At 34.4% G+C, this 576716-nt stretch overlaps 1 non-coding gene across 1 annotated transcript; it reads left to right on the forward strand.

Annotated features, from left to right (window-relative positions):
- Positions 1-10206: 10206 nt before the first annotated feature.
- On the forward strand, positions 10207-10312 carry LOC135274929 (U6 spliceosomal RNA). Its single transcript, XR_010342673.1, has one exon. It is a non-coding gene; the product is annotated as a U6 spliceosomal RNA (small nuclear RNA).
- Positions 10313-576716: the final 566404 nt, after the last annotated feature.

The raw sequence follows: 576716 nt of genomic DNA on the forward strand, positions 1-576716 counted from the left end.
CTCAGGTCCACAGTTTAAACACCATCAATAGATTATTGGTTTTAAAATATCTCTAACCCTAATCTCCAAACTAAACAAAACAAAACAAAACAAAACAAAACAAAACACTCTCTATACCCCACAATAATCTGTATAATTGCCTTCCTGGCTTGAATGCTTAAGACGCATTGAAACTTAATGTATACAAAACAGAACTCTTCCTATAAAAAGTCTGTGCCTTTAGGAGTCCTATATCTTATCCTTACTAGTTCATGATATTACAAGGTCCTGAGTTACTCAAACTGAAAAGCTACACATCTTCCTTCCTTTTTCTTTTCCTACCTCCCAAATCCAAGTAGAGTATATTCTATTTTAAAAATATTTCTCAACTCCATTCATTTCTCAAATTACCACCTTTAACTAATCTGTTGATTGGGACTCCCACATCCCTCTTTTCTCCCTGCCTCATCATTTGCCCTCTTAATATCTGTTTTCCAAACTTTTCAAAATACAATAATATCTAAATTTTTTAAAGTACCTATTAAGTACTTATTAGGATTGTTCCAGAGTACTTTAAATTTTAAACCCATTGAATTCTAACAGCAAATCTATGGATTAGGGCATTATTTTTATCCACATCAACTTGATGAGGAAACTAAGGTGTAGATGCTTGAAAGACATCATCCTCTGTCACATAGCCGATAGCTAATATGAGAAAATCCAGCATTCAGCCCAAAGCTATATTGTACCTGACCATAATCTGATAACCAATATTGATCTGCCTCCACGAAAATCAGACCATCTTTTTCCTCTAACACTAAGCCCCTCATTCTCCATCCCCCCACAAGCCCCCAAGTTGTTCTTTAAATGTATATAAAATTCCAAAGTTCTTATACTTGCTCGCAGTGTTCCAAATGATCAGTCCTCTGCTTATCTGTCACTATTAGCTTCCTAAAGCTGCCACAACAAATTACCCCAAGCTAGGTGGCTTAAAATAACAAACTTTTCTCTAGTCATTCCAGGGGCCAGAGCTCTTAAATCAAGCTGATGGCAGGTTCTCACTCCCTCTGACTCTGGAGGAGATATCTCAGTTCCTTCACATTCCTTGGCCCCATTGGCTTATGGCTACCGTATCTTTTCAATCTCTGCCTCAGTTTTCATATCATCTTCTTCTTTTCTGTGTTTTCTCTTGTCTTGTTTGTGTCCTCTCCTCTTCTGCCTTGTCATTTGATTTAGAATCTACCTGAATAATCCAGGATGATCTTGAGATTCATTCTTCATATCTGCAAAGATCCTTTTTTCCCAATAAAGTAATATTCTCAGATTTTAAGGCTTTAGACATGGACATACCTTTTATGGGGGAGCACTGTATGACTCCTCACATGCTCCAAACTCACACTGTATATCTTCCCATCTCCATCAATTAGGCTTTGGACACACTGGCTTTCTTTTTATTCCTAGGAGATAAGAAGCTCACTTTACTTCAGGACCTTTGTAGTAGCTCTACCCTGTGCTTAGATTCATCTGTCACAGAAACTGAAAGTCCAGCTGCTTCTCATTCTTCCGATTCCGGTAAAATATCACTCCCTCAGAGAAGCTTCCCTTCCCACCCAATCAGAAGTCACAACCCTGTCATATAACTTTGTTTAAATTCTCTATAACTCACTCACCCTCATCTGATATATTTATTTTCTAGTTTATTTGTTCATTCATTCATTTATTTAAAAATTATTGGCTGCCACTTTCAAGAAAGTTTAATACAAATTGTGATCTTGCCTCTTTAGTTCAGGTTGTTACTTCAGGACACTCAAATTATAATTCTGGATTAAATTAGTAAATCTATGAATAAGTTACTAAATACACTTTGTGTTGAATGTGGAAGGACAGAATTGTGCTCCCATCAGGAGTAAAGTTACAGCACAGTATCCGTATGGTGTCTTGACATGGGTGGAAATCCTGTGATTTCTTTCTGCATCACTGATAAGAGTGGTTTCAAGAACGTTTTTCCTTTGTGACAGTGCAGGTAACTGAGAGAATGATTACCTCTCTGTATCAAAGCAGGTCCTGACGAAAAATTGAACGCAAGGCAGAGTTCTAGAGACTGTCTGCTTCTTCCATTGTTCATCTTTCCCAGATGCACAGGGGAAAGTCATCGCTAATAAAATAAGATTTGGTCATGAGGGTGTTGAAGAGGAAATATTCATGATCCAGATAAGTCATTATGTACAGTGCCTACTGCAGTGCTTTGTACAGAGTAAACAATCCAAAACAATGTACACATTGTTTTCAAATAGCTTACAAAGGAGGTAATTCTAAGTGTGTATGTTAACCTAAAAGACTCATCAGTTTTCTGGAAATCAGCACCCTCATCTGACCAAAAGGGGTCAGAACCAGGGATGAACCAGTGTTAGGGTTAGGCATGGGGTAAAGGGGGTTGGCAAATAGCTGATACTTATAATCACTAAAAATATCCAAATAGAAGGCAATAATACTATATTTAATAAAATATGGTTGATCATTTTGCAGAGGAGATAGGAAGAAACTCATTAATTGCAACTTTCACATCTGTGGGTGTGTGAAAACTGTGGATACATACATATGCGCATCAAGATTTTTATGGAAACACTAACAAGTGAAGAATTAATAAGGTGAATATGATATGATAGCCTTGGCAACCAAACTAAGTTCTTGCTAAACAGAGGGAAAGCTCAAAAAGAGGAAATACAAGACAGATAAAAGAATCGCTATAGAATTCTGAGAAATGTTAGTGACAGCATCAAGAAATTAATAAACTATAATTACCTAGAGATTGTTGTATCATTTTGGAATTGTTTATGTCTTGAGAAAATTTAAAAAGGCTTGATCATTCTAAAGAAAATAATGAAATTCAAAATTCCAGAGATGTTTGAAAGAATGTCAGTAAATAAAGTACTCAAATATAACTGTTAGTATTCAAGGGTGAATGCTAAGTCCTAAGTGCTAAGTGGTTACATGGGACCCCGGAATCACACTGCAGGTGAAACAGTGACAGAATGGGCACTTCTAGTAAGAAACTGATGACTGGCTCCACATCAATGCACTCAGGGACTGGAGGTAGAGCTTTTGGAAACAGGTGAGTTACTAATGTGAAATTCAAGTGATTAAAAGGTTTGACACCAAAGAAACTAACTTCATACCACATTTTGGCATTCTTTGTCTCAGAAGAGAATTAGCATTCAGAAACTGCAGCCTCAGAGAACTGTGAGAAGGCTTTCAGGCAGTGAGAAGGAGGAGCTACTGAGAAGGAGGAGCTACCTAGAAGGTAAACGTGGATCTGTAAGCAAGTACTACAACACAGAATAAGAAAAGCCACAGTAAGGTAAATACTGATTATCCTTATTTTCTAGGCAGATTTTATTTTCAATGTTGTAGATTTTGCTATTATTCTAGTTTAAATTGACTTATCTCCATTCATGGTTCACTTAATCTTGATTCATTGTAGAAATTCTTAAAAAGTTATCCCTTTTTCAGACAATAGCTAAATTTTTTTTACTATAATTTTTAACCTCGTAACATCAAATACAGTATAAAAAGTAATATTTCAATATTATGCTTTTAGGCAAATATAACATATTCTAATTAATTTTATACTACTTTTTAAAATGAGAAACTATCATGTGAACAAAATTTAGATTATATACCATACTTGATGAACCCAAAAGAAAGACAGGCCTGGGTATGGTTTATAGGGTGTAAATGCTGCCTGCTACAGGATATTTTATTTCAACTACTATCTCAGAAGAAAAAAAGGTGAAATAAAATCAGTGTTATGGAAAATAATTGAACATTTCAGTTTTGGTGCTAGGGGGAATTTATTTTTCATTTTTATTTGAGCAGATTCTATCACTACATGTAGAAATGCCAGCAATTGTATCACCTGGGTCCTACAGAAGCTTGTGACCTTCTAGGGAAGATCTGTCAATTCATTGCTGTTAGAATAGTAACCAGCAGGCCGGGTGTGGTGACTCACACCTGTAATCCCAGCACTTTGGGAGGCCGAGGTGGGTGGATCACAAGGTCAAGAGATCGAGACCATCCTGGCCAACATGGGGAAACCCTGTCTCTACTAAAATACAAAAATTAGCTGGGCGTGGTGGCGTACGACTGTGGTCCCAGCTACTCGGGAGGCTGAGGCAGGAAAACTGCTTGAACCCGGGAGACGAAGGTTGCAGTGAGCCGAGATCGCGCCACTGCACTCCAGCCTGGAAACAGAGTGAGACTCCGTCTCAAAAAAAAAAAAAAAAAAAAAAAAGAATAGTAACCAGCAGTAAGTCAGAGCAGACTGACTTGAAATAATGCAAAACCAAACCAAGATATCATAATGTAATCTAACAGCTTACATAAAAAAGCTAAAATACAAAATTTCAAATAATATTAGCTCTAACCAATAATCACTGGAGAAAAGAGTTATATGGGTTTAAATTGTGAACTTTTTAAATAGTTACATGAAAAAAGAAAATCCTCAGAGTCTTTGTTTTCAAAATTTGAACAGATAGAGCTTCAGCAAGGAAGAATCTCCTCCCCAACTCCTTTGCTGCTTGAGAAATATTTATGCAGATGAAAACAGAAGAAATTTTTCCGTATGAAGAAGATAGTAATGGAACTGGTCATTCTCTTTTTATATCCATATATTGACTGTATGTCATTAAGTTTCTTTGGCTTTTAGAGAATGGCCACATCCACAGAATGACTAGGAGCACAGATAGTCTCCAAATAGTACAGATTTAATATTTGAATGTCTTAAAGATACATTTCAATTATAGAAACAATATTATGAACATGGCCAGTGAGAATCTGAAGCATTTCAACATCCGAGCAGTCACATTTTATTGTAATATAATGAATGTGGGTTTTGGGGCAGACTTACCTGTATTCAAACTCAGGTACTGTTACTTTCAGTGAATCTTTGGACACAAATTTGTCTTCTTCATTTTTAATGTTTATGTGTACGTAGTAGGCATATATACTTATGGAGTACAGGAGACTTTTTAACACAGGCATACAACGCTGGACAAAAATTTTTAATTTCACTTTAATAATGATAATTAATAGTAGTACTAGCACAATCAAAACAGTAACAATAATATTTATTGAACATTTGCTATGTTCTAGGCATTATTCTAAGTTCTTTTCTGTATTATTTTAATTCTCACACAATGAGATCAGTATTATTAATATCTTCATTTTACAGAAAAATATTGTCACCAATTTTTTAATAATAGTCCCCAAGAACTATTTGTATAATAGAATTTCTTGTATATGTTTTTAATTATACACTATGTAAATATGTAAAATGTACACAATAGGTATCTTGAAGAGATAAATCTCTCTTAGTAGGTCTTTATTAAAAGGTAGGTATAATTTTATTACTGTAGACAAATATTGTTCTTTAAATTCATGATAATTGCCTTCCTTCCATCCATCCATCCATCCATCCATCCATCCATCCATCCATCTTTCCTCCCCTCTTGCTTCCTTACCTTCCAGCCTTTCTTCCCTATTCTGCAGCCTTTGCCTTCCTTGCTCCCTTTGTCTCTTCCAATCTTCCTCCCTTTCCTCATTCCCTTTCTCCTTCCTTTGGTCAGATAATCATCCCAGTAACTATTTCTGTGGGACTACACACTGTGCTAGTCATCCCAGTGAAAATCATGTGGTGAATAAGATACAGTTTTTCCCTAGTGGAGCTCATTGACTTGTGGCAGGGAATTGAGGAAGTGTATTAATCTGATCTCACACTGCTATAGAGATATTATCTGAGACTGGTAATTCATAAAGAAAGAGGTTTAATTGACCCACAGTTCTGCATAGCTGAGGAAGTCTCAGGAAACTTTCAGTCATGGAAGATGGTGAAGGAGAAGCAAGCACCGTCTTCACGAGGCAACAGGAGGGAGAGCAAGGCTAGGAAGTGCCACACTTTAAAACTATCAGCTCTGGTGAGAATTCACTCACTATCACTAGAATAGCATTGGGAATAGCCCTCGTGTTCCAATCACCTCCCACCAGGTTCTCCCTCAACACATGGGGATTACAATTCAAGATGAGATTTGGGTGGGGACTCAGAGCCCAACCATATCAGGAGGTAAGCATTAAAGTCATTAAAATACAATTAACCAATTGTTAACATAGAGGCTGATGCTTGAGAACTTGTAACAAAGGGCTTGACCTAGGCTAGGGACTTTTTCTCAGGTTAAATAATTTAACATATAGCAATATAATTATACATGGCTAAATTAATTTTATTGATGCTGTCAGAGATTCAATTTTAATATTAGATAATTTAATATTACTTTGAAAGAGTGATTTACATATTACATTTAACTTACCTAATATCATTTTATAGATGCATTCAATTTTTTTATTTATATTAAAATTAAGACATAGTTTTAAAAGAATACTATCTGCACTTTTCAGAGTGTATGATTATTTTATAGCCACTTTTCCCTTTGGTAATGCACTTTTAGAAATGCAATGAAGAAATAATACTTGATTTATAAAATTCAACATTACAAAAGAAATCTTTTCAGAAATATATCCTGTTAGCATAATTTAAAAATATTTTGGAAGTTGACTTGGAACATCGAAATCATTACAAATAAAATATCCTCATTATGTTGTTGAGTAAGTCACAGATACTATGATTGGAAAAATTGAAAGGACATGAGAATTTTCTCAGAACAGCAAATAAGTCATATTTTCATCATATACTTTGCTTATCTATATACGCTTTGCTTATCTCTGTATAATCAGTCCCATGGGGCATTTAAATTGGTTGGTCCAGTTGAAATGGGATTGTTTGAAATGAATGTATTTCTAGATATTATATTTCATAGTTTTAAAAATATGGAAATGAAATAAAACTCAAGTTCAGTTTCTTAGAAGAAAATTGGACTGTGACTTGAATCTACAGGATAGAGAACTCAGATGTATTATTGATTTACTACCACCAAATTTATGGTTATTTATTTATTTCTGTGCTGCTTCAGGCCTTTATTGGAAGTTAACAAAGTTTTGATTATTCAATTTTGCTGTTTGAACTGAGAAAGAATAAGTAGTATTGATGGTTGAGAAAGGTTGCTATTTAATAGCAATACAGGAAGTATGAATGCTTATCTGCACTTATTTTCTCCCTACTATAATGCAATGAACATAACAAAAATTCTTAATGGTTTAAGACCAGAAAAAAAATAATTAGCTCTATTCATTTCTTTTAATGCTGTGTAACAAATGATCACAAACTTACTGGTTAAAGTCAGTGTAAATTTATTATCCCACAGTTTCTGTGGGATAGGAATCTAAGCCTAGGCTAACTAGGTCCTCTGCTCAGGGTTTTCACTAAGCTAAAATCAAGTTGTCAGTCAGGTTTGCAATCTCAGTTAATGCTTGAGATTCTCTTCCAAGCTACTGGCTGTTGGCAGAATTCAGTTCCTTGGAGCTGTAGGACTGAAGTCCTCATCTCCTAAAGGTTTCTGGTGGTTCCCTGTCTAGTGACAGGGATTCTCTTTTACAAGCTTTTCTTCTGTCCCTGATCTCTAGACTCTCCTTTAGTGGGCTCATCTGATCAGGTAAGGACCACCAGGGTAATCTCTCTTTTGAATAACCTAAAGTCATCTGTCTAAGGACCTTAATTATATCTTCAAAATCTCTTCATCTTTGCCATATAAACTAATCATGGGCATGATATCCCATCATTTTCACTGGGCCCACCCACACTCAAGGGGAAAGGAGAATTCTACCTAGCAGGGGAGATTTCCCCAGAATTACTGCCACCTGGATCATTTTTAAATACTAATAGACACAGAGAATACCATTGGGAGAGAATTATACAGTAATTGATATGCCTCCAATAAATTAGTTGATATTAAAAATAAATTTTTAGTAAACTTTATAACTTCAGAAATATAAAAAAACTGACTTTAATTAGAAAAAAGTATCAAAAAACAGTGCAACATGCATTTTATATTTTTGTTATAAAAACTAAAATATGACAATATTTTTATGAACAGGTATTTATGTGTTGTATCATATTTATGTATCTATTTTAAATTAGCAAAAATATTGGTGAATTTAATTTTTAGGCACAGCAGTAAGACTTTTTTTTTTTTTTTTTTTTTTTTTTGAGGCAGGGTCTTGCTTTGTTGCCCGGGTGGAATGCAGTGGGATGATCTCGGCTCACTGCAACCTCTGCTTCCTTGGCTCAAGTGATCCTCCCACCTTAGCCTCCAGAGTAGCTGGTACTACAGGCAAATGCTGCCATGCCAGGTTAATTTTTTTTTTTTTTTTGTGGAGACAGGGTTTTACCATGCTACCCAGGCTAGTCTCAAACTCCTGGGCTCAAGTGAACCATTCACCTTGGCCTCTAAAAGTAGATTGTTCTTATATTTTCCTTTCCTCGTGGAGTAAAACAAAAATTGTTTCATATGAATACACTTTCAGAATAGGAAGGAACACAGTTAACTGAAATTTACAATGGTCTGGAATTAAGCTGCTCCCAAAGTCATGAATTGTTTCACCTTTGGCTGATTACCTCCCATTTATTGAAAATCACAGAAAGTTCAGGTATAGTGGCTTACACCTGTAATCGCAGCAATTTGGGAGGCTGAGTAGGGCTAATCACAAGGTCAGGAGTTCAAAACCAGACTGGCCAACATGGTAAAACCCCATCTCTACTAAAAAAAAGTACAAAAAATTACCCCTCACCCCGGGTGCGGTGGTGAGTGCCTGTATCCCAGCCACTTGGGAGGCTGAGGCAGGAAAATTGCTTGACTCTGGGAGGCAGAGATTGCACTAAGTTGAGACTGTGCCACTGTACTCCAGCCTGGGCAACAGAGAGAGACTCTGTCTCAACAAATAAAAGGAAATCAGAGGATATAACGCTGCATGCTCTATTTGAAATATTCTGACTTCTGTAATTTTTTAAAAATACAGTATTAGAACCATAAGACTTCACACTTAAAATACTTAAGAACTTAGATAAAAAATATATGTTTATAAAGTAAATACAAAATATACAACAATAAAACTCACAAATGTTGAAATGATAAAAGGATACATATACATAACACAGATTAACAATAATAACAAAGTAGATTATATATATGTATATATAATTATGATATTTAGAATTCTTCCTTTGAATTCATACACAAATAGAGCATCAGGGGCTTCTGTTCATGAATTATATATAACATTTAACTTCCAGTTTGCTTATTTTTTTAAGACCTATTAACAAACAATTAATAAATAACAAGGTTAGTCTTTTCTTAAGTATATCTACAGTAACTTTAGAAGAAAGATATTCCTAGCACCTTTTATATTTATTTACTTTTACAATTTTTTGTGTTTGGGGAATGACTTTTAACATTTCTATTGAATCAAATGTATAAAAGAGTTTGGAAAGGCTGGCTGTAGGAAATTATTTTCATGCTGTACCAGATTAACAAGTACAATTTAGAAAAGTCTTCCCTAGGTACATAACGCTTTTTCAGTAATGTTTATTGAAATGAATATGAATTTGTAGAAGGCCACATAATACCGTCTGAACATGGACTTTGGAGTCAGACAGAACTTAAAGGCTCAGACATTTGCCAAATGAGTGACTTTGGCTTATATTTAATCTTTTGGAAGATCAATTTGTCTTTAAAGTAATATAATATAGAAATGATATATGAAAAATGATTAGCATGTTATCAGACACAAATTATTTTCTGAGCAAGTGTGGTTAATATTGTCCTTATTAGAATATGAGCATCCTATATTTTCTGATAATATCAAAATGAAATTCTTGACTCTAATTTTACTCTTGCCTTACGAAGCATTGGAAGAGATTGTAACAATAGTGTAAACAAAACAACACAAGAGTTCATGTTTGGCATAAGATGCTCTTGGTTAAACAGATGAAAGGTCTGTGTTGTTTAACTATCTGCATATCAGTCCCATATTGATAATATTGTACATTGTTTCTGTGATTTGGAAAACCTGGGCATCATTTCAAAGCTTCATGTTAAGAGCTGGAAGGAAAACTATATTATGTCAACATGACCTACTCCTGATTCATGACCCTTTAATTTTAGTAGTACTTGTGTTTTTTCTTATAAGCTTAAGGAACAATAACAAAAAAAAGGTACAAGTAATTGAGATTTTGAGATCATTTAAGAATTCATCACTTCAAATTAAAAAAAAAAAATTCTTGTGCTCCTTTGGCAGCACATATACTAAAATTGGAACTATACAGAGAAGATTAGCATGGCCCCTGCACGAGGATGACACGCAAATTCGTGACGCATTCCATATTTTTTTAAAATAAAAAAAATTTAAAAAAAGAAAAAAGATGTCTTTATCCAAGATAGAGATCACCTATAATTGCTAGGTAACTCTGGGAGATGTTGACATTCTACTTGTCACATTTTATCAAAACATGTTATGTCATTAGCAAAGACAAATGCCTACCCGATCTCCTGAACTAAGTTCTGATCTCACTTTGCCTTTGCCAACCACTTGATATTCACGTGGGAAATCAATGATCACTGTGCCAAAATTTCCTTTATTTAACAAAAAAAATAAACCCTCAACTAGAGCTTCTGAAATCCACATACTGTGGCTGGGTTCCAAAACCAATACACTGGGACAGTGAGATGTCCTTTGACTCCATCATACTGGATTCTGAATAGCTATTATATATTTACTCAGAGACACAATGAAAAAAAAAAATACTGTCTCTTTGTGAATTGAGACTGCTATGCCTCACCTAAAGAAACAAATATATTATTGAGATATGACTAGGAGAATAAGCTGATTAGCTCATTGATTCAGTCAATATGTCATTATTGAAAACAGTACAGTAACATTCTTTTTACACAAGTTCTAAAGAAAAATGGGGAACAAAATAAATGGTCCTTGTCTTTGAAACACTTAAAATTTTGTTCATAAATTTATAATCAAAGGTTTATAGAAAACATGATTTTAAATTCATGCCCATTATCCAAATTATCCTAATTTTTCTTTGATTGCAATTCTGTTCCTTCACTCTTCAGGCTTCATTCTTTGTGACCTTAGTCAATTCATTAAGCTATTCAAGCTTCAGTTTTCTCATTTGTAAAGCAGACATAATAATAGTACTGAATAATTTTCCTTAGGAAGAAAAATGTGATTGCAAAACACTACTGTCTGGTTGTGAGAGAAAGCTAAATAAGCTCTAGCAATCAAACTAATAATTACAGTTGTCTGAATAATAGTAATCATAATAATAATAAAATTACAATAATAGTTTTTATGTTGGTTGTTCATGATTGAATGTCACTATATTACTGACATTTTAGAGCCAAGATAAAAATGTATTTATAGTCACAGAACAACAGAATATTGCTGTTAGATTAAATACAAAAATCAGGTTACTGCAATACCAATTTTACACAGATGCTGATATTGAGAATGACTATGCTACCTGTCTACTAGTGACTGGAAACCTAGTTCTTTTCTGCATCACTCTGCATTATAATTACACCTAGCATTTATTGTGCACTTACTAGGTCTAAGTAATGGAATAAAAAAACAGCAATTTAATTTTAATTTAATTTAATGTATTTTTACAGCAATCCTCTGATGGGTATATATTACTGCGACTGTCTCTATTACTACATGTGAGGAAACAGCTTCCTCTGCTCTGAGTGGCAGAGCCTGGGTATGAACATGGGTAAGCTGACTGCAGAACCCAAATATATAACCACCCTACCAGGTGTATAAATTTGTACATATGTTTCTCAGTGTATGTGTTTAATTACAGAAATGGAACATATGAGTTAAATACATATGTGGTAATTTTTACAGAATTTCATTGCCATTAATTTACTTCTCTTCCTTAGGCTTTAAAGAGCATATATTCTAATGTTTTTTAAACTTTTACATATTTATTTACAATGGTGACTCAGAATAATGAGAAATTAGTGACTTAGAAAAGGAATTCAGAAATAATCTGGGTTCAGATGACCTGGAGGTTAACATTTTTAAATCAAGAAGCAAAATTAAATTGATCTAAATAAATAAATCTGGTATATTATTTAGTAGGAAGAAGTTCATGTTCTTTAACAACAAGAGGAGGAAAAAGGTGAACAAATGATACAGACATGGAATTGGGAAAAATGGTTCCTTCTATATAACAAGATAAATTTTTTTTTGAGACAGAGTCTCACTCTGTTGCTCAGGCTAAAGTGTAGTGGTGTGATCTCAACTCACTGCAACCTCTACTTCTCTGCTTCCTGGGTTCAAGCAATTCTCCTGCCTCAGCCTCCAGAGTGGCTGGCATTACAGGCATGTGCCAGCATGCCTAGCTAATTTTTGTATTTTTAGTAGAGACGATGTTTCATTATGTTGGCCAGGCTGATCTAGAACTCCTGACTTCAGGTGATCTGCCTGCCTTGGCCTCCCAAAGTGCTGAGATTACAGGTGTGAGCCACTACACCCAGCCAACATTTTTAAAAGGATGTAATATATAAGAGTTCAGTGACAAACAGTCCCATATGTATTCCTTAAATATGCTATGAATCTATATGTCAATTATCAATACCAAAGATTGGGAAACAATTCTCCATGACGCTCATGAGCTTCTGGATGTCTTGCAAGAAGGGCTGAATTCCTTTGTTTCAGAATTTCTTTTCAGGGCTATTTTTGTGCAAAATGTCTTGGAAGACAGAGATAAATGGTACCTCTCTCTGAAACAAAGGGCAAGCAGGGCTTACTATCCAGTGTAAAAGACTCAGGCTCCTTAAGTGCAGCGTTCCTTTCCTGTAACAACATCCACTGCATATGCAGGTGTTACCTGTCTCTTTATCACCTTAAGGATTGGACTCAAAGAATAGATACCAAATATGCTGATAATTATGCTGCTTACTGTGTTGAGAGAAATATACATTTGCCCATGACCCAGGAACCTGTCTTTTGCCAGTGTATAGTTAGGGTTCTCCAGAGAAACAGAACCAGTAGGATATCTATAGATATATAGAAAGAGATGCATTATGAGGGATTGGCTCACAGGATTATGGAGGCTGAGAAGCTTGCGAACTGCTAAGGCCTAGGAAAGCCAATAGTGTAGTTCTAATATAAGCCCATTTGCCTGAGAACTAGGGGATCCAATGTTGTAAGTCCCAGTCTAAGTCTGAAGGTCCAAGAACCAGGAGAACCAACGACCAAGAGCAAGAGAAGATGGATGTCTTAGCTCAAGAAGAAAAAACAAATTTACCCTAAGGTGAGGTGAAGAGATCGCTTACCACTAGGGAATATATCCAAGTCACGCAACAAAGTATGTTAGTGGTGCAAGTTATGAGTCACATGGCACCAAACTATGTTAGTGGTGGTGAATCTATAGAGTCTCTGGAAACCTCAATTGTTGTCTCCTCAGAAGAAAGAACTGAACTGAGGGGCAGAAGGCAGAAGTACAGTCAGGCAAGTTTTAGAGCAGGAATGATAGTTTATTAAAAGCTTTAGGGCAGGAACAAAAGGAAGGAAAGACTTGGAAGAGGTCAAGCAGGTGAGTAGAAAGACAAATGCACAGTTTGAGCTTCAGGTTTGGGGTTTTACATGCTGGCATGCTTCTGGGGTGTTGCATCTCTTCTCCCCTGATGTTTTCCTTGGGGTGAGCTGTCTAAATGCGCAGTGGCCTGCCAGCTCTTGGGAGGTGTGCATGCACAGTGTGTTTACTGACGTATGCATAGGCCGTCCCCCCTTACCGACTGAATGTCTCCAGGAGGTCATATACCAGTAAATTCCGCTATTTTGCCTCTTAGTGCACATGCTCAAGTTCACTCACGCAACTCCTGAGATCTAATTAGTATGTGTATTTTTCAGTATTCTACACTCTATCTTAGTATGTGTATTAGTGACTCAAATAAGTCACCACAACAATATTTCATAATTTAGGGAAGCTGCACTTACTCAGACTCCAGGCACCTATTCTTGGTAGTTTTACAACATTTGCGTTTGTAAAATCTATTAAGAAACTTTTCAAGGAAAATTGATAAAACAGAGATAGGAGTTATCTATTTCAGAAACAAAATTCAAAATGCATTTTAAAAGTCTTTTAACAGTACTTATGTATAAAATAAAGCATTTTGTTTTGCCTATATATGTCTATAAATACAATTTTGGGAAGCCTTGCACATCCACACATGATAGTTAATGATAGCATATATCAAGATTCTCAAAATATGCCCTTAAATTCATTATAATTATTTCATAAAACATGTTTGATTATTCTAATATATTATAAATATTGGTCGAATTGCCCTTTAATTGTTTTTAATTAGAGACACTTTTGGCAACATTCAGTCGTTACAGGATTTACCTATTGTTAAATCCATTTTTGAAGTCAAAACTGTCATTTAATGAATACCTTCTCTATTCCAGGGAGTGTACTAGGCACTAGAATTACAAAGATGACTAAAACAATTATCATTTTTTTTTTTTTGCATATAACACAATTCTAAGATAAATATGCTAAATATGATATCTCATTATAATTTTATAAAAATTACAGCAGGATTGAAAAACTGGTATAAAAGTTTATCCAAGAGAATGAGTCATTTTCTATGGATAAGATTATGAAGATGGAAATAATGTAGAATCCTAGAGAAGTAATTATATCTTTGAAGATTGTTTAGGAAATCAAGCCAAGAAGAAGTTTGATAGGTTTAAGGTTGAGAGAGGCTTCATGACAGAAGAAACAAAAAACACAGGCTTAAAATAATAACAGTGGTAAGAATACCTAATGGATGAGAAAGTCTCTGGCATAGCAAGACTGGAGCTTTTGCATGTAAATTTAGAAAACAGGGGCATAAAGATTAATTGGGGACATATTTTGAAGGGTACTATACTTCAAGTGCTGAGAGTACTTGGATAGTTTTCTGCAATAATTGAAGCCACTGGAGATAATTGGATAGGGAATTATATGTATTGATTTTTGTGTTTTGGAAAAAAATTATAAAGCTACATGAAGTTTGGATCAGAAGGAGAAAAGATGAGAGATATAAACTTATTACAATTTTTCATGTATTTCATTTTAAAGTGCTCTTGGCATTTTATTTTTATGTTTAAGATTGCTTTTCTTTAAAATCTTTAATAAAGCAGTTATTAAAGACTTTTATAACATGATAATAAAAATAAAAATCTATCTTAACCTACAACTAGTATCTTCCAAAATGTATAATTAGACCAACACAAGTGTTTTCATTACCACCATTATGATTTAGAGCTGTTCTGGAAGTAACATCCAATATAATCAACAAGAAAAAAATGCATAACAATTATTTATAAAAGAAAAATTACTATAATTATTTGCAGATGGTATGGTGGGATACATGGAAATCCCTAAGATAACTGAAAAAAAAAAAACACTAAAACATATTAAGGAACTTAGAGGATTCAAACAATTGTAAAGGAATATGATATTTTTAACATTATCAGGATATCATCTCTGAGTTAAGTTCCAAAGGTAATGTGAGTTCAATAAATATAATATCATTATATTTTATTTTGAACATATTCATTCTAAAATTTGCTTTAAGGAATAAGGGAGCAAGATTGTCAAGGGAAATGAGGAAAATTTAAAAAAGGTATAATATAGAGGGACTAACTCTACAAATACTTAAAATAAGTTATAAACTATCAGTCACTAAAATCATGATTTAATCTGCTCAATTAGAACAAATGTCCAGAAATAGACACTCATACATCCAATAACTGATTGTGAAAAAAGGATTTTTCAATTACTTATTTGTATAACTGTGTAGCCATCTGGAAAAAAAGTTGAATACAAATCTATCTGGCTTATGAATACATATAATTTGAATATAAATGTACATATTCCGTAATGTATACTAAAACGAGTTTGGATTTCCCAATCTAAATTTACAAATAATTAAAAAACATAGCCCTCAATAAAATTGAGCAGAAGATAAGAACGTACAATTCACTGGCAGAGGAATATCAGTAGCTATAAAGCACTGTTATAGAAACTCCACTCAAGAAAAATGCATATTCAAACTACATTTATGATCCATTTTTTTACCTACTTTATTTGCAAATATCAAAAATTTGTAAAATATTGCTTTGGCTAAGTTGTGGGGAAAACTAATTTTCTTACATTGCTGGTAGGAATTTAAATGGGTATATTCTCCACTGAGGGAAATTTGACACTATCTATCAAAATTATAAACACACATGTCCTGATTGTAGTAATTCTAATATAATAGTGCATGTGTGAAATAAGGGGCTTACAAACTTATTTTTTTCAGCATTATTTCTAATGGTAACAAGCTGGAGGAAAGGAATCCAAAAGATCTAAATGCTCATCAGTAAGTGACTAATTAAATCATAGTACACCCACTCAATGGAATAAGAATGAAGAACTTCTTAGCAAAACTTGTATGGTACCTAGCTGATACAAGTGTCTAACAGTGTGGGAAGAGCATTTCCATCTGAGTAAGAAAAAGTGACTTATTTGTATACATACAGAATATCCCTGGGAAGATGCACAAGGTATTAGTAATGTCAGCTGCCTTAAAGGAAAGGGACAGGGTACCTGGAGGCAAAGAAAAGAACAAGACTTTCTAATTAATTATTTCATACATTTTTTTTTCAAATTTTAACTGTTAATGTATTTCTTAGTCAAATTAATTACTAAATATAGTTACAAGTAATAGACATGAGATAGGCATTCCCATTTTTAAAGTGATGAGTATTTCTTTTTAAGTCTGAATTACCTAGATGTGTAGATGTTGGTGTCATTGGTGAGGTGGTTGAGGTATGAAGTTGTGAAAATATATGTTGTAATCGCTTTCTCAGGGTTGGTCACTAGAATTAAAGGTCCTACTGCATGTCATTTTTGAGTCCCTGCAACATTAGTATCATGTTTGCAACATGCATGGCACTCAATATCATACATTGAAGAACTACAGAGGCAGCAAATTTAATTACTAGCAAACAGTAAAGAGCCACTGTCCTCACAAAGGTGTCTTGCTGAGGAGTCCAGGATGTCATTAAAACTCCCACCAAGAATTATGTAGAATAGTTTGCATATAAATTGTAGACTTAGTGGTAGGAAATGGATTACAGCTCACAAGTTCAAATTTTAGTATCCTTCAACAGTTCGAATCACCTGGAAAAGACCTTGAGTTCAACTATTCAAATTACATGGGTGAGTAGCATGCTGGATAATATCTGAGCTATACTTGACAAGAAACAATTGCAGGGGAAAATGAAAATAAAATAATAAAACGTAAATAGAATCTTCTAAAATGTGATAAGCTTTTACCCATTAAAAAACTTATAATGGGAGCTGTTAATCTTTATCTGAGAAATCATGTATTCCCTTATGATATAAAGGAGTTAAAGATTTGAGCTCCTGCCTAGAGAAAATATAAAAGATCTCTCTTTACTCCTTGTGAATAAAGTGTATTCCTTTAAGACGAGATAAAGTGTCTTTCATATTATATGCCTTTTAAATATTGTAAATTGGATTTTCTTTTTTTAGTATTTCAGGCTTACTTTGTATATTTTAGGATTCTACATCCTTCAAAAATGTAAGCCATTTTCTCTAATTTTTAAAATTCTTGAGAATTTGATTCACTCTTCTGTTAATATCAATAATACCTCCTTAGGTCAAAGAAGTTCTTTTGTAAAGAATATATATGACTGAGTATATTTAAAACTTGGGATTTGGAAATCCAAACTTACCAGAAGGCTGCTTTTCCGAAACTTGCAAAACTATGTAGCCTTTAAAATATTTTCTTAACGTTTTGTGAAACTATCTATACCGTATCACTTTGCTTTAAAATAGTGGTATCTTAAACCTTGAATAGTCTGGTTTTCTATGGCCTGTGATATAATAATAGGTGTAAATATAGGTATAGCAAAATAGAGGTAGAAACGTCCTTTCCTCTCCGGAAGACAGCTCTTCTGGAAGCCTTGGACCAACCCAGTTCTCCCCTTTTCTTGCTTGTAATTCTTAAGAATACTGTAGAATGTACTGAGAATATGATATTCTGAGACAGGGAGGAGCTCTCTGAAACAGCACATGCCTTATTTCTGTCCCTCCTAGGGAATGTCACATCTTGGGGAAATAGCCTGGTCTTTGTTCCTTTCTCCCATAGAAGCAGGATGTTTTTCAAAGCTGTGTCCGGTGTGTCACATGACCCCTGTGGTACATAATTTGGGGTGGGCTGCCTTTTGGGATCCTTCAGCTGTGGTGCAAAGTGGAGCATGTGCAGTCAGGACATCATCCATCTTGGGCAATAATGGGCACAGCGATGGTGATTGGCATAGTGATGGTCTTTACTATTTTCCATGCAGTGGTAGCCATCTTTTGGGATTGGTGGTTAGCAAACCTGCTTTGTATTCTCCCACTGTATGTGCACAGAATGATGGAAAGCCGCATCCAGGAAATTTTTTATGTTTGTTACAAAGCTACATTTTTAGGAAAGGGGTTTCAAAATCTATTCCACCATCTAATCTCCTACCTGTGCCATTTTTTCTTAAAATGCGTCTTGTAGCGTTTCCTTTAAAGAGATGCAGACCACTTCTTCCTTAGTTCAGGGTAAGTCAGCTAGAGCATGTTGCATTTGCTGAAAATGACCAGAATTCTTTCCAAGCAAGGACCTTATTTAGCATCAAGCCAAAGAAACAAAAACATATTTCTTAGAAGTGACTTCTCTAAGGTTGCCATCCTGAGGACAGCTGGGGAAAATTTCCAGTTGCTTTAAATAAGCCCATTTTGCACAGCAGGGTTAGGAGGAATCGATTTTCTTCTGAGGGGCTAGAGGTATATTCCTTTTCACCTTATGTTTCTGTATGACTATTATGAGCATCATTGCCATGTCATTTCCTTGTGTTTCTTGCTTGTGATCCTAGGGAATTTGTCCCTCTGGATTGATAGGAAGCGATACATTATTATATGTTGAAGAACAGGTGGCATAAGTTAGAACTTTACCAAAGTTAAATTATGAATTTAATAATTTAGAATCCAACCTTGCCATGTGGGACTGTGATATAAAACAAAATATATGGATTTATATTGCTGGATTTATATCACTTTGGAAACTGACCTGCCCTTTTTGTGTTTTAAAATATTGAGGGGAACATCCTTCATCCTCCTCTATGTGACAACCCATAGTTCATGTTAGATTTTACTCTCAACTATATCTTAATATACACACATTATACACTCCCCATATATATTCTTTACATATGTTTATGCATATATATGAGTATATTTGTGTATGTAATGAGGAACTTTTAGAATATAAATAAAAAATACAATGTATGTATTCACTGATTTTAGAACATACATCAAACACAAACAAATCTAAATCCAAACTTCAGATCAAGTCAAGATAACCCCCAAAATGAAAGAAAAAAAAAATAGCATTTCTCTTTTTCTTCTAACCCCCAAAGAGTTAAAGAACAACTGCTGTGTTCAGTGCACTTTTCTATTTTTTATAAAAAGCTTTATAAAAAGCCAAGGCCCAAAGAAGAAAATTGTTTGATTTTATTTGAATGATTGTCCTGTGGGGAGCAAAGTCTTCTTCACACCCAGAGATTCAGAAATCTGTCAGCTTCAGAAAACTCCTGAGGGTTGAGTCCAGAGATGCAGAACCTCTGAAGGCTGCCAGAGTCCAACCCTCCTTGAAGTATAAATAATAATTATTCTCTGCATCACCCTCTTAAAGTTTTTCCCAGTATTTTTTCTTCAACCTTCATAATTTTGTTGCCCTTAGCTACTTTAAGAATATGTGCTCCTGTGCAAACCACTCTGCTCTATTCCTCACAGGAATGGTAGAATTAAAACATTTTGAGACTTGAAAATCTTTATCTATAATAGTGCTTAGAAACTTAGTAGTGCTTAGAAATTCTTTTATATTAAAACACATATATTCAGTGATGTGTCACTTAATGACAGAGATATATTCTGAGAAATGTGTTATTAGGCAATTTCATCATTGTGTAAACATAAGGTATACTTACAAAAACTAACTAGAAGTTATGGACTACAATACATCTATGATATAGAGGGTATCTTATTCCTCTTAGGCTATAAAGCTGTACAGCACGTTACTGTACTGTATACTGTAGGCAGTTGTAACATATGGTAAGTATTTGTGTATCCCAACATATCTAAATATAGAAATGGTACAGTAAAAATAGGTATTAAAACCTTACGGGACCACCACCATACATGCAATTCATTGTTGACTAAAATTTCCTTATGTGGAAAATATGTGTGTATATATATATATATGTATATATATAAATTGTTGTCACTCCAGATTCTCTGGGAACCATACTACTTATTGGAACAGATACCAGAAGTCTACACTAAAAAGGTTAGATTAAAAATAGAGCAGCAGAGATTAAAGAATTATAATGCAGAAAAAAAGAGAAAGAAGAAAACAGAACTGAAATGTCATGATGTGATTCTTCTAAAAAAATTAATAATAATAAAATGGTCAAACTACTAAAAAAAATTTAACAAACAAGCTATCACAAAATTAGAAATGTGAAAGAAAATACTACCTGTGCATTACCTTGAACTTTCCTCTTTAGTAATCTGACAACAGCTGTGATTTTCCTTCCATTTAGACTTGCTGTGTTTGACAGAAGATAAATATAAAACAAATAAACTTATCAAAGTCTTAGAAATTATATATACATATATATAACAATCTCTTTTAAAAATATTCTCTATATATCTTCCTATAATTGCAGGTGTTTATGTAAAATATATATTTATTGAATGAAACGATACATCTTTTAAAAAGAAACATTTCAGAAATTATAGTTGTCAAGCAAAGTTACATTTAACATTAAGACATAGTTTTGATTTCTATGCAGATATTGCAAAATCCCCAGGAGAATAAATATAGCAAAATGAATGCTGTAACTCTCTGATCTCAAGCTTACACAATTTTCTTCTCCTAATTAATCTTATCTTTTTAGCCAAGAAACTTGAGTTCTTTCTCTATTAGTTACTTAGTGCCAAGTATATGAACTACTTCAGATTCTTACTCAGTACCCTTAGATTTTTTTTTGGAGACATCAGAGTCAGTATCTGGCTTTAAATCGTATCGCTCCTATTAAGAACTGAGTATGAATCAGACTAGTGACAGAATGGCATACTCATGAGAAAATTCACAAGAAAGCAGGATAATACAGAAATGAGAAGTAGATACTTTTGGAAAATAATTTTCAATGGATTTCTCTCTGCACCTCCTACAAGCAGAGCACCAACTCCCTGATATTCTAGAGGGTCTCTTCAATGATGTTGGTATAGTGGTCAGTCTTGGATTACAGAGTGTCTTCCTCTGAAGTAGGGTAAAAAGATATAGTAAAATAAAGTCAGTAAAATAAAAAAGAGTCCTTTTCCAGAGCAAAAGTTAAGCAGGTTGTCTTAGTTATCCATTATAAAGCATCAGGTTCCACAGGTTTGGATTTTCTCAGTAGTGGTGCAGACCCACTTTGCATACAGCATCCAACTGGGTTCTTCCATATTGCCCATGTGGGACTTGGAGGCAAAAGATCTGACACAAAGATGAAACTTATGATGTTTGCTGTGCAATAAATAATAAGGTAATTGATCTCTGACCCAGAAGTATTGACTTTCTGCCAGCATCCATGAAACTGTGGCACACAGACTTGTTAGCTCATGAGAGGTGACAATTCTCAGAGCCTTCACAGTTATGGACAGGTATCTCACCAAACTTATTTTCTTCACTTTTATTTTAAGTTTAGGGGAACATGTGGTGGTTTGCCATTTAGGTAAACTCGTGTTGTGGGGGGTTGTTGTACAGATTTTTTCATAAATCATGTATTAATTCTAGTACCAATTAGTTATTTTTCCTGATCCTCTCCCTCCTCCAACCCACTACCCTCTGGTAGGCTCCAGTGTCTGTTGTTCTGCTCTATGCATCCTTGTGTTCTCATCATTTAGCTTTGACTTGTAAGTGAGAACATGCAGTACTTGGTTTTATGTTCCTGCATTAGTTTTCTAAAAATGATGGCTTCCAGCTCAATCCATGATCCTGCAAAGGACATGATCTCATTCTTTTGTTATGACTGCATAGTATTCCATGGTGTGTATGAACCACATTTTCTTTATCCAGTCTACCATTGATGGGCATTTGGGTTGATTCCATGTCTTTGCTATTGTGAATAGCATTGTGATGAACATACATGAGCATGTGTCTTTATGACAAAACAATTTATATTCCTTTGGATATATACACAGTAATGGGGGTTGCTAGGTTGAATGGTCATTCTGCTTTTAGCTCTTTGAGGAATTACCACACTGCCTTCCACAATGATTGAACTAATCTATACTACCAGCAAAAGTGTATAAGTGTTCCATTTTCTCTGCAACCTCACCAGCATCTGTTATTTTTTGACATTTTAATAATAGCCATGCTAACAGGTATGAGGTAGTATCTCATTGTGGCTTTGGTTTGCACTTCTCTAATGATTAATGATGTTGAGCTTTTTTTCGTATGTTTGTTGGTCACATGTATGTCTTCTTTTGAGAAATACCTGTTCATGTCCTTTGCCCACTTTTCAATGGGGTTGTTTTTTATTATTGTTATTATTATTATTATCTGAGATGGTGTTTCTCTCTTGTTGCCCAGGCTGGGGTGCGATGGCATGATCTCGGCTCACTGCAACCTCCACCTCCTAAGTTCAAGTGATTCTCCTGCCTCAGTCTCTTGAGTAGCTGGGATTACAGGTATGTACCACCATGACTGGAGAATTTTGTAATTTTAGTGGAGACAAGCTTTCTCCAAATTGGTCAGGCTGGTCTCAAACTCCTGACCTCAGGTGATCTGCACACCTTGGCCTTCCAAAAAGTGCTGGGATTATAGATAGGCATGAGCCACTGTGCCCAGCCTGTTTATTATTTTCTTGTAAATGTATTTAAGTTCCTTATGGACCCTGGATATTAGACCTTCGTCAGATGTATAGTTTGCAAAAAATTTCTCCTGTTCTATAGGTTGTCTGTTTACTCTATTGCTAGTTTCTTTTGCTGTGCAGAAGATCCTTTAATTAGATCCCGTTTATCAATTTTTGCTTTTTTGCAATTGCTTTTGGCATCTTTATAATGAAATCTTAGCCTATTCCTATGTTCAGATGATATTTCCTAGGTCGTCTTTCAGAGTTTTTATAATATTGGGTCTTATCATTAAGTCTTGAATTCAACTTCAGTTGAATTTTGTATATGTTGTAAGGAGAGAGTCCAGTTTTAATCTTCTGCATATGGCAAGCAAGCTATCCCAGAACAATGTATTGAGTAGGGAATCCTTCCCACATTGCTTGTTTCTGTCAGGTTTTTCAAAGATAAGAGAGCTGTAGGCAACCTTACTTCTGGGTTCTCTGTTCTGTTCCATTGGTCTGTGTCTGTTTTTATATCAGCACCACACTGTTTTGATTACCGTAGCCCTGTAGTATAGTTTGAAGTCAGGTAGCTTGATGCCTTCAGCTTTGTTCTTGTTGCTGAGAATTGCCTGGACTATTTGGTCTCTTTTGGTTCCGTGTTAATTTAAAAGTAGTTTTTTTCCCCTAGTACTGTGAAGAATGTCATGGTAGTTTGATAGGAATTGCACTGAATCTATAATTGCTTTGAGTAGTATGGCCATTTAAATGATATTGATTCTTCCCACCCATGAGCATGGAATGTTTTTTCATTTATTTGAGGGTCTCCTCTGATTTATTTGAGCAGTGTTTTGTAGTTCTCCTTGTAGAGATCTTTTTACCTCCATAACTAGCTGTTTTTCTAGGTATCATCTTTTTTTGTGGCAATTGTGAATGAGATTGCATTCCTGATTTGCTTCTCAGCTTGACTGTTGTTGATGTATAGGAATGTTAGTGATTTTTAACATTGATTTTTGTATCCTGAGACTTTGTTAAAGTTGTTTATCAGCTTTAAGAAGATTTTGGACTGAGATTACAGGCTTTTCTAGATACAGAACTATGTTGTCTGAAAAACAGGGATAGGGTGACTTCCTCTCTTCCTGTTTGGATATACTTTATTTCTTTCCCTTGTCTGATTGCCTTGAACAGGACGTCCAATACTATGTTGAACAGGAAGGGTATGTGAGGCCATCTTTGTCTTGTGCCAATTTTCAAGGGGGAATGCTTCCAGCTTTTGTCCATTCATTATGATGTTCGCTGTGGGTTTGTCATAGGGAGCTCTTATTATTTTCAGGTATGTTCATTCAGTATCTAGTTTATTGAGTTTTTAACATGAAGGATTGTTGAATTTTATAGAAAGCCCTTTCTGCATCTATTGAGATAATCATGTGGTTTTTGTCTTTAGTTCTGTTTATGTGATGAATCATGTTTATTGATTTGCGTATGTTGACCAACTTGCATCCAAGGGATAAAGACTACTTGATCATAGTGGATAAGCTTTTAAATGTGCTGCTGCATTCAGTTAGCCAGTATTTTGTTGAGGATATTTGCACTGATGTTCATCAGAGATATTGGTCTGAAGTTTTCTTTTTTTGTTATGTCTCTGGCAAATTTTGGAGGGAGGAGTCCTTCCTTCTTAATTTTTTTGGAATAGTTCAGTAAGAATGGTATCAGCTCTTCTTTGTTCTTGTGGTAGAATTTGGCTGTGAATCTGTATGGTCACAGATTTTTTTGGTTGGTTGGTTGTTTATAACTGATTCAATTTTGGAGCTCATTATTGCTCCATATGGGGATTCAATTTCTTCTGGTTCAGTCTTGGGAGAGTGTATGTATCCAGGAATTGACCCATTTCTTCCAGATTTTCTTGTTTTTTTGCATAAAGATGTTCCTAATAGTCTCTGTTAGTAATTTATATTTCTGTGGGGTCAGCAGTAATATCCCCCTTGTTCTAATTGTGTTTATTTGGGTCTTCTCTCTTTTTTTATTAGTCTAGCTTCTGCCTACCTACTTCATTAATTTTTTCAAAAAAACAGCTTCAGGATTTGTTGATCTTTTCGATAGTTTCTTGTGTCTCAATTGCATTCCATTCAGCTCCGATTTTGGTTATTTCTTGTCTCTTGCTAACTTTGGGATTGTTTTGCTCTTTGTGCTCTACTTCTTTTAGTTATGATATTAGGTTGTTAAATTAATATCTTCCTAACTTTTTGATTGGGTGTTGGGTGTATAATGCTATAAACTTTCCTCCTAACACTTCCTTAGCTATGCCCTAGATAGTCTAATATGTTGTATTTTTGTTCTAATTAGTTTCAAAGAATTTCTTGATTTCTGCCTTAATTTCATTATTTACCTCAAAGTCATACAGGAGTAAGTTATTTAATTTCAATGTAATTGTTTGGTTTTGAGTGATTTTGTTCAGTCTTGATTCCTAACTACATTTCACTGTGGTCTGTAGAGTGGTTATTATGATTTCAGTTCTTTTACATTTGATGAGAATTGTTTCCTGCCTGATTATGTGGTCAATTTTAGAGTATGTACCATGTGACCAAGAAAACAATTTATATTCTGTTAGTTTTGGGTGGAGAATTCTGTAGATGTCTACCAAGTTCATTTGACCCAGTGTTGAGTGCAGATCTGAATATCTTTGTTAATTTTCTGCTTTGTCAATATGTCTAATACTGTCAGTGGGGTGTTGAAGTCTCCCACTATCATTATGTGGGAGTCTAAGTATCATGAAAGGTCTGTAAGAACTTGCTTTATGTATCTGGGTGCTCCTGTGTTGAGTGTATATATGTTTAGAACAGTTAGATCTTCTTGTTGAGTTGAATCCTTTATCATTATGTAATACCCTTCTTTGTCTTTTTGATCATTCTTATTATAAGTCTGTTTGTCTGAAATTAGAATTGTAACCCTTGCTTTTTTCTGTTTTCCATTTGCTTGTAGATTTTTCAACATCCCTTTATTCTAAGCCAATGGATTACATAGCATGTGTGATGATTCTCTTGAAGACAGTATTCAGTTGGGTCTTTTTCTTCATCCAGCTTGCCACTCTGTGCCTTTCAACTGGGGAATTTAGACCATTTACATTCAAACTTACTATTGATATGGGTTTTATCCTGTCATCAAGATATTAGCTAGTTATTATGCAGAGTTGTTTATGTGATTGCTTTATAGTGTCACTGGTCTGTGTACTTAAGGGTGATTTTTTTTGTAGTGCCTGGTAATGGTCTTTCCTATCCATTTTTAGTGCTTCCTTCAGGAGCTCTTATAAGGCATATACAGTGATAGCAATTCCCTCAAGATTTGCTTGTCTGTAAATGATCTTATTTCTATTTTGCTTTATGAATCTTCATTTGGCCGCATATGAAATTTTGGGTTGGACTTTCTTTTCTTTAAAAATATTGAATATTGACCTCTAATTTCTTCTGGCCTGTAGGGTTTCTGCTAAGAGGTTTGCTGTTGTTTGATGGGCTTCAATTTGTAGGTGACCTGACCTTTCTTTCTAGCTGCCTTTCCTATTTTTTCTTTCATTTTGACCTTGGAGAATCTGATGATTATCTGTCTTGGGAACGATCGTCACATGAACTATCTTACTGGCATTCTCTTCATTTCCTGAGTTTGAATGTTGGCCTCTCTACTTGAGTTGCAAAAGTTCTTGTGGATGACATACTGAAATATGTTTTCCAAGTTGTTTCCATTCTTTCCATGTCTTTCGGGGACACTGATGAGTCATAGATTTGGTCTCTTTACATAATCCCATATTGCTTGTAGGTTTTGTTAATCCTTTATTATTCTTTCTTCTCTATTTTTGTCTGACTGTCTTATTTCAGAAAGCCAGTCTTAAAGCTCTAATATTCTTTCTTCTGTTTGATCTATTCTGTGATTAATATTTGTGATAGCATCATGAAATTCTTGTAGTGTGTTTTTTAGTTCTTTGAGTTCTTTTCTATACTGGCAATGTTGTCTGTTGGCTCCTGCATTGTTTTATTGTGATTCTTAGCTTCCTTGGATTGGGTTTTAATGTACATCTGAATCTCAGTGATCTTCATGCCTATCCATATTCTGAATTTTATTTCTGTCATTTCAGCCATTTCAGAATGATTCAGAACCCTTGCTGTAGAGATGGGACAGTTAGTTGGAAATAAGAAGACAGCATGGCTTTTTAAATTGTCAGGGTTCTTGTATCGGTACGTTCTCAACTTTGTGGGCGGATGTTCCTCCAACCTTTGAAGTTGCTGACTTTTGGATGGGTTGTTCTCTCTTTTATCCTATGTGATGGAGTTGAGGGTTTGATTGTGGTAAAAAGTGAGTTAGGCCGACTGGCTTTGTTTCTAGAAGATTTTTGGGAGCCAGCTCACAGCTGCCAACTTCTAGATTGCATGCTCTAACTTTGGGTGACTTATATTGGGCCCCAACTATGTTATCTGGCTTATTGTGGTTAGTAATCCACTGTGCTAGGGAGTCAGGGTGCTCTGGATAGGCTGGTCACTACACTCCAATAGGTGCTGTCAGTCAAAGCATTTTGTAGTGCGGTGACAGTGGGACCCCTCCTTGTTAGCACGTGCTGTGACATCAGTGGCCGCAGCAGCAGTGTGTCACAGTGAGTGCATGCTCATTGGCTCTGCCAGGGTGCCTGTCTCCCTGCAGTGGCAGAGGCACTCAGATGGGTGAAGTTTCCCACTGGCAACTATCCATGTGGTCATGCTGGTGGTTGTGTTATAAGAGGGGCAGGATGCTGGTGGGCACAGATCTGTGTACATCCTATGTGTGATTCACACAGATGGGGGTGGCCGCTTAGAGTGAGGGAGGATCCAGGTGGCCTGATGTGTGGCTGCAGTAGCTTGTCTGTTGAAGTTCTCTACTGGTCAAGCATGGTCCCCCAGTGTAGGAGCTGTGATGTGGGCCACCAGGGCACCAAAGGCTGCACTGCAAACAGGCATGGCCCAGTTGGGACACCAGAGAGGCCAGTAGACCAAGGAGTGTTCAGGTCAGACCACCCCCATCCAATGGCCAGCCGTGCTGCAGAGTTCAGGTTGGACAGTTCTTCTTGGGCTAAAGTCTCCTATAGGAGCAAGTGGAACCTATGGACATCCCTTGCTGTGCTTCACTACAGATGCTCCCACTGGGCTCTGCACTGGCTTGTATGCTGCCCCTAGCACCTCTCAAAGCACTTTTCCCTACCAATGCAAGGGTTCACTGTGGTAGAGGAATCTCTTCCTGCCTGGATTCCAGAGGCTCGTGGCGAGAGCAGGTTGCTCCTTGCCTGTTCAAGTCATCTGTTCTCTGAGGGATTTTAGGAGCCAGGAATAAGTCCTGGTGTGAAGTAGCCCCATCCTGGGTGCCCAGCTTCCTTTCATTTCAGCCCGTGGTAGCTTCCTTTCACTGGTCCCTTGGTAGCTTTTCCACTAGCCATCTTGCCTGGCTACAAAAATTATTAAATTATTAATCACCACCAAAATTATTAAACACTCTATTCTTTAATGTCTTACTATGGAAAATAAAAGATTGTAAAAATAGTTTCATAATAGTATCCTCGAGAGGATTAAATGACATGATAATTCCAAATTACTTAATCCAGCACCTACCATATAGTAAAACTAGAGAAAGATTAGATTGTATTACCTTACACTTACATACCATAAACCAATGTGCTTTAATATAACTTAGGGCGGCATAATTAACAACAATCTCATCCTATCAATGCAAAAATGAAAACTTCCTTCTCTCTCTACAATTTTTGTTGTAACACTCTGCTAAGTTTCCTAAATTCCTTCTTGGGTAATTTTCCCATGTTGTCCTAGATTTTCCTATTTATTTCACCTCAGATTAATACACATTTATTGAGCGGCATCGGGAATACTCAGTTATATAGTTTATGACACTGAGTGGATCAGAGAGAGAACAATTCACACTCATATGACTTCCCCTAAATCAATTTTTAATAATTATGTTTTAAAAGTCAAGGCAAAACAAAACATTTATTCACCCTTGAAAGTGTACAGGAAAAAGTACACCTTGAACAGCACATACATATTCAATAATTGATTTGAAACCAGATGTCCTTATTCCTTCTGAGTTTGTAGGTCCAACGAGGTCACACTAATAAAAGTTCTCAAATATTGCTGGCTTGTTTTTTGCATAATTTGAGGAAATCAATGTCTGCTCCAAACTCTCTCCCAGTTGTTTCTGGTAGGCCCTAGAAGTTTTCTGGGGGGAATCAGAAAAATATCTGCTCTGGTCTGATTTCTTTGCAGAGCTGCTCTTCTGGGCAGGCCAGTGGCTGTTGTTGGTGACTGCTATTCCTTCAGTGGCAATATCACTCCTCCCATGGTAGGTACCATAACCCCTAAGATACTAAATTTGAGCAGATGCCAGAAGTAGAGAGTGGGGGAAAGGGGTCACTTTCTATATCTGAATTGTATGTCAGCACATGGGCCCTGGTTGTGTCAAAGCTTCAAAGTGTCCCTTATGAAACAGTTTGTCTTCTGCCCTTATTCCTTTCCCTGTGGTGAGCCAAGCTCAGTCCCTGGGGAATGGCTGAGGTAAGGCATTCTGTTTGTTATCATTTTCCTTCTTCTATGACACATCACCCACACTGCAAACCTTTGAAAGCTTTATTCCCATTGTCCGTGTCATCTCAAGAAAATACAGAAATTAGAACATAATGGTTTCTCAGATTAAATTCTAATGTTTATTAATTGGTTGTTAAATTTGAGGCAGAGAGGATCATCACCTCCTCTTGATTTTCCTAATTTATTGCTTAAGGCCCATCAGCTTTTTTTTATTTGTATTTGTATTTGCTCTGTCGCCAGGCTGGGGTGCAGTGTTGCAATCTCGGCTCTCTGCAACCTGTGCCTCCCGGGTTCAAGAGATTCTCCTGCCTCAACCTCCCTATTAGCTGGTACTACATGTGTGCGCCACCACACCTGGCTGATTTTTGTATTTTTAGTAGAAACAGTGCTTCACCTTGTTGGCCAGGAGGGTCTCAATCTCTTGAACTTGTGATCCGCCTGCCTCAGCCTCCCAAAGTGCTGCCATCAATTCTTTTTTCAGAACCCCATGAATTGTTCAAGTATCCTCATTTCTTAAACAATTCAAAACCCATCATTCTAATTTCTACAGGTAAACTGAGAGAGCCTTAAAGTCTGATTAGTCCACCCCTTATATTGTTTTAATGCCCAAATATGTTGCTGTTGAGTTTGTGGTCCAGTATAAGTCGACAGGCCTTTGAACATCAGGCTATCATCCTTTGGTCAAGGGACTTCCTCCATGCCATCCAAAGTTGCAGCTCTTAACTACTCATACCTTTTTATTTCCTGCAAACAATCATATACATGGGTATCAGTTGGCTCCAGAAAGCATCCCCCACAAAAGCCTCCAGAACATAAATGTACTTCCCATAGATTTCACCCTCTTATCCCCCCTCACCTGTATCATCCAGTGCTTTTAAAAATTTTTATGGTGAACCCTCAAAATCCAAAGGGTTTAATTATGTCCTTTGCTTCCCAAACTTTCTAAAATAGGTTATTTCTTAATGGTTTCAAGATAGTTGTTTGACAATTCTTTCCCTAGAAAAGAGGAAATAAAGACATATTTAGTATCTAATTGGGTATCTGCTATCATTTGAATGTGGGTTATGCCTGTAATCTCAGCACTTAGGGAGGCCAAAGGTGGGCGGATCACTTGAGGTCGGGAGTTAGACACCAGTTTGTCCAACATGGTGAAACCCCATTTCTATTAAAAATACAAAAATTAGCTATGTGTGGTGTCTACTTGGGAGGTTGAGGCAGAAGAATGGCTTGAATCCAGGAGGTGGTGGTTGCAGTGAGCAGAGATTGTGCGCCTGAACTCCAGCCTGGGCGACAGAGCAAGATTGTCCAAAAAAAAAAAAGAAAATCAAATAAAAATTATCCAAAAAGAGATTTGTTTAGTTTACAGGTACATTTTTGAAATAACTAAAAATCTTTCAAAAACAACTTGGAAGATTAAAAAAATGAAGATTTATTTAAATAAACTCTAAATATTTCCCGTATTTTTTCTTTAGGTTGCAAGTAGTGTTTTTATTTTCTTTCTTATTACATCTCAGAGTATATATTTTATTTTTTATCTACTTTTATACTTCACTGATATTAGAAAATAAAGGATTATTAAATGGTAATGTCTTTGAAATAACACCACCAATTGGGAAATTTCTGCAGTGACACTGATTTGTACTTTTAGATTCAATTATATCTCTGAATACCTGGGCTGTTTCTCCTTATAGCAAAGCATCAGAGCTCACCTTTATTATGTCCATTGTAGATACAAAAAACAAATTGTTCAAAGCATAACCTCAAAGAGTTGTTTGGGAAGAGCACGAGAATATTGGAAAACAGTCAAGGATAAATTTATGGATGCCCTAAATTAAATTAACTTTTAAAGTATAAAATAGGAGTCCTGGATTGCTGTAGTTTTTAAACTCTGGAATGGGTTTAAAAATTATTACCATAATGTAAAATAAGTTGCTCTTCTGTGTATTTATTATGCTTGCATTTTTATCTTACACAAATGGATAAACCTATCTATTTTAAATAATTTCTTATCAGTTACCTTAGATAAATATTTTTAAATTTTATTAAAATAACCATAATAACACAAAATAGAGGAATTCCAGCAGAAAACACAAAAGGTATAGAACTGACTGTTGCCTATTGGCGGACTTTTGGAGGATATTCCATTAATTACAAGCAGGCTCAGCCTACCATATGTGGGCTTAGTACAAGAGTGCAAATTGAGACACATGGACTGTGGTAGATTGGTTGTGAAATGGTCCCAATTTTCCACTTCCAAAATTCTCATCTCTGCAATGTGATTTTGTAGCTTCTCTCCTCAAGTGATAGGATTTCCCTGTACACAAATTCAAGCTGACTCTGACTTGTTTTTGCTAATACAATGCAATGGTAATAATACATAGTTCTGAAACTAGGCTTCAAAGACCTTGCACGTCTCTGTTCTTCTTCTTCAAATGCTGTTACCACCATGAAACCATGTGGGCTAGCCTCATACAGTGCTGAATCATAACAGCTGAGACCATTTTAATCTAGCTAGACCCTAGTCAACCAACTAGCTAACCACTAACAAGAGATCAGCCATGCCTGGCCCATATCCAAAGAATTTCTTAATGAACCCATAGACTTATGAGAAGTAGATAAAGGTCAATGTTTAAGCCAATAAGTTTGGGGACATGTGTTATGCTGCAATAACTAATATATAAATATCTAAACATTTAACCGTTATTAATCTAGCTAACTGTTAAAGAAAATGCTTTAACTTCTTATCATTATTATAATAATTTCATAACAATGGAGAAGACCAGGTTTAAGTTTAGTATTCTCAAACTTTTTGTTCCAGGGCATAACTTAGAGGCAAGGGAAGAACCTGCCTCCTGACCTTAACCCAAGCCAGTGGCCTGCTCCCATCTTTTCTTGCTACTTTCAGCTCTTTTCTTCTTGAGAAACCCAATGCACAAATGCAAGGTCTGCTGACAACTTCCCACACCTGCATACAGCTAGGGCCACTGCTCTGTAGATATATACATGCACAGGTGTTGTCAATCATTGGAAGGAGAACCCCAATGAAGAGATCTTACAGGTTCTGCAAAGAGGCTTGGAGCTATTTTGGCAGGGATTTATAAGAATTCAGGTATACTCAGCATGAGAATATGGGAGAGGCACCAGGTGCAGATAGGTACATGCCTTACTCTTGGAGATCCTTTATCTTGTAAGAAGAAAACAGCTAGAAGAGAACCAGTTCGGATGTTTTCTAAATTGCAGAACCCAGATGACAGCTCTCTCAACCAAGTCTAAGGAGGCTACTGACTACAAGACCAAGAGAACCATACTGAAAACACAAATTTTGATGCAGTGGAAAATAGAAAAAGTAACTTACATTTGTTTTCTACTGTCTGCTCGTTATTCACAAACACAAAATTTTAACACTTAGACAGCTGGACAATCACACTACATTAAATGAATAGAAACTTTTGTATAAATATATGTAAATAATAGCATCTTTCTTAATTGTGCTGTTCAAATATCCTCTATTTTTGCTGATTTATTTTCCTCTTTTTCTGTGAGACAGAGATTTGGTTAAAAATTTCCACTTCTTATAAATTTGTCAGTTTTCTTATTACTGTCAGTTTTTGTTTTATATATTTTGAGTCTAAGTATTAACTGTTAGCACACTTAGAATTATTATCATATCTTCCCATGGACTGAGCATTTTATCATAATAAATATCATTCTTTAACTCTAGAACACTTTTTATTTAAGTCTATTTTGTCTGATTTTCGTATAACTATACCTAGCTTCTTTTCGTTTTTGTTTTCTTGGTCAAACATTGTCCATTCTTTAACTTTCACGTTTTCTGTATTCTTTTGTTTAAGGTATGGCTCTTCTATTCCACATACACTTGTACTGATTTTGCAATCTTTTTTCTACTTGCCTTCAATTCAATTAATAATACATTTGTTTTTGAATTTACCTTTTTACTCTTTGTATTTGTCCCATATAGAGTACAGTATATTTCTTTTCCTTTATTTTCTTATTTTTCTTCTGGATTATTTGTGGATATTTCTTACTTTTTTATTAGCTTATAAGTTACCTATTCTATTACTAATCTTTTAGTCATTACCATGGAAATTATAATGTACATATACAAATTGTTGCTTTTCTACTTCTAAATATCGCAAATGTCTTACTACTTTATCTCTTGAGATATATTTATATGTTTATATTAAACATAAATATATTTAAATTTGACATGTATTTTAAACACTACATGCTGTCGTTTTTTTAATACAGCCAATATTTATGTAGATTTATCCTAATATTAACCATTTCTATTGCTCTTTGTTCTTTAACTGTTTGAGTCGAGAACCCTTTCTTTCTGCTTGAAAAATTTCTTTATCTCAGTTTTTGTTTTTATGTAAATGCATTTGTTATGATTTCATTATTGAAAGATATATTTGCTGACTTTTGAATTCCAGGCTGAAGTTTTATCTTTTAAAACTCTGAAGATGTCATTCGAGAGTGTTCTGATACCTTCATTTTTATAGAAATCTATAGTTAGTCTTATTGTTATTCTTTTCAAGGTAATATTTGAAGTAATTCCTTGGCTGCTTTTATAATATTTTCTTTGTCTTCAGTTTTCATCAATTTTACTATGATGTACCTAGGTTTGGTTTTGTTTTGGGAAAAAAATCTGCGTGTAGAGATTCAATTGCTGACCATACCTTTGACAGCTTAGAAACATTTGGTCATTATCTCTTCAAATATTATTTCTATCTATTTTCTTCTTTTCTTTCTAACATATTAGGCCTTGTCAGTGTGCCTCTTATATCTCTTATCCTATTTTTCATTATATTTATTCTCCATGTTTTGATCTGGATATTTTCTGCTATTTTGTCTTTACTAACCTCTTTTGCCTCATCAAAATTGCTATTACATTTGTCTATCTAGTACTTAATATCAAATTATTATATAAGTTATGGTTCTAGAATTGTCATTAGATTATTTAAAAAATCTAAATACTAATTCCATACTAAAATTATCTCTCTTGTTCTCTATTATTTAAATTATATTATCATGGTTATTTAAACTTCATGTCTGATATCTTCAATGGGCTTGTTTCTATTGTTTGCTTTTTTCCTCTTGGTTTTCTGTCTTGTTATCTCATCTGTGGTATATCTGGGTAAGTTTTACTTGCATAAAGAATATTGTGTCTAAAAAATTATCGATACAATTTTAGGTTTTGGTTGATGCTTATTGTCCCCACAGGGAAATTATTTTGTTTTTTACAGAGAATTACACTGATAGAAAATGATCTTAATTCAATCAGTGTTTGAGCTAATTAAAAAAAAAAAAAAACAGAGTTACAGTCTTTGTGAAGCTGAGCCTATAACTGAGTTTTTCCTATTCCTGGATCTTGTTCCTATGGAGAGGTAACAGTTTTTGTGAGAGACTAATAGATTTCTATATTCCATTACTTGTAGGAGATAGCCTTTCAAGTTTCCTAATTTGAAACTTGGAGAATTTTCCAAAGTTTTTCTTTTTTGCCAGGTTCTGAATTCTAATTTTTGTTTCACAGCCCCATTCAGCTCTTAATACTTCTGCTCAACTCCTTAGCCTCTTTTCCACAGGTATGAAAAATTGGCAAATGTGTCAAGGCCACAGAGGAAGTGAGAAACAAGTACACATAACATTGGGTTTCTGTTATTGTAGTTTTCTTTTCCCTTGGACCTTGATTCCTTAAATTTAGCTACAACTATCTCTTTAATGTTCACAAATTAATGTTTCTTATATATTTTCAAGCTCTAATTTTTATTTTGCAGAAGAATTAGGCCGATTTAAGCAAAGTCACCATATTTCCCCTTTTTTTGTCAAATTTTTTTTGTCAAATATTTTCTCTTTTATATTTCCCCTGTTATATGTTTTGGCAAATATTGTTAATTACATATAATTTGAAGAGTTATTGTGATACATAAAATCTTCATGAAAATTAGAATATGATACATTTGCACTTTACTTCTGTTATTGTAGTATTTTGGTGTATAGAAAAGGGTTTAATTTGCTTTACATTTACACTAATTAGTTAATCTAGCAATTCCAATCTGTGAATCTTATTTTAGCCACTACATATACATTCAGTATTATCATATTGGGTGCTAATTGTAAAGAGAATATGCATTTAAATTTATGGTCATATTTACCTCCAATTTCATTCATGGCCTCAACTTTCTTTTTTTCATTATCTTCTTAAACTTTAGGATTAATAGGTAATAAATTGACATTCATTGTTCAATCATGATAATTATTCTTTTTTCAATTACATATTCCAATACTATTCTCAATGTATTTTTCAAGCTGTACATGAGAACACGATTTCTATGTTTTCCTATGAATTGATGTAACATGATTTGTTGTCTGACACATAATCCTTTGCTATTCTTCATCTATATTTTAAATTTTAAGTTTCCCCAACCAATGAAAAGATACAAGTAACACCCTAGAAATCTTGATCTCCCAGGGTCATTCAGTAAGTAAGATAATAATTTAGTTTTGAAAATATGGGCTCTAAGTTTAAAACTCTAAAGACCAATACAGGCAATTATCTTATAAAAAATTTAAAAAAAGATGTAATAAAACATGGTGAAATATAGTTTTGTCATATATAACAGAAGTGAAAAAGTTACTGAATATTTAATACATATGAAAACTAAATGATTTTCAGGGAGGTACAAGTCCAAACAAATATGTTTTGTGATAATATTATGGATTTGGACAGGAAAACCTACAGGAGCAAGATACTTTCAAATAGAATTTATCAGAGTTATTTACATGTTTGACTTTCAGGATTTCAATTATTAAATTTACTTCAATTTTCAAAATATATAATAGCACTTTTCAATAATACAGAAAAAATGTAGCTAAAATACATAATATCCTTGGTTATATTGTTATTTCTAAATATGCTATATGATATAATTTTTAGATTATTTTTGCAGATAATTTTTAGAGGTTTTTTTTTTCAAATAGTTTTGCCAGTTTTAAAAATCGATTATAGAAATGGTGAGATTTGTTATGCAGCAAATTGAGTTGTACTATTAGTGGTATTAAAAACACTATGCTAATTTTTATTTAATATTTCTATATCTTAAGTAGTAATTCAGTTATAAAAGTAAACCAAAACAACTCCATTTAATTATTCCTCAGTGGATAAAAATGCTGAAATACGGAGTAGCACTAGAAAATTTATTGAGTTAGAAACAAACATGTACTTAAAGCAAAAAAATACATGCTTGAGATGATAGTATAAGAAATTTAATTATTTGTGTATAAATCTTCCTTTGAGCCCTCACCTGGTGCATCATTTGCCATTAGCAAGTAGGTTTAATAAATCAATTCATACATAGCTGTCTAAACTTCCCTTGACTCTGTTTCCAAAATATATCACTTTAAGCATTTCTGACATTGAGCAAAGTGAAATCCAGTATGTTTAATGACACTGCAATTTGTTTCAGAAATCCTTTTCAAACAAAAATATGACACAGTATATGATGGGTAAATTATTTATCCTGTCTAAATGTTCTAATTTTATACTAAAAACTTTATGATATCTGTTATCAGCATTTTAATGAGTAGGAACATAAAGGAAAACATGAACTCTTTTTTTTAATGAACTTCAACATAAATCTTTGAATACTGTCATTCTGACTTGTTGTTTGTATTGTACCTTAGACTAATTTTAAAATTGTTTTAAATTGAAATGCAGATTGAATATCATTATATTAAACTCCTCAAAGTGATGTTTACTTTTCTCCCTCTAATGTAATGTGCTCTGTCCAATTGCATTTATATTATTTAAACCAATTATTGATTGTGGCTAAGCATATTATGTTTACTTTTGAGAGCTATACAGCAAAAAGATTATGTATAATCTAAAATACCTCAAAGAAGAAAAAAAATGAGAGGATGAAAGTCTGGAACCTATTTTATAGTAAGTGTCATAAAACAAAGCTGCCTAGCATGGAAAAGAAATATTCAAGAATACCATACAGGGTACCATTATATCCCTTCTGCATGGCTCTATTAGGTAAAGTGTAGAATAATTGAATGCTTACCATGGAGAAACAGAGTTAAATCTACATAAGAAAATGCATTTCTAAAAATCAGAGTTGTATAAATTATATAAAGATGAAATAAGTCTTTGAGAATTTCAGCAACAAATTTGTGAGAGACTTGAGAGTGGACATAAGAAAAAGGTGTATTGGCCTTGAATGTCTATGTCAACAATTATAATCAGTTATTGAAAATGATGAGATAATCTATAAACTTTTCTATATAGCATATATAGAATTTTAATGTCTATTAAGACTTTACATTTATTTAAATTATACACTCATGATGGGAGAAGTGCAGGGCTTTAAGATGTTTTGTAACACTAATAAATTTTAAAGCAAACCACCTCTCTGACAAGGGATTAATAACCAGAATATATAAGGAACTCAAAAAACTCTACAGGAGAAGAAATCTAATAATCCAATCAAAAAATAGGCAAAGGATTTGAATAGATGTTTCTCAAAAGAAGACATACAAATGGCAAACAGTCATGCGAAAAGGTGCCCAACGTCATTGATCATCAGAGAAATGCAAATCAAAACTGCAGTGAGATATCATCTTACCCAAATTAAAATGGCTTATATCCAAAAGACAGACAATAACAAATGCTGGTGAGGATGTGGAGAAAAGGGAACACTGTACACTGTTGTTGGGAATGTAAACTACTACAACCGCTATGGACAACAGTTGGGAGGTTCCTCAAAAACCTAAAACTTGAGCTACCATATGATCCAGCCATCCCACTGCTGGGCATATATTGTAAAGAAAAGAAATCAGTATGAGATATCTGCACTCTATATTGGTTGCAGTACTGTTTACAATACCTAAGACTTGGAAGCAACCTACGTGTTCATCCACAGATGAATATATAAAGAAAATGTGTTACATATATACAACAGAGTACTATTCAGCCATAAAAAAGAATGAGATCTAGTCATTTCCAACAACATGGATAGAACTGAAGATCCTTATATTAATTAAAATAAGCCAGGTGCAGAAAGACAAGCATTTCATGTTCTCACTTATCTGTAGGATCTAAAAATTCAAACAATTGACGTTATGGACAGAGAGAGAAGAAGGGTGGTTACAAGAGGATGGGAAGGGTTATGGGGGTGAAGGGGAAGGTGTGGATGGTTAATGGGTACCAAAAATTTAGAAAAAGTGAATAAGACCTACTGTTTAACAGCATAATATGGTTAACTATAGTCAATAATATATTAATTGTATATTTTTAAATAACTTAAAGATTGTAATTAGATTGTTTGTAACTGAAAGGCTAAATGCTGGAAGGAATCTATACCCCATTCTCCATGATGTGCTTATTTCAGATTTCATGCCTGTATCGAATAATCTCATGTACCTCCATAAATATATATATTATGTATGCTCAAAATTTTTTTAAAAATTTACAAGTTTATCTAATCCAACTATTTGTTTAATAGATAAGGAAATCAAAGCCAACATATATGAAATGACAACATGCTAAAAATTTTATGTAGTTAGAATGAAAAAAAATCTTTTATTTTTTTAAATGACACTTTAAGTTCTGGAGAACATGTGTAGAACGTGCAGGTTTGTTAAATAGGTATACACATGACATGATGGTTTGCTGCATGCATCACCCCGTCATCTACGTTAGGAATTTCTCCTAATGCTATCCCTCCCCTAGTCCCCCACCCCACAACAGGCCCCAGTGTGTGATGTTCCCCTCCCTGTGTCCATGTGGTCTCATTGTTCAACAGTCACTTATGAGTAAGAACATGTGGTGTTTGGTTTTCTGTTCTTGTGTCAGTTTGCTGAGAATGATGGTATCCAGTTTTATCCACGTCCCTGTAAAAGATATGAACTCATCATTTTTTATGGCTGCATAGTATTTCATGGTGTATATGTGCCACATTTTCTTTATCTACTCTATCATTGATGCGCATTTGGGTTGGTTCCAAGTCTTTGCTATTGTGAACAGTGCCACAATAAATATATGTGTGCATGTGTTTTTATAATAAAATGATTTATAACCCTTTGGGTACATATTCCAGTAATGGGATTGCTGGGTCAAATGGTATTTCTATTTCTAGATCCTTGAGGAGTTGCCACACTGTCTTTCAGGATGGTTGAACTAATTTACACTCCCACCAAAAATGTAAAAGCGTTCCTATCTCTCCAGCATCTGTTGTCTCCTGACTTTTTAATGATTGCAATTCTAACAGGCTAGAGATGGTATTTCAATGTGGTTTCAATTGCATATCTCTAATGACCAGTGATTATGAGCTTTTTTTCATGTTTGTTGGCTACATAAATGTTTCCTTTTGAGAAGTGTCTGTTCATACCCTTTGCCCACTTTTTGGGTTGTTTGCTTTTATCCTGTAAATTTGTTTAAGTTCTTTAAAGATTCTGGATATTAGCCCTTTGTCAGATGGGTAGACTTCAAAAATTTTCTCCCATTCTGTAAGTTTCCTGTTCACTCTGATGATAGTTTCTTTTGCTGTGAGAAGCTCTTAAGTTCAATTAGATCTCATTTGTCTATTTTGGCTTTTGTGGCCATTGATTTTGGTGTTTGAGTCATGAAGTCCTTGCCTATACCTATGTCCTGAATGGTATTGCCTAGGTTTTCTTCTAGGGTCTGGGATGCAAGGCTGGTTCAACATACACAAATCTATAAACATAATCGATCACATAAACAGAACCAAAGACAAAAAACACATGATTATCTCAATAGATGCAGAGAAGGCCTTCTACAAAATTCAACAGCCCTTTATGCTAAAAACTTTCAATAAACTAGGTATTGATGGAACATATCTCAAAATGATGTGAGCTATTTATGACAAACCCACAGCCAATATCTTACTGAATGGGCAAAAACTAGAAGCATTCCCTTTGAAAATAGGCAAAAGACAAGAAAGCCCTCTCTCACCACTCCCATTCAACATAGTATTGGAAGTTCTGGGCAGGGTAATCAGGCAAGAAAAAGAAACAAAGAGTATTCAATTTAGGAAAAGAGTAAGCCAGATTGTCTCTATTTGCAAATGACATGATTGTATATTTAGAAGACCTCGTCATCTCAGTCCAAAATCTCCTTAAGCTGATAAGCAACTTCAGCAAAATCTCAGGATACAAAATCAATGTGCAGAAATCACAAGCATTCATATACACCAATAACAGATAAATAGAGTCAAATCATGATGGAACTCCCATTCACAATTGCTACAAAGAGAATAAAATACCTAGGAATATAGCTAACAAGAGATGTCAAGGACCTCTTCAAGGAGAACAAACCACTGCTCAAGGAAATCAGAGAGGACACAAGCAGATAGAAAAACATTCCATGCTCATGGTTAGGAAGAATCAATATCATGAGAATGGCCATACTTCCCAGAGTAATTTATAGATTCAATATATTCCCATCAAGCTACCTTTGACTTTCTTCACAGTATTGGAAAAAGCCACCTTAAACTTATATGGAACTGAAAAAGAGCCTGCATAGCCAAGACAATCCTAAGCAAAAAAAAAAAAAAAAAAAAAAAAGCTGGAGGCATCACGCTACCTGACTTCAAACTATACCACAAGGCTACAGTTATCAAAAGAGCATGGTACTAGTACCAAAAACAGAGATATGGACCAATGGAACAGAACAGAGGCCTCAGAAATAAAGCCACACATTTACAACCATCTGATCTTTGACAAACTTGACAGAAACTAGCAATGGGGAATGGATACCCTGTTTAATAAGTGGCATTGGGAAAACTGGCTAGCCATATGAAGAAAGCTGAAATTGGATCCATTCATTACACCTTATACAAAAATTAATTGCAAATGGATTAAAGATTTAAACATAAGACCTAACACTGTAAAAATACATCTTTATCTATAGACAATGGTACTCTAGCCAGGTGATTAAGAACTTTGGCATTGGTGTGAAAGATGACACACTATGCCACATACAAGATTTGAGACTTTTGGGAAATTATTTAACTTTTTTAATCTTTAGAAATCCTAAATGCTAAAAGAGAATAAAATAATTATCAGTAAAGTAATATATTTGGAAATATGTTCTAAAAACTCAGGAGAGGCTATAAATTGATTGAATCATATTTGATATGGAACTAACTAAAATTATATTTCAGATAGACTTTGCCAGACTAGATTAATTCTATGAGGCTTGAATTTGTTAGAGTAAATTTCAGATATTATTTTTCAGTTAATTGCAAATATTACCATGACATGGATTGGGGATCACCTGTAAATAATGATTTGTTTTTAAAATAATGATCGAAACATTTCTGAATATCAATCCAGCACATGATTAATTCTAATATAATATCAATATTTTTGAATTTTCCTGGACTCATTAACTTTTCAAGCAGGGCTATTTCTTACACCTCTTCCCAGAAGACTACTCAAAGTTTTTCCATGATATGAATGTACTATGATTTGGTTATGTCTTAGTGTTTGAATGAGTCATGTTATTGTGTGCCTGTAGAAAAAATCACATGCACCAGACTTCCCTAACACAACCATGCCAGTGTAACTCCTAAAGTACTCCTAAACATACTCTTTGTTCTATTAATTTATTATAAATATTTATTCCTCTCAAAAGCATTTTCCATTTTTAATAGAACAAATAAAATCATTATTGTACTTTTCAAAAATATTTCTAACCTTGAAAAGGACATTTTCCCTGTCAACAAAAAAGGCCTTTGAACATTATTCAATATTGTCAGTGTGCCAGCATAAGGAACTTGATATTTCTTTAATTCATTTGATTTGTCTTTACTTTTGCTAATGAAATAAATAACTTTGTGAAAATGAAAGTCATCATAATAAGAACTATTTTCAGAAAAGGAATAGTTATATTTTCAAAAACATTAAAGAGATATATTCATCACACAGTGATTTAAATAACAAAGTAGCTACTTATTTAGCAGAGCATCTTTTAAAGATTTATATCAAGATATAAATATCCATCCTGACTTTCTACAGTAGACGAAGTCATGTATCTTATTGACATACTAAACGGGTGAAAGTATTCTGGATGAAAATGGCTTAACCTAAAACAAAATAGTAAACACCTCAGTTACACAGCCATTCATCAACTGAACTTGAAATAAAATTTCAAAGAGTCTTTAAATAACTTTGCTTATGAAAATTGAAGTAAAAATCTTTAATTAGTTGCACATGAAGAGCTTAAGAATTCATGTAGGTTACAATTAATACATTCTATTCTATTTAGTTAGTGATAGTCACACATTACTGTTGTCTGATTTGTGTGATCCCAGATACTTTTCAGCAATTTCTTCTTATGGCACCATAAAATAGAACCTGGTGTTTGACATTCATGAAATTTATTTAAAATAGTGTTTATTGTATTATACGGTTATGTTTCCTAGACACTGTAACATTTAATCATTTTATTATTATTTTATAATTAATCAGTTTATTCCTTTTGACATTTAATGCATGAATAATCAATATTAATCAATCTATACACATTTCATTAAATTTTTAATATCTGCAACCCATGTCAAAAAGCTAAGGTAAATGTTGAAGTTAATTGCTATTAGTTTGTAAATAGGAGCTGTTGCTTTGATAGCACTAAGAAAACAGAATTGGAATCACAGAGATCACATATATAGTAGAATCTATGGCAAAGAAAGATAATAAGCCTTTCAAAGTTTTCTTGTAGAGGCCTTATACATGCAGGATTTGATAGTCAGTTGGAAATACTCAACTTCAAATGCAAGGTGTCTCCCTTATATAACGTTAGAGGAAAAGGCTGACACTGAGGTTTATATTGTTTTTACAATATTCTATTGTCTTTTCCTAAAAATCATTTTCAAAGTGTGAAATCAATCCATTTCTAGTTTAGATTAATGCAGAAGCCAAGAAACCTTGAACTTTGCCTTGAATTTTCAACCGAGGAAAATGCCAAAGTGTCTTGTGATTTAACTGACACTTGCTCAGTCTTTCACTATCTTACCTAACGCTGAGTTGTTCTTACAAACCTTTGTGATGTAGGATATTTAACAAGAGTGGAAATGTAAGGTCTAAAGATGTGGCAGTGAATTCTAACAAGGAGTTTTATGGCTGTCTTTCCTTACCTTTGGTTTCCCCTGACAATCATTCTTCCTGGTACTAATTTTTAGTATTCGCCTAAAGTTCCCTCCACTTGATGTCAAATTGTTTTGAGGATTGAAAAGATTTTGCTCTTAAAGAAGATTGTATTGAAATTGATTTCATTTTAACTTATGTTTGATTTTGCCATTGTTGGATCTGGGCTTGAATGGACTTTATAAACACTGAACAGATACCTTCTTATATAAGACTAACTTGATTTACTTGATCTTTCAGCAAACTGTTGCACAGATTGAAACTCACTCATATGTAATAAAATTGAATTTTGAGTTGGCTATTGCAGTGCTGTTTCCTGGTACAAATTGTTAGAAAGTTACTCTTTTTATCCTAATCATAGTCAAATGCCTGTAATTGAACTCTCTTTTGTTTATTATTTTACCAATAAGTAAAACTATTCAAAATAGCAACTGAATAGCTATGAAATAAATATTTATTTTTTAGTTATGGAATCATTCTTGAAAAACAAAAAGAGTTTTATCGGTAAACGAAAACTAAGAAGTATCAGAGAAAAAAAAAAAAACCACTCAGGAAAGTAAGGCTTTGCAAGTAAATGGAGAGAAAAATTTCAGCCTTTATTTTTGCTTTCTCTGGGGTTAAGAGTCTTCGTTCATTTTAATGAGAAGATAAATTTTTTTCCAATTAAAACTCTTGGGTTTTCTCATCCTGGCTAACACGGTGAAACCCTGACTCTACTAAAAATACAAAAAAATTAGCCAGGTGTCATGGCATGCACCTGTAGTCCCAGCTACTTGGGAGGCTGAGGCCGGAGAATGGCTTGAACCCGGGAAGTGGAGGTTTCAGTGAGCTGAGATCGCACCACTGTATGCCAGCCTGGGCAACAGAGTGAGTCTCCATCTCAAACACATACAGACACAAACACACACACATACACACACACACACAACTCTTGACTTTTCTATTTTTATTTAAGCACCTAAAAACTGAAAAACTGTAGTGTTTATGATTTATCTAGTAGTTGTCCTCACTATGTTTGAGGATTTTCTAAACTAAGGAAATTATGGTATAGATGTAAGTACCTGTTAATTATGCAGTAGGAAGCTCTATGGATTTCATGGTCCTATAATGTTTAGTGGCTTTATCTTACTTCTTTATAATAAAGTATGTAGAACTGTAATTTATAGTTATTTATCCAGATATTTTGGTAATGAAATGCTAACTTGTAGAAAGTTTTAATATAGAAATGCACTTTTTTTTCTGTTTCAGATGCATTGGAAGAATTGTAATATTAGGTACTATCTGCCTTTAAGAAAATAGAAATAGCTGGGCACCGTGATTCACACCTCTAATATCAGCACTTTGGGATGTCAAGGTGGGTGGATCACCTGAGGTCAGGAGTTTGAGACCAGCCTGCCCAACACAGTGAAACCCCATCTCTACTAAAAATACAAAAATTAGCTGGGTGTGGTGGCTTGTGCCTGCAATAAAAGCTACTCTGATACTGAGGCAGGAGAATCACATGAACCCAAGAGGCTGAGGTTGCAGTGAGCCAAGGTCCTGCCATTGCACTCCAGCCTGGGTGACAGAGTAAGACTCCGTCTCAAAAAAAAAGGAAAAAGAAAATGAAAATAGAAGCTAGAACCAGGCATGGTGGCTCATGCCTATAATCCTAGTGCTTTGGGAGGTCAAGGTGAGAGAATGGTTTGAGGGCAGAAATTCCTGACCAGCCTGGACAATGTAGTGAGACTCCAACTCTACAAAAAACAAAAAGTAGCTGGTCATGATAGTAATGTGTATCTGTAGTCCTAGCTACTCGAGAAGCTGAAATGGGAGCATTGCTTGAGCCCAGGTGTTTGAGGCTGCAATGAGCTATGATTGATTGCCACTATAGTCCAGCCTCGGTGACAGAGTTGTTGAAAGAGAAAAGCAAAGCCAAGCAAGCAAGCAAGCAGGAAAGAAAGAAAGAAAGAGAGAGAGAGAGAGAAAGAAAGGAAGGAAGGAAGGAAGAAAGAGAGAATAAAAGAAAGAAAGAGAAAGAAACAAAGAAAGAAAGAAAGAAAGGAAAGTATGCAAAGAAAGGAGGGAGGGAAGAAGGAAAGAAGGAAGGAAGGGAGGGAGGGAGGGAGAGAAAGCTTAATTTTGTGTTTATCAATGGAAACAATCGCCATTAAAATATATTTTGACAAAACAGCGAGCATGAATTGTTGATTGGAGGGAAGGGATTTACAAAAGAGAAAAGAAAGAAAATGCCCCATTGGCAAGGATTTCCTAAAGATTTGTAGGACGTTAGAAGAAGGAACAGAAAGAGCAAAGAACATTATTAGGGCATTGGGGCTGATCCCAAGTAAGTTGCTGAGAGAATGAATGCTTGGTGGTTGAATCTATCAAAAGATAGTGGTGAAAGCATTATGTGAAGGGACCAAATTATCCCTGTAGGGACCCTACAATCAAGATATATGACCACTCTAATTATTACTCTGAGACCCAGACTTCATTTGAATGATTTGCCAGTTGTTGGTCTATAAGAACTGCACCTGTCTTTCTAGTAGTAGCATGTAAAAATTAGACTTCATCAGAAGCTAGCATCTTTTCTGGTCAAGCAACAAATGCTAAACATATTTTTGCTATACCTCTATCTATCATATGTTAAAGAAGCAAAAAAAGAAAAAAAGCCACTCAGTTTGTGGTAATTTTCTGTAGCAGTTCCAGAAAACTAACACAATGGCTTGCAAATATTCTCTCATGAGTCACTGCATCAAATTAGCTCACTTTGTGGATTTTCTTGTGTGTGTGTGTTTTTTCATAAGGCTACATTCAGATTAGCTGGACATACTTTTTAAAATTTTTTTATTTTTTTATTTTTGCGACTACATAACAGTTGTACATGTTTATGGGGCACATGTGATATTTTGATACAAGCATACAAAGTGTAATGATCAAATAATGGTAATTTGGATATTAATCACCTCAAACACTTATCATTTCTTTGTGTTAGGAGAATTCTAATTCCCTCTCTCCTCTAGTTATTTTGAAATATACAATAAATTATTGTTAACTATAGCCACCCTGTTGTACTGCCAAACCCTGCATCTTATTTTTTCTATGTAACTGTATTTTTGTGCCCATTAACCCACCTCTCTTTATATCCCCTCCCGATATGCTTTGTCTCTGTGTCCCCACCCAAATCTCACGTTGAATTGTAATCCCCAGTATTGGGGGAGGGACCTCGTGGGAGGTGATCATATCGTGAGGGCAGATTTCCCCCTTGCTGTTCTCATGATAGTGAGTGAGTTCTCTTGAGATCTAGTTGTTTGAAACTATGTGGCACTTTCCGCCTTCACTGGCTCGCTCTCCTGCTGACCATGTGCTTTCTTCTCCTTCACCTTCTGCCAGCACTGTAAGTTTCCTGAGGCCTCCGATGGCATGCTTCCTAACCAGTCTGCAGAATCTTGAGCCAATTAAACCTCTTTTCTTTATACATTATCCAGTCTTAGGTAGTTCTTTATTGCAATGTGAGAACAGACTAACACACCTCTTCACTCCCCTTATTAGTCTCTGGTAACCATCATTCTATTCTCTCACCCCATGAGATCAATTTTATTTTGCTCCTACATATGAGTGAGAAACTACAATATTTGTCTTTCTGAGCCTCGCTTATTTACTTAACATAATGTTTTCCAGTCCATTCCCATGGTTGCCAATGACAGGATCTCAACATTTTTTCCCTGGCTAAATAGTATTCCATTGTGTATGTGTACCACATTTTCTTTATTCAGTCATCCTTGATGGACCCTTAGATTGATCCTAGATCTTGGCTATTGTGAATAATGCTGCAATAAATATGAGAGAGCAGCTATCTCTGTGATACACTAATTTTCTTTCTTTTGGATATATACCTAGCAGTGGGATTGTTAGATCATATAGGAGTTCTATTTTTAGTTTTTTTGAGGAAACTTCACACTATTTTCCATAGTGGTTGTACTATTTTACATTCCCACTAATAGAGTAAGAGCTTTCCCCTTTCATAGCATCCTTGGGTTGGGCTCTATTTAACCAAAGTATGGACTGGACTGAACTCTCGGACAGCTGGCAAGCATGGCTGATCATTGATGCTGGTTATTGGCTGGGAACTCAGCTACATCTACAGGCTGGAGCCTTTCCAACTGGCTTGGGCATTTTACAGTATGGAAGCTGAATTCCAGGAGGGAGAATCCTAAGTGGATCCTGAGAGTGAGCATTTCAAGAGGCCTGAGCTGATGCCACAGTGTTTCTTATGACTTAGCCCGAGAAGTCTCATATACAATTTTTATTGTACTGTATTGGCCAGGAAGAGCAATAGCAGATCCAATTAAAATATAAATGAATTAGTCTCTACCTCTCAATAGGAGAAGAAAAAGTATTTGTGGACAGCTTTAATCTATTATACTAGGTTACACTTTTTAATTTAAAAAATTTCTTAATGATATTGACTAATTTCAAATATCTGAGCCTAGTCAGTTTCTTTAAAAATAGTCTACACCATAAAACCTGTTCAAGGAATATGGCTCCTTGATTTTTTCTTTATAGAAGCACTATGCTAAAATGTTCCTTCAAACCCTGACACACAGTCTTCAGCCATTCCCTTCTGCCAAATTCCTATTTAAACATTAAGACATAGTTGGTGTCCCTCCTCTTCCATTAATCTTTTTCTTTTATCTTAATTTTTAAATATTCTACATTACATTTATCTCTTTTCTGAATTCTTCTTACAATTTTATTCTTGTCCATCCACATCTTCAATGTGTGTGTGTGTGTGTGTGTGTGTGTGTGCATGTGCACACATGCTGGTAAGGGTATCCCATGAGACCAAGAACAGGTTTAGATGTGGCGACTAGGTGAGGGGATGCAATGGTTTCACTGCAGCAACTGGCATCAGCCTTCTCCTCAGTCATGATTTCTTCTGACTGTGTAAATGCAGTAACACACTATGTGAATCTCCATCTATCTTACTCCTAGGCACAACTTGACCCATAGCTATACATGCTTGCAGGCTAACATGCCCTAATTGTCACATTAATCTTATTACCCATTGATGGAATTACATTGGAAGTACACCTATCTTCTGGTTTATAGTTAGGCATTTCCACCTAGTCTCTCCCACTCTGCTTTACCATTAGATGCTGATATTTGATAGCAGCAGTTGTACATCACTGCCATCCTCCAAAGGACAGCTTCTACTGAGCACCTGGATGCTGGTGCCACCATCATTAGTCTGGTTCTCATTTCCTCAGTGAAGGCTGTGTCCTCTAGGAACTCCTAAAGAACATAGTGAAGTAATGGCTTCCCAGGCCATACGCAATTTCATTCTAACGTTCCCATGACCTAGACTCTTTTAATGAGGAAGGAAAAAATAATGTAAAAAAGGAGAAAAATATAGGGTGATTAAACTATAAAGTGAGCAAAATTATGAATATATAGGTGTACTCTAAGAGCAAGTTTAGTTTGGATGATCAGGGAAGGACCTCTGATGAAATATTTAATCTGAGAACTGAATGAAATAAAAGGGTCAATTATTTAGTAATAAAGTTTTAAGAAGAAAATTTTTAAGAATATATTCAGCTCAGATCTCTTTCTTAATCTTCAAATTTTATGTTTCCAATTCCTTCTAAATTTTTCTACAATGACCTCAAAGTAGCCAAACTTAATTGCAGTTATGAAAACAATCTGAATTCAATGTACCTTCTTCCCCCACCTATCACATTGTTAACAGTATTGGTTTGTTGTGTCTCTTATAATAAATTATAACAAACTGGTGGCTTAAACCAAAAGACAATTATTGTATAATAGTTCCGGAGGTTGAAATCAAAGTGTTGTCAGGGTGTTGGTTCCTTCTGGAGGCTCTGAGGGTCAATCTGTTTCACGCTTCTCTCCTAGTTTCTAGTGGCTGCCAGCAATCCTTGCTATTTTTTGGCTTGTGGCTGCATCATCCCAACTCTGTCCCCATGTCCACACTGTCCTCTGTGTGTCTTTTTATGTCCCCTCTTATTCTTCAAAGGTACCAGCTACTAGATGTCAGGTCCACGCTATTGCAGTATGACATCTTCCTCCCTTACATCAAAAGACCTTATTTCTAAATAAGGATATATTCACAGATTTCAGAGATTAGGACTTGAACTTTTGGGGTCTCACAGGTCAGCCCACTACACTTGCAATGTTGTATTTCCAGTGTTCGTGCTAGGACACTCATCTTAGTCCATCACTCTCCACATCCAGTTGCAAAGTATTGTTAATTCAGCATTTTTAGTGTTTCTTGCATGTATCTAATTCTGTTCATATCCTGTTATATTACTTTAATTTACACACTCATTATCTTTAGAGCCTTCTAAAAAGGCCTTAAAACGTGTCTCTCTGCTTCTAATATTGCCTTCTCCCATATAGCCACTATTTTTTTCTAAATACATTTTATAGCCAGAATACTTTAAAATCTAAATAAATAAAATATACTTGTATCATTTCAAACCCCTCCTAAAAACCATTTAAGGACTTCCCCTTGACATCAGTTAAAAAGTATAAGCAAGTAAAACGAATAAGCAAAAACGAAACCAGAAAATTTTTAACATAAGATTTTAAATGTTTTCAGTCCACGATTAAGAACGCTGCTTTTGAAATGAGGAAGACCATCATTCAAATCCACTTCTTATGCACACTATAGGTTGTTGCTACTTTCTGAATTTCATTTTTCTAACTTGTTAAATGGGGCTAACATAATTAGTTAAGTTGAATTATAGGATTATTGTGAAGAATAAGTGCTAAGCACAATTCCTGGCACACAGTGAAAGTTCCAATGGACAGAATAACTTTCTGCTGTCTTTCTAGGTCTTTCTCTAACCTTATCTTATACCAGTCTCATTTCTGTCTTCGTATGGTTGGCTTCTTTTGCAGAATGTCTTGCATTTCCTACATTATGATCTTCTTACTCTTTTACTTCTTGGCTTTTACACTTAACTTGAAAAGCTGTTTAATTCCCTATCTTTAACATGTTTATTTCTTCATGCATTTTAAATCCTGTTGGACACAGGCATCATCTATACCAGGAATCTGAGTTTGACTTTCCAGTCTTAATTCAGGTCTCCCCTTTGTGCGCACTCCTGTCCCAGCATTTATCAATGTCAAGTGCAGCTATCATTCTCTATTTCTCTCTACTTCAATATGCTTTCAGCTCTTCGTAAGGAGGGACCACATCTTATGCTTCTCATTATTGCCAGAACTGATCCTAGCACTCCACATATTGGAATGTATGAAAAAAATAAATAATTTTTTTTAAGAGTATCTAACGCTATCCCTGGGATGAGAACAAGTTTATATTTTAGAATTACACTATAGGAGAACATTTATTGAGTTCCCTTTTTTTTTCTGCATCTTCAATTTTAAAATAGGGCTGCCTATTCATAAAAAATACTGAATGTTCAATAAATACTTGTTGATTTTTGAATGGGTGAAACAACTGATGCACTATTTATTAGCAAAAATTGTAAAGTATTTACCAGAAAATTTCACTCTGGCTCTAAACAGTAAGCAAGTGTAGTCCAAACCCAGGAAGAAAGAAACATAGCTATTTTGACAAATAATGTCTATTACCTGGTATAATGTACAAACACTTGTCTGGTGGCCAGGAAACCTGGCTTCTAATCTCTCTGAGTGACTATATAGTTAAACACTTGGAATAAATTACTTCATTTTTGCTAGGCCTCAGTTTCCTCTATTGAGAAGTGAGGGCCTTGGATTACCATGTCTAAGGTCTTTTCTATGTCTAGTTTTTTAAAGTTTTAGATAAGTCATATGTAGGTAATCTAAGACCTCATGACATTTGCTGTGAGGGGAATTTACCTATACAACCCTTGTATTAGAAATAAATAAATCTTAGCCCAGTACGGTAGTTCACACCTGTAATCCAGTACTTTGGGAAGCCCAGGTGGGTGGATCACCTGAGGTCAGGAGTTAGAGACCAGTCTGGCCAACCTGACGAAAACCCGTCTCTACTAAAAATACAAAACTTAGCTGGGCATGGTGACAAGTGTCTGTAATTTCAGCTACTCGGGAGACTGAGGCAGGAGAACTGCTTGAACCCGGGAGGCAGAGGTTGCAGTGAACCAAAATCGCACTATTGCACTCCAGCCTAGGTGACAGAGCAAGTCTCCATCTCACAATAATAATAATAATAGTAATAATAATAATAATGAAAGTAAAAAATAAAATTAAAAACCAACTTTCCCTGACAATTTTCAATAGAAATACTCAGTTTCCTAATTAGAGAGATGTTTTTCAACTGGAATAATAAGAGTCTTGCACATTTCCTTGTTTGTTCCTTAATATAAATATACAGTACTAGGTTAACTTATAGTTAAAGATAAAAATCAAATATACCAGTACAAATGGTGTTATTATTTAAAATATTAACATTTCAACACTGGAAAAGATGTGAAGGCAATTAGTTAAATCCTCACGTTTTGTGGATAGCAGAATAGATGCATAGAGGCTATACCTGACTGTTCAAAATAACTATAGGGTTGTTTAAGGGCAGCCAAGTGAGAATCCACTCCTTCCAATTATTTCAAGGGTGTTCTTTCTAGTCCACTAGGCTTATCTTCAGTATATTAATTGATAATCAGATTGAAGTGAGAAAGTAAAAGCAATCAGAATCAAACACCCACAAGCACCTAGTACATCTACCCAATTACCAGCATCTGTACTGAGGTATTTCTGCCTTCACTCCTGTTACAATGGATGGACTCTCCGTGCCCCAATAAGGTCAACTCCTTCACTTGTGCATAAGATCCTGTTCCCTCCAGCCTAATCAAGGATATTATTTCAGCTTTTCTGCCCTCTTCACACAGTAGAAGATCATTCCCATTAGCAGACAAACATGCTGTTATTTTTCTCATTTAAAAACAACTGATTTTGGAGGTGACGGTCGCTGAGGAAATTTAGAAAAAAATAAAATAAAAGCAACTTATTTTCACCTTACTGCTTTATATGCCCTCTACTACTCTAATTCCTTTACAGTAAATTTTCTCTAAAAAGTTGTCTCCAAATTCCTCTGCCTTCAATTTCTTTTCTTCTTTGCTCACTTAAATTTACCCCAGTCAAACTGGAATTGTTGCTAAGGTAAATATTTTTCTCTACATTGTTAAATCCAGTGGTTGATTTCAGTTCTCATCTTACACGACCTGCACTATGATTTAAATGTGTCTCCTCCAAAACTCATGTTGAAACTTAATTAAAGGTGGAGCCTTTTAAGAAGTGATTAAGTCATGAAGTCTCCTTATGGATTAGTGCCCTGTAAAAAGGCTGGATGGAACTAGCTTAGGCCCTTTTTTATTTTTATTTTATTATTATTATTATTTTAAGACAGAGTCTCACTCTTGTTGCGCAGGCTGGAGTGCAGTAGTGTGATCTTAGCTCACTGCAACAGCCATCTCCTGGGTTCAAGTGATACTCTTGCCTCAGCCTACCAAGTAGTGGAGATTACAGGTGCCTGCCACCATGCCCAGCTAATTTTTCTGTATTTTTAGTAGAGACAGGGTTTCACCATATTGGCCAGGCTGGTCTCGAACTCCTGACCTCAGGTGGTCTGACTGCCTCGGCCTCTCAAAATGCTGGGATTACAGGCATGAGCCACCATGTCCAGTCGTGTAGGCCCTTTTTACCCTTCACTTTCCTGCAGGTGAGAACACAGCAAGAAGACTCCCATTAGACATTGAATACTGGTCGTTAATCTTGGACTTAGCCTCTAGAACTATGAGAAAATAAATTTCTGTTATTTATAAATTATCCAGTCTGGTATTTTTGTTATAGTAGCACAAATAGGCTAAGGCAGCCTATCAACAGCATTTGACAGAGCAGAACATTTTCTCTCATTTGAAATAAATTTCGCTTGCATCTATGACATCGTATTCTCATGATTTTATTCCTGCCTTACTGAGCACTACTTCTCAGAATCCTTTACTATCCTTTGCTTATATTCCCAAACTCTGATTATTGGTATCAAAATGTACAGATCTCAGTCTTTTATCTTTTACTTTCTAAACTCATTTCATTGGTTATCTCATCTAGTCTCCTGGCTTTAAATACCATTAATTTACTGACCAGGGATACTGATCAGACAAGATAATTACACCTACAACTCATAGATACCTTCAGGCTCATAAATGCAACTGTCTACTTGTCCTCTTCATAAATATATCCAAAATTCAAGTCCTGCTTTCTCTTCATCTCACATATGCTCCATATATACTATGCTTCTTTTCAGTAATTGCTTCTTCATCCTTCCCATTGCTTAGTTCAAAACCTTTGAAATCATTCTTTATTTCCATTTTCCTCTTACACCCCACATTAGTTCAAGTCAAAGCCTTATTAGCTTTTTATTATAAATATATCCCTAATGTAACTACTTCTCATCACATTCATTGCTTCCATTGTGTTCTGAGTCACCATTGTCCTTCACCTAAATTATTATAGTATCCTGCAAACCAGCTTCCCTTATTTAACCCGAAGTCTATCTTTGACCAAGCAGAATGATCCTTAATCAGATCTTGTGATGCCTTCATTCACACCCTACAATAGCTTTTCCTTTTGCTTAGAAGAAAAGTTAAAGTCCTTTCAAGGGGTTGTGAAGCCTTACTCAATCTGCCGCCCTGCCTTCTCCATATCCCTGTGACATGGTTTGGCTCTTTGTCCCCACCTGAATCTTGAATTGCAATCCCCATGTGTCAAGGAAGGGACCTGGTGGGAGGCGATTTGGATTATGGGGGCAGTTTCCCCCATGGTGTTCTCATGATAGTGAGTGAGTTCTAACAAGAGATGATGATTTTATTTTATTTTATTATTATTATTTTTTTTTGAGACGGAGTTTCGCTCTTGTTACCCAGGCTGGAGTGCAATGGCGCGATCTCGGCTCACCGCAACCTCCGCCTCCTGGATTCAGGCAATTCTCCTGCCTCAGCCTCCTGAGTAGCTGGGATTACAGGCACACGCCACCGTGCCCAGCTAATTTTTTGTATTTTTAGTAGAGACGGAGTTTCACCATGTTGACCAGGATGGTCTCGATCTCTTGACTTCGTGATCCACTCGCCTTGGCCTCCCAAAGTGCTGGGATTATAGGCGTGAGCCACCGCGCCCGGCCCAAGATGATGATTTTAAAACATGTTTGGCAGTTCCCCTCTGTGCTCTTCTCTCTCACCTACTGCCACGTAAGACATGTCTGGCTTCCCCTTTGCCTTCTGCCATGATTATAGTTTCCTGAGCCTTCCCCAGCCACATGGAACTGTGGGTCAGTTAAATCTCCTTTCTTTATAAATTATCCACTCTCAGGTACTATCTTTATAGCAGTTTGAAAATGGACTAATCCCCTGTATCTTCTCTGAATTCACTTCCTCATCTTCTTGCCCTTACTCACTCTTTGCCAGCCATAATGTGCTACCTGCTCTTCTTAGAACATCAGAAGCATTCTAAACATACTCCTTCAGAGACTTTGTATTTACATTCCCTCTTTCTGGAACATTCTTCTTTTATCTGCATAGCTTGCTCAGTCACTTGTCTTGTTTAACTCAAATATCGCCTTCTCAGATAGGGTTTCCTTAACTTTTCCATTTAAAATTTTAGACCCACCTCAGAATTCCTCCATTTCCTGCTATATTTTTCTGTGTTACACTTCCTAGTTCCCAATATAAAATATTATTTATGAAATAGCATTATATTTATTGATAATTTATAATGTAACGTAATATAATTAACTCTTGAATTTTTAAACTTTGTCCTTTCAGCAAATGTTTCTAAGTTTCCTGGAGGGAGGGCTGTGTCTTTGTCTCCAATGTTAGGCCCTCAGTTCATAGAACAAAGATTAATGCATAGTAGGTGCTTGTGCTAGTAGGATTCTATAATATCCCCTATAATTTCCAACCCCTGATATACACACATCTTGTCCCAGGTATGCATGCAATCAAAGAATAATCTAGGTACTGATGTGAAAGGACTTTGCAGATGTAAATTAAGGTCACAAATCACTTGCAGTTAGTTAAGAAGATGATGGGGGTTGGCCTGACCTAATCTCATGAGAAGTCAGAGACACGGGAAGTCAGGGAAATTTAAAGCATGAGGGATTTGACATGAGGGGCTCTGTCTGTTGCTGGCTTGGAGATGGTTGGGGCCAAGGGACAAGGAATGGGAGCAGCTTCTAGGAGCTGAGAGAGACCCTTGGGTGACAGCCAGCTAGGAAATGAAGACCTTAATCCTAAAACAGCAAGGAACTGAATTCTACCGATTTTATAAGAATCTTCCAGATACTTCCCTAGAGCCAGAGAAGTCAGCCAAGTCTTTTATTTCAGCCTTTGAAATCCTAGGCTGAGAATCCAGGCATACTATTCCTGGACTTCTGATCTAGGGAACTGTGAGCTAATAAATGGATATTATTTTAAGCCAGTATGATTGTGGTAATTTGTTAAATAGCAATAGAAAACTAATACAGTAGTCAGTAAATATGTGTTGAATTAATAACATTATATTTTATCACTGCAATCCTTCCAAAATAATTGGTATTTTTATTATACCATAAATGCTGATTTTATATTAAATAAAAGAATCAATTTCTCTCCTGAAGCATGCCTTCTTTATTACTGATTAAATGCATGTTATTATTTTTTAATTTCACATTAGAAAAGTTATTTGGTAATATTAGAGATTGATTCAGCACTATGTATCTTACTTTCTCTGGATAAAATTATGTTTATTCTACCTTTTAATTAATTAAAGAAATTGTTTTAATCCCATTCCTGGTGATAGATAAGATTAAAATTTTTACTAGTCAATGATATATTTGAGTCTTAAAAATCTAACTTACCACTTCGGGAGGTTGGGGGGAGCAGATCGCTTGAGGCCAGGAGCTCAAGACCAGCCTGGCCAACATGGCAAAACCCTGTCTCTACTAAAAACATAAAAATTAGCCAGGTATGGTGGTGCATGTCTGTAATACCAGCTACTTAGGGGCTAAAAATGAGACCTGCTTGAATCTTGTAGGCAGAAGTTATAATGAGTTAAAATTGCACCACTGCACTCTATCCTAGGCGACAGAGCAAGACTGTCAAAAAACAAACAAAAAAAACCCTAACTTACAGAAAGATGAGCATAGATTTTATCCTTTTCCACAATCCTGAGGTCAAATGTATTCTCTCTCTTTTTTTCCACACTGCTAGATACTAATGACAGGTGTTCCATTTTTACTTTCGGTGATCACAATTTGAAAATGATTGAGCATGGCAAATTAGAGAGCATATGCATAATAGGTTATCACCTAGCATCTACTTTCCAAGTTCTCATCTATTCTGCACAGCCTCACTAACAGGCAAGTGTTACATTTTAATCACACTTTCTTACATAAGCTTATTCTTTTTCTGTTGAAAAGTAAATTAGATCATCCCATCTGCATACCCTGTCATAGGACTAAATGATATCTGTTTGATGTTAATTTGATGTGAAAAATATAAAATTTGACATAAAAAGCATCAATCTTTGATATTTGAAAAACATTTTCACAATATCCAAGATGAATGTTGGCTTATTATCCATTTTTTGGAATGTTTAATGTTAACAGCTAAATATAAAGATCAATTAGAGAATAGACTTTAAATGTTCATATCATATGAAAAGTGCAAGATAAAATGAAACATGATAGCTAAATTTTCGTATTCATCATTTTCCAGAGAGTGAAAATTATATAGCCATTTGCTCAATTTTTCTTTTGGTTGTCATCTGTTTGTAAATATACACATATTTAGCTAAATATATATAGAATACTATATATATATTTGATATTTTATATATGCATGTATAATTTTAGTAATTAACAAAGTGGAAAGTATTCATGTTAGAGATGTCTTTCTGAGATAGGCAGTGTGAATTTCATTTTTAAAATAAGTTTATAACATTCTTTTATCTAGCTAGTATTTCTGATAAACTGTTGTTCATAGTTCTCTTTGTTGACTGCCTCTGAGAAGAATGTAAACATTTACTTTGGATTACTACTACTACTTAGTGGGAAAAATTCTTATTTCTTCACATTAAAAAAGTAGCAAACCCGCAGAACACGCAGCTAAAGGGAGTCAGCATTTTTTTTTCCTCAGTCTTGATTAAAAATAAAAGTAGCAGAAGGCTCAATTCAAACAATATTGTTTGATTACACTATAAACTAATGTGATTTTTACCTGAAAGTAGGGTAAATGTTACAAAAAGTAGAAAAATGAAAAGTCAGAGTTCTTGCTGTTAACTGCAGCAATATGTTGTATTAAGACATGAATTATATCAATGTGCTTCATTCCTGAATTCATTGTATCGTTTTTCTTCTTTAATTTTCTTGGAATGCTTATTTCCTCTCTTAAATAAAAATATAAGAGAGGAACATCTTTTTAGTTAGTTTTATTTTTATTTCCCCAGAAAGGAAAGATGTCTTTTAGTAAGTTATTTGAAATCATTTTGGAATATATAAAATAAAACAATCTTTACTCATTGTGATTAAACATTAAAAATAAAAAAGGAGATATCTTTATTATCAGGTCAAACATATCTACAGATTTTAAACATTTAACTTATGTATTTCTTTTCTATGTTGAGTTGCTGTTGAGGAGCTATCCATCTTTAAAATAGAATGAAAATACTCAGCAATGTTTAGTATAAAGAAAAAAGTTACATTGACTCTTTAAAATCAGGCCTTTTAGGGAAGGTGGTTTTTTTTTTTTTTTTTTTTTTTTTTACATTTTGCCAATAACTGAAAATTGCCATGAGAAATAATCCCAACTCTATTACAAAAATTAAACATATTTGAATAAAGTGTGAAATTCATTCTATAAACATAGAGTTACCAAATTTAAATTACACAAGTTAATAAATTACACAAGATAAACATTTAGGTAACGGGACTCTGAGTCTAAGTTTCTCCATTTGTAAAATAAAAGGATTGGTAGGAATTATATTGGCCTTATCACATTCTCATATTCCATGACTATGTTAATCAGTTTATTCTTCCTTTTAATATGCTGAAAAAGTTAAGTTTTTTTAAACTCATTCTTTACAGCATTAAGAAATTCTTCACATTAATGTATATTTGTTAGAGCATCCTTTCTAGAGAAATAAAAATAAAACTAACAGGCAGAATTCTGTCGAATAAAATCTGAGTTGCATTTGTGGCTATGCTAAATACTGTTTTGAATATGCCTACAGCCAATAAACTGGGACAGTCTAGCTGAATTTATTGAAAACAAAAATTGCATAAAGTTAGGAGAGTATATACAGAGGAAATTCTATTAGTCTGTTGAGCTGAAACAAGCTTCAAGAGATGAAAACAAGGAATAGGCTAGTGAAGGCTTGAGGCTGAGAAAGTAGAGATGAGTTTTTAAAGGAATAGGGTATTTGGAAAGCTAAATAAGCTTAAATAGTATGGGGACATAACCTATAAAACTTTTTTTGTTGTTGTTTAATTTACTTTAAGTTCCAGGATACATGTGCAGAACGTGCAGATTTGTATAAAAACGCTAGAAGAAAACCTAGGCAATACCATTCAGCCATTCAGGACATAGGAATGGACAAAGACTTCATGATGAAAATGCCTAAAGCAATTGCAGCAAAATCCAAAACTGACAAATAGGAGCTAATTAAACTAAAGAGCTTCTGCACAGCAAAAGAAGCTATCATCAGAGTGAACAGGCAACCTACAGAATGGGAGAAAATTTTTGCAATCTACTCATCTGACAGAAGTCTAATATCCAGAGTATATAAACAAATTTACAAGAAAAAGACAAACAATCCTATCAAAAAGTGGGCAAAAGTTATGAACAGACACTTCTCAAAAGATGACATTTATGCAGCTCAACATTACTGATCATTAGAGAAATGCAAATTAAAACCACAATGAGATACCATCTCCCACAGTCAGAATGGCAATTATTAAAAGTCAAGAAACAATAGATTCTGGAAAGGTGGTGTAAAAATAGAAATGCTTTCACACTGTTGGTGGAAATGTAAATTAGTTCAACCATTGTAGAAGACGGTGTGGCCATTCTTAAAAAATCTAGAGCAAGACTTCTTTCCTGTGAAAGTGAAAAACTGACTATAGGATCCTCACTAGGCAAATCCCAAGGTCAGAAATTCCTAGAGTGCTCTCCTGTGGGTGTAGTATATTTTGTCTCAGAGGTTTGATTTATAGTGAATGAATATTTCCATAATTTAATGTCTTTGATTATTAACAAAAGAATCCTTCACATTTGAAGAAAACGATGACTTATCTAGGGAAATTATACAAAGATTATGTCCTTTCATTAAAACAAACATTACAGCTTTTTTTTTCTTTAATTTTTATTTTAAGTTCAGGAGTACATGTACATGTGCAAGATGTACAGGTTTGTTACATAGATAAACATGTGCCATGGTGGTTTGCTGCACAGATCAACCCATCATCTAGGTATTAAGACAAGCATTGTTTAGCTATTCTTCCTGAAGCTCTTTCTCCCACTTCTCCACCCCTGAGAGGCCCCAATGTGTGTTGTTTCCCCTCATGTGTCCATGGGTTCTCATCATTCAGCTCCCATTTACTAAATGAGAACATGTAGTGTTTGTTTTTTCTGTTCCTGAATTAGTTTGCTGAGGATAACAGCTTCTGGCTCCATCCATGTCCCGGCAAAGGACATGATCTCATTCTTTTTAATGGCTGCATAGTATTTCGTGGTGTATATGTACCACATTTTCTTTATCCAGTCTATCATTGATGGGCATTTGGGTTGATTACATGTCTTTGCTATTGTGAACAGAGCTGCAATGAACACATGTGTGCATGTGTCTTTATAATAAAATTTTTTTTTTATATTTTATAAAAATGAACAGAGCTTCAGTGAACACATGTGTGCATGTGTCTTTATATTCCTTTAGGTATATACCCACAGGTGGGATTGCTGGGTCAATTGCTATTTCTGCTTCTGGATCTTTGAGGAGTTACCATATTGTCTCCCACAATGGTTGAACTAATTTACATTCCCATCAAAAGTGGAAAAGTATTCCTTTTGTCCTGCAACCTTGCTAGCATGTTGTTTCTTGACTTTAAAGTAATTGTCATTCTGACTGGCAAGAGATGGTATGTCATTGTGGTTTTGATTTGCATTTCTCCAAAGATCAGTGATATTGAGCTTTTTTTTTCATATGTTTGTTGGCACATAAATGTCTTCTTTTGAGAAGTGTCTGTTCATGTCCTTTACCCACTTTTTAGTAGGGTTGTGTTGTTTTTTTCTTGTAAATTTGTTTAAGTTCCTTGTAGACCTTGGATATTACACCTTGTCAGATGGATATAGATTGCAAAATTTTTCTCTCATTCTATAGATTGTGTGTTCACACCTATGATAGTTTTGTTTGCTGTGCAAAAGCTTTTAGCTTAATTAGATTCCATTTGTCAACTTTTGCTTTTGTTGGAATTGCTTTCAGTGTCCATCATAAGATCTTTGTCCATGCTTATGTACTGAATGGTATAGCCTAGGTTGTCTTCAAGGTTTTTCGAGTTTTTGGTTTTACATTTAAGTCTTTAATCCATCTTGATAATTTTTTTATAAGGTGTAAGAAATGAGTCCAGTTTCAATTTTCTGAATATGGCTAACCAGTTCTGCCAGCACCATTTATTGAACAGGGAATCCTTTCCCCATTGCTTGTTTTTATCACATTTGTCAAAGATCAGAGGGTTGCAGGTGTGTGGTCTTATTTCTGAGTTCTCTATTCTGTTACATTGGTCTATGCGTCTGTTTTTGTACCAGTACCATGCTTTTTTGATTACTGTAATCCTGTAGTATAATATGAAGTCAAGTAACATGATGCCTCCAGCTTTGTTCTTTTTGCTTAGAATGGTCTTGGCTATTCGGGCTCTTTTTTGATTTCATATGAATTTTAAAATAGCTTTCTCAAATTCTTTGGAGAATGCTTATAGTAGTTTAATGGGAATAGCATTCAATCTATAAATTATTATTTTGGGCAGTACGGCCATTTTTATGATATTAATTCTTCCTGTCTATTAGCATGGAATGTTTTTCCATTTGTTTGTGTTCACTCTGATTTCCTTGAGCAGTGGTTTACAGTTCTCTTCAAAGAGGTCCTTCACTTCCTTGTTAGCTGTATTCCTAGGTGTTTTTATTCTTTTCGTGGCAGTTATGAAAGGGAGTTCATTCATGATTTGCCTCTCTGCTTGCATTTTGTTGATATTCAGGAATACTAGTGATTTTTACACATTGATTTTGCATCCTGGGACTTTGCTGAACTTATCAGTTTAAACAGCTTTTAGGCTGAAACAACAGGATTTTCTAGATATAAAATCTTGTCATCTTCAAAGAAAAAGAATTAAACTTTCTCTCTTTCTATTTTAATACCCTTTATTTCTTTCCCTTTCTGATTGTCCTGGCCAGAATGGCCAGAACTTCTAATATTATGTTGAATAGGAGTGGTGACAGAGGGCATCCTTGTCTTGTGCTGGTTTTCAAGGGAAATGCATCTAGCTTTTGCCTATTCAGTTTGATACTGGCTGTGGGTTTATCATATATGATTAATGTTTTGAGGCACAGTCCTTGGATACCTAGTTTACTGAGATTTTTTAACATGAAGCAATGTTGAATTTTATCAAAGGCATTTTTTTTGCATCTTTTGAGATAATCCTGTGGTTTCTGTCTTTAGTTCTCAAGCATAAAAGCTCCATAAGGGTTTTTCAGAAGCTAAGATGCAGTATTTGGGAGAATTAAGAGGTAGGACTTTCAAGAGTTTTTTTTTAGAACATTACCAAACAAGGAAGCATTCTTTAGTTAGGAATTTGTATAAAATTTATTTTATTGATTTAACACACTGAAAATTCTGCTAATATGTCATTTCTTCTCTAGAAAATTTCTTGGAAATGCCCTTACCTCTGTCAGAAGCTACCATCCTCCAAGTCTGATCCTATCCATATCCTCTATTGACACTTCTCAGAAGTATAATTACTTTTAACATGGCATATCTATTATGAGACTGCGTTATTGGAGAGGAAGTGGCCATACCTTATTCATATCCCTGTCTTCATTGCCTGAGCCTTATTAAAGGTACTTAGTAGTTAATGAGTAAATGAATTACTACCAATACAAGAAAAGCATTTGCCATCCCAAGTATGAGTAACATTTATGCCAATTTATATGTAAGAGCTTTGTCTCAAAGGATATTCTTTTTTTTTTTTTAACTAAAGTTTTATTTGATTTGAGATAGAATTCTAATAACTCCCAGAAACCTTGGATGCTTACCAAAACTCCATGAAATCTTTAGAGATTTGCTTATCACATAATTGATATGTCATAAATTGAAACTCTTCCCCAATCTTTTCTTTATTGCTTACTACACATAAAGATAGCTGTGTAAATCTCAAAAGCTGAATATATATGGACTTCTGAAATATCTGTTTCCAATTGCATACCTTAATTTTGCCTTGTGGTTCACTTAAAGAATTAACAAGTACATCTTCAGAATATCTAGAAAGGCCCATAGCATTTAAATTCTTAATATTAGTTATAATAAACTTGAAATTTTAGATAATATAATTTTAAGGTCTATCAACTGATTAAAATTTAATTTTTCCCTAAAATGACTGGAATACATTCAGGTGTGAAAGGGTGTTAATGTTTATAAAACTGGAAGTCTAAGAATTTGAAACCAAGCTGTTACTTCATGTAAATTTATAGCTAGGGTTACACGAAAGGTCAGCCATGCATTAATGTGCCTTGGCAATTGTTCCTGGAAACTGCGATTCTTTACCCCTGATGAAATTTTATTTATTATGAATTGTATTTATTATGACAGCCAAAGAAAGATTCCTGAGAAAATCAGAAACTATAATAGAATAAGAATAGATAATATAATAATGGCATTCTGGCACCGTGGGATCACATAGCTATATTGGCAGATCTTGGTTCACTACACAGTGATTAAGTAGTTATTTGACTCTCTGGAACTCAGTATCTTTAACTGCAAAACGAAGGCTCAGAATTTACAGGATTGTTTTGAACATTAAATGATCAGAACATAGATAACTCTTAATAAATGTTGGATGTTACTATTACTTTCCTAACTTGCTTTCTTTTTGCTTTTCTGTCTCTTCCACTTTGCCAATTCTACTTTCTGTTTCCTTTTAGTCTTATTTCATCTTTTATTTTTTCTAGTTCCTTGAATTTGATGATGATCCCATTATTCACTACCAGACCCCTCCAAAACTAGAATTTGGGGCTAGGTATTCACTCCAGATAAGTTACAAAACTAAAAAGGAGACATAATATTCTATTGCTTTGTGACTTCTCTAATCTTACAAGGTCTCTCTCTCTCTCTCCACCCCACCAAACTTCAGCTCCCCTCTTCTTCTCATCCTACTTTAATTGGGAAACAAGGTAGATACATGAAAGGACAAAAAGTAATGAAGATTCCATATATTGGCTATTTGTAAACAATGATGCAATGAACATCAATAGAGGAATGGATAAAGAAAACGTGATAAATACACACTATAGAATATATTGCAACAAATGAAATCCTGTCATTTATCACAACATAGATTAACCTGGAGAACATCATGTTCAGTGACCTAAGCCAGGCACAGAAAGACAAATTCTACATGATCTTATATTTTAAAAATTTTGACTCATTGAAGTAGAGAGTAGACATTACTAGGAGCTAGGAGTGGGGTGTAGATGTTGATCAAAGGATACAAAATTTAGTTAAGAGGAATAAGTTTAGGAAATCTATTGTACAATATGATAACTATATTTAATAAGAACACATTGTTTTCTTGAAAATTGCTGAGCATATTTTGTGTCCTTAACACAAAAAATAACTATTTATGTAATGTATGTTTATTTAGTCATCCCACAATGTATAGCATACATATTTCAAAACATGTTGCACATAATAAATGTGTACAATTTTTACTTTTAATTAAAATAAAATTGTAAAAATATGCAAAAACAACTAAAAATAAACTAATGAAAATGCCAAAAAATATACTATACATATCAGAAGATGAACTGAAAACTTTTTCAGTATTTTGGATAAAATACGTGTTGAAAGAAAACTTTGAGGAGCTTCAGAATTGTCTTCAACTTTTAACGCATTTATATTACAAGAGAAAAGGGCCACACCAATGCCAGGAAAACAAATAGGCTCAATTAAAAATAAATGAATGTGGAGATTGACGGTTCTGACAATGAAGAAAGCCTTGACCTGGGGGAAGTGGCATCGCCTATCAGAAGTTTAGCTTTGGCATTTTAACCCTTCTCAATCTAGTCTTTAAGTGCTTCTAGAGTGCTTCATTATCTAAATCATGGTCATGTCTAATGCAGAGAGAAATTTATTCTCAGTCTGTTTTTCTCTGTGCTTCTGCTACAGGGATGGCTGGACCAGAGAGATGTTTCTAAATTGAGTCTTTATTTCCTCTTCTGTATCACAGAAATTACGTTGGCAGCCATATAAAAGTCATGAGAAGCCAATCAAAACCTCATGGGGTGGGGTAATGATAATGTTACAGAATCACTACGTTAACTGAATTTGAAACATTTTATTAGACTTTTGGAATGTTTTCTGTCAGGAAATTTCAGTCAGATGAGAACACTAATTTTTACTAATCTTATCTAATCAGATGTACATCTTGGAAAAGTGCTTTGCTAATCTTCATTATCTGAAGGGTTAATATAAAACTTTCCATTGATGTAAGACCTTGATTTCCTCTATTCATTATAACCTAGTTGATTGATGACAGTCTACTTACTGTTTGACATTTTGGAGAAAAAATTTTGTTGTCTAACCATGTCATTACTAGGAAAGTGGGAAAGATGGAAACTTAAGCTGTAATAAACGAATATTGCTAAATGATACACTTACGTAAACATTTGTTAAGAGAATAACAGGTAGTGGGGAAAGACAGTGAATGCCTTAAGGAGAGAATGTAGATAGCCTTTCAGATGTTGACTTTGTGACAGCACATCAGAGAAACAGCAGACACTTTAACCTGCTCTGTTATTTTTACTACTTTTAGGCCCCTATACTTGTTCGTGTGACCTAACATAAAAGGTGGAAAAATGAAAAACACCATTGACATTCCAAACCTTTAATTGTCTATTTGAGGTACAAAGGTCAATTGCAGTTTCCTTAGGCTTACAGGTAATTCTTGAAAAATTTAAAAGGTATCAGTGTTGAACATATGTGAGAGTTTATATTTTATTGAATTTGCTGTGGTACAGTAAAGCTTTTATTCCTCCCGAATCCTGAAAGAAAGCTGAAGTCCCCATAGAAAAGAGTTTTGGAGATAAACATTTGGGCTTCTGAATACAATCATAATCCAAAATTGGATATTTATAAGGGGAAGAGGATAAAAAGGTTGAGTACCTGTACTATGTGTTTATGACCCTATGTTATCCTGACCTCATTTCTGTGAGTTACTTGAGAAAAGAGAAATGAGGTAGGTAATTTATCCAAGATAACAAACCTAAGAAACTATGAGACAGAATCTGAGAAGACTGGGAAGTGAATAAGGGGGCTTTGCCAGAGACATTCAGCAAGATCATTCAAAGCCATGAGTGTTCTCAACAGAGAGAGTAGGGCAGAGGTGTCCAAACAGAGAGATTGTCCTTAATAAGTCAGTCTGCCTTTTCAGGTCTTCAAGACAAAGCATTTTCTCTATGTATGATCAGGAATTTGTCATCAAAACGTTTTGAAAGTAAAAATAAGATATTTTTCTCATGAGGGACAATAGCAGTAAGACACTCCTGTTGTGTTCCAATGGACCTGAGGCACAGGAAGCCCAGTGCCTCCAAGCACTGGAACCACAGCCCCTGCCCAACTGTATCAGACCATGCTAGGTAGGGACCACCAATTAGAACTCTCCCATTTCCAGGGTGGTTGTCCACTTGGCCTGCTTTTCTCATGTTCCCAGCCTCAGCTGGTCTCCAGCCTTAGGAGAACCTGTTCAACTTCAGCTCATGGCAATTTCATATGATTGGCCCCAACCTACAGCATCAGAACCAGCCTCCACCTCTGCTGCAGAGTCTGTGGGCAGCAATTCCAATGGGGGAGCCACGGGGTGCCCCGTCACTGCAGGAGCTGAAGGAATAGATCTATGTATTGCCTAGAATAGACAGCAACTAGGCCATTCTTTCATCCGACAAGCAGCAGTTCTTCTTCCTTTTCAGTAGCTCTATAATTTTTAGCAAATATTGTTTCCAGTGGGCTTTTCCCTGTGTCCAACCAAATTCTGTTTTGTGAAAATTTACCGCAAAGTTATTAGTATCAATATTTACAATAACTTTTAGTAAGTTTTTCCAACCCTTTCATATCAATCCATACCAAAGATAATTCAATTGTTCTTTAGTTATTATACATCTGTAACCAATCTTAAGATTTGACTACTTTAAATTTTACTCAATCAAGATTTTTAAACAAGTAATTCACATTACTTTTTACTTTCCAATAGTATAAACTTAGTAATTTACATATTGATTTAAGTTCTCAAATAGCCTTATATAATCATCATTTAATATATTTATAATATATATGTTAATATTTATGACTCCAAATACTTCACTCTCATTTTGCTGGAAATCATAAGTAATTCCCCCTTCCCCCTTTTAAACTTTATCTTCTTTTGTTGTTGTTGTTATTTGAGACAAAATCTTGCCCTGTCTCCCAGGCTAAGTGCAGTGGTGTGATCTCCTGTCACTGCAACATCTGCCTCCCAGCTTCAAATGATTCTCCTGCCTCAGCCTCCTGAGTAGCTGGGATTACAGGTGCCTTTCACTATGTCCAGGTAACTTCTGTATTTCTTAGTAGAGATGGCGTTTCACCATATTGGCCAGGCTGGTCTCAAACTCCTGGCCTCATGATCTGCCTGCCTTGGCCTCTCAAAGTGCTGGGATTACAGGCGTGAGCCACGGCGCCTGGCCAAGTTTATTTTCTTTAATTTTAAAATGGTACTATCGTTTATTTTACTCTGCAGAAAGTCAGTCCATACTGGAAGGCCGTTCTCTAAATTCTGCTGCTCTGCAGTAGCAGTGCTACATAGTTATTACAATGGTGTCATTCTGTTCAATTTGATCATGTTAATAGCAGTGACAAATCCACACGGGTCTGCAGTAACCTCAATTCTTGACCCCTCGGAAGAAAGAATTGGACTGAGGGGCCTAAGACTGAGTGAGAGACTGAGGCAAGATTTAGAGCAGGAGTGAAAGTTTACTAAAAAGCTTTAGAGTGGGGAAAAAAAGGAAGTAAACTACACTTGGAAGAGGGCCAATCAGGTGACTTGAGAGATCAAGCATGAGGTTTGATTCTTGACTTGGGGTTTTCTATGTTGGCATTCTTCTAGGATCTGTATTTAGTCTTCCCCTGATTCCTCCCTTAGGGTGCGCTATTCACACGTGCAGTGGCCTGCCAGCACTTGGAAGGGCAGCATGTGCAGTGTGTTTACTGGAGGTGTATGCATGCTCACTTGAGGCCTTTTTCCCTTACCAGTCAAATGTCCCTAGAAGGTCACATACCAGTTAAATGCCACAATTTTGCCTTTAAGTGCACACGCCTGAGCCCACTTGCCCATCTCCTGAGATTTTATCAGGAAGCTGCTGATCACCAGTTTCAGGTGTTTTTATCTATTGCCTTTTCCTGGTGGTGACTGTGACTGTGTATTATTTAGAGACGCAGTTAACAACCACCTGACCATCACCTGATGGTCTTCTAAAGTTCCTGGTGGTGAGAAGGGGCCTCTCCTGCCCTGCTCATGTCTGCCTGACTACCTGCTCTAACTAATTTTCTATTGCCACATAGAAAATTGCCACACACTTAGTGGCCTAAATGTATCCACATTTTAAAATCTCACAGTTTCTGTGGTCTGAGTTCAGGCATAGGTTAGCTGGGTTCTGCGCTCAGTCACAGAGGCTGCTGCAATCAATATTTCAACCAGGTTGTATTCTCATCTGGAGGCGTGACTAGGGAAGAATCTGTTTTCAACTGTTTTCAATTATACAGTTGTTTCAACTGTTTTCAGATTATAAACAGAACAGATAGGATATATCTATCTATCTATCTCCTATTATAAACAGAACAATTAGGATATATATGTTCTATTATAAACAGAACAAATAGGAGATATATATATATCTTCTATTATAAACAGAACAAATAGGATGTGTGTGTGTGTGTGTATATACATACACATAGAGAGAGAGAGAATCTATGAGAAATTTATTATGGAAATTGACTTACATGTTTATGAAGTCCAATCAATCCCACAATATGCCCTCTTCAAGTAGGAGAACCAGGAAAGCCAGTAATTCAGTTGGAGTGGGAAGGGCAGTTCACTGGGATTACTGGTATAAATCTCAGAGTCCAAAGGCCCAAGAATCAGGAGCTACCACAGCCAATGACAGCAGAAGATAGAGGTCCCAGCTAAAGAAGGAAGAGAGAATTTATTCTTCCTCTACCTTTTTTATTCTATTAATCCCCCTAACAGATTTGATGATGCCTTCCTACATTGCTGAGAGTGGGTCAGCACTCAGTCTACTGATTCAAATGTTACTCTTTGCCAGAAACATCCTTACAAACACAACCAGAAATTACTTTGTATCAGCTATCTAAACATTCCTTAGCCCAGTCAAATTGACACATAAAATTAAACTTCTTATGTAATAAATATGCACTTTTTTTGCCACATTCTATTGGCTCAAAGCCAGTCAGAGATTTCTCCTGCACTCTAGGTTAAGGGATCACACAAGGGTGACTCAATGAGAAGTCGCCTTAATAGTCTCTACCATGAGGGACTAATGAGCATTTCCCAAGCTCATGGTTAAATGACATAGTGCAAGCACCTGAAGACTAAGCATATATCATTTAATGTATTCTCCCATATTACTTGTGAGATTGTTTTGCATGGAAGTATGCATCTCTAGCTGAGCGCAGCTGCATGTGCCTGTAGTCCCAGCTACTTAGGAGGCTGAGGCAGAAGGATCGATCGAGCCCAGGATTTCAAGACTATAGTGAGCTATGATCATGCCACTGCACTCCAGTCTGAGCAACATGATAAGACCCTGTGTCTAAAAATGAAAAATAAATAAGAAATATGCATCTTAAAATGGTTCAAAACATATTAAAGGACTTTTGTTCTCAATAATATATTTTAGCACCAGACGTGATGTCTCCTGCCTGTAATCCCAGCATTTTGGGAGGCCAAGGTGGGGCAGATCACTGGAGCCTAAAAGTTCCAGACAAGATTTGGCAACATGGTGAAACCCTATCTCTACAAAAAATACAAAAATTAGGCAGGCATGTTGGCACACACCTGTAGTCTCAGTTACTCAGGAGACTGAGGTGAGAAGATGGCTTGAGCCCGGGAGGTGGAGGGTACAGTGACCCAAGATCATGCCACTGCCCTCCAGCCTCACCATGTCTCAAAAGATACATATTTAAATAGCTATATATATAGCTATTTAAAAACAAATACCTTGTATTTACTGCATTTTATGAGACTAATATTCCACTTGGTTTACCATTCTATTTTCCCTTTTCTTCTATTTGTTTTTGTATTGTTTTATTTTGTTACAAAAAACGAAATACACTTATACTTTGCTCTATTTTGCATTTATTTATATCTTGAGATTTTTTTTTCTGTGGCAAAACAAATTTTTGATCTTCAGTAATGGTTTCATCAACAATCTTTCTATCTGTGTTTTCTTACAAAAAGGGAGAGTGAGTGCTAGCTCTGGTGCTAGCAACTACAGCATTCAGAGCAACAAAGATAGGCATTGAAAGGCTCGCCTGGATTGACATCAGCAGCAAAAACAAAGCATTATTTATGAGGCTTGCCTGGTTACAATTTTCCAATGGTAATTTCTATTCCCTGACTCATCCCTCTTTTAGCATACACATTTAATGAAAACATTATGGAACAAAACCCAAAAGCCATCTGATGCCAAAGCACACTTAAGTATTGCTTAGCATGATGAAAAATGTTGTAAGAACAAATCACTGTGACTGGGATATTAATAGGACAAGCCATGGCTTCCGAGTGCCTGTGGTATAGAATTTGGTACACCGCGTAAACAAAGCAGCAGCCTTTGTCTTTGCACGGCATACAAAGTCACACCCTTATCTAATTGCCCGCTAAACCTTCCCACATTTTCCATAAGGCTGTAGTGTTTGTTCACAGAGGCTGTTTCCCTGTGGAAATTATCATGATGGACCAGACAGCTGAGGTAATGATGTAACCAGGGTTACTGAACATGTCACTGCTTGCATTAGCAAGAAGATTATATAGTTAATCAATCCACAAATACTTCCTGAGTTCGTATTAAATGCAAGACACACAGTGGCAAACCAGCCTATAATCAAATGAGATAATGCTAATGATAGCATGTTGTTAACTGTAAATCCCCATTAAAATATGAGTTATGATTATTTAAAATGTTCCATTGTAGCCTGCCCTCTAAGTGGTAAGACAGTGCTTTTACCTATTCTGTTGGGAACGACCCAGAGTCTTCTGGATGGGAAACACATTATGATTAAAACCAAGTGTGCTGGGAACAGGGTCAAAAGGTTGATGGAAAGTAAGTCATATTCTTAGGAAGGTGCCCTCAAGATTCCATTACTTTCATGACAAAATTAGCAAATCTTTGCTCCCCGTGGAGAAAATGCACCAACGTGGAGAAAGAACAAATGCATCTGTAGATGCCCTATCTTTCAGGTAAATTTAATTTATTAAACAGTGCTCTAAATTAATGGTGTTTTTCTCCTATGCAAAGTGCAATATGCCTCAAGACCATCATGTTATCATGACATTTACCTTTGATTATAAATGTATAGCTGGGCATAACATTGGTACATTTTATACACAGAGACATTGAGAAATGGCTTCTGCACATTTCACTGCTTATGAAAAAGAACTTCTCCTTTAGCCTTAAGCCAACTTCCCCGACTTGAGCTCTAGGCTTTTTTAAAAATTTTCTATTTCTTTATCATTTACTGAGCAGCTTCTGTTATTTTTTATTTCTCTTCAGCAAATAGAGTCTGAACTCAAGGCAGCATTTTTAAAAGAGAGCACTAATCCCAGTTACTTATTAAGTGGGCTTTGAACACTCAGTTCAGTGGTATCTCTTTGACTTGACAAGTTTGGTGTTGCCTTTGGCCTGAGGGCATATACAGGGAACTTCTTTTTCTCCTCTTTTTCTTTCTTTCTTTCTTTTTGCTTTGCAATCAACAGCAGTAATATCAGAACATAGACAACCAACAACTTCCAAACCAGATCACTCTGGTGCTGCCTTCATATTGCTAAGTGAAGGAGGGTTGAGTGTTTGCAAAGCATTATAATATCCTTCCAATCTACACATTGCCATTTTGATGCTAATGTAGTATTCTTAAAGAATATTCTCCAAATTGCAAGTTGCTAAACAGATGCGTTCTCCTGACATTCTCGCTCAATTTATAGGAAGTTTCAAATTTAAAGGCACTTGAAACAGTCTTCTTGCAGTGAACGCTCTTGCTTCTATGCTCACCAGTTAGAATTGCATACATTTAATGTCTTGATATTAAATTTAATTTTCACTTTCTTTATAATGTTTCTAATCTAATAATCAAGATACCATTGTATTTAGCACTTTATTTTTTAGAATGTAGGGGCCTGAAGCCTAATTAAAATCCTGTGAATTTTAAAGAAACCTAGTATATTCTAGCCCAACACAGATAAGGACTGAGATTCAACTCTCTAAAACAAGCTTGCAACACTCAACACTCCACCTGTCCAGAGGTCATTTGGCCAACATTTTATAACAAGCCCTTAAAATCCAAAGTAGTTTTGGCTTGAGATAGTCCCTTACAACGTGAATAAATCCACAGTGGTTTGGCATTTATCTCAGAGCATCCTACCATTGTTTGGGAAGTTCTTAATCAAGAGAGGTAGATGCTAGATGCTATAGGAAGAGAGCCACCAGGCAAGAAAATGCTGGGTGTCCTGAACCTCAAGATTAAACAAAAAAAAATTAAACATTAAAGAAATGAACTTTTCCTGGGTGGCTCTGTTTACAAGTAAAAATGCGGCCTCATGGTTTATTTTGCAGAGTTCCTCCACAGTATAGTGAAAGAATATATGCCATCTTTAATCAGAACAATAGTTCTAATGTGGGTGAGGGAGATGATGACAGCAGGGAAAGCATTTTTGCTTTAAATTGGTTTATATTAGGCTAAACAGTGCATGGAAAAATACAATACAATGAAATAAAAAACTAACATAAGAGGAGCATAAACAAAGCCATTTCTCTCAGTTAAAAGTCAAACAGGCAGTTTCAGGGCTTATAGATTGCAGCACAGTGTCAGGAACTCAGGCACCCTATTGTTGCATGGTATGACCTTACCTCGGTTCACAAATGACAGCATTTTCATTTCAAGCAACAGGGTAGAAGGGCAGAAAAAGCAAGAATAGGGATGTATGCTTGCTATTTTTGAGAATGGTTTTCGGAAGCCATTGCTTAGTATTTTGCTTTCCTTATGATTTATTGTCCAGACCATAGTACATAGGTATGTTGAGCTTCAAGGGGTTTGGGGGATTGTGGTCTTCAAGATAAGAAGATTTAAGGTATTCTATTCCTTTGAAAAAGGAGGAACTAGATAATGAGAGAGGAGCGGTATCTGTCGGAGCTGAAAATAGAAAGATAGTTAAAGACCGAGACTTGAATAAGGGTGTCTGTCTACTGAAATGTTATCAAATGCTCATAAAAATTTTAAATATACATTTAAATAGAACATTTGAAAAATTTTAAATATACTTTTAAATAGAATATCTGAAGAATTTTAAATATACTTTGAAATAGAACAATTAAATATAATACTTTGTATACTTTCTATGAGAGTAAAACTGTGCCATTTAAAATAGAGTCACTACTGTTAAGAGTCACCATGGTTAAAATAGAGTTAAAATATTTCAAGCAAATATTTACATTTCAAATAATTTTGATCATAATAGTTTGGCTTTGGGGAAGTGTTAAGTACAACGAGTGATAAAAATATCACAAGATTATATTGTTGAAAAATTTAAAATGCTGAATCAATAAAAGAAATTTTAAAAACGAGGTTAAAAAATATTGAGTAGATTAGTTTCTTGAAGACAAGTACATGTTTTTACTCATTGATATTTGCATGAAATCTAGTACATAGAAGACAGTCAAACATCTTTGCCATCTTGAATTTAAAATAATTCTATTATAGTTTTACATTAAGCATAATCTTTTCTTTTACATTTTTGATGATGAATTTTAAATAACCACCTGAAAACTAATACACTGTTATATACTTCTTTTAAATCATCGTACATAAATACATATTTAAATACACATATTTAAATTTTAAAGGTCAGCATGTGTATAGAGTCAAAAATGTGGTCAAAGATAATCGTTACATATTGTTTATATTTAAGAGTTGGTGGCTCATGGGCAGAAGAATTAATTTTGAATGCACTACCTTTCATGCACTTAAATTTAAAAACTTCAGTGTATTTTGATTATTTAATAACCTTTTATATCCTTTGGAACTTAATTATCTGAATGACAGGTTTTTCTCACATACGTTATGTCATCTTATCATATTTTCAAACTCATAAGTTAGTTCCTTCAAATAATCAGGCAAGTGATTTTTTTAAAACATGACAAGTCACATATTACCAACCACTTGTTCAATTTAAAAGGTTGTTGGAGAGATATCATTAACGTTCTGGGATAATTCTGCATTAACACTAATTTATACTGATTTTGACAGCTTTTCAGATGCATGATGTTGTAGTAAATTCATATAAATCACATCCCAATGTTATTAAAAGAGTAAGTCTTAAGCTTACCTCTTGAGAAAGAGACATTTCTATTAATTGTTCAAGTATCAATAAGACACATAGCTGAGCTCAGAAATGACATAATTGTAATATAAGTGCCATGTCTCATTCATTTATCCAGTGATGCATTCATGACTCAACGTTTAAGTTTCTCTTCATGCCTCTTATCATTGCACATGGAGTGGTGATGCACCATGTCTAACTAATTACATGTGTGCATGCTTTCAGTTCACAGGCTAAATAATGCCCTTTGCCCATGTTATAATTCTCCAACATTTTTGAGACTGCTAGTCCATGAATTCCACTACTTCATGTCTGTCAATTCCTGTCTGACTTTATTGCCCTTCTTACCCTAATTATGTTTCTTGATCCATAATAATCATACTCTTATAAATATCTTCTACTATCCACTTTTTCTCATGCATGGGCCTATAAACTTAATAATTCTGGTAAAAAACAAACCAATCTAAAACAAAACAAAACCCTACAACTGGGGAGACTGGTTTCACTAGAAATGCATAATCACCTCCTAAGTATTGGTAATGTTTTCTTCTATCTTCTTCCATACCACTAACACAGTCTCTTTCCTAAACCTCTAGACTAGTCTACAGTCTTTACTATTGCCCACTCCATTATCTAACATTTACCAACTCTCACAGTCATCTTTGTAAAATGTACATCATTTTCCATTTCTCCCAGGCTTATAAACCTTTAACAGCTTTCAGTTGACCTTAAGTGGTATACTAATCCCTTAAGGAAGCTAACTCTGTATTATGCAACCTTTGTCTGCCACTCATCCTGTCTGTTTCTCCATCATTCTTAAGCTGTTATATTATTTCACTTCCTCAAACACAACAGCCCTTTTCTTACCTTGGGAAATAATTCATATCTGCAGTTAGGCTTCCTGAAATTATTTTCTTATTTTATTCCCTCATCTCCAAATCTAAAGTGGATTTTTCATTATTACCTCTCAAAACACCTTGTTCCTTTCTTTTAATTAGTTACTATGTATAATTACATGTTTCTGTTTTTACTTACTCTTTGCTTCTCCCACTAGATTCGGTGCTCTAGGTAGCAGGGAACACCGCCATATGCCCAAGCATAGTGCAATTCCCTACAGCATAGAAATTGCTTAATAAGTATTGGCTAAATGCATGGATAAATGAAGTATGCTGTTAGTGGGCAAATAGAGTAACTGGAGAACATTGTATTTTAAATACCAGTACATAAACCAATAAATAATCCATTGTATTTTTTAAAAATCGCCAATTAACATGTGATGTAGTTTGGATTTTTGTCCCCTCCAAATCTCATGTTGAAATGTGATTCCCTAATGTTGGACCTGTGGCCTGGTGGGAGGTATTTTGGTCATGGGGATGGATCCCTCATGAACAGCTTGGTGGCCTCCCTGTGGTAATGAGTTCAGACAAGATCTAGTTGTTAAAAAGAGTCTGGGACTTCTCTCCTTCTCTCTTGGGCCTTACCAGAGGCAGAGAAGATAACTGGCACCATACTTCTTGTGTAACCTAGAAGACTATGAGACTATGAGCCAAATAAACCTCTTTTCTTTATAAATTACCCAGTCCCAGGCATTCCTTTATAAGCAATGCAAAATAGACAACCACATGTTTTGCAAAATAGACTACCACATGATTTGGAAAAGAATTTTATCAATTGAGTAGTATCAATGTGTAATTTAATACAATGATGAGCACTTCTACTTCCTCAATGAACATCTAATTGTGCCCTTATTTTTGTATTTTTAATAGACAGAACTGAATACACCATATGGTTCTAATCCAACCTTATTGTACAGAGGCAGAAACTGGAAAGCCACAGAATTTAAATGAATGTCTAAATGCTGCACAACTAGTAAATGACAAAAATGCTACCAGGATCTAAGTGTAAATCTTAAATCTTCTTTTAACAAACTGAAATGTAAAAATCTTCCAGAAATGGCTTTGGTTTTACACGGCTACTTATAAAATGAGGACAGGGCTTTAATAAGGTATAAGTTGTTGTGTTATCTTTGTTTATATATACTAATGGTAGCCAAATAATACTTGTTACTTAAATAGAACCTAGTGTCCAGTGCAATAGGGTTCCACTGAGCCTGAGCTATTTGTTTTGTTCAATTGTTTTATTTAGTGCTCCTGTAGAAGTCTTCCTATATAATTGATACTTACTTACTAATATGCACACTAATATTTAAGGTCTGTTTAACCTTCTTTAGGTATCACTTTAAATTTAGTGAAGTCGCACTTATTTCTTGATTAAAGGCTGGAAATAAGACCAGATTTGTCAACGTTTCTGTTACCTCAAGACCTCTGGATAGATTTATAGAGGAAATATAAGCACACAAACATCTTTTTAAGTTGAAGCTCTGTTTACCCCTCCAGGTAATAAAATAGGTAGAATTTGTTATAAATACATTCCTTTCTAAATTGTATTAAAAGATATTTATTTATTTTCATATATATTTATTAAATAAATATATACATGCACACAAGCACACGCACACACATTTTTCCCCCGGTCCAATAGATGTTAATACATTTGAACAGTTAGGTTTTTTTTGACCTGTTTCCTTATTACTATACATTCCTAATCATTTATTGTCCTTATCTCATTGCTGCTTCTTTTCAGGACACATCTTTAGGTTGACTCAAAAGGATATTGGGGTGTCAAAAGAATAACTGTCACAGAAGTGTTTGCAACTAGGAAGGTTCATTCAGTTAAAAGAAAGTGAGCTGTATTTCATCAGAATAGGTAATGTTCTAGAATTCTAAGGCAGAGAAAATTGCATCTACAGGTCATGCTGCTTTTATTTATAGTTTTATTAAATTGTATTACTTATTACCATGTACAAGTTATAACACACTGTTATATTATGAAATACATAGTTGGTCTTCCTGCCTGTTTCCTGGCATATAACTCCTAAAATCCTTGGAATCTTCGAAGTACTGTCTTTTGTATGTTAATAAGTCGACTGATGGCTGGCAGCCCCTAGTAGCTTTGGGATGGGGCTGGGGATTGATCACCAGAAAGAGTAAGGTAGGACTAGAGGTTTAGGGCTTTTAGGCCCAACTCCTAACCTCCCAGGAGGGGAGAAATGCTGAAGGCTAAGTTGATCACCGGTGACCTGTGATTTAATCAATCACGTTTACATAATTAAGCCTTCATAAAAGCCGAAGGACAGAGTTTGGATGAGTTTCTGGATAACTGAACAATGGAGGTCCCTGAAAGGTGGCTTGAATGGGGAGGACATGGAAACTCTGCACCCCTTCCCTCACACCTCACCCTATGCATCTCTTCATCTGTATTTGTTGTAATTTCCTTTATAATAAACCAGTGAATTGTGTTTTCTTGAATTCTGTTAGCTACTATAGCATGTTATTTGAATTTGAAGAGGGAGTTGTAGGGACCCCTCTTTATAGCTTGTCATCAGAAGCACAGGTAAAAGAACCCAAGGCTTGTGACTGGCACTGGAAGTGGAGGACACTGTTCTGGGACTGAGCCTTCATCTCGTGTAATGTGTCAGAATTGAATTGGAGGATGCCCAGCTGCTGATTCCTCTGCAGAATTGATTGCTTGTTTGCTGCTAGGGAGAAATCCCACATAGCTGGTGTCAGAAACATGTTGTAAGAGGATAGTGGGTGAAACTGAGTTTGTTTTTTCTACTCACCCACACACTCTGTTTTTTTAAAAAAATTTTTTCTTTGTTTCTAAAGAACATTATGCCTCTATATTCATTTCTAACTTCTCATTCATAGGCTGTTTTATATTTCTTTCTCTCTAGCTTGTACTGTGATTCTTCCCTTCCCACTTCAGGGAACCTTTATATAGTGATCCTAGAGAGCATTCGTGACAGCTAATCATAGCTCTTGTCTGATTGCAAAAGGTGCAAATATAGTTCCTACTACAATAAGCCTTTCATCTGCATACAAGTCACATTGCAAATCTCTTGCTCTACAAGTGATAAAAATCTTAATATGAACAAATTTTATCTTGGTCAAATCAAAAATTTAAACCTCATTTTTTCAGGGTAATAATACTAGCTTGTCTAATTCATAAATTATTGCAAAAATCAAATGACATATTTATTTGTAAGCAATTTTATAGATAAGAACATATAGCATAATAAAATGAGTTACTATGATGTCATTATTTCCTAAATTCTGGGCAGAAGTCAGTACCAATATATAGTTGTTATCCAAGGGCGTATCTCCAAAGTGTTTTGGTGGTTTTGCAAGGTCTTCCTCAGCTTCTCTTCTGCTCAGAGAAATAGGAGTATAGAGTTCCAGGTGAAAGTAAGCATTATACTTTAATTTCTAACTTTTGAAGGTAAGTAAAATGCAAAAGTTTTAAAAATTAATTCAGATTGTTGTCAGCACTGCAAAACTTAAGCATATCAGTTAGCAAAGATGTTGCATTTTAATTTTCTCAGCAGGCCAATTTTTATTTTTTCTATGTTTTAAAACACTGTACTCTTCTCTAAGCTGTTTTTTTTTAATGCATTTAACATTGCTATGTGTTTGATGGCTTTACTACTGTAAAGGCCACAATAATCTCATTTACCTGGAGCCTACTGCTAAAGCACTGGGAATTCTATGTGTCTTAGTTCATTTTGTGCTGCTATAGTAGAACATCTAAGAATGGGCAATTTGTAATGAACAGAGACTTATTGGCTTGCAGTTCTGGGGCTGAAAAGTTGAAGATCAAGGGGTTGGCATCTAGTGAGAGCCTTCTTGCTTTATTATTCCATAACAGAGTGGCAAAGAGAAAGATAAAGACAGAACTCATAGCTTCAAGCCCTTTTCGTAACTGTCATTGATCCTTTCATGATGGTGGAGCCCTCATGACATAAACACATCCTGTAAGGGTTTCTCTCTCTTCCTAATACTATTGCATTGGGGATTAATTTTCCAACACAAGCTTTTTGTAGGACACATGAAAGCCATAGCAATATGTTATCCTAAAAATTATTTTGTTGATTTGCTCAAACTATTTTACATTTATATTTTTACATTAATACATAGGTATTATAAATCTAAGATTCAATTTTAATTAATGAATATTTCCAAGAAAAACTTTTTCAAAAATCTAAATTATGTATGTGTTTGAAACTATGTTTCAAATGTTTAATTTGATTTTCAAAAAATCTTTTAAAAGGATTTAATTGATCCTCATTATTTACAGATTCTATATATTCTATTTTTTTAAATTTATTTCATGCTAAAAAAAATTTCCTACTTGCTAACATACACTTTTAAAAACAAAATCAAAGCTGTGACATTTTCCTTGTCATTTGTGGACATACTTGGAGTGGTAAAAAATTTAAGTCATTAATAGTAAAGTGACAGAGTTTAAAATGGCATGGGGTTTACGATTAACCTGGGGCAGAAATCTGAGTATAAAAATTTACTACTCTTCTTATTGCTTACCCGTATACAATCAATTATTATTTCCCTTGGACATTATCTGATAAATAACACGTTTATAAAATTCACCAGTTCTTAGTTTCCTGAAAAATTTTCTAACCATTCTTCCCTTCTTCAATATTGCATTTCTCACATCCATTTTATTGCCAAATTTTACCACGATACATTATTTAAAATGCCACACTAATTAATATTATTCAATAACTGAAAATAACTATTGCAAAAATTTAAAAAGTATTTTTGTTATTTAAAATGTATAGAATTGGAAATTGATAATTTTTAAATGTATTCATTTATAGGGTTCAGACTGATGATCTGATATACGAATATAATATGGAATGATCAAGCAAATTTATATATCCATCACCTCAAATATTCATTATTTATTCCTCCCGTCTGAAGCATTGTTCCCTTTGACTATTACCTCTCGGTTTTTCCCAGTCCCCAGGCTCTGGTAACCACCATTCTAGTCTCTGCTTCTACATGCTTGATATTTTTAGATTCCACATAAACACAAGTATGTGTGGTATTTGTCTTTCTCTGCCTGGCTTATTTCACTTAGCATAATAACATCCAAGTTCATTCATGTTGGCACAAATGGCAAAATTTTCTATTTAAGGCTGAATAATATTCCATTGTGTGTACATTTAAAATCTATTCTTCATCCCTTCTTTGTTGATGGACACTTACATTGACTCCCAAACTTGGCTATTGCGAATAGTGCTTCAGCAAACCTGAGAGTGCAGATAGGTCTTCAGCATACTGATTTCAAATCCTCTGGATATGTTCCTAGAAGTAAAATTGCTAGATCATATGGTAACACTATTTTTAGTGTTTAAAGCAACCTCCATACTGTTTTCCACAATGGCTATATTAATTTACATTCCTTCCAACAGTGTGCAAGAGTTCCCTTTCCTTCACATCCTGACCAACACATAGATTTCATCTTTCTGATAATAGCCATTCTGGTAGATGTGAGGTAACATCTCATTGTATTTTCCTAATTATTAGTGATGCTGAACATTTATTAATGTATCTGATGGTTGTTTGTGTAGTTTCTTTTGAGAAACATCTATGCAGGTTCTTTGCCCATTTGTAAATTGGGTTGTTTTCTTGTCTAGCAAAAATTTTAACCTTGTCTGAAAATGGTGTTTTATGGGTTAGGGCACTCCCTGAAATTGTATGCAGAAGTTATTAAAATGCTTCCTAGTGATTTTTGTCACTCTTGGAAAATATATACAATTTTTTATCAGACTATACAAGGAGTCTTAATCATGTATCCTACCCAAACAAAAAATCTGAAGTCGTTAGGAAAGCCTAAAAGGATTTTATTGTACTCCTTTTACCTTTCTAGACTTGTCTCTTACCATTCCTTATTCATGCTGCAGTAACATTAAGCTGCTGGTGCTTCATAGCAAACACCTTAGCTTTCCTCATAGAGACCACATCGATTGACTGCTTTTATGTTTGTACATTCCTACACTTTACCTTGTTAAGTCTTCCTCATTCCTTAAGACATTTTACCAAAAATTGGAAATGTATTAAATGGGCTAAAAAATGTAATAAAAAGACCCGTGTATCTGAGCACAGCAGGAGAGAGTCCAGTGGTATAACATGATGCAAGAATGTCAGAGAGGTAGTCAGGGGCCAGATTACATGAAACGTTGTAAACTGGGCTAGGATGTTGGGATTTTATTCTAGCGTGATGAAAAACCATTAGAAAGTTGTAATAGAGAAGTCTAACATAAACTGATTTCCACTTTTAAAAACACCACTCTGTCCCTGTCTACAAATAAGGGGAAAAAATAACCAAAGCATCAACAAAAAATAACACTTTGATATTGTATAGAAAATAGACTGTAGGAGGAGAGGTGGGAGTAGTGAGACAAATTAGGAGGACATTACAATACTCCATCCAGGATGATGGTTATTTAGCAAGGCTCATAGCAGTGACTATGGGAAGAACAGTCCTGGCTTTAGACTGAGATATACTTTGGAGGTCAAGTTGACAGGGGATACTGATGAACTGTATGAGAGCAAATTGGGAGAACTCCTAGATTTTTGATGCTAGTAATTTTATAGATGATTGTGCCATTTACTGAGTGAGAAAAAATAAAAAAGACAGGAAGCATGACTCCTGCTATTCTTGCTTGGGAGATTGAATGGAGGGTAATAGGCATGATATAAATATGTAATCTACAAGGTAAAACAGGTTTTCTATCAGGTAGATAGGGTTTCTATTTAAGAACGTTGAGTTTTAAGTATCAGCGAATGTCCAGTTCTAGAAATTTAAGTCTGATTCTAGGAAAGTTTTTGTTTTCCATACAACATTAGAAATAATTTTAACCTTCAAAATCACTATTTTAATAATACAGATTAAGTTGTTAATTAGGGATAATTTTTACCTTTGAAAGCAATATTGCAATATTATTGACCTTTAAAAGCAATATGCTTACTTTGATGATGTTTATGAAATAACTCTGTGAACACTGAAGATTATATGGAGATGAAGGCGTCTGAGCTCATGCAGAAAGATTCACATTTAATTAGTATCATCCACATAATGATTCAGACTTCTTTTGTGAGTATTGGTGGTAAGGCTTTATATTTAACTTGACTCAAATAATTGCAATTAATCCATTTTTAAACAGTTGGCTTTCTAATAAAATAATAAATAAATCCTTAACAAAATCCTTTTGGGAATATAGGCTGCAATTTTTGAAGTTTGACAGTTGAGACAGAACTAATGGCTGTTAATATTGAATCCTAAATAAAGATGACAGATTTTGACCTTTTGATATTACTGCACAAAGTAATATTTCAATATTATTTATTTTTGTAAATGTGGAATACTTTGATAGTGTTAAGCATGATATGTTATGGTTCAAATTCAGGTACCTCATAAGCAAGCTATGTACTTTTCTCAATTCTCTTTTTTGTCTACCCATTGGGTTAAAATGGCCTCACTCTGTGTCATGCTGGCAAAGCTTTCACTTCTGTGTTAGCACTCACCCATGAAATCAAGACTCGTTACCGACCTCTCCTCTCGGATGTCTAATAGAATCTCAAACCTCTCTTGGTCCACAGTAGTTTCTGCTATTCCTTGAAGTAAATGTTGTCAGTGCCCCTCAATATGTCTCCACTCACTCTCTGAAGCTTGTTTAAACTTTCTCAGGTAAAAGCTCTGGCTGACTTCCCATTTTCACCTGCAGTATCTGTATCTTTGTGCCTCAAGACTCTTCTCCCCACAAATTAGAAACCCACTAGGATGATGCCAACTGTGCAGAGGAATTAACGCCATCCAACAAATAACTACTTAGAGTTGATAAACACCTCAGTTCCTCACCACTAAGGTGGAATAATTCTGAGCTAACTGTGGTTCTCTGTCTCCCAGAAGTTTCTCACAGTCACTCCCGGTGTCAGCCGGCTTAACAGGACATCTGTAGTGGCAGTTTTCCTTACCTTGTTTCCCTGGACACTTCCAAACTCTTATTCTTTGATCTTCCCAAATGAACAGCTTGTGCTCAACTCCTTGTCTCATGGTCTGTTTCTAGAGTCCAAAGTGAGATGATCCCAATAAACCATTTCTGAGAGTTCCACAGACTTCTCTGCGTATTGTTTCGTAGTCTTACAGCAATTCCTGTCCTCAATACGTGGTAGAGATAGACGATGAATATTTTATTGTAATCCAATGTCACAAGTGAATTTCACCTATTGTGTTGTATATAATAGATGAAAGTACAGGAAAATAAAAGAGCAGATTGAAATGCAGCACATTCAGACTGGCAGTTCCCAGAAGGATTTCCAGAATAACATTATCATTTTGATGTTTCAGTGAAAAAAATTGCTCATCTAGCAATGACTGATTGATTTTGTGACCATCCCAATCACTCCTTTAAAGGCTTGGAGGTGAACAATAGGGAAGATTGGGTCTCTGCTTAGGAGTTCATAGTCTTTTCTCCTACTTGTTTTAGAGTTACAGTTTCTATGTTTCTGGGGTTATGAGAAAGAAAAGAAGAAAAACGAGGAGGCAGTAGAGATAGAAGGAAACAAGGGGAATAATAGGAGGAATAAGATCAATCACATGTTGGTAGAACTAAATTTCCAAGCAAATGGAAAGCCCAGTAAAGGTGTCTTCTAGTAGCTATGTGAGAAATGTTCCTTCATGACTGAAGAGATAGGGAAAACGTAGCTGTAGAATGACAGTTTAAAGCCATCTTCTAAGGGCTATAGTGTGTCTTCTCTTTGCTTTAGCATTGGCACAATTGATCTCCTGGTCATTACAAGAATAATAGCATAGGTGACCAGGCAATCTAAATGAGGCTTCTGACATTCTACAGGTGCATGGGGGATGCACAGAGTATAAAGAGCTATTGAATTGAGAGTGATTTCTAATTTACAAGCGCATATTTCATAATACATGGTTTTCCATCTTTTAGAAGCCTGAACTTGATTTTGTTTCTGGCCATGTGTGTTTGTGTGTGAGGAGAGAGGGGGCTGAATAGAAAAGGGCTTAGACCTGGGATATGATTACTGCAGACCCAATGTTTCCTCACAGGAGCATAATAATTGCTGTTAGCAATGTCTTTTCCAAAGTTGAAAGCTATAGCATAAGTAAAATAAATGTTTATAGCTATCAGGCCTTAAAGCCAGTGAAATTGAAACAAACATTCTTAAGTCACTCCTTAGAGATGCACACAATTAATTGAAGTCAGATAATTGCATGTGTAATGGCTTCTTGTACACTAAGTACCTGTTTACAAATCAAATTATTCAATTTGGAGTCTCAAGTGTGTGCTTTCTATGCTCAATTAACCCCTTATGACTATGTATAAACACTTAGTTTATAAAAACGTGGCTTTTAATATTTTTAAGATCATCTAAATTATTGTACAAATTTAAACAATGAAGTATAAAATAAAAATCTGTTATTATTTTGTAGGTTAAAAGATGCAACATAGCAAGTATTGCTCTGAGTTATTTGCTGCTGTTGTTCGGGTTTACATGTTTATTTGTGAAGCTTGTATTTAAATAAGTCTTCTATGCAAGTGAGATACACTCTAAGAAATAGGTGCCTTGTAAAAACATGCCCAATAAAAATCTAAAAGGGCAACTTTCTGAAGATATTTGAGAGTAGCAACTATGCTGCTGCTAACTGGAAAGTACGTTCATTAGAATTATTCATTTAATTATTAACTCATTTTAATGTTGTTGCACACCATATATAGAGTACCATTGAAAGTGTACAAATAGAAAAAAGTCTTGATCCCTACATTCCACATGTGACTACCTAGATCCGATCCATAACTCTAAGTACTACGGGATGAAATAGGCATGAGCTTATACCCTTAGACAAACAGGCTTTAGAGCCCAGTTCCATATCTCGGGAAATGAGCAAACAAGAATAATTATGTCATCACTAAACTTTGGTTTTCTTATCAATAAAATTGAACTGGTATAACACCTAGCTCAGGTATGAATATGAAAACCATAAAATGTTTATCATATACTAAAGGCACATAGAAAAAATAACACATCTTATTGCTGAGTTAAGGAAGAATATTCTTCTCTTCTAAATGATTCAATTTCTATCATTTGTACAAATGGGTAAGATAAAAAAGGCTCTTAAATGGATAATGAATGCCATAGGTAAAGTAAAATCCTTTTGTAGGTAGGCTCAGAAGAAACGAGAATAATATTAAGATTCATATAGTGAAATTATATTGTCAATTTGAAAGTTATGTGACCATTTGGCTAATCAAATGGTACAATTACAGGGTCAGCGGACAAATTATAGAATGCATCATGTAGATAAAAATTGCATTTAGTACTGTTACAGATTTAGACTTACTTTCAGAGCTAAAAAGCCTTTAATGTAAAGACTATGGTAAAAACCAGAAAAAGCAACAATTTGTGTTAAAAAAATTCTCATTTATTTCCTATTAAACTCTTTAAATACTGTAAAAATCGAAATGATTCTTCTCTCCAGATAAAAACAAAAGAATGTCATATAGCACTTGGGATGAAGATAGAACATAATCCTCTTTTATTTTTATACTGTCATTTTAACAGGTTCTCTTCCTTTTAAATAGGACTTAGTTTGCTTTTGCAGAGGTAGTAAAGAAAAATAAAGACATATCACTGGCACTGGTTTTCTCACATGCAGGAGAACTGATAGAAGGTTGTTTATTAATTTCCTGAACATTATTGCTTTTAACATTCATTTTGGTGACTGAATATTGACTGTTTGAATTGGGTAATCTCTATTTATTTTACTTGGCTCCAAAAATATAATTGTATTTTATTTTTGTATAATATATTTAAGACTTATAGGCTCAGGAAAAAAAAGGTCTTTAAATATTTGTTTCCTTTTTTATGCCCTCTCTTCCTCTCTCCTTTCCTTGTTTTCTCTCTGACTTTTTTTATCAGTCTTTTCAAAGAGGGATGAGCAGTGTTTCCTATTTTTGTTCCATTAAAGGGAAGAAGCCCTTGGAAAAAAATATTTTAATCATTGACTACTTGTGCCTCTGATGATTTGACTATACATGTTTAATATCTACAATGAATTAGGTTTAAAGGACTGATTCTTCTATTATAAAACAATCATAGAGCTGCCAAACTCCACTCACGTTTGTTTGTGGATAAGTAGGGGATATATATTGAAAAATGACCACACACCCATCATGTGCTTTGCACTCATTTTTGTAAATCATACTTCCTAAAGTAATTACACATTTTAAGCAGTAACTAAAAGAATTTAGGCTTTTTGTAGTCCTTGTGCATCACAGGTTTTTGTGACTCTGTCAGACAGCTTCTCAGTATGTTTCTGCTACAGCGATTTTCTTCATAATCAGTCTATCTCTTTTTCACAAATACACTGGATTGTTAGTTGAAATGTATTAGTTATATAGTCAATACTAGAAACAGGGTATACCTGTAGTTCCATTAGATGTAAGAGGAGTTTTGAAAATATCACCAGTTGATCAAGTATTCATTATGGGAGAGATGATATTTTATAGCTTTTTAAAATAGTACACTGTGGCTTTACTTCTGCCTGAGGTAGTGGGAAAGAAATGGAAAAACAATCTCATTTACTCCATCTGTCTCATTTCGCATCCATTCCAACTCTTTGTATTAAAAGTCATTTTTTCCATTGTTATTTTATTTTAGAACAAACGTGACTTAAAACATGGTGGTAATGTAGAGGGGAAAAATGGCATGTGAACAATTTTAGGCATAAACTCAGCAAATAGCTGTCTTTAAAAAAACTGTGAAAGAAAAAAATGAATACATGCAGAATGTTTATATTGGTGGCACCAACATTTCCTTTAAAAAGTAGATTGGTTTTCCAAGAAGACAAAAATGTGACTTTTTGCTAAAGATGTCATGATAACCTTCATGGTATTAATAAATAGACAAGAACATTTCCAGAAGTAGCACATAGTAATGGCAAATGTCTGAGTTTTCTGAAGTAGTGTGGGGTCACAGAATCTGACCACTGCTTTTTGTTTCCTTAAAGAAATACGATATTGAAATATTGTTATGCTTTCACTTTCTACCATTTCTGATGGTAAACATGTAAAGAAACAATGTTACTTTCACCAACCTAAAGAAAAATACAAAAACAGAAGAAACATCAAGATATATTATCTCCTGATGTCAAGGTATTTACTAAATGGAACAGATATTTTCCACATCTTAGAAAAAAATGAGAACTGAAATCTGGCATTTTTCTTGTTTACATTCATCAGATTGGCCCACATACTACATTCTGATTATGGAAGTTTCTATCTTCACAATCTAAAAAATTGAATTAACCATTCTAGCAATATTGTATACCATGGACTTGTAATCTTGGTCACTGCTTCTTTTGTTTTCCGGTTTTAGCTTTTTAATAAGGGAAGCTTTTAACATAAACCTAAATTATTATTAATAATGGCCAGTCTGGCATGATGGCTCACACCTGCAATACCAGCACTTAGGGAGGCTAAGGCGGGAGGATCACCTGAGGTCAAGAGTTTGAGACCAGCCTGGCCAGCATGGTGAAACCCCATCTCTACAAAAAATACAAAAATTAGGCCAGGCTGGTGGCAGTGCCTCTAATCCCAGCTACTTGGAGGGCTTAGGCAGGAGAATCTCTTGAACTTGGGAGGTGGAGATTGCAGTGAGCTGAGATCACCTGAGTTCCACCTCCTGCCAGATCAGCAGCAGCATTGGATTCTCATAGGAGTGGGAACCCAGCTGTGAACTGCACATTTGAGGGATCTAGGTTGCATGCTCCTTAACAGACTCTAATGGCTGATGATCTCTGTCACTGTTCCTCATCACCCCCAGATGGGACCATCTAGCTGCAAAACAACAAGCTCAGGGCTCCCATTGATTGTGCATTATGGTGAGTTGCATAATTATTTCGTTATATATTACAATGCAATGGTAATAGGAAAAAAGTACACAACAAATGTAATGCTTTTGAATCATCCTGAAACTTTTCTCCGTACCCAAGTCTGTGGAAAAATTCTTCTCCACAAAACCGGTCCCTGGTAACAAAAAGTTTGGGGACCACTGCACTATTGAATTTATTATTTTGTTTATCATTTTTTGTTTTCAGAAACTTTCACTTATAGCTATATCTTAGTCTAGAGCTTTTACTTGAAAAATATAAATGTCACTTTCAAAGGAAAAAATCATAATGGTGGAAAAATAAAAGGAGATATAAGCCCCTTATGCTAATAGCTCTCACAAAATTATAAAGCCAAACAAATTAAATATAAACTATAAAAACAATAAAATTCAAATTAACAACATTAATTTTTCTTTGACAAATAATGTTGTTTTGCTGAAACAAAATTGCCTTTCATGATGTGGATACCAGCTTCTTAGGCACAGGCTCTTTCAGGCAAACTGTCGTAAAATTTTCCATTTCAAGCTGTACTGAGATTTTTATGGGTATATCAGTGACTTACTGTTTTGTTGGTGTGAATTGTGTTATTGTGCCCAGCTTCCCTCCTGACTCCTTATTAGCCTGTGATAAAGTACTACTATTGCCAACGTAATATACAAACCTAGCCACTCAAATATAATACGGATTATACAAACATACCCACTTAAATATAATAATATTTAGTCTGAGGCATCCAGATGATCCAAAGCACTTAAAATAATTTTCAAAGGTTTTCTTGTCAAGTCTTCAGGGTTCTTAGGAGTATCTTTGGAAAGTCCCAGGGAGCCTCAGAACTCAGTTGAGGAATATTAAATCAGTTATGATCAAAATACAGAAGAAATTACTTGAAAAAATTATGCTCACATATCAGACTAAATATGTTAGTAAAAGAAAACAAAGTCAAAAAAAATCAAGCGAATAGCATAAAAACAAAAGGGAAAATTCTTCAAACATAAGGTTGCAATATCAAAATGAGAAAAGGGACAAGCAAATTGAATTTATTTAAGGTTCAGGGGGTACACGGGCAAGTTTGCTACATAGGTGCATTGTGTGATACTGAATTTTGGGTTCCTATTGATTCTGTTACCCACATAGTGAACACAGCGCCCAAGAGGATGTTTTCAGCCCTTTTCCCCTTCCCTCTCATCCCCTTTTGGGGTCCTCAGTGTCTATTGTTCCTGTGTTCATATCTGTGTGTACCCAAACACATTGGATTTCTAAAAATAAAAACCATGAAATAGAAGTTGTAGTGCAGGTCCTTGTATTTTTTCCCCTGTAAAAATAAAAAACAAAAGCAGTGCTAATTTCAGGGTTAATGGCGGTAGAAGGGTAGAGTCAGATTGAAGGTGGGCTAGGGTTAGGACAAAATGCAAAAGAGCTAGAGCTCAAAGAAGGGTATTCAAAATCTAGCTAATTTAAACAGAACCCCAAACAAATTAAAGTGTGAAGAAAATGTCAAATGTGTTCAAAATTCTTCTCTAGGGATTTAGTTTTGGTTGGCAGCCAACTCTTTGTCCTTTGATATGAATTGATTTCTATCTAGATTTGAGATGATTTTCATTTTCGTTACATTTGCCTCCTGAAGCAGAATCCCACTACCAGCTCCTTTTTGCCAACAGAAAATAACAGCCTTGCAGGAGAGAAGAAAGGACCATAACTACAAGACTTTCCTGCAGAGATGTATGATAATGACTTTCTGATGTTTAGCAACCAGGCCATCTCTGTGGCATTCTGCATTGGTGTTTTCCTTCCGTGTTTATTGAAATGCTAATTCAGTTGCAGTTTATAAAAAATGTTTATAGTAACATCACATTCATATTTTTCACCAAATTTTTTGTTATGATTTTCTCCAAATGTGAATATGGGGTTGATATTTGGGTATTACAATTCAAAACAAATTCATTTTTTAAACGTTTTATTGGACAAATCTAGTTTCAACTTTCAAGCTAATTGAGGTAAAAGGTAAAGTAAGAATGGGAACTCGTAAGAGATTCTTTCTTTGTTCACCTGTGCCAATACATTTTCTGTTTGTGATAACAAAAAGGAAAAGATAACCATAATCATACAATATAACTATCACTTTTATGTGTTTTCCCTGTGTGTTTGCTTAAATATATAGTACATATATGTAATCCATGCGTTTTGTATTCTTCTGGCTGCCGTGAGTGATACAAGCATTTTCATTTTGCTATATAGCATTTTAATCATAAGTAAAATTAATTTCTCAAGCTTCAAACATAATCACTCAAATATCAATGCTAACATTTCTATTTACAGTTTTTAGATTTTATTTTTCAAAATATATATGTGAATATGAACACATTTGTAGGAATTTCTGTTGGTGCCACACAGATATCCCCTAGACCCTCATTGGCACATGCCCATGTTATCCTCTTAAAAGCATCTATGATGCGGTTCTTGAGAACATTATTTCAGCGGAAGTGTTGCTGAGTCAATGCCCCAGTAAACAATTTTTGGTCTAATGATGAGAATTAAAAGATAAAAAGCTCAGCTTCCTTGAAACTCAGATGTAATGACTTTAAGATATTGTTGTGGTTTATTCTTATTAGATGTGGAATTCTTCTAAAGAGAAACTAAGGCTGCAGCATTCCCCATTAGCCTGACAAAGCTTATGGAGTTTCTTCTTAACCAATCATCTTTTCTTCCCCTCTTTTCATAGAGCTCAGACCTGTATCATGATCTGAAGAGTCTGCCTTCTAATTTTTTTCTCCTCTTTACGCTTCACGTGTGTTTCCCAGATAAATCTCTGGTATATCTAATCCTATTTTGTCTGCTTTTCAAAAAAATCCAAACTAACAGAAGTAGTGCCAGGAGTAGTAGGAGAAAACGAAGGTAAAATGAAATTTGGGAACTGGTCAACAAATGACCTAATGGTCAAAATGGTTGCAATGGGCATAGCAAGGATACCATAAAAATACAAGCTACAGCTGCTACCAGGATACTTTGGACTCCAGATGAAGAAAGAGTCACCATTTTGGCCAGAGTAATTGATATAAGCAGGAGGTAGAAGGACTGCATTTACACAGTTGGTGCAAGTAGACAAATATATGGAACCTGGTTTACCCATGTGGACCTCTCTAAGTACCCTCATCCTCATTGTAACTGAACGGACATTTAAAACGGATTAGAGCCTGAGAAGCACATGATTTCCAAGGGCTTAGGCCCTCAGGAATGAAGGTTTAGATAACAACACATAATTAGGCACCAAAATTTACGAAAGTAACAGCTGAAGATTAGGGGACTTTTAGAATGGATAGAAGAGAAGAAAAAGGATGAGTATGATTTATGACCCCAAAACCAACTACAGCAGTGGATGGTGTAGCTGGTGTTATCAGTTATGTTTCCTTTAAAGAACAGAAGGTTATGGGAAACATTGTGAAACCACTCCTTAAACTTGCATTGAGAATCAGATTTGTGCAATGCGATGGGTGAAATGTAAAATCTGTGAATCTATGCTAAGATCTTACTCTGCAAGGAGCATAGTTGTTTACAGTGTTAGCTGCCACCTTTCTGGATCACCATTATATTTGTGCAGCAGGCATATTTCCTCAGAGCTACTCTAAGTGTATGACTGAACAGGGTGAATTACTAATGCCAGCCCATTCTTGCTGGGTCTGGGATTCCTCTAATATGTATGGGCTAAAACTATTAGAACTATACTGATGTTTGAGACTCTCCCTGTCAAATCCTCCTTCTGCAAGTGGTAGACCTGTACTGCATTCTAAATGCTCTCTCTGGCCACTCTTTCTGTCTTCCATTTATCCTTAATAGACATTTCTTCTAATAAATGTATTGGATGTTTATTCTGTTTCACAGAGTACTCAAACTAACACAAGCATATTCCAAACCTTCTCCCGGAGGATTTCAGGGGAAACTAAGTCCAGGCACTCACAGCAATTATTAGTCTGCACAGTAGCATACCCTGTTTTGAACTCTTTTCATTCCGTGTCTAATATCCCTATTCCTCTACTAGTCCCTCCTGAGATTAAATTAATGTGGTGGTTTTTAAAAAATAAATCTATGAAGATTTTAATACTTCTTTCAAGAGGTGGAGCTAATTCCCTTCCCCTTGAGTATGAATTGGAATTACTCACACAGCTCTGATAAAGAGAATGTGGCAGAAATGATGTATGTGCTACTAATAGTCAGCAACAAACTAAGACCTCCAGCCAAGAGTCATATAAGAGAGCCCTTTCAGAATCAGAACAGCTGTCCCAGTTAAACCTTCAGATGATGGCTGACAACCTGAATGCAGCTTCAGAAAAGACTTTGAAGAACTATCAATTAAGCCATTTCTGTACTCCCAACCCTCAGAAACTAAGTGAGATAAATGTTTGTCGTTTTAAGCTACTAAGCTATCAGGAAACTTGTTATGCAAAAATAGACAAGTAATACACCATTAAATCCATCACATGAATTTAATCACATATACGCAAATCCTTCTCTCAGGATCAACTCTGGAGAAATATTTGTTTTGTTTCATTGTGCTTCATTTTATTGTGCTTTGAAGATATTGTGGTTTTTACAAATTGAGGATTTGTGGGGACTCAGTGTCCAGTAAGTCCATTAGTGTCATTTCTTCCAAGAGTATATGCTCACTTTGTGTTTCTGATGATTAATACTTTTTTAGTCGTAAAATATTTTATAATTAAACTATTGACATTGCTTTTTTTTAGACATAATGCTTTTGTACACTTAATAGATTACAGTATAGCATAAATAGAACTTTTATAGGCACTGGAAAACCAAAATATGAATATGACTCTTTATTGTGATTTTCACTCTATTGCAGTGGTCTGGAACTGCACCTGTGATATCTCTGAGGTATGCCTGTGGGATTTTGCAAAGTTATATTTGTGTTATACATTTGTGTTACTTGTCTAGTTTTGCTCAACAAGTTTGCTAATAACTTAGTAGCTTAAAACAGCAAACATTTATCTCATATAGTTTCTGATGGTTGGGAGTGTATGAGTTTATATAAATGTACACACACGTGAAACTATGTATAAATATGTATATATGCACACACATACTTTATAATATATGTACATATATATATAGATACATATGTACTTTAGTATATGAGTAACAAGAGTTTGTTTTTTACTTTAAACATATTTTAAGTAATCTTAAAAATGTTTATGTATGGGGGATCCCAAGATGGCTGAATAAGAGGTAGCTCCGTAAAGCAGCTCCCAGCAAGAGAGACACAGAAGCTGAGTGGTCTCCACAATTCCAAATGAAGTACCAGGTTCATTTTGTGGGTCTGGTTGGACAGTGGGTATAAACCAAATATGGCAAGTTGAGGCAAGGCCGGGCACTGCCCCACCCAGGTGGTGCATGCAACTGACTGGAGGACCAGGGATCTCCCACTCTGGGACTTCAGTTCAGATACAGCACTCCACCCAAGTCCTCTACAACCCACAGAACAGGAGATCTTTGCTGGGCTGAAAAGCCTTAGTGAGCTGCCTGAACAGGGCAGAACAGCAACTTTGGCCGGCGCCAGGGGCTGTCAGCATAGATCTAGGTGGAAGCACCAGCTGATCGGAGAAAGCCCAAAAGCCGACAGAGCTACCCGCCCCCAGTAAGAAGGGAAACTGAACGCAGGGAAACAACCCAAATGGCAGGACAGTCCCCACCCTCCCCCCCGCCACTGCCCTGCGCAAAAGTCCAGCAGCCTAAAAAGTTCTCACTCCAGAGTTATGCACCAAGAACATCAGTTAGAAAATGACCAGGAACAATCAAGCTCGGCAGGGGGTAGGGAAGCCCCCATTACAGAAGCCAGCCTAATTTTCCTGAGTAAACAAAAGACACAGAAGCTCCACTGAATCTGGGACAGCCCAGCAGCACCTCTGCAGGCAGACAAAGGAAAGGCCGCCTCCCCAAGCAGCTACCAGAGATCAAAACTATGTAAATCCAAGAGATGGGAAGAAATCAGCACAAGAAGAATGAAACCATCAAAAACCAGAAGGTCTCTCCCCCATCACGAGATCACAATTCTTCACCAGCAAGGGAACAAAGCTGGATGGAGAACGAATTCGATGAATTGACAGAAGCAGGCTTCAGAAGGTGGGTAATAACAAACTTCTATGAGTTAAAGGAACATGTTCTATCCCAATGCAAAGAAACTAAAAACCTTGAAAAAAGGTTAGATGAAATGCTAACTAGAATAACTGGTTTAGAGAAGAACATAAATGACTTGATGGAGCTGAAAAACACAGCACAAGAACTTCATGAAGCGTACACAAGTTTCAATAGCTGAATAGATCAAGCAGAAGAAAGGATATCAGAGATTGAAGATCAAATCAATGAAATGAAATGAGAAGGCAAGAAAAGAGAACAAAGAGTGAAAAGAAATGAACAAAGCCTTAAAGAAATATGGGATTATGTGAAAAGACCTAATCTACTCCTGATCAGTGTACTGGAAGATGATGGGGAGAATGAATCCAAGCTGGAAAATACTCTTCAGGATATTATCCAGGAGAACTTCCCCAACCTAGCAAGGCAGACCAACGTTCAAATACAGGAAATGCAGAGAACACCACAACGATATTCCTCTAGATGAGTAACCCCAGGGCACATAATCATCAGGTTCACTGGGGTTGAAACAAAGGAAAAAATACTAAGGGCAGCCAGAGAGAAAGGTTGGGTCACCCACAAAGGGAAGCATATCAGACTCACAGTGGATCTCTCAGAAGAGAGTGGGTATCAATATTCAACATCCTTAAAGAAAAGAACTTTCAACACAGAATTTCATATCCAGCCAAACTAAGCTTCATAAGTGATGGAGAAGTGAAATCCTTTACAGACAAGCAATTGCTGAGAGATTTTGTCACTACAAGAGCTTCTGAAGGAAGCACTAAACACAGAAAGGAAAAACCGGTACCAGCCACTGCAAAAAAGAACCAAATGGTAAAGACCAAAGACACAATGAAGAAATTATGCCAACCAAAGGGCAAAGCAACCAACCAGTAATAAAATGGCAGGAACAAATTCACACACAACAATATTAACATTAAATGTAAACAGATTAAATGCCCCAATCAAAAGACCCAGACTGGAAAATTGGATAAAAAGCCAAGAACCATCAATGTGCTGTATTCAGGAGACCCATCTCATGTGAAAAGACACACATAGACTTAAAATAAAGGGATGGAAGCAAATGAATAGCAGAAAAAAGCAGGGGTGGCAATCCTAAAGTCTGATAAAACAGACTTTAAACAAACAAATATCAAAAGAGACAAAGAAGGGCATTACATAATGGTAAAAGGATCAATACAACAAGAAGAGCTAACTATTCTAAATATATATGCTCCCAATACAGGAGCACCCAGATACATAAAACAAGTCCTTAATGACCTACAAAGAGACTTAGACTCCCCCACAATAATAGTGGGAGACTTTAAGACTCCACTGTCAATATTAGATAGATCAATGAGATAGAAAATCAACAAGGAAATCCAGGACTTGAATGCAGATCTGGACCAAGCAAACTTAACAGACATTTACAGAGCTCTTAACCCCAAAGCCACAGAATGTACCTTCTTCTCAGCACCACATCGCACTTACTCTAAAATCGACCACATAATTGGAAGTAAATCACTCCTCAGCAAATGCAAAAGAAAGGAAATCATAACAAACAGTCTCTCAGACCACAGTGCAATCAAATCAGAACTCAGGATTAAGAAACTAACTCAAAACCACACAACTTCACGCAAAATGAAAAACTGACTCCTGAATGTAGACTGGATAAACAATGAAATGAAGGCAGAAATAAAGACCTTTTTCAAAACCAACGAGAACAAAGACACAGCATACCAGAATCTTTGGGACATATTTAAAGCAGTGTCTAAAGGGAAATTCATAGCAACAATGCCCAAATGAGGAGTAAGGAAAGGTCTAAAATCAATACCCTATCATCAAAATTTAAAGAGTTAGAGAAGCAAGATCAAAAATACTGAAAAGCTAGCAGAAGACAAGAAATAACTAAGATCAGAGCAGAACTGAAGGAGATAGAGACACAAAAAACCCTTCAAAAAATCAACAAATCCAGGAGCTGGTTTTTTGAACAGATCAACAATATAGATAGACTGCTAGCCAAACTAATAGAAAAGAGAGAAGAATCAAATCGATGCAATAAAAAACAGTAAAGGGGACATCACCACCGACTCCGCAGGCATACAAACTACCATCGGAGAATACTACAAACAACTCTATGCACACAAAGTAGTAAATCTGGAAGAAATAGATAAATTCCTGGACACTTGCGCTCTCCCAAGACTAAACCAGGAAGAAGATGAATCCCTGAATAGAACAATAACAAAGGCTGAAAGTGAGGCAGCAATTAATAGCCTACCAACTAAAAAAAGCCCAGGTCCAGACAGGTTCACAGCCAAATTCTACCAGACATACAAAGAGGAGCTAGTACCATTCCTTCTGAAATTATTCCAACAATACAAAAAGAGGGAATCCTCACCAACTTGTTTTATGAGACCAACATCATCCTAATACCAAAACTGGGCAGAGATGCAACTAAAAAAGAAAACTTCAGGCCAATATCCATGATGAACATCCACACAAAAATCTACAATAAAATACTGGCAAACAGAATGCAACAGCAAATCATAAAGCTTATTCAACATGATCAAGTAGACTTCATCCCGGGGATGCAAGGCTGGCTTAACATATACAAGTCTATCAATGTAATCCATCACATAAATGGAACCAAAGACAAAAACCATATGATTTTCTCAATAGATGCAGAGAAGGCCTTCAACAAAATTCAACAGCCCTTTATGCTAAAAATTCTCAATAAACTAGGTATCGATGGTATGTATCACAAAATAATAAAAGCTATTTAAGACAAACTCACAGACAATATCATATTGAATGGGCAAAAACAGGAAGCATTCCCTTTAAATCTGGCACTAGACAAGGCTGCCCTCTCTCACCACACCTATTCAGTATAGGATTGGAAGTCCCAGCCAGAGCAATCAGGCAAGAAAAAGAAATAAAGTGTATTCAATCAGGAAAAGAGGAAGCCAAATTGTTTCTATTTGCAGATGACATGATTGTATATTTAGAAGACCCCATCATCTCAGCCCAAAATCTCCTGAAACTGATAAGCAACTTCAGCAAATCTCAGGATACAAAATCAATGTGCAGAAATCACAAGCATTCCTATACCCCAATAACTGACTTAAAGAGAGCCAAATCAAAAGTGAACTCCCATTCACAATTGCTACAAAGAGAATAAAATACCTAGGAATACGACTAACAAAGGATGTAAAGGACCTCTTCAAGAAGAACTACAAACCACTGCTCAATGAAATAAGAGAGGATACAAACAGAATGAAAAACATTCCATGCTCATGGTTGAGAAGAATCAACATCGTGAAAATGGCCATACTACCCAAAGTAATTTATAGATTCAATGCCATCCCTATCAAGCTACTGATGACCTTCTTCACAGAACTGGAAAAAACCACTTCAAACTTCATATGGAACCAAAAGAGAGCCTGCATAGCCAAAACAATCCTAAGCAAAAAGAACAAAGCTGGAGGTATCATGCTGCCTGACTTCAATCTATATTACAAGGGCACAGTAATCAAAACGGCATGGTACCAAAACAGAGACATAGAGCAGTGGAACAGAACAAAGCCCTCAGAAGCAACACCAGACATCTACAATCATCTGATCTTTGACAAACCTGACAAAAACAAGCAATGGGGAAAGGATTCCCTGTTTAATAAATGGTGTTGGGAAAACTGGCTAGCCATGTGCAGAAAGCAGAAACTGGACCCTTTCCTGACACCTTACACTAAAATTAACTCCAGATGGATTAAAGAGCTAAACATAAGACCTAACACCATAAAAACACTAGAAGAAAACCTAGGCAAAACCATTCAGGACATAGGCATAGGCAAGGACTTCATGGCTAAAACACCAAAAGCAACAGCAAAAAGAGCCAAAATAGACAAATGGGATCTAATTAAACTTAAGAGCTTCTGCACAGCAAAAGAAACAATCATTAGAGTGAATCGGCAACCAAGAGAATGGAAAAAAATTTTTGCAATCTACCCATCTGACAAAGGGCTAATATCCAGAATCTACAGATAACTAAAACAGATTTATAAGAAAGAAAAAACCAAACAAACCCATTCAAAAGTGGGCAAAGGATATGAACAGACACTTTACAAGAGAAGACATTTATGAGGCCAAGAAACATATGAAAAAATGCTCATCATCACTGGTCATTAGAGAAATGCAAATCAAAACCACACTGAGATACCATCTCACGCCAGTTAGAATGGCGATCATTAAAAAATCTGGAGACAACAGATGTTGGAGAGGATGTGGAGAAACAGGAACACTTTTACACTGTTGGTGGGGGTGCAAATTAGTGCAACCATTGTGGAAGACAGTGTGGCGATTCCTCAAGGACATAGAAATAGAAATTCCATTTGACCCAGCAATCCCATTACTGGGTGTATAACCAAAGAATTATAAATTGAAATTGTTCTATTATAAAGACACATGCACATGTATGTTCATTGTGGCACTGTTTACAATAGCAAAGACCTGGAACCAACCCAAATGTCCATCATCAATAAACTGGATAAAGGAAATGTGGCATATATACACCATGGAATACTATACAGCCATAAAAAATGATGAGTACATGTGCTTTGTAGGGACATGGATGAATCTGGAAACCATCATTCTCAGCAAACTGACACAAGAACAGAAAACCAAACACTGCATGTTATCACTCATAGGCAGGTGTTGAACAATTAGAACACGTGGACACAGGGAGGGGAGTGTCACATACTGCGAACAGTTGCGGGGTGCTAGAAGAGGGTCAGTAGGGGGTGGGGAGGGTGGGGAGAGATAAAGAGGGGAGAAATACCAGATGTGGGTGATGGGGGATGAAGGCAGCACACCACCTTGCCATGTGTGTACCTATGCAACAATCCTGCATGATCTGCACATGTACCCCAGAACCTAAAGTACAATTAAAAAAAAAGAAAGTTCATGTATGTGGCATCATTATTAATCACTTGCTAGTATTCCTTTATTTGAATGGTTTATAGTGTTTATTCTCTATTTAGTGAGGAATTCAAGACATTTCCCATTCATAGGCTCTTGTGTTCTACTTCTTTAAAAATGAATAAAATATACTAGATTATAGCCATTGATTAAAAATACTAAACATTTAATCACTTGTGCCTTATTCTGTGACACAATTCAAAATTTTACTCATCTTGCTGCTATAATTAGAGTGAAGGACAGATGGTAAAGGTTTAAAATGATGTGTTTATTAAAATTATGTAGGCTGCCAAATAATTTCTCACTATCACATGTGTTTGTTCATTAGCTGCTTCATTGAGACAGGGTTAATGAAATTTGAAGTTGGATGCATAGAATAATAAGTAACTCTGGTCTCTACATATACAATGTCTGTTTACTATTAAAGGGGACAGAAAAGAATGCTGTGACCAACTCTTCCTAATAGCTTTAGCTTAATCGTATTTAAATATGATAAAAGCTTCTAAGAAATCTTAGAAGAATTAATAAAGTAGATAATCTTTCTGGGTATATGACAGATTCTGATACTGGGTATGGCTTTTCTGTGTAAATGTAGATATATCTCAAATAAAAGTAAGCACTAAGAGATTTTATTAGGAGAAAGACCAGGTGCAGTGGTTCATACTTGTAATCCCAATACTTTGGGAAGCCAAGGCAGGAGGATTGCTTGAGCCCAGGAGTACAATATTAGCCTGGGCAACATAATGAGACCTCTATCTCTACTTAAAAAAAAAAAGAAATAGCTGGGCATGGTGGTGCACTCCTATAGTCCCAGTTACTCCAGAGGCTGAGTCAGAGGGATCTTGGCGCCCAGGAGGTTGAGGCTGCAGTGAGCCATGATAGGGCCATTGTACTCTAGCCTGGGCAACAGAGCGAGACTCTGTCTCAAAAATATATACAAATAAATACAAAGAGATGAGTGCAGTGGTTCATGGAAACGAAGAAGAGGAATTCACTAGACATTAAAGACAATTGAAATCAAGGACTCCTCAGTGCCATTAGTCTATTTCTTGACTCATTTTCTCTAAATGCAGGTCAGTGTCCTCTAATTTTTGATCCATAGTATTCCTAAGTTACAACAAAACAAAAATTATAACAACCGCCACCATCAGCTATTGAATATTCGCTAGGTGTCAGGTACTCAATGCATATTTTATCCTGTATAATCCTCACAGGGGTCCAATAAGGTAGGTACTTCTGTTATAACCAATTTACATGTGGAAACTGAGGCACATAGATTAATGACTAGCCTTTGATTGTACATCTATTAAGTGATAAAGAAAGAAATCAAACTTAGTCCTAATTTGAGAGGCTCTGCTTTGTTGCTACTGTTCCATCCTACAATTCAGAGTCTCTGAGAGAGACTAACTTGGCTTTCTGAGTGCTAAGTTCAAATTCCTCTGAAACGACTTCTTGCCACAGCATGGATAACATCCCCACAGCTGGGTCAGTTCTGCCGAGAGGACTAAACTATGCTATGCTCAAAGGTATTTCTGCCTGAAACCATAGGGATAATTGGATCATGAAAGCCTTTCTATAAATTAAAAAAAAACTTTATGGCTAGGGTACTCAGGAGAGTCTAAAATGATGAGGAAATCTGAAGAAATATCAAGTTTTTGCTAGATTTGGAAAAGCAAATAATGATTTTTTTGGTTTTTAATGGATGATTAAATAGTACTTATATAAAAAAGAGCACAGTGTGCTTCAAGAAAGAAATGCTTTATTCAAGTACTTCAATGACAGCTGATTCAATTTTACAAGCATAATTTTTAAATTAATGTTTTAAAATTAGGAGGTATTCTTTGCTATGGCTCAATTTTAAAGTACAATTTAGGGTTGAAGGGCACAATTCTGTATAATACTAACCATCCTTGAGAGTTACATTTTATGCTGGGTAGTACATCTACAAGGACTTTTGGTGAATTTATGGATTGTACAAAGTTTTAGAAAGGTTTACAGTGAGAGGTGAGTAAAGCACGTCATATCCATGAGCTATTTGCTCATGAATTTTTCCTATTTTTCTACTGGATCTTTGGTACTTTGTATCTCAGTTTTTAAGAGTAATTTAAAAATGAGGGGTATTTAGCTCTTGTGGTATATTGCAAATAGTTTTTTCCTTGTTTGTCAATGTGTTTTGATATTGGTTATGGTGTCTTTTTTGTCATGCAATTTTTTAAAAATGTTTTTATGTAGCCAAATATATTTTTGAGTTATTTTGCATCATTTAGGAAAGAAAATTTGGAAGGTTGCTTATTACACACCAACTATTATTTATAGTTTTAGATACTTCTGGAATACTTTAAAACTATGAAGTTCAAAACTAATATAAAACCTTGCTGGAGAGCCAAAAACAAAAAAAAATTTACTGATGTATTTATCAAAAAAGCAAATTATTTAAAAATATTAGCACATACCAGGCTGGGTGCAGTGGCTTATTTGTGTAATTCCAACACTTTGCAAGGCCGAGGCCAGTGGATCACCTGAGGTCAGGAAGTTTGAGACAAGTCTGGCCAACATGGTGAAAACCCATCTCTCCTAAAAATACAAAAAAATTAGCTGAGGATGGTGGTGGGCTCTGTAATCCCAGTTACTCGGGAGGCTGAGAAGGAGAATCGCTTGAACCCAGGAGGTGGAGGTTGCAGTGAGCCAAGATCCTGCCATTGCACTCCAGCAACAGAGTGAGACTTTATCTCAAAAAAAAAAAAAAAAAAAAAAAACCAGAAAAAAAATAGCACATACACACCCTTTGTATCAAACTTAACTCTTTCGTTCCCTAACATGAACCTTATCAGGCAGAAAGACCTCTGTATTATGTTCCCCACGCCCAAAGTTTAGTCTGTTCTGCACACGCTATTCCCTCCTGCAAAATTTCTTGTCTGTTGCAATTGGTTTTTAGAAAGGTGTTCTATATTTTACTGAGAAAGTTGTATATTTTATATAGTCAAGAGTTACCACATACTAGAGAGGTGTGATAATAAAGGGGGAAAAAGAACTTAGTTATTAGAAGGGCTTAGGTTCAAATGCTGCAAATACCAATACTGACACTTATCAGATGCTGACCATGATACTCAACCCAGATGGGCCTACTTGATAAATTGGGTTTCATATTTAATTTTCTAAGCTGTACTGTGTAAGTGTTATTCAAAATTTTCCTTTAAGTTTAAATTTCCTTTAATTTTCCCGTTTCTTTGGCCTTAAGACCTTTCTGGTTGCCCAACAGTATTTTATTCCTTCTGTTTTCTGAAACTGAAAATACTACTGGAAACTTGTTTAATTATAAATTGTCTTCTTGCTCTTTCACATACGTGCATCTCCTCCGGTGCTTAAACGTTCAATACGGATGCGATTTTCTGATAGATTATTGATTGTTAAATCCTCTCTTTGCATATACAGGTTTACAGACAAAATTCGTGGCTGTGGCTGTGTCTTCATGAAATGACTAATTTGAAAAAGGCACAGTTGGACCCTAGTCAAACCATCAGTCTAACAAAAAACCTCTTCAAATGCTTTGCTGAATTAAAGCATTTACTTCCTAAATAATTGGACAAGTAAATAAATAATTTTATTTCATGTTATCTGCAAATAAACTATCTGTGTATAAAGACATAGTATGAGAAAGTTATGGATATTTGGATAATAGTTTAGTAATAAGTACAAATAAATCTGCATAAAGATATATTTATTAACAAATGTAATTGTGATTTTTGTGTTTATATTTTAATTCTTTATACATAGTCTTATCTTTTAGTATGTAATGATAATGCCAAAATATTTTACAGCTATTCATCATTTCATAAATTAAAAATAATGAAACTATCTTAAAAACTTATGAACGAAGGCAAGCTTATGTCAGGCTATTGACTGCGTTGTTATATTTTCCTAGTATTCTGTTCTATGTATGCATCTTTGAAGAACTAATTTCATTTGGTGCAGGATGCTTAGTAAGAGGATGAGATTTTAGTATATCCTAACGTTTCTCATCCTTTTCATTGTTACCATCCTAAGCAGTCTTTTTAAATATTAAAAAAAAATTCTACTCTGGAAATTTAATATTACAGAATATACCTATTTTTGTAACATGTTTATATACACATGTCTATGTATATGTATTTTTGTAATGTGTGTATATATATACTCACATACATATTATATAAAATATATAAAATAACTATAAAATAATTATTTTTTTTGTTCCCTCTGAACCTCCTCACCAAGAATCCATTGTTATTCCCACTGGGGCAGTTTTGAGAATACATGGGGTAGACTCATTAATAAACTTAAAGCCTGCTAATGTAGACATGTCAGGACTGTATCCGATGTTAAAAATATCAGCTAAAAGTCCTAATCATATTCAGAGTATTGAGGTAGAAGTAGGTTTATCTCAAAGAACTTTGGATTTTCTTCCAGATTGCAAACAGAACTTTTTAAATGTTAAAATTCTTTGCCTTTTAAAAATTATATGTCTTTATATAAAAGATACACATTTTTATAACATGACACTTCTGTGTTTACCTAATTCATAGAAAATCAGAGTATAGCAGAAGTCAATTTTTAACCAGAGGAGATGATTTTCTTTCTTGATTTATCCCTTTGTGGGTATAATCTTATATTTCTTATAAAAAATTATAAATGAGAAAAAGAATATTTGAAGATGAGTTACAAAACAAATTCTTTTCAATAAAGTTATTTCCTTATTACATCTCAGTAAAATTTCTTTAATAATAGTGTTTTTATATCTATGTTTAATTTTTTATGTATTACTGTCTTTCATAGAACTTGCAGAATATTCTCACATAATCTTTCTACAAAATTTTATTTGAAAACTTAATTAAGTTGATTTCTAAATGGTTTATTATTGTATGATTAAAATTATTAAAAAATTAATTTGTACATATCATGAATTACGACTCAGTTTCTTCTAATCAGAATTTATACATTTTTTTCTCCTGTTGTCATCTAAATATTTTGTGAAAAATAAAAATGAATAGTTGTCACTAAATTTAAAAAGGCAACATTCTATCATCAAAATATTACCTTTTTTCTTCTCTGAGGTAAGTGGATGGATAGTCTATATTGAGCAGGTCCATACATTTGTAATAACTAAGACTAGCGCTTTGTAATAATTTTACTCTTCCAAGTTTGGTCTCTGGGATTGGAACTGTGCAGAGTGTAAGTGGGTAGAGCTGGAGAGCAGAGACACATCAGGGACAATGAGGATAAGCTCCTCTTTATTCTTCTTCACTTCAACCCCTTTCTCTGTTATTGGATTTATATATTGAGCTTCTACAGATGTTTTTGTTGTAACGAAATGTTCTCCTATCATAAAACCAAAGGAAAAAAGAAATTGACAATGACACTTGGAACTTTCAACAAAAAGCATAGTGGTTGAAACTTTTACTCAGAAAATTAACTTTCTTATGAACACCTGAAGAGGCTCCATGACATTTTTTTTTTAGATTTCTATCCCAGCTTTTATCTGTATTGGCACACACATATTCCAGGAGAAAAAATTCTGTCTTCCCTAGTGCCTTCAAATAACATTTATTTATCTTAAGTGTATACATACAAATGATTCTCAAATAAACATTACTTTCTTTAAACTTTTTATGAAGCTTCAGACTTACACTGTGTGGCTAATTCATTTATGTATTCAACTTATTCAGCCAGATTTATTGAATACGTACTACTTTCCAATCATTTTTTAAAAATCTTAGAATAGAGCATGAAACAAAACAGTATGTCCTTCTGCCAGAACATCTCTCTCAATGTCCTGTAGTCACTTCAAAGATTATTTTATCAAGAACTCTTGTTATCCTTACTATGATTAGTAGTTTCATGATTTAACTAATTATGTATACTACTTTAACAGTAATAGTTTGAAGCATATAATCACTAATATAGTCCCTAAGGGAAAGGAAAACATTTAAATCTAAGGCAACAGGATCAGATTTGCATTTTTAAAAAGTATTTATTTTTAGATTCTTCATAAAATGGTATTTATTGTATATAACATGATGTTTATATATATATATATAATGAAATGGTTAAATTCAGCTAATTAACAAACACATTAATTCACAAAGTTATTATCTTTGTGATGCAAACACTTATCCACTCCCTTAGCATTTTTCAAGAATAGAACATATTGTCATAAGCTATAGTCACTATGCTGTACAGTAGATCGCTTGCACTTATTCATCCTATCTGACTATAAATATGCATCCTTTGATCAACATCTCCCTAATGCCCCACATCTCTACCACCCTAGCATCTGGCAACCACCATTCTACTCTCTATTTCTATGACATAAACAGTTTTTGGATTCATATGAGTGAGAATATACAGTATTTGTCTTTCTGTGCCTAGCTTATTTCACTTAACATTATGTCCTTTTGGTTTATCCATGTTATCATATATTACAGAATTTCCTTTGTTTTCATGGCTGAATAGTATTCCTTTTGTATGTGTATATACCACATTTTCTTTATCCATTCATCTGTTGAAATTTTCATTTTAAAGAAGAGGAGTTTGGAAAGATGGTGGTAAGAGGGATATAGTTGAATCTATCTAATCTTTGAATAAAGGCAGGCAAAATAACTAGTAAGGCTAAACCAATGACATGAACAATATTCACAGAAAAAATAGGTAACAAGTCATGCCTGTGGATTCCATATACCAGCAAGTTGGCAAAAATGCCAACATTTACATGACCTATATATTATTGGCCTCTCAATGGGAGGAAGTTAAAGAAAGAAACAGAAATTCTGATAGCTTGGAGAAATGTTTCACAGATGCACACTGAAAAGATTTAGGGGCAGATCTGAGTAGAAGAACAAGTGAATTCATTCACACCAATTCACAGGGAAAAGCAAAGGGCAGTGAACTGACAAGGTATAACCGTGATGGCGCAGTCTGAATCCTGCAGCGTAGTGAAACTAGCAAGACAAAGCCCCATGCTAAGGAGTAACTTCTGAGAGTTGAATTCAAAATTAACAACAAAAGGAAATTGGGAATGAGAAGATTCAGATAAAAGTAAGAAAGCAGCCTAGGAAATTATATTAACATGTTTGATCAATTTGCCAAACAACAGAAGAGGGATCTATAGAGATTAAAAAAATAAAACAAAAAAAGACACATATCTTTCAAAAACATCAAGTTTTCCTAGGCCACTCAAACAGCCTAAAAGCACAGGAAAATTAATTTCACATAATAAAAAAACAACAAAATAATTTTAGTCAAAGAATAAGAAGCAGAGTAACGCCCCAATGAGCAGTAAAAGTGCATTAAAGTGACTTGCTCATAGAACAGATGAATACAGTCACCTAGTATCTCAAAATGATCAAAAACTAATTTTAGAATGATAGATGCTGTGAAAGAACAACACAAGTCAATTCAGAAATGAAATGATTTGAGGTAAAGAAGATTTGTTGAGAGAAGATACACTCAGTAAATAAAATAAAAAGCCATTTCAGAAATGCAAATGAAATTAAAAGGAACATTATGCTAAAAATGAGTGATATTAGAAAAAATATAAGATGGTAAGTATAAAAATTTAAAAAATAAAAACATAAAAATTTAGATATAAAATATGATATACAGGAGGTATATACACATATATAACTTCTCCTTTTTTTTCTTCAGGATGGAGAGAAAGAGCTTCTGAAGAACAAAAAAGAAAAAAAAATCTATGAAACAGAGCAAAAAATAAGAACAATTTCCTTAACGTAAAAGATAACTTGATGCTACATACTCAAAGGACATTGCTAAAATCAACTGAGAAAGGCAAGACATTATACTGTCAAACCTGTCAAACTACAAAATTTTAAAGAAAAAAGAAAAAAGTCTTTTGGGAATTAAGGCATAAAGAGCAAGTCATTTATAAAGAAAAGAAGTTCAGACTGTCTTTATATTTTTCACAGGAACACTTTATACCAGAAGAAATTGAAATAACATATTTAAGATATTTAATAAAAAAATATGAGCCATAAATTTTTATATGTAGTCAAAATGAATTTTAAATACGTAGGCTTCCAATAATCTGACTTGAATCTGTGAAAATATTCTCACAATGACTTACTGAAAAATCAAACTTAAGGCAAACAAAAAAATGAAGACACTGACATAAGAAATGATAAGCGTTAAATATTTTTTACCTATTTAAAGGAGTAAAATAGATAACCTATCAGTGCAATGCTGTATGCTCTGCGAATGTGTATATGCTAAATTTGTTAAAAGTGTAGGAAGAAGCAGGATCCTGTATGAGTATTAACTGGGATACTAAGGCAATAGCCTTACTTCAGCTCAGATCCTAAGGTGACAGAGTGTTGTGGAAAGAAGAGGTTACAAGCTCACTTAAATATACTAGCTTACATTAGGAAACCATAAAAAAATAGGAAGATAGAGTGTTAAGATTATTATATTATTTTTTAGTCTAAAATTAAACTTTTGAAAAAATAAAACACTCCCTAAAAGACAAAATATATTAATTCCCCTGAAACAAAGAAACAAAACAATATGACACAACTGATCAAATATAATAATGTAAATTGGATTAACTCACTTAATAAAATAAAAATATCTGCAGAATGATGATTGATTAACAAAACTAATTCAACATTCTACTATTCGTACAAGGCTCACTTAAATATATACAGAAGGTTAAAAATTAAAAAGATAAATATACAAGAGAACTTCAAACAAAGGGAAAGAAGGTCACAATATTAATCTCTGATTAAAACAGAAATCAGGTAAAAAGTGAAATGAGATAGTTCACTTGACCCCTTTGTGGGACTTGAGAAGGAGTTGGCTGGTTTACTCAGCTCACAGCTCTCAACCCCTTGCAGGAAGGGGAGCACGCAGGTGAGCTGGGGAAGAGGCTGATACAAAGGCTTCTGGGCAACTGGCAGGAGCAGAACTATGCGTGGGCCTGTGGCAGCATCTAGGGGATGCCCATGAATCCCAGAGCCCCAGAGGGCATGTGTTACAGTGTGCTTTTTTAGCTTTGCTATCAATGGATGGCTGAAGTGTTAAACAGCTCAGTGGAAAGTCAGTGTGAGAGCCTCTTGCAGCCACACCTGGATACTTGTCTGCTTCCAGGAAGAATCAGGTTGCACAAAGGAATCAAAGGGTGGTGAATGTGGAGGATTTTATTAAGCACTGGAAGTTGCTCTCAGCTGGATGGGGAGCTGGAAATGGGATAGAGAGGGAAGGTGGTCTTCCCCTGCAGTTAGGTCATCCTGGCAGAACTCTTCTTTGAGGTCCCACCATCAAGCCGTCCCTCTGAAATCAAGCTGCTTTTCTCTGATATCTCGCTGCTGTTTCTCTTCTCTCCTTCTCTGCTCTTCTGCCACCACATCAGTGAGCACTGGGGTTTTTATGGGTTACAGGACGAGGGGCAGGGTGAGCCAGGGTGGTTTTGGAAAAGGAAGCAGCATTTTGGCAGGAAAACAGGAATGCATGTTCTCACTTTGGGCTGTGGGTCCAGGCTTGAGGATGTGGCCCTTATCAGGGATTGCCCTCCCTCTTCTACCCAGTATTTCTCTGACTTCTGTCTGTAACAAAAAAATTTTTAAAAAAACATAAAAGAACATGTTATAGTTCTAAAGGCTCCACTCACAATGAAAATTTGTTTATTAATACTTAAATACTTAACAACAAACCATTAATTTTCTTAAAACAGAAAAGATAAACTATGCAATAAAAGAGGAACACACTAATGACAGAATAAACTTTCTTAATCCAAGATTAAGCAAGTTGAACAAACATTAGTAAGCTTGTAGAAGATCTGAAAATATGATCAATGATGTTATATATATAATTTTTTTTTTTTTTTTTTTTTTTTTTTTTTTTTTTTTTGAGACGGAGTTTCGCTCTCGTTACCCAGGCTGGAGTGCAATGGCGCGATCTCGGCTCACCGCAACCTCCGCCTCCTGGGTTCAGGCAATTCTCCTGCCTCAGCTTCCTGAGTAGCTGGGATTACAGGCACGCGCCACCATGCCCAGCTAATTTTTTTTTTTTTTGTATTAGTAGAGACGGGGTTTCACAATGTTGACCAGGATGATCTCGATCTCTTGACCTCGTGATCCACCCGCCTCGGCCTCCCAAAGTGCTGGGAATATATATAATTTATACTATATATAATTAACCTTAAAATACATAACTAATCTTAAAAATAGATAATATAGCCTACTTTCAAATGCACATAGCACATTCATGAAAATTGGCCATATTTTAAGCTATAATATCATATATATAGATGTATATATATAGATGTATATATATGTATATATATATATATAGATGTAGATGTGTGTGTGTGTGTGTGTGTGTGTGTGTGTGTGTGTGTGTATATATATATATATATATCGTGTTTATTAGTAGCTAAGCTGTAATCACAGTTCTCTTCCCTGGATGTTTTGGGTTAGTGCTCTTTTTGCCACAAGAAAAGTGTTGTGAGAGGCATGTGGAATTGAAGCAGCAGCCATGTTCACACTTAGGTCAGTGCGGTTCATGTAGGTTGTCAGGGATCTGCTGGTGCAGTTTGTTGCAGAACAGCTGGGTCATTAACTCCTGCAATTCACACTGAATATGCCTCCTCTTTCGGTATTGCCAAGTCCTGGACCAATTTGCGTACAGGTCTCTGGCAAAGTGTGTCACCTCTTCCGCATTTCACCTACATCATCAAATTTGGAGGACTGGAGACAGTGAGAGACTGATGCAAACTCTGGAGAGAAACTGATGTGAGTTCTAATTCGTTCCCAAAATTTCAATATTCCTTCTTCCTTTTCAGACTTCGGGCCCACCACTAAACTGGGGACTCAGACTTTACATTGACTTCTTCTTGTCATAGTTACTTTAATTCTAATCCCTCTAACAAATTTCTTATATTATTCCTAGTGGTTCTGTGAAAGATTTCATTTTTCAGAACTGGTTTTAACAATATTTCCCACCCCATATGTTCTTTCAGAACCTTGTTATTCCTGCATGAAAAGATAAATTCTGTTGCCTCTCTTCTAGCTACTTGAAACTGAAAGAACCTTTGTATTACCTCAACTAATAAAACAGGACAGAAGTGAGAACTGAGACTTCTGAGTCCAGGACATAGAAAGTGATAGAGCTTCTGCTGACTCTTAGGATGCTTGATATTGAATCTCAGCTACCAGGTTTTGAAGCAGTTCAGGACACATAGAGAGGCTCACATAAGAAGCAGCAAGACCATCCTTCAGTTCAAGCTAGGTTCACAGGCACATCTTGCAAAAATTTGCCAACCATGTTAGTGAATCATCTTGAAAGTAGATTCTTCAGTTTTCAGTTAAGCAATGCCAATTCATGCGGAATGGAACAGAGATCAGCCTTCCCCACTGAGACCTAATTACTTGCAGGTTTCATGAGAAAAATAAATGATTACCATTGTTTTAAGCCACTGAATTCTGGAATAGTTTGTTGCCCAATAATAGATGACTAGGGCAGTCATTTGATGTTGCTCTAATGAATCAGCCTACAGTTCTCTTTGTTCTGTTTTATGCCATGTTTGCATAGTCATATGGTTCTAGTAAGCATCAGATATTCCTCTGCCCTCCAAAAGATACATTAATAAAACAAAAACAAAAGTCTCAGTAGCAAAAGAAATTGTGATTTAGGTGGAAATACATGTTGTTTTGTACTTTTCTTCTCTTCTTCCTTGTTTCCTAGTCCTTTTAACATACCTAGGAGGCTGGGAGGGGAGTGATGGTTCTAGCTCCTCTCTGGAGTCAGTTTGCACGTGAAAATGTTAGCCAGAGCTTGATTCTTTTGAAAGATATGGTGGCAGTTTCTTTTCTTTTTTTTTTTTTAATTGCATTTTAGGTTTTGGGGTACATGTGAAAAACGTGCAAGGTTGTTGCATAGGTGCACACGTGGCAGTGTGATTTGCTGCCTTCCTCCCCTTCACCCATATCTGGCATTTCTCCCCATGCTATCCCTCCCCAACTCCCCACCCCCCCGCTGTCCCCCCACTCCCCCACAACAGACCCCCGTGTATAGTGCTCCCCTCCCTGTGTCCATGTGTTCTCCTTGTTCAACACCCACCTATGAGTGAGAACATGTGGTGTTTGATTTTGTGTTCTTGTGTCAGTTTGCTGAGAATGATGGTTTCCAGGTTCATCCATGTCCCTACAAAGGATGCGAACTCCTCGTTTTTAATGGCTGCATAATATTCCATGGTGTATCTGTGCCACATTTTTCCTGTCCAGTCTATCATCGATGGGCATTTGGGTTGGTTCCAGGTCTTTGCTATTGTAAACTGTGCTGCTATGAACATTCGTGTGCATGTGTCCTTATAGTAGAACGATTTATAATCCTTTGGATATATGCCCAGTAATGGGATTGCTGGGTCAAATGGAATTTCTATTTCTAGGTCCTTGAGGAATTGCCACACTGTTTTCCACAATGGTTGAACTAATTTACACTCCCACCAACAGTGTAAAACTGTTCCTATTTCTCCACATCCTCTCCAGCATTTGTTTTCTCCAGATTTTTTAATGATCGCCATTCTAACTGGTGTGAGATGGTATCTCAATGTAGTTTTGATTTGCATTTCTCTAATGGCCAGTGATGATGAGCATTTTTTCATATGCTTGTTGGCCTCATGTATGTCTTCTTTTGTAAAGTATCTGTTCATATCCTTCGCCCACTTTTGAATGGGCTTGTTTGTTTTTTTCTTGTAAATCTTTTTTAGCTCGTTGTAAATTCTGGATATCAGCCCTTTGTCAGATGGGTAGGCTGCAAAAATTTTTTCCTATTCTGTTGGTTGCCGATTCACTCTATTGACTGTTTCTTTTGCTATGCAGAAGCTGTGGAGTTTGATTAGGTCCCATTTGTCTATTTTGGCTTTTGTTGCCAATGCTTTTGGTGTTTTGGTCATGAAGTCCTTGCCTACGCCTATGTCCTGAATGGTTTTGCCTAGGTTTCCTTCTAGTGATTTTATGGTGTTAGGTCTTATGTTTAAGGCAGTTTCTTAAGTAGACAAACTGTAGTTGCAAATGTTTGCATCTCACCTAATTATTGGTCTAAGGGATTGCTATCATTTCTCTCATTAACAACTTTGCAGGAATTAGAAGCCTTTTGTAAGAACCAAATTTATTAACAAAGCTCTAACAATTAATATATTTTAACTCAGATGATATATAGAAAAAGATAAGGAAATATTTCATGGTTAATATGTCTGATTGTCTTCTAGAGAATACACAGACTATAATGCTAAATAAAAAATAGTTCAGTGATCAAAAGCATTGTTTTATGTTATCATCTGTATTTAGTATATAGCACTGCAGATAATACAAGCTTTGAGAATAAAGAAAAATATAGAACATGTTTGCAAAATATTTATTTCCAGTAAAACTTGAGGCATGTCCATAACTGAATGAATGATTAGATTATCTAAATTTTGGAAGTTGCAAGGAGAAAGGTTAGAACCTTTCTATAGTGATTTTTACTGGGTTTCCCATAACTTATTTACCACCATCCACTTGAACTGTCTTAAAAGAAGTCCCTAATCACATATTAGTGAATATTAGTTTTAAAAAGAATTAAATTAACAACATTGTTTTCCAAACAAGACATGTTATTTAAACTGTCTTCATTCCCTTATGCTGTCACTAGAAAAATTTAGCTTTTCCAAAACAGGATATGGCACTCACTGATACCTTGTTTAGAGAATTAGAAGGATAGTGAATACTTCATTCATCTCAACTCATAAGATTATTTAAATTATTTTTTTCCTTTTTCCCCTTGGTAAGGAATTAAAATTACTAAGAAGTCTTTCTGCTCACACCCTTAGAATGTGTTCTTTATTGTACTGTATTGAGTTGACTCTCTGTTAATTCAAACCAGGTCCTGGGCACATTGCCTCAAGTTGAAGGTTGTGGTTGGAAATTATACCATGGGTTTTTTTTTTTTTTAAATGGTTCCACTGTATATTACATAACACATGGGAGATTTCTTTGGAGGCCAAGGACAAGCAGTAAAAGATATAGTGCCACAAACTTCAGACTCAACTACTCATTTGTCACTTTTTGTGTTTATACATGACAGGTAATTATAATACACATTTTTATAGGCCTTCTCTCTGGAAGGTAAAGGTTCACAATTGTCTCCCCTTATGGAAGTAATGAAAAGAAATTATTGGAGCAATGTTTTGTGCCAGAGTTTGCACTAGGTGGTAGAGGAGAGATTGGAAGTCAATTTAGATAGGACATGGACTGCCTCTTGAGAAGTTTATAGCCAAATAAAGAAGAAAGACCCACACTCATGGGTATACTCTAAGAGGTATTCTAATAGATGTCACAATATGCTACTATGGAAGAATTAAAAAGTTATGAATTAAGTAGAAAGAAATTCAGGAGGACTTTCAGAGAAAAAAGAAGAGTTATTCTATTTTAAGGAAATAAATACATACTAAATACAAAAAAGCATATTTTCTAAGGACATGCAGCTAAAATTAGGTTATTGCATATAGACACATAACTGTAAGGGAAACCTTCCTTATGTCCACTTTGTTTAAGAGGGTCTAATGATTTCCTTGATTTGTGTCTTGTGAATTAAAATGTCAGCATCACACTTAAAAAAACAAGAGCCTTTATTTATTTTAACAGTTTTGCAGGCTTCTCGTTTTATTGTCCAGTTCTTTGGTTTCCTGTACTTCAAACTTAATTCTGTGAAGTTTTTTTTTTCTCTACTTATGCAGCTGTATAATCTATCTTTAATTGACATATTTTATAGATGTAAGCATAAATGAGTTGTTGTATGTTCCTTTTCCAGACTTCTAAAGGTACTGTTTACCACAATGAACACACTTTTATCATGTCAACAACTCCCATCTCTACATTGTCTTGTGTAAGATTATACTGGGAGCTGATATAACCTCAATGATGGTAAAACAGGATGTAGAATCTAGAAAACATTCCTTAAATGGACCAAACATCAATATTCTGAAACAAAAATGGAAATGAAACAAACAGAAAAAGCGAGTTGGGTAATAAATGTACTAAAGAGCAATTTCTTGAATAGTTGGCAGAAGGTGGTCAAAGGTAAGTTGAAAAAGTTTCTGTGAGTACAGGGACATTATTGTGAGGCTGCTTTCTTAACGGTTTCATGAATCTTTATTCAGAATCTTTGTACACTGTGTTTGTGCATGCTATGAAATCCTAGTGGTGGGAATATATTTTAGAGTTGGGATCTAAGTTAAACAGAGGCAGAATGGATTTGACATATTCACATGATTGGCTTTGTCAGAAATGTGTCTGAAAACTTACCAGACCAATTGCCTCAGTGCCATTTGCAATAATCCAAATGACAGAGTATATCAGTGAAATGTTTTCCCCAGAATGTAGGAACATCATCAGCTGTCTCAATGCAGGCTATTTTTACTATAGTAAGTGAAAATGTTTATCTTCCATGTTGTAATGCAGAAAGGTAAACTGTATCATCATAATATAAATACCTGGTGGCCGTGAATTTTGAGACTATGAGAAGAAACAATAGAATATAAGATTCTAATATGGCTATTCATGAAAAAATAGAGGGATAAATCAGAGTTGATCATTCAGTTATGCTAATGAGCAAGAGAAGTTTGAATAATAACATCATAGAGACAGCAAATTATAATATAAAGAATATTAGGGCTGGGCACAGTGTCTCATGCCTGTAATTCAAGCAATTTGGGAGGCCAAGGCAGGCGGATCACTTGAGGTCAGGAATTTGAGACGAGCCTGACCAACATAATGAAAACCCATCTCTACTAAAAATACAAAAATTGACTGGGCAGGCATGATGGTGGGCACCTGTAATCCTAGCTCTTCAGGAGGCTGAGTCAGAAGAATTGCTTTAACCTGTGAGGTGGAGGTTGCAGTGAGCTGAGATTGCACCACTGCATTCCAGCCTGGGTGACAGAGAGAGAGAATACATATAGAGAGAGAGAATACATAGAGATATATATATATAAAATATATATATAGAATATATAGAGAGATACATATATATGCTATATGTATATATGATATATATAGGATATATAGGATATATATATCTATACTCTCTCTATATATATTATATACTGATATATATTATATATTATATAGGATATATATAATATATGCATATATTATATGCATATAGGATATATATGCATATAGGATATATATAATATATGCAGATATATTATATATATCCTCTCTATATATCTATCCTATATATTATATAGGGTGGTATATATATATACACACACACATATATTATATATATACCCCTATATAATATATAGGATATATGTAGAGGATATATATATCCTCTCTCTCTATATATATACTCTCTCTATATATATATCTTCTCTCTATATATATCTTATATATTATATAGGGATATATATATAATATATGTATATATATATACACCATCAGCATCCCTGATTCCCCAGCTTGCAGATGACATATTGGCATATCGTAGGACTTTTCTTCTTTCCTCTGCCTGTTCTGTTCCTTCCCTCAACCAATTATATGGTACTTGCCCACATTGGTGAGGGTAGGTGCTAATCTCTTCTGGAAACACCCTCATAGACACACCCAGAAATAATGATTTACCAGCTAGCTGGCTATCCCTTAACCCAGTCAAGTTGACTTTAAAAATTAACTATGATATTTAATTTTTTATGAATTAAATTTTTAATGTAATTTTTTATAAATTAATTATATAAAATATAATTAAATTTATATTTTAATTTAATATGATGTAATGGATATGACAATAATCCATGTACTTAAAAATATAGGTATCATTAATGAAAATGGCCACTTCTGAACCCCCTAAACTCCTGTGTCATAACTTGGGCTAAGCATTTTTTCATATACTATCCAATTTCATACTTAGTAACCTATAAGTTGGTTATTACAAACATATAGATGAGATTAAATATAGATTATCTTATTATACACATATAGATTATGTTGTTTATTACACACATATAGATTAATCTCAGAAAGATTAAATAACTTGTCCAAGCTCACACAGCTAGAGAATGCCAGTAGCTATTATTTCAACCAAGTGTGTGCTTCTTCATCATGACACCACTGACTTTCTAGCTTTTTCCAAATACCTCATATGATGAGTGAGAATCCTTTGTTATCTCAAAAATAAGTAACTAAAAGAAGGGAAAATTATTACTAAATTTAAGAGCACAAACACACCTCCTCTTTTTCTAAAATTGTATGAATAAACGTATGTAGCAGTAGTAAAGACCAATTCAGTACAGACAATCTGTTTAAATGAGAAGCTGAGTTTACAGGTGGTGGGGTTACATTTTTTTCTGCCTCTGTATCTTGAACCCATGAATTGCTCTTGCTGCTGCTGAAAACTGAGTACTCATTCACTTAAATTCATATGGTTATATTGTTATCTTCTTGAGAAATCCATTCCTCCTAACTTCTCACTTCAAGAGCTTGGAAATGCACACAACCCCATACATCTCAAAGTAAAAACAAAAACAAAAATCCTCCTTGTATTATCAGTTTATTACTTTTTGAAAAAAGCCAACGAAGAAAAAAACAAAATAAACAAAAAACAATAAAAATAGTATAATAGTACAAACAGTAATTTGTGCTTGTAGAAATTCTCCTGCAAACTATTCCTAATAACAGTGATAGTGAAAACTTCCTATGTGGTTTGGGCACATAGCCAGAAGCAGCTCGCTGTCAGCACAGCCTATATTAAAGTTTTCTCTCTAAATTCCATACAATTTTTCCATCTTCATTCTATATTCAAGTGGGTTTGTCTATTTAAAAATTATTCTCTTTTTAAATAATGTTTATCTAAAAATAATCCTTGATATTGGAAGATGTAACCATTTATTCTGGCGCCAATTACCTTTATCACTTTTTGGCATGCTTTTACTTCTGTTAATACAAAATTCACTCTAGATTCTACTTGGTCTATTCTTTGGATGTTAGTTACTTGAAGTTTGTAATATGTAATCAATGCCACTCATTCTAATTAACTTAATTGAATTATCTAAAATGTTGTTTGAATCATTTTAAGTGTATCTTTTTTTTCCGCTAGTTAATAAATTGATAGGTAAACATGGTAGTGCTCAATGACACTAGATGATGACTAAAATTGTGAATGTGTTGGAGTGTAAAGAGAGTAAGTGTTCCTATTAAATATATAGGTGTCCCAAAACACAGATGACAATCACTTTGATTTCCTATGGTATATTGTGAAATTGTGAGCCACAGGTCTTGAAACTCTCTGATTTCTTTTTCTTTTTTCTTTTCTTTTTCTTTTATGAGATGGAGTTTACCTCTGTCACTCAGGCTGGGGTGCAGTGGCACGATCTCGGCTCACTGCAACTTCCTTCTCCCAGGTTCAAGCAATTCTCCTGCCGCAGCCTCCCAAGTAGCTGGGATTACAAGCAGCTGCCACGATGCCCAGCTAATTTTTGTATTTTTAGTAGAGACAGGGTTTCACCATATTGGCAAGGCTAGTCTTGAACTACTGATCTCGTGATCCACCCCGCCTTGGTCTTCTAAAGTGTTGGGATTACAGGGGTGAGCCACCATGCCTGGCCTCTCTGATTTCATTTTATTCTCTGGTTGCCTTCAATCCTACTCTATTAACTTCTAAGATGAACTACATATATAGCTAAATGAACATGTTTCAAGTTCATTATGTCTTCATATGCAGTAGCAAGGGACAATCAACAATAGCATGTTCCCAAGGATAGAAAAGCTGGAAAGGACTTCCATGGTGTTCTAAGGGTGCCTGGTGGTGAATATTTTTGAGGCTGTCCTTTTAGAAATAGTCTGATTGGCTTATTCCCTAATTTCTGAGTTCATTAGATACAATCATGAGATAAAGCATGTTTTGCTGCTCAACAGTCTAGCTTTACAAAATCAAGCTATCTTCTTCCTACATCCTTGAACAAATGGAATGATCATGGCTTACGAACTGAAATTCAGTGATCCGTGTGGTGGTGATGATATTTCAAACAAAAGCTCGTGATTTTTGAAAGGTAAGTCACATTTTAAAAATAAAAGCTAAAAATAAATTATTTATAAGATACTTTTAATATAGATGGATGAAAAATAAAAATGGATTCCAAAAATTTCAAATTTCAGTATTATCTTCTATGCATTAAATTTCAAATGTGTTTTTACTTAGATAGAGGATAAGCAAATCTGTTTTCATATGTTCATATTAAATTCATTATATGATTTATTATTTATGACAAAAACTCAAGTTTTGATAAAGCATATACCTAAGGAAAGGAATTTTCTATGTTTTTTGCACAGAGGATTGAGTGTTTCAGAAGCTTTTGTTGAATAATATCAAGATTAATAAATAGTCTCCTTTTCTTATTTATAATTCTAACTTGGAAATACAGTTTATTTTGTCTTTGGGTGCTTTACTCTGGCTCTGAACTACCTTTGAATATTTTCTTGGATAAACCAATTGTAACTAACATTTCTGTAGTGATTGTGACATGTGTTCTAGTCCCAGGGAAGACACCAGATTCATGAGTGCTAGCGATGGGTAGAGAAGGCTATGAGACTCAGAGCCCATAATTTGTCTCCCTTCTAGTTGCAGACTGTGCCTGATATGTCTACTACCTGCTGATATGCCATGATAAAATTAATCATGTCTGGGATTTTGCTTCATCCTAAAAGGATTTCATAGACGGATGAACTAACAACTTTCACATAAGGATACTGACACAAACTTAATTGTTTAGTGACAGGCTTTCTCTACCCTTTCTGCTCCTAAAATGTGCATTACAATTCTTTCTAGAGATATCTTTTCTATCGAATCCCCTTGATAATGAGACATTGGGGATTGCGGGGGGCTAATTGATTTCATAATGCTGCAAATATTTTTCACTTCACTTTACTTAAGTATTTACCATTAATTTAATTTTACCACTACAGTGTAATGTTTCTTGCCTGAAAAATCTTGAGATTGATTGATTCTATGACAGGTCAAACAACATCAAAAGTCCAATACATAAAAATATATATATATATCAGTGGCCCTACAATGGCATAAGAGCTCAGGAAATAATATCCAGAGAACTATACATAAGAAAAAGAAACTTCTGAGACAAACACATAAATTTCTTGGTTAAGTGTCTTGAGTTACCAATATAAGAGAAGACATAGGTCTCAAGTTATAGCTTTGCTAGAGATAAAAAAAAAAAAAAGGGCTGTTTATTATTCGCATCACATCTATTTCTCTACAAAAGAAAAATACTTTTCTATAAAATTCCTTTTCAAGGCAAAATCTCAATTTACAGAGAACTAAAGCTATACTTCAGCTTTGCCATAATCAAAGAGATAATTATAGCTAAACTAGCCCATGATTTACCACAATATACTTATTTCTACTTCCAGGGTTTTAAAATGAAACATTTTTTTCTAATTCAGCTACTAAAATGCTAACTTTTCACAAACTCTAGGACCAACTAACATTTCAAAAGACATAATTTACTTTTAATAAACAATAATGCATGAATGCATGTCTTATATCACCTTAATTATTATCAATATGGCTGGAGTCTCCTTCAACCACTAATTGCTAGAACCAGTTACCTCCTATCCATAACAAATTTTAAATTAAAAATATAGTAATAACCTAGAAGGCAAAGCAGTAAGGTAGAAAAAAATACCTCTGTGGATCAGGTAAATGTGAATGTAAAGTACTGGTTTTATATTGCTAGCTGTACACTGTAGGGCAAATTTCTTAGCTTTTCTGACTTTTTCTGACTATCAATATCCTTAAATGTGAAATGCCTTGTGTTATGTATTTGTAGATATAATTTGCATAATGTGACTGTTAGGTACTAGGTCTAAATAAATGTAATTTATAGGAAAACTACAGATGCAAAAGTATTGGAAAGGCAAAGACATCAAGAAAAACCCCCAATTATGACCTGAAGTCAAAGAAACGCAAGCTTAGTAAAGTTATTTGGACATTCTCCACCAAGAACTGAAAACGAGTTTTCCTGATGTCATACCCCCAAAATGAATTCTAGAAGAGGAATATCACATTCCTCCAAGACACTTGAGTGTTCACTCCAACGAAGAAGTCTGGAGCAAAAGGCAGGAGCAGCAGGAAAAACAAAAATCTTTGTTTTTTCAGCCAAAACAAAACAAAGCAAAACAAAACCTTACTTCCGATTTTCAAAATGTAAATTTTGGATTATTAACAAAATAGGACTTCTGGTCCTAATTTGTCATGCCAGAAAAAAGAAATCAAAATTCAAAACTACACAGATTTAATAAACTTAAGTCAACCCTATGCTGACAATTTCATTCTCAAAATGCTTTTACTAAGGAGAAGTAGATAATATAAACAATTTGTTTTGTGAAATAGATAATATAAACAAATGATGTTTAAAGAAAACCACATATACTTCCTTGAATATAAAGTGTTCAAGTGTCCTAATTCATGACTGTTCTTATGGGCCAGGTTTGTATATTATTTAATAAGAGCACTATCTGAAAGTTCATCTTTGTTATAGTACCCAACATGGGAATATTCCTTCCACATTTGTAATATTACAACATGTAACATGATCAACCAGTTGCTTCAACGTTGAAGTTTCCATGCTTGCAAATTTAAAGAATGCAAGCTTTAGAAATATTGCATACAGAAAGGAGGGATGGAAGGAGAGAAGAAACATTCAAATGTCTGTAAGAAATCATTGATGGAAATGAAAGGACTTAGGTGGAGAGTCCTTTATTGATTTGCAAATATAATGTGATAGCTTTTGTAAAACCAAATTGAAAAATAGGCAAAATTTCAATTCTGAAGGAAGAAAGATTGGCATAGCTATGAGATGAATAAATGTTTTAAAGGGAAGAAAGATTAAGCTGGCTATGGGATGAATAAAATTTGGCTCACTTCAAGTGACAGAATTGGTTAATTTCTAACAAAACAAAACAATAAAAAAGTGACAACAAATAACCTAGTAGAAAGTGGCTGGAATGGAAAGCAAACATTTTTCATGACTCTAATTTTATGTATATTTCATAGTATACAATTTAATTTTAATCTCAAGTACCAATTAATTATATCCTCATTTTTCTTCAGTCAATTTAAGATTGACACTTAGCATTTAAAGATAGATATCCTATGAAAATCCTACATAATCGTTGGTGGGAAAGCTTCGAAATGCTTGTCAGCTTAATTTGAACAAATACTGCAATATGCTTTATGAAATTTTACCCAAAGAATTACAAAACTTGGGCTGGGCACGGTGGCTCAATCCTGTAATCCCAGCACTTTGGGAGGCCTAGCCAGGCAGATCAGCTAGGTCAGGAGTTCGAGACCAGTCTGGCCAATATGGTGAAACCTCGTCTCTACTAAAAATACAAAAATTGCCTGAGTGTGGTGGTGCATGCCTGTAGTCCCAACTACTCAGGAGGCTGAGGCAGGAGAAGCATTTGAACCCGGGTGGTGGAGGTTGCAGTGAGTAGATATCTTGCCATGGCACTCCATACTGGGTGACAGAGCAAGACCCCAGCTCTCAAAAAAAAAAAAAAAAAAATTACAAAACTCTTATATTTACACTATAGAACTTAAAATCTAATTGGGAAGTTAAGCTTATTTTTTTCTTCTTTGACTGACAAACTGTAGGAGTTGAGTAAAATAGGTTTTTTCAATGTTATGCTAATGTATTTTTGAGTTTATTTTAAATAAAAAATTTATAAGTATGAAAAATAGTATTTGTGTAAAGGGAACCAGGAAGGTTTTAAATATCTATAGGACTATCAATACTAATAGACAGGTATTTTAAAATTTAACTCAACATGATGCCGTTCTCTAATTTGATCAGTGCTATGTTTACATTGAATAAGAAAAAAATAACTGATAGGATACTTTATCTGGGCCTTTTCCACATGTCCACAGTATTTGAAAAAGCAGTTTTTTCTTCATTAACTGAATTCCCATTAATATATAATAGTCATAGATAGTATTTTAAAAACTGTTGTGTGAAACCGACGAGGTTTGCAATGACTGTATTGACTGCTGAGATACATGGGACACTGACCTATGTTGGTATACCTAAGGAACTTACTGAAATCTCTCCAAGCCATCAAACACGGCATCCAGGCCATTAGGAGATATACATATATTTTAAAGTTTCGTTTGTATTTTCAGGAAAGATTATGAGCAGCAAGATGTTTTGGGTAAAGTGTGAGCCAAAGTATTGATGTGTTAGTTAGAAGTGCTAATAGAAACTTTCTTTGGTTCCTTGTTGCCCTCTCAGCTTAGATTTTGCTTTCAGTCATTGTTATGTATTTCTTATTTATTTATTTTGGAAGAGAGAGCAATTCTATGCACTGCCTTGGAAGCCAGAAGGAACAGCTGGTATTTTCTATTCTTGAAAGGGGTGCCAAGGATAGAAATTCGTGGGTAACTGGCGGTGTAAAAGACTTTGAAATCTGTCTCAGCAGCTGTCACTGCAATGGGCATAGTACAAATATGCAAAATGTTGCTCTTCATTGCCAAAGCTTTCTGTACTTTTGGCAACATGTTCCCACAATTCTGAATGTTGCATGGTTGCCTTCAAGGTACCAGGGCTGTGTGGGTCAATGTGTAGAAAGATACTGGATCTTTCCTTCCATGGAATATTTGCCAAATGAAAACAAGGGGAAGGTGTTGCGACCTCTGTTTCACTGACTTCATATATGCCCATTAATTTGATTTTTTTCTTATGGTCAACTATATTCTAAAAAATCTATTGGTGATTTTGAGAGTTCAGTGATTCTTTAGAAAATATGATTTGCAGGGAAATTGAATCCATAGGTACAAGATTTACCAGATGGCTCAGTTGTTTACAAGGAATTTCATGTGGACCGTTACTGTTTTTTATTTATCTGCAAAAAAACTTCAGAAATAAATGCCAGAACTTTAAAAAGACCTCAAATGGGAGAATATGAATGACTTCATGGATCAACTTACCAAGAACTCTACATTTCTACATTTTTAAATGCTGTTTTCTTTTTAAAGTATATTTGCAATGTTTGCAATATAATTCTATAGATTATTAGTATATGATTTGGCAAGTATTATTTTAAAGAGGTAGATAATATTGATTCTATTTTATAAATAAAATATTAAACCTGAATAGATGAGGGGAATTAGTTTCCCAAAGCAATAACTGCTTTAAACAAATACTTTAAATTATCTAAATCTTTGTGAAAGATAACATTAATTTGTCAAATATAGCTGGAACGTTTATAACAAGTATGTGGGCTTTAAGCTAAATGAACACTTTGTAGAAGTCTTCTTGAAGGATCATTTCTCTAATGGGCTTTCCCACACTTTTCTCAATCTATTCTTGCTGAATAGATTGGAAGACGGAATATTATGTTGTAATAAACATTTATTATGTCTTTAAACTTGAATAGGCCATATTTTTATAAGTGCATTATATAATGTGTTAAGAGTAATTCATATTAAATAAAAATGATAGTATCTCAACTTTCAGCAGCACACCATTTAGGAAAATATGAATGATGGAATTATTAAAAAGGGCTTAGATTACAGCATATAATGAGAGCCCCAGAGTAAATATAGCCCATGTATATGTTTTATACAGCTCTGTTTTTTAAAGAATATTCTTGTTCACACCGACACACTACAGGTTACTTAAGAAATCTCTAAATATATAATTTGTGTTTGTTTTACTGTATTTTAAGTCAATTTATGGTAAAATTTTAAATTTAATTTTTCTGGATCAATTGAACTGGTACTTAGTGATCTAATGAAGTATGGTGAGCATGTAGTCAACTGAAATTTAATCTTACAGAACCTCCTATGGAGACTTTTCATATAGATAAAATAAATTATTTTTCTAAAGTTATTATATATGAACATTACAGATATTATTGCTATTTCCTGTAAGAAGATAGGGAAATTTCTTTGCCACTTAATCTAAAATTCTTTTAGCAGATTCTATTTATATCTTTACAGCATTTGAAACCTTAGGAAAGTACATACATACTTACCTGGCAGGAAACATACACTATTGGTGAGAGCTACCCATAGATTTTAATGGTATTCATGTTTTGCATTTTAAGTATATGGTGGGTTAAAAATATTATTTTCTGTATCCTTGACATGCTATAAATAATTCATAAAATTATTTTTATAACTTTTTAGTCTCTCATTTGATTTGACTACATTCATGGTAAAGAAAACAAAAAAGTTAGACTAGATCATCAGCAAGTATAACGGACAATTATAATCAGCATAAATAATCTGTATCTCAATTTTTTATAAAATTAATGCTTCTACTAAAGTATATATTCTTCTAACTTTTCACATATTTTTTTCTTCTTTATTGTGTCTTTCCTAGATAATTTTCATTTGACAAAAACTCAGATTAAAAAAGTGTTTCCTTAAAGTTTCTGGCTTACCATAATATATACATTGAGCTAATCAATATATTTGTTTTCCTTATATCAACCACAAGATTAAGCTTCTACATTTAAATTTATTTGCAAAATATATACATAAATTAATTAATGCAAAGATTAAATTATACCAGAAATACAAGCATCCAAAAGGTTTTATGATATTTCACAATAAAAACATCTGCATTAAGTATGGACCAAAGATTAAATTATTGCTATTCTAAAATATATAATTCCTAAATCTTGAAAGATAGAGATTATTTTCACATTTGTGACCTATATGATATTGTGAATATTAACCAACTTTTTGTGTTGTATCCTTAATAATGTATATTATTTAGTTATTATTGAATATCATCTATAATTAAAAATAAAAGCAGAAAAATTTAGTATGAAGTACATAATGTTTTATAAAATCATAACCATTTTATTAATATTTGATTTCTTTGTTATGCCCTACAATAGTAAAAAAATCAAATCAAGGGTAGGAACTACCCATTTAAAGATTGTAATTCTTAAATTTATTTTCTCCTCTTTGGAATAAGCTAGATTAAAAAAAGAGTACTTTCTTATTTCAAAAAATAATCTGTAAATAGTGTCAATGTCATTTTCAGTGTCAATTCTGACCTGATATGAGTCTACACTAGCATATACTCAATTCTGCATTGTTATAGGGAAGATATACTAACATAAAGGAGGATGTGAAACCCTGTAATAAGGCATTTTCTACAAAGTGGTCATTTGATTGTTTGGCTTTTATCAATTTTTGTATTTCCTGACTCAGTATACATTTTAAAAACTAAATATTTTTCTCAAGAAATTAAAAGTCTTATGACATTATCAAAAGGAGCATATTTTTAGAAAGGCTTGCATAATAAATTTAACAGGAATTTTCAAAGAACTGCTTTATTTTCCACATGATATAAAGCAAACATTTGGCTGCTTTACACCAAGAAAAATGAAGTGTTACTTTATTGATCAAAGCTCATATTAATACACATATGTAAAATAATTAAGACTATGTAATATATTCATTTTATTTGAATACAAATGTCAGAAATCATGATCCAAAATTTAGACTAAGGTTTGAACAAGTTCGTAGAAGTTGGTTTATGACAGGGCTATTAGGGCAAACATAAGAACAGTAGATATTGGTACTTTATCACTGTTAGAAATCAGAAATAATTTAAAAAATACTTAAAAATTATGAAAAGAGGGCAGAGGATGCAATGGCTCATGCTTGTAATCCCGAGGTGGGTGGATCACTTGAGGTCAGGAGTTCAAGACCAGCCTGGCCAACATGGCAAAACCCTGTCTCTACTACCAAGATAAAAAATAGCGGGGTGTGGTGTCTCGTACCTGTAATCCCAACTGCTTGGGAGGCTGAAGTCAGAGAATCACTTGAACTCAGGAGGTAGAGGTTGCAGTCAGTCAAGACTGCACCACTGCACTTCAGCCTGGGCAACAGAGCGAGACTCCATCTCAAAAAAAAAAATGTGAAAAGATAAATATGTATATATTCTGTGAAAAGATACATATGTATAAAAGATACATAAAAGATGTATTTTACATAGTTGATGTCTTGTAGGTTCAGTTATCTGTAAGCAGATGTTGAAAGTCTGGGGAGCAAGATGCTCAACAGAGATTAACAATTGTGACCAGAAAGAAAGGAAGCAAGATGGACAAAAGTGGTTGTCGAGGCCTGCAAAGTTTTGGCCACCCCAGTGAGAGTTCTGGAGTGAGTGTGGTATCTTAGTATCATGTTGGTCATGCTTTCATTCCAATGCCACCATACACAGTCACCCTGGATGGAACTGACCTCCAGCCAGCTGAATCTCTGCAGTGAAGGCAAATCTCAAGCAATGAATGAAAAGTCCTTTCAATCAATTTCATTATATATTTTTGGTGCAAGAGTACTACAGTGATCTATGCCAAGCTCCTCTGATTTAAAAAAAGTATATAAATAAGTAATAAAAATATCTAAGGGCTATTAAGGTATCATTTCAGGGTTAATTGCCAACATTGTTCTTTTTTCTTTTTTTAAAATAATACACAAAGTACTGTTCACATCTTACAATATTCTTTTAAAAATAGAATCTATTTTCCAGGGCAGTTTTAAGTTCACAGCAAAATTACATAGCTAGTACTGAGAGTTCCCCTATACTCCCTAGCCCTCTCTGCCCGGCCCTCCCTGCTATCAACATTTCACACCACAGTGGTACGTTTGTTATAATCAATGAACCTATAATAATACACCATTATCACCCAAAGTCCATAGTCTACATTAGGATTCACTCTTGGTGTGGTGCATTCTATGGATGTTGATAAACATACAATGACATGTACTCACCAATACAGTATTACATAGAATAATCTCACCACCCTAAAAATTCACAGTGCTTCTTCTATTCATCCCTACTGACCCCCAAACTCCTGGCAACCACTGATCTTTTCACTGTCTCCATAGTTTTGCTTTTTCCAGAATGCCATATAGTTAGAATCAAAGAACTGGACACCACTAGAATTCAAGACTTCCTATAAAGCTATATTAATCAAGACAGTGTTGTATTGGCAAAGAACAGACAAATATAATAGATCAGGATAAAGAAGATAGAGAACCCAGAAATAGATCTACATACATATAGTCACCTGGTCTTTTATTTATTTATTTTTTAAGTCAGAGTCTTGCTTTATTCCCCAGGCTGGAGATTCAATCACAGCTCACTGCTGCCACAAACTCCTGGGCTAAAGCAAGTAGCTAGGACTATATGCATGCACCATCATGCCCAAATAATTTGTAACTTTTTTTTTTTTATTTGTAGAGACGAAGTTTCCCTATGTTGCCCAGGCTGATCTCAAACTCCTGATCTCAGGCGGTCCTCCTGCCTCGGCCTCCCAAAGTGCTGGGGTTACAGGTGTGAGCCACTGCACCCGTCAGATGATTTTTGACAATGGAGCAAAGGTAATGCAACAGGGAAAAGATAATCTTTTCAACAAATGGTGCTGAAACAACTGGACATTCACATGGAAAAATAAATAAATAAATGCAGACACAGACCTTATACCCTTCACAGAAATATAACTCAAAATGGACCATATACCTAAATTAAAATGCAATTATCATAAAGATAATATTAATTTCTTTAATTAATAGATTATTAATTATTTGAGTTTTGTCTTTCATTTTGGCAAATATTTAAAAAATTCTTTGACTTCTTTACTGCTTACACTTCATCGGCCTTTCCTATATCCCCTTTGGTCAGTATTAGTAAGTTGTATTTTTTTAGTAAGTTCATTTTTTTTCTTGATTTTCAATTTTATTTACACTAATTTGTTCACAATTCTCTCTTTTAAAAAACCCACTGTATCTACAATTGTCATACGTTTGTTTCTATTAATATTTATTCTGTTTCTGTTAATATTTATTCATGTTTTGTTTTCTCTCTTTTGTTATTAACCTTAGAAAAGTGATTTTGTTTTATTTTATGTATTAGCTTGGGTCCTATCAGAAGCAGATAACAAGATGAAATTAAATGTGCAAGGGTTTAAGAGAAATGCCCGTGCAGAAAATATAGCAAGGAAGCCTGTGAAGAACTGAGAGAGCTGTCAAACCACAGGCAAATCTCATCCTAAAAAAGGAAGAAAAGAAGAAATGGTCAGACAAATGTGTTCTTTACTGCTGTCTGTTCTCAAGAAGATATGGCAAGGCCTTCGGGGAGTCCTTGAGCTAAAGTCAGACATGCGAACAGTCACGTATCTCCCAGGATCAGGCTTGCATTATTACCTTTGATGTGACTGGGAGAAACTCATGCGCATCTTGGTCTTAGTACAAGCATGAGTGGAATTTACAGCAAACATGACAGTTACTGTTGGTCAATTATGTTCCCTTCATGTGGAGGTCTGTGAAGTGCATTCTCACAGCCACTGCAATTCATCTATCAAAGAACAATTTTCCAGTCTGTGCATTCTATTTTATCTTTATGTTCAATTTCATCAATTTCTTCTCTAAATTTTATTATTTCTTCTTTTTCTAATATAAACACTTAGAGCTTTCTTCTAAAGTATCATTTTAGCTGCTTTCTATAAGTTTTTATGCATAACACTCTCATTATCATTTAATTTTAAGCATTTTGTAATTTTCACTGTGATTTCTCCTATGATCATGAACTACTTGGAGATTTACTTCTAATTTCACCACTTTTTAAAAAGTTATTATTTGGTTTAGAAGTTGACATATGACTTCAAGTGACTTACACACATATTTTCAGGATCTTTGTTTTGTCAAATACTGAGTCCTTGATAACTCAGAAGTCTAATTTTTTGTTATCTCAAACTGGTGATACTGCTGATTCTTTCGTCTTCACTTTTGTGCCCTTAGCTCAGATAGACAGATATATGTGATTTCCAAAAGGAAAAGCACAAGCAGAATTCAATTCTCAGATCAATGTACCCTTAATTTTTTTCTTGGCCTCTTGATTCTGGTTGTTATAGTTGTTTCTTAATAATTTTTAAAGAACTGTATATGTGTGTGTGTATGTATATTTGTATGTTTGATGTATATGTTGCATACATTTCATATAATACATAAATGCAATAATACAGATGTATAACACACAAGTATGTGTGTATATGTTTAAATATTTCTATAAATGTAAATATAGATTTACATTATCTACATATACTACAAATATAACACTGCATATATTTTATGCATATATATATATAAATCTCTCTCTATATATATCTCTCTATCATCTGCCTTTCTAATATCTCACTTATATTGTTGTCCTCTGTGGAAGGTTAGTTTGATCCGAGCTATTCCAGAATAGACATTACCTGAAGTGCGATTGTTTTTTTAAAATGACATTTTAGGCTTTTTTTTTTTTAGCCCTTTTGAATAAAATATTTTTTATATAACATTACTCCCACATTCATTTGTAAGGTACACATTCTGTTTTTTTTTCTTTTTCCTTAAAGGTTACCTTTGTTGTTTTAATCCCATACATGGTTTAATAAAAAATAAAATTTATTGGACAAGGTGCAGTGGCTCAGGCCTGTATATTAATGTTTATACCTTTTAAAAAATAATTCAAGGACTTATAGAAAATCTCTGTCTCTGATTATGCTCTGTATCTTGGCTCACATGGCATTTCAATTAAATTTGGCAAATCAATTTCATAGTTTTATCTTTTTCCCCCTGTTTACTTTAACATGTTTGTCATTCTTATGACTATCTTTTATAGCCAATACATGATTGGATTTACCCAAGGGGTTACTGCTTTCTTATTCACCATTTTTTTTTTTTTTTTTGGTATGTCAGAACTTATTTTACATCATTTTCTTACTCATTGAAAAACATATTTTTATTCCATTGCCTCTCATTTCTGTTTTTGGTGTTGAGAAGTATGCAGTTTACTTTAGGCAATTTATCGTTTGCCTCTGCACACCATTAATATCTTCTCTTTGTCTTTGGTGTGTAGTTTTGAAATTATATGTCTAGATGTGTATTTACTTTTTATTGATCCTTTTTTCATAATTTGTATTTGTTTAGTTTGAGTACTTATGTCTGTCATCAACACAAAACATTGAGTCATTACCTCTACCCTATTTCCTTTCCCTCAGTTGTTAGAGCTTCTCCCTTTATCTTTTGAGTTTTGGAGGCCCTCCTTCCTATTCCTGATGGTTTGATTTTGGGGATATATTCTGGATAATATTTTCAATTCTCACAGTTCACTAGTTTTCTCATGAGCTGTTTCAAATATTTTCTTATTTCTGAATTTCTAATTGAAATATCTATATACATATATTTTCAAATCTATGTTTAGTTTCATAATTTAAAAACTCATTTATACTTTGATTACCTTATTTATTTATTTAAAAATATTGGTGGACTTCTTTTGCATTGCATATCTCAGACTTCTAATTCTTACCAAATTATGGCCTAAAATATTAGCTACCCTACTGGGAAACAGAAAACTCATCTATTTCAACCACATGAAATTAACTGGCCCTTTGCTTGAGCACCAGTCAGAATAGTATAAATATGAAACCGTATTTCACTAGGAACCCTTAAAGATTTTCTTTGCTAATAAATATGTTGTTGTAATTAATAATATGTGAAAGTAATTGCAAAACGTTAAGTGAGCAAATAAAGAGGAAGACCACAAAGTAATATGCAGATTATAATTAACACATTTTGTAGATATCTGTGTGTGTCTGAATATATATATATGCACACAAACATAAATGCATATATGTATATGTATATGAATACATACATATTATGTCTCTATATTCATATACATATATACATGTATACATACATATACATATATCTGTGTGAGTATATATATACTCATATATGGGTGTATGTATATATAAATATGTGTGTGTATATATGCATATACATATGTGTATATATATACATCTGTATGTATATATATATATAGAGAGAGAGAGAGAGAGAGAGAGAGAATGACTTTCCTTGTATAATACCAAAAATATATTTTGCTGTAATGGAATTAAAGATGACTTTTATTTTATATAGATTTATAAATAATTTTATATTTTTCTCTAAAAAATAGGTATTATATTTTTATTTGAGAAAAATAAATAATTTCTTAATTATACAAACCTTTTAGCAAAATCTTTGTGATTTTTTGAAATAATGTCAGAAGAATGGATACTGTGTTTCTGTGCTGCCTGCCAGGAAAGCATTTATCTTCTCTAGTCAAATGGTGATAACATGGGAGAAGTGTACTGAAAGCACTGGAGGATGCATTTTTCTGTTTAATATAATAAGTTAATAAATTATCCCATTTGCATAGTGATTTGAGGAAGATAAAAATGATCTCTATGCTTAAGGAGTTTATTTTCTAGTGACAAGAGACATACCAAAGGTTAACTCGAACAAAAGTCTATGCCAGTGCTAGGTTTGTTGTTTACATGTGAGGTGAGCCAGATTTTCTCCTACACCTGCTACAACTAATAAATATAAGTAAATCAGTGAGCTTGCTTTGTACAGTCTTCCCGATTCGTCAATGCCATTTCTGCTCTACCTAATGTGTAATGGTGCTGTGATGATCAAACTTGGCCACACACAAAATAATGCCTTGAAAGAATCAAAGTTGTTTATCTTAAGTGATGTATTACTAACATTGTTTTGGAAAAGAAATGAGTTCAGTTAAATGTTACTTTACTTCTCAGATAGCAAACCCGAGGTCTCATGGAGGCCTCACGGCCCAGTGAGATTACTCTTTTTAAGTAACCTTATAAATAACTGTGGAAAAGATAATAGGCAGCTAGTAGGTTGTTCATAAACTAAAAATGAACTGTTCTCTGTTCATAAACTAAAAATCTAGTTTTCAGCAACTCCCTTTTTAAAAAATTATGAGGGAGATTGGAGAAGATTAAAGGATCAGCATAATTACTATGAAAACAATATTTCTACTATCTAAAACCACACATGACTAGGTAGGGTTTTGGTTTGGCAAAAAGATGTACAATACCACAGCTCATGCCCCTTGAGAGAAAAAGTTTAACAGTTGCTCGCTTTTTTTTCTTTAATTTCACTGTCATTGGTATATTTACAATGCTTGAAAAGGATGTACTCACAGACACTGATTAGTAGAAAAGGTTACAAAATTCTACAATGAGAAAGGGCTGTAAACAAATTTGGTTGACAAATACTTAACATGTTGCTTGAGTTGGCATGAGAAAGGGCATCATAAGAAGCATGGTGTTTTGCTGAATCCAGAAGTATTTCCTGACAGCTACGGGTAACCAATATATATTTGACAATATTTTTATTTACTTAGTAAGTACAATATGCTGACCTATGCATTTGTGGTGTTATGCAAGTGAATATAAATATAAACCCTCCGTCAAGATCTTACATGCCAGAAGAAACAAAAGTTACACAAGTTAACCATCATATTATGAAACAGAAATTGGTAAGCACCAAATTTAGAGCTTAACTTTTATATAAAAGGAGAGAATAAAGCGTTATATCTATTATTTGCAATTGGGAATGACTGCGCAGATGAGATAGCATTTAAGTAGAACCTTAAACCTTAAAATATACAAAGTGTATAGGTTAGCATGATATAGAAACATAGAACAAGGCATTCATGATTGAGAGCATTAGATAATTAAGGGGAGAGAAAGAAGAAAACGGAGGATGGACCCAGGTAATATGTGTAGTATTTTTGAGAAGGGCAGAGATAAGAGAGATAAAAAGACTTAAGGAAGGCATGTGCCAAATCACCATAGGCATTGAATGTTAAGTTAAAAATTAAACTTTTCGTTCCATTTGCAAAAAGATCCTATAGAAGATATAGAGGAGTATAATCTGACATCATGTAAAACTTGCTTTGTATTGAAGAGCATTTGTAATCAGAGTGACCCATTGGAAGGTTTTGCTTCACAGTCCAAATCACAGATAATAAAGTTGGAAAGCAGGATAGGGGAAGTGGGAATGATGAGAACAGGCAGAGCCCAAACATTACAGAGGAATAGCTAGGCGGCTGCATAGTTTGCATTACACAGGGCCTTTTTCTATTTATTTTCAGTATTAATTCTGTCCAGCATTAGATTATCTTTTCCCATTCTTCTGTTCTCCTTTCTGTTCTTTATTCTTTGGTTCTTTTGCCTTACAAATATGTGCATATTTGCTTTGGAAAAAATAATTTTAATAAGCAGAAAGATATTAAACATCTATGGTCCTTCATGCAGATGAATCTTCAAAAACTGGATTTTATTTCTCGTCTCCTTAAAATAAATAAGTGCAGAATAAAACTTAAGATGTTCTTATTCACCACCCTCCTAGTCGAAATTGCTACTGTGAATTTGATGTATGTAATTCATCTATCTATGTATCTCCTTATTTGATATTTCCTATGTACATTTACATATACATGAAAAAAATCACTTACATCTTGCTTTTCACTCAACATTCAACAACAAACTGAATCATGAAAACAATGCCAAGATTTTCAGTCTTAAAGATTTGAGAGAGTAGTATAATCAGTAGAAATAAATGGTGAAAAAAGGAGAGGAGAGGACCTGGTTTGAAGAATAAATTGTGCTAAAATTTTTTGAGACCTGTTTAAATTGATGTGCTGGCAAGATATCCTGTTTTGGGCCTATTAGGCAGGTTGAAATGTAAAACCTGATTTGCAGAAATATATCTGAACTTGATGGAAGTTATTCGCAGTAGCACTGATATTGAAATCATTTAAGATTTTGTATTTTAAACTACCTCCTTAAACTTCAAAGTGCTCCAGGCTCATCTGCTCACACTCTCACTTCCTAGAATTATAACTGAAGAAAAAAAATTAAAGTATGTAAATCACCTTGATATATGTAGGCCAATTTTATATGTTTTAATAGAAATTAGACTCTCATTAAGATTTAAATGTTTAAGTTTCTCTGTTCAGAAAGTTAGAGAACTTGTCATTTTTATATATGTTACCAACGTAAGAATAAATAGTTGCTCTACAATATATGTTAAAAACAAATTATGTCTTCAAAAGGTAATAAACACTGCTTTCTTTTGACAGCCTATTTGTTTTAAATGCATGTTTTTAACAGCACGATTTCTCTTCTTTTTTGCATATATGTAATTTTTTTCACTTTGTAGTTTTATATCAACTATCAATTAAAATTTTATTCCCAACTGAGCACATCATTTTATTTAAGTTACTTATTTAATACATATTGAAGTGTGTGCACAAGAAGCCCTTTCCAAATAATTAGAAAGTGTCTTTGGTTTAACCCAGATCAAGTCCTTATATTTTAAAACTCATGTGAATAGGCTGCCTGGCAATTACCTGAAATCTGTCCCTGAGCTTTTGACATTAAACAATTAAGCTTTATTTCTTGACTTTCAATTAGTATAGGCACTATCCCACTCCATATTTGATAAGTTGATTAATGAATCACCAGAGCAATTTCAATCCTGTCAAAATAATGGAGAATTCATGATATTTGCTCTAACTAACTAAATTTAAAATGCTAATTTAGAATCGGAGGCGAAGTCTAGTACTGGGGATCATAAAGAAAGATGTGGAGTGGGAGAGAAAGGGGTAGGTGTTTCCAGAAAGGTGCTAGAGATAGTGCTGGGAGGAATATTACATGTGGGCAATCCCAGAGACCTTAGATATTGAATGCAATTTTTTTCAGCTTCACTTTAAGGTTATACGATATTTTTGATTATTGAAATGCTACAAAAAAAAAAAAAAAGACTCAAATGTCTTCTTCAGTTCTTCCAAATGGAAAGAACTGTTTTAACGATTTTGTTTTTGGATATCAGATAATGCCTCCCATTTCTCTAGGAACCAATTATTCCTGTTGAAACATTTGTCTGCTGTCATGTAGACATGAGTTGGGTGACAGAAATCACAGAATTTCAAAAGATTAGCCTAGACAGACAAAAAATCTTTAAAGAGCCTTGGGAACAAACACAGAAACAATCCGCATAAAAAAATGAACCAATAAAAAATTCCTTTTTTGTTGTTTTACAGAGGCAAATAAAATGTGAAAAGAATATTGCACAAAGTAAACTTATTTGGTACTTGTATGAAACTACTATAAGATTACATATTGTGTGAGGTGAGAGGTGAAAGGTTTCTATCTTACATAAGGACTTAATGTAGCAAATGTATCCTAGAGTCAGATCTGTAGATACCACATAGGATAGGATAGAGTAACATTAACTATTTGTGGGACAAATGAAGTTTTGGAGCATAAACATCAGAAGTAGTCTCTAACTAGTTCCCTAGACTTAAAATATTTAAAATATCAATGAATGTAAAAGACAATTTCAAAGCATTCTAAAATTACTGTGGCTAGGACCTCTCTTTGGTGCCTTAGGAAAGTAGGAAGATCAAGCTCATGGCACTATCAATACACTATCCTTAGCCAGCCTTTGTCTCCCACTCAAAGATTTTGAAGAAACCATCTAGATTCCAGATCGATTGTAAACTAGACTTTAGTGCTACCATTCACAACTCTTGCCTTTCCAATTTTTAGGCATTCAAATATTTTAGTTAAATGGAAACTACTTGCCCTTCAACTTTTTCTCTGAACACATTTTGGCTGGGCTAGTTTTCTTTTATGCATCAGGCAACTCCCAACTTCTTGTCATATTCACTAAACTCTCATGTCTTCCATGATGAATCTGTCTACCATTTTCTCTGCTGCAAAGGAGGGAGCTTCTTAAAATAAATGAATAAATTCTCTATACCTCATCTTCTGCCCCGGGAAAACATTTCTCTTCCAAAAATACTCTTCCTATCAGCTATGCTGTCACATTTCCTCGTCTGTAATCTGTAATCTTTCCACAAATTACGCTTTTCCCAGAGCCTGACCTCAGGGAGGTCAGGCTCTGGGAAAAGCCTTCAACTTTCCAAAAAAGAAGACCAATGAGCCTACCCCTGTTTGCCAGTTCCAGATCACTGTTCTGTCCTCTTCTTTTTTTTAATTCATAAAAAAAAAAAAAGGAGGTTTAATGGGCTCACACTTTGCAGACTGTGCACGAAACCTGATACCAGGCATCTGCTCAGCTTCTGGGTAAGGCCTCAGAGAGCTTACAGTCATCATGGAAGGCACAGGGGGAGCCTGTGGCACGTGTGTTGCCACATACTTTTATACAGCCAAATCTCCTGAGAACTCACTCACTGTGGCAAGGACAGCACTAAACCATGAGAGATCTGCCCCTATGACCCAAACACCTCCCACCGGGCCCCACCTCCAACTGTTCTGTCTTCTTGATTACTCAAAAGATTTCCTATTTTGAAGTGTCAGGTTACATTGCAGAGTCAGATTCTATCTTTTAGAGCTTGCCCTGCATCTGCCTCATCATTTTTCCTGACTTTGAAAGACCCCTCTAGTTCTCTAGATAAATGTAGCACTCAGGTCTCCATTTTCTCTTTCTTCCTTACTGTCTATTATGGTAATCTGGTTGTATGTCATCCACACTGATGGCAGAGTGTCCACGTTAATGTCCAAGTTCTTGGACTAGAATTACTATGTTTTTTTTTAAAAAAAAGCCCAGATGCCAAGGTCTAATTTTATACCTCCTATTAATACATGTTAATAAGACCTCTTTCAAAAAAAATGATCAAAGCCATTGATTCCCATTGTCACATGTAGTTTCTTAATGCATTTACAATTATGCCATGCTAAGCAGCTTCAGTTAACTACTTTTCAGCTATTCTTTTATTTATTTCTTGTTTTCCCTCAATTGTTTCCCCGGAGTAACTGTTTCAAATATTTTCTTAGAATATTTTAGTGAGGAATCAGAGGCCCTGGATCCTACATCTTTCTTACTCTTTCTTCATAGAATAATCTTCTCATAGATGATTGAATTCACACTGCCTAATTTACCAAATTTTCATCAGCCTCAACAATCAGAACCCCGTCTACAACATCTCACAATATTTGTGTATCATTTCCTCATCTTCTATCCTCTCTCCATAAAAAAGCTGATACTCCTCTGCCTTCTAAGGCTAAGGTCCTGTCTATATGACCTCTGTTCTCCTTTTATCAACCTGTCTGCATTTGAGTTCAATTTCTGTGATGTTTTTCAGGATAGACATGGTGGAGGTGTGAAGATCATGAACTCTGGTATCAGGCGATCCGAATTCAAATTCTCACACTGCCACTTAGTAACTAGGGGAATAGTTATATATCTTTTCTATATGAACATATATATAATCTTTATGTATGCTGGTTTTCTTATCTATAAAAGGGAAATGATTATGATGATACTTCTCTCAATGAGTTTTTGTGAGGAATAAATTGGATAATATATATGAAGTGTTTGTATATGTGGTGAGCACAGTGTTTTCTATATTTTTTCCCATTTTCTGCCAGTCCAATTTTGTACTTTGCCAGCTCCTTTACCACAACCTATTAAAATAATCAGGTTACTCATATTTTAAAATAAAATTTCCTATAACTGGCCAATAAAATTGAAATAAAATGAATTATAATAAAATATCTGATTTAACTAGACTAGAGCTTTTCCATTTTTGGATTTAGCATCACATATGTAGAACATTATGTTTTCAGATTGATATACAGAAGTTACTGTGCTAAAAATATGTATATTTCATCAATGGCATGACTGCCCTATTTAATCTAAATACTAATAATGGGTGGAAATATGTTGTAAAGTCTCCCTCTTGATATTTTATGTTGATACTAATAAAGACCATTTCCATATACTTAATGTAATGAGAAACATTTATATACGACTTTTTAAAATGTCTTTCATTCTTGGTTCTCAGAAGAAGAGAAAAATCTTCCTTTTAGCTATTCAAATTTTATATTCCCCTGTTCTGCTCTGCCCTGGATAAAGGACATCCTTGAATCCTAATTGGAGCATAGAAGCTTGCCTGTCATTTCCAATCCAGCAGATGTTAACTAGACTCTGTCTCTATTTCTCAGTTGCTACTGGTACGTGGCTATGATGCTTAAAGAAAACTTACAAGGATGATATCACAGTTAGAAGATCCTGTTGGGTACCTAAGTAACTCCAAGGAATATTTTGTACTTTGTTTCCAGGAACATTATGCTTATAGCCTTAAAAGGGAATGTACATATGCCCATGTGCATATCTGAATATTGAAAATGTAAAATAATGCATAAATGTAAAGAACAGTGGAAACCAAAAAGTTTCCTTGTTATGAAACTTTGCAGGAGCTTAAGACATATAAGCAATAGTTTAAAACACTAAAAGGTCATTTGCAATTCACATTGAAGCCTATATTTCTATTGCAGGCATTTTAAAAGGTTGTGTGCATCAGAGTAGAAAAAGAAATTGCTTTAATCCAAATATAGTTTTGCTACGACTGTCTGGGACAAAAATATGAGATAGGAGTCTCTTATATTGGGTATGTTCTGCCTTTGACTATCATTTACAACGCTAGTGGCACTGTTTCAAAAGTACAGCAGGTATTCTGTGTTTAAACCATCAAGAACTACAAAAAATAATATGTTATGACAAGAAAAAGTCATGGTGAATAGTTTTTTAATGTCTGATGAGATTTGTCTTTCATCTGTTCAATAAGATTTTTATATAAATCTAAGCTAATAAAAAAAAAAACTCCTTTAGCAAATTTTGGACCCAATTGCATGAAAGAAGTTTCCCTGAAGGAGTAAAACTTGGAGGTGGAAAATATATATATTTTCTTTAAAATTTAATTTTAATAAAATTCCCACAGTGAACTACATTCAAATATAATGAAAACTGACAACTAATTGTAGTAGGATAAAATACATGTCAAATTTAATTGTCTTTGGTAATTCAGTTTCATTAATTTGTAATTGAATTAGACTTCAATACTTGGAGAAAATTTTTTTTTCCTGTGGAATAATCATAAAAGGATATGTTTTATATAATTTCCTCATTGGAGAACTTCTTCTTTAAATGTTAAAGATAGATAAATAATACAAATATGTAAGAAAGAATATTATTTTCCATGGCTTGGAAAAGAGTCCAGGGACTTAAGGATAATAACATTATGCACACTTTAATCTTATCGATACCATCGTTATAAATTTATTTCTTAGAAATATCCATGGGTTTACTTATCTATTTACTTCTCCTGCAACCCTCACGGTGCTGGTGTTAGATCCAGTGCATTATATTATATCTTCTTATTTTGAGCTTGCTCATTGAAATTATGCTATTTTAAACTTGTCAGATTGCCTTTATTTATTAGCATAAAATATTAATGATAATATTTAGTTGTTGCTCTGTGATAAAATAGAAAGTCTTTTTGTTTTACTTTCTTTTCCAGAGGTATTCACAGTGTGTAGGAGACTAAAATATTTGGAAAATAGTGGTGATAATTCATACTTCTCCATAGACATTATAACACTGAGCACCTTATCACTTCCAAATTGTGCAGAGCTCAGTATGATTCTGGCAGTTTCTAAGTGGGGTGAAAATGTAATGGAAGCAATCAGACTACCTATTCTGAAAACATCCTAGTTTTTTTGTAGCTCTTTTATAAGAGGTTTTGTCAAAGAAAAAAAAATAAAGCAACATAGTCTATAAATTCACTGATGAAAACAACACAAAGTACAGATTCTAGTGGTTTCTGAATTTTTGTATGGACAACCCTGAGCAAATGAAGCAAATACTTTTCCCTTGCCTTTTTTTTTTTCTTCTTATATAGATTTTTGTGGTTTGATAGTATTACAGGATATTTGAGATGTTGTTTATCTGCCACAAACCTGTGGTATGTGGCGCCTTTGCTCGAGTTTTGTTTGGGACTGCTGGACTGGTTGTGCCCACTCAGCCTGGCAGGCTGTGCTAGGCTCATGCTATAGGCCTGGATCCCATGCCTCAAATGGAGACTGCAATTCAGGCGTGGAGTAGCAAGGGGTGTGTGAGCGAGCATGGGGTCTAGCCACTACACAGTCAGACATGCTGGCTGCTGCCTTGGGGTGGGCAGCTCCAAGTGCCAGCATGGGTGCTGGATCTCTGCAAGGCTGCAGCTGGACCAGGCACACTGTGAGTATCTTCCCCAGCTTGCACCAGGGAATATGATGGTGCCTGGAAGCTTGGAGATGCCAGGAACTGCAGGGCCCCAAAGAGGGAGTCATAGCCCTGGCTCAAGGAGCTCCCATGTCTGGGTTTCCCGAAGGGCTGCAGCTTTCCTCTCCTTCTCTTCACCTACAATGTATAAAGCAATGAGGATGTTTCAGCCCTGTTTGTGTTATATCTCTTTTAGCCTCACCATTCAGCAGGTCCCGAGTTCTTCTCCTGTGAACAGGAAGAATGAGGTACACAGACAACTGAAGGGTGAGCAAGATGAAGAGCAACAGAACAGTTCATAGGAGATCCACAGGGCAGGAGACAGCTCCTTTCCATGGTCAGCATGTCCCTACAAGTGTTTAGCTCCTAGCAGAGAGAGTAGGTCCTCTCTGCAGGCAGGATATCCCACCACGTATTTAGCTTCTGGTCATTCCATCATCTGTTCTGCTCTGGCTGAGCCCAGGGCTTTTATGGGCCTCAGAGGGAAGGAATTGCATGCTGATTGGTCCATCAGCTACCATGGGTGGGCCTGGAAAAGGTATCAGAAGTTCCCAATCCAGCCTTCAGGCTATCCCTGCCCTGAAGGTGGGGACTCACTGGGGACCTTCCCTCTTCCACCCAGGAATTTGTCTGCCTGCCACTACCATCCATGGCACCCAGACTGCTTGTGCCAAGGGGCATCTGCTGGCCAGCACTGAGCTTCTGTCACTCTCCCTCAGCTTCTCCTCCATTCCTGTCAGTGCCCAAAGTCTGACTGGGCCCAGGCAGCAGGAGGCTGGCATATCAGCATTGCCTGAGCCTGCATATACCCAGCTGGGCTGTGACAGCACCCAGGATGGGCCCCTACCCCACTCCAAGATCAGAGCAGGTGCTGGAGAAAGAAGAGTCCAGGAAGATGGAGAAGATATCCCGAGCCTGCAGGGACATGGGGACATTCCCATGCACCTGAGGGTGCAGAGGCTAGAGACACCCAGGTCCTTCACCTGGGAGGGCAGGGCTCCTGCCTACTCCATTGAGTGTGCAGGCAGCTCCAGCCATGTTGCCTTGCAGGCTGCAGTGGGGACTCCAGGTCCTCACTGGGCCCCTTTCTACCCTCCCCTTTCTGTCCAACTGCCCTACAATCCCTGCCATTGGACAACTCACCAGGAGCCATCATGGTGGCCCCTGGGTGTGGGCTCTGGGAGTTTCCCACTTGTCCCTGGCTTCTGCCAGCTCCATGGAGCACAGCACTGCCCTAGGCTCAGCTCAGCCTCCTTCCTGAGCCCTCCCTGCAGAGACAGCAGGCAAGAGTGCAATGGAACCAGTTTGCAGAGTGAGGAAGGCTCTGGGCCTTGGAGCAGGTTCCACCTCGCCATGCAAGAGTGGAGGATGATGGCAGCACAGTTGGCTGCCTCAGGGGTGTGGGGCACAGGGGACCCACCATCACCATTGCTGCTCCCGCCGCTGCTTCTGGCACTGTCTCCCACGCCTCCTCACTGTAGCCTCCCTGCTGCAGATGGTGTGATGGCAGTGGCTGCCATCAATAGAGTTCTCATTTGTTTCAATAGTGTTTCAATAGTATGGCTATTGTTTCTGCCATTTGAGTCACTCGTGAAAGAGGCATGCATAGCTTAACCAGGGGAGAGATATCCTTAAAGCTACCTGCAAAAGGCCTCCTTTTTTTGGCCTTCAATGTTATTAAGCAAAAAAGATGGCTACTTCTTTTCCATCTCTTCTTTCTGCATTTGAGCTCTGTTCTAATAAACATCCCACCTCATAATCTTTGAGTTCTTTTGCCTATTTTCATGCAAAATGATGGCCAAAAGATGGGTTTTATCAGCCACCCTATGGATGTTAGGCCAGTGATGATGTTTCTGTTGTGTTAAGGGGCAAGCCCAGATGTATGGGATAATTCCACACTTAGAGCAAAATTCAAGACAGGGAAGACATGTGACTACCTAAACTGCATCTCTTTCTCTTGGTTAAATTTTGGAACGTTTAAATGGGACAACTACTTTTAATAAAAGTAGTTTTATTTTTTTCATAAAATTGTTTTCTTAAAATGAAAATATTTCTGATAACACATTATTCCTAAATTTATAAGAAAATATAAATATATAAAATCACAGATAGGGATGCCAGGAGAGAGCCAAGCAGCACTCATTTTGAAATAGTAAAGAAGGAAGGATAGACAGGGAATAAAAAAGAAGCAAAAAGATTGAAGTCAATGTACACCTTCAAAATAAGAAAAAATACAATAAACCTAGATAATCTTGAGAGATCTGTTACAATACCCAAGGTATAGGATTAACCCAAGATTCCATCAATGGATGGACAGATTAAAAATTGGACAGATAAAGAAAATGTGTATATACAATGTTACTTTCTTTTCTTTTTTTTTTAATTTTTTTACTGCATTTTAGGTTTTGGGGTACATGTGAAGAACATGCAAGATTGTTGCATAGGTGCTTACGTGGCAGTGTGATTTGCTGCCTTCCTCCCCTTCACCTATATCTGGCATTTTTCCCTATGCTATCTCTCCCCAACTCCCCACCCCCTGCTGTCCCTCCCCTATTTCCCCCCAACAGACCCCAGTGTGTAGTGCTCCCCTCCCTGTGTCCATGTGTTCTCATTGTTCAACATCCGCCTATGAGTGTGAACATGCGTATCCAAAGGATTATAAATTGTTCTACTATAAGGACACATGCACACGAATGTTCATTGCAGCACAGTTTACAATAGCAAAGACCTGGAACCAACCCAAATGCCCATCGATGATAGACTGGACAGGGAAAATGTGGCACATATACACTATGGAACATTATGCAGCCATCAAAAACGATGAGTTCGCGTCCTTTGTAGGGACATGGATGAACCTGGAAACCATCCTTCTCAGCAAACTGACACAAGAACTTTATTTTCTTTTACTCTGCTTTGACTTTGAGGCAAATGGTTGATTCTTGTAATTATTAAACAATTTTCCTTTTTACTAATTTATCTTTTAAAAGCCCCCTTAATATTCATTTCCCTTAGTCAAATCTTCACTGGGGTATAATAACCAGTTGGAAAACTGATTTCAAATTGTTCTCATCTATAGGCAGCAACCGCACCCCACCCCAGTTATATTGCTATGAGTAAGCACAGATTAAAAACTGTTAAAATTAGGCTTGCTCTGATGGCTAAGGCTGATCAAAGGCAACTAAGGATAAAAATAAACCGACAATCTTAAAATGCTGAGAGAATACGTTAAAATTTTTGGCCTTGGGGAGGCCGAGGAGGGTGGATAACCTTAGGTCAGGAGTTAAGATCAGCCTGGCCAACACGGTGAAAACCTGTCTCTACCAAAAGTACAAAATTAGCCAGATGTGGTGGCGAGTGCCTTTAATACCAGCTACCTGGGAGACTGAGGCAGGAGAATCACTCGAACCCGGGAGGTGGAGGTTGCAGTGAGCCGAGACTGCACCACGCATTTCAGCTGGGGTGACAAGAGAAAAACTCCATCACAAACAAACAAACAAACAAAAATAGTGTAGGACATATATTACAAATAACTGATGGTATTGTGATATTTTTCTCCCTTCCTTCCTTTCTTCCTTCCTACCTTCCTTCCTTTTTTCATTCCCTCCCTCCCTCCTTCCTTTTCTCTCTCTTTCCTCCCTCTTTTCTCTCCCTTTTGATTGTCTTCAAAAAGTATTGCCACATTCTACCACGATTTCCTTTCCCTGAAGCTGCAGGAAAGTACTGAACAGCAAATCACAACACCTGAAAAGTTGTTTCATTTGATGTTTGTTGGTGTTTCTTATGATTCTTCCTGACAGGAGCATGCCAAGAACAGGTGTCAAAATGATTCAGGCAATAGACATTGATCTGCAATTTTGGTGATTAATTAGTAGATCTGGTATGAACAAAAAGTATGTAGCTATAATCTGTGAAAATAAGTCCCTTGCTATGTACTTTACACATTAAGCTGCAGCACATGGCTCTGAGGAGTGCAGCGTGAGAACTCCATTTCTAAGCATAATAAATGGAAATCAGATGCAATCACTCACGATACTTCACAGACTTGTGCTGAGAGCATGTTTAACCAGTGATAGTCTACAGAGCACTTTTTGTTTGAGACAGTAGAATTTTCATTGTTAAAAGACTTTAGATTCTGAATCATTTTGTATTTATGCTGTTTACAATAATAACAGGTAAGATCATTAAGGTACTCTGCAAGTAACAGTAATTTTATTACTCCTCTCCAGGTTAAATTTGGCATTAGAGTTTTCAAGCTGTGTAGTTAAATATACAATTCTCTGGTTTTCATTTTTATATATGTTCTTTGAAAAATATTTGGTGTTTACACTGGAGGAATAATATGGTATTTACTTGTGACAGTGAGTGTGTTTCTATAATTTAGAGCTGAGAGAAGCAAATTTTAGTCTTTCATTTTCCTTTCTCCACCCAGAGATTTCTACTTTCATATGCATAAATAAATAACAGAATGCTTGAGACACCCTATGGTATTATAATGTTAAATATTTATATCATAAAACAAAAAGTATTTCCTCTCTAAAAGAAACTGCCTACAGGGGACATAAGGAGCAGCTTTTTAAAATATGAAATTTAAGAACCTCATGGTCAGTTTCAAAGAGTAAATAAAATATGTTTAGGAATAAAAGTCATTTCTTTCCTCCCATTTCATAGTTAACTGATTTTAGAATTGTAAAAAATCGATCAGTATTTTTAGACTGCTAAAGCAAAATTAGATTTCTAGAATATGACATGTTTTATGCCAGATAAATTTGCAAATTAAATAAGACCTGGAAAATAAATGAGCTAAAGAGACTTCAAGTAAAGCATTGAAAAAAACAAAAGCTTTCTAACTTAACCAAAAGTTTTTATTTTAACTTTTTAAACTCCTTTCTACCAAGTGTACCATTTTGTCATTGGTTAAGGAGCATAAAATAACCCAGAAATATGTGAATCACAATTTAGAATCTTGATAAGGAAAATGTTAAGAGTTAGTTAAAAAAAAATAACAAATATAATGTGTGTGTGTATATACATATATATACCCACACATATATTATATATGTTTATATTATATATATACACACACACAAAAATATATTTCTATGTATACATGCATGTAGTTATATATAGACATATACATAATACATGTTATATATATATATGTATATATATACACATTATATTTTAAAATTAATGTAGCTTCCAATTCTCAATTCCTTACACAAAGACTATTTCAGCTTCTTTTCGTTTTAGAATATTTTCAATGTCAATACTGTTAAAGTTTTATATAAAATGTTTTGATGCCACCGACATTTAACAGAGAATGTTTCCAGTATGAAAATTATTTGAAATATTGGACTCCAAGTCAAATTTGTATCTTACTATATAATTCTGTGATTATACATACCATTTTCAAATAAATCCATTTAAAATACATTATATATGTTTTAAAAGATAAAAGAAGGTACAATAAATTTAAAAATCTAACCCTAATTTGTGTATTTGTGTATGTGTGTTTATGTTTGTGTATTGAGAGAGAAGTATGAAATATAGAAAAAGGATAAAAGTGTGAGTGGGTGAAAAGAAAGACAGAGTCTAGCATATAAGTTCTATAATTGGAAGAAGAGAAACATGAAAAAAAGTTTCAGTTTAACATATAGAAAAAGTTTCTTATGTACTTATCGTCTCTAACATAGGTCAATTTTTGGCTTGCATGAATAATTTGAATGATCTGCTTGAGGGACAGTTTGACTAGTATAAAAAAGGTGTTCTGAAAACTTAATTTTAAAAAATTCAATGACTTCTCTGAAGTTGTTAATGGGGCATGACAATACAAGGTTGAGAATCTGCATGCGTTTCCCAGCCTTGCTCAGGTAATTTCCAACTCACTGGTTCCAAGTGAATAAAATCAGGTTTAGAAACTTTTAGAATATTTGATAGAATTTTTTAAAATTAGAATCTGACATAAATCACTTGTGGTGATGGTGAGTACATTTAAAGTATTAAGTTGATGAAGAAGTAATTGCAGTTTTTTCTTTAAAAGCAATAACAAAAACCACAATTAGTTTTGCACCAACCAACTATAAATCAATGATAGGTCCAAAAGTACTTTAAAGTATAAGCACTGAATGAATACCCATCACTAAACTATTCATGTGGATAGAAACTTACATCATAAGAACATTTCTTCCCAGGTGGCTGCACTGAAAGAAAACTTTCTTAATTTTTTTTTTCTTCTATCTGAGTTAAAATATCTAGACAATGATGCAATGTTAGGGCAAATAGCAAAACTAAAATTGGTTTAGCTATTTTAATGTCCATATAATAAAAATGTGTTACTTAAGAGTCTACTTCTACAGTTTATAGCTAGAGAATGCCTGCCTAGCTACAGTGAACAATCCTTCATGATACAAGTATATAGATATCTCATCTGTTTAAAATGAATATATAGAAACACATTAAATGCTGTATTTTATATTAAATGTTCAGATTTAGAATTTTAGTAGCTTTTGATGTTACCTAAAGTCTACAAGATTTACTATCTTAGGCCAAGACATTTTAATAGGGTTTAAGGCCAGAAATCTATCCTATTTGAATATACATTTGGTTTGACAGTGAAAACCATAAAAAGATCCACACATCTGACTTTATTTCCCGTCAAATACACAACCTGATTAATCTCCCGCAGAAGCATGAGCATGATGCTATGTATCCACTTTCTCCTCTTATCAAGGTCATAATCATCCTTTAAGACTAATCTTAAAATCACATTTTCTGCAAACTTTACCTTAATATCCCAGTTTATTAATTTCATAGACATAGCTCGCTGTCTACCTCTGATATAACACTTGAGCAATATTGTAATTTATTTAATTTCAATAACTACCTTTTCACCGGACAGTTAATTTCACAGATAGAATATCTTGCAGTTGGCAGGTACTCCAATCTGAGAAATGTGTAAACGAATTATCAAATTAAGTATATAGGTCATGAAAAGATGTTAGGTGAACCACTCATTCTGTCCATTTAAGAAGTGGCTCCGTCAGAGTTGAAAGTCATGTTAAAAGGTCTCTGATCTCATTAAAGCGCAGGGTCAGTAAATTATGATATGTTCCCTGATAAACCAAACTGTGCTCATCCTGAACCACCACGTACTTTACTTTTTATTTTATTTATTTTTATTTAAAATTCTTCGTATTTAATACATTGTGTTGTGTATATTTTAGGTTTACAACATGATACTGTAGAATACATAGAGAGAGTAAAATAGTTACTATAATAAGGCAAGTTAAAATACCTAGTATCTCACATAGTGATCTTTTGTGTGACAACAGCTAAAATTTACGTATTTAACAAAAGTCTACAGTACAATACAATTTTATTAACCATAGTTCTTATGTTATACATTAGGTTTCTAGTCTTGTTCCATCTGCATATCTGCTTTTTTGTATCATTTGAGCTACATCTTCCCTTTTCCTCCCCACTTCTTCCCCAACTCCGGTAACCACAGTTTTATTCTCTATCTGTATGCATTGGACTTATTTTTTAAAAAGATTCCACATATAAGTAGTATCATGAAATATTCTTTTTGTGCCTGGCTTATTTCACTTAGCATAATTATTTCAGATTCATTCATGTTGTGGCAAATGACAGGATCTCCTTTTTTAAGGCTGAATAATATGCCATTGTATACATACACCACATTTTCTTTATGTATTTGTCCATCAATGGACACTGTTTCTTGGCTATTGTGAATAATGCCACCATGAATAGGGAAGTACAGATATTTTTACAAGATGGTAATTATCTCTTTTGGCCAAAGACCCAGAAGAGGAATTGCTGGGTCGTATGGTAGTTCTAGTTTTAATTTCTTTAGAAACCTTCATATTGTTATTCATAGTGGTTGTTCTTATAGACACTTTCACTAACAGTGTACTAAGGTTCCCTTTTCTCCACACTGTCACCAACATCTGCTGTCTCTTGTCTTTTTGAAGATGCCATTTTAATGTGCCTGAGGAGAAGACTCCAGATAAACCAATGAGTAAGATTGCCAGCACCACCCAGAAGAGACAGGCTGGGTGTTTTATGTTTTCTGCATTGGTGACACACAGGCACTTTCCTGGACTCTATCAGACTGAAGCATGATGGCAGGATTCTTGACAGCTTGAAATTTTGGAGAAATGTATATGAATATAGAGACTAATATGTTTTTGTCTGGAAAGTTCTGAAAGTCTAAGGCTGCCTGGAGTAGTCCTTAATTGCAAGGAAAAGAAGGAAAGCAGCAAAAGTAGAGCAGCTTACACTCCTACCATGTGGTTTTCCACTGGGAAAGGTGAATGGCTTGGAAGGAAGCCAGGCTTGAGTCATCTTAAAATAACTGAACTCAAAATAATAACTATCTAGGTAAGAGAACTCTATAGTGAAAGACTAAAGAAGATTTGCTGGGAACAGGAGGTGAATGTAGTTGAAAGAGGTCAGTAAAAGAGTCTATTTCATAGAACAGGACCCATAGGGCTTTGATGGACCTGAAAATATGGCTTATAAGAGAGATTGCATGGAAGGAAATATTTACTACAAAGAGGGCATTTGTGGCCATATTACAACAGCAAGAGTACTGTAAATGTGTGCTTGACACTGTCCCTTATTTCTCTATTTAAATAGAACATCAATTTCCAGATTGTTCACAAATTTATCCTGCTTGGCACCTGCTATAGTTTTAGAAATGACCAATAGCACATTTTACTAAAACATAAACTAAGGGCAAGTCAGCATTCTATTTAAAGGTAATAACTTGATATTATTGAGTTGAATAAAATCAACAATATGGCCATTAATATATGAGGGTCAAACTATTATACTAGAATCTTCTTTTTTGTATTGGGACTGAGAACATTTACACAGAATTGTGACAGATATAACAGCATAAACCTAAATACTAGGCTATAGCCCGGTGATAAAAATAGACTATGACATGTAGGGAATAAAATTTCTCTAGGTTTTCACTCAAAAGTATACTGTTTTTAGATGAATTCTATAAGCTCAGTTGCAGTGTTTATATACCTCACATTCAGGAGCCATTTCAGAGTGATCCAGAACAAAAGAACAGAAATTTGACTTCCAAAATTATTAGTGCACCCTTCACATGGTTTGTTTATCCCTTTTCCTCACTCTCTGTTTGTCTTACCTCCTACACTGGCACTGTGTCACATGTCATTTCATTCTTTAGTTGCCCCTTTTCTTTATTCTGCCAGGGAACTGCTCAGCCCAGGAATATGAGTTGTTACCTTCCCTCCCTTCTCTATGTTCAAGCTCCACATTCTCCATTATACCTCTCAACATGGCTTTGCCTGCCGTGGATCTCTGCCCTGTGTCAGAGCATGGACTAAAATGCTCACAACAATACACTATGCTTATATTTGAATAAAGCCCTGGTTTGACTTCAAGGGATATGCTAACACTTGAAGAGGCACAAAAAAGCCATTTCAAACTCAAAGAAAAATTATACTTTTGAATTAAGAGAATTTTTTTAACTGCCAAAGATGACGCCATTTTGTCTCTTGAATAAGAAACTGAAGAGTGTTGAAATCAATACATATTTATAACATAGTATTGCATGTGGCATTTACAACACAATTATTTCTTTCATTTCATTAAGAAAGGATTATTGAGACTGAAGGATATTTTAGGGCACCAGCTCTCTCTTTTGTTTACTTTTAAATGAGACATGTTCTGATGATGTTTTTTCCTTCTCCAAGGAGATGTTTGGTGCCTAAGCATGGTTGAGTTTAGTTCTAAAAATAAGGAATGGAATAATATGGTCAACGACTAACTTTGGTTGGGATGAAGAATGAACAAAGTCATTCTAAATTATTAGACTGTAAAGGATACTTCGAAGAACAACATAAGGGCTTAGCTCCAAATTTTTGAAGAGTAAAATTTTAAAATTGGATAAACTAGTCTGATAAACAAGTTGACATATTTATTAATAATGAAAAATTATGAGAGAACTTTTAAGGCTTTCATTATTTTCATGAATGTGATTTCATCATAATTAATATAAATAAAATGGAAACAAGTTAAATAAGAATTAGAAAACAATAGAAAAGAAGAAAAAATGTTCTCTTTATTTGGTAAGATTGGAGCTGAGGATTATAAGAAAGAAAATGAGTAAGTAAAATGTGAGGATTATTTGTAAAAAAAAATGGCTAATAACTATCCCAGGATAAATTATGCTTATATAAATTCATCAATTTTATAATGTAAGAATAATGAAAAGAGATAGGAAAATTCAAGTTATATATATTCTCTGTTGACTCACCAATCTCAGAAGAACAAAACCTGAGAAATGATTAATCAGCGGATACAGTCCTTCTTATAGTATTATGATACTGGCATACACAATATACCCTTATGAATAATATTCATGCCTTTGTCTCCAAGCATGTTTTTTATCCTCCAACAGTTGCAAATATTTCATGGTAAAATTTATGTAACTCTTGATTGGTGTGACACATTACAATTTTTGCCTTGCTGGGTCCTTAATAATTTTGTAATCGTATAAAAATTCAGGAGCTTTGGGAGAGTTAAATTACTTAGAGGCAGTTTGATTGCTTGACATTTTGCTTTTGAAATTGTTGAATAGGACAGGGGCAGTGCTTGATGTAGGCTGATTGTTCTCCACTGCAGAGGCCAGACTCATCTGTGTATTCTACCAAATATCTGTGAATCATGAGATTTTCCAGTCTGTGTGAGTGTCTGGCACTGTTACCTATAATCCTTCGGGTAGTTTATCCCCTGCATTGGGTGGTGTTCTGACATGCATGATCTACTCAGTACTCATCTGTACTAGATGGATACCCATTGCAGATCTCCCGAGGAAAGTTCTTTCTCTGGTACTCTGACCCTCAAACACTTGTTGATATGGGAGGGGTCAGAGAAGTGCTTGGTAGAGAAGGGTGGGGTCCCTGGCGAGGGCTCCTCCCTCGGACCTGTGCCCACCGACGTAAGTGAGGACAGGCACTCGTATCTTTGTGCCCAAATGTTGCACTTTCCAACACCACTCTGGCCTGCCACGCCCTTTATCCCATATCTATAAAAACCACAAGACCCTAGTAGGCACACACACAAATGGCTGGAGGTCAAGAGGAACACACTGGCAGAACACACCAACAGACGCCGGCAGGTCATTGACGGCAGAATGACGTGGAGGTCAAGGGGAATTCGGCCAGGGGTGGTCGGAGGAGAGCCCGGCAGCTGAGCGGCCTGACTGCAGGGCAAGACCATTTTCCCACTTCAGTCCCCTTCTGGCTCCCCCATCCATCTGCTGAGAGCTACTTCCACCACTCAATAAAACTCATTGTCTAAGGCCACTTGTGATCTGATTTTTCTGGTACACTAGGGCAATAACCCCGGGATACAGAAAGCCCTCTGACCTTGCGATAAGGCATAAGGTCTAATTCCAGCTGTGGGGTCAGAGCCCCAAGACCTGCCTATCTGCATGCTCCCACTAGGAGTTTGAGCAGCAGGACACCAAAGAAGCGAGCCACACCCCCATAGCATGCCCTGAAAGAGTGATAAGAAAACCTCTTCCCGTTTCCTTGTTGCTTAGACTCCCTGTATTCTCAGCTTCGTCTTAACTAATGGAGCCTACCAGGCTCCATCTGGGTTTTTTCTCCCAATGCTCTATCCTGGAAACTTTTTCACAGTCAGGGCATATCATTACTAAGAGGACGGAAGGACTTACCTGGCTTGTGTATTGTCTTTCAGGGCTCGCTATCCTTAGTTGCCTGATGTCAGGCATTTAAGAAACTATTGTTTTATATGATTTGTCCATATTTAGTTATTTCAGTAAATCTTGTCCCATTGCTCCGTCTCATCTGCAAGTGGTAGACAATTTTTATGAAATGTTAATCATCCCTTTAGTTTCCATCTTTCCTCATGAACCTAGTACCTTTTGCCAAAAGAAAAAAATGAAGTTCTTCCAAAGTTCTTCCCTTATTCTAATTAGGCAACATTGAAATTACTTTTAGTTATTTCTGCTACACAAAAACTAGGCTAGACACTGTTTGGAATTAAGTTATGTCCCCAGTTTATTGTGTTGACGAAAGTAAAACCCTAGTCAGATTTATGTTTTGGGTTAAACATGAATACAAGTTAATTCCAATCAATAGCTCTTATTGACAAGCACGCCACTCTCAGTAATCCACTCATGGTAGGGATAGTATTGATAGTGCAAACTCTACACTTTGACTAAAAGATTATTTCCCAATGAATCTACATTTTTGTGAATGCTAGTAATTTTATTCTCTGTTATACTTACTGATGAATCCGTGTGTGCTGTTGGTTGTGCACACAGAGAATAAACGAGGGAGCTAACAACACCAAGCTCACACAAAATTACTGGAAATGCAAATAAAATCAAAGTTCTAGCTGACATTTACTGAGTATCATGTGCCATGCACTATTTTAATAGTTTATGTGTATTAACTCATTAATTCTTTACAATAACACAGTGAGATAGGTACTATTGCTGCCCTCTTCAAGGTGAGAAAACTAAAGCACAGACAAATTTATGGTGATTTTATGCATTTGCATATTCATCAACTCAAATTTAGGGGAATGAAAAAGAAATAGAACTCACTGATAATTACAAATTGGAAAAAATGAGAAAAAGCATTAAGAAGTATCTAAATGACAAACCAAATAGATATAAGATGAAATTACAAGTGTAACAGACAATAAAATTATTCATATTCAGAAAAACGTAGATACATTGGGATGCAATCTTTTTTTGGCAGAGTTAAGAGTTTTCACTATAGATACCATTTCTGCCAATAATCAAGGGTAGAGGGAGCTTTTTCTTAGAAGTTTTGGGACAGGGTGTTGGCTAGTTGGGCAAGAAAAACATGACAACTATTACCATAGTATGGAAATGAATCAGAGTGAATTGGGAATAGAGAAGAGAGGATATTGTGAGAACTAGAGTGAAAGCATAATTGAAAAGGCTTAGTAAGCACATATGCACTGAAATATTTTGGTGGAGAATAACAAGCAAAAGAGAAGGAACAAAACTCTGGTGTTTGGAACCTGTGATGGTGCTTTAGAATACTTATGTTTCTAATGAAATTTTAGAAATGCTCTATTTGTGGATTGCAATCACCAGATGGGAGTGTATTGTAGCAAGTTGATAATGCTTTGTTAATCAATAGTGATGTGACTACTTGAAAATATTAATGTAGCTTCCAAAGACATTTATTTTATAATTTGAGAGAAATTTAGTCATCAGGAAAAGTGTTTACCAAAAATGATTAGTGATTAACTGTCAAAAGAAAGAGATGACGAATAACATAATTCATAGGGGCACAATATAGTATATACTCTATTTTTTTTCATTTTAAAAACTGATTTTTAATCTACAACATGGATTTATGGTTGTGATAAGAATTGTTTTACATATGTTTTGTGAAACCGAAGACCATTCATTCTATAGAGGGATAATTATATAGAAAGTTATTTACAAGATTTTCACAAATGTGAAAGCACATTTAAAAGCAAAAGTGTCATTTCTTCTTGGCATATAAAATTGTGTTAGATTAACATCTAGATTGTATTCCATTATTAAACCTTAATTGTAAATTCTAAAGTATCTGCACATGGTAAAGATATCTAACAGAACATGTATTCAGGGTATCCTAGTTCTCAACAGTAGTGGTTTCAGAAGACCCTGGACTCATTACATAGTATCTCATGAATTGATTTATTTCCTGTGAACTTATAATACTACTAGATGGGTGCCATCATTGGCAGAACTGAATTGTGTGTGTGTATTCTGTAATTCAGAAGATAAAGCCCTTGAGAAAGCTACAGAAAGTTAAAGTCAAATGCTAATTAAGCTAATCACATTTACAAGATCTATGTAATTTTTCCTTCAGTTTTGGTAGGTTTCTACATAGGCTGAATATTTTAATGTTTCTTCATCCTGTTTCTTGAAGGTAAGTTGATTCCAAAGCTACTAAAGTTATAAATTACATAAAAAGTAAAAATTTAATAATTTTTTAATCCTTTGCCTAGATTAATATTTCTCCAAATTTTATTCTGTACTTTCTGAGTTTGACTGAATTTTTCATATTCCATAGTGACCTATTGATAAATAACATTCATGTCTATTGATTTTTACATATACTAGTTATATTTCCCTAATCCTTTCTTTATTATGGACTCTTACTTGTCACTCACATTTTCTTTTTTTTTTTTAATTTTGAGTTTGTTTCTTGGAAAATTCAGTGTTAAAATAATAAAATAATTATTTTTCCTTTTTTTGTCAGCCAAATAAAGCAGCTAAGAGCACTGGTCCTGTAGATAGAAGTCTGGAATTAACTCCTGCTGCCAATATTCAGTTGTGTGATCTTGGGCAGGTTGCTGGCCTCTCTGTGCTTCAGTTTCATTATTTGGTAAAATCAAGTTATAGGAATTATATGTAGAAAGCCCATCGCAGCATTAATTGCTGGACATATTTTATGTTGCCATTGCTTGGGAAAAAAAGACAGTAATTTTACTAATTCTGATGGTGTTGGCCTCGTTAATATAGAATTAGAACATGTAACTATAACTAGCTATTTGAAGGTCTGTACATAAAAGGCGAGTGTAAGTATGTGCTTGTGTAAGTGAGTTTGTTCATTTCTGTGTATGTGAAAACTGAATAAAAGTTATACTGAAGTAGAATTGTCGTCTATAAAGAAGAATTTGAGTAATACCAATCTGTAATTATTAAGCAGTTTCCTCGCAAATTAAGGAGATTCTATTCGCATAGTTAGCCAAACAGAATCAAATTACCATGTATTGGTGATTTTGTTGAAGAAAGCCATACACTTAAGAAGGTTCAACTCAGTGACCTCCACTACTCATTCAAATTAAGATGCTGTGAATTTAAATCCACAGTAACCAACTGTCCTAGAATAAAAGGAGTCCCTCTGGCTCTTCTGTTTTTTATCACTCATTATATCAGAAGTACAGCCTTCCTAGAAGCAGACTCTCATTCATTTTTTTTTCTGAGTCTAGGCAGGATGCATACCCTCAGCTCTTGAGACCTAGAATTAAGTATCGTGGTCCCTTTGCTATCAGTACAACTCTGACTCTGACAGGTTGTGCATCTGGTTTTAGTAGAATGATAAACCTAGTGGCTGGGCATTTCTTTTACTTGGTGATAAAACTAGAATTAATTCCCATCTTACTCCATCCTCAAACTAAATTTACTGAAAATGATTAGTTCCTTCAGATTTTTGGTTTGGTTGGTTGGTTCAATATACTTCACAAATATTTTTAATGCAAATCCCCCATCTAACAATATTGACTACCAAATAATTTAGTTTTATCCTCTCCTACAGACTTAATTTGCAGGCACCACAGACAGGTGCATACTAAATATATCTGACCTGTTGGCCCGGATCCTTTGTCACAGTTTATGTATCATTTACTTGAGTCATAGCTGGCACTTGCTTCCTACTCATCACTTACTTAACATTCTGTCCTTTAACCTTCAGTCTCAGAGTCGTTTTCAAATGACTCTTTGTGATTCCACTCAATTTGCAAGCTGATTTACATGCTCCATGTCTGTGGGAAATGCCATAATATTTTCAATCTGTTCCACTTAACAAATTTGTTGCACAGTAGGAAAGCTATACCAATCATTCTTTCATGATATAAATTTGCAAAGAAAGGCAATGTCCCTGTATCAGACATTGGAAGGATGTAAGCTTCACTCTATTCATTAATGACAAACAATGTCAAGATGCAAATTTCAAGGCAATATTGTCTCTCTGTTTTTTAATCTCTTTTAATTGTTCGTGGAATTTAAATTTATCCTGGGCAAGCACAAAGTAAAAGTACATCCAAGGGAAATTAGGCTTTTCAAAGAAATATACACATCATCTTTAGAATTCAACCAATATTAAGTATCTTGCTCATACCAGTAGGAAATAGTTATGTGTCCTCTTCTCTACCTATTGTTGTGCTTATTAGAAATATAAACTGGCTAGAGGAACACAGGCGTTCTGCACTCTTGAGCTTACTAGATGCTATACTGTCAACCACTATAATTGCATCATCACATTTTCTCTTAATAACAACTTTTAGAATTGGATATTTCTATTACCATTTTTACTAAAGACCAGGTTGAAGGTTTGAGGAACTTCATGGCCCACCTGCAGTCAGTTTTAGAATTTAAGCATGGCTTTTCTGTCTACAAATTAATGTTCCTTCCAAAATATCAAAAATAATGGCATCCACTGAAGGTTTCCAAATAAGGAACATTATGATTAAAGTCACACATCTTATCAGCTCTTCCTCTCTACATGCATTTTCCGCATTCATATCCCCTACCTAGTTAATCCCTTTAAAAATAAAGTTTTAGATGTATATTCCATATTGTCTTTGCCTTTTATTTCTTTGAAACAGGCATTGAAAATAATAGCAGCAACATCTACATCAAAAATTCATAATGTAAATGACAATCCTAAAGCCTAATATAACAAGTTTTACATGGCTTCTTTGCGTGTATCTAGAGATATGAACCTTTCATAACATGTGATTTTAGAGGTGAACAAAGGTCACCTGATATCAAAAGATTAAAATTTAACATTAGGATTTCATCCAAAAATGAAATTCACCTTGCAAATGGTGAATTTTAAAGAATAATTAATCAATTTCTACCTCCATGTAAATATGGAAAATAGTATGATAAAAGGCTGAAAGGCCACAGGCCAAGAAAAGAGATCATTTAGACTAAGGGTGTTAGGGCAGTGGATAGGATGAAGTTAACTGAAATGGTTACTAGAAAAATTAAGGTGAATGCTGCTTAAGACAGCCTTGATGAGAACAGAATGACAATTAAGTAATGACTAGATGATAAATGCTGCATTTCCATAACTCTAAGACATTATCAATTTAATAACAACCTTTTAAAAAGTGATGTATCACAATTTGGAAATGTTAAAATATGCAACTGGAGGTTGGAGAACCTGTTCTTAAAATACCTATATGTCTTAAAATGGGTTGTAGTAGACAGTGTGAAATTCAGGCTAGACTTCACTCTTTCATTCTTTCTAAAAAGTTTGTAAATATCTAACGCTTATGTTAAATTAGTCTCTCTTTTATAGTATTTGAAGTGGGTTTCTACATTCTTTACCAAAACCTGACTGATTCAGTGTTTGGTGCTGGGCATGTTTTCTAACAGTAGTATTAAGTTGCTTCTCATGGGAAAATAGTATACTAAACGTCCCTGGAATGAGGTGGCTAATGAGTTATTTTAATTGTGTTAATGTCATCTGGAATGAGTGCCCACTAAAGACAAAGCATTGGTGAACCAAGTGGCTGTTGCAGTAGAGCATTATCATAGAAACAAGGAATACAAGTACTGTGGGATGAGCCAGCAACTTCTGACTGAATTGGAGAGGTGCAGGAAAGAAAACATGTCTTGATCGGGTTTTAAATTCTTGACTCAAGAAATGCACAGAAGGCCAGGAAGCTACAGTACTATGCTAAGATAACCTCTTACCTCTTTAGTCACAAAAGCAGATGTAGCTAGAAATCAGATGCATTTAAGTGTCATCTGTAGTCCTTTAAGCTTTCTTTTTTGTTTTTATTATTATGCTTTAAGTTCTGGGATACATGTGCAGATCCTGCAGGATTGCCACGTAGGTATACACATGCCACGGTGGTTTGCTGCCTCCGTCCCCTCGTCACCTACGTTAGGTATTTCTCCTAAAGTTATCCCTCCCCAATCTCCCCACCCCTGCTATCCATCCCCTAGCCCCCCACCCCCCAACAGACCCCAGTTTGTGATGTTCCCTTCCCTGTTTCCATGTGTTCTCATTGTTCAACATCCACTTATCAGTGAGAACATACGGTGTTTGGTTTTCTGTTCTTGTGTCAATTTGCTGAGGATGATGGTTTCCAGATTCATCCATGTCCCTACAAAGGACGTGAACTCATCCATTTTTATGGCTGCATAGTATTCCACGGAATATATGTGCCACATTTTCTTTATCCAGTCTATCATTGATGGGTGTTTGGTAGGTTCTAAGTCTTCACTATTGTAAACAGTGCCATAATGAACGTATATGTATGTGTCTTTATGATAGAATGACTTATAATCCTTTGGGTATATACCCAGTAATAGGATTGCTGGGTCATATAGTATTTCTATTTCTAGATCTTTGAGGAATTGCCACACTGGTTGAATTTCCACAATGGTTGAACTAATTTACACTCCCACCAACAGTGTAAAAGTGTTCCTATTACTCCACATCGTCTCCGGAATATGTTGTCTCCAGATTTTTTTAATGATCGCCATTCTAACTGGTGTGAGATGGTATCTCAATGTGGTTTTGATTTTCATTTCTCTAATGACCAGTGATAATGAGCATTTTTTCTTATGTTTGTTGACCGCTTGAATGTCTTCTTTTGAAAAGTATCTGTTCATATCCTTCACCCACTTTTTGATGGGGTTGTTTGTTTTATTTTTATTTATTTTTATTTTTCGTAAATTTGTTTCAGTTCTTCGTAGATTCTGGATATTATCTTTTGTCAGATGGTTGGCTTGCAAAAATTTTTTCCCATTCTGTTGGTTACTGGTTTACTCTAATGATTGTTTATTTTGCTGTACATAAGCTCTTAAGTTTAGTTAGATCCCATTTGTCTATTTTGACTTTTGTTGCCATTGCTTTTGGTGTTTTTGTCATGAAGTCCTTGCCCATGCCTCTGTCCTGGATGGTATTGCCTAGGTTTTCTTCTAGGGTTTTTATGGTGTTAGGTCTTATGTTTAAATCCTTAATCCATCCGGAGTTAGTTTTTGTATAAGGTATAAGGAAGGGATGCAGTTTTAGCTTTCTGCACATGGCTAGCCAGTTTTCCCAACACCATTTATTCAACAGGGAATCATTTCCCCATTGCTTGTTTTTGTCAGGTTTGTCAAAGATCAGATGGTTGTAAATGTGTGGCATTTTGATTACCGTAGCATTGTATATAGTTTAAAGTCAGGTAGTATGATGCCTCCAGCTTTGTTCTTTTTGCTTATGATTGTCTTAGCTATGTGGGCTCTTTTTTGGTTCCATATGAAGTTTAACGTGGTTTTTTCCAGGTCTGTGAAGAAGGTCAATGGTAACTTAATGGTTTAGTCTTGAATCTATAAATTACTTTGGGCAGTATAGCCATTTTCATGATATTGATTCTTCCTAACCATGAGCATGGAATGTTTTTCCATCTGTTTGTGTCCTCTCTTATTTCTTTGATCAGTGTGGTTTGTAGTTCTCCTTGAAGAGATTCTTCACGTTCTTTGTAAGTTGTTTTCCTAGGTATTTTATTCTCTTTGTAGCAATTGTGAATGGAAGTCTGCTCATGATTTGGCTCTCTGTTAGTCTGTTATTGGTGTATAGGAAGCCTTGTGATTTCTGCACATTGATGTTGTATCCTGAGACTTTGCTGAAGTTGCATATCATCTTAAGGAGACTTTGAGCTGAGAAAGTGGGGTCTGCTAAATATACAATTATGTTGTCTGCAAATAGAGACAATTTGACTTTCTTTTTTCCTAATTGAATACCCTTTATTTATTTTTCTTGCCTGATTGCTCTGGGTAGAACTTACAGTACTATGTTGAATAGGAGTAGTGAGAGAGGGTACTCTTTTCTAGTGCCAATTTTCAAAGGGAATGCTTCCAGTTTTTGCCCATTCAGTATGATATTGGCTATGGGTTTGTCATAAATAGCTTTATTATTTTGAGATACATTCCATTGATTTCTAGATTTTTGAGAGTTTTTAGCATAAAGGCTGTTGAATTTTGTCAAAGGCCTTCTCTATCTATTGAGATAATCATGTGTTTTTTGTCTTTGGTTCTGTTTATGTGATGAATTTTTTGTCCATATGTTGAACTAGCCTTGTATCCCCGGAATGAAGTCTACTTGTTCGTTATGGTTGAGTTTTTTGATGTACTGTTGCAGTCAATTTGCCAGTATTTTTTTGAAGATTTTTGCATTGAGATTCATCATGGATATTGGCCTGAAATTTTTCTTTTTCAGTTGTGTCTCTGCCAGGTGATGGTATCAGGATGATGTTGGTCTCATAAAATTAGTTGGGGAGGATTCCCTCTTTTTGTATTGTTTGAAATAGTTTCAGAAGGCATGGTACCAACTCCTCTTTGTACATCCAGTATAATTCGACTGTGAACCTGTCTGGACCTGGACTTTTTTTAGTTGGTAGGCTATTAATTACTGCATCAACTGCAGACCTTATTATTGGTTTATTCAGGGATTCAACTTCTTTTTGGTTTAGTCTTAGGAGGGTGTAAGTGTCCAGGAATTTATCCTTTTCTTCCAGGTTTACTGGTTTATGGGCATAGATTGTTTGTAGTAATCTCTGATGGTAGTTTGTATGTCTGTGGAATCAGTGATGATATCCCCTTTATCATTTTTTATTGCATCTATTTGATTCTTCTCTCTTTTCTTTTTTATTAGCCTGGCTAGTGGTCTATCTATTTTGTTGATCTTTTCAAAAAATCAGCTCCTGGTTTTATTGATTTTTTTGAAGGGTTTTTTGTATCCCTATCTCCTACAGTTCTGCTCTGATCTTAGCTGTTTCTTATCTTCTGCTAGCTTTTGAATTTGTTTGATCTTGCTCCTCTAGTTCTTTTAATTGTGATGATAGCATGTCAATTTTAGATCTTTCCTCGCTTCTCATGTGGGCATTTAGTGCTATAAATTTCCCTCTAGAAACTGCTTTAAATGTATCCCAGAGATTCTGGTATGTTCTATCTTCATTCTCATTGGTTTCAAAGAACATCTTTGTTTCTGCCTTCATTTCATTATCTATTCAGTGGTCATTTAGGAGCAGGTTGTTCAGTTTCCATATAGTTGTGTGGTTTTGAGTGAGTTTCTTAATTCTGAGCTCTAATTTGATTGCACTGTCATCTGAGAGACCAGTTGGTATGATTTCTATTTTGCATTTGCTGAGAAGTGTTTTACTTCAAATTATGTGGTAAATTTTAGAGTAAGTGCGATGTGGTGCTGAGAAGGATGTATATTCTGTGAATTTGGGGTGCAGAGTTCTGTAGATGTCTGTTAGATCTGCTTGGTCCAGATTTGAGTTCAAGTCTAGGATATCCTTGTTAGTTTTCTGTCTTGTTGATCTGTCTAATATAAACAGTGGAGTGTTAAAGTCTCCCACTGTTATTGTGTGGGGGTCTAAGTCTCTTTGTAGGTCGTTAAGAAATTGCTTTATGTATCTGGGTGCTCCTGTATTGAGTGCATATATATTTAGGATAGTTAGCTATTCTTGTTGCATTGATCCCTTTCCCTTTATGTAATGCCCTTCTTTGTCTCTTTTGATCTTTGTTGGTTTAACGTCTGTTTTATCAGAGACTAGAATTTCAACCCCTGCTTTTTGTTGCTCTCCATTTGCTTGGTAAATCTTCCTCCATCCCTTTATTTTGAATGTATGTGTGTCTTTGCACGTGAGATGGGTCTCCTGAATACAGCACACTGATGGGTCTTGACTTTTTATCCAATTTGCCAGTCTGTGTCTTTTGATTGTGGCATTTAGCCCATTTATGTTTAAGCTTAATATTGTTATGTGCGAATTTGATCCTACCATTTTGATACTAGCTGGTTGCTTTTCCTGTTAATTGATGCAGTTTCTTCATTGCGTCGATGGTCTTTATCATTTGGTAGGTTTTTGCAGTGGCTAGTACTGGTTGTTCCTTTCTGTTTAGTGCTTCCTTCAGGAGCTCATGTAAGGCAGGCCTGTTGGTGATGAAATCTCTCAGCAATTGTTTGTTCATAAGGGATTTTATTTCTCCTTCATTTATGAAGCTTAGTTTGGCTGGATATGAAATTCTGGGTTGAAAGTTTGTTTTAAAGGATGTTGAATATTGGCCTCCACTCTCTTCTGGCTTGTAGGATTTCTCCTGAGAGATCTGCTGTGAGTTTGATGGGCATATTTTTGTGGGTATCCCAACCTTTCTCTCTGGCTGCCCTTAGCACTTTTTCCTTCATTTCAACCCTGGTGAATCTGACAATTATGTGCCTTGGGGTTGCTCTTCTTGAGGAATATCTTTGTGGTGTTCTCTATATTTCCTGGACTTGAATGTTGGCCTGGCTTTCTAGACCATAATATGTCTTGGATAATATCCTGAAGGGTGTTTTCCAGTTTGGATTCATTCTCCCTGTCACATTCAGGTCCACTGATCAAACATTGATTAGGTCTTTTCACATAATTCCATATTTCTTGGAGGCTTTGTTCACTTCTTTTCATTCTTTTTTCTCTAATCTTGGCTTCTCATTTTATTTTATTGAATTGATCTTCAATCTCTGATATCTTTTCTTCTGCTTGATTGAATCAGCTATTGAAACTTGTGTATGCTTTGCAAAGTTCTCATGCTGTGTTGTTCAGCTCCATTAAGTCATTTATATTCTTCTCTAAGCTAGTTAATATAGTTACCATCTAACCTTTTTCTCAAGGTTATTAGTTTCTTTGCATTGGGTTAGAACGTGTCTTTGAAGTTGGTGACTTTTGGATGGGGTATCTGAGTGGATGTTCTTCCTGTTGATGTTGAAGCTATTTCTTTCTGTTTTTTAGTTTTTCTTCTAACAGTCAGAACCCTCTGCTACAGGACTGCTGGAGGTCCACTCCAGACACTGCTTGCCTGGGAATCACCAGCAGGGGCTGCAGAACAGCAAGGATTGCTGTTTGTTCCTTCCTCTGTTAGCTTCATCCCAGAAGGATACCTGCCAGATGTCAGCCAGAGCTCTCCTGTATGAGGTGTCTTCTTGGATATACAGGCATCAGGGAGCCACTTGAGGAGGCAGTGTGTTGCTTTTCTGAGATAAAGTACTGTGCTGGGAGCTCCATTGCTCCCTTTAGAGCTGCTAGGCAGGGACGTTTAAGTCTGCTGAAATGGAACTCATAACTGTCCCTTTTTTCAGGTGCTCTGTCCCAGGAAGGTGGGGCTTTATTTATAAGTACCTGATGGGCTGCAGCCTTTTTTCAGAGGTGCCCTGCACAGCAAGGAGGGAGTCTAGTCACCAGCTCCACCCAGCTGCCATGCAAACTTCCCTGCAATTTTGTCTACACCGGCAAGGTCAGAACTGCATTGGTAATGGCTGCCAATGCAATGGGGGCTGCCCTTTGCCCCACCAAGCTCCACCATTCTGGGTCAAGCTCAAACTGTTGTGCTGGTTTCAAAAATCCCAAGCCAGTGGGTTTCACCTTGCTGGTCTCTGTGGGGGTGGCACCGGCTGAGCCAGCTCACCTGGCTCCCTGCCCACCCTCAGCACCCTCTTCCTCAGAGGAATGGGTGGCTCTGTCTTGCAGATGTTCCAGCTGCCAGCTATATCAGTTGCCCAGATTTGTGCTGGAAACCCATGGCACTTGTGGTCCTGGCAGGAATCTCCTGGTGCTTGGGCTGTAAAGACCATGGGAGAAGTGTAGTATATGAACTGGAGTGCCTGAGTGGCCGGAAAAGTCCCTGATGGCCTCTGTTGGGGCGGTTGGGGGGGATCCTCCAGCCCACTGCACTTCCCAGGTGAGGCAGTGCTCCACCCTGCCTCAGTTTGCCCTCCTTGGGCTACATCCACTGTCCAATCTGTCTCATTGAGATTGAGCCTGGTACCTCGGTTAGAAATGCAGAGATCACTTGCCTTCTGTGTTCCTCTCACTGAGAACTGTGCTCCGGAGCTATTCCTATTTGGTCATCTTGGTGGAAGTCCTCCCTTTAAGCTTTCTTATTTGAAATAATACATTGACAAGGAATGACTAAAGCCCTAAGAAATAAAATATATGGAAACCTCGGGTAAATTCAGATGGATAGATGTAGAGTCTAATAATTTTGGACCTACTGATTTTCTTGACAGCAGAAGCAACCTCTTACTCCCCATCCCTCAGGACTTCATCTTTTGAAGCTGGGGCTTCCTTGCCTATGATGATTGTATCTGACATAACTTTCTTGTATGCAAAATCCTTTGTGCCCTTTATGCCCTTTCCCTTCTATTTCTCATTTCTTCCAGTTTTTAACTAAAATAAGATTCTAGCATGCTAAAAGAAGCAAAGGCTTAAACATCCAAAGAATTGGTAGACTGTAATATATTGGCAGAATGCTGGAGAACATGTGTGGGGACAGATTCTGGGAGTGATTCACTGGGGAAAAGGAAGATAATATTTTAATTCAATCTACTCTGTCTACATAGGTGAGATTACCAGCAAATATCACCCATTTAGATACAGTATAATTAGCACCCAAAAAATCTGAATTCAAGGACTTGGCTAGGGCATCTTGAAGTAGTTGTAACTTTTCTTGGTATATTAGCTGACGTTTGGACCTAATTATGGCCTTTAATAAACGGATTTAAGATCTTAAAAATTCCTAGAATTGGTGTGGTGGTGAAAGAGTCTAAAGTTTTAGGAACATAAAAATGGAACTCTCCTCATTGCTCCTAAATATTTATTGGGAAGGTAGGAAAAAGCACTTATTTGGCCAGTACATTGAAAAATACACGATGAGGAAGCAATCACCATCCTCAAATATCATCCCAATATCTGTCCTCTATAGGTTAAGGGTGAAGATAAACAATGGTACCACTGAATTAAGGACTTCTATTTCAATAGGATGATAGATTTTAGAGTGTTAGAAGGCACTCAGCTGCTAAACTATCAGGAGCAATGTGCATGTGATTTCTGCTATAGGTAAGATAACAAGAAACAAAATAAGAATGGTTTAATCAACAAAGATACAATAAAGAGAGTAGTATCAACTGTGGCCAATGAGTGATCTTGCAGTTTCTAGGTGAATGTGGCTGTATCCTCTCATACCGTTACAGCTAATGAGCAATTAACAAAATTTTTGCCCTCTCTTCCTGTGATTTAAACATTTTCTGGGACTTACCAAGGGTATTAGTTTGGGGTCTTATTAAGACCTAAAACCCTCAAAATCACAGTTATTCCAAGGGGAAAACAACAATTATTTCATCTAGACATCTGAAACTTCTCATGTTTCTGAAACTGTAAAGGAAAGAAAAGAAAAGAAAACAAGAGAAAGGAAAAGAAAAAAAATGATAAATTTAGGCTGGGGCAATGGTTCTAATTATAAAAAAAAAAAAAATAGGATTACTGCTACTCAACTGGGAAAGATAGGGTCATTTGTGCATAACCAGTGATATGTTTAATGGAAGACTATCAAAATGGGATGCTGATGGGACATTCAAGTGCTGATACCTTTTAAGAATAAAGAAGTAGATCACCTATCATGTAAAGAAATGTGATTAGCTGAGGTGCTGGATACAGGCTAAGGGAACAACAAAGGGGTATAAGATGAAGAAAGTCACAAAAGCCAACTCTAGGCTGTGACCTCAAGACCATTTTTTGAAATGAGAACTTTTGCTCACCACTATGTTTTTTCCTTGCCTTTTCTTTTCTTGTTCTATTTTCTTCCATCTTTGCTTTATTATATGTTTAACAATTTCTTCCCCCCAATGGCTTTATATACTATGTATTCATGGTACTTAGAAAATAACTTATTGTTTAAGTAATAGGATATAATGGCATTGTTGTGCCTGGACAGAAGAGACATAACATCGCACAAAAATGAGAAAAATGACTGTTGGAACTTCATGAAGCTGATTTTGGGAGACATGTTTTCATTTGATGGTGAATAACTTCTTAATTTAGGTGACAGTGTATTATTATTGCTGTAGTTTGAGTTGGAATGTAAGTAAATGTAGAAGGACACATATAGGTTTAAGCAACGAGAAAAGTATTTTAGTTTGACCATCTTCCATTTCACCTTTCTTCTTGTGTCTTCTATCATATTGTAGAAGCTAGAAGGCTTAAAATTGCATTCATATAACTCGCTTATGGCCAGGGTTCTGGGTATGAACTGAAGCCCAACAATTAGATGTGCTCATATAATTTTAGAGACAGAAATCAAGTGGAACCATGTTTTTACTATTGCTGTTTTCTGCTTGCAAGCACAACTGTGAGAACATGATATTGTGGTAAACTTCTGGTGTCCATTCTCAGGCTTCCTAAAGCCTGTATGCTAAGACATAGTTGAGGCAAAGCAATCATAAGGTTTTTTATGTTCCAATATCTATTATCAGATCATGCATGTCTAGAAAGAGTAGTGGTGGTAGCACACCACAGACAATAGTTTTCCAGACTGCAGTTTTATAATGTGAGATTATAGCTAACCAATATGGCCTTTAACTCAACAGTTCTATTGTATTCTCAGAGGTAGTAGTTCTCTGGTACAGTAGTTTTACAGATTTCTGAGTTATTCTTGAGGCATAGTCTATGATCCATTTCTCAAACCCTTCTGATGATTTTCTAGGTACCTATTTATCTATATTAAATCCCTCTCTTCCTTACTTAAACTAGATGATTCCTATTTCTCATATTGAAATTTAGTGCAAGGGTGGACTCTATCCAATGGAAATCTCCTACTGTTTTGCAGAGCTTCTTAATAGATTTCTACATATCAAAGTGTGTTTCAAAAAGAGTTTGGCTGTAGAAACTAGGAAGGAATTAATTACTCTGCAAAATGAAAAGAAAATAATTTGAAGATCCTGGGTAATTCACACAATAGAAGCGATGGAGAAGAAGTGATTTAGTGAAATGACTTAAAGACAGGGAAACAATTTGAAGTGAAATGAACTGAGGAATGGCTGAAGAAACTTACCTGAAGAAGTGTGGTAATATCTGCATTGGCATGTTTTTAAAAATCTCTGGCTTATCTCTCTCTTTGCCTTCCCAATAATGTAAGTGAAGTCTATTCTGTTTGCAAATTACCTGTGAGTCTGAACTTTTCTAGAAAACTGAGACAAAGCCCAAGTTTTATATCTTAGTTGACTAAGACTGAAACAGCCAGAAGTTTCAGGATTGAGATATAATACATAAACCTTTTAAGGCAAGGAAAAGGTATTTAGATCGAGGGGTGATTGTGAAAATACAACCCCTTAGCAATTCAAAGAAATCTTGGACAATGTTTGATCTTTCACAGGATGTGGAAAGGTGAATTCAGAGTGATGTATATATACATACCAAAAAGCATCATACAAATAGGAAAATTTTACCTACTAGATTTTCTTCTGCTTTATTTTCCTTAAATAACTTAATCTTCCTGGAAATCTTGTGAGAAAAATATTAAATGCAGTTAAGACAAATGTTACATCATCTTAGCATTGATAAATTAAGCAGAAGGAAAAAATAAATAAAAGGAGTGTTTTAAGTATTCATTCTTTAACTCATAAATTTGTGCCTAAGTATTGTTTTAACACTTTTCTGCTAATACCCAAGGGTATACAGTGGAATAGGATAAAGTGCTAGTGCAATACCAAAGTGGTCCCCAACCTTTTTGGCACCAGGGATGGGTCTGCGAGTGGGAAGAGAGGATGCTTTGGGGATGAAACTGTTCCACCTCAGATCATCAAGCATGAGTTAGATTCTCATAAAAAGTGCACAACCTAGATCCCTCGCATGTGGAGTACATAATAGGGTTTGGGCTCCTATGAGAATCTAATGTGGCCACAGATCTGTCAGAAAGTGGAGGTCAGGTGGTAATGGTACCAGCCAGCTTCACATCTCTTGCTGTGTGCGCCAGTTCCTAACAGAACATGGAATGACCCGGGGGTTGGGGATCCCTGCTTTAAAGGGTCAAATGCTTAGACAGATTTGCTTCTTTACTTAAGAGGCAAATACTACATTGATAAAAGAACTAAACTACAGGACAATGGAGTATGTTAGGAAAAGCCAGAGGAGGAGAATTCACAGATCTCAATGGCAATGGCACTGAAGTGTTTAAAGATTGCAAAGTATAGAAGAGGGCAAAGCCTGAGTCAAGCAGAGAGTGGTATCTGCAAAGATATAGGAGTGTTAAAGCCTGTTCTCCATTACAAAACTGCAAATACTTTAGTGTAGCTGGAGAACAAAGTCAACGTTGGAGAGTAAAAGGATGCTACATATGAGTCCAGTGACTTTAAAAGGAAACAAATAATGAAAGAGTTTACATTTTATTCACAAGGCAACAGTAAGCAATCAAATAATTTATATGAGTGATATTATGTTATTGTATGAAAAGTAACTTGAAATGTTTAAGATAAGAGGCAAGGAGGGCAGTTCATGGTATGGTCATAATAATCTAGTTGCAATGAATAAGACATGGAGTTATAGTGCCAGGGATGATGAACAGAGCTACTAATTCTAGAGCCATTGAGAAAGAAAAATAAACCAAACCTAACAATGAATGTGGGTGGAAAGAAAAGCAAAGAGCCAAGGATAAATTCTAGGTTTCTGTCTTGTAGTTAAGAGTTAGTATAGGGTGGTAGTTATAAATACAGAGGTTACTGGAGTTAAAAAATAGAAAAAAGGAAAGAATAGTTTTTGGTCCTAATGATTTCTGAAATTATTTGTTTCACTGGACTAAAACATTAAACATAAAGCTTTTGTGTCATTATCTTTGAGGACAATCCCTATTTTATTAGAGACAGGGAACAATTACAGTTAAATGAGTTATAGGTCTGCTGCTATTCTATGCAACAAGTAAAACAAACAATAGATGTAGTTATTATGTATTAAGATGTCAGAATTATTTAATGTGATGAGATATATCTAATATAAACAAGATCTACCCATTCATTCATTTATTAGTTCATTCTCAGTGGGCAGAAGTAGCCCAGTATCACAGTAAATTATTTTACTGAAAGTAAAATACTTTAAATAATTAAACAGATCAAGTTTTGACAAGAAATTAGCTAATAAACAGAGATGACATTAAATGTTAGTGAAATGTCAGGTAGAGCAGACAAGAATCCATTCATATTTCTTTTTTAAAATTTAGTTGCAAATTTTGGGTCTTCCTATGTTGCCCAGGCTAGTGTTGAATGACTGGCCCCAAGAAATCTTCCCATATTTGCCTCCCAAAGTATTGAGATTACAGGCGTGAGCCACCATGCCCAGCTCATTCATATTCCTTGTTCTGTAATGGCATGTTCTTAGTTTTGTTAATTTGAAACATTTTCTTCCTTAAAAAATGGTATTAGATAGTGATGCCCCAGAGGAAAATAACACAATATACATTGGAGAGGATTAATTATTTACCAGGTAAAGAAATTAATGACTCATGATCCTTGCAGGTGGAAAAACTGAACAAGAATCGGAGATCCCACTTACCACTAGATCACAGCCTGGCATCTCCCTGGAATTTATAAGATGAGTAGAGGTGGATATCATTGCTTATGCAGATAAATTCCAGGTATTGGCCTGTAACAAAGATTCAGGGGCTATCCAAGGTATTTACCTGTAAATTAGGTAGACGTTTTCCAGAAGAAGAATGACTTATATTGGACAAAGACATTTAAAGAGATTGGTGGAGACATACAGACCTAAGAGAGAATTCACAAGATCTATTCTTTTTGTGAAGACTTTTATCTTAAATTTTCTACCCTTATGTGGTACTAGGAAAAGTTTAAGTCAGCTAGAATTTCCTAGTCCTTCCTATATTATAGTTTTCTTCTATAATTCACTTTACCTTTTAGCAATACACTTTATATTTGAATTTCAGTCCAATGCATTTGTCTTGTGAAAGCTGATATGATACAATGGCTTGATTCTCCTTCACTTCCTTCTGGGCTCAATGGAACAAGGGGTGTTGTCCTATTCAGTGGTCTACGACATGAAGAATAGTGGCTAAAATTAGTGGTGGGGCAACTTACAACGTGGAAGGATCAGACAGAAGATATGTGAAAGTAGCCAGAAAATTAAGCCTTAATTGGCTGGGTAAGTTAGCAGCAATTACACTTAAAAAAGGGTGCCAGGTATTAGATTAATATGCTCAATGAACTCTCCTCTGAGCCAAGTCAGGTGTTTAATGCTATGAAAACATGGAGAAAGAAAATAGATCCCACACTCAAAAAGTTTACAGTTTGTTAGAAAGTAAAAGAATATAAATGTAAGGTTATATTTTCATAACGTTAAAATGAAGGGTTGTAAGTATGAAGAAAAAGTTATTCACAAATTGTAAGAGCCCATGGAATAGCACATTTAACATTTGATGGGCAGGAATGAGACAGTTTCCAGAGGAATTAAAACTTCAGCAGTAGCTTAAATAATGAAATGTAAGTTCTCATAAATTATAAAAGCATAGTCCTTATTTCCTTGTTTGTCTTTGGACAAAGTTAAATGTTTATTCCTTGAAAAGGTGAATATGAGGTTTGTTTGTTTGTTTTCTTTAAGGAGACCAAGTTCTGGGACGATTCATCAGAGGGAAAAAAAGAGTACAGACAACTAACATCAAGAATGAAAAGGGGGACACAATTACAGAATTAGAAGAGAGTAGAAAATTAGTATGAGAGTCTTCATGACATGCCATTTGAAAATTTAGATAAAGTGGAGAATTTCTTTAATAAATCTCAAAAATGGAAAGTAACTATAACAAAACAGTAGTTGACTCAGTGGTAATAATCTACTCAGTAAATAAACTAATTGTTTTATAGGATTGTACTCCAAACTCTCGAGAATCTTTTTGAAAAATTTTATTTTTAGCTTTTTCTTGTTGACAGGCAAATTAAAATTATGAGTATTTAAAGTGAATAAACTTATTTGAGAATTATGCTGTTATTATGAAGAAAACCTGAATTATATTATCAGTGAATGCTTGTTTCCCCAAATAATTTTCCAATTTTTATCTTATTCAGAAACCAGGCCATCCAGACACTATATCTTGATGTTCTCCCCTTTTGGGGGCATCCAAACTCTTTCCTGTTTTTTCTTTCCTCCTACTTTTATGTTCTTGTATTGTTAAATCTTCTCCGAGTCCTGGCTTTGTTGAGGGCTCCAGCCATAGAGTTCATCCTTTTCTCATTTTAAATGACCTCATTGGAATCTTTTGTCAATATCACAGATTTTAACAATTATTTTTGGGTAAATACCCTACCCCTCAATTCTTCTGTTGGCTTTGGATCATAATATCATCGTGTTCAAAACTAAGATTTGCCTCCAAACTTGTTCTTCATTTTAGATTTCCTCTCTTGAAGAAATAAAATTGTCACTATTCTTTCATTTATTCTATAAAAACCCATATACTGAAATGCTTTCTCCCTTAGCCCTCAAATACCATTAATTGTGTAAGATTCTCTCTTCTATATCTCTTCCCAGCCTTATTCTCATCTTAATTTTCACTTCTGTTGCCTTAATTCAAGTCCTCATTATCTTCAGTTTAAAGAATTAGTCTCTCTGACATCATTCACTTCTCATCAATTATAAAAGCATAGTCATAAATTATAAAAGCATAGTCCTTGGTTTCCTTGCTTGTTTTTGGACAAAGTTAAATATTTATTCCTTGAAAAGGTGAATATGAGGTTTGTTTGTTTGTTTGTTTTCTTTAAGGAGGCAAACGTGGGAAGATTCATCATAGAAAAAGAGTTACAGATAACTAACATCAAGAATGTAAAGGGGGACAATTGTCTTGTGAAAGTTGATATGATACAATGGTTTGGTAAACAGTAGGAGTAATTTATGTGGTCCGCGTGGAGGATTATGAAACTGTTACCAGAACAAGGAGAAACAGATACAAAGCAGACAAAAAGCAATAGCTACTTGCTCATAGTTAATTCAGCAAAGTGACCAGGCAAGAACTCAAACTCAGGTCATTTAGTTCCCATACTATGCTTGTTATGTTCTTCAGTGAATACCTTCAGCTGTAACTTAGCAAATGGAGAGAGAGAGACAGAGAGAGAAGAGAGAGAGAGAGAGAGAGAGAGAGAGAGAGAGAGAGAGAGAGAGAGACAGAGAGAGAGAGAGCTGTAAAACACAGCTCCTTATCTTAGCCACATCTTCCACAAGAGTGATCTTAATAAAAGTTAAAATGTTATTCAGTCTGTTGCTTAAAACCCTTATTGACTCCCATTTATTTGCCTAAGTGATAAACTCTAAATTCCTTAGCAACTCACTCCAGCTCCAGGTCCTACGCAAACTGGCCACCGTGTTCTCTTGCCAATCTTTGATCAAAATATCTCTGCTCCTGGCTCCACTGTGGTTTTATGGTCTATCAATTTAAAATATACAGTATTCCCTTCTCCTCCTTTTAGTAAACACACACTCTAACAGGGCACTTTTATTTCCTTGGCATTGATGACCACTTCTATGTTGACGACTCCCAAATCTCTATCTCCTTCCAGTAGATATTTCCTGGACTCCAGACAGGGACATCAAACAGCAATGTTTCTTTCTGCTGAAGTGTACTGCAGGCATCTCAAACCCAACATTTCTGCAACTAGATTTATAATCTTCCATAAGCCTATTGCATAGAGCATTTTAAAGGATTTGCAGGAAAATTCATGTTATTATGGCAATACTTCATTTTATATCTGTAGAAACAGGACCAGAAAGGTTTATTTGTCAAGATGTTTTGTATTTTAGAAACATCAACTCAACTAGAGTTAATGAAACGGTTATAAATTATGTCCCATAATTCAAAGGTCAAAAGCCCTCGTGAGACTTGAAACAATTACTTCACTGTAAATGCTTTTTGTATTCCCTCTCTCTCCCCCATTCAGTTTAGATGTCTCCCTTTTGTGGTCCATATGGCAGCCAACCTCTCTGGACTTACATCGTATCTTCTCCGCAGCCATTGGGTAAAAATAGAACTCTCATCCCTAATGGTTAAAAAAAAATTCCCAATGGAAATCTTTGTCAATTCACGAAAAATATGGAACCTGTATTCCTTGTATGAAACAATGACATGAACGCGGGGATGGCCTATGTTAAGATATGTGTTATTTTGGAAGGCAGGAGATAAACTGCAATGGAACCATACGGATCTAGTAAACAGTAGGAGTGATTTAGGAGGTGGGAGTTGGGGATTATGAAACTGTTACCAGAACAAGGAGAGACAGATGCAAAGCAGGTGAAAAGCTATAGCTATTTGCTCATAGTTAACTCAGCAAAGTGACCAGGTGAGAACTCAAACTCAGGTCATTTAGTTCCCATACTATGCTTGTTATGTTCTTCAATGAATACCTTCAGCTGTAACTTAGCAATTGGAGAGAGAGAGAGAGATGTCAAACACAGCTCCTTATCTTAGGGAACTCTAAATCTTATACTGTAGGTCAGTAGTTCACAATCACTGCATCACCAACAATTTATAGTGTTTCCTCCTCTGAAAGCTATGACTTTAAAAAAGTAAACTTATAAATGGCATTTATTATATAATAATATATTGCTTATATTTTGTTTATATAGCACATTGTTTTTTTTCCAATCTGGAAAATTATTTACCTAGGTTGAGAATGTTATTTTTTGTGAAGAGCACTAAAAGCTAGCGAGTTGGTACATTGCTTCCACATGACATTTCTTGTCACAGAAATAGGTGGTCGGCCTTGTGTTTCTTCTGTGCCTCCCATGTTTGTTGGGCTCCAAAAGCATCTTTTTCTTTTACCCCTCACATACAGATTTCTAACCCGCAGTCCAGCTAGTTTTCAGCCAGAATGTGGTATAAGGATTAACTTACAACGGTGTGATATTAGTCACTAAGATGTTCATAAATTTGCTGTTCCTTCTTCTGAGTAGGTTTGCACTTTGCCACGCTCTTGAGATTAGACGTGGCCATGGGAGTCACTTTGGCTAACCAATTGTGAGTGGTGATATGTGCCATTTACAGGAGGAATTTTCAAAGCCAGTTTACAATCTGATGCCTTCCGTTTTCCTAGCAGTCCTGGAGACACGTGAAGAGATGGAGTCTCCATTAGCCTTTGTTCCTGAGAGACTATACGGGCAAAGCCCTCTGCCGACCCGCATTAGACTTGTAGCATGAGAGAAAAACACTTTCTGTTGGGATGCTTGGTTACTGAAATTTTGGAAGGTGTCTGTTTTTGTAGAATAACATAGCCTACTCGGACTGAATCAAGTGTTTTCTCTAAATCACCCAGTTATGTACCCCTTTCCAGCAGTACTTACAGTTTTAGAAAATGGAAAGAATCCAAAGGAAAGCATACATAGTGGCAGAATTTTAGCATTTGAGAATCCAAAAAGTATTTGAAGGCTTCCACTTTAGGCAGATACTCTACTGCTTGTTAGGGATCAATAAAAAACAAAACAAAACAAGAAAACTAAAGAAAAACGGTCATAGAATTTGAATTTGGGAACATGACCATGAGGATTTTGTTTTATCTCATTATTCTCTGAAGCAAATATATACTTAGACATGCCCACATTTTTTAAAAATAAAATATGGAAACTACCAAATGGAAGGAGTTGTTGCTCATTTACAGTAACTTCCAATTTAGTGACATCCAGAACACTAAAAAAAAAGTTTTGGATCCCTCTGCTTCTGTTCAAAATTCTGTCTTGAAGAAAAGAACATGATGAACTGCCCTTGAGTTGCAGTGAAAGGGAAATAAGACTTTATTATCTCTCTCTAAAGTTAGTTAGGGAAGGTTCTTCAGCCTGTCACAGGAAACTGGGAGGAAGGCTGAAGTTAATGAGCTGCTTGCATTGTGATGGGCTTATTTGAAGCTGTGCTTCTCCGTAGAGGAGCCATCAGAAAAAAAGAATCAGCATGGCAGCAGAAAGCATCATAATTAATAAGGGGCCACAACAGAATGCTGTTTAATCTAACATGACTATTCCAAACTATAGACAATAACAGCATGAATCTTCATTTACAAAGGCAATCTATCACTTGTCCTCCCAAGAAACTGAGAAAGTATCAATCTCTTTAGCTCTAATTTAAAACTGCTGCAGAACAAAATAAAATTCATAGAGACCAAAAAAAAAAAAAAGTTTAAAAGATGTGGAAAAGCTGCATGCTGTGGCTCATGCCTGTAATCTCAGCCCTTTGGGAGGCTGAGGTGAGTGGATCTTCTGAGGTCAGGAGTTCAAGAACAGCCTGGCCAACATAGTGAAACCCCATCTTTACTAAAAATATAAAAAAATTAGTTGGGTGTGGTGGCAGGTACCTGTAATCCCAGCTACTAGGGAGGCTGAGGCAGGAGAATCACTTGAACCTGGGAGGCAGAGACTGCAGTGAGCCCAGATTGCTTCATTGCACTCCAGCCTGAGCAACAAGGGTGAAACTCCACCTCAAAAAAAAAAAGAAGAAGAAGAAGAAGAGAAAAATTTGAGCGAGAGAGATTTAGTCTGTATTAGCTGGCATGCAGCAGACAGTGGAAGTTCCCTTTACCATCTGTGACTAAATGCACTAATGCCAAACTTTTACTCTCACTAGTACCTTCAAATGGTCTGTGGCTTATTATCTAAAGGCTTGGGAATTACAAGTACTCTCTAATGACATAGTAGTGCTGGTAAAGGATAATTTTAAATATTTCTTAAGGGAATGTCTGATTAATCAAGAAATTGAGTTTGCAGTCCTCAAATTTGCATTCTGAGAATTTGAGATGGAAATAGATCTAAAGAGAGGAAGCTCTTTTACAACCTCCATTCAGGTGTTCAGCTTTATTTCAGTGCTTCTTTTATTACAATGGTATTTTTTTTTCATCTACACAACTTTATAAGTATTTGAGCCCTAAGGATACATTTTGCTCCAGAAGTAGGAAATCAAAGATAACCAAAAATTTGTGCATCCTCCTAGTTGAAAGAAAAAGCTTACCCTTATTCTATAGAAAATAAATGAACAAAGATACAAGAAACCTGGATTAACTTGAGGCAATTCAGTTTATTGGTAAGTATTAGCACTAGTTAAGTTATCTAGCCAGGAACTCACATTGGAAGATTAAAAATATGAAAGATTTTTGCAGAAGCAATGACCTCTATTATGAATTATCTTTTGAGGTTTCACTTTTATTAAATTGTGTTTTAACAGCACACGTTTTGCATTAAATCTATTTGCAGAGAGAACATGAAAAAAATAGCTGGAAGTATGTGATAGGAGAAGGTTTTAAATGCTATTAAATGAGCCTTGATTCTTGCCAATAAGCATTAGAAAGACAGGAGGTCAGAAAATGTGGTTTCAAGTACGATGCTTTCATCAGAGTGAACTATATATTTTTAATTTTGTCTATATAGTTTTCGGTTTCCTGTTATAAAATAAAATCCTTCTCTGAAATGAAATTAACGTCAAGAATTGTCAAAAAAAAAGTCTGTCTCAACTTTTAAATAACAAATTTCTAATTACATGCGGGAAAGTAGAAATTACTTAAAGTTTTAAGGTTAAGATTGAATATGAAAATATACATCAATAAAGACTTTTTTGGTAAATTTGATATAGTCTAGTTTTCATTATGTTTTCTATCTGTTTTTCATTCACATTTTTATTTCACATGTACATGATGCTGTTTTTAAAAAATAATTTTGCATGCATGCTTATAAAATTTAAATTACTTCTCTATATTTTACACTTTATTTTTACATACAGGTTCATTATATTTCCAGATTAGAAGCCATCTCTATTATTCACATGAGCATATTGGCCAGGAATTGTTTCACGGATTTTTCTAACCCACTAAACATAGTGTAATAAGAATATTGGAAACACTTGTATATTATTCCTAATTTACTATTACAGCTGACTATTTCTTTTCTATTAGGACTTAATTCATAGGCTGAGCTTTATGTTTTGTTTTACATATAATGTTTCTTTTTTTTTTTTTTTTTTTTTTTTTGAGACGGAGTCTCGCTCTTGTTACCCAGGCTGGAGTGCAATGGCGCGATCTCGGCTCACCGCAACCTCCGCCTCCTGGGTTCAGGCAATTCTCCTGCCTCAGCCTCCTGAGTAGCTGGGATTACAGGCACGCGCCACCGTGCCCAGCTAATTTTTTTGTATTAATAGAGACGGGGTTTCACAATGTTGACCAGGATGGTCTCGATCTCTCGACCTCGTGATCCACCCGCCTCGGCCTCCCAAAGTGCTGGGATTACAGGCTTGAGCCACCGCGCCCGGCCTACATATAATGTTTCTATACAGAGAACTAAATTTTATTTTCATTTTATTTAAATTATTGTATATTTCAAGATAACATTGATTTTGAAGTGAGGAAAAAACCAGCAGTGGGTTTAAGTATAAATATAATTTTTTATTACGGCAAAAAACATAAAACATTTACCACCTTAACCAGTTTGAAAGTGTGCATTTCAGTACTGTTAAGTATTTTCACATTGTTGTGAAACAGATGTCCTGAACATTTTCATCTGAGAAATCTGAAACTCTGTACCCATTAAACAATTCCCCTTTTCTGCATTTCCCCAGGCCCTGGCAACCACCATTCTGCTTTCTCTTTCTATGAATTGGACTACTTTAGATAACTCATGTAAATGGAATCATGGAGTAAATACAGTTTTTTGTGACTTCTTATTTCACTTAGCATAATGTTCTCAAATTTAATCCATGTTGTAGTATGTGACAGGATTTCCTTCAGTTTTAAGGCTGAATACTATTCCATTATATATATGCACACCACATTTTGTTTATTCATTCATCCATCAATACATATTTGGGTTGCTTTCACCTCTTGGCTATTGTGAATAGTGCTACTATAAACATGAGTCTGAAAATATCGCTTCAACACCATGCCTTAAACTATTTTGGATATGTAGCCAGATAAAAGATTGTTGGATCATATGGTAGTTCTATTTTTAATATTTAATGGAACCTCCAAATTGATTTCCACAGGGGTTGTACCATTTTACAATATCCCCAACAGAGCACAGAGGTCCAATTTCCATCCACATTCTTGCCAACAATTTTATATTTTCTGTTTTTTGGATAGTAGCCAGCCTAGTGATGTGAGGTCACATCTCATTATGGTTTTGATTTTCATTTGTCTAATAATCAGTGATGTTGACCATCTTTTCATATGTTTCTTGACCATTTTTATATCATCTTTGGAAAAATGTCTACTCAAGTCCTTTGTCCATTTTTAAATTGGATTATTTGGTTAATTATTGTGCTGTAACAATTCTTCATATATTCTGGATATTAACTCCTTATCAGATATATGTTTTGCAAATATTTTCCCCCATTCAGTAGATTGCTTTTTTACTCTATTTTGTTCTTTGGTGCACAGAAGTTTTTAAGTTTCATGTAGTCTCATTTGTCTATTTTTGCTTGTTGCCTTTCTTTTAGTGTAATATTAAAAAATCATTGTTGAGTACAATGTCATGAAGTTTTTCTTATAAGTTTTCTTCTAGGAGTTTTATAGTTTTAGGTCTTATGTTTGGGTCTTATATAATTTGAGTTAATTTTTATATACGGTATAAAAGAAAGCTCTAATTTCACTCTTTTGCAACATAGCTATTCAATTTTTCCAATGCTGTTTGCCAAAGAGACTGCTGAAGAGATCATTTGACTATTTACAGGAGGGTTTCTTTCTGGGTTCTTTATTCTTTTGTTTCTATTTGTTTATAACTATGTTTGTATCACATACTTTTCATTACTGTAGCTTTCTAATATGTTTGTAATATTTTATGTTTTTAATATGTATAGAAATAAGAAAGTGTGAGTCTTCCAATTTTACTCTTTTTCAAACTCATTTTGTCTGTTGGGGGAGTCTCCAGATTCCATATACATTTTTGGATGAATTTTTCCACTTTTGCAAAAACTACCCTTGCGATTTTGATAGGGATTACATTGATTCTGTAGATCATTTTGGGCAATGTGGACAATGTAAAACATATTAAGTCAATATCCAATATATATATAGGCTGCTTTTCCATGTATTTGTGTCTTTTTAAATTTCTTTCAGTAATGTTTATTTCATGTAAAAGTTTTTCACCTCCTTGGTTAGGTTTATTTCTATTTTATTCATTTGATGTTATTGTAAGTCGAATTAATTTATTTTCTAGATGGTTCATTATTGAGTATATACAGGCGCAACTAGCTTTTGCATATTGATTTTGCAGCCCTGCAACTTTGCTGAATTAATTTATTTGGTCTAACAACTTCTCCATGGAATCTTTAGGGTTTTCTGCATATAATATCATGTCATCTCCTAACAGAGATAATTTTACATCTTCCTAAAAATTACATGATTTCAACACAAAATTTAAAATTATATGAATTTCACGCATTGCTTTTGGTAACATAATTGCAACGGCCCTAGTAAGTCTAAAAAATGAAAGAAAAATACACTTGAAAATATAATACCATCATGAATTTTGGTGAGCTAGTTTATGCAATTAGTTTCTAGTTTCAAGTACCTTATACAGACTTTCATCCTCTAATCTATTAACTTCCTTAATCATACTTTTATTACTAGTTTATCTATTACCCAAAACAATGTTTTAATCTGTGTGTGCTTAATGGTTACTGACATTTTCAATTACATGTCTTAGATTTTTCAATATTCAAAAAACAGTTAAAAAAAATCATTGAACAACAGTAATTTTGACAAAATGAAGACAACCACTACATATGTACCTTTCAAAGAGTAGTATTAATTGCTGTCTCTCTAAAAGGTTAATCATGTATCAGTGAGATCAGCATGCTATCATCTTTCTCATGGTCGCAATTATATATTCATAATATCTGTGATTTTTATATGTGACACAGTTTTATTAATATGCTTCAATATAAACAAAAAAATGGATCAATATACCACTATATGAACAAAATTAAAGCATTTATACTTGGCTGGATGTTTATTTACTTCTTTCAAAACCATAAAGCCTGCGAAAGATTTTGGCAGTTGTTTAAATATAGACATAACTTGTTTTATTGATTTTCACTTTGTGATTTTTGGCTTAAGTTAATTCATCATTACTGATGGGGGTTAGACTAATCCATAAGATCACTTCAACATAAAAAATATGTAATATGTACTCTCATAATTCATGATTAAGAAGATTTTATCTATAGAATATTGGTTATACTAGATGAATCTAACAGGTGACATATACTGAAAGTTTCAAATATTATATTTAATAGAGCAAAAGCATGAAGTCAAATAATAAGAAATTATTTTTTCAACATGTAGTAGTTTTAAGTTACATTGTAATGCCTTTCTTATTTTTAAAATAATATTTATTGAAAAAATTCCTCTCAGTGGTCTCATCTACTTATTTATATCTGAAAATAAAATTACTGCAACCGTTGGGAAATTAGAATAATTGGATACAGATCATAATCTACAGTAGGGATCCCCAGTCCCAACACAGGTCCATAGCCTGTTAGAAATCCGGGTTGCCTAGCAGGAGGTGAGTGGCAGGCAGGTGAGCATCACTGCCTGAGTTCTGCCTCCTGTCACATCAGTGGCGGCATTAGATTCTCATAGGAGTGCAAACCCTATTGTGAACTGTGCATGTGAAGGATCTAGGTTGTGAGCTCCTTATGAGAATCTAACGCATGATGATCTGAGGTGGAACAGTTTCATCTCAAAACCACTTCCTTTCCCACCTATGTGGAAAAATTGTCTTTTCCCTGAAAACTGCCCTGGTACCAAACAAGTTAGAGACTACTGGTCTACAGAATAAAAATGCCAAGTCTATTTTACATGAATCATCTCTTTTTTATTCAAACATTGACTTTACCCAAAATATTTAATTTGACTTTCAAAGCCCTAATTTTTTTTCAGTACATATGGATGTAAGCATTATTCCTGATGACTTATTTCAAATTAACAACAAGCACAACAACTTAATATGTATGATAGTGGTGAGCTTCTAAACAATCCAAGAAACCTTAGCAACAGATAGATTCTGTCAGTATTACATGCACTTTGACAGTTCTATCAAAATTGAACTCTCAATACATATATATGTTCCCAAATAGTGTCTATATTTTTATTTCACTTCAAAAATTTGTACATTAGGCAGATAAATTCTTTGAATGTATGACACCAGTCACAGCATGTTTAATGGCATTACATTGTTCTAATTTCATACATTATAGTGCCACAGATTGAAAAAAGGAAGCACAGCACAGGCACTTATGTATCCATTCTCTGGCCCCATTTTTGTAAAACTGTGGTAATGGATTTCCACAGACTGTGGTGTTCAATGATACATTCATATATTCATTCATTCACCCAGTATTCATGTGACAAACCTATATTAAATGTTTATAATATGCCAGGAAATATTAAAATCTTCTTGGTATTAAAACAAAAACAAAAAATATGTATGTTCTAATTTCAAAGAGTTTAATGATAGAGAGAGGTGAGGAAAGAATGTATCAAGCCATTTGTTTTAATTATAGCATAGAGATTTATACAGGATAAATAAGGAGAACAAAGGACAAGGTGTTAGTGTTATCTGATGGTGAAGGGAAGATAAGATTAAGGGAAAATGGTAGATGACTCAGAGGCATGGAACAGCACACTTTTCTGGAGGAACTCTAAATGTATTGACATGGAACTGAGGGTGCTGGGATGGGAGGAGAGGGTGACCTAGAGTATAAGTTACCAGCAGAAGAGATATAATTGAGACGGCAAGTTTATGGAGGGTCTTACATGCTATAAAGTTATCTCACAGGCGAAGATACTATTTTACATACTGCTAAAAATACACCATGAGTAGATTTATACAGCTCTATGGCAGCAAAGGATTTGAAGTGGCTTAGAAAACTAAGGTGGCGAAAAAGAATGCAATGAATAGTTGAGGCAATCAGAGGAAAAGTAGTAATATAATAAAGCCAGGACTAAGCTGACAAACAGAAATGTGTAATAGATTTCCTACACACAATTACTAGGCAAGAGGGCCAAATTTGATTCTGAGCTTACTGAATGCAAAGTAGAAAAATAAAGGGAGATATTAGCATGATTTCTACTGTTCATGAGAAAAAGAGTTTCTTAGATAAAAACTAGCAAAGAAAAGGCAGTTGGTTTCAAGATTTCAAGCCCAAAGAAGAAAGCAAACAGACAGCTATTAAGGAAAGGTTTCTAAAAAATATCTGAAAGAAATGCCTTTTCTGGGTCTTGATACAAAAGACATTGTGTGGTAAACTGTAGGATATTCTCAGCACCATCTGCATAATAGATCCAATGACAAATGTGTATTTTTTAAAATTATTTTTCATGTCCTTGAGGGTAAGCTGGCAGCCTAAAGCCAAAACTCAATTTAATAAAAACAATTAGAAGGGAGACAAGTCTACACGGTGCAATCCAAATCCAGAGCTAATAGTCTAGACAGATCCAAGGATAAAGTTGAGGCTATCACATGGAATGGCTGAGCTTACTGATTACAGTGGTAAATCACCAGAATCAGAGCAAATTCCTTATAATCTGGAAGATCCTCCCAGTGTTTGGGATGTAGTGGCATTTATCATTGATTAATGTCATTTATGCCTCATCCAGTGGAACATCAAGACTTCATTCTATAAATAAAAGTCACCAAATCCCCACTTTTCTAAACTCTGACAAAAGAAATATAAAAATTTTTGGCTGGGTACTGTGGCTCACATCTGTAATTCCAGCACTTTGGGAGGCCGAGGTGGTCAGATTGCCCGAGCACAGGAGTTTGTGACCAGCCTCAGCAACACTGTGAAACCCTGTCTCTACTAAAATACAAAAAATTAGCCGCACATGGTTGCAAGCCCATGTAGTCCCAATTACTCAAGAGGCTGAGGCACGAGAATCACATGAACCTGGGAGGCAGAGGTTACAGTGCGCTGATCTAGTGCCACTGCACTCTAGTCTGGGTGACAGGGCGAGACTCCATCTCAAAAAAAAAAAAAATCTAATATTTTATTTACTTCCATCAGTATAAAACGAGACAGTACCTTGCTAAGTAGGAACAAACTAGGATCTCCATTGCAATCTCATTATCATGCAGTGCCAGAGTGAATTTTTCCTCATAAAATGCCACGACCTTCAAACAACCCAATTCTAAATATTCAGAGGAATAAAAAAAGCATGTAGGATCTAAATACAGTACTAAAAAGTTTTAGTATAATGAAAGTGTTGAAAATTAACACTATCACCATGGCTTAAAATTACAAGCCTACTTGTTAATTCCATGTTTCAATCTATCATTCCTAGGGATTATGCAAAGTGCTGTGATTTTGGTATGAATTGAACTTACATTTTATTGGAGGGGACAGGGAGTAAATAAACAAACAACTCCACACCCCCTCAAAAAAAAAAAAAAACAAATAAAATAATCATGAACCTGACAATGGCTATGGGAAAAATGCTGATTATCAGTACAGCCAAATAAACTTTATATTAGAATATTGAAGGATGTGTCATCCTTCCTGAGTCATGATACAAATTGCAGTGGTATTTTTTGAATAAAGTTTCCTGAGTCATGATATTAATTGCACTGGTATTTTTTCTAGACTATATTTCATTTTAGACCAAGCCTAATTTTGTTCAAACCAGAAAACCTGCAGATCTGTGGTAATTTGCATGACTGAGAAAGAGACTTTCATTATCTCTTTGAGCATGATATAAAAAAAAAAATCAGCTGAAATTGTTCTCTTGGAGGTTGCTTCAGGCCAAACAGGCAATAATAAGGTAATAAATAAGACTTTATGTGAGTCCGTGGAAAGAACTTATTGAAAGATGACTATATTCCACTCCAAAACTATTCTCCTAGGTAGTTTTGCAAAGCAGAATTTCAGAAATTAGACGATGATTGCTCTGATGTGAGAGCTTGGCTGTACCTGTGACTCAGTCTATTGTAAGTAAATAAAGTGAGACGTGAATTCATGTCTTTAAACATATTTCTTCTCCTTTACCTTGCTCTTAATTCTTCAGTGAACACAATTCTTGATTTAAGCTTTATTTTACTACATAACACACCTACTCAGTGTTCTGGCACCAGTATAGGTCTTCATATTTTCAAAGCTAACTAATGAAAAGTTTAGTCTCTGGAAAAAAATGAAATCTATGATTTCTCTTTTGCATGTGAATTCCACCAGCAACAGTAGGGCTTATTTCCTGATTTATTATGTATGAGGCCATTTTGTTCTTGTAATACACATGAAGGAGCATTTTCTGTGCTTCATAATTGAGCAATAAGACATCAACAGCAAGTGCCTTCCTCTGACTCCATGGAATATTTACAAGAATGAAAGCTGAAGTGCAAGTGATTTCAATCATCAGAACAGTGCAATAATCTCAAAAAAAAAAAAAATACTTGTAACTCCTAATGCTATTAAAACTCAAAATTATAAAAATGAAAACATCTGCAACTACTGGATCTATTCACTGGGTATTATTAATTTGGGGATGCTGTTCTTAGCAAATCAGAAAATTCCATTTGTGCTAAGAGTTCTGAAACTATTCCACAACGAGAAGTTACTTATTTTTCTATTGACATTTTCTAAGAAAATGGCTTATTCCTGCAATTCACTTGATAGTAAAACTGTACAAATATTTCTCAGGAGAATCCAGTTACTTCGAACAAAGAAGAAAGTCTCATTGATTATTTGCTTGTTTCCAGATTTGGAAGCTGGAAAATGAGACTCTGTCTCTGATAGAAAACATGCATTTTAGGAGCTGAACACATGGAGGTTCCTGGAGGGGCATGAGCGCAGGGAGGGTATGGAAGCTCCATGCCTCCTTTCTTATACCTCACCCTATGCGTCTTTTCATCTGTATCCTTTGTAAAATCCTTTATAATAAACCAGTAAGTGTGTTTTCTTGAGTTCTGTTAGCAGTTCCAGCAAATTAATGGAACCCAAAATGGGGCTGTGGAAATTCCAACTTGAAGCCTGTCCATTTCCAGTTCAAGAGGCCTGGACTTGTGACTGGTGTGTGTGTGGGATTTGGGGGGCATTTGTGGGGATTGGGCTCTCAAGCCATATCTACCTCCAGGCAGATAGTGTTGAAATTGAATTGGAGGGCATGGAGCTGGTGTCTGCTGCCTGGTGTGTGGGGAAAAAACCCTACAAATTGGTCATAGAAGTCTTCTGTGTTGATGATCGTTGTAGTGGTGTGAGAACAGAGGAAAAACAGTTTGAGAGAGAGTTTTTCTGACATACTGGGTGGTAGTGGTGGGATATGCTTGACTGGCCCAGGTTCACAGAAACATCTGGTTTGGGAAGAGAAAAGATAAAAGGGTGAAGGGATGAAGAAACATTGATTCCTAGGTGGCCACATGTTCACTCATTGTATAAAGCCACAGCTGGGTTGAGATCAGCTACTAAAGGTAAAAGTTAGCAGTGGAATTTAGAGGTGAACCTAACTTCTAGTGAATTGGTTCACTGAACACATAAGGAAATGCACACTATGAAAAAAAAGCAAAATATTCAATCCCTTGGCTATTGTTATGTATAATAGCTAAAATGAAACAAGAAAGACTGCTGGGTTGGGCCTTGAGGCTGGATCAAGATCAGATGTGGGTTTCTCTGAGCTCAGGTCACTAGCCTTAGTGCCACCCACAGTGGAGAAAATTATACCAGGACAACAGTAACTACCTCTGAGACCTGTGGTTACCGAGAATGGAGTCAATGGGGCAGAAGGGCTAAATCAAGTACTATGGTTTGGATTTGGGTCCCAGCCCAAATCTCATGCCCCCAGTTGTAATTCCCAATATTGGAGGAGGGGCTTAGTGGAAGGTGATTGGATCATGGGGGTAGATTGCTCCCTTGCTGTTCTCATGATAGTGAGTTTTCATGAAATCTGGTTGCTTAAAAGCATTTAGCACCTCCCGCTTCACTCTCTTCCCCCTGTTCTGGCTGTGTAAGACATGTCTGCTTCCCCTTCATGCTATTCCATGATTGAAGGTTTCCTGAGGCCTCCCCAGCCATGCTTCCTGTATTGCCTGTGGAACCATGAGCCAATTAAATCTTTTTTCTCTATAAATTTCACAGTCTCAGGTATTTCTTCATAGCAATGAAAGAAGAGACTAATACATAAGATTGGTACTGAGGAATGGGGCACTGTTGTAAAGACGCCTGAAAATGTTGAAGTGACTTTAGGACTGGCCAACATCCAGAGGTTGGAACAGTTTGGAGGTCTCCGAAGAAGACAGGAAAATGAGGGAAAGTTTGGAACTTCCTAGAGACTTGTTAAATTGTTGTGACCAAAATGCTGGTAGAGATATGGGAACTGTAATAATGTTCATTCTTGCTATGCTTTAGTAAAAAGACTGGTGGCGTTGTGCCCTTGCTCTAGGGATCTGTAAAACTTTGAACTTGAGACAGATTATTTAGGGTATCTGGTGGAAGAAATTTCTAAGCAGTAAAATGTTCCAAATGTAGCCTGGATGCTTTTAGCAGCCTAAGCTTCAATTTGTGAGCAAAGAAATGATGTAAAACTGGAACTTATATTTAAAAGAGAGAAGAATTTAAAAGTTTGGAAAATTTGCAGCTCAGCCATGTGGTAGAAGAGAAAAAAAACATTTTCTTGGGAGAAATTCAAGCCTACTGCAGAAATTTGCATAAGAAAGCAGGATCCAAAGGTTGATAGCCAAGATAATGGAGAAAATGCCTCAAAGTCATTTCATAGACATTTTGGAGGCACCTGCCATCAGAAGCCCAGAGGCCTAGGAGGGAAAAATGGTTTCATGGGCCAGGTCCAAGGCCCTGATGATCTGTGTAGTCTTGGGACATGGTGCCCTTTATTGTGTCCATTCCAGCTTCAGCCATGGCTAAAACGGCCCAAGGTACAGCTTAGGTTATTGCTCCAGAGGATGTAAGTCATTAGCCTTGGTGATTTCCATGTGATGCCAAGCCCGTGAGTGTAAAGAAGAAGGGAGTCAAGGCTTCAGAGCCTCTGCCTAGATTTCAGAGGATATATGAAAAGATCATCAGGCAGAAGTCTGATGCAGGCCTGGAGCGCTCATGAAGAACCTATACCAGGGCAGTGTGAAAAAAAAAATGTGGTATTAGAGCCCCCAAACAGAATCCCCACTGGGGCACTGTCTATTGAAGCTGTGAGAAGAAGGCCAACATCCTCCAGATCCCAGAATGGTGGATCCACCCACGGCTTGCAACATGCACCTGGAAAAGTTGCAGGCACTAAATGCCAGCCCTTGAAAGTAGCCACGGGAAGTGAGCCCTGCCCAAGGCCTTGGGAGCTTACCTCTTGCATCAGTGTGGCCTGGATGTGAGACATGGCGTCAATGAAGATTATTTTGGAGTTTTAAGACTTAATGACTGACCTGCTGGGTTTCGGACTTGCACAGGTCTGTGGCTTCTCTCATTTGTCTGCTTTCTCCCTTTTGGAATATGTGTATTTATCCAATGCTAGTACCACCATGGTATCTTGGAAGTAACTATCTTGTTTTTTATTTTACAGGTTCATAGGCAGAAGAGACTTGTCTTGTCTCAGATAAGACTTTGAACTGTGGACTTTTGAGTTAACAGTGAAATAAGTTAAGACTTGAGACACTCTTAAGAAGGGGTGATTACATTTTACAAGATGAGAAAGACATGATATTTGAGAAGGGCTAGAATAATATAGTTTAAATTTGTGTTCCTATCCAAATATCATGACCTCAGTTATAATCTCCAATGTTCAAGGAGGGGCCTGGTGAGATGTGATTGGCTCATGGAGGTATATTTCCCCCTTGCTATTCTCATGATAGTAAGTTCTCATGAGATCTGATTGTTTCAAAGTGTGTAGCAACTCCCCTTTCATTATCTTACTCCTGCTCCAGCCATGTAAGGTATACCGGCTTCCTCTTCCCTTTCCACCATGATTGAAAGTTTCCTGAGGCCTCCCACCCCATGCTTCCTGTACATCCTATGGAACCATGTGCAAATTAAACCTTTTTTCTTTATAAGTTACCAAGTCTCAGATATTTCTTTATAGAAGTTCAAGAGCATACTAATACACCCAGGAACCCAGGAGCAAACTAATATACCCAGAGGGTATAGTGTGAAGAAAGTGTTTCATTTTATAGATTAGTATCATCAGCTTTCTAATCAACCTTTACTTAGATGGATTATGAGAGTGAATCATTCAGGGATGGTATCTTTGGTTTCAAATGATGCTGAGTGGAAGAGCACATTTGGGTTGATGCAGAACCCAGAGCTCACTAATTAACAATGGTTATATACGATCCAGACATACAGGAAGTTGTTAGTCCTCTATGGAGTGTTTACTGGGGCTTTTGCAAAAGCCTGTGAGCACCTCCCAGCAATGAGTACTGAGGCTTTGAAGTGGAGAATTTCCACTGGATGTGCACTTACTGCCTTGGTAAAGGATGTTGACTGAAACTACCTTTACAGCTGAAGGATATTAAATAATTTTGACACCTGACTACCAGTGCTGTCTTAGATGTGAGAGAAATGTTTTAATGGGAATGGCAGTGCCCAGAAGTGTTCCATAAGACAGTGTCAATGGTTTATACAGAAGCATGCTACCCAGGGAATGCAAGGAGGGGACATTCACAAGCTAGTATCTTTAACCCTTGGATTGACTCTGAAACTGTGTGAGGTGATGCTGGATCTTATTGACATTTGTACAATGCATTATGAAGAGCTCTCTGTTGACCAACAAGGAACTGCTTGGTTTATAGATGGCAGTTCCAAAGGAAATGAACAACATTCTCTTTGCAAGGTTGCTATTTTGATCAAAGAAGGTAAAAACAGGTTAGCTTTATGAGGCAAAATGCTTGCTATTTTTGAACTGAAGAATTAAAGAATGGTAGAAGGCCCTGTGTTTGGGTTTTTACTGAATCATGGGTAGTGACCAATGGCCTGGCCATACACTCAGGCAAGTGGGCAATAGAAACCAGGCTTATTAAAAATATACTTATAAGGTGCACAGCCTATGGAAGTTTGAGGGGTGCATTAGAGTAGAACAAGTCAATGCCCATCTCAGGTTCAGAAAGTGACAGGAATTGACAAGAAGATAGCCCCATGTGCTCCCCTAAGGTTGCCACCTGTGTCCATAAAATGAATGAGTGAATATGGGGCTATCGCAGCAGCAGAGATGGGCTGAATCAAGACATGTTTCTTTCTACCCTCTCAGGCATATAATGCCAATAAGAACTGTTTTGCTTCTCAGCAGGAGAGGCAGAGAATGCTAATGTCTATAGGGCAGATTCCCTGGTGGGAAAACCCTGAACACAGCTTGCAAGTGAGACTGAGGCCAGTAGCTCTGAGGGGCTACAAATGGCTCTTGACAGGAATAGGCACTGATTACGGACTGGGTTTAATTACCCAGTAGAAGATGAAAATGCTTAGAAAGCTGTTAAAAAAAAAAAAAATTGAAACAAATGTTGCATGAATTTGGATGGGCTACCATTGTTTCTTTTTCTCTTTTTTTTTTTTTTTTTTTTTTTTTTTTTGAGATAGGGTCTTCCTCTGTTGCCTAGGCTGGAGGGCAGTGGTGTGATCTCGGCTCACTGCCACCTCTGCCTTCCTGCTTCAGCCTTCTGAGTAGTTGGGATTACAGCTGCTCACCACTACACTCAGCTAATTTTTGTATTTTTAGTAGAGACGGGATTTCACCATGTTGGTCAGGCTGGTCTCAAACTCCTGACATCAGGTGATCTGCCTGCCTCAGCCTCCCAGAGTGCTGAGATTACAGGTGTGAGCCACTGCACCCGGCCCATTATTTCTTTCATGGAACACACAGCCTATGTGTAATGTCCAACAGTGGGCAAGGAGATACCCTTCCTTAGAGTAAAAGTTTGATAGAGAAGTAGAATGGGGCAATTGAAACACTGGTTGTCTAGAACAAGGAGCGATTAAGGCATGAAGGGTGGGTTATATGCCTTCACTAGTGTGTGCTCACACTCAACATGACTGGGACTGCTGTCCCCACTAGATTTATCTCTGTTTTCCTGGGTCATCTGAGAAAGAGGAGGTGGGGAGGATGGTGGTATGCCTATGCAATTCTCACCAAGGGAGGAGTAAACTGGTATAATGACTATAATTTTTTTTTCTTTCAATTCACCTAAAAAAATTATTTTATCCCCTACCTGATGCAGTGGTCCTAGGACCAGGGCTGCAACTACCAGTGCTGGAAGCAGAGATGATTTCTAAGCAACAAACTGTAACTATGTTTTTAAACCTTATGTCAGAATTTCTAAGGGCCTGATGGGTTGTGCCTCTACCCCATCTAGCAAAATTGGGATTAAGAATGAACACAGCTATGTTTCATGGTGGTAAAAACAGCTCACTGGTTCTGCACCTCTGTAACTTTACCTTATCTGAATGGGAGTGGACTGGGGAGAAGAAACTTGGCAGACTTGACAGCTGCCTGCAATCTAGACCAGCAGAGTGGTGATTCTAAAGTCCCTTCCAAAAATGAAAACATTAGATTGGGTATCCATTAATAATTGGAGAGAAGGAGAAATAGTAGATGAGTATAAAGAAGTGAATAAATATGTTACAAATTGAGGGAAATCGAACATTACATTAATACTTTGAAAGAGGCTCAGAGCAAGCAATGACATTGCTTCTTAGCTCCATTATTTCAGACACCCGAAATGGTAAAACTGTATTTGCCAAGACCACTCTGCTTTCAGAACCTGACAAGATTGAAAGGAACCCCGCAAACCTGAGTTGCCTCACCCTGGGAGGCATTCATACAATAAGATGAAATGAACTCATTATTAATGATTATATATATCCTTTTGCATGGCCTGTGGTGATATAATATATATTATTCATATATCTGCATATGATTTGTCCACAGTTCTTGGCTCATAACTCCTATAGTCCTTGCTACAGACTTTCCTTATAATGCTGGGTGTGTTAGGCCTCAGGAAACAGAATCTCTCTTCTGCCATCCTTTCAACTGCCTCAAGGCAGAACTCTAATCTTTACCTACCTTTCTGATTGTGGGTTTTAAGACTCTTCCCTTGAGAGGGTCCCACCATATACCCTGCGGGATGAAATGTTGATTTTTTGAAGCTTCCATAAAAACCCAAGAGGACAGGTTTAGGAGGGCTTCAGGAGAGCTGAACACATGGAATGTCCTGGAAGGCGGTGTGCCAAAGGAGGGCAAAGAAGCTCCAGGCTCCTTTCCCCATACCTCCCCCTACAGAGCTCTCAATCTGTATTCTTTGCCATATCTTTTAGAATAAAACAGTAATCATAAAACACACACACAAAAAAAACACTCATTTTAAATCCTCCCTGAGCTGCAAAGGTTTATAATTTTTGTTACTATTTTAAGTAATATATGTAAATGGAATAACATTTGGTTCTACTACATATGATTATTATTATCAGGCATAGTATTGGGCAGAAATCTATAGCTGGGTCTGTTTACTGACACTGAAATAACTTCAATGCAAATGCTCTGAAATACTTAAAAAATGCACAGAAAAATTCTGAAATAATTGCAATGTGGTTAAAAATATAAAACCAAGAGAGAAAACCAGGGATTTTACTACTATCTTTCAAGAAAAAAAAATTTTTAGCTGTTTTATTTTTTTAAATTAGCTGCATGGTTTTTAGGGAAGATGACAGTTGTACAGAGGATAAGTAAGCTATTTTGCAGAACCAGAGATGTATACAATCAAGAGAACTTGATCAGCATCATCACTACATTATATTGTTGGCCTTAATCACAACTCTACTAAGTCCAAAGGAGGTTTCAGGCCCTGAGAGGCAGTCAACCTTTCCAGGAAAGACTGGTGGTAATTTTTTTCTCAATATGAACACAGAAACTTATATACGATGCCTTTAAAGACCATTGAAGTCATAATTCTTACATAAGAAGCTGAAGCATAAACTCTAATTTTTAACATTTGCAAGACCTTGTAAGGAGAGGCCCACATATATGTAAATCTTTAAGAATCATGAATTAAGCCACAGATTTTAAGTAAAATTTAAGCATGTTCTTTCCTCTTTCCTTGACAATGAACCTATAATGTCAAAATAAAATTTGAAAACCTGCGGGCTTACAATGAACGAAACTTGGTAAAATATTTTGAACAACCAAATTTAATCATTATTACATGTGTGAGTATTTTGATTGTATTTGAATAAGCAATAAAATAAAGACATGTAAGTTATATTTTTGTTTTATAGTTTTCATTAAATTTGTGTCAAAAGGTAGAAAGTTTCAGTTATGCAGGATGAATAAACTCTGGAGGTCTAGCATACAATATGTGAACTATGGTTAATGATGATGTATTGTATACTTTAAATTTGCTAAACAGGTAGATCTTCAGTGTACTCACCAGAACAAAATAAAAACTATGTAAGATGACAGCTATGTTAACTAGCTTGATTGTGGTGACTGTTTCACAATGTATACCTATATGAAAACACCTTAAATAGCTACAATTTCTATTTGCCAATTATATCCCAATAAAGTTGAGAAACAATTTGATGTTTATGTTTTAATTTCAAAAAAATCAAAATTTTTGTTTTTATAATTAAAAATTTCATGTAACTTGTTCTCTGTTCCAAGTAATCCTGAATTAGAACACTTTTTCTAGTGATTTTAGTTCTTAGGTAGCTCTTTAACATTAATTTCAGCACAGCAAAACATGACTCTGCTGAGACAGTGGCAACTGGAAGTGTCAATAAGCAACATAGTCATACTTAGACGGGAAATGAGAAATTCATTTTAAAAATTATGTGCAAACATTGTAATGAGCTTATACATCATAAATTCATTACCAAAACCACAAAATATCCTAATTTCTTCATATAATTTTCAAGTCACTTAAGAATCATGCAGTATTTCTGAAATTCTTTCATATTTTTAATGCTGGAATATTATAAAGAAACTTTTAAAAGAACTATGTTGAACACTTTGATAAAAGCTCTCTTCAGTCAGGAATATACATTGATATATAATGGCAAAAAAAGAGTGTCTATAGTAATTAGTTTTAACATTACTTCTTTGAAAATTTTCTTTTCCATAGACACAAAAATGTTTTTGTTTCTTTGCTCTATTTTCCTTATATTTGAAAGTTAATTTTGCCCCATATTTCTTTTTTCCTAAGACAATCTCTATATTAAAATATTTTACAATTTTTAAAAAAATTATTTTAAGCACAATTGACAAATATAAATATGTTTTATGTTTTTACTAATATTGATAGCAAACAAAAGTTTACATCCAGTTACTATGTATAGAAAAAATAAAATGAGCATAATTTACAGTTTACAGAAATTCGAATTTCCTTTTGGCTTAAGAATCATTTGCCACTTTAGTAACTTTTCTTATGCATCTTGATAAACTTAATCAAATTGCTTTAACGGCATTTAGTTGACATTTATATTTTGTGTCTGAGAGTGCCTGTAAGTTCAAGTTTGATATATGTTTCATTCATCAAGATATTTCATCTTTGGGCTGATTCAGAATATATAGTACTTAATCTATAAATTGTTCCAAAAGTTGTCATCTATGTAGGCACAACTGAGGTCATGTCTCCTTGAAGAAAATTTAGACTAAGTGCTATATATGACCCTACACACACACACACACACACACACACACACACACACACACACTGCACTTCTGGATTTGGAACTGAACCAAGTAAATGCCAATGTCATAAGATTATTCTTCACAACGTTTTAAAATATTGTAAATGTTGCTGAGGTTTTAAATTTACATTTAAGTTAAATTTTTATTAGGTATAGATTAAAAGAGGTTTTAACATTCAATATTCATCCAGGTACCAATTTAAACATTGCAGTGATTCTTCATGCATGTTGCATCTAGAATTACATAATAATAATATAAATTATTTAATAATACTAAACATTTTTTAGCCATCATGTCCTATTATTAAAAATGTGCACTAATTTGTTATACCTCTAGAACCATAAAAGAGAGGCAAAGAAAATGGATACTTGGCATAGCTAGAAAACAACACTTCTTTATGGAGGAGGCTATTGCATTCATGCTCTCTGACAGGAAGAATTTGACAAATTACTCTGCACTATTACTAAAGTCCTCCCCACCCTCTGAAGCAGTGTCTCTCACATTGTCAGTGGCACAAACTGCGCATCTTTCCCTCATTTGGTATTGTGGTCTTGTGTCCAAGGTACAGAGAAAGAGAAGTGGCAAAGTGCTTTCTGGGCTTCTTTTAGGTATTTAACACCCTCTGACGCTAGTGACTGAGGAGAAAGTCAGAAAACAAAACTGCCCAGGAAAAGGAGATTTAATTGCTCAAGATGTTTCACAGCCAATTAGTAATAAAACCAAATGTAGTACTATGGTTTCCTAATTCCCTGTATAGATTTTTTTAAATTAACCTTTTCATTTTCTGTGAAAAGCCTGTAAAAAGTTATTTTAGTAAACCTTCCTAATTTTATTACCATTCAAAGAAAGCATGAGAGTTATGATAAATCATATAGTGACTTTGTCTAAATAAACTCTATAGTAAACTGTGTGCTATAGCTCTGAAAAAAACAAGGTAATATAGTAATAAAAGTTGGCATTTGATATTTTTGTGACATTTCATTTTTTTTTTTTTTTTTTTTGGTTTTGAAACAGAGTCTCACTCTGTTGCCCAGGGGTGGAGGGCAGTGGCATGATCTCGGCTCACTGCAACCTCCAACTCCTGTTCAAGCGATTCTCTGACCTCATCCTCCCAAGTAGCCAAGATTACAGGTTCATGCCACCACGCCCAGCTAATTTTTGTATTTTTAGTTGAGGTAGGGTTTCATGATGTTGGCCAGGCTGTTCTCTAACTCTTGATCTCAAGTAATCCACCTGCCTCAGCCTCCCAAAGTGCTGGGATTACAGGCACGAGCCACTGTGCCAAGCCACATTTCACTATTAGCTAGATAAATCTAAAGAAATGTATGGGAATTTGAAAGACTAGTGAATTCAGAGTCAAGAAGCCTTGATTTTAATCTTAGCTCTATAATGGTCTACACATTGTAGTTTCTCCTAGGCAAAACAAATAAATAAGAAAACATGAAATCTTCAACCTTTTTTTAGCTCCATGAATTTATACATAATAAATTTAACAAGTAAGTATAAGGAAGGCCAATTATTTTATTGTATTTAAGTAGGGTTTTCTCTTCAATGAAAAGAACATTTTGCTTCTTATTTCAGAGCTATGATTTCAAAATGAGGCCCCTCATAGAACGTCATCCACATTACCTGAGGGCTAGTTAGAAAAGTAAGTACTCAGGGCCTATACCAGACATACTGAATTAGAAACTGGGATGTCACCATCAGTTTTCATTTTATTTCTAGGTGATGTCAATATATACTCAGGTTTAGGAAACTCTGCTCCAGAATACTCACTTAGACCTAAAAAAAAGTAAAGAGAAAGTGATAAAATTTTGTGTGAATTAGTTATAGAAACATTTGACAGATGTTAAAGATAGATGCTATAAATTAATTTTGTATAAACAAAGTGGGTTAAATGTAACCTTCACAATATGAGAAAAGAATATTGCAAAAGGGGTTTACATTGTTCCATTTGTCACCAAAGCAGGTAACAAAATGTGGCAAGGAAAGATAGAGACAAAGAGAGCTTATATTTAGGTACACAAAGAGGACCAGGACTCTAACCACGCTAGGATTAATCAATGAAGGAAGCAGGAAGCAACCATTATTTGCAACATTTTCTTTGTGAAAGGGAGCAATGTTTTTTAGGAAATTAGTTTTCAAAAATGAAACAAGAAGCAGTATGAGAAAGGACAAGAGCTAAGTGACAAAAGTTCTAAAGAAAGAAGTAGATATCCCAGTACACAGGAGCACACTCTAACTGATTCCAAGAGCCTGGAAGAATACCATCTGAATTATTGCTCTTGAATCTCCTTGTCAGTTCAGTTATGAAATTAATCAATAATAGATGCTAGCAACTAACATTGAAATTCATTAAATGTCATGGTACAGAAGGTGTAGAAAACTCATTTTACTGTGTGTTTTCAGTTATTTGATGCTAATTAGGAGGCATTTTAATAAAGCTTCCAGTGTCAGAAAAAACCTATAGGCATGATTATTCACTTACACGTGAATTGGGTAGATCCTAACTATTTTAGTTCACAGACTGCATGAATAAAATTGCTGTAACAAGGCTTATTTCTTTTTGTGCATGCTGCATGTTATATTAGCATGATAGCTGAGGGAAGAGACAAGTAAGCAAATGTGTTTATGCACTGAAGAACTAAAGAATAGCCAAAGATATTAAAATAAAGGAGAAATAATGTTTGATAAATGTAAGGAGACTTGAACGCACCAAGAGTACACTGATATATTCCATTTATGCAATATCAATTAGAGCCATTTATTTCAAACTTTGTGTTATTGAAAAATAGGTCAACTTAAAGTCATTCAGAAAGACAAATACAAAGGGAGGAAAATGCAGTATAAAACATTATAAGGATATATGTAAAATAGATGTATAATTTAATCTTCAAAAAAATGTTACTAGAAGTATTTTGTAGAAAGAACGTTTTTCCTTTTGAAAATACATAGAAAAAGAGTAAAATAAATTAAAATTATTCTACAAGTTTCTTTTATCAGTATCAAAAATCCTATTAAACCAGACCCCTTAAAATTAAACTCAAGATTTCTCTATATCCAAATTACAAGTTAAAACTATTTTATTATTTGTTAATATTAAGATAACTCTGGATCAAATTTATTATGTACTGTTTGGAAATTAAATTAATAATCAGCTCAATATATTTGAATTGAGACTTGTCAAACGAAAAACTTTAGATAAAATTAATTTAAAATAAATTTATTTGAGCAAAGAATGACTCATAAGTTGGGCAGCACTCAAAATTGAAAGAGGTTCAGAAATCTCTGCTCCAGCAACTTGAGTAGAAAGGATTTTTAGGCTGAACATGGAAGCAAATAAATTACTTAATTGGCTATAGCTAGGTGTTTGCTTTACTTATGTGTGGTCTAATTGGAGATCTCTTTTTATATAACCAATTATCTAGTTGACTAGCTGTGATTGGCTGAGGATCTCTCTCTCACTTTAAATCAGTTACAAGAAATGCCCCCAAATTAAATTTCAGTTTGCTTAAGTATAGGCTTTGAGTACAGAGGCAACCTTTGGCTAATGGCCTTCTTATTTGCTTTGATAGAGTAAAGCATATTGCTAGTAATGATGTTTTCCAGCTAAAATATTCATATGCTGACATATTTATTTATTTTGTAAAAACTCACAATTCAAATTCATAAAAATAATCAAATTCATTATCAAGCTTTTTACTATCATAATTATACAGAAGAAGGATTTCAAGTAATTCCAATTAAAGTACATTTTATCATTGCAATTGTTTTCACATTGAAATAGACATTAAAATATCAGAGTAATAACTATAATAAAAATTATTAATTACTTATCTCTGAGAAAATGGTGTGGACTATGTTTCAAATTGAAATCTATAAAAACGTGGAAAACTTTATATGTTAACTTCAGGCCAAAAGCAATGCAATTTCAATGCAATAAGGCAACGGAGAATCATATAGTGAAAATAAGCCATAACTAGGGAACTTGAACCATGACTAAAATATAATCAAAAATTGGTCACTATTAAAATATAAAATATCTTTGTCAGACATCAAACATTAAATGGATTTTAATATTGCATTATATTACGCAGACACAGCCCACATTACTGATCCTCGTGCTCCATTTGGGATGATGGTGACTTTAGAACATAGAAAAAATTATGATTTGATACATAAAGCAATAACTTTTGTCCCATGACACCAGTATGTGAGGAATTTCTCTGTTTGAGTGCTTTCAAATTCTTTCCTTCCATTTTTTTGTAGTTATCCCATTTTCTATAATACTTAAATATTAGTTTTATATAAAAATAGATTATCATTTATATTTCATGTAGCCTTTAATAAAAGTCCTTTAATTTTATTAAATATAAATAATAGTTTTATACCACTAATACAACAAACATTTATCTTTACCTCTAATACATCTTGCCCAACTCTCTGTAAATGGACATTCAAATTATGTATTATGAGAGTTTTATATAATTTGAGATGGAACATAATATGGAGAGTAAGAAAGACAATAGTGTGGAAACATTAGAGAAATAGTTAATTTGGGCGTCAGGATAAGTAAAAGACCAACTAGTGGTCTCCAAACTCCAGAGCAATTGACGCAACTGTCAAGGACGTCAAAGAGAAAATACACAAGTGCTTTTCTTCAGGTCTCAGAAATTAAAATAGGTTTGGACAGAGGTCTGCAAATGAATGCATTCAAAAGTTTAAAGCCAGAATCTCTATCTAATTCACTAAATTATTTAGTATTGCAGGTATTGTGGCTGTACTCACGTTTTAAGTTATACAAACACCCATGAAATTAAGACTAGAAGCTGGGTTATAAACAAGTAAGCACTTAAAATTGTCACTCTAACCTATGGTCTAAGTAGTGCTGCTAGTAATGTTTATTAGGCAATCATATCTGGACTGTGGTTTCTGGTATAAATTAACTTCTGATTTCTCTCATTAGTGACTCAACAAACAGAGTGGTACTATGTTCATTTGTTTCATTGTGAGATTTTATTTTTATCAAAATACAAATTAAATAATTATATTTCAGTTTTAATAGAAATATAGACAATATTTAAGCTAATACAATATAGAAAAATCCAATCAATCCTCTATTCAAGATGGGATACAGATGCTCCTATTCCCTTGGAAATATTCTCAGTTTCACAATAATGTTTAGTCTCTAATTATTCTTGCTCATACCATCAGAAGTTTCTATCTGTGAGAAATTTAAAGATTCCTGGGAAGAACTCAGCAATGTCTTTTCATCTTGGTAAAAGTCTGATTTATGAATAAATAAGAGATATTTGTTCTTTCAAAAAGAACGAGAATAAGCATTTTTTTAGTGAAAGTGAAAAACTGAATTACTTACATTTTCTTCAAGACTAATTAGTATCCAATTTGATGTTTTACGCTTTTAAAATATAAATAATATGACACAAAACAGTCAGCTGAACAAGGAGAAAAATATTTCAATGATTTATGCCTTTTTAACCACAAAATATTTCTTAGTAAATAAAAAATATGGACACATTTTAAGGAAATAACAACAACATGCTCTACGGTCTGAGAATCCAGGTAAATGTGATTCATATTTCATTTTGAATAGGAAGCTTCACTTTATTTTAGTGACAAAGGAAAGTAAACAAGGTAGGACCCAAAAGAAGCAAGAAGTCTGAAAGCACTACAGAAAATAATGGAGTAAAAGGGCATCTTACTCTATGCCAGCTGCTATAACAGGCTATCTGAAATGAGTAATTTATAAAGAGCAGGTATTTATTTTTGACAGCTCTGGAGGCTGAGAAGTCTAAGGTCAAGGTACCAGCATCTTTAGTGTCCGGTAAGGATTGCTCTCTGCTTCCAAGATGGCATCTTGATGCTGCACCCTCTGGAGGGGAAAAACACTGTGTCCTCAAATGGCAGAAGACTGCAGGGCAAAGGGGGACAAACTCCTTCCATTAAAGTGTTTTATAAAGCAACTAATCTCATTCATCACAGTGAAGCCCTGGTAACTCAGTCACCTACCAAAGGCTGTACCTCCCAATACTGTTGCATTGGGGATTAACTTTCAACGTAAAGTTTTGGAGGCAGGGAAAACATTCAAACTCCAGCAAGGAAGCACGCAAAACTGAAAGGATTGGTAGAGATTTGTAAGTTACTTCTGTTAGTCGTGGCACCAGATCTAGCAGATTTTAATATCCTCCTCCATTATAACCAATATAGTGATTCATTTGGGGCCGATTTAGACTTATATTTTGGGATGTGAACAACAACAACAACAAAATGATTGAATTAAAATAACATTCTATGGGTTTGTAAGTGGTGTTCTCTTAGGATGATGCACCTGGACAATTGATGATACTCAAGGACATATACATGTATCATGTATGGATTTATTATGTCACATATAAATTCATATATTGGACATATATCCATTTACATGCCATATTTCTGCATGACAGAGAAATCTATGCTTATCCTTAAGTAAACATTGTTGAATTGCATATCCTCTTTCTAAGACTCAACAGAGTGCAAATGATGAATATGAAAATAATTAAAACAGTTGTTTTTCTAACTATAATCGACCAGCCCAATACAGCCTTTCAACCTTAGTTTGATATTTTAAATGTGGATTTAAAAAAAATTAGGTTCAAATATTATTTTAGCCAGGGTTCTCAGTGCCTTAGTCTAACTGAATATCTCAAATGAGAATGTTAGATACAAAGGTATGTGTTTGAGCAGTAGAGGACGGAAGGCAATGTTTTTGATGCCTCTTCTTCTTATGTGAAGGGAGAAATTCCAAAATTTTTTTCTGGATAGTACATAGTAGCTTTGGATTTTTCCTGTCAGTGTAGTATCATCAAGAAGGTAGTTGTTAAACTAGAAATTGGAAAGACAAATAGCATAGAGAAAGGCTGATATTTTAACCAGTTGAGAATTTCACTGTATGGACTGATAAGCCACTCTGATTAATTGATTAAAATATCTAGAAAGAATCACTTGCCAGTAGTGATTGCACAAAAAATGTTGACTCAAAAAATGACACACAGGTATCTCAGATCATGGTTTCCTTCTCTGCCTTCCCGGCACTATGAAAATCCCTCATGAGTAACACAAGTGTTAAATTTGTATTCCTATGTCAAACAGATCGGCATTTGAATGCACATACATTTTAAAGAATAAAATTATCCAGTGAAAAGGGAGATTGTCAGAAAGATTATCAGGATTACCTTGACCTATGGGGCATCCTGGCAGAATTATCATGTCTGGACTTACTCTGATTTAAGATACCTTTCACAGGTAAGGATCTTGCAAATGGGGTTTCTATTTCTCTGTAGAACAGCCTCTGTAAATTTCCTGGGAATTCCAGCAAGTTAATCTCTGCTGCTGCTGTTTTCTGGTGGGCCTCTCAAGTACTAGATAGGTAATCTAGGATGATTCATTCCTCTCCAGCTCTCACACATTCTGTTGTGATAAATGTTCAAGAAATGCATTGATGTTCTGCCGTGATAATAAAGTTTTTGGACTGATTTTGCAAATCTTTTACCTTAACCAAGGAAATACCATAATACTCAAGTGCCAGAGAACATCACAGTCAAATTAGATTGTCTGCAGCTGGAAAGCAATTTTTGCCAGGAAGATGCAGGCTGACATAAATGAGGTGAAAGACAAATGAAGATATGCATGTTTTCTCTTTGAGGTGTATATTAAGAGTTTGATGTAGTGTTTTCTTTGCACAGCTTTAAAAATGGACTTTTTTATGGTTTTAATCTAAGTTAAGGTTGGGAGGGCCTAAGGCAGATAAAACAAAACATTTGAGTAATTGAGTAATATTCAGACAAGCCTGAACAATGAATAAAGTAGTGAAATTCAGTCAGATCTATAAAGAAGTAGAATAAATCTTCCAGGCTTTCCTCATAAATATTCATTTACGCAGAAAACAACAAATACTATGCATGTTCATGTGTCTGCACGTCTGTTAAGTGCCAAAAGTCCAGTATCTAATCTCCATAAAACAAAAACTAGCTAATCTCCATAACACACAAACCATGAGGGAATGCCTTAGATTTCTTAACTTTACATTTCCGTCATTCATTTTTAGGTATCTACTCCTGTTAGCTCCTACTGGTACATATGTTTGAGATCCTGGGAATGCAATAAGTTATATTTATGTTACTTTTTTATCATGCTTTCTTTATTAAACATTTATTATATAACTAGTATGTGACAAAAATATCTGAATTGGAAGTGGGCCCTAATACTACAGAGCTATTGACAAAGAGGAAATCTAAAAGAACTAATGGAATAGCAGCAATGGAAAGTGGAACATAAAAAAAAAGTTGTAAAGAACCATCCAAAAAACGTTCAATGCAATTTTATAGGAAGGTGAGATTATTTATAACTAAAGTTAAAATGTTTTATTTAAATTTTATTTGAACATGTTAATACTTCCCAATGATTTAAAACCCAACTAAAGTGAGATCTGTACAATTCTTTAAATGAGTGCTCTGTAAATGTTTATTGCTATACCTCAATGGGCATGGTAAATTTTAGATTGTGTTCCAATTTTAGTTTAGAAGAAGAGAGGCCTTGTGAGAGGACTGAATATCTTTCAATTTGGGTTAAAGCCATGATAAAAGATTCCATTCCATCTTTCTTTACATGGAGTTTTATTTCTTTAATGCTAATAACTCAAAAATTAAACAATAAAGTACAGGATTTGTTGCATATTGGGTCATCTTATGACAAAATTTCATTATTTTTGTTGAACTTTTTATTGCTGTCAAGATACCATTTGAGAGTGACACGAAAATTAATTTAAATAATTACCTGATGTTATATTTATTATTTTCTCTAAAGAAAAATGTTTCTATCATATAAAAGGATAATTCCTTCAAGTTATTATTTATTGCTCACTAGTGAAAATTTTTGAGAAAACTGTTTTATTATGGAGTTTGAAACCATATCAATGTATGTCACCAAAGAGAGAGGTTTCTTTAAGCTATTATTTCACAATATTTTATTATTGTAAAATAGTTCCAATGATCAAAATTTCTTTTAATAATTATTAAAAGCAGATGAATATCTTTAATTATAGACAACCAATTTCTTCCAATGATCAAAATTTCTTTCAATAATTATTAAAAGCAGATGAATATTTTTAATTATAGACAACCAATTTATTTATTTATATAAAAAGGGGGGGCTAAAATTAATGAATTATTCTAGATACAACAATATTTATTTTAAGAAACAATATGGATAAATTAAAAAGCAAAGGCAGACTCTTCTTCAGATATAAGGAGTAGCTCCAATGTTTCTCACATTTTAGTTTAGCTACTAAGTTCTTATCCAGATCAATATTTGGTCTCTCTGTAAAGCTCTTTAATACATATTCACACGTGTTTGAAAAATGAATAAAATGGAGGAAGAAATTATGTGTCTTCAATTCAGTTTCTATAGGTTAATTTCAGCTCATTATATGAAATGATATCCCTGATACATATTTTCAGCTGTACTTCCACATCATCATCACCCCACAGACATATATATGTATATGGTTTATATATATATCTGATTACTGTTATACTCAAAAGCACATTTTTGTTTTTCCAAAAGTGCCTACATGTCTAGAAATAACTGCTCCACTGCAATATCCCATTACAATTCCATATGAAATGATATGACTTTCATAGCAAGATTAGATTTGGCTTTATTCTCAAAAAGAATAGAAATACATCATATTAACATAAAATAAGATAAAGTCTCCCATAATCTAATTTTTCATTCCAGAAACCCATGTGGAATTTTCAAATGTTTATGACCCCATTGCCCACTCAAGGTAAGGTATAGACTATTTCCATAATCCCGGAAAGTATTCTTTTTCATTCCATCCTGTAGTCCCCAGTCCATAGATAATCACTATTTTGTTTTTGATCAGCATAGATTAGTTTTGATTCTTCTACAGATTTGTAAAATACAACAGAGCTACCATATACACAAATATATATATTAAATATAAATTACAGACAAAATTCTAGTAATCACAATTTTATGTAGCTTCTTTTCTCAACACAATGCTTTCTATATCCCATCCATGTTGTTGCATGTTTCAGTTATTTATTCCATTTTATTGCTGAATGGTATTTCAATTATGTGACAAATCTACAAATTGAGTGATCATTCTCCTGTTACTGGACATTTAGGTTATTTCCTATTGGAGGCTATTTTTAATAAAGATGTTATGAATATTCTTGTGTGAACTGTCAATTATTTTTCATGGATAAATAATAACTGTACAAAAAGGAACATATCTTAACATGATAAAGACAACACTTGACAAAACCACAGCTAATATCATACTTAATGGGGGAAATTTGAAAGCATTCCCTCTAAGCACTGGAACAAGACAAATCTGACCACTTTCATCATTCTTCAACATAGTATTGGAAATCCTTGCCAGAGAAATCAGGCAAGAGAAAAAAAATAAAAGGCATTCAAATTGAAAAAGAGGAAGTCAAATTATTTCTGTCTTCTGAGTATATGATCTTATATCTAGAAAGCCTTCAAGACTCCATCAAAAACTCTGTGATTTGATAAATGACTTCAGTAAAGTTTCAGGATAGAAAATTAACACACAGAAATTAGTAGCATTTCTACACATCAATAATGACACAAAGACCAAATCAAGAAGGCAATCCAATTTGCAATAGCTGCAAAAAAAAAAAAAAGAAAAAAAGAGAACAAATAAAATACATATAAATATATTTTATAAAGGCAGTGAAAGTCCTTTGTAAGAACTACAAAACACTAATGAAAAGTTCATATATGACAAAAATAAATGCAAACATATTCTCTGTACTCATGGATTAGAAGAATCAATATTGTTAAAATGGCCACACCACCAAAAGCAATCTACAGATCCAATGCAGTCTATCAAATTGCTAATATTGTTTTTCAGATAATTAGAAAAAAACAGCCCTAAAATTCATATGAAACCAGAAAATAGCCTGGATAGCCAAAGCAATTCTAAGCAAATAGAACACAGCTGGAGGCATCACATTACCTAACTTCAAATTATATTACAAGGATATAGCAATCAAAAGTGCATGGTAGTGGGATAAAAACAAACATACAGATCAAAGAAATAGTGAACTCATAAATAAAATCACATTCAACCAACTTATCAACATTTATGTAAAAACATAAATACACAATGGGGAAAAGATACCCTATTTGATAAATGCTACTGAGAAAACTGGATAGCCATATGCAGAACAATAAAACTAGACCCATGTTTCTCACAATATACAAACATTAACTCCAGATAAATTAAACACCAAAACATAAGATCTGAAAGTATAAAAAGATAAAAAGCAAAACAAAACAAACAAACAAGAAAACACTTCTTCTAGACATTGGCCTAGGCAAAGAATTTATGACCAAATCTTCCAAAGCAAACAAAACAAAAGCAAAATACACAAATGGGACTTAACTACACTACAAAGTTTCTGCACAGCAAAAGAAAAACAATAGGTTAAACAGACAACCTACAGAATGGGAAAAAAATGTTTTCAAAATGTGCATCCAACAAAGGGCTAATATTCCCAATCTACAAGGAACTCAAACAGCTCAACAAGAAAAAAAAAATAACCCCATTAAGATGTTGGCACAGGACATGAACAGATATTTTTTAAAAAGGAGACATATAAGCAGCCAACAAACATGAAAAAATGCTCAGCATCACTAGTCACCAGAGAAATGCAAATTATAACCACAATGAGGAACTGAAACTGGCCCAATTGTCCCACAGAAGGCATACATTTTATTCAATAAACATCAAGATTGACCCTCCCTAGTATTAAAACTCGAACTCACATTTGTCTTATCTGAGTTTCTATATCAGGAAACCAACCTTTAAGGAAGAAACTGAAAGTCATTAGATCACCTCATCCAGACATTGAGACTCCAGACCAACCATTGTGATTTCTTCCTTATCCTTCCCTAATTTTTCTTTTCCCTGTATGTAGTTACATTCCTTCCTTGCTATATAAATACCCAATTTTAGTCAGTAGAAAGATCCCACTACTGGATATATACCCAAGAAGAAATAAATCATTATATCAAAAATATACTTGCATTCAAACACTTATCATAGCACTATTGACAATGGCAAAGACATGCAGTCAACCTAAGTGTCTATCAACAGAGTATTGGATAAAGAAATTGTGATGTATATCATGGAATACTACTTAGCCATAACAAATAATAAAATTATGTCTTTTGCAGCAAAATAGATGGAACTGGACACGATTATCTTAACTGAAATAACTCCGAAACAGAAAGCCATATAGCACATGTTCTCACTTATAAGTTGGAGCTAAACAATAGGTACATATGTACACACAGATTGGGAAAATAGACATTGGAAACTATAAAAGTGGAAAAGTGAGAGGAGGGTAAGGGTTGCAAAATTACCTATTGGGTACAAAGTTTACTATTTAGATGATAATTACACTACAAGCCCAGACTTCACCACTATGAAATCTGCATTTGTGCCCCTTAAATATATAAGTGCAATTACTGGGTCATAGGCATATATTTATATTTTTAAGAAACCAAGAAACCATTTTGGAACATAATATATTTTGGTTTTAGTTTCAATTTTCTTGACAATTAATCATGCTGGGAATCTTTTCATGTGTTTACTGCCATTCATATGTGTTTTTGTTTTTTTTAAGTGTCTAAATCTTTACCCATTTTTTATTGGGCTATTGGTCTTTTTACTAGTAATTTATAAGTGTTCATCAGATATCCTGATATAAATGGTCCAATGTCAGATATATGTATTGTGGTTATTTTATTCCATGTGTAGCATTTTCATTTTCTTAATGGTTTATTTTGATGAAAAATTTTTTTCTGTTTCAAGTACAACTAATCTTTTTTTGTTTGTTCATTTCTCCTCTCTATAAGAAATACTTCCCAACCCTAAAGTTGTGAAGATATTTTTTCTATTTCTGTTAGAATTTTTAGTTATTGTCTTCACCTTTCTGTCTATGATTCATCTTAAAGTATATGGTGTGAGATAGGGATTATAGGGGTGAAAGTTATCCCATTCTTTAGGAATATCAAGGTGATAAAATAGAGAAAAAAAGCTTTTTTCAATCTTTGTATTATATTGTTGCCTTTGTTGAAAATCAATTTAGTGAATATGAGTTAATCTATTTCTGCACCATCTATTTTGTAACATTGACATTATTGTGAATCCCTACAGTGATTTCACACTCCCTTGATTTTTTTAAGATTTATAGTACATTTTAAAATCACCTAATATGTTTTCTAACTAACGAATGTCCTTCTCTAAAGTCTATTGGCTCCAAACCCATTGGCACCATATTGTAGACCATGACGTCTCTCAGAACAGCATTTTAATAGTTTTTCTTGAGGAACTGACTATATAAAATGGTTTTAAAATCTAAGAAGAATAAATAGCTCCAAAGATGTTGATTCATATATAGATAAGCACACTGAATAGATGCATGAATGGCTAAATTACAGACAAAATCTAGTAATCACAATGGACACAAGCTGTTGCTACTTCATCAGTGAGTCATATAAAAATAATTTTAAGATTAGTTAGGTTAAAAAAAAAAAAACTTAAAAAAAAATCTTGTTTTGCTTCTTAAACCTCCTGTCCAAGGAGACTTCCTTATTCTGTGTCCTAAAGTGTTTCCTTCTCCCAGCCCCCACTTCTCCACACACATATCTTTCACCTCTCCAAAACTCAGTATCTTCAGTTTTCCCTTTCCATAAGTGTATCCTTAACTTCCCACACCCAACATCTGTTTTCTTTTCTTTGTGTGGAAACCTGATCAAATTATGCATGTTTAAAAGGAAAACAAATACAAAAACCTAACCTCTCAACATTAATAAAAGTTACAATCGTGTCCCCAATTTACTGCTTTATCTTTATCCTCTATATTTAGTTGTGGTTTTTGAAATATTAATTAATATTCATTTACATCATTTACACAATCACTTGTCTTCAGATTCTCTTTCAAAATATTTGGCAATGTTTTTTCTTATTTAGCTGGAAGACCCCACTTTATTCTAAATTTTTTTCTATTTCTGTCTATTCCTCCTCAGGAATTAGAAAAATAGTTTTCTTCAGATTACTCCATTTTTTATTAAATCAAGTGCTTCAGAATATATATAATTTCTCTTAAACTGATGATGAATACTTCGGAAAATTGCACGCCTGGATTTAGATTGGTTTGTAGAACCTTCCAATACATAACACATGAATTTTGTTGATAAGTGCAAATCAAAAATTAATGAAATACAGTCTTGCTTTCAAAAAGTTCACACTCTAATGGAGAAGAAAGTAATTTACATATTTAATATTTGATAGTACATATTTAATTTCCATAATTTAAATTATGACACTGTCATAAGTTTTACAACAAATGTGGAGCACAGTGGAGTCAACCAACTTGTCAATTGCAAAAGGATAAAAATAAAGTCTAAATAGAAAATATACATTTGACCTGATACTTTAAGGATAATTAGTTTTTTACCTCCAGTAGATTAATAGGTCAAATAGCTGTCAAAGTAGAGGCACAGACACAGGCATATACGTGCATATGTATACAAAGAAAGACAAAGATACTGGACCATAAACATATCTGATAAGTTCTGAGAACCTACTAGAGTTTAGCTGATAACCAATAAAAGGCATATATGTTTGTATGTGTGCATGTGCCCAGAAGAGTCAGCATATGATAAGAATGTAGATTAAATTTAAACTATGATAAAGCCTCGCATAAATTTATAAGAATTTGTATAATCTTTTATGTGTTGAAGGATTTAAGTAAGGGAGAAATCAGAAAACTACACGATTAGAATGTTGTGGTGGAAGGAAGGGATTTTAAGTCTGCCAAGAAGGTGAATAAAAGACTAGAGGTCTAAGAAACAGGAAGCAGGTAGGACACTTAGAATAGTAATCCCCAAATGTCTCTGATCATAAGATTCAGCCAAGGCATTTGTTTAAGAACTGTCTGCTCAAGACCCTGCCTTTAAATTTATGACTCACTGGTCGGGAAGTGGAGCTGTAGGATGTAGAGTTTAAAGTTATTTTTCTTTTTTGTGGTCATGAAAATTTGGAAAACACTGAATTGGGAGATATTTTCAATAGCTATTTTCAATAGAAAGTGAGCAAGATAATCTAAGGTAGTGAATGTGGGCATGGAGAAGGGGGATACTCTCAAATGTGGGCTCTGAGGTATAATTTAAGAATTGACATTTGATTTGACAGAGTTGATTAGATTTTGGTAATGGGGAAAATGAAGGTAGGAATTGCAAATCCTCCCAAAATTTCTAGTTCCTCCTGTGTTTTCGGCAGACTCTGTGATCTCATTTCTTCATAACCTTCACACATATTCTACTCTGGCCCACTGTTTCTCAAACATACTACCGTTTCAATGTCTCCACATTTCTTGTTTCCTGGAATTCTCATTTCTAATTCATTTCATCCATGTGGCTTACTCTTCAATATTGCTCAGATCTCTGCTTGCATGTTACTTCGTCTGAGACCACCATGACCATTCCATATAAAGTAGCACGTCTATGCCCCTCTCTCCATGCTCTGTGTTAATTTTCTTCATATCACTTAATTTTTTTCTTTTTCTCCTTTTTTTTTTTTTTGAGACGGAGTTTCGCTCTTGTTACCCAGGCTGGAGTGCAATGGCGCGATCTCGGCTCACCGCAACCTCCGCCTTCTGGGTTCAGGCCATTCTACTGCCTCAGCCTCCTGAGTAGCTGGGATTACAGGCACGCGCCACCATGCCCAGCTAATTTTTTGTATTAGTAGAGACGGGGTTTCACCATGTTGACCAGGATGGTCTCGATCTCTTGACCTCGTGATCCACTTGCCTCGGCCTCCCAAAGTGCTGGGATTACAGGCTTGAGCCACCGCGCCCGGTCCCTTTTTCTCCTTTTTTAAATGATAGAATTCAAGCTCTATGAGGTCTAGGGACTTAGTACAGCTTGGGACAAGGTTAATGCTCAATAATTTGGTTAATTGATAAAGGATTCTAAGACAAACATAAAGGTTTTGATACAACCTTTAAGACTCACGAAAACGAATCTCAAATGTTGGCCTTTCAGGCACCTTTATAGGTTGTAAGAGAGATAATTTGGATATTGAGGTCTTTTCTACTTGTGACAGAAATAATACATATAGTTACACTAGTAATACATATAATACATATAGATAACACTAGTTATCTATAAAAACGACTCTCTCAAATGTCTTACATTTTCTATTTGAGAAAGAAATAACCTGTAAATATCAATGATATTTGAAAAATCTAGCCTATTCATAAGAGCAAGTTTCAATTTTCATGCATAGTGTTACATCTAATGTAAACACTGTAATATAAAATGGTCCTTCTGAATTGCCAAAAGAATTAAAATTTCAGTTCTATTTTGTATCTCCCTTAACGTAGGTACATTCTTTTTTTCAATAAGTGCTCTTACATTAAAATTACTCCTAGGAATTTTCTGTAAAATACAAACAGATTTGATATCACTTTTTAAAGAAACCTGAAAGTTCAGTTTTGTGAGTATATTTGCTTTGTATAAAACCATAGACTTCAACAGTACAGATAACAAACTATGTTTTGAATAAAAAATACAATGTGGTGATTTATTCTGAGGGGCAATGAGCCAGCATTCTGCAATTTCACATTAGATTGTAGACTGCAAAAATAAATTTCTTTTAAGAAATGAAATAAATAAGACTGATGGAAACTTTTTAGAAATGAAATCACCCACAACAAATAGGGACAATACACAAGAAATCTGTGCTATGTATTTGTGTATATATATCATTTATGGTGCAGCTGCTTTCTAAGAAGCCAGCAGAATCTGAATGTTTTGGAAGCTTAGATATTCTACATGGATATGTTTTCAAATAAAGCATATATGTATTTAATATAGTTTTATTGAGTACATTTGATCATAAATAGAAAATCTACCTTTTAGAAACACTCCAAGTATGAAAATGATGTTTTAAATATGTTCCTCAAAGTCAATTTCAGTTTTATAATATGAAACTTTCTTTCTTAAAAGACAATAGCTGTAAGACTATAAATTTGACTAATGTTGAAAAAAGAAAAAGACTGTGTGGGGTAAATCCTCAACCATAAAACAGAATCAGTTTTAGGAACTCATTCTCGTCATTACAAAATATTTGCTTTTTCATTTAACTAGAATCAGATGAGAAGATTTTTCTTTAAAAAATTAGTTTGTATATTTTCACTGAAGGAAAGTTTGGAACAAGACAATTTAGAAGTAAATATGGCAACACATACTTTTCATAAGCTAAGATTAATTAACACAGTCATGCAACAAAAATACCAGAGATAACAAAAAAAGACATAAAATAAAATAATCTATGAATGAATCCTAAATCATTCACTCATTTATTAAATATTCAGCATATCAAATGCAGCAAAATGGTCTTATAGTTTTCAAAGTTCTGACAAATAGTATTTCTACTTTCTTAAAAGGAGACTTACAAGTAAGGATTTTATATATTTTCACATTTCTTCCAACCATGATGAGATAATTAGACTTGCCCTCCCAGTACAAACGATTACAAAAGTAGAAAAAATATATTAGGTAAAAAATTTCAGGCACTGAACAATAGGAAGTAGAGAACTGAAATTGATGAGTGAAAGGAAACTCATGAGATGAGTCTTATGTTCATTCTAGATCTCTATCTGGTTATAGTTTCCTGACTGTGGCTTAGAGAGGTAGAACCTAAGCAGAATCCCACTGGTCTGTGGAGGCAGAGATTGGAGTTTGGGCTGTGAAGCAGTTGATACTTGACTGGAGAGTATGGGAGAGAGAGGAACCAAGCAGAGAAGGAGCATGAAAGTTTCCGTGGCGATGCCCCACAGATTTAAAGCTGAACTCTACAAGCTCAGGATTAAACCCTGAGCTCTAGCAAAGTGCAGTTGTTACAATGCTGAGACCAAATGGAAATATTCAAGGTTGTACAGTACTCTTAAATGTTGCAGTTCTCCTTCAACCAAAGTAGAGAAACTCTGTCATTTAGCTATAACACTAAAAAAAAAAAAAAAAAAAATCACAGCTTAGAAATGGTGATCATGCCCTAGAGTAAGGATTACTCTAGAGTCTTTGTTGCAAAGTCTACAAGCAGTATTTTACAGAAACCAATGAAGGCTTCAGTAAAGTGCCTGCTTTCCAGAAAAAACTCAAACCTTATTAAGAGTTGACTTCTTGTAATATATAATATGTAATATGTAGCATATAATGAAATGAGACATGCGAAAAGGTAAGATAATGTGCTGTATATAGAGAAAAGATGTAACCAATAGAAAGAGACCCAACTCCAAGACCTCCCAGATGTTGGAAGTAGCAGAAAAGGCTTTAATTATTATAAATGTATTTAGTTACTTAAAATGTCAATCTAGAATCCTACAGACAATATATCCTTTAAAAAGGACAGTGAAATAAATTTTTATACAAACAAAATTTGAGAGAATATGTTCCCAGCAGACCTACAATACAAGAAATGCTGAAAGAAGCTTGTCAGGCAAACTAAAAAGGGGGCTAGGTGGAAAATGAGAGCTATAATAGGAGATAGAGTGTAAGAAGTGGTATGCATTTAAATATATAAGACTAACTATTTTTCTTAATTTCTTAAAAGACAAATGACTAAAGTACATATTACAATTGTTAGGTAAGTTTTATATGTAGAAGTAAAATGTAAAACACCAATAGTCAAAAAGTCAGAGGAATATAAATAGATGTGTATTATTGTATGAGTCTTTAGAACTCTGAAGAGTAGAGAAGTATGAACTGTTAATATATTAATTTTAAGTAGATTGTAATAATTTAAGAGTGTCTACTTTTAAGTCCTACAACAACATTTAAAATAAAATTAAGAAGATTTATAGCTAAGCATCTAAGAAAGAAAATACTGTGGTATAAGAATCAACAAATGGTGACTGGAACAAACATAGAGTTTAGTAAAAGGCCGGCATATGCAAGTAAACTGAGAAAGTTGCCAAGATACCCATTTATTTAAAGAGAAAATGAAAATATTTTTATTAAATGGTGTTAGATTAGTTGGATATACATATAAAGAAAAATATAAACCTTTATGCCTACCCCACTTCACCAAAAAAATTAGTTTAAAAATTGTCCTAGACCTGGCTGGGCACAGTAGTTCACAAGTGTAATCCCAGCACTTTGGGATTGCTAGAGGTCAGCAGTTTGACACTGGCTTGACCAACATGGTAAAATGTTGTCTCTACTGAAAATATAAAAATTAGCTGGGCATGGTGGCAGGTGCCTGTAATCCCAGCTACTTGGGAGGCTGAGGCAGGAGAATCACATGAACTTGGCAGACATTGCAGTGAGCCAACATCATGCCATTGCACTCCAGCCTGGGTGACGAAAACAAACCTCTGTCTCAAAAAAAAAAAAAAAAAGAAAAAAGAAATATTTTAGACCTAATCTAAAAAGCTAAAATTATTATAATAAAACAAATAAGGAAATATTTATAATACAAGAGTAAGGCAAGATTCCTTAGAGCACCAAAAATATAGAAGAGAAAAATTGGTCTTCATCAAAGTGAAAAACATCTGATCTTCAAAAGACACTCTTAAGAAAATGAGAAGTAAAGACAGAGTGAGGGCAAATATTTGCAATACATAACTCTGAAAAGAGCTTATATATGGAACATACAAAGAATTCCTACAACTCTGTAATAAAAAACAAATAATAAACTTTAAAAATAACAAGAGATTTTATTGGCAGTTTACAAAAGTAGATATACCATGGGTCAATAAATACTTGAAAAAGACTCAGTCATTAATCATCAACAAATGCAAATTAAAACCACAATGACATTCTGCTTCAAAATTTATTTCAATGGCTACAATTAAGGATTTAAAATATCGATTGTGGACTAGGATGTGGCAAGACTGAATCCTTCTATATCATTCCTAAGAGTGTAAACTAGTAAAATTACTTTGAAAAACATTTGTTTCTTATAAAGTTAAATATACATCTAATTTATTTCTGTAATAAATTAGGTTGTCCTAGATCTAATCATAAAAGCTAAAATTCTAATATTAAAACAAAATAATGAAACATAAAACATAAATAATAAAACAAAAAAGTATTTACAAGGGAAATGAAAATACATCTACAAACATATTTATACATATATAGCAGTTATATTCAAAATAGCCACAAACTGAAAACAACCCATATGTCTATCTATAGGTGAGTAGACAAACAAAATGTTGGTATAGTGATAGAATAGCACTAAGCATAAAGTTTGAGAAATTGCTGATATACACAAATTTATGAATGAGATTCAAAAACACTATAGCTGAATATAAGAAGCTAGACACAAATAGTATATATTTTATGATTTAATTTATATGATGCTGTAGAATGGGCAAAACTAATCTAAGGTAACAGAAATAATATCAGTGATTTGGAGGTTTAGGGGTTGGTGAAGATTTTTTGCAAAGGAATAGGGAGCTTTGTTATGACATAAATGTTCTCTATCCCGTTTGTGTTGTGTGGTAGACAGAATAATGATTCCCCAAAGATGTCCAAGTCCTAATGGCCAGAACCTGTGAATATGTTACCTTACATGGCAGGAGAGACTTCCAGATACAATTAGGTTAAGGATCTTGGGATGGGGAGCTTATCCTAGATTATTTAGCTTGACCTAGAGTAATCACAAGGCTCCTTATGAGAAGGAGGCAAGAAGATCCAAGTTACAAAAGTAAATATGATGACCGAAGATATGTAGATGAAGAAAAGGGCCATGTACTAAGGAATGTCAGACAACCTCTAGAAGGGAAGGAAAATCTCTGAAAATGCAAGGACACTGATTCTCCCCAACAGGCTCCAGAAGGAACCAGACAGGCCCAAAGATTGATTTGGCATTATAATACTCAGTTTAGGATTCCAGACTTTAGTATAAGTTATAATCACAAATGTATGTTCTATTTGTTACAGGAGCAATAGGGTACTGTAATAGGTTGTTGTTACATGGGCGTATAAGTTTATTACAATGCACTGAATCATACAACTGAAAACCTTGTGTATTTAATTGTATGCAAATTATACCTCAATAAAGTTGATTTTCAAATATACTGAAAGAAGTCTGGATGGAATTTTTTTTCTACATGGATAATATTCTCTATCTATCATGTCTAATAGAGTAGACGCTTACCACATGTGACTACTAAGCATTTTAATGGAGGCTAGTCCAAAATTGTCAAGCACCATATAAACACTGGATTTTGTAAACATAGTACAAAGCAGTAAAATATCTCATAAATAATATTCATAGTAACTACATGCTGAAATTATGTTTTGTATATATTGGGTTAAGTTAAATAAACTATTAAATCATATTTATTTATTTATTTTCTTTTTGTAATGTGGCTTCTAGAAAATGTAAAATAATATGTGTAACTTACATGATATTTCTAGAAAACAGATTCACACCTAGTTAGAATGAGATTCTAGGAGGGAATTTATCCTTGAAAAATTTTCAGGATAAGAAGAAGTAACAAAGGAAAAGAAGACTGCAAAACAATGAGAAAATAAATTAAAAAACAGCAGAAGTAAGTCCTACTTGTCAATAATAGGAGTGAATGTAAATGAACTAAACTCTCTAATAAAAAAGCAGAGAGGGCTGAAGTGGCTGAACAGTGTAAAACACCAGCCTCAATGATCTGTTGCCTATAAGAAACACACTTCACCTATAAAGACAAACATAGGCTGGAAAAAAAGATATGAAAAAGATATTCCATGTCAATGAAAACCAAAAAAGAGCAGAAGTAGTTATACTTAATTAAGACAAAATATATTTCAGGACCAAAACTATAAGAAGGGACAAAGAAGGTTTCTATATAATAATAATAAAGTGTCAATTCAGGGAAAGTACATAACAATTTTAATTATATATGCACCCAACACTGGAGAACCCAGATATATAAAGGAAACAGGCCCCAATACAGGAATAGCTGGAGAATTCAGCACCCCACTTTCGGCATTGGACAGATCTTTCAGACAGAAAACCAGCAAAGAAACATCAAATTTAATTCATACTATACACCAAATGAATCTAAACAATATTTATAGAACACTTCATTGAATGGCTGAAAAATGCATATCTTTTTTTCCCACAACACAAAGATCATTCTGAAAGATAGACTATCTGTTAGGTCACAAAACAAGTCTTTAGACATTCAAATAAATTTAAATAATGTTAAGCATCTTCTCTGACCACAATGAAATAAACAAGAAATCAATGACATGAGGAATTTCAGAAACTATACACACACACGGAAATTAAACAATAAGCTCCTGAATGACCAGCAAGTCAATAAAGAAATTAAAAACAAAATTGAAAGATTTTTTTGAAACAAATGATAATGGAAACAACACACCAAAGCCTACAGGATACAGAAAAAACAGGACTAGGAGGGAAGTTTATAGCCATAATGTCTACATTAGAAAAGAAAAGAAACTTCAAATAACCAATCTAGCAATACATCTTAGAGAACTAGAAAAGGAAGCCCAAACCAAACCCTAACTTAATAAAGAAAAAAAATAATAAAGATCAGAGCAGAAATAAATGAATATAAAATGAAGTCATCAATACAAAAATCAATAAAGCAAAAATTTGGTTTTTGAAAAAGTTAACAAAGGTGATGAACTTTTGGCCTGACTAAGAAAAAAAGAGAGAAGATCTAAGTAAATAAAATTAGAGATGTAAAAGAAGACATTACAACTGATACTGCAGAAAAGTGAAGAATCATTAGTGGCTAACTATGAACAACTATATGCTAGTAAATTCGAAAATCTAGAAGACATGAGAAAGTTCTTAGACTCATACAACCTACCAAGATTGAACCTGGAGGAAATCCAAAACCAGATTAGACTAATAACAAGTAACAAGATTGAAGTCATAATAAAAATCTCCCAGGAAAGAAAGACCCAGGACCCAATGCCTTTGCAGCAGAATGGTAGCAAACTAACTAATAGCAATCCGACTGAAACTGTTTCAAAAAATAGAGGAGGAGGGAATACTTCTAAACTCATTGTATGAATTTTAGATAAGCCTATATCCAAATGTAAATATAAATACTTTACAATGCCAAATTTAAAGGATATTCACATTACTATGGCTATGATTTTATGCTATTTGTGACACTGTTTCGTTAGTCCTGATAGATTACAATGATAATGTCTTTCATTAGCACAGATAGCCAATTGTCTATGGAATTGATTTTTTTAGCTTCATGAATAGTCTACTAATGGTGAGTAAATTACCTACAGAGTCCCCCACTTCCAACCAGCTGTTTTGTAAATAAGTAGGCTTTAAATTTACTAAATAAAAAAATAAGTGGTTATAGTATACAATTTTTTTTTAAATGAAAAGATAGTTGTTGAAATGGTGGTCCATAGATAACAACTATTGGCTTACATAGATTGCAATAGAAAAGACTAAAATTTACTAGATTCTAAACCAAATATATTCACATCTATTTACAGGTTTAGATTTGCGCATTTCCAGAAGTACTTTGCATGGAAAAGAATGCTATGGAATAATACTGCTTACTAATCAAGTATATCCATACTTCCCATTCTCTCAACACCAAAATGGATGAAAGATACATATTTAAATGATATAAGGAGGTTCTTTTCCCATCTCTGGTAATTAACAGAATAGAGCACTCATTATAATTGCCTTTAAAAATTGTTTTCTTTAATTTCCATATAACAGAGGAATTCCCTTATACACAAAAAATTGATATATATTTTAAGATTTATTCATAAGTATAGTAAATCTATGTTTTTCAACTTTCATAAAAATCAAGAGAAAAGCTAGAACCATTTGCTACAATAAAAACTAAGTTCAAAACTATCAGTATAATAAAAAGGAAAAACATCTTATTAAAATATATTTTTTTCCAGCTACTACCACAATTAAAAAAATATCAAGTCCTGCACTCAAGAAACTAACCAACTCCCCAAGAAGACAGATGCATGCTGATATAGTTTGACTGTGTCCCACCCCAAATCTCATCTTGAATTCCCATGTGCTGTGGGAGGGACCTGGTGGGAGGTAATTGAATCATGTGCATAGGTCTTTCCTGTGCTGTTCTTGTGATAGTGAATAAGTCTCATGAGATCTGATGGTTTGGTAAGGGGGAGTTTTCCTGCACAAGCTCTTTCTTTCTTTGCCGCCATCCACATAAGATGTGACTTGCCTCTCCTTGCCTTCTGCCATGATTGTGAGGCCTCTCAAGCCATGTAAAACTGTGGGTCCATTGAATCTCTTCCTTTTGTAAGTTGCTCAGTCTCAACTATGTCTTTATCAGCAGCATTAAAACAGACTAAGACACGTGGGTAGATGTCATCCAAGGTGAAGAAGAATAAGATAGAGCCCAGGAATATTGTCGTTGGAAAGATATCTTGTTAAGGGAAATCTGCTTTGTGTCAAGTCTGAACATTTTTATTCTAACAAATACTTTCAAGGCAATATTAATTGTTGAATAGTTTGAAGATTACTCTTTGAAAGTCTTAGAGCAAAACTTAAAAGGCATATTTTTTAAAAACCGACTATAATAGTGTATTTAATAGAGAGCATAATTTCTGAAAAAACCTTCACCACTATACAGTATATTCATATTGCAAAATTGCACCCATTAAATTTATACATATAAAAAATACAAAAACCCAAACCAAAAATGTCAATTTAGTCGAATAACATTTTGCAATAAAATTTTTGGTCTGGAAAATAAAAGTATACACCATAAGTCTCAAAAAAAGATACTGTTCAATTTAATTTAGGCATATATTATCAATCTGATAAAGTATTGTTTCAAGGTAAAAAACACTATTGCTAAGTGTTTTTCCAAAATAAAGCATTTCAATCAATGTTTCATATATTAGTAGCAGATTGATAGCATCATCTACTTTCATTTCAAAAAACTTTCTGTTGAAGGGGACTTTGACTTAACAAAGTGATACATGAACTTCTTGTTTTTGGTTTGCAATCTGAAAACGGAAACCTGTAGCATTCAATCAGTATTTATCTGGGGGCATTTTGTCCAGAGGCTTTAGTAGTACCAAGAAAAGAGAAAAATAAGATTGACAAACTGTGGTTAGCACATGGTCCACCTAACCTTGTAATAATGTCATTTAATTTCAAACCCGAGTTTCTTATTTTAAAAAGCGGGGAGAAACAAGGTATGTAGATGGACATATGGGGAGAAATAGGGAATCGTCCAGAGCTTTCACTATTGCTGGAGAGAAATGACTTTGAGAATTCCTATCTTAAAATGCAGATCATATCATGAATGGGGAGGGGATGAAGAGGGCCAGCATGGAAGTGGTGGCTACAGTTGATTAAGCTGGGTCAAGGTTCAGCAGTCCCTAGGAACAAATGGTGGTGTGAAGGGATCACAATGGGCTGGCCTTTGATCTCACTGAGAAATAAAACGTTTTTACAACTTTAGTGTGCAAGATTGTTTTTCTAATGATTAAATGGAACTCTTACAACGAGAGAGAGAGAGAGATTCACTTTGATGGGGCAGAGGAATTTATCTTGATCATTGCTGTTTTGCAGTCTATCTCAAAGTGCATGGCCCACAGAAGGCTTGTAATTAGTTTTACCATCAATGGCCTAAAAACTCTCTACCAAAATTATAGCAATAACATGCTGCATAATTTGAGTAACTACCTCTCATCTGTAAAATGTGCAACTTTAAAATGTGTGACCATCTTCAAGTGTTGTTTTGAGGATGAAATAAAATGAGACTATAAAGGGTACTCTGATGTACTATATAAATGAAAGAAAGAAATAAGATAAATCTGCCTGTGTTACAGCTTCTCATATAAGTAAAGATAATAACCATATATGGCTAAAATACTATTGCTGAATATCTTATTTGCATTACTCTAATAGTAAAAGAGCCAATTAAATGTAAAGGAACCTGCATTTTAGTACTGGAATTTTTAAAAGTTATTTTCATTTGGATTGAAAAATGTGTGGCAAATATTGTCTACTTTTTTACACCAGTTCTTGATAGATTACATCAATGCTTCTTAGTGATGCACCCTACTGTGAAAACAAAACAAAGCATACACAAAAAACTTTCACTAAGATTCATAGCATAATCTAACATTAAATTCAAAATTATTCATGCTCTCCTTTGGCATAGTGGCATAAAAATATATAATAAGACTAATTCTATGGATAAATTATGGAATATGCAAAATGGCTCTATTTAGAAAAGTTCTTGGTAACTTTTATGGTTAATTTACTTTACGAGTTTCATCAGGGCATCCTTACTAATTACACAGAATGTGTGTGCCTGTGTCATGAAAATAAATTTGCCTAAGGTGTCTTTAATAAAATATATTGCAAATTTTCTTGAGGCCTGTTTCTACACCTACTGTTTAACATCTATACTATAGAAGTGTGTTTATTTTATCAGTTTCAAAATTTACTTTCGGCTTTGTTGATACTCTCTATTAATTCTATTTTTTATTTCATGTATTTCTATTTTATTTTAAATAATTTTTTATTACTTAAAAATAGGTATGCATGAGCACCATATAAAATTCAATATGTGCATGTTGGTATTCAGTGAAATGTATGTTATCTTTTCAGCCTGTTCCCAGTTCTGTTACCCTCTTTAGAGGAAATCACTGTTACTAGTTTTTTGTTTGTATATTTGTATACTGCCTCTGTAAAATTCTGCTTTAGCTACATAGATGAGTATACATATATTACAAGTATAACATAATACTTGTAATAAGTATATTATACTTGTAATATATGTATACTTATCTATAAAGTTTAATACATAGATAAGTATACACATATTATTCTCTATATAAATGAAATCATATCTGTACACACTATTTTATACCTTGATTTTTTTCTCTTACTATTTAGCTGTAACAGAGTTTGGCAAACTGCAGCCCACAGATCAATTCTAGCCCATCTTTTGTTTCATGAGAATGAAGCCACGCTCATTTATTGCTGTCTTGTTTATGGCTGCTTCCATGCTACCAAAACAAAACTGAATAGTTGCAGCAGAGACCTTATGGCCTCCAAAGACTGAAATATTTACTCTGGCACTGTACCGAAAAAAAACTATTTGCTGATCCTTGATCTAGAAGGTCTTTTAATACTTGTATATGTAGGGGTATCCAACACTTTTTAAAAACTTTGTAATAGTCCACTGGGAAAAAGGGACATAAACATTTTTATGTTTTTTATTTTTTGTTTTTTTAACTTTTATTTTAATCCCATGGGTACATGTGCATGTTTGTTATGTAGGCAAACTTGTGTCATGGTGGTTTGTTGTACAGATTATTTCATCACCCAGGTACTAAGGCTAGTACTCATAAGTTATTTTTCCTGATCATCTTCCTCCTCCCACCCTCCACCCTCTGAAAGTCCCCAGTGTGTGTTGTTCTCTATGTGTCCATGTGTTCTCACCATTTTTCTCCCACTTATAAGTAAGAACACGCAGTGTGTTTTTTTTTTGTTGTTGTTTCTGCATTAGTTTGCAAAGGATAATGGTCTCCAGTTCCATCCATGTCCCTGCAAAAGACATGATCTCATTCTTTTTGATGGCTGCATAGTATTCCATGGTGTATATGTGTAATAACCTAGTTTGTGTTAGCCTAACTGACTCCATCTCAGCAGTAAGCTCCAGCTTAGCTTCTCCCTCCCTGCCTCGGCCCCCTCAGGTGCATTACTGGGTCAGGCTGCACTCAAAGCTTTGAACTGTTAAGAGTGGTTCACACTGTTCACAGTACCTGTAACCATTGTAACTGCATCCTGCTTGGCAAGTCTACCTGCTATTGTGAATACTTTCCTTGGTAATTGATTGTATGGAAAGTTCCCCCTGTTACCTTCCTTGATGATTGTATGGAAATACTCGTAGCAACCAACAATCCTGGGAACCTCCTGCCCCCTGGTTACCAGCTTCCTTATCTGTAAAATTCTGCTTCAGCTAGGCTCCCCCTCCCCTACTTACATCAAGGTATAAAGGAAAATCAGGCCCCTTCCTCGGGGCCGAGAGAATTTTGAGCATTAGCCATCTCTCCGTCACTGGCTAATTAATAAAGTACTCTTAATTTGGAACTCAGAGCATAGTGCTTTCCTTCTACCTTGCTTGGATACAAGACATGTGCCATATTTTGAAGCTAACTTTATAGATACAATATGATATGATACTTTATATTATATTTTTTGACTGTAGTTTTTGACTGTTCTCTATGAACATTAACAAAAATAGTGTTTTCCTCCCTACCTCTGCTTCTTAAACTTCTTCCCCTCTACCATCTTATTTTAATTATAGTTTTTCACTTAATTATCAGTTTAAGATAATATTTGACCTCAAAGTATAAATTATGCAAATATCAAAATGCTAAACTAATTTCTACCTTCTCTCCTCAAACTTTCTCTACATTTTCAACTTACATAATTGAGATTCTTACTGTCTGGATTTACAAGATTCACATTTTTCTGTAGAATCAAAATGCCCCATTTGTTGTAGTCCCAGTCTTTCAGCAAATGAGAAGCAATGCTTACTTTTTAGTATGCCTGCTACAGTTTTTCTTCCTCTGGAAATCTTCTCAAGACTTACACATAACAATGATATTATTTTAAAACTTGAATATTTAATTAAAAAGCCAAATGCCTTTCATATCAATTAAGATGATCTGGTTTTTATCTTCATTCTGTCATCTGGAATATTATATATAATAATTTTGCTGTGATAAACCACCTGTATAATTGGCATAACCCTACTTGGTTGTGCTGTATGAATCTGTTAATATGTTTTAGATTCAGTTAATTGAAGAGTTTTTGCATTTATTCATGAGTAGTATTGGTCTGCAGTTTTGTTTTTGTTTTTTGTAATGCCTTTGACTTTGGTTGTAGGTTAATATCGGCTTCATAGAACAAATTAGGAAGTGTTCACTCCCATTTCTCAGAAGAGTGTGAAAAAGATTGGTGTTAATTTGACTTTAAGTATTTGGTAGTATTTACCAGTTAAATAATTTGACCCTGGGCTCTTTTTTTGTTGAAAGTTGTCTGCTTATAGAAGCAATCTCTTTATCTGTTCTAGGTGTATTCAGTTTTATATTTCTTCTTGAATTATTTTGATAGGGTCTGTGTTTCTAAGGAATTTATCCATTTCGTGTAGGTTATGCAATGTGTTGGTGCACAATTGTTCATATCATTATTCTCTTAAAATACTCTTTAATTTCAATAATGGTGGTAGTAATATCCTCATGTCTGTTCCTGATTTTAGTAATTTGAGTCCTCTTTTTTTTGGAGGTTCACACTAGTTAAAAGTTTGTCAATTTTAAAAACCTTTTCAAATAGCCAACTCTTGGTTTTGTTTATTCTTTTTATTTTTCATTTCACTATTTGATCTCTAATCACTATTATTTTCTTTTCCTAGTTTTTTATTTTGTCTGCTCTTTTTTTTCTGGCTCATTGAGGTGTAGAGCTGGGTTGTTTATTTGAGACCTTCCTTCCTTTTTAATGTGGCATTTATAGCTATACATTTTTGCAGTCGCCCAAATAGTGTGTTTCCTTAAAATTCACATGTTGAAACCTAATCATCAAGGTGACAGTGTTAGAAGGTAAGGCCTTCTTACTGAGTGAGAAGGGTTCCCAGAGGGGGAAAACCAGAAAAGGAAGTCGTTCTCACACTGAGTGAGAGAATCCAGAAAGATGGAATCCAGGAGAGGAAAGACAGCTTCCACAGTGAGTGGAAGGGAATAGAGAGAGATGGAGTTTAGGAGAGGAAAAGCAGCTTCCACACTGGGTGGAAGGGAACTCCAGAGGGGAAATCCAGGGCGGGAAAGAGGGCTCCCACTATATGGGAGGGGATTTCAGAGAGCTAGAAATCCGGTGTGGGTGAAGGAGCAGGGGAATTTATCCTGGAAGAAGTTCCCACCTCCCCAAGTTCTTCTGGCCAATGAAAGGCGTGCCTTCAAACTTCTGCTGGGGTGATTGACTCTTAGTTTCTTCCCATGCTGGCAAAATTTAAACATTAAATTTCTCGTTAAATTTCCAAGATGAAGATGTATGAGAGGGGAAAAAATATGGCTCTGGGAAGTTCTTGCCCTGGAAACTCCGTCCCGTTGTGGACCCGAAAGAGAGCACATTCTCTCATTATTTTATGTACTAATGGCCCCAAAGCACCAAGGTGGTGATGCTGGCAATTCAGTTATGCAAAAGAGAAGCTGTAAAGTGCTTCCTTTAAGTTTAAAAGTGAAAGTAATAGATTTAATGACAAAAAATTGCATGCTGAAGTTTCTAAGATCTACAGTAAAAATGAATGTAATATCTGTAAAGGTGTGAAGAAGAAAAAAACTATTTCTTCACTATGTATAAGTACTATCAGTGGTTTCAGGAATCCACTGGGGATATCTGAACATATCCCCATGATAAGGGGGTATGAATATAATGTCCTTCTTTGTCTCTTCTAATCATTTTTGTATTTAAATGTATTTTATCTAACATTAGTATAGCCAATACAGCTGTTTTTTGGTTTCCATTTGTATGAGATATATTTTTCCACTTTTCAATTTCATATTATTTGGGTTTTGGGATCTAAAGTGAGTCTTTTATAGACAATATATAGATGGATAATTTTTTAAAAGCCATTCTTCCAGTCTCTGCCTTTAAATTGGAGCATTTAATCTGTTTGTTGTAATGTAATTACTGATAAAAAAGAAATTACTTCTGCCATTTTGCTATTCATTCTACATGTCTTTGTGTTACTCCATTTCTCCATTTTTATTGGATAGATAAAAATGCCTTCCTTTTTATTGGATAAATATTTTCTATTGCACCATTTGAATTCCTTTTCTCATTTGTTAAACAATGTACTTTTTAGTTATTTTCTTAGCTGTTGCCTGAGCATTATAATTGATGTATTAATTTATAACAATTTAGCTCAAACAAGTGCCAGCTTACCTTCAATAGTGTACCAGACTTTGCTCCTAGATAGCTCTACTATCTCTTTATTTATTGTCACAAATTACATGCTTATATATTTTGTGTCTATCACCATACATTTATATTTACTGTTTTACGCTTTTGTTCTTTATATCAGGAATAAAGAGTAGTAAACTCAAACTACATTACTATGGATATCTATTTTTATCTTTGTAACTATGGTTTTTGAAGTTCTTTATTTCTTCATGTAGATCTGAATTACTGTTTAGTGTCCTTTCATTTCAGTCTCCCTTTTCTTCCTTTTATATCTCTCCCTCTTTTCTACACTTTCATTTCTTTTTGTCCTGTTTCTCTTGTCCTCATTTTATACCATTGACATCATTAAAAGTATATTCCATAATCTCTGTTTTCCTTAAATACCATGTTTTCAAAACTTTACCAAAATTTCTCATATATTAATTTCATCTGAATAAATTAGTCTAGTGAGGATTGGTTTCATTTTCTGTCTCTCCTAACATCAGCTGTCTTCTTCTGTTCACATTTTTGTTTGGAGGCTTATTTTTCTCTCTTATTTTCTTTCAACTTTACATACGTTTTGTTGGTTTTTCAATTATTCACATCTTTTTAGACTCCAAATTCCTCACCAGGCCTGTTATTGACAGATTAGTGCTCCTGCAGTGCAATGCTATTGGAAAATTTTCAGAACTTGATTACTGATTTAATAAGTGGGCTGTTGAGTTTCTGTCATGAGACTGCCCTTTTTTCTGCCTCTGTGAGCCAGCAGCCTCACTTAAGATTAGCCACAGGTAAAGGTTTGCAATAGATTTCTTCAGCCTTCTTTACTGAACCCTTGAGGCCAGTCTCAATCTTCGTTTCAAGTATCAACTTGACTCTGAGCCCTTGCCTTGTATAAAGTAACTTTTATGTCTGTTACTCTGAGGAAGCTCATGCTGGGTCTGTCTACTTGCTTCTAAACAACATGAAGGCCAACTTGCTTATAGTTCAGCTCACCTCATGACTCAGATGCATTTCTGTTCCATTTGGTTCACAGAGACATGACTATTTTATAAGCCTGATTATGTTCCTTCTCTCATCTGTTTTTTTTTTTTAACTATCTATTACTGCTATGTGTCTCAGAGCAGGAGGAGTGTCTATATGCAAGATCTTACAGAATCAAGCTTACTATAGAACTAAGATCTATAATAGAATCATAATTGAGAAGTGGAATTATTGAATTCCTGATATGTTTTGAGTTTTTCTTACACAGAAGAATATCAATACAAGGGAGGTCAAACATGCCGTCCTACTGCTCTACTGACTATCTCTCTTATCAATGAAACACATCAATAATTGATTCCAGTATGTTTTTCCATTTGACCTGAATACAGCATTAGATATTTCTTAAAACAAAAAAATACAAATCAGGATTGGCATAAGAAATAAAACATATTAGTCATTGTGTACAAGATTGTAATATTTTCATGTAATTTATGACTCTAAAATCTCTACTCATTTTTTAAAATTTTCCCTTATTTTGGTTTCATTTTTTTTGCCTGATAATCAGGCAAGAACTCATCTGCAATTCTTGTTTTCTTACTATAACTCCCACTGTCCTACCTTATCAAATTTGAATTATTTCCTATTTGATATTCATGAAATTTAGCTTTACTATCTTCCTAGCTAACAAAGTAATCTCTGAACAAAATATGCAATGTAGAATATGCCATCTTTTCAGGATAATATATTTGTGTAATGAGTGTCATTTGGAAATAATACTCTGAGCTATACAAAGAAATGAAGACCCAGTGTTTTGAGATAGTTTATCTTTTGTTGTCCCTAGTATTAGAATATTTATATAAGCCCTTCTTTCTGAATAACATAAACACTTAAATCTATTCCTAAGTGAATATCTAATTCAAATTATGTAATTTTGTCCTATAAATCCAAAGTGAAAAAAAAAATAAAAATTATTATGAAGAAATGTGGTAAAAATAATTGTGGTTTCTAGTAATTGGCAAAAACCTAGATTATTTAACATTTTAATGTTTCACCATTTATTTCCAGTATTAAATGGGGAAGGTGATACTAGCATATATTAGTAGAAATTTGAAAAACATACACTTGAGTATCTTTAAGATATTCAGTGTTGCTCAAATCTTTAGTGAAGGATTGATTTTAAAAGATTAGGCTCAGCACTTGACATTTTACTAAGACCCTAAACAGTCTTAAAAATAATTTTAGTCTTTATGTGCTAGCCTATACAGATAAATAAATGAAAACACAAATTTTCTGGACAAACTTTTATTTCTGACTTCATACTCTTTGGAAAGAAGAAATTACACAGCAGCACCACCCACAGCTCTGAAGTTTTCTAGCTCTGTCCCCAGTGATCCCTTAGAGACTGTAGTCCTGTGCAAGTTCATCTCCAGTGGTTCCAGAATCACCTTTGAGTGATTATCTGAGATATGCTAAGAGAGCTCAATCTCTAACGTACAAAGATGAAATTCTTCATTTCTCCTTTCCTAACTTGATACTATCTTGAAATATTGCTGCTATCCAAAGTGGTAAGTCAGTTCTCAAATCCTCTAAATGACCACTTTTTCTGATATCAGGAGGTCATGGCTGGTGCTCCTGATGCTTCCGGTACTCAAAGCCCCAAACACTACAGTAGGAACCAATTGAAATTCTATGATTAATGCTTATGTTCCTCAGCAGCAGAATAACTGTCATCTCTAAATCAGGATAACTTTTTAAATGGTAGTAAATATTTCACAGAAATTTAGAGAGGTATATTTTAGTTTGTAGAATCTTGATTGCTGGGTTGAATGTGATTCTATAGGACTTATTTGGGGGCAATGCTGAGAAACAGATAATCGTCCTTCTCTTCTGATGTCTTACTTCACTAGCTTAGACCAAACTCAGGAAGCTGCTAGGTCTTGTTCAGTAAGGGCCCCTACCTTCCTGCCTCATCTTGTTCATTAGTCATATTCACTACACACATCTAGATTTTAGTCAGCCTTTCTCATGGACTGGCTATGTGGTCTCATAGTTTAATCGAAATTTTTTGAAGAAAATTTCTTATTATTGAACAGAGATAAAAATGGCTCTGTGACAAAATGCATTTTGATATTTTATGCTAAAATTCATAATATAGTTGGGTATCTACAAAGTGATTATTGAGTTAAACTTTATTCCAAATTTCATTTGATAGACTTTTAAAAAATTATTGAAGAAGAGATCAGACTATAATAAGCTATTGACTATCAAAACATAGATAATGATTTTAAATGTATAATGCCTGTCCATCTGAAGAGTATGAATGCTGAGTAGGAGTAATTAATTCTCTTTTCTAGTAAATTATGATATTCAATTAATTTCTTTTCAAGTGTTGTATCTGTTGGAACTGAAATGCTTTATAAGGAAGCATCATTGGTGACTATAGCTGCTAAATTTAAAGTTTTTCGGACAACCCCATAATGATATCTGTTTTCCAGTTTCTGAAAATAAATGCCTTGGATGTAAAATGAGAGGTATATGTTTAATTAGAAATAATTTACGTCAGTCTCAGAAGAAAGTGCCTCTCCCTAGTGACAAGGGTCACAGTATATAACTAGGTATTTTAGAAATGCTGCTTGGTAGATAACCTAGTCTTGCTTTTCTAGATGATCTCAAAGAGCTCATTAAATAGCAGGCGTCATATATTATGCTATGCATGATTTCTCAAATGCTGGAGAATTAAATCCCAGTGGTCCACTGCTTGTCCACTTCATTTGATACTGTGGTTTTGGCTTGGAGTGGCTGATATGTCAGTACCTTGACAGATAAATGACATTTGTTTAATTTAAATGATACTCATCATGCTGCCTTTTGTTCTAAAGCACTATGAGGTTAATTGAGCAGATATGAAAAATTAGCCAGGCTAAAATTGCCTCTGCTCTAAATCAGAATTATTAATTCACTGGCCTTAATTTAGAGCTTCTCCATTTTCTCTGATACACTGAATCATGTAGACCGTTTAAGGGAGAAAATGCTAAGGATAATAACCCAATTTTAAAATTTTCATGTGACTAAGAATTTCAGCATTGTCAAATTTAACAGATTTCAAATTCTAACCCTGGAAATATGACTTTTATATCTAACAATTTACCCTATTATATGGAAAGGGAAACATGAGAGTTGGTCTTATCAGTGACTTTTCATTTGCAGGTTTGCTTATGACCTTCAAAACCATTTCCCACTAAATATAATCTTTGATTTTATGAATACACAGTGTCTTTCCATTTTACACAGATAACAATGCAGTTCAGACTTCATATCTTATAGCACTATAATTAAGGCCACATTAACTGTGTTTCCATATAGTAAGTAATTACAAAGGTGATTGGAACATTTCTATAGAGGATTAGCTCAATTTATCAAGCAGTGTCTATTGTGGAATAAATGAGCAGAGGCACCCTTCAGCCAAACTATCTTCCGCCCTCTCCCTAAAGGGTATGAATGGGCTGAATAGAATTATATACTACAGTCCAATGAACTTCATCACCTATATTTAAGTGCAGTTCCCAAAGTGGGGACCACCAGGGAAGATTAAGAGTCTGTCTGAAGAGAGAGTGCTATTTCCTATTGCATCTCCTCCTTACTAGTTAACTTCTTTCCCTTCCAATGTCCAGTTTACATGTACAAATTAATCCATATCTTATATATGGATTGGGTGCTATATTGAGACATCCTTCATAGCCAGAATTGTGTTTCAAAATATCTTAAATCTATAAGGCATATATCCTTTAAATCTAAAAAAAGCAAAGCTTAACTTTTTCATGGTCTATTGTACTGTTATATATTCATGTATAGTAATATATTTTTACAGATGTATTTAAATCTCTTTTTAAATGTGTTTGTATATGTTTCTCATTAGACAGAGTTAGTGGTTTTCTGGAAGGCAAGAATTCTAGCACTTAAAACATTTGGAAATATAACACAGGTAAGCTCTGCCCTACTTCTTTATCAAGTCACTAGTATAACACCGAGTCCAGTTCTAGCCATGGAAAGTCAGTTGTAAACATGACTAATAAACAGATACATTAACCGAGCTCCAGAGAACTTGAGGCAGCAGGCATTGTAAGCAAAAGTACATAGTGAACTCTGCAGATATCATGTAATATGAGGAATTATTTACAGGTGATATTCCTCTAAGGAAAACTAAGCTTCTTTAAATTTACATATATGAATTTAGATAGAATTTTTAAATGAATAGGGGAAAAAGAGCATTGAATAAAGGCAAAAGTAATTAAAAATATGTTGTTTGTAGAGATATTGTCTTTATTGATAGTAATTTCTATCTAATGCATTTGGAGATTAAAAAAAAATTAAACAATCCCAAAAAAGCAATGTTTGACTTCTTCCAGTGATTTTTACTTTAATTTTTATTAATGATTGTTAGACCTAGAAAGCCAAAGGGCCTGATAGAATCATCTTTTGAAAAACTGTTTTTAAGTCATCTATGACAAACCCACAGCCAACATTATACTACCTGGGCAAAAGCTGGAAGCATTCCCATTGAAAACCAGCCAAAAACAAGGATTCCCTCTCTCACCAACCCTATGCAATATGGCATTTGAAGTCCTGGCCAGCCCAGTCATGCAAGAGGAAGAAATAAAGGGCCTTCAAATAAGAAGAGAGAAAGTCAAACAGTCTCTATTTGCAGATGACATGATTTGATATTTAGAAAACCCCATAGTCTTGGCCCAAAAGCTTCTTCAGCTGATGAACAACTTCAGCAAAGATTTAGAATAAAAAAAAATGTATAAGGATCGGATCCAAGATGGCCACTTAAGAGGAAGTCGGGATTGCAGCTCCGAGAGAAGGCGCAGAGGGTGAGTGGACGCCGCATTTCCAGACGGACTTTTACTGCCCACAGACCAGGAGACTCACAGGAGGAAAAGCCCCACGGGTCTCCAGCGCCGCTGGTTTGAGCGGAGTGGCCGCTCAGCCTACGCCCTGGAGCGGGAGGCAGTGGCTTCTTGCGCAGAGCGAGAGAGACAGAGTTCCCTCTGAGCCAGAAAGGGGAGCTGAAGCAGGGAGCCAAGCCAGGAGACCCCCGGGCAAGGGAGCGCCAGGAATCTCAGAGCCGCTGCTTCAGCTGACGCAGCGGCACACAGGGCAGCGGATTTTAATTGCGCGGAGAAGCTCCCCGCATTCCCAGCGCCGCTGGTTGGACCGGAGCAGCCGCTCGGCCTGCACGGGGGGCGGGGAGCAGCGGCTCCTTGAACAAAGTGAACGAGACTGTGTCCCCTCTGGGCCAGCAAGGGGAACTGTGGCAAGGGGGCAAGCCAAGAGATTACAGGACAAAGAGGGCCCCTCTGGAAACACGGCTGAACCCGGGACGGTCCAGCTCTGTGGGGGAGGGGCGTCCTCCATCGGGAAACACCCTGCAGTTCCCGGGGCAATTTTCCGTAACCAAGACAACCCGCCACTACAGAGACTCCGTCACTACAGGGGCGGGCCAGCATAGCGGAAGCAGTTCTAACTACACTCACAGGACTGCAGGGAAGCTCACACGGAAGCTGGGCGGAGCCCACAGCAGCTCAGCGAAGCCTCTGCAGGCTGAGTGTGACTAGACTGCCACCTTGTGGGCAGGGAAAACGGTAGCAACACAGCTGAAAAACATAAAGTGCTAAACCCCTGGGCCAGAACACCTGGGGAGAAGCAAAGGGGGTTTATGAGTTCAGCTGCTGCAGACTTAAAATTACCAAAATCAGAAAGACAGCAACTACAAAGTCAATAGGCGGATAAATCCACAAAGATGGGAAGAAACCAGCGCAAAAAGGATGAAAACACCCAAAACCAGAACACCTCTCCCCCTACAAGGCAGCATAACTCCTCACCAGCACGGGAACAAGACTGGACGGAGAATGAGTGTGATGAAATGACAGAATCAGCTTTCAGAAAGTGGATAATAAGAAACTTCTGTGAGCTAAAAGAACATGTTCTAACCCAATGCAAAGAAACTAAGAACCTTGAAAAAAGACTTGATGAAATGCTAACGAGAATGGACAACTTAGAGAGGAATATGAATGAATTGATGGAGCTGAAAAACACAACACGAGAACTTCGCGAAGCATGTACAAGTTTCAACAGCAGAATTGACCAAGCAGAAGAAAGGATATCAGAAGTTGAAGATCAACTCAATGAAATAAAACGAGAAGAGAAGATTAGAGAAAACAAGGTAAAAAGGAATGAACAGAGTCAACAAGAAATATGGGACTACGTGAAAAGACCTAATCTACGTTTGATAGGTGTACCTGAATGTGACGAAGAGAATGCATCCAAGCTGGAAAATACTCTTCAGGATATTATTCAGGAAAACTTCCCCAACCTAGCAAGGCAGGCCAATATTCAAGTCCAGGAAATACAGAGAACACCACAAAGATATTCCTCTAGAAGAGCAACCCCAAGGCACATAATCATCAGATTCGCCAGGGTTGAAATGAAGGAGAAAATACTAAGGGCAGCCAGAGAGAAAGGTCGGGTTACCCACAAAGGGAAACCCATCAGACTCACAGCAGATCTCTCAGCAGAAACCCTACAGGCCAGAAGAGAGTGGGGGCCGATATTCAACATCCTTAAAGAAAAGAACTTTCAACCCAGAATTTCATATCCAGCCAAACTAAGCTTCATAAGTGAAGGAAAAATAAAATCCTTTGTGAACAAGCAAGTACTCACAGATTTCATCACCACCAGACCAGCTTTACAAGAGCTCCTGAAGGAGACACTACACATAGAAAAAAAAAACCAGCACCAACCACTCCAAAAACGCACGAAATGGTAAAGAGCAGCAACACAATGAAGAATCTCCATCAACCAATGGGCAAAACAGCCAGCTAGCATCAAAATGACAGGACCAAACTCACACATAACAATATTAACCCTAAATGTAAATGGACTAAATGCCCCAATCAAAAGACACAGACTGGCAAATTGGATAAAAAGCCAAAACCCATCAGTGTGCTGTATCCAGGAAACCCACCTCACATGCAAGGATACACAAAGGCTCAAAATAAAGGGATGGAGGAAGATTTACCAAGCAAATGGAGAGCAAAAAAGAGCAGGAGTTGCAATTCTCATCTCTGATAAAATAGACTTTAAAGCAACAAAGATCAAAAGAGACAAAGAAGGACATTACATAATGGTAAAAGGATCAATACAACAAGAAGAGCTAACGATCCTAAATATATATGCACCTAATACAGGAGCACCCAGATACATAAGGCAAGTTCTTAAAGACTTACAAAGAGACATAGACTCCCACACATTAATAGTGGGAGACTTCAACACACCATTGTCAATATTAGACAGATCAACGAGACAGAAAATTAATAAGGATATCCAGGACTTGAACTCAGACCTGGAACAAGCAAACCTAATAGATATTTACAGAACTCTCCAGCCCAAATCCAGAGAATATACATTCTTCTCAGCACCACATCACACCTACTCTAAAATTGACCACATAATTGGAAGTAAATCACTCCTCAGCAAATGCAAAAGAACAGAAACCATAACAAACAGTCTCTCAGACCACAGTGCAATCAAGTTAGAACTCAGAATTCAGAAGCCAACCCAGAACCGCACATCCTCATGGAAATTGAACAACTTTCTCCTGAATGTTGACTGGATAAACACTGAAATGAAGGCAGAAATAAAGATGTTCTTCGAAACCAACGAGAATGAAGACACCACATACCAGAATCTCTGGGACACATTTAAAGCAGTCTCTAGAGGAAAATATATAGCAATAAGTGCCCACATGAGAAGAAAGGAGAGAACTAAAATTGACACCCTATCATCAAAATTGAAAGAGCTAGAGGAGCAAGATCAAAAAAACTCAAAACCTAGCAGAAGACAAGAAATAACTAAGATCAAAGCAGAAATGAAGGAGATAGAGACACGAAAAACCCTACAAAAAATCAATAAATCCAGGAGCTGGTTTTTTGAAAAGATCAACAAAATAGACAGACCACTAGCCAAACTAATAAAAAAGAAAAGAGAGAATAACCAAATAGATGCAATAAAAAATGATAAAGGGGATATCACCACAGATGCCACAGAAATTCAAACCATCATCAGAGATTATTACAAACAACTCTATGCACATAAATTAGAAAACCTGGAAGAAATGGATAAATTCCTGGACAGTAGTCTCCTCCCATGCCTAAACCAGGAAGAAGTCGAAACCCTGAATAGACCAATAACAAGGTCTGAAGTCGAGGCAGCAATTAAGAGCCTACCACCCAAAAAAAGCCCAGGCCCAGATGGTCTCACAGCCGAATTCTACCAGACATACAAAGAGGAACTGGTACCATTCCTACTGAAACTATTCCAAATAATCCAAAAAGAGGGAATCCTTCCCAAATCATTTTATGAGACCAACATCATCCTGATACCAAAACCCGGCAGAGACTCAACAAGAAAAGAAAACTACAGGCCAATATCCATGATGAACATAGATGCAAAAATCTTCAATAAAATACTGGCAAGCCGATTACAACAGCACATCAAAAAGCTTATCCACCATGATCAAGTAGGATTCATCCCGGGGATGCAAGGCTGGTTCAATATACGCAAGTCTATAAATGTAATTCACCACATAAACAGAACCAAAGACAAAAACCACATGATTATCTCAATTGATGCAGAGAAGGCCTTCGACAAAATTCAACAGCCCTTTATGCTAAAAACCCTCAATAAACTAGGTATCGATGGAACGTATCTCAAAATAATAAAAGCTATTTATGACAAACCGACAGCCAATATCATACTGAATGGGCAAAAACTGGAAGCATTCCCTTTGAAATCTGGCACTAGACAAGGATGCCCTCTCTCACCACTCCTATTCAATATAGTACTGGAAGTTCTAGCCAGAGCAATCAGGCAAGAAAAAGAAATAAAGGGTATTCAATTAGGAAAGGAGGAAGTCAAATTGTCTCTATTTGCAGACGACATGATTGTATATCTAGAAGACCCTATCACCTCAGCCCAAAATCTCCTGAAACTGATAAGCAACTTCAGCAAAGTCTCAGGATACAAAATCAATGTGCAAAAATCACAGGCATTCCTATACACCAATAACAGACTTAAAGAGAGCCAAATCAAGAACGAACTGCCATTCACAATTGCTACAAAGAGAATAAAATACCTGGGAATACAACTAACAAGGAACGTAAAGGACCTCTTCAAGGAGAACTACAAATCACTGCTCAACGAAATAAGAGAGGACACAAACAGATGGAGAAACATTCCATGTTCATGGTTAGGAAGAATTAATATCGTGAAAATGGCCATACTGCCCAAAGTAATTTACAGATTCAACGCTATCCCCATCAAGCTACCAATGACCTTCCTCACAGAACTGGAAAAAACCACCTTAAACTTCATATGGAACCAAAAGAGAGCCCGCATAGCCAAGTCAATTCTAAGCAAAAAGAACAAAGCAGGAGGCATCACACTACCGGACTTCAAACTATACTACAAGGCTACAGTAATCAAAACAGCATGGTACTGGTACCAAAACAGAGATATAGACCAATGGAACAGAACAGAGACGTCAGAGGCGACACAACATATCTACAACCACCTGATCTTTGACAAACCTGAAAAAAACAATCAATGGGGAAAGGATTCCATGTTCAATAAGTGGTGTTGGGAAAACTGGCTAGCCATATGCAGAAAGCAGAAACTGGACCCCTTCCTGACACCTTACACTAAAATTGACTCCAGATGGATTAAAGACTTAAACATAAGACGTAACACCATAAAAACACTAGAAGGAAACCTAGGCAAAACCATTCAGGACATAGGCGTAGGCAAGGACTTTATGACCAAAACACCAAAAGCATTGGCAACAAAAGCCAAAATAGACAAATGGGACCTAATCAAACTCCACAGCTTTTGCACGGCAAAAGAAACAGTCAATAGAGTGAATCGGCAACCAACAGAATGGGAAAAAATTTTTGCAGCCTACCCGTCTGACAAAGGGCTGATATCCAGAATTTACAATGAACTAAAAAAGATTTACAAGAAAAAAACAAACAAGCCCATTCAAAAATGGGCGAAGGATATGAACAGATACTTTACAAAAGAAGACATACATGAGGCCAACAAACATATGAAAAAATGCTCATCATCACTGGTCATTAGAGAAATGCAAATCAAAACTACATTGAGATACCATCTCACGCCAGTTAGAATGGCGATCATTAAAAAATCTGGAGACAACAGATGCTGGAGAGGATGTGGAGAAATAGGAACACTTTTACACTGTTGGTGGGAGTGTAAATTAGTTCAACCACTGTGGAAAACAGTGTGGCGATTCCTCAAGGACCTAGAAATAGAAATTCCATTTGACCCAGCAATCCCATTACTGGGCATATATCCAAAGGATTATAAATCGTTCTACTATAAGGACACATGCACACGAATGTTCATTGCAGCACAGTTTACAATAGCAAAGACCTGGAACCAGCCCAAATGCCCATCGATGATAGACTGGACAGGAAAAATGTGGCACATATACACCATGGAATATTATGCAGCCATTAAAAAGGAGGAGTTCACATCCTTCGTAGGGACATGGATGAACCTGGAAAACATCATTCTCAGCAAACTGACACAAGAACACAAAATCAAACACCGCATGTTCTCACTCATAGGCGGGTGTTGAACAAGGAGAACACATGGACACAGGGAGGGGAGCACTCTACACGGGGGTCTGTTGGGGGGGAGGGGGGATAGTGGGGGGGGGTGGGGAGTTGGGGAGGGATAGCATGGGGAGAAATGCCAGATATAGGTGAAGGGGAGGGAGGCAGCAAATCATACTGCCAGGTGTGCACCTGTGCAACAACCTTGCATGTTATTCACATGTACCCCAAAATCTAAAATGCAATTAAAAAAAAAAAAAAAAAAAAAAAAAAAAAAAATGTATAAAAATTACTAGCATTCCTATACACCAACAATAGACAAACTGAGAGCCAAATCAGGAAAACACACCCATTCACAATTGCCACAAAAAGAATAAAATACCTAGGAATTTTATTCAGCTAATAAATACAGCTAAGCAGGGAAGTGAAAGATCTCTACAATGGGAATTATAGAACACTGCTCAAAGAAATCGGAGAACACATAAACAAATGGAAAAGCATCCCATTCTCATAAATATGAAGAAACAATATCATTAAAATGGCCATACTGCCTAAAGCAATTTACAGATTCAATGCTATTCTTATTAAACTACCAATGACATTCTTCAGAGAACTAGAAAAAAATATTTTAAAATTCACATGAAACCAAAAAAGAGCCCAAATAGCCAAGATAATCCTAAGCAAAAGGAACAAAGCTGGAGACATCATGTTACTTGACTTCAAACTATACTACAGGGCTACTGTAGCCAAAACAGCATGGCACTGATACAGAAACAGGAACATAGACCCATGGAACAGAATAGAGAGCCCAGAAATAAGGCCACATATCTACAGCAATCTAATTTTTGACAAAGCTGACAAAAAGAAGCAATGGGGAAAAGACTCTCTATTCAATACACAGTGCTGGGATAACTGGCTAGCCATATGCAAAAGACTGAAACCGAACTCCTTCCTTTCACCATACACAAAAATTAACTCAAAAATGGATTAAAGACTTAAATGTGAAATTCAATACTCTGAAAACTCTGGAAGACAACTTAGGCAATAACATCCTTGACATAGGAATGAGCAAAGATGCCCATATCTTTGCATCGTGACAAATATGCAAAAAGCAATTGCAACAACAGCAAAAATTAACAAATAGTATCTAATTAAACTAAAGAGTTTTTTCAGAGCAAAGGAAACTATCAACCTACAGAATGGGGGGAAATATTTGCAAACTATGGATCTGACAAAGGTTTCATATTCAGAATCCATAAGGAACTTAAAGAAATTTACAAGAGGGAAACAGACAGCCTGATTAGAAAGTAGGCAGAGAACATGAACAGACACCTTCAAAAGAAGACATACAAGTAACTAATAAGCATATGAAAAAAGCTTAATATCACTGATCATTAGATAAATACAAATCCAAAGCACAATGAGATATCATCTTACACCAGTCAGAATGGCTATTACTAAAAAGTGAAAAAAATAACAGATGCTGGTGAGGTTTCAGAGAAAAGGGAACACTCATACACTGTTGGCGGGAGTGTAAATTAGTTCAGCCATTGTGGAAAGCAATATGGTGGTTCCTCAAAGAGCTAAAAGCAGAACTACCATTTGACCCAGCAATCCCATACTAGGTATATAGCCAGAGGAATGTAAACTGTTCAATGATAAAGACATTAATATGCATTGCAGCACTATTTACAATAGCAAAGACATAGAATCAATCTAAATGCCCACCAATGATGGATTGGATAAAGAAAATGTGTTATTATACACCATGGAATACTATGCAGCAATAAAAAAAGAGCTTTGCAGGAACATGAATGGAGTTGAAGGCTATTATACTTAGCAAACTACCACAGGAACAGAAAACCAAATAATACCACATGTTCTCACCTATAAGTAAGAGCTAAACCATGAGAACTTATGAACACAAAGAAGGAATCAAGAGACACTGGAGTCCATTTGAGGGAATAAGGTAAGAGGAAGGAGGGGAGCAGCAAAGATAACTATTGGGTACTGGGCTTAATATCTGACTGATGAAATAATCTGTACAACAAACTCCTGTGAACAAGCTTACCTATGTAACAAAACTTCACATGTTTTGTGAACCTAAAATAAAAGTTCTCTTTTTGTCATTATCATTTCTTAAATCATGGTTCAAGTTATATGTTTAGCAAGTATTTCTTTCATCTCAAAATATCAATCTTCTCTGGCTGGTAAAAATTGTAAAACTAGGCTGGGCATGGTGGCTCACGCCTGTAATCACAGCACTTTGGGAGGCCGAGGCCAGTGGATCACCTGAGGTCAGGAGTTTGAGACCACCCTGACCAACATGGATAAAACCCATCTCGATTAAAAATAAAATATTAGCAGGGCATGGTGCCACATGCCTGTAATCCCAGCCACTTGGGATGCTGAGGCAGGAGAATCACTTGAATCCAGGAAGTGGAGGTTGCTGTGAGCCGGGATCGTGCCATTGCACTCCCCCATGGGCAACAACAGTGAAATGCCGTCTGAAAAAAAAAAATTGTAAAACTATAACCTTGTTTTTCGGCCTTATTTTTTGAATATGTTTTACCTTTCTCTAACAAAGTGAATCCAAGCCAATAAGCCTGTTGAATACACTACATAAACTTTAAAACTTTGTTAAAGATATTAATAAGAACTTTGTTCAGAGTCTTCTCATAGACTTTAAAATCTTCTACCTCAACATATCCAATGGTATATTGTCAAACAAGTTGTGTCTGTGGCCTGTTATCAGAAGGAGAAGTTGGAATACTTCTCCCCACTGCATCTGAGTATTGGAGTTGCCAAAGAAATCACAGTGCAGTCAAGCACTGGGTGGATACACTTAACTCACAAAGAGAAGAGACACAGCAAATCAGCTTCAGTAGTGAGCATTGATCTCCTATGGCCAGCAGGCCCTAGGAACTGACACGGGGCAATTAGCCTGTACACTCTTCTTGTGCTACAACAGAAGGACTCTGTTCATTCTCGACAGGGGACAGACATAGTAGTGTAGTTGGCCAGGTGTCATATAATTCACGTGCTAAAGTAGAACAAAGAAGTATACATTGAGTTTAAAACCAGAAAAGATATTTATATACCAGGTGTTAAGTATGGCATAGGGGGTGAGGCCTCTTCATTGTTGGTTAGAAAGTGTTCCATTCTTATGTGACTGAGAGGGGTCAACGGACTACATAGAGAACTGCCTTTTCCAACATACATTTCTACCTATAAATTAAAGTTGGAAAAACCAAATAATTTTTGCTGAGGTTTAAAAAAATGTGCAAAATAAAAAAAAAATGGAATTCAATCATATGGAAAGACCAAGCTAATATGTAATTCTGAAAAAGTATATTTATAATCAAATATGGATTGCGATGAATAAAATTTGGTTTCATTGAAATGCAGGATATTTATATACACAGAAAATAACGAGTTAAATGATACAATGAATAAAAAAATTCCTCATACAGCAAAAAATCAACTACCATGAAGACAATTTGGTTTCATTGAAATGCAGGATGTTTATACATGTAGACAATAACCAATTAAATGATACAATAAAGGAGAAAATTCCTCATACAGAAACAAAAATGAACAAAGATGATAGACAATGTGGAGGGAAAAAATGACAAGGAATTCAATACAATGCCCTTGAAAGGCAGAAGAGTATAGCTGAACAAAAGAAAAGCATTTGCAAGAAAGAAAACTGTGCTTCCTTTTTTTCTTTCTTTCTTTATTATCATTAAAATTTTCTGTAGAGACAGAGTCTCACTATGTTGGCTAGGCTGATCTTAAATGCTGGTCTTAAGTGATCCTCCTTCCTCAGCCTCCCAAAATGCTGGGATTACAGGCATGAACCACTGAACTTGGGCTGCAAGAAATAAAATATCCTTGTATGGAATATTTGATCTGTATAGGTATAGGACAATGTCAATTCTCCCAAGTTTTATTATGTTAAATTATAAATATGACTTAATCACAATAAAATATGCCTGCTTTTCTAGAAGGTAAATTGAATTTAAAATTTATTCAGAAAAATAAATAAGCAAGAATAGCCTGGGAAACACTGAAAATGAAAATTGGTGGAAAAGGGTTCAAGGGTGTTGTATATTTAAGTATAACAGAGAAGAGTGACATTAGCAAGAGAGCAAGAGAAGGTCCCCCATTCATATCTTTCCACAGCCAAAATAATTTTGTAGTGATCCATGAACAAAAGTGCCTTTGTGGGAGCCTTGGTATTCAGATAGGAAATTGTGAAAGCGCAAGGGACCGCAATACCTAAGAGGGGCATTTTGAGAAGGCAGACCTGTGCTCAGGTAGTAGAATCACCAAGTGAGTTTCCTGCTCCAGACCAGAAAACTGTTACATCCCCCTGTGGAATTGGCTACTTGCACACTTGGCCTTGATCCTGCTACCGCCTGAGAGAAATGGGAAGAGCCAAACCCACTCGTGTCTCAAGTTACAGACATAAGTGCCAATCTCTGTCCCAGCTGTGGACCCTGAAGTGGTCCTGAAATTCAGCTTCAGCTCCTCTCAACTACAGTTTGAGAGTAAGCCTGTTTGCACAGGATGTAAAGGGAAAAATGTCCATATGAATTGCCAGAGCAGTCTTGCTGATTTCAGTTCTACAGCAGATCCTGAAACTACTCCAAAACTCAACTTCAGCACCTCTTATCTTCAGTTTGAAAAGAGACCAAATGAGAGACATGTCTGCCCATGGCCCCAGAGGCAGGTCGCAGAGCTTGGTCTTGGTTGTGGACTCTGAAGTATCCCTGTGACTTGGTACTAAGCTCTTTCAGCCACAGTCCTGGGCCCGTATTTTTTGTCCAGGGACTCTACAAATGACCCATTGGGAGCCCTCCCAGGGATCCAGAGAAAGGGATCTGTGTACCTGATAAGGGTCCACTGTCTGGATTCTGAAGCAGACCCTCATTCCAATGCCAACTCTAGTGGTCAAGATTCTGGAGGTAATTCAGTTCCCCCAAAGACCAGACAGGACCCACACTTACTACAGTCCATGTACTTTGGCCTACCAAGTGAAGACCCCACTGTAAACTCAGCATCAGCTAGATGATCTGGCTCCAACTTTACTTGACTGTGATCCTGGAAGCAATGCTGTTAGCCTGTGGACCTCAGAGAAGAAGGCCTTTACCTGCCTAAGCCAGTCTGTAAAGACTGAAAGAGGATTTTTCTCTTTCAAATGCATAGACAACAATACAAATTTATATCAATAATGAGGAATCAGGTAAATGTGACACCCTCAGATGAAACCAGTAAAGCCCCAGTAACTTCAAAGAATTCAAAACAACTATTTTAAAGAAACTTAATTAGATGCAGAAAACACAGATAGACCAATAAATAAAGACAGAAAAATAATGCATGAACAAAATAAAAATTTAATAAAGAAATAGAAATTACAACAAAGAACCAAACAGAAATCATGGAGATGAAGAAGACAATGACAGAAATAAAAAAAATTCTGTAGAGAACTTCAACAGAAAACTTGATAATGTAGAAGTAAGAATTAGCAAACTCAAATGCAGATCATTTGATGTTAGGCAATTTGAAAAAGTGAAAAAGAAAAAAATGTAAAGAAAGCATAAGGGACACATGCTATCAAGCATACAGATGCAGAGATTATAGGAGTTTCAGAAAGTGAAGCGAGAGAGAAAGTGACAAAAAGTTTATTTAAAGTCATACTGGCTGAAATTTTCCAAATCTTGGGAAGGATATGGACATCCAGATCCATGAAGAAAATGAGTAAAAAAAAGGATGTAATTCAATTCATGAGAATTACAATGGTAGATTAGATTGCCAACATCTGAATAAACTAATTTTAACATCTCTAAATATGTGACAATCAGACATGCTGTACCTCCTGGTATAACACAATAAGTACACAGTACCGCCTATGATGTGTTTTTGCTAAAAATATTCAACCTAAATCTTATGCCACTAAATATATATACCCATTTACAGGCAATTTATGGGCTAAAGAAACATGTTCAATGACCTAATGTGGAAGCAGTAGGCCAAATCTAAAACGTGGGAAATTCTATAAGGCAAATCAGCTTGTCTTCAACAAATAAATTCTGCGAAAAAATAACAGGGCCATGGGAACAGTATAGATGAAAAGAAATTGTGTAAGGGGTGTTTTAAGCAAACGCAATACATTGAACTGATGTGAATCTTAATTTCATCAAACCAAAAATCAGGACTACTTAGACACAGATTAGGTGCCAATTAACACTAAATAATTACTGTTGACTTGATTAAGTGTGATAATTGTGTTGTGGTTAGTTTAAAAAATATTTTTTAGAGCTATTACATTGTGAAGTTATTTATAGGAGGGTTTTGCTTTAAAACACTGAAGCAAAATAGGTGGGAAATAGACAAGAGATTAGGAAACTGATAAATGTTGAAATAAATGTGATCAGTTTATTATACTATCATTTTTATTTTCTTATATTTAAACATTTTCATCATAAAATGAAAATATTCAAATATACACAACAAAAGCTGTGCTGCTGAGTCATATGCCATCAATTTAAGCCAGAGCTGGGAATGGGTGACTAATTGGCAACAATGGAACCCACGCGGTAGCAGAATATGCTTCTGTTTTGACAAGCAAAGACAAGCCCATAAGAAACTAGTTTTATTTCCTTCTAGCTGCGTGAAGAAGTTAATTAAAACCATGGTAAAAAATATGATTTTAAAAAGAAAGCCACTCTCTTTTGTAAAGAAAAGGAGAGCACTGATCAAAGCCTGGTTATTCTAGAAAGCAGAATAACAGACCCTGTGGTTCCAATACATGGCTCCTGTCAAGCCTAGTAAAGGCAAAAGATACAAATGGGTGTAAATGGTTATCAACAGCAGTATTTACTGCTCATATTTGTCTTTTTGTTATTTTTGTATGTACTTCACAATGAATAGCATTTTCCCATGTTTTCTAATTGGCTATGAGTGAATCATGAGCATACATGCTTACATTATCATTAGATATCATTATATAATGATATACAGTCAGACTTCATAATAACAATTAGATTAACAACAGACCTCATATTCTATAGTGGCTCTATAAGATTATAATGGAGCTGAAACATTTCTGTCACCTGGTGATATCATAGACATCATAATGTCATAGTACAACATATTGCTCATGTGTTTGTGGTGATGCTGATGTAAACACACCTACTGCACTGCCACTCATAGACAAATATAGCACATACAAGTATGTATAGTGCATAATATTTGATAATGATAATAAATGACTATGTTTCTGGTTTATGTATTTACTATATGATTTATCATTATTTTAGAATGTACTCCTTCTACTTAAAATAAAGTTTAGTATAAAGCAGCCACAGGCAGGTCCTTCAGGAGGTATTACAGATGAAGGCATTATTACTGGAGAAGATGACAGTCCCAGGCATGCTATTGGCCCTAAAGTCGTTCCAGTGGGACAAGATGTGCAAGTAGGGTACAGTGATATTGATGATCCTGCCTTCATATAGGCCTAGACAAATGGGTGTGTGTTAGTTTTTAACAAATAAAGTTTTAAAAGTAAAAAGAAAAAATAACTTACAATAGTAAAAAGCTTACTGAATAAGGATATAAAAAAAGAAAATATTTTGTTTGGCTATACAGTTGTGTTTGTGTTTTAGCTAAGTGTTATCATAGTCAAAAAGTAAAAAAAAAAAAATAAAAAATTAAAAGTTAATTTGTTATTGAAGAACAATATTTTAAAAATAAATTTAGTCTAGGCCAAATATACAAGTGTACAGTGTTTATAAAGTCAACAGTAGAGTACAGTAATGTTCTAGGCCTTCACATTCACTCACCACTCCCTCACTGACTCGCCTATAGCAACTTGCAGTCTTGCAAGATCTATTCATGGTAAATACGACATGCAAGTGTACCATTATAAGAATCTTTTATGCCACATGCTTACTGTACCTTTTCTATGTTTTAATGTTTAGATATACAAATACTTGCTGTTGTGTTACAATTGCCTACAATAGTCTGTACTGTAATGCTATACGGGTTTATATCCTAAAAAGAATAGGCTATACCATACAGCCTAGGATGTTTGCACAACCAAATTACCCAATAACACATTTCTCAGAACATATACATGTTATTAAGTGACAAATGTCTATATATATGTGAATAAACAAATATACACACATATGATTATCTGTCTATAAGAATATAATATAGGATATGGTAAATATTTTTAAACACAACTTAGATATGTATATATATATTTCCCCAAAACTAAAATATATATATATATGAAGATGAGTCCTAATTTATACCTTTTAAATAAATCTGTATTATTTTCAAAGTTTTAATTGCTAACTCTTAAAGAATAATTATAGGAGGATCCAAGATGGCTGAATAGGAAGAGCTCTGGAGTGCAATTCCCAGCAAGAACAATGCAGTGGGTGAGTTCTCACCGCATTTCCAAATCAGTTTTTACTGCCCACAGACCAGGAGATTCCTGGGCCAAAAAGTGCCACAACTTTCCAGCACAGCCACTTCAGCCGGTGCCCCCGGTTGGTGCACAGAAACTGACACAAATCTAGGCAGCCATGTCAACTAGTGTCAGGAATGCCTGGGAAACAGAGCCGCCCACTCAGCTGAAAGGGAGGGGGCTGAGACAGGGAGCCAGGTGATCTAGCTTGGCAGGTATCACCCCCACAAAACAAGCAATCTGAAACGCTCTGGATTGAGAGTTTTGCAGCAAGTGCAGCTGGAGCCGGGATGGTCCATTTCAGTAGGGGGAAGCGTATTTGCCACTACCGAGGCAGTCTGCCAATACTGAGGCAGTTCTAACTGTCTCAAGGAAGTTCACACGGTAGTTGAGCAGAGCCCACAGCACCTCAGCAATGCCTCTGCTGGCAGACTGTGACTAGCCTATCTCCGTGTGGGGCAGGGCATCTATGAAAAAAGGCAGCAGCATATCAGGAACTTATAAATAAAGCAGACTTTCCTAGGACAGAGCACCTGGGAAAAGAGGCGGTTATGAGTTCCACTGTAGCAGAATTAAACGTACCTGCCCAGCACCTCTGCATGGAACAATGGAGCTCCCAGCACAGCACTTAAGCTCCTATAAGGGACAGACTGTCTCCTCAAGCAGCTCCCCGACCCCCGTATACCCAAAGAGACACCTCATAAAGGAGAGCACAGGCCAACATCTGGTGGGTGCCCTTCTGGGATGAAGATAACAGAAGAAGAAACTGGCAGCAACCCTTACTGTTCTGCAGCACCTGAGGGTGATCCCCAGGTAAACAGGGTCTGGAGTGGATCTCCAGCAGTCCTGCAGCAGAGGGGCTTGTTAGAAGGAAAACTAAGAGCCAGAAAGAAATAGCTTCAACATCAACAAAAAAGACATCCACTCAGAGACCACATCCGAAAGTTACCAACTACGGAGACCACAGGTAGACAAAGCCAAGAAGATGGGAAGAAACCAGTGCAAAAATGATGAAAACACCAAAAACCAGAACACCTCTCCTTCTCCAAGGGTCACAACTCCTCACCAGCAAGGGAATAAACCTGGATGGAGAGTGAATCTGATGAACTGACAGAAACAGGCTTCAGAAAGTGGGTAATAACAAACTTCTCAGAGCTAAAAGAACATGTGCTAACCCAATGCAAAGAAACTAAGAACCTTGAAAAAAGGTTAGATGAAATGCTAACTAGAATAAACACTTAGAGAAGAATATAAATGACTTGATGGAGCTGAAAAATACAGCAAGAGAACTTCGGGAAGCGTACCCAAGTTTCAATAGCCGAATCGACCAAGCAGAAGAAAGGATATCAGAGATTGAAGGTCAACTCAATGAAATAAAACAAGACGGCAAGAACAGAGAAAAAAGAGTGAAAAAAAAATGAACAAAGCCTCCAAGAAATATGAGATTTGTGAAAAGACCTAATCAACGTTTGATAGGTGTACCTGAATGTGATGGAGAGAATGAATCCAAGCTGGAAAACACTCTTCAGTATATTATTCAGGAGAACTTTCCCTACCTAGCAAGGCAGGCCACCATTCAAATACAGGAAATACAGAGAACACCACAAAGATATTCCTCAAGAAGAGCAACCCCAAGGCACATAATCATCAGATTTACCAGGGTTGAAATGAAGGAAAAAATGTTAAGGGCAGCCAGAGAGTAAGTTTGGATCACCCACAAAGGGAAGCCCATCAGACTCACAGTGGCTCTCTCGGCAGAAACCCTACAAGCCAGAAGAGATTGGGGCCAATATTCAACATCCTTAAAGAAAAGAACTTTCATCCTAGAATTTCATATCCTGCCAAACAAGCTTTATAAGTGAAGGAGAAATAAAATCCTTTATGGACAAGCAATTGCTGAGAGATTTTGTCACCACCAGGCCTGCCTTACAAGAGCTCCTGAAAGAAGCACTAAACATGGAAAGAAACAACCAGTAACAGCCACTTCAAAAACAGACCAAATGGTAAAAGCATCGACACAATGAAGAAAATGCGTCAACTAATGGCCAAAGGAGTACACTGCAATCTGACATCTGTATTCCTCATTCTTTAGCCTCACTGCAATTCCTTTTCTCTTTCTACAAATTCTAGAAACTATTCTCACCCATAAGCTGTCCTTTACCTCTGAATCTTATTTGACACTTTGGGACATTTGACCCTTCTTCAAACTTATTATTTGACTTCCACACTACGTTCTCATTCATCTCCCCTGCCCTGTGTGTGTGTGTGTGTGTGTGTGTGTGTGTGTATGTGTGTGTTTGTGTGTGTGTGTGTGTGTATTTATTCTGAAATTTTTTTTAGTTATATGAATTGGGTCCTTGTCCTCTGCTTTTTCTACCTTACAATATTGCTTTATTGTTTTCAATCCACAGAGAGAAACACAATATTTAATCCACATTTGCAATGGCAACTACCATATTTACATCAATATTTCTTGTGTTGCTATTATTTGAATAATACTTCAGCATCAATTCAAATTCTATTTTAGCTAGTCTTCCTGACTGTGGAGACAAAAAAAAAACTGTTTCATTTGTCAGATTCCCTTATGACTAAATATATAAATATGACTCAGGATCTATTAAACACACACCGGACCTAAAACACACAATGTAAATGTATTAATTTTCTATTTCTGCTATAAAAGATTTTCACAAACTTAGAGGCTTATAATACTTATTTGTATACCCATGTGTTTGCAATAGCCAAAACATAGAAGAAACCCACATATTCATTTATGTGTGGATAAACTAAAAGTATTTAAATATAATGGAGTGCACATATATATTTATATGTGTATATGTATGAATAGAAATATTATTCAGCCTTAAAAAGAAAGGAAATTCTGACATTATACTAAGGACATTATACTAAGTAAAGTAAGCCAGTCATAAAAAGGCAAACACTGTATGATTCCACTTACATGAAGTATCCAAAGTAGTCAGGTTCACATAGGCAGAGTAGAAATGGTGGTTGACACGGGCTTTGGGGAGGGGAAAATTGAAGTTGTTCAATGGGTGCAGAGTTTCAGTTTTGTGAGATGAACAGAGTTCTGGAGATTGGTTGCACAACAATGTGAATGTACATAACACTACTGAATTGTACATTGAAAATTAAGAAGTAAATTTTAGGTTAAGTATATTTACTACAATTAAAATTTTTTTAACAATATAAAGCATCATTCAAACACACATAATTTTCTTTTCTTACAGTTCTATAGGTTGTAAGCCCAACATGGGTCTTTTTGGGCAAAATCAAAGTAGTAGCAAGGCCATGTTTCTTGCTGGAGGCTCAATTGAAGAATCTGTTTCTTCTAAAACAATTTATTGAGATCTTCATATTCCTTGGTTTATGTCCTCCTTCCTCCATCTTTGCCATCTTTAAACCAGCAATGGTGGGTCAATTATCATGTTGAATCTCTCTGATTGACTGCAGCTGGATTGTGATTGACTGGGATTAGCTTCTGTTGAATGTGATTAGATTGGGTTCACCTGGATAATTGAAACTCCTCTATCTCAGGAACTGTAGCCTTAATCACAAGCAGTAAAGAAGTCTCCTTTCAAATGTAAGGGAAAGTATTCACAGGTTCCAAGGATTAGAGTCTGATATATTTGAGGAGCCAGTACTTTACCTGACACCATTAAGTCAGAAGACTGTGTGGGTAGCAAGCATCTGTTTTCCTTCTTTGTCAAAGATACATATAATTAGCATGACTTATCACTGTTGATGTTGACCTTTACCACCTGGCTGATATATATAGTACTTGTCATTTTTCTCCATATTTTCTTTAGTTATTTTTTCCTGTATCCATACTGTACTCTTGGGAAGGAAGTCACACTATGTAGTTAAGAGATGGGAAGTTATATGGTCCATCTCCTGAGGGCAAAGTATCAACATATATTATTTGAAATTCTTCTTCATGGAACAGTTGTCTCTTCACTCTCAATTATTTATTTATTAAATCATTAATTTGTATTGGGTAAGACTCATGGATATTTATATTTTAGGATATGATTCAATACTATTTTATATAGTTTGTGGTAAAAATTGCTCCAGCTTTGATTATTGGAGCTCTTTCAGTTGGCTCAAATGTCCCTTTGACATACTTCCAACAATTTGGTTTGCTTATCTGCTTTGGAGCACCTTCTTTTTTTTTCTGTCACTACAAAATACTCAAAGCCCATGCTACCTATTTTTCTGCCTCAGTTGTAGACTCAGCAATTTCTCCAAGAAGCATTGATTTCTTCTATTGGAGAAGGGTATGATTTGGCTGCCTCCCCACCCATAATCTCATCTTGAATTGTAATCTCCATAATCCCCATCAAGGGAGAGACCAGGTGGCGGTATTAATAATTGAATTGGGGGTGGGATGGTTTCTCCCACACTGTTCTCGTGACAGTGAGTGAGTTCTCACGAGATTTGATGGCGTTATAAATGTTTGGTAGTGCCTCCAGGATTCAGGCTCCTTCCTGCCATCCTGAGAAGAAGGTGCCTCGCTTCCCCTGTGCCGTCTGCCAGGGTTATAAGTTTCCCGAGGCCGCCCCAGCTGAAATGTAAGTTAATTAAACAGCTTTCCTTTGTAAATTAACCAGTTTCAGGCAGTGCTTTATAGCAGTGTGAAAACGGACTTATACAGATAATAATATTAGAAACCAAAATCTCCATGCTATGTGGATTAACTGCTACTTGGATGTTGTTTCTTATCTGACAGAGCAAGGGAATATATGTGTGCATACATACACACACAACACACATTTATGTAAATATTTTCACATATACCCATTTGTATTGATATTAAGCTAAATTTGAGTTCATACTCATGTCTTTAACTCTAATTCATACCCACTATGTAGTTCTTTCTAGAGTCCTCTCTTACTTATTTGTAACCTACCACACCAAGACTGAAAAATCTGACTCCCATCATCCATCCATTTATTTTCAGTATGTATATATATGGAGAGAGGGAGAGGGTTATCAGAATTCTTAGCCTGTACCCTTATGGGAAATGTCTTTATCAACTGGAGTATAGAGTTTAGGTACAGCTTCTATTGCCTTTAGTCTTACACAGTCTGCTCATTTTTGAAGTAATTATTCAGCACTCTTTTCCCCCCACACATTCAGTGAGATTGTTTCATATATTTACAATACAGGAGGTTTTTTTTGGCCCATTTTATATTTCATCCTGGAATCCCTCCAACTAATATATATATATAATTATAAATATATAAAATTATATATAAATATATATATTTATTATAAAATAAATATAAAATTACATATATATAATTATATATATATATATATATATATAATTTTCCTGCATTAATGTTTATTTTCTGTGGTGGAGAGTTCTATGCTTTATGTCTTATATCCAATATTACTGTAATATGAAGAATAGTTTTAACACCTGAAAATTTGCTTGTTCTTCATCTATTCAAGCATCCTCCCCTCATATGCAGCAATTGATATCTGCATGGTTACTACAGCTTTTTCTTTTTCAGAATGTCATATATTTGGACATTATGTAGCATTTTACGACCGGCTTCTTTCACTTAGCAATATGCATTTAAGATTCATGTTTTCTTTTTTTATGACTCAATTAGCTTATTTTTTTTTTAGTCAAAAAACTAAGTTCATTGTGTAGATGTACTGCAATTTGTTTATTCACCCAAATATTCAGAAGCAGGTGTTTGTGGTGGGTATGTTCTCAAATTAGTTGGATATACAGAAAGGAGTCCAATTACTGGAGTGTATGATGAAATTGTTTAGTTGTGTAACAAACTTGCAAACTGTTGTTTAAAGTGGCTGCACCAATATGCATTTCTATCAGCAATGAATGAGAGTTCCTGTTGTTCCACATCCTCATCAGTAATTGGCATTGTCCGATATTTGGATTTTAATCATTCTACTAGGTGTGTAGTATTATGTCAGCTTTGTTTATATTTTCAATTTCCTAATGCCAAACTATGCTAAGCTTCATTTTACATATGCTTACTTGCCGTCTACATATCTTATTGAGATGTTTAGATCTTTTGTCCAGTTTAAAATATGTACTTTTCTTTTTGTTCAGTTGTAAGACCTCTTTGCATATATTATATACAAGTGCTTTGCCATGTATGTTTTATAAGTATATTTTCTTCTACTTCTGGTGTTTTTTAACAGTGCCCTTCACAGAGCAGAAATATTTAACACATTTTCACTTATTTTTACTTTCCTGCATCATGCTTTTTGTATTACATCTAAAAATTCTTAACTAAGCCCAATGGTATCTCATCCTCACCAATATTTTCTTTTAGAAGTTAGAGATTTTATAGTTTTACATTTTATACTCAGATGTATGATCCATTTTCAGGATTATTTTTGTATGTGAAAGGCAAAGCCCTGCTACATGACGATGAGCGTGGTCCTGGAGGTGGTAGTGGTGATTTTCTTTCTCCATCTCTTCTTCAGTCTCCTTCTCCTTCATTCCTTCTGCTTCTTTCTCCTTCTCCTTTTTTTCATATGGACAACTGATTTGTTTTAGTATCATTTGTTGAAACGACTACCATTTTCCATTGAATTAATTGTGCTTTTTTGTTCCTTTGTACATAAATATGTTCAACTAATTTTATATAATGAAACTAATATACATTTAAATAATATATGTGGTGGGGGTGGTGGTGTGGTGTGTGTGTGTGTGTGTGTGTGTGTGTGTGTGTATCCTCTTCCCCTTGGGTCTTGCAACCTGTTTAAGTCTTTTTTTTTTTTTCAATTTTTTTAAAATTATACTTTAAGTTCTGGGGTACATGTGCAGATCTTGCAGGATTGTTACATAGGTATACAAATGCCATGGTGATTTGCTGCCTCAATTCCCCCGTCACCTACATCAGGTATTTCTCCCAATGTTATCCCTCCCCAATCTCTCCCCTCTCCCTGCTAACTCTCTCTTAATCCCCCACCCCGCAACAGACCCCGGTGTGTGATGTTCCCGTCCCTGTGTCCATGTGTTCTCATTGTTCAACACCCACCTATGAGAGAGAACATGCAGTATTTGGTTTTCTGTTTTTGTGCTAGTTTGCTGAGAATGAGGGTTTCCAGATTCATCCATGTCCCTGCAAAGGACATGAACTCATCCCTTTTTATGGCTGCATAGTATTCCATAGTGTTTATGTGCCACATTTTCTTTATCCAGTCTGTCATTGATGGGCATTTGGGTTGGTTCCAAGTCTTTGCTATTGTAAACAGTGCTACAATGAACATAAGTGTGCATGTGTCCTTATAATAGAATGATTTACAATCCTTTGGGTATATACCCAGTAATGGGATTGCTGGGTCAAATGGTATTTCTATTTCTAGGTCCTTGAGTAATCGCCACACTGTCTTCCACAATGGTTGAACTAATTTACACTCCCACCAACAGTGTAAAAGTGTTCTATTCTCCATATCCTCTCCAGCATCTGTTGTCTCCAGATGAGAATGGTCTCCATTCTAACTGGCATGAGATGGTATCTCAGTGTGGTTTTGATTTGCATTTCTCTAATGACCAGTGATGATGAGATTTTTTTTCATATGTTTGTTGGCCACATAAATGTCTTCTTTCAAAAAGTGTCTTGACCCACTTTTTGATGGGGTTGTTTGTGGTTTTTTTTGTAAATTTATTTTAGTTCTTTGTAGATTCTGGATATTAGCCCTTTGTCAGATGGGTAGCTTGCAAATTTTTTTGCCCATTCTGTTGGTTGCTTGTTCACTCTAATAATTGTTTCTTTTGGCATGCATAGGCTTTTAAGTTTAATTAGATCCCATTTGTTTATTTTGGCTTTTGTTGCCATCGCTTTTGTGTTTTAGTCATGCCTATGTCCTGAATGGTATTGCCTAGGTTTTCTTCTAGGGTTTTTATGGTGTTAGGTCTTATGTTTAAATCCTTAATCCATCTGGAGTTAATTTTTATATAAGTATAAGGAAGGGGTTCAGTTTCAGCTTTCTGCATATGGCTAGCCAGTTTTCCCAACACCATTTGTTAAACAGGAAATCCTTTCCTCATTGCTTGTTTTTGTCAGGTTTGTCAAAGATCAGATGGTTGCAGATGTATGGCATTATTTCTGAGGCTTCTTTTCTGTTCCATTGGTCTATATCTCTGTTTTAATACCAGTACCGTGCTGTTTTGATTATTGTGGCCTTGTAGCATAGTTTAAAGTCAGGTAGTAGTGACGCCTCCAGCTTTGTTCTTTTTGCTTAGCATTGTCTTGGCTATGCAGGCTCTTTTTTGGTTCCATATGGAGTTTAGGATGTTTTTTTCCAGGTCTGTGAAGAAGGTCAATGGTAGTTTGATGGGGATAGCATTGAATCTATAAATTACTTTGGGCAGCAGGGACATTTTCACAATATTGATTCTTCCTAACCTTGAGCATGGAATGTTTTTCCATCTGTTTGTGACTTCTCTTACTTCCTTGAGCAGTGGTTTGTAGTTCTCTTTGAAGAGGTGCTTCACATCGTTTGTTAGTTGTATTCCTAGGTATTTTATTCTCTTTGTAGCAATTGTGAATAGAAGTTCACTCTTGATTTGGCTGTCTGTTTGTCTGTTATTGGTGTATAGGAATGTTTGTGATTTTTGCATGTTGATTTTGTATCCTGAGACTTTGCTGAAGTTGCTTATCATCTTTAGGAGATTTTGGGCTGAGAGGATGGGACCTTCTAAATATACAATCATGTCATCTGCAAATAGAGACAATTTGACTTCCTCTTTTCCTAATTGAATACTCTTTATTTATTTTTCTTACCTAATTGCTCTGGCTAGAACTTCCAATACTATGTTGAATAGGAATGGTGAGAGAGGGCACCCTTGTCTAGTGACAGATTTCAAAGTGAATGCTTCCAGTTTTTGCCCATTCGGTATGTTATTGGCTGTTGGTTTGTCATAAATAGCTTTTATTATTTTGAGATACGTTCCATCGATACCTAGTATATTGAGAGTTTTTAGCATAAAGGGCTGTTGAATTTTGTTGAAGGCCTTCTCTGCATCTATTGAGATAATCATGTGGTTTTTGTCTTTGGTTCTGTTTATGTGGTGAATTACATTTATAGATTTGCAGACGTTGAACCAACCTTGCATCCCCAGCATGAAGCCTACTTGATTGTGATGGATAAACTTTTTGATTTGCTATTGCATTCTGTTTGCCAGTATTTTATTGGAGATTTTTGCATTGATGTTCATCATGGAAACTGGCCTGAAGTTTTCTTTTTTGTTTGTGTTTCTGCCAGGTGTTGGTATCAGGATGATGATGGTCTCATAAAATGAGTTAGAGAGGATTCCCTCTTTTTGTATTGTTTGGAATAGTTTCAGAAGGAATGATACAAGCTCCTCTTTGTACATCTGGTAGTTTTTGACTGTGAACCAGTCTGAACCTGGACTGGTAGGCTATTAATTGCTGCCTCAACTTCAGATCTTGTTACTCATCTACTCAGGGTTTCAACATCTTCCTGGTTTATTCTCGGAAGGGTGCAAGTATCCACAAATTTATCCATTTCTTCCGGATTTACTGGTTTATGTGCATAGAATTTTTTTGTAGTACTCTCTGATGGTAGTTTGTATTTCTGTGGAATTGGTGGTGATATCCCCTTTATCATTTTTATTGTGTCTATTCAATTTTTCTCTCTTCTTTTTTCTTAGTCTGGCTAGTGGTCTATCTATTTTGTTGATCTTTTTAAAAAAACAGCTCCTGGATTTATTGATTTTTTTGAAGTGTTTTTTTGCATCTCTTATCTCTTTCAGTTCTGCTCTGATCTTAGTTATTTCTTGTTTTCTGCTAGCTGTTGAATTTGTTTGATCTTGCTCCTCTAGTTCTTGTAATTGTGATGATAGGGTGTCGATTTTAGATCTTTCCTTGCTTCTCATGTGGGCATTTAGTGCTATAAATTTCCCTCTAGACACTGCTTTAAATGTGTCCCAGAGGTTCTGGTACGTTGTGTCTTCGTTCTCATGGGTTTCAAAGATCATCTTTATTTCTGCCTTAGATACGAGAGCACCCAGATACATAAAACAAGTTCTTAATGACCTACAAAGAGACTTAGACTCAGACACAATATAGTGAAAGACTTTAACACTCCACTGTCAATATTAGACAGATCAACAAGACAGAAAGTTAACAAGGATATTCAGTACTTGAATTCAGATCTGGACCAAGGGGACCTAATAGACATCTACAGAACTCTCCACCCCAAATCCACAGAATTTATATTCTTCTCAGCACTATATTGCAGTTACTCTAAAACTGACCACATAATTGGAAGTAAATCACTCCTCAGCAAATGTAAAGGAATGGTAATCCTAACAACTAATCTCTCAGACCACAGTGCAATCAAATTCGACCTCAGGATTAAGGAACTCACTCAAAACTGCCTAACTACATGGAAACTGAACAACCTGCTCCTGAACGACTACTGGATAAATATTTTTAGTTCTTTAAGAAATCACCATATTGTTTTCCATAGAGGTTGTACTAATTTATATTCCCAACATCAGTGTATAAGCATTCTCTTTTTACCACATTCATGCCAACATCTATTGCTTTTTAACCTTCAATCATGGATGTATCTGGCTGGGGTAAAATGGTATGTCATTGCAGTTTTAATTTGTATTACTCTGATGATTAGTGATGTTGAGCATTTTTCATATATTTGTTGGTGATTTGTTTATGTTCTTTTGAGAAATGCCTATTAATATCATTTGTCCATTTTTAATGAGATGTTTTTGCTTTTCTCTTGTTGATTTGTTTGAGTTCCTAGTAGATTCTGGATAGTAGTCCTTTGTTGAATGCACAGTTTGCAAATATTTTCTTTCTTTTTTAAATTTTTATGGGTATATAGTACATGCATATATTTATGGGGTACATGAGATGTTTTGATACAGGCATGCCGTGCATAATAATCACATTATGGAATATGGGGTATCCATCCCTGCAAAGATTTATCTTTTGTGTTACAAACAATCCAATTATATTCTTTTCATTATTTTAAAATGTACAATTAAATTATTATCAACTATAGTCACCTTGTTGTGCTATAACATACTAGACCTCATTCATTCATTCAGTTTTTTGTACCCATTAACCATCTTCACTTCCTTCCCACCCCAGCCCTCACTACCTTTTCTAGCATCTGGTAACCATCCTCTACTTCCAGTCTCCATGGATTTGATTATTTTGATTTAAATCTCACAAGTAAGTGAGAATGTGTGATGTTTGTGTTTCTGTGCCTGGCTTATTTCCCTTAATATAATGACCTCCCATTCCATCCATGTTGTTTCAAATGAGTGAATCTCATTGTTTTTTTATGGCTGAATAGTACACCATTGTGTGTAAGTACCACACTTTATCTATCAATTTCTCTGTTGATGAACACTTAGGTTGCTTCCAAATCTTGGCTATTGTGAACAGAGCTGCAACAAACATGGGAGTGCATATATCTCTTGGGCATGCTGATTTTCTTTCTTTTGGGATACTCAGATCATATGGTAGTTCTGTTTTTAATTTTTTCAGGAACTTCCAAATTTCCAAATTTTTCTCCATAGTGGTTGTACTAAATTACATTTCTACCAACAGTGTGGTAGTGTTCCCTTTCTCCATATCTTTACCAGCATTTGTTAGTGTGCAAATATTTTTCCCATTCTGTCAGCCATTCGTTTAATCTGATGATTAGTTATTTTGCTATGTAGAAACATTTTAGTTCAATTAAGTCATATTATTTCTGTTTTTGTTGCATTTGTTTTTGGGGTCTTAGCCATAAGTTCTTTGCCTAGATCAGTGGTTCAGAGAGTTTTTCAGGCTTCCTTCTAGTTTTTTTTTTTTTATGGTTTCAGGTCTTGGATGTAAATCTTTGCTCTATCTTGAGTTGATTTTTGTATACAGTGACAGGTAGGGATCCAGTTTCATTCTTCTACATGTGGCTATCTGGTTTGCCCATCACCATTTATTGAATCAGTTGTCCTTTCCCCAATTTATGTTTCTGTGTGCTTTGTTGAAAATCAGTTGGTTGTAAGTATTTGACTTTATTTCTAGGTTCTCTGTTCTGTTCCATTGGCCTGTGCATACACTTTTACACCAGTACCATGCTGTTTTAGTACTATATGTTTGTAATATTATTTGAAGTCTGGTAAAATGATCCCTCCAGAATTTTTATTATTATTATTATTTGCTTAGAATAACTTTGGCTATTTGGACTCTTTGTTGTTTCCATGTAAATTTTAGGATTTTTTTTTCTAATTCTGTGAAAAATGCTGTTGGCATTTTGATAAGAATTGCACAAAATCTGTAGATTACTTTGGGCATATGGTGTCTTTTTCATGATACTGATTCTTACAATTCATGAGTGTGGGATATATTTTCATTTGTATGTGTCATCTATAATTTCTTTCAACAATGTTTGGTAGTTCTCTTTGTAGAGATCTTTCACCTCCTTGGTTAAGTATATTTTTAGATTTTTTGTTTGTTTGTTTTTTTCTTGTAGCTATTGCAAAAGGAATTGAGTCCTTGATTTAATTCTCAGCTTAGACACTGTTGGTGTATAGTAGTGCTACTGATTTGCATATCTTGATTTTGTAAACTGAGACTTTACTGAATTCATTTATCGAACTCTAGGAGTCTTTTGGAAGATTCTCTAGGATTTTTTAGGTATGTAACCAAATCATCAGCAAGTAGAGTTAATTTGACTTCCTCTTTTCCAATTTGGATGCCTTTTATTACTTTCTCTTGTCTGATGGCTCTGGCTAGGACATCCTAATCAACTTTTTAACCTGGATGCATGGACATTTATTTCATTGTTTTATTGACCCTCAAATATATTTTAGAATTATTCTCTTGTATAAATTCAACAATTAAAAATAAGTATCATCTTGTCTAGTGACTTCATTTCAAAGAAATTGGTGCTATGAAACATAATTTTGAAAAGCATATTTGTGATAGTCTCAAATATGAGGTCAGGTGTTCTGACTTGAAGGTCAACAGTGATAACATACAATGGTGTCTTTTAAAATGTAGCCATCAATCTAAATTATCAGAAAAGTAGATCACTGTAATTTAAAAATTTCAGTGGAGCTTGTCTTTTCTCAAATTATCAAAGTTAAACATCAAAGAAGGAACAAAAATGACACCAGTAGTAATTAGAAGCTTTTCTTCAGGGAGTATGGTAAGAAATCAATTAAGATATTTTTAACACTAGAAGTGATCTGAGCTATTCACAGCAAAAGTTATTGCTACCACAGACACAGAAAGCAAATTATAAGTGATTTTATAATGACAGATAAGCATTTAGTAATAATTTAACTAATAAATATTTCCTAGATGTGATGAGTTAAAGAGATGAGGGAGAGTGGATGTACTCTTCATTCAGGAACTTTTCTACTTTCTGGCCATCTTTTTTCTTTAATGTGTTTATATCAACAAGATTAGTGTTTTTTCCTTTATAGCTTACTTACATCAAAATTCTTTTAAAAAATTAAATAATTCCCCAATTATTCCCCTTGTTATCCTATAGTGTTCATGGACTAGTATATTATACCAGTGGAGTAAAGAATTTTTCTTACAACAGCTCAAAGACATATAGTTTTAAGAAGTTTGTAAATAGAAAAGAGGAAAATGTTATAGGGGACAATTGTTCAGAAGAATAGAGAAAAAAGGCAAATATGGGCAAAATATTGACTATTCTGGAACATGCAAGCTAAGGTAGTTGTTTTTCATATATATATCTATATATACACACACACACATATACACATATATATACACATATATAAATACACACATACATACATACATACATGTGTGCGCACGCACACACACACACACACATACATATATAGTATATATACATTTTTTTTTAAGAGTGAATCTTGCTCTGTTGCCAGGCTAAAGTGCAGTGGCACAATCTCTGTTCACTGCAACTTCCACCTTCCAGGTCCTAGCAATTCTCCTGCCTCAGCCTCCTGAGGAGCTGGGACTACAGGTGGGTGCCACCATGCCCAGCTAATTTTTGTAGTTTTAGTAGAGACAGGGTTTCGCCATATTGGCCAGGATGATCTCGATCTCTTGACCTCATGATCCGCCCACCTCAGCCTCCCAAAGTGCTGGGATTACAGCCATGAGTCATCATGCCTGGCCTCTTTTCAATATATTAAGGAGACTAATCAGAAAGAGAGACAACCAAAGGTAGTGGTCAACAGGGTTTAAGATAAATTGATAATACTAGAAATTCAGGAGGCATTTCTGGAACTTGCTCATCCAAATTCAGAGTTGAACAAATGAAGTAAAGTATCTTGGAATATAAGATGTATTTATTTGTTAGGATAGATGTTCAGTTGCCATACTGATGAGGCCAAAATATACTGCAGCATTGGTAAGACAGCAATTTGTTTCCCTCTCATATGGTCTACCCCACATTGTCATTTAGGGATAAAAAAAAATGCAGCCTTTGACTGCTCAGCTATTGACTAGAATGTTATCTCTCTCTCTTTTTTTTTGAGAAGGAGTTTTGCTTTGTTGCCCCAGGCTGGAGTGCAGTGATGTGATCTTGGCTCACTGCAACCCCTGCCTCCCAGGTTCAAGCAATTCTCCTGCCTCAGCCTCCTGAGTAGCTGGGATTATAAGCGCATGCAACCATGCCCAGCTAATTTTTGAAATTTTAGTAGAGATGGGATTTCAACATGTTGGCCAAGCTGGTCTTGAACTCCTGACCTTGTGATCTGCCCACCTCAGCCTCCCAAAGTGGTGGGATTACAGGCATGAGCCACCACGCCTGGCCGGGGTGTTATCTCTTAATCTATGTGGTAAAAGCTGGTACATTGCCAAGTCCAAGACTCACCCTATGCAAAGATGGAAAGCAAGAAAGGTTTTTAAGAAAACATGCAAGTTATACATGTATTTTCTGCTCCAGACACTTAGACTCACAGCCAGCTCCAGGGAATCCTAGGAAATGCAGGATTTTGCTATGCAGCAAATACTAAGGCTTTAACATAGGGTATACATTACTAATGGAAAACAGGAGGAATTTGTTTGGAATTCAGATAGCAGCAATTGCCTCACAGGGCCAGTGGGTAAGAGGAATGTGACCTTGAATCTTGTAGGCTTGTTTTTTTTACCACATGCAACCTGATCAGAATCCTACTTACATTTCTCACTGTGTTTGTTAGCCTACCTAACTTTAATGCAGTAACAATCACAAAATCTCCATGGTTTATCACAACTAAACTTGTTAACAGGGCGGGGCATGGGTGGTGGTTCTGCTCAATGCAGTCATTCTGGGGCATAAGTTTCTATCAAGTGACTCTGTCTAACCCTAGAATCCAGGGATCTCCAGTTTAACCTTCTGTTTATCTTGCAGATGAAATTAGAAAGTTTCAGGGACTGCATAATCATTTTGTGTATTAGCTGTAGATATGATATGTATCTTGCCTATTGGTATTTCATTGATCAGCACTCAGTCACATGGTTAAACCTGTAAGGGGGCCTGAAAATGTAGTCTGTGATACCCAGGAAGAAATCAGAAACAATTTGCTGATCAGCCACCAGATTTGCTGCTATATGAACAATACTCTAGTACATAGTGTTAAAATTATACTAATGATGTAGGGTTACAATATAATATTCTGCTTGTGATATTAAAATTAATTCCAATTTATACCAAACTACTTTTTTTTTCTTTTGAGATCAAGTCTCACTCTAGTGCCCAGACTGGAGTGCTGTGGCATGGTCTCAGCTGACTGTAACCTCAGCCTCCCAGGCTCAAGCAATTCTCCTGCCTCAGCCTCCCGAGTAGCTGAGATTACAGGCGCCTGCCACTATGCCCAGATAATTTTTTGTATTTTTAGTAGAGATGGCTTTCACCATGTTGGTCAGGCTGGTCTTGATCTCCTGACCTTGTGATCCACCTGCCTTCACCTCGCAAAGTGCTGGGATTAGAGGCATGAGCATGAGCCATCACACCTGGCCCTAAAGTACATTTTAAACCATGAATTATACTCTGGGTCTTTCACAGCTACTACCATTATTTTTAAAACATGCTTATTCTTAGATATTTAGTTTTATAATAGATGCATAAGAAAGGATGGCTATCTATATTTAAATATAGATATCTTAGAACAAAAACTTTTTTATGAAACCTAGCACAAATAAAACTAAATTTCTGAGTTTCTATCACCAATAATATGCAATGCAAATAACTTCTGTTTCATGACGCTCATGATTTTCTTTTCTCTATTAAATAATCAAAGGTTTTTTACAGAGGCAATATAGCCAAGAAGTTGCTATTTCCTTTAAAATATTCGAGATAGGCTTAAAATGATAAAATGTATATTTTTTATCAAATCTTTGCACCAAATATGATTCTACAAGATACTAGTTTTTCCCTGCTATTTAACTTAATAGAAACTTTGATGATACATGTCCCTCTGAAACTGTTTCTTTAATAATTATTAATTTTGCATATACTTATCTGAAAAATGAGGTCCCAAAATGGTAAAACAAAAACCATTAGAATATGCAAAGTAATATAGATGAAGAAAGTAAACTATGTGATTGATTGCTGAAATATCAGCTAAAGTATGATTATCCTATTTTCTGGGCCTCCAAATGAACACCAAAACAAAACATAGTCGCAATAACTTTGCTGCGTTTCTTTCTTATAGAAAACTTGTTGAGTTTCCCCTTGAATTGATGTACAATATTTACTTTTGTTGCTGACTGCAGCAGTTTGTTCCATCTCATTAATTCAAGGAGTAAGAAACATCAAGGAACATCAGGAACATCATTAATCCGAAGACCATTTCTGCCCATGCCTAAGTGAAGCTATTAAAGATATTTCAAGATCCAACTAAAATAGTTATTAAAAAGCCTAACCACTATGTCTCAATTTATTTTCTGAGATAATTGTAACATCTTTGTCTTGGATCATGGGTTGATACATGTCTTTGAGTTTCATTTGCTATACTATTTTCAGAGCAAGGTAAAGAGAAAATTTAAATCACAATCAAAAACATTAAAAAAATTCAAGCTAAGTTTTAGAATCCTTTAATAGACCATAGTATGGTCCGGGTAGAAGGCATGCTTTATTTGACATCATCAGGCAACATATTTGGTCTTTTTTCTGTCTTGTCAAGTCTATATTAAGCAGAAAATTCAATTATTTTTTCTTTTTGTTTAAATAATATTTATATATTAATGTAACTAAGAAATTCAACAATACACTGAGTTATATATGTGAGCAAATAACAGATACTTTAAAAATTTCTTTTTATAATTGCCCAATAAGTAATGTATATATTTATGATGTGTTAACATCATGTTTTGAAATCTGTATAAATTGTGAAATGTCTAAATCAAGCTATTAACATGTGCATTACTTCACATACTTATTTTTTTGTGTGGTAACACTTAAAATCTATTGTTTCAGAAGGTTTTAAGTATACTATACATTGTTACTAATTATAGTCACCATATGTAGAATAGATCTCTTAAGCTTATTCCTCTTAACTAAATTTTTTTACTCTTTGACCAATTTCACCCTGATATCCCCAGCAACTCCCCAGAGCCCTGGTAAACACCATTCTACTCTCTCCTTCCACAAGTTTCACTGTTTAGATTCAGTATATGTGAGATCTAGGGATATTTGTCTTCCTGTGTCTGGCTTGTTTCACTTACATAATATATTTCCAGGTTCATCTATGTTGTCAATCACAGGATTTTCTTCTTTTCTTAAGGCTAAATAGTATTCCATCATGTATATATACCACATTTTCTTTATCCATTTATCTGTTCGTGGGCATTTGGGTTGATTTCATAACTTGGCTATCGTGAATTGTGCTATGATAATCACAGGAGTGCAGATATATCTTTGACATATTGATTTTATGTCCTTTGAGTGTATACCCAGTAGTAAAATTGCTGGATCATAAGGTAGTTTTATTTTTGTTTCTGTCTAGATTAATGATTAATTTAATTTTAAATGGTAGCACAGGGAGATACACACACACACACATACACACACACACACATTTCTTTGTTAAATTTTCAGATGTAAACAGGGTTAAAAATAACTAGGTGAACAGAGTGGCCCTTTTTTTCTTCCTGTTTTTGGAGTTCATTGATAACGGGGCTAAATATATTCTCTTGTTGTTGTAATTAGAAATTTCAATAATCTTTTTTCTATTTCTTCCTACATCTTTACATATAACTCAAGGAACAAGAATGGCTCAGGCTTTGAGACCAACCTGGGAAACATAGTGAGACCCTGTCTTGGCAAAAAATAGAAAAAATTAGCTGGGTGAAGTGGCACATGCCTGTAGTCTCAGCCACTTGGGAGGTGGAGGTGGGAGGGCCACTTGACCAGGAGATCAGGCTGCAATGAGCTATTATCTTGGTACTGCACTCCAGCCTGGGTGACAGAGCAAGACCCTGTCTCAAAAAGAAAAAAAAAAAAAGAGAAGAAGAAGAAGAAAGCGAAGAAATTGCTCAGGGTTCACCCAGGAGCAATATATATCTATAATAAACTGGACGGTGTTGGGAAAAACAGCAAATGGGAAAGGACTTACAGAGTGCCTACATAAATGGGTTATGAGTAACATATAAACAAGGAACAACAAACTGCGGAAGGCTGCAAAAGGCCTCTGAGGAGGAAGGCCTCTTCATGCTTCATGTTCTGGTGCAGGATGACCTCTGTTACTATAAACATTGTGCTCAAGGACGTAAAACCCCTTTGTAGCACTATAATGTAGCCAGACTTTTAGGCTCCTTGTAAGGTCCATGTTCCATTAGCTGTACATAAATAATAAGCTAAAAATAACCACGTTTGTGTTTTGTGAAACTCCCAAACCGCCACTGTTATCAGTCCTTAGAATGACACACCAGATCTGGCTCACTGATTCACTTCCAGCTCACTGATTCACTTCCAGCTCACTGATTCACTCCACCATCACTCCACCCCTACCTTATAGATCAAAGTAATTGTAATCAATAAATAGTGTGGATAATCAGAGCTCTGGGCCTTCACTGTTTCTTCCAGAGTAATAAAGTGATGGCACCCTGGTCCCACTTTCTCTCTTAATCTGTCTTTTTCTCATTCCTTTGTCGCCACCAAACTCAGGATACCCCGGGTGATGTAGGGCTGGCTCCCTACATTCTGGTGCTCAAAGTGGGGTTCATAAATCCCTGTGTTCAGGCACTCAGTGAGTGGGGCTCATAAATTCCCTACAGACAGGATTTGGGTTTTGGTTGATACTAGGTCATTGGCATCTTTTATACATTATTTTTTCTTGTTCTTTAGGAATTCTTAGTGTAGTTGTAATTATCATCTTATGTTTTCCCAAACCTTTAACATAAAAATCACTGAAACTTCTTTTCTACTAACCACTGTATAGACCCTGTATCTATAATAAACTTCATAAATCTGTCCTGCTATGCAGGGGTTGAAGCCATGAAAACACTTTGAATCTGGAGGCAGCATGCTGAACATCAACTGCTGTTGTTGTAAGATCTTGAGTTCATTTTCAGTTTTGACCTTCAGAAGTTACATAACCATGTGCCATACCCTAATGTTCCTGATCCTAGGAATTCTCCTTTGCAAATAGTGACAATTCCATATTAAAAAACCATAATCACACTTACTTTGTTAATTATTACATAAGACATACATGTAAGTTATTACTCAGAAAAGTCAGTTTCTGGCTACATTAGTATGATTAATTCTTAGTGGAATACCAGCCATACACACAGTGTCATTTGGGAAAGAAGCCATAAAAGATGAGAAATGTTACAAGCACAAATTTTGCTTAATCACAAATTTTTAAGGAGTTTCTCTGATTACAAAAGTCTTATCCTAGCATAACAATGCATTACACTCAGTTATTTAACAAAAAGATTGGGTTGGCTTGCTATCTTCTTCCTGAAGGCATGAAACTTTCTATTATTCCCAATTGTGCTGCTATAGACTTTTATATCAAAATATAATAATATTTTCATAAAATTACTGTGCCGAAGTACATTCTAGGATATCTACTTCTGAACTTTTTTTCCTAAAACAAATGAAATAGCTGAGATAGAGGGCATTTGTGACTTTCTAATGGTCACATAACTCCAATCGAAGAGGTCAGACATCAAACTCCTTGTTTCTTCTAGTAGGCTGGTACTGATCACAACTGATTTGCTAAGGTTTACTTCCCTTTCACTTTCCAAACGTTGTTTAAAAAAACCAAAATCTTATCACCAAAAGAATACCTTACACAATTCCTGTCACTGGACCTTTTCCAAATTCAGACTCTTTCAAGGGAAATACTTAAACTTCTGTCAAGTTCTTGTATTTTCTGATTGTTGCAACATTTGCGTGTTTCCTGTATTTGATCTGCACCATCGGGGAATTGATGAAGAAAGTGTCAGTGTTAGTGACGGCCGGGAAACTTTGCCTGCAGGCTGTGGATGAAAGGACACAAGTAGGAGTAAGACAGAAGTCCTCTGTTAAAAAAAAAAAAAACAAAAAACAAAAAAAAAAACAGCAATTGAAAAGTGAGGGCAGAGACTCCAGTATTTGGCAGCAGATCCCACTAGTTTAGTATTTATAACCCAATCTGCTGGAGTTTATGAGGCAGAAGAGTGAAAAATGTGAGACTCTGCTTATGGCTAAAACAAAAGAAGAATGCCTCATCTGATTTATAAGACGTATAGGCCAATAAAGCCAATGTAAGAAATATCATCCTTTAAAAATGAATACATGTTCATGTATGAGTTTTTTCTCTAAGCATAATCTTGTTTGAAAAATGAATTTGGAATTTTCAGCCACTTGTGTTTGCTTACATTCTCTACAGCACACTTATTTGATGTTGGAAGGTGTAAGATAATCGTAATACTAGTCATCGAATCTAATAGATGTTAGAAATTGAAAAGCAATGTCACTTGGAGCTGACATAATATTGAGGAGATTACTCTGGAAAATAGATACCATACTACTCCTGTCAAATACTCTTTAGAAACGTAAAATTTATTTTGCAGTTTTCCAGTACTGGATTCTAAAACTGAGAGTTATCATCCCTTCCCTCATATACAGTATGATTGACTGGACTGTGAAATAAAAAATAGGGTTGCTTGGAAATTCTATGATCATTTCCAAGTTTCCATTTAAAAAAATTCAATGATAAAAAGTTACAATTAAGCAAATCATACTAAAAACAAGGAAAATATTTAAAACTCATCTGTTCCTAATTATTTAACTATATTTTACTATCGCATATGGTCTTGAAGTTATTTACATTTATTGTGTCAATATGGTGAAAATCCTGTACTACATAATTTTGTGTTACTCCACATCTCAACATGCCATTCAGAGATGTCATGTTGGTGTTATAAAATTGGCCATTGCAGGAGTATTTACAGCATGCAAACTGTAAAATGCTGCAGATTAGTTATTGATTTATTGCTTTATTAATTGTCTCTTGGTTTGAGGAGGTGATGAATAAAATGATGGAGAAAAACTTAGTGATGTAGCTAAAGCTGTAGCTGCATTGAAGATAGCACAAAAAAATGATGAAATTTTCTGCCAGCATTCAAAAAGGATCACTGATGTATTAAAGAAGCAACTCACATAATTGAGTAATAAGAGAAGTTTTGACATGTTTTCATGGTTTTACTTTTGTCTTGTCATTAATATAGACAAAAATACCAACCAGCGTTCTTGTCAAAAATGCACTTGTTTGTCAATGACATGAGAGGCTAATAAATTGAGTTGGATAGCGATTAAACGTTTATTTTTAACCTGAAATTGAGATATTATTGTTGGTAATATAATAATTAAACAATGGAATTTGGGAGAAATAGCAATTCAATCTGAAGTTATAAAGCTATAAGATTTTCAATAAAGAATAATACAGGTTGGGCATGGCTCACCACTATAATCCCAGCAGTTTGGGAGGCTCAAAGCAGAGGATTGCTTGAGTCCAGAAGTTTATGTCTAACCTGGGAGTAACTAAGGAGCACTCCTATCTCTACAAAAGAAATTTAAAAATTAGCCAGGAATGATGGTGTGTGCCTGTAGTTCCAGTTACTCAGGAGGCTGATGTGGGAGGATGGGTTGAGCATGGGAGACAACAGTGATTGTGACTCTGCACTCCAGCCTGGGCAACTGAGAGAGACTCAGTCTCAAAAAGATAAAGAATAATGCATATTTTATTAGTGTTTGTAAACTGTGTTGCATGACTTTAAGATTAATGAACTTTATAATAAACGTGTGTATGTGTGTGCATGAACATACATACATACATTTTCTGATCCCAGAGACTCAGCTTTTAAACATTTATCAATCCTTAATATTCCATATAGCAATTCCTGCCAGGCTTTGGCTTTCATCTGAGTGAGGTGAGAGCTAGCTGTTACAAAATTTTGAATAAAGGAATGTCAAGATCTGGATAATAGTTTAAAATAATACTTTTCTGCTACTGTATTGAGAAAAATAGACTCATGTTTATCACCTGGCATTAGCTATCTCTTTATTTTATTTTGAGGCATCTATGACTGTAAATGAAAAGCACATTTCCTTGCCAATGCTTGTGGTGAACTGGGCCCATGTGATTAAATTCTGACCAGGGGGTTGTGGGAGGAAGTAAAGGGCACACCATTAACATGACCTTAAAAAGGAGAAGTATGTGTTCCTATTTCTGTTTTACAGATGCAGACACTGAGCTAGGTTAGTGTAAGTAACTTGCCAAATATGATTTCAAACTGAGGTGGCCTCCCTCTAGAATTTGTGCTTGATGTCGCTATGAAATGGTGCCTTATAGTGTGTGTGGATTTTTTAAATAACTATAGGTGTAAAATGGTGATTTGAAATTAGTTAAGGATCGAAATTTAAAGTACATATTTTAAGCAGTCAATACATGTTTTATGGAGAATGAAGATGGGTGAAGTAGACAGATTAATGACTTATTCTATGGATCATGTACTGATGCAAAATATGTAGAATTCTTTGCCTGACCTTATCCTTCAGCATGTGCATGTATTTGTACACAGAGATACATACATATTCACATATATGTATATGCATATGTACATTGTACGTGTGTATATCTGTGTATTGGTGATAAACTTGAAAATTTCAAAAATATATATGCGTAAATGGTTATTTTCCTGCCTATATTTAATTTATGTAATTCTTATTCAGCATTCTTGAAACTACTTTTCTAAGTCTTAAAATGTTATAATTCAAAATTATAAGAAAATAACTTAGTTGGCTTTGTTTCCAGAAAATTATAAAGACATATTTGGAACTATTAAGTGATTTAAAAACTACCAGAATTTACAGCTATTTTCCCATAAAGCATAAAGAATTAGAAGCAAAAGTGGATCTTGCCTTTTTGAATGATGAATAAGAGCCTCTGAATTCCAAGTCTTTTACATCTGCTTTCTGTAGCCTCAGCATAATCAGTGCCAATACTGTGAAAATATGAAGTATTTCAAGAAGCATTATACAAAACCTGTCAACAATTTAATTTGTAGATAAGGTTAAACCAGGAGAGTTGCAAAAATTGACAACATATCTAAAAGAACACTATATTGTTATGAATTACCAAAGTCTAAAACTTAAAAAGCATGTTAAGAGAAAGTTTTAAAGTTACTATGGCTATCATACTTTATTTTAATGTGTACCTCTCTGTTGCCACAAATGACTTGAGTTGGTAGACAGAGTTTGACAAGCCTATTTTAGCATCAGAACAGCAATGAAGAATAGGTTATGTCAAATAGAGAGTTATTGAAGCACCCTCTTTTGTAAAACTTCAAACTGGATAGAGAAATTTGAGGAAAGAAGAGTTCAATATTTCTCTAAAGCACTGAAGCTGTTTTTATAGAATCATTGACAAAGTAGAGCATAGACCCTATAAAATAGAGCAATGGTAAAATGTGTGAATTCCTATGAAAAGGGGAAAGCAATTTTTTTCAAGACAGAGCTGCTCTTACAGTATAGAGTTTTAGAAAGTTGCTTCCAGAGTCAGATCTCACTAAAATTCTGGACTGGTCCCTTATTAGTCATGAGAGATTTGACAAATTGCTTAAAATCTCTAAGCAATTTATCTAGGTAATTTTAAGAATTAAAACAAGTTCCAGGTAAAATACTTAATAGAATTTTAAACATATAGTATAAGAAACTCAATGAAATAGTGAGCTGTGATGTAATGGTGACATGGATTAGTAAAATTTGATGTGGTGGAGTTGAACTATTATAGTCGAAACAATATTTTTGAGTTTACTAAGAAATAAAAAAGTGCTGAAAGAAATAGTGGTCAAAGATTTTTAAATAGCCACTAATAGAAGGCATACTTTATTTCAGGATGCCATTTGGGTTCAAATATAGAACTTTCCAAACATTCAAAAGCCAATTACTTTAGTAATTACTGCAGTAGAATTATAAAGTATACTTTCTATATATTTCTTATTAAATGTTCTAAATAAACACAAATGGTTATTAAATAAATTTAGTGTTACATACAGGTACAGATAAAATGAAAATAAAACCATTTATTAAATGTCGTTAAACCCAATTTATCCTTCTGAATGTCCCATGCATACTGAACTCAACAATGTAGGCCACATTCATAGAGCAACTACTTTTGTTAGGACAATGTTTTATTTATTTATTTATTTATTTTAAAATTTTCATTTTGTGGAATTTTGATATTTCCTTTTTTTTTTTTTTAGATTTATTTATTTTACTTTAGGTGCATACTATATCTGGCATTTCTCCCCATGTTATCCCTCCCCATCCTCCCCTCCCTCCTCAGCCCCTGCTGTCTCTCCCCTACCCCCTCCAACTGCCCCCAGTGTGTGATGCTCCTCTCCCTGAGTCCATGTGTTCTCCTTGTTCAACACCTATCTATGAGTGAGGATATTTCCTTTTATTATTATTATTATACTTTCAGTTCTGGGGTACATGTGCAGCTCACGCAGGATTGTTACATAGGTATACATAGATATACACATGTCATGGTGGTTTGCTGTATCCATCCCCATCATCAAATATGTTAGATATTTCTCCTAATGCTATCCCTCTCCAATTTCTCCACCCCCTGCTATCCCTCCCCTAGATCCCCTGCTGCCCAACAGACCCCGGTGTATGACATTCCCCTCCCTATGTCCATGTGATCTCATTGTTCAACACCCACTTATGAGCAAGAACATGCAGTGTTTGGTTTTCCATTCTTGTGTCAGTTTGGTGAGAATGATGGTTTCCAGCTTCATCCATGTCCCTACAAAGGACATGAACTCATCCTTTTTTATGGCTGCATAGTATTCCATGGTGTATATGTGCAACATTTTCTTTGTCCAGTCTGTCCTTGATGGACATTTGGGTTGGTTTCAAGTCTTTGCTGTTGTAAACAGTCCCGCAATGAACATACATGTGTATGTGTCTTTATAATAGAATGTTTTATAATCCTTTGGATATATACCCAGTAATGGGATTGCTAGGTCAAATGGAATTTCTATTTCTAGGTCCTTGAGTAATTGCCACACTGTCTTCCACAATGGTTGAACTAATTTAAGCTCCCACCAACAGTGTAAAAGCGTTCCTATTTCTCCCTGTTTTAGATTTCATAAGAGCACTAGAAACCATGGATGAAGCTGGAAACCATCATTCTCACCAAACTGACACAAGAACAGAAAACCAAACACTGCATGTTCTCACTCCTAAGTGGGTGTTGAACAATGAGATCACATGGACACAGGGAGGGGAATGTCACACACTGGGGCCTGTTGGGCAGCAGGGGATCTAGGTGAGGCTTTGAATGAAGTGGCTTAGAGCACACAGAAGTGAACTTGAGAAAAGCATTCAGGAATGTCATCCTTACATGTGACTTTAATTTGAATGGCATTTATTTATTTTTATTGTTTTACATATAATATCTTTCATCTTTCTGTAGATTTCTTTTTAGAAAGTTATCACAAAAATTATAAATGCAAAAGATTTTTGTTTATTTTTGTAATTTTCTCTAATGATACCTTTATGTGTGTAAATATGTGTGCACATATGCATATAGACATACATCACACAGACACACACATATAGAATTTTGAAAGAATGACAAAAAAGAGTAAATAAAACCAATTTCAGGATTTTATTCAGATGCAAGCAAAATGGATGTTTATGTTAAAATAAACTTTTCATTTTATTTAAAAAAAATTTAACTATCAAATATTTATTTGATGTTTAAATAAAAGCTTATTTTATTTTATTTTATTATTAATAAATTATTTATTAATTTAAATCATTTATTATTTTAAAATTTTAAAATAAAATAAGCTTTTATTTAAACTTATCAAATACTGGTTTTCTGTAACTCACACGAGAAAAAGACAGATGTAGGAAACTCAGTATTAACACATTAAGTTCTCAGAACCCTTTTCTTGCAGTTTCTGCTTGTGGTTCATTTTTCAGAACTGGAGCCTTGTCTATGCCAGCTGCAAGAGTAGGTTGTCATCATTATATTTTAACATTTGTCATCGTTATAATAAAAGGAAATCAAAGGAGAATTTGGATGTGGATGATTTGGAATAGCCAGTCATCACGGATGCCACAATATTACATACTTCAAAATTCTGGAAACATTTTATTGTTTCTTGAGAAGTAAAATGCATAAACTGTTTTGTATTAGTTTAGCTACCATGACTATAATTGAAATATTAAATAACACTATATAATTAAATCAAATGGAAATAAAAAAAACATTTTATTGTATTTATAGATATCTTTTCCCTTCCAAATTGTATTGGTAACAAACATTTAATATTTGTAAAGTAAGATGGTTGTAACACACTTTTTGAAAACTGAAAAAACAGCATTGCTATTCTCTGATTATTTCAGCAATTATGTAGGGTAGCTAAAGAACATACTTAATTATAATTAAAAACATTTGAAGTATTGTCCAATTGTGATTGAAATCATTAAATATTTAATAGTGTGAAATTATTTAATGATGATCCATTTCTTCCATTATAGTTCACTACTGAAATTTCATATCTGTAAAACTCTACAACAACTAATTATTTTAATACCCGGTCACTCATATTAATGACCAAAGACTTAACGTCTGACACTGTGTGTCACAGCCATTAATACCCTGCTAGATTTTTCTACTTTTAGCATCCTATTCGGTCTACATGGAAGAAGTAAGCAGTATTTTATGGTTTTCTCATCTGCTTCATTCATTGCTAAGTAAATTGAATGTATTATGCAAAATATGGTAGAGAAAAATTTATTTAATTTGTCAATTGTTTGAAATTACAGAAAAGTTTTAGATAACTTCTGCTAGATTTGATGAAAAAATAGCAGTGTTGTGCAGAACAGCCGAAGAGGTTTGTATTACTTCAGAGAATACATGGGCAGAAACATCAGATGAGAACAAAAATACAATAATCTGAGGGACATTGAGTATCTCAGGCCTTGAGGTGGGTGATGGGCCTTCTTGGTTACAACTCTAATTTTGAAATACTTGGTGTAAGTGGGACTATGGCAGAAATTGATTGAGGGAGTTGAGTTTTGTACACAAGAGTTCAGTGAGAGGAAGAAAAAGACTAATAATCACAGCAGAAGCCAGATGTACAGGTAAGCACCAGCTCATACTTTAATAACATAAATTCAAAGGAAATTCATTTTGACAGTTGAGATTATTTTCACTTATTGTAATAAATTGCATGCTCCTGATCTGAAGTTAATATAACTTTTAGTAGCAGAATAAATTTTTGCTCAAAGTCAATTAAACTTCGTTTCTTTATAAATTAGCCAGTCTCAGGTATGACTTCATAGCAGTGTGAAAACGGACTACTATGCATTTCTTTTCAAGAAAAAATGGTATCTTTTTCTAATTTCAGTTCCTTGGTTGTCCTCGTAATTACCACAAGTACTTCATCATGACTACTACTGTAAGATCTGTAGAGAGTATTATTCCCTTTTTTTTATGGGCAAGCCAAATACAGACTTATTGTATTTTGAAAGGTCATTGTGCAATTATTGGGGTTACTAATTAACTTTAATTTTTATGAGACTTTGAGAATTTTGTAGTATATGTTCTGTCTACACTTGCTGTAAAAATGATTTAATAATTAGCAGTATTTCAAAAGTCTTAAAAAGAAAAGAAAGGAAAAGAAATGAAAACACCCATGGTGAGTTGTGAAATGTCCCCCCGAGGGTAGGTGTCACCTAGGCTGTGATAAGAAATTTCTGTACTGTAGAACAAATGTGTTAAAGAACTAAAGAGAAAGCAAAGGCAAAGTATGTGGGGTTGTAACCAGTGGCAGAAGAAAAAGAGAGGCTGATTTGGTGATTTTACTTCTGCTATTTGTCTCTTTAAATAAATCGAAAATGTAACAGAGGAACTATAAGACTATAATTTAATATACTGTACTGTATTGTTTGTTAAGAGAAAATAGAAGTAGCAAATATATTGTATTTCAAAATGTATTTTATAAAATTATTCCAATTGCTACTACCTTTTACCTATACTTTTTATTTCTGCTTAACAGCATTTGTTTATTATGTACAGGTTCTAATAGGAGTTCTATCCAACCAAATTTTTTTTAAGACAAGAGATATCTACATTGAGTGGCAATTCAAACAATGCTCAGGGTGTTGGAAATCACTCCATTCCTGTAGTTAACTTGTGTACTTCCTGCTTCGGTGGTTATGAAGAACCATATTTATAAAAGAGTAATATATTTTAGCTTTTAGAAAACAGTGTCAAGATTGTTGAAATGGTTTAAAAAACCTATTTGAATTTCCTCTGTATTTCTCTGCATAGTTTTTTCCAGTGGTGGTACATTTGATGTTTAATTTTATTTGCTGTCTCATTAGTGAGGTAAGCTTTAATTCATTTGGGCACTATTTTAATGTTATGGCATGGTATTTGACCAACAAATAACATTTACTTTGATGTTATATATTAACTTAGTTATATATATGTGTGTGTGTGTGTATATATACATATATACACGCACATACACAACACACATATACACACATACTGTTTATATACATAAATGTATGTGTTCATATATATATGTGTACACATATACATATACATGTGAATATATATGTATGTGTGTGCTATAAGAATTTTGTGAACCAAAATGTCTAAGTCTAAAGGCCATATGTTTATATAAGCAAACTCACATATTTACAGATTCATTAATGAGCTGCTTAAGATAGATTTGGCTACTCTGTGTCTCTGTTGGTTTCATACAAATTTTATAATAGTTTTTTCTGTTTCTGTAAAGAATGTCATTGGCATTTGATAGATAGTGCAATGAATCTGTAGATTGCTTTGAACATATTTAAATTATACAAATTGAATAGGTTTGATACCTGTGTATGCCTGTGAAATCATCACCTCAACCAAGCTACTATTTCCATAGCCTGGTTTTGCCGGTTTTGTACAACTAAATAGAATCAGGCAGAGTAAACTTTTTCAACAGTTTCTGGTTTCTTTTATTCATCAGTACGTCTGTTAGATTCACCCCTGTGATTGTGTTTAAGCATAGCATATTTTTTAATTTAAAAAACTGCTGTGAAGTATTTCATTGTGTAAATAAATCATGATTTATTTATACATTCTACTGTTGTGAGATATTTGGACTGTTTTACATTTTACACTATTATGAATAAAGTCATTATTTACTTTCCTTCATGTATCTTTTGGAGAATGTATAAACTTGATTATCCTGGGGTTTACCTAAGTGAGATATTGCTAGATTATAGGTTGTATGTGTTTAATAGAAATTGACATAGAATTACCCAAAATGATTTGAATAATTTGCATACCCATGAGCAATGCAGGAGTGTGCTGGTCACTTACATCCTCGCCAGCATTTATTATAATTTTTAAAATTATACTTTAAGTTCTGGGGTACATGTGCAGAACATGCAGGTTTGTTACATGGGTATACACGTGCCATGGTGGTTTGCTGGTTCCATCCCCCTGTCATCTACATTAGGTATTTCTCCTAATTCTGTCCCTCCCTAATCTCCCCACCCCCTGCTATCCCTCCCCTAGCCCCCCAACCCCCGACAGGCCCTGGTGTGTGATGTTCCCCTCCCTGTGTCTATGTGTTGTTGTAATTTTAAACAGCGTATCAGTGGTGGTTTTGTACTGTTATTTCATTTCAGTATTAGTTTGAATTTTCCTGATGGTTAATCATGTTGACCACCTTTTCATATGCTTGTCTTTTGAATAGGCACTCTTATTTCTAGTATTTATTTGTATATTCTAGATATATATTCTTTTCACATTACGTTAATTGCAGTTACTGTCACCATAACTAAAAAAGAGGGAATGAATTCAGGAATCAGAATTCAACATAAGAAGGATGAGGGGAGTTCCTAAAACGTGGTGAGAGAAAATACTAGAATAATCACTGCACAGAGGGTCCAGACCGCAACCCATCCAGACAATACAGACTAGGTTTTGTCAAGATGAATTTCATTGAGAAGTAGATAAAGCTTGTGCTTAGACTTAATATTAAAAAATATATATTAGTAAGTTAATAGGGGAAAATGATATAGAAGAAATAAAAGATTGGTCTAGAAGATAGACGGTATTAATAATAAGCTACATGGTTTAGCATGAAATAATAATCATTAATGATAACAAAAATACTGAAAATTAGTTTCACCTTAATTGTGATATAATGTTATTGAAAAGATGAAGGAGGGATAAGTGGTGTAAAGAAAAAAAAAGTTGAATTATTACCACAAGATGTAAATGATATCTACTAATGATTAATTCAAATACATTTATACTATTTAGCAATGTGCAAACTGAAACTAGGAAGAATTGAAATGTTTGGGGAACACGAAGAGGTAATAGAAAAATGTGATAGAGAAACACATGCTTTTGTTTTAAGCGCTTAAAGATTATTTTAAAGCTATATACATTTATGTATTTTAAAAAATGTATAATTGTATTCAAAAAAAGGAGAACTAGTTAAGAAACCCAAATGAGTGATATTATTCAAGTTTAATAATTTAGGAAAATGTGAATTATTTGTCCTCCAAACAACCTTTAATAAATCTGAGTCTGAGAGCAAACTCAGCTGACACAGACAAAAGGAGCAATGAGCAAAGAGGAAAGAAAATTACATTGGAATGTGCTTTCCTGAGCTTATGTAGTTTAAAAGTTAGTTTGAATGTAATCAGTACTGCCAAACTAAACTCTTATTAATTAGATTTGTTTTTAAACGATCTGAGCTCCGAAGAAAATAGATGACTTTAAATGAATAAAACAGAAAAAATATAATTTTATTTTATAATTATATTTTGGTAAATCTTTGACACCTATTTTTTTAGATAAATCAATCTGCTTGGCTATTTGCTTCCTAACTTATTTAATATGTTAAGTTTATGATTAAAAATGACATATATTTACATAAGAATCTATGTCCCCTTTAAGCACTTAAAAACTGTTTTCCAGCATTTCTTTTATCTGTAAGCATAAAATTTCTCTATAATTCTATGTAATTTTGTCAAGCATCTGGAGGTTTCAGTTTTACTTTTGGAGATAATATACTGCTAGATCCTTAATGTCACATAACTGGTAGGGGCAACAAAAATTTAAATATTCATGTCTCTAGTGATACTTTATTTGCTACCACAAATATCACTAAGCACTCCCTTGAATCTCAGTATATTGCATTCCTTCTCTTCATTCCCGAATATATGTCCTCTAATGTGACCTACATTTTGTTCTGATTGTATCTGGTGATCTCAGAATCTTTGAAGAGCCGGATTATTTCATTGACTACACTTGAACCAGCAAAGACACAAATGAGTAAGTCTCAGAAGGGAGTATTGGCTTAGAATTATTGTGAGGCTGTTGAGCATATCAATTCTGGGAAAATTCAAATGAGAAAACCCTCTGACAAATAAGTTATTTGCTTCTTTGTTTCAAATCCTTGCTGAACTTGCTTAGAATTATAGAATACGCCTTCTCTCAAGAGAAGAAACATATGGATCATGTTTTACTTCATTTTACTGACCGTCATTCTACACTCTGCCTCCACCAGCTGACCAGTAAAAACATAAATTCCTGTTTGCCATAATTGGTACTCGTTTGCAGACAATGACGCAAAAGTTTCAACAATGACTTTACATTAAAATCACATGGGGAACTTTAAAAATACATAAGATCTTTTGCCTTAACCCGAATAATTATATATTGAATGTGAGAACCACGGCAAAACAAGAAAATCCTATTTGACTTAAGGATCTGTTTTCTCTAACACACCATTAAAACTAAATGGATCTTTCCTTTCATTGCTGTTTACCTCTCCAATTAATAAACAAGACTCTAGGATCATTTATATTATCTTATACTCTCTTCTTCATAATAAGCTATACAATGCTATTCTACTGTCCATAGTTACTATCCAAATTTTTCTGCTGTAATCTCTGGGATTCCTAGTCTGTAAGCAATAAACTGCCTTCTACCTTCAGCCCATTCTTTAAATATTTTTTGCTTTATGTTGTGACTGCTTCATGTCAACAACATATGGCCCATTGTTATAGTAGTTTAATGTAAAGTAAGTTCTTTGATGAGAGCATAACTGTGTGAGATAATACTATGATGATTGAAAAGGCATTTTGTAAATTCACAAATGGTAGTTCTGATAGAAGTAGTGTATGCGAGGAAGGAAATCCATATAAAGAGTAAGTATCTATTCTAGTAAGAACCAAGTGCTCCCCCTTCCATGAGGAGAACAGTCCAATGTCATCAACCTACCATCAGGTGACTGACATCGCCCAGTGTATAATGCCATATTTGGGGCTCAATGTTGGACTTCACTGATGGCAGAGGGGATTTTCAGATTTTGTTATATATGTGAATGTATATAATGAGATATCTGGGAGATGGGACCCATATATGCCTTATACACAGAGCCTGAAGGTAATTTTATACAATATTTTCAATACTTTGTCCATAAAACAAAGTTGTTGCTGCATTTTGACTGTGATCTATCACGTGAGGTGAGGTGTGGAATTATCTACTTGTGGTAGGTCAGCTCTCAAAAATTTTAGATTTTAGAGTACTTTGGATTTTGCATTTTTGAATTAAGGATGGTCAAGCTATATTATAAACCAGTTTTATTTTAATTTCTTTGATTATTATTGTATATGCAATTACGTGAATGTTTATTTTATGTCTTTCCAGGTTATACCTATATAAGAAAATTGTTTTTTTAAATTCATTACACTTATTAACTTTCTTATATTAGAATTTAACAGATTTGATAACCATTTTTTTATATTTTAATTTTATTTTTTATTCTGCAAAAAGTAAGTTTTTATTTGAAGCTGACTTTTTTTGATATGTATGTTTCATCTAATTGCATCAAGAATAAGAATATTATCTAGTTGCTAGTCTTTTAATTATATGATAATAAATGCATTTTTCATGATTAACTTGTTAGTCTACCTGGACCCTCTTATATCTTCTTATGTTTTATAGCTATGCAATTCATGATAGAACGTACCATGTATATGTAGACTTTGCCAGATTAAAGTACTACTTTATGTGAAACCATGCAAAATATTTCCCCACTCTATTTGTGGGCATTTGGTTACTTTCTCTTTTTCATCTATCATTTTGTGCTATTTACTCATGCTTGTTCTTTTTAAAATTATTTTTATATTGAGTTCTTTATATTTGCCTCATATTATGATGCTTTCTATGTCTACAGCATTCTTTTTATACCATGCTTTTAAATGGTCCTGTTTCTGACTTTTGCACCAATTAAAAAAAAAATTCTGGGCATAATAACATGGGCAAAAGCCTTAAAGAAATGGAAATAGTCCATTTTGCTTTGTCTTCCCTTATTGCTTTCGTAGAAAGCTTGTGAATTCATTAGTCATCTGAGTGTTGGCTGCCAACAGAAGTTCATGTTCTTTTGTCTTGGTAAGGTAAAATACAGTTAACCGGGTTGAAAATAGCTGAAAGAAGAGAGTGTTATAAAAATCTGAATAGGATAAGCTCACATTTGAATGAGAAACCAGAATATCTACATACTGATTCAGAAAGCTTTAAGAAACATAATTTTCAACTGTTTCAAATTTACCTCCAAGCTTGAGAAATTAGACTGTATTCAAATGAAAAATATTTGCTCTTTGGAATTACTGTAATCAAAAGTCAAGCCACAAAAAAGGAGAAAATATTTAAAATAATAAATTTGACAAAGAGCTTGCATCCAGAAGATATAGTCTTCTCAATAGGAAGAAGGCAGAACATTGGAAAATGGGCAAACCATTTAGCAGATACTTCACAAAAGAATATAAGTATCCAATGAGCATGTGAAAAAATATTCAACAGTATTAGTCATCAGAGATTTACAGATTAAAAAGCACAGTGAGATACTGTTCCATACACATGAGAATGGAGGAGAGTAAAGAGACTGATAATCCAAAATGTTTATGAGGATATGGAGTGGCTGGGAATCTCATACCCTGTTAGTGGGAAGTAAAATGGTATAATAATTTTGGCAAGCTATTTAGCAATAACCTGAAATGTTAAATGTATACCTACCTTAAGTTACAACCATTTGACTCCCAGAGATGTATTAAAGATCATAAAAACATATGTCAGTGCAACAATGTGTACATAAATGTACATAGCTGTTGTAATTATGATAGCTCAAAACTGGAAACAAACCAAATATACACTATTAAATAACTTAAATAGTTGAAATATATTGTATTTAAATACAGTTGATTTAACAATCCTGGAGTGTATTTTTGTTTGTTTTGTGTTAAAGTTAAGTGAGAGGCAAACTGTATTCATATCATATTGAAAAAATAAGAAAAAAAGGTGAATATTATTTTTTCCCTGAGTTTCACCTTTTAAATATTTTATATCACAAGAGGTACATATCTAATAGTTTTCTGCGTATATTCAGACCACATGCATGTCAAAATAGGTGAAAACATTTTAAAATACATTTGACTCGCCATATGATTCAGTACATAGAATTAGTTTAATCATATATCTCAACATATGATTACACAAGAAGCTATATGAACTCAGTTCACATTTGATATTATATCCGTGTGCAAGTTACAAAGAGCTGAAATGACTGAAATGTCAATTTTCCTATGTCTAAATAACTTGTTTTTATGCACAATGAGATACCTATTAAGTCTTTTTCCTAAAGGAAGTTATGTTTTGGTAATTTCCTGCTGCTTTTTCATATGATTCACTTTCCTGTACCATTATATTTGAAACTGCATCATTACTGTTGCAGAACATGAACTCATGATATGTGATGATGCTTTAAGGTAGAAACACTGCAAATGAGAGTTGAAAGTCATAATACTTCCTTATCCGTGTCTTCAGTTCGGGTAATGAACATATTTTCTCTCTTTTCCCCTCCATTTGTATGTAGCTCTAAAAGACCTCTGTGTTTTGGGCTTGGATCTTTACTTTTTCCCCAAGAATTAGTAATTGTAAATATTATATTTTCATAACTGTTTCACTGCCAAGGCTTCTCTCTGTTGTAAAAATTCAGGTTTTAAATTTTAGTTTGTATACAGAATTTTTTTCATAGACAATAGAGTGAAATAGCAAAAGCATTTTACATGACAAATAGTCAGCAATTTCTTCATAGCTTTCCTGAGAGGAAGGAGAATTTTCATAAAGACAGAAATACTAGGCAGAAGTTCAATAAAGACCATATCAGAAAATAAAATAGAAATCTATAATAAATCACCTTCACTACTCCATTGCCAAACAATGTCTTGACTAAAACTGGGAAGACTATTACCAGAGTGCTCCGATGTATAATAATGTTTGTATTTTTTGCATCATATATAGCACTATACTACTAGTGTTTGAAGTTGCACTCTACATTTTTCCATTTGTATCAAGATAATGTAGTCTGAGTTTTTTAAAAGTCAAATAAGCAAGATTTAATTTTTCATACTTACAAAAATAGAACAAATTGAGTAATAAAATTATTAGCTATTTGTTATTAAAACAACTTTTACAAGAGAATTATTATCTTTATGAGCTTGCATGTATTGAATTACTAGAATTGCAATGTTCTCATCTTGTAGCTTTTGGAATACCTAACATATACTGAATACATTTTATAGAATATACATAATTTAAATAACAATGCTACCTAAAGTAATCTAATTAGAGCGAATTAGTTTTTATAAGCTAAAGAAATTAAATCTGGACACATGTGAAGGACATTTAGACTGAATTATCAATTACAATATTATATAAATTAATTCTGAATCAGATAATTCTACATCGCTATTACTAAAGTCATTTACAAATGTAAAGTTGAAGCTTAAAGAGACTAACTTGTATAAAAACATAGAGCTTTTAAGTAGCAGACTAGAATTGAAATGCTGGTCTCTATGAACCCAGGACACAGGACCTTTTGACTGCTAATTTTCTATCATCTGCTTTACTTGTCTTTTGAGACCAATAACCTTTTCTGACCTATGTGTCTTCCCAAGAAGTCTTCTGGCTGTCTCCATCATTGAATAAAATGCTTCTGAAGGTCTTCTGTTCAGATTTCAAGACAGCAAAAGGACAGGGGCATGACTATGTGCTCTCCTTCAGGGGGAGAATATCAGTGATGGCCTCGATGCTAATCCCCATTTTCTGATTCCCTTACACCATGGACTTATCTCCAAATTCTTCTTTATATAAAGTCATCGCTACAAAATGTGGAAATAGTCTTGCTTTACCTGACAGTGTGGTTCTGACATACAACTAAAGACAACTTATTGAGAGTACTACTATGTATAAACTACAAATTAGAGCATGAAAGCCCTCTTGGTCTATAAATAATTTCTTCAATTGTTGTCCTTATAACTAATGTTTCAAGGTAACTCATCACTGCACAAAGCTGTGACATCAAGATGTTAAGAATAAAGGAGCCTAGTACTAAATTTTTCACTTCAGTATTCAGAAGATAGTGACATTATTTCAGCCAAATATCCAAATACTCTGAATGTTTTATCACAGTCAAAATTGCTTTATTTTTAAGATGTTATTTTCAATATGTGTTCATATATATTAATTCCACTAGCTTTATGATATCTGGCATGCTTGGCTGAATTGCAGTTGATCATGTCTTAGCATGAATATTTCTATTACATCTCTGCTCATAGAAGGATTGATTTTTTTCTTCCTCTTTACCAACCTGTGTTTTACCTTTCAGTTCATGGACTACCCTAGTTTTTTAAACAATGTAATAATGATAACAGTAACAACAACAAACTAACCACATCACTATTTATTAGAATTGATGTTAAATGCTCTAAATGTATTATTTTAATTGGTCCTCAAAGCTGTCTTACTATTTCCATTTTAAAGATAAACTAAACAAGATTTTGAGAGGTGAAAGTCCCAGAACAATGTTACATCAAGAGGAACTGTTAGAGCAGGGGATGCAAACGTAGTTCATTTTATGCAAGGCCTCAATAACCTTTCAACTCCAGAGGCTCCATTGCCTCAGGGATCCACTGAAGCAGTATTTCCCACCTTCTCCCCATCAATTACTTAGAGGAGACTCCTTTCTCAGTCTAATGATGCTGATTTTTAATTCTGCAATACAGTCTGTCCAAACACACGTCTGAAATTCTGTTTACAAGAGACCATAATAGTTTAGCATAAAGACTACTGGTCCACTCAGGAGCAGATGAACCTGGAGTGAAGACCCATCTCCCTTACTAACTGATTATTCACTACAAGTAATATACTTGGCTTGTTTATAATCTAGTTTCCTGATTTGTAAAAGGGAATCATAATAGTTTAATCCAACTCTAGGTTTGAACATTAACTAGAGGAAGGCAAACAAACTTTGAGGCTACTGCCTGGGGCTTAGTAAGATGTGTATCACTATTCTCTATTTCCTTCCACTTCACCTTAACTTATCTTGTATATGTGTCCTGTATCCATGCAGACATTTAAATATCATAATGCCTATTTAGGATATTCTAATTTCATTAGCTCCAGGGTCAAGTGGAAGAAAGTGAGAGACACATGTAGAAGTAGTTAAACTAGTTTGTGTGTTTGAGTTGTTGTTTGAAGGAATATTGATTTGTTATAATAACTTATTTTACTTATAATAATACCTATCATTTCTGGAGTATTTGCAATTTGCCAGGTTTTGTGCTGAGAGTTTATTCTTCATTATTTGCTATTATTCTAGCAAAATCTTTAGCAGGCAGGTACATTTATTTTCCCAACTTTCAGATGAGGAAACAAGTTTAGAGCAATTAAGTAATTTTTCCAAGACCTCATAGGACTTAACACTGGCCTAGATTCAAACTGATGCTCTCTGAGCCTTCATTTCCAACCACAACAAAATACACCTGCTCTACATTTTCATTTATATGCCATGCTCTACAAAAGTTTGGAATTAGTCTGGAGGTGGTTCTATTTAATTTTTGATTTTATACTTAAAATTTTGTCATTCAAATATTCTGACAGTGTAGCTAGCAAGAATATCTATATTGATTCAATAGACTAGGTTGAACACTTAGGATACAGAGAAGATCGTTTTACTGATAAGGAGAGTAGTAGGGTTGGGGCCTCCAGGTGTTCATCAATGTTCCCTGACCTCTAAAAGAGTTGTAGCTAATTGAATCAATCATGTTTTAAACAGTGTTCAGTTTGCTTAGTATAATTTAGAACTAACCCATTTTGATAGCAAGACGAGCCATAGCTAAATCAATTTTTAAACAGTATTCTCCTATTTGGCTAATTGCAACTATTTGTTTAAATGAAGAAAAAATGAGTAACGATTATTTCTTGGATTAATATAAATTAATAGAGATGTGGCTAAATAAAAATTATTAAAGAGACAATGCATTCTGTTCATATGTTACCTGACATTTACATGGGTTAGATAAGTGCACTGACATTGCTGTTTCAATGCTTTTTCCAAAGTGACAGGTTTCCAAAACTGAATTCTTAATATTAATGAGGTAACTTTAATAAACATTTCAAAAATTCCAAATGTTCTCTTCCTTTCTAGAGAGTTAGTAATTATTGTATCTTATTTAAATGAGTTAACTCCACTGAAACTATAGGTCACCTACAGACATTCAATATTGTGTGTAAAAGCTAAAGATGAGATAATTCATTTAAAGGTGTGTTTTTGTAAAAGTGCCCAAGTGAGATGCCTACAAATTAAACATTTGGCAAAATTCCTTAGGTAAATGGAAAAGGTCATTATGAAAATTTGGTTTGGCAGATTTTAACAGCTGCACTATAAACTGTAATTGCAATTTAAACAACCTCCAATATCACCCTGCAGAGACCATAACCTGCTTACCCAGCCACCCCTCAGTGCTTGCAAGAGATAGCTATAATTTTATAAGCTTCTGGAGAAACTTCCTCATTTATTGCTTGACTTCATGGTCATTGTGACATGTAACTGACCTGAAAGTTAAATTACATGTATGGTGATATGGTTTGGCTTTCTGTCCCCGCCCAAATCTCATGTTAAATTGTAATCCTCTGTGTTGAAGGAGGTAATTGGTGGGAGGTGATTGAATCATGGGGGTAGATTTCTCCCTTGCTCTTCTCGTGATAGTGAGTTAGTTCTCACCAGATCTGGTTGTTTAAAAGTGTGTAGCACTTCCCCCTTTTCCTTCTTCTCTAGGTATGTAAGATGAGCCTGCTTCCCCTTCACCTTCTGCCATGACTAAGTTTCCTGAGGCCTCTCCAGCTATGTTTCCTATATAGTCTTGGGAACTGTGAGTCAATTAAACTTCTTTTCTTCCAAATTATCCAGTCTCAGGTAGTTCTTTATAGCAATGCGAGAATTAACTAATACATATTGTCTGTGAGAGCAAAACAAAACAAAACCATCCCTCAACACTGAATTCCTAATGTATCAACAGAGCAAATGTAATTAACCTACTTAAACATTAAACATTAAATTTGAGGTCAGTCGCAGTGGCTCAGTCCTCTAATTCCAGCACTTTGGGAGGCTGAGTTAGGCAGATCACTTGAGGTTAGACATTCGAGAACAGCCTTGCCAACATGGTGAAACCCCATCTCTACTAAAAACACAAAAATTAGCTGGGCACGATGGCTCATGCCTGTAAACTCAGCTACTGGGGAGGCTAACCCAGGAGAATCACTTGGACCTTGGAGGCAGAGGTTGTAGTGAGCCGAGATCGTGTCACTGCACTCCTGCCTGGGAGACAAAAATGAGACTTTGTCTCAAAAAAAAAAAAAGTTAAATTTTTCACATAAATAGTCTATGGTTGTTTTTTAGAATATCTGAAAGTAGCATGTACTTTCAAATTTTGTCCACATAAAAATAGTATATATTTTATAACAGTTTTAATGTTAAAACTTCTAGAAATTTTTTATAGTATTGTTATTTATAATAGCTTTTTCATTGTGAAATTCAAAAGTAAAAGGCATTCCTTTGGAAAGAAAAAGATCCTAAAAATAATAAATCATACTCAAAAATATCAAATCTAAAATAGACACAAAAAATACATGTTGATTTTTAAAACATAGCATTAATAAGAGTTCAAATCTGTTTAAAAAAGTTACAGTTATAGAAAATTTTAAATAGCAATTTGATTATTTTGTGAAATAGGAAAATATAGAGCTAGTGGCCCTTATGCTCTTATTTTACAATTTGGCTAATTTCAAATTTTTAAGTTATCTTAAGAAATTTAATTATATTATTATGGTCACATTCCCTCCTTTTCATTTTATTTCTGGTCATTTTCCTTTTTTCAAAAAACTTCAACATATATAGATATCAGAGTGTATACCTGTTGAAAGAGATTTTAGTTTTCAGCAAAAATACTGTGGCTATATAACATATTGAGTTTTTCTACAATTTGAGCTATGATCTATCTGTATTACAGTAAATATTAGAGTGAAACATACTCCTAAAAATCGAGAAAATGTGAATAGAATGAATACCAAAGAAATTCAGTAAAAATTTTTGTTATTAAAAAATACATGATAAGAAATCAACTTGCTTTAAACAAGTGTTTTTGAACCTGATATTGGTACATGATATGAAGTTGCCTTAGTCCGTGATGAACTTGTATTTTAAATGGATACTACAGATCATGTAGCCAATGCTCAAGGAAATAGCATTTTTTTCCCTAATTTGAAATATTTATATTCCAAGTTAAATAATATGAATATTTTCTTAGAACTTCATTTATCATCTTAATGTTTTCTTTGGATTAGTATAGACAAATGAGTAAAAGACACTAAAAATTTCTTATTCTATTCCAGGGGATATACATTCAATAGTTATTTGATGAGAGCATTTTAAAACATTAGTATGTTTTGCTATAAAATTGCTGAACTGTGACATATTTTTTTTCTTTTTTTAATTGTACTTTAAGTTCTGGGGTACATGTGCAGATCTTGCAGGATTGTTGCATAGGTACACACATGCCATAGTACTTTGCTGTCTCCATCCCTGCATCACCTACATGAGGCATTACTCCCAGTGTTATCCCTCCCCAACCTCCCTGTCCCCTGCTGTCCCTCCCCTAGATACCCACTCCCCAAGAGACCCCAATGTGTGATGTTCCCCTCCCTGTGCCCATGTCTTCCATTGCTCAACACCCACTTATGAGTGAGAACATGTGGTGTTTGGTTTTCTGTTCTTGTGTCAGTTTGCTGAGAATATCGTTTCCAAATTCATCCATGTCCCTACAAAGGACACAAACTGTTTTTTATGTCTGCATAATATTCCCTGCTATGTATGTGCCACATTTTCTTTCTCCAGTCCATCACTGATGGGCATTTGGGTTGGTTCTGGGTCTTTGCTATTGTAAACAATGCCACCATGAACATATGTGTGCATGTGTCTTTCTAACAAAATGATTTATAATCCTTTGGGTATATGCCCAGTAATGGGATGGCTGGATCAAATGGAATTTCTATTCCTAGATCCTTGAGGAATCATCGCTGTCTTCCACAATGGTTGAACTAATTTATACTCCCACTACCACCTGCACCTATTTCTCCATATCCTCTCCAGCATATGTTGTCTCCAGATTTTTTAATGATCTCCATTCTAAATGGCATGAGGTGGTATCTCAACATGGTTTTGATTTGCATTTCTCTAACGACCTGTGATGATGAGCATTTTTTCATATGTTTATTGACCTCCAAAATGTCTTCTTTTGAAAAATGTCTGTTCATATTCTTCGCCCACTTTGGAATGGGTTTTTTGTTTTTTTTTCCCCCTATAGATCTACTTTAGTTCTTTGTAGATTCTGGATATTAGCCCTTTGTCAGATGGGTAGATTACAAACATTTTTTCCCATTCTGTTGGTTGCCAGTTCACTCTAATGATTGTTTCTTTTGCTGTGTAGAAACTCTTAAGTTTAATTAGATCCTATTTGTCTATTTTGGCTTTTGTTGCCATTGTTTTTGGTGTTTTAGTCATGAAGTCCTTGCCTATGCCTATGTCCTGAATGGTTTTGCCTAGGTTTTCTTCTAGAGTTTTCATGGTGTTAGGTCTTATGTTTAAATATTTAATCCATCTGGAGTAATTTTAATGTAAGGTATAAGGAAGGGGTCTAGTTTTAGCTTTCTGCACATGGTTAGCCAGTTTTCTCAACATCATTTATTAAACAGGGAATCCTTTCCCCATTGCTTCTTTTTGTCAGGTTTGTCAAAGATCAGATGGTTGCAGATGTGTGGCATTACTTCTGAGGCCTCTTTTCTGTTCCACTGGTCTGTATCTCTGTTTTGGTATCAGTACCATGCTATTTTGATTACAGTAGCCTTGTAGTATAGTTTGAAGTCAGGTAGCATGATGCCTCCAGCTTTTTTTTTTTTTTTTTTTTTTGCTTAGGATTATCTTGGCTATGTGATCTCTGTTTTGGTTCCATCTGAAGTTTAAAGGGTTTTTTTTTTCCAGGTCTGTGATGAAGGTCGATGGTAGCTTGGTGGGGATAGCATTGAATCTATAATTTACTTTGGGCTGTATGGCCATTTTCACGATATTGATTATTCCTTTCCATAAGCATGGAATGTTTTTCCATCTGTTTGTGTCCTCTCTTATTTCCTTAAGCAGTAGTTGGTAATTCTCCTTGAAGAGGTGTTTTGCATCATTTGTTAGTTGTATTCCTAGGTATTTTATTCTCTTTGTAGCAATTGTAAATGGGAGTGTGCTTATGATTTGGCTCTCTGTTTGTTACTGGTATATAGGAATGTTTGTGATTTCTGCACATTGATTTTGTATCCTGAGACTTTGCTGAAGTTGCTTATTAGCTAAGGAGATTTTTGTGCTGAGATGATGGAGTGTTCTAAATATACAATCATGTCATCTGCAAATAGAGACAATTTGATGTTCTCTTTTCCTAATTGAATACCTTTTATTTCTTTTTTCTGGCTAGAACTTCCAATATTATATTGAATAGGAATGGTGAGAGAGGGCATCCTTGTCTAGTGCCAGATTTCAAAGAGAATGCTTCCAGTTTTTGCCCATTCAGCATGATATTGGCTGTATGCTTGTTGTAAATAGCTTTGGATTTTGAGATACATTCCTTCACTACCTAGTTTCTTGAGAGTTTTTAGCATAAAGGGCTGCTGAATTTTGTTGAAGGCCTTATCTTCATCTACTCAGATGATCATGTGGCTTTTGTCTTTGGTTCTGTTTATGTGATAAATTATGTTTATAGATTTGAGGGTGTTAAACCAGCCTTCCATCCCTGGGATGAAGCCTACTTGATCTTTATGGATAAGCTTTTTGATGTGCTGTTGCATTTGGTTTGCCCGTATTTTATTGAAGATTTTTGCATAAATGTTTATCACGGATATTGGCCTGAACTTTTTTTTTAGTTGTGTCTCTGCCAGGTTTTGGTATCAGGATGATATTGGTCTCATGAAATGTGTTAGGGAGGATTCCCTCTTTTTGTATTGTTTGGAATACTTTCAAAAGAAATGGAACCAGCTCCTCTTTGTACATCTGGTAGAATTCTGCTGTAAACCCATCTGGACCTGTACTTTTTCTGCTCGGTAGGCTATTAATTGCTGCCTCAATTTCAGACTTTGTTATTGGACTATTCAGGGATTCAACTTCTTCCTGATTTAGTCTTGGGAGGGTATAAGTGTCCAGGAATTCATCCCATTAGTTGACACCATTTCTTCATTGCATCGTTGCTCTTTACCATTTGGTACTTTTTTGGAGTGGCTGGTATTGGTTGTTCCTTTCCATGTTTAGTGCTTCCTTCAGAAGCTCTTGTAAGGCAGGTCTGGTGAAGAGGAAATTTCTTGGTAATTGCTTGTCTGTAAAAGATTTTATTTCTCCTTTACTTATGAAGCTTAGTTTGGCTGGGCATGAGATTCTGGGTTGAGAGTTCTTTTCTTTAAGGATTTTGAATATTGTCCCCTACTCTCTTCTGGCTTGTAGGGTTTCTGCCGAGAGATCCCCTGTGAGTCTGATGGGCTTTCCTTTGTGGGTGACCCAACCTTTCTCTCTGGCTGCCCTCAGCATTTTTTCCTCCATTTCAACCCTGGTAAATCTGAAGATTATGTGCCTTGGAGTTGTTCTTCTTGAGGAGTAACTTTGAGGTGTTCTCTGTATTTCCTGGATTTGAATGTTGGCCTGCCATGATAGGTTGGGGAAGTTCTCCTGGATAATATCCTGAAGAATGTTTTCCAACTTGGATTCATTCTCCCCGTCACATTCAGGTACACCTATCAAGTCTAGATTAGGTCTTTTCACATAATACCATATTTCTTGGAGGCTTTCTTCATTTCTTTTCACTCTTTTTTTCTCTAATCTTGCCTTCTGGTTTATTTCATTGAGTTGATCTTCAGTCTCTGATATCCTTTCTTCTGCCTGATTGATTCAGCTATTGAAACTTGTGTATGCTTCATGAAGTTCTTGTGCTATGTTTTCCAGCTCCATTAAGTCATTTATGTTCTTCTCTAAGCTCATTATTCTAGTTAGCATTTTGTCTAACCTTTTTTCAAGGTTTTTAGTTTCTTTGCATTGGGTTAGAACATGTTCCTTTAGCTCAGAGAAGTTTGTTATTACTCACCTTCTGAAGCCTGCTTCTGTCAATTTATCAAACTCATTTTCCATCCTGTTTTGTTCTATTTGCTGGTGAGGAGTTGTGATCCCTTGGAGGTGGAAAGGCATTCTGGTCCCTGATGGTTTCTTCCTTTTTGCACTGGTTTCTTCCCATCTTCGTGGATTTATCTAGCTTTGATCTCAGGGAGCCGCTTGAAGGGGCTGTCTGTCCCTTGTCTGCCTGGGAAGGCGCTGCTGGGCTGCCAGGGACTCAGTGGAGCTCCTGTGTATGTTTTCTGTTGGTGTTGTTTACACAGGAAGATCAGACCTGCCTTTGGAATGGCGGCTGCACTTCCCCCACCAGGCTCTATTGTTTTGGGTCAAGCTTGAACTGATGTGCTGGCTGCAAAACTCTCAAGCGAGAGGGCTTCAGTTTGCTGGGCTTCGTGTGGGAAGGACCTGCCTAGTCATATCGTCTGACTTCCTGCTTTCAGCTCCCCTTCTCTCTGGGGGGTGAGTAGCTCCATCTCGCAGGCTCTCTTGGCATTAGCCAATACATCTGCTTAGATTAGTGCTGTCAATGTGCGGCACCAGCCTGGGTTGCTGCTCAGCTCTGTCCAGGTAACTGGCAGACGCTTTTCAGCCCGGCGAAGGTCTCCTGGTCTGTGGGTTGCACAGGGCTTGAGTGAACCACAATACCTGAACTGGAATGTCGGAGTGGGAGAGCCCCTGATCCTCTGGTCAGATGCACTTCCCAGGTGGAGCAGCGCCCTGCCCTGCCTCGGATTGCCCTCTTTGGGTTATACCCACTGTCCAACCATTTCCATTGAAATGAACATGGTACCTCATTTGTAAATGCAGAGATCACTCTTCTCCTGCATCTTTCTCGCTGGGAGCTACACTCTGGTGCTGTTTCTATTCAGCCATCTTGGTGGAGGTCCCTTCTGAGAACATCCTTTTAGATAACTGATAAAATAATAAGTGGAGTGTAAATTAGAGATAGTACTGTATATGAAAGAATAATTTGGATAATTAAAGTTAATAGTTTGTGACAGGCAAAAATAAACACAGGCACATACAATTTCAGTAGTGCCACTCAGGAACACATTAGCAATCTGAAAAAAGTTACATATGCATGAAACTTATGTAGGTGGATTAAATGACAGCACTCCCTATAATCAATTCACAGTAAGCTCCATGGATGCAATTATTCCTTAAAGGAAGAAACAGTTTCAGTTTAAGAAAGCAGAAAAAAGTAACTGACAGAAAGATAAAGGAAAAAACTCAAATGTTCTTCACAACCCAAAGATCTCAGTTTGTAAAGGGATTTAAGTTTAAGCTTGGTGTTGACCCTCTGGTGCACTCTGATGGGATGAGCCAAACCCTTAGAGATGTCACATTTTGGACATATCATTAGGCACAGATCTTTCCTTTCTTTTCAGTAGAGCCAAGTGAAAGTTACAGATCCCATGACTCATTGCTAAATAAGCCAGAGTTGGTCTGGATGCTCTAGCCAATATCTCCTTTGTCAGTAACACAACTTCTAATTGGATATGACCTAACACTTTCTTATGGGATATAGAAAAGTTTGATCTATGTAATTTTTTTCCAGAATTAGATGAGCATAAAAGTTTTTAAAGTTAATTTCAGGACAAGTAAATGAACATATTCAGCTTCTCTATGATCCAAATCTCTGCCTACTGCAGCTTCATCAGAGGCTTACCTGGTGGCACCACGGTATGTTCCTCAAGGATCTAAAAGCTTTTAGATACTCAGTGAAATAGTCTGTTGAATTCATTTTAAGTTTCGTAGAATAGACAATTGCTTTTCTTAGGTACTTATCAGTAAGTGTGCAAAACAAGACTTCTGAGAGAATAAGAGCTTGACTGGGTCACTTCCAAATATTAACGTTTCCTTGTAAAAGAAGTATAAAAATAGGGCTACAGATCTTTAAATATTTTACATTTAACTGATTCAATCATAAAACACAAAAAATATAGTGATTACAAATGTTATCAGGTCAAATTTGAAGCTATTCTTAAATGAAAGATTCAGGCCAATGTCTATTCTATTCTGTCCATAATTAGTCAGATACAAGACTGTTAAAATATTCTGAGGCATAGAAAGACACAAACTAGCTCACACTAAAACAAAACAAAACAACAACAACAACAAAAAAAACCCACAAAATCTTTAAAAGAATAATTAATTAAATTCAGTTAGTATAGCCACAGTTTAAGATCAGAAGCTCTGCCTCCAGAGTGCCCAGGGTGGACCTTGGCTTTGTTACTTACTAGCCATGTAAACATGTGTTTCTGTTTTCTCCTTTGTATAAATTGGATAATAATATTACCTATCTTATGGGGTTGTAGTAAGCATTAAGTGATTTAATATTTGTAAAGAGATTAGGAGACTTCATTGGCAGATTCACATATAAGCTTTTTTAAAAAAACAGATAAAACAAAAAAGACAGCATAGTATATTGTGTTAGCCTCTAAAAACAACCCTCAAATCTCAGCAACTCAAATGAATGGAATTTTATTTATCACAGTTTCATTTGAGTTTGGAGACTCCAAAGTACTTAAACAAGGACCCAGAATTTTCAATCCTGTGGCTCTTATCCTGATGTGTCCTCTAGGTATTCTCTGCATTCAGCTGTCTCACAGATGAATTAAGAGAATGTGTGGAGGCTCAGTTAGGATGTTTTAGGAAAAGTATGAACATGTACATAATTTCTAAGTGCCTCCCATTGACCAGATCTCAGTGATATTGCCCAGAGTAAGTAAAACAAACACTAAGAATTGTAGTCTTTCTATATGTAGTCCTTCCATTGAGCCAAAAGAAAAGGGCTGCAGGCCCCAAGCAAGTTTGAAACACATCAGAGCGGTCATTAAATATTAAAGCTCCAAAATAATTGACAGCAAGGAAATAAGATTAATTTGCATCAGATGAACATAAAAATACGTAATTGTCACATTAAGATTATAGCTAATCCAGAAGATTATTAAAAAACAGAGCACATAAAGAGACTCAAGTGACAAAGTTATGGTTAGGAGAAATAAGTTCTGGCATTTTCCTGCAATTGCTATAAACAAATACCTGAGACTAGATAATTTATTAAGAAAAGAGGTTTAATTGGCTCATAGTTCTATAGGCTGTGCAAGCATGGTGCTGACATTGCTTGGCTTCTGGTGAGACCTCAGGGAGCTTTTGCACATTGTGGAAGGTGAATTGAGAGAGGGCACCACATCATATAGTGAAAGCAGGAATAAGAGAGAGGTGGGGAGGTTACACACAAGTTTAAATAACCCATTTTTGTGTGAACTCGGCAAGAACTTACTTATTATCATCAAGGGGATGGCCCAAGTCATTCATGAGGAATCTACTCTCATAATCCAAACACTTCCCATTGGGCCCCACCTCCAACATTGAGATTATAATTCAACATAAGATTTGGTATAAACATATATTCAAACCATATCATTTCACTCCTGACTCCCCAAATCTCATTCTTTCTCACATTAGAATATACAATCATGCTGTCCCAACAGTCTCCCAAAGTCTTAACTCATTCCAATGTTAACTCAGGCATTCAAAGTTTCATCTGAGACAATGAGAGTCCCTTTTAGCTATAAGCCTGAAAAATTACAAAAACAAGTTATTCTCAAGATATAGTGGGGATACAGGTATCGGGTAAACATTCCTGTTCCAAAAGAGAGTAATCAACCAATAGAAAAGGGCTACAGGCTCCATTAAATTTTAAAACACAGTTGTGTTCAGCAGTCGTTAAAGATTAAGCCTCCAAAATAATCACATTTGCCTCCATGTCCCATATCCACGGCATACTGGTGCAAGGGGTCAGATCCCAAGACCTTGGGCAGCTCCACCCCTGTGGCATCTCAGGGTTCAGCTTCTGTTGCTGCTTTCGTGGGGTGGAGTTGAGTGCCTTTTTTTTTTTTTTCCCCAGATGCAGGGTCCAAGCTGCCAGTGGATCTACCATTCTCAGATCTGGAGGATGGTGGATCTCTTCTCACAGCTCCACAGTGGGGACTCTGTGTGGGGCCTCCAAACCCACATTTCCCCTTCATACTTCCCTAGTTGAGGATCTCTGTGGAGGTTGCACTCATGCAGCAAGCTTCTGCCTTAGCAGCCAGGCTTTTTCATATATTCTCTGAAACCTAGGGGGAGGTGGTCAAGCCTCCTTAACTCTTGTACTACCTGCTCCCGCAGGCTTAACATCATGTAGAAGCTACCAAGGCTACAGCTTGTACCCTCTGAAGCAGAATCCCAAGTTACGCCTGGGGTCCTTTAAGCAGAGGCTGGAGGCAGGGTAGCTAGGATGGGAAAGCAGTGTCCCAAGGCTGAGAGAGTGGTGGGGCCCCAGGCCTGGCGCACAAAACTATTCAGTCCTTGTAGGCCTCAGGGCCTGTGATGGAAGGGGCTGTCTGGGAGATCTCTGAAATACCTTCAAGACCTTCTTCCCATTGTCTTGGATATTAGTACTTGGCTACCTTTTAATTACACAAATATCTCTAGCAAGTGATTGCTTAACAGACTACTTAAATTCTTCTCCCCAAAAAGCTTTTTCTTCCTTTGACACATGACCAGGCTGTAATTTTTCTAAGCTTCTATGCTCTGTTTCCTGTTTTAATGTAAATTCCAACTTTAAGTCATTTATTCGCTCCTGCATCTGAGCATAGACTGTTAGAAACAGCCAGGTCACATCACGAATGCTATGCTGTTTAGAAATTTCTTTTGCTAGATATCCCAGATCATCACTTTCAAGCTCAAAGTTTCATAGATCCCTAGGGCATAAACAGAATGCAGCCAAGTTCTTTGCTAAGGTATAACACATGTGACCTTTGCTCTGGTTTCCAGTAAGTTCATCATTTCCATCTGAGATCTCCTCTGCTTATACTTCACTGTACATATCACTATCAGCATTTTGGTCACAATTGTTTAACTAGTTTCTAAGAAGTTCCAAACTTTCCCTCATCTTTCTGTCTTCTGAGCCTCCAAAACTCTTCCAACTTCCATCCATTACCAAGTCCCAAAGTTGCTTTCACGTTTTTGGGTGTCTTTTTATCAATGCCCCTTTTCTCAGTACCAATTTTATGTGTTAGGCCATTCTTTCATTGCTATGAACAAATACATAAGAGTAGAAAATTTATAAAGCAAAGAAGTTTAATTGGCTCATGGATCTATAGGATGCTCAGTCATGGCCTTCTCATTGCATAGCTTCTCAGGAGGCCTCAGGGAGCTTTTACTCATAGTGAAAGGTGAAGTGAGGGCAGGTACATCACATGGCAGAACTAGAAGCAAGAGAGAGAGAGAGTGGGGGTTGAAGGGAGATGCCATAAACTTTTAAATGACCAAATCTTGTGTGAACTCAGTGTGAGAGCTTATTTATCACCAAGGGATTGGCCCAAGCCATTCATGAGAGATCGACTCTCATGACCCAAATATCTCCTGCCAGGCTGCACCTCCAACATTGGGGATTACAATTCAATAAAAGATTTGGTTGGAGACATGTATTCAGACCATACCAATTACAAAGAAGGGTGACTATAGTTAGTAAGAATATATTATATGTTTCAAAGCAGTTGAGAGATTTTGAATGTTCTCACCATGAAGAAATAATATTTAGGTGAAGGGTTTATCAATTACCCTGATTTGATCATTACAAAATGCATTCATGTATTGATATTACTCCATAAATATTTACCCCTTAAATATGTAACTTGCTATGTGTCAGTTCAATAAAAATAAAACTTAAAACAAAAGTGAAGGAGGAGAAGTCAGGCTATGTCTTCTTTTCTCTTTCCCGGTCTTGGAACTTCATTAAAAAGAAAAAAAGAAAGAAAAAAATTTGTCTCCAGTAAAATTTTGGTTTTCACTTCTTTTTAACTCCAATAAAGATATAGAAGTCAATCTTATAAAAATGAATAAATAACATTCCAAATTATTTTTCTTTTAAATTTATTAGAAATTATTTTTCAGTTTGGTCATGTAAATGCAGTATCTTTAGTGTAAAAAACGGATTAGGTTTATGGAAATAGGATTTTTCTATGTTCTTAAATGACTCCATGTCTAGAGGTTGCTCATCATAACTGTCGCAAGGAGGACATATTTATTTTTCTAACTAAACTATATGCCAAGTAAATTCCTGAAAAATCAGCAAATTTGTCATCTATTTGGGAAACTATAAAAATCATATTTTAGATAAAAATACCTAAAGCTGTTTATATTTTGGTTTATTAATTGGTCTTGATTTGATTATTCAATATAAAGACACTATGGAAACTGAATAAAATAATTAAATGTGACTAGTGTCCTCTGGATTTTTGTCATAAATATTTGGTAAAGTATGCTATCATGAAAGAAAAGCACACAGCATTTACTAATTTTCATGAGAAAAGATCCCCACAAGAAGAGTTTTCTGAACAGTAAAGCTGGGAATCACAAGAATATTATAACAAAACACCCTGGTTCTGAGTGTCATGCTGCCGCTTACCAATTCACGATCTTCTATCCTGTGAAACAAGAATAATAATTGTGCCTACAAAAAAATGTGGTTGTGACAGTTGACAAATAAAACTTATGTTAAGTTCTTAGCATGGTACCTTTATACATAGTTAATGTTGAATACATTTTAGTTACTTTTAATTTTTATTTCTTGTAATTTTAAGATGCTGTGAATAGTCAAGATATTTATTATAAAAAGGTTATTCTTAATGCATCATTTATATAAAGTGTTCCATGGTAGTCACTCCAGGAAATACTAGTATATAATATTTGAGCAACCCTTAACATTAGAACTGGGTTATTTGAAAATCACAATTATCAGCTAGCCCTACCAGTTGAGTAGAACATGATTATGTATTTCAGTTTATCCATAGGACATGGACAAAAACAACCATCAAGGATTTTTCACATTGTGAGGATCCTTTATTAGGATAATTTCTCTTTATGAAATGTACTTTTCTGTTTTACTGTTGTTGGGTAAGTTAAGTTCTAAATTAATTTTAATAAAGTATAGCAAATTATATTCAGGTATCTCAGAATAGTCTGCAATATTTTATGGAAAAGAATCCTAAAGAATCTTTTCAAACTCCTTCCTCAGTTAAGCTGCACAGTAAACCACTCCTTAAATGCAATCTGTGCTTTTCCATTCCAATGCATTTGCACAGTTTTCTCTCCATGGCAATTCATTTTTATTTAGAGCTATCTGTTGAAATAAGCCCAGTGTTTAAGACCTCTCTCAAATAAAATCAGCTTCATGAGATATTTCTCCGTTTCACGCTCTTCTTGCATCTTATGACACTTCATTTTCCAATCTTGCTTATATATGTTTCCACATTGTCCTCAATGGTAGGCAACCTTAGGCAACCTTGAGTTATTAATCCATTAATCATTAGGTATACTTAAGACTTTGCAAGTGGTAAATGGTAAAAGCAATTTGTTCAACTCAAGCAAAGTATAGAGAAAAGATATAGTTGCATCATTCTACAGTTCTATAGTTCTGGCAATCACAAATGATAATATTGTTACTGGAAAATAAAGCTATTTTTAACCTAGTATGATGATAAAATAAGGAAAGTGATGATAATATGTGAGTCTTTACCTTACAGTGAGGTGATATAGACAGACGATCAGAAAATATTAGAGGATTCATACCTGAGTTACAAGTTAAAAAATAATCCTTCCTTATTCACAGAAAATGTTTTCAAAATTACTTAATATAAGTGTATTCCTCCTAGCATAAATTGAGAAAAATGCAATCTAGAGAGTTCAAGTGGCCTCACAGTATCATCCAACTAGTCAGTAGGAGTACCAGGATAAAAAAGAACCCAATGATAATAATTCCTAGACCTCTGCACTATTCTATCACAAAACAGATGTGCTCTAATAAAAATACATGTTGGTGCCTTACTTTTCAACCCCTTAATGAAGCTAACTATTACTTCTTAAATATGAAAGTCATTACTTTTAAAAATATTATCATAATTAAAGTAAACTTAGATCACCTCCTATCTCTTTTGTACTAAGTTTGGGCAAATGAGCATATTGTGCACTTATCTTTATCACATCTCTGGGATATGATGGAAGGACTCAAAGACATCGTTCAATAGTGACCCACTTCACAATCATTGCATCCAGCTTGACTTTGTGTATAAAAAATGGCTAAGATGTGCTAAAGACTTGTGTCTTTCAGCTGCCTCTGTGAGCCTTTGAGTTTTCTTTGCTATCATGTAGACACCATCTTGGGAAATTTCTTAGCCCTCATTAGTATTTTCTCTTCAGGACATTTTTGGAAATTATATCTCTCTATAGTCTTCCTTTTCTGTATTTTAGAAGTCTGCTTTAATAGGAATTATTTTATGCTTTCTATTTTATAAACTAAGTAGTATCCAAAAACTCTTCCTATTTTGTTTGTGCATAAGCATGATTGTTTTTGTTTTTGATTCATGTTTTATTAATTTTTTCCAATTATTGATGTATTTTTTACATAGCATTCCTCATGTACAAGGTATTGACTTTAGCTGGAGAGTTGGCAGTGGACAGTGTTGTTTAATGCCCTGCTTAGACAACTCTCCAGTTGCCAGCACTATTCAATCTAGTCTATTTAAAAATATGAAGAGAAAATCGAGGATCAGCAGTCATTTAAAGTTAAAATAAAAATAAAACCAGCATGAAACATGGGAACCAAACATTTGAAACAGAAGACTTATCCACAGGTAGCACAGTCAATGGAGAAGAGAGTAAACAACTAAGGTGATATGATAAATATATTTGAAGTTATTTGGGTAATAATACATTTAAAAATGTAAGACACCTTTCACTTGTGACACTATAGGAAATCAGATGACCTAAAAATGTTTCTACAACAAAACCACATGGGATTCCCCATAAAATATTAAAAACATGCTAGTAACATAGTTGAGCTGGCAGGAAAGTAAGGGAAATCCATAAGTTCCCAAAGGGAAAAAGACTAAAAAATCAGAGTGGTTAAGCACGTGGTGAAACTTTGTTGGTGGAAATGGCAGTATGTGTGAGTGTTGGGGAAGGTTGCTAGTCTCTTTAAACAAAGAAACTTTTTCTCTTTAACTTCTCATTTTGATATAAATTTCAAACTTCCTCCTGAAGAGATATATATTTTGAATGAAGAAATTGTATTGATTATTCACTTTGAAACTACTTTGAGTAGCCAAAGCATTAAATGCCTGGATGTCTGATCAACACAGTGCATTGGTTTATCTCAGAATTGCTAAAAGCAATTCATAATATATTAGAATTTTGTAACATATATGCCATTGTTAACCAACAATACCAGTTTTAGTTTGCACGCCTACAGAGCCATTCTGTCACCTTTGGGGTACAGTAAGAGTGAAATGCAATCACCAATGTAATATTAAGAAAGAAATGTGCTCTCTGTTTAATTATTAACTTAGGAAAAATGATTGAAAGCACAAGATAAGAAATCCCTGCTCAAATTTTATACTTGATTTTTTATCATCAATAGTTCTATTAGTTTAAGGTCATTTATCAGCTTATAAACATCTCTGGAGACCTATGCTGTGGAATAATGTTTCTGCAATTGTTCTGTATGATTACTTGCTTCTTACACAGAATTCATGTTGAGAAAAACTCCTTTAAAAAGTGTTTCTTATAAACATACATATAAGACTAGTAGAAACTACTATTTTTTTACCTTCAGTCATCTATATATACTTACCATTTTTCTCTATTGTTTGTTAATACTTGAAATTGTTTAAAGTCTTAATTATTTACTTGTTACCCACAAATTAAGTTATATACAGTAGTCTACCATTTTATATTTATAATTTATATTTGACTCCTGCTAGGTAATGTCTAAAAATAATTGAAAATGGATTTCCAGCTTCGGCGTGAAGGCTCATGCCTGTAATTCCAGCAGTTTGAAAGGCCGAGGCAGGCAGATAGCTTGAGGCCAGGAGTTCGAGACCAGCCTGGACAATATGGTGAACTCTTGTTTCTACTAAAAATACAAAAAAATAAAAATTAGCCAGGTGTGGTGGGGTGTGCCTGTGGTCCCAACTACTCAGGAGGCTGGAGATACGAGAATCGCTTGAAGATGGGAGGTGAAGGTTGCAGTGGCTGAGATTGTACACTGCACACCAGCTTGGGTGACATAGTGAGACTCCATCTCACAAAAACTGTAAACAGAAAGAAAATGAATTTTCACTAACATTATTTTCCTTAAAAGAAATCCAAAACAATAAAGTAGAACTATAGAATTATGGTTCTAAGAGCACTGCTTCTAAGATTGGTGTGTTGCAGCTGGGTCTATGCTGGTAGAAAGGTACAGTTAATTACTCAAATAGTTGACAAAACTGAGTTTAGGTTAAATTAGGTAAGCTATGTTAATAAACTTGTATGCATTAGAAAAAAAGTCAAAGATATTTATTAACTTTATTTACCTAGAAACACACTATTTGAATTTCAACTTGATGCTAATATTACAGTTAGGTGTTTAAATTCTACAAAATATGTATCTTCAGTTTCCTGGTACTTAATTATGTCTGAAGTTCCTACATCACCTGTATTTTGGCTGTATAGTGTACGAGAACTGAAGATATAGTTCAATGAAACAAAATATTCTCATTTAAATGAAAACATTTGTAACCCTATATCAGAAGACATTTATGTCATGGGTATGGATATTAAGTATAAAAGCAATTTTCCAAAAGCTGCTTTCATTAGTTTCCTATGGCTGTTGTAACAAATTATCACAAACTTAGTAGCTTAAAACAAGGGAAATTTATTCTGTCTATTCTGGAGACCAAAAGTCCAAAATTAGTATTGCCTGGAAGAAATAGAGCCAACAGGACCATATTCCCCCTGGGAGGAAGCCATATCCATCACTTGCCTCTTCTAGGTTCTGGTGGCTGCTGGCATTCGTTAGCTTACAGCCACATCTCTCTTTCAGCCTCTGTTGTCACACTGCCTTCTCTTCTATCTGCCATATCTTCTTCTGCCTCCCTTCTATGAAGATACATGTAATTACATTTAGGGTCTATTGGAAAAATTCAGGATAATCTCACTGTCTCGAGATACTTAATTACATCTGCAAAACCTTTGTCATTTAAGGTAACAATCACAGGTTTCAAATTTTAGGGTGTGGGTTTCTCTTGGGGGCCATTATTTAGTCTACCATATCCCTTTTTAGCAATCTTAAGATTTTCAAAGCTTCAAATCAAAATCATAGTGAAGTAACATCTTACCCTAATTAGAATGACTATGATCATAAAGATGAAAAATAACAAATGCTTATGAGGGTACTGAAAAAAGGGAAATCTTCTACACTGTTGGGGGTACTATAAATTACTGTAAGCATTATGGAAAAAAGTATACAGGTTTCTACAAAAAACTGAAAATAGAACTACCACATGTTCCAGCAATCTCACTACTGAGTATTTATCGAAATGAAAGTAAATCAATATATTGAAGAGATACCTGCACCTCCAGACGTTTATTGCTGCTCTATTCACAATAGCTAAGATATGTAATCAACCTAATTGTCCATCCACAGACAAATGGATCAGAAAAAATGTGGCATGTATATACAATCGAATACTATGCAGCCATAAAATAGAATGAAATACTGTCAACATAGATAAGGCTGGAGGACATTATACTAAGTGAAATAAGTCAAACACAGAAAGATAAATACCACATGTTCTCACTCACATATGGGATCAAATTGAGCTAATGGAAGCAGAGAGTAGAACTGTGATTAGCAGAGGCTGGGAAGGGTAGCTGGGAGAGGAGAACAGGAAAAGATTGGTTAATAGATACAAAGTTATAGCTATATGATAGGAATAAGTTTTATTTTTCTATAGTTCTGTATGGCAAATGTGGTTAACAATAGTTTAGTGTGCATATTCAAAAAGCTGGAAAAGAAGATTTTTGAATATTCACAACACAAAGAAAAGATAAATGTTTGAGGTGATGAATACGGTAATACTCGGATTTAATCATTACAGGTTGCATACATGTACTGAAATATCACTCTGTATCTCATAAATATGTACAATTATTACATGCCAACTAACAATAAAAAAATCAAAACTCCTAATTCCTTAGACATAAATGGTGACTTAAAAATTTATTAATCTTAAAAATTCTGACCAGGCATGATGACTCACTCCTGTAATCTTAGCACTTTGGGAGACCAAGGTGGGTGGATGTCTTGAGCCCAGGAATTTGAGACCAGCCTAGGCAACCTGGGAAAACACTATCTCCGCTAAAAATTCAAAAATTAACTGGAGCACATGCTTGTAGTCCCATCTAGTCAGTAGGCTAAGGTGGGAGAATTACCTGAGCCTGGGTGGTCAAGGCTGAGGTGAGCCATGATTTTGCACTGCACTCCAGAGTGGGCGACAGAGTGAAACCACGTCTTAAAAAAAAAAAAATTAGTGAATTTTGAGTCATAATGTGATTTCTGAGGATATAGAACTGTGTTAGGGAATACTTTCTAGGAGTTTTAAACAGAGATTAAGATTTAGTGTGTAACTTCATGCATCTCTGTTTTTGAGAATAAACTAAAACAGAATAAACTTCAACTAAAACAGAAAGCTAAGATACATCCCTCTCCCTCACTGCCCTCCCCTGCCTCCTCTAATTTGTCATTTGTCCTTGAACTTGGGCTCCAAATTGCTTTCAAATGTTCCCATATTCCTCCATTTCTTCTGTTGTCACTGCAGCCCATACCATTTTTAACCCTTGTTGAAGTGTTGCAGTAACTTCTTTATTGGTCTTAATTTACTATACATTTCTTTCAAATCCATTCTCAACCTTGCAGTTTCAAAGCATTTTCAAAGCATAGATATAGTATTTGCATTAAGAAGAAATTCCTTTTTTTGATTTTAGGATGAAGATGAAATTTCTTAAATGGGCAAAAAGTTGGAGTGCCAGACTTCCTCAAGTTTGGCTACTACCATTTTCCCCATAATTTTCTGCAATTCAGTCCACTGTTCTGTAAGGGGATGGTGGTATTGGTGGTCAGGGATATGCTTCTACTCACAGCCCCAGTGACCACGCGATTGACGAATCTAGTCATACTGGAAGGTCTAGGGCAGGCAAGCACCCAGAGCACCAGCATGAGCCCAGCTAAAACTCTTTTTATTTGAACAGAGTGGAGTTATCTCGCACTCTGATTTTCTTAAAAATCGTCATGATGGAAATTTGTGAAATGAGCTAAGGAAATATAGAAACAGTCCCAGAAGGAAGCAGAAGTTCTGGAAAAGAGAAGGAGAGAGAAATTACAGAGTCAGGGGAATAAGGTGGTGAGCTCATGTCCCTGACTTTGTGCTGCCAAAACACGAAGCTTTACTATTTTAGTTCTTTGATTCTATGAGATCTTGCTGACCTTAAAATAAATTTTCTCTCTAGTGTCACCCTTTTTGTTCATTTATTCTGAAACTTGAATGGGTTTTTGTTTATTGAAACCAAAAGAGCAGTAGATAGGCCAAAAATTAAAGTTAGAAAAGAGGAAATCTGTGGTAAAGTACATGGATTTATTGAGAACATATTTTTTAATAGCATAAATAGAGCCCAATTACGCATGTCCCAGTAATGTTAAAATAAGAAACATTAAGATAAAGAAGTTAGAGGTCATCCTATAGGCAAATAAATTGTAGAACTGATTTGTAAATGTTTAAACTGACTATTTTTGGTAGTTAGATGCTTCTTACTTCCTCAGAAAACATTGGAAACATTCAGCAAATATGAACTGTTTTTGTTAACACATTGCTGATACTGATAATTACATCTCTTTTGAATTTAATTTAATTGATTAGTGCAGGGTATTAATGAGGTCATAGTTATAGATCTTATAGTTAGCTCTGTTCCGTTTAAGTGACCACAGATTGACTTCCCACCTCAATAAGCCACCACTGCTGTGTATCATTAACTGCAATAGCGACTAAATTAAAATGTGAGATTACATCTTTAAAATGATGACTACTTTGGAAAAATAATTCAAACCTTGTGCTTTACTTATTATGGGTCACTAGTTTCATCTTTGTGTGTGAAAACTAGGATACTTTATATCTCAATAATGAGACAGAGAAAAACAACCCTTTCTTTGTTTCTTATCTTTTCTCTGTGAATATTCATATAAAAGACTTTTTAAAAAGTATCTTGGAACATAAATTAAGCCTTGCTTAAAATTGTGAAGACTAATTTCTATCCTTCAACAATTACATCAACCATTTTAATTGTTTTGATTATCTGCTATCACTTTCCATATAATTGCACCAAGAAGAAACACCAATTAACAATTAAAGTTGCTCATGCAATTAGAATAATTACCTTAATGTTATAAACTTATAGTAGTCCTACTGGAAATTATTAATAATAACAGTCAAATTTTATATGAATCATTTAGATTTTTACTTCCACTGTCTTAAATTTATGTATTGAAGTGAAGAAAAATAACAGAAAATAACAGAAATTTTGATTCATAGACACAGAATTTAGTAAACAAAGAGTTGCTGGTTACATGGAGGAAATTGAAAGTCCTTATCGTTTTCAAAAATAAAAATTTAATTAATGACTAATCTCAGGATAATTTCTGAATTTCTCATAAAATTGCTGTAGTTGATTCATCAGTGAATCAGCTTTATCTCCAGCTTTGCCTGAAGTTGGTCTCAGAGGATTTCGGATCATAATTTTGAATATATGATGCATACATAAAATTCTTAGGTATTCACCTGTAGCTAATTAAGTAAATTAATTTTCCTTTGCTAATTCCTTAGTTTAAAAAGAAACCCAAATCATGACACTGTTAGCCTATTCTTCTTTAAATGAGAAGGGGGAGGGTTAGATCAACATAGGTATCACACTAAATCCCCATGCTTGTATAATCAAATTTTCATAGCAAGACATAAAAATTAAATTGTATGTTTCAGATCCAGCATTTATTCAGCACCATATTACCAGATTTGAATGATGGGATTTAGGGAATATCAAAATTCACACAATGCTTCCCAATTACACCTTGTGTAAGTTAATGCACCTTTAATTCTGAGATTTGTTTTATAAATGGACCTTGCACCTAACAGAATATTTCCTTTTCTTTAAACCTAATTTCTTTAAAAAAATATGTATATGTGTGTGTGTATATATTTATTTATATACATAATGGATTTGTGTTTGCTTGACTGTAATGTAAGAGAATCATACTATATATCCTATAGTATATATACTTTACATTCTTCTTTATAACATATTATGGAAATTTGTATAGATTAATATATAAGATGATTAAATAATCTAATATCTGTATATAAAATGCTCAAATAAAGATGAATTCATTTACATAAATTGGATTATATCACACATGCTATGTGATTTTTCTTTAGGGCTGGTACAAGGTTGCCAGACTTAGCAAAAAGCAATTAAAAATAAATACAGGATGCCTAGTTAATTATAAATTTCAGACCAAGAAAAACACGTTTTTATTATGTATATGTCCCAAATATTACATGGGGCAGATTATACTAAAATATTATTTCTTGTTTATTTGAAATTCTAATTTACCTGGATATCATATGTCATGTGGGCAGGACTTTCATCTTTTTTCGCTTTTTTCCCTTTTGTTTTGCTTTGATTTCTTTGTCCCACCCCCTTTTTAGGCACCCAGCTGTCTTTAAAACAACCTATATTAAAAACCGTAGGCAAATCCTTTGAAACTCTTATTTACAGTCATATAAAAGCACACAGTCATAATATGTATTATTAATAATAGATTCAGTGATCAAAATAAGTGAGGTACTCAAGTGTGTTACATATATATTTAAATCAGTTCTCAGAATAACAAATAATATGATATAAATATTACTATTAACTTCCCTGTGCATATTTGAAAAGTCTATAAACATTAAGCAACATGCTTAAAATGATACAATTAGTAAGTTATATATTAGAATTGGGATTTAGACCTTAGGACACTGACTCAACCTGCATTCTAACTACTATTTTTTATGTGTATTTATATACATGTATTTTACAAATGTTAAAACTCTCTTTCATCTAGTAAATGCTAAGAAATGGAAACTTTTGATTACTCATACTCAAAAAGTTCAGATAATTTAATTTTTAGTAAACCAACTGTAACAGTACTGTGGAAATAGGATTGTAAATCATAGTAAATTAGCTTGGCATTATAATAAGGTTATTTCAAAGCTTTGTGTAGCATAAATTGTGACTTCACAAAAATGTTTATTTAAACCTTAATTATTTTCCTTATGTATTTTCTCTCTTAACCTTTTATCTCTTTTACCTACATATAAAGAGATATTGTATATGTGCATGCTTCTATGTTATCAACATATAAACATATTTGTAAAAAATATATTAAGATTTTTACTTAGCATATATGCCACTATGAAGGTATTTTTAATTTAGTATGTCTATGTACATTTTCTAAAATAAATATTATGCATTTAATACTGCAAGTCAGTTTGAAACACATTTTAACTGTGAGTCTCTGAGGCTTTACAGCTGCTACATTTCAAACTCAGGGAACCATTCTTGAAATCAGAGAACATCTTACAGTTCTTTGCTCTCTGAATTAAAATGGTTTTATTTTCAAAACACTTAGGAAGTTGAGTCATAAATTTAGTAATATTTAGACAAAAAAAGATGTTACTAGTTACCCCCTACAAAATCCTGAGGTAAGAGATTAAACAACTTCAGCCACCCAGCATTTGACATTATGAAACCCCTGTTCCTTATTCTACTATAGTTTGTGATGGAATTTCATATTATTAACAGGACGGATGTGAATACCATGTATTCTGTCTGCAGGAAAAGACAATGCCAATACTTCATAGATAAGTTAGATCAAAGCTGTACAAAGCTATCTTTGACAAATATAGATTGTTTGACTATTAGAAATAATTATATATACATATATATATTTTTTTTTTCTTTCATTCAGGCTGGAGTGCAGTGGTGTGATCTCAGTTCACTTCACAGCAATCTCCACCTCCTAGGTTCAAGTGATTATTCTGCCTCAGCCTCCTGAGTAGCTGGGATTAAGTCATGTGCCACCATGCCCAGCTAATGTTTCTATTTTTAGTAGAAACAGGGTTTTGCCATGTTGCCAGGCTGGTCTCAAGTCCTGACCTCAGGTGATCCACCCGGCTTGGTCTCTTAAAGTAATACATACTTTTGTAAATGTTCAATTCAATAGTAACTCTACTGACCAAGATCCTTAAATCATATGGTGAGTGTGGGTAACAAAGAATGATCATTATAATGATACCCTTTAGATGGTATTATTAGCAAGATGCTACCACTTACAAGAGACAATAATAGTAATTGTAATAATAATTATGCTAACTTATATTGAATAATTTCTATGGGCCAAGGCTGTTGTAAGGATAATAGTTATACTGCATTATTTAATAATCACAAAACTATATTGGGATGAGTACAACTTTTGTCTCTTTTCAGGTGAATGAACTCAGGCATAGTGGGATTAAGGATGTACAGTGTTAAATAGATAGTAAATGCTCTGTAGCCAGGCCTCTTGAAAGATGCTTGTTAAAGTTCCTGATGATATTGATGATGTATATGAGTGCAAATTCTAGGAAAATTGTTAATGTAAGAAAAATGTTGCACAAATTATATTTTATATTTAAAAGTATTTTAAAGTAATATATGTTTGTTATTAATTAATTCAGTCCATTGAGAGGAAAAAACTTAAGTCGCTCCTTACCTTGACTCTAATAGTCCAATTCTACACCTCAGATCCAATGATTTAAAAAATGAATTAAAAACTTACTTTGCCTTATATCTGACACAATTTTTTTATGTTTTTGATTTTTTGTAGAATTTTTTGATTAACTCTGGTTTTCTGCAGTCACACTCTTAGTTTGATTTTTTTGCTGGCCTTCTTCTCTGGCTGGTTTCCCTACCAGTAGCAGAATGTCTGTATTAGTCTCAGATTTTACATCTCTATATAACATTGTCCAGAGCTGGCTTGTTTTTCGCATTTTATTATTTCCAGCCACTGTATAGAACTCTTGAACTGCTCTCTGATTCACCGATGTAGTTCCTAAGGCCTCCTCGGAAACAGCTGCTGTACCCTATAGGTGGATAACAGCTACTGGGTTGGCTACTCAGCACTGTGAGGCAGCATAATCCCGATAGCAAGGGAGTTGCTATCTGTAATACTTGAAACTGAGAAATAAGTTGATCCCGTGCAAACTTCCTTGCTTCTTCAAAGTGGAGAATATTTTGTATGAAATCACTTGCGCCCTACCCCAAGCTTTTCCAACCCTGTGGCCTGTGGGCTCCATGCAGCCCAGGACGGCTTTGAATGTGGCTCAACACAAATTCATAATTGTTTTGTTTTTATTTTTTAGTGTCAGCAGTTATTTATTGTCTTGTATACAAACTGGCTGTTGTGCAACTGAATTAATGTTTTTTCAGCTTCTTTTTTTTTCCGATTATCAACTTTTAAGTTTAGGGGTACATGTGCAGGATGTGTATGTTTGTTATATAGGTAAACATGTGCCATGGTGGTTTGCTGCACAGATCATCCCGTCACCAAGGTATTAAGCCCAGCATCCACTAGCTATTCTTCCTGATGTTCTCCCTCCTCCCACCCCCATCCTCAGACAGGCCCCACCGTGTGTTGTTCCCCACAATGTGTCCATGTGTTCTCATCATTCTACTCCCACTTATAAATAAGAACATGCAGTATTTTGTTTTCTGTTCCTGCGTTAATTTGCTGAGGAAGCCAATATCCAAATTCACAAACTTTCTTAAAATATTATGAGCTTTTTTTGTGTTTTTATTTTATTTAACTCATGAGCTAGTGTTAGTGTATTTTATGTGTGGCCAAAGATAATTTTTCTTCTTCCAGTATGGCCCAGGGAAGCCAAAAGATTGAACATCCCTGCCCTACTCTTTAGATACATCTACTTCCTTCTCACACTGAGAGGAGATGATGAAGTGAGCCTGATTTTCTTTTTGCTTATGTAGGAGACAATTGCAGACATTTGTAGGTTATTTTATTTATCCGTGAAAATTTTTATACTCAAAGAGTATGACTAAATCTCCATTTTAGAAACGTGATATTCAAGGAAATACCTTAATAATAATAAAACTATGTCTGTATATTTCAGGCAAGTTTTGTTCTAATTGTTATTCTCTTGTTACAGAACACATTTTTTTATACATAGAAACTCCATTTATCTTTCTCTTCTGTCTCTGTCTCTCTAACATGTTAATATAAGCTAATAATCTTCAAATGACTGTTTCTTTTTCTTTTTTTTTCATTTCATTAGTTTGACCTTTTGAAAAGCTTGTGGTTACCATGTACTTTTCAAAGTACTGTCAACCTCCTAGCTCTTCAATTTATCATAGTCTTATGTAATAATATGCCAACTCTACAATTCCATAGTTACGTATGGCATTGTACATTCTTAATTAAATAGATATATAGTTAAATGTCAGTTAAAATGGCATTGAACATTCTTAATTAAATATGTAGTTTATGTTTTCATGTCGATGTGTATATTTTCATACGCACTTAGATATGAAATAAATAAATACTTTTACAGCTTAATAATAAGGTTATATTCTGAGAAATGTGTTGCTGGGTGATTTTGCCCTTGTGTGGACATCATAGAGCTCACTTAGACAAGCATAGATGGTAGAGCCTGCTACATCCCTAGGCTATGGGGTATATAGCCTATTGCTCCTAGGCTAGTAACCTGTACAGTATGTTACTATACTGAATATTGTAGGCAATTGTAATGGTAAGCATTGTATATCTAAACATATCAGAAAAGGTATAGTAAAAGTACAGTATTATGATCTTATGGGATCTCTGTTGTGTATATGGTCCATCTATAACCAAAACACCATTTTGTGGCACATGGCTGTACATAGGCATTCATATGCATGCCAATTCATTAAACTTTATATGTACATAATTATTTAATGTTTAAGAGTTTACTCCTTTAAATATTTGATTATTCTAATAAGCAGATGTTTTCTTATACAAGTAGTTTTACATTTATAAATGAAATTATCATCACAATTAAAGTTTGAGATTTACAAACAAGAATTTCAACACTCTACCAAATTGTCTAGTTAAACACTGATTTATGAGAAAGATATTCCTCAGATGAATAAAAGGAAGAGAAGAACTCAACTAACACGAACCATAAAACTCTGCGTGGAGTCTATTAGGGCTTGAAGCCTCTTTGGTAGTTTGGAAAATGGAGCAGATGTTTCACTGAAGAGGAGACAATGAAGAGAATGCAAAAGCACAGCTGCATCTGTATCATTTTTTCTGACCTGGTATTTTTGAGAAAATTAAGTCAATTTTTATTTGCTTTATGTTCTCTGTAATTAGTAATAGATGCTAATACTTCTAAAATATATGAGTAACATGAATAAACAATAATATAAATATTTAAGCAAGAAAACCATCAATAAACACATCAGGATACATCTGGTTTTATCATTAGATGGAAAAACCTTTTGAATATTAGAGATTTTTGTAAACTGGAATTGTAAATGAGAAATTTGGGGTCTGTATTACAATGTACACTAATTTTTTATACTTACATTTCTTTTGCCTTGGTAAGCTGATCTATATAATTTTCCCTGGGTTGCAGACATTTTACTATACCTAGGGGTGATGATCAAGGTCAAATTTGGACTATTCCAAGATATTACCAAGATGTAAGAAACATCATTAAGCCATTTTGAAAATGTAAAACATATTATGGGATGGAAAAAATATTTTTTATTATGTCAGTGAGAGACAAACCCAGGCAGATCTTCGTCAGATACCTCTACATTTGTTTTTACTTCATTATCTCATAACTACTAAATGTTTTGCCTGGAGTCCTTTTCCTATATTTTCAATTATCTTTTGGAGTTGATAGCATTATCTGTCTTGTCTGTATGATACATGTTTCTGTGTGCATATCTATGTAGATTGCTCTCAAGTGTTTCTGTAAATTGAATAAAACGTTTTCCTTCTTTTTGTCCATTACATAGTCTTACATCATTCCAGATATGAGCAGGCCTGATTCAAAAATTACTTTTATTCTTTTTCTGCCTGACTTTTTCTCAGAGAAGTAGAACATTCCAGCACTGTCATTTATGTAAATGAATCATAATAGAAAAGAAACCTATGTCCTATAGGTTAATCCCAGTATTTTCACTCAGGACAGCAAAGGGTAGAACAAAAATACATCATGGTCACTGACCCCAGGAAACAATATATCTGAACCAAAATTTTTTGATTATGAAATTCAGGAGAAGACATGGAAGGGTAAAGGAGTCACCCAGACATTCCACTTCTGTCATGCTAGCCTAGGAAATGGACTAGCACATTCCACAAAGAGAAGAGATTATAGAACTGTAGAGGATTGAGGACTGAGCCAATATCCGTGTAGAGATTATGGGTCTCAGAAGTGTCAGATATTTTTTTTGTTTGTTTTAGAAGATTCACAGAACTTTACGACCATGCATACTGGAAAACTGCCCTTGTACTTGCTTTCAGGCCAGAGAATCTTCTAAGCATATATGACCAGATTGGCATCTTTTGAATGTTCTTGGGTCATGCCTGAAGCAGTGATGACAATAGCTAGCACCCTTTTCTTTCAAGGTTCACTATAACCTATGAGTATTCTCATTTTATGGATGAGAAAACATAAGTCTTGAGAAATTAAGTTACTTGCCAAAGATCATACAAACCTTTAAATGATGGACTTGTAAATTCTAAAGTTTTAGAATGGTGGAGAACTGGAAGCCAAGTTCTTTAATGCTAATTAGTCAACTCTCTGTTTGTAATTCTATGTTTATCTCCAAAGTTACATTTCAGTGCAGTGAGTGAAGTCTTTCATTACCTCAAAATAACTATCCTTCCATTTACTGTGGATTTTTAGTTGTTTAAATGTTTCAAGTGCCTTAAATATTATTTTGCTCTGCCTCTGCTGAAAATAAGAAAGAAAAAAAGAAAAGGAAAGAAAAAAGGAAAGAAGGAAGGAAGGCAGGTAGGAAGGAAGGAAGGATAGAAGGCAGGCAGGCAGGCAGGGAGCTAGGGAGGGAAGGAAGGGAGGGAGGGAAGGAAGGGAGCTAGGGAGGGAAGGAAGGAAATAATGAAAGTTAAATGACACCACAGCAGTTACGGACCTAAACCAAAATGTCTGAGGAAGATATTCTGTGCCTACTTCCAGGAATTTTACAGAGGGCTGTACTTTCTTACTTTTACATGTATTAATAAATTGTCCTTAAAACTTGGCCTTAAAGGAATATCTTTTAAACTGATAAATTTTGAATCCTGCTACAAACCGGTATGAAATAAATGGACTGTCAGTCTTACAATCTCTATTTCACTTGTCGGAGATGGGCTGGCACTGTACAATAAAATGGGAGAGAGCAAACAGAGATAATTTCACTGTATCGATAAGGGAAACGTGATTTGTGTGAGCCTCAGAAAAAGAGTAAACCATATTTGAAAATTGTTTAAATCATTTAAACTTTTTATTGTTATCAACTTTAAAGCAAGTCCTGCGTTAGAAAAACCATAGGTATAACTGAATTGCTTCTTTCAGTGATTCCTTTTCTAGGTGAAGCATTAGAATAATTTTATTAGAATTAAAATATACTTTGTTTTATTTTGTCTGTTACTTGAGGTAACTGATGAACAGATTGTGCAAAATAAAATAATTTTTGCTACTGAAATGTTGAGATGCTCAGGTATTTGCTAGGCTTTTTATAGGTACAACTTTCATATCTATTTTTAAAGTTTATAAAATATGTCTTAAAAAGATTTGAAGTCCATAATTTTTCTATTAGACAGTAAGAAAATTTATCAGGTCAAAGGTTTTAAGTAGATAATAAGAAATGTTCTGAGAAATTTTTATAAAGTAGATTCCCAAATTATATCAAATCTCATAAGTGGAACAAAGTTTAAAATATGAAAAAAAAAAAATAATTTTTGTTTTAAAATTTAAAAATCTCACAATGTTGAAGAGCACTACTAAATAATTGGGGTTTTACTTGCATTTATTTTTTCATTTAGATTCATAGTTGTATGTCATTGTGTTAGGTTGGATGCTGAGAATTCAGAATCTCTTTTATTGAAAATGCAGTTGCCTTAAAAAAAAAGATGAAATCATCTAAACTCTAGTAAATTTCAGACTTGATATAGAATCTACTATTTCTTAAAAGTCATATATGTTAAAATAGCCACTATTTCAGGGTAAGATACAGAGAAACTGAAGCACCCTCTTCACCTACATTTGAGCTCTGCATACTCTCCTGTATCTCCAGGGTTTGAACGTGAGGCAAGTAGTTAGCTTTCCTTCAATTTTGTCACCACTGGCTTCAGCTGAATCATTGGCTTCATGAGTCACCTTGCTATTCCAGATAGTTTTCTCCTGTTTTAGACCACTTTGTCTTAGATGTGAAACATAGTCTAGTCTATTTGATTTACATATCAATAACAAAATAAATGAGCAAATAAAACCTAAAACAAAACCAACTTACACATTTTGAGTATCTCTTATCTGAAATGCTTGGACCAGAAGTATTTCAGATTTTTTATTTGTTTGGATTTTGGAATATTTGCATATACATAATGAGATATTGGAGACAGTACGCAAGTCTAATCATAAAATTCATTTGTTTTATATTTACCTTATACACACAGCCTGAAGGTAATTTTATATAAAAATTTAAATAAATTTGTTATGAAATGAAGCTTGTGTATAGCAAACCATCAGAAAGTCAGGCTGTCACTATCTCAGCCACTCATGTGGATAGTCTGTGATTGTTTGGCATCACCATCATTCCCAACTCTGAATTTATATGCTCCTGATAAGCAATCATTTATTACACTTATTCACACATAAGTACTTAAGAGTAAAAAATACAACTTGTCGTTAATACAGTGGAATAATCATGTATTCATTGGAACTAAGCAGCACAGTCACCTCTCATTCCTGTCCTTTTTTGAGTGACATTACATGAGTACAACAACATCTTGTACTCCTGCTTTTCTTCTTTCACCAGGAGGCATCCCAGTACCTAATTTGTAGAGTAAAATGGCACTCAAAATGTTTTGGATTTGGGAGCATTTCGGATTTCAAACTTTCAAATTAGAGATGTTCAATCTCTATAATGGATTTTATTATGGGTCTGGAAAAATCAATATAGTTGTTTCCACAAGAGCACCAAAAACTACGATTAATTAAATCTTAAAAATGTAGTTTTTGAAAGCTCATTGGCCACTGTTCTCCACAGGTTCTTGGAAACCAACATGATGTTTGCTGCTTTCATACACAGTTTCCCATCCTTGCTTTCTTTTGTGCTTTTCTCCACCACCAAATATATATAAATTTAAAACTACCTGTTACTTATTCTGTCTGCTTCCAACATCTTTTGGAGCCTCATCTCTACCTTAAATGAATTTCTCAATATATTCTGGAAAAAATATCCTTCTCAAATGGAACTATGTGCTAGCTAATTTAATAATTTTTCAATAAGCTACCCTTTTTCTCCAGTAAAATTTTTTGTGAACCCCACAAAAGTCATTTCTAAATTTGCTTCCCAACTATGATGTGATTATGACAAAATACATTCATTATGCAGTTAAAACTTTCATATATTCTCCCCAGTAGTTTCCCAGAAGTGGTTGATGCTGTATGTCAAATAATCAGGAACAGTGAAGATGGTCTATTTTCTATGTGGCACAGAAGGTAAATGTTTTCTACTTTTCAGAGAGTGGGTATGATCTGTTTTGTTCTGTTATCTCTTTTTCTAAGTGTCTGCTTTTCGTCTATGAAGTCTTCTTCAGGTGGAGTTCCTAGCACAAGGGATACTGAATATGGAGTAAGTTCTGAGGTAATAGGACGATGAGGACTGCTCTGTTCTGGGACATTCATCTCTGCATTTTCACCTTTTACTCTTACATTTAAACATCCTCTACCTTTTAGCTGACAGTGCATTCTGTTGAGGTTTATAGATACATGGAATTATATACATGGAATTATATACATTAGGATATTACTCCTCATACTAAATCTTAACCCGAGGACACTCTTCACTAGGGCTGGGTTCACTGTGCCAGGCAAAATTTCTATGCATCAGAGAGGGTCACTGGTAAACATAGGGTAATTGAAGGATAAACAACTGTTATTGCCACAATATCTTCAGGGGAAAATGGAAATAAAGTTGAATTCTTGGCTGTGTATGTGGGTCTGGTTTTAGACGCAAGTATCAGGAAATTAGATTATACCCTGACTTCTACACTTTAACCTAGGCCCTCAGGCAATGATTTCTGCTTTCTTGAAGTGGAAGTTCTTAAAACTTTTCAATTCTGTTCTTCAGCATTTCTAGACAAACTTTAACTTCTGCTTCATCAGGACCAAAGTTTTAAAACAGTGAGTTTTATTGGATCTAAGATGCCACCTGTTGTATATGTACCATCATTATATGTAGCACAGATAGTGGGGAAAAAGAGCTCTATCAATTTAACTATGACCAAATATTTTTGTATCACTTGCAGCTTTTATTTTATTCTTATTGAAAGACCTCTTTTCTTATATGTTACTCTTGTTTAAACCTAACAAATGAAATGTAAGTGAAAAAATTAAATGATTCTAAAACTAAAACTTTTTATTCAGAATTCAAATTTTTGAACAAGAATTATCAATGTCTTTGGTTTTTTTTTCCCACAAATATTCATCCTCTGTGGCTACATGAGCATTGCTGATCCAGCATTCCTTAAAATAATTCTGCATTGTTTTCTCCAGGATTATTTTCTGAGCAGCTGACACCTATTCTACAATATTAAATATTTGATTCACATAAGCAGGCATTAACAACTCCATCATATCTGCTCTTGAATGGCAAAAATTATAAGTTATTCAAATTCAGACACATTGAAATCTGAAAAAATGCACCCATGAAATATTTAGATGTGTTTTAGCTAGAAATTTCAGGTTCTCTGTCACTATAACGAAACGGTGGGAACTTCTGTTTCTTTCTGTCTAGGCTTCAGCTCCACAAGCACTACTGATCCACCATTAGTACATTTCCAGTGGTCAGTGGGAAAATTCCACATGTCAAAGAATCCTCGGTGACACAATGGTTCATTTTGTCTAGAATTTCTTTCCTGCCACCATAACAAAAAGATGAGCATTTGTGTTTCTTCCAGTTGCGGATTCTGCATTAACAAGAACTTCTTTCCCAAGACTGGGAAAAGTTTTAGAAAACAATGCTATATTCCTAGCACAAGGGATCATGAATCTGGAATAAGTTCTGATGTACATGGACGATGGGGGATTGTTTCATTCTAGGACATTCATCTCTGCATTTTCACCTCTTAATCATATATTTATACATTCTCTATCGTCCAGTTGGTGGTACATTCTGTTGAGGTATATAGATACGTGGAATGATATCCATCCTTTCCCATAGGAAATTACTCCTTATGCTAAATCTTAACTCTAGGGCACTCTTCTCTAGGGCTGGGTTCACTGTGCCAGGCAAAATTTCTATGCTTCAGAAGGAGTCACTGGTAGACAAAAGTTCACTGGAGAATAAACAGCTGTTATTACCACAATATCTTCAGGGAAAACTGGAAGGGGGAAAATTGTGTTCACAATAAGTTTGATTCCCCAAGTCTGTAGCCTCAGAAGTAAACCAAGCCCCTTTTCTTGATTTCCTCAAAGGAAGCCCACAGAGCATTTGTGTATGCAGCAAACTCTACTGGATTGGAGAGGAAGGAGGAAAAACACCGAAATGTAACAAGTAACTTAAATTGGACATTCTTGATTTTGATCCTCAGCAGCATTTTCTTGGAGATAGGCCCTGCTCTACTTCTAAGATCCTTGACCCTCTCTCATTCTGCCCTCCAGAAAGTCTGTTTCTCTTCCTCCTCTGTTCTCTTGCACACTCTATTTCCGATTTCTTTCTTTCCTAGAGAACTTTCTCTGTTTCTTCAAATCGTGTATTTATCCTTAAAGCAGAAAAATGCTTCTTGGGGTCTTTTCCTATACAAATATCCCAAATCACAATTATGCTTCATTGCTTTAAAGATTTTTTTTAATGGATGTAGAAGATACTCAGATAAAGTTGCCATAGCCACATGGGCCACGGGAGTTCCACGGCCTGTGTAGTTCTAAAAGGCTTCATGAACGGGCTAAGCTTGGACTGAAAGTTTGAATGCAGAGAAAAGTAAAATGTGTCAGGTAGATATCATGGGCAGGAAGTCAGAAGAAGTAATAGAAGTGTGAGAGAGAATAGTGCAATTGGTTTGGAAAGTTAACTCTGTATAATTAGTTCTGATTAGAGACTTTGGCACCAGCTCTTCTACTTCACTCCAACATGCTTGCTTCTGCCATCAATCCTTAATGATAACTCAGATGCTCACTAAATCAGTTCACAGGCCAGTCTGCATTAGAGACCTCCTTTTTCAGCTCTGATTTCCTAAGCTCCATATAGGTTTTCATAGCTTTGGGATTGATTATATGAATATATGATAATTTTGTTCATTTAAAATTTTTCAGCTATTCTGTGGTCATTCATCCTAGTGAATTACTATATTTAAAATAATTTAAATGATCTAATACTTGAGGCAGTCATTTGAAGCAAGAGGATGTGTGTGTGTGTACGTGTTGGTATGTGTATGTGATTAACAGTACAAGAGAAATTCTGGAAGAGAGGGTGAAAGGGAAGTACCTCAGTGCAGATACTTCGAGAGATTGAATGTAGCACAAAGTTAAAGGGCACTTTAAGAATAGAGCAAAATAAGTTTTGGGTTATAGAAGTTGTTCCAAAGAAAAGAAATTGGGAGAATAGTAAAATAAAATTTTTCATTTTGCTATTTTGTTTAGGTCTGTCATGGGAAATACAAGTATTTGTATGCATTTGAATTTCATAACATTACTCTTGCTTATTATTGAGGAAAATCGTGTGATAGAGGAGGGCATGCTCAGAATTTTCTGTTGCTTGTGTGGTGGGAAACACACCAATTTATTCTCTGGTGGAATGAAATCAAGCATGTTTCTGCAAAAGATTTTTGGCTCCCCTGATATTTCTGTTCAGAGACCACTGTTTGGGATAATTTCATCCTAATATGTTCCCAAACCTCAGGCTCTTTTTTTTTTAAGAAATGCTTTTGTTTCATTAGTATGTGATATATGCTTGACCTATAGTTGGTGTGTAAAAAATATATTTTAAATGCATGAATGATTGAATAAATTCTTGAATATGAAGTAAGTTCATCTTGAAGAAGGAAGAAAGGAGGTATTTCATTTTCCTATCAAGCTCTTCAGACTTCCTACAATGGTCAAAAACAGATTTCTTATCTGTGAAGCTGCTACATGACCTACAAGTCTAGAAAATCGTTCTAGACTTAAATGAAAAATGATATGACTTTCCCCATAAGTTCCTTTTACATATAAGGATCTCTTCCATTCTCATAGACTATCAACAACAATAGCCATGATATTAATAGCATTAGTTATGGCTAATATTTACATGTTATTCATTTTAGAGATTTTTTTTCAAGAGCCAAAAACATGCCTCATTCTGACCATGCAAGTTTATAGAGAAAATTCCTTTGTAATAGGAAGGTCCTTGTAGAAAGTTCTCTGCTTGCTTCTTGACATTTCTAAGAAATTTAAGACAGGCACTTTTCTCTATAATGGAATTTCCCAACTGAGTTTTCCTTCTGTTTCACTCCCACTTGGCTACATACTCTTTCGTGAACTGTCATCTCTGCAAACTCTGCAGTTTTCAGGTAACATTATGCCTCCTATCTTGCAGAAGAGCTCTTCCCTGCTGGCATGCAATACTTGCTTGCATTTGATTCTACTCTCTCTCATAATAAATTATTCTCTATTTTGGTAGTCACCCTAATATGTCTAGTTACAATATGATAAAAACCCAAGACACAAAATATGCTAGCTACCTCATAAAATCAGACTATAAGATGTACATAAATATTAAATAACTCTTAGAAATTCCAGTCTTTTGAACAGAACGTTTTATACACGTGGCAAACAAAAAAAATACTTGAGAATATTTAACACTTCACAAATCAATCAATGCATGTGTCTAAAACAAATTTTATATCTTCTTTAAGTTTGTTTTATTTATTTCATGTTGTCTGTATTTCTGATTTTACAGGAAAGAATGATCTTGTGATTGAGGTATAAGGATTTGAGTTGGAGCAATGACCTATTCAATTCTAAAACCTTACATAGACTAAAGACACCATTTTACTCTTAAACTGGTTCTGCTAACTTCGTTGCTCAAATAACATATCTTATACAGGTTTAAACCATTATGACTAATCCAGGATTTCCTATTTAAATGATTATCTCATATGCCTTATTAGGTCATGATTTAAAGTGTAGTAATATTGAATATGCAAGACAAATCTCTACTGCTCTGAGCAACTCCATACTTGATTATAGAAAGTCCAGCATTTAATATTGCTCTTCCTTAACATTTGCAGTAATTCCCCAGAGGATATTCTATCTGTGCAGAACCAGGCTAGCTTGTCCTTGACAGTATTAGGACTCACAAATTTTCTATGTACTATAAAATGTTTTGTGTTTTTGTGATTGTAATATAATTTATCTTCCTAATTACCTACTATAGAATATTTGGGGTTATTTTATATTTTTGATATTATAAATTGAGCCAAATGACCATTAGACTGAATATCAATTATCCAGGATAGAGGTCTTTGGAGATGTTACAAATTTGTCTCTTTCCACCTGCCAAGTGGCAGTATCTCAGTCTTCATCCTTTCTACATCCCCATGAACCAAGTAGTAATGCCTTGTTTATTATATTCTATCTCTTTCTCTTGTTTTCCTTTTTTTTTTTTTGGTCTTGCCACCTCCTATGGTTTGACATGACTGATGACCCACTTGTATGACCTCAGTGATGGTACTGTCAGTCTTGAGGCTCTGTATTCTCTTTGCTGTTACCTTTTGGAATTCATCAAGTTTACTGCTGATATTACATTCACCTCCTCCTCAATTCCATATGCATATTTCACATGGTTTTATATGTGTCTCCATTTTGATATATAAAAGGCATCTCATTATTAATTTAAAAATCCTAATTTATCTGTCCCACAACCTTCTCCTATAGCATTTTCCAAAGTGCTGAATGACAGTTCTGTGTTTGCAGTTGCCCAGGTCACAATTTGAGGCTGTCCTTGGCTCTCATCCTCATATACCTCATATCTAATCAAGATCAATTTTTAATATGTTATATGGAATTTTTCTATTTCTCATTTTTTTTTCATAGCTTCTATCCTTCTTTCTTCATTCTTCATCCTGATTATTGCAATGTCTACCTAACTTTTCCCTTGCTTTAGTACTTGCTTGTTGTATACTCTATTCTAAATATGTAAGTTGGTTTTCTTATAGAATTACTATTATTTTATTTTATTTTTGAGACAGAGTCTGGCTCTGTTGCCCAGGCTGGAGTGCAGTGGCATGATCTTGGCTCACTGCAACCTCTGCCTCCCAGGTTCAGGTGATTCTTTTGCCTCAACCCCCCAAGTAGCAGGGATTACAGGTACACACCACCACACCCAGCTTATTTTTGTATTTTTTGTTAGAGACAGGGTTTCACCATGTTGGCCAGGCTGGTCTCAAACTCCTGACCTCCAGTAATCCACGCCCCTCAGCCTCCCAAAGTGATGATTACAGGCATGAGACACTGTGCCCAGCTGACTTATAGAATTATTAAAGCAGATCATTTTATGACCCTTCTTAAAATCTGTCATTTCTCATATCAGGAGGAGTAAATGTTAAAGCCCCAACAAAGGCTAAATTGAGCTCACCTGAGAAGCCCATTTACTTCTTATCTCCTCCCCACTCTTTCTCTCTCCTGAACTGTATTAGTATTGCCATTCTTGCTGTTATTTGCACATGTCAAGAAACGTCCTAGTTGGAGTGTTGGCATTTACTGTTTAATCTGATAAGAATATTAATATGATCTGGCTGTGTCCCAGCCAAATCTCATCTTGAATTGTAGTTCCCATTGTCATCAGAGGAACTCAGTGGGAGGTAATTGAAACACAGGGGTGGGATTTTTTCCATGTTGTTCTTGTGATAGTGAATAGTCTCATGAGATCAGAGGGTTATATACAGGGCACTTCTGCAGCACATGCTCTTGCCTGCCTCCATGTAAGACATGCCTTTGTTCCTCCTTCACCCTCTGCCATGATTGTGAGGCCTCCAGAGCCACGTGGAACTGTGAGTTCACCAAATCTCTTTTTCTTTATAAATTACCTAGTCTTGGTATGTCCCTATAGCAGCATGAGAATGAAGTAATACAGTAAATTTGTACCCATCGAGTGGGGTGCTGCTGTAAGGATGCCTGAAAATGTGGGATTAACTTTAGAACTAGGTAACAGGTAAGGCTGGAACAGTTTGGAGGGCTCAGAAGAAGATAGGAAAATGTAGGAAAGTTTAGAACTTCCTAGAGACTCAGATGGTTCAGAAGACAGGAAGATGTGGGGAAGTTTGGAACTTCCTAGAGACTTGTTGAGTGGCTTTGACCAAAATGCCAATAGTGATATGAACAAGAAAACCCAGGCTGAGGTGGTCTCAGATGGATAGGAAAAACTTTTTAGAAACTGGAGTAAAGGTCACTCTTGCTATGCAAAGAGACTGGCAGCATTTTTCCCCTGCCCTAGAGATCTGTGGAACTTTGATCTTGAGAGTGATGATTTAGGGTATCTGCAGAAGGAATTTCTAAGTGGTAAAGTGTTCAAGAGGAAGCAGAGCACAAATTTGCAGCTCTATAATGCAGGAGAAAAGCAAAACCCATTTTCTGGGGAGAAATTCAAGCTTGGCTGCAGAAATTTGCACAAGTAATGAGAATCCAAATTTGAATCACCAAGACAATGGGGAAAATGTCTCCAGGGCATGTCAGAGGTCTTCATGGCAGTCCTCCCATCGTAGGTCTGGAGGCCTAGGAGGTAAAAAGGGTTTCATTGTCCAAATCAACAGCCCCCTTGCTGAGTGCAGCCTCGGGACTTGATGCCCTGCATCCCAGATGTTCCAGGGATGTCTAAAAGTGGCCTGGGTACAGCTGGGGCCATGATTTCAGAGGGTGCAAGCCCTAAGCCTTGGCAGCTTCCATATGGTGTTGAACATGCAAGCACACAGAAGTCAAGAACTGACGTTTGGGAACCTCCACCGAGATTTCAGAGGATGTATGGAAGTGTCTGAATGTCCATGCAGTGGTGTGCTGCAGGGGCAGAGCCCTTATGGAGAACCTCTGCTGGGACAGTGTGGAAGGGAAATGTGGGGTGGGAGCCCCCACACAGAGTCCTCACTGAAGCACTGCTTAGTGGAGCTGTGAGAAGAAGGCCACCATCCTCCAAACCCCAGAATAGTAGATCCTCTGATAACTTGCATTGTGAACATGGAAAAGCCACAGACACTGAATGATAGCCCTTGAAAGCAGCCAGGAGGAGGTCTGTACCCTGCAAAGCCAGAGGGGCAGAACTACCCAAAACTGTGGGGACACACCTCTTGTACCAGAATGACCTGGATATGAGACATGGAGTCAAAGGAGATCATTTTAGAGCTTTTAGATTTGATTTCCCTGCTGGATTTCAGACATCCATGGGGCCTGTAACTCCTCTGTTTTTACCAGTTTCTCCCATTTGGAATGGGAACATTTATCTAATGCCTGTACCTGCATTGTATCTAGGAAGTAACTAACTTGCTTTTGATTTTATAGGCTCATAGACAGAAGGGATTTGCTTAATCTCAGATGAGACTTTGGACTGTGGACTTTTGAGTTAACACTGAAATGAGTTAAGACTTTGGGGGACATTGGGAAGGCATGATTGATTTTGAAGTGTGAGGACATGAGATTTGGGAGGAGCCAGGGGCAAAATGATATGGTTTGGCTGCATCCCCACCCAAATCTCATCTAGAATTGTAGCTCCCATAATCCCCACATGTTGTAGGAAGGGCCTGGTAGGAAGCAATTGAATCATGGGGTAGGTTTTTTTCATGCTGTTCTTGTGATAGTGAATAAGTATCACGAGATCTGATGGTTCTATAAAGGGCAGTTCTCCTGCACATGCTCTCTTGTCTGCCACCATGTGAGACATATCTTTGCTCCTCCTTCACCTTCTGCCATGATTCCCCAGCCATGTGGAACTGTGAGTCCATTAAACCTCTTTTTTCTTTACGAATTACCCAGTCTCAGGTATTTCTTCATAGCAATGTGAAAATAGAGTAATACAGATATTAACCTAGGAAATTACACAGCACAATGCAGGAGTAAAATAAACACTTAATAAATAAATTATGAACAACAGTGTGGACATGATATATTCTTACATAGGGATGAGGCCTGGAAGAATAGCAGAACTGGTTAAAAATACTATTTGTTGATGTATTTGTTCATGGACTTAAAATAAACATGTCTCTTTTTTTCCTTAGTTAAGACATGCATGTGAGCACATGAAGGTTTAAATAGCTTCTCTGTAAATTCACTAAGCTAGTTCAAAAATCATGATACATTTGTGGAATATCAGAATTGTTATCAAAGGAGTGTGTTTATAGGTCCTATGTAGGAATAAATCTAATAATTATTCTACATCCTTTGCAACCTGGTATGGAACTGTGTTACATAAGTCTTATACTTTGGCTACTAAAATCAAAGAAAATAAACAAGATAGAGCAATCAAATAAATTTTTAAAAATTTAAAAAGAAGCAACAGCAGGCCAGCACAGTGAATGAAAATAAATCTACATCAAGGTACATAGTGTTGAGAAATTTTATATTTCTGGTAAAATAATTATGCAAGTTCCAAGGGAAAAGAGTAGATAGTCTGCATATAAAAAATGTTAGAAATAGTAATGGCTGCAAACCCAATGGCTTCCAACAGTGGAAGCTAAGGCAATGGAAAAATATTTTGAAAATTTTTAACAAATAATGATGTCTAATTAAAATGTTTCACTTAGCTTAACTATTAATTAAGAATAAAAACAGAATGATACTTTCAGATATTCAAAATTTTAAAAACAGTCATCTCTCATTAACTTTCAACAGAAAGTAATTTGATGTGTTTCAGCCAAAACAAGGGATTAACCTAGACAGAAAAAAAAATCCTTTATAAAACAGGGATCCAATATAGGAGAGAAAAAAAATCAAGGGAATACACAAGATACTGGTGAAGGAAGAATGACTGATGACAGAAGTATCTCTAATTTAGAGAACATGAAGTTCCATCTAGAGAAAGTAGAGGCCTCTGGGAGTTCTCCAAGAATTTCCAAGTTTTTCCAAACAATAAAATTGACAAATTTCTGATGCGTAAGAATAAATGGAGAGGACATTTAGATAACTGGAAGGAAGTTTGGAGTTGAGTTAGTGACATATGTATGGAAAAGCAAGCAAGCAAAAGCTTAAAAATGATAATTCCAGGGAAGAAATTATGTGGGAAATGGAAATCAATAAAATACTATATATACATGAGACAGAAAGGTATTTACAGAATCACAATAATATTAACAGGCACTCCTGGCAGAACCAAAATTAAGATATAAGCTTACTGGGAATAGATACAGGGAGTTGGAAAGATTGGGAGTAATAGTTAAATATTATGTAATATGCCTTGTAAAACTTTTAACTCAACCTATTTTATGTAGCTAAGGTGTGCATTCTTCATGTTTGCACAGGGCTGTCAATGTTTATGTCTGTTGTCTCAGTATAACCATGAATAGCACACCATTCATTCGCAAATGAGTCTATAATTAATCAGTCTGGTTGATCAATTATAATGTCAACATGACTGAGAGCAAAAGGGTTTGCTTTTTGCTCTTGTGAAATGCAGGGTTCAGTGGTGGTTGCATGACTGCTGCTTGTTTTTTCATTATTCCAGAATTGGGCTAAAGGAGCAGCTCCCAATGTGATAGCGTATTCCTATGTAGAGCAGAAAGAGCAAGAAGGCAGCAAAAGGATAAAATGGCTCTTAAAGTTGCTATTGGAAAAAGGACACTGTCACTTCTGCTCACATTTAACTGGTTGTGGTGCGTCACACATCCAAACCTTTTGTCAGTGGGGTGGGGTGACAAGGAAAGAACTTCTTGTTATGTGACAATATGTGGAGTTATGTAGTCCTACAAGGAAGAGGGTGTCATTAATGAAGAGCCAAAATACAATCTGTCATGGTATACATCTGGAAAAACATACAAAATCAGTAGATAATATATGAATTACAGCGAAATAACAGCCAGGAGAATTTGGCTGTGAAGTACTAATAGATAATATTTGCATTGTGCTTCTTACTTCATACTGGGTTTTCACAGACACGGTCACATTTGATTCTCACATCATCTTTAGTATCCATTTTAGAGGTGATGAAATTGACATTAAAGATTACATAACTTGACCCCATGATAAAAATAATCACTTTAACAAATTCTTGTCCTCCAGCTGAATTTCTATACTCCCTCATTCACTTGAGCATTCATTTATTCATTGTTTTATTTAACTAACAGTATTTTAATATTTACTTGTGCTAGTGAGAAAATTTTTTTGTGCTTTTATAGAGCTCAAAATCATATGGTAGAGGCAGAAATGCACTCAAATCATTGCTAAAGAGTGAGGTAAGTGCTACCAAAGGTAATGCAAAAGGCTAAAATAACACTTAAGATGTGCCTGCAGTGTGTGACATTTAGATCAGCAGAGAGTGAGAGAAGAGTGTGAATCTGCCAGGTTGCTCTAGAGGGAAAGAGGACGAGATGAGGATGGATAGGGAAGGGGAATCATGAGGGAAATCATCACATTATCATAATCTGAAAATATACACAGGGTGGCAATTTGATTACTTACTTTTAGGAACTGAAATTCTTTTTAGAAGTTACATGTACAAATGTTATCTGGGTAGTTTAACACATTAAGCTACTTTTGGTCACACATGCTCAAGTTATTTTACCCCATTAGCTGATTGTTTACAAAGCAGAATCCTGGATCCATGTGACATAGATTAGCTCATTCTGGAAGATGAAAAGGCTTCAAAGATGACTCAGGTGAAAAACATCTTTCCTGAGAAAGAAACATGAGCTCTTGGACTTTGAAGTCAAAGCTAAGGATAAATGAAGATGCGTAATAGCATAAGGAATAAACCGAAATATATGTCTTCTCTGCAGTTGTCTCTGAGTGGAAACTTCTAACTTGAAATTGTGCAACAGTGAATCTTACATCTCATTATTGGCTGTGCTTTATTCCTTACTTTCAAGTGCTAGATATAAAAGTCTATGCTTAAGGAATCTCTAACTAGAGGAATCAGGGAAAATAAGCATGATAGCAAAAATGCACAATGAAAGACAACACAGAAGACTCTGAATGCCTTAAGGAAGAAATGAAAAAATGCAAAGTAGGGGTAGAAGCAGCAAAAGTGGGAAGGGCCAGGAACTCTGGTGACAGTAAAGGCATTGGAAAGATAGGCAGGCTCAATCACAATAGAGCTTACAATGTATAAGGATAAAGTTTTCATTAAAGTCACGGAGGCTTCGATAGTGGAGAAGCCCAGAATAACCAAGAGCCACATCTGCTGTATAAGATCAATGCCATTTTTAAAGCAACATGATAAATTGGATTGAATTGAATCTCCTGCTGTGATTTTAACACTCCCTCTACTCAGTTCTTGCTACGCGAAGCTTCCAAGGTATTATAGGAGCTTTTTGTATCATAGCATCTATAGAAGGCTATCTGGTTGTTGCTGCAAAATAAACATGTAAAATCATTTGGTTATTGCCTTATCTCAGATTTATGCTCATTGATTTACCAGGGATTACTCCACTTTTTTTTTCTGGAAATATTAAACTGTGAAATACTTGAACTTTCATTCACAAGTTATCAACAACGTAAATGCTATTCAAACTAAGTGGTATTTGTTATCAGATAAAACTATTCTTCCTAAACAGGAACACATAATAACCATGTTTGAATATCATATATAAATGTATAAATATACATGTGATATATAAATATGTAAAAACATATAACAATGAGAAAATATATTATTTCTGAGATTGAGAGATACATTAAAAACTTGTTTTGTTATATTTTTATTTATGTATTTATTTATTTTTGAAGCAGTCTCTCTCCCAGGCTAGAATGCAGTGGCGTTACCTCAGTTTACTGCAGCCACTACTGTCTCCTGGGTTCAAGCAATTTTCTTGCCTCAGCCTCCTGAGTAGCTGGGACTACAGGCGCTGGCCACCACCGCCCACTAATTTTTGTATTTTAGGTAGAGACTGGGTTTCCCCATGTTGACCAGGCTGGTCTCAAACTCCTGACCTCAGGTGACCTACCTGCCTCGGCCTCCCAAAGTGCTGAGATTACAGATGTAAGCCACTGTGCATGGCCTATAATTAAAGCTTCAATACCCTCCTCTCCCCTTCACTCCCTCACTCCCTTTCCCTCCCTGCCTCTCTCCCTTCCCCAACTCCTTCCCTTCCCCTCCCCCTCCTTCCCTTCCCCCTCCTTCCCCTCCCCTTCTCCCCTTCTCCCTTCCTCCCCTCCTCCCCTCCCCTTTCTCTCTTCTACCCCTCCCCTCTTGCCCTCCTTCCCTCCTCTCCCCCTTCCATTTCCCATCTCCCCTTCCCTTCCCCTCCCCTCCATCTGCCTTTTTTTTTTCTTTTCTTTCTTTTTTTTTTTTTGAGATGGAATCTCCCTCTTTCACCCAGCCTGGAGTGCAGCAGCACAATCTCAGCCCACTGCAACCTCTGCCTCCTGGGTTCAAGCGATTTTCCTGCCTCAGCCTCTTACGTAGCTGGGACTACAGTTGTGCGCCACCACGCCTGGCTAATTTTTGTATTTTTAGTAGTGATGGGTTTCGCCATACTGGCCAGGTTCTTCTCAAACTCCTAACCTTGTGATTCACCCACCTCCGCCTTCCAAAGTGCTGGGATTACAAGCGTGAGCCATGGTGCCCCGCCTTCCTCTTCTTCTTTTTGACAGTTTCACTCTGTCACCCAGGCTGGAGTACCATGGAGGGATCTTGGCTCACTGCAACCTCCATCTCTTGAGTTCCAATGATTCTCATGCCTCAGCCTTCTGAGTAGCTGGGATTGCAGGCATTCGCCACCTCATCCAACTAATTTTTTGTATTTTTAGTAGAGATGGAGTTCTCTATGTTGTCCAGGCAGATGTGGTGAGGACCAAGTGATCCATCTGTCCCAGTCTCCAAAGTGCTGAGATTACAGGCACCGTGCCTGGCCAAAACTACATATTTGACTCAATTTTGGCTTTCTTTGGATTTTGGATTAGTAATTGTTAAATTATCCCTTTAAAATGTTTTATTTTTGAATTTCGAGTTTTCTTGATGAATTGGGGTTTTTGAAATAATATATAATAATGAGAAGCTAGAAGCTGCTAACACTTATGAATGATATACCAGTAAGAAGAGGGCAGAAGTTGTTCTACAAAGATATTCAGAAAATATGAATTGTAGCATTAAATATCTACTTAGGTGAACAAAACTTGAAATTCTAAAATCGATTCCTATCACATTTGTTTATGATTTTGGTAGTGTTGCCCAAATCTATGCAAAGGGTAATACCAGACTGCTTTTAAATTCTTCACATGCACTTAGGGAATATCTTCTAAAGCTTTAATTCTTTTAATTTACATTATTTGTTATTTCATTTAAAAAGTCTGTATTAAATGTGCTGTTTTGCTTATAGGCCAAAAATACTATATTACATAAGAGTACTATTAGAATATTATTTTATAAAATCATTTAGTTGTATTTTTAAAAAATGAATCTTTCACTATCATACTGAAATTCAAAAATGCAGTAACAATAATAACTATTGAAAAAAAGTACAAAATTATTTCTTTTACTACTATGTGGTAGGACTATGTAATATAAAATATCTGGCTAGACAAAGTGAATAAATAGCTATCTTGAAAGTTCAAAGATCCTGACCCTTGGTTAATCTCTCTCCCTTTCTTTCTTTCCCTCTCTCTCTTTCTTTTTCCCTCCCTGCCGCCTTCCCTTCCCCCTTCCCTCCCTTTCTTCCTTTCTTCTTACCTGCCTTCCTCCATTCTTTTCTTCCTTTCTTTTAACCTTAGATTTTTATATACATCAAATTGTTAATATATATTAAGTATAATTAGGTTATAAATATATACTCATATAATTATGTGTGTGTGTGTATATATATATTGTGTGTGTGTGGGGGGGTGTGTATACACTTATATATAAATTTAGTAATCCAGTCTGCAGGGGTTACCTACTTTATAGCGTTAAAGTCAACGTTCTTACATATTTTAATAACATGTTCTCAGTGTCTCCTCACAAAACTGTTTCTTTGTGAAAATTATCCAAGGGTATGGTGGTTCAGACCTGCAGTCCTAGCACTTTGGGAGGCCAAGGTGGGTGGATCACCTGTGGTCAGGAGTTTGAGACCAGCCTGGCTAACACAGTGAAACCCCATCTCTGCTAAAAATACAAAAATGAACTGGGTGTGGTGGCACATGTTTGTAGTCCCAGCTACCCAGGAGGCTGAGGTAGGAGAATCACTTGAATCCAGGAGGCAGAGGCTGCAGTGAGCTGAGATTGTGTTACTGAATTCCAGCCTGGGCAACACAGACAGACTCCATCTCAAAAAAAAAAAATCTATTCACATACACAAAAAAGGAAAATAAAAAATAAAATTAACATTCTTACTGCTATCTTTGTCACCATATAGCAATTCTTATTTTGTATTTGAGCTTTGGATTAACAGGTTTGAAAACTTTCATATCTCACCTGATGTGAAAGGTGAAGAATATTTTGAAGACAATTCCAAGTTTATCTCGTGGAATCCTAAAATGTTTTGATCATAATAACTCCATATTTGAACACAGTTCAAACAATAAGAAAGGCACAACTAGTAGTAGAGTTTTAAATGTCTTTCTCAGAGTAAAAGATGTTGTGAGATGTAAACTTCACATTTTGTTATTGGTCTTAGGAGAATTTACTTCATTTATTAACATATTCAAGTTGTTCCCTTTCTATAGTTGCTTTTTATTTTTCAAGCTTATTAAGGACTATTTTGACATTCTTGAATAACATTAGAGCAATTTATGTCATTTGCATTAAATTTGTGAAAGTAATTATCTTGTACTCAAAAACAAAACAAAAAGCACAAGAAACCCAAAAGACAAAAAAAATTTTTTTAAACTAGAAAATATCAGAGAACCCAACTGAACAAATATTTATATTGATTAATAAATATTTTAGTTTCTATTTTTGCACCTAATATCATATATTACAAAGAGAACCTGTTTGAGTTTTTACTCTGATTACTATGGATTGAATTTTTCTTCCCTGAATTAATGTTTTGTATTTTGATTATTGTTGTGTACTCTAAACATATTGATTTTTATAATTCTATAAATTAAAAAAGCAATCAAAGCATACTTGTATGATGATTAAATAATTATGTAGTAATACATCAAGTCAGCTAATTATTATAGATTTGTTTCATGGTTTCCGTTTCTTTTATTCACTATTAGTATTAGGTCTAAATAATAATTCTGACATAAGTGGATATGTCAAACAAGCCTAAACTTTCTATATCTTTTTATGAACTAACTGAACCAAAAAGGATTATCATGCCAGAATAGTGTTTCATGCTTTCTATATTATTAATTAGCAACTAAAATGTCTTGATCAAATTGTATTATAAATGTCAGTTTTATTTAATAAATAATTTTGGGAATATAATTTGAATTTATAAAAGGAAACTCTGCCAACACGTAATTTTAATTTTAATAAATAAGTCTAATATACAGAAAAAGGATATGCATTGGTCTTTGATTTAACATCAATTATAATAGTCACTTCATTAGTATAACCACTGGCTGGAGCTCAATGTCTACTGAATTCTTTATTAAATAAGATTTGGTTGTAATATTATATATTACAATGTTATAATTTTCTTCAAAAAAATTTGGTGACTTCAAAAGTTCTAAGACATACCATGTAGTCATTTTCATCATAGTCTCTAGAATTAGCTTGTCTAAATTTCATAAAAGGGTATGGCTGGCGTGTGAAAATAACATATTTAAATAGATACAATCAAAACTCTATAACTTTTTATAAGCCAATAAATTTAAGCATTTAATTAAATTAATGCAAGCTATTCATGTGTGTATTTTTCTTGAATATTTAACATATACAATATTTGCATAATGTTAAATTTTATCACAGTTTGATTGATTGCTTAATATAATTCCCATAATAAATATTAAATAATTCAACAAAAATATTTCAGCCAATTTATTTATATAATGACTTTATATCATATTAATTTTATCTTGAAAATTTATTTCTTTTTCATAAGTACCTTGGATTTAAAAAATTCTACATGTTAAAATGCAGAATTTAGAGAATTATGTAAATAAGTGATGACTTTAATCAAGATATCTCTCAAACTTGATTTCAGAAAGACAAAATAATTTTTATTTTTTACATAAATTACACAGGCAATTTTCTCAATCGTCTATTTTATCTTGATATTCAAGTGTTGTTTACATTTTCTGCTTAAACTTGGTGGGTTTATTTGTAAATATAACAACATGAAAAAATTATAAAAGTTCAAAAAATGCATATTTCAATATTTTATTTTGTTTGAAATGTGCAAAAAATATGCACTAATTCTCATGATCTGGCAACTACAACAACAAAACCCAACTACCATCTATGTGAAATGGAAATCTAGAATAGTTGGAAAAATATCCATCACTTTGTAGACTTGTGGAACCTGTGACCATGTTCCTCCCCTGAAGGCCACTTACATTACTGAATGTGGGGCATAAGGAGGAGAGAAAGAGAGGGAATGAAGGGGTAGACAAGGAAACATTTAAGGCAATAAGGTGAGAAGCACTCGGAAGTCAGGAAGCCTGTGCTTTGATTATAGCTTTACCTAATATCATGTGTGACCTTTATCAAGTTATTCAGCCTCTTTCACTGTTGATTTTCTCACCTTTAAAACACAGAAACTAATAGAATCTTCACAAGATTATTATGTGGATTGAACAAAATGATTTTCATAAACAGCCAAATGTAATGCCAAGCAGGTTTCATTAAATGGTTGCTTCTTTTTCTTTCTCTTTTTCTCTTCATTCTTCTCCTTTTTTCCTACCTCTCCCTTATTGCAAGGATGGGAAAAGAAAAGACAATAGCAGCTGTTGAGGTTTGGAATTTGATGAAGAGTGAGATGTTAGGAGGCCCTTGGCCTGTGCTAGTATGATTTATTATTTTGAAATTTGGTGGGGGAAGATTAAAATTGATAAATTCCGTTCGCTAAATTTGTGCTCAATAATTTTATCTAAGTCAAAACAAATAGGAAAATGGTTAAAAAAGAAGATAATCAATATTTCCTAAATGTTTAAAAATTAGCAAGTAACTTGCAAAGAATATACAATTCAAGATATGTCAAAAATACTACACAGTGTTATCTAAAAATAATTGATCTTGTTCTCAGTTGAACACTTCATGGCTTTGGTGTGGAAAAGGCAGATAATGAATCCAGGTTAACAATAAATTTGATGTAGAATATAGAGGAGACATGAAAACTTATCCATGAATGCTGCCAAATCCAGAAAAGGCTTACATTACTAACACACAGTAATAAATTACGCTGTTCAGAAAATATGGCCAAAATAAAGTTTTAATACTACTCTTTGATTATCATAACTTAATCATTATTGACATTTTTTTCTTTTCCTGAAACCTATCTAGCTCCATTCCTCTTGAAAATTTATAGTTCCTTTTTTTGTGTGTGTGATGGAGTCTCACTGTGTTGCTCAGCTGGAGTGCAGTAGCGTGATCTCAGCTCATTCTGCCTGCTGGATTCAAGCAATTCTCCTACCTCAGCCTCCCAAGTAGCTGAGACCACAGGCACATGCCACCATGCCTGGCTAATTTTTGTATTTTTAGTAGAGACAGGGTTTCACTATGTTGGCCACTCTGGTCTCAGACCTGAACCTCATGATCCTCCCACCTTGGCCTCCCAAAGTGCTGGGATTACAGGTGTGAGCCACCATCACCGACCTAGGTTTTTAAAATAGCAAAGTGATAGATATTGATTAGAGTAAATTTGGAATGTAGCAATTGTCAAACAAAATTAAAATTGGTATAGCACAATCTAAGGTACAAAGAGTAAATACTTGGAACATACCCACCTATAGCACTATACACGAAAATCTGCACACATAAATCTATACACACATATAGACAAAATGCAATCATAATGTCTCTATTATTGTGTACCATATCTTTAATATCACATCATGTTATGTGATTCTTCAATACTAGTTAATTGACTTAAATATAGGAATAACATTTTCATAGCATTCCATTGTAAATACTTGGGCCAATCATTTAATTTTTCCATGTCGATCAACATTTGTCTACTGTTTAATTTGGAAAGATTATATCGTGAGAAGGATGGCTAAATATATATAAAATTAGGGGAAATTTCTTTCTAAACCATGACTATATTTGTGGGTTAAGTCTAATTGTTCTTATATATCTAAGAGCATGCTTACAAACAATGTGCATTTCTTATTCAGCAGCAACTGAATATAATATTTATCTAAGGTTTCTTAGAACAATTGTTAGTATACATATTCCACAGTCTTAGTAGGGTTCTTATTTTATCCAAAAATCTAATGATTTTTATGATCTTACTTAGTTTTAAAAGAAAAATATTTCTTAAAACATTGAGGGTGCTTTTTAAATTATTAATATATAAGTGTTCTTTAGGAAAGCAACCTCAATAATAGATCCCGGCAGCACGTCTCTGGGTACTAACTTAGTGCTTCCCTTCCAGATAAAGAAAATGAAAAATATTGATTCTTTGAAGTCATGTCAGTGTAGGAAAGGTCAGATATTGACCCTTTGTAGTTTGAAACTTTTTGTTTTTTGGTCTGCAGATGGCCTTTTCCTGTAAATATCTATTTATAGGAAATAATCCATTTACAAATTTTCCACTTCAGTTATGAACTCTTACTTAAAATAAGCCCCAGGTTCAATAAGCTTTACATGGTGTTATTCAAAAGTATCTGTTGGCCTTTAGCCATATATATATATAGATACTTTTGAGATAGATAGATAGATAGATAGATAGATAGATAGATAGATAGATAGATATAGATGTATATCAGTTTAAAAAGTTAAGGTATGAAAAATTACACACAGTAAAATCAGGAGTGACTGAAATTTTGACTTAACCTTAAATCATTGCCAAATAATTCCAATATTTTCTACAATTATAAGTTTGTACTCAATAAAACAGTGGCAATCTTTAATATTTGTTATTGTTATATTCATGTTCTAAAGAGATTATTTTGGTTAGCCCCAGATAAAAATTTTCCAAGTCAAAGTTTAATATCAGTGATTGAAGAGTCCTTTTATTTGACAAGTAATATCTTTTCTAGACTGGCTAACTTTTTCGATACCTTTTAAACACTATTGTGCATCATGAACTCTTGCTGCGGTTGAGTAACCTGAAGAGGAAATCATCTTCAGTTGTGGCCCTTTACTTTTTAAAAAAATTTTTTTTAATTATACTTAAAGTTCCGGGGTACATGTGCAGAACATGCAGGTTTGTTACATAGGTATACGTGTGCCATGGTGGTTTGCTGCATCCATCACCCCATCATCTACATTAGGTATTTCTCCTAATGCTATCCCTGCCCAATCCCCCAACCCCTGCCATTCTTCACATAGTCTCCTACCCCCTGACAGGCCCCAGTGTGTGATGTTCCCCTCTCTGTGTCCTCTTTGAGTAGTTAAAAAACTACTCAAAGTAGTTTTTTACATTTTGTTTTTATTTCTTTCAGATCTTAAGAGTTGCTTGTATTTGATTGCTTGTGTTCCTCTTCCATCATTGTTCTCATTGTTCAACACCCACTTATGAGAGAGAACATGCAGTGTTTGGTTTTCTGTTCCTGTGTCAGTTTGCTGAGAATGATCGTTTCCAGCTTTATCCGTGTCCCTGCAAAGGACATGAACTCATCCTTTTTTATGGCTGCATAGTATTCCATGATGTATATGTGGCACATTTTCTTTATCCAGGCTATGTTTGATGGACATTTGGGTTGGTCCCAGGTCTTTGCTATTGTGAAAAGTGCCTCAATAAACATATGTGTGCATGTGTCTTCATAATAGAATGATTTATAATCCTTTGGGTATATATCCAGTGATGGGATTGCTGGATCAAATGGTATTTCCATTTTTAGATCCTTGAGGAATCGCCACACTGCCTTCCACAATGGTTGAACTAATTTACACTCCCACCAACAGTGTAAAAGCATTTATATTTCTCCACATCCTCTCCTGCATCTGTTGTCTCCAGATTTTTTAATGATCACCATTCTAATTGGCATGAGGTGGTATCTCAATGTGGTTTTGATTTGCATTTCTCTAGTGTCCAGTGAAGATGAGCTTTTTTTCATATGTTTGTTGGCTGCATAAATGTCTTCTTTTGTGAAGTGTCTGTTCATATTCTTCACCCACTTTTTGATGGAATTGTTTGTTTTTTTCTTGTAGATTTGTTGAAGTTCTTTGTAGATTCTGGATATTAGCCCTTTATCAGATGGGTAGATTGCAAACCCTTTTTCCCATTCTGTTGGTTGCCAGTTCACTCTAATGATAGTTTCTTTGCTGTGCAGAAACTCTTAAGTTTAATTAGATCCCGTTTGTCTATTTTGGCTTTTATTGCCCTTGCTTTTGGTGTCTTAGTTATAAAATCCTTGCCTATGTCTGTGTCCTGAATGGTATTGCCTAGGTTTTCTTCTAGGGTTTTTATGGTGTTAGGTCTTATGTTTAAATCTTTAATCCATCTGGAGTTGATTTTTGTATAAGGTGTAAGGAAGAGGTCCAGTTTCAGCTTTCTGCATATGGCTAGCCAGTTTTCCCAACACCATTTATTCAATAGGGAATTCTTACCCCATTTTTTATTTTTGTTAGGGTTGTCGAAGATCAGATGATTGTAGATATGTGGCATTACTTCTGAGGGCTCTGTTCTGTTCCATTGGTCTATATCTCTGTTTTGGTACCAGTACCATGCTATTTTGATTACCATTAAAATTTAACTTAGATAAACAGCTTGTCATTTGTGACGCAGAAATTTTATTAAATAATTTGATGCTCTTGAATAATATGTTAAAGTCACTTGCTGATTTATAATATATCAGTTTCCAATTAAGACATTAAAAAGAAACAATTTTATCATATGTAAATGTTTTGTATATTAGTTTTTTTATTGCTGCTGTAACAAATTACCATAAATGAAGTAGCTTTATATACAATAAGTTGTTAACTTACTTCTGGAGGTCAGAAGTTTAAAATGAATCTTATTGGGCTAATATCAAGGGATTAGTAGGGCTCTATTCCTCTTTGGTGACTAGACTCAAAGTAGTTTTTTACATTTTGTTTTTATTTCTTTCAGGTCTTAAGAGTTGCTTGTATTTGATTGCTTGTGTTCCTCTTCCATCATAAAAGCCAGCAATGGTTGGCTGAGTCCTACTCTGACACTGTCCCCCCTAAATTCCTCTTTGGTATATGGCCCCTTGTGATTACATTGTGTCTTCCTAGATAATGCAGGATAATCTCATATCAAGGTCAGATGATTAGCAAACTTAAATCCATGTGCAACCTTAATTCTTTCTTGTCATGTGACATAATATATTCATAGATTCTGGAAATTAAGATATGAACAAATTTGGAGGGCTATTATTCTGTCTACCATATTTTGAAATGTAGTATTTAACTGTCACAAGCTTGATACACATTTGCAAGGTACAACATGTATTGTGCAATTCTTTTAGCATCTGCAGAGCTGATCCACATTAACTTATTAATTAAATAAGTAAATTAACACATATGTGCCAGCTCAAGTTCTTATAGCTGTTATACAAAGCCAAGGATGTTAAATCTCCTTAGCTAAAATAAGTGAAATAAAACTACCGCACACTTTTGTTTGAAAGTCCTGTTGACTTAGAATCTTTTGATTGCATCTTCTTAGTTGATTTTCATATCCCAAGTATATTTTCTTCATTTTTTATTCTTAAATTACAGTAGACATCAAGTGAAAATATATGAAGGAAAATAATTAGAGCAGAGAGACTGTTAAACTGGTAGCAATGGGAAGAATCAAAGGAGTGATACTGACAAGCTAAATCTCATTACAGAGGAGCATTAATGTAGTGAATAAAGGACACTTTTTACCTTCTTTATGAGAAGATCACCAGTCTCCATTTTTCTCTTGGTCCTGCTGATATGGTTCCTGTTCTCTATATCTTCAAGGATTTCAGTTATTTCAATGTGTTGCAATGCAATCTGAAAAGGTCTAATAAGTAAACTCCCTATTATCCTCTCCCTATTTTTTAGTTTATCTTATCTATGTCAGTGAATGCTTTCACACAGTTTCTAAAAACTTGAACTCATCTCCGGCTTTTTATTCTTTCTCATCTTTCAACTTAAAACCTTAAAATCCTGTCAGTTCCACCCCTTCACCTCCATCTTCACTTCCAGAACACACCGCAGGCCTCCTTGTCACATCCTTAGTTTCTGCTGCTTCTGCTTTCCATTTATCTTTTTTTTTTTTTGAGACGGAGTTTCGTTCTTGTTACCCAGGCTGGAGTGCAATGGCACGATCTCGGCTCACTGCAACCTCCGCCTCCTGGGTTCAGGAAATTCTCCTGCCTGAGCCTCCTGAGTAGCTGGGATTACAGGCACGTGCCACCGTGCCCAGCTAATTTTTTGTATTTTTATTAGAGACAGGATTTCACCATGTTGACCAGGATGGTCTCGATCTCTTGACCTCGTGATCCAGCCGCCTCGGCCTCCCAAAGTGCTGGGATTACAGGTCCATTTATCTTTTATATTTTTTCATAAATAAATTTGCAAAACTCATATATGATTGTAATAGTGGCCTGCTTTATTGATGACACTCTATTTATAAGACAACAAATTATGAACTCCCGAGCCTTGCGTTCAGGACCTAATAATTTGGCCTGAGGCAGTTTTTTTTTTCAGACTCATTTGCAATTGCACATCCTTATATATCCAGTCTCTTAATTCACCTGGCTTATCTGTAGTTTAAACCACATGCACGCCGACTTTTGTGTTTTTATTCAAAGCTCCTATAAGGTATGCCCTTTTTCTCTGCAACATTTAAGTTTCTATAATTTCCCATTCTCCTTAACTTCCCTCACCCAACCCCAACACAATGTAAGTGAAATCAAACCCTGAAATCTCTAGTGTAACTGTAATCCTTCCTCCCTCACTCCCTCCCCTGTTTCCTTCCTTCCTTCCTTCCTTCTTTTGTTCCCCTCCCCACCCCTCCCCAGTTTGGCCAGACAGTGTTTAGGTTACTATTAAACCATCATTGACTACAGACTGTTTGGTTGAATTTAGGTGATGCCCTATGTCTATTTGTAGTGTGTGTCAATATTTAAAATTACACTCAGCTTGGAAGAAAAGGACATTGAGTAGCAGGGAAAAAGTCTTACCCACAGCTGTCACACAAAAGTACAGACCACTGTGTGGAGAAGATAGCATGTTTTCAAATGTTTTCATATCTTTGTCAGTCTCCGCCAAATAGACCCTCAGGGGCTCTCACTGTCTCTTGGATGAACACTCTCCTGAAGCCTTGGAGACATCCACAGTATGAGTTAGCCACCCACTGCAGATTTAATAAATGTACAAATAAATGAGATTGAATGAAAAATAAAACACCTCGATCTGACTGTTCTTTTATGCTTTTCTCCCAGATGTGCACTGACCCATTACTTACAAAAACTTAGACTATAAATTCTTGCATTTATATATGCTTAGAGGTCTGTGAGTCGGACTTCGTCTGGTTAATTTTAAGAGTCTCTTGGGGGTAAAAGAGATAAAAAATCACATGTTCTTCTGGAGACTACTATTGTATCATTTATTATTACTGGACTTCATTCTCCTGCTACTAGTCTCTTCTCTGTGACCATTTTTATTACACAATTGTTATTATTTAATTTGCTGAGTACTAAGGGTGTGCTATGGTGCAGTATATGACACAAATAAGACATCATTCCTTCTCAGGGTTTGCAGTGTAAGTAATCAAGTTTAATATTTAGTCATTAGTGTTCTTTTATGCATACACATACAAGTGCACACACTACACAAACACAAATAAGTACAAATATATATGTATCTATACCAATAAATTAAATACTTGCCAACACATGCAATACTTATCTGCCTAAAAAGAACATTTTTTAAAAAAAGCATGTATGACAAGTATTTAATGCAATTTTAAATCACATAAACTATTTTTCTGTTTTTTTATACAAAATTCAAACTAATTTTAAAAATTTATGATTTTCCTCTATAGCCGGCCTTTGGCACTACTACCACATATTACCAAGGTGCCTCATCTATTGAACAGTTTCCTCTCATAGTTTAAAACTAGAAAACTCCTCACATGGAGAATTTAAAGGCTTTAGCAGATAATTGAAGTGGAGTGGTAAACTAATATACATGAATTTCATAGAATTTGCATCTAGATTGAATGTCCTTCAGGGCTGTTAGAGGACGAGTATTTGTATAATTGGTTAATAGACCAAGAAAATACACCATTTGGTAGAGCTTTTACATATTATTTGACTAATACAGGAACTATCTGTGGTGTATTTGCCCAGGGGCAAGCTTTATTTTCATGGTAATGAGTAGGGTCAAATGGACTTTATTAAAACTAGTCTAAATGTGAGGCAAGCAAAGAGAAGTAGTGGGCCATATGGTTATAGGAGCAGTTAGAAACAAAAAGAAATTGAGTCACCAGATGGGCTATCACAGAGCCAGACGCTTTGTTTCATCTGACAGTAGTTTTCTGACCTAAGACCCAGTCCTGCCTGAGGCCAGAACTAAGACCCAGTCCCGTGACTGCAGAGGCACTGTGCTCTGCTGCCCTAAGTCCACCATAAATTTGTGTCATGTGCCCTCAATACTTAAGGCAATTTAAAAAATGTTGCTACTGTTCACAGCATAAGAATCCAAAGGAAGGAAAGGTGAGAAGTAGGAAATGAAGGAGAAAAAATAAAAGGAAGAGGGGCAAGATGGAGACAGGGAGGGAGAGACAGTGGCTGTAAGTAGGTAAGATGAGATATTAGAGTATCTGGAGGATCCATCAAAGGGAATGAGGATGTAAGATTTATTTTAATTATTTTAACTACACAAGTAATTTTGAACATACTGTTTAACATTTTGAAGTTAATAAAAATAGTCTTCAGGATATTTTCAATAAACTTTATTTTTTAGAGCAGTTTTAGGTTCACAGTAAAATTGAACACAAAAATCCAGAGAGTTTCCACAAATCGCCAGCCATATACATGCATATCCTCTTCCATTGCCAACATCCTATAGCAGAATGGTAAATTTGTTCCAAACAGTGAACCTATAATGACTTAATCATTACCACTGAAGCCCAGAGTTGACATTAGGGTTCAATCTTAGTGTTGTACAGCCATGTTTCTTGGCAAATGCATAAGGACACATATCTATTATTACAGTATCACATAAAATAGTTGTACGGCCCTAAAAATCCTCTGTGCTCTGCCTATTCATCCTTCTTTCTACTCAGAATTTCTGGCAACCACTAATCCTTTTACTGTGTTCATAGTTTTTCTTTTTCTTTTCCAGAATGTCATATGGTTGGAATCATACAATATCCCTTCCCAGAAAGACTTCTTTAACTTAAATGTCCTCAACGTCTTTTTATGGCTTGATAGCTCATTTTTTCATTAGTATTGAATAATATTCTATTGTCTTGATGTAGTACAACTTATTTATCCATTTACTAATTGAGAGGTGTCTCTGTTGCTTACAAGTTTATTCAGTCATGAATAAAGATACTGTAAACGCCCATAAGCAGAGTTTTGTATGAACACACTTTTTCAACTAATTTGTGTAAATTCCAAGAAGTGTGATTATTGAATTGTATTGTAAAAGTATGTTTAGTTTTATAAGGAACTGCCAAACTATCTTCCAAAATAGTTTTATCAGTTTGCTTTCTCAGCAACGATGAATTAGAACTCCTGTTGCTCCCAGTTCTTGTCAGCATTTGGTGTTGTCAGTACTTTAAATTTTGTCTATTCTAATGGTATGTAGTGCTATCTCACTGTTGTCTTGTAGTTTTTTAACAATGTATTATTTTTCTAATTATTAAAACTTTTTATTACAGAATGAAGTATAAAAGTAGAATGAATAATATAATGAACTCCCATGTATCTATCACTCATCTTCAATTATTGCCAATATTTGGCTGTTCTTGTTTTAACTGTTCTCCACTTTATTTTTCTTATTTTGGAGCAAATCATAGACAACATTATTTTACCTTACCTAATTTCCTGTTAACTTCTAATATGTAAGAACTTACTTGTTTTACCAAAACCACAGTCCTTTGATCACTCTCAATGAAATTTACTATAATTCCTTAATATTATCTAATATACAATCCATGTTTACTTTCCCCAAATTGTTCCAACTGCTTTGTTCATATCAGAATAAAAATCCATATGTGGCATTTAGTTAATATGTCTCTCAGGTCTTTTTTCATCTCTAATAATCTCATAAGAGACAGGTAGGAGGAAGAATCAACAGGACTTGGTAAAAAGTCCTTCTTGCTTTCTCCCTTTCTACCCATTTTTCTCAACCCCACCTTCCTGTGAAAAAAAGTAGGAATAAAAGTGTTTTGCCCAAACACAATCTATTTCCAAGGAATCTTAAAAGAACTCCTGGCAAGACCAATGCATATGCTCAGTGTTCACATCAAAGAAGGAAGATGCTTCTGTTTTGTACTTTCAATAGCAATTTTCTATTCTTCCCTCAGGAAAATTCTTTCCATCTAATTTGTATCTTTCATACATAACAAAGCCTTTCACTTCCCAATTAGAAAATAAGACTAAAATACTAATGCCACCTGAGTGTACCTAAATTTATTCTACAGTTCTTTGGTCAGAAATAATACGAGGGCCTCTGCACCTACAGCAGGGAGAGAGGGGCAAAGGTGTACAGCTAGAAATGAGAACCTGGGCTGGTCAAAGTGTTACCAAAACACCAGGGGTTCAGTCAAGGTACTGCTGCTTGCAGTACAGAAAGCCAATCACTGAGATGGCAAGTATTGTCAAGGAAGAAGGCTTTACTTGGGTGCTACAGCCAAGGATATGGGAGGCCAGTCTCAAATCCATCTCTCTGAAAAATTAGAACCAGGAGTTTATATAGCAAAACAGAAATGTAAGAGTGTTTACCCTTGCTTTATAAGAAAACTAGGGAGGGGGTAAGGGAGCAATCATGATGTAGGAGGGGTCCAAAGTCTTATTGTCTGGATACGGTGATCTGGTGAGTTTCAGTCCTTTGATACTTTTTTTGTTTTTAAGAAGGCTGAAGTCCTTTCCAGAGAAAGGAACTCAGATATAACAAATATAAGTTTCAACCTTTAAGACTAGAAAGGTCAATTTCTACGTTTATCCAAAAGAACAGTCTATGGGACTATTGGGTTGATTTCAAAAGCGTAATTCCATCTGCATGTCAGCTTTGCTGTAAGCTATATCAGCTCAGTGATCAATTAGGGAAACAGCACTGTCAAATAAAAAGCCAAGGCTTGTTGTTCACAAATACTTTAATGTAACTGACCAAATCTTCCATGGGGGAGTAGCATTGAAGAGGAAGAGGCACACTTGTCCTTAAGGTCCAAGGAAGCTGAGAGGCTGAAGAAAGAGGCTGACAAATTCAGCTTCTCAGAAATAAACCTTTAATGGAGACTTACAAACAGAAACAACAATCTCAGGTGGCAGCAAAATAAGATGGTGGAACCCCAACCACTAATAACATATGATACTGAATGTCTTTTTATATACTTATTCTCCATCTGTAGATATTCTTTGGTGTGCTTTAGATATTTCACTCATTATTTCTTAGTTGGGTTGTCTGTTTTCTTATTGTTGAGTTTTAAGAGTTCTTTGTATATTTTGGGTAACAGTCGTTTTTCAAATATGTATTTTGGAAACATTTTCTTCCCATCTATGAATTGCCTTCTCATTCCTTCAACAGAAAATCTTGATTTTTAAGGGATTCTAGATTACTAATGATTTATTTTGTAGATTGTGTGTTTTGTGTTGTATCTAAAAAAAGTCATTGCCATATTGAGTCATCTAGATTTGTGTTATCTTGTAGGAGTTTCATGGTTTTGCATTTTACATGATGTGTTTTAAGTTAACTTTTGTGGAGAGTATAAAGTCTGTGTCTATGTTTAATTTTTATGTAGATATCTAATTGTTTCAGCACCATTTTGTTGAAAAGACAATTTTTGCTGCATTGTTTTGCCTTACTTCATTTGTCAAAGATCAGTTGACAATATTTTCATAAGTCTATTTCTGGGTTCTCTATTCTTTTCCAACAATACATTTGTCTATTCTTTTGTCAAAACTATAGTATCTTCATTGCCGTAGCTTTATGATAAGTCTTGACGTTGGGTTGTGTCAGTTCTTCAACTTCGTTCTTCTTCAATATGTTGGCTATTCTGTGTCTTTTGCCTCTCTATACAAACTTTAGGAATAATTTGTCAATGTCCACAAAATAGCTTGCTGGAATGTTGACTGAGATTGCATTGAATCTATACATCAAGTTAAAAAAACTGACATCTAGACAATATTGCATTTTTCTATCTATGAACATGGAATATTCCTCAGTGACTTTAGCTCTTTCATTTCTTTTATCAGCATTTCACAGTTTTTCTCATATACATCTTGTATATATTTTGTTAAATTTATACCTAAGTATTGCATTTTGTGGATACTTATGTCAATGATATTGTGCTTTTAATTCCATTTCTACTTTTTCACTTCCGGTATATAAGAGTGTGATTGAATTTTGTGTATTAAACTTGTATCCTGCAACCCTGCTATATTACCTATTGAGTTTCAAGAGGTCCTTTTGTTAATTTTTTCAGGTTTCCAACTTAGATAATTATGTCATCTACCAACAAAGGCAGTTTTATTTCTTTCTTCCTAATTTAAATACCCTTTATTTCCTTATCTTCTTGTGATTTCTAGTACTTCAAGTTTGATGTTGAAAAGCAGTGATGAGAGGGGATTTTCTTGTTTAGTTCTTGATCTCAGGAGGAAAGTATCTATTTCATTAAGTATGATATTAGCTGCAGGTTTTTATGCATATTCTTTATTAAGTTAAGAAAGTCTGTTTTATTCCTGGCCTACTGAGTGTTTTATTACAAATGAGTATTGAGTTTTGCCAAATGCTTTTCTACAACAATTGATATGGTTGTGTGATTTTTCTTCTTTAATCTATTCATGTTAATGATTGCATTAAGTGATTTTTCAAATGCTGATCCAGTCTTGCATTCATGGAATAAATCTCACTTGGCCACACTGTATAGTTCTTTTTATGCACTGTTGGATTGAGTTTGCTTATATTTTGTTGAGGATTTTTGCATATACACTCATGTAAAACATTGGTATATAGTTTTTGTTTATTGTAATATTATTGTGCTGCTTTAATATTAGCCTCATTTGATGAGTTAGGGAATATTCCCTCTGATTCTGTCTCTGAAAAAGATTGTAAGTAATTGTTATAATATTTTTCATAAATGTTTGGTGTATTTCACCAGTGGACCCATCTGGGATTGGTACTTTCTATTTAAGAAGGTTGTTAATTATTGATAGTATTTCTTTATAATAGATACGAGTTATTCTGACTGGCTATTTCTTCTTGTGTGAATTTTCACAAATTGTGTTTTTCAGACAATTTTTTAAAATTATACTTTAAATTCTGGGGTACATGTGCAGAACATGCAGGTTTGTTACATAGGTATATACGTGCCATGGTGGTTTGCTGCAACCATCACCCTGTCATCTACATTAGGTATTTCTGCTTATGCTATCCCTTCCTTATCCCCCATCCCCCGCTATCCTTCCTTTAGGCCCCCACCCCCTGACTGGTCCTGGTGTGTGATATTGGCCTCCCTATATCCATGTGTTCTCATGTTCTCATTGTTCAGCACCCACTTATGAGTGAGAACATGCAGTGTTTGGTTTTCTGTTCTTGTGTCAGTTTGCTGAGAATGATTTTTTTTTAATTTAATCTAGGTTATTAAATGTGTGGCTATAAAGTTGTTTATATTATTTCTTATTCTTTTGATGTCATAGAATCTATATTGGTGTCCCCTCTTCATATCTGGTATCTAAGACATGTTTTAATTTAAAAAGTAATATCAGGACAGTGTGTAAAATTAGAAAAGAGTAAAAATATTTACCTCTAAATCTCTGTATTTACATATTTATCATATCTTCCCCAATCGTCTATGTGTGTTTTCAAACTCATTGGCCATCATCAAGACACTCTGAATTTTCACCATATTATTTAAATTGCTACCACTAAAAGTTATTATCTGTTGTGCAAATTCATTTTTAAAAAGATTGACAATCTAGATACTGGAAGCAGAATTTCACTTTATGTGGAATTAATAATCAATTTGGGCTAGATTAGTTAAATGCAATGTCCATAAGACTTTCATAAAAATCTTCTATCTTTAAAAATATCACTAGCATTTATTTTAAAAAATGATACTAATCTCTCTTTAAAATCTTTTTAAGAAATGTTGAAGTCAGACACACTTATAAAGCTATCCTATTTATCCTATTATTTACGTGTCCTTTAGTCAATTATAGCCTTTTACCTACAAATATTATATATATAATATATAATATATATTATATATAATATATATACGTATATTATATATATTATATATAATATATATTATATATAATATATATACGTATATTATATATATTATATATAATATACGTATATATATTATATATAATATATATACGTATATATATATATATCCAATATGTAAAACAAATAAAAATGGAGTTTTTCTGATGAACATAGGAGAAGCAGCTTGAATAACACTTTCCCAGTTTTCTTTTCATGTAACTTGACTGATCCTGCAATACTTCTACAGAATGTCATTGTTCCTTAGAACAGTACAAAAACCACTATTCTATTGTAGTTTCTGAACTGTACCCATTTCTTTATATGCCTCTTTCTGAACTATCTTCTTATCAAGTCTAATGGTTAGGTTCTTTGTTACTGAATGAAAAGAATACACAAAAAAGAACTGCATTTAACTGCTATTTGAATTTTCTTATTTTCATGCAATTGATGTACTATGGGCAACCAGAAATATGACTTTCCTTTTTGCTTTGCTGTACTAAGCCACCCAGACTTTAGCCTATATAGAGTTGTGTTAAAAGAAAAACCTTAAATTTAACAGAACTTAATCAAGCAAAGAATGATTCACGAATTGGGCAGTTCCTGAACTAAAATAGGTTCAGAGACAGTCCAGTGCTATCTCTTGGTCAAAGAAGATTCATGGATAGAGAAATGAATGTGACATAGAGAAAACAGAAGTGAGATACTGAAACAGCCAGATGAATAACAATTTGGATTTTATCTTATTTTAGTACAGTTTTAATAGTTTGCTATCTTTGATTGGCTAAAACTTGATGATTGGCACAAAAGTAGATTATACATCCAGTTAGATAAAGTTCACTATGTACAAAGAAATCATTCGATTGAATTAAAAATATACTAGGAGGCAGATTTAGTTAAATTTAATTTAACAGTTATATTCAGTTAGGCATCAAATCAGTTAGTATTTTCTTCCTTTTGCTTAAATTCTTCCTCACTGTTTTATTATCAGTGGCTCTTGGTCTTTTTAACTACTTGTGTAAAACTCTACGTTGATGCTTTAGTGCTCTCAATACCTTCCCATGTTCTTGACATCCTGATCCTGATACTTTTAAGTAATATAAAAGATGCCATTCTTGGATTTCTGGTGTCATGAAGGAGGATATTGTCATCTTGCTCAGCCATCATTGAGAATGCTTCAGGAAATGGCCTTTTGGTGTCCTTTGTTTACTTAGCACCCATTTCTCTTTCAGCAATTTAGTGTCCTGAAATAGCCAGATGCTGTTATTTACTCTATCCTTAGGCAGAATAAATATATTTTTAAAATTATTTTTTATATATTTTTAAAAATCCTAAAATACAAAATAATTTTTCCCAGGTTTGCTTTAGTTTTCTTTTTTAACAAAATGGTACAGATAAGACTTACACATTCCATTCTTTCCTAGTAGATACCCTTCTAGTGATAGCCTCTTATTATCATTGTGTGATACATTCCCATTTATGTTTTTATACATTCATATACATATGCCTATTCCTTAAATATATGTTATTGTTTTATATGAGGAAAATGTTTGTAAACTGAATATACACTGAAACATTTTTATCTCAACACAATGCTTATGAAATTTCATCTATCTTATTTCATGTATTTTTGTTTTACTCATTTTAACGCCTGAATGAATTTTAAATATTGACTACTTTGAGAGATGGCATGCAAATGTCAGTATCTACAATTGCAATCTTCCAATCTCCTTCTGAGGGATACACCATTGCCGCTGTTCCTTGTAGGAACCTAGCAATAACAGGTGACGAGTAAAGTATCTCCAGTTAGTATGTAAAATTTTTATCCTTAAATTCCTTGATTCTGTATGTTACACAGCTGTGCTTGCTGTCTTAGAGAACTCTTCTTATAGGACATAAGATGTTTTTTAACATAACAACCTTCAGCCGTCTGATTTCAGAGAGGTAATAGCCAGGTAATATTAGATTAAGAACACGTATAGAGGATTCTAGTTTCTTTAAACATTTTTTTTCTATTTTCATCACCTCCCCATGGCACTACTTTACTTATTTATTTTAATTTAAACATTTTTAAAAATTTTTTGAGACAATTTCTTGTTCTGTCGCCCAAGCTGGAGTGCAGTGGTGCAATCTTGGCTCACTGCAACCTCTGCCTCCTGAGTTCAAGCAATCCCCCACCTCAGTTTCCCGAGTAGCTGAGACCACAGGCACGTGCCACAGTACCTGACTAGTGGCACTTCTTCATAGAAATTTTTGCTAGGACAAATAGAATTTTTGAGATATCTGCATTTTAGGCAATCATCTTTCCTAATTTTTCATTCGCAGATGTTAGTTCCAAATTATAGCCATCTCTTAACTCCTACTAATTTTTCTCCATTTTCTCTGCTTGTGTGGGTTTGTATTTTTAAATTATTGTTGCTATTATGATTATTGTTGATACTGTTATTATTATTACTCATTTTCTATTGGCTAAGTGAAGACTTTAGGGCAGCATGAAATGAATATGTCAAAGTTACCACATTTTTCGTTATGATTTTTCATAGAAGATAAAGAAATGTTAATTTTTTCTTCACTGATTTTAATCTGTTCAATTTTTTGTTCTACTGATATCAAATTCTAAGATATAGCACTTAAAAATCATCTATTGCAAGAAGTTTGAAAATATTTTCAGAATAAAGCCACTTATAGTATTTCATTCAAGCAATTTTATTCAATATTTGTTATCTGTTGTATACTATGCTTTATTTTAGATATGTGGGATATGTCAGTGAATGATAGTAATCTCTGCATTCATGAAATTTCCATTCTAGTAGAGGAGGAATGAACAATAAGCAACAAAAATGACTAATTCATCAATTATACAGTACCTCAGAATATAATTATCATTATGCCAAAAAGTAGAGTGGTTTCTGTTAACACGGTAGTGTTTTTATAAAAATATGTACACAAAGAGATTACCAACCAGACAATCATGCTGAGCATTTTATTCATGATTTTTTAAATTATACTTTAAGTTCTGGGGTACATGTGCAGGATGTGCGGGTTTGTTCTATAGGTATACAAATGCCATGGTGGTTTGCTGCATCCATTCCCGTGTCATCTATATTAGGTATTTCTCTTAATACTATTCCTCCCCTATTCCTCCAGTCCCTCCTATTCTTCCCCTAGCCCCCCACCCCCTGACAGGCCCTAATGTGAGATGTTCCCCTCCCTGTGTCCATGTGTTCTCATTGTTCAACACCCACTTATGAGTGAGAACGTGCAGTGTTTGGTTTTCTGTTCTTGTGTCAGTTTGCTGAGAATGATAGTTTCCAGCCTTATCCATGTCCCTGCAAAGGACATGAACTCATCCGTTTTTATGGCTGCATAGTATTCCATAGTGCTTATGTGCCACATTTTCTTTATCCAGTCCGTCATTGATGGGCATTTGGGTTAGTTCCAAGTCTTTGCTATTGTAAACAGTGTCACAATAAACATACATGTACATGTGTCCTTATAATAGAATAATTTATAATCCTTTGGATATATACCTAGTAATGGGTTTGCTGAGTCAAATGGTATTTCTATTTGTAGATCTTTGAGGAATTGCCACAATGGTTGAACTAATTTATACTCCCACCAACAGTGTAAAAGTGTTCCTGTTACTCCACATCCTCTCCAGCATCTGTTGTCTCCTGAGTTTTTAATGATTGCCATTCTAACTGGCGCGAGATGGTATCACAATGTGGTTTTGATTTGCATTTCTCTAATGACCAGTGATGATGAGCTTTTTTTCATATGTTTGTTGGGTGCATAAATATCTTATTTTGAGAAGTATTTGTTCATATCCTTTGCCTACTTTTTGATGGAATTGTTTGTTTTTTTCTTGTAAATTTGTTTAAGTTCTTTGTAGATTCTAGATATTAGTCCTTTGTCAGATGGATAGATTACAAAAAATTTTTCCCATTCTATTGGTTGCCAGTTCACTTTAATGATAGTTTCTTTTGCTGTGCAGAAGCTCTTTAGTTTAGTTATATCCCATTTGTCTATTTTGACTTTTATTGACATTACTGTTTGTGTTTTAGTCATGAACTCCTTGCCCATGTCCATGTCTTGAATAGTATTACCTAGGTTTTCTTTTAGGGTTTTTATAGTGTTAGGTCTTATGTTTAAATCTTAATCCATCTGGAGTTAACTTTTGTATAAGGTGTAAGGAAGAGATCCAGTTTCAGTTTTTTGCATATGGCTAGTCAGTTTTCCCACCACCATTTATTAAATAGGGAATTGTTTCCTCATTGCTTGTTTTTGTCAAGTTTGTCGAAGATCACATATTTGTAGATGTGTGGCATTATTTCTGAGGCCTCTGTTCTGTTCCATTGGTCTATATCTCTGTTTCGGTACCAGTACCATGCTGGCTGTTCCAATTACTGTTGCCTTGCAGTATAGTTTGAAATCAGGTAGAGTGATGCCTACAGCTTTTTTTTTTTTTTTTTTCCTTAGGATTGTCTTAGTTATGTGGGCTCTTTTTGGTTCCATATAAAGTTTAAGGTGGGTTTTTCCAATTCTGCGAAGAAAGTCAATGGTAGCTGGATGGGGGATAGCATTGAATCTATAAATTACTTTGGACATTATGGCCATTTCATGATATTGATTCTTTCTAACCATGAGCATGGAATATTTTTCCATCTGTTTATGCCCTCTCTTGTTTCCTTGAGCAGTGGTTTGTAGTTCTCTTTGAAGAGGTCCTTCACATCCCTTGTTAATTGTATTCCTAGGTATTTTATTCTCTTTGTAGCAATTGTGAATGGATCATGATTTGGCTCTCTGTTTATCTGTTATTGGTATTTTGAAATGCCTGTGATTTTTGCACATTGATTTTGTATCCTGAGACTTTGCTGAAGTTGCTTATCAGCTTAAGGAGATTTTGGGCTGAGACAATGGGGTCTTCTAAATAGACAATCATGTTATCTGCAAATAGAGACAGTTTGACTTCCTCTTTTCCTATTTGAATACGCTTTATTTCTTTTTCTTGTCTGATTGCCCTGGCCAGAACTTCCAATACTATGCTGAATAGGAGTGGTGGGAGAGGCATCCTTGTCTTGTACCCATTTTCAAAGGGAATGCTTCCAGTTTTTGCCCATTCAGTATGATATTGGCTGTGGGTTTGCCATCAATAGTTCTTATTATTTCAAGATACGTTCCACTGATACCTAATTTATTGAGAGTTTTTAGCATAAAAAGCTGTTGAATTTTGTCAAAGGCCTTCTCTGCATCTATTGAGATAATAATGTGGTTTTTGTCTTTGGTTCTATTTATGTGATGTATTACACTGATAGATTTGCAGATGTTGAACCAGCCTTGCATTCCCAGGATGAAGTCAACATGATTGTGATAGATAAGCTTTTTGATGTGCTGTTGGATTCAGTTTACCAGTATTTTATTGAAGATTTTTGCATCAATGTTCATCATGAATATTGGCCTGAAATTTTCTTTTTGGGTTGTGTCTCTCCTAGGTTTTGGTATCAGGATGACGTTGGTCTCATAAAATGAGTTAGGGAGGATTCCCTCTTTTTGTATTGTTTGGAATAGTTTCAGAAGAAATGGTACCAGCTCCTCATTGTATGTCTGATAGGATTTGGCTGTGAACCCATCTGGTCCTGGACTTTTTTTGGTTGGTAGGCTATTAATTGCTGCCTCAATTTCAGACCTTGTTATTGATCTATTCAGGGATTTGACTTCCTCCTGGTTTAGTCTTGGGAGGGTGTAAGTGTCCAGGAGTTTATCAGTTTTTTTTCTAGATTTACTGGTTTATTTGCATAGAGGTGATTATAGTATTCTCTGATGGTAGGTCATATTTCTGTGGGATCTATGGTGATATTCCCTTTATTATTTTTTATTGCATCTATTTGATTCTTCTCTCTTTTCTTCTTTATTAGTCTGGCTAGTAGCCTATCTATTTTATTGATCTTTTCAAAAAACCAGCTTCTGCCTTCATTGATTTTTTGAAGTATTTTTTGTGTCTCTATCTCCTTCAGTTCTGCTCTGATCTTAGTTATTTCTTGTCTTCTGCTAGGTTTTGAATTTGTTTGATGTTGCTCCTCTATTTTAATCCTGATGTTAGAGTGACAAATTTAGATTTTTCCTCATTTGTCTCGTGGGCATTTAGTGCTATAAATTTTCCTCTACACACTGCTTTAAATGTGACCCAGAGATTCTGGTACATTGTATCTTTGTTCTCATTGGTTTCAAAGAACATCTTTATTTCTGCCTTCATTTAATTATTTATTTAGTAGTCATTCAGGAGCAGGTTGTTCAGTTTTCTTGTAGTTGTGTGGTTTTGAGTGAGTTTTTTACTCCTGAGTTCTAATTTGATTGCACTCAGGGAATCTGCTGGTCTGTGGGTTGTGAAGACCATGGGAAAAGCACAGTATCTGAGCCAGAGTGCCAGAGTCCCAGGAGAAGTCCCCAGTGGCTTCCCTTGGCTAGGAGAGGGAGTTCTCTGGAACCCTTGTGCTTCTTGGGTGAGGCAACTCCCTACCCTTTTTCGGCTTGCCCTCCTTGTGCTGCACCCACTATCCAACCAGTCTCAATGAGTTGAACCTGGTACCTCAGTTGAAAATGCAGAGATCACTCACCTTCTGCATCACTCTAGCTGGGAGCTGGGCACCGGAGCTGTTCCTGTTTGGCCATCTTGGTGGAAATCTATTTATGATGTTTTTTTGAGCATTCATTCTGTGCTGTGTGATACATGAGTCTGTGACCAAAATGGATTAGATTAAATTTCACTAAAATCCAATTTTATAAATATGCTTTTTATTATAAAGCGAATCTATTAAAAATAGCCACAGAATGACCTTAGTTTCTAAGTACAATAATTAACAAATAATTTAAGCCTTTGCTGAAACATGAAAAAAACTGCGAGTGAATCAGACTTTATGGATATTATAGTTTTGACTTGGATTAAATTCATTTAGAAAATTAACATTTTTGTAATAAAAGCAATTTATAACCATTTAGAATGAGTTAAATATTGTTTAATTACTTCATGTTTGATATATTTCAAGTAGTGTCAATATTTCTTTCAAATAAAAAGGCAGAATTTCAAACAATATTTCTAGGGAATAAAAACATACACAGTAGACTATAATTTCATCTGTTAAAAAAATGGAAAGCTATGTTTATTAACTATATTTGAAACATTGAGTGAAATCCTACATTACTATCACTGTGGCAGTACCCCTAGTGGACTTCATATTACTAAATATTTGTATATTTAAATACAAAATATTCAACAAAACTACACTAATAATTGATTTAATGCATTTGCTATCAAATACCTTACTTTGCTATCCTATCCCTCACAGTACCAAATATCACGGTGTTGCTTAGGAAAAAGAGATTGGTGAGTGTAGTTGTATGTGATATGACCTCCATTTGATGTAAGTGTCTATTTCTTTAGTGGAAAGTACTTAGAATTGCAACACAATTGATTTTATTTATTTTCGATAGTGAGCAAGAAGTGTTCCTACTTTGATTACTATTGCAATCTTAAAGACATGTTCAAAACTCCTGAGAAAGAAAACAATGCCAATAACTAAACACAATTTATCTTTTGCAATAGGAAGTTGTATATTATACCTGAGCACAATTAACATAATTAAAACAAGATTTAAATCTCACTTTGAAAATTGGCCAAACATCACTTTCTTTATGCAAGAATCTTCAGTAAACGCTCCATAAAAACTTATCTATCCTTCCAATTTGAGGCTTCATAAAATGACAGCAGAATCTAGCGAACATGTATTACATTCAAAATAAATATTTAAAAAGTTATAAATGTATATTTCATATGCTTTAATGACTACATGAAGACATTTCAGTTGTAATATTTGGCATTCACATCATATAGCTATGCTCCATATATTATTTAAACATTTTAAAATTACAGTTAGTTAATTCTGTTCTATGGCATTTTGTTCTATATAAATGCTAAGGGAATTTTAAAACCTAAGAAGTTTTGTCAGGAGGCTGAGGCAGGGGAATCACTTGAACCCAGGAGGCGGAGGTTGCGGTGAGCTGAGATCATGCCACTGCACTCCATTCTGGCTACAAAGTAAGACTCTGTCTCAAAAAAAAAAAAAAAATTTATAATGAGGAAGAATGAGTTAAGTTACAGCTGTGGTAATGATAGATAGATAGATAGATAGATAGATAGATAGATAGATAGATAGATAAATAGACAGTGCTATGGTTTGAATTACTCTTCCAAATTTAATGTTGAAATTTGATCCCCAAAGTTGGAGATTGGGGTCTAATGGGAAGTGTATGGGTCATGGGGGCAGATCCCTCATGAAAAGATTAATGCCCTCCCTCTGGGGTAAGTGAGTTATCACTTTGTTAGTTCCTAGGGGAGCTAGTCGTTAAAAAGAGGCTGACACCTTCTCCCCCATCTCCCTCTTGCATCCTCTCTCCCCATGTGATCTCTTCACAGCCAGCTCTTCATCTTCCACCATGAGTGGCAGAAGCCTGAGGCCCATAGCAGATGCAGTTGTCCATTCTTGAACTTTTTGAGACTTCGGAATCATAAGCCAAATCAACCTTTCTCTTTATAAGTTACCTAGTCTCAGATATTCCTTTATAGTAACACAAAATGAACTAAGATAAATAGGTAAATAGATATATATACATAAACATACACATATTTTGTGTGTATATATATTATAAAAATTTCATAATTATTAGTAGGATTCAAGATTGCACATAATTTTTAGACATAAGCTTCGCGTTTTTTTTTTTTTTCATGGAGTATTCCTGGAAGTATAAGAGACACAAAAACAAGATAAATATTTCTGATAAACATAAATATACTATTTTGTAGATAATTTGGGTTAAAACTGCACTCCTAAAGATAAATATCCAAACTGTTATTGTTTGCTTTAAGTAAATCGATCCATTTATTAAGTAGTAGCTAAAGTAAATATAGTTTCTTAGCCAAATTGGCATGAATACATTAACCAAGAAAGGACTTTATTAACTAAGTGGCTACGACAGAATGAAAATGAAAACATTTCAACCTGATAACTTTAATGAAATTGTTAGAGGTGATACTATTATCACAGCAATTTACACAATTTTTTAATATATCAAAGCTTTTTTCCTTCAAAAATGTTGCTACCTGCCAAAACTTTGAACACATAAAATGTTAAGAAGTAGGCAGTTCCAGTCTTTACTTTTCTTTGTAATTTTTATTACCAAACTCACATACGACTTCCACATTGAACACAACAAAAAACATATATGTGCCATCAGATATTGGTTTTAAAATATTTCCATTGCAGCTTCACTTGCTTTGCTTCTGAATACTGATAACTGTAACAGTAATACAAACATGTGCAAAGTCCTCCACTTCCAAACTAAACATTTATGCACAATATTTTATTTAATCCTCATGACAATCTTGTTAAGATTTTATTATTAGACTCATTTACACAAGTGACAACTATGTTAAAAATGTATTAAAAACCTTTCCAAAGTTTTATATATATTAAATGAAATAAAGGGATATGAACCCAAATATGTTGGATTGCATCAAATATTTTCTTAAAAAACCCAAATCTACCTTTATAATAGCATATGTAACAATGCTTAACAAATCACTGAATACCTACAATGTGCCAAGATAAAATTAGTATTAAAGATAAATGATATAGTATAACTTCCAAGAATATAGGTGGCAGATGAATAGAAATAAAATATTATAAAGTAAAATGACAAAAATTTCAACTAGACTAAACATGAAGTATGGCAGACAGATAGTATTATTATGCCATTGCCGAGAACTATCCTTGGAAATGTCAATGTATTGCACTTGACCATCCGTCCTAACTCAGACTTTATGAAGACAAGAATATAAACTTATTTACTGCTTGTAATATTATCTAAACATAAAGGGCATTAAAAATATTTGTTGAATAAATTGATGATGATTTCTAAGCTTCACCTGAGTTTCTCTTCCTTGGATTGTAGCCTGGATACACATTACAAATATTGTAGGCATCAAATTACTTTTTTCCCAATTTCTAGGAAATCACTATTCTTTGTTGCCTGATGTCCAGTATGTGCCTGATGTCCAGTGTATGCCTATTGTCCCATATATTTTGTCTATTTCTTCGTGGCTGTTTCAGAACATCTTGTTCCTGTTATTCCCTCTCTCTTTCCCTTCTCTTTTCCAATGCCTTGTAAAGAAGGTAACTGCTTCCCATTTTACCATAATTGTTAGTTTCCTGAGGCATCCCTAGCCCTGTGGAACTGTGAGTGAAGTTAAACTTCTGTTGTTTATAATTACCCAGCCTTGGGTATGTCTTTATAGCAGTGTGAGAATGAACTAATACAGTTTGTTATGCTACTTTTGTGATTGTATCTTATTTAATATAATCTCAAGCACTAGATCACCAGCTCTGTGACGGTATGAATCTTGTCTGTTTGGCTAAACACTATATTCATTGGTCCTAAATCTTCTGTTGAAGATCTGAACATCCAAGATAAGAGTTACAAAAAGGGCCAGGCGCAGTGGCTCACGCCTGTAATCCCAGCACTTTGGGAGGCCGAGGCGGGTGGATCATGAGGTCAAGAGATCGAGACCATCCTGGTCAACATGGTGAAACCCCGTCTCTACTAAAAATACAAAAAATTAGCTGGGCATGGTGGCGCGTGCCTGTAATCCCAGCTACTCGCGAGGATGAGGCAGGAGAATTGCCTGAACCCAGGAGGCGGAGGTTGCGGTGAGCCGAGATAGGGCCATCGCACTCCATCCCACGTAACAAGAGCGAAACTCCGTCTCGAAAAAAAAAAAGAAAAAGAAAAAAGTTACAAAAAAATACTTTCTATTTGTTTTGTTTATGATATAAAAAAAACTCTTATTTTAATAATAATTTCTAAATAAAATTAAATGCATTTCAAAATTAACTATATTTGCATTCAGTAAAAAAGTTAAAAAGCACTTTGAAAATTTCATGCTGAACAAATTGTTGTAAAGTGCAGTAATATAACATTATAATGTAGGTGATTAATGTTGCTTCCGAATTTTTAGCCAAACTTTTAAGAAAAGACTTGACATAAAAGCAGAATTATTAAGAAAACATAATATTTTCAGCCACTGCATTATCTTACTTTATACTATTTTCAAAATATTGCATGCAAAGGTTTGGATTTTTCTATTAGTTTGATTTTGAACAAATTGCTGTTTACTAGTAGTATTTCATTTATTTGGTGGTACCGTTTATTAATTTGCTTAGATGGCAAGCTTAAAAGAGAATTAATTACTTTATAAACTTTAAGCATTCAGAAAGTACTAAAGTTTTGAATGGTAGCATTGGACTAGTTTGGGATAATCTTAGGTAATTATTAAATAAATTAATATACTTCTTAACATTAAATCAGAGAGAATAATAAAAGGAATCAGTAAAAATATTGAGAATAATAAAAATACATCATTTTAAGTAATTAATTTTTTCTAAAATTAAAAGGCAATTTTATGTAAATATATACTATTTAAACATATCCTAAAATATGTGAGGCTTTTACCATTTAAGCCATTAATTTTCAATATTTTAGATTACTGACTAAAAAAGCTTCTAAGAATTTAATGGTGTTTAGAAAGGTAATTACTATCTTATTTTAGAGATTGGTTTGCTTTCTCACTGTTTTGTTTATTTAACATGTTTAACCGAAATAGAATGATTTTATGCAAATCCAAAGTCAAACATTTAAATATGCAAAACTCAGTAGATGAAAAAATAAGATATTTAGAGCAACATTTTCTCATCAACATAATAAAAATATTCACCTCTGTATTTTTCTTCTCTTTTTATGTGTGTTTATAACTATATGACATCCAAGGTTTTTTTTTTAATAATATGAAAATGTGGTTGAGAGAATGGGTAATGCATCAATGATGATATGATTGTGACTATGTAATTCTTTTGTAATTTTTTTGTAAGATGTAGTTCTTTCCTTATATTACCAAATTTGTTTGTAACCAGTTTATTTTTCACCAAAACATAATATTTGAATAAAGTCTTCTTCCATTCCAGCATATTAAGAAAATTACTCTTGATAATATTATAAGAGATCCAGGGCTTAGCTAAGAGCCCTAAGGTTGTCTTCTCTGCCTCTCCTCCGGTTTTCTGCCAATTAAAATCCAGTTGCTCTGTTTGTAAAGTAGTTTTCCAGGTGTCTTCCATGTCTAAGTTTTTAAAAAGGCAGAAGCAGCACAAAAATGGAAAAGGCTTGAAAAACCAAAAACCAAAATATAAACCTGGTAAAGCTCAATGTAATGCATATAATCTTGCCTTAATGTTCTTACTGATACTTGTTAGGATCAATATAAAAGACAAAACTCGGTTATTAGTACTATTAAATAATATTTTATTTTAAAATTTAATCATTATAGCTTTTTTAGTGTTTAGTCATTTAGTTTTTGTAATGTTGAATCATTAAAAAATATTTTTAGGTCTGTGCAATCTGAGACATAGATATTTGTTTTTCCAAGAGCTTAAATAGTGAGAAAGATGAATAATAAAGACTTCCTGCAGATAAGAAAATAAACAATTATAATTACCACAATGTCAACAATGATGAAGATTTTCTTTAAAAGCATCAAAGAAAATAGCTCTAAGAAATCTTTCAACTTTCCTTTAGCTGTAGATAAACTTCACAGAAAAAGAAAATATAAGTACTGTCACTCAGTTATCAAACTATGTCATCAACATTTAAACACATCCTCCTTCTCTTTCTTTCAGTACTACTAATTTTATAATTTGAAATTAAAAAGCTGCCAGATCTACTGAAATGATCAGACTGAGTATTTAAAGCAACTATGATTAAGATGCTAGGACAGACCAGGTGCGGTGGCTCACGCCTATGATCCCAGCACTTTGGGAGGCCGAGGTGGGCAGATCATGAGGTCAGGAGTTCAAGACCAGACCGTCCAACATGGTGAAACCCCGTCTCTACTAAACATACAAAAATTAGCCAGACATGGTGGCTTGTGCTTGTAATCCCAGCTACTTGGGAGGCTGAGGTAAGAGAATTGCTTGAACAGGGACCCAGGAGGTCGAGGATGCAGTGAGCCGAGATTGTGCTTCTGCATTCCAGCCTGGGCTACAGAGCAAGACTCCTTCTCAAAAAAAAAAAAAAACGAAAAGATGCTAGGACACTAATGGATAAAGTAGGCATCATGCAAGACCAGATGAACAATGTAAGTGGAGAGATGAAAAGAGATGAAAATTGTAAGAAATAACCAAAAAGCAATGCTGAAGATCAAAAACACTGTAACAGAAATGAAGAATGCCTTTGATGGGCTTATTGGTAGACTGGATACCACTGAGGAAAGAATCTCTCAGCTTGAGGATATATCAATGGAAACTTTGAAAATTATAAAGCAAAGAGAATAAAATCAAAAATAGAAAGGAATATTAAAGACCTGTGGGACAACTAGAAAAAGTATACAATACATATAATGAGATTACCAGATTGACAAGAAAGACAATAAGGAACAGAACATATATTTGACCCAATAATGATTGAAATTGTCCCCAGATTAATGTCAGACACCAAACCATACATATCGGAAGCTCAGAGAACACTGAACAAGATAAGTGCCAGAAACTCTAAAGCTAGGCATATTATTTTCAAACTTTGGGAAAGCAAAGATAAAGAAAAATTTCTGAGAGAAGCTAGAGGAATAAAACACCTTACTTATAGAAGAACAAAAATAAGAATCACATTTGAGTGTTCTAAAAAACCAAGCAAGTGAAAAGAGAGTGGAATAAAATATTTCAAGTACTGAGAGAAAATTCCATCAACCTAGAATCCTGTACCCTGCTAAATTATTTTTCAGTAAAGAAGAATTAATCTTAGACAAATCAAAATTTAAATATTTTTTTGCCAGTAGACTTGCCATACAAGAGATTTTTTTTTATTAAAAAAGATCTTTAGAGAAAAGGAAAGTGATAATTATCAGGAACTCAAATATGCATAAAGAAGATGGCTGGGCCTGGTGGCTCACACTGTAATGCCAGCATTTTGGGAGGCCAAGGAAGGAGAATCACTTGAGGCCAGGAGTTCACAATCAGCCTGGCCAACAAGGAAAAACCCCATCTCTACTGAAAATACAGAAATTAGCCAGATATCATGCCACCTACCTGTAGTCTCAGCTACCTGGGAGACTTAGGCAAAACAATCGCTTGAGCCCAGGAGGTGGAGGTTGGAGTCAGCCGAAGGTTACAGTGAGCTGAGATCAGGCCACTGCATTCCAGCCTGGGTGACAGAGCAAGACTCCATCTCACACACACACACAAAATAAATAAAATGAAAAAAAAAGAAAAGGAAAGAAAACTCTTGAAGAAGGAATAAGTAAAAATAAATAAAAACCTGTATTTGTCTTTTTCTTATTTAACAAATAAGTTTGTTCAAAATTGTAATAGAAACAGTGTACTAAATTATGTATGCTTACATATACACTTTATATAAAATATATCATATATAAAATATGTATAGCATATATATAAGTAAATGAATGACAGCAATAATACAAGGAATGAGAGAGTGAAAATAGGACTATTTTGTGATTATATGGTATTCGTACTACCTGTGAAGTAGTAAGGTGTTATTTCAAAGAGAACTTGGATAAGTCATAAATGTATATTGAAAACGCTAAGGTATCCACTAAAAAGGTAAAAAATATGAGATGTAACTTACATTCTAAGAGAGGAGAGAAAATGAAATAATCTAAAATGTTCAATTAAAACCATAAAAGGTAAAAAAAGAGAGATACACAAAAATAGGAAAAAAAACAAGGGCAACTAAGAGAAAGCAGTAACAATTATGGTAGATATTAACCTAAGCATATTAACAATTAATTTAACTGTTAATGGTCTAAATAAACCAATTAGAAGATGGAGTTTGTCACAGTAGATTAAAAAAATGGAATTTCTTACAAATGGTTAATTAGATGCAGTATTTTTTTACAGCAAAGCTCTAGCTCAGAAGGGTTTAACATTTTGCTGACCCTGGGTAATGTGACTATAAATTCCTTTGGCTCTCAGCCTCAGAACAATACTCTCTGCTACACTTTTTAAAATTAGCCATCTCTCATGATCCACAAATTTAGCCACTTTTCCATGCTTTTCATAGCTTCATTCACACTACAGACATTAATTTCATATTTTCCAGAGCAGTCTTATATGCAGATTCGTAAATATCTTCTTCCTATTTCTGAATGTACTATAGTGTTGATTCATTAGCATTGAACTCATAGCCAATAGGACTATAACTCATGCCTGAACTAAGCTTGTCTAACGTCTCTTCTAGAAGCTTGTTACCTGTTTTCTCCATAAGGCACATCATAGCCTCCATGTACTTAGTAACACCAGACAGTATATCAGCACACTACACTTTGGGCAATTTAGATAACAAAACTACTTAGAAAACCAAAAACAAAGTTAAAATTATGACACTAAATATACTAAAAAATACACATGTTTATATTATGAGAGCTGCAACAAGAAATCATAGTGTTGCTTAGGACTCTGTGCATCTGGGGTGTACTTGGAAAACTATAAAATACTGATTAAAGAAATTAAAAATGACACAAACAGATGTAAAGACATCCCATACTTATTGATCAGAAGGATTAATATTGTTAAAATGACCATACTGCCCAAAGCAACCTGTAGATTTAATGCAATCCCTCTCAAAATACCAATGACATGCTTCACAGAAATAGAATAGACAATCCCCAAATTTGTGTGGAAACAGAAAAGGACGCAGAGTAGCCAAAACAATTCAGAGCAAAAAGAGCAAAGTTTGAGGCATCACACTATCTGACTTCAAAATATATCATAAGTCTATAGTAACCAAAACAGCGTGATACTTGTATTAAAAGAGACACATAGACCGATGGAACAGAATACAGAACACAAAAATAAATTCACATATTTACAGCCAACTGATTTTCTACAAAAGTGCCAAGAGTATACATTGGAAAAAGGTATTTACCTTCTTCAGTAATTGGTGATGGCATAAATGATATTTATAGGCAGAAGAATGAAACTAGATCCCTATCTATCACCACATACAAAAGTAAACTCAAAGTGGATAAAATAAGACCTAGAAGTGTAAAAGAAACAGAAGAAAGCATATGGGAAATACTTTAGGACATTGGTCTAGGCAAAGATTTTGTGACTAGGAATTTAAAACTATAGGCAAAAAGGTAAATTTTTAAAATGTCCTGTATTGAACTAGAAAGCTTCTGCACAGCAAAGGAAACAATCAACAGGGCAAACAGACAAATAATAGAATGAAAAAAATGTTTGCAAGCTATTCATCCAATGTGAGACTAACATCCAGAATATATAAGAAAAACAACAGCAAGAACAAAAGAAACAACAGCCATGTAATCTCATTAAAAAGCAGGCAGAGGACCCGAATTCACATTTCTCTAAAGAAGACTTACAAATGGCCAACAGGTACATGAACAAGTACTCAACATCACTAATTATCAGGAAAATTCAAATCAAAATCACAATGAGATATCTTCCCATACCAGTTAGAGTGACTGTTATTTATAAGACAAATAATAACAAATGCTGGTGAGGATGTTGAGAAAAGGGAACTCTTATACACTGCTGGTGGGACTGTAAATTAGCACAGCCATTATGAAAAATATTGTAGAGGTTTATAAAAAAATAAAAACAACCTAAAAGCCTAAAAATAGAACTACGGTTTCATCCAGCAGTCCTACTACTGGGAATTATCCAAAGGAAAGGAAATCAGTATGTCAAAGGGATACCTGCATCCCCATGCATATTGCAGCTCTTTTCACAATAACCAAGATATGGGAGCAACGTAAATGCCCATCAACAGAAGAATGGTGTGATGGTTAATATTGAATGTCAACTTACCACCCTGAATGCACCCGATCTCCTGTGTTCTTGGAAGCCGACTGTATTGTTACTTAATTTATATAAGCAGAAAACTTCCAGATCAAGTGGACAAAAAACTAATTTTAATTATTAAAACAGAGAATCACAGCCCCTCAATCAATTTCCAGACATGAACCAGTTTACAGACCCAGAACCTCTTGAATGAAAGAGAGACAACATCCCCTTGAGAAAGGACCCCACTGCACTACTGACAATTTATGCTGTTAATCTTTCTCCCATCCTTCCCCAAGGAGACCTCTGGCCTTTTACCAGGGTAACTAACTGTGCATTGGGGAAAGTGAAAGATCAGATCTTTCTGGAACTATGGGACACTGGCTCTGAGCTGACATTGATTCCAGGGCACTCAAAAGGTCATTGTGGTCCTCCAGTTAAAGTAGGAATGGAGGTCAGTAATTAATGGAATTTTACTGACTTATGGAGGTCAATAATTAATGGAATTTTAGCTCAGATCCCACTTACACTGGGTCCAGTTGGTTCCCGGACTCATCTTGTCATTTCCCCAGTGCCAGAATGCATAATTGGCATATACATACTTAGCAGCTGGCAGAACCCCTACACTGCCTCCCTGACTGGTAGGATGAGGGCTATTATGATGGGAAAGGCATTGACTTGGCAAATGCACACCAAAAGAAATTTGCCTTCAGCTTTCAAGGTCAGCAGTGCACCTTTACTGTCCTACCTCAGGGGTATATCCACTCTCCAGCTTTGTGTCATAATCTTGTTCAGAGAGAACTTGATCACTTTTCCCTTTCACAAGATATCACACTGGTCCATAACATTGATGATGTTATGCTGATTGGATCCAGTGAAAGAGAAGTAGCAAACACACTGAACTTACTGGTGAGACATTTGCATGCCCTAGGATGGGAAATAAATCTGACTACAATCTGGGGACCTTAGTCCCCAAATTTTACCTTAGTAAAATTTTTAGGGGTTCAGTGATGTAGCGATATTCCTTCTAAGGTGAAAGATAATTTGCTGCATTTGGCACCTCCTACAATCAAGAAAAAGGCACAATGAAGAGTGGGACTATTTGGATTTTGGAGGCAACACATTCCTCATCTGGGTGTATTACTCTGGCCCATTTACTGAGTGACCTGCAATGCTGCCAGTTTTGAGTGGGATCTAGAGCAGGAGAAGGCTCAGCAACAGGTCCAGGCTGCTGTGCAAGCTGCACTGCCACTGGAGCCATATGACCCAGCAGATCTAATGGTGCTTGAGGTGTCAGTGGCAGATATAGATGCCATTTGTAGCCTTTGAAAGGCCCTCATAGGTGAATCACAGTGGAGGCCTTTAGGATTTTGGAGCAAGGCCCTGCCGTCTTCTGCAGATAACTACTCTCCTTTTGAGAAATAGTTATTGACCTGTTACTGGGCTTTGGTGGAAACTGAACATTTGACTATGGATCGTCAAGTAATCATGGGACCTGAACTGCCTATCATGAATTGGGTGCTTTCTGACCCATCTAACCATAAAGTGGGACATGCACAGCAGCATTCCATCATCAGATGGAAGTGGTATATACATGATCCGGCTCAAGTAGGTCCTGAAGGTACAAGTAAGTTACATGAGAAAATGGCTCAAATGTCCATGGTCTTCATTTAAAAATTCACAGTTGTATTATATTGGAAAATGGTCAGGAAACACAAAACTGGTCAACATTCACAGTCAAAAAATTTCTAAAGAAATCCTAGCCAATTCATATTCAGTGCTAATAACAAGATTGCTTTAAAAAATGAGCTACTATATTACTAAACAGCTCTTTTGCCATGTTTAAGTTTTTAAATATATTAAAGTGAGTGCTGGCAAAGTAGATATGAATAAACTGTGGCAACCGTAGTTTAGCCATAGAAACTACCAGGTAAGCAACAGAGCACATTTTAGAGATCAAATGAATTAAGAAATTAAATTGTTTTACTAAAACCCTTGACATTTTCAAGTAGATAATTATTATGAAAAACGAATGTAATAAGAGATATAGTATTTAAGTAGTGGACCAGTTTATGTAGATAATGAAGGATCAGGAAACAAGAAAGTAACATGATTTTTATGTTTGACTTAGAAAACAAATTACATGAAATAACCAAAATGTCATTGATTTTTTATCAGTTACTAATGTCAGCTTGGGTAGAGAAAGATGGGAATAAGATAAAAGAAATTAGCCACTAAAATTAAACTCTTCTTAGTTATCAATACCTTATCCACCTATTCTCTCTCTCTCTCTCTCTTCCCCCCCCTTCTCTCTCTCTCTCTCTGTCTCACATACACACACACACACACACACACACACACGTGAATAGGGGATACTATGATTTGCTCTTATTAAAGAAGTTTAAATGCTCAGTAACATTTTGGTAAAACACTCTTTTGTAATGGATTTAATTAACTACAAGCTCTAGATTTATTACTGATAATTATTCTACAGTTGCTTGCAAAACATACCTATGGCTAATTCCATTACTGATATAGGGCAACAGTCTGCTTGGAGATCAATATTCTGTTTATAAACTTGATTTTCTGCTGCTGGGTTGGTGTGATTAATTAAGCTCAATGTCAGATAATTTTATTTAATGGATTTAAAATGGCATAACTTCAGGTCACAGCGAATAGACAGTAGTTTCGCAGTGCAAAACCTAGCATTAATGAATTTATTAATGTATTAAAATTAGTTGGTAATAGCAAGACGTCATCCCTGGTTAGGCAATTTATCCACTTCTAAACCTATGAAAAAAAAATGATGCTAATATATCCTTATTTCAATGCTAGACTGCTTTCACAATAGAAACAACTATATTTTTATGCCTGTCCTTACCCAAACTATTGAAAGAACTTGAGCTTTTTCAATTATATATTTTGTTCCAGTAGTTAAAAACAATGTTAGCCTATATACATACACTGTTCATCTCTTTCGGAATGCAGACGCATATTTTGAAATAAGGGTGAAGCCATATTTAATTAATAAAAAATAAGCTATAAAATATTTTAAAAGGTATGTGCTGTCATTACATATGGATTTCTTTTTAGAGTATACAATAAATGTCATTACTGTTTTTTATAATAGTATTAATCACTGGATCTACTGACATGAGTAAATAGAAGTAGCTTTTGAATTGTATATGAAGTTTCTAAGGCATTATGTGTGTTTACAATCTTTTGATCTTCAAAAAGTGAGCTAATTTTCGTAGGATTTTGTGAAATTCATTAATTCGTGTGCTATAATTCTTTTCCCAAATAGTATTAAGAATAACAGTAACTTAAATAATTACACAGGCTCTCTGTGCATTATGAATTATATAAATACAAATAGTAAATACACAGTAGTAAATAGATTAAGTGTATGATCAATTTATCCTTAACACAGTAGTCTAACAGTTCAACAACTAGTTTTTATTCTGAAATTCCTAATCTTGATATAATACAATAACATTACTTAAAGAAAATGAATTTATTTCACAACGTAATGTTTTTGTAAAATTTAGATGGCTGACATGATGAGGTTCTCACTTCATTCTGATCTATTTTTAGTTTCTGAAAAAAAATTCTATGTAACATAACAGACAAGATTACTTGTAATTATCCAGGTTTGGAAAATTGCTCATTAATGGTTACCTGTGATTAACACCTGCAGATGACTGAACCATTTTGTAATTTCCACTTTAGCCATTCAAGCATAAAATGTTCCACAGCAAATTGTGGGCATTATTGTTGGTCTTAATCCCACAGGTGCTTGTTTATGATCTTGGCATTTTAAAGTCTAAATCCTGCTTCAAGATTTTTATCTCATAATTTACATAAAATAGCTTATAACAGATTATTAATATTATGTCAATATTTAATATATGAGTTTGTTTTATTTCATAAAAGTGTTATATGACATAAATTTGAAGGAAGAACACAAGATGAAATGAGAAGTAATAGGGATGGGCTTTTTAGCTGAAGGGATACTAACTCGCCTTGGTAAGGTATCACAGTGGGAGGATCTGGAGAAAAGGGAGAGTTTGTAGGGTCTGAACATCTCAGGAGTTAATATTAGATAAAAAGATTGAAGTAAACAGGGAGAAAATGATGTAATTGTTTCTGAATACTATGTTCAATGAATGGTCATTAGTGATATGCATTTATTTCGTAGTACAAATCTACATAAAATAAGATTGCTATAGAATTGCACTGATGATCATTTAAAGAAGAAAACATTACCTATTAATGACAGCAGAATGTAAACACAGAACAAACATTCACTAAGCATGAGAGGATAGTAAACCTTATAATACAATCAAATATTTTATTTAACTTGGAGAAACTACCAAAATATTAAGTGTCTGAAAATAAAAATAATTTAGAAAAAGATTATAAATCTCAAAGGCCTTGGCTTCATTATAATAGATATATAATTTATACTCTTTGAAATATTGGGAATACTGATTTTTACATATTCATTATCATTCTTATATTTGTTACATATCTAATTCTATTTAGAATGTGCCATATGAAGGGAAGGGAAGGGAGAAAAAAAAAGAATGTGTCCACATATAGGAAAATGGGTGAAGCTGGGAGAGGGAGTGGAGAGCACATTAGACATCTGAAGATAGAAAGAAATTCCTAGCTTTTACATGAGATTGTTGAAGCAATGTCACTGAATTTTTATTTATGCATTTATTAATTTATGATTTATTTAATAATTAATATTGTAATGGTTTAAAATCCCCTGCTTCAATGATTTCGGTTTGAATTCACATTATTATTGTTATTTATTTATTTATTTTTTTGCTAAAACTGGTGATAAGATTTATTTAAAAGGTTCCCATCAGTTTAAATATAGAGAAACTAAAGAAGATTACTTAACAGTTGTAAAAAATGCATGGAAAATAACATTATCTGTAGTACTTGGAATGATTATGGTTTGCTCTGTTCAGCAAAAGTTGAGAGGAAAGGAAAAGTATGGAAGCTCCAAGAACTGGCAGTGCTTCATTTGATGTTGTTTTCCTTCTGCCACATGACCAGTGATGTCTCAGATGAGGACTACCTTTTCATCTAAATATTAAAGTGAATATGGCAAGGACCAGAGGACAGAGCAGACCCATGATGGACATATATTACTTGAGGGAGAAATGAGCCTTTGTTGTAAACCATTGAGATGCAGGGGATGTCTGTTTCTGCACCATCATAATTTAGTCAAAGTTAACATATTTATTCCTTAATATGTTAGAATGTTGGATTTCTTTTTATTTTATTTTTTAGAATATTACTTTTTGCAAAATTCTTTTTTGAAGCCTATGTATTTCTTTTTAGAGTATACAATAAAAGTATTCCAGAAGACTGATTAATGTTGTCAAGTGATAGTCAAATATTCTCTGAAAAGTTTTCCAAATATTGATCCTAAAGTAATCTCTTACTGATTATAAAGGGAATTTCAAGACACTTATTCTCTGTGAAATTGCCCCTAGATCATTGGTCACCTCAAATAATACATTCTACCTACCGTTACAAATATTTCCATATATTCTTACCTTGACAAGGGATATTGAAAAAAAGAATAAATGCAGGGGTAAGATTATTAAAAAGGAAAAACAAAGTGGAATAGAAAAATATATAAAGAATGAATAAGAAAATAAATTGTACACTGCTTCTCATATGTTGATGGCTCACTTCGACAGAAATATAAAGAAATATTTCGTGCATCTCTTGCCCCTGGAATATTATGTAAATCTTGCTTTCATTCATTTTATGACAAACTTGCAAATCTGGTTGCAAAATCCAACAAATATATATGTAAAAGGCAAAAAGCTGAAATTTAACATACTTGTCACTTAACAGGCCACCATATGTCTGAACATTCATTATGTGGAAAAAAACAGTGAATGAGATTTTGCCTGAAAGACAAATAGATCACATTACACTCTGAAGAAATAACATTTAAGTGAATTGGAATTATGTGTAAAGAGTCAAATACAGTAAAACCTTTGGAGAGGTGAGAGTTTAGTTTGGAATCCACAGTAATTTACATATGGTGATAGAAACATAGTAGGCATACATTTTGTAGAAATCAAATATTCTGATAAATATTTTTCTGCTAAACTCAGATAATTTTTATAAATTTTTATCATGGTAAAATACACATAAAATAAAATTTACTATCAACCATTTCAAGTATACAGTTCGATGTTATTAAATACATTCATTATGCTATGCAACCATAACTACTATCTTTATAACTCTTAAATCTTGTAAAACCAAGATTACTATACCCATTAAACAATAACTCCCCTTACCCTCTTGCCCCAGCCCCTGGCAACTACCATTCTACTTTCTGTCTCTATGATTTTGATTACTCTAAGTGTCTTATATAAGTAGAATCACACAATATTTGCCATTTTATGATTAACTTATTTTGCTTAGCATATTGTCTTCAAATTTATCTATGTTCTAGCATATTGAGTATTTCCTTCTTTTTTAAGGCTGAATAGTATTCCTTGTATGGATAAATATTACATTTTGCTTTTTCACTTATCTGTCAATGGACACTTGTTTGCTTTTATGTTTTACATATTGTGATTATGGCTGGTGTGAATATGAAAGTACAAATATTTCTTTGAGACTCTGCATTCATTTCCTTTGCATATATACCCAAAAGTTGGATGGCTAAATCACATGGTGATTCTGTTTTTTATAAGTGTCAACTGTTTTCCCCAGCAGTGGTACAATTTTAAATTTCCATCAAAAGTGCAGAAGGGTTTTCCTTTCTCCACATTCTTGCTAATATTTACTATTTTCTGGGGTTTTTTTATAGCCATTTTAATAGATGAGAAGTGGTATCTCATTATAGTTTTGATATGTATTTCCTTAATTATTGGTGATATTGAACATATTTTCATGTACTCATTGGTCATTTACATATCTTCTTTGAAGTAACGTCTATTCAAGTTTTTCCTATTTTTTCAATCAGGTCATTTGTCTTTTTAATTTCCTGTTTTAAGTGTTCTCTATACATTCTGGATATTTTACACTCATCAGATATATAATTTGTAAATATTTTCTTCAATTCTGTGAGTTGCCTTTTTGCTCTATTTATATTGTCTTTTGATATACAAATTTCTTACATTTTTATAAAGTGCAATTTGTCTATTTTTTCTTTTGTTGCCTGTAGCTTTGGTGTCATATCCAAGAAATAACTGCCAAACCAGTCACGTGAAGATTTTGCACTATTTTTTTCTTGTTAAGTGTTTTATAGTTTTGGGTTTTATAATTGAGATGTTTAATCCATTTGGGGGTAACTTTTGTATGTGCTGTTAGATAAGAGCCCTACCTTCATTCTAATGCATGTAGATAATTAGTTTTTCCAGTACCATTTATAGTAAAGACTGTAATTTCCATATTGAATAGTCCTGGCATCCTTAACAAAAATCATTTAACCATATATGCAAAGGTTTATTTCTGCATTCTCTGTTCTGTTAGCCTATGCGTTTATTTTTATGCAAGTAACACACTGTTTTGATTACTGTAGCTTTGTAGTAAGTTTTGAAATTAGAAAGAATAAGTTCTTCAATTTTATCTTTTTCAAAATTATTTGTCTATTCCAGGTTTCTTGAGATTTTATATGAATTTTAGGATGGGTTTTTTTATGTCTGCCCAAAACATTATCGGTATTTTGATAGGAATTGCATTGAATTTGTAGATCACCTTGAGTAGCATTAACATTTTAACAACACTAAGTCTTCCAATTCCCAAACCTGAGATGTAGTTTCATTTGTTTATATCTGTTTTAATGTCTTTCAGTAATGTTTTGTACATTTTATATACAAGTATTTTATATCTATGGTTAATTCCTAAGTATTTTATTATTTTTGATGCCATTATAATGGATTTGTTTTTGTAATCTTGTTTTTAGATTGTTCATTATTAGTGTATAGAAATGCAACTAAATTTCATGTGTTCAATTTGTACCCTGATTTTGCCGAATTATTGTTCAAATTGTGTGTGTGTGTATGTGTGAGAGAGAGAGAGAGAGAGAGATCTTTAGGTTTTTTTATATATAATGTTATATTATTATATAGATTTACTTCTTTTCCAATTAGAATTCCTTTTATTTATTTGGCTTGCCTAATTCCTCTGACTAGAGCTTCTAGTACTATGGTACATAGATATGGCAAAAATGAGCATTCTTGCCTTACATTTGATCTTAGAGGAAAAGCTTTCAGTCTTACACTATAGAGTATTATGTTCATTGTAAGGTTTTCAAATATAACTTTTATCATGTTGAAGTGATTTCTTCTACTAGTAGTTTGTTGAGTGTTTTCTTTTTATAGTGAAAGGGTGTTGGATTTTGTCACATTTTTCTACATCAATTGAGACTATCATTTGTTTTTTTTTTAATGTGGTATATGATATTGATCAATTTTCATATGTCAAAACATTATTTCTTTTTTATTTTATTTATTTTTCTTCCCCACATGATCTATACAATAATAGGAAATGTCAAATCATTATTTTATATCAGGAATAAATGCCACCTGATCATGGTATATAATCCTTTTAATATGCTGCTTAATTTGGTTTGCTATTATTTTATGGATGATTTTTACAACAATGTTCATATTGATTTATAGTTTTATTTTTTGTACTGTCTTTACCTGACTTTGGTATCACAATAATACTGCCTCACAGAATGAGTTATAAAGTGTTTTGCCCTTTTCAATTTTTTATTTTTTAATTTGAGAAGGACTGGTATTAGTTCTTCCTAAATGTTTATTAGAATTCATTTTTGAGGACATCAGGTCCAGAACTTTTCTTTATCAGAAGATTTTTTTATTAATATTCAGTCTTCTTTCTAGTTATAGGTACATGCATATTTTATTTTTCTTTGGGTTTAGTTTTGGTAGGTTTTATGTTCTAGAAATTTGTTCATTTTATCTAGGTTATCCAATTGTTGGTAAATACTTGTTCATAGTACTATCTTATAATAATTTTTATTTTCTAGAATTGCTAGTAACATCTTAATTTCTACTTCTGATTTTAGTAATTTGAGAAAAAAGGGAAGAACTTTTTTTCTTAATCTATCTAGTTAAATGTTTGTCATTTTGGTGAATCTTTTTAAATAACCAACTCTTGATTCCACTTATTTTCTCAATTTTTTTCTGTTCTTTATTTCATTTATTTCTACTTTAATCTTTATTTTCTTCCTTTTGCTACCTTTGTTTTTCATTTGCTTTTCTTTTTCTATTTTCTTACATTGTAAAATTAGTTTGCTGATTTGAGATATTTGTTGTTTTTTAATATAAGCATTTATAGCCATAAATAATCCCCCAGCACTGCTTTTGTTGTTTTGATACATTGTGTTTTTATTTTCATTGGGAAAAACTAGTACATACATATTCATTTACTCTTTTTATTAGATAAACACTATGTTCAAATAAATTTTATACACAGATTGGAGGAGATGTAATACATTAAATTATCTTGTAGCCTTGTCTCTTTAGGCTTATGTATGTGTGTTCTATGGACAGGCAAAATACACACTTGCAAAGGATAATTCAGCTAGTGGTAGACTGTCTTTATAACTAGTACATAAAATGAAAGTATTTACAGTCCCCAAATTATCCTATTTTGATATGCAACCAGCTCAACAATTGTGATTACCTGGGAAGGTTAACTGTGTTTAATTGCCCACCCAAGTGGACTCACAATTTTTTCATTGAGGGCGGTAACATAAAAATTTCAGCAGATCCTGTGTTTATGTGAAATGTTCTATTCTGTGATTTCATACCAGTTAAAGCACAAGTAAATATTGCTACCATGATAGAGATGGAGCACTTTCTTCTCCCTGGTAATTTGAAATTGTGGAGTCTATTAAATTTCTTTAACAAATTTACCTATAGGGAAGAAATAAAGCCTAATATGAACCACTGATCAATGGAGAGTATGTGACTTAAACAGAAGATGATTTACAACTCACATTTTGCAAAATGTTACATTAATAATTACTTTAGATTATACTCAGTTATAAAAATTTGTGGGTAATTGGGATGTGTGAGGAAAAGAACATATATAAGTAAGTGCAGAAATTTTAAATAAATATAAATATGTAAATATAAAAATGATTAATATTAAATGAATGGGATAATAATAAATAAATATAGATATTGATTGAAATAAATGTAGCTAACTCTCCAAGCTTGCATCAACACATTTTACCAAAACAATACTACATAAAATTTTCTTCTTAAATAAGTAAAGTATGTCTGAAATTCATAAAGGAAAGAAGATCAAAAAGGCATTGGTAAATGTGTGGATATATCTAAACAAAGCTTGACTAAATAATAAAAGAGCAAAAATAATAGCGCTATGTAGTGTTAAGATAGTATAAAATTAAAATATCTAATAACTGTATTATATAAACCAGAAGGAGTTGTGATTGGAATTAAAATATCTTAAGGTCATTGCGTTCTGGGGGTAGAGGCAAGGATTAAAAGAGAGATTATTACAGATTTTAAACACTGTAAATTTTCTCTGGTAATCACAATGGCTAGAGAATATAACTCCTAACCTAGTTGAATAAAACTTTGGAATGTTAAAAAAATTCAATGCAAAAGAAGACACAAATAGAGATAATAAATACACAGAAAGGCAGTTCAAATCAAAAGCACACAAAAGTGATAAATTAATCCAAATATTGCCAAAAATATGCTTTATTTTCAAAAAATATTGTCTATTGTCAGAACAAAAATAAAAAAGAAAACTCTATCTACTGCTTACCAAGAGCTATTTAAACATCTAAAGCAAGGATAAAACAAACCATTCAGAGTATAATGATAGAAAATGTTATGTCAGGCACAACTTAGCAAAAGAAAGCTTTTAATGACCTGTAAAATATGCATTATATTTTATTCTAGAAATCAGAAAATATGCTTGAATCTGGCCTATTTTCTCTATGATCTATTTCTCTCCCTCCCTGACTGTGCCCTTGGGTTCAGGGCTTCTGGCCCTTGCAGCTTACACTTCCCAGGCTCTGTGTTGTCTGATCAAAGTGTATCCCTAACAGGGGGATATGGGGAAATAGGGAAGGGTCAGTGTGTTTCTACCCCTGTGCTGTACCTTGGACTGTGTCTCTCCCATGACTCCTGACCTCTGTGGCTGAGCTTTCTCTAGACAGGTCTGTCTTCTTTGGTCTCAGATACCTCCAACTCCCCCTCTCTTTTTTTCTCCAGTTTAATTTAGTAATGATCGTCTTCTGTTCCTAATTTCTGGGCTGCCTCAATATGTCCTGTAGGCTTCTCAACTCTCCCATCATCTATATAACTAATTCTTTGTGTTAAAGTCCATTGGAACTTCTTCAGATAGTTTCTTATTCCCCAATTGAATCTTGACTGATATTGGTAATCACCATATGCTATGGTCCCTCAACACATATTTATGTTCCCTCAAAATTCATGTGTTGAGACCCCGCTCCCCCCCTGCCCCCATATCATGGTATTAGGATACAGGACCTTTCAGAGGTGATTATGTCACTTGAGGGTGGGGCCTGCCTGAATGGAATGAGTGACCTCAGAAAAGAGGCACAGGGGGCTCATTTATCCCTTCTGCTATTCAAGAACACAGCAAAAAAACTGTTGTTCATGAATCAGCAAACAAGCTCTCACCATGCACTGAATTAGCCTTGTCTTGGACTTTCCACACGTTAGAACTGTGATAAATGAATTTCTGTTTTTTAATAAGGAACCAATTTATGATGTTTTGTTATAGCAATTCAAAGAGACTAGGCCATCATATAAGGATAAATGGCATTTCTCACCAGAAGTGTATAATGGTTCTAATTTTATATATACTTAATAACATAATTTCAAAATATATAAAATAAAAAATTGATAGAATAACAAATAGGTGTAGATGAGTCCCCTATCATTCCAGGAGATTTTAACACACACCAAGCAAAGTTTTATCTCAAGTATAACTTTTTCCAGAGTTTATTAGATGTAAATCCCTATTTCTAAGCAAATTATATAGAAGGACACACTCATCAACTGGAAAACGGCTCTTTATAATGCACACTTTCTATTTGTGCTACTCATCCTTACTCTATTCAAGCCCATATGGAATGACTACTATGTACTGCTAGTAGGGACCTGTAGAAGAAAGAAAATTAAATAACAATGAAGATCTCTAATTCAGTAGGAATTATAACTGATAGGCAGACAGTAAGGGTGAAAGAGTCCTTGGCAGAATTTCCTTTTTAATAAAAGGTAGCCACCAAATCATTTACAAAAAGTAGTCTCAAAAGTCGAGCTGCAGACATAGATAAGTAATCTGGAAACTTGCAGGGGTGAATGCCAATAGCTGTGCCAATAGAAAAGAGCTACCCTGGGACCAACTATATTCTACATGAAGGCTCCATCTTCCCTCTTCTTTGTCACCACGTGTACAGTAAAGAAGCAGGCAACATGGCACAGGCCAGGTAGAGAACCCATCTGCATAATAAAAGACTAGGGTGGGGCAGCCAGATTTTTCATACCCTATGCAAATGGCACACCTATCCCTAACCAGTTTTTCTTGCCCTATGCAAATGGCACACATAGTCTAACCAATCTTTCATGCCCTATGTAAATCAGACACAGCCTCCTCAAGCTCATCTATCAAACCCCTTGCATTCCACTGTGGAACTGGCTACCCACTTCTCTGGGAGCCCTCTCTGCCATGGAGAGCTTGATGAACTATGTTAACTCTCTTCCCGGGTCTACAAGGGGAATGGTTTCAAAAGCAAGAACTTCCCAGCGCCATGCCTCCATCCACTTTCCCATCTGGGAACCTACAGTTGTTTGTCTAACTTTCCCTCATGGGCTAGGAAAAATTTCAGGTGTGCTCCTTTGTTTAAAAGCCTGCCAGAAGCCCTGGAAGGAGGGGCTCTGCTGTGGGTCCAAGCAACCAATCTGGGATCAGAGTCAAAGATCAATCACTCCAGAGGAAGTTTGAAAGAACTCCGCTCATTGGGCAAGAACATGAATGGGGCGGGAATAACTTCAAAGTTAAAACCTCGTTGCACCTTACCTGCACGGATTTCCCTCCTGGGATCCCCTCCCACAACAGCATGGGATCTCTCTCTCTCTCTCTCTCTCTCTCTCTCTCTCTCTCTCTCTCTCTCTCTCTCTCTCTGTCTCTCTCTGTCTCTCTGTCTCTGTCTGTCTCTCTCTCTCTCTCTCTCTCTCTGTCTCTCTCTGTCTCTCTGTCTCTCTCTGTCTGTCTGTCTCTCTCTCTCTCTCTCTCTCTCTCTCTCTCTCTTTGAGATGGAGTCTCACTCTGTCGCACAGACTGGAGTGCAGTGGCATGATCTCGGCTCACTGCAACCTCCACATCCTGGGTTCAAGTGATTTTTTTTTTTTTTTTTTTTTGAGACAGAGTCTCCCTCTGTCACCAGGCACCAGGATGGAATGCAGTGGCGCGATCTCGGCTCACTGCAACCTCCACCTCCTGGGTTCAAGCAATTCCCCTGCCTCAGCCTCCCGAGTAGCTGGGACTACAGGCACGCGCCACCACACCCAGCTAATTTTTGTATTTTTAGTAGAGACGGGGTTTTACCATGTTGGCCAGGATGGTCTCGATCTCTTGACTTGGTGATCCGCCCGCCCCGGCCTTCCAAAGTGCTGGGATTGCAGGAATGAGCCATCACGCCCGGCCTCAAGTGATTCTTATTACCCAGACTCATGAGTAGCTGGGACTACAGGCACACACCACCATTTTTGTATTTTTAGTAGAGATGACGTTTTGCCATGTTGGCCAGAGTGATCTCGTACTTCTGACCTCAGGTTATCTGCTCACCTTGGCCTCCCAAAGTGCTGGGATTATAGGCGTGATCCAGTGTGCCAGGACTTTTTGCTCTCTTTTTTTTCTCTTCTTCCCTTCCTCATTCTCCCTCCCTTACTTTGTTCCTTTATTCCTGCCTGCCTGCCTTTTCTCTCTCGCTCATTTAATTTTTTTTGAGACAGAGTCTCACTCTGTCGCCCGGCTGGGGTGCAGTGGCACAATCTCGGCTCACTGCAACCTCTGACTCCCTGGTTCAAGCGATTCTTCTGCCTCAGTCTCCCGAATAGCTGGGATTACAGGCATGCACCACCATGCCCACCAAATTTTTGTATTTTTAGTAGAGACGGGGTTTCACTATGTTGGCCAGGATGGTCTTGAACTTCCCACCTCGTAATCCACCTGCCTCAGCCTCCCAAAGTGCTGGGATTACAGGCATGAGCCACCACACCTGGCCCTCTCTCTCTCTTTAATATCTCCTGTATTTCACTACTCTTTCAAAGTGAATACATATATCCAGAAGGTTTACATATAAACAAAAGGTTACCTAGTGTGCAATTTCTGAAGCTACTCCTCTAGAGAAATAACATTTTAAACATGTGTGATGTTCTCACAGAAGGTGAGACAAACATTGTATTTCATTTCCTAACTCTGTATGCAATATTGCCAGTAAGAAAGATGTATTCACAGTTTAACAAGTATTATTGAATTCCTGTTTGATTACTAATATAAGCAGATATGGAGGTGTGGGGGTCTCCAAGAACTATAGGAATGTAATCAATAGGAACAATCGGTCTATTTTACAGATTCCTGCCTTGTAGTAGTTTTTTTCCCCAAACTCTGTATGTAATGCAGTCACCTAGTAGGCTAGAATCAGCTGCAAACAGACCCTAGCAACTAATGGAGGAAATTTGAATGAATTTTCCTCATTATCATGCTAATGTTTCCACCCTGGGAGAAGCTATAGCTTCATTACCATAACATGCGACCTACCTGCTAGCATGTCTCACTACACTTTGTTCCTGCTGCTGGAACAGACCCTTCCTGTTCATCTGATAACACACTCTCTTCCCTCTCCATCACCCCATAAAACACTCCTCACAATTTCTGAAAATATAAAGCTTTAAATTAAGTCTCTGTGGGGGCATCACTGATAGTGGCCCAAGGTGCTAATAAATGGTCTATAATTTATATGAATATTTGATTTTTGCAAAGTTGTTATTATTTTGTTTGCTTATCCTGTTTTATTTCAACAAACATCATTTTGTAGCTAATTTAATTCCTTTTACTGCAATTCATTAACACTTAAGAAAGAAAGATATTAAGAAATTCTCTGTGTATTTTCATACATGTTTATAGGGTTATCTTTGTACTAAAACTTCCAGAGACATCACATCTCTTCAAACAAATCCAGGGTTACCAAAGCAGTAGCATTTGCTATTTAAATTAATCCGTTTGAACACAACTTCCAATTCTCTGCCCCAGAAATATTACCCCCTAGAAAAGAACTTATCATTCACACCTTTGACAAAGAGCTGTATCAATATATGCTACACTGCTTTTTCCTGATAACTCATAAGAAATAGTTTCAGTCAATCAAATAGTACATTTCAAAATTATTTTACAGCTTTCTCCAGAATCTCGACATTTCAGGTATTTGAGACTTTTTTTTTCAGTCTGACCTTTTCTACCTAAATATCATATTTTTGCATTGCATTTTGATAACTCAATAACACTTTTAAATGAACATTTTGTGCTTTTGACTCTAAAGTATACAGATCAACATGGCAAGAGCAAGTTCCAGTTTTTAATTTAAATTATTTTTATGGCTTTAAGCATACTTTAACCTTTACAACAGGCTGGGTGCAATTCTGATTAACACCTTCACTATTTAGCCTCGTGATTCGGTGGAGCTGAGCCTTTCCCTTATAGCAGGGTTGTGCAAACTTTTTAATATATGAATTGAGAAAGAATGAAAATTTTTACAGGCAATATTTTTTGATTCAACATAAAAATGTTCTTATTGCTATACATTGGTATGTCAGTGTGTGTGTATATGTTGTGTATGTGTGTGTGTATATATATATACACACACGTGTATGTGTATATATATATACACACACACATATATGTAAACAATGTGGAGTTAGAGGAATTATCAAATTGAATGCTAGAAAAGAAAACTTTCATTACGCAATAAAGTAATATATAGTAATATTTGTGCTTTTCAGTATGAATGCTTACCACTTTTAACTGTATAGTGACAGTTTCCAGAGAAGATTTATACACCTTATGTTGCCAGAAAACAAAGTATAAAATAGGCATTATTCTATTATTTTGAGTAAGTATAGTCAGAGCTATAAAATGTGTTGCCTAATCTCACAAGAAAAATTAACTACAATTATTAGAGTAGTTAATTTTTTAGTTAAAATTGTAGTGCTGAAATAATTTTTGTACATTGCATGTTGTATTAACTTTGATGCCCTCTAAATATTTGCCATCAATCAGTCTCTTTTTGTAAATAAGAAAAATATTTTTCAAATGCTTGTGCTATGTGACTTCAGAAAACTTAGAGTTTATATCGCGTTCCATCATCACCTAAGTGTTTCTGAACCAAAATGTTACAGTCACTAGCGAAAGGGCCCTGGTTCCTACTCCAGCCTCAGTAGGTTGCCTAGCTGCATGCTTTTCTGGCCTGACATCAGTCTGCCCATAATTCTTCACTGCAAACATGGGAACAGATTTCTTCCTCAATTCTACAAAACTCTGCTTAGTCCCAGCTGTAACTCTGAACCAAACTTCAGTGAAAGCTTCAGTGATAGCAGAAAGAAATTACAACTCAGAAAAAAAAATGTTAGAGCCAGACAGGGACCATAAATTCTCCTGGATACCACAACTGATGACTCTTTACAGGGTGAATCTTCTGTCTCTCTCTCCTTATTGTCCATTCTCCTGCTGTCAGCTGGCAAAGGCCAGTTTATCTCCCTCAATGGCGATACTCTGAACCTGACTTTTACCTTCATGTTCTCTAGATTACTGCAGGGATGGAGGTAAATGTTATTTTCTACTCCCAGGCTCTTGCACACCTCCAATCAAAATTTTAATAAACTTTAGGAACATAACCCACAATCAAGACAAACTTTTATATTATTGTGCAGAGTAGTTTAGCTTGAATTATTGCATAACAGCTTGCAATTTGGTTTTCTTTTTGTAAAAGAAAAATGCCTACTAATGCTGTCCATTAATTTAAAAAAAACAATTTTTGCATGAAAAGGGATTGAAAACTACTGCTGAGAGCTTTAAAATATTGTATTTTACCTTTTGTGGTGGAGACTGGCAGCTGGTCACCAAATTCATTCCCTTTGTTTTGAGCCCACATTTCCCAACCTCCTTTGTACTTAGATGTGAGCCAGTGAAATGTGAGCAAAAGTAATAAATATTACTTTCAGGCCATACTAAAAAACCTTTCTTGCATAATTATCCATGCTTTCTCTTTCTGGGATTAAAAGTGTTTCTTAACCTCTCTAAACTGCTATTCCTCACAGAATGGGTTATGATAACATTAACTCACATGATTGTGGTAAACGAGATGAAGGAATGTATAACATTTCCCTCAACTATTGGTACAGGGTAAATAAAAAATGGTACTGTTATTTCTTCAATTTAGTATCTTTCCTCAGTTTGTTTCCTCTTGACCTCTGATATACTTCCATATTTGTCGTTTCCAAATCTTATGAAATTTGATCCTGATGTTGGAGGTGAGGACTGGTGGGAGGTGTTTGGGTCATGGTGGTGGATCCATCATGAATGGCTTGGTACCCACCCCATGGTAATGAGAGCGCTCTGGCTTTATTAGTTCTGGCAGAGCTGGTTGTTTAAAAGAGCATGGGACCCCATCCCTCGCTCTCTTTCCTCCTCCCTCACCACATGATGACTGGTGATGCCCTTCCCATTCCACTAGGATTGGAAGCTTTCTGGGATCCTTACCAGAAACAAATGCTGGTGCTTTGCTTCTTGTATAGCCTGTAGAATAATAAGTCAAATAAACTTCATTTTGTTACAAATCACCCAGCCTTAGATATTCCTTTATAACAATGCAGAATTTACTAAAAAACCTTTTCAGAAACATTAAAAAATGGTGACTCCTTTTGGACTGTCCTCTTCTTTTGCTTTTCTTTTTTTCCTCACTGTGTTGCCTAGGCTGGAGTGTAGTGGCAGGATCTCAGTTCACTGCAGCCTCCATCTCCCTGATTCAAATGAGCCTCTACCTCAGCCTCCTCAGTAGCTGGGACTATAGGTACATGTCATCACAGCCAGCTAAGTTTTTTGTAATTTTAGTAGACACAGGGTTTCACCTTGTTGTCTAGGCTGGTCTCAAACTCCTGGACTCAAGTGATCCACCTGCCTCGGTCTCCCAAAGTTCAGGGACTACAAGCTTGAGCCACCACACCTGACCTTCTCTGTTTTTTGATGGTCTAGTTGTTCTCTTCCTGCCTTCTTGACCACTCTTTTTTTTTTTTCTAACTGCATTTCTTTTTTTTCCCCCTTTGGGGTTTAAATATAGATATTTCCTAAAGCTTTGCTTCTGGATTTCCACTTATTATTCATTGACTTGAAAATCTCATCTCCTCTACTAGCCTCTTTCACCTCGCTTTACACAGTCTTCAAATCTTCATGTTCATCTCTGACTTTTTTCTTGAGCTCCAGTTCTTCATTTTTAACAAATATCCAAAATTTTAGATATGCTTAGTATTCTCAGCACTTTGCAGCTTTATTGACTTTTTCACCTATTATATTTAATTGTGTCTTCTGAGGTGAAAAAATTTGTGACTTCTGAACTTTGGCATTCAACCTCCACTCTGCATTGCTACTTTTATCATTTTAGTTCAGGTCCTCCCTACTGTAAAAGTGAAATGTGGCTGGGTGTGGTGTCTCATGCCTGTAATCCCAGCACTTTGGGAGGCCAAGGCAGGTGGATCACCTGAGATCTGGAGTTCAAGACCAGCCTGGCCAGTATGGTGTAACTCTGTCTCTACTAAAAATACAAAAATTAGCCAGGCATGGTGGTGCATGCCTATAGTCCCAGCTACTTGGGAGGCTGAGGCAGGGGAATCGCTTGAACCCGGGAGGCAGAGGTTGCAGTGAGCCGAGATTGCTCCGTTGCACTCTAGCCTGGGTGACAAAAGAGAAACTGTGTCTCAAAAAAAAATGAAGAAATAGAAGAGAAACGAAAAGAAAAAAGAAAAGAAAAGAAAAATGGTCTTATATCCCTCAGCCCTGTTTCAATTTAGACCCATACATCTGAAACTCATATGTTAGAGACATAATTGAATCTCAATTGTCTGATGTAGGAGGGTTTAATGTCCATAAAAGTAGGCACATAAAGTACTTTGCCAGAGCAATTAGGTGGAAACTGGAAAGCTGTACTATAGTGTATTCCTTATTCATAGGAGAAGCTCAAGTCAGCTTCACTGAGTGCTATCATTGATGAATGCTGGCTAAGTGTTATAATACCTCGTAATTATCTTTCACTTGAAGGGAAGACAGAAGTTCATATTTTATATTATAATTTGCAATTTTAAAATATTGCCATCTTGTAAAAATATTTTAAAGCATACTTTCGGGCATATAAAACATATTTTGGGACTGAAAGGAATGCACTGGTGGCTAGTTTAAAATCTCATCAAACATGTAAAAGGAAACAAACCGTGAAATGTGCAACAACTTCTTATGAAGAAAGTTCCCTGAAACATGTTGTATATGCTCAATTCTCAGCAGCCCTAGCTGTAAGATGATCACTTACCTCATATGCAGCCAGAAAATGCCTCATCCTGTCTGTCAAGCACTAATTAATATATTTTTTACTGTGACACTCAACGTCTTTCATAAGTCCTATTTAACTATCTTTTTAAATATTATTTCCTAAAAGCACTCTTCACAAGCCTTCACTTCAGTCCAATTAAACTTACTTGATCCTCTAGAAACACATCTCAAAGTTTCCTAGATTTTTTTCATTTCCTCATTCTGGTTCCTCGGGGTGGAATTACTTCTGTTCCTCATTGATATATTTTCCATCAATTCTAAGAGAAATTGCTATACATTTTCTAAAAGCTCAGAATTTATTTCATATATTATTGTGCTTTCTTTATTGTGATCATATGTGATGGGTCATTACACAAATTGCTCCTTTTCTACTTTTTAACTTCATGGGGATAGTTATATCTTGTTTATCATTAACTGTTTTTATTTTGGGATTATAAATATGCTTAGAACCAGAACTATTTAATTTACATTTTCTCTAAGCAGCAGCTAGAATCCTGATATAGACCATTATAGTTTCTCAACAGAGGTGAATCAAATTAATCCAGCAAGTGACATTTTCCATGGCATGTTTTATGCCCAGCTTGTCACTAGTAATTGAAACAGAAAGTAGAGTGGTTTTAAACCTTCCAGATAGGATATCACTTTACTGTGGTTTGTCAATTTCTGCTTCTCTTCTTCTTTCTGAGCAGTTTGTGGTTCAGATAAGAAACAAAAGTTTAGTTGGAAAAATAGTGTGGATTAGTTCAGGTAGCAGGAGTGACAGAATAAAGATAAAACCTGTGATAATGAAAACTGCAGTTTTTAGGGGCACTTGATCTTCTTCTCCTAACGAGCTATTTTATGTATATTTCCCAAAGACAAGGACAGGTAGTTTTTTAAATCTCATGTTACGTGACCTCAGTTTCTACAAAGAGTGCTATAAAATTGTCAGGTCTGTGTTAACAAACCTTTTCTAAACTATAATTAGTCTATGCATGCATGGTCACTAAACTTTAATAAATATAAATCTTTCCTAGAATATTTAATAGAAATGTATCAACAAAACCTCTGATCCATTTCCTAGGATATATAAGATTAAATATAATTTTCTTCCACTAAAATAGCCTATTTTTTTTCTTTTTACTCATGCCACATGTGTTTATACACACTAATATTCTTTTTTCAGAGTAGGAATAAACAATTTTCATGAAAGCATGTGCAAGTTTAGGTCCTGAGAAGCAAGTTCCAATGTGAGGGGGAAAACATTCAAAATCTTTATTGGGGGAAATATTTGTGGAGGCAAATGAAAAGGTCAAAGTGGGGTGGTACTGCGAAAGCTGTTAGACCACAAAGCGGGTCTGACATGTGAAAAAGAAGGGGAAGGAAAGAAGTTGAAATGAAAGAGTCTTAGGTTGCAATGTAGTTCTCGGGTATTTATCAAAGCTTTTGGAGGTTCTTCAAGCCACAAGTCTCTGTTAGAGGAGTCCTGCATCTCCAAGGAATGAACTTGCCTCAGTTTCCCTGTTATGCTCAGTCATCAGCAAAGGGAGAGTTGCCTCAGCCCAGATATGTGAATGGATTTTGGAATCCAGCAACTGGGGCTCTGATCAATAATACTGTACTGTCAGATAATGGAGAAAGTGAGGGACTATGTTAACTTCTCTTCCAGAGTTCACAAGGGACATGGTTTCAAAGGCAAGAACTTCCCAGTGCCATGCCTCCATCCACCTCTCGTCCAGAAACCTAGAGTCCTTTGTCTAACTTTCCCTGGCGCGGGGGCTAGGTAGACAGCCCAGGTGAACTTCCTTTGTTCAGAAAGCCTGCCAAAAGCTCCAAGGGAGGAGACTTTGATTGCAGGCCAGTCAACCAATCCTGTAGCAGAGTCAGAGATCAATCACTCCAGAGGAAGTTTGGAAAAGCTCCTCTCACTGGACAAGAACTTAAATGGGGCAGTAGTAACACAGGGGTTAAAATCCCTTCTACTCCCTTACTTATAGGGATTCCCCTCTCTGGGATCCCCTCCCAAGGCAGCGTGGGAGCCTTGTCTGTCTGTCTGTCTGTCTCTCTCTCTGTCTCTCTCTCTCTCTCTCTGTCTTGTGTGGACTCCTATGGGGATCACTCCACCAGCGTAGAGACTCCTCCGTGTCTCCGCCATTACGGAGTTAGAGATCGGACATATTCTCCCCCCGCTGAGGACAGTCGAGCTGAGGAAAAAAGAAGGAAGTGATAGAGGCCTGAGTTTTTAGAAGCCTATTCTTGATCCACTGAGCTAATGGCATGTCTGGGTGAGGCCTGCGTGACTATTTACGAGACTATTGTCTCTTGAAGTTCCCGTTCTGGGCTGGTTTTATGACTCTGCTCACCTGCATTCACTAAATCCTGTGATCGCTCACATGTTACTAGAAAAATGCTACCCCTCAAATTATCGATCACCTTGATGTTATTTACCGTAACTGTAGTCATTGATAAGAGGATAAGAATCTTTATAGGATAAGAATCTTTTGTTTGTTTTGTGTTCACTGACCTCTGGATAAACCTGTATGCTACCCCCTCCCCTGCTTACTTTGTAATTTTCTGTTCCCTCCTGATAAAACTTTTGTAATGGGACCTACGTCAGTCACTGTATGAAAAAACATATATAAGCTCCTGTGTACCAGAAATAAACTGCTGTCTTGGGCCTGGCCTGATTCAGCCCTCCAGACTTCATTCTTTCTGTCATTCTTTTCTTCTGCGCACTCTCTCTTCCAGGTATTGGGACCCTCTTGCTGGTCAAGAGACCCCCGGCAGACGTGCTGATCTCACGGACACCAACAGACTCCACCTCTGGATCCCCTCCCATGGCAGCATGACAGCGCTCTCTGGCTCTAGCTCTCTCTTTCTCTCTCTCTTTCTCTCTCTCTCTGCCTAATAAATCGCTTTCTGTAAAACTCTCTGGGTCCAATACTCACTTGAACGAGCTCACAGCACCACCTGGGTCCCCTTCCCATTCTTGGATGAGTGAGGCCTAAGGACCTGGGAAAACACATCCCATCAGGGAACAGTGAGCATCTTTGGAAAACCCCGGCAGCCCTGCTCCTGTCACGTGGTTACAAAAGCATTTTTATGACATCTACAGAAGTCAAATGAAAAGCGTTGCACTGAAAGATAAAATGGAGTTATACAGAAATTTGCTCCCAAGTTAGAGAATTACATGGAAGTTTTTCACACCATTTGGATAATGTATATATGTTTGTATTATGCTGTTGTTTTAAATAATTTTTATTTTTTAGAATATCCCATTTGTTTTTCCTTAAAAACCATATTACAATACTTACAATGAACTGACCCTTCATGCCTATCTTTGAAGGCAGACAAGAACAAGGTTGGACAGGCATTATCATAAACCACAGCAGCTTCTAGGAAAGAGCTTCAAGGATAGATTGGAAGGTGTCTTTTTAAAAGAAGTAATGGTATCAAATTAAGACTTAAATTCTGCTACAAAGAAAAAAAAGGAGGAACAAGAACATAGCCTGGTCTAAAAAATAGCACAATGGCTCCAATAAATGTGTGGTTGGTTCCACGATAATTCCTGAAAGAAGTCAAGTCTTTCAAGAACTGCTTGTCATTTATTAGATGCCATGTCAGGCCCTTATAAACTATCACCTGAGAAGACCAGTTGTTCTCTCAGAAATCTTAGAGTTTTACTAGGCAGGGTTTGGAGTCTTGTCTCTGAAAAACTGAAAGTTGTGAATTTTTGGCTCTAATTTGTAAACCTAAAAATTTAGTGAGCTAATGGCAAAAGAATACACTTAAGACTGACAGAATTAGTGACATGTGGCCAGTGAGGAAATGGTGGCAATGACCTACAAGAGATATAATATGTTTATATTTTTTGCCAAATGTGTCATAAGTTGTGTCAGTGGCAAAGACAAGCTGGTTTTTCCACTGGAAGAGATGAACAGTAGTTAGAAATGGATCACTTCCCTGAGTTCTTCATATCATCAAAGAAGAAACCCATATTTAATTCTGATTATAAGTAACAGTATAGTTCTTTTTTATCCATATTTCTATGTATAATTAACTAGAATCTATTTCATTATATATTTGATATATTGATATTGGTATGGTCATATCTACTTTTTTTTTTTTTTTTGAGTTGGAGTTTTGCTCTTGTTACCCAGGCTGGAGTGCAATGGCATGATCTCGGCTCACCGCGACCTCCGCCTCCTGGATTCAAGCAATTCTCCTGCCTCAGCCTCCCAAGTAGCTGGGACTACAGGCGTGCGCCACCATGCCCAGCTAATTTTTGTATTTTTAGTAGAGACGGGGGTTTCACCTTGTTGACCAGGATGGTCTCGATCTCTTGACCTTGTGATCCACCCGCCTCAGCCTCCCAAAGTGCTGGGATTATAGGCGTGAGCCACCACGCCTGGCAATATATATATATATATATATATATTTTTTTTTTTTTTTTTTTTTTTCCCTGAGACACAGTCTCACCTTCTCACTCAGGCTGGAGTGCAGTAGCATGATCTTGACTCATGGCAGCCTCAACCTCATGGGCTCAAGGGATCCCTCCACCCCAATCTCCCCAGTAATTAGGACTACAGGCACACACCACCACACTCAGCTATTTTTTGTATGTTTTTGTAGAGAGGGGGTTGCACCATGGTTGCCACTATGCCCAGCCCACTGGTGACATTTTAAATGCTGATTCAGCCATTGATGTGAACTATCATTGTAGACTATGAGTCTTTATGAGAAAGTAAACATCAGCAAAATAAGATTATCCTAAGGAGGCCAAGCATGCTGGCTCATGCCTATGATCCCAAATTTTTTGGAGGCCGAGGTAGGTGGATCACTTGAGGTCAGGAGTCGAGACCAGCCTGGCCAAAATGATGAAACCCATCTCTACTAAAAATACAAAAATTAGCCAGGCATGTTGATGGGTATCTGTAATCTTACCTACTTGGGAGTCTGAGGCAGGAGCACAACTTGAATCCAGGAGGCAGAGGTTGCGGTGAACCAATATTGCACCACTGCACTCCAGCCTGGGTGACAGAGAAAGACTTAGTCTCAAAAAACAAAACAAAATAAAAAACAAGATTATCCTAAGGAAAACATGAAAATCTTTTCCTCATGCTTTTTGAGTTCTTGATTTTTTTTTTTGAAGTAGAAGCTTTTATAATGATGGGTAGACAATCAACTAGATTTTGCAATGTGGGTTTGACTATAGGTGCAATATCCGTCACACTGACCTATCCATTTACTATATTTCACCAATGAGCACAAAAGTGTTCCAGCACCAGGAGTAGGTTGAAGGCACCTACTATTTTAATAATACATGTATATTAATCAGGGATGTAGCAAACACTAATGACTCTTGAAGGTGAAAATTTTATAATTTAAATTTGGGGCAGGATTAAAAGAGAAAGGTAGTGGTATAATTATGAGCTACATAGATGTCTTTTCCATCTTTTGCCAACAATTATTGTCAATCTTTAAAAGAAACTAGTTAGATTTTCCAGTGGAAACAGTTTCAGTTCAATAAATGTCATTTTCCATCTAATTATGGTTAATAATAATAGTAGGTGAGATTTACCAAGATTTAGGTAGGTAATAGGATGTCCTAATCACTTTACATAAACTTGTAGATTTGATATTTATCATACTTTATTATTTTGTCCATTTTGGGTAGAGATTGTGAATGTGAGGAGATTGAAATACTAAGAAATTCAATGCCTTGACTAGGGTCCTTTTGGCAATGGGATCAGGAGTTCAAAAAAAACCATCTGTCTCCACAACCCATGTGCTCAGCCTGCCTCCCTTGTTGCTACTGAGAGAATAACTCCTACTGAGAAAGCATCATAGGACATTTTTAAGGCTAACTTGTAAGAAAATTTCAGAAGAAATTCTTGTTAGTAAAATATTGCACAATATAGACTTAAAGCTACTTTTAAAGTTCTGTGTTGTAAGACTTTGGAAACACTTGCCTTTATGCACTACAGAAAAAGAGCACCCTCAGGTTCCTCCTCTCTGCTTTGCAAACTCTATTTTTTGTTCACTTTTCTCCTAATTACTGCAAATCCTCTCCCTGGCAGATGCAGTTTCTCACTTTACGTTATCGCATGTACATTAGCCTAGTGCTTACTTCTTACCTTGCTGTAATCCCAGTAAATTAGAATTTTGATCTGATGTGCTATGAAAGGAGCAGACAGAAAAGGGAGAAATGAGGAAGACAAGAGAAATAAAAAAAAACATATCATTATTTTGGGGTACTACATCTGCCTATTGCCAACTTAGGATTATGAAATAGAATGAACATGTAAAAGTCTTGACTTGTATTTCTCAAATTATTCCTAAACTTCTTTATTCATTTTCTCTAATTGCAGTCCTTGATAATCTTGAGCAGCAAAAATGAGAAGAATGCAAACAGAAGGGCTAAAAGGAAAAAGCATCCTACCTCTCTGCTCCTTAATTTCCCAGGATCCACATTCTCATCCTTACCATTCCTTTAATGGTTTTTCGTTAATATACTTTATATGTTAAATGGAGTCTTCTAATCACTATTTTTAAGTAAATATATTCTTAGCTCAAAACTTCATTTTCAAACATAACCAGAACATATTACAGCTAAACAGATTACACATACACACACACACATATTATGGATTTATCATATTTATGTGATATAATCATCATCTTGCATCTAAGATACTCTGATCCTGATATCTTAGGGGAAAAATGAAATATGAATTTGGAGATAACAGATTGTTGGTTTTGTATTTATGTTACCTAAAACAACTCATCTAGAACTGGTAAGAAATCATGACTGAGAAGTTGCTTATGTTCACATTTGTTCTTTTCTTTAGTTTCATAAAAAGCAGTATAAGGAGGGAGATGGAAGAAGTTAGCCAAATAGAGGCCTACAATGATCATTCCCTCTACAGAAACACCAAATTGAATAACTATCCACACACAAAAAAGCACATTCATAAGAACTAAAAATCGGGTGAGTGATCACTTTACCTGTTAATAACATCATGTTAAGGAAGGAGGCACAAAAGAGTGTAGGAAGGACAGTGTTGAATTGCTGATACCACCATTCTGCTATTCCCCAGCAGCAGCAATAGATGAGTGGCCTGGAGACAGTATCTGTGCATTTAGGGAAGGGACAGCACAGTGATTGTGGGACTTTACATTGTAACTTAGTGCTGCCCTGTCACAGCCAAAAGCAGCACAGGGCAGAACTCAGCCAGTGCCCATGGAAGGAGCATTAAGACCAGCCCTAGCCAGAGGCAAATAGTCTATCTCAATGTTGGAACCTGAGCTTTGGCAAGCCCTGCCACTATGGGGGAAAGAGCTCTGGGGTCCAAATTAACCTGAAAGACAGCCTAGGTCACAGGACTGCAATTCCTGGGCAAGACCTTGTACTGTGTTGGGCTCAGAACCAGTGGACTTGGGGTGAACATGACCTAGAGAGATACCAGCTGAGGTTTTCAAGGGGGTGCTTGCATTAGCCTTCCTTCAACTCCAGGCACTGCAGCTCACACTTTAGGAAGGGACTCCTTGAATCCCACCCCCTAATTAGGAGGGATTTTGGAAACTATACAAATGCATAAAAATGAAATACTATGCTCCTGAATGACCAGTGGGTCATTGGAGAGATTAAAAAGGAAATTTAAAAATTTCTTGAAACAAATAAAGATGGAAACACAACGTATCAGAACCTTTAGGAACAGGACTAAGAGGAAAGTTTATAGCAATAATTGCCTAAAAGCAAAAAAGTAAAAAAACAAACAAACAAAAAGCTTTCAAAAATCAACCTAAGGATATATCTTAAAAAATTAGATGGGTGAAAGCAAACCAAACTCAAAGTTAGCAGAAGAAATAAATTAAATTGAAACAAGAAACACTATAAAAGATCAATAAAATAAAAAGTTTTTTTTTTTTTCAAAAAAGATAAAATTGATGGTTAGCCTAACTAAGAAAAGCAGAGAGAAGATCCAACTAAATAAAATCAGAAGAGAAAAAGGAAACATTACCAACCAATAACACAAATATAAAGGATCATTAGAGGCTAACAGCAACTATATGCTGCTAAACTGGAAATCTTAGAAGTAACGGATACATAAAACCTACCAAGATTAAGCCATTAAGAAATCCAAAACCTAAACAGAACAATAACAGGTAATGAGATCAAAGCTGAAATAAAATGTCTCCCAGCAAAGACAAGCCTAGGAACTGATGGTTTATCTGCTGACTATTGCTAAACATTTAAAGAATACCAATTCTACTCAAACTATTCTAAAAAATAGAGGAGGAGGTATTGCTTCAAACTATGAGGGCTGTATTACCCTGACACGAAAACCAGGAAAAGACATCAAGTAAAGAAAATGACAGGTCAAAATTACCTATGAATGTTGATGCAAAAATCCTTAACAAAACACAAGCAATCTAAATTTAAAAATACATTTAAAAGATCATTCATTATGACCAAATGGGATTTATCCCAATGATGCAAGAATGATTCAACATATACAAATCAGTGTGATGCATCTTATCAACAGAATGAAGAACAAAAAGCATATAATCATTTCAGTTGATGCCAAAAAAAGCACTTGGTAAAATTCAACATCCCTTAATGATAAAAATGCCCAAACAACTGGGGATAGAAAGAATATACTTCAATACAATAAAAGCTATATAAGACAGACCCACAGGTAGTATCATACTGAATAGGGAAAACCTGAAAGCCTTTGCTCTAAGATCTGGTAGATGACAATGATGCCCACTTTCACCACTTATTCAACATAGTATTGGAAATTCTGGCTAGACCAGTCAGACTAAAGAAATAAAGAGCATCCAAATTAGAAAGGAAGATGTATTATCCTGGGTGCAAATAATATGATCTTACATATTTTTTTAAAAAACTAAAGACTTCACCAAAATAACTATTAGAAATGATAAACAAATTCAGTAAAGTTGCAGGATACAAAATCAACGTACCAAAATCAGTAACATTTCTATATGCCAACAATGAACAATTTAAAAAAGGAATCAAGAAAGCAATGTCATTTATAATAGCTACAAACAAAATAAAATACCAGAATATATGAGGAACTCAAACAAGTCAATAGAAAATAAATCTTACAATCTGATTAAAAAATTGGCAAAAAGCCATTAAAAAGAACAAGAGCAAGATCATGTGTTTTGTAGGAAAACAAGTGGAGTTGGAGGCCATTATCTTTAGCAAACACGGGAACAGAAAACCAAATACTCATATGTTCTCATTTACAAGTGAGAGCTAAATGATGAGAACGCATGAACACATAGAGAGGAACACCACACACTGGGGTCTACAAAAGGGTGGAGAGTTAAGGGTGGGAGGAGTGAGAGTCAAGAAAAATAACTACTGGGTACTAGGCTTAATACCTGGGTGATGAAATAATCTGTACAACAAACCCTCATAACGCAAGTTTTCCTATATAACATACCTGCACATGTACCCCTGAACTTAAAGTAAAATAAAAATAAAAAAATGAAAATTAGAAAACTAAAAATGGGAAAAAGATACGAATAGGTATTTCTCAAAAGAAGATATACAATTGGTAAACAGGTATATAAAAAAGTGTTTAGTATCGTTAAGTATCAGAGAAATGCAAATAAAAACTACAATGAAATATCATTTTACCACAGTTAAAATAGCTTTTATCCAAAAGATAGGCAAAAATGAATGCTGACATGGATTTGCATAAAAGGGAACTCTCAAACACTTTTGAGGGGAATGTTAACTTGGTACAACCACTATGGAGAACAGTTGGGAGGTTCCTTAAAAATCTAAAAATGGAACTGGCATATGATCCAACAATCTTTCTGCTAGGTATACCTAAAACAAAGAAAATCAGTATATCAAAGAAATATCTGGACTTCCATGTTTATTGCAGGACTATTCACAATAGGCAAGATTTGGAAGCACGTTGTGTTCACCAACAGATGAATGAATAAAGAAAGCATGATACATATACACAATGGAGTACTGTTCAACTATAAAAAGGAATGAGATCCTGTCATTTGCAACAACATAGATGGGACTAGAGGACATTATATTTAGTGAAATAAGCCAGGCATAGAAAGACAATCTTCTCATGTTCTCATTTATTTGTGAGAGTTAAAATTAAAACAATCAAACTCATGGAGATAGTAGAATGATGTTTACCAGAGGCTGGGAAGTATAGTAAGGGGCAGGGAAGTGGGGATGATTAAGGGGTACAAAAATATAATTAGGTAGAAAGAATAAGATCTAGTACTTGCAGAACAACAGGTAACCATAGCCAACAATAACTTATTATACATTTTAAAATAACTAAAAGAGTATAATCGGAAGTGTAACACAAAGGGTAGATGCATTTACCCTGATGTGATTATTACAATTGTATGCCTGTATACAAATACCTCATATACTCGGTAAATATGTACACATACTATATACCCACAAAAAATTAAAAGTACAGAAAAGTTATGGGGAAAAATTTACAAAATACATGACAGAGGAATTGCTTGGTGAGATTTAACAAGTAGAAATTCTTGTTCGACAGGAGAAAACACATCCATCAGAATGAACTTTCCTTCTAGTTGGAAGACTCTTTTCTACTGGAATCACAGTATCATGAACATTGATTTAATTTTAAGGTAGAATGTAATCTTTTGATTTGGAAATTTCCACATCCTAATGCATTTGGCAAAGAATGGGAACAGGAGACAACTGAAGTTTTGTTTTCAAGGGTATTTCTAGTGAATGGTGATTTATTCCACTAAGTGAAATTTTTCTCTGTAAGCCTTGATTCTCAGAGAAATAATCCAGCTGAAAGGGACCAAAGTAGAAATGTTTGAGAAGAATTATGTAATATTTGAGCTGAGAAGAAATATCTTGTAGCGCCTATTAAACAAGAAAATCAATACCCAAAGACATTAATGTATTTATATTTTCATTGCTAATTATCACAAATCTGGACATCTAAAAGAAAAGATTAATACACTTATTTCATAAAAATTAAAAACTCTGTAACAACAGAAGGATGAAATCACAATAAAGGTTAAAAGATAAATGATCAATAGGACAAATATTGAAAACATACAAGGAAAAGAAGGTCTTCTTTACTACAGAAAGAATAGTGCAAACTAATAATATATGCTAACATATGCCAAGTGTTCTTAGAAATGAAAAAATTAAATTAACAGTAGGCATAATATGATTTTTTGTGTTAATAAAATTGGGAAGGAAAAATAAAATTCAAATATCAAAAATGTATTTGAAAGTGTTTTTACACATGTGTTTAACACATTTTGAATAAAAAATGTGTTAACATTTTTTACCTCTGGATAGTGAGACTACATTTCAGGAAAAAAATAATATATACACACACATACACACATTTATACATATGTGTACACATCTTCTGATATATAGAAGTACATATATGCATATTTATGTATGTACATGTGTGTATGTGAGAAGAGTATATATATAAATATATAAATAATGTATGTAATATATAACGGTATATGCAAATATACAGTATATAAATATATACACAATTTAAATTATTTTCTTCCTGATTTAAATTTTTAATTTCAACTTTTTTTAAGGGAAAAGTGTTTTAAATAAGAATTAAGTAGGATTATGGCTTCAACTTTGCGTAAAACATTGTAGTTGTGCCTGGTTACCCAGTAAGGGCTAGAGTGGGAGGCCATGCTGCCAGAAGAGCTTAATCTGAAAACAGAGATATTATTACTTGCAATCAGTCTGGGGAAAGAAATAGTAAGCACTCAGAAATCTTAGAAGACTTACTTCAGACTAGGCTATGGAGAGATTTATTATCTCCCTTAATAGAGACTGTATGATGGGATAGCAAGTGTGGTTTATTGGGCTTGTCTTGGGTATACAGAGTAATTAAACATGCACACATCTATATTTTTCTAGTGACAATATAAATAATCACAATATTTTGGAAAACTATTTGGAAATTTTAAGTGCAATAAAATTTTAATACTGGCTGGGCCAGGATTTTTCTTTCAAGTATACTGAATAAGCTGAAACAAAGAGTAAGCTATGGCACAAAGCTGTTCAGTAACAACAATATTTATTTTAATGAAAAACTGAACAGAGTTTAATTGTTCAGCAATTCTTAATTGTAAACAAAATGTATATACAATCAATGGAACAAAATACAATAATTAAAAATTATCACTATAAAGATCATAGTAACATGCTACTTGACATTTCTTACATATTCAGGGCAGGTTCTGACTCAACTTGATGGAAGTGAACAAATCTGATACTTATCAAATGTTTCTTACTTCAGAAAATGGCACTATCATTTACAAGTTTGCAAAAGATGGCTGTTACTTTTCCATCTTACCCTACCCCTTAGCCTGTCACACATCCAATCAATTACTGTATTGGTTCATGTTATCTACTAGATAATTCTCAGACCCATAGGTCTTTCTCCCAGTTTTCCACCAACTTAGCTTCACTATGATATTATCTCATTTGGACTATTCTAACAGCTTTCTAACTGGTCTCTTTGTATGTCAATGCCTATGGATCTATTCTCCACATGTAACCGCAAGATCTTTTTAAAACAAAGGTCTAATAAAATTCCATTATTGTTCTTGGATTTAAGTCAAAGGAACAAATAACTATACATGCTCTTATTCTCTGCCACTAGGGATTTTGCTGAGGTGATTTGTCTGTTTAACTCAGACAATTCCTATTCATTTTTTAGTTCTCACATCAGCATGATCTTGCAGGGGAAAGTCCACACTATCTTTCTGACTAGGACAGTTCACACCATCTTTGACTCTTTTTGAGGATCCTTGCCACAGATGGAATATTATAGCTGTTTGTAAGAATTTTGTAGCTATGTTTACCTTTTATACTAAATTGTCAGTTCTATGAGAGCAGTGACCATGTTGATTTTGCTCATTATTTTATCACCAATCACTACCAGAATATCAGAATGTAATGAATAACCAAGAAGCATTTTTTCCTATATGGAATAATAAATAAATTAGAAAGTGAATGATGCAAAAATTATGTAAAATAAAAATAAAATATAATTAACTGAAAAAATAGGAGACAAATTTAAACTTGGTAGATATATGTGTTTTAAAATATAGACAAAAGATTGGGTGATTTTTGTGCAAATTACTAGAGAGGATGATTTTAATAGTACTAGCTGTTTATTGTGTCTTAAGTTTATTCCAGGTGATGCACAAAAGTACATTTTATGCACTTTCTTATAATTCCTTATAGCAAACGTATGCATTAAATATTATACTGTCATGCTATTGAAGCTACTAAGCTGTATAAACTGTCAAATAACTGAACTGAAATTACACATCTCATAGTGAATCTGTACCCAAACCCAGGTTGTTCTGACTTCAGGAATCCTGTTTTCAATTAGTTTGCTACACCGAATTTTATAATTAAGGTACTGATATTATGGGCAACTTTGATCCCCATGGTTTCTCAGGAATTTCAGATGTAGTCTTCATGACAATGAATTGTCACTGAGGTTCCTCTCATCCGAAATCAATGTCTATTGTTGCCTTATCTCTCCAAATAAGGCCACATAATTTAAAAAAAATATTTGTCCCTTGGAGTTTTGTAATCATGATCATATTACAAAATAAAGTTATGTGTCACCAAACTTTTGTTTGATATAGGTTCAATATGTATGAAAACCGAAAATGGGAAATTATTATTTTTGGAAACTTCTTAAGTTATAGCAACAGGGCTTAAGTGTAGAGATTTTCTTTGGATTTGCTTCAAAGTTATGGACAGCTTTCAAATCATTTAAAGGATATTTTGGCACCTAATTAAATATTTGCAAATACTAAATATTAAATCAGTTAAATTTTGCAAATAAAATAATGAAAGCTTTTTGTATCCTTGACTTTTTTTAAAAAAAGAAAGCTGTCTCAATTGTCACATATTGTCATATTCTTCGCTGTAGCATTGTTTATACACTCTTTAGCATTCAGATAAGTACATTTTGAGTTCACGGAGGGGCAAGAATGTGTATGTGTGTGGGGGGGGGGCGGGTTGTAGTATAACCGGAAGTAGAAGAGGGAGAATCCGTTCATTTGCATGGTCACATTGCTTTCTGAGATTTTTATTTCACCAGTTATATCAAATTTGTGATGTACTCAAATATGTTTTTTCTCTTAGATAGTAAAACTACAAAAAGGCATACAATATATACATTGCTAATGTTAGTAAACATGATTTAATGAATTATACAGTTCCTCAATGGCATTGTGCCTACCACACTCAATGAGGACAAACGTGACTGTCAGGTCTGTGTTGAAAAGAGTTGGTCACAGTCAGTGAATCCACTTAAGGGTACACATTTTACTTATATTTATCTGGGTGCTACTTAAGTAGCCACACGTTCATTAAGTGAAATTGGTCTTTCTATTGGACCAATGTATATCATTAATTTCAAAAGGCCAGAAACATTGACTTTTTCTACTGTAAATAAATAATATACCTTGTAATTTAGAAACACCTTTGTTTTTATTTTTGCTAATCTCAATCTGATATAGTATTGACATGATTAAATCTGTTTTTAAGCAATAAATTTTGGCAACTTATTTTTACTACTACATAGAAACCTCAATCTATTATGCATTACCAAAAAGATTCAGGTTAGATACTGTAGAAAAGAAAAAGTGGAAGCAAGTTTATAAGCATCCATGTGTGCATGTGTGTGTGGGGGGGTGTTATATTTGTTTATTTAAAATATACATGTGTTGGGCCAGGTGCGGTGGCTCACGCCTGTAATCCCAGCACTTTGGGAGGCTGAGGCGGGCAGATCACCTGAGGTTCGGAGTTCTAGACCAGCCTGACCAATATGGTGAAGCCCTGTCTCTAAAAATTAAATGAATAAATAAAATAAAATAAAATATACATGCGTTTACATTTTTGAACTATGCCATATGCATTATAGAAACATAAGCTTAAGTTCTAAAAATTTTAAAAGTAAATATAATATTATCAAAGTATTTATAATACACAAGGATATGATAACTATTAAAATGTCTTTATGAAGAAGTAATCCTATTTGAGAGAATTTGTCTGGTCTATACTCTTTCTAGGGTTTTATTCTCCTGTTATTGCTTACTTCTTGGTACTGATGGACTTTATCTTGTAATTTTATTATCTTTTTACTTTTAATTAATGACATTTTAGTGTTGCTTCTGGAGGCTTTTTCTGGCAAGAAGAGGATTTAATGATAAAAAAATGAGTAAATGTTACTAGGATGATGTGTGTCATTAAAAGAAGCCATCTCTTACAGCTTCATTGTGCAGAGCTAGAGCTTTGTGAATCACACTGTGTTCAGTGAGATTTTCTGAGGAAGACCTACCTTTCTTGTGAGTAATATTAATATTTTACTCAGCTTTTGGGTAATTTTTCAGCAAATAAGAAAGACCACTAAAGTTCAGTGCTGTGTTTTGTATGGTAAGCACATTGAAATTCTGTTAGCATGTTTCAGAGTAAAAGTTGAACCAGACAAAATTAAAAAAGTGAAGAAGACTTTTTTCAAGACTGTTTTAATAAAGAAGAGAGAACCAGCATGCCACCTAAACTCAATTTCACTAAAAGAAAGGGCAGGAGAATTTTCAGAGTTGTAATATGGGTTTGGGAGATTGTAGGTCATCTGTGTTTCTTAATTGCCTTAGCCAAAGGAAAAGTAAACTTTCTCTTATCTTCATGAAAAAAGGGAATGTTACAACATGGAGTAAGGCAACTAGGGAAGTTAGGCTCCTCTCTTCTTACAAAGACTGGTAGGGAGGGACCTACCTTCCTTGATGATTACATTTCAAAGAGATGGCCCCCAGGTCCTTGAAAGATAGTCCTGGGTTGTAAACTGGCTAAAGGCTTTAAAAGTCACTTACATTTCAAAGAGGCAGGATAAAAATTGACAAATACTATTTTTTAAGGGAAATGCTCTCAGAAGAGGGAGGTCAGTGTAAAGAATCTAGAAAAATAGACTGTTAAAAGTTTAGTCCATTTGAAAGAAACATCGGCCACATAATAATATTTTATTTTTCTATAGTGTTTTACAATGAACATATATCTCATTTATCTTTCTACGACCCCTGAAGCAAAGGCTGAGGGAGCTTGGCATTAGCTCATAAACACATGCCTAATGCAATGCCAAATCCAAAATGCTACTCCATTTCATGACTGTTTCTATATCTATGTTTTGATAAATAACTAAGATGTAATGGTCTCTCCTTGGAAGAAGATGCCTTTTATTCTTAGTTTTCCTGTTTCATATTTGTGTTCACCTTTCTGGAAAAAGAGGCATGGAACTGAATGCCATACTTGTTTTTATCTCTATTACACATAGCTATCTGGAACAATCTTATCCAGTGGCACACCATTCACACTTCAGCATTCTGAGCCAGGAAGAGATTATAACATAACTGATTTTTCTTTCTTTTTAATTGAGATATAATAATTGTACATATTTATGAAGTAATAGTAATATGATACATATAATTGTATAGTGATAAAATCAAGATAATTGGCATATCCATCATCTCAAACATTTGTCATTTCTTTGTATTGGGAACATTCACTATCTTCTTTCTAGCTATTTGAAACTATGTAATATATTATTGTTAACAATAAACTTTTTGCTGGGAAAAACAAACATGATTAGGCTGTTTTTGAGAAGTGCTTCCATTAGAGCCTGAGTCACAAGAAAGCTTGCCACCCACTGAATCACCAGGAGACTCTCTGCAGGTCTTGAAGGCTGCCTGCCAAGTACACACTCAGAACAACTTTGCATAGCTCTGTGGATCTGACAACCAGAGGACAAGATAGTACAGTTGCTTGCTATTTTTAAGCATGCATAAAAATAATGAGCAAAGAAAGCTCATGGATGCCATTATAATAATTGGGGCTAAATAATGTATGACATTAATGGCTTGAGTTTATTACAGCCTTTTATTTAAAAAAATCTCTTTTCTCTTTGAGGGATCAGACAAACTACAGGGATACAATCAATTAAGATGCCTTTGGAATATGAACCATTATAGATAGAGGCTTACTATTATAGATAGATGAAATTCTATCAAGAGCATTTCGTTATTGAATATGTAACATTTTTGAGAAATAAAACTTTAAATAAATTTCTCTCTTTATAATTGGATCATGTGATTTCACAGATCAATAGCAGTGAATGTGAAGAGATTACTATAGTCAAATGAAATAAACATTTTGAACTCTTTAGGCCCATAAAACCTCCTATCACAGTTTACTTAATGAGTAGATTAAAATATCTGAACAAGGACATATATTATGGTAAAATTTATATTTTCAAATCCCTCTGGTATTTACCAGAGGCATTCGAGCCAGAGTGATTCCATCTTGAGTGAGGGCTGGAATAAATGAGGATGGTACTTGCTGGGTTGCATTCCCAGAAAGTTAGGTATTCTTAGCCTCTAGATGTTTATGGTTAAAGGAACAGACTGATAACTAAACAGACCCAGACTTAGAAGTGTCCTGACATCTTGATATCTTAAGAACAGAAGCATTTCTAATTTTGCTTTAAAAATAATAATATCAATTTTTATAGTAATTAAGAAAATCAGTCTTTTATCACAAATCCTTCCAGCAGAGCACATCTTCCCATGATCTTTTTTTAAAATTCTATATATAAACAAGCATTGTACCTAGGGTGAATGCATTCCTCTATGTAATTTTGGGAACACCCTACTCTGTCTGTGGAGTAACTATTCTTTTCCCACTTTATTTTTTTTAATACACTTGCTTTTGCTTTGCACTGTAGACTCACCTTGAGTTCTTTATTGTGTGAGATTCAATAACCCTCTCTTGGGATCTGGTTCAGGACCCCTTTCTGGTAATATCTTTCTGGCAATCCCTGAGAGAATGATACTGAAAAGATCCCCAACCCAAAGAAAAATCATCTGCTTGTACCATTTGGATGACTTTGGGTAAGTGGGGTGCATATACCCAGGTGAAGGATGGGACTGGGTCGGACCCAAGTGGGTCCGACCCAGTCCCATCCGTTAGAGGAGTTAGAGTCTCTGCTAAGACAGAGTGGGCTAAAGGCTCCTCTCAATAAAAGCAAGGATGCTTGACCAAACATGTTGCAGGTCCAACTTAGGAAGCTTAGAGTTTTTCCTAAGATTTAGGGGGTTAGAGGTCTCAGTAAAGTTCCTCTTGGCTAAGAATGTTTTTGGCACTATGGAATGTTAACTACTATTCTCTTTGGATTACTCTTTCTTGCACTTTTTGCTGACGGCTGTGGGTTATAGGACTAGGCATGTACAGAATCATGGGACATGGGGTGCTTTTTTCTCCCCAAAAGGGGACACTTGAGAATTGATGAGACTGCTGGAAAAGATCCCTCATGACTGACAAGTAGCCACCTGAACTTTTGATTCAGCATTGCTGGTATGGGTGGGTGTTTTTCTGGCTTCTCTGATCATTTCTCCTTCCCCACTGTGCTCCATGTGATGCTTTTCTCCTGTTCTCTTCTTTCCCTTTATTATCTTTTCTGTTGCTCAAGGAGGCCATCTTGCCCAGAGACCACATGTTGAAAAATGTCCTCAGAAGCTTGACCTTGTAAGCACATGGCAGTACTTTCTCTTTGTTTCTACCATCCAGTGGACAGGAATTTTGAGGTTCATGTCATAGTTAGCTTCAAAAATTACCTCCAGCAGTTAAAAGCCATTGCAAGCTCAAAATCTGCTGCTCTAGACTCCTTATGGGAAGAGCAATGGGGACTGTCCAGTGCTGTAGCTCAGTAGCTGAGGCTTTGCCACTTTACAGTGGTAGCGTGGGTTCAATCCTGGCTTAGGGAATGAGTACTTTCTGGTTGATATCTGCATGACTTTTACCATTTGTTGATTCTCTTCTCCGTCATGAACCATCTCGAATTTTCTTTTTTCTGAGCCAGAAATATTGGCTGTTTGGCCTGGCTTAAGTTGGGTGATAAGAAATTTAAAAGGACTTTTAAAAAAAGTACTATGGTTAAACATCAGCTTCATTAAAATGGATATTCAACTTCTAATGGCCTGGGACTTCTTGGGAAAAACCAAGAAGTCACCACAGACCCTATTTTGGGGCTATCAGAAACTACTTCACATTATGAGAGAGCTTTAGTGTAATAACTAGGTAGAAAATATACTTTTGGAGATGGCAAATGGCAGTTGGTGGGGATATTCAGCTTTTTGCATGTTTGGATCACAGTAGCAAGCTCCTGGCTACCTGGGAAGTATAGTGATGTCCCCACCTTCCACTGATAGATAAGACACCCATGGGGATGGACTGATTCCCTCTTTTTGGGATCAAGGATCTAATATAAAAATGGGATCCTTAATTTTTGAGATCTGTTTTGCCTTCCACTGCACCTGCTTTTTAGGCTACAGAAACTGCATGCTTTCCTGGCTGTATTTCTCCAAGGGCTCCACCCTGAAGCCATGAATCCAACTAAGAAACTGGGAAATGAAAAATCTTACAAATACTGGATCTTCTTCTCTCTGTGTATTTGTGTGTGTGTGTGTGTGTGATATGAAAGAGCTTTGATTAATCGCTTTAAAATAGTAAAAGCTTAAATCAAATATTTTTGTCAAGAAGTAAAAGGTGTAATGCCTTTTACTTCATGTGACTTTAGTAATCTTTGGAAAATAAAGACAGTTTTAAAGATTATTGGTAAAATAAAAATATCTTCAAAAATGTAAACATTTGTTCTAAATTGTGCAGGTCAGATATTAGACTTGCTAAATGCTTTAAGGTCATAAACTGCTTCTTTGACTTTTGAATATTATTTAATTTACTTAATTTAGAGCATTAGATTCTAAATTAGCCCTGGGGACATGTGGAGAGCCATGCCCCCTAGCTATGCTGGAAAAAGTCAGTCCTTATCTGCACTTCTGTATGATGTCTTAGGCTCTATACCTGGTACATAATTAAAATTGCTTACTAACCAGGTTTTTCATCAAAAGTAAAATTTGCTAAGATTTTAACATTGTAACATGTAATCGAGAGTTACTAAAGAAACAGTTTTACGTGAAAAGTGTATAAGGAAAGTGAAATGTGCTTTTGGTAAAAGATTATATGATGTCATGGGAATATGGATTTTTTTTTGCCTAGTTTAGAGGGTTAAAGGATTGTTTTAAGTTGAAAAGTTTAAAGCTGATGGTCTAAACTATTGTTAAAAATTAATCTTTTAAAGGAAATTCTCTGTATTAATATACTGGCTAAAGTTAAAGGGGTATTATTATTCAATTTTTCCATAAATTGAACACTGAAATAAAAGCACAACAGGTTTTTCTTAGAACATGCAGAGGCCCTTTAACAAAAATTGTAAAGGATTATAAAAGGTTTATAAGAATCTTACCTTATGGTCAGACATTAAAATTGGATAGATTTGTCTAGAAGGTTTTTACTAAGAATTGGGGTTGACATTAACAGTACACTAAGGCAATGGTGAAATTGGCTTATTTGATATAAAAGTCATATAGAAAACATTGTCAAATATGAAATGGTGTTAGGCTTTCTTTGGGCTGGATTTGTATAAATGTGTTATTGGTATCCATTTGCAAATTATATAAAACTCCTATGATTCTGATATATTAGGTTAGTGCAAAAGTAATTGTGGTTTTGGACTCTGAATTTTAAATCATTATAACTAGACTTACATACATCTTTATTAATCAAAATAGGAACCATTACAATCAACACATTTTGCAAATGTGAAATAAGTTTGCTTATTCCTGTAGCATAAAAATCTATGCTTTGGGATTCAATAAACTCTTGGAAAGCATTTTCTGCATCCTATTGTTGTGGAAATGTTTTTCCTGCAAACAATTGTTGAGATGCTTGAAGAAGTGGTAGTTGTTTGGCAAGAGTTTAGGTGAATATGATGGATGAGGCAGAACTTCCTAGCCCTATTAACTTCTGAAGTGTTGGTTGCATGACAGGCAGTTGGGCATTTATTGTCATGGAGAAGAATTGGGGCCTTTCTATTAACCAAGCTGGCTGCAGGTATTGTAGTTTTCAGTGTATCTCATCAATTTGTTGAGTATGCTTCTCATATGTAATGGTTTCTCTTGGATTCAGAAAGCTGTAGTGGATTACACCAGCAGAAAACCACCAGACAGTGACCATCACCATTTCTTGGTGTGATTTTTGGTTTGGGAAGTGCTTTGGGGCTTCTTCTCAGTCCAACTGCTGAGATGGTTGTCACCAGTTGTATAAAATCCACTTTTTGTCACAAATCACAATCTGAGTGATAGTTTGTTGTTATATAGAATAAGAACACACTTCAAATCAATGATTTTATTTTTTTTAAGTTTTGCTTAGCTCATGAGCACCCACTTATCAAGCTTTTTCACCTTTTCAGTGTGCTTCAAATATGGAACAACTATAGAATGGTCAACATTGAGTTCTTTGTCAACTTCTTGGGTAGTTATAAGAGGGTCACCTTTGATGATTGCAATCAATTGGTCGTTGTTAACTTCCGACAGCCAGTCATTAGCTCCTCATCTTCAAGGCACTCGTCTCCTTTGCAAAACTTCTTGAACCACCACTGTACTACACATTCATTAGCAGTTCCTGGACCAAATGCATTGTTGATGTTGCAAGTTGTCTCTGCTGCTTTGTAACCCCTTTTGAACATGAATAAGAAAATTGCTTGAGGCTCATGCCTGTAATCCCAGAATTTTGGGAAGCTGAGGCAGGTGGATCACTTGAGGTCAGGAGTTTGAGACCAGCCTAGGCAACATGGTGAGACCCTAGCTTTACTAAAAGTACAAAAATTAGCCAAGTGTGGTGGCGGGTGCCTGTAGTTCCAGCTACTCAGAAGGCTGAGGCTGGAGAATTGCTTGATCCCTGGAGGCAGAGGTTGCAGTGAGCCGAGATCACACCATTGCACTCTAAGCTGGGTGACATCAAGACTCTAACTCACCAAAAAAAAAAAAAAAGGAATAAGAAGAAGAAAGAAAGAAAATTGCTCAAATTTACTTTGTGTCTGACATTATATCCATAGTCTAAAATGAACATAACATAAACAGCAACTAATACATCATTTAAAAAAAACATAAAAAAGAAATGCCAATTAAAATGATGCATAATATAACCACATTTAGGAATGTATTCCAATATCAAATGGCAAACTCCAACAATGCAAAAACCTCCATTAGTTTTGCACTCACCTAATAAATTAGTGTATGTTATTAATAACTATAATTATTACATAAAATAATTATATGCCATGGAGGTAACCAACATTTTCTTGTTAATTGTGGCTTTAATAGTGGTTGCCCTAAGACTTTTTGTCTTCCACAGACAATTCTTCTTTTGTTTTGATCCTCTTTAAAAAGTGGTTTATAATGAGCTATAGGACTTTGACAGATGTTCTTAAATGCAGATTTTCTGATAACTTTAGAGACTGTGACATTAGAATAAAGAAAAACATTTTCAGTACTCTCATGAAAAGTTAAAATGCTCATGAGTATAAAGTAGAACAGGAGTTAACTGCATGGACTAAATTAATAGAAGTCTGAAGTAATCTTTTTCAACTTTTTGCTTAAAATTTTACTGATCATTTGTTCTACTTTTCAGTGAGAGAATCTTTTCTTTTAAGCTATTTATGGTTTTTAACAGTTAAGTATAGTCCTGTGAACCTAATTTGAAGTGTATTTACTTATCGCTACCTGATTTCTCTGAAATTTAGAAACTATTTGTGAGTATTCTTAATTTATGGCAATATAGTTATTAGTAGAAGTGCAATAAGAATCTGTTTGCTTTGGTAAAAGTAAACAATTGGAGAAACTGGTTACTTTACCAAGGTTTTGACTAGAATGGGTTGCTTTCCTTTAAGAAATCAGATTTGACTTGTAGAGCCAATAGAATCTCCTTGGGAAACTGGTCTCGTACTATGTCTACACAGTTCCTGTACAAGGTTCCTGACCTGTGGAAGTAAAGAATATCACTGTCTGACGGGCCCAGGAGCCCAAGTTTTCTTGGGACCTCAAAATGAGAGAAATTTACCCAATTCATATAGGTATTTGAGTCTATAGATTGCCCTGAGTAGTATGAACATTTTAATAATATTGATTCTTCCAATTCAAGAATGAATATCTTTCCATTTTGGGTGTATTTTTCAATTTCTTTCATTAATGTTTTATTGTTTTGATTGTAAAGAGCTTTCACTTCTTTGGTTACTTCCCAGGTATCTAATTTTGTGTGTCACTATTGTAAATGAAATTGCTTTATTTGTTCCCTTTTTATATTGTTCACTTTTGGCACATAGAAATGCTATTGATATAGAAATGCTATCTGATACACCCTGGTTTCTGTCCTTGATTCTGTTGCAGTGATGTATCACATTGATTGATTTGCATATATTGAACCCTTCTTGCATCCCTAAGATAAATTGTACTTGATCATGATAAATGATATTTTTAATGTATTTTTGAATTTGTTTTAATACTATTTTGTTGAGAATTATTGCATCAATATACATCAGAGATATTGGCCTGTGGTTTTTGTTCTTGATGTGTGTTTCTCTGTTTGTTTGTTTGTTTTGTATCAGCGTAATATAAGACTTATAGAGTGAGTTTGGAAGTATTTCCTTGTCTCCTGTTTTTTGGAATAGTTTGAGTAGCACTGGTATTAGTACTTCTTTAAATGTTTGGGAGAATTCAGTGACAAAACCATCAGGTCCCAGGCTTTTCTTTAGTGGGTCACTTTTTATTAAGGTTTTGATATTATTACTTCTTATTGGTCTGTTTGGGCTTTGGATTTATTCCTGGTTGAATATTGGTAGGTTGTATGTGTCTATCAATTTATCAATTTCTTCTACGTTTTCTAATTTATTGCCATATAATTTTTCATAGTAGCCTCTAATGATCCTTTGAATTTTTTGTGTTATAAGTAGTAATGTCTTTTTCCTCCCTGATTTTATTTATTTGGGTTTTATCTCTTTTTTTTTCTTAGTCTGACTAAAGATTTGCCAATTTTATCTTTTCAAAAAAACAATTTTTTTTGTTTTGTCGATGCTTTGTATTTTTTTCTTCATTTCATATTGTTCATTTCTGCTCTGATTTTTATTATTTATTTTCTTCTCCTTACTTTGGTTCAGTTTGTTCTTGGTTTTCTAATTCTTTAAGTTTACAACATTAAGTCATTTGTTTGAAGTTTCTCTTCTTTTTTGATGTAGGCATTTATAGCTAGAAATTTCCCCTCTTAGTACTGTTGTTGCTGTATCCCATAAGTGTTAGTATATTGTGTTTCTGTTACCGTTTAAAGACAGTTTTCAATTTCATGGATAATTTCTTCATTGATATAATTCAGAAACATATTGTTAAATTTACATGTGTTTGTATAATTTCTAAAATTACTAATTATTAATTCTAGTTTTATTCCATATTGGCCAGAGAAGATACTTGATATTATCTTAGTTTTTTTGAATGTTTAAAAACTTGGTTTCTGACCTAAAATATGGTCTACCCATAAGAATGATTTATGTGCTGAGGAAAAGAATGTATGCAGCCTTTGGATGAAATGTTCTGTAAATATTTATTGGGTCAATTTCTCTACAGGGCAAATTAAGTCTGATGTTTATTTGTTGATTTTCTCTCTGGGAGATCTGTCCAATGCTTAAAGTGGGTTCTTGAGGTCTTCAGCTATTATTGTATTGGGATATATCTCTCTCTTGTCTCTTGTGCTTTAAAAATATTTGCTTCATATATCAGTGTTCTCCTTTATTGGGTCTATATGTATTTACCAGTATTATATATCCCCTAGCTGAATTTACCACTTTACCATTAAAGTGGTGATTTACTATCTTTGTCTCTTTTTACAGTTTTTGTCTTGAGATCTATTTTGTCTGATAGAAGGATAGCTACTTCTGCTCTTTTTGAGTTTCCATTAGAATAGAATATATGTCTTCCATTCATTTATTTTCAGTCTATGTCTATCTTTATAGGTGAAGTCTGTTTCTTGTAGTAACAGATCACTGAGTCTTGCTTTTTTGGCAATTCAGCCAATCTATGCCTTTGATTTGAGAGTATAGTCAATTTACTTTCACTGTTATTATTGATAAGTAGGACTCCTGCTATTTTTTATTTGGCTTCTCATAGTTCTTTAGTCTTCTCTCCTTTCTTTCTTTCCTTTCTATCTTCCTTTTATGAAGATAATTTTCTCTGGTGGTATGCTTTGATTTCTTCCCTTTTATTTTTTTGTGTACCTATTGTATGTTTATTGATTTCAGATTACCATGAAGTTTGCAAATACTGTCTTATAAACTATTATTTTAAACTGATAACAACTTATCACTGACTGCATATACAAGCATGCAAAAAAACCAAATAATATCTCTACACTTTAAATTTGTCCCATCTAGTATTTTAACATGTGTTTTTCCTCTTCATTTCTTACATGAAATAATTTGGTAATGCCATGTTTAACTGGAATTTTTAGATACTTGTAGATGTTCTTTGGAGCCTGGACATTGAAGAGTTAGGTATTAACTGTAGGTTTCAGAATCTGTGCTTGTTTTTACCCGTCTTTCTTGGGAAGGCTACCTAGGTATTTGGGGGAACTTGTACCCCAGCTCCTTAATGCTGTCTCTCTCTCTCTCTCTCTCTTTTATCTGTTTTTGGATTCATATGAATACCACTTTGGATCTAGAATAATTCTCTCTAGGCAGAGACTTTTGTTATTTTTCTTTACTTTTTCTTTATTTCTTACTGTACTATGTCTTGAAAAGTTGTAATTATTATTTTTAATTAATTGATCAATTTAAATTTACAATAATTGTGGTTTACACACTATCATTACAGAGTTATACTATTCTTTTTTTCTGTGTACTTACTATTACCAGTTAGTGTGCCTTCACATGATTTCTTCTTGCTCATTAACATCCTTTTCCCTCATATTGAAGAACTCCCTTTATCATTTCTTTTAGGACAGATCTGGTATGAATTAATTCCTTAAGCTTTTGGTAGTCTGGGAAGGTCTTTATTTCTCCTTCATGCATGAAGAATATTTTCTCCAGACATACATTCTAGGGTAAAAGTATTTTCATTCAGCACTTGAAATAGTTCAGACACTCTCTCCTTGCCTGTAGGGCTTCACTGAAAAGTCTGCTGCCAGATGTATTGCCCCTCCATTGTATGTTACTTGTTTCTTTTCTCTTGCTGCTGTTAGAGTCTTTCTTTACACTTAACATTTGGGAATTTGATTATTAAGTGCCTTGAGGTAGTCGTTGGGTTAAATCTGCTTGTTCTTGTACTTGAATGTTGATATCTTTCTCTAGTTTTGGGAATTTCTCTGATATTATTCCTTTGAATAAACTTTCTATTCCTATATCTTTCTCTATGTCCTATTTAAGTTCAATAACTCTTAGATTTGCCTTTTTGATGTTAATTTCTAGATCTCATAGGGATGTTTTATTGTTTCTCATTTTTTTGTCTCCTCTGACTGTGTATTTTTAAATATCCTGTCTTCAAGCTCAGTAATTCTTTCTTCTGTTTGATCAGCTCTGTTACTAAGTGAATCTGATGTATTCTTCAGCATTGCAATCACATTTTTCAACTTTAAATTTTCTGCTTGATTCTTTTGAATTATTTCAATCTCTTTGTTAAATTTATCTGATAGAATTCCAAATTCGTTTTCTGTGTTATCCTGAATTTCTTTGAGTTTCCTCAAAAGAGCTAGTTTGAATTCTCTGTATGAAAGGTCATGGATCTCTGTTTCTCCAAGATTTGTCCCTGGTGCCTTAATGAGTTCATTTGATAATGTCACATTTACCTGGATTTTTTAGATACTTGTAGATGTTCTTTAGAGTTTGGGCATTGAAGAGTTAGGTATTTATTATAGTTTTCAGAATCTGTGCCAGGTATTTGGAGGTACTTGCACCCCAAGCTCCTTAATGCTATTTTTTTTTCCAGACTCATATAAATACCACCTTGGTGGTCTTGGATAAGATCTAGAATAATTATCTGGATTACTAGGCAGAGACTCTTATTTTCCCTTACTTTCTCCCAAAGAAATATAGTCTCTCTCTGTGCTGAGCCTGGTGGAACTGAGAGTGTGGTAATACAAGTACCCCTGTGGCCACCGCCACTGGGACTGTGCAGTGTCAGACCTGAAGACAGCATGGCACTGGGTCTTGCATGGGGTCCTTCCCTTCAGTGCAGCAAATTCCCTGAGGTGATGTTCTATTCTAGTTTGGCTAAGCCAGTACTCACAAAACAATGTGAAGTTCTTCCTGCTTTTCCCTCTCATTTCCACAGGCAGAGGAGCTTCTCTCTGTGGCCTCTGTCACCACCAGCCCATGAGAGAGCCATGAGGCCACAATCAATATTTACTTAAAGCCCAAGGTCTCTTCCCTCACTTTTTGGTGAGTGCTGCCAGGACTACACTCACCTTTTGGGATAATAGACTCCCCGATGGCACAGGGCAGGTTCAGAAATGCTATGCAAGTGCCTAGGCCTGACACTGGGGACTCTAAGATCCTTCTTGTTGCTGTACCCTACTGTGCCTGAGCTGGTACCTAAGGTGCAAGATAATGTCCCTTTTAGTTTTTCCTCTGCTTTTCTCAAACCTAAGTCTTTCACTATAGCCACCACAGCTTAGAGTATGCTGGGTCTCCCCTGAAGCAGCATGTCTCAGAGCCCAAGGCTCACATATATCCCTTAAGTATCACTGTGGTTATTCAGGGCCCAAGGGCTCTTTATTCAGCAGATGATAAATCCTGACAAGACTGGTTCCTGTTTTTCAAGAAACAGGGTTCTCTTTTGATCAAGAGTGTGCCTAGAAATGTCTCAGAGTTAGGGCCTGGAATGGGAGCCTCACGACTCTGCTTGGGCCCTATTCTACTGTGGCTGAGCCGGCATTTAAGATGTAAGACAAATTCCTCTTTGCTCTCCTCTTTAAACAGAAGTAAGAGGTCACTTTTGTTGCTGTCAGCTGCGCTGCCTGTGGTTGGATGGGATATAGCACAGACACTTATTTAGTCGCCCCAGCTTATGTCTTCCTAGGTCGTGTTCCACAACAGCCCATTGGCACTAAGCGCAACCTAGCACTAGGAGTTGCCTAGGAATTGCAGTCCTTGTGTCTTAGACTGCTCTTCAAAGTTACCTAGGACCCCAGAGCATTTCATCTCACAATGGCGAGGTTTGCAAGAAAATAGTATTCTGACTGCTGGGATGGATAATTCCCTTCTGGCCAAATGTCCCCTCCATGTGGGCACTGTTTGAACCCAGCATGACTTTATTCTCCACTGTGACAGGGCAGAACTTAGTTCAATGTAAAGTACCATAGTCATTGTGCTCTCTTTCCCCAAAATGCAAAGATTCTCTCTAGCTCCAAAGGGCTGCTTCCAGGGAATGGAGGAGCTTGGCATCAGTGATTTAAGACTATCTCTCTTGTCCTCCTTAATGCCACTTTTAGCAATATGAGGTTAAAAGCAGGTACTATGACTTTTTGTCTGATTTTTGGTTCTTGTGACAGTGTTTTTCTCTGTCAGATAATTATTAAAGTATGGCTTCTATTCTACCATCTTGCTCCATTCCCTCTAATTGTTCATTCTTAACTTAGTTGTAAAGCTTTGGCAAACATTTTTTTTTAAGTAATGTAACATGCTATAGATAGTATGACATACTGAAAATTTTATTCTAAGCTTTATATTTCTATCAACTTCATTTGAAGAAATATAATGTGTGTTTTATAAAATTTAATTACATAGTTTGCATTATATGTAATTTATGTATTACAGTTTATATCAAGTTATGTATGTTATATAAACTTCTCTTCTAATAAGTTATATAAATAGTTGTTCATATAAATAGCAATTTTAAAAAAAGGAAAGGTGTGTATCTGACTATAAAAATGGATGTGTAAATAGACATCAACATTATATTCAAGAATAATATTAGATATCCCATCAAGTTATACTTTTTTATGACAATGTGACATTATATGTCAGTTTCAAACATATAGCTGAGAGGTATACATTTATAGTTACTTCAATAGATATGTTACTACAGTGGTAACTGTATTATTGGTTCATTTTCAAACTGCTATGAAGAAATACCTGAGTCTGGGTAATTTATAAAGTGAAAGAGGTTTGATGGACTCAAGTTCCACATGGCTGGGGAAGCCTCACAATTATGACAGAAGGCAAAGGAGGGGTAAAGGCACATTTTACATGGTGGCAGTCAAGAGAGCATGTGCAGGGGAACTGTCCTTTATAAAACCCTCAGATCTTGTGAGGCTTATTCATTATCATGAGCACCATATGGGAAAAACCCACCCCTATGATTCAATTACCTCCCACCAGATTCCCTCCCACAACACATGAGAGCTACAATTCATGAAAAGACTTGGTTGGGGAGGCAGTAAAACTGTAACAGTAGCTATTTGGATAATGATGTCAATAGAAAACCAAATATAATAGTAAACAAATTGTTTAAAGAGGATTTTTTAAAGATGTCTTATTATGATTAAAATTTTAGAATACCTAAGTCTAGATAGAATATTTAGATGTGGTTATATACATATAAGATATCATTGAAATAATGCAGTTGGAAATATTTTACATTTGTTACATATTTTTAACATTATAATAAAATTTCTTTCAGATTTTCTCTGACCTTTTTATGACAGAGTTTGAGTTGTTTAAACTTTGTAAAACAATGACCAGGTTTATATTGTTTTGAACTGTACATTTAAAGTAACAAATTAATTTTCAATTTTGGGATGTTTATGTCATTTTATTTCTGTACTTGAAGATATAGACCTAAAATCAGTTCCTTTCTGAGAATTTTTCCCTGATCACATTGCTCACCCTTACAAGTTAAGATCTACCTGCTTTTTATCTAATGACACATATCACTTTTGATACCAAAATCCTTCAAGCAGAACCTAAAAACAATAAATTTGAACAGGGTACTACAAAATTCTAATGATAAAATTATTATCATTTTTTTATTTTTAAAACATTTAGGACATAGGAAACCAGATCTTCCTACCTTTTCCTTAGAAGCTATGATGCATTGATGGAGTTCAGCAGCATATTTGTTAAAGGGAAAAAAACTACATAATAATGATTGTACATACACTTATTTTTTTTCGTATCCAAATAGTAAATAATCTTATTTCATCTTAGAGTCTTTAATAAGTCATGATGCCACCAAAAATGGGCAATGATAATGCCTACTTTCTCCTAGATTGTCTGAATTGACCCTAAAAAAACTATCAAATTTTTTTTAATAGCAAGAATGTATTATTTTTGTGTTCTTCTTTTCTAGGAATGGCACCACTGGAGTACATAGGAAAACAAAAACACCCTAGATACAAAATCTTCATAATTCAATATAAAGTTGAATTTGAAACAAATTAAAATATTAAAATGGTAGAACATTAACAAGAAGTCTTTAGTACAGAAAGGTAAGAAATGATTATCATCAAGTACTGCAATTTCAATAGTTTTTATTAAGGATATTAAAAGAGAAGCAAATATGTGTATCTCAATGAACTTGACAATAGTACATGAGTAAAATTAATGTTTTCCAAATTAAATAAATAACAATCTATTAGAATTTGAAAGGATACATTTGTAAGCTAAGAGAGAAACCGTTCTCAGAGCAATGTCAACCCCATTCTCAATCATAAAGTACTAAAGTCATTTTAATTAAACAGATAGTAGACAATTATATCTCCAAACCTCCATTATTATTTCATGTGTCTTAGGAAATTTTGTGTAATAATATCAGATATATGAACAATACAGATTTTCAATATTGAAAAAAGAAAATAATCTCAATTTATATATACAATAATCATCTGTTTAGAAAACTCAAAAAGAACAACTGAATGTTTTAGAGCTAATAAGATTAATAATCTTATCAAATAACATAAACACATTACAATTAGCTTTCTAATTAATGTGATAAAAATTAGATATTGTTAGGAAAAATCCTTTTATTTACAGTGATGTCATACTTCAAAAATAAATTCAAGTAATCTGATGCTCTTTCCTATAGTGGGCTAATGTCATAAGTGTAAATATTTTCAAGGCCTAGAATTTAATCGAGGGTGTAATTCAACAAACCAAAGTTGATTCAGAAATATTCTGGCAGCATCTTGTCTGTCATAAAAGTGGTCTGATTTACAAGTGAGCATGCTGTGTTAATCTTCAAGGAAGAAATTATATCCTGTTAATAGAGAATAAATATAGATCAATATTTACATGGAAACATCAGGAAATGACAAATTCTATAAAAGTACATTTTTTTTTTTTTTAGAAAGAAAGAGAAAGAATAAAGAAAAAGAATAAAGAAGAGGAGGAAAAAGGAAGAGAAAGAGAGAGAGAGAATGGGAGTATTGCTTTCTTGCCCAGGCTAGAATGCAGTTTAGTAATGGGTATTGAAAACCTCTTTTATACCAATAATTATACTTGATGTAGACAGGAAGGAATAAGGGAAGAAAATAACAAACGAGCAGCCAACCAATATTTCATTTAAACCTATGAAGTGCTATGCGATTACTGAGGAGTGATTTACTTCCAATTATGTAGTCACTTATGGAATAGGTGTGAGGTGGTAATGTATGTTTTGTGTATTTGAAGTGGAGAGTTCTATAAATGTTTATTAAGTTTACTTGTTCCGGGTCTGAGTTCAAGTCCTGGATGTCCTTGTTAATTTTCTGTCTCGTTGATCTATAAAATCATTAGCTCTTCTTGTTACATTGATCCTTTTACCATTATGTAATGTCCTTCTTTGCCTCTTTTGCTCTTTGTTGCTTTAAAGTCTACTTTATCAGAGGTGAGAATTGCATCTCCTGCTTTTTATTTATTTGTTTATTTTTACTCTCTGATTGGTTGATAAATCTTCCTCCTTCTCTTTGTTTTGAGTCTTTGTGTATCGTTGCATGTGAGATGGGTCTGGATGCAGCATACCAATAGGTTTTGGCTTTTTATCCGATTAAAATATATATAACTTTAATACTGGCATTTGATGCTAGCTGGCTGTTTTGCCCATTAGTTAGTGTAAATTTTTCATTGTGTTAATGTTCTTTTCTTTTTGATATATTTTTGGAAAGGCTGATATTGGTTGTTCCTGTATATGTATAGTGCTTCTTTCAGAAGCTCTTGTAAAGCAGGCCTGGTGGTGGTGAACTCTCTAAGTACTTGTTTGTTCGCAAAGGATTTAATTTTTCCTTCGATTATAAAGCTTAGTTTGGCTGGATAGGAAATTCTGGGTTGAAAGTTCTTTTCTTTAAGGATGTTAAATATTGGTCCCCACTCTTTTCTGGCTTGTAGGGTTTCTGCTGAGAGATCTGCTGTAAGTCTGATAGGTTTCCCTTTATGGGTAACCTGACCTTTCTCTCTGGCTGCCCTTAGTATTTTCTCCTGCATTTCAACCCTAATAAATCTGGCAATTATGTGCCTTGGGGTTGGTCTTCTTGAAGAATATCTTCGTGGTGTTCTCTGTATTACCTGGAGTTGAATATTACCCTGCCTTGCCAGGTTGGGAAAGTTTTCCTGAATGATATCCTGAAGAGTATTTTCCAACTTGGATTCATTCTCTTCGTCACATTCAGGTACACCTATCAAACGTAAATTAGGTCTTTTCACATAGTCCCATATTTCCTGGAGACTTTTCTTATTCCTTTTCATCCTTTTTTCTCCAATCTTGTCTTCTCGTTTCATTTCACTGAGCTGGTTCTCAACTTCTGATATCCTTTCTTCTACTTGATCAATTCGACTGTTTAAACTTGTGCATGCTTCGCGAAGTTCTCGTGTTGTGTTTTTCAGCTCCATCAATTCACTTATATTCCTCTCTAAATTGTCCATTCTCGTTAACATTTCATCAAGCCTTTTTTCAAGGTTCTTGGTTTCTTTGCATTGGGTTAGAACAAGTTCTTTTAATTCACAGAAGTTTCTTATCACCCACATTTTGAAACCTGCTTCTGTTATTGGAACACACTCGTAATCTATTAAGCCTTGTTCCGTTACTGATGAGGAATTGCGATCCCCTGTAGAGGGAGAGGCATTCTGATTTTGAGTATTCTCTGCCTTTTTACGCTGATTTCTTCCCTTCATTATATATTTATCCATCTGTTGTCTTTGTAATTACCGACTTTCTAACTAGGTCTCTGAGCAGATGTCCAACTTGTTGATTCCCAGTGCTGAAGTCTGAGCAATCCACTGCGCTGGCCAAAACAGTGGTGTTAAGATGGATGGTGCTTTTCTGCCTGGGAATCTCCAGACTCTGCACCAAAAACTGGCGCGCTAAAGTGCCAGCTAAACCGCCGCGCCGGCCACAAGAGTCGCTCTGGCAACTCGTGGGGCTCCTCTGCTGGGAATCTCCTGGTCCATGAGCAACAAATACTCGTCTGAAAGTGTGGCGTCCTCTCGTTCTCTGCGCTTTCACTGGGAACTATGAGCCCGAGCTGCTAGTGATCAGCCATCTTGGATCTCTCTCCCGAAAGTACATTTTTTAGGTGATGAAGATTATGAAGATGTTGATGATATGCCAAATTAAATTCAGAAAACATTTATTGCACTTTCACTTCAATTTCTGACAATATATAATCACATATGTGACATCATTGTGTATTTCAAGTATCTTGACAAACTAGAATTCAGGATACAACTGTCAATAGGCAAACTATGGTACTAGCAATTATATTAGAATCATTTTTTATAGTTCGGAGTTAGAAAAAATTAATTCTGATGGTGGGACAAGTCATCAAATTCTCCAAACTGGAAGAGAAAATGGTAGTTTTTAGCCATAAAGGTTGAAAACCACAGTGTTGCACAGTTCCTGCCTTGAGTAGATTTTAGCTTAATTAATAATAATACTCATATACTTTCCACTCAATTGGATACTTTCTACAGTATTTTAATATTTTAATATTCTGTATTTAAGTGAATGGGGAGTATATGAGGCATGCCTCAAACTCTTGTTCTATAGATTAAAAAATAATGTCTTGAATTGCTATAGAGATGGTTCAAAATTATTAGTTATTTGCAAAATTAATACCAAAAATTAGGCAAAAATTTTTTAATGTTCATGTCAGAGTTTTATCTCTTCCATCCCTCACCTTGAATAGCACAGTGATATTCAGTTCAAAAATACCATTTTGGACATTTACTACGATGATACAAATAACTTTCTGGAATGCTCAAGTTAAAGATCTGCTCTATTAGTAGCCTTCTTTATACTATGCTTCCCCCATATCTTTATATGAATGTATCAGGATCTGAATATTAAAGTGCAATTGACACAGTTGATAGTTTTATTCCATGTTATTTAACAAATTATATGTCAGGAAAAATATTATGCATTAGAGTCTCCTAATAGATTACTATTACATGTTATCCACATACAAAACTTAAAGAAAAAACCCTCAAATATGCTAGTTCTGCCTCTAAAGGTGGCTTTTATTAACAAGTGTAGTGAAGTATGTGGAAGCAAAAGTATACAAAATACCTATGTAAGGAAAGTGTAAAGAAACAGACAGCCTACAGAAGCAGGAACATTAAAAATGATAACGGCTGATGGCTCATGCCTGTAATCCCAGCACATTGGGAGGCCACTTGAGTCTGGGAGTTTGAGGTCAGCCTGGGCAACATAGTGAGACATTGTGTCTACCAAACAATAATAATAATAAGAAGAATAAGGTGATGATGGTTACCAAGGACTGTAGAACATGTCAATATGCTGTCTTTTTAAATGAGTATCTCCCTTGGTGTCCTTTGTTTGTGATGTTATTGGGCCAGCTTAGTCATCATTCCTCTCAAACTACAGTTTTATTTGACTATTTTGTACACACTGTGTTATGGAAAACAGAGACCCACAATTAAAAGAGACCCACAACTAAAAATAATAACCAAATATAAGTAAATACATTGTCAGATCCTAAGGAGACTGATTCTTCTTTTTTTTAAATTTCAAAGTTTGTTTTAGCTACAGGCAAGCATGTGCAGGTTTTTTACATGGGTATATCATACCCAGGTGGTGAGCATAGTACCCAACATGTAGTTTTTCAGACCACATCCTCCCCCCACCTCCCCTTCTAGTAGTCTGTTGTTTATTGTTCCCATGTTTATGTCCATGTGTGCTCAATTTTCAGCTCCCACTTATAAGTGAGAACTTGTGCTATTGATTTTCTGTCCCTGCCTTAATTCACTTAGGATTATGGCCTCCAGCTTCATCTATGTTGCTGCAACAGACATAATTTTATTCTTTATTATGGCTGGGTAGTATACATATGATTTTCTTTATCCAATCCACCATTGGCCTAGGTTGATTCCATGTCTTTGCTACTGTGAATAGCATGGTGATGAACATGAATGTGTTTTATTGGTATAACGGCTTTTCCGTTGGGCATGTACCCAATAATGAGACTGATGGGTCAAATGGTAACTTGTCTAAAACTCTTTGAGAAATTTTCCAGTTGCTTTCCACAGCAGCAGAACTAATTTACATTTTCACCATTGGTACATAAATGTTTACTTTTCTCTGTGACTTTACCAGCATGTGTTGTTTCTTTGACTTTAATAAAGTCCATTCTAATTGGTGTGAGATGTTATCTCATTGTGGTTTTGATTTGCATCTTTCTTAAGATTGGCAATTATTAGTATATTTTCATATGTTTGTTGGCCACTTGTATGTATTCCTTGAAGAAGTGTCTATTCATGTCCTTTGACCATTTTTTTCTTAAACGGGGTTATTTGGTTTTGCTTGTTGATTTGTTTAACTTCATTATAGATTCTGGATATTAGATCTTTATCAGATGCACAGTTTGCAATTATTTTAGCCTGTGCTATAAGTTTTCTGTTTAGTCTGTTAATAACTTTCTTTCTTGCTTTGCAGAAGCTCTTTAGTTTAATTAGGTCCCACTTGTAAATTTTTGTTTTTGTTGCAGTTGCTTTTAGCGGTTTAGTCAAAATTTCTTTGCCCAGGTCAATGTTGAGAAGGACATTTTCTAGGTTTTCTTTTAGGATTTTTTATAATTTGAAGCTTTACATTTAAATTTTTATGAAAATCAGTCCTTTTCTATACATCAATAACACCCATGCTGAGAGACAAATGAAGAACACAATCCCACTTTTAATAGCCACAAACAAAATGAAATACTTAGGAGTATAGCTAATGAAGAAGGTGAAAGATCTCTACATGGAGGACTAGAAGACACTACGGAAAGAAATCAGAGATGGTACAATAAATGAAAAAATAGACATACCATGCTCATGAAATGGAACAATCAGTATTGTTAACTTGGCCATATTTCCCAAAGAAATTTACAGATTCCACATTGTTCCTATTGCTACTGTCATTCTTCACAGAATTAGAAAAGCGATTCTAAATTTCACATGCAAACAAGGAGTCTGGATAGCCAAGACAATCTTAAGCAAAAAGAACAAAGCCAGAAGCATCATTCTCTGACTACAGTAACAAAACCAGCATGGTACTGATACCAAAATAGATACACAGACTAATAGAACAGAATAGAAAACGCAGAAGTGAAGTCACCCAACTATAATCACCTGATCTTTGACAAGGCTGCCAAAACAAGCAATGGGAAAAGGACTGTCTATTGAATATGCTGGGAAAACTGGCTAGCCATATGCACAAGAATGAAATTGGAACCCTATCTTTCAACATATATAAAAATTAAGATGATTCTTCTTAAATAAACTTTTTCAACTTAAATGCATAGATTATATTTACTCTATTTAGCCTCTACTGGGCTTTTTAAAGTTAATCTCTTATTCATTCTTTTTAAAGTACATCTTACATATTTCTATGTGTTGTTAATCAAGTTTTTGGAAAAATTGGATACTTTTATTTTGAAGAAGTTATCACCTAGATCATATTTATGTACTCAAAATAATATGAGTAATTCTTTAAAACAAATAATCGCGGCACTGTTTTTAGCGTGTTATAGAAAATTCCTAATTTTATACCTACAAAAACTCTATGAAATAGATACTCTTATTTTCTACTTGACATACAAGGAATATAATTTAGAATGGTTAAATTACTAAGATCCAACATGTATTAGCCGTAGAATTTAATTGTATAATTTAATTAGAGGAATACTTGCTTCATATGTAATTGCATATTAATACCTTTTATTTAGTGAATAAAGGTATAAAAGAATGTGTGATCTCACATATCAGTTTCACTTTGATTCTTTGATATACTTTGATTATTGATGCTTTCCCCTAAAAGTGTGGCATGGGAAAATGACTCATGCCAAAGCCCATACTTTCACTCTAATGCCACAGTTTGCAAATACATCAGTTGCAGATATATATGTTGGTTCTTTGTAAATTTTTTTCTAACAGAGGTCCTGAAGTTCAATGCAATAAGCTTATAATTCAGTGCATAATTTTTTAAAAAGTTTAGGAGTATGAAGCCCTGATAAAATTCTATAATAGCTATGATACAGTAAAATTAAAACGGCCATAGGTTATTTAAAAAGTCATTGTCTAATTACAGGAGTATAAATCTAGTTTTAAAACTAATGACCAACAGGTGTTCCCAATTTTATATTACTTGTTAGACCTCAGAACCTTAGAAATAAATGGGATCATAGAGGACACATATTTCTGTCTCTACTATAATATAACAACCTTCTAAAACACTCTTGACAGGCTTCCAGTTAAACTTTGTTCAGACATTTCCAGTGATAAGGAACTCACCACTTAGTAAGGTATCCTGCTCAATTTAAAAAGACCTCAGCTGCTGTTCGTAATCTTTCATAAACCTCAGTCTATTATAGATTTTATAGCTATAATTACAAGTACTATAAATTAATTCTGCAGATTCAAACATAATAGCGGCTATAGTGATTTAACCCTATTCCTGCTGGTTTCATTTACTGACTGAGATAGACAACATTTAATTTAGAACTCTAATATTTTGACTTAATGCATCTGCCATAATTCTGTCTTAAATATGTAAGAGTGGCCTAATAGCTTACACTACTTTAATAAGAATTATACAGTTGCCCTTCCATTTGCCCATTTTGAGGACTCTACAGTACAGAAAATAAACCTGAGACAGTATTTATAGCAGTATCACAAATATTAAAACATTTTTGGGCACAATTGATAAATCTTGATTAAGTTATATAGTAAAATTATATGGAATAAAGAATGTGATTGGTTTGTTTATCTATCTATCTATCTATCTATCTATCCATCCATCCATCCTATGTGTGATCTATCAATGTGATCTATCTACCTGTCTGTCTATCTATGTATCTGTGGTGAATATAAGGTATAGGTCTGAAGGGTCATGCAAGTTATAGAATAATGTGGGCATTATAATAAATTAAAAATACTTTTATTGTGGTAAATTATAACATTAAATTTGCCATTTCTATTTGTAAGTTGAATTGGCACAATTTAATGGATAAGTACAATTTAATATCATTAAGTAATTTTACAATGTTATATAACCATTACCATATTAAAAATGTTTAAGAAAGGTTGGGAAAAATACATTATATGTATTTTCTCAAACTGGAAGAGTTAAATAGTAGCAGGAAGATGTAGCTGAGCATAAAATATAATATTAGTAAGAATTATTTGAAAGTTGAAAATATGTGAAAGTATGTGAAAAATTTGAAACATGAATAACAGTCTGAAAATTCTTACTTCAAGGAGAAAAATATGTAGAAATTTTTCCTTGTTTTGAAAGAACAAGTTCTCAAATGAAAAGGCCTTATGATAACAATCAAGATGAGTGAAAAAATATATCTAGAACAATTATAATCAATTTTTAGGACCCCCAAAGGGCAAATACACAAGCATCCTCAGAACATAAGGTTCACAATGGTTGGCGTTTTCTTTTTAATATTTAATTATCTTTCTTTAACTCAAAGAAGAATACTTTCTTTATATGTAAGTGCTTATTAGTGATATTTGTGTAGTGAATGAATAAATCATAAGTCTCAAATCTCACATATTAGTTATAGTTTCAAATTTTATGTTGTATACATTTTGTTGATTCTTTTTCTTGAAGACATGGGTTGGAGGGTGAGCAGGGAGGCATAACAGGAGCTTTGAACAAGAACAGAGGAAATCTATAAATTGAGCATTCCAATAACTTTTCTGCATTGCCTCAGTAAATAAACAAAATAGTGTTTTAAAATTGAGTGTCATTACAGTATAGCAGGGTAATGAACTGGATGAGGCAACAAACACATCTTTTACAGTCAGACCATCTTGTTACTCAAATCCACTTGATTCAACATTAAGGGCACTCTAAATTTTAAAGGGATAATTTTGAAGTGCAAATGGAAATATCTGTACCTGAATTCTGGCATTGGTTTTGTACCTACTTAATGATTTCAAACAAACTTTACAGCAATGTTGTATTTCTGCCTGAAGATATTCTTCAGCTTTTGAAGTATTCTTGTTAGCACATGGAGAAGTCAAGAGGCAGGGATATTAAGGCTCTAAAAGAAACCCTTAGCCAAAGAAGTATGCAAATTGGTGAATATATACTCCAATGTTTTCACCTCTTGTTGGAAAAATTTAGAGACATGTTCTACAGTTGCTTACAGGGTTCCCTGTGAGATTGAGCCTCAGTTGGCCACTGTATTTAACCCACTCATGAGTGTTATGTTTTACTGATTTTTCTCCCTTTTTAACTTATTTTTTCTGCTCCATTACCAGGATTTATGGAGTCATCTTTCAAATATACTATTTGGGCACAAGTCCTTTCTTAGGCTTAGACTTTGGTGGAATCCAAAGTAAAACACAATTTAATGTTATACTAAGAAAAAAAGCTCTAAATTCAAACAAAAATCTAAATTTCTCTGAAAAACCTGTAAGAGAGTACAAAAAACCATAAAACAAAAGCCAAAACCAACATATAATATCTAAAAGGTAATTATTGGGAAGTTGTTTTCATCTTTAATGTGTAAAAAAGCTTGGGAATCACCACTCCACCCCTGTCCTTACAAGTGAAAAAACGGAAAATAGTACTTCTCTTGGCTAGACTAGAAAAAATGAAGTCACAATGCCAAGTGCCGTATGCTAATCTTGAGAGACAGATGAGTATAGAGAATCACAGAAGAAATCAGCTTAAATGGAGCAGAAACCATTAGAGCCATGAGGTGCTAGGAACACTAAAATGGCAGTTTTGATGAATTGCTGGTGGCTATATATGGACTAAGTGAATGTGAAAAAGACTTGGGGCCCACTCTTAGGGGAACCTACACTTTTCAGGGTTTTACCTCTAGAGCATTTTATGTTTTCATGTTGAAGATCAGAGAACAGTACTCATATAACTATGATGGTGGAGAAAATGTTAACTATTTTGAAATATTCTAAAAGCATTCTAAGGCATTCTCTATAGCAAAACCTACTCTCCAGTGAAAAAGAATTGTCTTATCATACCTAGGAGGAAGAATATTTGACAGTGTCAACCACCTCTGACTTTCATGTTTTACCTACGAGCAGAATACAGCTAAGAAACAATCATAAATCCACAGTTCAGAAACACAGGCCCACCAAGAGACTGTTTATCATAAGATTATGAAATGCTTATCTTTTTTCTATACCATATCTCCATATCTCCATTTCTTCATTAAAATAATAGAAGATTACAGCTGAAGAAGTCACAAGGCACAAAGTCTATTTAAGAGGAGGTTTCTTAAGATATCAAATGCAGTAGGAGAGTAAAAGAATCTAGTGATATTTGAAATTTCTGGTGTCTACAGCTATAGCAAATATAAAATACAACCCACCTTCTACCCAGATTAACATAAAATCTTATAGTAAAGATCTGTTTTCCTCAATTCCTATTATCTGAAATATTGTGTCTGATTCTTGGCATAAAATGTAAAGGCATTCCACAAAGCAGGAAAAATTACTCTGAAGAGACAAAGCATGTATCAGAAACATATGGGTATAAAATTATTCACATAGATAATTTAAAATAATTGTAATCAATATGATAAGGGCTCTACTGAAAAAAGAGACAAAGTCCAATAATAGACAGGTAATATAAGCAGAAAGATACAAACTCTAACAAAGAAGCAAAGGAAATAGTACAAAGAGAAGTCACTATCATAAAAATAAGGAATGCCTTTTAGCTCTATAGTAGACTGGGCATGGCTAAGGCAAGAATAAGTAATCTTGGAGACATTTCAGTAGTAGCAACTCCATAAACTGAAGAAAAGAAGAAAAGAAAAACACCAGAACATATTATTCAAGAACTGAGGGGCAATGATAAAAGATGAAACATACGTGCTACTGGAATACCAGAAGGAGAAAAACAGAATGGGGTGGAAGAAATAGTTGAAGTAATAATTGTTGAGAATTTTTCAAAATTAATGATAGACTCCAAACCATTGATCCATGAAGCCAATGTATCAAAGAAAGATAAATACCAAAAAATATACACCTAGCCATAACATATTCAAACTGAAGAAAACCAAAGATGTAATAATAGTCTTGAAGGAACCAAAGGGTGAAAAAATCTTTCCTGTAGGGCGAAGAGTATAATTACATTAGACTTCTTGTCAGAAACTATACAAGCAAAACAACATAAAGTAAACATTTAAAATGTTAAAAGAAAAAGAAACTCATTAACACAAAGTATAATATCCCACAGAATTCTTCTTCAAAAACTAAGAAGAAATGAAAGCTTTCTCCGAAGAAAAACCTACAGGAATTTATAACCAGCAGACCTGCCTTGTAAAAAATGTTAAATTGTTTAGGGAGAAAGAAAATGATATGATATCTCTCTCCCTCCTGTGCCATTTTGTGAGAGTTTTTCTTATAAAAGGATGCCGGATCCTCATCTTTCACCTTGTACAAAAATCAACTCAAGGTGAACAAACACTTAAATCTAGGACTTGAAACACAAAAATTCTAGAAGGTAGCATCAGAGAAAAACTCTTGCAGTCATTGGCTTAGGCGAAGAATTCATGACTAAGAACCCAAAAGCAAATCCAACAAAAACAAAGTAAATAAATAGAACCTAGTTTAATGAAAAGGCTGCTGCACAGCAAAATAAATAATCAGCAGATTAAACAGACAACCCAGAGAGTGGGAGAAGATATTTGAGAACTATGCATACAACAGATGACTAATATCCAGAATTTACAAGGAACTCAAACAAATCAGCAAGAAAAGAACAAATAATCCCATCACAAAGTGAACAAAGGACATAATAGAAAATTTTCAAAAGAAGATACACAAACAGCCAATAAACATGAAAAAATGCCCCAAATCACCATTTATCAGGGAAAGGCAAATTAAAACCACAATTAGATACCACCTTACACCTGGAAGACTGCCCATATTTGTCTACACCAGCAGACTCACATTTCTATGAAAAAAAAAAAAAAAAGGATAAACTTTAGACTCCAGTAGAGAAAAAATAATAGAAAAATAAAGAAGAAAGAATGTTTCTGCCTTTCACTTCTAATGCTACTGATAGAGACAGGAGTCAGCCGAGTCCCCAGTGAAACCCGGCCTTGAAGCCTAAAACAGCCTGAAGGCTGAAAAACCAGACTCTTGGTCCTGGATGAAGCCTGCCCTTTCCTGACTGATTCTTTCTGAATAGTGCCTACCTGTGCACTGAGAGGACAGGGTGCAGCCTCAGGAAATTCACACAGTTTGCAGTGGGGAGGATCTTGGCCTCTCCTCTTCCTGTGTGGTGACCTGGGATTCAATCTGAGTCAGGAAACCTGGTAGCAGGACTCTTTCTCACTTTGCTGAGAGATTTTTTTTCTTTTTCCCTTTTCACCCAATAAATTTCATTTCCCTCACCCTTCAAAAGAAAACAGATGTTAGCATGGATGTGGTGAAAAAGATACATTTTTACACTGCTGGTGGAAATGTAAACTAGTACCCCCATTATGGAAACCAGTATGCAGATTCTTTAAAAAACTAAAATATAGCTACTTTCCATCTAGTAATTCCACTACTAGCTATCTACACAAAGGAAAAGAAGCTATTTTATGAAAAAGACACATTCATACACATTTATAGCAGGACAATTTGCAATTGCAAAAATATGTAACTAACCTAAATGCCTACCAACCAACCAGTGAAAACAATGTAGTATGTATACACCGATATATTACTTAGCCTGCTGAAAGAAATCATAGCTGACACAAAGAGATGGAAACACATCCCATGCTCATTACAGGTAGAATCGGTATTGTGAAAATGACTGTACTGCCAAAGCAATCTACAGATTCAATGAAATTCCCATCAAAATACCATTATCATTCTTCACAGAACTAGAAGAAACAATACTAAAAAGTATATGAGACCAAAAAGCAGTCTGCATAGCCAAAGCAATAATAAACAAAAGTAACAAATTTGGAGGCATCACATTACTCAACTTCAAATTATACTTACAAGGCTATAGTTATCAAAACTATTAATTGTTAGTTTAAGTGACATTTTTATAATAGTTTATTCAGTAATGTCAGAATACATATTCTTCTCTTGCTTAGATGGAGCATTCACCAAAATAAACCACATTCTGGGACATAACGGTAGTGAAATTTTTTTAAAGAACACAGATCACTCCAATGATATTCTTAGACCGCAATAGGATTAAGCTAAAAGTTTATAAAATAGAGACAATTGAAAAACACTGAACTGTTTGGAAATTGCACAACACAATTTTAAATGACATATGGATGTAAGACATCTCAAGAAACATTTCAAAGTATGTTGAACTAAATGTAAATGTAAAATCAAAATTTGTGAAATGCAGAAAAATAAGTAATTATAAGAAATTTAATAGTCGTAACTGTATTACAAATGAATAAATATCTAAAATGAACATCTGTACATTTGGAAACCAAAGAAGAGCAATTTAAAACAAAAATAGGCAGAATAATAATAATAAATAGAGCAGATTTTTAGTAAAAAAAATAAAAAGAAAACAAAAACGTAAAAGAAAAGTTAAGGACACGGAAAGCTGGTCCTTAGAGAAGGCCAATAAAATTGACAAACTTCTAGCTAAGATAATCAAGAAAAAAAAAGCAAGACACAGGTTGACAATATCAGAAATGAAAGAGGAGCATCACTTCTGGTCTATTGCACAATCAAATCATAAGAAAGTAATACTATGGACAACTCTAGGCCCACAGATTTGATAATTTACATGAAATGGGCCATTTTTTGAAGACATAAATTACCAAAAACTGTGCAGGGAAAATATATAACCAGAATTGGCCTCTATCTATGACAGAAATTAATAATACATTTTCCATGATTAATAAATTAATAAATCCATAATTAATAAATTTTCCAAAAAACTCCCTCAGGACAAGACGATTTTACTAGAGAATTCTATGAAAAGTTTGAGGAAAAACTTACATTGACAAACTAGTCTTTAAGTTTGTATGGAAAGAAAAAAGATAGAACAGCCAAGATAATATGAAAGGACAAAGTAGAAGAACTCAAACTAAGCAACTTTTGTTAAAGCTATGATAAAGCTGTAAAAAAAGCAGCATGATATTGTTATAAGAATAGGTAAATCAATATAAAATAATTGCTTAAAAAAGGGACACTCACAAATATAGTCAACTTTTCTTTGACTAAAGGAACAAAGCAAATTGTGGGGAAAAAAAGCCTTTTTCAACCAATGGTGCTAGAAAAATCAGACATTCATGAAACAAACAAAAAAAAAGAGAATCTAGATGTAGTCTTTACATTTTTCACTAAAATTAACTAAAAATGGATGATAGACCTAAATGGAAAACACAATGCAATAATATAACACTTCTCAAAGATAACAAAAAAAAAAAAAATAGGTGACCTGGGTTAAGTGACGAGTTTTTAGCTGCAACACCAAAAGCATGATCCATGAAAGAAAATATTCATAAGGTGGACTTAATTAAAATTTAAAATGTGTTCTCTGCAAAAGACATTGTGAAGAGAATGAAAGAGAAACCATAGACTAGAAGAAACATATTTCATAAAGGTTTTATATCCAAATCAACAAATATTATTAAAATTCAGCAATAATAAAAGAAACTCACCCTCCAAAAGTGCAAATGATCTGAACAGACACCTTGAAAATAGAATGTACAGATGGCAAATATGCATATAAAAATACTCGATATTATTTGTCATTCGGGAATTGCAAATTAAAATAACAATGAAGTATTGCTACATTCTGATTACAAGGGCTAAAAGCCAAAAATAAAAACAAAAAATCTAACGTAGTTTGCTGGCAAGGATGCAAATCAACAGGACCCTTAATTCATTGATGGTGGGAATTCAAAATGTACTAGTTTGGAAATTTATTACAAAGAATGTATAGTCTTACCTGTGATCCAGCAATTGTGCTTCTAGTAATTTGCCCAAATGATGTAAAAACTTATGCCTACACAAAAATAGCACCCAGAAGTTTATAGTAGCTTTACTCATATATGTCAAAACTAGAAGAAATCAATGAAGCAAACTTTACCTTTGAAAGATGAGGGGACATTATTCAGTGATAAAAGAAAATGAGTTATCAATCAACAGAGAGACATAGATGAATCTGAAATGCATATTGCTAAGAGAAAGATGCTACTATAAATAGCCTACATGCCATATAATTTCAGTTATATGATATTCTTCAAAATGCAAAATTGTAGAGATGATAAAAAGATGAGTGAGTGGTTCAGGGGGAGGACTAGCAGTTTGAACAAGTGAAGCACGATGAAATATAGTACAATGAAATTATTCTGTTCGAAACTGTAATTCTGGATACATGACATGGTGCATTTCTCAAAATGTGTAGAATTTTACGTCATGAACAGTTAATCATATTGCTCAAAGTGCTTCCTTCCAAAAAGTGTAGGATGGAAAGATGGGAACAAAAGGATACATTTACTGTGTAGAAACTATGATCTTCCTTCTCAAAACACATAACTCCCATCTAAACACACACACACACAAACCCAACAAATTCCAGTTGAATTACATTTAATCAAGTATCCTGACCAGTAGTACTCAAAACTAGCAAGATCATCAAAAACATAAAAATTCTGAAAATATGCCATAGTTAACATGAGGCTAAAGAGATATGACACAACACAATTTTGTGTCTTAGATAAAATCCTGAAACAAGACATAACATTAGGTCAAAACTAAAGAAATCTGAATGAAGTATGACTTAATAATAATTCACCAGTAGTGGTTTATCCATCTGAACACATATACTATGTGAAAATGTTAATAGTAGAAGAAATGAGTTAAGGGTACGTGAGAACTCTCTACTACTTCCTCAATTTTCTGTTGTAAATCTACAACAGTTCTATAGAGTCATATGCACTTTTTAAAAATGCAATTCTTGGATATAGTTTTCAGCCATAAAAAAGGATGAGTTCATGTCCTTTGCAGGGTATGGATGAAGCTGGAAACCATCATTCTTAGCAAACTATCACAGGAACAGAAAACCAACACTGCATGTTCTCACTCATAAGTAGGGGTTGAACAATGAAATCACATGGACACAGGGAGGGGAACATGACACACTGGGGCCTGTTGAGGGATGCAGGGCTAGGGGAGAGATAGCAGGAGAAATACCTAATGTAGATTGCAGGTTGATGAGAGCAGCAAACCACCATGGCACGTGTATGTAACAAACCTTCATGTTCTGCACATGTACCCCAGAACTTAAGGTATAATTAAAAAAAGATATGAAATCTATCAAATCAAATTGTTTATTACATTATAAAACTATTCCATACTTATTTTTAAAGGTTTATCCTAGAATTATAAGAATAGTGAACTAATAAAAATATTTTGATATGATAAAATATATAATGTAAAAGAGAAAAAAATATCATTTGAATAGAGGCTAAAAAAGCCATGATCAAATTGAAAACACCTCTTAAAAATTTGGGTTATCTAGTAATATAATCATATTTTGAGATTCTAAAAAAATTAAAAACAAATAGCCTGTGCAACACTGTAGGAGACTCATTATAGTGAAGACCAAGAGAAGTACATGTATTATCACTGTAAAACTCAAAGTTTGTGGTTGAAATATGTGTTAATTCACTCAGACACAGATAATAAAAATTAGAGAATAAATTCCAATTGTTTCAGAGAAAATGGAGATGTCTAAATAGACTAAAATCTTTTGGAAATTATTAGAACTGATATGAGGATTATGTGGTTGTATTGATTTCCTAGGACTGGTGTAATAAATTACAACAAATGAAGTAGCTTAAAACAACAAAAATTTATTGTCTATGGTTCTGGAAGCTAAAAATTCAAAACAAAAGTTCAGGTACTGCTGTGCTTCCTCTGAAGCCTCTAGAGAAAGATCCTTCTTTGCCTCTTGTAGTATCCGGGTTCTTGTAGTATCTGGTAAGCCCAGGGTTCCTTGGCTGTGGCAACATAGTTCCAATCTCTGCTTCCACCTTCACATGGCCATCTTCCCTCTTTATCTATGTATCTCTGAGTCTTCACATGGCATTCTTCTCCCTGTGTCACTGCTTTGTCTTATAAAAGCACCCATCACACTGGATTAGGGTTTAGCCCAACCTACACTGATCTTGATTATATCCACAAAAACCCTATTTTCAAATAAGCTCATATTCACAGGTACTGAGGATCAGGACATCAACATATCTTTTTGGGAACACAATTCAACCTATGGCAGTAGTATAAAAGAGAACAAATAAATAACAGTTTTTACATACACCAATAATAACCAAATGAAAGCATATTTGTATGTGAGTATATGTGTCCTTGTTTGTATAAAATATGTCTATCTATATTTACTCACAAATAACTGGAGCATTGAAATATATTCATATATACATTTTAACTATATATTCATGGATTACATATAAATACACATGTTATGTATTTATATAGTGTATACTTCTTTTTTGAGATGAAGTTTCACTCTTTTTGCCCAGGCTAGAGTGCAATGGAGTGATCTCAGCTCACCACAACCTCTGCCTCCTGGGTTCAAGTGATTCTCCTGCCTCAGCCTTCTGAGTAGCTGTGATTACAGGCATGTGCCACCACACCCAGCTAATTTTTTTGTATTTTTAATAGAGGCGGGGTTTCTCCATGTTGGTCAGGCTGGTCTCAAACTCCTGACCTCGGGTGATCTGCCTGCCGTGGCCTCCCAGAATGTTGAGATTACAGGTGTGAGCCACTGTGCCTGGCTGTAGTGTATACTTTTATTAAAAAATAACATAGTTGCTCTATCACACCCTAGCTCAACATTTTTGGTGCTTTAAAAAAATCTCTCAATGTCTCTCCCAATGTTTCTGGTGTTTTCAATAGACATCAAGATATTGTAGTGATGATTAAATGTGTGTGTGTGTGTGTGTGCGCGTGTGTGTGTGTGGATGTGGATGTGGGTGTGTATGTGTGTGTTTAAGATCAAGTCCTAGCACATGATAAATTTAAGATCATGTAGTTCAGTGATTAATTGTAAGAAAGTAAAGCTTTATATGAAGAGTCATATAAAACTTTATGTGGTACATTAATGAATAATTTATTGAATATTTCTGTGTGGAGAAAATAAAATTGTAAAGATACAAAGTTTTCTCATTTAAAGTATAGATTTGTAATGCAAACTCAATTAAAACCCAACTTCTATTTCTGAAAGAACTTGTTAATGATACTCATAAGCATTCTGATACAGAACTGTGTAAGAATTATACAGAAATTTTTGAAGACTAAAAGTAATAAGACTGGGTTTTTTTTTTTTTCGTTGTGTTTCTGCCAGGTTTTGGTATCATGATAATGCTGGCTTTATAGGATGAGTTGGAGAGGATTCCCTTCTTGATTTTTTGGAATAGTTTCAGTAGGCTTGTATCAGCTCTGTGTACATTTTGTAAAATTCAGCCATGAATGCTTCTGGTTGAGGGCTTTTTTTGTTTAGATTAGTAGACTTTTTATTAGTCATTCAGTTTTGGAACTCATTATTGTCTGTTCAGAGCTTCATTTTCTTTTAGTCCAATTTTGGAAGTCTGTATGTGTTCAGGAATTTATCCATTTCCTCTGGATTTGCTAGTTTGTATCCACAGAAATGTTCACAACAGTCACTTAGGAGCATATCTATTTCTATGGCATCAGTTGTAATTTCATGCTTGTCATTTCTGATTGTGAACCTTATTTGAATTTTCTCTCTTTTTTCTTTGGTAATCTAGCTGATGGTATATCACTGATGAACATACATGAGAAATCCTCAGCAAAATATTAGCGAACCTAATCCAGCTGCATGTCAAAAAGTTAATTCACCATGATCAAATAGATTTTATTCCTGGGATGCAGGATTCGTTCTACATGCACAAATCAATACAGGTGATTCACCACCTAAAAAAATAAAAACAAAAACCAAATGATTATCTCAATAGATGCACAAAAATTTTTCAGTTAAACCCAACATCTCTTTTGATACAAATTCTCAAAACACTAGGTATCAAAGAAACAGAACTACAAACTATTACTCAAACAAATCAGAGATGACACAAACAATTGGAAAAACATTCCATGTGTATGGAAAGGAAGAATTAATATTGTTAAAATGTCCATACTGCCCAAAGCAATTAATAGATTCAATGCTATTTTATTAAATTACAATTTACATTTTTTGTAGAACTAGAAAAAACTATTTTAAAATTAATATGGAACCCAAAAGATGCCTGAATAGCCAGGGCAATCCTAAGCAAAAAGTACAAAGCTGGAGGCATCAGGCTACCCAACTTCAAACTATACTACAAGGCTATAGTAACCAAAACAGCATGATACTGGTACAAAAACAGATACATAGACTATTGGAACAGAATAGAGAGTCCAGAAATAAGACCACATATCTACGAATATATGCTCTTTCTTTATTACAAGAAAACCTGGCAAAAACAAGCAATAAGAAAAGGATTCTCTATTCAATAAATGGTTCTGGGATAACTGGCTAGCCATCTGCAGAAGTTGGAAACTGGACTTCTTATAAAAAATCTACTTAAGATGGATTAAAGACTTAAAGGTAAAACTCCAAATTATAAAAACCCTGGAACACAACCTGTGCAATTCCATTCAGGACATAGGCATGGGCAAATATTTCATGATGAAAATGTCAAAAGCAACTGCAAAAAGGCAGAAATTGACAAATGGGATTAAATTAAAGTGCTTATGCACAGCAAAAGAAACTATCAACAGAGTAAAGAAACAACCTACAGTATGTGATAAAATATTTGCAAACTATGCATCAACAAAAGTCTAATACTCATTATCAGTAAGGAACTTAGACAAATTTACAAGAAAAAAAACCACAAGCAACTCCATTAAAAAGTGGGCCATGGACATGAACAGATACTTTTCTAAAGAAGACATACATGCAGCCAACAATCACAGAAAGAAGTTCAACATCACTGATCATTAGAGAAATGCAAATCAAAACTAGAATGAGTTACCATCTAACACCAGTCAGAATGACTGTTATTAAAATGTCAAAAAACAACAGATGCTGGTGAGGTTGTGGAGAAAAAAAAAATGCTTACATACTGTTGGTGGGAGTGTAAATTAGTTCAGGCATTGTGGGAGATAGTGGAGATTCCTCGAAGACTAAAGACAGAAATACCATTCAACCTATCAATCCCATTTCTGGGTATGTACCCAAAGGAATATAAATCATTCTATTATAAAGATACATGCATGCATATATTCATTTCAGCACTATTCACAATTGCAAAGACATGCAATCAACACAAATGCCCATCAATGATAGACTGGATGAAGAAAATATGGTACATATATACCATTAAATACTATGCAGCCTTAAAAAAGAATGAGATCATGTCCTTTGCAGGGACACAGAGGGACCTGGTGGTCATTATTGTTAGCAAACTAACACAGGAACAGAACACTAAATACTGCATGTTCTCACTTATAAATGGGGTCTAAATGATGAGAACACATGGACATATGGAGTGGAACAAGACACACTGGGACCTTTTGTAGGTTGAAGGCTGGGAGGAGAGGGATGATCAGGAAAAATGACTAATGGTTTCTAAGCTTAATAGCTGGGTAATAAAATAATCTGTACAACAAAAACCCATGACAAAAGTTTACCTATGTAACAAGCCTGCATTTATACCCTTGATTTTAAAATAAAAGCTACAAAAAAATGAAACTATACTTCAACATAATGAGAGCTATCTATGAAAATTCCACAACCAACATTATGATGAATGGGCAAAATCTGGAAACATTTCCCTTGATAACTGAAACAAAACAAGGACCCCCACTCTCACCATCCTATTTAACATAGTACTGGAAGTCCTGACCAGAGCAATCAGGCAAGAAAAAGATGCAAAAGTCATCCAAATAGGAAAAAAAAAGAGTCAAACTGTCTTTCTTTGCTGAATATATTATTCTATATCTAGAAAACCCTAGAGTCTGCCAAAGGTCTCCCTGAACTGACAGATGACTTCAATAAAGTCTTAGGATGTAAAATCAATGTACAAAACTTAGTAGCATTTCTATACACCAATAATGTTCAAGCTGAGGGCAAAATCAAGAATACAATCCCATTCATAACAGCCACACATAAGAAAATACCTAGGGATACATCTAACTAAGGAGGTGAAGGTTATCTACAAGGAGAATTAGAAAATACTTTTGAACCAAATCAGAGCTGACACATATAGAAAAATATTCCATGCTCATAAATTGAAAGAATTGATATTGTTAAAATGGCCATACTGCCCAAAGCAATCTACAGATTCAACACTATTCCCATCAAACTACCAATGTCATTTTTCACAGAATTAGAATGAAGTATTCTAATGGTCACATGGAAGGAAAAAGAGCCTGAATAGCCAAAGCAATCCTAAGCAGAAAGAACAAAGACAGAGACATTACATTATCTGATTTCAAACTACCACAATGCTATGGTAACTAAAACAGCATGGTTAATGACAATATAAAATCATAAACCAAAGAACACAATACAGAACCTAGAAATACAGCCACACACCTACAACCATCTGATCCTTAACAAAGTTGACAGAAAAAAGCAATGGGAAAAGACTTCATATGAAATAAATGTTGCTTGGTTAACTGGATACCCATATACAGAAGAATGAAACTGGATCCCTGCCTTCTATCACATAAAAAATTAACTCAAAATGGATTAAACATTTACATGTAATACTTCAAACTATACAATTCTAGAAGAAAACCTAGAAAATATTCTTCTCAAGGTCAGCCTTGTCAAAGAATTTGTGGTTAAGACCTCAAATCAATTGTAACAAAACAAAAAATTGATGAGTGGGACCTAATTAAACTAAAGAACCTGTGCACAGCAAAAGAAACTATTGATGGAGTAAATAGATAGTATGGTTTGGCTATATTGCCACCCAAATCTCATCTTGAATTGTAGCTCCCATAATCCCCATGTGTTGGGGAGGAAATCGGTGGGAGATAATAGAATCATGGGGTGAGTTTTTTCTATGCTGTTCTCATGATAGTGAATATGTCTCATGAGATCTGGTTGTTTTATAAAGATCAGTTCCCCTGCACATGCTCTCTTCCCTGCTGCCATGTAAGACGTGCCTTTTCTTCTCCTTTGATGTCTGCCATGATTGTGAAGCCTCCCCAGCCATGTGGAACTGTGAGTCAATTAAACCTCTTTCCTTTATAAATTACCCAGTCTCACATATGTCTTTACTAGTAGCATAAAAACAGACTAATAAGTAAATCGTTACTGGTAGAGTGAGGTGCTCTGATGATGATACCTGAAAATGTAGACGTGACTTTGGAAATGGGTAACAGGCAGAGGTTGGAACAGTTTAGAGGACTCAGAAGAAGATACGGAAATATGGGAAAGTTTAGAACTTCCTAGAGATTTGTTGAATGGCTTTGACCAAAATGCTGATAGTGATGTAGATAATAAAGTCCAAGCTGAGTTAGTCTCAGATGAAGATGAGAAACTTGGGAACTGGAGTAAAGTTCACTCTTGCTATGTAAAGAAACTGGCAGCATTGTGCCACTGCCCTAGAGGTCTGTGGAACTTTGAACTTTAGAGAGATGAATTAGGGTATCTGGTGAAAAAAAAATTCTAAGCAGCAAAGCGTTCAAGAGTAAGCAGAGCATAAAAGTTTGGAAAATTCTAGCCTAACCATGTGATAGAAAAGAAAACCTCATTTTCTGGGGAGAAACTCAAACTGACTGCAGAAGTTTGCATAAGTAATGAGGAGTCAAGTGTTAATCACCAAGACAACAAGAAACCATATTCAAAGCATGTCAGAGACCTTTGCAGTAGCCCTCGCATCATAGACCCAAGGCCTAGGAGGGAAAAATGGTTACCTGGGCTGAGTTCAGGGCCCCCCTGCTGTATGCAGCCTTGTGGCATAGTGCCCTGCATCCCAGTTGCTTCATCCATGGCTTCAGAGGGTGCAAGCCCCAAGTCGTGGCAGCTTCCACGTGATGTTGATCCTGTGGGTGCATAGAAGACAAGAATTGAGGTTTGTGAAGCTCCACGTAGATTTCAGATGAGGTATGAAAATGCCCAGATGGCTAGGCAGGAGTCTCTTGTGGAGTGGGGCCCTCAGAGAGAACCTCTGCTAGGGCAGTGCAGAAGGAAAATGTGGGGTTGGAGCCCCCACACAGTCCCCACTGGGGTACTGCTTAGTGGAGCTGTGGGAAGAGGGCCACCGTCCTCAGATCCCAGGATGGTAGATCTACTGACAACTTGCACTATGTGCCTGGAAAACCTGCAGAAACTCAACCCAGGAGGGGATCTGTATCCTGCAAAGCCACAGTGGCAGAGTTGCCCAAGGTCATGGGAGCCAACCTCTTGCATCAGAGTGATCTGGATGTGAGACATGGAGTCAAAGAAGATCATTTTGGAGCTTGAACAATTGACTGCCCTGCTGGATTTCAGACTTGCATGAGGCCTTTGTTTTGGCCAATTTCTTACATTTGGAATAGGTGTATTTATCCAATGCCTATACCCCCATTGTATCTATGAAGTAAGTAACTTCCTTTTAATTTTACAGGCTCATAGGCAGAAGAAACTTGCCTTGTCTCAGATTAGACTTTGGACTGCAGACTTTTGAGTCAATGCTGAAATGAGTTAAGACTTTGGTGGACTTTTGAAAGGGCAAGATTGTGTTTCAAAATGTGAGGACATGAGATGTGGGAGGGACCAGGGGCAGAATGACATGGTTTGGCTGGGTCCCCATCCAAATCTCATCTTGAATTGTAGCTCCCATAATGCCCATGTGTCCTGAGAGGGACCTTGAGGGAGGTAACTGAATCATGGGGGTGGGTTTTTCCCATGCTGTTCTTGTGATAGTGAGTAAGTCTCAGGAAATCTGGTGGTTTTATAATGGGCAGTTCCCTTGCACAAGCTCTCTTGCATGCCACCATATAAGATATGCCTTTGCTTCTCCTTTGCCTTCTGCCATGATTGTAAGGCCTCCCCAACCATATGGAACTGTGAGTCAATTAAACCTCTTTCTTTTATAAATTGCCCAGTTTCAGGTACATACTTATTAACAGTGTGAGAACAGACCAATACAGCAGACAACCTACAGAATGGGAGAAATATTCAGAAACTATGCATCCAACCAAGTAGTAACACCCACAATTTATAAGAAACTTGAATCAACAAGCAAAAAACCAATAACCGCATTTAAAAAATATAAAAGAACATGAACAGATACTACCCAAAATAAGGCATACAAATAGCCAACAAACATGAAAATATACTGATCATCACTAATCATCAGAGAAATGCAAATCAAAACCATAATGAGATACAATCTCATATCAGTCAGAATGGCTTTTGGTTAAAAAGTCAAAAAATAACACCTGCTGGTAGGTCTGTGGAGAAAAGGAAATTCTTGTACACTGTTGGGGGGAATGTGAATTAGTTCAGTCACTGTGGAAAACAGTTTGCAGATTTCTTTAAAAACTGACAGTTGAAGTACAACGTGACCCAGCAATCACATTACTGGATATATACCCAAAGGAAAATAGATTGTTCCACCAAAAAGATACATGCACTCATACATTCATTGCAACACTAGTCACAATAGCAAAGACATGGAACCAAACCAAGTGCCCATCAACAGTGGATTGGATAAAGAAAATGTGAGACATGTGCAACATGTTGTACTACACAGTCATAAAGAACAAAACTATTTTTTGTGGCAGCCTGGATGCAGCCAGAGGCCATTATCCTTATTAAACTAAAGCAGAAACAGAAAACCAAATACCATGTGTTCTCACTTATAAATGGGAGCTAAACCTTGAGTATACATGGTTATAAAGATGGAGACAATTGACGCCAGGGAATATAAGAGGAGGGACTGAAAAACTACTTATTCAGTAGGATGCTGACTTCCTGGGTTGTGGGTTCAGTCATACTCCAAACCTGAGCATCACATGATATATCTTTGTAACAAACATGCACATGTACCATGGAATCTAAAATAAAACTTGAAATTTAAAAAGAAAGGAATGAAAAATAAGAGGGGAAAAGAGGTAACAAAAAATAATAAGTGCCCTTATAGGAAACTTAAATCTGATTTTAAAAATTGTATTAGTTAAAAATCATGATAATAGAGTATACTGTTAAACTTCTTCTTTAAGTCTGATTTGGATCAGTGAATGAAAAATTATAAATATTATTTTAAAAAATGAATTATTTGCAATATGTCAAGTTATAATGTGAACTTACATTTAATATAAAAATAATTTCCAGATTAACACAACAGTTAACTGTTATAAAAAAATTCAAATAATTCAAAGACAAATACTTGTTAAAATGTTATGGAGGGAAAATATTTAATAAATTAGACAGTTTGAAGATATTTGCCCAGTAATTCCAATCTACATAAATGAAAAAAAAAAACTTCTGAGTGAATATATTTATAAAATTTCAGAAAAAATAATTGAAAATAATGTAAATGCCTAATAATGAAGAAAAGGCTAAATGTAAAGAACATTAATATGATAGAATTGGATCAAATATTATGTAACCATTAAAATGTATTTTGAAAAATCTTGAATGAAGAAAAGCATCTTTCTCATAGAATTATAAATGACTTAATCAGAATTAAATTATTCTGTATGCTCTCCATTTTTTACAAACAAAATAATACAAGTATGTTTGGAAAAATATTGATATATATACATATATAATTTGTATATTGTATATGTATAATATATATCTGTATAAATATCTATATATAAATTTATATATCTGTATCTATAGATACATAAATAGCTACTTGTCTTTATTTTATTCTCCAATAAACATTTATTATTAATATACTTCTAATATGAAGTAACAGTTATATTTTAAGTTTAAAATAAACAATAAAACTTTATCAGTCTCAAATCCCCTTCATATCTGAGGGTTTCACATCTATGCGTTTAGTCAACCACAGATAAAAAATATTTAGAAAAAATTGTATTCATACTTAGTATGTACAGACATTTTTCCCTTGCTGTTATTACTTAAACAATACAGGATAGCAAATATTTACATAATATTTTCTTTTAACTAGGTATTATAAATAGTCTAGGGATGAGTTAAGGTGCACAAAAGTATGTGCATAGGTTATATGTAAATATTACGTTATTTTATATTAGAGACTTGAGCATCAGTGGGTTTTATTATCTTTGGGAGCTTCTGGAGCTGATTCCCGCAGATACTGAGGGATGACTGTACTGCAATCCTATCCATCTCTATCTAGTACATTAGAATGATTCTGTCTGGTAGCACCCTGAATGTAATCTACCTTATAACATTTTAATGTTAATGTTTTACTTACATTATGTTATAAACTTATAGTACTAGATATGTCATCTGAAGTTATGACAATTTAAATATTTCTTTATAAAGTCCCAACATTCTATAGGAATATTGGACAAGTCTGGCAGAATGATTTCGTGGTACGCCCAATATTTTACTCCGTATTACAGTAGAAAGCAATTTGTACCCTTCCCTCAGTCCTTGAATCTCTGGACAAAAGTTTCTTATGAACTAAATCCTGTGAGCTCAATATCAGTCTCCAACTATTGATACTCATTGAGTACCTGGATACTGACATTTACTCTCAATAATGAAGAGTCATTAAGGACAAATAAATATAGAAATGTCTTCAAATGTTAAACAAAGTTAAAATACATGTAAGATTTGACATATAGTTCATATCCTTAATATACTATTTCTTTAGGAGAAGCAATAATCCTGGAACAAAAAGTATTTATGATATGAAATGTAATATATGTTAGGATATTAAAAATCAAGACAGTAGTATTAGAGAAGATAGATCAAAATAAAAATCAATAACATAGCACATAGGTAATAAATTTAAAAATGCCTAATTTAGGTTATTTTTAAAAATCATGTACTTTCAGATTAGAAAGAGTGAAGTATGATAACATACGCTTAAGCAGTGCTCAAATCAAACATGTAAAGAGTCTTCAAATATTTGCTAATTCCAGTATGAGAAGGCTTTCATGGAATCAAATTTGGAAAAGGTTGAGAAAACTAATTATTTAAGTTTAAATGAAAAGAATATATAACTTGACCAAAATATCACAGAGCAAAGAAAGGGAGTCAGAAAAATAGGATAAACATTACTTTAGATATTTAAGGTACTTTTTATGATTCTTTTTAAAATTAGTGTTTAGATGATGCTGATGACAATGACTATTATTGTTTAACCTCAAAGTTTTCCCCACAAATTATTAGGTTGTCATTGTTTGCTTAATAGTCTTAGGCAAAGATAAACTTTCGAAGGTTCAGTGTCGTCTTCTATAATAATCTTCCTCAGCCTTGATACATTGACATATTGGCCTGACATTTTCTTTGCTTTGGGAAACTGTCCCAGTCCTTTGTATATCAGCATTTTGGGTCTTTACCCACTGGATGCCACTTTCCCCTACCACATTATTGTGACAACCAAAAATGTCCAGGTTTACCTTGGGGGGAAAATCATCCCTGTTAAAAACTGCTAGTTGGTAATGTTAATAGCACCTATACCTTAGATTTATTGCAAAAAATAAACAAGATTAAAGTATAACCTGGATCATGGGTTGACGTGAGAATTAATTACAGCAAAGTTCCCAACAAATAGTAAATGATCAAGAAATGTTAGTTATTATGATTTGACTTAGGCCTTATTTTATGCTATAACACAGTAATATCCAAGTTCTCTTCCAGTTCTTATTTTAAGTTATTTCTGATTATATAAATATATAATTCCCTATAAAATCAATTGAAACTTTTTCAGCAAAGATCACTGAAATAAAATAAATGCAGATCATAATTTTTAAATCGTCCTGTAGACACTTATTTTTATATAGTGTAAGAAACATTGAGACATGTTTACCCTTTTCTATTCCATTTTATTTTTTTTATACACACACACACACACACGCATATATATAAAATATATATATGGCATTACAAATTGGATAAATGGGTTGATGCAGTATTCTCAAATGTGGTGTTTATATAGTGCCCCAAATCCAGAAACCCATAAGAAACACTGTGATGCTTTTATATGTCAGGTGATATAAAATGCAATAATTTACCATCTCACCCTCTGCCATAGATGATATCCTGAATTACTGAAGACAACTGCAACCCTAAAATATTTACCAGTGAAAGGCCCTTGAGACTGTAGGTTTTATATTTCATATTCTGTTTTATTGTTCACGTTCCTGTACAAGAGTATCAGAAAATGGCATTTCTTACTCACTAGGGCTGATAAATCTGATATCATCAATATAATGATCAATACTTTGCTCTTTGTAATTTTAAGACTTTTAAGGTTACTTCGGGTCATATTATAATGAAATACAATCAGAGCCCTGGGCAAGACAGCAACTGTGTTCTGTGGGCTATCCCTGGTGAATGAAAAAACCTTTTATCTTTCCATGGAGTGGATAGAAAGTGATATTTGTCAGATCATATTTGCAAAATCAATAGTAGAAGCTGCATTGAGCTGTTAAAATAAAGATACTACATAATCTAAATACACAACAGATGCATTTGGAATTACCATTTGCTTAGATTTACATGATTCCCCCATCATCCTCCATATTCAAATTTTTTCATGGGTCATTCTAGTAAATTAAATGGAATATGATAGGGACTTCAACTCCTGCATTCCTTTTTATCTTTGAGAATGTTATTATTGCTGCCATCTAATTTGTTGCTGATTTTCTATTTTCATTACTGGGTAGACAGCTTTTATTAGAGAATGTGATGGTTAATTTTATGTTAACCATTTATGTTTTATTTTACCATTTCCTATTCCATTTTATGTTTTATTACTTTTATATATAAGTTTTCCTTGACTGGCTTCCAGGATATCCAGAAAACTGTGAGACTGATTTTAGAGGGACTTAGCATTTGAATCAGTAAACTGAGTAAAGATGATCTGCCCTAATCACTGTGGGCAGGCATTATGCAATCTTTGAAGGCCAGAATAGAACAAAATGTCAGAGGAAAGCCAAATTTGCTTTCTCTTCTGTAACAGCGATATCCATCTCTCTTCTCCTGAGGAACTCTACGTTTGTGAACGTTTGGATGCTAGGACTTACACCACTGGCTTTCCTGATTCTCCAGCTCGCAAACGGCGTATATCATGGGACTTCTTGTCTTCCATAATTGTGTGAACCAATTCTCACAATAAGTTTTCTTTGTCTATCTCTCTGTCTCTCTTTCTTGTTCTCTGTCTCTATCCCTCTGTCTCTCTCTCTTTCACTGTGTGTGTGTTTGTGTGTGTGTGTGTGTGTGTGTGTGTGTGTGTGTATATCCTATTGATTCTGTTTCTTTGAAAAGTGCTTCCTAATACAGGAACTTTTGCTTGGTCTTCCCTACCATAATTGATCTTATTCTACATTTCAGCAAACCAATGCAGTTTCTGTAAGTTGCTATGTTTATCATTTCACTTAAGTCCTCTATGACCAGGCAATGAACAAAGGGTACTTTAACAGAACCATTAGACTAATGTGGATCAGAAAGCCATTTATCAGCTGATCCCTGAAAATTCCTATTATAGTAGGTATCTTAATGGCATTTTTGTGTACCCTGGTATCAGTTGCTATCTCAGCCCTGTTATTTAAAATTTCTTGAAAGATCTGGTGCAACTATCCCTAATTATAATAGTATCTTTGGAGATGCTTTTGGAAATTTATTATTATATAGGCCTGCTAAGATGATTAAGGGTTTTTTCTTAAAAGGACTCAATCATGAATTGTGCTTCCAATAAATGAATCAATGATGAAAACTAGGTGAGGGTTAATGATATTCCAATTTGTAACTGACAGCCTTTTCCTTGCTGATTTTTCATTGTATATGTTATTACGATTGACATATATCTATATAATTCCAATCCTCCTGGTTGTCATTTCACATTGGGTGTCCATAATGATAATTTTATCCACCCATTCTCTGATATAGGTACTAAATCCTGGTTTCCACAGTTCTTCAATTCTATTTCCTATTTAAGAAGCCCTGTTCAGTGGTAGTGTCTTCAATCATTAACCCTGCCCTAGAGAGGACAGACACTACTGAAATTCTCAATGATAGTATTGTCCCAATCACTAAGACATTTCTTATCACTGTTGTAAAGGGAAAGTCTTTTCTCCTTCCTGTGGAACATAGTCAACTGGTATGTTCACTAACCTTACATATCAGCCTGGCCCATTTTTTTTCTCAGCCTTTTTTACTCCTTCTTCAAAATGTTGTCAAAATAGTTTAGGATCTTCGTTTTATTTATCATAGGCCAACATTATTTCCTAAATTCAATGAAGTAAAGCAGAGTGTAAGGCTAACTTTGGGCATCTCTGTTAGCAAATCAAAAGGGAATGCTCCCATGTTAATGAACAGCTAATATATTTGACTCATTCCTTTGTCTTGCAAGCTCAACCTCCACCGCGTTTAGATGTCCTCCAAGTTTCTGCTCTTATTTATTTGGTAGGTTCTGCCGTATTTCAAGTAAATAATTCCATTCATACAATTGCAAGGAGAGTATTTATTCACTTGAATCTTGTTAGTAGATATTGAAGGGACATCAGAACTGATCCTGTAAAGAACAAGGAACGTTAAAAAAGACATCTATCTCAGGTTACGCCTTTACTTATTAATCAGCAATGGGAAGCTACACTTCTCCACCAAGAGCAAAGGTACCTACTGCTGCCAACCCAGGTGCTTCAGAGGAATCTGCTGGTTTAATACTTTCAAATACATCCACATAAATGTCTATACCAGGATTAAGAGGCTCGCTGCTTCTATGTCTATGATATTTTAAAAATCAGCTGTCTAGAGCAGTAACTTACTCATTAAAGCGTCTTTCATGGGCTTTCTCTAATTCTCTTTCACTTTCTTACTAATTTCTTGTTTCCCTTTCTTACATTCCTATGATAAAGGGAGATTCTTAAGGGAGAATCATTCTTATGATTGATACGCCTAATTTTCTGGGCAGCTTTCCTTCCAACTGCAAGAGACATGGTATCATTAAATACCATGATGTAAACCTTCTGTCGGTCACAGTGTCTTTATTCTAAGATGATAGTTGGCTAAGATAAGTCTATCAGTTTTTTTAAATCTCCTTTGGCAGTTAATGAGACAGGTGACACAAGTCTTACAGTTACCATTGCCTTTATATCTTTCAATTGCTAGAGCTGCTGCAAAAACTAGTGCTGTGCCCTTCCACTCATTATATCCTAAAGCACCATGGTAATTGGAATACTGAAGGAAGCCAGGACAACTATATTAGTCAGGGTTCTCCAGAGAAGTAGAATCCCACCCCCTACAAATATACACAAGGATTGGTAATATATATGATTATATATATCTGTATGTATATATAATCATATTATAGATATATAATCATACATACGATTACATATATAATTTATAAAATATATATTATATGTATATAATAATATATATTACTATACCATCAACTCTCCTGGTTCTCCAGCTTGCCAACCACAGATTTTGAGACTTAGTTTTATAGATATATATAAAACAACATGGATCTTAACTGTGGATCCACTTATATATGGATTATTTTTCAAGAAAACATGGATCAAAAATACAGTATTTGCAGGATGAGAAACTCTCATATAAAGAGTGTCAACTTTTTACATATGTGGCTTCTGGAGGGTTAATTGTGAAACTCAAGTATGTGTGAATTTTTTATCCGTGAGGGTCCTAGTACCAATCTCCAGCATATACCAAGGGGTGACTATACATGTATAAAGAGATTCATTATAAGAAATTGGCTTATGTGATTACACAGGCTGAGAAGTCCCAAGATCTGCAGTTGGCAAGCTGGAGAATGAGGAGAACTGATGGTATTGTTCCAGCCAGAGTCTGAAGGTAAGACAGCCAACAGGGTCAATGGTTTAACTTCCAGTCCGAGTCCAAGTGCAAAAGTGAGAGAAGTTTGCTCTCCCAGCTCAAAGACAGTCATTCTGAAACAGAGAATTCCCTCTCATTTAGGTCTTCAAGGTATTGGATGAGGCCCACCCACATTGGGGAATACAATCTGTTTTACTTAGTCTACTGATTTAAAGGTTAATGTCATCTGGAAACACCCTCACAGACTGATCCAGAATGATGATTAATTAAACATCTGGGTAGCCTGTGGTCCAATCAACTTGATGCAAAAATTAACCATCACAGTAACCTGGCCCTTTGCCATTAGCAGTGGGATCTCTGTTACACTGTGATTAGTGAATAATCCAAATCCAAAATTCCATGTTGACTGTCTGCTTTCTAAGGCCGCTTATGATATCAGCTAAGTAAATTCTGGTTTTCTCAATTAAAAAAACCTGAAACAAGACTTAGGTACAAGTAATTTACTTGTTTAGGGACCCCAGGAAATAGAGTGAGAGTATAAAAATTGAGACAGAGAAATAAAAAAAGCCAATAAAAAATCCACAAATAGACAAGTTGCTGCTGGAGGCAAATGGAACTTAATCCTGTTGCAGATGTATGGAAAGATTATGTAGAACAGAACTTAGTTTTCACACTGAGGGGAGAATGTTGGATACTTATATGAAAGCCTCTCTACCTCATTAATTGATTGTTGCTCCTACATTATATACTGGCATTCTCAACTTGTCCAGGATTAGGGCCAAGTATTCTCCCACCCTAAAATCAGTGAATACATGTAGGGAGAAATTTGGAAGAAGTAGCTAGCCATGAGTGAACATCTGCATGTGACCTATGACAGGGTAGGGAGTAATGCAGTTTTTGCAGAAAGCCAACAGCCTTTGCCACAAAGTTCTTTTTTCTTTGATGTTTTAGTGAACACACAAAATACTAAATCTGAAACTTAAAATTAAAAAAAAATTGTTTTCTTGTATTCATGTTCTCAATTATCTATTTCTTGAGTAAATTTTGCAACTTGTATTTACTTAGATTAAGATTCCTGGTAAGTAATATATCAAGTACAATATACCAAAATAAATTTATATTATGATTCTAGTGAAAAGGTAAATGTATATGTACATACATTCAGAAGTCTGGAAGGGTGTTAATCCTTTAACAATGGTAATAGTTTGCCGATATGATTTCAGATAAATTTTCCTATACATTTTCATACACTTTCTTCAGCAACTCCAGGAAGGGCAGAGAGCTTTGATACTTACTTCATAGACACTTCATAGCAGGTAGACTTGCCTTTTGGCAAAAGCTCTTATTCTACTCTTTCCTTCTTATATATAATGGCCAAAAGTGAATCAACTGTTTTCCTCACATAGAGGTCCTGAAAGATTTACAAAATTAAGTATTTTTTTCTCTTTGCCTAGCTCAGTATACCTGAAGAATGTACACTGGGAGGGAGCCCAGAGTCACTAACTAAATCCAGGATGGCTCATTATCTGCCTGTTTTCTAGACCTTAACTTTAAGAGAAAGGTGTCAACCTATTAATGCCTTGGAGATACTAACGTATATTTAGAAAAAAAATATCATGGGTTTGCTCTACTTTCATTGTGGCCCAATAGGTATTTTGCATGTCTTGGTTATAAGATATTTCTGGTATGCAGCTATTTCTAGTGCAAGTGTGTTTTCCCTATTTCTATAGTATGTGTTGGAGGAGAGTGTTAAAGTAGTTTTCTCTGTTCCATAGGTGCTTTTGAGTTGGTTTCTGGTACTCCCAACTTGCCTGAAAGGATGCAGGTTTTCATTTCCAACCAATAGTACCATTCAATGTCTCTAGAGACCCACCTTACATACAAGGACCTACACGTCTTGGGCCATTGATGAGGGAGTTTTCTAGAGCAGTTAGGCAGCAGAAACTTCTTTGAGAACAAAAATTCATCATCCTGATGGAATGTCAGTAGGTAATATGCAGGATAATGTCAGTAGTAAGTCTTCATTTATGATAATTCAGGTGACTTCCAGATATAAACAACACATAGTTATCACTCAAATAGTGACAGAATTTTTTCCCACATTGACTTTTTCTCCCAAGCAGAGCCCTGATGGCAGCAACTAGTGTTGCCTAACTTGACAGAGATGTGCAGTCTCTTGTAGACAATCCGTTAGTTCACATTAAACCTCCTGCTGAAACTGTACCACTCATACTGGATAGGAAGAAAATAAAAGTACATGGTAATTACTTTCAAATATTTTTCTTTAATATTGAGCCTAATAACCAGAATAAAAATAAAACCAATATTTGAAAGTCTTTTATATTTTATTTTACCAAGGCAACATTGTCTACTTTTCAGGGCAGATAAAAACATTCTTAACAAAAAATGGAGAAATTCCAATGATTTGGAAATGGTGGGGATGGGGCACTATGAAGGCTGGGGAGAGAAGTATTGTTCAATATGTTAATACAGTTTCCTTTCAAAACTAGTATTAAATTTGTTATTTTAGCATGTTAATGAAAACCAGTGAAATATTTGGCTGGGCACCAGTGAATATTTGGCTGGGCATGCAGTTGCTCATGCCTGTAATACCAGCATTTTGGTACGCCAAGGTGGGCGGATCACTTTAGGTCAGGAATTTGAGACCAGCCTGGACAACATGGTGAAACTCTCTCTATACTAAAAATACAAAAATTAGCCCGGTGCGGTGGTGTGTGCCTGTAATCCCAGCTACTCAGGAGTCTGAGATAGGAGAATCCTTTGATCCCGGGAGGTGGAGGTTGCGGTGAGCTGAGATTGTGCTGCTGCACTCCAGTCTTGGCAACAAAGTGAGATTCCATCTCAAAATAAAAAAAAAAATAAAAAATAAATAAATAAAAAAGACATATTTACTCTGTTGCCACGTTTCAGTTTATATATATTCTTTTATATACAGATTCTCTATTACCATTGACATATAATAATTTTCAAAGAATAAAAATTTCACATACTGATCCATTTTTAAAGAATTAACAATATTAACCTGTGCATCTGGGCACTATAGTGAGACTGTCTCTAAAAAAAAAAAAAAAAAAAAAAAAAATGCCGGGCACAGTGGTGCATGAGTATAGTGTCTGCTACTCCAGAGACTGAGGTGGGACGATCTCTTGCACACAGGAATTCCAGCCCCCAGCGAACTAGGATCACACCACAGCAGTGCAGCCTGGGTAACAGAATGAGACCCTCTCTCCCACCCCACAAAAAGAATTAGTAATATTAACCTGGAAAACAGAGATACAAGAGAAGGTACAATACTTACACTCAGACTATGACATTATCTTCATTATATTTTATTCTGCGTAAAATTTTAGTCTGGTTAAGAACAAACTTACCGTTTGTATGATATATAGTATATTACACACATTTTCTATTCAATGTTAAATAATAGAAATGATCTAACATCCATTTTACTGTTTTCAAAATTATTAAATACAAATTGGCAAATTCTTTTATACACTTTTTAAAGACTAAAAAATAATTACAGAAGAGTTTCTGGTATTTCTTATCTGGGCTATTGAGATTTCCTTTTAATGTTTTGTGCTGTTCCTACTAAACACATAAGAACATCATGTGATATATCTGACACATTTCTTCCTCATTTGCTAATATTTGCTAATGGTGTTTAATAGTTATGCATATCTGTTTTCCAAGTGACATTTACTAATATGCTATATTCTTCCCCATATCCTGGTGGAAAATATATTTATCATTCTTGAAGTTACATTGAATATTCTTGGTCCCTAGACATCCCTTTTATAGGTGAAGGGCATCTTTCTCACTTTTAATTATGTTGTCTCTTAGGAGACAATTTCTTCTTCCCACCAACAGTTGGAACACTTGTTCTGAATGTACCATATGGTCCTTACTAGATTTTATATTTCTTCACTCTTGATTAATATTCCTGTAGTTTTATAATTGGTAAACATATTACATGCTGTCATGTAAGTTTAAATTATTGACCTCTAAGAAAAGCATTTGTAAATTTCATTTTTTTCTTTTGTTGTAAAATAAACAGCTCTCCGGGGAAATACATGCCTTTCCTGTAAGTGCCTTAGAATAAATCAGATACTTTGGAGATATTTTAATTTCAAATTTGAGAACCAACTTAAAGAATCTGTATTAATTAAAAATCTCAAATCCAGAATGACAGACTTAATTCTCCTTTTTTCATTGATTCTTGGATATTCTTGACTTTGATAATGGTACATTTGGGTCAGGCATGGTGGCTCATGCCTGTAATCCCAGCACTTTTGGAGTCTGAGGTGGGCAGATTGCGAGGTCAAGAGATTGAGACCATCCTGGCCAACATGCTGAAACCCTATCTTTCCTAAAAATACAAAATTTAGCTGGGTGCGTGATGGGAGCCTGTAGTCCCAGCTACTTGAGAGGCTGAGGCAGGAGAATCATTTGAACCTTGGAGACAGAGGTTGCAGTGAGTCGAGATCGCACCACTGCACTCCAGCCTGCGCTATAGAGTGAGATTCCACCTCAAAAAAAAAAAAAAAAGACATTTTATTTGTGTTTTTTATATATATAATGTTATGCATATACGTTGCTATATATGTTATATATAATGTTATGTATGCTGGTTTCCTGTATAAATAACATTCTGTAACTGTTATTTTTATTTAAAAGTCAAAACTTTTCTGAATGAATTCATTACTAAAGAGTTCTCACTCACACCCTCTCTTCTTCTTTTCTGATTGCTTTGTCTCTTACAGAACCACATATACAAAAATGCACACACATATTATTAACCATTCTGAAGAGTGCTATTGTCTATTTTTTTTTTTTACAAATAATGTTTTATTTTTAACCAGAAAAATCTATCACCTTAGATAAATATCTGATACATTTTTGTTGTAAATAACAGTTAACCTCAGCTGGCTTATTCTTATTTGGAAATTATTTACTGTCTGATACAATAGAAAGAAAGGGGTAAATTTGCTGAAAAGGTGAAGACAAATGTCTCTTTTCTTGTGGTTAAGTGGTGGTGTGAAGTAAATGCCTAAACTGTTACCCTTATGATGGCAGTGTTCATATATTGAATCATTGGCTGTATATTATGACAAAATGAATCATATTAATACAATAAACATATCCAGATGTGTTTTATTGTATTTATATGTCCTTTTCATACTCTCTATAACAGGATTTACAGTATAGGACAATGTTGGCAGTCAATTCTTAAACACCATAAAGGTGCTCAGAGCCACAAAAACTCTCTATCTACAACAGAATTGAACCCATCAAGTCTTCTTCCTTTTGGTAGATATACTCAGTCTTAGAAACCTGTGGAACTCAGTGGAATTGATGAAGAATTATAGTATTGACATCTCACCACTTTTTAGAATCTCAGAAACTCAATGTACTCATTACTGATTTGTGTTAATCATGTGTAAACTGGATTCTTTGCATAAAAATCATTGATTTTTCTTGCAAAGTGTTATGAACGACATGGTGGTGTAGGCATCAAAGAATGTAATGACAGACTATTTTCATGTTTGTTGAAAGCATGAATAAGAGAATAGATATGAAAGCTTTCAATGAGCTGTAATTGACTTACACTGAAAGTCCTAGTTTCTTTAAAACTAGGCATAAATATGTTTTGTTATGATACTTTTTGAAATTTTTCTCAAATTCATTAATTGCTTTCTATTTAGTAATCATAGCTTAAATAATGAGACTGAATCTCTGAGATGTTTGTGGAACTTTTCTGTGCTCATTAACATGAAATTTATAATCTGACTGACATTCACATTTTACATGTTTATGTAGGTGTTGGAGGTTGTGCAGTTCATGCAGTAAACACATATCTTAGAGATCACACTATGTTAACCATTTTTTTTAAATTCTAGTAATTTACAATAATTGTAAGCCATTTGTTTATATTACCTAGCAATGAACAGCATTTCAAAAGTGTACTTAAATTGACTACTGGGTGGGAGTTTAATTGTAAAATGTAATTTTCATTCAGGGACATAGTCACACTCTCTAAAAAATATGGAATAGAATATGAGAACTTTGAATAATCTTGGACAAAGATAAGCTATCATATAACTTTAGCAATGATATTATAAACCACCTAGGACTCAATAAAATATTAATACATCAATTCTATATTTAGATACACAAATGGAATCAGTGCACATTAGAAAAGTAGAATGATTTGTATCTTCTATTAAAACAGGTTAATTCTCTATGGAAACTAACAGAGTTCAGAATAGACCAAATAAAGTGCTCAAAGCATTAAAAAAAACACAGAATACATTTTTTAGATTAAAAAATATATGGCAGAGGAACTTTAATTAAATTTGCAACAAATAGATGCCAGTATTAAAATTTAATCTAAATAAAAAGATCAAAACGAAATATTCTACTTCAGAAATGTGACAATTAAATCTTAAAATGGGAGTAAAGTACAGTACAGCACTATTAATGAATGGAAGGGAAATTATCAAACCAGAAAAACCCATAGAGTCAAAAAGTAGGAATGGAGCTGACTTCTTCTCTTAGTGCATTCAACTTACTATAACAAAATGACCATAGATTCAGTGACTTACAGACAACAAACCTTTATTTCTCACAGTTTTGGAGGCTGGGAAGTCCATAATCGATGTGTAGGCAGACTCTGTTTGCTAAGGACCCAGCCCTCATAGATGGTGACTTCTCACTGCATCCTCACGTAGTGAAAGAACAAGGTGGCTTTCTGGAACCTATTTTATAGGGAAACTGATCCCATTCATTTAGGGTTTTGTCCTCATGACCTGATACTACCAAGTTGAGATTCGGTTTCAATGCTTAAATTTCAGGGGACACAACATTCAGACTAAAGCACTTGGCCTTCATTAGATGACATCATTTTATGTTGCAAATTTATGTGAAATTTGGGTTAAAAAAATATTAGAACTAAGATTTGCATGATAGCTGAGCATCAAAATGCCTGAGAAGTCTGGACCAGCGTAAATGAGTCTAGTCCAGAAGCAAGGTGTTGATCTAGGTCCTAATGCATCTAGAGTTTCTGAAAAGTTAAAAATGTAATAACATCCATAAACATTCCCAAATAAATCATTCCCGATAATTATTGTTTATGTTGGATATATGTTCACAAATAAAATCTCAAAGATGAATTTAAAAATTTTCACAAATCTTTAATATCTTAAAAATATAATTTATAATTTTTTTTGGTTGAAGATTTTCCTTTTTCATGCTAGGTAATATTTGCTTGTTTTTATGCTGGAATTATCATTTTAAAATTAATGAACAAATGTCTTTAAACATTACCTTAAGGTCAGATATTGTTACTTCTCGCTACAAAGACCCAGGTTTAAAGTTGCTTAAGTTAGTACTTACTGTCTTTTCTCTCTAGGGATCTCTTAAAACTTAAGGCTTTGGACCTGGTTTCTTATTAAGATTTGACTGAAAAATAGCCATGAAGATTTTTTTTTTCCATATCTTCAAGGGCTGAAGATGTAAAAACACTGAGAAGATCTCTTAGAATTTAATCAAATGCATGTATATTTATAAAGGGGCATGAGAGGAAATATATTTTATATTTAATGTAATTAGTTGCTTGGTTAATCTTCAAAAGTTTGAATATAATGTATCCATAATGTGACATTTTGTTGGATGATTCAATGAATAATATGTTATGCTTATTACCTAAATATCTTTTAATAGGAATAAAAATGAGCAAGGACTAGAGAATAAGGTTTACTTACAAAATTGATTATAGAAAAATACAAATAACCTTCACATAGAAAAATGGCAAATGCAATCAATTACTGTTTTTAATATGGTGTCTAAAATGTGTAAAGTTTTTTATTATTGCTTTTCCCAAGTTTAAATATACTAATTCAAATTTTGTTTCTTAAGAACTTAAAAAAAAGGCTAGGTCTTTAGTGTACGGCAAAAGTTATATAATATCTTTCTTTATAAAACAGATATCTAATATTGGATATCTGGCTTTCCCATTTCTGGGAAAAGTGGTTACAAAACCTGCACTAAACCAGATAGATTATAGAACTTGCTATTTTATCCCCTTGCAGTCAACAACTCAGCCCAGTAATTTTCAAGGTATTAGATTTTAAGTCTTCAGTGGAGAGTCATAAAATTACTGTATTGATCGACATAGATTAGAGCTGTTATTGTCAGTATTTAGGATATTAAAGGGTTTCTCTTCTACATAGAGGAAGGCAATCACCTGTAAGTTAGAAGAAATGGAGCTCATTTATACAGTACAGAAAATAAAACTTCTCAGATGCATTATATTTTTCTATACTTACAACATGATATATGAAATTTAAATTTTTATTGCCATCTCTATTGATTTTATATAGATTATTTTTGAGTATATGAAGCAGTAACATAATTTTAAATGGCCAAACTGTACCAAAAATGTTGAAAGAGGTACCATTTTTCTTCTTCTTCCATTATATATATTTCGTTCTTACTTAATATTTCATTAAAAAAAATCTCCTTGGTCTCTGGTTTATCCTTCCTAGGTTCCTTTTTTAAAACAGTAAATTTTATTTGTATTTTTAAGCTATACAATATATTGTTAGAAAAAATATAGATAATAAAAAGGTTACTATACTGTGTGAGATGGTATATATGAAACAATTTAACATATATACCATCTCACACAGTATAGTAACCTTTTTATTATCTATATTTTTTCTAACAATATATTGTATAGCTTAAAAATACAAATAAAATTTACTGTTTTAAAAAAGGAACCTAGGAAGGATAAACCAGAGACCAAGGAGATTTTTTTTAATGAAATATTAAGTAAGAACGAAATATATATAATGGAAGATTATAATATATATATAATATATATATAAAATATATATATTATAATATATATATAATATATATATAAAAAGGTTACTATACTGTGTGAGATGGTATATATGAAACAATTTAACATATATACCATCTCAAATAGTTCCCCATTTTTTTGTACATGTGGCATGTGCAGCTAAAATCTAATCATTCAGCATGGATCCCAAACATAGTACAATTGTATTACCGATAGTCCTCATGTTGTACATTAGCTCTCTAGTCTTGTCTGTCCTATGTATCTGCTACTTTGTAACCTCTGACTTACATCTTGTCATTTCCTCACCAAACACCCACCCCTGGTAACTACTGTTGGGTTCTCTATCTCTGTATATTTGATTTTTTTTTTTTCTTATTCGATTTCACATACAAGTTGGATTATACAATTTTTTTTTCTGTGTCTGGATGTATTTCTTTCTGTTCAAATGAACAATATTTCATATTTGATTCTCTTTTTCACATGAAGAGTATCATACTGCAGATATTCTTTTAACACTTCACTTTTCCCTGAACAATATACCTTGGAAATCACTCTACTTTATTTTATAATAATATTTCCTGTCTTTTTTTAAGACTCTTTTATGTAAATGTACTATTATTTATTCAACTACCCTTCTATATAAGTGCATATAAGTTGTTTCTAATATTTCAGAATTATAAACAATGCTGTATTGGAAAAGATTGAGAACATTTATTTGTTTATGTTGGTTGTGGATCCCCACTAGGAGCACCTCTAAAGATTGCTGGGTCAAAGGTAAATGTATAATGTACTATAGTAAAATATTCCAAATTATCCTCACAAAGTTTAAACCGTCCATCTGCTTTCCCACCATCAATGTGAAAAAGCCTATTCTCAACCTTTTACTGAGAGAGCGTTTCATTATGTAGGTCGAATGTCCATGTTTAACAGGTGATACATATTTTTTGGATGTAGTTTTAATTCTCTTTTTTTTTTTATTGTGAGAGTGACCATTTTTCATATATGTAAGTGTTACTTTTATATGCATTTTTCAGCTGATCTGTTTATTTCTTTTATATATTTTTCTATCATTTCTATCAATTTTTGTTTTTTAAAATAATTTTTAATGAATTTTTAAAATTTAGTAATTATGTATTTAAAGTATTAGCACCTTTCATATGTGTTCTCACAGTTTTCAAGTTTATTTTAAATATTTTACATAAACATACAATAAAGTTGACCTTTTCGTATACATTTCTTTGAATTTTAGCCTATGTATAGACTTCTGTAATCGCCACCATAATCAAAATATACAACACTTCCATCAGCCCCAAAGTCTCTCTTGTGTTGTTGTTTTAGTCACAAACCTCTCTTTTCTCTAACTTCCGGCAACTACTGATTTGTTCTCTCTAAATACAGTTTCATTTCCGATAATGTCATATAAATGGAGGCTTGCAATTTGTAACAATTTGAAACTGGCTTCTATCACTCAGTGTAATGTATTTGAGATTTACCCATATTATTTATGTATCTTAATAGTTCATTAATTTTTATTACCAATCAGTATTCTATTATATGGGTGAACCATGGTTTAGTTATCTAATCACCCATTGAAGTACATCTTTGTAATTTTCTGGTTTGGGTAATTATGAGTAGAGCTGCTATTAACATTTGTGTACATGTATTTGTGTACAAATGATTTTCATTTTCTTAGGGTAAATATGTAGGAGTGGAATTTTTGAGAAATATAATCAGTATAAGTTTAACTATTTAAGAAATTGCCATTTGTTTTCCAGAGTGGTTGTACTAATTGCATACCCAACACCAATTCATGAAAGGTCCAGTGGATCTGCATCCTCATCCACACTTGACATTATCAATGTTTTTCATTTTAACCATTCTAATAGGTGTGTACTAGTATCCCATAAGGTTTTAATTTGTTTTCCTCTAATAATTAGGGATGTTGAACATGTTTCATATGCTTAATTGCTCTCTGGGTTTCCCATTAGGTAAAGTATCTCTTTAAATCTTTAGCCCTCTAAGGTTAAAATAAGGTATACCCTATTCAGACACTATTTGCTGTCTGTCTTTAAGCATTGATTTTCTTCCCCCACCACCATGATTTTCTTAAGTATAAAATAAAGTGATTGACTAACACTTACTAGTTTTACAACAATATGAATATTGTACTTTATGAAAAAGGAAAATACTGCCCATTTAAACTAACATAGAAATGGTGATGTTCCTCATTTCTTCCCTCATTCCTTCTTCCCATGTGTAGAAAAAAACAGCTCAAGGTTATAGAACATCTCACTTATATTTAAACATTCAAAATCCAGCATAATGATGGCACATGGCAAGTTTTCAAATGTTGGTTGAATGGATCTACATAAGACAATCACTAAATTGGTCAATTCAGGTATTTCCTATAAAAGAAAATAATAATATATCGCCTCTTTTAATAAAACATTTTCTTGTGTGTGTTAATTCAAATTTGGATGTTAGCTAATATTTTGAAAGAAGCTAAGATGCAAAAGACATTTATAGTTCTCGCTTACGTCCATTCATGTGCAAATCTTCTACTACTTTGCATTTTTCTAGAAGGTGCAAATGCACAACAAATGTCTGCAATAAAAAAATCTAAAAAAGATGTGAATTTACTATTTTACGTTATTTGCTTATAAGTAGGCTTAAATGCAAATCTAGTTTTATTGCTAAATGACTTGCTAAAGATAAACTCTAATAAAATAAACCGCAGCAAATAAAATAACTAAATTAATGAAAACATAAATCCTTATAGCCATACTGAGACACTGAAATGATATGTTACACGTCAAGGAAGCAAATGATTTTAAACTTACATGTGTGTGCATGCAACTGTATTCATATTTCAGGATAATCTAGAAACTGCCTAATCTTATTCTAACTTTATAGACACAGATACCAAGTCATCAATATTTAATATAATAAGTTGTTGGGTCATCATATAAAATAACCTAGAATTACTAATTGTTCCTATGTGTCTGTAGGCTTGAAGTCCATCTTCTCCTTAGGTATTTTGAAAATACATAGAGCCACCTTTATTAAATCTTAAATATATCAGATTACATTTTAACATACAAATGATGTACAGAATGAAGGGTAAATTTGGTTTTATTATTGGAAATAAAGAGAAAACTACTAAAATAAACTTTTCTCCAATTTTGTAATTCATACTAAAATCTCTAGTGGTAGTATTGAACTTTTGATAGCCCAAGAGGGACATGACCATACAAAGTAATTAGGCAAAAAGAAAAAAAAAAATGCATGCTTAAGTAATAATTAGAATTTATTCTTACAACATAACTAGTATCAGAGTTCAAAAGTAAATCACATTTTAATTAACTTCTTAAACATTTGCATGCAATTTCAGTACAACATGATCTTCAAAGACATACTGCATCAGTATTCTTTAAATTTACTGAGGAGAGGTTTAATAAGTTTATGGTTATTATAAGGCTGGAAGTAATTGTTAATTACTTTTTCTGTCTTGCAACCTTTTAATAGTCTTCATGAAAATAAATTAATCCTTTTCTATATGCATGTGTTATCACCAAGCCCAGCAACTTACTGATTACAAGGATAAAACTGAAAGAATAAGAATAAAAGCTCCCATTAAAGATTCAATCCTCTTTCCTACCTCAATCTTTCATTCTTTTATTCCTGAATCTTGCACTAGGTGAAATAATTAAGACTTTAAAGTATTTTTCATTTTGTTTTGCTCTCATAGGTATCTGAATGTTTACAACTAAAGATACTAACTGTACCAGATTTAATAGTTATGTGTTAACAATCCTTTTTTTTTTAAAGCAGTATTTTTAAAAATCATGGCAGAAAAATCTTTACAACTTCAAGATTCAAAATGCATTTTTCTTTGCCCTCCTCTTTTCACCAATACCTATTATATTGTTCCTTTGCTAAATTTCACTTTCTTTGGCTAACTTAAAGTATGTGAATATACATTTGTATAGGTTTGTGTTTAAATAACAAAAGAATTTAAAGATAAAAGTCAAGATTTACTTCCTTAAAACCACTACATATGTTAAATAAGAAATTCCTGGACAAGATTCCCCTTCCCAAATGTGTTGTGGGGTTCCCACAGAAGTGTGATCAAAAATTTCTACATTTCAAAAGACAATTAAGATTCTGGTTGTGGTTAGAAAAATACGATCATTAAAAGCCATGTCATGAAGCAAATCAAAGAAAGAGGATAGTGAACATTATGAAACAATTTTGAAAATAGTTTTAAATAACTTGTTCCATTTTGTCAAGAGAAATATAGTTAATCTTGTGACAGTTTATAGCCCAAGTTTTGATTGATTTGGTTAGATCTGATTTGAAAGAAGTTTAGTAGAACCTCCTGCTTCAAGGTTATTGGCATAACCTTATTAAGGGTAGATCTTTGAGCAAGGAAAATTATTGACTAAAAAACTGTGGACCTAAAAGCTTGTAATAAAGGGAGTGTCATTTCAATCATTGGCGATGCAGCCCTGAGTGTCCATGGAGTATATTTTTCTTTAATTTAACCCACAAGAAGAATCTTGAATCAGCTAATTTTATTTAAAATGTGTTATAGTATCTATGGTCTAGAAATATATAATGAAAATAGACATCTACAATATTGTATTATAATAAGAAATATGTATTTGGTCTCTATCTCTGGTTCCTGGTATAGCACTTGTGATTTCTTTAGCAATATGAGTTCTAGATGCATCTTTTCTTTGATGTTTGATCTCTGACTTTGGTTTCTGATACAAAGCTCCTAATCTCTTAGCATTCTCTGGGTGATAGATTCTTTTGTTTCTATTAGGTGACTCTTGGTGGGATCCTGAATAGAGGCTGATTGCCAGAACAGCCAGTCATGATTAGAAACTGGGAACTTTTCACTTCAACTGCCTACCCTCATCTTCCAGGAGGGGTAGTTGGGCTAGATGTTGAGTTAATCATTGATCATGCCTATGTCATGAAGCTTCTAAAAATCCTGAATTAGATGTTGAAGGGTTTCCAAGTTGCTGAACACATGGAGGTACTGGGAGATTGGAGCCCCCCAGAGACGGCAAAGAAGCTCTCCATCTCATCCCATATACCTTATATTTGTACATTTTCATCTGAGTATTCATCTGTATTCTTTATAACATCCTTTATATTAATCCAGTAAACATAAATAAATGTTTCCATGAGTTCTGTGAACCATTCTTGCAACTGCTCAAGCTAGAAGAAGCAGTCATGGTAATTCTTGATTTATAGTGGTTGGTTAGAAATTCAAGTTATAATCTGGAATTTGCAACTGGACAGTGGAGTAGGTGGTAGTCATGTGGGAGTGAAGACTTAAACTGTAAGTCCTGTGCTTAATTCTCCACTAGTTAGTATCAGAATTAAGTAAGAAAACCATTTGGTGTCCAAGGAGGATTGGAGATTTGCTTAGTATAGAAAACCCATACATCTGGTCACAAAAGTGTTCTGTGTTGAGAACAATTGAAGAAGATAAAGCAGTTTATTTATGTATATGCAACATCATTTATGGTACTTATTTATTTTATACAGATATCCATGCATTTTGTATTAGTCCTTTCGCATACTGCTATAAAAAGCTGCTTGAAATTAGGTAATTCATAAAGGAAAGAGGGTTAATTGACACAGTTCCACATGGCTGGGGAGGTCTCAGGAAACTTACAATCATGGCAGAAGGTGAAACAAACATGTTCTTCTTCACATGGCAGCAGGGAAGAGAAGTGCTGAGCAAAGAGGGAAAAGCCCCTTATAAAACCAACAGATCTCATGAGAACTCTCTCACTATCGTGAGAACAACAGCATGGGAGTAACTACTCCTATGATTCAATTACCTCCCCAATTACTTCCCACCGAGTCCTTCCCACAACAGGTGGGGATTATGGAAACTGCAATTCAAGATGAGATTTAGGTGAGGACAAAACCAAACCATATCACACTTTAACCAAGTAACCCTATTTTATTTTTCAGATTTATAAAGTGCATCAGCACTCATATGCATACACACATATGCTCACACACATACACACATTTGAAAATAGGTTGGTACCTTTTCCCTCAATGATTCCTTAATTTTTTAGCGATATTAGGGATTTTAAGTTTCAAGAGATTCTGCTTTTCTTTTCTAGAATTTTCATTTATTTGAAGAAAGCTTCCAACACTACCTGAACTTATTTATGTGCAGAAGTTCCTCCTTTCTTTTTCTGCAAATCCAGGTTCTATTATTTTTCTTCTTCAGTAATTTAATGAAAGAAGAATTTTCTTGACAGTTTTGCCATAAATCTATAAATGCTGTCATCTACATCTACGTTTTTATCCTTGCCATATACCATGTCAAAGGTATTGCTGGCCAAGTAGATGATTGTGAATAGAGAAGTATGTGGGTGAGTGGACTCTGTCCCTGAAGCTAATCATATGCATTTTTAAAACCTGTGACATCAGTATTGTCTAGCATAGTAGTTACTTGCAGATCACATTGAGTGTGAGAGAAAAGAAAAAGACTGTGTTACATAAATATTGTGCCATAAATACTCCTCTGCTACAAGTATTTAACCCTCTTTTTGCTAGGGAAGGAAATGTAGGGCAAAGGATTTGATGTTTACAAAGTACCAGGTGGCAGCTAAGAAATGTACAAATACTTTCTATAGTTCATAAACAATTTTTTTTTTTTTGAGACAGAGTCTCGCTCTGTGGACAGGCGCCAGGCTGGAGTGCAGTGGTGCAGTCTCAGCTCACTGCAACCTCCGCCTCCTGCTTTCAAGCAATTCACCTGCCTCAGCCTCCCGAGTAGCTGGGACTACAGGCATGCGCCACCATGCCCAGCTAATGTTTTTGTATTTTGAGTAGAGACGGGGTTTCACTATGTTGGCCAGGATGATCTCGATCTCTTGACCTCGTGATTCGCCCATCTCGGCCTCCCAAAGTGCTGGGATTACAGGCTTGAGCCACCACGCCTGGCCCCATAAACATTTTTTTTTTTACATATACTATGAACCAAATCAAGCAAGATTTGTATTCCTCATTTTACTATGAAAAAATTAGGCCAAGAGAAATTTAAAATATTTTCTTTTACTTAAATGGAGAGTAAATCTTCAATCATAGAGAATATGTGAGTATGAATATGTGTACATTAAGTTGCAAAGAATTGCTGAGAGTACCAAATTTGGCATGCCCAATATATTTCATGGGGTGGGTCATTGTTAAAAGCTGGCATCATTTCTGTGGTTGTCTCATTTCTGGAGAGATGCTCAACATGAATTACTCTCTAGACAATAAGGGCTTATTCCAGTGGGCTCTTTCAAGGGCTCTTAAATGTCATTGTATTTGATTAATTTTATATTTTTATAAGATTTGAAATTATCCGAAGAGTGTCATAGTGCCTCCATTCCTACCTTAAATATCTATAATCTTATTACAATTTTGACAATAATACTTTTAAACTTTTTCAAGAAAACTATTTGGTGGTGTTTGTCAATTAACTTGCAAGACATTTATCTGTTTGAATATGTATACATTACGTATTAAAACATGACAATGAAGTATCATCTTAAGGCCTAATATCCTCAAATTGTATATACTCTAGTGACAAGGTGTAATCAGTAGTATTGTTTGTTAACAATTTAGTCATACACATACAGATGTGTGATGAATAACGACAATAATTTAGAATTAATTACATGTCTTCTATACAAATTTAAGGATAAATTCAGGATGAGCTCCATTTCCAACAGTGTTCATTAATGCGTTATTCAGAAACAGAAATTAATGGTGTTATTCAGAAACAGAAAGAAATAGCAATGCAGCTGCTAATACTTACATTTAGAGTAGAATAACTATGCACCATTAAGAGAAACCATATACTTTTTAGAAAGTAGCCTTACTTTTATCTAAATTATAACAGATGAACATTATTTAATGGATCAAACAATAAATTATTGTCAGAATACAAATATTGGCTGGCATTTGGTTCTACATGAATTAAAATAATTATATTTAACAGATTATTGTAATATATGTAGAGAGTTATTTTATATATACATTATATATATAAAATACATATATATTGACATTTTTGCCATAAATCTGTATGTATCTATATATGCCCTAATATATGTCTATATAGAGTTTTCTTGACATTTTTGCCATAAATGTATAATGCTATCATCTACATCTACGTTCTTACCCTTGTCATATACCATGTCAAAGATATTGCTGGACAAGTAGATGACTGTGAATAGAGAAGTATGTGGGTAAGTGGACTCTGTCCCCTGAAGCTGATCATAGGCATTTTAAAATCCTATGACATCAGTATTGACTAGCATAGTAATCATTTGCAGATCACACTGAGTATGAGAGAAAAAGAAGACTGTGTTACAGTTTTATATAATGTGTGTGTTACAGCCTTTTATATATATAATATATATGTGCATATATATTATATATATATATATATACAAAAATTTTTTGACAATGGTACAAAGACAATTCAACAGAAAATAATTCTTTTTAACAATTATGCTGAGACAAATGGAAATCCACAGGCAGAGAAAGAAATTGGATCCCTACCTTAATAAAAAATTAACTCCAAATGTATCGAAGACTTAAATGTAAGAGCTAAAACTACAAAATTACTGGAAGGAAACAGATGCTGCTATCTTCCTGACCTTGAATTAGGCAATGATTTTAAAGATACAATTCAAAAAAATCTCACGTATTCAAATAAAAAGTAGATAAATTGGACTTTACCACAAAGAATCTTTGGTGCTTTGAAGTATCATCAGGAAAATGAAAAGCCAATCTGCTGAATAAGAGAAAATATTTTTTAATTTTTTTTTCTATCTTGTAAAAGACCTGCATCCAGAAGATAGAGTTATTTCTACCTAACTCTAAAAGTACAAATGGCTGAATTAAAATAGGCAAAGTATTTTAATAGCCATTTCTTCAAAGATAAATAAGACTTGTCAATGTGTCTGAATAGCTGATTAACTTTATTAGTCATTATAGAAGAGCATATCAAAGCTACAATAAGATATCTTCTTATATTTACTAAGATGGTTATAGTAACAACAATCATAAGGTTGATACTGTGTTGCTGAATATCTGGAAAAACTGTATCCCTCATATAATGCTGGTAGCAATTTACAATAATGTAGTTGCTTTGGGAAAACAGCTTGGCATTTCTTCCTAAGTTAAACATGGAGTTACTATATAACTCAGCAATTTCACTCCTTGTTAAAAATGCTCAATACAATTGAAAACCTATGCCGACACAAAAAAATTTACACAAATGCTCACAGTAGCATCGTTCATAATGGTCAAAGAAGTGAAAACAAGAATGCCTATCATTTGATGAATAAATAAACAAAATGTCCCATAGCCACACAATGGAATGTTATTCAGCTATGAAAAAGTATGCTACATTCTAGAATAGTAATGAACCTTAAAAACATATGATTCGTGAGAAAAAAACCATACACAAAATACTACATATTCTGATTCCATCATATGAAATATCCAGAATAGGCAAATTTATAGGGACAGAAGGTAGATTAATGTTTGCCAGGGACTGGAAGGAGTGGAAAATGCAGAATAGCTATTAATAAATGTGGAGTTTCTTTTAGAGGTGATAAAGATACTGTGAAGTTAGAGAATGATGATGGTTGTAAAACTTTGTGAGTCTACTATTGTAATTTTACATTTTAAAGGAATGAATTTCATGGTATATGAATTAAATCTCAATAAAACTGACATAGAATATATATATATATATATAATATTATTAAGAAACTTGATTACTGTATCAGAAGTTAAAAGTATCTTGAGTTTCATGGAACAGAGTAAATTGTTTGCAGATGGAGTAACATATTAAGGATTCTTGTAAATTTCAAGAATGCAGAATGAATTGGATGTAGAAGAAAATAATATTTGGAGACTCTTCTATAACATGCAGTATTGTATCTTCAAATAAAATGATTGAATTATATAAATATTTTAAAATATAAAATTATCAAAGTATAATTACTGATTAGACATTGAATCTAAAGAATAAGAAGAAGCCATCTGTGATGTCGTGGTTTTAAGTTTATGAAAAGAAAATGGAAATGAGTTAAATTCCATAAATATAAACTTTACGGCCATCTGCCCATAGGTCACAACTAAAGGCAACAAGTTGTTTATTATTTTCTCTTTTTTTTTGTTTTGAGTGGTATTGATTTGTGTATAGACTTTGCAGATAAATTCCACTCTTCAATGGATAGTCCATTAGCAGCAGCCCACTTTTTGTAAAGTTTATTTTTTCCCTGGCAATAAAGCATTAAAGTCATAGCATAAGGCAGGACCTATTGAGCTTGGAGTAACACTTCATTACTGCATGTAGGGAGCAGTTTCTGTAAAAAGAATACCTAGTACAATTATAGGATAGGAAAATGTTGCCTTTACAAAAGCTGTTGCTGCTCTCTGAGAGATGAAGTAAAGGGAAATCTCTTCATTGTGACTGGACAAGTAATTTATGTGAATGTACAGTGAAGAAAAACCTGTTTTTCAAAACAAAGATACACACAAGACAAATCTTAAGATTCATGGATTTCTATTCAATAAGACACAAAACCAAAGGTAACATATGGGATGATATCCTGGGCTTTGATATTTACAACCTCTACAATCCACAAGGGACTAGCATCAGAAATTTAGAAGGAACTTTTGCAAATCAACTAATAAAACACAGAAAACAAAAGGAAATTGAGCAAAGAATATGAATATGATGAGAAAGTAAACCAAGCTAGAAAATTTTAGATGTAATTCAAACAGAATTAGTAAATTTACAGTAACAGAAATTAATACAACAATGAGATAGGAGATCTTTTAAGATCTGGTTGGCAAAAATGAAAAGAATACTAAATGTTGAGGATCTGGTAAATGACATTAAATCATAGCAGGATTGTAAATTTACTGTATTCCTTAAAATAAAATTTGCAGAACTTGATAAGATTAAGTAGCATAGGCGGGGCTTGGTAGCTTTCCTCTGTATTCTCAGCACTTTGGGAGGCCAAAGCGCTTTTGGGAGGCGAAGATCATTGAGGTCAGGAGTTCAAGACCAGCCTGGGCAACATGATGAAACCCCATCTCTACTGAAAATACTTAGCCAGGTATGGAGATGGGCACCTGTAATCCCTGCTACTCAGGAGGCTGAGGCTCAAGAATTGCTTGAACATGAAAAGCAGAGGTTGCAGTGAGCTGAGACCACATCACTGCTCTCCAACCTGGGAAACAGAGGTAAACTCTGTCTCAAATAAAAATAAAAATAAAATGAATGAAAGAGAGAGTGAGAGAGAGAGAAAGAAAAAGAAAGAAAGAAAGAAAAGAAAGAAAGAAAAAGAAGAAAAAGAAAGCAAAAGAAAACAAGAAAATTACTCCTAAGCATTTACCCCCAGAGAATGTCTCTTCCTGATATATAAGGTAAAATGGAGATGCAAATTCTTCATGATGGTAGAAATACGGGGAAATCTAGGTATCTATCATCCGGGGATATAATAAGTAGTTTTCTATATGATTATGCTATGGCAGAAGTTAAAATTGGCATAGAGCAAGTATGATTAATCTTAAACATGGAGTCTACTATTTTACCATTATAATAGAAGCCTTTGTTTTGTTTGTTTATTAGATTCACTTGCTTTTTTGTTGTTGTTTTATTGATCTTTCCCTTAAATCACTTAGTAGCTTTACTATGAGTATTTGACTGGCATATGATTTTATTATCTTTTCTACTATCATTATTTTGTATCTTCATTTTTATAGTGTCTTTTAAAATATAGCAAATTTTAATCAATTTTTCTGTTTTAATCAATTAATTGTATTACTGTTACACTTGCATATTACTCAGGGCTCTTCAGAGAAACGGAACCAAGAAAATATATATAAATATAGAAGATGAGATTTATTATGAGACTTGGACATGCAATTACAGAAGATAAAAAGTTCCAAGATAGGCCGTCTGCAAGCTGGCAATCGAGGAAAGCCTGTGGTGTGGTTCAGTCAAGTCTGAAGGCCTGAGAAACCAGATAAGTGGATGATGTAAGGCCTGTAATCCAGATGCCTGAAAACAAGGAACTCCAATGTCCAAAGGCAGGAGAAGATGAATGGCCCGGCTCCAGGAGAGAGGTAATTTGCTCTTCCTTTGCCTTTTTGTTCTGTGCAATCTTCAATTAATTGCAAAATGCCTGTTCATATAACTGAGGGAAGATCTTCCCTCATCTTTCTATTGACTCATGTTAATTTCTACATGATACCCCTTCACAAACACACCCAGAAATAATATTTTATCAGCTTTCTGAGCACCCCTTAAGCCTATCAAGTTAACATAAAGTTAATCCTCACAATTTATATTTATTAATGCATTTAATTTGTAGTTTCTATTTTATCTGCTCTCTTTTATACTTTTCTCCCTAAACATTTGATGTATTTTCTCCATTTTCTGCATTTTTAAAACTGGTTGATTTCTTATTTCACTTTTTTCTCTACTCACTTAAAAACTACATACCCTATTTCTATCAATTGTGTTGTTAAAATTTTTAAATTCCTATTTGACCAGGTCCAAGAATAATCATTATTACTTCCCTTCTCCTAAAAAACAATGATCTTAAATGTTTCTGTGGGCTATGCTTATACTTATTCTGTGCTGTAGTTTATCTTTTTTGATTTACTTAAACTTTTAGACATAAGTATAATAGTATTTTACTGATGTCGATATTTAATTCATATTTACTACTCTTCTTTCTTACAATTTCTCTGCATCCCAGGACTATTTTTATGTATTGCTATTTTCCTGCTTTCTGAGGACGCAATTTAGAATTGAGGGTACTGTTTTTTGGTACTCTAAATTGCTTGAATTCTCTCTAGTTTGGCATAAAATTAATTTTATTTATCCTTGTTAAGTAAGATTAGTAGAGAAATCAAAATCTGAAGATTCATAGAAGAGAAAATCCATATGGTCATCTTACTTTTTTTGGAAAAATGTTTTAAATAATATTTAATAACTATTTAGGATTTTTAAAAACAGAAAGCTAGAAAGATAAGAAAACAATCTGATAAAGAGTATTGTACCAAACCCCCCCAAACTATAGCTAATACGCTAACCAGGTTTGTTTTCCTTATGCACGGTAAACTAATCACTGTGATGACTGGTTTTTCAAAAGAGAAAACATTTATTCACAAGGCACCCAAGCAAGAAGGCAGGAGTTCTTAATCCACCTGCCTGAAGATAAGGCTTGTGAATATTTATGAATTAGAAAAGCATTGTGATCTAAGACATGAGGAAAGGTAATTGGCAGTGGGGAAAAAAGAAGTTATCAGTGATCTGTGCAAGCATAGTTGAGATTTATGCCATTTCATAGGACACATGTTCAGAAAATGACAAGGTTAGCATGATCTAAGTGCGATGTTTTCAACCCTGTGACATCAAAATGCCACATCTTAGTCGTTTGCACAGATCCACTTGAAGGTTTGGTGGTCTCAATCTGTTTGAACTGAACAGCAGCTCTCCCAAAATTCCTGAAAAACTGCTTAAAAACCGTTACCATGGTGACATATGCATGTTATCTATAAAAAAGTCAGTGAAGGTTAAGTTACGACATTCAGTGGTATGACCTTCAGCTATATGTAAAAAAAAAAAAAAAAAATTAGCAAAAATCAAATGACCAAAATCATAGTCAATGGGAAAAGACTACATGACTTGCCTCTAAGATCTAGAAAAAAGACAAAGCTATCCATGAGCATTACTTCTATTAAACACTGTTCTGTAGGTTATAACAAGTGCAATAAGGCAAGAAAATGAAATAAAAGTTAAGCATATTGAAAGTAAATTTTTTTTAAATTACCTTTCTTCACAAATGACATGATTATCTGCATAGAAAATCATAAGAAAAATCACAAAACAACTTCTAGATCTGAAAAGTGAGTTTGGTGTTATAATTCACATAGAAATCTATAAGATTTCTGTATATTTGCAATAAACACCAACAATTAAAAATTTTAAACTAACACCATATACAATAGCATCAAAAATGAAATACTCAGCAATAAATTTAACAAAATATATGAGATATTTTACACTTACTTTTACAAACATTGCTGAGACCAGTTTTAAAAATCCTACGTAAATAAGAAAATATACTATGTGTTTGGATTGAAAGACATATAATATTGTCACAATAAAAATTCTCCCCAAAATGATTTGTAGACTTAATATAATCCCCTCAAAAATTCCAAGAAGAAAATTTAGAAATATTAAAAAGCTAATTTTTAATTTTATATAAATAGGCAAAACCCCAGAAAAGCCCCCAAATTTTTGCAGGTTGAAAAACAAGGCTGGAGGACTTACATTACCTGATTTCAAGACTTATTAGAAAGACGCAGTAATGACAGTTCACAGAAGAATGTACCTGTAGACTAAAAGTCTGCAGTGGAGAGGCTAGAGATAGAATTACACATACATGACACATTTATGATTGACAATAATAAAGGTGCTGCAGTAGCTATATAGCCATATGCAAAATCTTAAGCTTGACTTTGTCTCATATCATGTGCAAAAAATAAAACTTATATTAATTATCAACCTAAACTTAAAATGGAAAAACTATAAAAGTATAACAAATAAAAGTTTTCCATAAGAAATTTTTGTGAATTTAGACTAAGCAAAGATTTCTTAGTAGAACAGAAAAGGCATAAACTATAAAAGAAAAAAATTACAAGTGAAGCTTTATCAACAGCAAAACTTTTTGAGACAAGGGTAAGAAAAGAAAAGTCAACCCAAAGACAGGAGGAATATGTTTTTTATAAACATGACAAAGGATTTCTCTATAGAATATACAAACAACCATTCAAACTTAGTAAGAAAGGGAATTAAATTATAATAAGAAATTTCAATTTGATTTTTAAATGACCAAATGATGTTTAATAGATACTTTACAAAAAATATCACAGATATTATCAAACACATGAAAAGATGCTCAGCATCTTTTTTTTATTCATCATCAAGGAAATGCAAATTAAAACCATAGCAAGATACCACTGCAAACACACTGTAACAGAAAAATTAAAACTACTGAAAATATTAAATGATTGAAAAAGTGGGAAGTAACTGGAACTTTTATACATTCCTGGTAGAAATGTACAATATTACATCCCTTTGAAAAACAATTTCACAGTTTTAAATACACACACACACACACACATACACACACAGGCACATAAATGAAGCAACACCATCTAAGAGAAGTGAAAATATAAAATGTTCTTTATTCCCAATAGCCAGAAACTGAAAACAACCCAAATGTATAACAAAATGTGAATAAACATATGTGCTTGTGTGTGTGTGTGTATGTATGTGTATCCACACACAATGTAGTGCTACTTAAGAATAAGGATGATTAAACCAGTCATCTACACAGCATAGATGAATCTCAGTAATATAATTAATACTGTAAAACAGTTGTCCCCAGATGTTTTGGCACCAGGAACCAGTGTCATGGAAAATAATTTTTCCACAGATGGGACATTAGGAGGTTGTTTCAGTATAAAACTTTAGATCATAAAGTTTGACTTCAGATCATTTGGCATTAGATTCTCATAAGGAGCACACAACCTTGCAAGCACAGTTCACAATAGGCTTTGCACTCCTATGAAAATCTAATGCCACTTCTGATCTCACAGAAGGCAGAGCTCAGGCAATAATGCTTGCTCATCTTCTGCTCATCTCCTTCTGTGTGACCCAGTCCCGCTGGATCCTTAGAGTGTCACTTTGCCAGCCAGAAACCTCTGTGGCCAGTGAAATCTTTTGCTTGAGTATTGCTCGTTGCTGCTTGGCTCATTCTGCACATTTGACCTGGCAGGCTGTGCTCAGGTCACACTACCAGCCCGAATCCCACATATGCTGAGGGCAAACCAGGTGCAAAGTGGCAAGGGTTATGTGGGCAAGGGAGTGGGGTCTGACAACACTGTCTGGCATACTGGCTGCTGTAGAAGGGCAGGCAGCTCCAGGCATCAGCATAGGTGCTGTCTCCATGTGAGGCTGTCGTTGGACCAGATGTACCACAGCCAGCTTCAGTTTTGGGCATCCGCATGTGGATGAGGGGAATGTGGTGGCACCCAGAAGCTTGGAGACACCAGGAACCACAGAACCTCAAAGAGGGTGTCACAGCCCTGGCCCTGAGAGCAACTAGGTCTGGGCTCCCTGAAGGGCTACAGCTCTTCTCTCCTAGTCACATACAACACAGCAAATGGGAGAGCCTGTTTCAGCCCTGTGTGTGTTACAGCTCTTTCAGTCCTGCCATTCAGTGAGTCCAATATTCTTGTCCTGCATCCATGAAGAATGAGGTACATAGACAACTGGAGCTGAACAAAGCCAAGAGGCGTTTTGTTGAGTGAACAGCTCTCAGGAGACCCACATTGGGTAGCTCCTTTCTGCAGGCAGGTCACTTGATCTGTGAGAGTCTGGCTGGGTCTGGGGGTTTTATGCGCTCAGAATGGAGGAAGTGCATGCTGAGTGGTCCATGTTCAGCCATGCACAGGTGGGGAAATAGCACAAGTTCTCACTCTAGGATGGGAGTTCCACCTGGAACTGACAGCCCAGCCCCAGGCTTCAGACCATCCCTGGATTGAAGGTGAGGCTTCACCAGGGACCCACCCCTGTCTGCCTCTTGCTGTGCTCAATTATGTTGTACATGGTGACCAGACTGTTCATGGTTAGAGTTGCCTGGAGATCTGTGCCAAGCTGCCGTCAGCTCCCCCTCAGCTTCCCTCATGTCCAGAGGGGGCTGAGGCAGCAGGGGCCTGGTATGTCAGTGTCGCCTCAAACATGCACACACCCGACTAGGTCAAAGCAGCTCCTGGACTCGGCCTCAACTTTGCTCTGAAAGCACTGGAAGTAGGGAGAGAAGCCTGGTAGTGGGAGCAGGCACTTCAAAGCCTGTGGGAGCAGGAGTCTTCCCAGGCCCCTGAGAGTGCAGGGATACCCAGGTATATCCCTTAGATTGTAGTCTTCAAGTTTTGCCTGATTTATATATATTTTTTACATTTATGTAGCGACATTTATAAAATGCAGGGAAGGGGTGACTAGTCATTGACAGGAGAAAAAAGATTAATGGACATCATAAATGAAGAAAAACATAAAATAATATTAAAAATGAGAGAATTTACATTGACCAGTGATGATTGAAAGTTTCTGTAACTAAAAACCAATTAAAAGAATTAAGACTTTGGGAAGCTGAGACAGGTGGATCATCTGAGGTCAGGAGTTTGAGAACAGCCTGGCCAACATGATGAAACCCTGTCTCTACTAAAAATACAAAACATTAGCCAGGCATTAGGAGGCTACTAAAAATTAGGAGGGTATGGTGGTGGGCTCCTGTAATCTCAGATACTCAGGAGGCTGAGGAAGGAGAATCCCTTGAACCTGGGAGGCGGAGGTTGGAGTGAGCCAATATCTCACCACTGCACTCCAGCCTGGGTGACAAAAGCTAAACTCTGTCCAAAAAAAAAAAGAATTAAGAAACATCTCCCAAAATAAAAAAGACATGTCAGTTGAATGATTGAAGAATACATTGTACATGTATGTAATGAGCTTGGAGTTTTCTGGCCCTCAATCATTTGTCATGTCACATATGCAAACCATACTTACTCAGATTTACTTATTTATTTATTTATTTTGCAGATATAAGTCAGTACAGAGTGGTTTATTTGCACCGCCATGGCTATATTACTTGCAAAAAAAATTAGTTATTTTAAATTCTATTATCTTTTTAAAATATCAAATATGAGTGCCTCTCATCTGTAGTCATCATACTATGCCTAACAGTGCTTGGCCTCTGATGGGATTCAACTCATTGTGAAGTAAGGCAAGTAATAAAGTTAAATTCAGACCACTAAATCTTTATAAGAATTATTTGTCTTAGAGTTATATATTAAGTTCTTGCTGAGTTTGGATGATCTGTGGGCACCTGTTGGCACATAGAGACACATTTGTCTTCTTATCTACTTTTGAGCCATTCCAAGTGGTTGGTGTTTGGCTTAGATTTCCTGCCTCATGCCTCATGTTCCATTTGTATTAGGAAGCATTACTCTAATCCCGCACTGAAACTAAAAGGATCCCTACTCCCAACCACTCTCTTTAGAGGAGGGTATTATAGTTAATACAATATTTGATAAAACTGTGTTTAAAAATGGCTCCACCATTTTATATTTTTCCAACAATTGATGTTGATTTTAGTTTCTCCACATCATCATCAACACTTGTTATTGTCTGTATTATTTTAGCTGCCTGTGGGTATGAAAAGGTATCTCTTTGTGGTTTTAATTTTTGTAATGTACATGCTTGTTTATTTTGAATGATCTGAATCCCAAATAAATGATATTATTTCTACCTGGTTTTCAGGGAAGATACTTAGTTTTGCAGCTGTTTTCTAGATTTTTGCTAATGTAATATAACAGTCTCAATAGAGGGACTTACCCAAAATATGCTCAACTTTGTCACCACCCTTTAGCTTTGATGTTCCAGACTACTTGGCTACAGTCAGGTCAGTCACCCTGCTCAGACTCAACTTTCTTGTCAACTTAATCTCAGGTGCTAAGGTTCTTTATAAGCAAGTCTGATAGAAGTTATATACATATCTGGTTTAACAACAACTGACTTTTAATAAAACATTGACTATAAAAGCAATTAGCTTCTAGCAGTGGGTGCGGTGGCTCATGCCTGCAATCCCAGTCATTTGGGATGCCGAAGCAGGTGAATCACCTGAGGTTGGGCGTTTGAGACCAGTTTGGCCAACGTGGTGAAACCCTGTATCTACTAAAAATACAAAAATTAGCTGGGCATGGTGGTTGGGACCTGTAATCCCAGCTATTTGGGAGGCTGAGTCGAAATAATCACTTGAACCCAGGAGGCGGAGGTTGAAGTGAGCTGAGATCCCACCATTGCACTCCAGCCTGGGCAACGAGTGAAACTCCAACTCAAAAAAAAAAAAAAAAAAAAAAAAAAAATTAGCTGCTAGCATTGCTGGCTTTTAACAAAATAATTCATTCAGATTTTAATGGAATTTAGTAGGAAATTATTCAGAGAAAATAAATATCAATACATATCAATACATAAGTGAAAGTATACTTATGTCAGAAAAGCTGTATCATGTATAATTAATTGTATTTTACAAATGATAATCTTTGATAGATTTTTAATTAATATGAATTAAAATTAATTTAGACAATCAGAAATGATACATTTTATAACTATGTCCACATATTTAAGGCTACATTTTTTGAATTTTAAACTTTGCAAACTGATTGAGATAATAGCTGGAGACTCAGAACTACACTGATAGCAGATTTCTTCCAGACAATAGAAGATTGAAGAGAAAATTTATAAACAAATATATAATATTGAAAAAATGGTCTTAATTACACTGAAGCAAATGCTACACAGACTTTTGTGACTATTGTTATAACTAGACTTACTCTCATTTGTTTATCTCTGGAATATTAACCCAATATTCACTACAGCTCTCTGAAGCTACATGACTGAGAAGACATATTAGATGATATTGTACATAGAAACAATAAATATTTTTGAAATGAGGAACAATAACTCACTATTATAAAACTGTTGAGGCAAATTGATGCATAATGTTTTATGTGAACTTAAACATTTGTAAGAAGACTTAAAAATGAGTCTCTCTTAATGTATAAAATGTATTTCGTCCAAATAGAAGTAAGATTCCAAATGACTGATTAGTAAAGCTACAAATGGATAGAAGAAATAAGTTCTGGTGTTCTATTTCATAATATCATGACTAGTGTTAACAACAATGCATTGTATATTTCAAAATAACTACAAGTTTTTGAAATTGAATGTTCTCATCACAAAGAACTAATGCACGTTTCAGATGAGGAATATGCTAATTTTGCTAGTTTAATCATTACACAATTTATATATGTATTGGAATATCACATTGCACTTCATAAATATGCCCAATTATGTGTCAATCATAAATATTTTTAAAAAGAAAGGAGGTCAAACAGTAAGATTGGTAACATATTCAACAGGCAGAACTTTTAAGATTTTCCAGCATCACCAAACACAGGGAAATTCTGAAAGTCATTTCACCATGCCTATAGGAGGCATCGAACTATAAATTAGTCTAAAAAATTTAGTCAGTTGAATGAGAGATTGGTATGATCCAACAGTCTTTGGGGAATTACTGCAGAAGGAAGATATTAAGATCCAGAAGGTGGTGAAGTGGAATGAAGGACTGCAACATTTTAGTAAAAGTAGCGGCAGCAGCCAGAGACAGCTTCATGCAGTAAAACAAAACAGAAAACAGTGTAGTGAAAAGAGATTTAGCAAAACCCAGCCTTTCGTTTTCCTTTCCTGAGTACTTACTTATGTGATATATTTTCATAGAAGAGGTAGGTAGGACCTAGCAAAGAAACCTAACTAATGCATGCTCATCACCTCTAATATCATCCTACTCTGTCCCCAGATCAGTTTGATTACAACAGTAAAGAATGAGCACCCAGGCATTAGCAGACTGCATTTCTGGAAGCCAAGGATTTAATGAAAGTTCCTTTATCCGGAATAAAGCATCAAAAAACAATATGAAACAACAAATGCAAACATGCATTGTGAGGAAAAAACAAAACAAACAAAACTGCAAACACAGTGCCAGGTGACCCTACTATGTGTGAATTAGGATATTTTCTATCACCATTTCCACCATAGTCCTTTGCCTCCTTCTGCTAGTTACACAGGTCTTGTTTCTCTCCTTCCCTCATTTGCAGTTAGTTTTCTACTAGCATACTCTGTCTGATGGAATCCTTAGGATCTGGCCCTTCCACTAACTACATGTAGTGGTAGTGAATTCTTTAAGTTTGCATTTGGATGTAATCTCCGGTTATTAATCCATGGCCGATATTGCCATTACTGTGCAGATTTAGGTCCTAGTACTTCATAATTTTATGTTTTCTCAAGGTAAGTCTACATCTTTCCTACCACACCAAAAGCTTTTAAGTTCTTAAAGATAATACCTATCTCCACCACCAGCCATTTCTATGATGGCAGCAATATGGAACACAGCTTTCAATCTAGACCATCTTTTTCAAACCTAATAAAACACTTCCACAAATATAGTTCATGCTAATTAAATTAGCAATCTATCATTCAGTGCTTACCTATTTGTGGCTTATTCCATGTTGGGCACCTTTTCAGATACTGGAAATGCAAGATCTATGTGCAATTCTTATATTTAGGGAGTTCAATATTTTAAAAGATGGATAAGCATTATATAAAGAGTTACCAAAAATATTTAAAGAAAAAATAAAGTGATACAGAAAAATACAGGGTATTGAAAAATATAAACAAAGTATATTTTCTAGGGAGATAATATTCTCAAATCTAATTTTTAATTCTTATAACCTATGCTGTAGTGATGTTTTAATTAATTATAAACGGTGAAAAATGGCTAGTCAATCACCATTACACTTTATCAGTATACAGCGTAAATTAAAGAGATGGTGAGTATATGGTAAATTCTGTCTGTATGTCATGAATAATGTGTAAGACATCACAAAAAATAAATGTATTGAAACTGCTGTTTAATCATCAGCTATTACCTTTATTTTGTGTAAACCTAGGTAAAATATCAGGATTGTTGCTAAAATATGTATTACAAGAGAAATATGAATTCCCTATTTGGTATTATCATATTTTATCCAAAGATTTCTGAGTGGCTTAAAAACACTTTATATAAATTCATATCAATTTATTCTTCTTTTTATTCTGAAGTTATAGGATTATAAGCAGCAATTTTCAGCCTACCCTATGTTGCCATCTTGAGAACCATGGAGTGTAAATGCATATTTAAAACAATTTTATACTGTGCACTGCAGCAGCAATTTATTCCAATGATGTATCTCCTAATATAAAACACATTGGTGGATACCAGTTTCTGGTGACAATCGTTTTTTGTTTGTTTTTGTTTTGGACTTCTCTGGATAAAATTTAAAACGAGTTAACTAAGTGATTGTCCTCAACATTGTACACTTCGTCTATATGGTTGCTTGTTTTTTAGATGTTAAAAATACTTTTGAGTATGGTTTTTATATCACAATGGCAGAAAGTAGACTTGTTAATATGTAAGACAGTCTTTCTAAAAGAGACTGAGATCACCTAATATTCTATTAAGTCAGACTCCAAGCTTTATATATCTCATTTTTTAAGACATCAGTCTTTCATATTTTTTTCCCGAGAAAGGTTACATTATTTAAATGTATTGTTTAAAGGGATATTCTAGTTGATACTTATGCTATTTATTTGTGTGTGTGAGTATGGACGCATGTGTGTGAGTGCACACACATGCTAAATACACCCAATAGCTCTTATTTTAAAAATTCTAGCCCAGTCCCATGTTGAAAGCATTTCTCCTGTTTCTCCTAGTAATTCCACAGTTTCGTGCTTTACATTTTGTGTCTTTAATCCATTTTGAGTTGATTTCTGTATATTGTGAGGCGGGGGGTCTAGTCCCATCCTTCTGCATATGGATATTCCATTTTTTGAGCACCTTTATTAAAAGAGTTGTCTTTTCCCAGAGTGCATTCTTGGCACCTTTGTCAAAAATCAGTTGGTTGTAGGTGCCTGAGTTTATTTCTGGGCTCTCTATTCTGTTTCACTGGTTTATCTTTATTTTTGTGTTGTTCTGGTTACTATAGCTTTGTTTTGAAGTCAGGTAATGTGATGCCTCTAGCTTTTCTCTTTTTTTCTCAAGATTGATTTTGGTTTTCAAGGTCTTTTGTGGTTTCACATGAAATTTAGGATATATATTTTTCCTGTTTCCACAAGGAATGGTCTTTGGTGTTTTGACAATGATTGCATACATTTGTAGATCACTTTGGGCAGTATGACCATTTTAACAAGATCAGTGATTCCAGTTCATGAACACATAATATCTTTCAATATTTTGTGTCTTTATCAATTTCTTTCATCAGTGTTTTATAGTTTTCAGTGTAGATATCTTTTGCTTACTTGCTTAATTTATTCCTATCTTGCTATTTTTTTTTTTTTGGTGCTATTGTTAGTAAAATTGGTTTCTTGATTTTTTTAAAGATAGTTCACTATGAGCATATAGAAAATGCAACTGATTTTTGTATGTTTATTTTGTTTCCTGTAGCTTTATTGAATTTGTTATTTAGTATTTACTGTTTTTGTAATAGATAAATGAAATTGCATCAAAATAAAAACTTTCTGCATAGCAAATGAAACAAGAGTGATGAGACAAACTACAGAATGAGAAAATATTTGCAAACTGTATATCTGACAAAGAGTAAATATCCAGGCCATATAAGCCACTTAATAGCAAAAAACTCAAATAACTTGATTAAAAATGAACAAATACCTTAATACACATTTCTCAAAAGAAGATATATAAATGACTAACTAGTATGTGAAAAAATGCTCAACATCACCGATCATCATGGAAATGCAAGTCAAAACCACAATGAGATACAGCTTACTCCAGTTAGAATGCCTACAATAAAAACAAAGTAAACAAGTATTGACAAGGAAATAAACAAGAGAGACCCCTTAGGCACTATTGGTGGGATTGTAAATTAGTACAGTCATTATGGAAAACAGTATGGAGGTTCCTTAAGAAATTAAAAATAGAATGACTATATGATCCATCAATCTCACTACTGGACACATATCCCCTGAAAATTGAATCAGTATTTTGAAGAAATGTCTACACTGCCATGTTTATTTCAGTACTGTTTATAATATCCAAGATATAGAGTCAACCTAAATATCCAACAATGGATGAACAAATAAAGAAATATGATGTGTGTGTGTGTGTGTGTGTGTGTGTGTATACACACATACAATGGAATACTATATATCCTTTCAAAATAAATTTCTGTCCTTTGTGATAATATGGATGAACCAGGAGAATATCATGCTTACTGCAATAAGACATATCCCTCATGCATGTGGAATCTAAAAAAAAGTTTGTAAGATACATATAGAGGATGGAATAGTGGTTACAAGACTGAGGAAGGGAGGAGGGAGAGGAAGATGAACAGAAATAAATAAATTTCTGTCCTTTGTGATAATATGGATGAACCAGGAGAACATCATGCTTACTGCAATAAGACATATCCCTCATGCATGTGGAATCTAAAAAAAAGTTTGTAAGATACATATAGAGGATGGAATAGTGGTTACAAGACTGAGGAAGGGAGGAGGGAGAGGAAGATGAACAGAGGTTTGTCAAAGAGTATGAAGTTACAATTAGATAGGAGAAATAAATTATGGTGTCCTAATGTGCAGTAGGGTGACAGTGGTCAACAGCAAGGCATTGTAGCTAATGCCTATAAAGTAGGTAATGCCTACTTACAAAATGCGTAAAAGAGGCTTTTAAATGTTCTCACAATGAAGAAATTTATATGAAGCGATGGACATGCTTACTACCTTGATTGGATTATTATATAACATATACATGAATCAGAATATCAACTTGTGCCACATAAATATATATAATTATAATGTATTGACCAAACAATGGATAATAAGTAAAGATTTGTGAATGGCACAGTAGCACAAATATACAATGTCTATATACTTCATATACACTAAAACCTGGATTTGTAAATGTGTTTAATAGAGAACTTACAGAATACAAAGATTATTTTTGTAGATGTCTTTGTTTCCTCTTACTGTAAGTCAGCCTATGAATATATAAGAAAATTATTCAGCATAAGCAAATTAGGGGATAAAATAACTTTGACTAACAGTGGTATACAGTAAAAGCCTCATTTGATAAATATATCAAGTAATATTGTCTTTGCTTGTACTTCAACCCAAATAAACTTTCCTATCCTTTTAGAAATAAGCAATGAAAAAATTCTAGAACAGATGAAAATTGATGCCTCAGTTCTTTTAAGGATAAAGTCCTTTTTAGGATAAAAAAGGATAAAGTCCTTTTATTTGTGCTCAGCAGTAGATATGTAGTGGCTGAACAATTCCAGAAACTTCATAAAAACTTACATTGTTGTTAAATGAATGAATGCAAAAATGAATCGAGTGCAAAAATATGTTTTTTAAGGACCCATAATTAATTACATGGTTTCAGGACTCTTTGTGGTATACTACCAATTATCTACTGATTGCTTCACTTTCTGCAAAGACAAGAAAAGAATAATTAGACCCCAAAATAAAAATAAGTAAATAATGATATTCTTGGAAAGGAAGATATTCATTTGTTTCCCAAAAATAATTTTCATATAGGTAGTTATGGTTGGAATGTGTCCCCAAAATTCATGTGTGGGAAATAATCCCCAATACAAGAGTGTTGGGAGGTACGGCCTTTTGGAAATGTTTAAATCATGAAGATTTCACCTTTATGAAAAGATTAATACCACAAGTTATAAAGGGGACTGATGAAGAGAATTTGGCTTCTTTTGCCCTCCTTTCCTTTTTTCATGTGGGGACACAACATTTGTCTTCTCCAGAGAGTGCAGTAACAAGACACCATCTTAGAAGTACAGAACAGGCTCTCAGACACCAAACCTGCCAGTGATTCAATCTTGGATTTCTAGCTTCCAGAACTGTGAGAAATGAGTTTATGTTTTTAAAAATTACTCAGTGCCAGGTGTTTAATTATAGCAGCACTAATGGATTGCTAAACAGTTGCTTCCTGATTAAAGATCTCTTAATATTTTGTTGCCATCTAACTTTTATAGAATAGTTTTAAAACTACAGCAAAAGTACTTACATTGCCATGTCTAAAACGTAAAATAATATTTCTATATAGAGGTAACATCAGAACATTTATTTGACTTAATTAGCAGTGGTAACCAAATACATATTTTTACTGAGGTCAAATTTAAAACAGTAAAATACAGATATTCTAATTCCACAATTTAACGAGGTTTGATGAATGTAAACACAAGTCGTCAGTAACCTAATTAAGATGTAGAAATTTCGTCACTCTCGAAACCTCCCTCATGCTCACTCCATTTAGTTTCCATTTTTCACAGGAAATCAATATTATGAGTTTTGTTCTTAACCAATATAAATGAATGCATACTTTGTATCCTATTTTCTGCCTGATTTGCCTTTTTCAGTATAATATTTTTGAGATTAATGAGTGCTTTTGTGTATTTCATAAATTTTCAAAATTTTTGATAGGATTTCAATATATAAACATAAAAACATATTTATACTTTTTTTATTGATGTACATTTGGATTGTTTACAGTTTGGGGTTATTAAAAATGAACCTTGTGCATATTTATTTTTAATTCAGTTTCTTCTGTTTAAATTCATTTTAATGGTTTTGCTCTAGTTCATTTTTAATTTATAAACTTAGAAAATTGATTTAAACTTTTCTTATTTTCTAATAGAAACATTTAGAACCAAAAATTTTTCTTAATTTTTTTTTGCTGCAATCCAAAAGTTATGTTGTATTTTTATTATCATTCTACTGAAATTAATTTCTCTTGAGGTATCGGTTTTAATCCTAGGGGTATTTATATATGTATTTAATTTCTGAATATTAGGGTATCTTCTAGATAACTTCTTGTTATTGAATACTAGTTTTCATTTGTTTGCTCTGTAAAGATACACGTTATAATGTAGCAATTGTTTTTTGAAATCTATTGAGCCTTCTTTTATGGTCTTTTTGTTTAAAAGTCTATGTTTACTTTAAGGAGTGTGTATTTTGATGTTGTTGGGTGATGTGTTCTAAAATATTAATTAGATGATTTGATTTTAGTGTTAAAATAATCTAGATCTCCACTGACTGTTCTTGTTCTATATGACCATTGATTATATGCATTTTTTTCTGTTAAAAATGTTGCTATAATTTGAAACTATGAATGTAGAAACTATGAATGTCTCTTTTCATTTTTTCTATAGGTTTTTGCTCTATGTATATTTGTAAATCATTAGTATTACCTCTTTCATTTCTGATATTGGGAATTTGTGTTCTCTTTCTTTCTGATTGGACTGTCTGGAGGTTCATAATGATCTTCTAAAAGAACTAGCAATGTAGCTATTAATTTTCTCTATTTTAAAACATGTTTTAGAGATTTTTGCTCTAATCTTAAATTTTCATTTCTTCCACTTTGAGTTTCTTCTGATCTTTCTTTTTTAAGGTAGAAGCCAAAGGTATTAATTTGAGATATTTCTTTCTTTTTAATATACACACTTAGTGTTCTATTTTCCAATGTAAGTATTGCTTTAGTTAACCCACAATTTTTAAATTTGTAAAGAAATTTTCATTTAATTATTTTTTGTTTTTTGACTTACTCTTTCACACAGGAGTTATTTGGAAATCTTACTAATTTCCAAATATGTCATTTTCTAGATATTTTGTGTTGCTGATTTCTAAATTAACTCCATTTTAGTCAGAACGTATTATGTATGAATTCCTTAAATTATTTTAAGTTTTTTGTATGCTGGAATATATAGTATCTTGGAAAATGTTCTATGTGCTCTTGAAAAGAATATATATTTTGCTGTTGATGGATATAAAGTGCCCTATAAATGTAAATTAAATCAGATTATTTGTTTTATTCAAGTCTTCTGTAACCTTACTGATAATCAGTCCTTTATTTCTAACAATTATTGAGAGACTGATGCTGATATCTCTGACTCCAATTGTGGATTTGTCTGTTTCCCTTTACATACTTGTCAGATTTGTCTATATAGATTGGTATATGGTAGCTTTACTATGATATGCAAAACTGTTTAACATCCTTCTGTCATCTTGACAAACTGACCCATTTGTCATTAAAAATTATTTTATTTATTTCTGATAATATTGTTTGCTATGAAAATATATTTTGTCTGATATTAATATAGTCATTGCTATGATCATTTTATTATTGTTAGGATATTAGATCTTTTCTTATACTTGTTATTTTATCTATATACTTATATTTGCAGTGAATATTTAATAAATATATCTATTAAATGAATATATCTATTAAATAGATATAAATATATGTATACAATATCTATTAAATAGATATGATATCTATTAAATATTTATTTTATAAAAATAATTATATTTATATTACAATGTATAATTTTAATAGATATATAGTATATATTTAATACATGTTATATCTATTAAATAAATATAATGTATCTATTTAATATATACAGCTCTATACATTAGATATATATTTAATACATATCTATTAAATATATAAATAGATATATTTAATAGATATTCTATTTAATAGATATATATATTTCATATATATAAAATATATTTATATTTATATATTACACATATTTATATTTTATATGATAGATATGTTTATATATTTTATATATAATAAAATAAATCATATTTTACATATAATACATTTATTAAATAGCTAATAAATATAAATATACACACATATAATATGTGTGTATATATATTTAATATATATAAATCACACACATATACATAATATATATGTGTGTATATATATACATATATATTATATATATATGTTTGTGTGTATATATATTTAATATATATAAATCAGTCTTAAGAAATAAGGAGATCCTCCCATTTATGCTAGCCCAGATGAACCTAGGGGTTTAAATTTACCATCTTGCTGTTGTTTTCTATTTGTCCTACCTGTTCTCTGTTGTCTTCTTTAATTTTTATTTGCTTTTAAAATTTTTTTATAGATTAAACATGCAGAAATGTAGTTACATGGATATATTTTATAGTAGTGAAGTTTGGGATTCTAGGGTACACATCACCTGAACAGCATATATTATACTCATTGGTAATTTCTCATTTCTTACCCTCCTCCCACTCTTTCACCTTTCTAAGACTGTAATGTCTATTATTGCACTCCATAGCCATGTCCCTGTGTACACGTTATTAACTCCTATTTGTAAGTAAAAACATGCAATATTTGGCTTTCTGGTCTGAGTTATTTCACTTAAGGTATTGGCCTCTGGTTACTGAAAGAGATGTTACTTCATTCTTTTTTATGGCAGGATAGTATTCCTTATGCGTGTGTGTGTGTGTGTGTGTGTGTGTTATATATAAATATATATGTACATATATATGGATGAATGGATAAAAAATGTATGTGTGTGTATCTATATATACATATAGGTATATACATATGTGTGTGTATATGTGGATGAATGGATAAAGAAAAATGTGTATATATATGTATATATATAGGTTTATATATTTGGTATATATATAGACATAAATCTATATACATACCACATTTTCTTTATCCATTCATCCATTTATAGACACTTAAGTGATTCCTTATCCTTACTTTTGTGAATAGTGCTGCAGAAAACATACCAGTGTAGGTATGTTTTTTATATAATGATTTATTATCCTATGGCTAGATACCCGGGATGGGAGGATGTCACATTAAATGGTTGATGTATTTTTAGTTCTTTAAGTAATCCTCATACGGTTTCCCAAAAAAGGTTGTATTAACTTACATTTCCCCCCAACAATGTGTAGGCATTCCTTTCCCCACATCCTTGCCAACAATTTTAAGTTTGCTTTTTAGTGATAGCTATTCTGACTGGTGTAAAATGATATCTTAGTGTTTTAATTTTGATTTCTCTGATCATTGAGCATTTTCTGATTCCTTTCTTAGCCATTTGTGTCTTCTTTTGCAAAATGCTTGTGTTCTTTGGACACATTTTAATAGATTTTTATTGTTGTTGAGCTCCTTATAGAATCTGGATATTAGTCCTTTGTCATATGAATAATTTGCAAGTATTTTCTGTCATTCTGCAGGTTTTCTATTCACTCTTTAATTGTTTTGCTACCAGAAGACTTTTAGTTTCATTAAACCCATTTGTTTATTTTTGGTTCTGTTGCATTTGCTTTTGAGGTCTTAGTCATAAATTTTTGTCCTAGGCCAATGTCCAGGAGAGTTTTTCTTCTAGATATAGTTTCACGTCTTGCATTAAGTATTTAATTCACCCTGAGCTAATTTTTACATATGATGAGAGATGTGGTCCAAATTAATTCTTCTGCATGTAAAAATCAAATTTTTCCAGCACCATTTATTTATGAGGGTGTTCTTTTTCCAGTGTATGTTTTTGTCAGACTTTGTCAAAGATTACTTGGATGTAGATGTGGCTTTATTTTTTAGGTTCTCCATTCTGATCCACTGATTTATGTGTCTACTTTTATACTAAAACATGTTGGTTTGTTTACTGTAACTTTGCAGTACAATTTAAAATCTGAAGCTTCTAGCTTTGCTCTTTTTGCTTACAATAGCTTTGGCCATCCATGCTCTTTTTTTGTTTCCACATGAATTTTATCATTTTTTGCCTGAAAAACAGCATTGGTATTTTGACAGAAATTACATTAAATTTGTTGATTGCTTTGGGCAGTATGGTTATTTTAAATTTGATTCTTCCAATTCATGAGCATGAGATGTTTTTCAATTTGTGTCATCTACAGTTTCTTTCATCAGTGTCTTGTAGCATTCTTTGCATACATCTTTTAACTCCTCAGTTAAATATATTCTTAGGTATTTTATTTTACTTTTGTAACTATTATAAATGGGATTGACCTATTGATTTGATGTCCAAGATTGTTATTTGTGTCTAGAAATTATACAGACTTCTGTATGTTGATTTTGTATTCTGAACTGCTGCTGAATTCATTTGTCAAATTTAGAACTCTTTTGGTAGAGTCTTTAGGATTTTCTAGCTACAAGATTATATTGTCAGCATACAGATACTGTAACTTCCTTTTTTCCAATTTTGATACATTTTTTTTTCTTTCTCTGGCCTGATTGCCCTATTTAGGACTTCCAATACAATGTTCAATAGGAGTGGTGAAAGTAAGAATCCTTGTCTTCTTCCAGTTCTTAGGGGAAATACTTCAGTTTTTCACTGTGTGGTATGATGTCAGCTGTTGGCTGTTATATATGGCTTTTATTATTTTGAGGTATATTTCTTATTAATCTAGTTTTTTGGAGTTTTTTTTATCATGAATGAAGGTTAAATTTTATCAAATGTTTTTGCATCCACTGAGATAATTAATTGTTTTTGTTTTTAATTCTGTTTATGTGCTGAATTATATTTATTGATTAGCATAGGATGAATCATCCTTGTTTATGTGTAATAAAACCCACTTGATCATGACGTATTACCTTTTTGATGAGCTATTGGATTTGGTTTGCTAGGTTTTTTTTTTTCTTCTGGGTTTTAAAAATCTGTGTTCATCAGGGATGTTGATCTGTAGTTGTCTTTTTCATTGTGTGTCCTTACTTGGTTTTGTATCAGAGTGATCTGGTTTCAAAGTATGAGTTGGGAGGAATTCTTTTCTCTTTGATTTTTTGGAACAATTTCTGTAGGATTGGTGTCAGTTCTTTGCACATTTTGTAGAATTTAGTTGTGAATTTACCTGATCTTGTTTTATATTTATTGTTGTTGTTGCGGAAAAAGGTTTCTTTATTGATTCAGTCTCATTACTTGTTATTAGTCTCTTCAGGATTTTTATTTCTTCCTGGTTTAATCTTGAAAGGTTGTATGTTTACTGAACTTACCCATTTCCTCCAGATTTTCTAGTTTGTAAGCACAGTTTTTCATAGTAGTTGCTGATGATCTTTTGTGTTTCTATGGTATCCATTTTAATGTTTCTTTTCCGTTTCTTGATTTTGTATGTGTGTGTTTTTAAAATTTCTCTTCTTTACTTAGATAGTCTAACTAGCAGTCAGACTATCAATTTTGGTTATCAACCAAAATTGATAAATTCAAACAACCAACTATTAAATGTGTTGATTCTTTGTAATTTTTTTCTCAATTTCATTTAGTTTTGATCTGACCTTTGTAATTTACTTTATTCTGCTGGCTTGTGTTTGGTTGTTTCTTGTTTTTCTTGTTCCTTGAGGCATGGCATTAGGTTATTAATTCATGATCTCTATATATATTTTGATCTAGGCATTTAATGCTACAAACTTCCCTCTTAGCACTGCTTTTGTTGTATCTAAGGTTTTGCTATACTGTGTCTCCGTTTCCATTTCTTTCCAAATATTTTTTTAAGTTTCCACCTTAGTTTTGTCATTGACTAAAAAATTATTCAGGATAATGTTGTTTAATTTCCATTCATTTGTGTAGTTTTAAGATTTCCTCTCAGAATTAATTTCTAATTTTATTTCACTATGCTCTGATGAGTCACTTTATATGATTTCTATTTAAAAAAAAATATCAACTTTTGTTTATGGCCCAACATATGATGTATCTTGGAGAATGTTACCTGCACTGATGAGAATAATATATATTCAGTAGTTGTTGGGTAGTGTGATCTGTAAATGTCTGCTGGGTCCATTTGGTATAAATTTCAGTATTTCTTTGTCAGTTTTCTGCCTTGATTATCAGTCTAATGATGTGAGTAGGATGTTGAAATCCCCTACTATTATTGTATACCTGTCTTCTCTTTTCTCAGATCTAGTAATATTTGTTTTATCAACCTGGATGCTCCAGTGTTGGGTATATACTCAACATTTAGAATTGAATTGTTATATCCTCTTTTCGGATTTATCCCTTCAGGATTATATCATAACTTTGTCATTTTTTAACTGTTGTTGATTTAAAGTCTATTTTATTTAAGTATAGCTGCTCCTACTTCCTTTTCTGTTGTCTATGATTAGAATACATTATAAGGAACTTGTAAAAAAATGCACATGTAACTAAGGCTCCCCGCCCCCCAATTAGTTAACTTTAAGCCAATCAAAGGTAAATAATCCTGAATTGGCATGGCTTAATCAGATAGATCCTTGAAAAGGTAATCTAGAGGTCAGAGAGATGCTTTCTTGCTGACTTTTAAGAAGCAAGCTGCCATGAACTTTATAGTTGTAAGGAAATAAATTCTGCCAACAGCCATGTGAGTTTGGAAGAGGCTCTTGGGCTTTAGATGAGAACACAGTCCTAACTGACATGTTGATTGCAGCCTTGTGAGGCCCTATGCAGAGATCCCAGTTAAAACATGCCCGTACTTCTAACACCAGGAAACTGTGAAATAATAGATATAAATTGTTGAAAGCTACTGAGCATATAGTATATTGTTATGCAGCAAGAAAAAACTAATACATTAGATTATAACTCTGTTTTGCTATTTACTGGTTTACTTCTAGGTTTAAAGCATACATGTTTTCTTTTTCTTTCTCTTTTCTTTTCTTTTTTCCTTTTTTTTTTGAGATGGAGTTTCATTTTTGTTGTCCAGGCTGGAGTGCAATGGTGCAATCTTGGCTCACTGCAATCTCTACCTCTTGGGTTCAAGCGATTCTCCTGCCACAGCCTCCCATGTAGCTGGAATTACAGGCACCCACCAACATACCCAGGTAATTTTTATATTTTTAGTATGGTTGGGGTTTCACCATGTTGGCCAGGCCGGTCTCAAACCCCTGATCTCAGGTAATTCACCCTCCTTGGCCTCCCAAAGTGCTGGGATTACAGAAATGGGCCACCATGCCCAGCTGTGTGTTTTCTTATCACAGACAATTATTAACTCATATAATTTCATATATGGTGCAAGTCTTATTATAGTAGTTTTCAGATTTCTTTACTCTGTTTTTTGTGCTATTGTTGCCACAGATTTTATTTTTACATAATTCCACACAATACAGTTTTCTTACTTTTCCATTAGACGACCACTAATTCTGTATGATATCTTTATATTTAAAAGTTACTGGTCTGTTTTTGGATTTTTGCCTTTTTTAGAAAAAACAGATTTCCATATGATTTTATGTCACTTCTGCTTAAAAGACTTCTTTTAGCATTCCTTCCTTGTAGTGTAATTCTGCTGGTGATTATTCTTTTCACACTTTCGTGTCAGAAAAAAGTCTTTATTTTGCCTTCATTTTTGAAATATATTATTCTGGATTCTAGCCACGGAGGTTATTTCTTTCCCTTTTACTATTTCAAATAAATTTCTCAGCTGTATTTTTACTTTTATTATTTCTAACAAGTGATCTGTTCTAATTTGTATCTTTATTCCTTGTATATAACATGTCTTTTTTATCTGTGCTCATTTATGAATTTTTGATATTTACTGTTTTTGAGTAATTTTATTGTCATGTGCTTTGGTCTATTTTTCTATGTGTTTCTTATGCTTTGGGTTTGTTGAACTCCTTTAATAAGAATTTAGATGTTTCAATCTAATTTGATAAATTGTAGCTGTATTTCTTCAATTTTTAATCTATTTATCTTCCTCTTTTCCTTTTTCCTTCAGGTCTTACAATGGCATCTGAAATTATCTTCTAGATCACTAATGCTTTATTCATTTTCAAATGCTTCTTTTTTATCCATGTTACGTTGGATAATGCTTTTACTTTGTTATTAAGTTCACTGATCTTGCCTTCCACAATGTCTAATCTGTTATTAATTTCATGCAGTGTATTTTTTTTATTTCAGTCATTGGAGTTTCTGTTACTAGAAGTTCAGTTTGGATCTTTTTATATCTTTCTTGTCTCTACTTGTCCATTCTTTTCTCTATTCTCTTGACTTTATGGGATATAGTTATAATAAATCTTTAAATGTCCCTTTTTAATAATCCTAAAATTTACTGCATTTATAGGAAGTTTTAATTGATTTATTTTTATTTTGGATCATATTTTACTGCCTGGTAATTTGGATGATTGGTAATTTTTTATTTAATGCCTAGTATTGTAACTTTTATCTTTTGGGGTAGTGGATATTGTTGCATTCATTTAAATATATAGAAACATATTGAAATTAAATCATTTCTATGTTTCTATATATTTAAAGGAATGCAACAATATCCACTACCCCAAATGATAAAAATTACAATAAAAAATCTCTTTTTTAAGAATAAGTAAGAAAAAAAAATCTCTTTTTTAAGAATAAACAGGAGTATAATCTATTTGAGAGACTTAATCAATTTGAAGTTGTTCCCCAAATTGCCTTCTGCTTTACAAAGGCAGTATCTTAACTTCTTGAAATTCATTGTTTTGGGTCATGTTCAATTTATTTTGGGTATTTGTTTTAGATTTTCTTGAAAATAGTTACATTATTTGTGTGTAACAACTATGGAAATTAAGACCCATGGAATGGGAATAACACAAAATGACAAAAAGATTAAATATTTACTCTACATTTAAAATTTTTCACACTTAAAAACTTTATTCTGTGCATTATCAAGTACAATTTCATAGTACTCATTTTTGAAAGGAGTTATTTTTTGTAGTTTACCAGCTAAACAGCTTTCAATTGGACATTAGAGAAATGCAACTAAAAGTGACTTTAACAAGAAGGAAGTTAGGTCAAACTTGTAGATATCTTTTTAAAGATAAGGTTGGCTAAAATAAAATATTTGATAATGCAAGTGGCCCAAGTGGAAGATAAAATAGTTTGCTGATGACAACGCTGAATTCACAAAATGTCCTTGAGCCACAATACGAAGACTCTTTGTCACATATTCTAATGAAAAATAATGGGTCAAATTTGATTGCTTCTATCAATGGTTCAATGAATTAAAGTATTATTTTTCTTTCCTATAATATATAACAGGTAGCACACTCCTTAGGAGTATATGAAATAGTGTTTCAAACATTTTTGAATGAATGAATGAGCTTGATTTGATGTGATCATACTCTTCTAAAGAAAGAAAGACACTAAAAGTGGAAGTGAGAATGTCACAATGAAGTAAATTGTTTATACATACTCATTATTAATCATTGGGTTACAAATTATCTGCTTCATTTCAATGGTTCACTACTCTGGACCAAGAAACATTGATTTAATTAACATATTGAGTAACAAGGGTTGAAAAATCATACTATATATAGTGAATTTAGAAGACTATATAAAACCTTACATGCATAAATCAGGGCTTGTTTTTTAGACAAGTCAGTTATGGAATCTTAAAAATGATAAAATTTTGCAATTTTGCAGTGAGAAAATTTTGAAACCAATTTTTACAAGATAAACAAATAACTATGAGTGTGCATCAATCTAAATTAGGGATGTGCAACTTGATGAGTAATTTAGCTAACAGATATATATGTATATGTTAGGAGCATACATACATATGCTCATCTTATTTTACTCTTCTTTCTTTTTTTTTTTTTGGTTTTGTTTTGTTTTTTGAGATGAAGTCTCTCTCTGTAGCCCAGGCTGGAGTGTAATGGTGCAATCTCAGCTCACTGCAACCTCTGCCTCCTGAGTTCAAGCTATTCTCCTGCCTCAACTTCCTGAGTAGCTGGGACTACAGGCACCTACCACCATTCCAGGCTCAAAAATTTGTTAAGAAATTAACTGGGGTTGTAGCATGTGCCTGTAGTCCTAACTACCCAGAAGGCTGAGATGGAAGGAACACTTGAGCATGAGAGGTGGAGGCTGCAGTGAGCAGTGATTGTGCCACCAAGGTGCAGCCTATGTGACAGAGTGAGATCCTGTCTCAAAAATAAATAAATAATATAAAATCTAAAGATGAATTAAAAACATTTTACCCCTAGTAAATCAGAAAAAAAAAAAAAAATCCAATGTACTTTTAATTTCCCATAAATTACTTTTAGAAGAATATGTGCTTTCCATCTATACTACTGTCGCTGTATGTTTTTGTGAATACATCCTTCTAATAAAACAAATAACCATCCCTCCAATCTAATGCTTTTAAGAGAAATCAAAAATGATATATCACGGCTGGGTGCGGTGACTAAGGCCTGTAATCCCAGCACTTTGGGAGGCGGAGGCAGGCAGATCAGCTGAGGTCAGTAGTCTGAGACCAGCCTGGCCAACATGGTGAAACCCCATCTCTACTAAAAATACAAAATTAACTGGGCATAATGTCAGGCACCTGTAATCAGCTACTTGGGGGGCTGAAGTAGGAGAATAGCTTGAACCTGGGAGGCGGAGTTCGCAATAAGCAGAGATGGAGCCAGTGCACTCCAGCCTAGGTGATAGAACCAGATTCAGTCTTAAAGGGAAAAAAAAGAAAATGATATATCAAATATATGGAGTGGAGGATGTTTGTATAAACAAAAGCCTGGTCAGGGTGGATTTTTTTTAAACAATCTTAGTAAGAGCAATCCAAATAATATTCTGTAGCTTTGGACATGAGCTTTATTTTATTTACAGGTAATATTGATATTGCAATTCAAATTATATTTCCTTCTGTGGTTAAAGTTGATTTATATCTCTATGTTGACTATACTGTTTTTTCTGCAGATATCATGCACACTGGAATCTTTTAAAGATTATATATCATTAAATAGGTAGTAAATACAATTTAAATAATCGTGTTAAAATAATCAGAGTGATTACGATGAATGCAGAATAATGAGCAGATTGAAGCAGGTATTTGATATAATTTTTGAAAACATCAGACTCAAATTGTTCAAGAATATACTATATACATGTGCATGTATATTTTACACATTAATGAAACAAGATATGTGTGTGTATTCAAGCATTTAGTGAGACTCAAATTTGAATGTAAGAAAGTACTACAAAAGTTAGTAGAATTAGAAAATTACTGAGTTAGACAAAGTTTAGAGATTTCTGGGAATAAAGATATACTTTGTTAGTCATAATGAAAATATCTTACTATACTGAAAAAAAATTTGAAGTTGTTAAATATCTCATTTTTTTTTACTCTGAATAACAATATATTCTATAAAAAAGATAGTTGTCAATACGACAACTTAGAAACAACCAAATTCTTATTTGTAAATTATATAATCTCATGAAATAGTGGCACAATCTTATTGCATTTATTAAATTTTTATTGAACAAATATTTATTGGGTACTCTCCTAAGCTTAAGAATGAGACTGAATACAACAGGGAATAAACAAATATCTACTCTCATGTCCTTGACTTTCAAAAGTGCAAGACAACTATATAAACAAAAAGCACACCTAATATGAGATAATTAAGAGTACTGTGACAAATCTGAAATGTACCTTCTAAATTTTTAACATGTAAATCACTTTGAAACAATACTGTATGTTTGTGCACTAATATTAAATTAAAATATAAAACAATCTAGAATGTCTAAGATTACAATTATTGAATATATTATATGGTATTGCATTTTGAGTGATTCAGATGTTTTAATGTTTGTTAACATTACTTTCAATACATTTCTCAAATTCATAAATGAAAATCAAATACTTAGAAATTGATATAAACATTGAGATTATAAATAGTATGGTAAGTTATTGCACATCTTATTTAATTGTTATTGTGGGTGTTGTGACATCACTAATAAAGCAAAATGTCTTTAAATTATCTAGCTAAGTGTGTTAATTGGGAATTTGAGGGGCTATCCTGGGTATACTGCTCTGTTAGCATGTCATGATAGTCTTTTAATTAAAACTCATAGATAACCTCTATTATTTTAAATCACAGTGTATGGTTTCTGCTGATAGCAGCACAATGACATCATGAAAAGAAATGCCTTGAAAAGCTCTAAGAAGTGATAGCACTTTATGGTTTGTCACAGGCTTCTGGAACACATTTAAATAGTGTGTTCAGGTAGCTGCTTTGTGAGGACAACAAGGAAGACATTGTCATTTGCCTACTAGCTTACTACTCTGAACATACTTGCTGCAAATACTGGGGTTATGGACGGAGTCAAAGGCCATGCTTCTGGTTTTGGGATGGCTTTAAAGGAGATGAAACAACTTCGATGGAAATTTGCTCTATGTGTTTTCCCAACAAAAAAAATTGAATCTTCTAAGACACTGTATGAGGGGTGAGAAAATGAAAAGTAAAAGACAAAAAGTCTACATCTAAAGTAGGACAAACACAACTTACACTATGAGTAGAAAGTTAGTACATGTATTGTATTCTTTTCCAAAGAGCTCAACTGAGATAATAGTCCTTTAGTAATGTGTAATGAATAAAGTACTTAAGATTTTTAAAGGCTGTCATTTGAGATGGTCAACATGTAAGACTAGAATGCTGAATTAAAGCATACCTCAAATAGCAAGCTTTTCAAAATATAAGTTTAGGATACAATTTTGAGTAGAGGTTTGTATGTTCCAAGTCGTCTATTGGTGAGCCTGGGCAAAGCATTCTTGGGAATTGAGACTAGGGCACATCTGACTTGTTATAAATTTTATATGTTTCAACACTACTGGGGTTCAAAAGTGAGAAATTTGTTTGCATTCTGTTGCAATACCAATTGTATTAACAGATGTTTAAAGATATATGTTCCAAACTAAAAGCGTTTGTTTGATATTTTCAGCATCATGTTTTTCTATCCACATATGTCAAAACAATTCTGAACAGCATGCTTTCCAAACTGCTAGTAATTTCTTTAGAGAAATAACTTCAGAAGCAAAAGTAATTAACTAAGCAAATAAAGTTTGTATAAAATTAGAACCTATTCAAGCAGAACAAAAATTTTTGTTAAAAAGCTAGTAAAGAGAGAACACAGATTATTAACTTAAATTTCCACAGATATTAATATTCTTTGTACATTATTATGCCCTATGCATTCTTTCATAACTAATTTTTATTTTTAATTTTTGTTAGTGTACAATACGTGTAACCTATGCATTCTTACTGAGGTCTTATTAGTAGCCACAAGCCGACCTGTTTCTGTGATGGAGAAGGAATTGTTCGCCTTTTGTATCACTTGTATGATTTTTTAAATTACATTATTAAATATAAGGAAATAGGCTTGAGTGTCAGCATGCCATACCTACAGAGTCAATACCAACATTACTTGGTGTTGTATAAGACATAAGCTTTTCCTCTGTTTCCCCAAAGGGTAAGCATAGACTGTCAATGAGCTTAGCACAGAGAATAGCACCACAGTTCTGTTGACAACCATCATTATATATACCTACTAGTGGAAACTCACTGTGTGGATCATTCTCTCCACACCCAAAACAGGAGATGTAGGTCTTGTGAGGCTGTTGAGTCCACATTCTAATGCTTTTAGAACACCGCCCAACATATAGCATCCTCTCCTTTATGAACAGGCTTAGTTACAGTTACTGACCATTACCCAGTGAAAAAGTCATCTGAAACATGTAGTCATCTGTTTCCTACTCATCGATTTGAGACTCCAGCCACCTGTGGGAATCTTGAGGGCAAGGCTGGAAGAGAAACAGCTTCCTGGCCAAAGAAATGGGCTAAAAGTGATCTTTGACTTATCTAAATATCACACTTACACAGCCAAGGAACTTTGAATTGCACTTTAATCAACTATACATACAATTCCATATAGGTAGTCATTTTGAAAGATCCAGAGCAAATTATACCCCCTAATTATTTAAAAATAAAGGGCATTTCTGCATTTGTTAATTATTTAGCTATACTTTGTGTTTCAATAATTTATGGTAGCCAATGGTAGGATGGAGATCCTGATGTTCTGAGATATAGAAGCTAACTCGTAATGATTGTGCTAGATAGTACACAGGAAAAACTAATGACTTAAAATACATATTACATAAGCAGAATGAAATATAATACACTATAACAAGTAGAGACTGGGTGATTGCATAATGTAATTATCTTCTTAGTCATTCTAGGGAATGCAAATGTGATAAAAGCAATTATGTGAGACTCTAATTGAATAATAGAGATGGAGAGCCTGAAGATATTTACAATATCATTGATACTTTAAAATAATAGCAAAAATTTTGATACATGGTGTAAAAGCTAAGAATCTATGAAAAACTAATTATAATAGGTTTAAGTGATGACTTGAACTTGTGATAATTGATCAATTTCATTCACTATGTTATTCTGTGATTATATGCTATAATCGTTCTCTATTTCATTTCCCCCTTTTAGCATAATTGAAGAATGTTCTTTTTAAAGAATCCTTGGTTTGGATGTGATGTATAGAAAAAATGCAAAGAGGAGCTAACAACTTGGTTCTCAAACTTTACATTTTGATGTCTATTTGTATTAGAATGCACTGAATATTATATTTAAATTATAATTTTCAATTTATTAAATATTTTATTTTGTTTCAAAGTTTTTAGTTAACACTACATATTAATACTGACCTTTTAAGTAATATTACAAAAATGATGACTAATTACAGTCAATAATAGTTTTATTTATAAAAAGAGGACAAGATTTATAATTTGTTTTATCTCAAATCTGGCTATTACAAATAACAGGAATCATTTTTTATTTCTATTTTCATATTATTAATCAAATTATACATGTGCTATTATCTGTCTTTGATAGTTTGACCATAATTTTCTTTAGTATTCAGTATTACTTACCTAAAGCCACTACTACTACATTTATCTCCAAATAACAAGTTGCAGACTATTTTCTGTTCCATACCTTTAAGTAAAATGAGTAGCTATTTCTATTGCTAAAGAGAATTTGTTGATTATTAAAGAGTTATAGATACAATCATATGAAATTATCTAACTGTGGCAGGTGAGTTTTTAAAAATGCAGAAATCTCACATATTCTCAGAAAAGTTAAGATAATCCCTTTATTCCACATAAAAAAAAACATTTCCCTAAATAAGTGTCCTATAATGTCAAGCAATTACTTTGGCCAAAAAATGGCACTAGAGCATAAAAAATTAATTCCGTTCATAGAAGATTGTTAAAGCCTGACAAGTTTTATTCCAAAAATAAATGAGCATCTGTCATTGTAGGTTTCTTAGGCTCTAGCAATCTTTCACACAAGATACTATCTGTAATTTCATTGAAAAATATAATGAATACTTTCTATCATGTATAAAAAATATATATTTGTGTTTACATTTTATTCCTATATGTCAAGTGATTATTCTGTGTTAGTACCTGGTTTAAGTTAGGTAATTTGTGAGAAATAAGGAAATCTTACAATAACATGGCACATGGATTGCTTTAAAATTGAAATTCTGCTGTAAGGAGACTAACACAGCAAGATCTTTCCTTGCACGGTAGGAGACCCACCTTTTGTGAACTATAGCCCTGCACAGGCTTCTAACACTATGATTTTTTTTAACCTTTCAGAAAGCTGTTCAATATCTACAGAATCTATGAAGCAGAAGTCATGCTGATTTCTGAAAGGTTTTTTAAAAATTGGGGCCCAACAGAGTTCTGCTCTGACAAAATTTGTGCTGAATCCACTGCAGCAAATTTCCAGTGTGTTTGAAGACTTCAGTGGAGAATGAATCCAATATGCTACTAAAACATTCCTCCTTCCCCTACCATACTCTCTGTTTTATCTCCTATTTGCTGGGAAAAGAGAAATCTTTCTTTTCTATCACTTTCCTAGAATGATGAATTCCCCAGTTTAGTAGAGTCTTCTCCTCACTTTGTTCTAAAAAACATATTTGTTGTGTTATGTAGTCTGAGTCTCAGAAAAACAAACAGATAGCAGCATGGCATGCTAAAATGCTCCCTGATCTAGGAGTTAGGAAACCTCTTATCATACATTACTGATCTGTTTATCTATCTCTCTGGGCCTGTTTTCACACATAAAATAACACAGTTGACCAAGATAATTTGCTAGCGTGCTAACAGATTATCTGATTCTAAACAGAGTAGTTTTCAGTATGGATCATCCAGTATCTTGTCTTTGGATTCTTCCAAACTAAAAGAGTTGATATACCTGCCAATGACTATTTTACTGAGAAATATATTATTTACAGACATTAAGAATTTAGTAGGCACAGACCACTAAATATGTCTTCTGCTAATATTTTATTTTTATGTGAAGTAACCTTGGATTTTTGCCATCCTGGAGGTATTAAGAAAATATTTTCATTGAAAAAAAAGTCCTCAGTGACAAACTACTTTTCGTTATCTAGCTACTTTTACATGAAATGGTGAAGTAGATTAATTTTATGCTATTGATATGACCATTCTCTCCTATTTGCAAAAAAAAAATCTCTTTTTCTTCTGGTTTATGTAAGCTAAAAATTATCTCAAACACTACCTAAGAAAACACCATCTCCTAATTCATAATGTGAGTTAAGATTCACACATGCCACTCTCACCTTTTTCTGCCTCAAGCTGCCCAAAGAACCACTACTGTTAAATGCAACCATGGTTTGGAATATTATTTTTCTGGCCATAATTACTATTTAGAAATGTCCCTGAATTGATATTTATTTATTCAGCTTGGAAAAAAATACATTCAACACTGAATAAAGCATAGTATTTCATAAATAGACATTGCAGGTAATAAAAGAATGGGGACGGTATAAAGACAATGGAAGCTAGATGTCAAGAACCAGACATCTAGAGAAGAAAATTATGGGAATGCTGTTTTAAAATTCAACCGTTGAGTGATGCTCTATAAATATTGGATATCAAACAATATTCCTGAAAGGCAGAGTGATTAGGAGATAAACTGGTGGGGAGGTGAGGACAGAATTATTCCTGAAACAATGAAAAAATGAATGGAAGTGTTGAATTTGCCCAATCATTAAGAGATAGCTTTCAATAAACGTTCACTCCAGCATTTTTCAGTGTAGAAAGTACACACTGTAGAGAAAAATTGTCTGAAGCATTGGAATTGAGTGGGCAATATTATATTTCAGGAAATGTAAAGATCACTTACTCAAAAACAACAAATGAAACTGTCAATGGCTAGATCTAGGAGGCTATGTTGTCAAAAAATTTCCTTATCAGATTAGTTTTATACATAGGCAGCATACCCCCTCACACACTTAAGCACACACTTAAACAATTAATTGATTTAGTTGTTCAATCACATGGTAAGCATGGAGATAATAATACATTTAATGATAATAATAATTTGTCATTAACATTTCTTAAAACTTTCTATTAACCTCACATGAGTTATCTCCATTCATGTTGGCGGTATCTCCAATGCACATTTGTATATGAAATTCAGAGTTAGAGTAGAAAAAGGCTGTATCAGACCTTAAATTGTAATAAAGTTTTAAAGCACATGTCTAACTTCATATCCTTGCTAATTTATAAAACTTTGTCTATTTTTATAAAGTTGATATGAGAAATTAGAAAAGATTTGAATTTATATTACTTTTGCAGTAAAATGTGACTTTCATTAACAATTCTCTCTAAGCTACTTTGCACTTCAATGAAAATATTTTATCTTAGGGACGACATTAGTGTATTGAGCCCTGAGAATGCACTTCTCTTCATTCTGGCAGTTATTCCCTGACCACTCACAGATCACAGATTTATTATGCTTGATCTGATTCTTAACAAGAAGGTTCAAATTGATAAGAAATTTTACTCCTTTCTTTTATAAGTTACATTTGTCAAATTTAATTGAATCAAATAAAAATGCATGCCAAATCTATTAATAGAATTTTAAAAAATACATTTATTTTATCATTTATATTGTTCCCCATATAACCTACCCATATTATAAAATGAACAGTATAAATGAATTAATGTTTGTTATTGATTGGAGACATTAGCAAAAAGAATATCCACTCCTTAATATCAGAGGTTAATTGCTGATATTCCCCAGGATTTATCTTTATTCATGTTATCTTCTTGCTTGAGGTGATCTTCTTGATTTCAACTTATATTCTCTCAATTATATTTTCACTCTAAATTCTTTCCGTAGCTCACACTAGTATTATCTATTCTTTGTTTAGTACCTCTACCCAGATGACCCCTGCCACTCTAGTCAGATAAACTCTTTTCTTTCAGCAACTCATATATGTTCCATTCTTATTTCTCATTTAACTTTTACGATTATAATCCACTTAATTTCCCGTATTTGTTTATATACCTGGCTATCTTACTGAACTTTAAGCTCTTTAAGGAAAGTCTATCTTATTCATCTCTATATTACTAGTTTTAGTACATAATACAGTTAAGAGCACAGATTCTGAAGCCAGAATGCCAAGTTTCAAATTTCAGCCATGTATTTTAGTAAGGATGAGACATTGGGCAAATTGCTCTTTGCAGTAGTTTTCTGTGCTGGAAGATAAGAACATCATTAGTCTACCTCAATAGGGCAATATCCAAGATGAATGGACATAACTCATGTGAAGTTAATAGAAAGTTTTTAAGAAATGTTAATGGCAAATTATGATTATTATTATTGTATTATTATTATTATATCTCCATGCTTGCCATGTGATTGAACAACCAAATCAATTAATGCAATCATACAAGAGCTAATCTGCAATATTCCTAAAATGTCCTAACACATTATCATAAACATCTGTGAGAAAAAAAGAAATACATGACATCAGATGTAAAATTATTATCAATTGTTTATGTATATGTATATATAATACAATAAAGATGTTCTCTGGTATAGGAAGACTATTTGGTAACACTATAATCTTTATAATTATTTTAGCACAATAATTAAATAAAAATATTATCTTAGAATATGATTTTTCTAAATATATTTATTGTTTATACCAAAGAGTTATTCAAGATGTAATCTGGAAATGTTGTTATGGTTAGTATTAAATTCATAGAAAACAGAGCTCTCTGTCCAATAGTTTTCAGATATGATGAGATTAAGGTGTACATATATTTCTTCGCTGACATAATTCTCAGAATTTTAATGTGGTAATTTGAAGGGTAGAGGTGTGGAATAAAGGGTTTTTCCCCTAAATATGTTTAGGCTTTCTTCTGAGAATATCACTTGGAACTGGTGCTCCATCAAGCAAAGTAGTGAAAAAAAATTAGACTTTATTTATGTATTTATTGGTTGGGTTTGTATTGAACCTGCTTGGTGGATTTGATTCTTTATATAAAGGGGTGAAAAATAGATGGAAATGCAGTTCTCCTAATGACATTGGACTGTTTGTCCCTTGTTTATTCTGTTAATATTCTTTCTGGATTTTGTAGACTCTGACAGAGATATAGGCTTGATTTAGGAAGACATTAGGAAATCACAAGCTGGAGAAGTAATGAAAAATTTCTGAAGACTTCTTCGTCTCCGTCTCCATTCTTAGCGTATTATATAAATGAAACTATGTCTAACAAGATGGCCAAAATATTTTCGTGGGTTAGTTAAGAGACAGTTTCTTTAGAAGACTTGCTGTGAGGAGAGTAAAATTGTTTACTTTCCTTAAAAATCTAAGACAGTATCATCCATATGTTTTTCTTTTGTTCAAAGAGAAAGTCAGACTTAAAACTTAAATTCATGTTTATTCAAGTATATCTCATAGAAATTCAAGAATTAAACTAATCTGTTTCATGTAATTAAAATTCTCAGGGGTACTTATAATATAATTGAATTATAAGGTGCCCTGCGAGCTTTGCCACCTTGAGGGAGAAAACTATAAAATGAAATGGCTCTCTGGCTGACTGCAAAACGAAGGAGGCCCCCATAATTCATTTACAGATGATCCTAAGATCTTTAGAACCCGGATAACTAGTGAGACTTTTTAAGAATTTTTGTCTTTTTAAAATTTATGTAAAACATGTACTTGGCTTTTTTCTTTATAAAAAAATCATATAAAGTTTCTCAATGCCTCATGTCATTTGGAACCTTTTAAAATTCTTTTTTGTTCCCAGTTCAGATGAACTTATTTTAAATTTTTATTTTTAATTACTTGTTTTTGTTCACTTTATGAATATTTCTCTGGGGAAGTTTTAGTAATGAAAAAAATAAAATTATAAACCAGTGTTTAAAATGCCACAGATATGTGTTTTTAATACATATTTGCCTGAAAGTGTATAACAAAGCCAAAATGTGGCTTTAGTTTAGGAGAGGGAGAGAGAGACAGAGAGAAAATGTAAGCCACACAGAACACAGGGCTGCATTGTTGTTCTTTCTAATCTTTTTAAAAAACATTTATTTTAGATTCAGGTGTACATGTGCAGGTTTGTTTTACAGGTATATTGTGTCATGGGGGTTTCGTGTACAGTTTATTTTATAAGCCAGGTAATAAGCATAGGAACCTAAAGGTAGTTTTTCAATCCTCACCCTCCCCCCAGCCTCCACCCTCAAGTAGACCTGGTGTTTGTTCCCTTCTTTGTGTCCATGTGTACTCAATATTTAATGCCCACTTATAAGAGAGAACATGCAGTATTTGGTTTTCTGTTCCTGCATTAATTCACTTAGGATAGTGGCCTCCAGTTCCATCTATGCTGTCGCAAAAGACATGATCTCATTCTTTTATGGCTGTATAGTATGTCATGGTGTATATATACCACATTTTCTTTATCCAGTCAACCATTCATGGGAATTTAGGTTGATTCCATATCTTTGCTGTTGTGAATAGTGCAGCCATGAGTTCAGGTGTGCATGTGTTTTTATGATGGAACAATTTATATTCCATTGGGTAGATACCCAATAATTAGGTTTCTGGGTTGAATAGTAATTTGTTTTAAGTTCTTTGAGAAGTTGCCAAACTGCTTTCCATAATGGCTAAACTAATTTACATTCCCACTGCCAGTGTATAAATGTTCCCTTTTCTCCATAACCTTGCCAGTGTATGTTATTTTTTGACTTTTTAATAATTCTCATTCTGACTGATGTGAAATGGCCTCTCATTGTGGTTTTGATTTGCATCTCTCTAATGATTAATGATCCCATATTAATTCCTTTTCCTTGCATTCATTTGTTCATTTTGTGGAAAGTAATATCTGAAAGGATAATATTCTCTCTGATTAGTAATCAGTATACAATACAGTATCTCAATGACGAGGAGGAATATGACACAATATGTTTACCTACTCCATGGACTACCAACATTTTAGTTATCTAGAATCATTTATTTAATTAACATGATACTTTTCTATACTATGATATATTCTCTGTAGATGACAGGGACATAAATATACCGATGGGGAAGAAAGATTAATCTCAGAAGATTAATAAAATATATCTTTAAAAAATAAAAAAAGCAGTTTCTGGTGAGGAATATTGTGAAAATTGCATGAGTACTTTCAGATTATTAGTTCAAAAGCAAATCAACTTTAGGATTACATTTCATTCTCTGTCTTTTTCTATTCCATTTTTCATATCCCAGCTGCATTAACCAACTGGAACCTTCACAATCACTAAAGCACATCATCAAAATTCCATATAATGGTGTCAGTGCTTTGTTTTCTTTCATATGGCCTCTAGTTAACACAGCTCTTGAATGGGCCCTAATAGTCAGAATGGGGCTTACACATAGGCTGATTCTGACTCAACATTTTAAATACCATTGACAGGACAGACTTCTGTAGAAGTCTCTATAGATCTTTATTCAGACATGGCACCTGTTTAATTCATTTTAATTGTTTCATAATTGTATTCCTCTAACGTCTAAGTACTTGCAGTTTTATTTATTCCAAAGCATCATGGACCTATCTGTGATAAATGCATAACCAATATGCTGTAACAAAGAAACAAAGATGATCACAGAATTCTCAATGCAGTGCTTTTAAGGAGATTTTTACAAAGAAACTTGTAATTATTTTGCCTGGGATATATAATGATAAGGACTATAATTATTACATTTGTCATCGAAAGTCTTTTAATGAACAGTGCATGAAAGCTGCCATATAAGTACCATAGCATTTAAAATTTTTGCATGTCTTTCTTTCTTCTCTTAAAACTAGCTCATTTATTTAAAATAAAGGTAATTCCTTTAAAAGTTGTTTTGCTTAATGAAAGCATAGGTTAAATTTCTCTTTTAGTTATTGTGAACAGAAGTTGTTTTAATTGTATCTAGAGGGACTTACTTGCTACATATCATCTTATTATATCATATTCTGACAAAAAGCCAATTTGGCAGCAGAATATATAACCTTGATCATAACCTAGATTTTTTAGCTTTCTGAATGAAGTAACAAATACGCATAAACTCCCTATACACGTGTGATTGATAGATGGATAGCTAATAGCTAGCTAGCTAAACACTAAGTATAACTTTAGCTCTCTAGATAGCACAAATCAAACGTATGTTACGAATATCCATAATTCTCTGGAAGCACCTTTTTTGCCTCCTAGTATACCTCCCATTCTCTCCAGTGGGAAACCAATGCTTTGACCTCTAACAGTACTTCATGTCTAGTTTTGATCTTTAAATAAGTTCAATTTTATATGCCTTCGAATTTTTGTGTCATCTTACTTTTAATATTATATTTAACATAGCCATTTATGCTATAGATCAGAGTTATAGTTGTTCATTTTTATTGTGATATGCAGTTATTATTTTCCAATGGATAGCCAATCGAAACAGCTTCATTTATTGAGAACATACTTCTTCCCACTGCAATGTAATGTGATTTTAGTCACAATCAAATGTCCACATAAATGTGTATCTATTTATTGAATCTTTTCTGTTTCCTTATTTGTTTATTATTTCACTAATACTACACTTTATTATTAGAATTCCATAATAAGGCCTACTATTAAATAGTTTATTGTTTTGCATTGTTTCTTTAAGAATTCCTTGGCTATTCTTTTGACTTTACGTCTCATAAGTTTTTCACTTTGTATTGAAGCAAAGTGCACATAAATGTACAGCTTAATAAATGTTTTCAAATACAACACACTTCTTATCAGCACCCGGAGCAAGAATACAATCAAATATATTCCCATCACCCAGGACTGACTTCCCTGCTCCTTCCTTCGTTATACTCTTTCTAGGATCACCACTGTTCTGACTTTTTCTGATAATGTACTTCAGATTTGTCTATATATTTACTATACACATATGGAATAATATAATAATCTTTTGTGTTTGACTTTGATTGCAGAGCACTATTATTTGTGAAATTCACACAAGTAGTTGGATGTAGCTGTTCATCTGCATTCTGGTATAATGTTCCAAATATACCAAAATGTATTACTCCTCTTAATGGTGATGAATATTTGGGGATTTTCTAGTTTTTGTCTAATATAAATAATAGTACCAGAAACATTCCAGTACATGATTTTTAGTGACTTCTATATACAATTTTGGTGTTTATTTAAGAAAGAAGATGTTCAGATGTAATATATCCTATTGTTTTACTTACCCATTGTTGCATGACAAGTCACTGCAAAGGTCAAGAGTTTTAAAAGGACAGTCATTTTACGTTCTCTTGGTTCTGCAGTCTGAACTGAACATACTGGGGCAGTTTTTATGCTAGTTAGTGGTGTGGCCTCATATAGCTCCCTCTAGTGGTTTGATTGGAGCAAATCTTAGCTGGAAGAATGAGACAGCATGCTTATTATCTTCACGTAATGAGGTAGTTTCTTTATGTGGTCTCTCCAGCATGATGAATGGACTTCTAACAAGTTGTCCAAAGCTCCCAATAATGCAAAAGCAGGAGTTGCCAGACCCTTTTTAAGCTTAGAGCACTGCATTAGGACAAGCACTGCATCATTTTCACTGCAGTTTATTGACAAAATTATTACGTAAGTCCAGGCCAGTTTGAAGAGAATGGGACTCCACAAGAGCATGAATACTGAGAGATGTGATTCATTAGGAATAGTCAATACAATAGATTATTACATCTATATTAATAGTTATGGAAATTGCTTTCTGAGATATATCATTCTTAAACTCTGCTTTTTAGATACTGAAACTGATGTTATGCTGGATTTGTGAAAAAAACTAGAAAGTGTTCTCTCTTTTCTATTCCTGAAACTATTCATGCAATATTCATGTTTTTTTTCTTTCTTGACTATTTGGAAAAATTCACCAGTGAAGCCATATGAGCTTGGGACTTCTTTGTGGGAAAGTTTTAGAAAAAAGGTATAATTTTTAGATAAATATTGGATTATTAATGTATTTTGTTAGTATTTATGAAGTTGTATTTTTGAAAAAATATCCATTTAATACATATTTAATATGCATTTATAATATCCATTTAATACATATTATAATATGTATTTAGGCATAATTTATATCCTCTTTTTCTCATTTTGATGTCTGAGTGAATGGTATGAGTATCCTCTTTTTTCATTTCTGATATTGGTAAGTTGTTATTTATGACTTTTTTCTTCATAATTTCTAGTTAAAGTTTATTAGTTGTATCAGTCTTTTCAAAAACTAACTTGTTTTTATTGATTTTGCCTTTTTATGATTTTTGCTATATCCATTAATTTTGGAACCATATAATTTGTTTATTTCTACTTTCTTTGATGTTAGTTTATTGTTATTTTATTGGCTTCTTGAAATGAAAGTTTAGGCGACTGATTTTAAGACTTTTCATTTCTATTAAATGTGTTTTAAGAGTATACATTTATTCTAACCACTGATTGAGTATATTCCTACACATTTTGTATGCCCTATTTCATTATCACAGTTCATAGTCTTTAAAATTTGTTTTGATCATTATTAATATTATATTGTTTAATTGCAATTATTTGAATTTTCTACTTATTTTTAGTTGATAAATAACAATACCAAGAACTATGCTGTGATCAAAGAACACACACTGAATTATTTTAAAAATTTAAGTCTGAAGCTTTATTTATTGCCCAGCATATAATTATTTTATTTTTATAAATATTCCTAGTATATTTGAAAAAAAAGTGAATTCTTCTAATTTTGGGTATAAATATTCTATAGTTAACTTTGTTGTGATCTTCATTATCTTTTCTGTTTGTTTCTCTAACGGCTGATAGCGGTATGCTATAGTTTGCCAGTGTCATTCATTGTGATGTCACTGTTTCTTCTTTGCTAATTTTGAATTTTTGCATTCTGTGTTTTGAAGATGTTGTTGGCTGTATTCATACATAGCCTATATTCCTTATGCTTTGACCTGTTCATCGGTATTAAATATCTCTCTTCATTTCTAATGAAGTTTCTTGCTTTAGAGTATTCTTTGTCTGATAGTATTATAGCTACATCGGTTTTTGGTGATTATATTCCTTCTAGTTTCAAACTATCTGTGTAATAATTTTTATGCAGTCTGAATATCTGATTTTTATTTGAATCAGATAACCCTAGGGAAAATCAAGCCCAATATTTAGCTCAATTTTCTAGATTTTCCTCTTCTTCTAAAAAGTGGCTACAAATTTCTTTGTTATCTTGTTAGTGTTTTAGTTTCATCAAGTAAATATTAAAGAAAATAATTTTTATGTAATTTCCAATTCTTCTCATAGAGTAGTATTTCCAAATCACTTCACCAACTACCAGAAATATATATTTCAAAAAACAATCATCTTGTAAAATATTTAACCTAGATGCATTTAAACTGATAAGATGATATTGTTTCTGGTTACTCATTAGCCAACTCATTTTTATCCCTCTACATCCACTACAGTTCTCAGCCTCTAGTAACCTTCATTCTGTTGTCTATCTCTATGCGTTAATTTTATTTAAGCTCCCATATATGAGTGAGAACATGCTATATCTGCTCGTTTGTCCTGGCTTCTTTCACTTAACACAATATCCTTTTGATTCATCCATGCTTATGAAGATATTAGGATTTCATTTTGTAATTGCTCAATAATGTTCCATTGTGTATAAATATCACATTTTATCCATTGATCGATTGATGGACACTTAGTTTGATTCTATCTGTTCGCTATTGTGAATAATACTGCAATGAAAACTATAGTGCACATATTCCTTTAATATACTCATTTCATTTTCCTTGGGTATATACCCCTTAGTGAGATTACTGGCTTATATTATAGTTCTATTTCTAAATTTTTGAGAAACTTTCATATTGTTTTTCATAATGTCTAAATTAGTTGACATTATGAACAGTGTGTAAGTGTTCCCCTTTCTCCACATTCTTACCAATACTTTTTATTTGTTTGATAATAGTCATTCTGATCAGTGTGAGATGACATCTCATAATGGTTTTAAATGGTGTTTTCCTGATGACTAGTGATATTCAACATTTTTTTTTCATATACTCTTTGGCCATTTGTAGGTCTTCTTTTGAAGAATTTATGATCAAGTTTTTGCCAATTTTTTTCAATTGACTTATATGTTTTCTTACTAGTGAGTTGTTTGAGTTTCTCAGAAGTTTTTGATCTTGAAAAGAATTGTAAACCCTACCTCCGACAAGGGTTTGCAATTGTTTTCTCCCATTCTTTAAGCTGTCTTCAAATACTATTGACTGTTTTTCCATTGGAATGAGAATTTTTAGTTCAGATTAATCCTGTTTGACTATTTTTGCTTTTGCAACTGTGTTTTTGAGGGTCATAATCAAAAAAAATATTGTTCAGAACTATGTGTTGGAACATTTTCCCTATATTTTCTCAAAACAGTTTTAGTTTTGGATCTTACATTGAAAAACTAAATCCATATTCAGTTGCCTTTTGTATATGGCATGATGAGGGTTCAAATTAATTATATTGCATGTGGATAAACAGTTTTTCTAACATCATGCATTGAAGAGACTATTCTTTCCCCGTTGTGTATTCTTGACAGCATATTTGTCAAAAATCAATTGTTTATAAATATGAGGATTTATTTCTGGGCTCTCTTCTATGTCATTAGTCTATGTGTCTGGTTTCATGCCAGTACCATCAACATTTGCATTATTAGTCTCTTGTCCAAATGCCTAATAATTACCAAAGTTTATGAAAATTTAAAAGGAACTTCTTAAATTTTTATTCAAGAGGCAGGATTCTATTTCAATAAATTTCTGATCAGATGACAAGAGAAATATTTTAAGGAGTTTTTAATATTAGAGAATGGATTCTTTTAAAAAAAATCCTAATTCATCATTTACAAATACTTAGAGATATATATATCTAGAATAATTATTAACTCAAGAACAAAGACTTTCATAGTCTAAAAAGATTAATGTCTAATTAGGATACAATTCATAAAATAAAACCTAGGTGTATTCATTTCTGGTTTGCATATTAGGATGTCAGGTTCTGCATTGACTACATACTCCCAATCCAAGTTTCATTCATTTAATAAGAGGTGAATAGAAATAAATCAATGGTTTTTATAACATCTTGTTTTGCTCAGGTGTCAACAAACATACAAGGTCCCACTATTTACTTGCATTTGGTGATTTCAGAATATCATGTAAACAAAATAGAATGGTATGCTATTGTCATTGACTCTGTATTCTAGTCAGAGAGAAGGGTTAAAAAGTAAAAATAAGTATTTGCAATTATGATACTTATGTTAATGAAATAAAAATAAGAGATGAGGTAGAAAAAATTATAGAATAGTGTAAATAATTTGTAATTAATATGTAACTCTCTCAGAAGAGGTAACATTTAAGCTGACACCTAATGAAGGAGTAGTCCATTGGAGTGGAAACAGAACATCCAGGCAGAAGATAAAAGGTGCACATTGGACTTGTGCCTGGAAAGGATTTGGTGTGGCTAAATAATATAATGATTATGGGCCTAGCTCACAATACCTGAGAAGGACAATCATGATGAATTAAGGTGAAAGTTAGATTAGCGCTAACTTATGGCATAGTTTGGTGAGCCATGATAAGAACTGACTTTTTAAAATTTTTAATGAAAAATCATTAAGGGATTTTAATAGCAATATTAACATAATCTAGCATACATTTTAATTACATTGTTGTTTGGTGGAGTATGTATTTGAGGAATCAAGGAGTATGTGCAAAGACCTTTTAGAACAGTCAACAAAATAAAATTTTATATTCTCTACTAAGATTGTGGAAGCAGAAATTGAAATACATTAAAAGACATTAAATATGTTTTCTATGTATGACAAAAATAATTTTTGATAGGTTGGATGTGAGGATGGGAAAAATAAAAATAAGATGTCTTTATAGTTTCTGGCATAAATAATTGAGTAGATAATAGTGCTATTTAAGACCATGTCTGGAGTGAACATACCTCCTTGTTTATCTGTGACATTCCTAGTTTACTCTTGCCCTCTCTAAAGTCTGTCAGTTTGGAGAGTGAATGTATGGTTGGTATGGCTTGGAGGGAGTTAGGCAGGAGTTAGCTCTGTATATGATTGAGATCTATGAATGCATTCAAGTGAACTATCTCAAGTGTCACAATTTTAATAGATTTTTAAATAGATACTTAATACATTTTCAAAATGAAGTGTATGAACTGAATCATTTGATCAAATTTTAGGATAGACATACTCTTTGTGGAAGGGCTTGGGAACTGCCTAATACCTTGCTGTAAAAGAAAAATGACCCGTGAGCATATTCAGTTTTATGCAGCTCTGGGGAAATGCCAGCAATTTTGTGAACACTTTATATTCTCCCATTTCCTTGATATTTTGAAACTTTGCTTTGTTAACATAAAAATATAGAAAACCACAATTTTTTCTTCTTTTCCCTATGCTGATGAGACATGATGTGAAAAAATAAACAGTTCTTAAATTGTAGTTCTGTTTTATAGCCATGGAACTTCAGATGTACCTCCTGAGGCAGGATAAGTAAGGGTAGAAGGCCATAGTGACATGTCCCCTTGTGTCAGGCCCCATGGGCTCCTTTTGCCACAGTCTCCCTTCACTTGCACTCTCCTGTCAGCACCTGATTCTTTTGCAAGATGAGCAGTCCTGCAGGATACCAACAGACTTCCAGATGGTTGCAAGTTCTTGTTACCTAATATGGCCCAGGAAAGAGAACAAAATCCCCTTATTGATGATGTAGCTTCCCCAATATCCAGCCAATCTGCACCAAAAGCCCAAGAAACTATTAGCTACAAATCCTGCCCTGGTGGAGACCTGGGATGGCAGGTGAAACTAAGGACTTCTCAAGGGTCCTTCATGTGCAGCTAGGCTCAGGTTTAGCTTATAGTGACCTTTTCCTCATCTTAGTAGTATAAAAAAGCACCTCTAGGTAGAAATTTTATATGCTAATTTACATGTCATGCATGCTAGACATTATTTACATGACATGCATGCTAGAGCATGTAGATATTGAGCACAAGTGCCAACCACAGGTCCCCTTTGCATACTTGACCTCACCAGTATTTTATGAATATGTATATATAGCTCTCATAAAGGGAATTCCCTTAGTACACTACTGGCTGCCTCTAGCTTTGAACAGTCTGCTCTGCTTTTCAGAAAGTACTGTCACTTTGCAATAAACTTCTTTGCCTACATTTACTTTGGGCTTGCTCTCAAACTCTTTCGTGCAGCAAAATTAAGAACCTGAACCAGCCCACTGACAATACCTCAACATTTTTTAACTTTTATTCAATTTAGCTAACATTTTATTGAAGTATTTTTCAAACTTAAGTTCAGATGCTGAGAAAAATTTTAAATTAACAAGAATCTTGTCAGTAACCCAAGGATTCCACAAGTAACTGTTTGAGAAATATTTTTTAAAGAAACTGACATATGTGTTCCATTAAAAAAAAGTTCACTGGGTAAGAAAAACAAAGATCACAGTTCAGGACTGATGAGACAGTTGAAATTTGAGGGTTAGAATACCAGAGAGGAGATCACTATGTACAGAAGACTCTAAAAAATTTGTATGTGCTTTTTACTTAGTTTTGCTTTGGCTATGCAGGCTCTTTTTTGGTTTCATGTGAGTTTTACAGGTTTTTTTTTTTTTTCTTTTTGCCTAATTCTGTGAAGAATAATTGTAGTATTTTGATGGAGATTGCATTGAATTTGTAGATTGCCTTTGGCAGTATGGTCATTTTCACAATATTGAGTCTACCCATTCATGAGCATGGGATGTGTTTCCATTGGTCTGTGTTGTCTGTGATTTATTTCAGCAGTGTTTTGTAGTTTTCTTTGTAGAGCTCTTTCAACTCCTTGTTTAGGTATATTCCTAAGTATTTTATTTTTTGCAGCTATTGTAAAAGTGGTTGGTTCTTGATGTGATTCTCCACTTGGTTGCTGTTGGTGTATAGAAGAGCTACCTATTTGTATGCATTAATCTTGCATTCAGAAATTTGTTGAATTCTTGTATCAGTTCTAGGAGCTTTCAGGAGAACTCCTTAGGATTTTCAAGGTAAATATTATATCATCAGCAAACAGTGACCATTTTATTTCCTCTTTACTGATCGGATGCCCTTTGTTTTTTTCTCTTGTCTGATTGCTCTGGCTGAGAATTCCAGCACTATGCTTTTGCATGGCAAAAGCAACAGTCAACAGAGTGAACAGACAACCCACAAAGTGGGAGAAAATCTTCACAATCTATACATCTGATGAAAGACTAATATCCAGAATCTATAACGAACTCAAACAAATCAGTAAGAAAAAAAACAAACAATTCCATTAAAAAAATGGGCTAAGGACATGAATAGACAATTCTCAAAAGAAGATACACAAACAGCCAACAAATGTGAAAAATTGCTCAACATCACTAATGATCAGGAAAATGCAAATCAAAACCACAATGCAATACTACCTTACTCCTGGAAGAATGGCCATAATCAAAAAATCAAAAGATTGTAGATATTGGTGTGGTTGCAGTGAACAGGGAACACTTCTACAAGCTCATAGGAATGTAAACTATTACTTTTGGAAAACAGTTTGGAAATATCTTAAAGAACTAAAAGTAGAACTACCATTTGATCCAGCAATCCCACTACTAGATATCTACCCAGATGAAAAGAAGTCATTATTAAAAAAAAAAAAACTTGCATACACGTTTATAGCAGCACAATTCACAACTGCAAAATTGTGGAGCCAATCCAAATTGCCCATTAATCAAAAAGTGGATAAAGGAACAGTGTGATATACACACACACATATATACACACACACACACACACACACACACACACGATAGAATACTACACAGCCATAAAATAAATGAATTAACAGCATTTGCAGTGACCTGGATGAGATTGGAGACCATTATTCTAAGTGAAGTGACTCAGGAACAGAAAGCCAACATAGTATAGTCTTACTGAAATGTGGTAGCTAAGCTATGAGGACACAAAGGCATAAGAATGATACAGTGGACTTTGGGGACTTGAGGGAAAGACTAAGACAGGGGTGAGGAATAAAAGACTACAAATATGGTGCAGTGTATAGTGCTCAGGTAATAGGTGCACCAAAATCTCACAAATCACCACTAAAGAACTTACTCATGCAACCAAATTCCACCTGTACCTCAGTAATTTATAGAAGAAAAAATTGAATGCGGTCCCCTTGTGTCTCTAGCCAAATTACAAGCTCTCAATGTGCAGGACGACATTCTGGAAAACCTGGAAGAAAATACTCAAGGCCGTCTCTTAGAAATGTGAGTACTCTAGCCCTAGGGAAAGGGCAACTCTGTACCTTCCCCAACCAGGCCTCAAATAAACCTAGACTGAGCAATCTGATTGAACAGTAATTTTATTGCCTGCAATAAGAAAATTCTAGCACTTTTTAAATTCTACAATCTAGACTCTAAGCAAAGTAGCATTTGAAATATTGGACATTTCAATTATAAATCAGTAGACATGTGAAGAATAAGAAAAAATAGACCTACAGTGATTAAAATCTTTTCAGTAGGGTGAGACAAAGAGAGAACTTGAATCTTATACTTGCATTTAAGGAATTTACCACAGTCTTCATAAAAATACCAAAAACTTAAAGAAAAAAAATCCACAAAATGATTGAATAAATGGGCATTTTCAGGAAAAAAACAAAAACTTTAAGGAACCAAATAAAAATTCCAGAGCTAAAAAATAAAATATATAAAATTTCACTAGATGAGATTAACAGCGAATTTGACATTGTAGAATAAAAGATCAGTGAACTTGAAGATAGAGCAATTAAAATTTTGCACTGTGAAGAAGAATGAAAAAAAAAAAAGAGAATAGATCCTCAGTGACCAGTGGGACAATATTAAGTAGTCTAATATATGTATTTAAAACCCAGAATTACAGGAGAAAAATTTTATTAAAAATGTTTGAGGAAATATATATAAAATTTTGCAAAATCAAATATTTTGTTTATAGTTTAAATTATAAATGTTTATTTCATATTTTAAATATACACACTGTTAAAAACGTAAATATAGGTTAAAGTACATATGAAGATTTGACTATATTAAAATGAGACAGGATAGAGATTTAGAAAATAAAAATACATAATATGTAATTGGTAAAATTAAAAAACAAGTAAGTGATACAACCCATAAACACTAAGTATTTTAAAAAAAGCTTATTTGCCCATCCTAATATTAGACAATATACTTTAAGAAAAATAATATCGTCAGAGATAAAAACATAAATTCCATAATGATAAAATTGCTTTTTATCAGAAAGATATAATAATCATAAATATATATGAAAGTAAAGACAGGTATTCAAAATACAGAAATAAGCAGACAGAAGTTAAATTGAAGATTTTCATTAGACTCTTCCAGATGAAAAATCACTGGAGTTTTAAAATATTGAGCAAAATAAACCAACTTAACCTTATTGACATATGTTAATACATCACAAAACAACAGAACAGTTATTCTTTACAAGTACATATAGAAAATTCACTGGCAGATCATTTGTTGAGCCATCTAAGAATAATTAATTATATTAATAATTATATTAATATATTGCAATATATTCTAATTTTTAAACATATGCACTTTAATCCTGATACTGTTTGATGTTGATAGCAAAAATTCATCTTTAAATTTCTCAAATACTTGAAATTTAAGTAACATGCCACTAAAGAACTCATGTGTTAAGAAACTAAAAAGGAAGATACAAAATTTTGAATTGAATGAAGGGTAAATGTAACATGTCAAACTTTGTAAATTACACATGAAGTAGAGGCTGGAGAAAATTTTTATATTAGATAATATGAATGGCTTGAAATCAATCATGGGTGTTCTACCTTAGAAAGCTAATAAAAAAGAGCACACAGCTAAAACAAAGTAATTAGAGAACATAAATAATAAAATAATAAGTGTAGACATCAAGAAAAGAGCAAATTAACAAACAGAAGAAATAAAAGAAAAAATTGTTATTTAAAAAGATGTAAGCAATTTTATAAACCATTAATATGAATTAGACAAAAAGAGGAAAAAATTACCAATACAGGGAATGAAAGAGTAAAGGATGTCACTTCAAATTGTTACAAGCTTAATAAAGGGTTATATCAGAGATTTATGTCAAAGATTTGACATCTTGGATAAAATGGAAAATGGCCTTGAAAGACATTATTACCAGATTGACACAAGAAATAGATTAGGTAAAGTCTTTACTCTGAAAAACAATCTTGAGAAAGAATTATATTGGGAGAATTATGCTATCTGATTTCAGGACTTATTCTAAAGCTGTGGGAATCAAGAAAGTCTTGTAATAGCATAAGCACAGATAAATGATTCCATGAAAGATATGAGAAATAGATTCATATGGTCGTTCAATTTTTAACAGAGACGTTAACGAAATTTAACGATTCAAGAATGTTTTTTCAATATACACTGGTAGAAAAACTTCCTATCTATATGGAAAAAATTAATTTGTTTTTTCAAATATATTGTAAAAATTAATTTGAGATGAATCATATACTTGAATATAAAACTAAAATTATAAAGTTTATGGAATAAAACATTATGAATGTATCTCTGTACATTGTTGTGAACATTCTCAAAAAGACCGCTGAAGGCAAACTTAAAAAAAAATTCCAAATTGTATTTCAACAAAAACAGTAAAAATTTATCTCATCAAAAGTACAGTTTAGAAGTGAATAGATGTTATATAAATAATGTACTCATAATATATTTATGTGATGAAAAACATATCTATGCAATCCATATAGAACTTCTACAACTTAATAAGACATAAACAACAAAAATAGTCGAGAGTTTAAGAAGTACTTTACAAAATATGACATAGATATGAACAAATGTTAAATAAGTGTCTTAAAAATGATCAATATCAATAGCCATTAGGGATATGTCAATTCAAATTGCAATGAAATATTATTACACATTATGTGGTACAATCAATGAGAGGTAAATTAGTATAAAATCTTTGATAACTGGCCTAGAATTTTCTAATAAAGTTATACATAAACCTACCATATGACTCAGGAATTCCATTTGAATTTGTTAACTCAGGATAATACAATATACATCAACAAATAGATTATATGAATGTTCATATAAAGCTTTGTATTCATAATAGCCAAAGCTTGAAACATATCAAATACATTTTGAAAGAGAGAAATTAAGAAAAATAAGTATTATGCAATGTCAGTAAAAAAGAATAAACAACAAATGTACCCAACAACATGTTTAAATTTCAAAAAATATTTCAGGAGAAGCCAGACTCAAGTGTAAATATTTTTGTCTAAGAATACATTTAAATGAATGAATTTCTAGAATAACATGAAAACTAGTCACTTGTGTTAGTGGTTTCTACTAGAGAGTGATCAGGTTTGACTGGGAAGGAGCAGAACTTCCTCGAAAGATAAAAATTTTCTGTCTCTTCATAAGGTTGTAGATTACATCTGTGTACACATGTATTATTTGCCAAAACATTTCAAACTGTACACATCTGTGCATTTTTAGTCTTTGTAAATTATATAAAACTTCTTATGGGAAGATTTATCTACTCTCCTAGTATATTTTGTGAGTAAATGTTTTCTTTCTTTCTTTTCCCTAAGAAAGAAAGAAAAATCTAATTTGTATTTCTTAAGGACAGAGGTCATTATGGACAGCAATATTGTATTAACAGCTAACATACTAGATAGCTGATGCATCTTTATTGAAATAAAAATTTGATTTAATTAGAAAACTCAGAAAGCATTACTTTATATCAAAATATTCAAACATTACTTTTTACTGTTGATTCCAACAATGGAAATCCGAGGCAGCATGCAAAGGATATAAAGTAGATGGGAAGTAAATAGTGGTTTGCTGAAGTCAGCTGGTACTGGCTAGGGAGAAGCTGTAATCCACATTTTATCCCAACTACTCTTTTTGTGAGTTCACTTTGAAAGCTTTAAATTGCCAGAGTGGGAGTATTCACATCATGGAAAATGGAAAACATTGCTAATCAGAGCTGCTGCTAACTCACCCAATGACCCTCTTTGGAGAGTCTGCTTAACAGAACACTACTGGAAGTGAAATTGTCTTGCTCTATCTTATATCAAAATTGTTAAATAGTAATTTGTCAGATTCCACACATTCGGGAGAATAACTAGAGTAGTTAATATCTTTGGAAAATACAAATATCATGTAGATAATGTTTAAAGACATAGCATCATATAAGTTTACACAGGATAATAAGAATACCAAAATTTCCAAAAAAAATGCCCAAAGATGAACTATAAAGCCAAAATAGAAAATAATCTTTAAACCAATATAGTGGTCGAATAACAAAGAGCAATATTAGCATCACAACAATAACATCATCAACAATGAAACAGTGAAACGGTTTGAGGAGTAGGCAGAACACTTATATGAGCAATCATGACAGAGAGCTTGAATCTTAGTGAAAAACTTTAATAAAACTTCAGATTTAATCAGGCTTGCCCTCTCCTGGAGCAGAACCCACTGGAAAGAATTATTGTTCAGTACATAGAAAATGGCATAAAAAAAAATGTATCTTAATAAGCTTTCAGAAAATCAAAGTAGGCCCTCAAAACTTATCTAAGTATCAAATTTGCTTTAAATTTTGATGGACTCATCTCTTCATGGCCTAAAGCAACTCAATAAAAAAAAAAAGATAATGTAATGTTACTGAACAATATAAAAACGCAATGCTAGTAGATCGATCACATTTGAAGTCACTCAATATTTGAGGTGGAATTTATGGCATCATCAGATAGCATGATTTATGTTCACCGATAGGATAGAAGATTCTCAAATTTATCAGTTTTTGTCCTTACAAATTGTTAAGATTCTCAAATTTACTAGTTTTGTTTTTAAGAATAATATCACCTTGGAAAATTCCAACTCATTATATATATTGTTTATTTTTTAAAATTATGTAAATAATATACTAGAAATATAATTTCAATTTTTAAAGTTTTTTAATTTTTGTAGAATAATCCTAAGCCTATTCTCATACATTCATATACTTTCTTAATTATCCATTCTTGCTCCTAAACAATATGATTCACAAATCATCAATAGTCTCATAAATAGCAAATAAAGACACACCTTACATTATGTGATAACATCTTAGTGTTAGCCACTCTTTCAGCATAAATGTTTGAGAAAATTAATGTTTGCTTTGAATGGTTTTTTAAAACAATGCATGCTGGTTATCATGGAAAAATTACTTTTGATGTCATATTACATTGCTTTTCCACTGGAAATTACCTCCTCTGTAGAAATAAGATAATATGTTTATAAAGTAAAATTTTTTCCTTAACTGAAACATTCATTTAGAAGTTAAAGAGATCTGGTCTACCTTATTTATGCCAGGGACTATATTTTTACATGGAGAAAAGGAAATAACAGTATTCTACAATCCTGTATGTTTATGTTTGACTCTCTATTATTTCTCAGACCAAAGGATGATGGAGATTACTGAAATTTATCTGAGAGTTGTGAAAAATGAAGGAGGGAAGCCCTAGAATATTTAGGAATATCTGATTTTACTGTAAGACTAATTTCAGGATTATTGTAAGATATATTCATCTTCTGTTTTTATGCCAATTTAATTACATAAAGAGGAGACACCAAGTGAAAATCATGCAATTTACTATCCAAATATAACGTGAGGCTAAGAAGAAGGCAACAGTTTCCCAAGAGTCAGTTTTCCTGTCCCCAAATGCATGCCCAATCATGCCACCTAAAATATCTCACATGGCGTTAAAGTATCATCTACAGGATGTTAAATATAAGTTATTTCATTTACTGACTTATTTAAGTAATCAACAAGTTTTTATTATGTACTCATCAGGAGTATATAAAATCAAGGGAAATTTAAATAAGGGAATCTTCCTACAAGAGTTATAAGCTTAAAACTTAATAATAACTCCAATATTAAGCAAACTGTCATTTCAAATAATTAGCTAAGAAAACATGGACAGTTTGCATGGTCTAATGAAAAATCATAAAGGTATAATATTTAAAATTACTGTAGCACTCTGATTATATGAATATACACATTAGTATACTTTATTCCTATCTTCAAGGAACTTGTTTCTAGATTTTTTTTTTTTCTATATGGAGTCTGGCTCTGTTGCCCAGGCTGGAGTGCAGTGGCGAGATCTTGGCTCAATGCAACCTCTCCCTCCTGGGTTCAAAAATTCTCCTGCCTCAGCCTCCCAAGTAGCTGGGATTACAGGCACCCACCACCACACCCAGCTAATTTTTGTGTTTTTTAGTAGAGACAGGGTTTTGCCATGTTGGCCAGGCTGGTCTTGAACTCCTGACCTCAGATGATCCGCTTGCCTCAGCCTCCAAAAGTGCTGGGATTATAGGAGTAAGCCACCACACCCTGAGGAATTGGAGATTTTGTAGGAGAGAGATAATATAAATATAATTCCTATCTTCAAAAATATTATATTGTAGAATTCAATTTTTTTGTAGAAAAGAGAGGATAAACGGTAAAGTTTCATTTTTTTGACATTCAGATAAAATTAGCCTGAGTCCTTATTCTAAATCTATGAAAATTATTTGGGTGTAGGATGGAGAAGCTGGCATGTTTCTTAGTCATCTCTAATTCCAGTTTTATCTGTACTTTTTAGTTATTATTTCATATTGCTTCTTGTTTTCATTGTTTTCCTTTCAAAATTGATCACATCTGGACCACAACCCATTTTCTTTTCATGTCCCCAAACTCCATTAACATACTAAAACTATTTCAGGTAAAGCAAAGGAAAGAAGGGAACACATGGAGACCAATATTCCCTTGCAATTCCCATCCGAACCAAGTTACTGAAAGAAGAAAAGAGGCCATGAAAACAGATAAATTGACTGATTTATGCTAAGAGTGCATAGAGTTCAAAATGTTTATGAAGACCTACTTGACATTTTTCTCTTTTTATTCTTTTCCTTTTATTTTATTTCTTCTTCGTATTATTTTCTAATTACACCCAAAGTCTCACTATGTTACCTAGGCTGGAGTGCAATGGCTATTCACAGGTACATCCCACTACTCATCAGCATGAGTTTTTTTCAGCTGTTTTATAGACAAATAATATTGGCTTAGCAGTTAGGTAGCAAGCAGGATTAAAAAACTACTATTGGAAGCTAGAAAGATAGTGATTCATAATATATATTGTCAATCCATTGCAATTTTTTAAAAAAATTTTTGAGACAGAGTTTCACTCTTCTTGCCCAGCTGGAATGCAATAGCTCAAACTAGGCTCACCGCAACCTCCTCTCCCGAGTTCAAGTGATTCTCGTGCCTCAGCCTCTGGAGTAGCTGGGATTAAAGGCATGTGCCATTACATCTGGCTAATTTTGTATTTTTAATAGAGACAGGGTTTCACCACGTTGGTTAGGCTGGTCTCGAAATCCTGACCTCAAGTGATCCACCCACCTCGTCCTCCCAAAGTGCTGGGATTATAAGCATGAGCCACCATGCCCAGCCGATTACAAAATATTTAATAAAATATTTTAACTGTGATATTTTGGAAGGCAGATAATTAGCATGATCATATTTCAACTTGCTTAAATAAATCATAATGATTGAAAAAATATATATCTATCAGACTGTAGTTTAAGCAGCATTTATTAAGTACACATTTGGAACAATGACCTTTCATTCTTCTAGACAATAAAGGCCAAAAAATTTTAAATTCTGTGTTCTAATGAGTTTATAATCCAGTTTGCATTACTACTAATGATCAAAATAGTAAGAAAGAGTTACATAGTGGTCTACACAAAGCATAATGGATGCATATATGTAGGTTTATCAGTTCCAAGAAAAAGGTGCAGTAGATTTTATGTGTCTCATTAGAAGTATTCATTGGCATTTACAGTTCTTTTCCTGTGGTGGGAGCACATGGCAGGATTTCTTCTGTCTAATCTCATCGTTTGAAGTTATGTGTGGTCATATTGTGTTCACAATGTGAACACAATGATATATGTAATTTCCTGATAGGGACTTTTTTTCCATCTAGCATGTGACTCGTCATGCTTCACTCCTTGTCTGAATAAACATGGGAACTAATTTTCTTAGTCTGGTTTTGCTGCTATAAAAAAACACGTAAGAATGGATGATTTATAAAGAACATAAATTAAGTTCACTATCTGGAGATGATGTGTTTTCTGCTTTCATCATGATGCCTCAATGCTGCACCCACCAGAGGGCAAATACACTGCACACTTACACAGCAGAAGACATGGAAGGGGCAAATTCACACTCTCAAGCCCTTTTATAAGGGCTTATATCAAGCCCTTTTATAAGGTACTAATTTCATCAATGCATATGGCCGAATCAACTCCTAAACACCCCATGTCATAATGTTGTTGTATTTGGGATTGAGTTTTAACATTAATTTTGAAGGGGACACAAACATTCAGACCATACATAACACTTGCGCTCATGTAGGGCTTCCAGCAGCTGGGTCCTCAAGTATCGGTATTAGTTTGCTGGGACTTCCATTACAAAATGCCACAACAGAAATTTGTTTTTCTGACAGTTATGAAGACCAGAAAGCCAAGATAAGGTGTTGGCAAGTTTGGTTTCTCCTTAGGTTGCTCTTTTTGCCTTTTCACTGCCTGTCAACATGATACTTCCTCTGTGCAGGTATAGCCCTGGAATCCCTTCCTGTTCTTATTAGGGCATTGGTTACCTTGCATTAGGACCCATCCATATGAGTTCTTTTTTCTTTTAAACCTATTTGCCTCTCTATACTTCCTATATCCAAATTCAGTCACATTCTAACGTATACTGGGGGTTAATATTTCAACATATGAATTTAGGGGCATTCAATTCAGTCCATAACAGTATCAAAGAGGGTGAGGGTTTTGCTGCCAACAAATAATGTATATGCAACATATTAGAGAAACAAACTTATATTGCATTAAATCATAAACAATTTATGGTAGCTTTTTTAAACTAAAGCATAGAAAGCTCTCTTTTTTCTCACATAGAATGTATTATATAGATGTTGGGTGTTACTGTAACAATATTAAGATATGTGATATTGGATCATTTGTCTTTTTAGACAGTAAAATAATAGCTACATTTGGGATATAGAAAGATGGTTATTTGGGCTATATACCAGCAAAATACTTTATAAAACTCTCTTCTATTATAGTTTAGACAATAATTAGGGTAAGTTTTCATCCAAATTTGCTTAGTGCAGTCTTAGTTAATCCAAGTATTGTCATTTATAGAATTTCCTTTTCTCTCAAAAGGGTGCTGGTTTGAGCAATATATCATATAATCTTCCTACAGATAATTTAATTCATAGCTATTTCATTTTATTGGAAGAATTTAGAAAATAAAATATTACTGGTTAAATATGATAGGAATTAAAATGAATACGTGAATTCAGAAATGAATCATCTACTTTGCAAGCAGAAATAAAATGAATTAGACAAATTCTAGAATTCACAACATTGAAGTATTGAAAAATCCAGTTATTTTAGACATAAAGATAAATTTGAGAAATGCTTTGAGTCATTAAATTCCAATGTAAAAGTCAAATTAAAGATAAAATCATTGAGTTTATTCTTAAAAACTGAATGAACAATATTCTTGAGAAAAAAGGCCCAAATGTGGGTGTGAACATGTGTAAAAGGTTTCCATTAGAAATGGCAAATGTTAGAAATGAAACTAAAATTAATGGATTTTTATTAACAAAAGATTCAAGTTAGTCATTCTAGTTGGAGAGAAAGACAAGCCTTGTGCAAGCAAACAAAAAAAAATCAATTGCCAAACAAGATTAAAAAAATATGTAAATATTAATGGTACCTGGAGATGATTGGAATTAAAAAACTAAGAATCCCACCAAGTATCTAAGAGGTGTGTACTGATAATCACATGTAGGCAATAAAAATCCAAGACTGTCTGACACCTAAAAAAGCTGTGGAATCCCCAAATGCCTTCTAACATAATAAACCAAAGATGACATACACTCCATATGTGTCCAAAGATAATAGGAAAGCAATAATTCTGTTGGATGTGGCGCATAGATCCATAATTGAAAGTAATGTGGAAACTACAGTGCATCATTACTGTATTAATCCATTCTCACATTGCTATAAAGAACTACCTGAGACTGGGTAATTTAGAAAGAAAAAGGTTTAACTGGCTCATGGTTCTGCAGACTGTACAAAAAGTATGGCTGGAAATGCCTCAGGAAACTTACAATTACGGCAGAAGGTGAAGAGGAAGGAGTCATGTATTACATGGCAGAAGCAGGAGGAAAAGAGAGAGAAGGGGAGGTGTGCCACACTTTTAAACAACCGGATCTAGTGAGAACTCACTATCATGAGAATAGCAAGGGGGCAGTTGGCCCCACGTGATCCAGTCACCTCCCACCCGGCCCCTCCTCCAACACTGGGGATTACAATTGAACATGAGATGTGAATGGGCACACAGAGCAAGACCATACACTTAACATTGCATTTGATGTTAACAACTAAAAAATACATTAGTTTGATATCTTTTGAGAAAGAGAGAGTATTTCTTTTTAACAGAAGAAAACTGTGTAGTGAATATTTGGTAATAGATGATCAGCCTGTGGTAGACATTTGGACATATTCTAATTATCTTCCTTCCAAGCATTTGCTGTCATTACATTCTATGTCTACATAAATTTTGGCATGGCCATATAACTTTCATTGGCCTATAAAATATGCTTGAATGTGACAAAGCATTTTGTATATCCATACACATTAAGTTTTGTGTGCTTAATGAAATTACCTGTTTATGTTAACTTCCTTGGCCTGTCATTGCTGGATCTGAGGGAATGCACATTATGATGGGATCAAATAAATATTGCCAAATTACTCTCCAGAAAGAATATGCTAACATAAAACCATATAAAGTGTATATATGTGTATACACATATCTTTATCAATACAATAGGCAATATAGATATTTTCTTATTTTTCATAAGTATTAATTTTGTTTTTACTGAAGTAAACATTTTAATATATTTTGGATGATTTATATCCATTCTTTTGAGAATTGCTATTCCTTTGTTTTGTCTGTTTCTGTATTATAATAGCTTGGTTAAGAGCATATGCTTTTACTATAACGTGAGTCAAGTTTTGAATTTCCATCTCTGTATTGTAACAGAGTCTGTGGCCTTACGTATTTTGCTTAAAATTTCTAAAGTCTCAGATCAGAGTCACTCAGGGACCCAAGATGACAGATGTTTAATCTTAATACATGATTCATAGGCCCCAAAGCGGGGAAAGGGAAAATTGTGAATTGTATACTGGCTCTTAAAGATACCACCTGGACATGTTATATATCACTTCTATTCACATTATGCTAATCAAATCGAGTCAGACGGCCACACTCACTTTGAAAAGAGGGTAGGGATGTACAATCTTTTCTTGTGTCAATCATTTCTGAATAGCCCCAGCAATTACCACAATCTTCCTTTATATTTAAACACAGCATCAAACTCAATATCCAGCATTTGCGGGTGACAGTCTCTTCATGATGGAGGGACAGGTGTAGTCTCTATACCAGGTCTGGATGGGGACTCCCATGAATCAAAGACCTATTCATTAACAATATAAGTTAACGATCTCACTCATTCAGTATTAAGTGTAAAATAGGAATAGTATAACTACAAAAAATGGCCTTATTGGGAAAGTAGAAAGATCTAAGACAAACTCTAGGAGGCAGAAATAAAAAGACAGACTGAAATTCAGAAATCTAATGAGGTTCTTCTGCTCTGAGAGTAGAGAATGTTTCTAGATATCCTTTGATCTGCTTCCTGGGATGAGTATCTATTGTTTCCTGTGATTTGAGCTCCTTCCTCTTGAAGATTTTTCCTTGGCCACATCAAAAACTTGCATTGGAGGACGCACTCTCTTTGGCAGTTGAGTAGCATTATTTAAACCTCATCCTGCCAGTAGATAAAGAATACTCCAAATTTCATTAAATTCTGGCTAATGTTTCTTTTGGCACCCTTGATATATATTGGTTTCTTTTATATTTGATTCTAGTTAGCTGTATATGCCAATAGACAATCCACAATTACTTCTTAAACAGAACTCTTACATTTGCTTTATTTCTTTGCTTCCTCAGCCTATCATTCTATTCTCTCTCTCTCTCTCTTTCTCAGTGTAATGTTAGTTAAGTATAACAAGTTTAATGATGCAAACATGCTTTTTTCCTTGATAATTTAGATCTTTCCTGTGAAATACATTAGTATATTATGAAATTTTAATTGATATGAAGACTTTATTCTTGATTTACTCCCTCTGCAATCCTTAGTCTTATTATTTTCCTTTTGAAACTTTTTTTTATAACTTTTATTTTAAGTTCAGGGGTACAAGTGCAGGTGTGTTATATAGGTAAACTTGTGTCATGGGGTTTTTTTTTTGCAAAAATTAATTTATCACCCAAGTATTAAGTCTAATCCTTATTTTTTCTGATTCTCTCCTTCTTCCCACCTTCCATCATTCAAAAGGCCCCAGTGTGTTTTGTTCTTCTCTATGTGTTTGTGTGTTCTCATCATTTATCTCCCACTTGTAATTGAGAACATGCAGTATTTGGTTTTCTGTTATTGTGTTAATTTGATAAAGATAATGGACTTCAGAACCATCTATGTCCCTTCAAAAGACATGATCTCATTCTTTTTTAATAGCTGCATAGTATTCCATGGTACATATGTACCATATTTTCTTTATACAATCTATTTTTGATGGGCATTTAGGTTTTGTATTAGTCTGTTTTCACGCTGCTGATAAAGACATACCTGAGAGTAGACAATTTACAAAAGAAAGAGGTTTAATGGATCATAGTTCTATGTGGCTAGAAAGGCCTTACAATCATGGCAGAAGGTTAAACGCACATCTTATATCGCAGCAGACAAGGGAAGAGAGCTTTTTCAGAGAAACTCCTATTTATATAACTATCAGATCTCCTGACACTTGTTCACAATCATAAGAACAGCATGAGAAAGACCTGCCCCAATGATTCAATTACCTCCCACCAGGTTCCTCCCATGACGTGTGTAGGAATTGTGAGAGTTACGATTCAAGATCAGATTTGGGTAGGGCCACAGCCAAACCACATCATTTCATCCCTGGCACCTCCCAAATCTTATGTCCTCACATTTCACAACCAATCATGCTTTCCCAACAGCCCCCCAAAGTCTTAAGTCATTTCAGCATTAACTCAAAAGTCCATAGTCCAAAGTCTCATTTGAGACCAGGCAAGCCCCTTCCACCTATGAGCGTGTAAAATAAAAAACAGTTACTTCTTAGTTACAATGGGGATACAGGCATTGGGTTAATACAGCTGTTACAAATGGGGGATATTGGCCAAAACAAAGGGGCTACATGCCCCATGCAATCACAGAACCCAGCAGGGCAGTCAAATCTTAAAGCTCCAAAATGATCTCCTTTGATTCCATTTCTCACATCCAGGTCACACTGATGCAAGAGGTGGGCTCCCACAGCCTTGGACACTTCCACTCCTGTGACTTTGCAGGGTATAATCCCCATCTTCTGGCTGCTTTCATGAACTGGCATTGAGTGTCTGAGGTTTTCCTAGGTGCATGATCAAGCTGAGGTTGTAGCTACTCTTCTGAGGTCTGGCAGATGGTAGCCCTCTTCTCACAATGCCACTAGATGGTGCCCCAGTAGGGACTCTGTGTAGGGGCTCCAACCCCACACTTCACTTAAACATTGCCCTACAAGAGGTTCTCTGTGAAGGCCCTGCCCCTGCAGCAAACTTTTGCCTGGACATTCAGGAGTTTTCATACGTTTTCTGAAATCTAGGCAGAGGTGCCCAAACCCCAGTTCTTGAATTCTGTGCACTCTCAGGCTCAACACCACGTGGAAGCTGCCAAGGCTTGAGGCTTGCACCCCTTGATGCCACTGCCCAAACTCTAGATTGAGCAGCTGGGATGCAGGATGCCAAGTTCCTAGGCTGTATACAGCACAGGAACCCTGAGCTCAGCCTGCGAAACCACTTTTTCCTCCTAGACCTTCAATGTTGTGATGGGAGAGGCTGCTGTGAAAACCTCTGACCTGCCCTGGAGACATTTTTCCCATTGTCCTGGGGATTAACATTTGGCTCATTACTTATGCAAATTTCTGCAGCCAGTTTGAATTTCTGTTCAGAAAATGAGATTTTCTTTTCTATCACATTATCAGGCTGCAAATTTTCTGAAATTTTATACTCTGCTTCCCTTATAAAACTGAATACCTTTAATAGCACCCAAGTCACTTCTTGAATGCTTTGCTGTTTAGAAATTTCTTCCACCTGATACTCTAAATCATGTCTTTCAAGTTCAAAGTTCCACAAATCTCTCGGGCAGGGACAAAATGCCACCAGTCTCTTTGCTAAAACGTAACTCTAGTTCCCAGTTTGCTCCAGTTCCCAACAAGTTCCTTATTTCTATCTGAGACTACCTCAGCATGGATTTAATTGTCCATATTGCTATCAGCATTTTGGTCAAAGCCATTTAACAAGTCTCTAGAAAGTTCCAAGTTTCCCACATTTTCCTGTCTTTTTCTGAGCCCTCCAGGCAGTTCCAACCCCTGTCTGTTACCCAGTTCCAAAGCTGCTTTCACCTTTTCCGGTATCTACTGCAACACCCCACTCTACTGGTACCAATTTACTGTATTAGTTCATTTTCATACTGCTGATAAAGACATACCTGAGACTAGGCAATTTACAAAGGAAAGAGATTTAATGGACTTACAGATCCATGTGGCTAGGAAGGCCTCACAATCATGGCAGAAGTTGAAAGGCACATCGCACATGGTAGCAGATAAGAGAAGATACATTATGCAGGGAACCTCCCATTTTTAAAACCATCAGATCTCCTGAGACTTTTTCACTGTGAAGAGAAAAGCACAGGATAGACCTGCTCCCATGATTCAATTACATCTGCTAGTTTCCTCTCACAACATGTGAGAATTGTGGGAGTTATAACTGAAGATGAGATTTGGGTAGAGACAGACAAACCATATTAGGTTGATTTCCATCTTTGTTATTGTGAATAGTGCTGCAGTGAACATACGCATGTGTGTGTCTTTATAATAGAAAAATGTATACTCCTTTGGGTATATACACAGTAATGCAATTTCATGGTCAAATGGTATCTCTGCCTTTAGGTGTTTGAGGAATCACCACACTGTCTTCCACAATGTCTGAACTAATTTACACTCTTAACAACAGGATTTGCATATTTCCTTTTCTCCACAACCTTGTTAGAATCTGTTGTTATTATTTAACTTTTTAATAATCACCATTCTGACTGGTGTGAGATGATATCTCATTGTGGTTTTGATTTGTATTTCTCTAATGATCAGTGATGTCAAGCTTTTTACCTAGGATTGTTGGTAGCATGTATGTGTTTTTTTGAAAAGTGTCTGTTTATGCACTTTACCCACTTTTTAATGGTGTTGCGTGTTTTTCTCTTGTAAATTTGTTTAAGTTCTTTATAGATGCTGGGTATTAAACCTTTGTCCAATGCACAGTTTGTAAAAATTTTCTCTCATTCTGTAGATTGTCTGTTTACACCGTTGATAGTTTCTTTTGCTTTGTGGAAGCTCTTTAATTTTATGAGATCTTGTGCCAATTTTTACTTTTGTTGAAATTGCTTTTGGCATCTTTGACATAAAATCTTTGCCCGTGCTTATGTCCTGAATAGTGTAGCCCAGGTTTTCTTCCAGGGTTTTTATAGTTTGGGGGTTTACATTTAAGACTTTAATGCATCTTGAGTTAGTTTTTGTATATGACGTAGGGAAAGGGTCCAGTTTCAATCTTTTGCATATGGCTAGACAGTTATCCCAGCACCATTTTGTTTGAATAGGGAATCCTTTCACCATTGCTTATTTTTGTGAGGTTTGTCAAAGATCAGATAGTTGTTGGTGTGTGGTCCTATTTCTGGGTTCTCTAGTCTGTTCCTTTGGTCTATGTGTCTTTTTTTGTACAAGTACTATGTTGTTTTGTTTGCTCTAGCCCTGTAGAATTGTTTGAAGTGGGGTAGCATGATGCCTCCACCTTTGTTCTTTTTGCTTAGGATTGTTTTGGCTAATGAATTTTGAAATAATTTTCTCTAGTTCTGTGAAGAATGTGAATGATAGTTTATTGGAAATAATATTGAATATCAAATTGCTTTGGGTACTATAGCCATTTTAATGATATTGTTTCTTCCTATCCATGAGCATGGGATGATTTTCTATTTGTTTGTGTTATATCTGATTTCATTGAGCACTGGTTTCTAATTCTCTTTGTAGAGATTTTTCACCTCCACAGTTAGCCGTATTCCTAGGTATTTTATTCTTTTTGTGACAATTATGAATTGGAGTTCTTCCCTGATTTGGCTCTCAGCTTGACTATTGTTGGTATATAGGAATGCTAGTGATTTTTGCACATTGATTTTGTATCTTGAGACTTTGCTGAAGTTGTTTATTGGCTTAAGAAGCTTTTGGGCTGATGCTATGGTGTTTTCTAGATATAGAATAATGCCATCTGCAAAGAGGGATAGTTTGACTTCTTGTCTTCCTATTTGCAGGCCCTTTATTATTTTATCTTGCCTTATTTCCCTGGCCAGAACTTCCAACACTATGTTGAATAGTGATGAGAAATGGCATCCTTGTCTTTGCCAGTTTTCAAAGGAAAGATATTGTAGATGAGGCATGGTGGCTTACACTTATAATCCCAGCACTTTGCAAGGCCAAGAATTTCTTGAGGCTGGAAGTTCCAGATAAGCCTGGGCCACATAAGCAGACCCTGTCTACAAAAAAGTAAAAATAATTAACCAGGCACAATGGCATGCACCTGTAGTGCTAGCTAGTTGGGAGACTGAGGCAGGAGTATCAGTTGAGCACAGGAGTTTGAGGGTACATTGAACTATGACTGAGCTGATGCACCTCAACCTGGCTGAAGATGGCATCAAAGTATCACAGGACTTCCCTTTCTACAATCAAGCCAAATCAATTTCTGTTGTTGGTGCCAAGATAAACTGTGGCCAAAAATCTGCTACCCCCACCATCACCCCTTAGCAGTTTGAAAGAAACCAGAGACCTCTGGTTTGGGGCTTCGAAACCAACTATCAGAATTCATTTGTCCTGGCCAATCAGGGTTCAGCTATATCAACCAATCACAACTGCACTGCACCAAATGATCAGAACCTAGGGAAGCTTAAATCCTGCATTTGCATAAACAGACCCGATTGGGAAACTGGGCAGGGACTTTTGATATAAAATCCAAACCCTCTCTTTTGTTCTTTGAAATGTATATTCATTTTACACCCAAGGCTGCATCTCCCCAGTTTACAAACTATTCACTGGAATACAAATCTCTCTTTCAAATTCCTTTTCAGAGAACATTTGTTCTCAAGATATAAGATTTCTCCTCTTAATTTTCCTACTCTCTGGCATGCTCCTTTCAATGATCAACCACATTGGTATGCCTGAATTCTGAGCCCATAAGATTCCCATTTACTACTTATGCTATGGTTCCTATGTGCTTCATTGACTGGGATGTGCCTTCAATGGAAAAGTCAATTAAATATAGATTCACATGATATGTTTCTCTTTTAAAACAATTTTATCTCCTTCAGTTTCTTTATGCTTTTCATCAACTTGCAGTGCCATCAAGCAGTATTTTTAGGGAGAGTTCAGAGTTCATTATTACTATCAGAAGAATTTTTACTTTGATAAACTATTATCAGAATTAGAATTTTAAAAGTGTTCAAACATTAATATCAAATAGATAAGATAATGAATTCCTATCTATCTATAATCAGGTTTCAGTAATAATTAATTTCTATCATTACTGTTTTGTCTGTCTAATATTGTTTCATCTGTCTCTCTATTCATAATGTTTTATATGTCTCTCCATTCACTATATTAGTTTATCTGTCTCTGCATCCATTATACACATTTGTATTTTTTCTAGATTTTCCCAAATAAAATATCAGAAGTTTTCTCTCTTAACATGAAAATATTATTATGTATTTATAAATAATAAAGACAATTTGTCTTAAGGTGGCCATAGTATAATCAGATCAAAAAGATATAATATTCAGTTCATACTGACTTCTAATGAAAGGTTTCAAACATGTTTTTATACATGTATTATTTGACTGAGATGTGAGCAAGATCAAACTTTGCATTAATTTGATTGAAGTGTCTCTTCCATCATTTTACTTTACCCATTATAATTTCTCCAGCTTCCCCCCTTTTGTGCACATCTGATGTTGCTATTGAATAAACCAGGTCAATTGTGTTTTAGTTTCCATTTTAAAAGATAACTATCAAACTATCAAATATCAGAGACAATTTCTCAATGACAAAATTCTCTTGATTTGTAAAAGCTATAGGCTTATACAAAAGAACAATAATTTGTAATTTTATAAAATGTTTCACTTTTTCTATCAAGAACAAGGCCTGAAAAACAGAGACTATGAAGTTTTTATGCTGAACCCTGGAGTTAAGAAGAATGAATAGTGTCACAGATCTTGATTTGAAGTAATAAGTTGACATAGAGGAAAAGGAAAATCCAAACTATTTCCTTATGTTCTAAGGGAATCTAAGAACATATCTGTGTATTGATATCCACAGTTTGACTCAGGAAACAATCAACCTAGTAAATGTTTCACAAAAATGTGGTGCCTAGGTTTGTACATTAACAAATATATTTCAAAAAGCATTTGGGCTAATGAGCAGAACATTCTTATAATGTTTTTAGGCTTTAGAGAAAATTTTAGAGGTAGTTTAAATGTTAGAGAAAATTTTCCCAAAATCATCCTTGAGCTCCATCCTCGGTCACCTATTTAGTCAGATACTATAAGCTTGTTGTTGGATCCAAAGAGCGTAGGGTTTAGATAAGAAATAAATAAATTATTTGGATTTCATGAAGTAGGGTTATAAAATGTATACACTAATATGTTGCAAAAGTTAACAAAAAAGTCAACTCAAAGTATTATTCCAAAAACTTGTTCTACTCAAGAGGACAGAGGATGATACTCAAGACAAGATTCCCTTTCCCTAAGTCAGGGCAATGTGTAACTGCCACTGCTATACTTGTAGTCAGATGTCTGTAAATGCAGTAGGGAATGGGTGTAATCTGAATGCTTAGCAATCACAAGATAAATAAAAATCGACTGAGTTTTCCAGAACTCTGAAATTAGTGGAAATTGTATTGCAACAGCTAAGTGAATTTCATTGCAGAACCACTTTGTGATTGCCAAAATATTTTTTTAAATACAGTTATTATTTTTAGGAAATATTTCATTTCATATGTTTAAAATTAAGCATATTCAATATCTGAAAAATCTAATATTAATTTTTACCTGTTTGCTCATGGATGGAAATGTTGGTGCCTAAGTTTTTAAAAAATTCCACGTGTGCATTTCTTATTAAAAGTTGAGCTGAAAGACTTTTAATACAAATTATTGATATAATTCTGGTTAAGAAACTAAAAGCTTGGAAGCAACTATTCTATTTTCCTATAAGGTAAATAATTTTTGGAATTCGTCATTGATTTATAGAGTTAAAACAAAAAGGCATCTTTAGGAAATTTAAAATGTTCACATGTATCGTTTTATTTTTCTTCCAAAACCTCTTACTATCAACCTTATTAAAAATGTAAATAAAATAACAGCTGAAAACAAATTATAAACACATTAATCCCTTTCTATAGATATTTATATATATCAGATGTTATTAATATTAATGGCTATGTGATAAGCGTGACCATTTAAAAAATTTGGCAGCAAATATAGGTATTAAAATGACATATCCTGTAACAATTCATTGTAAGCTTTTTATTTATTCCTTCTGAATTATGCCAACATTCATTACAAAATCATTAGTTGAAATCCTGTAAGTCTTTCCCCCCCGACTCTCTCTCCTTTTCACTTGATCTCCTCTAGATGTGAGTGATCAAGGTAATATTGACTCTATGAAGTGACACTTATATTGTGGCTTCTAGGTCAATGTTCTGACTGAACCTGTCTTCCTTAATTATTATCTAAGAACCAGATGCCAAATATATTTCCAGCTTCAGGCTGTATAGCTTTATTTTAGGGGCCTCTGAGTCTATTTAAAACTTCATCAATTAAGATTGCTTTGGTCTAAATGGAAAAAACTCTCTCATGTTACTTCTCTTTTTTAAAACAAAAAAACGATTTCCATAAGTTTTTGAAATAAGTTTGGTGAGTCCTGCATAAGAGACAAGTATTCTTTTGTTCTTTATTTTAGGGATGTCTCTTTAGATTTTTATAAATGTAGAGCTATTTAATGAAATATTAATATGTCATTCTGTGTTAGACTGAATATATATTGTTAGACAACTAGTTCTGCTGACTATGTGTAATTTAACGACACTACAAGATCTGTGAGATGCCAAAATAATGCAATTTTTAACATTATAATTGGAATGTGTTGAATTATGTTCTCAGTTCTCAGAACAATGATTGTCATATGAACAGATTTATATAGTGCCATTTTTCTGTTTCATTATAGTCTTTGCCATAAGAATGAGGTGGTAGAATTTTAATGTCTCATATGTTCTGTCAATTACTACCTTCTACTATACAGCTTTGACCTTTTCAATGTTCTATGATTTGATTGGCTACTCATTGCATTTTTTCCCTTGCTTTCTGTCCCACTAACCTGTAGGGAAGATATAGAATGGACAGCCAATTAAAGTGTAGAATATTGAAAAGGTCAAAGCACTACAATATGTTAGCTCTACTCAGAATACATCAGATACTAACCAGATGTTGTAGTCGCTCTACAAGGACAAGGAGAAGTATGGTTGCAGGCGGGGAAAGTGAGCAATAAGATAATCACTCCACAGTTCAGTCCACAAATTGCAAAAGTCATGTTTTCCTGAATGTCTTAGTCATTTTCAAAGTTAAAGTAAAAGCCCATTTCAAAGTGAATACAAATTATACAGGTTGAGTATAATTTATCCAAAATGTTTGGGACCAGACGTGTTTTGGATTTTGTTATATTTTGGAATATTTGCATATACAAAATGAGATATGGGGATGAGACCAAATCTAAAGAAAAAATTCATTTGTGTTTTATATATACCTTATATACATAGCCTGAAGGTAATTTTGTACAATATTTTAATGACTTTATGCATAAGCAAAGTTTTCATACATCTACTTATCAGAAAGCAAAGGTATCAGAAGTGGAATTTTCTACCTGTTCCATCATATTGGCACTCAAAATGTTTCAAATTTTGGATTTTCAGTTTAAAGGTGCTCAATCTGTATTTACTTCTCATAGTTAAATCAACCTCTTTGGAATCTCCTGAAGTATCTTTGCCTATATAGCTGAATACATGCAAGGAAACCATCATTTCCAACACTCTTGATCTTTTTCCGACTATATAACATTTCACTTATTCTAGTATTTCATTAAAGTTGACTAGCTCTTGTGATTTTATCTTTTTTAAGAATGATATAAGAAATGCTACAGCAGCTATTACATATTTTAAAAAATCAAATTTATTTTTCGAACTTCTTCACTATCAGAATACTGAATTCTAAACTTGTAAAGGATAAGTAATTACCTATGATTGTGATAAAAACTCTGATTGTTGGTTTGTTATATTTTGGTGGCATTGACACCCATGTGCCTTTTTGCTACTCACTAATGATTTTGATTATATTCATTCAGTATCCCTAAGAAGTAAGTTGATTTTAGGTTGATAATTACAACCAAGACTTATGTACTCTCACTTAAAAAACAACCAATATCAGCTTTAGAATCTGCCTTTTTAAAATAAATTTTACTTGTCTTTACTACTTTTAGTCCAATTTATTTCTCTTTTTAGTTAATTTGTTTGGGCTGTTGTAAGTAACTCTCATTAGAATTTTGTAGTAGATAAAAATCCATTATTCTTGAATACTTCATGTAAAACCTAGTAATACCCAGTGTTAAACAATTTAGACCAGAATTTGACAGCAATGGCCTTACCTATATGTTAATTGAGTATGTTTTCTAGCCAAATAAGCATCCAGGCAGAAAGCATAGTCTCCCATTTTCTTAGTTTATTCCATCCTTTAATACTTATCATTTAAATTACCTAGAACTAAGATATTTACAACATATATGGACCCATTTGTCTGTCCATTTGATTATTCTCTTCATTAGTCTTATACAAAGATTCCTTTATCACGTTTTTCCCTATTTCCGAAAATTTTAAGGTTAAATATTGTTGCTAACTCTTGGAGGCTTGTGTGTTTCAAAAAACAACATTAGGTCTTATCCCTTTAGCAATATGTAGATAATCAAGCTATTTCATCTCAGAGACCAAGTTTTATAGTAAGTTTCTATGCATGCACTTATATTTCTAAGTTGTAATGGTAAGAATTTAGAGTGAGGGAAACACTAATCAATCAACAAATGTTATGTTCTACCTTAATATACATTTGTAAGATATTATCTGATATAAAACATTAAATTTTAAGAGACAATAATGGAAAATAGAGTAAATCAGAAAAAATAAATGGAGGTGCATCATAAATTGAGTATTGAAGAATAATAGATGAAATTAAAAAGAAAAATGCCTTATGTACAGTGAAAGACAACTAAAACATATAAAGATGAGGTATTGCAAGGCCAACAATTAATAGAGCAATAATAAGAGGTGGTAAGTAGTAGTGAGAAATGGTGTGAGAAAAGTAATTTAGAACAAGATTAAAGTGTGAGAATAAGAAGTTAGCATCCATTATATAAGCAATAGGAATTACGGACATGATGTAATTATTAGTGTGCAATATCTCTTAAGAGGTTAATTTTATAGTATAGGTATGAAGTAAACAGTGCTTTAATTAGTCTGGCAAATGCAAATTGGAAAGACAGTGACAATGTACTAATAATGCAAAAAAATAAAAATAAAAAATAAAAACTGACGATTGGAAGGTTATACAAACTGAAGAAGACTGAAAATGGAATCATTAGAATTGGGATGTGAACAAAATTTCTCTAAAAGGAGCTTTTGAGCAAAGATAATTTATTCCAGTGAATAGTCTAGTCAGCAAACCCAGGAGACACCACCACCTTGCTGTTAAATGAAAGTGTGTTGCAGAGAATAAAGAGAGGGTTCTGATTTTATAGTAAAAATAACTCCCCCACCTCAGGTTCCCAACCAAGTTTGTTTATGCAGATTAAGGACGGAATCTCATTTCTGACTGTCCAGGGTAGCTAAGTTCAGATTGGTCAATGCAGCTGATCCCTGATTGGTCGATACAGCTGAGCCCTGATTGGCTGGCCAGGTGAGCTCTGTTTGCTTTCCAAGCCTCAAACTAGAAGTTTCTGTCAGATATTTCTTTCAAACTGCTGTTGGGTAGATGGTTTCCAGGCATATTTTATCTTGGCACCCACAACAGAAAGTAGTTTGGCTTGAAGGTAGGCAGGTAGGTTTTGTGATACTTTTACATCTTTCAGAGAACACAAGAGTGTGTGACTCTTTCCTCATGCAATGATGGCCGCCTAGACCTATTTTAGCTATTACCGCCTCAGTTTGCCACTGGAAGTTCATTCTGACAGCCCACAACATACTTTAATGACAAATAAAGAAACGTGGCAGAAATAACAAATATTAAAATGGAAGAATAAGAAGATTTGCAATAAACATTGTTTGGCAAAACCTGCCTCCTCCTATAATTCATTCATTAAGAAAATAGATGGCTGGTGACTCTCTTTGTGCCAAACAGTGCTAGAGAAACCAATGGACAATGGAAAGATTAGACACAAGGCAGGGGAAGTGGATCCTGAACTCTATCTCCAGGCTTTTGAAGAAAAATTCCTGTTCCCAAGGAATGTATCATTTCAGTGGGGGAAAACTAACACTAAGCAGCTTCAGAAGCAAAGCCGTATTTAATATAATACCAAATAAAGAAAATACCCAGAAGAAAAATGAGAGCAAAGAATAGAATGAATGATGAGTGGGTATTATTTTAGATAAAGTGACCATGGACAAGTTCTCTGAAGCACTCTTATTCTAACAGAGACTGGAAATGTAGAGCAGTAATAATGTAAAGATTTGGATCAGGATAGTCCAGGAAGAAGGAAAAGCAAATAGAATGGCCATGGGCCAGAATGAGTTTGATGTGAAGAAGAAACAGCAAGGGGGCTTGTAAATAATTATGCTGCCAAAAAAATACATAATAAAAATTTAAACTAACATTAATATTATGGAAAATAAAATAACACAATTCTTTGCTTTCTGTTAAAATAATTAGTGTTAATTTTATACAGTAAAATAAAAGTGTTAGGCAATTTCTAAGATTTATTTTGTGGTATTATAAATTCTATAAACATTGTCATACCAATTTTTGCTTATTGGAATACATTTTTTTTTTTTTTTACAAATATATAGATATTTTATATTCCTCTTAGGTTGTTGAAACTAGAAATTAGTGTGATTTGTTGGTAACCTAGGAATTTTCATTCTGAGGCTTCTATCATTGTGAAGGAAACTTTCTCTTTTTTTAATAATCTGTTATTGGGTGCCCTAATTCCATCAAAAAGTTAGTCAAATGCTTTCATTAATAATACATTATAATATTCCTATAATTTCTCATAGTCACATAGGCATTATAAGTAAAATAATATAGTTAAAAGGAAAATAATTTATGGGAAATAGTATGGAATTTCTCTTGTTGCTTGAAAGTGTCCTTTCTGTCTCTCCCCTACCCACATTTATCTGTTTTCTTAGATAATTTTAAAAACTCTATTTTCCCCTCTGGAAAATGAACTTTTGACCCAACTAAAATAATGTAATTTGATTTTTCATTTAGTCACTCAGTATTCCAAGTGACACAATTGAATAATGTTATCACAAAGACTAATTCATATCTTTAATATAAAAGATATTTGTGACATGTAGACACACGTTCCCTTTCCACAGAGTATCAGTTTCTTCTAACTTACTTATTTTGATTAATAACATTATAATACATGAAGTTTTAAATCTTCGCACCCAAATTCCCCTCAGGTTCTTCTGCCCTAAGTAGAATTACTACAGGCTAACTGTCCCATGTCCAAAATCATTGGAAAGAGTTTTGGATTTAGATTTTTTTTTCAAATTTTGGAATACTTGTATATAGATAGATAGATATCTTGGGGATGTGACACAAGTCTAAACATGAAATTCATTTATGTGTCTACACACCTTATACACATAGCCTGAAGGTGATTTCACACATTATTTTTAATAATTGCATGCCTATGACAAAGTTTGTGTTAAGTACTGGTGTATAGAATTCTCCACTTGTGGCATTATGTTGATGCTCAAAAAGCTGTTGGATTTTGGAGCATTTTAGGTTTCAAATTTTTGTATTGGTGATGCTCAATCTGATTTCTTTTTATAACTAAAAGAATCTTAAGTAATACAAGCTTTATTGGCTTTCCATGTTCTAATAAATTTGTTCCAAATTTTGGACTTGTAAACAATGCTTGCCATAATCAGGTTCTTCTATATGATTATTCCAGAAGCTCTTCATTCATATAATATATTTCAAACAAAATGAATGGATTGCCATTTCTCAAACTTTGTGGTGCTCTTCCTATATCTTTGCTCTAATAAAATATGAATTCTTCTCCATATTATATAATGTAGTCCATCTTTTAGCAAATCTACTCTAATAACCCAAGAAAAAATATTCCTTTGTACTTTGAAATTTTAGAAAGTTTTGTATTATTTATGGTTTTTACCATAAAGGTAAATGTGGTAGTATAGCACTTAGAATCCAGAATGAAAGAACTTCATTTTGAATTTGGGGAATCTTATTTATTGACTCTTTGACTTTTAGTCAAAGTACTTACTAATTTCTTTTTTGGACAACATGGAGATTTATTTATTGTTACTAACAATCTATTATATTTTACAGTGGTGATAGTATTAAAAGTTAAACACTTTCTGAAATGACAAATAAAAAATAAGGAAAACTACCAATTTATTATTCCAGAAGCCATAGAGTCTTCAGATATCTTTTAACTTACATTCCCTTTGTCCTGCTCATCAGATACATATCTTTCTTTCTAACATCTCAATTGTGTGTCACATGCCCGCTTACCAGTTGTCTGTTATGATCGATGAAAATTTATGGTTCTACATGTTTTTTACAGAATTTAGGAAAACATTGCAAACATGAATTCTATTCATTCGAAAGCATTTCAAAAACCTGAAATAGTAGTCTAGCTCCAGTTACATGTTAATGTCAGGTCAGTATCTTCTTTGTACTCTAATTTTCTCCTTCATAAAATGAGACTTGTAAAACATTTATATTAGTTTCTCAAAGAGTAATTATAAGAACAAAATGAAGAGATGTATGTTAAAATCTTTTCTGAAACTGAAATCTATTATGTAAATGTAGCAGATTATTATTGTTATCCCCATCATTATTACTGCTGATGACAGCAGATGACTTTAGCATTGCACAGATGCATAACACAGTTTTGATGCAACTTTTCTCTAGTTTGTCAGGTGATAAATATGAAGTATGCCTTCCTATCTGTAATTTACTGACATCCTTAGTATTTTTATTTTGTTATTTTATTTGTTTTTAAAAATGACACCCAATTTGCTCTAACTTTTAAGCCTCAATGTCTAAAACTGCTTATACCTGTTAAACCTGGCTTAAAGAACTGTTGTCAAATTTATCAGTCACGTAACAATTGGAAACTAAATTTTTGGCAAAATGTTTGGTGATACTTTTTGAACATATTATTGAATAAATCATTTATTTAGTAATTTGCTTTCTATGAGCTAGTTTTTTCTTTCTTTTAATAAACTGATCTTAAGTATTTTAGATTTCTGGGGCTGCTGTAAATATATCACAGATGGTATGGCTTAAACAACGTAAATTTATTTTCTCGCAGATTAAGATCAAAATGTTGTAGGTTTGGTTTCTTCTGAGGCATGCACATGGCCCCCTTCTTGCCATATGCTCACGTGATCACCTTACTGTGTACCAGTGCAAGTGCCTATGGTATCTCTTGAGTGTCTTTATTTCCTCTTTTTAGAGAGATAGCAGTCAGATTGGATAAGAACCCTTCTAATTACCTCATTTTAATGTAATCATTACTGTAAAGGCCATATCTCCAATTATAGATGCATACTGAGGTACTGAGATTTAGGGATTCAACATACATATGAATTGGTAGGGGACCCAATTCAACCCATAACAGTACATTTACTTAAAAAGAGTTAAAGGGAACCTTTGTTTCCTAGGATTGAAAAATAATCAGTGCTAGATATTATCATTATTAATGATAATGTAGAATAAGTAACTTCTGCATTTTCTGCACTCAAAAAATACATATACAGTTGTTAGGCCCAGTAATGCCCTCCTATACTCTCAGCTAAATGGTAGCCTGGGGTATAAGAATCCCTTGAGCCCAGGAATTTGAGAGCAGGCTGGGCTACATAGTAAGATCCCTTCTTTAATTAAAATATATATGTATATATACACACACACACACACACACACAAACCCACACACACACATACACATGTATACAGATATTCCTTTAACTCTAGAAAATTACTTTTGCATAAGTGACATCAGATATTGTTTCACATAAATTATTTGACTATATTTCATCACTGAATAATTGTACTTGGTCCATGTATAAAAGATATAGAGCTATAGTAGTTCTTTCTTATCTGCAGATACTCCAAGACCCCTAGTATATTCCCAAAACCGAAGATCAGACTAAATTCTATATGTACATTTTTTTTGTATACATACATGCCAATAATAAAGTTTAATTTATAAATTAGGCACAGTAAGAGACACAAGTTATAGAACAATTATAACAATTACTTTAATAAAAGTTATGTGAATGTAGTCTCTCTTAAACTATCTTATTGTACTGTATTCACCCTTCATCTTATGATTATATGAGACGATAAAATATCTATGTGATGAGATGAAGTGGGGTGAATGACTTAGGTATTGTGATGTAGTATCAAGGTACTATTGACCTTCTGACAGTATGTCAGAAGGATCATTTGTTTTGGGCAATCCTGGATCACTGAGCCACGATGATGTCTATAGCTAAATGTCAGGAGAAGCAGATGATATGCATAGCTAATGGGTGGATATGTTGAACAAAGTTATGATTCACAACCTCCAGGCTGGACAAAGTATATTGGCATGAGATTTACCATGTTACTTAGAATGGTGCAAGTTATAATTTTTTTCTAGAGTTTTCTATTTAATATTTTAAGGCAGCAGTTGACTGTGAGTAACTGAAACCATGAAAAGTAAAACGATGAATAAATGGGGACTACTGTAGATAAGATAAGTCTGATGAACAAACTGTGTTTAACTTATATGTTATTATTTTATTATTGATGCCAGAAGTGGTAAATTTGACATTGGAATAATTTAATACTAGGTATAGAAACACAAGGAGTATAAGACAATAAATCCTGAATAAAATCTCATTAGTGTGGAATATATGTGAGTGTATAAGATATGTTTATTTATTTGTATTTTAATAGGTTCTGTTAAATATGAAAACTAGAAACTATATTTTTGAAGTTAGTGTGTCTGTGTGTTGGGTGGATGGAATAAAACTTAGAGAAGCCCATAAACAACAAATAGTGCAGTACAAGAAGTCTTTGGGAAACAAGACTTTAAAATTCACTGGAAGTTAGAAGATAACCAAAAGGAACAGAGAAAACCATAGGCCAGAATGTCTTCAGGAGGAATTTGCTACTTCATTGCAAGTAGCAGAAATGTTCTAGAATCAAAGTTGGCAAGTACTGTTTGTCAATTATAACTGAAACACATCAAATAAAAATGAACTGAAAGTCCTCCTCTACTTCTCCCTTCTCCACTCTGCTGCAGAGTCACTGACAGCCCAGTGTGTACTCTGAGGTATAAAACTGGACCACTTTCTTTAAAGATGTTGAACAAACTACGTGTAAGGATTTTATTATGAGTGTTTTAACATCCTCTTCATTTTTGTCACACTGGAGAAGCCTACTTCATTGATTATGAAGCATATTATGTCAGTTAACATAAAAACAGAATACTAAGAATGAAGGAATAAAGAATTTAAAAGTAGCTCTTGGAAATTTAAACTATTACCACCAAAATGAGAAATTCAATACAAGGTATGGATGATAAAGTCAAGAATATCTTTCTAAATATTCACAGAGTGGCACGAAATATGAGAAAGTATAAAAGATATAGTGGATCAATATTGCAGTTACAATGTCTGGCCAGAAATTGTTGCATTACATGATAGCAGAGAAAACGCAAGGGACTAATTAAAGAAATAATAAAAATTTGCAGTTATTTTTATTACAAGTTATAATAAAGGAAATCATTTTAGTTTACTAGATCCCACTCAGTCTCTATAGAAAAAAATGACATCCTTCAAAATTTCAAAATTCTGATAACAAAAAATAGAGGTTCTAAAAATTTCCAATAACTAGAAAAAAGTTTATCAACAAATGAGTGTTAGAGTAGCAATGTATTATTCAAAATACTGATCCTAAAGGCAAAGAGACAACATCTTACAATTACAAAAAAAATTTAACTTAGAATTCTGTACCTGCAATAAAATGTGACGGCAAAATGGAAGTGATAGTATACAGAGTATTAATTTCTACACTTTCCTTTTCTATACTTCCTATGTAGTGATCTTTTCTTTTTTTTATTGTTATACTTAAAAAAATTCTGGGGAACACATGCAGATCGTGCAGGGTTGTTACATAGGTATACACATGCCATGGTAGTTTGCTGCATCCATCCCCCAGTTATCACTTTTCTGCAAAAGAGTCATATTATATATCTTTTTGCAATTCTCATCCATTTGAGTCTCTTGCATATTTTTCTATCAAACTTTGTTGTTGTAGTTGTTTTGGTTACTATTGTTATTTGCCCAAACTATAGATGTCTTCTAGATATTAATCCATTTGTGTTTTGTGATACGAAAAAGATCTTTTATTAACCCCAAATCCTAAATTTTGATAACAAAAATCTATTAAAGTTTTGTTTCATTATTTGCTCTCTTGACATTTCATTTGACAATTTCTTCCCACTCTATTGTCAGAAAGATATTCTTCTACATTGTTTCTATTAATTTCAATGCTATTATAATAATTTTTAGATTCTTAATTCCTTTGGACTTTACCTGAGGATATTATATTGGATAAATATCCAACTATTATTTTATCTAAATATTAAACCAGTGTTTCCATTCATACAAAATCCAATTCCTTTATATGGTATCACATTTATTATTTATCAAGTTTTATACAAAACTTGAATTTATTTCTAAGCTTTTTCATTTTTGAATTATGCCTTTTATTTTGTAAGTTGAATCTTTCCTCAAACACAGCTTTTGGTCCTTTTAAATTGTATTACTAATTCATGTATTTATTTTCAAAATTAATTTTAGAATCTGTTGGTCAAAATTCCTAAATAATAGTAGTAGAAATTTATTTGAATTCCATTGATTTATGGCCTAATTTAGAAAATTAATAATGTCACATCCCTAGTGATATGTTTCATATTTTTATTAATTTCAGTATTATTTTAAAATGTTAAGATTCATCCAAATTTAATGACTTTCTTTTGGGTAATATTCATCCACTTATATACTCACTAAAGTCGTATGTGACTTTATAAACTCTGAAGAAGCATCCATTTTTCTGTTGATGCCTAGTCAGATGCCTGAACATTTTTTTGTCAAGATTCTAAAGCCTAGGACTTTCAGTTAATTAGAAACACCTTTAGAATTCTTTAATTCCAGAGAAATCTATTTACATTTGAGTGTGCTTCACATGAAATAGACCTAAGAAAGTGATATACAGAACTAGTTAACAAAGAAAGATAGCTGTCAGAATTGATCACTTATTAGTTTGGTAACCATTATTTTATCAAATTACTTAAAAGATATCTTAATTATAAGTGAAAAATATTGCATAAAATACAACTATTTTTCTCACCAATAGTGTGATATTTACAAAAGATATTGTGTAGTTCCAGCATATTCCTGTTAGTGCTGCATCTCGACAGAGATTACGGCATTTCTTTTGCATTTTTCCAGACAAATTCTGCTATCATCTGACTCTATTTTGTAAAACAAATTGATATAATGGTTTTTCTCACTGAATTTAATTGACATTATTGTTTCAAATACAATAATTGATAAGAAATTATATCAAATAAACAAGAGTTTATCTGTCACCTAGCACAATTATTTAATAGTAATGAACCAAACAACATAAATCAACCACTTTTTTATTACACTAATTTAAACAGGTACAATGCTATTATTCATTGAATTGAGCTAAATGACATATGACTATATGTTAATATGAGTTAATATTCAAATATTAGGAACAGGAATGAAAAATGTATTTTGGATTTTCCTGAGGGCATCTCTCACTGCAGTATACAACTTGGTTACAGAGCATAGGATTGATGTACTTCATCTTTTGGAATCCAGTTATCTAAACAAGACAGCTACAATTTTTTTTTAGCTATCACTTTCTTCGATTATGTATATTCTTCCAGATTAGCTCTATAGGATCTTTTTTCTTTTCTTTTTTCTTTTTTTTTTTTTTTTTGGTAATGACATATTTATACAGTCATATATTTTCTCACCTTTTACTCGTGCTTAATGTGGGCAGACAATTCTCAGGAGTAGCTCCACAGTAGCTGAGATTACAGGTGTATGCCACCAGCCTTGGCTAATTGAATTTTTAGTACTGACAGGGATTTCCCGTGTTGGCCAGGTTGGTCTCGAAATCTTGACTTCAAGTGATCCAACTGCCTCAGCTTCCCAAAGTGCAGGGATTACAAGCATGAGCCACTGTGCATGGTCAAAAAACCTAATTTATACATAAATTTGTAATAACAATTTAAAATTTGACATGTATAAAATGAATGAAAACTACAAATCTCCAAGCTTTCATTAGTATGATCATTTCAAAGTAAGTATCATAGATTAGAAATAACTCTCTAATCTAAGTCATATTGAATCATAAGCATATGGACTGTAATTTACTTTACTGCATAATGACATAATAGCTACATCTATTTATATCAATTACATTTAAACAAACACCACAAGTATCAGCTCTGCATTGTCACAGGTAACCAAAACAAGAAACAATTAACTTATATAATGTAAAGCACATAAATCTATCACTCAATAGTAATTTAAATGTGACCAAATTAATCCTTCTGATCCTTAATGTCTTCATGTGTCAAATGAGGATAGTAAGTGGACAATTGGTAAAATACTCACTACAGCACATATTACATTGCAAAGTTGCATAAAAATTGTGCTTCCTAGCGAGCTTTGAGGTCAGCTCTTCTGAGCAGACATTTTAACTCACTTGTGAATGGTGTGACATTCTAGGAGACACAGAGTTGTGAGATAAATTTTTTGAAAAGCCATTACAAGATTATAATGTTAATCTTATAGATTATATAAGTTATAGAAGAGATGTGGCGTAAATAATTAAGTGAGGTCAGAAGATTAAAATATTTATTTTCTTTTTAAAATGCTCCTCTCTCCTTTTTCACCAAGAATTTTTCTGATAATTAGTGATATTAAAATTTTTAAAAATATGCTGTTGGCTATTTGTATGTCTCCTTTTGAAAAATGTCTGTCCATGACCTTTTTGCATTTTTTGACAGAGTTGTTTTTCCTTATTATGTTTTTGAGTTCCATGTAGTTCTGGATATTTGTCTTTTGTCAGAGGCATAGTTTGCAAATATTTTCTCTCATTTGAGATTGATCACACTGTTGATTCTTTCTTTTGCTGTACAGAAGCTTTTTTGTTCAGTCTTATTTATCAATTTTTGCTTTTGTTGCATTTGTTTTTGAGTTCTTAGTCATAAATTCTTTGCCTATGCTAATTTCCAAGATAGTTTTTCCTAAATTTTGTTTTAGAATTTGTATATTTTCAGGTATTACATTTAAGTCTTTAATTCATCTTCTGTTAATTTTTTATATGGTGAGAGATATGGTTTGGATATGTGTCCCTCCCCAAATTTCATGTCAATTGTAATCCCAAGTGTTGGGAGTGGGGTCTGGTAGTGGGTGATTGGATCATGGACACAGAGTTCTCATGGTTTAGTACCATCCCTCCTTGGTACTGTATAGTGAGTGAGTTTGAGATCTGGTTGCTTTAAAAGAGTGTTGTACATCCCTGCCTCTCTCTCTTTCTCCTACTTAACCATGTAAGACATGCCCGCTTCCCCTTGGCCTTCCACATGACTGTAAGTTTCCTGAGGCCTCCCCAGTCCCACTTCTTGTACAGTTTACAGAATGGTGAGCCAATTAAATCTCTTTTCTTCTTAAATTACCCAGACTCAGGTATTTATTCATAGCAGTATGAGAACAAATGAATACAGTAAGAGAAATAGACTCAGTTTAATTCATCTGCATATGGCTACCCAATTTCCCCATCAGCGTTTATTTAATAGTGTGTCCTTTCTCCATTGTTTATTTTGTCAACTCTGTCAAAGATCAGTAGAGTGTAGGTATATATTTTTACTTCTGGTTTCATTATTCAGTTCCATTGATCTCTATGTCTATTTTTATCCTGGTACCATGCTGGTTTGCTTATTGTAGCCCCTTAGTATAATTTGAAGTTAGGTAATGTGATACCTCCAGCTTTTTTCTTTTTTCTTAGGATTGTCTTGGCTATTCAGACTCTTTTTGATTCTATGTAAATTTTCAGATTGTTTTTTGTATCTCTGAAAAATAACATTGGGATTTTGGTTAGAATTGCACTGAATCTTTCATTTCCTTTGAGAAGTTGGGTATTTTAATGATATTCATTCTTCCAATCCATGAGCATGTTTTCACTTGTTTGTGTCATCTACAATTGCTTTCATTAGATATTTGTAATTTTCTTTATAGCACTCTTTCACCTCCTTATTTAAATGTATTTCTAGTTATTCCATTTTATTTGTAGCTATTGTAAATAGAGTTGACTTTTTAATTTGGGGCTCATCTTGATTGTTATTGGTGAACAGAAATGCTACTGATTTTGTATGTTGATTTTGTGCTTTGAAATATTACTGTATTAATTTGTCAAATTTAGTAGCCTGTTTGTAGAGGCTTTAGGGTTTCTAGGTTCAAGAAAATACTGTCAGCAAAGAGAGAATTTAATTTCCTCTTTTCTAATTTGAGTGTCTTTTATTTCTTTCTCTTGTTTTTTTTCATGTTTTTAGGGGAAATTCTTTCAATTTTTTCCTATTTTGTATGATGCTGGCTGTGGGTTTGTTGTATGTAAATTTTGAGGTATGTTTCTTCTAAATCCATTTTTTAAAGGTTTTTTATCATGAAAGGAGGCTGATATTTTATCAAGTGTTTTCTATGCATCCACTGAGACATCATATTGTTATTATTTTTAATTCTGTTTATTTGGTGAATCACATTTACTGGTTGGCATGTGTTGAATCATTCTTGCATATCTGAAATAAAATCTGCTTGATTGTACTTTTGATGTGATATTAGATTTAGTTTGCTAGTATTTTTTGAGAATTTTTGAATCTATGTTAAATAATATTGGTCTATAGTTTCCTTTTTCTACTGTGTCTTTTTCTGTCTTTGGTGTAAGGATGATACAAGCTTCATAGAATGGGTTGGGGTGAATTTCTTCCTCCTCAATGTTTTGGAACAATTTCAGTAGTTTTGTTAACAGTTCTTCTTTGTTTGTCTGGTAGAATTTGGCCGTGAATGTTTTTGGTCCTGGACATTATTTTTGTTCATGCGGTACATGGTGCAGGTGCAGGGTTGTTACATGTGTAAATTGTACATCTCTGGGGCTTGGTATACAAATGATCATGTCACTTAGGTAGCAAACATAGTACCTGATGGGTAATTTTTTTATCTTCATCCTCTCCTTCCCTCCACCCCTAAGTAAACCCCAGTGTCTATATTTTTCCTCTCTTTATGTTCATGTGCAATCACTATTTAGTTTCTACTTATAAGTGGGAATGTTATTTAGGGTGTTTGGTTTTCTGTTCATGAGTTGGTTCACTTAGAATAATGGCCTCTAACTGCACCTATGTTGTTGAAAAGAACATGATTTTATTCATTTTTGTAATTGTGTTGTATTCCATTGTATATATTTACTGCACTTTATTTATCTATTCCACTATTTATGGGCATCTAGGTTGATTCCATGTCTTTTCTATTACGAATGGTGCTGGGATGAACGTGCAAGTGCATGTGTCTTCTTGATAGAACAATTTATTTTCCTTTGGATATATACCCAGTAACCAGATTTCTGGGTCAATGGTAGGAATTTTTTGTTTGTTTTGTTTTGTTTTACAGAGACTCCCTCTGTCACCCAGGCTGGAGTGCAGTGGTGAGATCTCAGTTCACTGTAATCTCCACCTCCCAAGTTCAAGAGATTCATGTGCCTCAGCCTCCTGAGTAGCTGGAATTACAGACGTGTGTGCTACCACATCTGGCTAATATTTTTATCTTCAGTAGAGTCTGGGTTTCACTATGTTGATCAGGCTGGTCTGGAACTGCTGACCTCAAGTCATCCACCTGTCTCAGCCTCACAAAGTGTTGGGATTACAGGTGTGAGCCCCCTGAAAAAAAGAGCCACCCAGCCAGTAATTCTTTTTTAAATTCTTTGAGAATCTCCAAAGTCCTTTCCACAGTAGCTGAACTAATTTACATTCTCACCACCAGTGTGTAAGCATACCCTTTTCTCCACAAACTTTACCAACATATATATTTTGACATTTTAATAATAGATATTCTGACTGATGTAAGATAATATCTCCTTATGGTTTTGGTTTGCATTTCTCATTGTTAGCGATGTTAGCATTTTTTTTCATATGCTTATTGGCTGTGTGTATATTTTCTTTTGAGAAGTGTCTGTTCATATCTTTGCCCAATTTTAAGTAGGATTGTTTGTTTTTTGCTTGTTGATTTAAGTTCCTTATAAATTCTGGATATTAGACATTTGATGCATAGTTTGTGAATATTTTTTTCCCATTCTGTAAATTGTCCATTTACTCAGTTAATAGTTTCTCTTTCTGTACAGAGGTCTTTAGTTTAATTAGCTCTCACATGTGAATTTTTATTTTTGTTGAAATTGCTTTCTGTGTCTTCATTATTATACAGTTGCCAAGGCCTATGTCCAGAGGGGCATTTTCTTGGTTTGCTTGTAGAGATTTTACAGTTTTAGATATTAAGTCTTTAATCCATCCTCAGTTGGTTATTGTATATGGTAAAAGGAGAGGGTTCAGTTTTAATGTTCTCCATGTGGCTAACCAGTTTTCTCAGCACAATTTACTGAATAAGGAATACTTTCCCCATTGCTTATTTTTGTCAGGTTTGTCAAAGACCAGATGGTTTTAGGTGTATGGCTTTATTTCTGAGTTTTCTGTTATATTCCACTGTTCTAGGTTTCTCTTTTTGAGCTAGTTTTGGTTACGGCTACTTTGGTTATGCTATTTTGGTTACAGTAAACTTGCGGTACACTTTGTAGTATAGTTTGAGGTTGGGTAGTGTGATGTATCCAGCTTTGTTACTTCTAAGTAGAATTGCTTTGGCTATGCAGGCACATTTTTGCTTCCCCGTGAATTTTAAAGTAGCTTTTTCTAATTATGTGAAACAAATGATATTGGTAGTTTGTTAGGAATACCGTTGAATCTGTAAATTGTTTTGAAGAGTATGGCCATTTTAACAATGTTGATTCTTCCTATTCATGAGTATGAAATGGTTTTTTATTTGTTTGTGTTATCTCTGATATCTTTCAGTAGCATTTTATAATTCTCATTGTAGAGATTTTTCACTTCCCAATTAACTGTATTTCTAAGTATTTATTATTTTGTGGCAATTTAAATGGGATTGTCTTCTTGATTTAGGTCTCATCTTGGAAATTATTGGTTTATAGAAATGCTATATTTTTGTACAATGATTTCATATCCTGAATCTTTGCTGAAGTTGTTTATCAGTTCTAGCAGTCTTTGCTCAGAGACTATGGTTTTCTAGGTATAGAATTATATTGACTGAGAAGACAGAGTTTGACCTCCTCTTTTTCTATTTTGATGGCCTTTACTTCTTTCTCTTGCCTGATTGCGCTGGCTAAGACTTCCAGTACTTTGTTGAATAGGAGTGATGAAAGAGGGCATACTCATCTTGTTTCAATTCTCAAGGGGGATTCTGCCAACTGTTGTCTATACAATATGATGTTGGTTATGGGTTTGTCAGAGATGGGTCTTATTATTTTGAGGTATGTTCCTTCAATGCCTAGTTTATTGAGGGGTTTTAACATGAAAAGATGTTGAATTTGTCAAAAGTCTTTCTGCAGCTATTGAGATGATAATGTGGTTTTTGTTCTGTTTATGTGGTGAATCACATTTATTGATGTGCATTGCTCAACTAACTTTGCATTTGGAAAGTGTAGCATACTTGATTGTGGTGGATTAACTTTTAGATGTGCTGCAGTATTCAGTTTGCTTGCATGTTGCTGAGGATTTATGCATCTATGTTCATCACTGATATTATTTATTCTTTGTGATTCTGCCAGGTCTTGGTACCAGAATGATGTCGGCCTCATAGAATGAGTAAGGTGGGTAGTCCTTCCTCCTTGAATGTTTGGAATAGATTTAGTCAGATGGGTACCAGCTTTTATTTATGTATCTTGGAAAATTCAGCTGTGAATCCATATGATCCAGGACTTTTTCTGCTTGGTAGCTTTTTACATTACTAATTCAATTTTGGAACTCTTTATTGGTTTATTCAGATATTCAATTTCTTCCTGGTTCAATCTTTGAAGATTTTAAGTTTCTAAGAAATTATCAATTTTTTGTATGTTATCTAATCTGTGTGCATGAATTTGTCTTTTTCTCCTTTCAATTTTTAAGTTTTGGCCCCATGCCTTTTTCCAACTTTGTAATTAGGTGCACCCACACCTAATTACATTATGTTCTTTTGATGAATTAACATCTTTTTGGTATGAATTATCCCTCATTATTCCTGATACTGTTCCATCTTATAATAGAGTTCCATTCAACTCCTTCATTATTATTATTATATGCCTCTTAAAATTTTACTTCTTTTAATAGTAATTTTTAAGAAGAGTTTTGTTTTATTATTTTCAAGATAGCAGATTAGAGGCTTTTAGTTTGCCTCAGCCACTTGGAAATAACAAGATAAGTGCATAAACGTCAACTCTGTGAACTTTCATTCAAGAAGGAAAATGGGAATCCACCAGAATGTTGATATACACTCCAGATTGTAAGAAGGAGAATGCCAGCAAATAGCCCCCATGATGGTGTTTGGCTGATAAAAATGAATGAGGCTTAGTATACCAGAGAAGCAGAAAGCCTCCCTCTAGCACTCACCTTTCCATGGGAAATCCAAGGGACTCAGGTTGAGGGATCACTTTGTTTCTCACAAGCCCTAGAATTAACTTGGGAAAAGACTTGGGTATGCTATGAAAAAAAGATGCTGAGGAAAGCTGCAGATATTTCCGTTTTCTTTTTCTTTCTTTCTTTCTTTCTTTCTTTTTTTTTTTTGAGATGGAGTTTTGCTCTTGTTACCCAGGCTGGAGTGCAATGGCCCAATCTCGGCTCACCGCAACCTCCGCCTCCTGGGTTCAGGCAAATCTCCTGCCTTAACCTCCTGAGTAGCTGGGATTACAGGCACACACCACCATGCCCAGCTAATTTTTTTGTATTTTTAGTAGAGACAGGGTTTCACCATGTTGACCAGGATGGTCTCGATCTCTTGACCTCGTGATCCACCCACCTCGGCCTCCCAAAGTGCTGGGATTACAGGCGTGAGCCACCGTGCCCGGCAGATATTTTCTAGATACAGGAGTAGAAGCAGGATTCCATTTTCAGCCACGCTTTAGTGACACAGCAGAATGGTCACACAGCATTTTAGACTCATGACAAAGATTGGAGTATCTTCTCTGGAGCATGATAAGCCTACACAGTCAAAACTGTGGAAAGCACCTTAGCAGTAGAAATCATGCTCTCCCCTGTCACAAGCCTGGAGCAAGAAGAAAGGTGTCACAGTTGCTGTTTCTCCTAAGCAATGAGACTTGCAACCAAGGTCAGCTTGGTGATCTGCAATCTGTCTTCACATGCTGTTGCTAGGTGCCCCAGCCTACTCACCTGAGATTATGGTGCAGTGGGATCCCCTCTGCTCCACCCTTAGGCAGAAATCTAGGCATCTGGAACACCCACTTTCCTGGACCAGCAGCCAGAACCACCCCACTCTTCCTGGACATAGATCATTGTGCATCAGGGCTTTCTCTGTTTCACAAGTAGGCAGATCTTCAGGTATTTGGAACACTCACTCACTTGGATCAGTGGATTGACCCACCCACCCTTCCTGTGTAGAAATCTTAGTGCAGGGAGGCCCTCTTGCTTCACACCCAGGCAGATCTCCAGACAATTATAGCACCTGCTGTCCTAGGTCTGTACTTTGAGTCACCCCATCTTTCCTGGACACAGTTCATACTGCAGCAAGGCCTTCTCTGCTCCATGCCCAGGCATATCACAGGCATTCAGAGGACCAGCTCACCTGAATCAGCAGGCTGAGCTGTGCAACTCTTCCTGTTCAGAGATCCTGGCGTGGGGTTGGAGTTGGGGCAGGGTCCTCTCTGCTTTACTCCCAGGCAGATCTCCAGGCATTCAGAATATCTGCTTGGCTAGTTCAGCAGCCTGAGTTGCCCTGCTCCTCCTGTGCAGTGATCTTGTGGCAGATCTCCACTCGATGCCCAGGCAGATCTCCAGGCATTCACAGCACCTGCTTGCCTAGAACAGAAGCCTGTGCAATCCTACCCTTCCTCCGCAGAGATTCTGGCGAAAGAGTTCTCTCTGCTTAAAGCCAGGCAGTACTCCAGGCATTTAGAGCCCCCACCCTCTTGGATTAGGAGTTTAGACCACCCTTCATCCTTATGCAGGGAACTCGGGACTAAAGTGGTTTCTCAGCTCCATGCCTACACATACCTATTGGTGCCTTGTGGCCACCCACTGTATTCTCCCATGGTGGTGCTGGTGCCTGCCATGTGGGGACCTGTACACAGACCTTTTCAGTCAGGCCCACCCATTTGGTCTGCCTCCTCAGGGCTGAACAGGGTTCTCAGACCACCATGTACTTTATAAATCAGCCCATGGTCTGAGGCAGCAAAAAGCTTCTCCCAGTAAATAAGGATCAAGTATGTACCCAGCTGCACTGGCTGCATTTAGCTCTTGCCTATAAGCACCATCTACTGGTTTATATGTTAAACTTCACAGCCCAACATAAAACCTGCTGACAGAAGTTCACAGGGCTATAGAAGCAAAGTATAATAAAAAGATCCTATGCAGCATTTTCCCCTCTCTGGGGAGGCGGGGTGGGAAAACAGAAAAGGAAAAAATAGTAATAATGTAGAGAAAGAAAACAAAACAAAAAAATTCTACCTGCATGAAAGTAATTACAAAATATAGAAGTGCCAGTATCTCCAGATGACAAAGAACCAGTTGAAGAATTCTGGCTCCGTGAAAATGTATTAATGTAGTGACCCCATGAAAAGATCGCACAACCTTTCCAGCAATGGTCCCTAACCAAAATGAAAACACAAAAATTATAAAGAAAGAATTGAAAGCAGGATTGCAAGGAAGCTCAATGAGATCTGGGACAAGGTTGAGAGTCATCAAAAAACAACTTCTAAAGCAATCTAGGAAATGATGGAAGAGATAAAAATTTTTTAAAAGAAATCAATCAGAGCTTCTAGAATTGAAAGAGTGACGTAGGAATTTCAAAATGCAATCAAAAGCTTTATCAATAAACTGGACCAAACAAAAGAAAGAACTTTCAAACTAATACAGTGAGACAAAAATAAAGAAAGATGAATTTACAAATTGAACACACTCTTGGATAGATACAGGACTATGAAAAGCTACCACACCTATGAGAAATTGACATTTCTAACAGAGAAGACAAAAAATGCAACAAACTGGAAAACATGTTTGAGAGAACAATTCAAGAAAATTTCCCCAATCCCACTGGAGATGTAGGTATCCAGATACAAGAAATCCAGAGAACACCTCCAAGATATTATACAAAGCAAATATCGCAAAGGCATATAATCATCAGACTGCCCAAGGTCAGTGCTAAAAAAAAAAATCTTAAATGTGGCATAAGGAAAAAGTCAGATCATGTATGAAATTAACCATATTAGGCTAACAGCAAACTTCTCAGCAAAAGACCTTACAAGTCAGGAGACACTGGGCAGTTTCAGAGAAAAGACATTTGCTTTTTCAGCATTCTTAAAGAAAAGAAACTCCAGCCAGTAATTTCATATCACAGCTAGCTAAGTTTCATAAGAAAAGAGGAAATAAAATCTTTTCCAGACAAGCAAGCACTAAAGAAATTCACTACCACTAGACCAGCCTTACAGGAGATCCTTAAGGGAGTTCTTAACATGGAGATGAAAGTACAATGCCTGCTATCACAAAAACACAGTTAAGTACATAGCCCACATACTCTATAAAGCAACCACACAATAGGAACTACAGAGCCACCAACTAACTTCATGATAGAATCACAACCTTGCATATTAATATTAACCTTGAATGTAAATGGTCTAAACACCCATGTAAAAGGCACAGAGTGGCAAGTAGGAATTAACACAGGAACAGAAAATCATATACTACATGTTCTCACTTACAAGTAGAAACTAAACATCAGGTCTTCACGGACATAAAGATGGCAACAATAGAAACTGGGGACTAGTAGAGGTGGGAAGAGGGATGTGGGCAATGGTTGAAAAACTTCGGTGACAGCCTCATTTTTACCCCAAACCTCAGCATTATGCGATATTCCCAGGTAATAAACTTGCATATATACTCCCTGAATCTCAAATAAAAGTTAAAATAAAGGGTGTTCTGCACTATATATATATATCTATATAGTTCTATTTATCTGATACTAAACATATTATACTAATATTTTTCTCCTTCCCTTTTAGTTTTATACTGTTTTCATATTTAAAGTGGCTTTCTTATGAATATTATACAGTTGAGTCTTGCTTTTTAGTTTTTTAAAATCAATCTGACAATTTCTGTTTTGCAACTGATATTTATTGATACATAAAGAAATTATTGATATGACTGGATTAAAACCTGCAACTCTGCTTTTTCCCATTTATTTCTGTTATCTCTCTTTTATTTCTGCCTTCTCTTGGATTAATTGAGCATTTTAAATAATTCTGTTTCATCTCTTTCACATACTATTTACATCGTTTTTAAAATATTATGTGGTAGCCTTTGGTGATACAATGTACTGTATATTTTTAATAAATCTGAGTACACATTTAAATAATTTAATGCTGCTATATATGTAGTTTAAATACTATATAGCCATATAATCTCTATTTTTTTTCTTTCCTTCCTTTGTTCTATTGAGTTTACCCTTTGACTTTTACAAATGCTATACACATACCAAACTTTTCTCTATTTTGGTTAAGATAGTCAATTATCTTTTCAACAAAAAAGTAATAAGAAAATATTCACATTTTAAAATTTTTACTTTATTTATTCTATTTCCAGTAGTTATCATTTCTTTGTATAGATGCAAGTTCTCATTTTCTATCATATTATTTGTGATTATATAAGTTTTCAATAAATTATAGAGTTTATCTACTGTCAATAATATCCTTAAGCTTTTGCTTGAGTGTCTGTATATCATCTTTATTTTGAAAATAATATTTTCACTGTTTTTAGAATTATAGTTTTCTTTTCTATTTGTTACATTAGAGGTGTCACTGCATTATTATTTCCCTTATGTGGTCTATACAAAAAGTCTGCTCTAATTCTTACGTGTGACTATTAACATTTAATGTTTCTGTTTTTCTCTAACTGCCTTAATAATTTTTGTGTTATCTCTTATTTTCAGCAGTTTAAATGTGATTGTTTCATCTGTATTATTTTGTTTTGTTTTATATTTTTTATTCTGCATGATATTCTCTGAATTGCTTGGAACTACAAATTTTCCTATTATTAATTTCAGAAAAATATCAAAGCACCTTCAAATTTTGTTTAGTTTCTTTTCTCTTTTCCTTTTGTGAGTATAATTACACTTTTGATACTAGATTTGATATTCCACAAATTTTTGATACTCTGTATTTTATAATTTTTTATCCATTTATTCTTATTTTTAGGTAATTTCTATAGACCTATGTTTAAGCTTACATATTCATTTCGTCTCTGTGCTAAGTCTACTGATAAAGCCATCAAAAATATCCTTATTTTTGTTGCTATTTTATTTATCCCTTCATTTCCATGTAAAAATTCCTTACAGTTTCAATATAATATTCATTTTTACCCTATGCTTTCTCTTGTAAGTCACTTTATACTGCAGAATATAGTTAATAAGTCCCCCCACTCCTCAAAAATAGGCTATAATGGGCCGGGCACAGTGGCTCACGCCTGTAATCGCAGCACTTTGGGAGGCAGAGGAGGGTGGATCAAGAGGTCAGGAGATCGAGACCATCTGGGCAACATGGTGAAACTCCGTCTCTACTGAAAATACAAAAATTATCTGGTCTTGGTGGTGCATGCCTGTAATCCCATCTATTTGGGAAGCTGAGGCAGGAGAATCCCTTAAACTGGGAAGTTGGAGGTTCCAGTGAACTGGGATCGCACCACTGCACTCCAGCCTGGTGACAGAGTGAGACTCTGTCTCAAGGAAAAAAGAAAAAGAAAAAAAGAAAAAAAAAAAAGGCCATAATTACAATTTGCATCTCAATTCTCTGAACTGAGTTTCTCATAGAAAACTGGTTCACACGTAATGAGGACTCACTGAATAAACCTTGGTTTGATCATTTTTTTCATACTTTTAGTGTTTAAAATGTTTTAGAATAACACTTGGCCATTTTCAGTTTTTAAATAGTCATATCCCCACTTTCCCATAGAGGAAACAGTCTTGTGTAAATTCCCAAAAATAGGTGTGGGAAGGAGCGCTGGGGAGAGATCTCCCTCACTCCAAGAAGGAGCTAAGCTCTACAACCACAGAAAATGAGGAGTCACGCCAAAGCTGCTCTAGGATGTTGTCTAATTTTAGCATGTTTTTCGTATTAATAACAGTTATTCTGAATTCGCTGACAGTTCCAACATCTGTGTCCTATCTGTGTCCTGTTTTGATTACTCTGTCTCCTATGACTACTGTGCATTTTCTTGACTTTTTGCATGTCTTGTAATGTTTTATGTTAAAATTTAGTCATTTTGTGTGAACAGTGGAAATTGAGGCAAGCAGTTTTTATTCTTGGAAATAAGCATGGCTTTGTCAGGTATTTAGTGTAGGGAGATGTTTGAGTTAATCTAATTAGGAAATTACTCTGGGTTTTATATTTGTTATTGCTATAATTAGCCTCAATGAACCACAGACTTCAAATTCCTGTAGGACTGTCTTTTGTTCAGGGTGGAGCTTAGTTTGTTAGAATGATGGCTGCTTTTAAGTTTTAGATCTACTCTGCACTGTGCCACAAAAAGGGTCTTTTTGATTTTTCATGTTCCTCTTCTGCCCCCTACCAGCAGTTTTCTCTTTTTACTGGTTATCCAAATCATGTTGTTTTGGCAGTCGGTGGTGGAGTGGGGTGCTTTCTTTGGTGTTACTATTAAGCCCAAATCTTAGGTATGCGTGTGTCTCTGGGTTTCAGAAATGTGGCCGTTTTGCTCTCCATCCACTTCTCCAGATATAGTTTTCAACTCAACACATAATCACATCCCACCCCAGGAATAAGCTTTATTTATTTTCCTTTCTTCAGCTGCATGAGTTTTCACAGATGCCTTGAGGGGTATGGGGTACAGTGCTTACAGCACTTTCTCCACAGTTTAAGGCTTTTGTACAGTGGTAAAGATAGGAAAGAAGAATCTGGCAGAATTTTTTTACCTCTTCTATAGGACTTTTGTATTCTTCTTTCTTAGGCTTGCATCACAATGCTAATTTCTTAAGGTTCTATCTTTTCTGTGAGTGTGGAGAAAGAACCTGGAAGATGATATGGACTCCCATAGTTTGAGACTCACCAAAATTTCAAAATGTTCTTCTGGCTCACACTTGGTCTTGAGCTATTTATCAATTTTTCAACTGAACTATTCTTACCTCTCTGTAGGTGAATCTAGCCAAAGGCCACCAGTCTGTACATCCCACTCTGCCTTTCAGAACCATGTTTCCTTAATTTTTTGGTTGGTTAATTAATTGTTCTAAAACTTGCACAATCCAATGAGTTATAAGAAAATCATATTCCATCGTAAGGATAGGGATAATCCCCCTTCCATATCTTTATATCCCTAGGCAAAAACTTAAAATTCTCCATTAGAATTCTGTAACAGTATTAACTATTAGTCTGCTCTGCTATACCTTATTTTCTATAATTCAGCTGACTAAAGTTAATGAACACTTATGGGAATTGATGCCACACAGAGGATGTTATCTGCATTGAAGGATACAAACTAAATAAGACGTTGAAAAGAACCACTCAAAATGTGACCTACATCAAATTTTTGCAAGTTTCCAATATTCAGAAAAGAAGAAAAATGTGTTGCTACTTTGCTTGATGTTTCTTTCAAGTACAATGGAAAAATTATCAAGCCAAGTTTTATTCAGGGTCCTCATTATGTGTGAACCAGTTTTCTATGAGAAACTCAGTTCAGAGAATTGAGATACAAATTGTCATTATGGCCTTTTTTCTTTTCTTTTCTATGCTTTGGGAAGTCCCACTTTGGCCTTCCATCAAACAGGCTTCTGGAATGAGATGAGGGATATACAGTACCCTTCTTCTACAACATCCTCCAAGTATCTGAGAACTCAGATTCCCTGCTGAAACTGGGATTTTTCCACATTGATAGAATGTTTGTAGGAGGAGTAGGATAGAGTCATGAATCAGGATAAAAGGGGTGTGGATACTTTCTAAAGTATGTTTTAAACCCCAGGAATTTCAAGTATTTCAAATTGGAGCATGGTTTTTTTGGGTCTTTATGAAATTAAATTTTTTCAGAGAAGGAGTATTCAATATATTAACATTTTATTAACTTGATTTATGGCATTTAAATATTTAGACAATGGTTTTTTGACTTCCATTTAACCCTCTTGCTTTGTACCTTAAAAATATTAGAGACCACAATGAAATTCAGACATGTAGATGTCCCCGCAAATTGAGGTGTCTGCATACACATACACACACAAAAGTGATAGTTCATTTGGAAGTCCCTTGAGAAACGTATACAGCGGCTGCAATTCTTGGAACAGTATTCACCTTGATTAAAGTTTGGCATAGGCAAGAAATTTCAAAAATATGGTATCATGAAACTCTTTTAGTTCTAATGTGTTTTAAAATTGCTGCTCTTTATGGCAAAAGACTAAGACAGCAAGGAATATTTTCAACTAAGTGAGCTAGATAAGGAGTCATCTTAATTGATTAGACTGGCTGAAGCAAAGGTCCTAAGTAAGATGAAATGTAGTGACTATGCTCTCTACTTTATCCTAAGTTGCAGATTCTCATCCTGTGTTTTCCAATATTCATTATTAAAAAAAGTCATATTCCAAATGTCAAATTGTTTTACTCCAGCAACTCCTAATTTTTCAGAATACAGTTTTAGTTCATAAGTTGAACTAGTTATTAATAATTAGCTTTGTGAGAATTTTTCCAGTTATCTTTCTTTATTCATTCTTATTATCTATATAGACAAAATAATGATTCTGATGGGGGGATTATTTGAGATTACTTACATTTCAGCAGCTGCTTATAATAAGCTAATATTAAATTTGCCTCTATCAATATTCTGCATGCACACACTCACATGTTTTGTTTCTTCTATACTACATTGCCAAAGGGGTCCATAAAGGATAGATTTTTTAAAGCTACACAATTATATGTCATTAAATTACCTCACTATCAGTGTAATGCATATATTTCAGTCACAGAAATGCATAAATAATCATCAAACCACAACATCATATGCAACGTGGCGCAAGTGAACTTAAACCTATTCACCCTGTTATATATGGAGTAATAGTGATAAGGACTATACCAAAAGACTATTAAGATAAGCAATTTGGAGTCTACAGAGACAGAACTCACTATAAGTAAAGAGAATAAGAAGCACGAGCTGGATCTAAAAGCAATGACTTAGCATGATATGGAATGGGTGATTTTGAGCAAAATATTGAGCTTATAACTCAGATTACCTTCTCTTCAGTTATCAACAAAGAACTTTTCTCAAGTATAGTTGGAAATAAGTGTTTTTGCATTTTATCCCTGTGAAACATTGAAGCAGAAAAGGGACTAATAAAAAAGACATTTTACATGTATCTGTGTATATTTGTTATTTCTTTTTATATATATATATTTTATTCTGTTTTAGGTTTTGGGGTACATGTGAAGAACATGCAGGATTGTTTCATAGGTACATATATGGCAATATGGTTTGCTGCCTTCCTCCCCATCACCTTTATCTGGCGTTTCTCCCCATGTTATCCCTCCCCAACTCCCTACCACTGCTGTCCCTCGCCTAGTTCCCCACAACAGACCTCAGTGTGTGATGCTCCCCTACCTGTGTCCATGTGTTCTCATTGTTCAACACCTGTCTATGAGTGAGAACATGCGGTGTCTTATTTTCTGTTCTTTCGGCCACCCAACTTTGAATGTTGCTTGATGTTTGAAAACATTCAAGTTGATGAGTCTTGTTAAGGAAGCAATAACTACTTTTTATCTATAAAAGCTAAGAAAATTCTGTGAACTCACTCTCTTAGCTTCCATCATGACCTAAGCTCTATTAATGAAACATATCTGTATCAGATTGACACAGGAGTGAGAGATGTAAATCTCTCTCTCTCTCTCTCTCTCTCTGTCTGTCACTCTCTATCTCTTTCTCTTTCACCCCATAGTAGTAGTAGCAGCAAAGTCTGGTTGCTTTAGCATAAATGAAAGCAATAAAAATCTCTAGCATCTAGTTCTACTCAGCAGCAGTAGCAAACCTTTTCTAAAAGATCAATTTTTAACACTGCTTTGGAATGTTTCTGGAAATGTAGCCTTGAGCCTTATTCTTCAAGCCTCTGAACGAATCTGTGAACTGCCTTCATATCCTTTTTCTGCTTACTCACCTACTCAGCCTTTATTGCTTGCAAATATGAATCCTAATTGCTACAAGACTGTAGAACAAAGGTAAGATTTAAGGATTGCGCTTTCTTCATCAGACAGGATTAAGTGTTGCCTAGCATTAGCACACTTCAGTTTACTCTAAATCAATGCAAGCTAGAGGCAGAGCTAGTAGTATTAATGCTGACATTGGTTCTAAAACTTGTAGCCACAATCTGTGACAGTTTGACAGAGCAATGCTTGCATTTTCAGCTAGTACATTTTGGTAGTAGTGGCAATTTCAGTGAATGCCTTTTGCTTTAAGTGGCTTTTGTGAACTAGTGTGGATTGACACCAAAGGTGAAAAGTAACACTGGTGGCTTCAGTGTTACTTTTGGTAGTAGTGGCAATTTCAGTGATTGTCTTTTGCTTTAAGTGGCTTTTGTAACACTGGTGGCTTCAGTGTTACTTTTTGGTAGTAGTGGCAATTTCAGTGAGTGCCGTTTGCTGTTAAGTGGCTTGTGTGAACTAGTGTGGATTGACACCAAAGTTGAAAAACTCTGATGGCTTTCAGTATTACAAAGGGGATTGATGTTCTTGCTATGACAGGCACAAATAGCACTGAAGGCACCTCTCTATGACTGCATAAAACCCCACAGCTAGAGCAAAAGAGGAAATTATCAAAAATCAACTGTATTTTAAAAAATTTGTTCAGGGGTATTGATTAGACAGATCTTGGTAAATCCCTGAAATATTTGGGAATAGGGGAAAGTGGGACTTCAAAGAGAATTCCACTGAATTCTCTGTTGGGAGTTGTAACTAGACAAATGCTCTTTATTACCAAAATTATCTACATTTTTTTATTTATTATAAAACATATACATTAATACATACATAGAAAACAAATGTATTTGGGAGGGACATACAAGTTACTAAAGACGTCTTCCAACAAAAGGTTTTGGCTTCTGATCAAAATATTATAGTGCCAAAAGGACATTAATTTTTTTAAGGTTATTTATTAACAAACTTTCACATGCTATTTACTGTGTTCGAAGTGTACAATAGTGTATATATGCAAATAAATGAAGAAAGGCATGCCTAAATGTGGGAAGTAGGTTGTGTTGAGATAGCAATGAGAATGAGAAAGTGAATATTCTAGGCACATTTATAAAACGGTACATGATGGGAAACAAAAATAGCCTGTGGATGAGGACAAGTCTTGAACCCCAAAAGAGAATGAATACCTTCTACAGGCTTGATTGGTATTGTTGTCAAAGTGGTTTTTGAATAATGAAAAATGTATATTTGTATGAGCTATAGAATATATTAATCTACTGATGATTTTATATAAAAGTTTACTGCAGACTTTTTATTGTTCTATTCTGTAAATTGACTTTCATCTGATTTGCTTCTCATATGAATAATTTTCCTGTCTCTGCTTGCTGTTTATTGCAGGGAATAATTGGCATTTTGATGACTATATTGAAAGCGCAAGTTCTAGTGCTTGACTGAGCTGTTCCTACAGCATTCAGAATCCGAATTTGTGTGGAAGCCTTTCCCTTTTCAAATTCTAATTCAAATCATAAATCAAAGTTCTGAATGTAAAGGATTGTGAATAGTACAGCTCTGTATAGATTCAAAACAAACCAAATTAACCCCGAGGCTAGAATGGAAAGCTAAGGACATCTTTCAATTAGAACCAATTGGCTATTGAAATAAAAATTTGGCAGCTAGAGAATACAAAGCAGATTGGATAACATAATCCCCATGAGAGCTTTATTTGACATAAACCTGAGTTTCTCATGTCATGCTTAGTATATAGATATGGTGATTTCAATCATTTTTTTTAGCACTTTGAATTGCTTGAATTTTCCCCAAAATTTCCTATTTAAAAACTGGTATTTTCCTAAGACCTTTTAAAAAAATATTCTACTTAGTTTTCTGTAAATTTTGAACAGTTTTATTTTGTGTAATATGTCTAAGAGTGTGTTGTAAAATATAATAGTGTATGTTATATATTTTTACCAAAAAATTTCATATTCTAAAATGTGATTCAATATATGCAATTAATTTCTACAATGACAAAAAGATTTCCGCAGATGTCAACTCATCAATATTTGTCTCAAATTATACATATGTACAAGCTGGGCTTTGCACTTGTAACCAGTGTGTTCTTGTATATCTTAGAGGTATACTGGAAAGGAGCAATAGAAGAAAATTTATTTATAAGTAAAGAAGTATCTCCTATTTAATGAATTGAGTTTTTCTATTGTTATAATAAAAATACTTCCAATCATGCAAATCCTTTAAGAAGCTAAAAAAGTTTTTGTATAAAGGATATAGAAAACAGATATCTTATGCATACTCTTAGTTTTTATTATTTTAGGAAAAGCAGTTATTTTGTCAAACAGTATCTCTTTTACTGTCTATTCTCTTTTGTCTTTGCTTTCTTCTGAATATTTTATTTTTGAGTCTCGTATTAGGAATAAATACAAAACTAACGTGGGCATTTTAAGCACAGATTCTCAACATGTACATGGTACAGTAAAACACTAAATAAACTTCCTGAAATACACGGGAAGCAGATGAAGCCTCACTGTCAGGTTTTCTGGTACTGTATAGAGTTTATAGTATTTCTAGGAAAGGTAGATTATTTTTGTAGCCTTTCCTACAACTATTGTCTAAGTGGTGTTATAATTGGAAAGGCAAAAGAGTCAGACTTGCTTTCTTTATTCTGTTAATATTATGCAAATCCAGATGAAATATGAAATGTAAGGATTTTTCCTATATTATCTTGAAAATCAAAAGGTATGTACTATACAAGAATACATATGTTTAAGGTAACATAAAATATATCTGACTTGGGTTTTTTTATATCCTTAAAATGATTGTATTAATCTATAAACTTTTTACCAAATTATTTATTTTTGATTTACAGCATGTAAAGAACTGATGTAAAATACAAACTAGAAAATAAGTTATAATTTAATGTCTACTAGCTATGACTATTTTATTTATATATGTAGCATTGGTATCATGAATCACGGTGGTAATTGTAAATTAGTACTACAAAAGACAATAGCTAAAAATAAGGGATGTGTAATTTATATTCAATCATCTACTTTTAATGAGGATATCTTTTTTCTGATACTGCTATATTCATTAGCACTTTGAAAAAAATGCAGATTCATAGAACAATCATTCCCTTAGAATTATGACTACTAATTGAACAAAAGACTATTTTTTTCAATCTGTATAGCATGACAGTTTATACTTTGAATATTTTTATTAGTATATCAAAACTAGCTTATTTTTAAAAAATCAAGTATCTGCCATGCCAGTGCTACCTGATATTAATATTTATGTACCTCAAGAAAACTATTGACATTTTCAATCTTTCTCTATATTAAATTATATAGGCATTCATTCAACAACAATTTGTTGGGAATTTATGATACAGTACTCCCTTGAAGCCTATGTTTGTTTCCATGACTCTGACATAATATGCTAGGTGAGCAACAGGAATAATAATTCAGAAAGATTCACAGAGTCTGGGTCCTTAAGGTGTAAAGATCCATAATCTCCACGGTGAATAACCAATCTCTAGCCTTTTAGTTTTCTGTGACAAAAGAAATCAACTTCTATGTTGTTTAAGCCACTATTATGTTGCAGGTTAGTTGTGACAAGTAACACAGTCATTGACATGCAAATTATTATAAGACAAAAATGTTTTTTGTAAAGTATGGAATAGGAAAAAATATCAAAGGATCTATGGAGTGATGAGCTGGATCAAGGAAAAATAAAATTTAGGTGAAAGAGATAAGAATATAAAGATCTAGACCTTTTATCTACTGATCTTCATTGCTTAATATGGGCACGCTTGATCATCAAAGAAAGGTTAGGCTTTAAGTGTAAGATTGGGGAAATAAGATATATTTCACTAAGAATTGAGAGAAGACCCTGAACCACAGAGGGGAATATTAGCTTTAGCTACAACACCTCAATCAGTCTAGTGAAAGCTAAGCTACAGCCACAGCTAACCTGTACTTGAATTCCTGACCCATAGAAACTGTAAGACAAAAACCATGTGTTGTTTTAAGCTGCAAAATTAGTGCTGTTTTATTACATAATAATAGAAAATGTATATACTAGACAAGGAGGTCTAAATAAATAAAAGAACATTCTGCATGATAACATGCCAGACACACTCATGAAATTTACATTGATTGAATAATGCAAATTTTAACCATCTCAGGTCTCCTTCTGCAAATATTAATCTGGTTGTATACTTTTTTGTGTTTATTTCAAAAGCATTCATATGGTGATGTCTTTGTAAAAGAATTATACAAATTTTAGATACTTAAATTAAAGATTTAGCATTTTTTAAAAGTGAGATTCTTTTTTTTTTTTGAGACAGAGTCTCACTCTGTTGCCCAGGCTGGAATGCAGTACAGGATCTCAGCTCACTGCCACCTCTGCATCCTGGGCTCAAGCAGTTGTCCTACCTCAGCCTCCTGAGTAACTGGGACTATGGGAATCCACCTCTGCATTTGGCTAATTTTTGTGTTTTTAGTAGAGACGGGCTTTCGCCATGTTGGCCAGGTAAAACTGAGATTCTAAGAACAAAAACATATTTGGATCTTTTTTCTTCTCCTTTTTGCTATTTCAAGCCCCTCATTTCCACTTACACTTGAGATGATACCACTGCACAACATCGAGAACTACACCTCAGTATGCTACCCTTATACTGAAAGGATAGTACTGTATTTATCAGAAAATTGAGGCCAGAAGAAGAAGTTACAAAGTGCTGAACTTGGAATCCTATGTATCTTCCTGAATAAACAAGTAGTTTCCATATTTTTATTTTGCTAAAATAATCTTAAAATGATATTAATGTTATAATAAACTTCCAATAATTACAGATGTATATCTGTATATGAATATAATTCTATTTCTATTGAATTAGCAAGCTGCATTAGGAGATTATATTAATTTTTTAGTTATTTCACGATTTACATATAAAGGTAGGTTAACTATGTGCTTCTTAAACTCATTGTCTACATACTACTGAAGTAAATCAAAACTCTTTTTATGCCACTTAAACACTAAACTCCCGTGTGCGATGGTACTCAGTCATACAAGTTGAGAGGGGGCTCAGGATATCAAATGAAAAAACAATCTTAACCTGTATTAATTAAGAAAAGACTGCATGTTTTTTGAATTAAACATTAGTAGAGGCATTTTACATTAAAATGTCAATAAATTATGAAACTATTTTTTAAAAATTAAATTAACATTGTCACAGAATGAGTATTAACAATCCAAATAATGAAAGCTCTTTATACAGCCTGGGTAAATATATTCATTCCAGGATTTAAGCATCATAGTTTGTCCCTGATATAAGCCAGAATATGAGTTTGGCTTTAAGAGGGGAAAAATACATAATATTATTTGTATATGTCTTACTTTAAAGTAGAATATTTCTAAATATGAGGACACTTAAGTCAATTTATGTAGTAGTATTCTGTACATATGGATCACTTTTTTTCCTTCCTTTAAATTTGCACATTATAGGACTGACTTTTATTTAAAAGTATATACTGAATTTAAGCAATTAGTATTCTCTAGTTCTGATGAAATATCTATTGTTCCAAGTGCTAAAGAAAAATGAAGAATTGAAAGACAGAGGGTTGAAGAAAGTTTTCCAATCTACAAAGCTAAACATTTTAAAGGAAAACCCTTCCAAACTCCTGCTTTTTTACATTTTACTACTCCCTGGTAATCTTCTCTGAATAGACTTTCAACATACTTTGTGCATCTTTCTCTTGAGCTCTGGGAGGGACTCTAGTGTATCTTTCAGTATCAGGACTAGAGTGAGGTGCTCTTTTAGCTGGAGGGACCAAGTACATCATCTACTACTAAGCTGTGGAGACAAGCTGAGGGATATATGTGGCATTACAATTTGACCAATCTTATAGAAAATTTAGTACATTTACCAAATAAAGGAATAAAATAGGGTAAAGAAGCAACATGTTACCATCTTTGAACATATAGTAAATTGTGTTAACTATAAAAGAAAATCTTAATTTGTCTGGCCGGGAGACTGTAATAAATTGAAGGCTCTGAATTCCTCTATTTCATATGTGCATTTCACTACCCAATTCTATTTTGAATTTGTATAGAACACAAAGATACCAAGTCAATTTAAGCCTGGCATCCCTTTTCCCAACCCTCATTAGTTCTCTACCTACAATAGATGTTCATCTCATCCAGAAATAGAAGTGCTCCCCAACTCACAGATCGAGAAATCAGAATATGCATAAATCAATTTACAAAATATTTAGGAGTGTGCATTTATGCTAATTTTCTTCAAGATAGCAATTCAAAATTCAAATTTGGTGTTATTGAAAATGTTGCCAACTTGGTGAAAAAGCAAAAAGCATTAAAAATGTTGTTGTTTAGATTTAATATTTCTAAAATTAAATTAAACTTTCATGAGTCAGGGTAAAGGAATAATATTTTAACATTTGGAAATCCATCCACAATGATACAATATTTTTCATCATTCGTATATTCCTCTAAAGAGAGAAACTAAACATAAATACTACTAAGAAAATGCTAACAAAATAAAATAAGCTGATATTTCATAAAGCATCTGTTCTTGCATGTGACTTTATTACATTTCCTTACAATTTCCTGGGAAATTATAGTAAAGTCTACAAATGTAGCTGGCAATAGAGAGGCTTAAAGGTAATCTTTAAACTTGCTGAACACATTCAAGCCCTTAACTTTCACTCCAGGCCTTTATGTAAATAATCTTTTGCTTTAGGCATGACTCTGAAATTAATATATTGTCAAATCCATATAATTTAGAAGAACAGCATTAATTTATGCATTTTCTAAGTTTCAGAGTTTCTCATAACGCTTTCTTAATCATGGAAGGAGATAAGATACTTTGTGGTTTAGTTTGGTTTGCAACCTAAACAACACTTTTTGGCTACATTTGTATAGACACATATTATTCTGTTATTAACCTGTAGTTATGAAAGACTAGTTTCATTCAGCTCTCTGAGAATGAGGAGAGTTAACAGTGTTATGTGAGATCGCTGTCTTCTCTAGGGCTTGTACCTGCTTGGAGATATAAATTGGGAGAAGTTATCAAGTCCTTTCCTTGTCTAGTTTTCTGAAAGCCAGAGATAAAAGTGATTTAGCTGTATTGGGGCAGCCCCACCTTCACAACACATACATCACACACACACATGCACACACACACATACACACACACACAAATATTCACATCACAACTATCTCCATCATATGCATTAATTCAGCTTCAGATGAATAAAGACAGATATATGTTTCAAAAAAGAGAGACACAGATGGAAAATTTCTCATCATTTGCTGCACTTTTCAACTTGAAACAGAGGATAAATCTTTAAATGTAAACTTTAAAGATTTCTTAGTGAGAACATAGAGAAACAGTCCTTACTATTTGTCATTTATAGTCAAAGGTAAAGTAAAAAAAAGTGACTTGGGAATAATATTTACGAGCAACTTTAGGTGATGAACAAAGTATTTCCTTTATTATTTTAAGTCTTTGAAAAAATATTACAAACAGCAGGGATTCATTTATAGCCTTGACAAGAAAATGTCTGGCTAAACTTTGTTTCTTTGAAAAGGAGCTAAATTGCTTCAAGGATGCATATGGAAATGCCTAACTGCACTTTCTATTACATATTACAGTAAAGAAGATTGTAATAAATGGATCATATTTATTTCCTTATAGATATAATCTGGAGACATTTTATGCAGAAGAAGAGTCAATGGAAGTAGTGCTTTTCTGGTAATTACTGCCGTCAGCTGAAAAGAGATCACAGTTCTAGACAGTTAATTTTACTGTCTCCACTTTCTTGAGCCCACACAGCACTATCACCCTGCAATTCTGAACCTGCATGGTCATTACCCTCATATCTTTCTGAAGCAGAGATAGGGATAAACAGAATATTGTATCATTTCCTCTTACTTGAAAAATGTGAGTCTTCTCTTCCCAGGAAAGGAAGAGAGTTTGGCTAATTCATTTATGAAAAAAAATTTTACTTGATATTTACTGTATTTATTATACTTATAAAATAGATAATGGGAGGTATTGAAGAGAGCTTTGCTGAATTAAAGTATGCAAAATATTTTGGTGACCCATAATATAGAAGCATCTATAAAATTCTATTATAATGTAACAAAATTTAATAAATTCAGCTACTCATCTTTAAAAATATAAAGTAAATTTTAAAGCATATTGTAAGAAGGTTTTACTGGAAGATCTAGATAAGCTATTATGCATGTTTAATAAATGAATATAAGCTATTACCATATGCTTTGAATAGCAAATAATTTAACATATTTGGTTTATCTTGAGGGAAAAAATGCAATAGATTTAACAAAATATGTTTATACTTCAAACCAAATATTAATCTTTTATTTGAACCAAAGAGTAGGGACATACTGCAAAGAAGAAGCCTTTGGTATACTTCCTTTGCCCAAGTATTTTGGATGTCCAAGTCAGATAATATCTTTTATATCCTTCACTATCTTGAGGGGGAAAGGCCATATCAATTCTGTCAAAAACGTTTTTCATATAACTACCATTGTAAAGTTTTCAAGTTATAATTATATAGTCACGAACTATTAGAAGTGAAAAGGATCATAACTAATAAAATCTTGTGATTTTAGAGATGACCATTTGTCCCAAAATATTTAGCCAAATATATGCAAATCATTATTAGAAAATGAAGGCCAGGATTCTTATCTCATTATGCATGAACTACAGTTAATTTTACAACATCTTTCTTTCAGGCAAAGTTTTCCAAAAGACAAGGGTAATCATTGCATTAGTTTGGTTAAACTAGATTATGCTGCAGTAAAAATCAACTTCCAAATCTCAGTGACTTAATATAGCAAGTTTATTCTTTTTCAGTGCTCATGATAATTTTCAGTAACTCTCCTGTATGGTTGCCCTCTGACTGCTATCCAGCCTCCTTTGTTACTGTAGGCACTGCCATCTCACCATGAGTCTTTGTTGCCATGGCTGGGGAAGAAGAACCATGGAGAATTCACAGCTATTCTATTTCTGACTCAGATGTTGCATGGATCACTTCTGATTATAGTCCATAAAATATAATTAATCTAATTACTTTAACTACAAGGGTACTGATAACATTATTTCTGTGCCCAGGAAGAAGAAAAGTAGATTACAATTGAATACTAGAAATGCCTTACTAATAATAATGTCTTTCTCATCATCCAGCTTGTTTTCTTATAAGTCATAGTATCTATTTTGAATTGGACAGCCTCTGCCACTTTTTATATGTGTAATTTTGTGTAATTTATGATTCATACTGCTTTCTTCACCACTATATAGGATCTGGAACAGTAATCCTATAATAATTTTTTGTACCTAGTACTACACATTAAATTTTAAAAAGCCCTTGCAAATAGTAAATGTTCAATGAAGCTTTGTTAAATGATTAAATACATGAATAAGTGGTAGCTGACCATTCAGCACTACTCTCCTGTGGATAATTTTATCATATTGTCACTACTCTGGCAACATAACTATGTTCTATTTGTGCTTCAGATCAAGCCTTCTCAATAGAGCCATTATCTTAACAGGCCAACTGGAGTGTCATCTCTAGCCATTAAAATGTCGAGCTATGGTTATCAGAAATTCTCATTTATCATTCCCAATGCACAACAATAGTGTGAAACATTGATGAAATAGAAGTAAGTAGAAAACATAATGGTTTAAATCAATGGATTGGAGTTAGCAGTTGGGTTCAAAGGCCAGCTATTGAGTTACTGTGTGGCCTTGGGCAGATGATTTAAAATCTTTGCCTTATTTACTTTATATGTGATGTGGAGTGAAAATAATAGCAATAATTTCATAGACTTTAAAAATTTAAATGTGATATTCCCTGAAAAACACTTAGAAAAAAAGTTTGAATCAGTTGGGCAATACATTATATTAAATTTAAACAATATACATTTGATATAGAGCTTTAGTCTCTGAAGCTGTATTACACCCTTAAAATCAGGAACCATTGAATGTTTGTTGCAAAAATAAATCATTAATATCAAGATTAATGACTTGCTTTAGAAAGCATCAAAACTATTTAATATTTCTTATTCAACCACAAAATTTTATATAAAATATTGTATTTATATATATGAATATTCTGATTCTACCACCAAATTTTATATCTATAATATATAATATATGTAATATATATAATATATGTAATATATATGTTTATATATAATATATAATATACAATATATAATATATAAACAAATTTATATATATTACACACACATACAAACATACAGATATATGTATATATCTGTATATATATATGTATATATACCTCCAGGGATTCAAATACTAGAAAATAGAATAAGTATAGAATTTGTAATCCAAACATGAGGTCTTCTGGATAACATAAGATAGAGACAATTTGAGAATAAGACATGTATGTGAATACTCTCTACTACTTCAGAGCCCTCTTCTGTTTTATTGAGCCTACGGTATTGATCTTTATATTCTAATCAATGTGCAGAGGGATTTTTATAGGCTTCTTATACTATCAATATGACTCTGAAATTTAGGAAACACAAGATTGAATCTTGATTTCTTATTGATTGGCTACACAAATAATAGCTAGTTTTCAATAAAAATATTTCCCAAGGTATTATTAAAGATGTTAGATGAACCCTGACTGTATTTATAGAAATAAACAAAACAAAAACACGTATCCCCTCGCAATGTAAAACCAATGCTTTGTTATTGGAGAAACTTTGAAAAACATCTCAAGTCAAAATAGTTAAACGCTCATTTTCTGAATTATGACAATACCCTTACTCCCATACTATAACTGTAATATAATAAGTCTTTGGTTGAAATATAGATGTTTTACCTATGAAAGTAAATCACAAGGATACCAGCACCTTATATGCTTTGGCAAGAATTATTTTATCACTTTTCCTTGCAAGACACCTAAGTATGTTAGAAATTTATGCAGAAACAGTATATTTCAATTGAGATGGAAAAGGACATTTCCAGATGTCCACTCAGGAAATACAAGCTTATTTAGATTCAATATAAGTGAGGAAATTAGTAACAGGGTAGCATAAACATAAGGTATTTAAAAGGACTAAGGTTCACCAAAGAACGATAATTTAACTTCTCAGCCCCTAGTGTCAGATTTTAACTTCTTAGCACCTAGTTATTATTTTTCATATATTTATTTTATGTGATCAATTGTTTTTATACATTTGCTTGTAACATTATATATTTTTGCAAGTAATAGCCTCAGGAGGCAGACAAATGCCCAGGCAGAGAGGGGTGGGTTTCTGGTGAAACCCCACCTTCAAGCCAAAGACAGTTTAAAGCCTGAAGGCAAGCTACAAGCCAAATCCACAGAAAACCTGTCTGTCTTCATATTTGGCATGCTTTCCTCCAATTGATCCCCACCCTTCACCTGTTTTACATATTACTACCCTTCCCTAATTAGTTTTTACAGTGTTTGCCCACTTTTGGGTGGTACCTTGGTTTTAACCTTTTTTGCACACTCACAAATCAATCAGCATGTGCTCCCCTATTCTGAGCCCATCAAAGCCCTAGACTCAGCCACACTGAGAAAGAAACTATCCCTGCGTTCCATAACCGCTGAGAGCTGTTCCATCACTCCATAATATTATCCACCCTCCTCACCCTTCAGTCGTCAATGTATCCTCTTTCTTCTTGGATGCAACAACCACCAAAAGTGGGTATGAGCTATAACACAGGTGGCTGGGGCACATGTGGCCCAGCCACAAGATGAGCAGGTGCAGAAGCCAGGTGCAGCCTGGGCAGACAGAGTGGGTGGGCTACCTCCTGTGGCAGGTAACATGCCTGAGAGAGGCCTGAGCTGGGGCTATGCTTGTTGGAGTTCTCTGGCTGGCAAAGTGACCAAGAAAAATTGTGTATCACAAACAACCTAGCCTAAGAACAGCTCATAGAAATATAGCAAATACAACTGTGGATACATTCTTAATCTTTATGAAATTTTAGCCATAAATGTCTTTTCAGTAATTTTAGTTCAAAATGGAGAACTTAGATTCCTTAAAAAGAAAAATAAAATAACCTTTGTTACTCTAACCAGGAAGCAGAATGAGAGCATCATTTAATTCTCAACACTCCCTGGAGACACAAGTGTTATTGTTTAACACACATATATATGCATAAAGTAAATTAGGGTCAGAAGTATTAAGTAATTTGCTCAAGAAATCGCAACTTGGAAATTGCTGAGCTGGGATTTAATCTCATTATCTCATATTTATTTTTCTGTGAAGATACAAGCAATTAGATTGACCATAATTTTTGCCTCATAACACACTCTAATCATTAATCTACATAAAACCTTCTTTTTATTTATTTTATATAAGTATGAATATATATATATATATAATCATATATTTGTATTTTAATGAGAACATAGGAATCTACTCACAAAACCAGAAATAAAGACCTCAAATATCTCCCTCTGTGGTCTGTCTTCATCTCAAATCCTTATCTCTTCTATTAAGATAACCAACATCCTGAATTCAGTCTTCATGATTACCCTGTCTTCTGGTTTACATTCTTTTATGTCCTAAAGAGTATATGCATTAAAATTATTTTTAATTTATAAAATGTATATCATATTGTATGTAATTGTGTGTATATTGTCACTTAATATTTTGTTGTCTACATTCACTTTATATTGTAGCCTGTTACTATACATTAGTTTCATTTTGAAACTAATTATATTCCACAAGATGAATGTCCCACAAGACTTTAAATTTCTAGGAGCACATAAAAAATGTGCCATATAACCTAGAGGTCAACAATTCTAAATATGTTAACAATGGTAAAATATTTTAAATTGCTCAAAAAGACAAACCATGAAAAAGAAAAAAATGCAGGGTTATCAGGTAAAAACTGTTGTTCATTTTGAATTAATTTTTTTCTTAAATAGTTTTATGACCTTATTACTTCTGCAAATGAGTCCATTGATCTATGTATAAACTGCAGGAACGGTTTCATATATACATTTATCAGCATAATCAAGGAGCTTTATCTGCAATCTATATTACATCATTTCACTATATTTTATCAATAGATTTAAATAGGGTATGTGTAAAATATTGCAGAGAGAATTCCAAAATATTAAAATTATTTCTTATGAGAAATAAGGTAGCCACACAGACAGCCTGGGAGTGATCTCCTCTTGTAAGGTCACTATTGAGGCAGGTAATAGTCTGGTCTTGGGTTTATTAGTAGGATAGATTGCCTATTATCTTGGGACTTTATAAGACAATATCTGAGACTCAGGTTCTGCATTCCATTTTCCTATTCCTATTACTCCCACCTTTATTGTAAGGAATCCATAAGAAAATAAGTATAAAATTTTCAGCTACGTCTCAATACACACTATAGTATCTATAAGGAATGTAAATATTATTATAATATTAATAGATAACATATTAATTATTAAAGGGCCTCACATCTCCTAGATTGAAGAGGAGTAGGATCAACATTGCAAGTTATTTTTCAAGAAACACTTGAAATAAGGGATTGTATAACATTACTTCTCATGTACATGTGATCTTAAAGAAATCCCGTGATAAGAAATGAATTCCAGATATGTTTTTGTCCTCAGAGGATGACTAAAAGTACTCAACATACGTTTTACAAATGGCCAGGGTTCCATAGAAGCCATACTTTTATAAGCAAGGGATGTCTCCTTGGATTAGCACTATAAATTACATAGAGCTACTGTCTAAATTGAAATGAGAAGAAGCAATTAAGGAACATATGACTTGCCCTTCCTCCATCAGTCCCTTCCCAAAGTGCAACCATTAACACTAGGCAGAATGTGTAGACCATTCATAAGGTTCCTAAAAGCAGAAACATACTGAGAAACTGCATTTTGTTATTTTCCTTGAAAATAACTTTATTTTATATTCATTATCCATGTAAAAAGGAGCACAAATAAAATAAGAGAAGATAAGGTATCCCTATTTTAGTGAGTGACACAGTGATTGGTGGGATCATTGAGGTTCAGTTTGGTGAGCCTAGTTTTGCCTGAATAAAATTACCGTGATATTGATTAAAATAGAAGTCTGCAGAGGGCAAAATAAAGTATGAGGATAAAACTCTTCAGTTTTATGTTCTTTTAAATTAACAGGGAGATTAAATTAAGAAAATTTAAAATGTCATTTAAAGAGTTTCAATAATTCTTGCCATAAAAGCAAGAAGCTGAGGCTATGTTTTACTCTCCACCTTCTGTGAATGTGTGGCGCTACAAATTCCCCTTCACAGATCACCTGTAGATCTTTGCTTAATAATTAGCAGGATTTACCAAAAACAATTCTGAGAGAAATACTTTCTTACTTTTTCTCCAACTTTTTATTCTACAGAAAAAGAATTGTAATTTTAGGCTGACCTCTCACTCTTATTTTGACAAATGTGTAAACTGATGTCCTTGCAGTTGCAATCTTGGGCATTATTCAGACCCTTAAATCTCTACCTCTTCATCTTTTCCTGCTTACCTCTGCAGTCCAAAATATATTCACCTTTTTAAAAAGACATAAAACTGCTCTATAATGAATGACAATCTGTTTGCAGCATGTTTACGTAAGTGTGGTTAGAATATCTAGGGCAGTATGGTAGCAACAAGATATCCATTTTATAATAAAGCTGTAATGTACTCTAACGTTTCTTCCTTGGCCATATGGAGCTCTAAGGGAAGACAGCGTCCCAGCACGCAGCAGCCAGAAGTAGCAGCAGTTTAACCGTGGTAAATGTGTTCTTTCTGCCCTTCTACATCTACCACTCCATAAACAGTAAGTTGAGAAGCTTTTATGGCAAATATGGTTAAATGTTATAAAAACTAAAACTTCTAATTGGCTTTGCCACCAGAATAAACAAACAAACAACAAAAAAAACTCTATGTATAATCAATGATTTTGGAAAAAAGTCTTAGTTACATAAAGTTATAAAATAGAAGAATAGTATATTTATTCATGAGTTTTTTTAATGTGTAACTGAGACAATACAAGTAAGCTCCTTATATGGGTATCTTGTACTTAATGATAACTCACAAGTTTATTCTACATTAAAAAATATGATAAACTTTGAAAGTAAACAGGAAATGAGTTTGAATGTTGAAAAATCTATCCAGCTACATATTGTGCTGTTTTTCTCTCATACAATTGTTTCTGTTGGCAAATTCAATAAAGTCTACATCTCCATTAGGAAAATAACCCTTATACATAAATTAAAATCAGCGCTTCAAAATGTGAAGATGAATATGACCATAACATCCTTAGGGATATAAGCCTAAATTTCAATTCAATAACACTAAATTGCAATTACATTTTGGTTAGAAGGAACACATCTAAAGATTCCATGTATATCAAATTAAGAGTGCTTAGGCACAATTATCACTAGCATACAATTTGAATCACTTGGGATAAAGCCTTAGCAATTGTCTTAACCACAGGCAAAATAGCAACTGAAACCTAAAAATCAAAATTTAGAAGAGCAGTTTTGTGCTTCTCACTTAAACACAGCCAGAATAAATTATGTTTCTATAGTCCGTAATGTTGAGAGAAATGAGTGTACATATGTGCCGTGTAAGCTTAGAAAAACGTTTAGAGTTTAACAACATTCATTTTTTTAAAGTCTATCTGATATGAAAACTATAATGCAAATTAATACCAGCAGATAAAATTAGTTTGTTTTTCAAAACTGTATTCCTTTTGAACACAACTCTAATCATAAACTTTTTAAAAAAGTCAACATTTTACCTAGAAAGATTTTATAAAACTTGCTTCTTCAAAAATCAAATAATAACATTTTTATAAGGCAAAGATAAATTATATACAATTTAATCGAAACCTTTATCCAGTACTGAAACATGCATCAGCATTAATCTTTTCAACTATGTATGCATATTGGCACTGGTGGACAAAACCTGTTTTGTTTTGTTTTTGAGATAGAATATTCTAATTGTTCGATCTTTCTTATTGACCAAAAAAAATCTTTTTTTTTTTATGAGATGAGCACATATGTTTTAAATTTAATCACTTCACATATTTATCTTACTTATCCGGTCTACGTCAAGAAAGTAATTTACTTCTCTAGTTCCTGGAGGCATTTGAGCATCTAACCTTGACTGAAATATCTTCTTTTCCTGTAGTCATCGCTTGTTTGTCATTTCCAGAGTTCTCAGCCCCTAGGTCAATCCAACACTAAATGTGTCCTTTAGACTGAATTCCTCCATTCCATACGTGGACAAGCCAGTAGAGAAAAATGGGATTGTTAACTTCCTTGACCTGAGATTTTTTTGTTTGTGTTAATAACATACAAAATTTATAGTATACTTGCAGTCCACCAACACTTTCAAGTATTTTTCATAGGAGGAATGTATAATTTAAGACTATACTATGACTACATAATATTTTTTTTGCATCAAAATGTGGAACTTTATATTTTCTCTTTTCTTCCTAATCAATAATGTTTTCATCATTTTGAGTTGTTTAAATCAGTTTCCCTTGCAGTCAAATATGACTACGTCTTTATGAATAGAATGTAATCTGAAGTAGTAACCACTAATTTCAGGTCTGGTACTTTATGCTTTTGGAGTTTCTCTGCATGTTCTTGAAACCCTTTCTTCTTTCTGGAGTAGGCAGGATAATCCTAGGGTACCAGGGTTGCACATAATCAACAAGCAGAGCCTTACCACTGACTTTACTGGTTAATTATGAACTGTTAAATAAGATATCATTCCATTTGTATTAATTTTAATGTATCATACTTTTAAGGCTCATCTGATAG

This window comes from Aotus nancymaae, unplaced genomic scaffold, assembly GCF_030222135.1.
Source record: "Aotus nancymaae isolate 86718 unplaced genomic scaffold, 86718_ANA_hifiasm-v0.15.2.pri h1tg000014l, whole genome shotgun sequence".
In the NCBI taxonomy this organism is placed as follows: Eukaryota; Metazoa; Chordata; class Mammalia; order Primates; family Aotidae; genus Aotus; species Aotus nancymaae.